The sequence below is a fragment of the Ursus arctos genome, unplaced genomic scaffold (genome assembly GCF_023065955.2).
Source record: "Ursus arctos isolate Adak ecotype North America unplaced genomic scaffold, UrsArc2.0 scaffold_27, whole genome shotgun sequence".
NCBI classification, from domain to species: domain Eukaryota; kingdom Metazoa; phylum Chordata; class Mammalia; order Carnivora; family Ursidae; genus Ursus; species Ursus arctos.
The window spans coordinates 17,606,433-18,173,386 of NW_026622952.1; the positions used below are offsets into that span (position 1 = coordinate 17,606,433).

Sequence of the window (566,954 nt, forward strand, 5' to 3'; positions counted from 1 at the left end):
AAAGCCACAAGGCAAAGGAGCTGGGGCAGAAGTGGAAGGAAAAGCCTTGTGTCCTAGCCCAGAAGGCTTATCCAGAGCAACAGGAGAAAGGCGGCATGAGTGGGCAGACGCGGGGGCGGGCACCCGGAGAATCTCTTGTGTTCCAGGCAGTTTGTGACTGCTTCTGTTTTCTCAGTGAAACAAGAGGCTGGGGCCTCAACTGATCGTGGGAAAGGGAGGTATTGGAGGTTTGAAAAATACTAGGTAAGTGATGGACTAGAAAAAAATGTGATCTCATTGCCAGCAGTGTCAAGGGTCCTGTAGAAATCTGTGATCATGAATTGCAAATGAAACTCCTTCAGCAAGCTCTTGTGTTTGTCTCCAGGCTAAACCCAGCTGTGGGTACAGATGAAATAATCTAGTCTTTGTTCATGGCTCAGCTTAAATGGTACCACCTCAGAAACCTCTCTCTCCCTTCCTCCATGGTGACCCCCAGTGACAGCCACCTGTTTTAATTCCCTGCATAGCATGTGGCACTGTTTTTCTTGTTTATTTAGTTGTCTGGGTGCTACTTATTTCTCACATGGAAATGTGAAAGCAGGTGTACATTCTACCGCATTCCCTGCTAAATTGGAAACCTTGCTTGGTATATTATTTGTGTAATCAGTGATGAGTGAATGGCCACTCCCTTTATAGTGTGTGTGCATGCATGGGTGTGTTTGAGGTGGGTTAATAGCAGATTCACTTGCTTTCTAAATCCTATATCCAGACTGGAAGGAAGACAGATAACCCATAAATCACAGCACTCCCCTCATCCAAATAAGATCGCTAGCCCAAATGGAAACCTCTGTAGCCGCCTTATATGCAAGAATGGAAAGTCTTGGAGACAGGTCAATATTTCATTTTTTCCCTCAATAGACGAGTTTTCATACTGGAAGAAAGAGGAAGGGATAAAAGTTGGTCACATAGATGATATCATAGAATGAGATTTCTTAAAGCAGTTTATAAACCAGAGTTGAATAGCATGTACATATCATGAAGATGATAAAAACATGGCTAACAGAAGGCCTATGGTTTTATCAAGAGGTCAAATAGTAAATTTCTAATGTGCATGGCGGAGCTCTCTGACTGCTTTTTTTTTTTTTTTTTTTTTTTTGGGTGTGTGTGTGTGTAAGGTAAGAATGGGAATTTTTTTTGCATTTCAGCATTAGCAATGCTGTGAAATTTATGGGGAGAAGGTTGGGTATAACGTAAATGGAAAAAATTCTGACAAAGCTGGCCAATAGCGGACAGTATTTCTCAAGAGTAGACTCCCTAGTCCTGTTATGCAAGCAGGAACCAGATTCGGTGGTCTCTAGTCCAGGTTTACAATTAAATCTGTGTCATGCATTCAGGTTGGCTGATCTGTGCATATAAGTATATATATAAAACAACTCAAAGGGTATGTTCTATTTTTGTGCCTGAATGATAGGATTACCACTATTTACCATGACACATATTCCTATTTAAAGGCAAACACAGGATGAGGGAGTGTGCACATTTTGTGTGTGTGTGTGTGTGTGTACACGCCCATTTGTATAACCAACACCATGGACTAAGAATGGGGTGGTTATCCAGTTAGCCTTCTTTTTTTTTTTTTAATCATCACTTTAGCATCTGTCCTGGCAAATGGACAAATTAAAGATAAGACTGATTCAGTAAAGGACATTCTGGTGATTCTCATAAAACATTTGGTTGGGGTAAGGGTGTAAATTTTTTTCGTCCCTAAGATAAAAATCTGGTTTTTTCCCTTCCATCCCTACTTCCATCACCCAGGTTGAAACTCATCAATTTTTTTCTCTTGAGTATTCCAACTTCCTCCATGCCTGCCCCAATTCAATCCATTCTCCACATGGTAGTGAGAGTGCTGTTTACAAAAAAGCAAATCTGTGCCTCTCCCCTGTTTAAGAATTGCCAGTGACTTGCCGACAGACTCCGCATCAACTGCCTGAAAAGGCCTTTCAGGTTTCCCTGTGATGGGAACCCCGCAGATGCCTCCAGGCACATTTCTGCCCCCCCCCCCCCCCACCCCATGACGTCTCAACCGTGTTGAACTAATCTCATGTCCTCAAATATACCTTGATTCTCCTCAAGTTCCAGTTTCTGCCAGGAGCTCTCATTTGTGTGCTTTGCCTGACCTCCTCCTGGTATCACAAGCCATTTCTCTGTTACCCCTGCCCTTCTGGAGGTGGTTGTCCTTCCTAAGTGCTCACATTGGCCTGTCATTTTCTGTTACCTTGCCATCTGCTTTTTTCCCTTGTCCTTCGTAAGCTCATTGAGAGCAGGGACTGTATTTGTCTTGGTCCTTATTGTAGCCCCAGTGTATGTCCGAGGGCCAGGCTGATGGTAAAGGTGCAGTCTATCATTGTTGAATAAACTTTTGTTCATTATAATATATTTAGAACTGATTGTATTTTATTTCTATATCTGCATATTATAATTGATACCTAGAATCACGACTGATATTTTATTTTTGTTAGGATGATTGGAATTTTCAGAATGGTTTTAATTCATAAAATTTCATTGCTTCATTATGTTAATGGCCTTAATGAGGCATCTGCAGGAGATGCTCTGTCAGTAAACTTGTGAGCTGTGTCTTAAGACTGAGTAATAAATCAAAGGAGTCCACTGTTAAAAGGTAAATATAATGTTACCAGAGGGAACTGGGTTTAGACAATAGGAAATACTATTCTTGGAAACGATATTTTCTGTTAGTTCCTTGCGCAGAGACTTGAGGCTTGGCCGCTCTTGTTCATGTGATAACACAGGGCATCAGATCCATTTTAGAGTTCGCTGAACACTGCAAGCAACCTCTGAGACACACTCCTCTGAGCCAGGGACGGCCGGGGGGTGTGGGGGGGGTGCCTCAGTGGACTCCACTGTGGCAGGTACGAGCGACACAGAAAACACCAAAAGGGTTTTTTTGCCTACCAGTCCAGGAAAATGCAGAACTTTATTAAACAAACATATGTGAAGCTAAGCCTGAGGGTAGGAATTCCTCACAGCTGAGGAAAAGGGGAGCCATGGTTTGCCAATGCCATCTGCTTAATTTTCCTAATAATCGAACACCTGCCAGTGAGACTCCGCTTGTATCCCAAAATGGCTGAGCATTGTGGAAACATCAGCAGTAACTTCTTTCCAGGCCCTTGTCATTTAGGAGAGTGGCTTTCCAACTTAGCCTTTTGTTCTAAAACAAAAAGGTTGCTGGTATCTCGCCGCGATGCCGTCACTGCCATTAAGTCTGGTTTCCTGGGTGCCTAAGGCCTTCTCCATGCGCTCTGAGGTAAGAGACTGATTAAATCAGAGGCATCGGAGACAAATTAACCTTTCACCTCATCAGATTCATCGTTAATGTTTCCATCAGTTTTCAGATAGGCTGCTGGGTTGCAGGCCTGATTTTCTTTTAACCAGCTTTCAAGTTTAACTCTTAGATAAGCCTTTGCCTCCCCCACAAGGATGTATTCTAATGTAAATGTTACCAGGACTTCGTCAATGTCTATTTCATTTAGATTTAGTGATTTTTACACGAAGTTCTTTCAAATAAGATTTTCCCCCAAGTATTCCTGGCTGTTTTCCAAAGGTCCTTGCAGCCAAGGTCTGTTAAAACCCCAATGACTCTAAAGGGTGAGGACTGACTACTGAGGGCAGAGGGGGTCAGGCTAGGCGCTTGAGGGGAGTTTGGAAACACTTCCCTGAAAGTTACATACCCCTCCTGAGTTACTCTTTACAAAGTAGCCAGGAAAGGAATACTCGAGAAATAATGATTGATCTGTTGTGACTTCATAAGTCCACTGACCACTTCAAATGAAAAATAGTGACTTCCCTCAGCAAACACTAGGACTTGTGACTAAAATCAACCTTGCAAGCATAAATTCTTTAAAGAATAAGAAGGAATTATATGAATTGTGTTTTTAGTATTAACCCTGGGAAGTGGGTTCTGTCTTCAAGGACTTTCAGTCTAGAATAAAGGGGAATAAGTATCTAATAGACATTGTTCCAACTGGCTTTGTTGTGCATGAAGGTTCAGTGCAGGAAAGGGCTCTTAGGAGGTGAAAGCATCCAGTTTTAACCTTGTGGAATACATATCACCGGAGAAAGAAGTGACTGAGTGTGGTGAGAAAATAGACAGTGGTCACTAATATTGGTCTCCTATTCTAAGAAAGGTTTTCACTGGCAATATAAAATCCACTAAAATATAATTTTCTTAGAAATTTTACAAGACTTTTACTCAAACACTCCGAGAAATATAATCAATGATAAACATATAATCTGTTGGCAGGATTTCACACAGACGAAATCATCATCTACTTTCTCCATGGCCTTTCATATTTCTTGCTTAGTTTCATTACCAAAGATTGGTTCTAATCCACTATTACCCAGCACATTGATGTTTTCACTCCATAGGGTGTATGATGCTGATAGCAAAAGCAACTGGCTTCCTTTCTTCTGAAACCATGTTCAAAAATATCTCTGAATTAAAAAAAAAAAAAAAATCTCTGAATTTAGCACTATCTGTATACAAAAATAATTTCTAAGATAATTTATTTTTCTGAAAAAGACATAACTGATCGCCTGATTTAGCCACAGCAAAATTATAAATTCTAGGACAGAAGAAAACTATAATAATATACATATCTGAAATACCTGGAGAATGCTGCAGTTCTAAATTTTGAGGTGTAGTGTGATGGGGTAAATAACACGACAAGAAAAAAATATGTAGTAACAATATGATCAAAAGCCATGAGACTTCATGACTCTGTTTCACCTTCGCCTAGCCCCATATCATCTCATTCTATCCTCCTGTCATTTCTAACTGGTTTCTAGTATGTTCTGAGAGTGGCTGCATTTGTGTATGTGCAGGTGTGTTTGTGAAGAGTAAGGGAATTAGAAATGTATCCTACTTTTTCTCCCTCTCTGTTGGACTTCCCTAATTAGTTCCAGGTTTTCAAAAGCAAAGAAAATTTACTGCAAGTCATGGAATAAGAACCACCAGCTTGCTTTCTGTCCTTTTTGAATACTTTCTCTTTCACTTCTGCCTTCTTTCATCTTTCATTTTTAAAACCCAGTAAAATATTTTACCCTCAAAGTGGTCTGTACAGGGACAGATTGCTCCTTTAAGACAAATGTTTTCAATTCTTAACATTTTTAAGGTAATATTTAGTAATTATCTGCTTTCAGTAAAATAGTGTCGTAAGGTCTGTTAAATTTTGTTTCCAAATATAATTTGCTTTTATGGACCTTGTTAAAACTGGACTCAAAAGTATAATGGTATGCATGAAAAAAATGACTCAGACATGGTATGGAGATGTGGTTATTTTTCAATTCAAGGTATAAATGAGATGTTAGAAGTATTGTGAAAATAACTTGGAAAGTACTAGATACTTATGCTATGGAAATACCTGTGAGAAGTTTAAAAAATACCACTTTTCCAAAATAGTTTTTAGAAGTCCAACATAGACTATACACGGTCTTCTCATTCCATTTATTAATAAATTAGAATTTCTTGCAAATTTTGTTTGGAATCATAGGAAAAAGCCACTTCAGAGCTAAAAGGACCTTAGCTATCATTTGAAGAAATCTTTGAATTTACAGATTAGAACGATGGCTTCACGAAAGGTTGTTATTTTTTTTCTGCAAGGTGATGCATTTCTGTGGCACAAATATGATGAAAGTTTTAACATTTCTAATCTAGAGCTGAACTGGTGATGGTTGTTGTTGTCTTATTATTTTAGAGTTATTTATCCAAAAAAAGATACAGCATTTTGGACTATTATGGGTTTTCTTTGCATAGACATTTTGTTACTGTTTACTTGGTTGTAATATCACATATAGTTTTTTATTTTAGTCCTTTTTCACCTAGCAGACTGTGATGAGCATATTTCACATCTTTATATCATTATGATGTATTCTTTTTTAATAAAAATGTCTTTGTAGAAATTATAAAAGTAAGATGAACTTGCATTGAGGAAAATCGGATAGGATACCCACCCAACTATCAACAAAGGTTGCCTAGGGCAGAGGAGCTGTAAGTGGGAGAGGACTTGCACTCCCCACTCAAGTTCTTCTGAGTTGAGTGGATTCTGCATTAGAAAGGATGTAATACTGTTGCAAAGAGAAGACTACCTAGAAAAATAGAAATTCTTTTCCTTGTATTAATTTTAGTCAACTCAGAAATGGACACAACTAACCATTATCAACTACATATATGTACTTCCCAGACCTTTGAAAAATACATTTAGGTGTAATATTTGTTATAACTTTAGAGTAATAGAAGAACTTATCAAAAACCTGCTAAAACAATGATGGTATAAAAATGTTTCTTTCCTACTCTCCTTCCCCTGTAAACCTCCACCCTGTGTCTCAAGCGTCCATCCCATAGGCAAATACTTTATTCATTGCTTTTTGAATTATTTCTCTAATTACCATGTTTCTAAAGGAGTTTTTTTTGTGTCTTGATTGGTCAGCTTGAGGTAATTTCAACAGAATGATAGAGAAGACAGACAGGAGCTGGAGGCAAAGATGGTGATATATAGGTTACACATCAGGAGCCTGGGGGCACAACATCCTGACCTTATTGCCTCCAAGACCCCAGGCCTAACAGGGGAAGGGCCACAGGTGCAGAACACAGGCTCTCCCCTTCCACCTCTGCCCTGGGGTTACCCTTAGGTTCATTATAATGCATTTGCTTTGTGGTTTTAGCCACACACACCCCTGCCCTGCCCCCCCCCCCCCCCCCCCCCCCCCGCCGTTGGGGAAGGCTGCCGTGATGGTTCTGGTACAAACATTGTAGCATCAAAAACCTCTCCCTCCCAACCTATGGGAAGAGTCCCACAAATGATTAGAATCAGCCTCCATTAGAGACGACCCTGTCCATGACCCAAGACCCCACTCACATAAGAGACCTCTGTAGCCTCAGGGCAGTTGCCATCTCTGGGCCTGCCCACTCCCTTCTGGAGAGCATACTGTCCTTAATAAACTCCTTTGTGCTTGCTGCTCTCCTTCTGGCTATCTTGATTGGAGCATGGATTCTCACGTAAATCTTTCGTGGGGAATCCAAGAACCAGGACCTCCACTCACACAATGCAGACCACAGGTAACGCAACCTCCCCCTCCTCCCAACTGTCTCTGCTCTAATTAGATCCCAATAATTTTGTGTCTATTGAAATCAACTTAAAAAAACCGCAAAGCAAATGCCTTTGACACTTTGCTCTTTCAGTCCCAAATACATCTGAGCAAAATTATTCAAATGCTGATCTGGGGAAACAGTGACCCAAAAAACAGCTCTGTAAAAATTGGTATTTTGTGGTATAATTAAGGTAATCTTCTTTATCATTAAATATCATTGTGATCTCGAGCATCTTTTAAAAAAATAAAAGCATAAGAAAAAATAAAAATCACCCTGTTTCCACTACTGCATGACAATCATTTAACATTTTCATTCACTTTCTTCTGGTCTCTTCCATTTGTATGTTAGTGTATGTACAACTCGGGCAAAATTATTTTAATGAAATTTTTAACTATTCATAGAAATGAGTGCATACTGTGTAGTAGACATTTAAAAATAGTACAATTGTAATCTTGTTGGAATTAGGAATAACTGACTGCTCTAAATTGCCCAATCTTTCTGTCCCAAAGTGAGGGATCTCCATTTATTCTTCTATAATTTCTTACAAAAAACCCACAGAATTCTACTTAGGATCAATTCTAAGTGTTCGTTATTTTTGTGAATGAGCTCCCTCATCTTTCATCTTCACTGTGGTTGTCAATAGATAGCAGAGTTTTTTATACTAATACTAAAACTTCTGCAAATGCAGTACAGCTGGGTACCATATAAAGCTCCCAAGTTGTTGGAAGCTTTTCAGTTGATTCTAGGATATTTAATCTTTTCGTGTGGCCTCTGCACACATTCACACTTTCAAATAATTATCAATGATATGAACTTTCAGGAGGAAGTTAATAATTATGAAAGCAATCTGTAAAAATCCAGAATGGGTGCTGCCCTATCAAAGGCCTTTTCTTAAAAAAAAAAAAAAAAAAAATTTACTTTCTTGTCCCGATATTGTACATGACTACTAAGTCATCTTGAATTTGAGATGAACTCTATTTATTCTGTATTTGAACATTTCAAAATTTGCATTCATAGCTATTAAAATATGTATTACTATGTGTAGTTTTGATAACCCCCCTACAAACTGATTTTGTCAGTGCTTACTGCTTTTTTTTTTTTTTGCTGTTCCTGTTTTATCATTAAAAGAATATTTGTTCAGTTATTATAGGTCTCTAATTTATGCTTTTATTCCTGATTTCTTTATTGATCTTTTTTCAGTTTCTTCAATTGAATTGATAGATTGATTTCATATTTTCAAAGTTAACATGCTTAAGGAGTATGTTTTCACTGACTATAATAATTTTGGATTCTAAAACTTTTATATAAGGAATTATAAAGACTTTAGTTAGAATTCTAAAACAGATCTGTAATTGTAAATTATCTTTCATAACTTGACATTTTTTAAGTTGTAATAAATTTGACATACAATACTGTAGTTTAAGGTATCCAACATGTTGATTTGATGATTACGTTTATATGTTGTAATATGACTACCATTGTAGCAATAGATAGCACGTCTATCATGTCACATAATTATTTTTTATGGTGGGAATAGAGAGCTAGTTTCTTAGCAAGTTTGATAATTGTAGTACAATATTGTCTATATGTGCTATATTTTGCATTAGATCTCCAGGACTTATTTGCCTACTCCATATAGATTTGTGCCCTTGAACAACAGTTTTCATATTCAGCCATACCCAGTCCCTGGTAACCACTATTTTACTCTTTTTAGGAGTTCGGCATTTTTAGGTTCCACATATAAGTGATACTATGCAGTATTTGTCTTTCTCTGTCTGACTTACCTTAGCATACTCTTCTCAGGATCCATCCATGTTGTAGTGAAAGTGCAGGACTTCATTTTTATGGCTGAAAAATATTTCACTGTGTGTATATACCACATCTTTATTAATTTCTCTGTGGGCACTTAGGTTGTTTCCACATCTTAGATCTTGTGAGTAAAGCTGTGATGAACATAGGAGTGAATATATCTCTGGAAGATCTTGATTTGCTTTCCTTTGTATATATACCCAGAAGTGGAATTGCTGTATTATATGATAGTTTTATTTTTAATTTTTTGAAGAATAGCTGTATTGTGTTCCTTAGAGGTGAAATTAACTTAATTCCTACCAAAAGTATACAGAGATTCCCTTTTCTCCACTTCCTTGCCAACATTTCTCATCTTTTGTTCTTGACGATAGCCATTCTAACAGGTATGAGGTGGTATCTTATAATGGCTTTGAATTGGGTTTCCCTGATAATTGGTGATGTTGAGTGTCTTTCCATGTACCTGTTGACCATTGGATGTTGTTTTTGGAAAAGTGTCCACTTCTTTCCATTTTTTTTTTTTTAAAGATTTTATTTATTTATTTGACAGAGATAGAGACAGCCAGCGAGAGAGGGAACACAAGCAGGGGGAGTGGGAGAGGAAGAAGCAGGCTCCCAGCAGAGGAGCCTGATGTGGGGCTCGATCCCATAACACTGGGATCACGCCCTGAGCCAAAGGCAGGCGCTTAACCGCTGTGCCACCCAGGCGCCCCACTTCTTTCCATTTTTTTAATCAGATTGTATTTTTTATTTTTGTTGATGGGTTGTAGGAGTTCTTCATATATTTTGAATATTAACCCTTTATTCAATATATGGTTTGCAGATATTTTCTCCCATTCTTCAGGTCGCTTTTTCATTTTGTTGGTTGTTTCTTTTGTGCAAAAGCTTTTAACTTTCAAGTAGTCTACTTTGTTAATTTTTGTTTTTGTATGTGTTTTTGGTGTCTTACCCAAAAAATAATTGCCAATACTGATGTTGAGAAACTTCTTCCCTGTGTTTTCTTCAGGGAGATTGGTCTGATGTTTAAGTCTTTGTTCTATTTTGACATAAATTTCTGAGCAGTGTAAGATAAGGGTCTGATTTTATTTTTCTGCTTATGTTTGTCCAGTTTTCCCAACACTGTTTGTTGAAGGAAATATTTTTTCCCTATTGAATGTTCTTGGTTCCCTTCTCAAATACTATTTGATATATATATATGTTTAATTCTATATATATGGGTTTAATTTAATGGTTCCCTTCTCAAATACTATTTGATATATATATATATATATATAGTGTTTAATTCTGGCTTCCCAGTTCTGGTCTGTGTGTATGTTTTTATGCTGGTATTATACTGTTTTAATTACTATAGTATCGTAGTATAATTTGAAATCAAGATGTGTGATGTGTCCGGCTTTATTCTTCTTTCTCAGGATTGCTTTTGTTATTTGTAGGCTTTTGTGGGTAAATACAAATTTTAGAATTGTTTTCTATTTCTATGAAGAATGCCATTGGAATTTGGATAGGGATTGCATCATATCTGTAAGTGGCTTTGGGTTGGATGAACATTCTAACAGTATTTTCCAATTTATGAACACAGGATGTCTTTGCATTTGTTAATGTCTTTGATTTCTTTTGACAAAGTTTTGTAGTTTCTGTTGTACAGATCTTAAACTTATTCCTAGGTATTTTATTATTTTGATACTATTGTGAATGGGATAGTTTTCTTTATTTTCAAATGTTTTATCATTAGTATATAGAAATGCAACTGATTTTTATATGTTGGTTTTTATATTCTGCAACTTTACTGAATTGTTGATTAGTTACAATCCTTTTTTTGTTGAGTCTGTGGGATTTTCTGTATGTAAGATCATATCATCCACAAACAAGGACAATTTTACTTCTTTTCTGTTGTGGATGCCTTTTTTTACCCCTTGATTGTTCTATCTAGGACTTCCAGGACTACACTGAATAAGAATGGTGAGAATGTGCATTCTTGGCTTGTTCCTGATCTTAGAGGAAAGGTTTTCAATTTTTCAACAATAACTATAATGTTTGTTATGGGTTTGTTGTAAATGGCATTTATTTGCTGAGATATGTTCTTTCTATACCCAATGTGTAGAAGGTTTTTATTATGAAAGAATATTGTATTTTGTCATGGTTTTTCTGCATTTATTGGGGGTGATCCTGTGACTTTTTCATTCTGTTAATGTGGTGTATCACATGTATTGATTTTCATATGATGAACCATCCTTGAATCTGAGGGATAAATCCCACTGATGATGCTATATAATCTTTTTAATGTGTTGTTGAATTGGGCTTGTTAATATTTTGAGTATACTTGCATCTATATTCATCAGGGATATTGGTCTATAGTTTGCTTTTGGAGCCCTTATCTGGCTTTGGGATTAAGGTAATGCTGGCCTGGTAGAGTAAGTTTGGCAGTGTTCCCTCTTTGTTGTTGTCATCGTCGTCAGATATGTTTGAAAAGAATTGGCATTGATTCTGCTTTAAATGTTTGGTAGAAATCACCAGTGAATCCGTCTGGTACTAGGATTTTCTGTGTTGGGAGGAGCTTTTTAATAACTGATCCCATCTCTTTGGTTGTTGTTGATCTTTTCAGCTTTTTTTTCTTCCTTATCAAAGACTTGGTAGGTTTTGTGTTTCTAGGAATTTATCCATTTCTTCCAAGTTATCCACTTTATTGATATATAAGTGCTCATAGAAGTCTTTATGATCTCATGTCTTGCTGTAGTATCAGCTATAATGTCTGTTTCATTTTTATTTGAATCTTCTCTTTTTCTTGGTTAGTCTGGCTAAAGGTTTGTCAATTTTATATTTTTTTAAAAAGGAGCTCTTGGTTCCATTGATCCTTTCTATTATTTTTCTGCTATTTCATTTACTTCTCTCATCTTCATTATTTTCTTCCTTCTGCTAACCTGCTTAACTTGTTCTTTTTCTGATTCCTTGAGGTGCAAAGTTGTTGTTTGAGATCTTTCTAATTTCTTAATATATTCATCACTATAAACTTTCCTCTCAGAACTGTTTTTGCAGCATCCCGTAGGACTTGATATGTTGTATTTCCATTTTCATCTGTTTTGTGATTTTTTAAATTTCCCTTTTGATTTTTTTTCTTTGGTTATTTAGAGGTATGTTGTTGAGTTTCCACATATTTGTAGATTTTTCCAGCTTTCCTCTTGTTTTCTAGTTTCATATCATTGTGCCCAGAAAAGATGGTATGATTTCAATCTTCTTAAATTTGCTAAGACTTGTAGTATTTTATTATATGATCTATCCTGAAGAATAGTCCATGTGTACTTAAGAAGAATGTGTAATCCTTTGCTTTAGATGCAATGTTCTATATGTGTCTGTTATGTCCATTTGGTGTAAAATATGGTTCAAGTCCAATATTACCTTGGTGATTTTTGTCCTCTATTGATTATTCACAGTAGGTTACTGAAGTCCCCTATTACTGTATTTTTGCCTATTTCTTCATATTAGTATTTGCTTAATATATTTAGATGCTCCAATACTGGGTGTGTGTGTGTGTGTATAATCTTCTTGATGTATTGACCCTTTTATTGTTATATAGTGACCTTTGTCCTTTGTTATAATTTTTGACTTGAAGTCTGTTTTTTTCTGATCTAAGTATGGCTACTTCAACTTTTTTGGCTTCCACTTAAATGTTACATCATTTCACTTTGATTCTGTGTGTCTGTAGAGCTGAAATGAATCTCTTATGGGTGGCATGTACTTGGGTCTTGCTTTTTTTTTTTTTTTAATACATCAAGCCACTCTGCTTTTTGATTGGTGATTTAAATCCATTTACATTTAGAGTAAGTATTGATATGTAAGGATTTCTGCAGTCTTATTGATTGCTTTCTGATTGTTTTGTATTTCTATTGTTTTTCCTTTTGTTTCTGCATACCTTCTGTAAATTGTTAGTTTTCGCTAGTGGTATGCTCTGTTTCTCCTTCTATGTTTCATGAATCTACTCTATACTTTTGCTTGAGGCTTATAGAAAACATCTCATAGTTAAACAGTCAATTTTACACTGGTAGCAACTTACCTTCTTTCACCTGTAAAGGCTCCACTATTTTATACCTCCCTTCTATATTTTTGATGTCACAATTTATTTCTTATCTGTGTATTGGTTAAATTATAGTAGCTATAGTTACTTTTAATATTCTCTTCCTTTAACCTTTATATAATTAACACACTATCCTATTAAAGAATTGGAGTTCTTGATACTATGTATTTTTTACCTTTACCAGTGTGTTGAATACTCAGTCTTATTAATTTTAGCCCTTATAAAGGATGTGTAGTCCTATCTCACTATGATCGAACTTGCATTTCCTAATAACTAATGATGCCAAGCATCTTCTCATGGGCTTGTTAATAATATGTCATCTTTGGTGAGGTGTCTCTTCAAATCTTCAATATTTTTAAAATTAAATTGTTATTGTGAGTTCTTTATGTATTCTAGATACAGGTCCTTTAGCAGATACATGCTTGGTAAAGATTTTCTCCTGGTGTATTGCTTGTCTTTTCATTCTCTTAACGGTGTCCTTTGAAGAACAGACACTTTTTATTTTAAATGAATTCTAATTTATCATTTAGGGTTCTTACAAATCATATGTCTAGTGTAATATCTATGAAGTTTTAACTTAGGATTACAAGCATTTTCTCCATGTATTTTAGATCTTAAATTTAAGGCTGTGATCCATTTTTATTTAACTTTGACTCTTAACTCATGTCATATATAAAAATTAATTTTTATGCCTAAGGATACCTAATTGTTTCAACAACACTTGCTGAAACTCTCCTTTCTCTGTTGCATTGCCTTTGCACTTTTGTTGCTTTTGACTTCCGTCAAAAATCAGTTACCCATATAATTGGCCCTAATTATGGACTCTATTTTATTCTGTTGATATATATGTTCATTATTACACAAATGTGTTTGATTACTGTGGTTTTATATTGTTTTGGAATTAATGTAATTTCTCCCTTTTTATTAAAGATGTTTTGGCTATTTTTGGTCCTTTGCATTTCTATATCAACTTTACAATCAGCTTGTCAGTTTATACCACAAGAAACAACAAAACCAAGAAAAACCACCAGGCCTCCTGGTATTTTGATTTAGATTTCATGAATCTATAGATAAATCTGGGGAGTAGCAAATTCTTAATGAAAATGACTCTTTGATCCATGAATATGATGTATCTCTTGGCATTTAGATTTTCTTGAATTTGCTTCCACAATGTTTTATAGATTTCACTGTACAAATCTCATATTTCTTTCATCAGGTTTATTCCTAAGTCTTTCAGATGTTTTGGAAGTATTGTAAGTGGACTTTTTGCCTCAATTTCTAATTTTTTTCCAGTGCTTTTATGTAGAAGCATAATTGATTTTGGTGTATTAATTTTGGTATACTTGTCTTGGATCCTATAGCCTTGTTAAATTCTTTAGTTCTAATAACTTTTTTGGGGCAGTTTTAATCAGATTTTCTACATAGACAATCATGTCATCTTCATACTGAGATAGTTGTACTTAATCTTTTCTAATCTGGGTGACTTTTATTTTTCTTGCCTAACTGTACCGGGTAAGACCTCTCTCTAGTACGTTGAATATAAATAGTGGGAAAGATAGCTTTCACCATTAAGTATGACATTACCTATGGGTTTTCCATAGATGTTGTTTATCAACTTGAAGAAGTTCTCTTCTGCCTTGTTGGACAGTTTTTAATCAGAAATGGATGGGATTTTTCTCCAGTGACTTTTTGAATTTATGGACCTTAAAACAAATTGATGACAAAGATTTTTTTTTTCAAAAATAGTTGAATTACCTTTTTTTAAAAAATCGAATTAAAAAATGATGTGTTTATTTTTATACCATGTATCTTACCCTGGGATTTTACATTTTTACTCTTCTTCCCTTTTTTAGTCATTACCAATGTAAGTTGTAGGAATACATAAAGATTGTGATTACTGAAATTTTTAAAATACCTAAATTTTAAATGTATTCAAAAAAAATTTTTTTTAATCAATTACCTGACCTAATTCACAACCGTGTTTAGAAAACTTTCATACTGCAACAGTATCAACACCCATTGATCCCTTCCTGGGCCTAACTTTTTGTTTCTTGAGTTCTTAGATTAAATTAATCACATGGTTGAATGAAGAATATTTTTGAGTAACTTTTTGTTTTCTATGAAAAGTAAATGAATAATGCATTTGAATTCACAAAGTAAAGCTGTCACACATTAGATAGGTATACAGTTTAGGGTCACTATAATTTTTCAGGTCACTACACTTTGAAACTATAGAATGACACTATTTCAGTGTTGTCTTTTATTTGATGTTAGCTGGAGAGACCTTAAAGAGAAATCCGATTTCTGTTCTTTTTTTTTATTAAATTACTTTTTCTAGATTATAAAAATTTCCCCCTTTAGTCTTGAAATTTATTTCTTTAGAATATATTTGGGATTAGTTTATTAGCTTATTCTGTAATTTGTTGAGCCATTTTGGCCTACATATCCAGATTATTTCTTTAGTACAAGAAAGTTTTCTCCTATGATATATTTAGTTATTCCTTCAATGTCAATTTTTGTAATTTTCCTTAAGGTTGCTTATTATTTTTTTATATCCTTTTTTTAAGTTTTTATTTAAATTCCAGCATGCTGTGTAATATTAGTTTTAGGTGTACGATGTCATGATTCAACATTTAATACAATACCCGTTGCTCATCACAAGTGCCCTCTTTAATCCCCATCACCTATTAACCCATCCCTCTATCCACCTCCCTTCTGGTAGCCATCAGTTTGTTCTTTGTAGTTTAGAGTCTATTTCTTGGTTTGCTTCTCTTTTTCCCCCTTTGCTCATTTGTTTTGTTTAATTCCACATATAAGTGAAATCATATTTGTCTTTATCTGACTTTGCTTAACATAATACCCTCTAGCTCCATCTACATTGTTGAAAATGGCAAGATTTCTTTTTTTTTTATGACTGAATAATATTTCATTGTATACATACACCACATCTTCTTTATCCATTCATCAGTCAATAGACCTTTGGGCTCTTTCCATAATTTGACTATTGTTGATAATGCTGTAAACATCGGGGTGCATGTATCTCTTTGAATTAGTATTTTTGTATTCCTTGGGCAAATACCTACTAGTGGTATATCTGGATCCTAGGGTAGTTCTACTTTTAACTTTGTGAGGAACCTCCATACTGTTTTCCAGAGTGGCTGTGCCAGTTTGCACTCCCACCGATAGTGCAAGAAGTTTCCTTTTTCTCCACATCTTTGCCAACACCTGTTGTTTCTTGTATTGTTGATTTTAGCCATTCTGACGGGTGTGAGGTAATATCTCATTATAGTTTTGATTTGCATTTGTCTGATGATGAGTGATGTTGAGCATCTTTTCATGAGTCTGTTGGCCATCTGTATGTTGTCTTTGGAAAAATATCTAGTCATATCTTCCCATTTTTTAATAGGATTATTTGGGGTTTTTTAAAAAGGTCTTTATGTATTTTGGATACTAACCCTTTATTAGATAATGTCATTTGCAAACATTTTCTTCCATTCCATAGGTTGTGTTTTAGTTTTGTTGATTGTTTCCTTCACTATGCAGAAGCTTTTTATTTTGATGTAGTCCCAGTAGTTTATTTTTTTCCTTGAAGAATGTCCATTATTTTTTGACTGAGTATTTGCATATTTTATGTCTTTTCTCAGTATTCTAATCATCTTAATCTCTGCTGGAACTGCTTAGAGAGTCTCAAGTTTTTCTCTACCACACTGATTTGATCTCCTTCAGATTTGCTTCTATTATTTAATCTCATCAATTCAGTTTGTAATTCCATTTTGCTTTTTCTTTTTTCCTGTTATGTCTCAGCACTGCCATCTCTTCTTAATCTTATCTCCTATCTTAATTATGTCCCCTTTCATCTTACTTTACACTGCTTCAGGCATGGTTTGTTTTGTTGTCTACATTTTATTGAAAACACAAAGCAGATTTAATTTTCTCTTCTACTTTTCACTTAACTAGTGAGCCTACTGGACAGTGTAGCATCACAATTCAATGAATAAATCAATGACCAATCAATTGAAATTCGGAGCATTTTTTCACATATGTGGACAAATTTCTTGAGTATGTCAAGGGTCTCACTAGTGTCATAGAATAATCTCCAAAAACATCATGAGGACTTTTATTACTGCTCTTATATTCCAGAAGATCCACCAACATGTCACTGAAAGAATGGCTACCCTGTTAAACAATCTGTATCGCCACTTCTGTTCTTTACACCTCTGATCTCTCTGTCTCAAAATCTTTCTAGGTGGATGCTGAGATTCCAGGCTGGGTGCCTTATACCTGTTGATGAAGGAAGAATGACAGTAGTCCAAGACTGATGGAAATACATGGAAACTAAAGGTACTTTTATCTTTTGAAACTTATCCAAAAAGGTACTTTCTCAAGACCTCAGATAGACTCTTGGACTATACAGATAATGAATTTCAAAGCAAAGTTGGTCCTCACTAAACACTTGGATTCAGATCAGATATAAATAGGGATAGTAGACAGAAGAAAGAGCATTCTAATTATTTTAAAAAGCTGAAAAACAAACTTTATTAAGGAAAACAAATTATTTCACGTGTATAAGAAAAGACTGGGAAGGAAGTTAATAATTGGAAAGAAGTTACTTACTCTTTTTTGCTTCTGAGAACAAGGTTAAAAGAAATTGGCCAGGCTCCCTGCTCAGCAGGGAGTCTGCTTCCCCTCTCCGCTTGCAAGTGCCCTCTCTCTCTCTCTCAATCTTAAACAACAACAACAACAAAAAAAAAACCCCAAAATTGGCTTAGAGAATGAAATATTTTGCTTACATATTACGACATGCTATTTGATGTATGGCTTTTGTTACATCTTTTTGTTGTTGTTGTTACATCTTTTAAAGATACAAGTGACTCTGAGTATCTTTAAAAATAGATGATAGTTGTATGTGTTTGGCATGGTCTACCTAAAGGTCAATAATAACACCTTAGGCAAACTACTCCCAAGGTTCCATTTATATTTCACTTAAAAAAAAATATACTATTTAATATCTGTTTTTTTCTTTGTAAATTTGATGACATTTTTGTGTGTGTGTAAAACAAGCTATTCATAGGCTCCATGATATTTCTTAATTAGTAAATATTACTCATTAAGTAATAAAAAATCAGAGGTATTTATTGGCAATACATTTTCTAATTCCAAGGTTTCTCTAGGATCGCTCTCCAGTTTTTCTCCATCCTCTTCAACACTGCAACCACAAAGCCTTTATGCAAGGTCCTGGTTCCTCATATTAAAGATACGTGGGCTTTTCTCTTGATCCTATTCATAATAGTATTTCTTTCCAGATAATATAAAACAATGTACCATTACTCTTTGGCTAAAAGTAATGTGAAAAAAGATAATGTTAAGGGTAGACAACTACTAGTACTTTTCCAGGATATGTATGAACACAACTGAAACAGAATATCCCAACTCCAGCTCTAATGAAGGATTATTAAACTTATATAGAAATGATATTAAAATGAACTAAAAAAATCTGGGATTTAATATTCAAATAGTATTACTACGAATTCAGAGAGACAGAAAACTTTTAAATGCCTTATTCTGTATTCATTGTTGTATATTTAATAACTCAAGGCAAAATGCCTTGCATAAAGAGTTTATTGCTGAAGCTTTCACTCCCAGATAATCCCATTATGTGAAAACCACCTTTTTTGTGGCCATTTTCTTTTCTATGAGGAAAAAATCCATTTTGGGAGAAGTACATTTAGAAATATACCCTTCCCCTATTCGTTATAAAATCTAGGTAAATAATGATTCTAAATGAACGGCATAAGGCACCTTTTATATCGTACTCAGCAGGTGATGATAAATGTTGGCAGCAGGATAAAAGAAGAAAGACGCTTGCATTTATAAAATCTTTGTTAATAGTTGCCCTTTTTGAGTCAAGCTTGGATTTTAGTCTCCTACCATAGTGGATGCTGATTAGTTGAAAACACCTAATATTAAAACCCAAAGGTGTTTGCCTGTCTTCTCGTCTGTTTTTTCCAGGACCCTACAAAGACATCATTATTGGAAAAATGATAGCTGTTGCTTTTAACACTTTCTCTTTCTCACTTTATGTTTTTACCTTAGTGCTGATTATAGTTTCCAGAATGAATGTAGTAAATCTGGTCCTTAGGAAAGTCAGGTGGGAGAAGTAGCTTGGGTACCTGAAAAGCAGCTCCTCATTAGTTGAAAACAAGGGTGGTGGTAGCCAGTTTTTCCACCTGATAATATGGGCTTAGAATCTCTGATATGAGGGGCACATTGGGACTGGTGGAGGCAAGAAGAGGGAAATGAAGATGTTCTTCAATGCTCTTTTCATTTCAAAGATCTAGGCGTACAGTGAGTCTTTGATCATTTTGAATCTGATCCACCTACCCTCAATTTATGCTAATTCCTCCAAGAAACTGACAAAACTGTATATGAATAGACTTAATTGTTAAGAACTCTTATGAATTTATACTTTTCATGTGTTTATGTATATGTATGTGGTATTTTAAAAGGGAATTTCAAGGAGAAAAAAAAGATGAATCAGGAACAGTTAGTGAATAGACATCACAGTCCATCAATTTTTGAGCATTTTTTCTCTGTGCCTTAGATATCTATAAAATAGTTACACCTGCCTTCTTAACTATATGAAGCTGTAGGGATCAAATGATATTGATAATTAATGTGCAAAAATTTCAATAAGTAAAGATGCCATGTAAAAACATACTATTTATATACTATTTGCTTAGCTCTGGGGCTGTGTCTTTCTTCTTTGACCCCCTAACATGAAACAGTGCAAAATTATATTTTCAAGTTTATATTTAAAGCAGAATATATAAAGATGCCTATCTTCTACCCATTAACTTTTGTGCACTGGCACCACGATCTGATAAAATAAAATCTCCCTTTATGGTTGATTATGACTGAGGTAAAGGAAATACAAACTAGAGGAAACTCATAAAGGCAAGTTTTAACTTTTCTCTTCACCTTTGGGAAAAGCTTGACCACTCACACCTAAAAAGGGGGTGAAGGTAATCAAGAGACCTTGAATTTTCTGTGGTGCAGGTCTACTTTCCTCTGAACTATTTTTTTTATGTAACTGAAAGTTGGAGATGTTAAAAAGCAGTTGACTTACCTAATTCGAATTTCCAAGAAAGGGCTGGAAAAATTCCCCTTTTGTGCCTAGCACTCTTCAAAGTCTCTAGCTAGAAAAAATGTTGAGACCTAAACAAAGAAATGCATAAAACATGTCTTCTGGATTTCACAATCTGTCTGCAGTAGGTACAGTGTCATTACTTCATTTTTTCTTTTTTTTTGTTTTTGTTTTTTTATTATGTTAGTCACCATACAGTACATCCCTGGTTTTTGATGTAAAGTTCGATGATTCATTAGTTGCGTATAACACCCAGTGCACCATGTAATACGTGCCCTCCTTACTACCCATCACCAGCCTATCCCATTCCCCCACCCCCTCCCCTCTGAAGCCCTCAGTTTGTTTCTCAGAGTCCATAGTCTCCCATGCTTCATTCTCCCTTCTGATTACCCCCCCTTTCTTTATCCCTTTCTTCCCCTACTGATCTTCCTAGTTCTCATGTTCCATAGATGAGAGAAATCATATGATAATTGTCTTTCTCTGCTTGACTTATTTCACTTAGCATTATCTCCTCCAGTGCCGTCCATGTTGCAGCAAATGTTGAGAACTCGATCTTTCTGATGGCTGAATACTATTCCATTGTATATATGGACCACAACTTCTTAATCCAGTCATCTGTTGAAGGGCATCTCCGTTCCTTCCATGATTTAGCTATTGTGGACAATGCTGCTATGAACATTGGGGTGCATATGGCCCTTCTCTTCACTATGTCTGTATCTTTGGGGTAAATACCCAGTAGTGCAACGGCTGGGTCATAGGGTAGCTCAATTTTTTTTTTTTTTTAAGATTTTATTTATTTATTCAACAGAGATACAGACAGCCAGCGAGAGAGGGAACACAAGCAGGGGGAGGGGGAGAGGAAGAAGCAGGCTCATAGCGGAGGAGCCTGATGTGGGGCTCGATCCCATAACGCCAGGATCACGCCCTGAGCCGAAGGCGGACGCTCAACTGCTGTGCCACCCAGGCGCCCCAAGGGTAGCTCAATTTTTAAGTTTTTAAGGGACCTCCACACTGTTTTCCAGAGTGGCTGTACCAACTTGCATTCCCACCAACAATGTAGGAGGGATCCCCTTTCTCCACATCCTCTCCAGCAATTGTTGTTTCTTGCCTTGTCAATTTTTGCCATTCTAACTGGCATAAGGTGGTATCTTAGTGTGGTTTTGATTTGAATTTCCCTGATGGCTAATGATTTTGAACATTTTTTCATGTGTCTGTTAGCCATTTGTATGTCTTCATTGGAAAAGTGTCTGTTCATATCTTCTACCCATTTTATGATTTGTTTGTTTCTCGCATATTGAGTTTGAGAAGTTCTTTGTAGATCTTCGATACCAGTCTTTTATCTGTAGTGTCATTTGCAAATATCTTCTCCCATTCTGTGGGCTGCCTCTTAGTTTTTCTGACTGTTTTCTTGGCTGTGCAGAAGCTTTTTATCTTGATGAAGTCCCACAAGTTCATTTTATCTTTTGTTTCTCTTGCCTTTGGAGATGTGTCATGAAAAAGTTTGCTGTGGCCGATGTCGTAGAGGTTGCTGCCTATGCTCTCCTCTAGGATTTTGATAGATTCCTATCTCACATTGATGTCTTTCATCCATCTGGAGTTTATCTTTGTGTATGGTGTGAGAGAGTGGTCAAGTTTCATTCTTTTGCATGTAGCTGTCCAATTTTCCCAGCACCATTTATTGAAGAGACTGTCTTTTTTCTACCGGATGTTTTTTCCTGCTTTATCAAAGATTAGTTGCCCAAAGAGCCGAGGGTCCATTTCTGGGTTCCCCTTTCTGTTCCATTGGTCTATGTGTCTGTTTTTGTGCCAGTACCATGCTGTCTTTGTGATCACAGCTTTGTAGTACAGCTCGAAGTCTGGCATTGTGATGCCCCCAGCTTTGTTTTTCCTTTTCACCAGTTCCTTGGCGATTCGGGGCCTTTTCTGGTTCCATACAAATTTAAGGACTATTCCAGTTCTTTGAAAAATGTCATTGGTATTTTGATCAGGATAGCATGAAAGTGTAGATTGCTCTGGGTAGCATGGACATTTTAACTATGTTAATTCTTCCGATCCATGAGCATGGAATATTTTTCATATTTTTGTGTCTTCAATGTCTTTCAAGAGTGATTTATAGTTTCTAGAATATAGGTCCTTTACATCTCTGGTTAATTCTAAGGTAACGTATGGTTTTTGGTGCTATTGTAAATGAGATGGATTCCCTAATTTCTCTTTCTTCAGTCTCATTATTCGTGTATAGAAATGCAACTGATTTCTGAGCATTGATTTTGTATCCCGCCACATTACTGAATTGCTCTATAACTTCTAATAGTTTGGGTGTGGATTCTTTTGGGTTTTCCATATAGAGTATCATGTCATCTGCGAAGAGAGACAGTTTGACTTCTTCTCTGCCGATTTAGATACCATTTATCCCTTTTTGTTGTCTGATTGCTGTTGCCAGGACTTCTAGTACTATGTTGAATAATAGTGGCGAGAATGGGCATCCTTGTCGTGTTCCTGATCTTAAGGGAAAGGATTCCAGCTTTTCCCCATTGAGAATGATATTTGCTGTAGGCTTTTCATAGATGGTTTTTATGAGATTGAGGAATGTACCCTCTATTCCTACACTCTGAAGGGTTTTAATCAGGATGCTGTATTTTGTCAAATGCTTTTTTTGCATTTATTGAGAGAATCATGTGATTTTTGAATTTTTCTTTCTGGATAAAATCTATGACACTGATTGATTTGCGAATGTTGAACCACCCTTGCATCCCAGGGATGAATCCCACTTGGTCATGATGGATAATCCTTTTAATGTACTGTTGGATTCTATTAGCCAGCATCTTGTTGAGGATTTTGGTGTCCATATTCATTAGGGAAATCAGTCTGTAATTCTCCTTTTTGATGGGGTCTTTGCCTGGTTTGGGGATCAAGGTAATATTGGCCTTATAGAATGAGTTTGGTATCTTTCCTTCTCTTTCTATTTTTTGAAATAGCTTTAGGAGAATAGGTATTATTTCTTCTTTGAATGTTTGGTAGAATTCCCCAGGAAAACCATCCGGGCCTGGAGATTTGTTTATCACTGACTCAATTTCTTCATAATTAATTGTCCTGTTTAAAAAATCAATTTCTTCCTGTCTTGGTAGTTTATAGGTTTCCAGGAGGGCTTCCATCTCTTCCAGATTGCTTAATTTATTGGCATAAAGCTGTTGATAAAAGTCTCTAATAATCCTTCCAATTTCATTGGTGTTGGTTGTGACCTCTCCTTTTTCATTCATAATCTTATTAATTTGGGTCCTTTCTCTATTCTTTTGGATAAGCCTTGCCAGTGGTTTTTCAATTTTATTAATTCTCTCAAAGAACCAGCTTCTAGTTCTGTTGATCTGCTCTACTGTACTCCTGATTTCTAATTCATTGATTTCTGCTCTCATCTTGGTCAACTGCTTCCTCGTGCGTGGATTAGGCCTGTCCCTCTGTTGCTGTTCCAGCTTCTTGAGGTGAGAATATAAAAACTGCATTTTAGATTTTTCTATTCTTTTGAGTGAGGCTTGGATGGCTATGTATTTCCCCCTTAGGGCTGCCTTTGCAGTATCCCATAGGTTTTGGACCATTGTGTTTCCATTCTCGTTGGTCTCCATAAATTGTTTAAATTGATTTTTGATTTCCTGGTTTATCGAATCATTCCTGAGCAGGATGGTTCTTAGTCTCCAAGTGTTTGAGTTTCTTCCAAATTTTTCCTTGTGGTTGAGTTCCAATTTCAAAGCATTGTGGTCTGAGAATATGCAGGGAATAATTTCAGTCTTTTGGTATCGGTTGAGACCTGTTTTGTGTCCCAGAACATGGTCTATTCTTGAGAATGTTCCATGGGCATTAGAATAGAATGAGTATTCTTTGGTTCTGGGCTGTAGTGTTCTATATATATCTATGAGGTCCAACTCGTCGAGTATGGCATTCAAAGCTCTTGTTTCTTTGTTAATTTCTTTCTTCGGTGATCTATTGCTGATAGTGGAGTGTTGAGGTCCCCTACTATTAATGTATTTTTATCTATATGTCTCTTTATTGTGGTTAAGAGTTGGCTTGTGTATCTTGCTGCTCCCCTGTTGGGGGCATATATATTTATAATTGTCATATCCACTTGTTGGATACATCCTTTAAGAATAATATAGTGCCCTTCTATTTCTCTAACTATAGTCTTTAGTTTAAAATCCAATCTGTCTGATATGAGAATTGCTACCCCAGCTTTCTTTTGAGGTCCATTGGCGTGAAAGATGGTATTCCATCCCTTTACTTTCACTCTGAATGTATCTTTAGGTTCAAAATGAGTCTCTTGTAGACAGGAAATGGATGGGTCATGTCTTTTTATCCAATCTGCAACCCTGTGGTATTTTATGGGAGCATTTAGGCCATTTACTTTGAGACTGATTATTGAGAGATATGATTTTAATGATGCCATGTTGCCAGTAAAGTCTTTGTTTCTATAGATTGTGACTTTCTGTTCTGTATCACTCTTGGGGCCTTTTTACTTTTATAGAACCCCCCCCCCCCTTAATATCTCCTGTAGGGCTGGTTTCGTGGTTACGAAATTGGTCAATGACTGGCAATTCTGGAAGGTCTTTATCTCTCCATCAATTCTGAATGACACTCTTGCTGGATAAAGGATCCTTGGCTGCATGTTTTTCTCTGAAAGAGCTTTAAAAAGTGCCCCCCTCAATGCCCCTTTCTCTCATTCCAGGTCTGTGTAGATAGGTCTGACGTAATTCTGATACCTTTGCCTTGGTACATGAGAAATTTCTTTGCCCTGTCCGCTTTCAATACTGTATCCTTGGATCTAATATTTGCGAATTGCACTCTGATGTGACATGGCGTAGGTTTGTCGTGGTTGAGCTTCAGAGGGGTCCTCTCTGCCTCTTGCACACGAATGTTTGTTTCCTTTGCTAGATTAGGGAAGTTTCAGCTACAATTTGTTCAAATATCTCTTCTAGACCTCTGTTTTTCTCCACCCCCTTGGGGATGCCAATGATTCTGACATTGGAACATTTCATTGAGTCAGTAATCTCCCATAACCTACATTCTTGAGAATGGATTTTTTTGAGTCCAGATTCTTTTACCTTTCTCTTCTACTAACCCATCCTCCAATTCGCTGATATGTTCTTCTGCCTCATTCACCCTGGCCGTCAGAGCCTCTGGTTTTGACTGCATTTGGCTCATAGAATTTTTAATGTCTGCCAGATTTGCTCTCATTTCCGCCCTTAGAGATTCTATATTCTCATTAACATTTTTGTTAATACTTTTTTCAAGTCTACACATCATCTTGACCATTGTTACTCTGAATTCCATTTCTGATAATTTGGTTATATCCATATCCATTAGTTCTGTGGCAGAGGCCGCAGACTCATTGTCTTTTCTTTGCTGGGGGGGGATTTCTCCTTCTCCCTCATTCTGATGAGGAGAGGTTGCGGGGTTGTCCAGAGCCCAAATTATTGACCGGGACCCAGGCCGTGTGCCCTTGTTTTATAGGGATCTTAGGGATGTGGGCTTCTTGATTTTTCAGCCTGCCTTCTGGGGGAGGGGCCTGCCGCGCCAATACTCAGGCAACCCTGTTTGGGTCGAATCTCCATGTCCCCTGTGAGGGGGGATGCGGGTGGGCACACTGTGAGCCGGTCTTTCCAGGCTTTTGTTCTTTGGCAGCTTTCCCTGGCGGTTTGCTGTGCCTCTTCTGAGAGTCAGAGCAGCAGTGGCCGAATCTCAGCCTCTATCTCAGAACAGAGGGATCGCGGACCGTTCTCCACTGATGTTCTGGCCACTTTAACTCTGTTACTGTTGGTGCTGCTCAACCCTGCAGCGTCCCAGGATGTGCACCCCACAGCCGGCATCCCAGCCCTCACTTCCAGGGCCAGTGCATCTCTGTCGTTTGTGTTTCTAACACCGCTAGCCACCAGCCACCCCCATGCTCTTCGAAGTTCCGGCCCTCAGTCTGGTCGCGCGTGTTCCGGGCTCATGGTCTCAGTCTGGTTCCAGTGAGCACACCGGAGCTCCGTTTCAGTCTGGTCCCACGCGTTCCCAGCTCACAGTCTCAGTCTGCTCTCTCGCAGGTGCCAGTCCGCGAGTCCGCCCGCTCCCCCGTGCAGGTGGCTACCACCTCCTGGCGCCCGAACGCGGTGGCTCCCTTCCCCTTCCGTTTATCTTCCGATATCTGTGTGCGGTTTCACGGCTCCCCACTTCGTACCTCAATACTCAGCGCTGGAGATGTTCATTTGTAGAGATCCAGATGTATCTTCCTGCGTCTCAGGCTGATTCCATAGATGTTCAGGCTGGTCTGGTACGTATCCAGCTGGACTCAGGGGACTGGCTGAAAAAGGGGTCCCCTACTCCTCTGCCATCTTAACTCCTAATCCATTACTTTATTTTAAAGGCTGATATAGCAATGTCCAGAAGTTAAATGATTTTTTAATGAACATAAAAATATAACCATGTTACACTTCATCTCAAGTTGCTTTCATCCTGTTACTCTGCCTTTTTCACATAATAGTGACAAGTTTTATCTTACAGAGATGTGTAGACTCTTTGTGGAACACATCAGTTAAAATGATTACAACTGACCCTTGAACAACATGGGTTTACAGGGGTCCACTAATGTGCAGATTTTTTTCAATAAATACAGCCCTGCAAATGTATTTTTCTCTTATTATTTTTTTCTTGTAGCTTTATTATAAGAACATAGTATATGATACATAAACATTCAATATGTTAATTGATCAGTCAGGCTTCAGGTCAACAGTAGGCTAATAGTAGTTATCTTCTGGGGGAGCCAAAAGTTATAGGGTCAGCACCACAATCCTCCTGTTATTCAAGGGTCAACTATACAATATCCACCCCCCCCAAAAAGAAAAGGCTTTAAAATCATATGTATTTTGTAATGATATAATGTAAAACCACTGTGAAATATTTAAAAGATAATATAACTCATTGCCAATTATAGACAGCAAGAATAAGGTGAAAATATTACTAAAAATCCCCAAATGTTAAAAATTGAATATCTAACACAGTGATTCTAAATTTTAACATTTCTTAAACACTAAAGCATGTTAATACAGAGAAGTTTAAAAAGCTAACTATATTGAAACTTGCAAATAGGAATAATTATACAAGGCAAATAAATCTAAGACCTGCATTTTGAGCTGTGATAGGGCTGGACTTGGAAAACAGCGTACTGACATGTTAAGTATTGCAAAAATGTTTCAGAAAAATAATATTTCCCAGATGTCATGCTACAGCCTTCTCTCCCAGAGGAATGGTAGGCTATGTGTTCACATTTTTAAGATATCTGTCCTTTAATAAATCTGAAAATAGGCTAAAAAAGAAATGTCTTCTTCCTGGAGGGTCACAGAAAAAAAGTGATCCTAGGTGAAAATGAGACACTAGAAAAAGAAAAAAAAAAGATTTAAAACAGGGTGAATCTTGTTTCATAATAGAAGGTTGAAAAGCTGCTGATACAAAAGCAATCACAGTTAAAATATTCTTCAAGGCTACTGTCCTCTGCATAGTGAGAAGCTAAAAGTGCTTTACCATATAGAAACTGCTATGCATTTGAAAAGCAGCGAATTAGATAAGCATATTTTTTCTGTATCTAAAACTCATACAGTAAAACTTAAGAATTGAAAAACCATTGATTAACTTTATCCCCATCAATTAATTGGATCTTTCTTTCTTTCCTTTTTTTTTTTTTTTTTTGCATTGGTTTATCTTGTTTTTTGCTCATTTTCTCTTGCTTTCCATACCAATCAACCTCTTTTTTCCTATACAAAGACACATTACAATGGGAAAAAGAGACACATTCAGGAGTAATGATTCCCTTCTCTAAATAGATTAAATGCTGCCTTTCACCATTATGGATATTTGTGTGTGTGTGTGTATGTGTGTGTACATGTCTGCTGGTGTGCATGTATAGACATTTATATACACATAGAACTTTTGTCACCTCAGAAAAAAACTTTGAACCCATGGCATTGTCACTACCCATCTTCCTCCTCCCCCTGGCCTCTGGCAACCACTAATATGCTTTCTGTCTCTGGATTTTGCTATCCTGGGCGTTTCATATAAATGTAACTTATAATATGCAGCTTTTTGTGTCTGGGTTCTGTCACTTACCATAATGTTTCAAGGTTCATACATATTGTAACATATCAATAATTCATTCTTTTTATGGCTGGACAGTGTTTCATTGTATGGATACACCCATTTGTTATCCATTTATCAGCTGACGGCTATTTGCGTTTTCCATTGTTGACAGTTATAAATAGTGCTGCTATGTACATTCATGTACACATTTTTATTTGAACATGTGTTTTCAATTTTGGGGGGTATATACCTACAAGTGAAATTGCTGGGTCATACGACAGTTATGTTTAATTCACTGAGAAACCACTAAACTCTTTCCAAAGGAGTTTATTCATTTGACATTCCCACCAGCCATGTATAAGGGCTCCTATTTTTCCACATCCTTGCAGACATTTATTTTTCTTTTTAAACGACGGCCGTTCTGGTGGATGTGAAGTGGTGTTTCACTGTGATTTTGAGTGGTATTTCCTAGTAACTACAGACAGCAGCTTCTTTTCATGTGTTCGTTGGCCATTTGTGTATCTTTGTCCTAATGTTTATTCAGGTCCTTTGCCCATTGAATTAGTTTTCTAGGGCTCCTGAAATAAAGTATCACGAACTAGGTAAGGTAAAACAAAAATTCGTGGTCTCAGTGTTCTGGAGGGTTAGAATTCCAAAATCAAGATGTAGGCAGGGCCATGTTCCCTCGGAAATCTTCAGGGAAATCTTGCCTTGTCTCTTCCTAGGCCCTGGTCATTTGCTAGTGATCTTTGGCATTCTTGGCATAAAGATGCATCATTCCAATCCATCTCCCTATGAGCGTCTCTCTTTGTCTTCATATGGTGGCCTTTGTATAAGGGCACCTGTCATATTGGACTGGAGGCCCACCCTGTTCCAATATGACCTCATTTTAACTAATCAGATCTACAACCACCCTATTTCCAATTAAGATATTCTGAGGTACTGGTGTTGGGATTTCAACATATCTTTTTTTGGGAGGAACACAATTCAACCTGTAACATATGGTTTTTACTTGGGACTGTCTTTATGGTTTTGATTTATGAGTTATTTATATATTCTAGATATTAGATCTTGATCAGATTTGATTCACAAATATTTTCTCTATTTCTGTGGATTGTCTTCTGATTCTCTTGATAATGTTTCCACAAAAGCTTTTAATTTTGATGAAGTCCAATTTATTTTTTTTCTTGTGTTTTTTGTTTCCTATCTAAGAAAGCACTGCCAAATCCAAGGTCATGAAGATTTACACCTATGTTTACTTACAAGAGATGTACGTTTTGCTTGTAAAAGTTTTAAGTTTTAGCTTGTTTGTTTGTTTGTTTATAGCTCTTATATTTAGCTTTGGTCCCTTTTGAGTTAATTTTCTACATATGGTGTGAGGTAAGTGTCCACCTTTATACTTTTGCATGTGGAAACCCAGTTGTCTCAATATCATTTGCTGAAGAGACCATTCTTAACAGTGTTAGCAGCTTTGTCAAAAAATTGAAAAAACAGAGATTGCAGATATCTTTCTGACCTCTCAGTTATGTTGAATTAATTTATATGTTCCTCCTTATGCCGGTGCCTTATGTTTGGAAACTTATAATTGCCAGTCCCAGTGGTTCCACTGTTGTAGCGTTGCACAAAGTTTTAAAACTGGGACACGTGAATCTTCCACCTTTGCTCCTCTTTTCAATATTGTTTGGGCTATGTAGGGCCTCTTGCAATTCCATTTGAGTTTTAAAATCAGCTTGCTCATTTTTGCAAAAAGGACATTGGATTTTAATAGGAATTGCAGATTGCTTTGGGGAGTATTACCATCTTTAAAATACTGAGTGTTAAACAATATATAAACAAGGTGCTTTCCTGTTTATTTAGGTCTTCATTTCCTTTCAGCAATGTTTTCTATTTTAGTTCTTTGGTAAAATTTTATCCAAAGTATCCTCTTTTTGTTCCTGTTATAAGTGGGATTGTTTTATTTCCTTTCAGATTGTTCATTGTTAGTGTGAAAAAAACCCAATGAGTTGACCTTGTATCCTGCAACTGTGGTGAACTCATTTATCCTAATGGTTTTTAAAAAAAATTCTTTAGGATTTTTAACAGTGATAGTATTATATCTTCATTTCAGATTTTGTTTTTTATTTTTCTTGAATGTTCTGGCTTAGAATATCTACAATGTTGAATAGAAATGGGGAAAAGGGGTACCTTTTGATATTCCTTAGGGGAAAAGATGTAAATCTTTCAACATTGAGTATGATGATAGCTGGCATTTCTCAAAAATGTCCTGTATCAAGTTGAAGTTGTCTTCTTTCTAGTCTGTCTAATCTTTTTAAATATAAATGGGTATTGGATTTTGATGAATGCTTTTTCTGCATGAACACGTAACATAATGTAGCTCTTTCCCCCTTCATTCTATCAATGGGCTGTGTTACATTGCTTTTTTTATATGTTTAATCACCCTTATATTCCTAGAATAAATCCCACAGGATTATGCTGTACAAAGTTTTTAATATTCAGCTAGATTAGGTTTGGCAGTATTTTTTTGAGAATGTATAGTCATTAAGAGTTATTACTTTGTAATTTTATTTTCTTATATTGTCTTTAGTACTGGTATAAGGTATTGGTAATGCTGGGTATATAGAACTAGTTAGGAAGAGCTTGCTTCTCATCTATTTTTTTGGAAAAATTTAGAATTGGTGACCAATCTTTGAAAATTTGGTAGAATTTACCAACAAAGTCATCACGTATTGGGTGTTTTATTTATCAGCAGGTTTCTGAAAACTGATTTCGTTTTGTGTTATAGGTCTGTTCAAACTTCCTATCATGGGTTCAGTTTTGGTAGTTCTATGTTCTTAGAATTCGTCTATCATCCAGGTGATCTAATTTGTTGTTGTGGAATTGTTTATAGTGCTCTTTTGGGTTGAATTTCTATTTTTTTTTTTAAAGATTTTTATTTATTAGAGATAGCACAAGCAGGGAAGAAGGGCAGAGGGAGAGGGAGAAGCAGACTTTCCACTGAGCAGGAAGCCCGATGTAGGGCTTGATCCCAGATCCCTGGGATCATGACCTGAGCCAAAGGCAGATTCTTAACTGACTGAGCCACTTAGGCACCTCAAATTTCTATTTTTAATTGAAGTTGACATGAAATATATTTTATGTGTACAACATAGTGATTTGGCAATTATACGTTACAAAATGCTCACCACAATAACTGTAGTCACCATATAGAATTATATCATTGACTGTATTTCAAATGCTATCGTTTTTACCCCCATAGCATATGTTATTTTATAATTGCACATTTGTACCTCTGAATCCCCTTCACCTATTTTCCCTGTCCACCAACCCCCACCCCTTTGACAACCATCAGTTTGTTCTCTGTTTGACTTTATTCTTTTTGTTGCGGTTGTGTTTTTTTCTTTTTCTTCAGATTCTACGTATAAGTGAAATCATATGGTACTTGTCTTCCTCTGACAGACTTATTTCACTTAGCATAATACTCTCTAGGTCCACCCATGTTGTTGTAAATGGGTGAGATTGTATTCTTATTAATTTTCATTTATTTATTTTTTAATTCCAGTATAATTAACATACAGTGTTACATTAGTTTCTGGCGTACAATGTAGTGCTTCAACAATTCTATACATTATGCCGTGTTCAGTATGCTAAGTATACTACCAATCCTCTTCATCGATTCCACCCATCCCTCCACTGACCTCCTCTTGACAACCACCAGTTTGTTGTCTATATTTAACAGTCTGGGTTTTTTTGTTTGTTTGTTTGGTTTTTTTTAGTCATTTTCTTTCTTCAGTCATTTTCTTTCTTCATTTGTTAAATTCCAAGTATGTGTGAAATCATAGGTTATGTGTCTTTCTCTGACTTATTTCACTAAGCATTATACCTTCTAAGTCCATCCATGTTGTTGCAAATGGCAAGATTTCATTCTTTTTTGTGGCTGAGTAATATTTCAGTGTGTGTGTGTGTGTGTGTGTAACATCATCTTTATCCATTCATCTATCACTGGACACTTGGGTTGCTTCCATATCTTGGCTATTATAAATAATGCTGCAGTAAACAGAGACACATATATTTTTTCAAATTAGTATTTTTGTGTTCTTGGGTAAATACTCAGTAGTAGAATTACTGAATCATGTGGTAGTTCTGTTTTTAGTTTTTTGAGAAACCTCCATGCTGTTTTCCACAGTGACTGCACCAGCTTACATTCCCATTCAGTCTGGGAGGGTTCCTTTCTCTCCACATCCTCACCAACACTTGTTTCTCGTGTTGTTGATTTTAGCCAGTCGCGTGCGTGTGTAGTGATATTTCACTGTGGTTTGGGATTTGCATTTCCCTGATGATGAGTGATGTTGAGCTTCTTCGTGTGGCTGTTGGCCATCTGCAAATCTTTGGAAAAATGTCTGTTAATGTTTCTCATTTTTAAATTGGATGCAGGTTTTTGTTTTTGTTTGGTGTTGAGTTGTATAAGCTCTGTATATATTTTGAGTTTTAACCCCTTATTAGATGTATCATTTGCAAATATCTTCTCCCACTCAGTAGGGTTGCCTTTTCGTTTTGTTATTTCCTTCGCTGTGCAAAAGCTTTTTGTTTTGCTGTAGTTTTAGTGTTCATTTTTGCTTTTGTTTTCCTTGCCTTAGGAGACATATCTAGAAGAATGTTGCTATGGTCAATGTCAGAAATTACTGCCTATGCTGTCTTCTAGATTTTGAATTTATTTTTGTGTATGGTGTAAAGAAGTAGTCCAGTTTCATTCTTTTGCTTATAACTGTCAGTTTTCTCAACACCTTTTGTTAAAGAGACTGTCCTTTTTCTCATTGGATATTCTAGCTTCCTTTATCTTAGGTTAATTGACTGTATAATCATGGGTTTATTTCTAGGCTCTATTCTGTTCATTCATCTATAGGTCTATTTTTGCATCACTACTATACTGTTTTGATTATAGTGCTTTATACTATAGCTTCAAATCTGGGGTTGTGAGGCCTCCAGTGTTGTTTCTGTTTTCAAGCTTCCTTTGGTTATTTGCCTTAGTGATTTCATACAAATTTTAGGACCATTTGTTCTACTTCTGTGAAAAATGCTGTTGGTATTTTGATAGGGGTTGCATTAAATCTGTAAATTGCTTTGGGTAGTATGGACAATTTAACAAGGTTTGTTCTTCTAATCCATGAGCATGGAATATCTATTTGTTTATATCATCTTTAGTTTCTTTCATCAGTGATGTATAATTTTTAGAGTACAGTTCTTTTGACTCCTTGGTTAAGTTTATTCCTAGATATTTTATCATTTCTGCTGCAATTATAAATAGGATTGTTAATTTCTCTTTCTGCTGTTTCATTATTAGTGTGTAGAAACACAACAGGTTTGCATATTTATCTTGTATCCTGCAACCTTACTGAGTTCATTTATTAGTTCCAGTAGTTTTTTGGTGGAGTCTTCAGGGTTTTCTATATATAGCATCATGTCATCTGCAAATAGTGATGGTTTTAATTCTTCCTTACCAGTCTGAATGCCTTTCATTTCTTTTTGTTGTCTTACTGCTTGTGGCTAGGACTTCTAGTACTGTGTGGAGTAAAAGTGGTAAGAGTGTATATCCTTGTCTTATTCCTGACCTTAGGGGAAAAGCTGTTTTTCACCATTGAGTATGATATAGGCTGTACCTTTTTTCATATATGACCTTTATTATGTTGAGGTATGTTTCCTGTAAACCTACTTTGCTAAGGGTTTTTATCATGAATGAATATTGTACTTTGTCAAATGCTTTTTCTGCATCTTTTGAAATGTTCATATGGTTTTTCTTCCTCTTATTGATGTGGTATATCACATTCATTGATTTGTGAACACTGAACTGCCATTGTATCCCAGGAGGAAGTCCCACTTGATTGTGGCGAATGATTTTTTTGATGTATTGTTGGATTCAGTTTGCAGTATTTTGTTGAGGATTTTTGTATCTGTGTTCAAAAGAGATAATGGTCTGTAGTTCACTTCTTTTTGTGGTGTCTTTATCTGGTTTTGGTATCAGTGTAATGCTGGCCTCAGAATTAATTTGGAAATTTTCCTTCCTCTTGTATTTTTTTTGGAATAGTATGAGAACAGGTATTAATTCTCCTTTAAATATTGGTAGAATTCACCTGTGAAGCTGTCTGAGCCTGGACTTCTGTTTGATGGGAGTTTTTTGATTACTGATTTAATATCCTTGCTAGTAGTTTTTCTGGTCAAATTTTCCATTTCTTCCTGCTTCAGTTTTTGTAGCTTATATGTTTCTAGGAATTTATCCATTCTTCTAGGTTGTCTACTTTGTTGGCATATAATTTTTCACAATACTCTTTTACAATTGTTTGTATTTCTGTGGTGTTGGCTATTTCTCCTCTTTTATTTGTGATTTTGTTTGAGTCCTTTCTCTTTGAGTCTGGCTAGAGCTTTATCAATTTTGTTGATTTCCTTGCCCCCCCCCCCCCCCCCCCCCCGGCAAAGAACCAGCTCCTGGTTTCAGTGATTTGTTCTATTGTAATTTTTGTAGTTTTTTGTTTGTTTGTTGTTGTTGTTTGCGGTTTTGGTTTTATTTTGTTTTAGTTTCTGTATCATTTATTTCTACTCTTATATTCTTCCGTCTGCTGGTTTGGGGGTTTGTTCTTTTTCTAGCTCCTTTAGGTATAAGGTTAGATTGAGATTTTTCTTGCTTCTTGAGGTAGGCCTGTATTGCTCTAAGCTTCCCTCTTAGAACAGCTTTTGCTGCAAACCAAAGATTTTGGACTGTTGCGTTTTCATTTTCTTTTTTTTCTATATAATTTTTTCAATTCTTCTTTAGTTTCTCAGTTGACCCATTAATGGTTTAGTAGGATGTTATTTAACCTCCATGTATTTGTGGTATTTCCAAATTTTTTCTCGTGGTTGATTTCTAGTTTCACAGCATTATGGTCAGAAAAGATGCACGATATGACAGTAGTCTTTTTGAATTTGCCGAGACTTGTTTTGTGGCCTAACATGGGATCTATTCTGGAAAATGTTCCATGTGCACTTGAATGTGTATTTTTCAGTTTGGGGATGGAATGCTCTGATTATATCTTGGATCCATCTGGTCCAATAGGTCATTCAAAGCCATTGTTTCCTTGTTTGTTTGTTTGGGTGACCTACCCATTGATATGAGTGGGGTGTTAAGGTCCTTAACTATTATTGTATTAATATCAATTACTTCTTTTGTGTTTGTTATTAGCTGTTTTATGTTGGGTGTTCCCATGTTAGCATAAATATTGACAGTTGTTATATCTTCCTGTTGGATTGTTCTTCTTACTATTATATAGTCATATAATCCTTCTGCTTCCTCTAGTCTACTATTGTTTCCTCTCTATTGTATCTTTAATTTCAGTTATTGAGTTCCTTCTTTGTTTCTTGTTACAGTCTTTGTTTTAAAGTCTATTTTGTTTGATAACAAGCATTGATACCCTGGTTTTCTTTTCACTTCCATTTGCGTGATAACTGCTTTCCCATCCCTTCACTTTAAATCTGCATGTGTCTTTAGGACTGAAATGAATGTCTTGTAGGCTGCATATAAATGGATCTTGTTTTTTTTTTTTTAATGCATTCAGTCACCCTGTCTTTTGAATGGAGCAGTTTTCTCTTTCCATTCAAAGTAATGATTTAAAGATATGTACTTACTGTCAGTTTGTTATTTGTTTATGGTTGTTTTTGTAGTTCTGTTCCTTTCTTCTCTTGCTTTCTTCTCTTGTGTTTTGCTGGCCTTCTTTTGTGATATACTTGGATTCTTTTTTTTTTTTTTTTTGCATCGTTATTAGAGGTTTTTGATTTGTGGTTACCATTAGATTTATTTTTAATCTCTTATGCATATAGCAGTTTATATTACATTGGTGGTTGCTTAAGTTTGAACCCATTCTAAAAAGCACTAAATTTTTATTCCCCCCTCCCATGCCCAACACATACACATTCTTGAGGCATATGGTATCATACTTTACATCCTTTTATTTTGTGAATCATTTGATTGATTTTTATAGATATACCTGATCTTACTGCTTTTTTGCTCTAGGCTCTACAAGGTTTTATAAGTGAATAATATGCTTTTATTATGCTTATATGTACCTGTGAAATTTTTTCCTTTCCTACTTTTCTTACTCCTGCTTATGGTCATTCCTATCTATTCAGAGAATCCTCTTTAACATTTCTTATAAGGCTGGTTTAGTGATGAATTTCTTTAACTTTTGTTTTTCTGAGACACTATCTACTTTTTTTCTGAATGATAGTCTTGCTGGACAGAGTATTTCCTGTTGTAGGTTTTTTGCTTTCAGTACTTTGAATGCATTCTGCCACTCCCTTCTGGCTGAGGAATGAGCTGATAGCCTTATGAGGTTTACCTTGTATGTAACTGTTTTCTTTTACTGCTTTTAAAATGCTCTCTTTATCACTGCTTTTTGCCATTTTAATTATTATGTGCCTTGGGCTGGAGCTCCTTGGGTTGATTTTGTTGGGGGCTCTCTGCCTCCTGGATCTGGATTTCTATTTCCTTCCCCAGATTCAGGAAGCTTTTAGCTATTATTTCTTCACATAAATTCTCTGCCCCCTTTTCTCTTTCTTCTCCTTCTGAGGTCAGTATATTGTGAATATTATAACAGTTGGTGGTGTCTCTGAGTTCTCTTAACCCATTCTCATTTTTTATAATTTTTTTTCTTTTTCCTGTCCAGTTTGATTGCTTCCCATTACTCTGCCCCCAGGTTGCTGATTCATCCTTCTGTTTTTTCTAGTCTACTGTTTCCCCTCTATCTTAAATTTCAGTTATTGAGTTCTTCATCTCTGTTTGTGTGTGTGTGTGTGTGTGTATATATATATATATATTCTATCTATGTATATGTATCTAGAATATGTATATATTCTATCTCTTTGGTGAGGGTCTTACTGAGATTCTCCATTCTTTCTTCAAGTCTAGTGAGTATCTTTATGACCACTACTTTAAGTATATGTGCTGCCAAAGGGAGCATGATGACCATTACTTTTTAAAATTTTTTTAAAAAAAGATTTTATTTATTTATTTGAGAGAGAACACATGGGTGGCCGGGGGGGGGGGGGGTTGGGGAGGCAGAAGGAGGAGAGCGAATCCTAAGCAGACTCTTCACTGAGCATGGAGCTGGACTCAGGACTTAATCTCATGACCCTGTGACCATTATTTTAATTCTCTATCAAGCATATTGCTTATCTCCATTTCATTTAGCTCTGTTGCTATGACTTTGTCCTATTCATTCATTTGGGACCTATTCCTCTGTCACTTCTCTATGTCTAACTCTTTGTTGATGTCTATGTGTTAAGAAAGTCAGCTAGATTTCCTTCTCTTACAAGTAGTGACTTTGTGAAGAAGAGGTCCTGTAGTGCCCTCCCATGCAATTTCCCCTGTTCACCAGATCCTGGTGCTTCAGGAGTGTCTCCTGTGTCTGTTGCATGCCCCCTACTGTTGTAGCTGTGACGCTTTTGCCTTCAGTCCAGTCATCTTCAGTGGCTCTCTTGCTTGTTGTGGGCAGGGTTTGGTCTCCGTGTTGTTAAGGGGCTAATCTACAGCTGCCTCGGGCTTAAGTTGGGTCAGATAAGATGTTTGCCAGAGATGTAGTCACAAAAAAATGTGTGGTGTTGTCCCTGTGACTCTTTTGTTGTTGGACTGGGCCAGCAGTCAGACCAGATGTCAGCCCAGTCCTGTGGCTGCAGTCAAACTGGTGTGTGTGGTTATCTTCCCTTTTTCCTGGGGCAGGAGTCACTTCGGAGTGGTGGTGGCCCCTTTCTGGACTGCTTGCAGAATGCCACTATTATGGTGCCACTTCAGATGGACTTCTGCCAAGTGAGGCGGATTGGATGGGGTGGATCAGCAGGAAAATGTGGGGTTAGGCAGTGTGGCTAGGAAGCGAAGTGGAGTGATTATGTTGGTTCTTACAGATGTCTGTTTATCTTGGCTAAGGCAGGGGGAGCATGTGAGAGAAATGGTGGCTGGCCGCTCTTGTTCTTGAAGTCTCCTAAAGATCCCTGACCCTCTTGTGTTTGTTCTGAGATTAGTAAACATATCTCCTGCGTGTATATCCCTGGCATTTTTCAAATTGCTGCTTCTGTGCTGTATCTCAGTGGCATTCTTTGTTGTGCCATCTCTTTAAGGGCAGAGATCGTTTCCTCTTGCTGTCCAGCTCTCCCAGAGCTCTGCTCACTGATTTTTAAAGTTCTTGGTGTTAAGCCCCACTGATAGTAAAAACTGACAAAGTTAACTTCCTCTGGTTTTCAAAGCCAGATGTCATGGGATTTGTCTTCTAGTGTGTGTTCCCCATGCCTGGGGTGCCTGAATGGGGTGTGCTCCTTTCTCTTCTCTGTGCTTGTAGTGTCCTTTTCTCCCGAGGTCAGTCTTTTGGCTCAGTTTGGCTCCTGACAATGACTCTGCCCTGCTACTTTTTGTCAGTGTGGTCTCTTCTCTAGATAAGCTGTGGTGAGTCTGTTCTTCCAGTCTTCAGGTAGTTTTCTGGATTATTTATGCTAATGTGGATGTCGTACAGGTGTATTCATGGGACAAGGTGAGCTTAGGCTCCCTTACTCCACCATATTCCCCAGATCTGATTTCATTCTTCTTTAGATGCAAATGTTGCATTGAGTATATATACCACCTCTTCTTTATCCATTCATCTATTGATAAACACTTGGGTTCTTTCCATATCCTGGGTAAATACTGCAATAAACAGACCTCTGTGCATATATCTTTTCAAATTAGCATTTCATTTTCTTTGGGTGAACACCCAGAAATGAAATTACTAATTGTATGGTCTAATTTTAATTTTTTGAGAAAGTTCCATACTGTTTTCCCATAACGACTGCACCAATTTACATTCCCATTAACAGTGCAAAAGGATTCCTTTTTCTCCACATCCTCACCGACACTTGTTATTTCCTGAATTTTTGGTAATAGCCATTCTGACAGGTGTAAGGTGATAGCTCATTGTGGTTTTAATTTGCATTTCCCTGATGTGTTGAGCATCTTTTTATGTGTTGGTCATGTGTGCATCTTTGGTAAAATGTCTATTCAAGTCCTCTGCTCATTTTTAATCAGAATTTTTGTGGTGTTGAGTTATAGAAGTTCTTCATATATTAACCCCTTATTAGATATAACACTTGCAAATATCTGCTCCCATTCAGTAAGTTGCCTTTTAGTTTTGTTGATGATTTTCTTCACTTTACAAAGGCTTTTTAGTTAGATGTAAGCCTAGTTATGATTTTTTTGTTTTTGTTTTCCTTGTCTGGGGAGACAGATCCAGAAAAATATTGGTGAGGTTGATGACCAAGAGTTTACTGCCTATGTATTCTTTTAGAAGGTTTATGGTTTCAGGTCTCATATTTAGGTCTTCAATCTACTTGAATTCTATTTTTGTGTACAATAATAAGAAAGGGGTCCAGTTTCATTCTTTTGCACATAGCTGTCCAGTTTTCCCAACACCATTTATTGAAGAGACTATCTTTTCTACACTTTAAGTTCTTTCCTCCTTCGTTGGTTAATTGCCCATATAGGTGTGGATTTGTTTGTTTCATTGACCTATGTGTCTGTTGTGCCAGTAACAAATTTGTCTGATAACTGTAGCTTTGTAGTGTAAGGTCTGGGATTGTGATACCTTCAGCTTGTTTTGTTTTTACTCTTTTTTCCTCTCAAGAATCCTTTGGCTATTTTAGGTCTTTTGAGGTTCCATACAGATTTTACAATTACTTGTTTGAATTTTGTTGAAAAATACTATTGGTATTTTGATAGGGATTGCATTGAATCTGTATATTGCTTTGGGTTTTATGGACATTTTAACAATATTCTTCCCATGAGCATGGTATATTTTTCTGTGTGTGTGTGTGTGTGTGTGTGTGTGTGTGTGTGTATGTGTGTGGTCTTCAAATTTTTTCATCATTGTCTCATAGTTTTCAGAGTATAGGTCTTTCTTTCACTTCTTCGATTAAATTAATATCAGTATTCTTTTTCATGCAATTGTAAATGGGGTTGCTTTTAAAATTTCTCTTTCTGCTAGTTCATTATTAGTGTACAGGAATGCAACAGTTTTCTGTGTATTAATTTTCTGTCCTTCAACTTTACTGAATTCATTTATTCTATAGTTTTTGGTGGAGTCTTTAGGGATTTTTATGAATAGGGTTCTGTCATCTGCCAATAGTGACAGTTTCACTTCCTCCTTACGAATGTGGATGACTTTCTAATTTCTGTGGCTAAGATTTCCAATTCTATGTTGGATAAAGTAGTGATCTTGTTCCTAGATAATGAAAATCTGTTCAGAGTTTCTATTTCTTTCTGATTCAATCTTGGAAGATTATATGTTTCTAAGAAACATGTCCTTATCTTGTTCATGATCTCAGAACAAAAGCTTTCAGCTTTTTTTTTTTTTTAAGATGTTTTATTTATTCAATGGACAGAGAGCACAAGCATGGGGAGTAGCAGGCAGGGGAGAGGGAGAAGCAGGCTCCCTGCTGAGCAGAAAGCCCAATGAAGGGCTTGATCCCAGGACCCTGGGATCACCACCTGAGCCAAAGGCAGACACTTAACTGACTGAGCCACCCTGGCACCCAGAGCTTTCAGCTTTTTACCATTGAGTCGCTGAGTCTGTTTTTAGCTGTGTGTTGGCATATATGACCCTTATTCTGTTGTTCCCCTCTATACCTATTTAGTTGAGAGGATTTGTTTTTTGTTTTTTTGTTTTTTAACGGATGTTGAATTTTATTAAATGCTTTTTCTGCATCTATTGAGATGATCACATGATTTTTTTTTTTTTAATCTCTCATTTCACTAATGTGGTGTATCACGTTGATTGATTTGGGAGGGTGAATCATGTTTGTATCCCTAGAATAAATCTGACTGATTATGGTGAATAATCCTTTTCATATATTGTTCAATTTGGCTTGCTGATATTTTATTGAATTTTAGCATCTATGTTCATCAGGGATATTGGTCTGTAACTTGTAGGTTACTTGTAGGATGTAGGTCTGTAACACTCGTAGTGTCCTTGTCTGGTTTTGGTATGAGGGCAATGCTAGCCTCATAAAATGAAGGTGGAAGCATTGCTTCTATATATAAATATATATAGGAAGTATATATATTTATAATATAAAAATATATAAAATATATATTTATATATATAAAATTTGGGAATAGTTTGACAAGGATAAGTATTCTTCTTTAAATATTTTATAGAATTTTTCTGTGAAGCCATATGATCCTGAACATTTGTTTTCTGAGAGTTTTTTGATTCAATTTCATTAGTAGTAATCAGTCTTTTCAGATTTTCTATTTCTTCCGAATTCAGTCCTGGAAGATTTTGTTTCTAGTAATTGACCCATTTCTTCTAGGTTTTCCAATATGTTGGCATACAGTTTGTCATAGGAGTTGCTTATAATCCTTTGTATTTCTGTAGTGTAGGTTATAACTTCTCTTTTATTTCTGATTTTGAGTCCCTACCCCCCCCCTTTTTTTTTTGGATGACTCTGGCTAAAGTTTATTATTTTGTTTATCTTTTCAAAGAACTAGCTTTTAGTTTCATTGATTCTGTTTTCTTTTGCAGTCTCCATTTATTTCCACTCTGATTTTTATTATTTCCACTCTGCTCTTTTCTTCCTTTTACTAGCTTTGGGCTTTGATCTTTTTCTAGTTCCTTTAGGTGCAAGGGTAGATTGTTTATTAAGATTTTTCTTGTTTCTTGAGGTAGACCTATAGCATTACAAATTCTCCTCTGATAACTTCTTTTGCTGCATCCCAAAGATTTTGAACTATTGTTTCCATTTTCATTTGCATTCAGGTAATTTTTGCCTCTTTGCTTTCTTTGACCCACTGGTTGTTTAGTAGAATGTTTAGCTTCCACGTGTTTTTCCCACCAGTATTTTTCTTGGAATTCTAGTTTCATAGTGCTGTGGTCAGAAAAGATGCTTGATTTCAGTCTCTTGAATTTATCGAAACTTGTTTTGTGGCCTAACATGTGTCTATCCTGGAAAATGTGTCATGCATATTTAAAAAGAATGTGTATTTTGTTTTTTGAGTCAAATGTTTTGTACGTATCTGTAAACACCGCTGTTTCCTTATTGATCTTCTGTCTGGGTGATCTATCCATTGGTCTAAGTGGGGTGTTAATGTTCTCTACTCTTATTGTATTACTGTCAATCTCTCTCTTTATATCTGTTAATGTTTGCTTTATAAATTTAGATGCTCCTAGGTTGGATGCATAGATATTTACAATTGTTATATCCTCTGGTTGTGTTGGTCCCTTCAGCATTATGTAATGGCCATCTTCTTCTCTTGCTACAGTCTGTTTTAAAGTCTATTTTGTCTGATATAAGTACTGCTATCTCATTTTTTATTTTTTGCTTCCATTTGCATGGACTATTTTTTCCATCCCTTCACTGTCAGTCTGTATTTTTTTTTTTTTTTTTAGTGCTGGAGTCTTTTTTAACAGCATATAGATTTTTTGTTTTTAATCCTTTCATGCACCTTATGTCTTCTGATTAAATGTAAATGGACTTAATGCTTTAAAGTAATTATAGGTAGCTATGTACCTATTGCCATTTTAATAATTGTTTCTGGTTGTTTTTATTGTCAACTGTTCTTTCTTCTCTAGCTCTCCTCTCTTGTGATTTGATGCCTTTCTTTAGTGTTATGTTTAATTCTCTTTATTTTTCTGCGTGTCTACTGTAGATTTTTAGTTTGTGGTTAATATGAGGTTCGTGAATAACTTCCTATATTAAGTTGATCAGGTGGCTTTGAACATACTTTAAAAGACACTGTTTTTACTCCCTGCCCCTTGCCACGTTTTATGTATATAACATTATATTTTACATCTGTTTTGTGTATCTCTTAACTAATTTTTGTATATAATTGATTTTACTACTTTTGTCTTTTTAACATTTATACTAGCTTTGTAAGTATTTGATGTACTACCTTTACTGTATGTTTACTTTAACCAGTGAAATTTTTTTCTTTCGTAATTTTCTTCTAGTTATGGCCTTTTTTTTTCTCCCCCGCACTTAAAGAAGTCCCTTTAACATTTCTTGTAAAGCCAGTTTAGTGGCGATGAACACCTTTAACTTTTGTTTGTCTTGGAAATTCCTTCTCTCCTCCAACTCTGAATGATAAACTTGCTGGGTAGAATATTTTTGGTTGTATGCTTTTTTTTTTCAGCACTTTGAATATATCATGCCACTGCTTTCTGGACTGCAAGGTTTCTGCTGAAAAATGAGTTGATAGGCTTATAGGGTTTCCACTGTATGTCAATATTTGCTTTTCTCTTTTAGCTTTTTAAGAGACTCTTTACTAATTTTTGAGTTTATTATGTGTCCTGTATGGACCTCCTTGTGTTCATATTTGTTTGAAGTGCTGTTTCCAGGAGCTGGATGCCTGATCCCTCCCCACATTAGGGAAATTTTCAGGTCTATTTCTTCAAATAAATTTTTTGCCCCTTTTTCTCTCCTCCTTTTGGGATCCCATAATGCAAATTTTAGTACACCTGTTGTTGCCAAGATCCATTAACGTATCCTCATTTTTAAACTTCCCCTTTCTTCTTGCTGTTCGGGTTGGGTTCTTTCCATTACCCTGTGTTCCACATCACTGATATTTTTGTTGGTTTTTGCATCCTCTAATCCGCTGTTGATTCCCTCTAGCATATTTCTCATTTTAGTTATTGTATTCTTCAGCTCTGAATGGTTTTTATATGTTCCCTTTGTTGAAGTTCTCACTGAGTTAATTCATTCTTCTCTCAAGTCTAGTAGTATCTTTACAACCATTACTTTGAACTCTTTATCAGGTAGATTGCTTATTTCTGTTTCATTTAGGTATTCTGAGATTTTTGTCTTGTTTGGGACATAATCTCATTTTGCCTGTCTCTCTGTTTCTATGCTTTACAGAAGTCAGCTATGTTTTCTGGTCTTGAAGGTAGTGGCCCTATGTAGAAGGCATCCTGTAGGGCTCTTCCTGCTGTGACTGGGTTGCAGCTGCTGTGGGAGTGCTGGTGAATTGGGCTGCCTTCCCTTCTCCCAGGGCAGGAGTTGCTCTCAAGGAGTGCTGATCCTGGCTGGGACTGCCTGCCAGATGTGGTGGAGTGGTAGTTGCTTTTGGGAAAATGCCAGTCCTGACTGCATTTAGGTGGAGTTAAGTCCCACTGAATTGCAGAGGTCCCAGAGTTAAGCCCTGATAGTTGTTATGGGGGCTCACCTTCCTGGTGCAGGTCCCCAGGGCTGGGGGGAGGGGGCCCATATGGGACTTGATCCTTTTGTTCCTCATAGATGACCTTTGTAACAGTACTATCCCTCCTGATCGTGGGTTCCCACTGTGTCTGTTTTCTGTCATTTTCACTGTCACTTTCAGAGAGTTGCATTTTATGTAGGTCATGCCTTGATCTGTCTGTAAGAAGAGGTGAGCTCAGGATCCTCCTCCAATACTATTTTCCTAAAATCTCTTTATAGAACTTTTTGATAATCCTTTTTATTTCTGTAGGATAGGTGTTAATTTTCATTCCTACTTTCCTTTCTATTTTAGAAGTTTGATAACTATTTTGTTTTTCTTAGTCTGGCTGAAGGTTTCTCAATTTTGTTGCTCTTTTCAAAGACCCAAGTTTTGGTTTGATTGACTTTTTCTCTTGTTTCTCTATTCTTTATCATATTTATTTCTCCTCTAATCCTTATTATTGCCTTCATTCTGCTGCCTTTGGGTTTAGATGGCTTTTCTTTTTCAATCTCCTTAAGGCATAAAGTTAGGGTATTGATTTGAGATTTATTTTGGTATATGATTTTATATAGTTATATCATACTTAAAAATCCTTTTGACAGATCTCTGCTTTTAGTTTAATGCATTTATATTTTAAGAAATTACTGATAGGGACTTCTGTCATTCTACACCTTGTTTTCTATATGTGATAGATATTTACTTAATTCTTCCATTATTAGTAACTTTGTGGTTTATATTAAATTTATAACAGTCTAGTTGGAATTAACAGCAGCTTACATTCAACAGTATACAAGAACTGCTCCTCTACAATTCTAGCCATTTGCTTTTATGAGATTGTCAAATTTCATTTCACGCACTGTGCCTGATTTGTGTGTTCTCTTGAGTCCCTCTAGTGAATTTTTCAATTACAGTTTTTCAGTTTTAGAATTTGTATTTGACTCCTTTTATAATTTCTATTTGTTGATATTTTCTATTTGGTGATGTGTTGTTCATTTGTTTCCTTTAGTTCCTTTGTCTATAGTTTCCTTTAGCTCTTTGAGTACGTTAAAGACTGTTACAGTCTTTAGCAAGTTGAATTTCTGCCTTAAGGACAGTGTTAACTTCTTTCCTATTTCTTTGTATGCTTTCTAGTTTCTTTGTATGCTTTTTCGAACTAGTCATTCTAAATATTCCAATGTAGCAACTCTGGAAATTGGATTCTGCTCCCTCTCTAGAATTAGTTTTGTTGTTTGGTGTAAGTTGTAGCTATTTAGTGAATTTTCATAACTGTTTTTATAATAATTCTGTTCTTTGTCATGTGTGGTCTGTGAAGTTTGTCTTTCATTAGTTTAGTGGTCAGCTAGTGGTTTGACAGAGCTGTCCTTAAGTGCCTGCAGACAAAAGAAAGAAAAAGAAATAAAAGAAACTAGTCCCTTGGGTTTTGTAGATTGACTCTGTTGGGTCACCCCATCAGTATTTTTCCAGGGTGTTTACAACTATGCTCTAGCCTTCACAAGTCTTGCTTAGGCTGGGTGTAAACATCAGAAAGAAGTAAAACCTTAGGGTCTTCTCAGATCTTTTCTGAGGATGTATCCAGATCTGGGTTTTGGCATGTGGCAGCTTTTCAAAGCCTTTATTCCCCAAAGTACTTCACTATCCAGCTTTTCCTTTCATTTGGGCCTCAGCTGTGTGTCTATTGTCTGTCAAAACTGTTAACTTTTGCCTCAGGCAGGAGCATTTCCTTTTCAGTATTTTGGAGAAACACCCTCTGTAGTAATACCCTGAGAAACTTCTGAGTTAGGTGAAACAAAGGTAAACCCCTTGCTTGAATCCTCCCAGTAGCCCTCGGGTCAAAACAAACACTATTCCTTGGGAACAGGAGCATTTTGCCTCCTGTAGAACCAGGTCCGCATACCAGTTACAGGCTACCATTTTTCAAGACCACTCCCTACTGGGGAGGAGGATGGGGAAAGACTAAGATAAAATGCTATTAAGCTATCCATCTGAGCTTCAGTCACTTTTCGTTTAAGCTTTCATTTGATTTCTGTTACATTATCTTCCAGTCCTTGAACAATATTGAGTGACAGTTTCTGCCAGTCTTTCTAGTGTTTCTGTGGAAGGGATGGGTCCTTAAGAGTTCCTCATTCTGCCATTTTCATTGCCCATATGCATGCATAATTTTTAATGGAAATAGACACACCAGCATTTGGCTGAATGTGACCTGAGTTTCCTATTATAGTCTGAATGTGTGATGCTTTATTAAAACTTTGTAAATACTTAGACTGTTAGTTATATGATAAAAACACTGAATATATATATTTCAGACATAAGTAGGTAAAAAAGGGAGTATAGAAAAATTCAAAATGACACATACTCCTGAATTGTATAAGGGAACTTGGGGGCTAGCATGAACATACTAGTACCCTTGTAGTGTGACTACTATGCTCCCCCTTTTCCCACTATTAGAAAAAATTCTATTAGAAAAATTGTTAGTTTGTCCCAATACAGCTTCTTGCTAGAGTATGAAAAGCCTCTTGTTTTAATATTTTAAATTAAATGTTAATGAGCTCTGAGGAACATTGTCTCCAAAAGTCGATTCAAATGTTTTGTTGCTAGATGCTCTAGTTAATGTTTGCCTTTACCAGTACTTCTTAAAACACAATGTTTACTGTCTTTGATCTCAAAATAATACGTCATGCCTTATTTAGAAATAACTACTCCCTTCACGAACCCTTAGGGAGGTTCTCCTAAATAGCAAGAAAGGGAATACTTGTCGAGCTCTACAGTAATAAGATCTAATCTCCCCAAATCACCATGCTTGCTGAATTGTTAATTGACAAGGGATATTACTTTATACGCAAAAGAAAACTATAGTAAACACACAACACTACTGGGCTTGCTCATGTGAATATCTGATGCAAGGAACAGTATGCTGAGCGAAATGCAACATTTTATTCATCAGATGTTGTTAGAAATTAAACTCTTTTAGATGGAATTTTATGTTAAGATTTTTTCCTCTAAGTAGGAAAACAATTCTTTTTATTCTAACTGAAGACTGTTCAACATATTATCAGTTTTTAAGGGAGCCTTCAGTGTAGTAAATCTGGTTGAAAAGTGACATTGGAGGTACAGCATACCAGATAAGGCTTTTTCAATTTAATTTGTCTGGCAAAGGGAAAAATAGCCTGTATTTCATACGTGATTTTCCATATGCTAAATTGTGAAAGGAAACTATATTTGAACCACTTTTCGTAGTTTTGCCTATAGCACTTTCCAACAACTTGTCTTGAGGCAGTTTATTTCCCTCTAGAATCACTTCCCTCATGCAACAACAGTCTACAGAAAAGTGACAGCTCTCTAGCTATAAAATGCTAAAGAACTGTTTTTGTTGTAGGCATATAATTACTGAGAGGAAATTACATAATACAGGCTACAAAACTTTTACTAATCTAGAATAGGGAAGTTCTCCTTACCTTGGTCATTGTCTGACTTTGGTCATGACTGAACACTATTAAAGCTTTATAGACAAACTAAATGTATGTCGTTGAATAACAACTTTGAGCCTTAAGGGGACAAACAAAAATAATAAAGATGTGTTTACATGTAAAATTTGGTTTCAGACTCCAGTTGTAATGCCTGTTCTGAATGAACCTTAGAAAATGTAAAAATACTTGATGGATTTCCATTTACAGGTCAAGTGCTACCTAGGGACAGGCATTAAACAAATGATCAGGATCACTTAATGCTTTTCCATAAATGCCATTCCAGTACTAAATTTATCACACTTTGAACAGGAACTAGGGGACTTAATGTGCTTTTTAATAATAGATTTGGGAATATGTGGTAAGGTGAACACAGTTCTGAATTATTATGCAATTTTCATTGAATATCCTGTTTTGACAAGATAACTTATTGCTGGCACACATGGTGCCCTGGAACTTAGCTTCATAAGCCCCTGTAGGATTTTATATTTCCCATTCTTTATTGAATTTCATAAAGGTATAATATATAAATAAATTCAGTAGATGTACACTTGGTTCCTGTTAGAGACTGTACACCTGAAACTCCTAACAAAGTTCTCCATGCTCTATTTAAATCTTAATGAAAATTAGATTAACAAAACCTTTAAAAAAAAAAAAAAAGGAAAAAGAAAAAAAAAGTTTATTGAACTGTGTTTTTAAATTCTTCTTTAGCACCACAAAAAATAAAAACTCAGGTTTGAGAGTTCGGAAGCCCAGTTATAAGCTCTGTTTTTCTATTCTTTTTGGCTTTCAGCCTCTAATACTTCTGTGAGCCAGACAAAATTTGTATTTCCTGTCTAATTTACAGGGTTGCTGTAAAGAAAAAAAAAATAACATATGCAAAAGTGCTTTATAAACTAAAAGAGGATACACAAACATAATAATGTTTAGACTCCTATATTTGGTTTTTAAGAAAGCTTCACTGTGTATAGGATAATTTTTATCTGGATTCAGGAATGAAGTTTTGATGGCAGACTTTTTCCATATAACACACGGGGAAAATGGCCATCATGGCTTAGTTTGGCAGTTACAAGTCTGGATTCCTGGGTGACCCTTCTAAAGTTAGGAATTAATTTTTAGTTCTGGTGTGTTGCTTCCATCACCTGATGCCTTCACGGTTATTAATTTAGTCCTGTTTGCTTTAAAATTTACGTCCTGGGAAAAACCTCCATTTCCTAGGTTAGGCTTCCAAGTTGTAGGCACTGTTCATCCAGCTCCCTGTCTCTTTATCTAATTGTGATTAATAAAAACAAAACATTTGTAACCATACACACATCCTTTATACTGAAATGACAATAAGTATAATTTTTTCAGTATGTGACATATTTTCATGCATATACCTTATCTCTGTACAACCTTAAGGATTCTTTAACATATATTTCATAGTTTTCCCTTACTAACATTGTGGTTTTATTTACTAATGAGTGAACAGTTCTAACACATGAATTTATAATTACATTGTCATTTATTTCAGTCCTATAGCATATACTAAATATAATATGCTTGAAAACACTTCAGTATTTACTTTGTTGTTTCCAATGCTAATATGAAATTTAATCATCCACTTCTATAAATTAAATTCACTAGGAAAACACATTTCAAAAATTATACAAGAATAAGCTAGAATTATCACAATCAACATGGAAATGAACTCAAGAATTCAAACTATATCTCAGGAACACTTTATCTTCACGGAAAACATTCACTTTATGCAAATCCCACTTGGCTTCATTTAATTAAAAAGCTGAAAAAGAAAGAAAATTATATGCTGAAAATAAGGAAAACACAATATGCTTTTAATTCATTCTAAAACAGTACATGTAAATAGCATACAAAAATGTCATAATTATATTAATTCATCCCATTCTAATTTTTTATCAGGGCAATTTCTCTAAACTAGTTCCTGGAATGGGGTCAACACTTGTGGTGAGAATAGGCCAGGGGTGGGAGAGGACGCTGATAAGAACTTGAACTAGCGGTGTTTAAGTTTGGGTAAAATACCCTATTTCTTGTGAGCCACATTCATTGCTGCTTAGAGCAGTAGTTAAACCAGCATTTAAGCTGGCAATGCAAGTAAGAGGAACAAAAAATATGGATTAAAACAAAGATTTGAAGTGGGTCATTTCAATGTCCTAAAAAAAAAAAATTTCTTCAATCTATAATTCATTCACTTATATAAAATAACTAAAGGCTTGATGTTTTTAAATGAAATCTATAGCTAAAATAGATTGTACAACCAAAAAGAATGTATATATGAGTCGTGAGTGTCCTCAGATTGAGTACATAAGTATCTGTACACAGATAAAAGTAAAAGGGAGCTATTTTTCTTAACTTCCCTAAGCAAAGTTTTTAATCTATGAACAGAAATAGAAGTTGTAAGGTGGTAAGTCAATTTAAATAACATTTACTAAGTTTCTGCTGATATTTGTACCTTTTTCTAACATGTGCATGTGGCAAGGTTGGTTTTTTGTTTGTTTGTTTTTTGTTTTTTGTCTTGACAATATAACTTTGCAGGACAACCAGAGACAAACCATGTTTTAACCAAATATTGAAACAAAAAAGAAATTAATTGCTGCTATAGTTGGAAAGCCACGTAGTTGGAAAACTGTTAAGTTTTGTAAGTTTAATACCTGGATGTTTAAATCCAAATATCCTAGGAATATATTTCTTTGTCTTTCTGAACCTCGGTTTCCTCATTAGTGAAAAGAATGTTTGTTTGGCTGATCTCCAAAGTTCTTTACAGTGCTCCTATTTTATCAACCTAGTGATCCTAGTGACACTGTGTGCTAAAAGTAAACACGTATTTAAAAATACTTAAAATGTTATATAATAAAAATACAATATATAAATTATAAAATAAAAAGGCTATACAAACTACAATAAGTACTCCATTTCTGAGGAATTATTAAAGGCTAGAAATCACGTGCTGATCCCCCGATGTAACAAGACCTTGCTTCTATTTTTCAAAAGAACTAGTTATGACTGAGGTCCTGCAAGGGTAACCATCTTCATGAAGAAGTGTGTCAGCAGTAAGCAGTGGCTGCTGTTCAGTCCACATAACCCTTAACACAGATGGCAGTGCACCGAGACGTGTCCTTTGTAGATGAACTCTGGCATTTTCTGCCTTTAGTTTTAAGCTTCCCCTAAAGATCAAAGCTAACTGAAGAATAAGGGTTAATGACAAAAAGAAAACTTGTTCATAAAATACTTCACACTTAAAGTTGAAAAATTATGACTTAAGGAGACTGAGAATTTGTAGGGTTTATTTTTTGAACAACTGGTCTAAAGATTTCTAGCTGTGTGCACTACAGATCACCTTTTACCATCACTAAAAATATTATACCATAAAAGCAGAAACAGTAATATGACCCTCATGATCATTTTATACTTCCTCACTTTTTGGAGCTAGAAAAGTCAAAAGATTCTATGATTTTTAGATGTTGTTAAATTCACAAAATAAAAGGATCTCTGTATCTTCTTATTAAAAAAATTAAGAATCCTTAGTTACCGCACTACTGGTTCACGCTAGGGATTTTTCAAAAATACTTATTTTTTAAAACTGTTAAAACAATCTTTAGTTTATATTTTATTATGCAATGATAAATATATATTTTATCTAGAACTGATCCTATTGTCTTACAATAAAGGATATGTTTAACAGACTACTTCCTGTTCTTTTATATTTAAAATCTTTTTCATAAAAAGTTAAAAACTTTATAAGTGTGTGTTCAAGACATTGGAAAGATTGAAGTGTGTCAAAAATGTTTTGTTAAAATCTTTCTTAGAAAAGCATAAACTATTGTTCTCTAGGTAATCATTCAGTATTAATACTAAACATCCAAGGTCCATTCCAGTATGAATGTTTTATATGGATTTCATCACTCGAGATTAGTCCCTCATTCCTATCTGTCAGGTTCTGACATGATTTTTTCTTTTCACATTTACCTGTCTAGTAATTTTGATGTATAATGTTAACAGTTCTCCAATATTTATGTTTCTAATAGTGCTTGGATAGCATCTTTCCTAGTAATGCTTATTGTAAAAATGTATGAAAACACTTTTATAACATGAAAACTGTTGAATACCAAAAACCAAATGTACTCCTCTTACTTGGAATGTATTTTTCAGTGTTGTGGTTGGGTTCCTCAGAGAGGGAGCAGCTGCCTTGGGTGCCACCATCAACTTCTGTCTGGACTCCCCTCTACCCTCTGTCATGAATGATTCTCTTCACAGGCCATGGTAGCATGTACATGTGTAATACTACTGGAACTAGCTTAATTTGAAGTAAATGTATGTATGGTCAACTGACTCACGTAGCAATAGAAGATGGAGGCTACATGGCAAGTCTAGAGAATTATACACAGAAAGATTAGAGAGCAGACTAGAACCAGCATGAATACGCCCTAGAAACTCCCACTTTCTCTAGCTTGATGGGATGCAACTATTCCCTTCTGGTCCGTGTAATTTGATTACTGCTTAAAGTACATCAGGGATGCAGAGGGGCACTGTGTATACAAAGAAGGAACGGGATGAAGATCTTCAAAAACCTGCAAGTTTGGTTCTTTCCTAATTACTCCCTCATACTAACAAACACTCAGGATTTACATAAAACTGCAGTCCTTGACTTGCAGAGAAGTGATGTTTCAGAAGTCTGTAGCAAGGTTATTATTTGAAATTCCAAGTAAGTTTTTCTAGAGAAACATTATTTAAAATGGTAGTTATTTCCTCCAACTTGAGCCAAAAAGTGTCTCAATCAGTATGCAGCAAAGATTTACTGCCCATGTCTGTGTACAATTGTGTATAGAGGGTGTTGTAAGGCACGTAATGACTGAAAGTCATGGCCATTAGGTTTCTTTCCTAGAGGAGAGTAAGACCTGGACACAAGTATAACACAGACATACTTGATATAATGGCAAGCCCAAGTGTTTGTTAGAGGAATTGAAACACAAGCAAACAAAGCAAACTCTGACTTTGAAAACAAGTTAAATAAAGGGACAGTAGCCTAGGCTACAGGAGCTGAGTGAAAAAAGGTGCCCAAGAATGAAAATTATTAGTACATGTTTAGTACAGGGAGTATGTTCAGTATGAGGAGTCCATACACTTTCTGTAAAAGACCTAGAAGTGAATACATACTGTGGGCTATAAGTCTCTGTTGAAACCACTCAACTAAGCCATTGTAGAATGAGAAAAGACCTCTGGATTTGGTTACTGGAGACCCATATTGTATGTAAAGTATGTTTATTTCTTCTTTCTTCCTGTTAAAAGTCTAAAGAGGCATCAAATAGTGGCTTGCATTTTGTTTTTACTTAAACTAATTATCTGTTGGTATTTTTAAAAAAGTGTGTGTACACAGTGCTCTTGAATGCATGAATTCTGTCCAACTGGGAGCTGCTTAAATTCTCCGAGCACTTCATCTGGACAGAATTTTCTTGTGTACTGTACTTTCTATTCTCAAACTGGGGAAGAGTCAGGGAGACCTAATGGTGACATGACACTCTGTCTTATAGAAATCATTTATGTGATTAAGGGGCAGTTGATCAGATTTCATTTTGGTATTGAAAAGAAAGTGTGGAAGGGAGGAAAAGCCTTGCTTCTTTACTCAGGATGGATCGTCCACTAGTTGAATTGTTCAATTGGCCTTGCAGTTAGTGGCACTCAATGATTCACTGTTCTTAGGGTTTTCTTAACCTTTACTTTATATTCATAAATGGTCTAAGGGGATGCAAGTACATTATGGCTGTTAGCCAGTCCTCTTTAGCCTGAAGATTACTGAACCCAGGAAAATTTTAAGTCTGAAGTCAACAATCCAAAAAAGGCCTAGAGAAATTGAAGACTTCATCAGGAGAAGGGAATGAGATCTTTGGGTATGGAAACTTTTCTGTATCTGTGGTTACACACGGCAACAGCTGTCAGGTCTCATTACTGCTAAGGCCACTTCTCTACACAGCCTAAACTGAGGGACTTACTAAAGCTTTCATAGCATGGTTATTAGTAATTAGGCATGATCAGGAAGGTGGATACTATGTCTGGAGGAAAAAGAATAATAAAGCTAGTGTGTGGAATAAGGTTGAGGGATAGGTGAAGAAGAAAGTCTTAGTTCACAGGAGTCTTTTAGATTCTGTTTTCAATGGGTTGCTGAATGGTGGAGTTTCTGTCAGAGTAAGAAAGTTGTATTGTCAAGATGGAACTCACCCTCTAGAGCTATTTTTGTGTATGTTCAGACTAGGTGTTGTGAGGTTGGAGGGGTTGGAATGAGCAGTACAACACGTAAAAGGAAAACAAAAACAAAAAAACCGACTTTTCTACAGAAATTATTTTATATAGTTTCCTAGTATCTATTTCTGAAATTATCAAATGCTGAAAAAAAATCTTAGTACATACTTTTAAAAGACTTGTATTTTGTTTTATCATCTTGGAAATTAAAATTTATACTGTTAGTGGAAAAAGACGGGACTACATTTGTCCTAGGCAGAATGAAATGTATTTGTCATTTTAGTTCTGCTTTCCTCCCTAAAATAATAAGAGAGAAGTAACTAAATGAAATTATATATTGTTTATGGAGTGGAGTGCATATGTATACATGGGAGTATTTAAAAAACCTGTCAAATGCTTAATTCCATGGGTCAAAGTCTATTGCAGACATCTGTCTCCCAGGGCTTATCTCTAAAGCATAATACAACAGCCTAAGACTGGAATGTAGGGTCTCACAGTTAGAAGTTACCTTGTATCTGTAAAACAACAGTTTGCTACAACTTGTCTTACGTATGAGAGAAATATTATGGTCTTTATTTGAAAGATGAGGAAAACTGAGGCTCAGAGAAGATTAAAAGACTTGCCTGAGGTTATAGTTTTAAAGTGCCATGGTCCAAATCACATCTTCTCACTCAAAGTCCAGATCACTTTCCAATACACCACAGTGAAATACAACAATATGGAAAAAATAGTCCTTAAGATTCAATTTCCATTTGCAAAATATTATTACAAGATTTAGCACTGTATTCTTTATCTAGATAAGATAGGGGCCAGACAATGGTGCCTTTAGAGCATTGCAGCTCTTCTCCGAATCCTCTCTAAATCTTCGGTCCTTTATGTCATTCTTCAAAGCTAGAACTCAGCAGGAGAAAGACAATCCCAGTGAAATTCTTATCAGTGATATGTATTGTGGGTTGATCACCACAGCATTTCGATATTATTTTTCTATTTGTACAGCTCAAGAGTATACTTAATATCTTTTCTACAGATGAAAGATCTACATGTAAGATCTAGAAATGAATGTGAAATTGCTATACTGTATACCCTGCGATTTTTTTTGCCTTGCTAGGCTTGTTCACTATCACACTTTTCTCAAAATTCATGAATGTCTCTCATTTCTAGCTGTTATTCTGTACTTTCCATTACTGAATGTCATTCCATTTTTTTTTTACTATCTCTCAAAATAGCCAAAGACATCAGAAATTAAAAGTATTTTTTTAAAGACGATAGAAAATAGTTTCTATGTCCACTATAAGCTTAATTAAAATATATTTTTATTATTTGATGCCAGCCAGCTAAGAATCAATCTGATTTTGCAATAAGTATCTTTATAGCTCAGGTTTCTGGAATAATTCTCTTTCCACACACCACACATCCCTTTGGGTATGTGGAATAACCTGACAACTCCATGAGGTGTCATTTGATGTGAATTCCATCTTCTGGAGTTCTACAATGTGGCAAACCAGTACTCTTCTTTTCACTGTGTCTATCTTAATGGTTCCTGTTGCATTTAAATAATAAATAAAAAATGTTTTTGAGTTAAATAGTCAATTAATATGAGCACCTACTATGCGCACAGCACTTTGGAAATACAAAAAGGTATCTTCAAAGACTCTTCTCTAAAATATCTCACAATATTACAGAATGAAAATGACTTTAATACATAAAACACTTACGTATGAATGCTTATGAACAATGTAATGAAGTAAAGTGCTGAACAAAAATGTAATGAAGATGCTGAAGTTGAAGGGCTTGTACAGGTTAAGGAGGTGAAGTAAATATCTACTGAGAACCTCCCTACATTTCAGGCATTACAAAGCGATCAGATAATTTATCCTCACAGAATCTGAGACAGGTGTTATACCAAGTTTACAAATGAAGAAAGAAGCTCAACAAAGTTAAAGATCTTGGCAAAAGACAGCGAAATAACATGAGACAAACCTAACAACTGAGCCTGTCTGCAACCCCATAAATAAACTAAAACACGATTTTCGAAGTGAAGAAAAATGAGACCCAGAACTTAACTAATTCCAAGTCCCAAAGTTAGTGGAGAGGATCTAAGATTCAAACTCAGACTTGTGTGACTGCAGAGCTAGAGTTCTTAATTACAAAATTGTATACTGAACTTGAACTCAACTCTTCTGACTGTAAATCTTATTTTTCCATTCTGCTACTCTGTCTTGCTAAAAAAACCAAATCAACTAAAGAGTTTTATAAATAGGAAGCAAAGTGATAGAATTAATAGAGAAATGTTTCATGTTATTTTTTATTATTATTTTTTACTAAAGTAGAGACATGGGTCAGAAGTACTTTTACAGAAATTTTTTGAATTTTTGTAGGTCAAGTGCATCAGTGGGAAAAAAAAACAAATTACCCCTAAGTAAAGACTATCGTGTATTGCTACTAGCTCTTTGCTTTTCTTTGAAAATGGGACAAACCTAAAGTTAAGTCAATCTTTATTTAATACACAAAATGAAAGCAGTGCTACCACTGGAATAAAGTTTCTTTTTTGAACTATGGCTCAGATGGTAATTACACCAAATTTTTAATAATCTTGATATTTCACTGGTAGTTTCAAGGGACTCGGGAGCCCAATTAAGTTCATCAAAAGGTTCAGGGACAATCTGTTCTTCACTCAACTGAATCATGCAAATATAAAAGTTACTTAATCATCAGTGTAAAGAAAATCCTACTTAGAAAAGTAAATTAAATGAGTTTGAAATATTTACAGCTATCTGAATTAAGGATAATAAAGCATCTAACATTTATTGAGTAATTAATACTATGTGTTATTTACCACGTACTTGGCGATGTGATAAGTAACTTACATGCATTCTCTCATGTGATACTTATAATAGTCAAATGAAGTATGTAATTTTTTTTTTCCATTTACAAATGAGAAAACCAGTGTTTAGAAGAAGCAAGTAACTTGTCCAAGGTCACACAGTAACAGATCAGGAGGGGTCTGTTTTGTTTTGTTTTTAGATCAGGAATTTAAATCCAGCAAGTTCGCTTATTGAAACCTAAGAGAGAATCTGGGAGAATTCAGTGATGGCACGAAACCTATTGACACTGTAGGAAAAGCACCCTTAAAACTAAAATGTGGGAGAGATTTAAGGAAATAGGATAAATATTTCAAGCAGACATTTATCCCTTTCAATAGTTACAAAGATCAACAAAAATAATAGTATGAAGTACTGAGACAATATAATGTAGAACATAAATGTTTAAGGTTTTGTGAGGCTTAAGATTAAAATAAAAATAAAACACATAAAGATCATCACACAGAAGAAATTAAAGGCTGTAGATTAAACAGAATTAAAAATTCTGAGAAATAAAAATTTAGAACTATGTCCAAGACCTTTAAACTATCAGTAGTATTTCTTGATACAAAAGTTATAATTCACAGAAATTTAAAAGGAAGAAATCAAAGGCCACAAAAGGCTAAGGCATTACACCCAAGAAAGTACTTCGGCACTGGAGCTGAAGTCCCTGGCTACAGGTGATTTTTAAATTAGTATATGGTATTATGTTCCCATGTGCATTTTCACTAAGGGATAGCTCAACAGTTTTATCCAAAGTACAGGTATTATCTAAAGCCGGCAGAAGGGGGAAGTTTTTTCAATCTTTTTAAAGGAAAAAATGTGTTTGTCCTTGCAGTTCATTTCAAAGTCAAGGATATGGTCTTGGACGAGAAACTATTCTTCTTTTCTTTTGCAAGCCTACTTCAGTGTATGTCTGCTGCAAATGATTGCACTAACTTAGCTCTTGGTCCCCGGGGTTAATAGTAGAGCCTAATTCTCTGTAAAGACAGATATCCACAAATGTCTTGTCAGAAGTACTCAGGCCAGCACATGCCTTCTGGAATGTTTTGCATGTTTTCCCTTTCCTATAATGATGGTGTCCTATATCTCATTCTCTCATTCCTTACAAACTGCCTTTATCTGAGATGAGCAAAGCTGATTTTTTCTCTTTTAATCAAATGCTCTAATGATTGTGCCACAGAAACACACTTCTGGGAATGCAAACCATTTGAGAATGTGGTGCTATGTTACATTCATAATTGACCACGCTTCTCGGGCACAATAATTCCGTGGGAAGAGATATCTTTTTCTTTACCAATATCTCACATTTCCACTTCTCAGAATTATTTCTCTCTCCCACTCTTTCATTTATTACCTCCCTCACTCTTGCTTGTGCTATCATCTTTACTTTTTCTCCAGTAAACTAGTCGTATAGATGTGTATTTCCCCCCTGTTCTGTCAGGTTTTTAGGATTTAGCTCAGGATTTATCCAAATCTCTGACGTGTAATCTCTGCAGACCTTTTAGCAGCACTTGCTTTTGATGTTTATCATCTATTTATTACATTCACAAGACAACTGATTAAAATTTCTGAGAAAATAAAAAGTAATTTAAAAGGAAAATGATGCAGTGCAAAAATAATTATAATAAAAACCCAAGCAAGATCTACCACAACTAAGGTAACTTTAGCATAAATCCATGTGCTAGACTAATTAAAGTAGAAAACTTGTCAAACGTAAAATTCGTATTTTGGGGGGTGCATACTGATTCCCTGTATTTTGTTAGTTCTGAGAGATGCATTTATGTAAATGTCATGGGAGGAAACCTATATTCTATATAAACCCGACGAAGCCAAAGAATTTGAATGTGAATGATTGGATGGACAGACAAAACAAGAGAAAAAGAAATGTGATGAATTCCACAAAGCTAAAACCCACCGTATTATACGTACATATATAATACATATGTTATATGTATCTGTAAAATGAAACTCCACTCTGCCTGTAAGGCCCTGTGCCTTATAGGTCCTGTGCAAAGTCTGAGCTGAACGCATGGCAGGTGCTCAAAGACTTGCTTAACTGAGTTTAAAATCACTTGGCAAACGAGTTAGCTACTTCATATTAGCCTTTAAATATACATTAACCAATGATATCGTTTATTAGTTAAAAATAAAAACATTCACATTAGTATAATGATATTACCTATAAGGATAGCCGTGGTATTTGGAACGAAATATTGAAAGTAGAAAACTGAAGAAGAAGACCACCAGGCCTAATCCCACTAGGCAAATTACTAGAAAGACACAGAAAATGCCATTAGTGTCTAGATACATGGAACCCAAATGCATATGTTTTTTAAATGCATTCAATTAATAACAGTATACTTACATTTCAATAGTTCATGGCACATACAGGCACAACAAACCAGATAATCCAAAATACAATGTATTCATTATTTTCCACATTCTTCTCAATGAAAATGTACTATTTGGGGTATGAAAACAACAAAAGTGACTGATCTAAGTCTTCTGGTGCTTTTCTTCTCTTACAGAGTTCCTACAAATACTAAAATGCCTCAGAGGGATCAAAACAAAATATGTGATAAACCACAAACAAGATTATCAGCCCCTGCCTTATAAAGCAATGGCTGTATCAGCATAGACATTTGCATTATTAGAATACTAAATAGAATTTTATTCTTTTCAGATGCCATGCAATATTTACAAAGAAATGTCATTTTAGATTATGGGCTAGATTATTGCTTTGGTAAAAGTCTGTTACTTAGAAATAGTCATCCTAGTGTATAAAAAGCTAGGAATAAAACCTTTGGGAGTGAAGTAATATGGATTCTGGAGAGCCAAAGGGGGGAAAATCCCCCCACAGAGTAAATAATTGTGTCAAAGTGCTGTTAATTTCTTTTAACAAACGAACAGAAGGCCAATATTAGAGTAGAATGTGCTATGGTCTAGGTTTTCAGTATCCCTTTATCCCAGGCAAGTTAACAAGAGGGAAAATACTTTTTTGTTTTGTTTTCCTTTTTGTTATGGTTAGGAAGATTTTACTCTAAAGTCAAAGAGTAATAAGTATATGTAATACCTACAATGGAAATACATATGCAAATAAATAGAGTATTTAAACAAGATTTATTACTATTAGTAAAATATATGCTTATAAAATGCTTAAAAATCTGAGCCAATTAAATGCAGATATGTTTGGAATAAAGAAAAACAAATGTATTTAAGGAACTGAAATGGACTTAAATCTGTGCCATAAATAAGTAGAATAGAGTTAATTCTTAATACAAGCAAGCATTTAAGAATAAAACATTTGGACAATACTTGTATCCTTTCATTAGTTTCAGAGAATTCTTTAAAACATACTGAAAATACCTGAAATAATTAGAAAGAAGAGAAAAGAAATGAAACACACTAAGGCACAGGAACACAAGGAAAAGTCAGCAGTTCGATATACTTCCATAATGATGAAATACATTCAAAAAATCCTTCTAGCAGGTCTGAGACCAGGTTTAATTACAATCCTGGAAATCAAGGAGTGGATAAGTTATGAGACTGTCAAAAAATGGTCTAGAAATCTGTCAGTTTTCTTTCAACTCTGTAGGAATATCATTCTTTCTTTCAGTTTTGAGTAGAAATTGTTGAAAGTCATAAGTGCTTAACAACATTCAATTGTAGCCTCTGTGACATTCCATCTCAGACAAAATTCATGCAGTTGAACTTCAAATGAATATTGGCAGAAAATAAAGTAAAAAAGTAGGTGGCTGAATATCCCAAAATGAAAAACACCTTTTTAAAAATGTGTAGACTATCCAAGTATGGCAGACACCAGGCACGAGATACAATAATAATAGCATCCCTTCTTACAACATTACTAAACTTAGAATTAATTACCTAATGCTTTATTTTACACAGTTGGTATTTTTATCAAACACTTCATCCTTTCTTGTTTTAAATTTTCAGAAGCTAAATAAAACGCTTTTACTCCCTTTGCCACTTTGGTTGTGCTCAGTGGGAAAGGAAGCTCAAAGTATATGATCAGGTAAAACAATGTATTTACTTGATTCTGTGCAGTGGAACAAAACAGTGCTACTCAAGGGAGCAGCGGAACTGCGAGAGTAGTAGTGAGGAGTGAACCACTGCAGCCCATACAAGGTAACATACTTGTAAGAAAATGCTGTGATGACACAGAATCATTCTGAACCGAGCAATAATAATCACAGTAGTTGTATTATATATCAAAAAGGAGTAATTGTAAAATATATTTCCCATGTCTCCTTCTTTCTCTCTCACTACACATGAATAAATAATTTGACAGTGCTGGGCATTGGGAGTGATATGTAGAGAAATATCTACCAAGACGGAAGCTGGAAGTAGTGATTTGGTAAACTCAGTATCACAGATATTGTAAGATAAAACATTTATGTATTTATTACTATTACTTAGCTTACTAAGGATATATAATAAATAATCACAGAAGAATTTGTCTTCATAGACATTGTCAATTCCAAGAGCATATTGTTTATTCAAAAGATGTATCATAAGATGAAATTCTGCACAATGCTTAACTAAAAGTAATGCATTAGATTCTTTTGTAGTTTCTTTACAATGGTGTATAGATACCATCATGGGAAAACAAAGGACAGACTAAACTGTATATTATATCCAAAATATTCTAACACATGAGATAACTATTTAGAAATCACTAACATTTATTTATATAGTCACCACAGCTAATACTTCCAAGAAGAAAACAAGTCTGGATTTTTATTTTAAACTTCTTAATAAATTGTCTTTCTCAGACACCTATGCTGCTCAAACATAAATTCTGAGTTTAAAAAGTTTCCAGAAATGCAAAGCATACTGGGAAAGGGTAGATTTTTCTCCTGTGTTCTTCCCTTGTCTTGTCAAGATCTATTACTTCATAAAAATGAATTTTTTTTCTACACCCCCCCCCCCAAAAGGAATAGTTTCAGGATAAAATGTAGTAAACTTGCTTAGAAACATAATGCTGGAAATCCGTGGAGTTGTAAATCTTGGAATACCACTGGAAAAGGCAAAGAGCCTGGAAAAGACACTATCAACAGATAACTCCTTTTCCAATGTTGATCAAAAGAAGTTTGGAGGTAGTCAGAAGACATTATATTTCAGTGTACAAAACCTATCTGAAAACTGTGAGTCCTTGAATGTACACCTGATTCTTGTGGCATAAGGAACACAGCATTTGCCAATAAAATCTCTGAAGACTCTGACCACGGAATTTTGTGTCTCCCTGTCATGTGGACATGATTGTGGAGACATGAAGCTGTAGACATGGGTGAGAGCACCCCTGACCAGGGTTGACAGCTTGCCTTTATATATGCAATTCCACAGAAAATCACCCAACCCCATTTTGGAAGAAATATATTTTTAAGTATTTGTACACCCACATCCAAAAAATAGAAAAAAAGTAAAACAAAAACAAACTGCAACCTTTCCCATAGCAGAGCATTTCTTCAGAAATTTATGCTTAAGGACTTTTATATATTTCCCATTTTACTTAAATGAATCTTAAGACTAAAACAAAACTACAAAAATAGCAACACAGACTTACTCCGTCTTTTTCCAACATCTCCCTTGGATGTTGCTGCTTCATTTAGAAGAACCATCCCCATGGTGATAGCAGCATCTATAGTAGTTGTCAAGGAAACAGTAGAGATACATGCGAATAAAATCTATTAATTTTTCTGGCTCTGAACACTGTGTGTTCTGCTCCAGAACGGGTGCGTTACAGCTGCACACACAGCTAGATATGATTTAACTCTCTCCATCTAACACAAAATTACCATTCTTCGTTTGTTTGAATAAGCCTTAATTTTCAAAATAACCTGAAACTGAGATTTTTGAAGGTCTAACTTTAAATGTTAAGTTCCAGGACTTTCATTTTCTTAGCACATAGGAATCATATGGATTCCCATAATCAGTTATACCGTTTCACATTATAGATGAAGATAGGTACTAGTTCCAGTCACGGGGACAAATTTCATCGGCAATCATAGAAAATCAGAATATATTTACAATGATTTTTTTCTTCAGGGCTTGTGTGCATAGCTTTCTTTTTCTTGGCTTCTATTTCATGTGTTGTTTCATAGATTACCTTGTTTACAGAAATATTTATTAAGGTCTGGTATTGTGTCACTTGGAAATTTTTGTTACCAATTACGAGTCTTACAAAAGCAACAAGCACATTATAATAAAATGCTCTCACAAATTTAGCAGGATCTTAATGTAGTTAAATCGACATTTTAAGAATGAACACAGAATTCTGTAATGTCTGCTTGCAGCAGGATGAATATCTTCATACCATACTGAAAGATGCCAGAGATTAAGAAAATGATAGGAGCTTTTCACTTTTATAAGAACATTTTTTGCCATGTTATTAAAACATGTTTGACATGGACTAATGTTAAGATTTAAGAACTCATCAGTTCTGGAACACATTTATTATGTATTCTCCCCAAATGACTAACAGATTGAAAAATGAAGAGAAAACTAAAATAATTTTAGCCCAGAAATTCCTCAATTTGTTCAACTTTATTATGGCCTCTGTATTCATTTCTACTCTAGATATGTACAACCAGCATCGGTAAGTCTGCCGTACAGGCTAAATCTAAGTGTCTTCTACTCCGAACAGTGAAAGCTCAAAGAATATTATCTGGCTACGTCTGTACAATGAAGTGGAGGAGGTCAGGGAAAATTCTGCAGAGTAAATATTTCAACTCTATTTTCATAACCATTATATCAAAGTACTGATTAATAATTATAAAATAATTGAGTCTTTCGTGACCATATTATCCAACTTCTGGAAAACAATAAATACCTGACTTCTCCAGTTAGGTATTTATGCTTACACTAACCTCTCTCTATACAAATGGTTTCCAATCCATTCTATTTAGCAACGCTTTACGGAACCCTTCCTGGAGAAAACCAACCAACCAACCTTGATTGGAAACCTACCACATACAAGAGAAAAGCCACTATCAGCACTATGCAATACCAGCCTCTCCCACTCCCCATTCTCAAACCAAGTTCAACACATACACATACCATATACTACCACTGAAATTTTAGGGAACCATGATACATAGTTTGAGAGCCACTGAAATTTGGGTAATTACTTGAGTTCCTTGAGTTTCAGTCATGTTGTGATGGCCTGAGTTAAATTAGGTTTCCCTTTCATCTTTCTCTGGTTACATCTGTCCAAAATCCAGAAATAAAGTTAAAACTGTCAAATCAATAAATAGTACTTAATAAAATTTATTGGGAGTATAAGAAGAGTTTTTAAGCTAGGGTTCCTCAAATTCAAGGACTATTATAAAACTCAGGGATGTAAAGTTACAGAATGGGTTATAAAGTAGAAATGAAGAAGTTGTTGACCTTTACAGTGATTGGTTATTACAGTGGGGGTTTCCAGACAGCAGGGGATAGGTTACAAGCGATTATCACTCATGCCATTTTTAGGAAGATGACTGAAGTTTCTTTTATGATTATCAGAAGCATTTATAAGAAATATCCCAAGTTTCACTTATATTCATGAAAACGGCTAGATCTAGTCTTGTTTATGTGGCTTCAATGATTTTGTCTGCTAAGGGAATTCTCAAGTCTGGTTTCTATTTTGTAATTCACCTTAACACCCTTTATTATATTCAGGTACAAATTTGAATCTACACATTTAAATTCACACAGGATTCCAGATTATTTTAACTCTAAAAATTTCTTTTTGCAAATATTCAGAATATAAATGACATTTAAAATGATTTTATGTAGATATTAAAAGGAAAATAAACATCACTCCAAATGCTTCTGAAATTCCACTAATAAAATCGTGGGGAAATGGAGCTATTTCTATTACTCGGGAAAGTAAGTTTTACAAAATTAAACACTTAAAAATTTTAATAAAAGTATATCCATATATAAAAATATTTTCAAGATAAAATTTTATACATACACAAACACCCATGTGCACATACATATGTGTGTTATAAACACAACTATATGCAGATAAAATCCGAAGAAAGAGTATGCTTTATTAGGCAAAGGAATATTGGATATTAACTATGATTACACAAGTATAACAGATCCCTATTAAAAGATCTTCATACCATTTTTTACTACTTTTCCTCTTCAAATAGTTACAATGTGAAAACTATGCGAACAATATGCTTCTTGTTGGAACTGTTTTTGAATTTCACACAAATCCAATTTGTGACAGAATTATAGGATTTTCATAAGCATATACCACTTTTTATTGCTTTATTTTACTGATGCACAATTGTTTCCAAATGTTTATTATAAATATTCTTACAAGGATATCTGTTTACATGTACAATATTTTCTATAAGATCTACACTTAGAAGTGGATTTTTTAGAGGGGGCATATGTGTATTTTCGAGTTTACTAAGGTACAATCATATTTTATTTTTCTTACATTCACCAACAGCGTTGCCAAACCATTTTATCAAACTGATGAGTGACAATCTGTATGAACGGTCTGAGCATCCTTTGATAAGTTCATTCCTCTTTTTGTTTTACCTTTTGTATATTGCTCATTTTTTTGCCAGTTTTCCCGTTAAGTCTTTTACCCATATTTGTATTTTTCTTAAGTTAATTTGTAGGGTGATTCCTTTTTCTGGATGTGAATTGATTGAAGTGTTGCATTTGGATTCTTCCTTTATATATATGTATGTATGTATTTGATACGAATAGCCAACATTTATTTACCCCAACTATGTGCAGGCAACTGAGCTAAGCACTGTGCATGGATTTCTCTCATTAAGACTTCCAATAGTGCTGTGAGGTGGGCACTGGCTTAGTCCTACTTATAAATTGGGATAATGAAAATTAAAGATTAATAACTAGCACAAGATGTTAAGTAGTGCTGGACCCAGATTTCAAACCAAGGCTATCTGAGCCAATATCCATTTGCTCTTAACTACAATGCAACAGAAGTCTTCTCACATTTTTTTCTTTTTATATATCAAAACCTTAATATGCCTAACATAAGATATTGTGTAAATTTAAGGGTTACAACATATTAACTTAATATATATATATTTATTTATATATATATTTATACTATATATATAGTAATATATATATAAAATATATATATATTATATATATGTTTTATATATATATAAAATATATATATATAAATATATATATATTTATACTATATATATATATAGTAATTTGATTGCCACTGTAGTGGTAATTATCACCTCTATCATACTACATAATTATCCTTTTTCAAGGGTTGAAATAATTAAGTTCTAGACTCTTAGCAAATTTGATTACAGTACAATATTATCTATATTCATTTCACTGTGCATTAATTCTCTACCGTCTATTTACTACCTATTGTTAACTTTATATCCTTAGCTGCCTTATAACCCTTCCTCCCATCCTCTGGTAACCACCATTTTACTGTTTTGACAAGCTTGGCTTTTTAAAATTCTGCATATAAGTGATATCATACAGTAGCTGTCTTTCTTTGATCTCACTTAGCATAATGTACTCAAATTCCATTCATATCGTTGCAAACATCAAGATACCTTACTTTTTCATGGCTGAACAATATCTGTGTATCAATTTTTTTTTTAAACCATGCATCTATCAATAGACACTTAGGTTGTATCCGTATCTGGCTATTCTGAATAATGCTGCACTAACACAGGGGTGCATGTACCTACCTAAACTAGTGGTTCTGGACACATACCCAGAAGTGCAATTGCTAAATTATATGGTAGTTTTATTTTTAATTTTTTGAGGACACTCCATACTGTTTTTCCATAGTGGCTGCACCAATTTACATTCCCATCAACAGAGCACAAGGGTTCTCTATACTCTGTAGCCTCACCAACATTTATTTCTTATCTTTTTGATAACAGGCTTAAATTATAAGAGTGGGGTGATATCTCATGGTGGCGTTGATTCGCATTTCCCTGATGATTAGTGATATGGAGGATTTTTTAATGTATCTGTTGACTATTTGCATATCTTCTTTGGAAAATTGGCTATTTAGTTCCTCTGCCCATTTTTTAATCAGGTTATTTTTTTGTAATTGAGTTGTATGAGTTCTTAATATATTTTGGATATTACCCCCTTAACTGATATATGGGGTTGGCAAAAATTTTCTTGCATTCTGTAGGTTGCCTTTTCATGTTGTTGTTTCTTTGGCTTTGCAGAGCCTTTAATTTGGTGTAGTCCCATTTTTTTTTTCTTTTGTTGTCATGTTTTCGGTGACATATCCAAAAACTCATTGCCATCGAGAACAGTGTCAATGAGCTGCTTCCTTGTGTTTTCTCCTATGAGTTTTATAGTACTAGATCTTATGTTTAAGTCATTTCGGTTCACTTTTGTGAGTGACACAAGATAGGGGTCCAATTTCATTCTTCTGCATGTGCTTATCCATTTTCTCAACACTGCTTGTTGAAGAGAGCATATTTTCCCCACTGAGTGTTCTTGGATTCCTTGTCAAATACTAGATTGTATATGCAGGAGTTTAACTTTGGGCTATTTGATTTCCTTGGTCTCTGGGTCTGTTTTTGTGCCAGTACAATACTGTTTTTATTACTATAGCTTTGACGAATTGTTTGAAATCTGGACGTGTAATACCTATGGCTTTGTTCTTTTACCTTAGGACTGCTTTAGCTGTTTGGAGCCTTTTATGGTTCAATACAAATTTTAGGATTGTTTCTCCTATTTCTGTAAAGAATGCCTTTACATTTTGATGAGGATTGCATTGAATCTTTAGATAGCTTTGGGAAGTATAGACATTTTAACAATAGTCTTTGGATCCATGAACATAGAATGTATTTACATTTGTGTTTTGATTTCTTTCAGCAAAGTCTTGTAGTTTTGGTGTACAGATTTTTCATGTCCTTGGTTAAATTTATTCTTAAGATTTTTTTTATTTTGATATTATAAATTGGATGGTTTTCTTTTTTCTTTTTCAGATGTTTCATCATTAGTGTAAAGAAATGCAACTCATTTCTGCAAGTTGATTTTGTATCCTGCAACTTTACAGAAATTGTTGATTAGTTTCAACAGTTTTTTGGTTCAGAGTCTGGGATTCTCTCTATTGATACTGATATAGATATATATAACCTCGTATCATCTGCAAGTAGCAACAGATTACTTCTTTCTTTCCAATTTAGATGCCTTCTATTTCTTTGTGTCGATTGCTCTAGCTAGGACTTCCAGTAGAGTGGTGAGAGTGGGCATCCTTGTCTTGTTCCTGATCTTAGAGGAAAAGCTTTCAATTTTTTCTCCACTGAATACAATATTAGCGGGGCACTTGGGTGGCTCAGTCGGTTAGGTGTCTGCCTTCAGCTCAGGTCATGATCTCAGGGTCCTGGGATCGAGTCCCATATCGGGCTCCCTGCTCAGCAGGGAGTTTCTTCTCCCTCTGCCTCTCCCTCCCCAAACTTCTGCGCGCACGTGCGCATGCTCTCTCTCTCAAACAAAATCTTTAAAAAAAAATACAAGGTCAGCTATGGGTTTCTTGTATATGGCTTTCATTATGCTGAGGATGTTCTGACTATACCTAACCCATTAAGGATTTCTTTATCACAAAAGGATGTTGCATTTTGTCAAATCTTTTTCTGCATCTATTGAGATGAACATGTGATTTCTATCTTTCATTTCATTGATATTATGTATTACATTTATTGATTTGCATGTCAAACCATCCTTGAATTCTAGGTTACGGTGTATAATTCTTTTTAAGTCCCACTCGGTTACGGTGTATAATTCTTTTTAAGTGTTCTTGAATTTGGTTTACTGATAGTCTGTTGACAAATTTTTGTGTTTGTAGCCACCAGGGATATTAGTCTATAGTTTTGTTGTCGTGTCCTTATTCAGTTTTAGTAACGGTGTAATGCTGGCCTCATAGAATGAATTTGGAAGTGTCCCGTATTCCTCAATTTTTTGGTGGAATTGAGAAGGATTGGTGTTAATTCTTATTTAAGTGTTAGGTACACTTCTCCAGTGAAGCCACTTGGTTCTGGGGTTTTCTGTGTTGGGAGGTTTTTGATCACAGATAGAATATTTTTACTCATATTTGATCTGTTCATATTTTCTATTTCTTCCTGATTCACTGTTGGCAAATTGTGTTTCTAGGAATGTATTCATTTCTTCTAAATGATGTAATTTTTGGCATATAATTATTCACAGAAATCTGTTATGATCCTACATATTTCTGAAGTATCAGTTCTAATATCTCCATTTTACTTCTAATTTTGAGTCTTCTTTTTTTCTTGGTTTAGCTAAAGGTTTGTCAATTTTGTATCTTTTTAAAGAATCAGCTCTTAGTTTCATCTGTCCATTCTATTGATTTTCTGGTCTTTATTTCATTTAGTTCTACTTTGTACTCCTTTCCTTTCTTCTGTTAACTTTGGGCTTAATTTGTTGTCCTTTCTTTAGTTCTTTGAGGTGTAAAGTTAGGTTTACTTGAGATTATAATTTTTCAATATATGCATTTATTGCTATAAAACTTACCTCCCAGAACTGCTTTTGTTGTATCCCGTTTGGTATGTTGTATTTCCATTTTCATTTGTTTGAAGATATTTTTTATATTTTTTTAAATTTCTTTTTGACCTATTGGTTGTTTAGAGATACGCTGTTTAGTTTCTACATATTTGTAGATTTCCTCTTACTGATTTATAGGTTTATACCATTGTGGTCAGAAAGGATGGTTGGTATGATTACAGTCTTCTTAAATTTGCTAATATGTGCTGTGGGTCTTACCAAATCATTTATCCTGGAGAATGTTCCATATGCACTTGACAAGAGAATGTGTTTTATGCTATTGGATGGAATGTCCTACATCCATTTGTTCTAAAGTGTGGTCCGATTCTATCCGGATAGTTCTAGAAATTGCTGACACTGGGTTACTGAAATTCCCTACTCTTACTGCATTGTGTTCTATTTCTCTATTGAGATCTGTTATTATTTGATGAACATATTTTGCTGCTCTGATATGTTGGGTGCATATATATTTACATTTGTTATGTCTTCTTGATGTACTGACCCCTTTATCATTATATAATGACCTACTTTGTCTTTTGTTAACATTTTTGGCTTGAAGTCTGTTTTGCCCAATCTAAGTATAGCTAATCCCACTTTCTTTTGGTTTACACTTGATTAGAATATTCTCTTCCATTTCTTTATATTGAGCCCACATGTATGTTTAGAGCTGAAATGTCTCCTACAGGCAGCATATATTTGGGTCTTGCTTTTTAAAAAATCCATTCGGCTAGTCTGTGCCCCTTCTGATTGGTGATTTCAATCCATTTACATTTAGCATGATTAGTGATATATAAGGATTTAATACTGCCATCTTATCTTTTGTCTTCTGGATGTTTGTATCTCCAGTGTTTTTTTTCCCCCGTTTCATTGTAAATTTGTGGTTTTCCTTAGTAATTTGTTCAGTCTCCCCCCTATGTCCTCCCCCATTTTTCGGTTTCCTGTCTCTAGATTTTTAACCTGTGGTTATCATGAAGCTTAGATAAAGCATCTTCGATAAGCTGCTATCAGCAGGGGGAAAAAAAACCAACCTTTTTTTCTTGGTTTACCAATAAAGTTCTACCCTTTCACTCCTCACCTTTTTGTTTTTGATGTCCAAAATATCTTATGTTGTGAATTCATTAACAAATTGCAGTAGCTATAATTATTTTTAATATTCTTTCCTTTAAACTTTAAGTGGTTAACACATTATTCTAATAAAAAGTTATAGTTCTATCACCTTTATCAGAGGTTTGTGGACTTTCATTTTTTTTCTGTGTCTCTAATTAGCATCTTTTTATTTCAATTTGAAAAACTCCTTTCAGAATTATTTACAAGACAGGTCTGGTGGTGTTGAATTTCTTCAGCCTTTATTTCTCATTCATATTTGAAGGACAATTTTATGAGATAAAGTATTCTTGACTGGTAATTTTAATCTTTCAATACTTTGGATGTGTCGTTCTACTCTCTCCTGGCCTATAGAGTTTCTGCTGAGAAATCCATTGATACCTTAATGGGGGTTCCTTTCTAGGTTATTTTCCTTTTTCCTTGGCTGCCTTTAAGATTATTTCTTTATAATTGATTTTCAACAGTTTCTTGGAGATCTTTTTGCATTGAGATAATAAGGTGGTCCCCTAACTTAGTAGACTTACATGTCTAGTTTCTTTCCCAGGTTTCGGAAGTTCTCAGCTATTACTACTTTAAATAAACTCTGCCTCCTTCGCCCTCTCTTCTCCTTCTGGTATACCAATTATTGTGATATTTGCTTGTCTGACAGAGCAATAACTCTTAAGGATTTCTTAACTTTTAAAAAATATTAGTTCTTCTTCCAACTGAGTCATTTCTAAATTCCTATTCCCCAACTTGCTTATTTTTTCTTCTACCTGATATGCCCTATTTTGTATGCTTTCTAATGTATTCTTTATCTCATTTATTAAGTTTCTCAGCTCCAGAATTTGTTTCGTTCTTTTTTAAAAATTTAAATCTCTGTATAAAGAACTCCTTCTGTTCATTAATTTAATTCCTGAGTTCACTGAATTGCCGGAGTTTTCTTGAAGCTAATTAAATTTCTTCATTCTTATGAAGAAATTTTGAATTATCAGTTAGATTACAATATTCCATGCGTTGAAGTTCAGTTGCTGGAGAATTACCCTTTTTGTGATATCATATTACTGTGATTTTTCACAGTGTCTCATGAAATATGCCTCTGCTGTCCCATTTGAAGTAGCACAGGCCTTTCTTGTTTTCTTTGTTACAGTTCAACAGGCTGGCAATTAGAAACCTTTATCTTGTTTTCCAGAAGGTGGTGCTACAGCACAAGTTTTTGGGCTTTCTTACTGGCGCTGGCTTTCACTGCTACCCTTAGGGGCAGGGCTTAAAAAGAACTGGTGTTTGTTTGTTTGTTTTGCTTTTTATTTAAAAAAAAAAAACACCAAAAAAACCTGGTGGCAGATTCTGAGTAGGTATGGGCTTAGCACCTGGTGCTTTGGGAGTACCCTTGGGCCGGTAAGAGGATCCTCCAGTGCAGAAATCCCAGAGGTTCACAGGCTGACCTGCTGAAATCTTGGAGCCTAATGCAGGAAACACTTTTAAGACCCTCTGATGTTCTTGTCTTTACTCTTTACTCTTCCTCCCCTGAGTCATGAGGTCCTCCCTCAGAGAGCTGGGTGTTGCTAGTCCCTGCAGCCTGTACTCCCAGGCCATCTGTCCCTCTCCACTTTCCTTTTCCACCTCTTCTGCAGGAGATGTTGCTGCCGTAGCTCGCCACCCTCCAAGCCTAGCAGGTGGCAGTGTTGCCCTGGGACAGAAAGGCAACTTGGTGTGTTTTACTCTTTTTTTCTCTGCCCTGTTTGCCAGTTTCTCCCATCAGGCTGGTTGGATTCCCAAAATATTTCCTCTCTGGTGGGTGTACCAGTTTTTCACTCTCCACATTACTTTTTCTGATAGCAGCAAGTGGGTATGGGGCAGGCTCACAAACTCCTTTTGGATCCAGCCCTCTCTGAGATTTTATTCACCCACCACAGGAGGTACAGAGGGGTGTCCTGGTGTATTGAGCAGAGGTACTTTTGTTTGGTTACGGATGTCCAAGTACTTGTAAATCAAAAAGACAAAAGGAACAACTCATATTGTCATGATGCTGAGGCTCATTCTTTTTTTTAAGTTGCTTTGTTATGCAGAGTTGTCATTTTAATGTGGCAAATTATTTATCTTTCCCTATGAATTTTGTGGTTGTTTCTCGCTTATGAAATTCGTACCCTTAAATCTTAAAAATATCCTCTTAGTATTTTTAAGTCAGGTAATGTAAGCTTTTCATGTCATTCAAAATGGCCTCTAGGCCATACATGATTTGCACCCTGATCCCCAGCGTATACCTGTCTGCCCTTGTTTGCTCTTATTCTTGTCCTGCTAGCTATTCTTCCAACAAGACCGCAGTCTCTCTGCCTTCGCATCTTTGTACTTGATATTCCCCTGCTTAATGCTCTTGTCCCAAATATCCACATACCTCATTTCCCTTTTAGTTTCTGCTCAAATGACATCTTATCAGAAAAGCCTCCTCTAGGAAAAAACTGTTTTCTTGTTTTTTCTCTGTAACACTGCTTTTGAAAAACATTTCACTTTTTTTTTTTTTTTTTTTAATTTACTGCCTTTCTCCTGCCACTACAATGTTCGCCCCCAAAAAGGCAGGAAATTTTTGTTCATCATCTCATCTATTGCCATTCAATTCTTTGACACAGATATCCTCTTCCTCAGTTTCCAAATAAGGAAAATGAAGCAGAGAGGTCTGAATAATTTATACAAAGCCACAAAACTAGTGACAGTTGCCAATCAAAAAACCATAAAAGAAATGAGGTAGGATGATATCACAGGGTTATAGTAAAATGATGAGAGGAGTAAAGGAACAAAATAGCTGGAAATGCAAGGAAAGATAATAAAGTTAACAGCAACTATCTTGAGGTAATAAGGTTGTGGGGTTTTGCTTTCTTTACCACATCCTACAGAGCAGTAGTTCGCAAAGTTTTTCTGTAAAGGCCTAGAAAGTACAGTTGACCTTGAAAAACACGGGTTTGAACTGCTCAGGTCCACTCGTATGCAATTTTTTTTTGTTACTGTAGTATAGTATTATAAATGTACTTTCTCTTTATGATTTTAATATTTGCTTTGCTTTAGCTTTATTTTTAAGAAGTATATAATACATACAATTTGTAGTAAGCATATAATACATATAATATTACAAAATATGTACTGATTATGTTATCAGTAAGACTTCCACGTAACAGTAGGCTATTAATAAATTTTTGAGGAGTAAAAAGTATTATGTGGATTTCTAACTGTGTGTGTGGAGGGGTCAGCACCCCTAACACGCTTTTCAAGGTTCAACTATAAATACTTTGGTCTGTGCAAGCTGTATGATGTACGGCTACTACTCAACTCCGCTGTTGGAGTGCAAAGTAATCACAGACAACACAGAAATGAATAGGTGTGTCTATGTTCCAGCAGAAGTTTATTTACCTGAATAGTAGACTGGATTTGGCACTCATTGGTCCTAGTTTGTCAACTATGGTTACAGAGGATCCAAGGCAGCGCCAAAGGCACTATAAACTGTTATATCTGAGAGGAAGTTAGTTTTATTTACTTGAAAATAAATGCGAGAACTTAGTAAATACAATGCATACAACCCCAAAGACTTTTAAAGCAAAGGAATGACTAGTTATATGGTTGTGTATAACCCCAAGGTAAAATACTCTATTCAAAAGCAGTAGGGTCAAGAATCAAGTGTGATCTGATCTTCAGAATATTTCCTGCAAACCTGAGTTTTCTAGGCTTTACCAAAAAATAAGCTGTGAACCTACTTTAAACTTGATAGTTGTAATTAAGATGTATGAATTAAACTAAAATGGCTTTGAACTAGCCAACTTTCCCTCTCTTTTATTTAAAGATACCTTTTTAAATTCAGGCCTTTGAGTGTTGAGAATTATTATTTAACTTATCTAACTTGAGTTCCAATATATCAATGAAAAAAAGTTTTGGTTAAAAAAGGGCCTAATAAGACTTAACATTTGGGGAAAAAAAAATCACATCTGTAACATAAGTTTTAGGTAAAGTATTAAGAAAGAGGTAAAAGCTAGATGATCATCTGTCAGACTTGATGAGTAGGGCTTCCTTTGCTGAGTAGAGGGTTGAATGACTCAGCACAGATTTGAGTTTCTATGTTTAACTCTGGAATAACAGCTGATTTTCTGCCATTAAATTGTGAGTGTAGCCATTATGGCTGTGTCTTATTGAAAAGTCCCAACATTAGAATAAGAGATGGAACTATATAGTGGATGAATATGTTTCTGAGACTTTTTCTATTGTTCTGAATTTGCTAATGCCTATGCTTACACACACACACACACACACACACACACACCCAGTCTACTTCATGTATTACTTTCACATTTGTATTGAGTAATGTCATAGCAATATATACTTACTACTGTGCACACCTGAGTTTCTCTTGCTCAATCTGTCAATAACCTTTTACTGCTTAAAAAGTCAAAATATTGACATAATCCCACATAAAACAGAAGCTGCTATTTGTATAAATTATATACAGCACTCAGAGGCACTAAGCATCCTGCTGAACTACTAACAAATACATTTGCACTGTATTATGATCCATTCTCATTTGTACGTGATGTTAAGTTTACTGTTGCTCCTCTGAAGAGAAAGAGGATTGTCAATTTAAAGATAAATGAGAACAGATGTCAAAAAAAAGTTAGCATATTATGCAAGACTTACAGAGATCTAAATCTAAAATTATCTTCAATTTGCATCCATCATTATTTTTATGTAGTATGTTTTTCCTTGGATATAACGTACTAAAACATTTGCTATCACAGATTAGAAACATATGCAAAGTAAAATAATATTCATTCATAATAAATGGAAAACAAATATATTTCTCATAGGAAAAGCAAATGTGATCTTTGTAAGTGTGTGTGTATAAATACTTTAAAATTATTGCTAATGTACCCTTTGTCTTTTATATAAGCACTTTTACTTCCAAAAGATGTTTATCTCATGTCATCATCTTGAGGCCCTAGAACTTGACAGATGTGGAGAACAAAGGGATAGATCAGAGTTTTAAAACAGTAAAAGCCAGTCCTAGAACTCATGTATCCTGTTTCTACCAGCGCATATAGACCACATCTTGGTGAATTCAGATAAGGCTCAAATTTCTTAGCAAAGTATGGGAAGATTTTCATTATCCATCTAAAGTAAATGTTCATCAATCTTCTCTTCAGCATTTGTGAATATTCTCTCTCATTTTATGTTTTTGTATCTGCCAGACCTTCTAGAATATTCTCATTCATTTTCTGTCTGGGAAACTCCTTTTTCCACTGTATCAAAACCAGATGAAAGTCAGTGCAAGTTCTCTAGGCAGTGAGTTGCTCCTTCTTTTGCACTTCCAAGCATTCATTATAACATTTATCACACTAAATTACAATTATTTTTCTATCAGTCTACCTTATTGTAAACAGCAAATATCTTATGTTTGCATCAGGTACTGAAACATAACTGAATGAAAAATAAGTAGCAATGAATTTTTACTGGAAAAAATAAAAGGATTACATAAGTTATTCTTTCTTTACATATTCCATATTAAAATGTTGTGATATTTCTTCTTTTTCATATAGCTTTCTCTCATGAACTACTTAGGACTGTTTCTTTTTTTTCCTAAACAAGGTACTGAGAGAATAAAACACTACTAACAGGGAGAAAAATCTTATTTTTAGTAAATATGAATCTATAACCTATGACATCAAATGACTCCATCTGTTCTTAAGTTTTTTCCAACAAAATTTTGCTTACAGCAATTGCATCTAATGATTTGGCTTACTAAATCAGAAGGAGAAAAGCAAAAAGCAGGCATATTCTCTTCAGATAAAGAAAAAGTGACCATCTGGAATTTACATGTGTTTTTATTTTGTTTTGTTTTTTTTGTATAAATGAAAAAAATACACATGCAAATTACCAAAAAAAATACATGGTAAGTTTTAAAAAGATCAGTAGACTCTGCCAAGTGAAAGTAAAATCAGAAATTATTACTTTGGTTACTTTTTAACTTTCACCAATAATTTTAATGAGTCCACCATTTTAAAAGACATTTTCTCTTTCACAGTTATCTGTACAACAAACAAACCAGGAGAATAAAGCAACAGTTAGTAACCTATTGGTAGCATAAAGAGAATAAGTACTTTTAAATCTGCTCTGTATTACTGTTAAAAATCTACATGGAAGACTTCGTATTGCTTGTGAAATTTCTTTGCATCGTAAATCTCAGCTTGATGTCAATGAGCCATGAAATGAACCCCTGGAGAATTCCTGCCATACAATGATGGTCTCAACATAGCTTTTTGCTAGGTACTCCTGATGCGTTTCATAGACTAGCTGCTTTGAATAACGTACACGGCTAAAATGCCGTATCATGGACTGAAATAGGATAGAAAAGAAAAGAAAAGCCTACAGTATATAAATAGAAGTTGAAATATTACCTGTAATAGTTTTTTTTTCCTACCAGTGTGCTTCAACACAAATGTATTTTGCTTCATAAGTACATTTATATAATGGAGAGATAAGTAAAGAGTAAAGATGGTCTTCCTTTATTTTCCAATAAGGGGAAGGAGATGTTCCAATACATAGATTTGGAAATATGTCATTTTGTCACCACGGAGCCTCTGATGTGCATAAAATATGAATCTCTTACCATATTAAAGTTAGAAAAGAGACACGTAGCACTTACTGATCAAGATCACTAAGCTTGAAAATGCTAATTCAAATACTGATATTTCCAATTTTAATCTATGAAACAAACTGCAGCAAAAACATACTCGTACTAGTAGCTTCTTAAGAAAGCACACAGGTAATTAAATACATGCAAGCAAGAAATGGGCTGAAGATATGCACAACTGCACATATGCACACAAGTACGTGTAAAGGGTGGAAGAAATACAAATGCAGAACTGATGGAAAAAGAAAAGGGGGGAAAAAACCCAAAACAGCCTGTAGTGAGTACTTGATGTTTTTGTGTGCTATCTCATTTACTTCACACGGAAATGCCATGTGGTTACTTTGCTAATTCTCATTTTATAAATGAAGAGGTTTGTAAGCTTCTTGAGAATTGGAAGTGCTTTAAGCACCCCTGCCCCTTTCCTCCACCACTACAATCAATAGAAGACTCAGTCTATACCAACACCTGACGCACTGTCCAGAACATATTATGCAAATAAAATAGATTACTTAAAAAGCTGAAGGTAGAAATACATACAGTGAATTAAAAATGCACTGTTAAAGGTAGAGAAATACAAAAAACTTTAATGATATTAAAGATAGTTGTTTCCTTCCAGATTAAAATTAAAAACTTCAAGATGGCATGATTGACATTTATTCATGAAATCCTGTATCACAGACGTATAACGTATATAAAACTTAATAGACCATGAAAAAGAAAAGTGAATTCTAGTTCTTCCTTCAACTTAAAGCAAGTCAATTATTTGTGGGTTTTAAGTTTTCCTACCTATAAAATGAAATTTGGACCTAGATGAGTTCTAAGATTCCTTAAAGGTTTAAATAGCTCTGACTGTATAAAATACTGAAAATCTGGTCTAGATTACTTCAGCTGAATATGAATTTTAGTAACCAGGAAAGTAATCAAATTTTATAAACAATTCTATAGGCACACTTTAAATCCTGATGATGACTCAATATGTTCAACATTATAAATTTAACCTTCAAATATTTCTCAAGACACACAAACATTAGTGCTCCCCCAAGATACAGTTGTTTACTCAAAGAGTAACCTTATTTCATTCTGAGAGTATTCAGAGTTTGGTTTTAATTAGAGACTTTAATCTTACCTCTTTCCTATTCTATCCTGTCTTTACCCTTCTACCATCAAACCATACTGTACCCCCTTATCTGATTCATAACATTTATGTTCCAAAAAGACATGTTAACCATCTTAAATCTCCCTCTTCTGACTTACCATAATGTTTAAGGGAACCAGTAGTAAGATAGATAGTATTTTAAAATTCTGCTTTTTATATTTTAGGACACTTTTTTCTCCCTGTGAGGATCCTATAGGGTAAGACCACACAAAACTCCACAGAAAGATTTAAGCCAAAGATAAACAATGCAGAGCAAAAACTATACTTTGCAATTCAACAGTCAGTAAAAAAAAGAGAAAATTATATAGTCTGTTAATGACTCAGAATAAAAACAAAATTAAATAGAAATAATTAGCATAGGAACTAGAAAGTAACATAGTAAAGTTTAAAATTTAATGTCTTTTTAAAATCTTAATAATTGTCATAAAAAAAGTCAGTCTGATAGCATGCAACTTTCGTCCTTTTCAATCCATCAGTATTTTAAAGGATACTTAGTACCAGAATAATGTGTGACTCTGCCACGAATTGAGCTTGGCTGCTTCCGTGAATGTAGCTCTACAAAACAAGACAAAGAAGCAAAAATCACAATCTAGAGAAAAGCAGATCTTTTTGTAAGTTTTTTTCTTTTTTCTTTTTTTTCTTTGGTATTTTAAATTTTATACTGTGAAGGGAAATAATAGAAAAATCTGAACTCCTATTTAAAATTCTTTTGCCTAACATAATTAACTAGAAATAACAAATGAATATGTTGGTTGATATTACTGTAATTTGTAGAAAGCAACTTAATATCAAAAGAAAATTTAATATAACTCGTTAAAAGGTTCACCACAAACACAAGCATACAATGTAATGATTATTCCACAGTTACTATAAGATGTAAGATACAAATTAGAGCAACTAAGTTTATGTTTAAGGAAACAAATGACCAAATATTAAATTGCTCTTTTCCACATTATCAGAGTTTTAAAATAAGAAGATAGCTTTATAAATTCATTCCATTAGAGCAATTGGCCTTTAAAAAAAATTAAAACTGTTTTACCACACTGAGAAATGTACAGTTTTCCATACCTAGTAAGAACTATTAATAGTTGATGCCAATTAATTACAGAAAATACGACACAAATCTCCATCTAGGATATTCTGCTTAAAAAACTGACTCCCATTATTTCTGCTGTTAAGGTCTTATGAAAATTAACTGCTATGCAGTTGCTTTAAATACAAATCCTCTTCTAGGTTTTCTGATTATCAAAAAAAAGTTTGGAGAAAAAAATAACATCTATAATATAAATCAATGTCCTCAATTTTACACCACATTTAAAGCATAATTATCACTTGGTCCTCTCAAAATCTTTTGTTTTTATTTTTGACAATAAATACAGATGAAAGCATACCTAAACTATGCTCTTATGAAGAGTAACTAGGAATCAGAAAATTATTCCTTCTTGGCCTTGATCTTGGACATGTCACCAAATTTTTCAGAAACTCAATATCCCTTCGCCTATAAAAAATCAGGACCTGAATTAGGTGATTTCTGTGATCTTCGTGAAGTATATAAAGTCTTCTGTGTTTTGTCATAAATTGTGTCTTGGTATTTTCATTAAAGGCTGTTTTTTCTACTTTGACCTAAACGGTCTTTGTTTCCATCTCTAATATCAGTAAGTCATAGGGCAGCTGTTTTCTTTTGACTCTATCCATTTAAATATACTTATATGAACATAAGCATAGCTTTGAAAATCATACCTTAGCTGCCAGCTGATCATTTAAGGTTTTTAACATTACTAATGAAATGACAGCAGTGAAATTAGAAAAAAACAAAAACAAAACACAAAACAGCAAAGCAAATACAAACACCATAAGCTATGTTTGGCATCCCTTCAAGTCTAATTAGAAACTAAGACCCTCAAAACTAAGAAACAAAGTCTTTACTATTCTAAATGTAACAGCAAGGATAATAAATACAAGCCTACTGAGTACTAATAATGATAGCTACCATTTGTCAAGCACTTATTTTGTGGAGGACAGTTAAAACTTTTACACACAGTACCTCATTTAATTCTAATGAACCTGCAAGAAAGGTATTTTTACTACAGCCATTTTATAGATCAGGTAACTGAGGCTTAAAAGAGGTGAAGAAACTTGCTCATCGAGTGCCTGTCAATTCTTGGACTTGAACTTGGTCTGTTTGATTTCAGATCCTGAGCGCTTATTCACTATACTATTTGCTGGACACCTAACCGGATGTTTTGTATGCTGTCCCATTGTCTCTTATTAACAACCACATAAAATAGTTATTATCTTGTTATCTTCCAAATGAGAAAACCGAGATTTAGAGAAATTAACTTGCTTAAGATCGCACAACTAGTAATTGGTGGAATCTGGACTGAATTCTGGGTCTGATGACCTGCAAGGTCCATGTCTTTCCTGGCATACAGTAACTTATTAAAACAAAATTAAGGGAAACATTTTGTAAAAACTTTATCTGGCAATCACGTAATTAACTGCTGACTGTTAAATAAAATTACTATTTATATAACTGACTAAAATATTTGAATATGACAATACTGGATAATATGCTCAGATTTATAGAACTACTGCAAGGTAGTTTGCCTATGTAAGAATAATAAATTTAGAGAAGCACGAACATAAGATATTGTATAGATGAGTGGTTTCAAAACATTTGTGTTTATATAAAAATCTTCTATGGTGAATGTCATCAATAGCGTTTCATGTTTCAAATACTATGTTCATATTTCAGTCTTACATTATCTGAAGAATCTGCTACAAGTGATCACTCTTGTTTTTGTAATATTTTACTGACTTCTGGGCTGCCACTTTTTTCCCCCCACAAAAATTGGAGTATAATCGAAACACACAAAGTTCTATTAGCTTCAGATATACAACACCAATTTGACAATTTCTGTACATTACTCAAAGTTCACCAAGTAAGTGTAGTCACCATCTGTCACCATAAAACATTAATACAATATTATTGACTATACGGCTTATGCTGTGCTTTTCATCTCTATTATTTTATACCTGAGAGTTCGTACCCCTTAATTCCCTTATCTATTTCATCCATCTCCCTCCTGACCTCAATCTTGCAGCCACCAGTTCTCTGTATTTAGGAGACTGTTTTTGTTTTTTGATTCCACATATGTGAAATCAACGTATTTATCTTCCCTGACTCATTACAATTAGCGTAATACCCTACAGGTCCATCCATATAGCTGCACATGGTTGGAAAAAAAAAAAAAAAAACCTCATTATTTTTTATGGCTGAGTAATATTCCACTGCCTGTGTCTGTGTAGACACCACATCCACTTTTTTTTTCTTTTTTCAAACAAATATGTTTTTATTGTGGCAAAAACCATGTAATGTAAAATTAACCATCTTAACCTTTTTTTCATTCTCATGATGGTAAGGGTATTCTTAATCCACTTCACCAATTTCACCCATACCCCCACCCATTTTCCCTCTGGTAACCATTGGTCTGTGCTCTATAGTTAATAGTCTGTCTGTTGGTTTGTCTCTTTTTCCCTTTGTTCCTTTGTTTTGTTTCTTAAATTCCATACCAGAGAAATGATAGGGTATTTGTCTTTCTCTAATGGCTTTATTTCACCTAGCCCTATACTATCTATGTCCAACCGTGTTGTTGCAAATGGCAAGATTTCATTAATTTTATAAATGAGTGATAATCCATTGTGTATATATACCACCTCTTCTTTATCATTTCATCTTTTGATGGACACATGGGCTGCTTCCATAATTTGGGTTTTATAAATAATGATGCAGTAAACCCAGGGGTGCATATATCTTTTCGAATTAAATGTTTTCGTATTCTTTGGGTAAATACTCAGTAGAAGAATTACTGGATCATATGATAATTCTGTTTTTCCTTTTTTGAAAAATATCCATACTCTTTCCTGCAGTGGCTGTACCAGTTTGCATTCCCACCAACAGTACAAGAGAGTTCCTTTTTCTCCACATCCTTATCAATACTTGTTTCCTGTGTTGTTGATTTTAGCTTTCTGACAGGTGTGGGGTGATATTTCATTGGAGTGTTTATTTGCATTTCCGTGGTGATGAGTGATTTTGAGCGTCTTTTCTTGTGTCTGTTGGCCATCTGGATGTGTTCTTTGAAGAAATGTCTGTTAGTGTCTTCTTTTTAAGTGGATTATTTGTTTTTTGGGATGCTGAGATGTATTAGTTCCTTATATATTTTTCCTTATATACAAGAAAAAAAATTGTTTTTGGATACTCACCCTTTGCTGGATATATCATATGCAAATATCTTCTCCCACTCAGTAGGTTGTGTTTTAGTTTTGTTGATTAGTCCTTTTGCTTGCAGAAGCTTTTTATTTTGATGAAGTCTCAATAGTTTATTCTTGATTTTGTTTCCCTTGCCCCAGGAGACATATCTAGAAAAATGTTGCTATTGCCAATGTCAGAGAAATTACTGCTTTTGCTATCCTCTAGGATTTTTATGGTATCATATCTCACATTTAAGCCTTAATCCATTTTGCCTTTATTTTTGTGTATAGTATAAGAAAGTGGTCCAGTTTCATTTTTTGCATGTAGCTGTCCAGTTTTCCCAATACCATTTGTTGAAGAGACTTTTTCTCATTGAATATTCTTGCCTCTTTGTCATAATTGACCATATAGTTATAGGCTTATTTCTGGGCTCTCTATTCTGTTTCCATTGATTTATGTGTCTGTTTTTGTGCCAGTACCATACTGTTTTGATTACTACAGCTTTATAGTACATCTTGAAATCTGGGATTATGATCCAGCTTTGCTCTTATTTATCAACTTTGCTTTGACTATAAAGGGATTTTTGTGGTTCCACATGAATGTTAGCATTATTTTTCTATTCCTGTGAAAAGTACTATTGGCATTTTGATATGAATTGCATTAAATCTGTAGATTGCTTTGGGTAGTACGGACATTTTAATGATATTAATTCTTCCAATCCATGAACATGGTATATTTTCCCATTTGTTTGTGTCATCTTTAATTTCTTATATCAGTGTTTTATAGTTTTGGCAGTTTAGGTCTTCTGCCTCCTTGGTTAAATTTATTCCCAGGTATTTTATTCTCTTTGGTGCAACTGTAAATGGGATTGTTTCCTAATTTCTTTTCCTACTAGTTTATTTTTAGTGTATAGAAATTCAGCAGAGTTCTGTATATTGATTTTGTATGCTGCAACTGTACTGACTTTATTTATCAGTTCTAGTAGGTTTCTGGCAAAGTCTTTATGATATTTCGTATATAGTATCATGTTATCTGCAAATAGTGATAGTTTTACTTTTTCCTTACCAATTTGACTGCCTTTTATTTCTTGTCTGACTGCCGTGACTAGGATTTCAGTACTATGTTGAATAAAAGTGTTGAGAGGGGACATCTCTTTCTTGTGATTTCAGTTTTTCACCATTGAGTATGATGTCAGCTGTGGATTTTCCACATATGGCCTTTATTGAGTCATATCCCCTCTAAACTCATTTCGTTGAGAGTTTTTATCATGAACACATGTTTGTCAAATGCTTTTCTACATCAACTGAGATAATCACGTGGTTTTCATTCTTTCTATTGTAAGTGTGTTTCACAGTGATTAATTTATGAGTATTGAACTGCCCTTGCATCCCTGGGAAAAATCCCACTTGACTGTAGTAACTAATCCTTTTAATGTATGGTTGAATTTAATTTAATACTTTGTTGCAAGATTTTTGCATCTAGGATGCCACTCTTGATTTTTCTACTTTGTTGGCTCCTCTTCCTCATGCTCCTTGGCTGTTCCATCTCCTTATCCTAAATAATTTTTGGAGTATCTCAGAGCTCCATCGACTGTAGTCTGTTCTCTATACTCAACCTTCCCTGGTGTTCTTATCTAATCCAATGTCTTAATAACTGTCATTTTAATACTGATGATCCCTACATTTATATCTCCAAGCTCAGTACATCAGACTTTGTATATATCCATCTTTACTTGACAGTCTAATAGTTTTCACTAATATACTCCACTTGAAAGTCTAAAACTTAATGGTCCAAACCAAAGTTTTGATTCTCAGAATTGGCAACATAATTTTTCCAGTTGTTTATGCCAAAACCTTGGAATCATCTTAGTCTGTTCTTCTGTCCTCCCTCCTTCTCTTACTCTCTAACCATTCAGGAAATACCATTGACTCTACTTTCAAAATCCATTCCAAATTCAACCAGTTATAACTACTTCCAGGAAGCACTGGCAAAAGTGCCCACAAGGGGTGCCTGGGTGACTCAGTTGAGTGTCCAACTCTTGATTTCAGCTCAAGTCATGATCTCAGGGTTGTGCAACTGAGTCAGGCTCCATGCTCAGTGGGGAGACTGCTTCTTTCTTTCTCTCCCTCTGCTCCTCCCCTGGCTCATACTCTCTCCCTCTAAAATAAATAAATCTTTAAAAAACAAAACAAAACAAAAAATGAGTGCTCAACAATAAAGACCAAGATTTATTGTCTGGTCTAAGCAGTCACCATCTCTTGCCTAGATTATTGCAATATCCTCCTTTCTTCCCCCTGTCTCTGCCTTAAAGTCTATTTGTCAGCCAGATTAATCCTGCTAAACTAATGAGAATCTATCATTACCCTACTCAAAATCCTTCAATTCTTAAGTGTGTGAGAAAAATATTATAATCTAATCTATTATCTGCTTCTAATCACAATTCCAAAGAATCTATGTATCTCTAGTTAAAAAATACAGCTAGACTAAAAAGAATCTAAAGTTGGTCCTTAGAGACTTAATTCACTGTATTTGATCCATAATACTTGTGGGCTTAACTTCTTGTATACATGAGGCAGTACAGAGTAAAGGCCTGGAGACAGTCCTGAATCTGCTACTTGCTGTGTTATCCTGAACAAATCACTTAACTTCACATATTTAATAAGACTAGGAAGATATTCCTCAAAATATTGTCCTAAAAATTAAGATAATATCATGGTAAGTAATTAACACAGCATCTGGCTTTCTTTGTGGTACATAATCAAAAATAATCAGGACAAATCATCTTAAAGTCTCTATTCTAAACTATTTGTATCTTTTAAACATTAGATAAGCATGCTTAAATACCATTCAGAAATTATTTTATTTACATAGGTAGATTTAGTGTGTTAAATGATATTTTTTTAAAAATGACAGGAACCTGTACTAACATCTGACTTTTATCCATCTCTTCAGTCACTGAAATCACTTTAAGACCAGATACCCCGAAAGACTTCAGGATTTCATAAAGTAGAATTCATTTGATAAATTTTTACGGAGCAATTTTTATGTACCAGGTATTAATTTAGGCAATGAGGACCCAGCATAACAAAACAGAAAACAATCTCCCCCCACAAAGCTATGTTTTCAGGATTTACACATTCAAACTGTGAGAACATTATTTGTCTACCAAAGTAAACAGAAGATTGTTGGCACACACTAAAAGCTGTAAGAGCAAACACAAGAATACAATCACAATAATAAAGAAATATACAAGCACAAACATTCCAAAGGAGTGGGCATTGACCTTAGAAATAGTTATCTTTAATTTATGAGGCCACCTAGAGCAATGACTTAATCCAATTAAAAATGAACTACGGTGCTTGATTTTTAACGTGGTCTTAGGATGTATTTAATGCACACACTTTCAAAATCATTTGAAAGAAACATCAAATAATAAATTCCTTTGTAGCTTTAGCATGATTAATATCTTTTCCCTCTCTGATTTTTATCAATTCTGATAAAGGAAGTATTAGTAACTAATGGAAATTTCATCCTAAGTATATAAGCACAACACATTTACAAAATGATGAACGGACAAAGAAGGAAATCTGCATGGTCTTAGATACTCGATACATATCTGTTTTTTCCATGGAGATGAAATGTTTTAACAAACCATAAATATAAATATTCTTCCCTTGACCAGTCCATCAAACACTTATTTAGACATCATAGAAGTCAACATCAAATGAAAGACTGGGTCATAAAAATTATTTTAGCAGAAAGTTCTTTACCATAATATCACCTAAAGACCAATTTTAAGAAGAAAAATTAGAGAATTTGAATTTTGCATAGCATAATAGAAGTAAATAATATCTAGGAATAACACTTTTCTCTTAATTTCAAGTAACATACTTGAAAATAAAAATCAGTATGTTTTGTTTAATACAATGGTTCTACCACCTCTTTTAGAAGAGTATCAGAAAAGGAAATAGAAATTAAGTTAAATATAGTATAGGTCAGTAGATAAAACGAACCTCATTCCATTTAACTTAATCCTAAATTCTTGGGAAAATGGTATCTGTCATTCTGCTCTGCTTTTTCAGTATTGTTTTAAAATTGTGTTGGTACTGAGTAATCATTAAGGGGTCCTTTTATACACTTAAATATTCTGAAAATAACTGGTTAGTGTGGACCAACAGTTTGTTGTCTGAGAAGGAAGCTACTGTAATGAAAAGTACACTGTACTTAGAGTCCGGAGTCTTGGTTTCTAGTGCTGATAAACTCCATTCAATTTAAGAAACAAGTTGTTAATCTCAGTCAATTCAATCATTTGGGTCTCAGTTTCCTCATCTGAAAAGAAAGACACTAAAATTGATTATATCAAGAAAACAGGATAGTATGGTAGTTTGTAAAATACATTTCAACCCAAATGCGTGAGTTGGAGTGCCTATCCTGGATCTGCCACAAATGTGACCTTGAGCACAATTACTCTAAGCCTCAAATTGTTCAATTGGAAACAACTGTTCCCAGTTGAAAAACACAAAATGTGAGAAGTGAATTAGCTAATACATATGAAACACTTAGTACCAGGTCTAAAACCCAGTAAGTAGTCAATAAGTGTTATCATTATTATTACCATTAGTTGTCCAAAATTCAAATGAATTTCAACATTTTACTTAGGTATGTGACTCACAGATGAACTACTGGCCACTGATTCTATGTCTATTGGTAGTCAATTAGCAGGAGAGTATGTCTGGGTTAAATTCTCCCTGTCAGTGAATAATTATTTTTTAATCTTCCAAGCTGATATTAAAATTACCTGCCTTGGAGCAAAAGCATGATCTAAATAACCTGATGAACCTGAACAAAGACTGTTGCAGTTCAATGGGCTTTGGAGCAAAACCAAATATTATAGTTAATATAGTTAATATTATAGTTAATGTTTGGTTTTGCTCCAAAGCCCAGTCTTTGTATTTCATATGTATTTAGCAGAATACAAAAAGTTGTTCGCTAACCTATATAAGCCAGGAAATAACTCTTTTGAGGACAATAATGCATAGGATTCAAATTAGTTGTTTCTCCCTTACTCACTGACAAAATATATATTGGAATCTATCTGCTTTGGCATAAGTGCCTTGTTGGGGGGAAAAAAAACACAAAAGTGTACTTAAACCAACCCCAGAAAAATAAAAGTAGTTTTGAATTTTAATCATTTTAAATATATAACTTATTTTTAAAAAATCGTTTATTCTTGGTGTGTTCACCAAGAAAATGGCAAATGCATGAAGTGAAGATTGGAGATTGTTGAGTGTTAACCCAAATAGCAATCTGTCTCAGTTCAAGGTCAACTCTACAAAACTGCTTTTGGTCCCGTCTTTCATTTTAAAATACATGGTTGCGTAATGAACCAAAAACTTGTCAACTGCTAGAAGAAACACTGCTGGGGTTATCTTTCGGCAGCTATGTAAATTTTTCTGTCCAATTCTTTCATGTATTTTGACTTAAATGACATGTAAACTTCCTTTCTGTCCACTTTCTTTCCCCCTTTTTGTAAATATTGCAAAAACTATGTGAATCCTGTTAGCCTTTTTCAGTCCCTTAGTCCTAGTACAAGGACAACAGACACATAAAATTTAAGACAATCTTTTAAGTGATAGACTCTAAATTGTCTAGTATAGATTCTTAACTCTCTGCAAAAGAAATATTGCATTAGCAAAAAAAGGAAACACAATTTATTATCAACATAAAAAAAAGCAGAATGAAAAGCTGTATTTTCTTTGACAGCACTTTCAAGAAGTCAAAAAAATTACCTCACTACTTTTAAATTTTTGTCTTTGAAATTAATCTTGGCTATTTAAGAGTTGCCAGTAGAAGAACTGTTGCTTTCCTGATCGAAGCCGATGTAGAATGAGGGATCCATTTTTTGTATATGCTAGAATGAGTCATTTGTTTAGTATATAATTCTAAGGAAATAAGATGGTATTTCAAAATACATATGCTAGTAGGACTGCAGTAATGACATCCTTGTCCTGAGTCTCCTTTGTGTGCTAAGGTACGCAGAACACTAAAATGGAATAATCTTGAGTATTTCCTGTTCAGTTTCTTTCTGGGAATTCTAATGCCCAGGAAAGGAGTCTTTTAAGCTATTAAGATACACTATCTTATTTAGTGTTAAAATTAATAGAAATATTTAAAGGCATCCTATTATCTTCCCCCCTGCATGTTACTTGCTTAAAATGGAACCAATTAATTGAGTCTCTAGTAAAAACAAAGTGTGAGAGAAGGAAGAGAGTAGGAAGGCAGACAAGCTTCTGTTTAGCTAATGGCAAAAGGAAGTATCCTGGGTCACCACTGTTACTGCACAAAACAAGTTGAAATCCCAAAGTACTTACCACTCTGACATTTTAGTAAAAGATTTCTCTATTTCTTGATAGTTACACATTTCTAGCCTTTTCCTTAGGGGCTGTCTTTTTATTCAACATCCTACATCAAATTTCCTAAGGTAGCACCAGTTTTTGCTGGGCTGCTGCACGAACTGGCAGATGTGATACAGATCATAAAGCAGCTAGGCCGAGTCCTTCTGGATTTGCCTGAAGGAAGAGATATAAATAGGTATTATCTACGTCTAGGTGCCAAAGAATGCCACTGTGTTTGATTTCTCTAGAGGGTGCACATATCTCAGGCTTGAAATTCCTAAGTACTTCATTAAATATTTGGCTTAAACTAAATAATTACAATAGGCCTAAATAGTTCTTCATGAAAACAGTGATAAATCTGTCTGCCTCTCAAAGTATTTCATTGGTCAGCTCTTAGCAATAAGTTACCACTTTCCTGTTAACTGAAATTTTAGGGCATCTTTAAGCTCTATTTCAGTTGAACTTATTCCATGACCAGTTGTGGAGTATGAAACCTTTACGTGCCCCAGCCATATTCCAAAAAGGATTTCTTCAGTTTTTCTTATGATATTTGAAGATCACAAAGGTTGACCAGTTAACCTCAGTCAGTGATTCTCAAAATGTGTGTGCATGACATTCATCTGGGATATTTGTTTAATAAAACAAATTCTCAGACTTCATATGTGGAGATTATAATGCAACAGGTCTGTGGTAGTACCAGAACTTTGCACCGTTCATGAGCTGGAAGCCATTTCTACACATCTACATTTTGTAAGAGTCTGTATAAGAAGAAGGGAATGTGTAATCCTTTAAAAGCTGTCAGAAAGGCTACTTATTGAGAAAAAAAAAAATCTTGGTAGTAAGTTTGGTTTTCTTTAGGTAATAAAAGAATTGCTACATAGTCAGAGAAAACATCTTACTAGTAAGGTGTTTTTTGGTTTTTTGTTTGTTTTGTTTTGGTTTTTTTTTGGGGGGGGGATAATAAAAGAACTACATATCCAGAGAAAGAACTTATTAGTACGAGGAGTTTTTGTTTTTATAAATATTAATATTTTATATTAATATTAATACTTTATAAATATTTCAAATGTAGTCATTTAGCTCTAAGGATGCAAGCCTTATATAAAAACAGTGCTAGCTGCAAATCAGACCTAAGCAACAGAAAAACCACATGATGTCTGTCAAGCAGGGGAGCAACGGATATTATCACAAGTCTGAAAATTCAAATTTCAATTGTCCTGTCCAGTATTATGAGATATTTTCTAGAACACTACAAGGCATAGGGTAAAAGTTACCAAGAGGCAGAAATTGAGAGTATTGGAAATGGCAGAACCAAATGGTGGGCTAGCAGCTCCTAACTGGGGACATGAGAGAAATTGACAATTTTAGAATAACCGTGACCCCAGGCGAGAAAGGGTGTGTTTGGTTCTATTTAAACCCTTCTCCACAAAGTTATGAGCCCTGACAGTAAAGTGGAGAAATCTCTCTCATTATGAGCTTTACCTGAATTTACAATGTCAATAAGACTGGTAATTCCCATATCGTAAGGGGACAGGACTGGTAACAACAAAACAGAATAAAAAAAAAAAAAAATCAACCAATCCATTACTAAGGAAATCCTAAACAGAATATGCTGTGAAGCCGTTCATTATAATTGGCCCTTCCTAGAAGGGCAACCAATGAGAACATAGAGTGCAGGGCTGGAAAACTTCTAGGGTAAGAAAAACAACCCTAAGCCTCAGACACTAGTGAGAGAAACTGGTAATAAACTATGTTTGGAGAGGCGTCTTTCACTTTCCGAACAGAACTGGTCATATGACCAATGAGATAAAGATCTCATTTGTACTTTCAAAATGTTGAGAGACTAAAACTATAACATAATGAGACTGTTTTTTCCAAGTGTATGGCAAATATTTAAGAGAGCCTATGACTTACCTTCTAAGTAATTTTAGTAATATTTTGTTGACAACACGTTTTCTAGGCTTATTACAGTTTTAATTTCATTGAGTAACAAAAGAAAACTTGAAATGCACAGTATAATTATTCTCATAGAATTTCCTTTTATAAATAAAATGTTCCAAAGAAGTTGTTATATTCAGCATTTTAAAATCCAACTGAATAGCTTGTAATGTGAGATATACAGAGTATGTAAATCGACAATGCAAAAACTTTCATAGTTCTCTATGGACTATGAGAAACAAACTGAGGGCCTCAGAGGGGAGGGGGGTGGGGGAGTGGGATAGGCTGGTGATGGGTAGTAAGGAGGGCACATATTGCATGGTGCACTGGGTGTTATACACAACTAATGAATCATCGAGCCTTACATAGGAAACCGGGGATGTACTGTATGGTGACTAACATAATAAAATAAAAAATCATTATAAAAAAAAAACAACTTTCATAGTTCTGTCAGGTCAGGTATATATGAAAATCTAATCAAAATGTACAAGTTTTTCTTCTTTATATCCTCAAAAATAAGCAACTGTCAAGGAAGTTTAATACTCCCAAGTCATTATTATAAAAGTCATCCAAAATGCAAGAACAGAAAAAACAACTTAATGCAGCTTAAATCATTCTGTGTGGAAAATTAAATCACTCATTTTATATCACCATATATTTTGCACTTGTGACTGGTCTAAGACGTGTTAGGAACAGAACTTCTCTGTGCCCTATTCCAGTTTTCCAGTTTTGCCAAAAAACTGAATGATTTCCCCCAAGAAAGCCATTTAATGTCTCTGTAATTCATTTTCCTGATACAGATCATTTTTTGTTACCTATGAAGCTATTAGGTGATAAAAAAGGATGTTATTATCAAGCAAAGTCTATAAAGGGCATTTAAACAAAAAATAAACAAGAATCACTCTTTTGAAGCATAGATTCTTAGCATTTCCCTTTTCATGTGTCTATGAAAATGGATGTCTACATCTCCACTCTTAGGACTCACACGATAGACAATTCTTTGATAATTCTATACACATAAGCATATTCATGTAGATGACAAATGCCCTGGGTGGCCAGGCAATTATTCCTTAATAATGAATCTTTTAGCATATCTGTTAAATCATCCTCTGAACATTATTTGTACTTTGTATTTATTCATGTTGCTGCCTCACTGATTGCATTATGAACAAAATATTGCTGAGTCGAGTCCCATTACATCATGCTCGACTATCTGCTATGACAGTATTTCTAGTCTAGTTCTTCAGAAAGCTTTAGTTTATATCCTTGAAACTACGTATTGTCTTAATAACGATACTTTCTCTGAAGTTTGCCAATTGCTTTTAAAGTCCAGTGCCATCCATTTTCTCCGTACACCTAGGACCACTGCATTTTGATGAGTGAAACTGGGAAATCACTGCCACTAAATCATTGACATCAGAACTCCCTCTTGACATTTGATATGAAATATAGTATAAGAGTATGATAAATGAAACCCGTCTAAGAAATGAAAATGAGACTGATAAGGATTCAGATATTAGACCCATATAACACAGTTGACAGTACCCTGGCTTTGTGGGCCTTGAGAACGGGTTTAACTAATGATGGATGTTACTGCTTGAACCTGCTAATCTGCCAAATGAGACATTAAACTCTTGGTTTAACTTTCTATTTCCTTAAACTTACTATTTGAAGACTATAAATTATCAACATTCATCTTTATATTTAATCAGTATGCTATCAATGTGAATTCAGTTACATAAGAAGTATTCTGCATGTAACAGGCTGATACACAACTTGAAGTTCTATAAGAACTTTCTAGCAGTACCAAACACGATAATCTTTAATAGAAGCACCACACTGTAATGGTTGGGAGCTCTGGTTACAGAGTCAGGTTGCTAGTTTTGAATTCTAGCTTGAGGGATTGGGAATGTTATTTAATCAACCTTTTGATTGAGAAACCAAGTTTCTTCATCTATAAAACTAGGTTGTTATAAATATTTAAAGCTTTTAGAAAAGTATAACATGAAGTAAGCCTTATGTGTTCGCTATTATTGTCATTATATTTATTCCAATATTTACTGAATGTCTAACATGTCACTGGTACATTTCTAGGCACTCGAAATAAAATAGTTAACAAATAAACCTGGCCTCAGAAGCTTACAGTCTAGCGTGAGCAGAAAAGTAACATGATCTATGCTGAGAACAGACTATAATGGAGGAAGGACAGAAGCAAAGAGACCAGAGAGAGGTTACCAGGGTAATCCGGACATAAAATGTTGATAGTCTAAAGAAAGCTGATGGCAGGTACTTAAGAAGTGATCTGATCCTGGATATATTTTGAAGGAACAACAGCATTTCTTATTTCCTCTGTTTTTGTGCAAGATGAAACTGTAAATTCATAAATGATAGAACGAATGTGTAGTAAAAATGTGGTTAAAGTAAAAATCATAGTAAATATATAATACTTTGTAGTATTTATAGTAATACAGCATAGAACATTTACATTCAGTTAAGGAAATAGGAATTTAAAACAATCTACAGGTTCAGTTGTATGACTTTATTAAAATACAGAGGTCACTCAAATGGTAAACGTACTTTAATTATAAAAGAGAGATGTTACATTATTTGCCCATGAAGTCTCTTTTTATGTTTTCTCTCTTGAATGATGCATACTTTTCAATCAAACATTGTATGAAAGACCCCTTCTCAGCGAGGTCTGTATTTTCAAATCATACTACCTATTAGTTGTGTATATGTATCTGAATATCCCACTCGAACATCCTAACACTTTAAAATATTCTCAAATAATGTCAGTATTCTCCAAACAAATTAATTTCTTTGCCAGAATTCCATGCTTCTATCAATAATACAGGCATTCTTCTCATCTCAGTTTCAACTCTGATATCTATGCCTACATTAATCACAAAGCCAGTGAATATACTTGCCATTTTTCTGTTACTTTGACACAACTGATTCTGTGTGAATGCCTATCATACCATGCTTGGATTATGGGTTTCCTAATCTTTACTCTCTCATCTCTCACTTCTGTCTAAATCTTCCAAAATCACCACTTTCATCAGTTTACTGCTCACAAACTTTAGAAAATTTAAAATTGCTGAGAGGCCTTGGCAATATAAGCTAATACTTTCGAGTCAATCAATCAGTTAATCAATACAACAAATACCTATTCAGTACTTAGAAGTAAGAGATACTGTACTTTATAAAATGAGAAAAACAAATAAATAGAAAACGTGGTATTTTTGCTTGAAAGGAAATATAGCATATGTGCATAAAGAAATATCTAAGCACAAAGGCAAAAGAGAGTAGAGCACTGTGCTTAACACTGTAGATTTGAGTAGACCAAGATTTGAATCTGTGCTTGAGTTGCCTTTGTAAATGGGGATAATAATAGTATCTTTCTTATTGAGAAATGCTATAGGATTAGACATCGTAAATTAGTAAAAGTAGCTATTAAGTTGCATGGCATTTAGTAAGGACTCTATAGTTTTGGTTATCAATTTACCTATGTGTACAATGACTTTTAGAGAAATATAAAAGGCAAACTTACTGTATGCTGAAATGGAAGAAAAAAGACTCCAAAGATGGTTAACTGCAAACAGGGTATTTCAATGTCTTTTATGTTAAGAGAAGCTAGGGACAGGAGGAGAGAATTTCAAACAAGTAGAATGTGACAAAGAGACTAGCATAGGATAGGAAGCAAAACAGTTTCTGTGATCTTACTAGGAAGTAGTTTGGAGGTAGCCAGATCAAGCACAATTTTTCACACACACACACACACACACACACACACACACATATATATATATAAAATTATGTTTCAGTAAAAATTCTGTTTACAGACCCCAAATATTCTCTCCTCGTTTCCACCTCTATACAGGTTCTTAAGGCTTTTTCATTTCTCTCCTGACACATAACCAAGGAGTGAGCTTTATTCTTTTTTTTTTTTTTAAAGATTTTATTTATTTATTTGACAGAGATAGAGACAGCCAGCGAGAGAGGGAACACAAGCAGGGGGAGTGGGAGAGGAAGAAGCAGGCTCATAGCAGAGGAGCCTGACGTGGGGCTCGATCCCGTAACGCCGGGATCACGCCCTGAGCCGAAGGCAGACGCTCAACCGCTGTGCCACCCAGGCGCCCCATGGAGTGAGCTTTATTCTTATTGGTTAACCAAAATTTGCCTTGATTTTAAGGCAAACTCAAATTACCCATCTTTTGATAAAATTTTTCCTGAGAAATTTGCCTTGGGATAATATTTATTGCTCTTAAATTGTTATATTTATTGTCTATCACATTTAATCTGCACCTTAGTCATTTATAATTTATAATCTTAGTGTTATTCATGTGAGTTTTAAATCCAGAATCCGGTCTGTTTCAGGAAAAGGGATATATTATAGAATATAAAGAGAAAACATTTTTAAAAAAAGATTTACCTAAGAAAGAGAGCGCACAAGCCTGTGCGTGTATTGACTAAGGGTAGGGGCAGAGGGAGAGAATCTCAAGCAGACTCCCAGATGAGCAGCAGAGCCCATGCGAGGTTCATTCTCATGACCTATGAGATCAGGACCTGAGCTGAAACCAAGGGCTGGATGCTTAATCAACTAAGCCACCCAGGTGCCCCAAGAAAACACTACTTTAAAAAAGAGAAGAGTCTTCAAATACTTCAGTGTATTTTAAAACGATTTAAATATAAAATACATTAAAACCTAAAGTAAAATGTAAAACGATTATAAGAACCTGTGTATTGAGAATAATTCAGGAATTTAAAAACCTATAACATCTTTTAACAATTCCCCCCTTTTTTTTAACTTCTCAAATGAAGCTAAAACTGAAGTAAAATTCCTTAAACTAGAATGAAGAACAGTTAAACTCAGACTTTTTTTTTTAGGATTTTTATTTATTTATTTATTTGACAGAGAGAGAGAGAACACAAGTGGCGGGGGGGGGGGGGGGGGGGGGGAGAAGCAGGCTCCCCGCTGAGCAGGGAGCCGGATGTGGGGCTCAATCCCAGGACCCTGGGATCATGACCCGAGCCAAAGGCAGATGCTTACCCTACAGAGCTACCCAGGCGCCCTAAACGCAGACTCTATTTATATAACTCTTAGAGAAAAAGAGTGATGATTTAAACAACTATAGTGAATGTCATTTAAAATTAGTCAGAGTTCACTGGTTTTAGATTTATAGTGAGCTCATTAAATAATGATTCTAAAGTAAACAGTTTTTAAAAAGCAAATAAAATTTTTTGAAGATTTATTTGAGAGAGAGAGAGAGAGTGCTTCAGGACAAGCAGGGAGAGAGAGAGCTTGAGCACAAGCAGGGGGAGTGACAGAGAGGGAGGGAGAAGCAGAGTCCCCACTGATCAGGGAGCCTGATGCCAGGCTCGATCCAGGACCCTGAGATCATGATCTGAGCTGAAGGCAGACACTTAACCAACTGAGCCTCCCAGGTGCCTCAAAAGCCAATAAAATTTTTAACACAGATAGTAACATTTGGTGGTTATTGTATATACTACAAGCATATAATTTTTTAAAAAATGTATTTCTTGGATTTCAAAAGTGTATTCCATCATTAGTAATTAATGCATTACAAATATACTTGTGTATCATTGTATTACAAGGGGATACTTATATGCACATAACCAATTTTTACACATAAATTGGTTTTGTTGTATATGCTTCTATTTTTAAAACACTAGTTAACTACTTCTTTATAGATTTAAAGAACTTATTAGCTTCCAAATATCAAAATCAGAATTTACATTCACTTACTCAGTATGATACCACTAAGTATACCTACTTTAAACACTAAGAGCACTTCTCTTTTAACTGTAAGGTTTTGTTTTTTGTTTTTTGTTTTTTTTTTAGCTGGCTAATTCAAAAGAAATCCCTCAGATTTGTCCTTTATCAGAAATACATATTAGGGGAGAAAGGGCATTCACAAATTATCCATTGGGAAAGCACAGTTAAAACTCATCTGGCAAATACACATTTCTAATCTTTGCATTTTTTTCCTTGCAAGTTTTTATTGAAATTCCAGTTAATGTACAGTGTATGTAATATTAGTTTCAGGTGTAGAATTTAGTGATTCAACAATTCCATACAACACCAGGTGCTCCTCACAACAGGTGCCCTCCTTAATCCCCATCACCTGTTTCACCCATCCTCCCACCCACTTTGGTAACCATCAGTTTGTTCTCTATATTTAAGAGTCTGTTTCTTGGTTTTCTTCTCCACCTCCCCTGCCATGTTCTTTGCATCTTTCTGTTTACAAATCACGCATCAACACAAAAGAGAGGTATTATTTTCAAAGAAATATTATTTAGAAAAATAGGCAAAAAAAAATGAGTCCTTCCATCATACCTATAGTAAACTACTTCCATGAGTTTTTCATTTATAATCAGGAATCACTTTTTTCTAAAACAGAACACTGCTGGAGAAATTTGAAAGGATTTTCAACTATTCTTAATAAGACTATTGAAAGAAAAGTTAGCAGGTAGAGAACAAAAAACTTATGTATTTACCATTCAAGAGAAATATAACCTAGGCATGCATTTATTCAGTACTGAAATAATCTGTTTTGGATTAATACCAGATGTTTTAAGATAACTCACAACTTTATCATTAGTATAATTTATTTTAGAACCAGTTGCTATCAACTCTAAAGCTTCCCTGATAAGCAATTCCAGCAATTATAGTTTACCAAATATAACTAAAAATATAGTATCTGTTTATAATGTATAAATTTGAAGTAATTAGAATGTTTTATGGTTGGAAAGAAGCTAAGAATGGTATATGTTTCATTCCTCTATCTTTAGATGATTGCATAATAACTTCGATAAACTTGGGTTTCAAAAATGAAAATTTCAAAATGAAGTTAATTCTGTATTTGCAATGCTTTCTCTTTATGTAAATTTACAGATTAATTATTCAAATTCTTAATAAATGTTTGAGATAAAGAGCTACAAAAACAATTCTATTGTCATACTCCCAACAATGGAAGCTTTTAGTAATGGTAACATCCAGATGTGAATACTTAAAGATGTACGGTGTACTTTATGCACACTATCTCATAATGCCTTATATCACTAGTAAAGATATCTATCCCGTTCTCAGCAAGCAAGGTGGAAGTTACTGAAAGTTACTCAATTGTGAACAACTAAAGCTTCAATGAATAGGCAGTTTCCTTCAAGATGCACTTTCACTCAAAGTGCATTTAGTCTGTAGGACATTAACATGAAATTTGTATTAAACACTTTTCAAATGAGGTCAAGAGCATGAATAAGTGACTAAAAGTTTTTATGAGAAATATTTTTAACAAATGTTTCTAATGAAAGTAATGCTCTCTTATGGGGTGAATTGTGTCACTATTCCCCAATTCATATGTTGAAGTACCAAACCCAAGAAACTCAGAATGTTACTGTATTTGGAGACAAAGTCTTTAAAGAGGTAATCAACATGAGGTCATTTGGGTGGGCCTTAATCCATATTGACTGGTGCCCTCGTACAAGGCGGAGATAAGGACAGAGACATGCACGGAAGACCACATAAAGACAAAGGGAAAGGAAGAAAAGAAAGTCATCTACAAGCTAGAGAGACCTCAAGTCTAGTTGCCATCTGTCATCATACAAAGTTACTACAATATTCATGACTATATTCCCCGCACTGTACTTTAATATCTCTGTGAAACTTAGTTTATATTGGAAATTAGTACTTCTTAAACCTCTTCATCTATTTCACCCCACTCCTTTCCCCTTCAACCACTAGTTTGTTTTTTTGTATCTGTGAGACTGTTTCTGGCTTTGTTTTTTTGTTTTCTAGATTCCATACATAAGTGAAATCATATGGTATTTGTCTTTCTCTGACTTGTTCCACGTAGTATAATCCCTCTATGTCCATCAATGTCACAAAGGCAAGATTTCATTCTTTTTTATGGCTCAGTAATATTCCTGTGTGCGTGCGTGTGTGTGTGTGTACACTACATCTTAACTACTGATGAACACTTAGGTTGCCTCCAGATCTTGGCTATTATAAATAATGCAGCAGTGAACACACGGGTGCATTTATTTTTTTCAATTAGTGTTTTTGTTTCCTTTGGATAAATTTACATGAGAAGAACTGCTGTATCCTATGGCAGTTCTATTTTATTTTTATTTTTATTTATTTATTTGTCAGAGACAGCGAGCATAAGCAGGGGGAGCAGCAGGCAGAGGGAGAATCAGGCTCCCCGCTGAGCAAGGACCCCTGGGATCCAATCCCAGGACCCTGGGATCATATCCCAGGACCCTGGGATCATGACCTGAGCTGAGGGCAGATGAATGACCGAATGAGCTATCCAGGCGTCCCCTATTTTTTAAGAGCCCCCACTCTGTTTTCCACAATGGGTGTACCAATTTATATTCTTACTAACAGAGTATGCTGCGTTCCTTTTTCTCCACATCCTCGACAACACATTATTTCTTGTCTCTTTGGTAATAGCCATTCTGACAGGTATGAGGTGGGTATGTCATTGTGGTTTTGATTTACATTTCCCTGATGATGAGTGAGCATCTTTTCATGTGTCTGTTGGCCATCCGTATGTCTTTTTTGAAAAAAGGTCCTCTTCCTTTTTTCTAATCATTTTTTTGTATTGAATTGTAGGCTTTATTTATAAATTCTGGGTATCAACTCCTTATCAGATATATTATTTGCAAGTATCTTCACCCATTTATGAACTTCAAATGCTTATAAACCTAAATTATATTTATTACACACATATATATTTTACAAGTGGACATGTAGGGAAAAGCAAATTGGTAAGATCCACACAGAACTGTAAACCACTTACTTGTAGAAAAATTTTACAAATTGACAGAAGAGTAATGAAAAGGAGGCTTGTATGTTTTAAATATAGTTACATATTATTTGAGTCTTTTACAGTGTTTACAAAAAGTGCGTATTCTATGGATCAACATATTCTTTTAAAGAAAGGAAAAAAATATTTTTGACATCTAGTAGTTTATAACATACTAGAAAAATAAGAATTGTTTGCAAGATGTAGGACAAATCAAATTTCAAAACTGATTGAAAAATGTCTATCTAATTTAACAACATGGAAATACCTGATGAGCTTATATTTTCAGAGGGTACAAGAGCCAGACTGAGGTGTACAGAAGAGTGATTAGGAAATGAAGTAACTTCATGGATACAGACAACTCTTTTAGTATCTCACACAAGAAATAAGGTCATCTAATGAGTGTTAAGACTGGGATAGAGGTGTAGTGGTGAGAAACTTTAGGAATAAACATTGTAAAGTACATTATCAAAACAAAATGTATTAATTTTCCACACTATTTTATAAGTAGCAGCCAAATAAAGAGTAGAGCTTAACAAGAACGAGGATTGGCGGGGCGCCTGAGTGGCGCAGTCGTTAAGCATCTGCCTTCGGCTCAGGGCATGATCCCAGCATTCTGGGATCGAGTCCCACATCAGGCTCCTCCGCTAGGAGCCTGCTTCTTCCTCTCCCACTCCCCCTGCTTGTGTTCCCTCTCTCGCTGGCTGTCTCTCTCTGTCAAATGAATAAATAAAATCTTTAAAAAAAAAAAAAAAAGGAATGAGGATTGTCAAGAAGGATATGGTTGGGGAAAAAAAAAAAAAGCCTGGAGAGTCTAAAGAATTGATTTTAGTGTGCTTGGGAGACCAGTTAAGTCCCTTAAAAGAGGCTGACAGAATAAGAAAATATAGAAGAGATCCAACAAAACAGATAAGGAGTGAAGATCAGAATAAGCAAAAATAAGAGAGTGGAAGAAACTGAATTCAATGATTAATTTCAAGTTGAGATCTTGGTTTTGGAATTGTGACAAGTTTTGATGAGATGTCAAGTGCTAGTTCCCAAATGAGTTTAATTGGAATGGAAAGGTAGATTATAGAATTTAAAGAGGAAAATGATAATATGAAGTCAGTGTGCTAAAAGAATTGACAGCATGGGTGTTCTCAACAAAGGGACTTTAAAAAAAACCTTTTTTTTGTCATATCTGAAGACAGAAGAATGAATTAGATAACCTTTAAAAGTCCTTTAAGACCTTCTAATCTTACTTTTCAAAGAAGTTACCGTGTGACTGTCTTCAATATTGTAAAAAATAAAATTAAAAAAAGCTGACACTGGGTATTATGTAAGACTGATGAATCACTGACCTCTACCTCTGAAACCAATAATACATTATATGTTAATTGAATTTAAATAAAAATAAAAACATAGATGACACTTTCAAAAAAGAGTAAAAGTGACACAAAGCATAGTCAAATCTAAGGAATAAAAAATGTAACATCATTTACAGAAACTGCAAATCAACTTATTGAGGTTTTTTTCCCTTAAAAATACAGAAAATAAAGGGCTAAACAATTACGATTTACCTTAATTGGAATAACATGGTAGCTACTGCAATGTTTTCGCTTAACAAATCATAACTATGTATTCATAAAGTTAGTTTCTTGTTTATGATTTCCTTTCAATCTCTAAAAATAGAGTGAAAACCTGACTATATCAAATTGGGGGCAGGAGGAAGATATAAATTTTAAAACAGATTCTTAGAATAATTCTAATTGTCAACTAAAATTTTCCAAGTGGAAATCTTCAATAAACAAAATATACTGGCAATTAGATCATCCCTATGGATATAAACTATCAAGGTACTATTGCTCACTAAAAGATATTTACTTGAGCAAATTAAACAAAACTCAGATAAAAGTGTTTACAGCCTTGATTTACTTAGTAAAACAGGCTTGCACAGTACAATGATAAACTTATCTGAAGATAATGTTAAACTATCACAAATTCCAAAATTAAGAGTCCTTGATTAATGCTTAAAGCAACTTAAAAATCTATCTTATGTACCTTTTCTTTTTTTCTCTTTCTTTTCTTCTTTCTTTCTTTTTCTTTCTTTCTTTCTTTCTTTCTTTCTTTCTTTCTTTCTTTCTTTCTTTTCTTTTCTTTTCTTTCTTTTCCTTCCTTCCTTCCTTCCTTCCTTCCTTCCTTCCTTCCTTCCTTCCTTCGTCTAGAACATAGTAACCTCTTCAGTAACTTATTTTTTCTAAACCAAAAACTTATCAGTGGCACAGATACTCTGAAATTATGCTCATCCTCTCAATCTTCCAAATGTTTGAGAAAAAAAGGCAGAATGTTCTATGTCTAATGGACTAATTATGGAATACTACAAGAGAAGGGAGAGAAATGTAACCTTAGAGCTTAAGGAGTTCAACACGGAAGAGAAACTTAGATGAACTCTTCAGAAGAAATTTTTCATGATTTTTTATTATAAAGGAGGACAGCTAGCAGGGAGGGGAGATAACAGGAAAACAAGAGGAGGAAGAAGAAAAAGGAGGTAGTAGGTTTTGGGAATAATGTTTGTTAATATCTGCATTACCGAAGCAAGCCTGAATTTTAGGGCAGAAGTTCTTAATTTAATGTACATAAGAAGTTCTTAAATTTAATATACATAATGTACATAAGAAGTTCTTAAATTTAATGTACAAAAATTTAATGTACATAAGACTCAGGAAACCCTTGAGCAGCCGGGCAGGCTGAGGTGATATATTAGTTAGTGACAACAGAGGAGCACGGGATGGCTTCTGAAATACAGGTTACATTCCAGTTCTTGATCTGGTGATTAGTTATATGTGTGTGTTCTTTTTATGGAAATTAACTAAGCTGCACACTTAGGATCTGCACATTTTTCCAAATAGATGTAATAGTTACCTAGAAATTCCACTTGGATAAATAAGTAAATAATCTGGGAATCATGCTACAAAGGTATATTTCTGCATTCCACTTTCTGGAATCTGCATTTTATCAAGTCTGTGCAGCCAATCTCCAGAACATAACTGGAAAAACAACAGTTGAGAATTTCAGAAGTAAATTCTTTATCAGCTCAGCAATGCTTTTTCCCCTCCATAGGCATTTCTAGCTCTTTCAATGAATCTGCTGATTTTAAACCCTGCTACTCCAGTTGTCCAGCAAGCAGATTGATCACTGACTACAGAATAAGGGCTCACTTTAGGTCAGAACTCATTTCCACTCTTAATCTTTTATTATATCTAGGTTTAAAAAAGTACAAGGCCCTATACTAGATAACACAAAAATAAACTAAGTTTTTGCATTCAAGAAGTTTAAAATCCACCTTAAGTATATATTACCTAAAATATAACAACAAAAATTAAGTAGCATAAATGGTAGCAAATAAAGTACTATAAAAGACGAAGAATGGAGAAACAAGGTTTCTTAGAGGATACCATAAAAGCTAGATAAAACCTCAAGTAAATTTCAACATTAGAAAAAAGAATGAAACATTTCCAGAAAGGGCAGGTAGGGGAGCACTAAGGTAAGGAATGATATAGTCTGTATAAAGGGCTACCAGGAAGGAAGTAAAGACCAGGCTAGGAATGTAGGTTGTCACTACATTTGGAGGGGCCTTGGATAAAAGGCAAAAATAACTATACCTTATTTTAATTTTACAGGTATAAAAAGTCAAAGAAGACTTTGAATAGAAAAGAGATGTGACTTCAGGAAGCTGAATCTGGAAGCCATCAACTTAATGGATTGCAACAAGAGCAAGATGAAGGTGAGTCACCATGCTGTATCACAACAATTGTGAATCTAGGGCATGCAGTTGGGCAGATCTAGGTTCCACTGTGACTCTGCTTTGATCAAGCTGCTTAGCTTTTCTGAGTCACAGCTCCCTCACTTGTAATGGGGGGATAATAGTGACTACTTCATATAAGACCACCGTACAGACTGAAGGAGGTAATACAGAAAGCTCCTAACACATCAGAGGTAAAAATTCATCATCATTGTCATCATCACCCGCATTTTCAATGGCTCGCTGCTTTTCCTGTGCTCTTAGATTCGGTGTATTTAGACGGCTCACGTGAGTTTTGCCTGAACTAAATTCTGATGGGGGAAATAAAGGGTAAGTGAAAAGGAAGAAGAAAATAAAGGGATAAAATACAGAAGATGATATATTAAGTCGAGTGCAATATGCCAGAGGAGACTGGAAATTATATGGACGAACCAAAATACACAAAATCCCCCTTCTCTACTAATGCTTGTTCTCATCATCTCATACTTGGATTTGGGCAAAAGCTCCCAGATTGGCTCTCTTCCCTGTAGTAAAATAACAGAACTGTATATTGCTGTCACGTTAATATTACCAAAAGAAAACTCTTTTCAAAGGTAACTAACCAATCAGCTAAGCAGGTAACCAATCTGCCTACCTGACCTTCCAAGATAGATTATGTTGGCTGCAATGTACCTTTCCCAACTTAATACAATCTAACATTTGGCTGTCCTCAGGCTATCTTTCCTCTATAACACACACCACTTTCATTGCTGCCTTCCCATCTTAACGTATGATCACCTATCATTTTGAGTGTTTCTTGTCCTCTTTTGAACCAACTTAAATAGACTTATGAAATCTAAATTAAGTACCACTTTCGCAATCAAGCTTTTCATAGCACTCAACTCCACATAGATATTTTTCGAATCTGAAACTGAAGTATTTATAAATCAGAACCACTAAGTTTATACTTGCTTATATACGGATTTGAATTGTTTTCTGCTTCACTTTATTATTAGTCTCATGACTCCAAAGGGTTTGTAAAGTTCTTGAAATAGGTTCAAGATTATGCATATGAATCTCCAAAGTACACAGGATAATGCTAGACAGAAAGTGTTCTTAAATAACTGCTGATTAATTATTCAATCAAATGCTGTATCTAAAATATCAATGTTCTTTCCTTCCCCACCAAAAATCTGTTATGGCATGATCAACTTGTCTCCCAAGCCAATCTGAAAATCATCTCAATCCTCTCTTTTTAACTCTGCTCATTCTACTACCTATGAAGTTCTGTAATTATCTCTCTGTAGTCACTACCCCACTTTTATTCAACTGTTGCCTCAATCTCCAAACTAGACTTTCAACAATTTTATATATCACTTTCCTAAAAGACAAATCTGCCTGTGCAGCTTAAAAGCTGATAGGCTTCTGAGAGCCAAATGCCTACAGAAGATAGTGTGAACATCTACGAGGCTTTTCCAAGTCTCTGCCCAATTGACTTTCTCAGCGTCACCTGAACCATACTCAGGTTACTCTATTTCCTCTAAATTTATTTCCCTGAACCTTCTGGTAACTTTTCATGCCTCTATGCCTTTAGGCATTTTCTTTATTTAATGCTAATTTGCCCAGTGTAGTGGGGGGAGGGTGTTGAATAGTGACTCCTGAAATTCATGCCCACCCAAAAATTGAATGTGACCTCATTTGAAAATAGGGCCTTTGCACATGTAATTAGTTAGGATTGAAATCATACTGAATTAGGGTGGGTCCTAAATCCAATGACAGTATCACTGCAAGAGACAGAAACACAGAGAAGAAGATGATGTGAAGGTAGAGGCAGAGACTGGGGTGAAACACCTATAAGTCACAGAATGCCAAAGACTGCCAGGAATCACCAGAAGCTGGGACAGTGGTATGACATGGTTTCTCTCTCAGAACCTCCAAAAGAAACCAACCCTGCCCGTGAGAGAACAAATTTCTGTTACTTTAAACTACCCAGTTTGTGGCACACTGTGTTATGGCGGCTCTAGAAAACTAAGACACCCAATTATGTGCTTGTGAAAATCCTACTTAAATGTAAAGTCTGGGTTCCTCCACTTCTCTTTCCTCTTCTCCTAAAGATGCATGCAGGCAGTAAACTGTTGCTACCTCTTCGCTCCCACGGAAATACATCTACCCTTATATCTATGACTGAGTTACATGGTGGTTCTCATTTTCCCTGTGGGTCTGAGAGCCTATCAAGAGAGAAAACGAACACGTTTTTCTTTGATTTACAGTGTTTAGTGGTACTTGATATCATAGATGGTCAAGAATTACTTGCTGAAAAAATAAAATTTATAGGTTTTAGAAAAAAACGTAAGCCATTCAACTTATAAATTTTTGAATTATATTCAACACTACTGTTACAGTGCTTGTCACAGAAGTTCAGGATAGGAAACAAAAGCCCAACAACTTTAACCTAATTTCAGATTTTTTTAAAAAGTAAATTCAAAGCTTTTGAGACTAACTTGGCAAAAGCATTTTCCAGTTGTAGATGCATTATTATCTAGTTCAGCTACTCTATGTAGGCACAATGAAAGAAGTAGCTGAATCTCAAAGTGAATAATGCCAGCTTATATAAAATTAGGTTAGTCTGGAAGACTTTTTAAAAATTTAAGTATAGCTGACATTTAATATAATATTATTTTGAGGTGTATAACAGTGATTCAACAGTTAGATACATTACCAAATGCTCACCACAGTAAGTGTAGTTACCATCTGTTACCAAACAAAGTTTTTTACAGTACTTTTGACTCTCCTCCCTACGCTGTACCTTTCATCCCCGTGACTTAATTATTTTATAACTGGAAGTTTGAACCTCTTAAACCCCTTCGCCTACCTGGCCTACCCCACCACACCCTCCCTTGTAAACCACTTGGTTCTCTGTATTCACAGACTTACTGTAAAGTAAACAGTATGTAGAACTTGGAGAGAATATTGCAAAAAGAAAACACAATGAGTATTCAGAAAAAAATGGAGTCTAGAACTCATGAAATACACTTTTTTTTTTTCCATAATGATTCTTATTATATTATGTTAGTCACCATACAGTACCATCCCCGGTTTTCGATGTAAGGCTCGATGATTCATTAGTTGTGTATAACACCCAGTGCACCATGCAATATGTGCCCTCCTTACTACCCATCACCGGCCTATCCTATTCCCCCACCCCCCTCCCCTCTGTAGCCCTCAGTTTGTTTCTCATAGTCCATAGTCTCTCATGTTTCATTCCCCCCTTCTGATTACCCCCCCTTTCTTTATCCCTTTCTTCCCCTACCGATCATCCTAGTTCTTATGTTCCATAGATGAGAGAAATCATATGATAGTTGTCTTTCTCTGCTTGACTTATTTCACTTAGCATTATCTCCTCCAGTGCCGTCCATGTTGTAGCAAATGTTGAGAACTCGTTCTTTCTGATAGCTGAGTAATATTCCATTGTATATATGGACCACAACTTCTTAATCCAGTCATCTGTTAAAGGGCATCTCGGCGCCTTCCACGATTTAGCTATTGTGGACATTGCTGCTATGAACATTGGGGTGCATATGGCCCTTCTCTTCACTACGTCTGTATCTTTGGGGTAAATACCCAGTAGTGCAAAGGCTGGGTCATAGGGTAGCTCAATTTTTAACTTTTTAAGGGACCTCCACGCTGTTTTCCAGAGTGGCTGTACCAACTTGCATTCCCACCAACAATGTAGGAGGGATCCCCTTTCTCCACATCCTCTCGAACAATTGTTGTTTCTTGCCTTGTCTATTTTTGCCATTCTAACTGGCGTAAGGTGGTATCTCAGTGTGGTTTTGATTTGAATTTCCTTGATGGCTAATGATCTTGAACATTTTTTCATGTGTCTGTTAGCCATTTGTATGTCTTCATTGGAAAAGTGTCTGTTCATATCTTCCGCCCATTTTTTGATTTGTTTATTTGTTTCTCGTGTATTGAGTTTGAGAAGTTCTTTGTAGATCTTGGATACCAGTCCTTTATCTGTAGTGTCATTTGCAAATATCTTCTCCCATTCCGTGGGCTGCCTCTTAGTTTTTCTGACTGTTTCCTTGGCTGTGCAGAAACTTTTAATCTTGATGAAGTCCCATAAATTCATTTTATCTTTTGTTTCTCTTGCCTTTGGGGATGTATCATGAAAAAGGTTGCTTTGGCCGATGTCGTAGAGGTTGCTGCCTATGTTCTCCTCTAGAATTTTGATGGATTCCTGTCTCACATCGAGGTCTTTCATCCATTTGGAGTTTATTTTTGTGTACGGTGTGAGAGAGTGGTCAAGTTTCATTCTTTTGCATGTAGCTGTCCAATTTTCCCAGCACCATTTATTGAAGAGACTGTCTTTTTCCCACCGGATGTTTTTTCCTGCTTTATCAAATATTAGTTGCCCAAAGAGCTGAGGGTCCATTTCTGGGCTCTCTATTCTGTTCCATTGGTCTATGTGTCTGTTTTTGTGCCAGTACCATGCTGTCTTTGTGATCACAGCTTTGTAGTACAGCTCGAAATCCGGCATTGTGATGCCCCCAGCTTTGTTTTTCCTTTTCAACAGTTCCTTGGAGATTCGAGGTCTTTTCTGGTTCCATACAAATTTAAGGACTATTTGTTCCAGTTCTTTGAAAAATGTCATCGGTATTTTGATCAGGATAGCATTGAAAGTGTAGATTGCTCAGGGTAGCATGGACATTGTAACTATGTTAATTCTTCTGATCCATGAGCATGGAATATCTTTCCATCTTTTTATGTCTTCCTCAATGTCTTTTAAGGGTGATTTATAGTTTCTAGAATAAAGGCCCTTTACGTCTCTGGTTAAATTAATTCCAAGGTAACATATGGTTTTTGGTGCTATTGTAAGTGGGATGGATTCCCTAATTTCTCTTTCTTCGGTCTCGTTATTCGTGTATAGTAATGCAACTGATTTATGAGCATTGATTTTGTATCCCGCCATGTTACTGAATTGCTCTATAACTTCTAATAGTTTGGGAGTGGCTTCTTTTGGGTTTTCCATATAGAGTATCATGTCATCTGCGAAGAGAGACATTTTGACTTCTTCTTTGCCGATTTGAATACCTTTGATCCCTTTTTGTTGTCTGATTGCTGTTGCAAGGACTTCTAGTACTATGTTGAATAATAGTGGCGAGAGTGGGCATCCTTGTCGAGTTCCTGATCTTAAGGGAAAGGCTTCCAGCTTTTTCCCATTGAGAATAATATTTGCAGTAGGCTTTTCATAGATGGCTTTTATGAGATTGAGAAATGTACCTTCTATTCCTACACTCTGAAGGGTTTTAATCAGGAAAGGATGCTGTATTTTGTCAAATGCTTTTTCGGCATCGATTGAGAGGATCATATGGTTCCTGAGTCTTTTCTTGTGGATATGATGTGTCATGCTGATTGATTTGCGAATATTGAACCACGCTTGCATCCCAGGTATGAATCCCACTCGATCGTGGTGGATAATCCTTTTAATGAACTGTTGGATTCTATTAGCAAGTATCTTGTTGAGGATTTTGGCATCCATATGCATTAGGGAAATCGGTCTGTAATTCTCCTTTTTGATGCGGTCTTTGCCTGGTTTGGGGATCAAGGTAATATTGGCCTCATAGAATGAGTTTGGTAGCTTTCCTTCTGTTTCTATTTTTTGAAATAGCTTTAGGAGAATAGGTATTCTTTCTTCTTTGAATGTTTGGTAGAATTCCCCAGGAAAACCGTCCGGGCCTGGAGTTTTGTTATTTGGAAGGTTGTTTATCACTGACTCAATTTCTTCATAATTAATTGGCCTGTTTAAGAAATCAATTTCTTCCTGTTTCAATCTTGGTAGTTTATAGGCATGAAATACACTTTTTATAGTTAGCAAATGATGACTTAAAATTCCTATGACTGAATGATCAAAACTAGCATTCTTCTAGTTACTATTGTTTTATTGTTGCTCTGGATGCCTGAATCAATTTCATGAGTTCCCTTACAACTTAACTTCCTAAATTTAAAAGCACAAAATAGAATAAAGAGTGGAATACAGTTGACAGCCAATACATGCTTCTCTATAAGTACTTCAGATTCCTTACACGTTGAAATTGTTGTTGAATGAAGGATGTTCAGAATATGTTTGTGATCACATCTCTGCATAATCAAGAGTTCAGTATGGTTCGTGCTTCATCCATACACAGGCCTGTGATTTTACTTTCAAGTTACGAAATATTTATCACTGTATTAATATCTTTCTTTTATTATACACTACATTTTAATATAAGCAACATGAAATTGGCTATACTATATATAAAAAAATTGATCATAGTATTATCTTTACTCCACTCCTGGAAATATAATTTTAGAATGAAAGCTTCTATTGATATCTCAAACCCCTTTTTCAGTGTTCACATTTTGACTGTGACATGTTTGACTGATAAGCACAAAGTCCTGATGAAAGTTACTTTCTTGATTAGCTTATTTAGAATCAGTATTTTAATACCTAATTAAATGTCTTTGTTAGATTATATATTTTGAAAAATCTTTGTCCCATTACCTGGGGGAAAAACACCTCAAAATAGAATGCTGTTCATGAGAAATAACATTTTCTCCTTTCCCTTTGCTTCCTTAACTGATCTACTGATAAAATAAATACAAAGAATAATACTCCTAGGCCCTAAAATGAAAATTAGCAGCAGATATACAAATATACATCAAAAGATACCATAAATATATGCCTTTATAGTCATTCATTATTTACCAAATATTCAGAGGACCATTATGCAATCCTGGGCTACATCAGGAGTACTGGGACAATAGGAGGTAATGCTGTTGTCTCTAGATCACAGTCTAGTTGAATTAGTTACAAAAGATAACTGTTTCTGTTAGGCTCACTGTTGAAATTGGGAGAGATTCAACCATGTACAATATGAACATCTTAAAAAAGTGTATTTAATTGGCATCCAAACCCCAAATTTACAACATATAAGAAAACACACAGTAAAAAATGGATGCCTTGAATTTGATCTCTGTTGAGTCACATCACAGGATTCAAGTTTTATGAGCAAAAAAGGAAACATGGAGTTTCACCTGATTATAAATAAGACTCAGAGCATAAAGGGGGGAATGACAGCAGAACGAGAAGCTATTTCTAAAATATCTAAGAGATGTGAGTGAATAAGACCTACCTGCCATCACCACAGGAGTGAAGCAGTACCACAAAGAGGAGATGCACGAAGACCTTGCTTTTTCTAACCTATCACAGAGTAATACTCAAGGAGGTTAGAAGGCAGTCTTCTGAGAAAGTTTTATCAGAGCAAGCTATCAACATTTAGGTAAGAGTCATTTTTTTAAAGGCAGTTTGGTAGCTCTACTCTTACCAAAAAATTGGTTACATAAAGATTTTATTCTAAATTTATGTAAGTTAATATATATGGTATTGTAATCACATCTTAACAATTACTATATTCATTTTGGTTTCTAAGCATGGTTTCCTAAAAATGAATAGATTCTGCACTAGATTTTTAAAACAAGTCTTACTGCTTAAATATTTGTTTAGAATGTCTTAAAATTTAGTTTGTTTTTGTTTGAAATATATATTTAAAAAAATCTATGCCACCATAAAGTCCCCACTCACCATAAAAAGCTAAGAAAATTTTCTAGCAATACTGATTTTCATCTCCAAAATACTGTTTCTGCCCCCCTCCTTTAGAATAATTATTCTGGTGACGGTGGCTCTAATTCCTGTCTTTAAAAAGGTCAGGGGAAAAAAAAATCATGCTTCCAGGGCATTTTAAATTATCTTTGAACAAATGGGTCATAAAAATACAAGAATGTAAATAATATACTAATGAAATAAAGCCATAAAATATGAGATGCCAACTTGCTATGTGACTTTGGGCAAATCATTTAACCTGTTTCATTCCTGGTTTCTTTACCTAAAAATTTAAATGTCTGAGTAAGGATCCTTCCCATTATAAAATCTATGCTGATAAAGTTTAGTCACATAGGAACAAACATTGCTCCTTTTTTCTATTTCCAAGCATCATAAATCTGCTGCAAAAGATAAAGGAAAAGAGGGAGGGCAATGGGCATAGAGATGGGGAAGAAGGAAGGAAGAGGAAAGGGGAAGAAAGGAAACTTCCTCTAACTGGCATGCATTTATCTTGGTACTGCTCCTGGGCAGTGTTTCTGAACTGGGGCACATTTGGTGTGGGACAGTTTTTATTGTGAGCATCCCATATACTGCAGAACATTCTGCTTCTCTGATCCTTGGTCTCTAAATGTCACTATAAAAGCAAAAATATTTCCCTGCACTTCGAAAATGCATTTCTGTGTAGGGGAGGGAAGAGCAGTAGATGTCTTTTGGAGAACCAGTTAGAAGCCACTTTATTAGTTGCCATAAATTGAATGAAAACTAAACTTTGTGACTGTCTTTTTGAAAAAGTGATTCTTTAAAATGTCAGTTAATCTCACCACTCTGCTTAATACCCTCCCATCAGGATACCACCCCACTTAGATTAAAATCCAAAGTCCTTACCATAGCTTACAGGGCCATACAACATATGCATGCTAACCCATAACTCCCACTCTGGGGGCGTGGGGCATGCCCCTGGAACCCTGTGGTCACACTAATCTCTATCAACACTCTCTCCTTCATTCCTCCTCCAACCACACTGCTTCCTTGCTGTTCCTACAAAACGTTAAACATGTTTCCATCTCAAGTTCTTTGCATTTGCTGCTACTCCTTCCAGGTATTAGTACAAATCATTCTCTCTTCTCTCATTTTCTTCAGGTCTATGCTCACATGACCTCTTTTGCGCTAGAACTACTCAAAACACTATATAAAAAAGCATTCTCCCCCAACTCCCAACCTTCTCTCCACTCTTTTTTTCCCAAAGTACTTAGTACCACCTGACACACTTGCTTTTTCATTGTCTGTTTCCCCTAATGAAAGCTTTTAGAGTTTAGGACATTTATCTATTTTGTTACCCACTTAATTTGCAGTGCCTAACCAAGATCACGTAGCAGCCAGACTAAGACAGTATCTGGCACACAGTAGACACTCTTTAGACTTCTCCAATGAAGATACAAATACAAGGCTGCCAAAAACTGTCATTTTCAGCATTACTAGTAAATATACATCTATGTTAAAAACACGACTGAAACTTCAAATTCTCCAACTCATTTGCAACCCAAAGTATGCTAACTTTGAAGACGACATTCCCACTTAAAATGGTTCAGAAAAAGAAATGAATAGTGTAGGGTAGTTGGAATGTATTATTTGTTTTACCTCTATTTCCATGATACTATATTCTGTAATTAGGGTCCAGTCACCTATCTCTTTAAAGTTTACGGCTATACTAGTGTCCCCTGCTACTTCTTTTACAAAGTCCTTGAATTCAAAAGAGATTAGAAAGACACTTCTTTCCCTAATAATAGCAAGCCATACAACTAGAAGGAGATTGTGTCATCATATGGGGAATCAACAGCAACAGTTCTTCCTATTCTAGGATCTAAATTAAACAATAACAAGGTAGCTTCAACGCTGCCTCCTTTGCACAAGTGTTTTCAGGTTCAAAAAAGGAGAACCAGTGGAGTCAAATGTGTTGTATCTCTTCCTGCCTAAGAGTTAATTACCAAAGGACAGAGGCTTATTTAAATAAATGAAAAATCCAAAAGCTGTCTATTCTTTCGGACTTCCGCTGACAATATTTTCTAATCTCCTTTTTGAAACCACTAACCCTTTGAGGGGGGCCTACTTCAGAAATACAGCTACATTTTCTCTCTCTTAACTTGCAGAAGTGTGGTTTTGACTTACACAACCTCATTATAAATACCTTCTTCCACCGTTCACTTTAGAAGCAAATGAGCTTCACAGAGATACAAAGCCAAGAGCAGAACAGTCTTGACTAAGTTAGTGAACAGGGACAGTATACTTCCAGGCATTACGCACATGAACAGGCAGTTCCATTTCCCCTCTCTGCAATTCCACTACCTGGCATTTTCACCTGTGCCTTAGTAGCGCTGAAACCAAGTGAATCATGAGTTGAACAGTCTGATGTAGCAATCAGAAAAGCTACACTTGTTTTTGTTAATTGTTGTGAATTTTTTTTAAAGTAATGTAAGTTTGGTACCCAGAAATAATAGTAATACTGCTCCCTGTTCAGAACACATCTGGAGAGTAGTATTTAAACATGAACACTGCAGTTACCAAGAGTGGCGTGACAAAGCAGAGAGCAGTAACCAGGATGGTGAGGAGTTACACCATCAAGGACCCAAAAATAAGTTGCCTAGAAAAGAGTCCAGATTTGAGATTCCAGGGGGTGGGGAGGAAAGTACTGGTACTATATTAGGCATTACAAAGAAACAGTTTTCGACTCAATATGCAAAGCATCTTCCCAACGAATAAAGCTAAAACTGGCAATCTCATGAGAAAGCGAGTTCCCTACCATCTAGATTGTTTAAGAGACTCAAAGACTATTATTTGATGTGAATGTTGTAAAGGGGCTGCCCACCCGAACAGAGGATTCTGGCTTTGGTAACTTCTAGACTCCCTTCCATCCATTAAGATCTATGAAAAGTCTTTAAAGAATAAATGATAAAGCAAAAAGTCTATAAAAAATAAACCCCATCAGGCCCTGAAAACAGAATCCCTTCAGTTTTACTCCACACACACACCCAACTGGTTCCTTATATAATGCTTCTTCCATTCTCATCACATTGTTATTACCTGGGTTGCAGCCTTAGTAACCTGAACTTCACCAACCACCTCTTAACTTATCTTTGAGAACTGAGACTATTTGCGTCAACATGACTTAGTAGTTTGTCCAAAGTCTGTGCTCTTCGTGACTACACAAAGTCTTTTGTCACAAAGCATTCCAAGGGCTTGTCATTCTTATCTAAACTCTTATGAGGGGGGAAAAAGTTCTGTGCTATCAGAATCTAAAATTCATTCAAAAATCCTACTATAATTAATAATGAAGTAAGTTTCATCCTGCGTTTACACTTCTTTTTAGAGCAAGTAGCATTTTTTTAAAAGTGTTTTTGTGCAGTTTTTTCAGCTTAACTGAGAAAAAGACAACACTATGCTTAAGGTGTGTGACCCATTAATTTGACATATACTGCAAAATGATTAACACCATAGCACTAGCGAACACTTCCATCCTGTCACATAATTACCATTCCTTTTTTTGTGATGAGAATATTTAAAATCTACTCTTAGCAACTTTAAAGTATATAATACAGTACTGTTAACTATCTTCATCCTGCTGTAAATTATATCCCCAGAATCTTATATGCCTTAAAACTGGAAGTTTATACCCTCTGAACAGCATTTCCCCATCCCCCAATGCTAGTAACCACCACTCTGCTGTATCTCGAAGTGCAGCTTTTGAAGGTTCCATATATATATTATATCATACTATTAAATTATGTTCTATCATATTTGTCTTTGGCTTATTTCACTAAGCGTGATGCTCTCAAGGTTCATTCTAGTTGTTGAAAATCGCAAGATTTTCTTTCTCATGACTGAATTATATATATAGATAGATAGATAGATAGATAGATAGATAGATATAGATATAGATATGTATACAAGCACATACACACGTTTTATTTATCCCTTCCTCCAATGACAAACATGTGGCTTGTTTCTGTATCTAGGCTATTGTGAATAATGGTGCAATGAACACAAGGACGCAGATATCTCTTAAAGATCTTCAGGGTCTTGTTTTCACTTTTTGGATATACACCCAAAAGACTGCTGATCATAAGGTAGTTCTATTTTTAATTCTCTGAGGACCCCCATATTGTTTTCCATAGTGGCTGTACCAATTTACATATCCAACAGGGCACAAGGATTCCTTTTTCTCTACATCCTCACTAACAGTTTATCTCACATATATATTTTTATCTCATTGAAGTATAGTTGACATACAATGTTCTATTAGCTTCACGTGTACAACATAGTGATTTGACAATTCTGTACATTATTCCATGCTCATCACGGTAAATACAGCCACCAGGTGTCACCGTACAACATTATTAGAATATTACTGACTATATTCACAATGCTGTACAGCAAGATAAGTAAAGGGGATTAAGAGATAGAAACTTCTAGTTATAAATAAGATTAGTTCTTACATTTTTTGATAACAGCCCTCTAAAATGCGTGAAGTAATATCTCATTGTGGTTTTAATTTGCATTCCCTGATGATTTGTGATACAGAGCCTCCTTTCATACACCTGTAGGCCATTTGTAGGTCTTCCCTGGATAAATGTATATTCAGGTCCTCTGTCCTTTGTTAATCAAGTTCTTTGTAATTTTTGCTATTGAGTTGTATGAGTTCTTAATATATTTTGGATATTAACCCCTTATGACATATATGATTTGCAAATACTTTTCCCATTTTGCAGATTGTTTTTACATTTTGATGATGGTTTCTTCTGCAGTACAGAAGCTCTTTAGTTTGATGCAGTCCCATTTTATCCTTCCTTTTGTTACTTGTGCTTTTGGTATCATATCCAGAAAATCATTGCAAAGACCAACGTCAAAGAATTTTTCCCAATATTTCTTCTAGGAGTTTAATGGTTTCAAGTCTTACAGTTAAGTCTTTAATCCATGTTATGCTCATTTTTCTGAGTGGTGTAACAGGGGTCCACTCATATTTCTGGATGTGGTTACCCAGTTTCCTCAACCTCATTTATGGAAGACTATCCTTTCCCCACTGACTATTCTTAGCTTCCTTGTTAAATATTAGTTGACCATTCGTGAGAGAGTTTATTTCTGGACTCTCAAATCTCTTCCATTGGTCTATGTTTCTATATTTATGCCAGTACCATACTGTCTTGATTATTATCGCACTGTGGCATAGTTTGAAATCAAGAAGTGTTATTAGGCATCCAGCTTTGTTCTTTCTCAGAATTGCTTGGGCCATTATTTACTTTTTTGGCTCCATACAAATTTCAGGATTTTTTTTCTCTATTTCTGTGAAAAATGTCATTGGAATCTGATAGGGATTGCACGTAATCAACAGATGGCTTTGGCTGGTGCTCTGGCTAGAACTTACAGTACTGTTGAGCAGAAGTGATGAGAGTGAGTACTCTGATTCCGGAAGCAAAGCTTTCAGCCTTTCACTGTTGAGTATGATGTTGGCTATGGACTTGTCATACATGGCGTTTACTGTGTGTAAGTATGTTCTTTCCACACCCGATTTGTTAAAGTGTTTTTCATGAAAAGATGTGGTAATATGTTAAATGATTTTTTTTTTTTTTTTTTTTTTTTTTGCACCTGTGGGGATGATCACAAGGTTTTTTATCCTTCATTCTCTTACTGTGGTATATCACAGTTACTGATTTGCCTATGATGAACCTCTTTTGCATCTCAGAGATAAATCCCACTTGACTGTGGTATACGATCCTTTTTGTGTACTGCTGAATTCGGTTTGCTATTATTGTGCCAAAAAATTTTGTATCTGTATCCATCAGATTTTTAGTATTCATCAGATTTAAGAACTTAAAACTTTTATTTAAAAGTTTTAAGCACTGATCACCAATTCATCATTGATATTCTTCTTCCATAGTGTAAATGGTGCTGTATAAAGCTTTTTGGTAATGTTACACTTTATAGGCAAGCACTACGTAACAACTTCTGTTTGTATGTAAATTTTACCCTAAGAGAATTCAGAATACAACCTATACTTCCAGTGAACAGCTCTCAGGAAAATGTAAACTTGCTTTATGATATTAACTATATATATATAGAGAGAGTGTTAGGCATGAAATAATTTTAGATCAAGAATTTTAGCTGAGTAAAATAAAGGAAATTCATGCACACATATACATATGTGGATGTACACACGTGGGTGTGTTCAGCCTTATCTTCAGTGTGTTTTCTAAATGTTTGCTGATATAACCTGTACATACTTGTGTGGGGGGGTGATGGGAGTTGTGTGTTTATTTCCAGTTGGCCTCACTGCAGACTCCTTAAAGGTGCAGTATATCAAGTTTTCTGTTATTGTAATGTTTCTTTTTAAGACCAATTTGTTGCATTCTATTGTATGCATGCTTACAGTGATCTTGTATTAAAATAAGGCATTTTTTTCTAATAAAAAACCACTTGTTTTCTATAAAACAAGTTTTTAGTTTGGCATTTTGTTTTTCTGACTTTTATTTCTACTTAAGTCCCTACTATTATTGTATTGTTGCCTACTTCTTTCTTCAGATCCGTTTACTAATAATGACCCCTTTATCATTATATAATGAAGTTCTTAGCTCTTATGTTATCTCTTATCTCCTGAAGTTGCCATCTCATTTTTGGATTGAAGTCTGTTTTGTCAGACATAAGCAGAGCTACCCCTGCACTCTTTCTGTTTATACTAGCATGGGATATCTTTTTTCCTTCTCTTCATTTTGAGCCTATGTGTGTCCTTAACGCTGAAGTAAATTTCTAGTACGCAGCATACAGTGGGTACATTTATTTTATCCATCCAGCCACTCTATGCCTTTTGATAGGAAGATTCAATTTTTATTGAAGTATAGTTGGCAATGTTATATTAGTTTCAGGTATACAACATACTGACTTAAAAACTCTGTGACATCATCCTTACAAATGTAGCTACCATCTGTCACAATACAACACTATTACAATACCATTCACTATGTTCCCAATACTGTACCTTTCAGCCTGTGACTTATGCATTCCATAACTGGAAGCCTGTATCTTCACTCCTCTCCACACATTTTGGCATTACCCCACCTTTTACTCATTACACATTTACACATTAGCCCACCTTTACTCTGGTAATCTACCAGTTTGTTCTTTGCATTTATGGATCTGTTTCTGCTTTCTGTTTAGTTTGTTTCTCAGATCCACATATAAGGGAAATCATACAATATTTGTCTTTCTCTACATGACTTATTTCACATAGCGTAACACCTTCTAACCCCATCCATGTTGTCACACATTACAAGATCTCATTCTTTTTTATGGCTAAGTGATATTCCATTGTGTGTGTGTGTGTGCGCGCGCATATATATATATATATATATGCGCGCGCACACACACATATATATATATGCGCGCGCACACACACCAAATCTTCTTTACCCATTCATCTATCTGTGGACACTTAGATTGTTTCCATATCTTGGTTATTGTAAATAATGCTGCAATGAACATAGGGGTGCATATCTTTTCAAATTAGTGTTTTCATTTTCTTTGGGAAAATGCCCAGCAGTATATATGGCATTTCTACTTTTTAATTTTTTGAGGAGCCTCCATACTATTTTCCACAGTGGCTACACCAATTTACATTTCCATCAACAGTGCATGAGGGTCCTTTTTCTCCATATCCTCACCAACACCAGTTATTTCTTGTTGTTTTGACATTAGTCATTGCTGACAAGTGTAAGGTGTTATCTCATTGCGGTTTTGATTTGCATTTTCCTGATGATTAGTGATGTTGAGCATCTTTTCATGTATCTAATAGCCATCTGTGTATCTTCTTTGGAGAAATGTCTCTTCAGGTCCTCTGACCATTTTTAAATCAGATTGTTTCTTTGGTATTGAGTTAAGTGCTTTATATATTTTGGATATTAACCCCTTATTGGATATATCGCTTGCAAGTAACTTCTCTCATTCAGCAGGTTGCACTGTCTTTCTGTTGATGGTTTCCTTTGCTGTGCAAAAGCTTTTTAGTTTGATGCAATCTCAATAGTTTATTTTTGCTTTTGTTTTCCTTGCCTGTGAGCAGATATATCTAAAAAATTTTCCTAAGGCCAGTGCCAAAGAGATTACTACCTATGTCTTCTTGTTTTATGGTTTCAGTTTTCACATTTAAACATTTAATCCCTTTTATTTTCATGTATGGTCAAGAAAGTGGTTCAGTTTCATTCTTTGGCATATTAACTGTCCACGTTTCCCAGTACCATTTATTAAAGACATGGTCCTTTTCCCCCACTGAATATTTTTGCCTCCTCTGCCATAGAGTAATTGACCACATAACTGTGGATTTATTTCCGGGTGTTCTATTCTGTACCATTGATCTTGGTGTCTATTTTTGGGCCAGTACCCTATTGTTTTAATTATTATTTTGTAGTATATCTTTTTTTTTTTTTTTTTTGTAGTTTTGTAGTATATCTTAAAATGTGGTAGGATAATACTTCCACCTTTGTTCTTTCTCAGGACTGCTTTGGCTATTCAAGGATTTTTGTGGTTCCAGACAAATGTTAGGATTATGCTAGTTTTGTGAAAAGTACTGTGTTTCGATAGCGATTGCATCAAATCTGTAGATTGCTTTGGGCAGTAGAGACGTTTTAACAATATTAATCCTTCAATACATGAGCATGGAATATCTTTCCACTTGTTTCTGTCATCTTCAGTTTCTTTCATCAATGTTTTATAGTATTCTGAATGCACATCTTTAATAAAATTGGTTGAATTTATTCCTAGATATTTTATTCTTTTGGTGTAATTGTAAATGGAAATTTTCTTGATTTCTCTTTCTGCAACTTTGTTATTAGTGTATTGAAAGAACAGATTTCTGTATCCTGTAACTGTACCGAACCCAATTATTCTAATAGTTATATGATGGAGCCTGTAGGGTTTTCTATTACAGTACCATGTCATCTGCAAAGAGTGACAATTTTACTTCTTTGCCAATTTGGATCCCTTTTATTTCTTTTGTTGTCTGATCAGTGTGGCTAGGAATTCCACTACTATGTTAAATACTAGTGGTGACAGTGGAATCCTTATCTTGTTCCTGATCTAAAGGAAAAGATCTCAGTATTTCATCACTGATTATGATTTAAGCTATGGGTTTATCATATATGGTCTTTATTATGTTAAGGGATGATCCCTTTAAACATGCTTTGTTCAGTTTTTGTCATGAACAGATGCTGAATTTTGCCAAATGCTTTTTCTTTGTCTTTGGTCTACTGAGATAATCACATGGTTTTTATTCTTTGTTTTGTTAATGTGGTATATGACACTGATGGATTTGCAAATATTGAACCATCCCTGCAGCCCTGAATAAATCCCATGTGATCATAGTGAATGATCCTTTTAATGTATTATTGAATACAGTTGGTAATATTTGTTGAGGGCTTTTGCATCTGTGTTCATCAGGGATATTGGTGTGTAGTTTTTGTTGCTGTTTGTTTTTTAGTGTCTTTGTCTGGCTTCAGTTTCAAAGTAATGCTGGCCTCACAGAATGTATCTGGAAGCTTTCCTCTCCCTATTTATAGGAATAATTTGGGAGTAGATATTAACTTTTTTTTAAATGTTTGGTAGAATTCACCTGTGAAGCTGGCTGGTTTACTGGTGATGAACTCCTTTTATTTGTCTGGTAAACTCTCTCCTGCAATTATGCATGATAACCTTGCCAGGTAGGGTATGCTTGGTTGTAGATTTTTTCCTTTCTGTACCTTGCAGGCCAGAGGGAATGGCATGATATATTCAAAGTTTTTGCTGAAAAATCAGCTATGATAGCCTTACAGGATTTCCCTTGTATGTAACCACTTGCTCTTTTTTGCTGCTTTTAAGATTCTGTTTATCTTTAATTTTTGTCATTTAAATTACCATGTATCTTGGTGTGAACCTCCTTGGGTTCATCTTGTTTTGAACTCTCTTTGCTTCTTGTACATGAATACCTATCTCCTTCCCCATGGTAGGAAGGCTTTTAGCTATTATTTCTTCAAATAGGTTTTCTGCCCCCTCGTCTCTACTCTCCTTATGGGATCCCTGTATATAATGCAAATATTTTGTTTAATGATGTTGCAGAGGTACCCTTAAGCTACCACATTTTTTATTCTTTTTCTTTTTTGCTATTTAGTTGATTGCTTTCCACTACCTTGTCTTCAGGATTACTGATCCATTTTTCTGTGTCCTCTGAATCACCTAGTGTATTCATTTCAGTTATGGTATTCTTCAGCTCTGATTGGTTTTTATATTTTCTATCTCTTGCTGATGTTCTCACTGTGTTCATGCAGTCTTCTGTCAAGGCTGAGGCTTGTCTTTATGACTGTTATTTAGTGCTCTTCATTGGTCATGCTGCTTATCTCTGCTTGGTTTAGTTCTTTTTTCATAATTTTGTTCTTTCATTTGGGACACATTCCTCTACCTTCTCATTTTGTCTAACACTCTATTTCTACTTATCACGCAGGTCAGCTATGTCTCATCTTAAAAGCTGTGGCCTTATGTAAAAGAGATCCTGTGGTGCCCTGTAGTGCAATTCCTCCTATCACCAGAAGTAGGTGGTCGATGTATGTTCCCTGTGTGAGCTGTATATGCCCTCCTCTTATGGCTGAGCCATGACTGCTATGGGCATACTGTTGGGCATGGTTTGCTCCCTGTGCTGTTAGCTCAAAGGACCAACTGTTTGCAGTGACACTGTCTAGGTTTGCTCCCCACACTGTTAGCATAAAGCCTTGGCAGCAGCCATTTTCAGCTTACTTGTCAGTATTTGAGTCTTTTTAATCTTACTGTTCTAGCTCATTGGTGAATTTCTCACTTTGTTCTTGTATTGTTTTCCTGGTATTATTTATTTGTATTCTCTTACAGCTCTCTGATCATCTTTAGAGCAATTATTCTGAATTCTAATTGGACAATTCCTGGGTCTCCATTCCTTTGGGGACAGTTATTAAAGGTTTACTCTCTTCCTTTGGTGGAGTCTTATTTCTCTGAGTCTTTGTGATCCCTGTAGACTTGCTTTGGTATCTAAGCATCGTAAGAAGACACAGCTTTCAGACCTTATGGACTGACTTTGATATGAAAAACCTTTCTGCGGGTGGGGGCACAATGGGAGTGTGATGTCACCCTGGGTCTAGTGGTCCAGGGAACCAAGGGAGAAGCATGTGTTGGCACCAAGTTGAGGAGTGTGCTGTTTATTCTTTAGCTCAGTCTACCATGGTAGTGATTAGCAGGGCTTCTAGGCTTTGTCCTCTTGCATGGCAGAGCTCTGAACTGGCTTCCAATGGGGCAGGGTTGAACTCAGCAGCTAGGGTCAGTGAATAGAAATACCCGTTGGGGAATAGGGGAGGGATCTGGCTGGCTCAGTTGGAAGAGTTTGCCACTCTTGATCTCAGGGTTGGGAGTCAGAGCCCCATGTTGGGTGTAGAGAGAATTTAAATTAATAAAACTTAAAAAAGAAATACCTGTGGGGTGAAAAATGGCAAAATTTGTAGGGGGTCCTTGGTGGCTATCCTGGCCATTGGCTTCACCAGTGGCTTTACCTACTGAGTTTATGCTCAGAGCAGATCTCTGAAAAACTCTCCTGCTGTCAGCTAAGAGCAGCCTTTTCTTGTCCTGCTTGATCCTAGCTGGTACTGTATATCTCAGCTTTGTTGGTCTGGATGGGTAAAATTGAAGGGGACCATAGCACAGTACACCAAAAGGCAGAATAAGCTTTTTGCTCATCCCCTCTTTCCTCTTAGACTCTAGGAAGCCTTTCTAGCTGGGAAAGTTCTTTCTTTGTGCTGAATAATGCCAGCATGGGATGATGCATGCAGTCTTCCTTCTTCTGTTGTGCTATTATTCTCAGGTTTTTGTGTTCCACTGTGTTGCTAACAGTGAACTCTACAGCCTCTTGCAGTGTTGTTTTTATTTGTGGATAGCTGTCTAACCACTGACCTTTGTGGGTAAACAAGGAAGCTAGGTTCTCATACATTGCTATTTTTGCAGTTAGCACTTTTAAAAGCCAGATTAATTATCTCAGATCATACCATCCCTTTTAATGCTAGATTTTGCCAGAGATTTTAACTCTGAAAAAATCCAGGTTGTCCAGAATTTTACTAGCGTTAATGAAACAGTAAACACAGAGAGGGAATAAGAGAGCAGTATAAATGTTTGAAAGTTTCTAAAACCATGGTGAATGGAAGGAGTGTAAGGGGAAAAATGAGAAAAACACTCTAAAATGAAAATGGCTTAATCTGTAATGAAGTGTAAATAATAACTCACTGAAGAGTTATTACACTTAGTGATTGCTAGTTATATTTAGTGTATTTTAATAAAGCTGTCAGTTGTTTAATATAGGTTGAAGACAATCCATGCTTTCAAAACTCAATATATTAACCAATAAGCAAAATGGAGAAAAAATTATTTCTATTCATCAAAACTTATAAATAGCATCAGAATATCATAAGGACATATCACAATGAAAGGTGAAAAAAACACTTCATTTTCGTGTAAAGTGTGGGAACGGTACAGTATCAAAATATACTGTCAGAAACTATAATTACCTAATAGCAAATATTATTTTGAGATGTAATAGTTTCAAACAATTTAGATGACATAGAGATTATGACAATAATAATGCAAACATTTCTTCTTCATATATGAGCCTTGAGATAGTCTGTATGAATTGAACAGTTGCAGGACTTCTGAAGAACAACAGAAAGTGGTAGCATACTAAATACATGTGCAATCCTACACATTATTTATACTATTAAATTTTTGAAAAGCATATACCATTTGAGTATATGAGAATAAATGGTAGGTATTAGTTTGCATATCCAATTAAGCTGAACCTAAACAGATATGTACTTCAAAGAAAGAGCACAGTGGTATGATGCAATTTCCTATAACTGGAAAATCATTCCCAAAGATTCATATTTCACATTTTGAGCCTGAAACTTAAAGATTTAATAAATAAACAGCAAATCAAATTGCAGATACAATAAACAGTGAGTGATGACTTATTTCATAATGTTCCCTTCTGTTGTGGGGGGGGGAACTTTTCATTTTTTAGTGAAAGGAAACTGTAATGTTACCTAACTTTCAGAGCTTTTGACAGATTCTTGTGAGATACGAGGTAGGACACAGTAATTTCATTTCTTGGCAGAAATAAAATGTTGCTTTTCACAGTAATTGCTTCTTTGGGAGAAAATTAAAGCATTTTTGCATTATTAACATAGCTCCTCTGTTGGTACATCTATTATAAAATTCAGGAATAAGGCTTAAAACTTTTACATTCATAGAAAAATAAGAGATTATACATTATAGTAGAGGCAAGTAATATTTTAAAATTGTTTTAAAACATTTTATGGTATTTATTATCTCTGTATTTCAATACACAATTTGGGGTAAGTCCAAATTAAATATACACACTTGGAACCATCGAAAATCTTTCAAATTGATAAGGAATAAACAATTACAACCTGTATTGGAAAAATATTAAGTAGAATAAATACAGAGCAAGAAATAATTTTCATAATCATTTCTATACTATATTAGTCAATGGTCTCCCAGTTAATAGGAAAAAAAAAAAACAAGCACTCTTTAAGGTTAACCTAAATGAGCAAAAGATAAAAATATAAAAACTTTGACATTTTATTAGCAGCTAGGGAAACACAGGCAGCATGAGTAGCCTAAATATAGGAAAAAAATTTACATAAATCCATTAGGTTTGGTCATTTTGTGTGCATATTTTTTAGCTTGCTCATTTATTCAATAAGTGTATACCGTCTTATAAAGAGGATTATAAAGACAAGTAATATTTTGATTCTGTGCTCAAGATACTTATTATGCAAAAACATAAAACTGAAAGGTAAGACAAATAACTATCATGGCCATTCTGAATAGGAAAATTTTATATGCATCCAAGAACATAAAAAAGAAACTTTACCAAAAAAGTGATAATTGAACTAGGAGAGAGAAAGAGGGCTTAGAAGTATGGAGAAAGGAAGAACATCATTCCAAAATTAAAATCGTTACAATAAAATATTTTGTGTTTATTATAAACCAGAATTAACAGAAAAATATATCTGATTCATTTTTCTATCTGCATGCTATTCTTCCATGCTTTAGGCTATTTGATTTTTTTTTTTTTGGCTAAAATGACACCACAAGTTTAGTAACATTTATGGGGAGGGAGGAAGTAGATGAGAGAGAGATATTGTTTCTTTAAAATATTCAGCATGACTCATCCAAAGTAATGGGAAATTTCTCCAGTGCATATCTACTGTTTCTTCCCTTTAGAGTTATTAATTATTCTGAAGTTTTAGAACTTACTTATAAACTAAAGCATAATCTGGTCTAACAACATGACCAAATCCTACTGTGACCTTTATTTAATATAAAAGTGACACAGTATATTTGGTTCTCTGTTTTGATAAATATTTGTGACATGTGACTGGTAGTGCTTAAGACTTAAAAACAAACAAAAAACCCCACAAAACTTAATATAAAAAAACAGTAAAACATATGTCACTGAACATAATACTTAAATTTTACAAGTTTTCTCATAGCTCCTAATCTTTTTATCTAAAGGTGATATACAGAAGTAACTTCTGAATGTAAATTTCATCCAGGCTTATGAAAAGTTAGTTGTGTTTAAATCACTGATTAGCATTTCAGAGAATCAAAATATAATGTCTAAAAAACATACATTAAACAAGAACTACTGTGTTGACATTTACATGGTCTTATGTTGAAGTTGTAAAGACAGACTTAAGCTTTTTTCAAACTAAAATGTGTATGCCTATTATGAATTATGTTTAATATAATTGACTCAATTTTATTGGTAGGATGAGAATCATTTCCTTGGGTTTTAAAGACTGCATTACCCTTTCCAATGCACTAAATAGTTTTCCCAAATTGGAAAAAATTTAGTCAGAAAGCAATATATCCTTTTCTCTGTGGAAAGGCTGGTCTTCTGTGTGTCTACTTTCTCTGATACTGCATTATTCTGGAGTCTCAAAATATTTAACTGTATTAGAGTAAGCTTGACAAAAGAAAACACATTCTCGTTTTGTAGTTCTATAATTCTCTGTGTATATGCTTTCAAGGTCTTAATTACAACATACAAACAATACTTAAGGAAAACCATTTTTTAACATTTTTGAGAGGCTAAAAATATGAGTTCCTTTTTGCAAAGAAAGATTTATTCATCTCTTCAACTATTTATTTAATATCTATCATGTGAAATGCTTTGCTTAGAGGTGAAGCTATGAATCACAAGGTCCTTCTTAATTGCCAGATCACAAGTAGCAAGAAAGAGCTGAAAGTAAGAGAAGGCATAGTTTAGGCTGGTTCCAGAAGCTGGTGATCAAGGCCAGGCAGAGTTTGGAATTAAGACTGCGTGTTGAGATGGATGATGAAGGCACAGAGCAATAGCAGATGCTAAAGGCAAGGAGTTTCACCAGAGTCCGAGACACACAAAATTTAAAAATCAAAAGGAGTAAGAAGATGTAAGGCAAAACTTCCAAAAAGTAAGATTCATGGCACAACAACCAAGTGACCATGGTACCGAGGCAAAATGAGAAAACAATTCCAGTTTCTAATATTGTGCAGTGCACTAATAGGTGAAGCTTTACTAACTGAGCTTTGCAGCAAACCGGTGTGATGTTACATCTCTCCACTCGTCTATTAGCTCCATGATATATTGGCACTACTAAGGCAAATACAGGACCTAGCATTTAATGGGCTCTCAGGAAATATCTACTGGATGGAAAAATAAAAACATGAATAAATGAAAAAGGCAGAATCCCAATTCCAAAATCTATTGTAAGGTTTCTGCATATCTTCAATGTATATCGATTATGATTATCTAAATTTTTTATTTAATTGCATGCTGACATTTTCTCTGGTAGCGGTTCTACGGAGATTACAGTAAAACTACTGAACACCCTATAAATATTTCCATTCAAAATAATTGTACTTAAAGTCCATACAGTTTCCAACTTATGGCTAAAATGTCCCTCAAAAAGCTAGCATATGCAAAATCCCTGAGGCGTAAAAGTATAAAGGAACTGGAGAAAGTGTAAGACTATTATGGCTGCCTGAGACACAGAAAAAGTGCTTCATTATGATAAATTCTGTATTAAGCAGCATGCCATTTTTGCAATACAATATTTTTGCATGTGCACAGAGAACACAGCTGTTAGTTTCATTCACAACTGAACCAGCTTTAATACAGTGAAATATTTTGGATTTTATATGGTAAACCCATAGCAATCCTCAGGCAGCAGCTAAAAGCCAAATCTTGGGAAATTAAAACAAAAGAACACTACACTTACATATGTCGGGAGTTATGATCTAAGTATAAGCTTTATTTCACTGCATTTCATTCAGGATGATGTCTTTTTTTTTTTCCCTAGCAGAAAATATCTTTATGTCCCATGTAACCATACCGTTAGTTGTATAGTTTCCCTTCAGCTACACGGTAATAACTGCTTTTGTGAGGACTTTCATGCTGTTAAGTGGAGCATTAGTACTTGGCTTGTGCCATTACACAGCATCTTAATGATGACAAACAAACAAACTTGCAAATCAGCACAGCATCATACTGCGTGCACTATTAATTTTCTTTCCACTCTATATCCACTTACATTTCAGTTCAATGCAGTGAAACTCATTCTAATGGCATTTTTAGATCTTGTAGACATGTTTCTTTCCACAATATATGAAAATATGAACAATCACCAATATTACCCATGTTGAATTTTATAAACTAATAGCTAAATGAAGATCCAACAATGTAACCCATAGTCTTTTATTAAGCTGTCTGATCCAATTAGCTCAGTCCAGTTAAAATACTATTAAAGCTAGAATCAGAAGTTCGGAGCTGACAGACCCATTATATAAAGTTTCTATTAATGGCCACAAACTATGTGCCGTTCTCACCCATGTTTCCCTAAGTGTATTCTGTTGATTTTAAGGTGAAAAAGCAGTAGGGATGCATAGCTAAGAGGACTGCAATCCATACTACTGTTGGAAAATAAAATTCAACAGACCCTGTTGATAGAGAATTAATAACAAATCTTCTATAAAGGAATAAACAATATGTATGATCTATATAAGAGTTTTTTAAAACTTAGAAGATACAATAAATATTCTTAAATATGTACATACTCTTACTTGAATTATTGCCTTTGGGACTGTTTTGGGAGGAATCCAAACTAAGGTTGAGTGTTTTCCATTTTTTAAAACTGCTTATACATCTATTATCATATTTTATTTCGTAAAGAATTATACAAGGTAAGAAAAGCAAGATGAGACTTACTTTACAAAAGAATAGAGAGATTAAGTAATATCCCCCTAATGACATAACCAGTAAAAGGCAGAGTTGGGGAAAAATTCAACCCTGTTTTTTTTCTTACACACTTGAAAACAAAGGCATAAAAATGAGTCTTTGGGATTAAAAGTCTTCTTCACTTTCTCTTATGTAAACATCTCTTTTTAAGCATATAAAATGTCAAAGATTAAACCATATTTACTAAGGTATATTATAGAAATGTTTTTGATATACTAATTTTATCAATATATTTACTGATGGCTTTCAATTTACAGCAATCCTAAACATCGGAACTATAGGTCAGTGTGATCCTAAGCACTGGTTACTTCAATTTATTTTTTAAAGAAAGTCAAAGTCAACCTTTGAGTATAAATGCTAAGTGGAATGTTTCCTTGGCTGCAAAACATTTGAGAAGACAAAATTATATTTAAGGTTCTCTATAGCTCTAAAACAGGGCTGCTGCTTCTAACATTCTGACATTTGGGACTCCATGAGTCATTGTGGTGGGCAACTGTCCTCTGCACTGTAAGATGTTTACCAGCATCTCTGGCCTCTATCACTAACTGCCATTAGTAGGCAGATGCCCCTACAGTTGTAACAACCAAAACTGTATCTAGAAACTACCAACTGTTCCCTGAAGGGGCAAATTCATCCCAAACATCCCTTCACTACTAAATGAAAGGCAATATATAAGGGCAGTAATGTTTAATGTAGCATTGGAACAGAACTCATGTATACCTTTACCCAAATTTTATAAATCAGCAAACACTTCGCTAATGTTACAGGGTTCCAAAGTTATCAAGTGTAAGAGAAATAATATTGGGTGTGAAGCTCATGGTTCTCAAACATTACTTAATGGTGTTATACAGAAAGAACCACAGCTTTTCATGTGGCTCTGTTAACAGCTTGCGTTCCCCACCAGTAGCCCAACGGAGCCACGACAGCATGAAAAGTAAAACGCAAAACCCTCTGGTAAGATAAAAGAGAAATGGCATGTGAAGTGAAACAGTATTTCTGGGGGATAAGTAAAATACATGTCGGCATATTAAGGAAAACAGAAAATGAACTTTGATGAAGTTCGTAGCACAAAGAAACTACGTGCCAATGCTCACTTCAATAGATCCTGGATGTTAATGGAAGTTCTCCCATACTTTGGCATTAGGTTTCCTTAGCTTGGCTTTGTAATTCCTTCCAAGTTTTATTTCTGATGAATGTCTACCAGTGTTGTAATCAGAGGGAAGGAAGAGGTATATCAGGCACATCTAATCAGCTATCATCTTAACCCTGAAAGTCTCTCTTCTGTTTCACTGTCATGTTTTTATAGCATCATCCTGAGAATGTATACAGACTCATTCCCTTTACTCAACTGTGTGGATGTAGAAGGGGTGTGTATGTGTGTATGGTATTCACTTGATGCAAGAAAAAGCCATTCAATTTTCAGTGGCCTTTTAAGCTCTCTCCTCATATTCTGAATGACTAGCTTAGTTTTTAATGCTATGCATTTCCTATTTCTCATTACTTTACAGTTTAACACATTCTTGTTAATCTATTACCTATAGACAGCACTTTGATTACCTAATCTATTCTCTCTCCTTGATGAGAAACTATAAGGTGGTACCATTTACTGATCCATATTTTTATAATTTTCTAATTTTCTAAATTTCCATAATGAACACTTAATTTTATGATCAGAGAGTAAATTTTAAAAGCAAAAGCTGAAATAAAAGAAGGCAAAGTATCCTATTTCAAAAAAATAATTAGAAGAATCAGATAGTAGAGAAAAAGAGCCTGGAAGCAAAGGATACATTTTAGGACTATACCTAGCCATATATATCTTTAAGCCTCTAGGGTCTTATTAAGTCTTGGTCATATTTAAAAGGATATGTTTGTCAAGATTACAGAGGTTTCATGACCTTTTACCCATATTTAATTAGGGAATCTTTATGCAGAAAACAGGCATCATCTCTGATTCATAGGACTCCAGTTTCTTGGCATTTCAGGCAAAATTTTAAAGTGGATTTTAGCATCAAGATTCAAACATTAACCACTGTTAACAACATAAATTTATACATATATATTTTAAAATAATTCAGTCTAATTATCAACTTAGCCCATGAATGACTTTATCATGTTACAAGACCCACCATTCTAATTCTGCCTATACTCATTTATCTTGAAATATTACTTTTCCTTATTTATAAAATACCTGCTCTTTAACTTCATAGTATGGTTACTTAGTATCTATGAGATAATGTGCATCACAAGCACTATATATATTACGTATCAGCATTTCTAAGAATGTGTCTAGTAGCTATGTAAGATGAATGGAGACAAAATAAGTTAGAAAAGCTTTGGGTTAAACAAAATTAAATTTCCTCATCAAGAATATGTACTATTAACTTCTGCATGGATAATACTAGATGCAGTGTTTGCCAAACATCTAATGAGGAAAAGAATTTAGAGAATAAAAACAATTATCTCCATTAATCTTTGGCACCAGCCTTTAGGTATGTTTGATTACTAGATAAACTCATCTACAAAAAATATGTGGTAGGGCTGAACTCAGAATTATTAGCATCTAAAGTATAAGATTTTTAAGCATGCATTTAAAGCCTTTATGTTTTGGGAATTTTTCTTAAGTGCAGTTGAATGATTATTAATTTCAGGTGTACCATATAGTGATTCCCCATTTATTAACATGACAAAATGATCACCATAATAAACTACCTACATTTGTCACCATACAAAATTGTTAAAATACTACTGCATTTCCTATGCTGTACGCTGCATTCCCCTTATAAGTGGAAGTTTGTACCTTTTAATGCTCTTCTCTATTCCACCCATCTCCCAACCCCCTCACCTCTCCCCTCTGACAACCGTCAGTTTGTTCTCTGTATTTATGACTGTTTCTGCTTTAATTTGTTCTTTAGACTCTACATATAGGTGAAATTACATGGTATTAGCCTTTCTCTGGCTTATTTCACTTAGCGTGATACCCTCTAAGTCCATCCATGTTGCCTCAAATGACAAAATTTCATTCTTTATGGCCAAGTAACATTCCAGTGTGTGTGTGTATGTATGTACACACATCACATCTTCATCTACTCACCTAATAATGAAGACTTACTTGCATCTATATCTTGGCTGTTGTAAATAATGCTGCAATAAACACAGGGATGCATATATCTTTTCAAATTAGTGTTTTCATTTTCTTTGGATAAATACCCAGAAGTGCAATTGCTGGATCACATAGTTCTCTTTTTAAGGTTTTGAGAAACATCCATACTGTTTTTCACAGTGGTGTTATCATTTTGCTTTCCCACCACCCATGCCTGAGGGTTCCCTTTCCTCCTGCTAACCTTGTTATTTTCTTCTTGATACTATGCATTCTGACACATGATAGGTGATATCTCATTATGGTTTTGATTTGCATTCACTGATGATTAGTGATTTTGAGCATCTCTTCCTGTACCTGTTGGTCATCCGTGTGTATTCTTTGGAGAAGTGTTCAGGTTCTCTGCTCATTTTTTAATTGTACTTTTTTTTTGATACCGAGTTGTGTGAGTTTTCTATGCACTTTGGTATTAACCCCTTATCAAATATATCATTTGTAAATATCTTCTTCCATTCCTCCTCCCTTCTCTCCATTTCCTTTCCTATGTAAAAGCTTTTTGCTTGATATAGTCCCATTTGTTGATTTTTGTCTTTTTTGCTCTTGCCTAAAGAAACAGATTTAAAAAAATATTGCTTAGACAAATGTCCACTTTTCTGAACTTGTATTGAAGTCTTAAATCCCTTTTGAGTTTGTGTGTGGTCCAGTTTCATATTTAGCTGTCCAGTTTTCCTAACACCATGTATTGAAGAGACCATCTTTTCCCTGTTGTATATTCTTGCCTCCTTTGTCAGAGATTAAACCCATGTTTAAATGGTCAATTATTTTTGGACTCTCTAAGCTGCTCCACTGATCTATGTGTTTTTGTGCAGTACTATACTATTTTGATTACCATAGCTTAGTAGTATAGTTTGAAGTCAGGGCTCTTGATACCACCAGCTTTGTTTTTCTTTCTCAAGACTGCTTTGGTTAATCCGTATCTTTTGTGGTTCCATACAAATTTTAGATTTCTTTGTTCTAGCTCTGTGAAAAATGTCATTGGTATTTTGATAGGGATTGCACTGAAGCTATAGATCGCATTGGGTAGTATGCGCTGCACATCTTAACATTAATACTTATGAGCGTGGTACATCTTTCCATTTGTGTTTATCGTCAATTTCTTTTATCAATGTCTTGCAGTTTTCAGAGTATAGAAAAATGTTTAGCATACATCAGAAAAGTTTCTATTTCACAAGTTTACAATTAGATAAATTTCACAAACCGATCACACCTGTGTACCTATCCCCTAAATGAAGAAACAGGCTCTCTAGAAGCCGTCTCCTGTCCCATTCCAGTTACAACCCACACAGCTCAAAGCTACCCCTTCTCTGACATTTAACACACAGTCAAGTTCTGCCTCGTTTTGTGCCAGGCTTCTTTCACTTTCTATCTCTGAGGTATCTTTGAGATTTGTTCTTTTTGTTTAAGTAGTTATATATATATATGTTCCACTATTTTCATTCTACTGATAGACATATTTAGGTTGTTGCCTCTCTGGAGCTATTAAGAATAATGCTATTAACATTTTTGTATACTGCATTTGGCACTCATGTATACATTTCTCTTGAATGTATATTTATGAAAATTTCAGGATCACGGGTATGAGTATGATCAGTTTTAATACATGTCAGCTTTTAAACTGCTTGAACGAATTCATTTTCTAGGTACTGAAACTCTGCATGGGATCAGTGTTACTGATCTTAATCATTATGGTGAATGTATTATAGCACTTCACTGTGTTTCAACTTCAGTTTACTCAAGTAATAATAGGGTTGAAATCCTTTTCATATGTTTAGTGGCCATTAATATAGCCTCTTCTGAGAAAGTGTGATCAAGTCTTCCCCCAATTTTTGCCACTGAGTTGTGTTTCTTCTTTATATACTCCGGATCCAAGTCCTTGTGAAGACATTTGTATTACAAATATCTTCTCCACTCTGTGACTTACCTTTTCACATTCCTGATAGGAACACTTTGATGATGAAAGTTCCTAATTATAATGTATTTCAATATAGCATGTCTTCCACTCATATTTACCTACATAATCCATATGGGATTTATATTTATGGTATGTGATAAGATTACTCTAGCACCATTCACACTGCATTTTGGTATTACTATTGCCATAAATGCGTTCATATGTTTGAAGGATAGACAAATACACCAATTTGAGTTTCACAATTAATAAAGTGCCATATTAATTAATGCAGCTTTAATGTAAGTTTTGAAATCTGGTAACCTAAAGTCGTTTAGCTTTGTAGCTCTCTTTCAAGACTGTCTTAAACATTTGAATTTCCTATGGATTTCCTAAAGTGTAATTTAAAATATCAAGTGATAATATCAATAAATCAATGCCCAGTCTAAAGAAAAAAATAAGCCTTTTTCTAACTAATGTGGTTTTTATGCTTAAAAAATATAAAACTGGATCTTATAAAGCTAAATTCTATTAAACTTATACAGGAAAAATGGCAATCTAATTAAGTAGTATTTGGAAATCACAACTTCAGAGAAAAGGAAAAAAAATAAATATTTCTGGAAGTCACAGAAACCTTCATAATGCAATCCTCAAGTATTTACCAAGTTAGTTCACGTTAACGTAACACTGACAGTTCCTAAAAACATCTAACATAGAGTTGAAGGAAAACATTTATGTAATTAATTTAGCAAAACAACAAAAATTACAACTCAATGAGCTGATCTTTGTGTATAATAGTTACCTAAAGTGTAAATGGAAATTGTTCCCAATGTGAAAAGCAGTAAGTATTGTCTTCTATACCTTACTCCACTCTAATGCACGTGATGTACACTGGTCATCAAGAATTCATGCCAATTGTAAAATCCCTTTAAGATATTCCACACCACTGCAAGAGGTAAACAGCTTCATTGTAATGATTCTCAAAAACACAAATCCTACATGGTAATTTCTCTTTAGAAATACAGGTTAAGATATGAAGAAATTACCAAAGGACAGTATTAATTTTCAAGTTATATCTTGAAATTTGAACACATCTATTAAAAAGTTCTATACCCGTAACCATTGTTAATCTTCTATTTTGTTTCAGTAATATGAAAACACATTATTATGTAAAGCAATTCATTAAAACAAAACTTAAACCATAATTTCCTGTTTCAGTGTATGTTGACATTTGCATATAAAAAGGCAGGAAGAGAAATTTTGTTGGAATATGTTAAAATGCAAACCAAGAAAAAAGCTATATACTAACAGGCAACATTCTTTTTTTTTTTTTTTTTTTTTTAATAATGATTTTTTATTATATTATGTTAGTCACCATACAGTACATCCCCGGTTTTCGATGTAAGGCTCGATGATTCATTAGTTGTGTATAACACCCAGTGCACCATGCAATATGTGCCCTCCTTACTACCCATCACCGGTCTATCCCATTCCCCCACCCCCCTCCCCTCTGTAGCCCTCAGTTTGTTTCTCATAGTAACAGGCAACATTCTGCTGCCCCTTTTCACAGTGCTTTATTTAATAGTCAGACTTAAGGCTTTGTCTATACCACTAAACAATTAGTATCTCACATAACTTAAAACTGTATCCACATCTCTGTGGCCCAGAGTACACTCATGCAATTGTTACTGTAGCAAAAACCTCCTGAATTTCTAAGACCTTTATATTTTTATGAAATACAGAGATACCTTGGCTATAGGTTTAAATTTCAATATTAAGTTGCTGAAAGGTAAGATAAAATGTATGTATGAAGGAAATGCTTTTCCCTTTAAAAATACAGAAAATTCTCCTTATGTGTTCCTCTGGGCCTCAGAGCACCTTTTCCTAAGGGCTATGCCACTCACTACCTGAAAAATAGTGATATAAAAATGTGGAAAAAGATTAAATAAATTCTCTCTCTAATCCGAACTTTAAACGTTTCTGTCACATTAAGGTGAGTAACTGTTTTATGCTGAATTAACAGTGACATGTTAATCCTATTATTCTTCTGACTAGTGAGAAAATTAAGATAATCCAATTTTAGAAACAAAAATCTCTAGTGTGAGTCCTTATAATCATTTAACAAAACATTTACTGAGGACCAGCTAAATGCAAGTTGTAAAGGGGAAAACAGCTTCAAAGAAACTCCACGTCTAAGGACTTGACTAAAATGGGATATATGAAACATTAAAGAATTATTATAATAAAAAATGCATAGATACATAAATGGACTAACTGCATGTTAATAAATGTGTAAAGGGAAGTAGGGGGCACTTCTATGTAATTAAGAAGTAACACATCTCAGAAGGATAGCAAAATCAGGTGAGATGAAGGATAGGTATAATTTGATAGATACAGAGGACATTCCAGGAATGGAAGCCCCCCCCCCAAAAAAAAAGCATATATTTAGGAAACAGCAACAGTACAAATAGGCTAACACTGAGTTTCTTTGCAAAGTAGTAGGGTTAACAGGTTGAAAAGTAAAATTACAATGGTCATGAAATGGGAGAGGTACTTGGAATTGTAAACTGGTAACTCGGGTCCATACATATTATAATAAGATGTTTTAGGACTATTCACCTGATAGCCTAAAATATTCAGCTATAAAGTCTACTTCCTCACATGTAGTCCGTAAACACCAGGTCACATCCATTCAGTTACTGTTACTGGCACAAACTTTAGGAGCTTATTACTCCAGTAAACTACACGTAAGGAGATGAGATGATTTCAAACAGCAATAGATAATAGAGCTTATAGTAAGAAAACTATGCCACTTTTGCGTAAGGATTATTTTGAGCTGAAGGCAGTTGAGAAGAAGATACTTAAGAAAAGCTCTCTGGCCTCCCCAATCTGCCTAAAAGCAGCATATAAGTTTACGAAGTTGTCCCTCCCCCTCGACCAGGAAGGACAAGGGTAAATTCCTATAGACAACTTTAGACCCTTATCAAAAAATGTGTGGAGGGAAGGCACCTGTGACTTAATTCTGCACAATAGATCTTACTTTTACTTACCTTGCTTTTCCTGGTCATCTCCATGTTAGTGGCCTCCCCTCCACACATTGTTTTCTATCTTTAGCTGAAGATGGTGTTTGAGCCTGAACTGTAAGTCACCTCTGTGTGTTACTACCGATTTTTCCCCGAGTATCTCCCATGGATACAGTAAGTACAACATGCTAATCAATTTGTTTGTTTTCTCTTAAAATTCTGCATTTCATTATAGGGGTCCTAGCCAAAAACTCAGAAAAACTGTTTTTTCTTCCTCTATACAAGTTAATTTTCCATATACTTCAACAAACCAAACAATAAAAAGCAACGCTTAATGCTTTTCAACCTAAGGGATATTCTCTTAAAAGATAGTAATGAAAAATTTATCAGATTTCCTAAATTTACACTTTGAAGTAGCAGGAACATAACGGTGATCCAATCTTTGCATCAGGACTTTATGTAATAGGAACGTACCAGTGACAAAGACTGATAAGCACCTGACAGCAGGACTTTTTAATGTCTTACTGGTGTCATGATAAAAGGCAGACAAATAAAAATAGTACAAAATAAGTAGATTTGATAGCATGTTACAAGATGATTAAGTGCTATGAAAGAAAAATAGGAAAGGGACAGAGTGTGGGTATCAGGGAGAAGGAGAGGACAACACTTTCTAGTGGGGCTGTTGGAAAGACTTTCTTGATAATTATTTTTCTTTAAAATAACTCAGTTTGAATATTAAAAACATTCAGCAACCCCTCTAAGTAGTGAAAGATTTCAAAAATATACACATGTGGCAAAACCCATGTCTAAATGACTATGGCAGCTGATCATCCAAACAGTCTAACTCAGGTTCCGTATCACTGCCATCTTCAGGAGAAATCGAAGACCAAATTGATCATTACCTAACTCTGGCAATTAGCAACTAGTCCTTAAAACCTGATTGGACAGTCAGGGAATGGGCAATGAAAAATTATTTCCCAATGTACAGAGTTCCATAAAGTTCAAAAAAAGTCGCAATGTAGACTTGTTGGCTTTAATATTAAAGGTATCTGAAGCACTATAAGCAATGAAGAATAAATGTCAAACTTTATATGTATAGAGTTACAGAGCATTTATAACATTTTGCCATATGAAAATTTCATTCAGAACTGCAATTTTAGGAATTAAGTTAATATTCTAGGTGATGTGGTAATATGGTTATGATTTTCAAAGACCTTATCTTCTAGGGATACCTACTAAAGTATTTCTGTATGAAACGAAATGATATTAAGCACTTATTTCAGAAGAATCTGGCGGAAGGTAAGAACTGAGTGGAGGAAGAGCTGAAACAAGTACTGGGTATGAGCTAGTAATTGTCTGTAACAGGTACATTCTCTAAGTTTTCCAAATGAAAAAGTTACAGAAAAAAGGTCACATTTTTAAAGTTAATCTTCACCAACCTAATAAATATTAAGCCTTATAGACAGCTGATCTATTTTTCCAAAGTTGATCTATTACAATATATCCCATTCATTCAGCAAACAAAAAAAAGGTAAAGCAACAAAATACATAAATTCAGTAGCAGTTACTAATGTGAACTTTGCTACTGATTTAACTACACACCAATTTCCCTTTTAATTTTGTAGCAAACACTTCTTAGCATTCTAATAAGATGACTGCCAGGGTTTTTAATGATGTTTTAATTAATCTCTAAGTTGATCATTAATGGGACACCAACTACAAACTGTTCCTATCTCCTCTTCTGGCATTACATATTACTGCCGTAGCAATATGTAAAGGTGAAAACCTAGGTTATGAATGTCTATTTGATGTGGTAGGTACACTAATTTTCTTAAGCAGTCCTCACCCTAAAAAAATATATATACATGCATGTGTGTATTTGCATATAGTAGAGGTAGTATTAGAAGAGAAAGAACAAAACTAGATTTACAGACAAAATCCTTTCTCACTAAATAACTGCACATGAATTTTGATTCCTATATAAACAGGATGAAAGGGGTACTTCACTGGCCCAGTCAGTAGAGCATGTGACTCTCGATATCGGGGTCCTTAGTTGGGGCCCCATGTTGTATATGAATATTATTTAAAAAGAAAACAGGATTAAAGTTCAAAATATGGATGCTTAGAACATGCACTTACCACTTGTCCATTGTGTGGGTTCTTATGAGCATATGGAGGTCCACGGATATGATTCCACATCTGGCCCGAAGTCATAGCAAAGACTATACACTGAAAAACAGGGTGTAATGTTAATCAAAGAATATCAGAATATGATTTTTTTTTTAAAAGTAATGGTCACAAAACTAAATTTAAAAAATCATGTATCATTTTACCCATCAGAATAATTGTCACTTACTAACTATGGGACTTTGGGAATTCATCCCAAATGAAAGAACAAGACAAAGCCATAGCCAGAGATATAAGTAATAGGCCTGATGGAAAATTTAAAGCAATAATCTTAAGGATACTCACTAGGCCTGAGAAAAGAAGACATCAGGGAGACCTTTACCACAGAGATTAAAAAAGAATCCATCAGATATGAAGAATACAGTGAACGAGATTGAAAACTGGCTTGATGCAATGAACAGCAGGCTAGAAGAAGCAGAGGAACACCAATTAGTGACCCAGAAGATAAAATAACAGAAAATAATGAAGCTGAACAAAAGAGAGAAGAATTATGGAACATGAGAATAGACTTAGGGAAGTCAGTGACTCCATCAAACATAATAACATTCATATTATAGGAGTCCCAGGAAGAGGAGAGAGAGAGAAAAGGGAATAGAAAGTTTATTTCAAAAAATAATAGAGGAATACTTCCCTTATCTGGGGAAGGAAACAGACATCCAGGAAGCAGAGAACTCCCAATCAAAATCAACAAATGCAGGCCAACGCCAAGACATATACTGATAAAGAACAAATCTTAAAAGCAGCAAGATAAAAGAAGTTCTTAACTCATAAGGGAAGACCCATAAGGATAGCTAAAGATTTCTCAACAGAAACTTTACAAGCCAGAAGAGAGTGGCATGACTGATATATTCAACGTGAATGGGAAAAATCCACAGCCAAGAATACTCTATCCAGAAAGGCTATCATTCAGAATAGGAGAGATAAGGAGTTTCCCAGACAAACAAAAACTAAGGAATTCATGACCATTAAATCAGCCCTGCAAGTAATATTAAAGGGGACTCTTTGACTGCAAAGATCAAAAGTGACAAAGATAAATCTCCAGAAATGACAAAAAAAATTTTAGTACTAAATACATGTCTATCATTAATTACTTTGATGTAAATGGACTAAAAGCTCAAATCAAAAAACACAAGGTGTCACAATGGATTAAAAATCCAAGACCCATCTATATGCTGCCTACAAGAGACCCATTTTAGACCCAAAGACACCTACAGGTTGCAAGTAAGAGGATGGAGAAGCATTTACCATACAAATGGATGTTAAAAGAAAGTTGGAGTAGCAATACTTATCTTAGACAAACTATACAACAATGACTGTAACAAGAAAACTATGAAGGGCACTATATCATAATAAAGGGGACAATCCAACAAGAAGATAAATTGTAAATATTTATGCCCCTAACCTGGGAGAACCCAAATATATAAAAGAATTAATTGATAATAACACAATAATAGGGGACTTTAACATTCCACTTACATCAATTGACAGATCATCTAAGCAGAAAATACATAAGGAAACAATGGCTTCAAATGACACACTGGACCAGATGCACTTAACAGATATATTCAGAACATTCCATATCAGAACAGACTACACGTTCTTACCAAGTACACCTGGGACATTCTCCAGAGCAGATCACATAAGAGGTCACAAATCAGGCCTCAACAAATACAAAAAGACTGACTGAGATCATACCATGCACCCTTTCTGACCAAATGCTATGAAACTAGAAGTCAACCACAAGAAAAAATTTGGAAAGACCGCAAATACATGGAGGTTAAACAGGCTACTAAACAACAAATGGGTCAACCAGAAAATCAAAGAAAAAAATTTTTTTAAAAATACATGGAAAAAATGAAAACACAACAGTCCAAAATCTTTGGTATGCAACAAAAGCAGTCCTAAGAGAAAGTATATATAGCAACACGGGCCTATCTCAAGAAGCAAGAAAAATCTCAACATAAACTTACACCCTTTAGGGCTAGAAAAAGAACAACAAAAGAAGCCTAAAACCAGCAGAAGGAAGGAAATAATAAAGATTAGAGTGGAAATAAATGATATGGAAACTAAAAAAACTCAAACCCAATAAAACTGAAATTAGGAGCTGGTTCTTTGAAAAAAAAAAATCAATAAAATGGATAAACCTCCAGCCAGACTTACCAAAAAGAGAAAGGACCCAAATAAATAAAACCACAAATGAGAGACGAAAAATAACCACCCAACACCACAGAAATACAATTACAAGAGATTATAAGCGAATATATGCCAACAAATTAGGCAATTTGGAAGAAATGGATGCATTCCTAGAAACATATAAACTACCAAAAGTGAACCAGGAAGAAATAGAAAACTCAAACAGACCAATAACCAGTAAACAAATTGAATTAGGAATCCAAAAACTCCCAACAAACCGAAGTCCAGGACCAGATGGCTTCACAGGTGAATTCTACCCAAAGTCTCAAGGAGAGTTAGTACCCATTCTTCTCGAACTATTCCAAAAAACAGAAAAGAAAGGAAAACTTCCAAAGTCATTCTATGAGGCCAGCATTGTCCTGACACCAAAACCAGACAGAGACTATACTAAAAAAAAGAGGGGAGCCTGGGTGGCTCAGTGGGTTAAGCATCTACCTCTTGATTTCAGCTCCGGTCATGATCTCAGGGTTGTGAAATCAACTCCTGTCCCATGTCAGGCTCTGCACTCAGCACAGTCGGCTTGAGACTCTCTCTCTCTCCCCTTCTCCCTCTGCCCCTCCCCATTCGCACACTCTTTCTCTAATTAATTAATTAAATCTTTTTAAAGATGGGGCAGGTAAGAGGAAGAGGGAGAGAGAGAATCTTGAGCAGTCTCCATCTCACAACCCCGAGATCATGACCTAAACTGAAACAAGAGTCGGACACCCAACTGGCTGAGACACCCAGGTGCCCCCTATTATATATTTACTCTTAAAATAAGCTACAGAAAATAGTATGAACATCTACCAGTTCTGCACTGTATTTATCAAAAATAATCTGCATATAAACAGACCCACACAATTCAAACCTGATTTGTTAAAAGGTCGACTGTACTCACTTTACAGGAAAGACTATCCTATGTTTTATATAATCCTCTCTACAGTCCATATCTTTAAAATGTTATATTGCAAATAATTTAATGACTTCTTAATAAACAGGTAGTATCGTGACCAGAGTAACAAGAGACAACCACATCAGAGAATTCATTTCTACTACTCACAAGTGACTTACTTATAGTAAATTTATAGTACAATCATTATTTCATATCAGTCTATACACTTCACTTGTAAGAAAAAAGGTAGGAAGTATCTTTCTTAAGACTAAATATTTTATTTCATGGAAAGGAGTTACACATTGAACATAACTGTCAACAAATATTTATAATCACTAATGAGTTGGATTAAGGTTAGCAGTGATTGGCATGGAGTACAGAAGCTAGGCAGTCATTCCATGTATTGGATCTTCATAGTGAGGCTTATTTAATTATGACTTTATAATAACCAAAAGACTAGGGCAACCACACATTCAAAAAAAAAGAAAAGGGAGGTCCATTCATGTATGAGTAGTTTTAAGATGTTCTTCGAATTATTGAGGCTAATGTCTGTCCTCATTACACAAAATTAGGAACCAGATTTATTACGAAAAGTATACCCTAAAAATATATTCTTTTCATTATATTCTTGCCATAATCCTCACACAAAAATATACATGAGGCTATACACAGAAACTACCAATTTGCAGACAGATATATGCCTCTTCAAATGACTCAAACTTAAAAACAGCAGTTGCTTCACTGAAAAAAACATTAGCAGCATTTATCTGCTTTTCACTTGTAAAGAGAACAAAATGAAAAACTACAGAGATAGTACCTGCATATTATTAGAAGTTACATAATTTAGTTCAAATAAATTTGTAAAGGTGCTCATTCTGAAGTCAGAGCGGCCTTGCAGTTTTGGACGGTCACAAGAAATACATTTCGACTGACACAATGCAATGTGCAGACACCAAAGAACCTTCAGGAATGTGAAAATCGTGTAATAGTTTGTATTAATTTCAAGCTTAAATTTGTCACAAAACTTACATAATTAAACTGATACAATTTCTTTGAGACAGAAGACACATTAAGGTATGTGAATCATCTTACAATATAGATTATCAGTGTTAAAAGGCAGAAAAGAGCTTCTGTCCTACTAAGATTTACTGTGATAATAAAGTTTGGATTATTAGATTTTTAAAATGTTTATCTTTCATGTTTTTAATTGCAAATTCTTAGGATGTTTTTCTTTCCATGTGAAATGAATATAACTATCACACTTATATTTCTGCTTTGAAATCACTGCCATCTATGAAGAGCTTTAGGTTGCCATGAAGATCTGTGCTAAGGGCTGCAAAACATAACATTTTAACTCATTTTGATATTCCAAGTCAACATTTATTTCTGAAAACCATAAACTATAAGTTTATATTATACTCCTTAAAGTTATGTACCAGTGTACTTCAATATTTTACCCACCCATTCTACTTTAAACTCATCATAAAACAGGTAATGTGTAAGCTTATTGTTTATCATCCTTCTACGTTAGGGGATGGAGGAAGGGAAAATGGAGTAAAACCAGAATCAATGCTTATTCAGCTCTATAAACAATTATCATTTATAAACAGGATTTAATAGCATTTTTTTTTTCAAGACCAGGAGGAACCTATAAATACTCCTTTACCTAATTTTTTTTAAAACTCAGAATCAGGAAGCTGTAATATTTACTTTTTAAATAGTAGCATATCTTCTTCCATATAAGGAAATTGCAAACTTTGTCTCTATCCTACACCCTAAAGCACTATGAACAGCTTCCTCTCATCAGGAAACAGTGCATTCTCAGCCTACCTGTGAGTCATGAATAATGAAAAAAAAAAAAAAACAGCAATAGAATACAGTCTATGGAACTAAGGTGTGTAACACTCAGTGATCCCTTGGAAGATACTTTTGCATAGGTTCAATATACAATTGCTAATTGTATACAGACTTGTTCTTTACCAAGAAATGGGTATGTGGATAGAGCTTCTTTCTTTAGAAATTTTTAGAAATTTAATAATTTCTCATTATTCTCATTTTGCATACAATTTTTGGTATTACAGAAGTGGTCTGCTCTAATTCATTGTTTTTATCTAGAAGCTTTCCTTTTCTGTGCAATCCAGGGCTTTCATCAGTTTCCACAAATCTGATAATACTTTGCCAAAAATTCCTAAAAAAAATTCTCTTTCCCAAAGAAAAATGGGATATTGGTTATTTCACACAAATGTTTGAGAATCTGAATAAATGGGTTAGCATTTTGGGTAGCCTCTTAATTTTGTAAGGATATCTTAAGAATTGCATAAGACTAGAAATGAACAAATCCATTTTTTCAATCTAGCTTTTTTAAAAATAAATAGAGTCAAGTTTGGTGGTGGTAGTGGTGGCTATCAGGCAGAATGTGGTAAAGAAGATTCAAATTAGTTTCCATAAGCTATCAACAGCTAAGGAAAAGACCACAGTTTGTATATTTCTATATTAATGAAAAACAGAAAGAGAAAAGTTTCAAGAAGAGCTTTTTTTAATTCAACATTTTGTCATCAGAGTAGAGTTTTAAAACATATTGTTTGAAAACATGTCTGTATTCTGCAGCCTGTTATTGACTTCTACAAGTCTGCCACTGGGGAACATGAACACTTGCCAAGATTTCCTTCTCAAGTACGTGGTTGTGAATGTTAGAATATTTTCTGCTATGCCAAGGTAATTATCTTCCAAGGATTCAAAGCAGAAAGAGAAAATTTGCATGATATAACAGAGGATGGAAAAAAATTGATCTGTTCAAGTATTTAACATTTACACACCATATAAATACTCTTAGGCATTTATTTGTAGTCATAATGGCTCACTACATCTATTGGTTTAAACATCCAACACGAGATATGTGTCCAGATTCAGAGAAGCCCAGAATAAAAAGAACACAGAACTTGAAGTCAGACACGTGGGATCAAGTCCTAATCAATCATTTTCTAGTTGTGTGGGCTACAAGTTGAGTTTACTGAATCATAGTTTCCTTGTTTATAAAAGGATGATAATACAAATACCTTTTCATCATTATTGTAAGGAATCAGTACATAAAACATACCCTAAAGAAGGAAGAGATTCAATAAATAGTAATGATGATGATTAGCTTACAACAATAATTCTGGTGAGGAGAATAATGAAGGCATGCTATTGTCAACTGAATCTAATTCAGAGAGATTATGCTATCAGTGTTTGGTAGACAAACAGTGACAAGATCTGGCATGACACTAAATACTAAATAAGATTTAACTTTACAAAAACACTGAAACAAGTATTATATTTTCATCAAAAAACCTGGGTAGCTTTACTGAATGAAGCAACTTGAAAACTAGCCTGAGCAAAACCCAAAACACTTTTAAACCTACTAAGGTGCTTGAGATCACCTCTAGTATCCAATTATATTTAGAGTATAATTAATCCATTGTAACTCAATTATCAATACTAAAACCCAAATTTCAAATTTATGAGAGATATCTTTTCTATGTATTGGAAAGCCACAGAGGTTCTGTTTGAATTTCCAGCCACTAGATATTATTGCAGAAGACGGATGCTGTGCTGTAATGTGACGTGCCTGGTCTTCTTAATCTGTCCGAGCACATCCAGCTCAGTCATAAAGACTACTAATTCTTTGTTGAAAATAAAAACAGAAGGATAAAGGACTCCTACATGAAGATGAAAGGCACAAACCAACAATTAGCTATAAATATATATATATATACCATCTGAATTTTGATATTCTATTTATAAACTTTTTTACATCTTCTTTTGTTAAAGTATATTTTTTCTTCCTACTGTTAAAGATTTTATGTTCAATTATATTTTTAAATTGTTTACTATATAAAAATCCTAATGATTATTGGATAGTGACTTTGAATTCAGAAAACCTGTTCAACTCTACTAATAATTTTTATTATTGGTTCTCCATAAATGGTGATGAATTTTCCATGTGGACAATCGTAAGTAAATATGACGTGTCTACATTTATTTACTCCCTGCATTTCTTTTTCTGTTCTTATGCTTTGACTAAGACCACTAATAAAATGACGAATAGTATGTAATTATATGCTTTATTTTAAATTATCACTACTAAATATTTGCTAGACATTTTAAGATATCCTTTACCTAATTAAGAAACTTTGAATTTACAGTTTGCTAACTTTTTAAAATTATAAATGATGAACATTAAGAAATTTCTATGGTATTAGTGACACTACCACTACTTTAAGCCATTACTGTGATCGTTTTCAATTATACTTCCCCTACAGCTTAACCAACCATTCCTACAACCTGAATTTTGCTATTTTATATACAGCTAAAGAAAAACCTTTTGATTCCATGTTCATTAGCAAGATTTGTCATATGCCACAATACTACTTCCTATTTTCTAGCCATCTCTCAATTCTCATAGTTTACAGTCTTTCCTGCAAGTACTTTGTTATCCACACTAGAGTGATGTTTTTTATTTCACTTAACTTTTTAGCAAAAGTTTTCTGGCAAGTTTCCTGTATCTGTAGGAAAAGCTGCTCTCATTTGTAAATTATTTCCCTCTTAACAGATATGCACAGATACTGTGTTAAATTCTTTGTTGATATGCTCATATTTGAATAGCATTCATTTTTTTCTGAACTAGTGAACTGGCTACAAGCAAGAGACCACATACCTCAGTAGTTCAATTTGTTATGAAAACTGGCCATTTCCTTAAAATACGATACCTCTGTGTAGCCACACCTCCTTTGTCTCTCAGAACTTAATTTCAGGCAGACTTCTTCCCTTAAATCTTCACTCCCCTTGATTTCTTCATGAGCCATTGCCACTAAGAAACAGGATCAGTACTTCAAAGGTAAACCACTCATTTTCCTGGGTCTCGATCTTTGCCTGCACTTTGAACTCTGCCATCTCTGGTTCCTTAGTGCTCATTGCCTGAGCTGTCTTTACCACCTCCCCATGTAATCCTTCTGTATAGAAGTAAGGTCCCAACCACAGTATTCCTTCTCAGGACAGGGTACTCATTGTCTGGGAAGAAATATTTCTTGCCAATTTTTGATACTTGCCACTAACACTGCACCCCTTAGCACTTTCTGATCCTCTCAATAACAAAGGATCCTGATGAAAGACAGCATCTGATGGTGGCTGTGCTGCTTTCAGAAGTTGTTGAATATTTGCTAAAAAGTGACTTAAGAACACTGGACTTGTTCACTTTTTAAGGATGATTTGCAAATGTTTAAACTTAATTCATGGTTACTTATTTACTATGAATTTATATTTTTTCCTGACATAATTTCAGTTGATATTTTCCAAGAAACTTGTTTTTTATATGTAGTAAAATTGACAGTACTTTTTAAGAACTTTTGTTTTGCTTATGTGTAAGCAATATCATCACAGCAGAATAAGAGCATTCTACCATTTCCTCTCTAAAACACACTGATTTTTGACAATCGCGTATGGACAAGAGTGTCTTGGTGGAAGTTGAGTCCAACAGAGGTATGCCAGAGCACCACTGGAACAATGATAATGAAATTAACGGATGCACTGAGGAGGATTTAAGAAGAAGAGTTTCAGTTTCCTCCGAGGGGCACGGCTCAGCGCCCAGAGAGAACTTCTGTGATCTCTCCCACGGGGGAAAGTAAGAGTATGTTAGTGAGCACCCAGCTTCCCCAGCTGTGTGGGATATTGACAAAGAGACACAATTTTTACTCCATCCAGAATACTGAGTCATACACTGCACAAGTAGGGGGCAATGAACCAATGGGAGAATAGCAGCCAGGCCTCAGAACGGACACATCAAAAGAATGCAGATCCTAATAACCACTTCATGGAATCCATCAGGAAGCCTGCCCTGAGTTGAAGAGACTTCAACTGCGGATCCCCCCCAGCTGGCCCACAGGCACCCTCAGTGCTCCATGTGCATCACCTGCACACCCTTCTATCCTGTGGCTGTCCCCCTGTACACACTCTGAAGGCAATAAAAGTAAGCCTTTCAGACAACAATTGGGCAAATGCAGAAAGCCAACCTGACTCTGCAGGATGAGGAAAAAGGACACAAACCAGAGCATTCGGCACCCAGCCTAGTTTTGCAAGATCAACAGAAGGTATGCAAAGCTAAGTCCCCCTCAGAGGGAACAAGAAGTAAAAGGTAGTTTTAGTACGCTACTGAAGTTGAATTATCAGTGCAAAATAGACTGTTATAAGATGTTTTATGTAAGAGAAGGGAGTCAAAACACCACTGTAAAAAATCATCAATTTATAAAGGAGGGAACAAAAAAACAGCCAGGAACAGCTGGCAGTATCCTCTTAATATGTGGACTTTTTTTTTTTTTTTTCTGGGTGGAGGGTATGTAATTTATTTTATTGTTCTGAGTCTGGGTTTTGTTCCTTAGACATCACAATTCCTGGACGAGGGGACATGTCCCACCTCCCAGGTTCATAGTGCCAAGGGCCTGTTTGGGATTACTTTCCAGGTTCAAAGTACATGAGGTTTCAGTTTTAATACTTCCTAGATGCTCAACTGAGGCAAAGTGACAAAATAACCCCCCCACCCCCACCTGCCAAAAATATAAAACCCTAAGCCCTCCGGCAGCAGAAAAGAATTAAGGTAGCATTAATAAGTCCTTATCCATCAATAATTACTTTAAATGTAAATGGATTAAATTATCCATTCAAAAGGTATACAGGGGATAAATGGATAAAAAAAGAAGACCCAACTATATGCTCCCCCTAGACACTCCTTTCAGCTTCAAGGAGAAAAATACTTTCCTTTCAAAGGGAAGATATGGAAAAAGATATTCCACAGAAATGGAAACCAAGAGAACAGGGTAGCTATACATGCATCAGAAAAAAATAGGGTTAAAGTAAAAAATGGTCACAAGAAATAAATAGGGTCATTATATAATGAAAAATGAGTCAATTCATCCAAAAAATATAACAGTTGTAAATATATATGACCATATCACAGCATCTAAATATATTAAGCCAACACTAACATATCTGAAGGCAGAAAAAAACAGCAGTACAGTAATCAGGGGCTCCAATACCTTAATTTCAACAATAGATAAGTCATCCAGACAACTAATAAGAAACAATGGGCTTGGATTATATTACACTTTAGTCCAACAGACCTAACAGACATATAGTGAACACTCCAGCAGCAGCAGAATACACACTCTTTTTAAGTGTACAATGAACATTCTATGGGACAGATCATATGTTAGTTCACAAAACAAGTTCTTAGCTAATTTATGATTGAAATTATACCAAGTGTCTCTTCAAATGCAATAGCAGGAAACTAGAAAGCTCACGAACATGCTATAGAACACACTCCCAAACAACCAACAAATTAAAGAAGAAATAAAATATTGTGAAACAAAACAAAATGGAAACAATATACTAAAACTTACCAGATGTCTTCATTGGAAAAGTGTCTGTTCTTATCTTCTGCCCGTATTACGGAGGGCACATATTGCATGGTGTACTGGGTGTTATACGCAAATAATGAATCATGGAACATTGCATCAAAAACTGGGAATGTACTGTATGGTGACTCATATAACAAAATAAAAATTAAAAAAAAAAAACTTACCAGATGCAACAAAAGTAGTTCTAACAGGGAACTTTCTAGCAATAAACGCCTATATTAAGAAAAAAAGAATATCTGAAATAACCTAATTTTTTATCTCAAGAAAGTACAGAAAAAGAACTAAGCCAAAAACTAGCAAAAGGAAATAACAAAGATTAGAGCAGAAATAAATAAAAACTGGAAACACCACAGAAAAGATGAAACAAAGAACTTGGTTTTTTAAAGAGATAAAATTGACAAACCATTATCTAGACTAAGAAAAAATTCAAATGAATAAAATCAGAACCAAGAAGACATTACAACTCATACCACAGAAATACCAAGGGATTATAAGAGACTACTATGAACAAATATACACCAAGAAATTTGATAACCTAAAAGAAATAGAAACAATCCTAGAAACACAAACCTATTAAGACTGAATCAAAGAAAGAGAAAATCAGAGAACAGCAGCAAGAAGACTGAATCAGGAATAAAAAACCTCCCAACAAAGAAAAGTCCAGGTTTACCTAGTGAAGTCTACCAAAAATGTAAAGAATACCAATCTTTCTCACATTCTCCCAAACTCATTTTATGATGCCAGCATTACCCCAATACCAAAGCCTGATAAAGACACTAGAAGAAAACTACAAATATGCTTGATAAATACAAATGCAAAAATTCTCCACAAAATCTCCACAAAACAGTACATTCAAAAGATTATACACCATGATTAAGAGGGATTTATTTCTGGTATGCAAAGAGGGTTCAATAAAGATAAATCAACGCACTAATGGGATGAAAGATGAAAATCAACCATATGATCATCTCTAGAGATACAGAAAAATATTTCGCAAAATTCAACAGCCTTTCATGAGAAAAACTCTCACTAAATTGGATATAGAAAAAATGTAGCTCAACACAATAAAAGCCCTATTTGATAAGCCCACAGCTAACATCATACTCAATGATAGACTGGAAGGTCTCTAAGATCAGAAACAAGACAAGGGTGCCCACTATCATTATTCCTGTTCAGCATCATAGTGGAAGTCCTAGCCAGACCAACTGGGAAAGAAAAATAATAGGTATCCAAAGCAGAAAGGGAAAAGTAAAATTGTTTGTAGATGATATGATCTTATATACAGAAATTCCTAGACTCCACCAAAACCTATTAGAATAAATAACCAATTACAATAAAGTTTCAGGATACAAAACCAGTATATAGAAATCAGTTATGTTGCTGTAGACTAACAACAAAACATCTGAAAAAAAATTTTTTTTAAAGTCCCATTTACAATAGCATCAAAAACAATAAAATTCTTGGGAATAAATTTAACCAGGGAGGTGAAAGATATCCATGAAAGAAAGGAAACAAAAGGAAAAATATCCTGTGTTCATAGAGAATAAGAATTAATATTGTTAATATGTCCATACTACTTAAGTTCAATGTAATCACAGAATTCCAATGACATTTTTCACAGACATAGGAAAAAAAAAATCCTAAAATTTGTATGGAACCATAAAAAGATGCCAAACAGCCAATACAATACCAAGAAAGAAGAACAAATCTGGAAGCATGAAATTCCCTGAATTCAAAGTATAATCAAAACAGAATGGTACTGTCAGAAATAGACCAGTGCAATAGAATTCCAAGCCCAGAAATAAACTCACACGGGTACCATCAATAGGTATTTGAAACTATATCTGTATCTTTGGGGTAAATACCAGTACCCCAAAGACACAGATGTAGTGAAAAGAAGGGGCACATGCACCCCAACATTCATAGCAGCAATGTCCAAAATACCCAAACTGTGGAAGGAGCCGAGATGCCCTTCAACAGATGAATGGATAAGGAAAATGAGGTACATATAAACAATGGAATATTACTCAGCCATCAGAAAGGATGAATACCCACCATTTGCATCGACATGGATGGAACTGGAGGGGATTATACTAAATGAAATAAGTCAAGCAGAGAAAGACAATTCTCATATGGTTTCATTCATGTGGAACATAAGGAATAACCCGGAGGACCACAGGGGAAGGGAGGGAAAATGAATGGGAAGAAATTAGAGAGGGAGACAAACCATGAGAGACTCTGGACTCCAGGAAAAAAAACTGAGGCTTTCAGAGAGAAGGGGGCTAGGGGGAATGGGGTAGCCAGGTGATGGATATTAAGGAGGGCATGTGTTATGATGAGCACTGGGTGTTATATGCAACTAATGAGTAGTTGAACACTACATCAAAAACTAATGATGTACTACTATACACTGGCTAACTGAACATAATAATAAATAAATTTCAAAATGGCAAAAAAACAAAACAAAACAAGTACTTGACAAGAGAGTGAAGAACACTCAACGAGGAAAGCATAGTCTCTTCGATAAAAACTGCTGAGAAAAGTGGATCTTCACATGCAAGAGAATGAAAATGGACACCTATCTTATGCCAATCACAGAAATTAATTCAAAATGGACTGAAGGCTTATACCTAAGACCCAAAACTATAAAACTCTAAACATATGAAAAAAAGCTCACTGACACTGGTCTTGACAATATTTTGAATATGACACCAAAAGCAGAAGTATAATGGGACTATATCACACCATAAAGCTTTTGCAAAGCAATGGTAACCACCAACAAAATGAAAAGGCAACTTACAGAATAGGAGAAAATAATCTGCAAATCATATGTTGGAGAAACTCACACAACTCAAAAAAAAAAAAATCCAATTAAAAAGTAGGCACAAAACCTGTATGGGTATTTTTCCAAGGAAGACCTAAAAATGGCCAACAGGTACATGAAAAGATGCTCAAAAATCACCAATCATCAAGGAAATGGAAATCAAAATCACAATGAAGTAACATCTCATACCTATTATAATGGTCATTATCGAAAAGATAAGAGGTAACAAGTGTGGGCAAGGATGTAGAAAAAGGAATTCTTATGCACTGTTGGTTGGAAGGTAAAAGGTACAGCCACAATGGAAAACAGTATGGAGGTTCCTTAAAAAATTGAAAATACAACTACTATATGATCCAGCAATCCCACTTCTGGGTATATATCTGAAAGCAATCATATTTCTATCCTAAAGAGAGATCTGTACCCCCATATTCACTGCATCATTATTCACAATAGTCAAGACATAGAAACTACTTAAGTGTTCTTTGACAGATGAATGGAGATATATAGATATATATATATATATATTCTCTCTCTATATATATCTCTATATATCTCACATTTCAGCCATAAAAAAAAATCGTGCCATTTGCAACAACATAGATGGGCCTGGATAGCATAATGCCAAGTAAAATAAGTTGGAGGAAGTCTAATACTTTATGATCTCCCTTATATATAGAATCTAAATACAGGGAGAATGGAATGGTGATGTCCAGGGGCTATAACGAGGAGAAAACAGGGAGATGTTGGTCAAAGGGTACAAATTTCCAGTTATAAAATGTGTAAGTTCTAAGGTTATCATTTATAGCAGTGTGACTAGAGTTAACAATACTATATCATATACTTGAAAGTTTCTAAGAGTAAATCTTGAATGTTCTCACCACACACACACACACACACACACACACACACACACACACAAGTAATTTATATGAGGTGATAAAGGTATTAACTAACCTCATTATGGTAATCATTTTGCAATATATACATGTATCAAATCATCACATTGTATACCCTCAACTTTCACACAATGTTATATGTCAGTTATTCCTCAGTAGAGCTGGGGGGGTAGGGGGAAGTCCTTTCCTTAGGGATAGCAAAGAAACAAACAAACAAAAAGCCTACTGTTTCTAGATTTATACATTGTTTTACGCAGCAGTGTGGGTCTCAATGCAGCAGTTCTCCGGAAGGGTACTTCTTATTTTTGCTACATGATTAACCAGGCCACCGTCCCCTTTCTTTCAGTTGTACACCCTTATTTTACAACACTGATATCCTGGTCTCCATGGAAGACCCCACAAGGGCTTTTCATATCCTTCAAGCTCTTAACCTCTACGCAATGTCTCAAATTGAGGAGATCAGAATGGCTATTCAACAGCCAGCAGTGGAAGACTATAACCTCTTTCTCTATTTATTTATTTATCTCCAGGGTGCAGAACATGGATTTTTGCCTACAAGCACTGCAATCAATCAATCAATCACCAACCATAAAATGGAGGCTTCTAAGTTCAATATTTTAACAGGGCCCTGTCACTTTGCCTTAGGTGGCTCACAGGACATATGTCAGTATACAGAATAGACACTTTTACTGGACCATAAGAACATCCAAGCCAGAAGATCTGGGTTCACTACCACGGAATTTGCATGTTCTTCTTTGTTCTTTATCCATGCTCTGTAGTCAAGCGTCACTTCAAATCTTCTGCCTATTTTCTGAATTATTAAACAGTAAAACTGACTTTTTATTCTTTTGGTGTACAGTTCTATAAATTTTGACATGATGGGGAAGGTTCCCCTTTAAGAGTTTGGCTCCTACAGTTTCCCACTACCAATTGCTTTCATTGTCTCTACTGTTCTGCCACAGGACTGCCTGAGGAATTGGGGTACAAGAAAATAGAAAAAAAGACACAAGAATCTCTTTTACTCTCCTTGAGCCAGAACTAGAGGTATCTCCTAGATACCTCTCTGTCTGCTCCAAATTGCCGAAACTCAACTCAAGGAAAAACAAAACAGGAGATGTAGAAGGTTGATAATTTTTTATCTACTAATTAAATGTCATCTTGAATGCTGGTATTCTTACCTGATCTACCTGCTGACCTTTACTTTTTAGAAACACCAAATACGTGAGGAGCTTTGCATTCACTCCAGGTTTATAGTTCTGTTAGCAGGAGAGAAAGCTAGTATGTATATATGCCATCTTACCCATAAACAGATTGTCTATTTTTAAAACCATGATTTCTATCTTCTGGGCAGTAATAATTATTCACATATTCTAGATACATGTCCCATACACATATATTTTCCAAATATATTCTCTAAGTCTATAAATTCTTTGAAGAGCAAATATTTTAATCCTGGTTAGGTCCAATTTATTATTTTTTCTTCCATGGTTTATGCTTTTTGTGTTATAAAGATTTTGTATTCTTCCGGAAGATTTATAATTTTAGTTTTACATATGGACCCATAATCCATTTTGGGTAATTTTTATATGTGGTGTGAGCAAAGGGTTGTGGCTCATTATTTACATGAGGATATTTAACTGTTCCAGCACAATTTGTTGAAGACTATTCTTTTCTCACTGAATTACTCTGACATCTTTGTTGAAAATCAACAACCATACAACTTATACTATTTACAAAGAAATAAGGAGAAAAAGTATAGCACAATAACATACCAGAGATACCATGGCCCAACCAGTCTTGTTATAGATGAATTCCAAGTTGTTCCTTCTTAAATAGAGCAAACCGCCAACAAGTGACACTAACAGGGCCAAAGCAATGGTGCCAGAATAGTTGGGTGGCCTGAAGACTCGAATCTGCAAACATGCAATGAAAATTTTAAGAGCCAAATAAAGTAAAAGTGTTTTTCTCTTGACCATATTCTAGTCCTTCCAATTTTCAACACCACAACTTTAGAAAGGTGCCACCCTACTTTTCATTTGTGGAACTAACACTCTCTTTACTCTTTACAAATCAAAAACAAATGTCTTCCAACATGACTATATAAAAAGACCTGCTTTAGGTGAACAGTTAATATACACACACGTTACTTATGTTTAACACAGAACTGCTGTGTTTCACCTATGAAACACAAGATCATCTAGTACGGGGGAGGACATGGGAGTATAATATATTTATTATTCCAAATTGGGATAGTTTAACATCTTTAGCCTTTTTTAACACCTTACTGACATATAATACACATGCCATACAATTCACCTGGTGTACAATTCAATGGTTTTTAGTATATTCACGGGGTTTTGCAACCATCACCAAAGTCAGCATCAGAACATTCCAATCACATAAAAAAATAACCCTTCAGCAATCCCCCTGGTATACCCTTCACCCTCCAACCCTAAACGGCTCATTTATCTTGGATATATACCTAAGAGTAGAACTGCTGGGTTATATAGTAATGCTAGGTTTCTTGGTTTGAGTAATTGCCCAGCTGTTTTCCAAAGCGGCTACACCATTTTACATTCCCATTGGTAGTATATGAGAATTCTGATTTCTCCACTTCCTTGCCAATATATTCTCTCATTCATTGATTCCAGCCAACCTAAATAGGTATGCGATACTAACTCACTGTAGGTTTGATTTGCATGTTCCTAATGACTAATGAGGCTGAGCATCTTTTCATGTACTTATTAACCACTTGTATATTTTCCTTATGTAAATGTCTATTCAGATTCTTTGTCCACTTTTTAATTGGGCTGTCTTTTTATTATTGAGTTATAAGATTTCCTATATACATACTAGATATAAGTCCTTTGTCAAAAAAATAATTTGTAAATATTTTCTCCCCTTCTGTGGGTTGTCTTTTCATTTTCTTGTTGGTGTCCACTAAAACATTAAAGCTATTTTTAAAAAGTGGATGGCATTGTTATGAAATCTTGGTTCTAAAAACATTTCCCACTAAAAGAAACCAAGGCTCTGAGAAGAGATGGGTAACTAAGTGCCCCACGGGGTAGATTAGGTAGATAAGCCTGAGATATATTACGTGAGGAAATTGTGTCAGGAAAGTAAGAAAATGCTTTAAAAAAATGAAGGCGAGATATCACGCGGACACAAGAGCCAGCATAAAGAAGATCCCACTAGTCAAATCTAGACAATTTTAGTACCGAAATATTTAATTATAGTAATAACTTACTAACCACTGGAGAAAAAAATGCAACTCATCAGTCCCTACCAATGATTGATTGATTGATAGGTAGGACAGGAGAACTCCTGCTCACAGTAAAATGCTCAAGGCCAACTAGAAATATGGACAGAGGAGAAGCAGAACATCATCACTTTGCAACCATTTTGGTAAAATCTGGATCAGAGAAAAATCAACAATGGATACTAGATCTAGGCAAAAGTTCTGATGAGGAGTATGGTATTTCTCTGCTCTTAAGGTGTTTCCACACAGACAGCTTACTAATTTCAAAGGGGGGGAAGTAATTATACAGCAGAGAAATGGAAAACATCTTGACCAGATGATCAAAATTTCAGATCATCAATGAGAGTCAGACAGATGTCATGACCAAAACATGACCTATGTAGTACTGTGTCTGAGAATGTATAAGTAGAATCCAGTCATAAACAAATATCAGAAAAAATTAAATATCAGGCAAATCAAATGAGGATCATTCTATTTAAAAAGTGGAAAAGGATTCAAGATGTCAATGCATTTAAAAGACAAAGATGAGCTATGGAAATATTCCAGATTAAAAGAGGCTAAAGAAACCTGATGACTAAACACATTATCTAACTCTAGAATGGATTTTATACTGGAGGCACGAAAATGCTATTAAAGGATATTATGTCAACTGACAGAATATGGACAGTAGTTCAAATAAAAATATTACATCAGTGTAAATCTGTGAAGGTGATATCCGTACTGTTCTTATGTATTTCTCAGGAAATGCGGTTCACATTCTGAAAAAAAATTTGCGCATCTATGAAGTATGTATGTAGAGAGACAGGGGTGGGGGAGAATAGAGTGGCAAAGCAAAAGGGGTAAAATGGTAAGTATAGGTGAGTTTGATAAAGGTATACATTGGTACTATTTGCATTATTTTCATGTGTGAAACTTTTTAAAGGTTGAAATTATTTCCAAATAGACTTTTTAACAAAAGTGTATTTATCAAGTAACTTAAAGTGTAGGTGTGATCAATAGATTTGAATAATTTCTGATGAAAATTCAGTAACTCATAAAGAATTAATAGTACTTTTTCAATATTACCCTTAGTATCTTGTATGAGCTAAAGGATACTGTTGCAGAACTGAATATTTGCCAAAAAAAAAAAAAAATGACAAGACTTAATAATGATGAGAGATACCCATCTTGACTAAGAATAAATATGTTTACACCTTATGGTAAAATTACATATTCTAGAATAAATGTACTTTAAAATTACTGGTTCTAACTGTTCACTATAGAAAATTCTGGTGAGATTAAGGAATAAAGCAGCCTTAAGCCCTCCACATAGACATTAAATACCATCAAGATTGTTATTTCCTGAATAAACTGTCTACATATCTACACTCATATTTATGCTTTAAAACAAAATTCTAGATCATACTAGAAATACTATTTTTCTAACCTACACCTTGAGCTTCTATGTCAAATATACTTGTAGACCATTGTTGTCCAAGCTAGAGTACATTTAAGTAGTCTCCTATTTCTAAACATTTCACTTATTTCCAATTGTTTTCCATTACAATGAATGTTATTTAAAAAATATTTCTATGGCTAAATATTTGAATCATTCCTAATTATATCCTTAGGTTAAATTTCTAGGAGGATTGTTAAAAGTTAAATTACATAAAATAAAGACATTACACACACTTAGAATTAGTTATTCCATAGTCCAAAGAACAGTATCTATATTTTCCCCCATGGTTCATGAAAAGTATTATATCATTTGTATTTGCCCAAAAGCTAAATAAAAATTACACATCTTTTTAATTAGAATTTCTCTACTAATACCTTTGAACAATATTCCATATATATTTTAGCGTCTGAAATTATTTTGTGCCCAACTCATGTACTTTTTAACGGTTCTTAAAATATCAATGTACCATTATTCTAAAAACCATCTACATTCACCTCAGTCAAAATTCAGCTTACGGCTATCACACAGTTTTTCTCTAAGCAAGGAAAAATGTTCTATTGAGTAATTTTAAGAATCCTGTGGCCTTACTACAGTGCTATAACAAACCAAACTAATTAGTCTATTATTAAAACTGTGGGGAATAAAAACATACATGAACATCCGTTCTGTCAGCAATCCACTTTGCTAGTTGTTCAGCTGCAAATCCAATTCTTTGAAGGTCAAAAGTATCAGCTCTTTTGGGTCTGCCTTTTGGAGGAAAATGCATGAATGTAGGAGCAGAATTCATGTTGAGCTGTAAAACGTAAGATAAAATATACTAAATATAATATCCCAGCAATCTTTATATCTCATTACTCTAACATTTTATGGTTTTTTCTGCATGAATTTTAAAAAGATAGCATTTATTATGAAAATCCAAGTGGCTTTCCAGAGCTTAATTATTGTGTTTATTCACTGTAATATGCTATTGACTGAAAAAGAACTTGTGAATTTGGCTAAGTTCTCAGAACCTTCACACGTAAGATACTATTTCACTTAAGCAGCTATTAAAGTACTGCCGCTTGTTGAAAAATATAAATGCATAAAAGCATTAATGCCAAATTATTAAATTACCTATTAAAAATTTAAAGACTTTTTAAAAATGATGATTATATCAGAAAACAACATTTTTGTTCTAAACAACCTAAATTTACCAGACTACAGGAGAAATCACAATAATAATCTTCTTCTGTTCAATCTCTCTATTAACTCAAGTGTCTTAAAATGATTATATCTCACAATTATTTTCTATAGGTAATCCCATTTGAAAAGTGTATTGAATAGACTACTACTTTAACATAAATGGTGCTTATTAAGAATATAATACCTAAAACAAAGGTTAATTTGAATTGAGTAGCAAACTACAAAATTATATAAATTCTCACTGCTCTGGAATTATGAAAAATGTCTCAAATAAAAGGCCAATAGTTTTTTCGCCTTGACGTACAATACAACTCAGCATTTCCCAATACTGAGAATGAAAAGAGAAATCAAAGCAAAAATTGTCCTTGCAGCTGACGTCAAAGTAAAGTACAGCAGTACCAACAGTGGGCTTCCATGTTATGGGTATTAGTAAGGCTCGTTAAAGAAAACGAAACACACAGTCTCTGTGCTTTTTCCCATGCCAGACTTCGTTCGTGTTTTGTGTTTCCATGGTGGATGCACAAGAGATAGCTGGGGCCAACATGCAAATAACATACTACAAGCAAAAACTCTCTGCATTGGAACAATCAAAAAATTCCTACTAAGGTTTAAGATCTAAAAATTTTACAGTTTAAAAAAATCATATAATTCAAAGCTTTCATCTTCATTAAAATGTAAACATTCCCCAAGGCTACACACAAAGCCGGGTACAATGCAGATCTTGTTGCTAGTCCAGACCTGCTTCTCACACACCACAATCATTAACTGGTTGGTCTGTCATCATTCACTTAGCCTCAACCGTTTCAAGGGAATCACGTATAATTGGAAGCTACTCTCCCAACAAGTCCCCAGTAAATCGGGAATTACCAAGTTTTAGCATTCATATTAGTATTATTTTCAGACAGCACAATGTTTTAAAATAATTTAGAAAGAGCACTTCAACAAACTGTGGTTCAATAGTGAGAAAAGAAACGTAGCATTAAAAATCTTTTAGTTCTCAATAAAGCAAAATATGTACTTCCCTATTTTTGTACATTATAATTCCCCATAAAAGCCACTAACTGCTACAACTTTCATGCATTTTAAAATAACTCTTATTACTAAGCCAGGAGCTAGGTTTTAGAAAAGACAAAGCAGTTCTATAACTCAGAATTCTGCTGAATCAAATTAACCTGAGGAAATTTTTCAACTAAAAATAATCTTGATGTCAACTTTCATGTCTACGTCAAACTTTAAAAAAATAAAAAAACATGTCTAAAGCATACAAAAGAATTCAATGATTATATCTTACAATATATCTATATGGTTATATACTGGCAGCCTGTACAGTCAATATTCAGCACACAGTTTGAATTAGTTGTCCACACTTTAAAGACAGAAAAATTTTGTAAAAAAATTCATATTTAGGTTTCTCCTTGAGAAAAACAGCTCTAGCTGCATGTGGCCTGCATTCGCTAAACACAGCTACAACAAGCTGTGTGTCCCTCTGAGGTCAAGTTTGTCTGCTCCAGTTTGCTGCAGTCCTCATCCACACCATACTGTTTCCTCAACAGCGAGACCAACAGTCAGCTCCATAGTGTTTTGCTGATTTTATTTCTTACAACAGTTAGGAGAAAATGAAACAGGAGTATTTCCACTAAAGATTTATTTTATAAAAAAAGACCCAGAAAGACTTTGTTTTACAAAAATAGGAGAGAACATATGTAATTATGCAAGTAAAGAACTAATGTGTTTAATATTATTAAGAATGTAAATAAAGATACCATAATGCAACTACACTAATCCAATCTGCTTTCTTCATTTGGTTTACAAACCTGGCCGGGATAGATATTTGGGCTTGAAGCCTCTGCTCTAAGAGTCAGACTGGACTTGGACAACTATTTCCTAATATGGCAGCAAGGATTCAAGTATATAATGAATAGCACTTTGCCTGACGATCTCAAGGTCAATTCTGAGATTCCATGGAGACTTACAAATTACATGAAATCATATTTGGTTCTTTTGGTACTATAATTTTCCTTTGTAAGGGTTATTTGAAATTACAGATGGTCCCTGACTTATGATGGTTCAACTTGCATTTTTTTTAACCTTACAATGATGCCAAAGTGATACACATTCAGTAGAAACTACTTCAAATTTTGAATTTGGATCTTTTTGTGGGGTAGTGATACACAATACAAAAGTCTCCCATGATGCTGACCAAGCGCAGTGAGCCACAGCTCTCAGTCAACCATGTGATCACGAGGGTAAAAAACTGATACGCTGACAACCATTCTGTTTTTCACTTTCACTACCATATTCAATATACTTTAATAAGAAACAGGCTTTGTGTTAGATGATTCTGTCCAACTGTAGACTAATTTAAGTGTTCTGAGCACACTGAAGGTAGGGCAGGCTAAACTATGATATTCAGTAGTTAGGTGTATTAAATGTAGTTTTGACTTACAATATTTTCGACTTACAATGGCTTTATCGGGACATAATCCCAATATAAGTCAAGGAAGATCTGTACATATATATGTGTGTGTGTGTGTGTTTTATTATGATATTATTACTATCAGCTCCCTGATCTGTAAACTCTTTATGGGGAAGAGCTTTGTATGTGTTTCTCACCAATCCATTGCTCCTACAGAGTAGACAGTCAATGACATTTGCTGAATAGGTGAACAGAAAGAAACATCCAAAACAACAAAATAAATTTATAGGGGAAGAAATAAGTGAGGAATACTAACAGGAAAGACCAAGAATAAAGGGTATTGAAAGCAAAAAAGAATTTCTTATTCAACTAGAAACTGGCAAAGATGAATGAACAATCAACCTGGAAGCGAATAAGCAAAAATACTTACTAATGGCCCATTTATAATTAGTGAACTAGATTCTTTACAGAACTAAATGCTTTTCCATGACCTGATAAAGTATTATGCCAAAGAATGTCACACGTGAGCAAAATAAAATAGACCAAACTAATCAACGCCTTGCACTACAATAAATTTTACATTTGAAAGGCACAGATCAAGTAGTGACAAATACAAAAATATTGGTAGCTGCAGGGTAACAGCATAACTAAGAACTAGAACTCAGGAAGACAGACTACTGAGCTCAAACTCTAGTCCTATATTATATTAACTTTGTAAACTTAGAAAAGCAACCTCTCCACACTTTAATTTCCTTATGTGTGAAATGAAGATCACATTATTTTTCTCATTGGATTGTTGTGAAACTAAATGAAATATACAGTAAGCCCTTTGAAGAGTGCTTGGATCATGTGCACTTAATGTTAGCAATGATGATGACACAACCATGACAAATTCATCATCTTGCTCTACAGAGAGGACTGTGTAAATGAGAATGTGTTAGTCTGCTCGGGTTACTGTAATAGAACACCACGGACTAGGTGGCTTAAAAGCCAGAAATTTGTTTTCTCACAGTTCTGGAAGCTGGAAGTCCAAGATTAAGATGCCAGTAGAATTGGTCTCTTACTGATTTGCTGATAACTGTCTTCTTGCAGTGTCCTTACGTGGCCTTTTCTCTGTGCATATACTCTCCTGGCAACTTCTGCTTCTTATAAGGACACCAGTCTTTTGGATTAGGGTCCCATTCTATGATCTCATTTAGCCTTAATTATCTCCTTATAGGCCCTTTCTCCAAACACAGTCACTTCTAGGTTATGGCTTCAACATATGTTTGGGAGGCACACAATTCAGTCCATAACAGAGAACACTTTTAAGTAAATATTTATTACTTTACATGTAAAATTCTCTATACCTGTCACATTGGAAGAAGTGAGGGTTAAGTAGAAATTACATTGAATTTATATAAAATTTCATGTATTTGTGCAAAATATCACCTAAACCCAATACTGTTAAATGTCAAAATAAGGATAATGCATGTAAACTACCACTATATGCTTGAAAAAACATATTTCCTCTACATTGGAGAAGTTAAAATGTGTTTACCATTCTAATAGCAAAAACTTTGCAATGTTAAAGATAACACTGGCTAAAATTACTTTAATCACATCACAGAATTTATTATAACTACTTACTGTCTTTATTAGCTTATTCAATGAATTGTATTTTTATTTGACCAACAAAAACATATCCACCATAACCAACTCTATTAAATATACTAGCAAAATAAGATCTAACTCTTTTACCTGTTGAAAAACATCTGTTCCCTCATCATAGTCCACCATACTGAAGAAGAGTTTGTTGCAAAAGGCAGATGAATAGCGCCAGGAGTTGGCCAGTATTTGATATTCTTCATTGGCCTGCCTGGTAACAAGAATGGGGCAGAGTAAAAACGTATCACTACTCAAGCATTAACAAAACTGTTAATAAAACAGGTAATTCTCACACCAGGGTTGGCTAATTTCTGTACAGACTGCAAGCACTGATTTTATATTTTTACCTGGTTGTAACAAAATAGAAGAAATATTCCATCACATGTGAAAATTATATAAGATTCATATTTTGTTGTTCATAAAGCTTTACGGCGCCACAGCCACACTGATTCATTTGCATTGCTAGGACCGCTATTGTACTATATACGGGCAGAATTGAATAGTAGTGACGGAAAGTGTGTGGGCCAACAGTCCGGCATGGCCCTTTAAGTAATCGAAAACTCTTATTCTAGCGTTTGCAGCATCCCCTATACATATAATTTAAATCTTAAGATGATTTTTAGTAAAGGACATAAAGCAATTTTTAAGCATATGGGCAATTCAGTTTAACAGAGAACAAAAATCATAGGCATTTTTTAAATCGTCAACGCAGTAATACTTCATCTTTATATATTGCATTTATCTAAAAATGCATTTACATTCAAAATTACTAAAGTAATTACTAAGTAAAAATTCCCCTGGTAGTTTAACCAAACGCCGCAAATAAGCCCTACTCTATGAACATTATTCACTCCTATTTTGAATTAATTTCTATTGGACATTTTGTTGACTTTCCAAATAATAAAGATTTAAGTGTAGGGTTGGAGTAGAAACAGAGACATGGCATTGCTAGAAGCACCAAATGATCATTAAAACATGTTTTTGTAAAGTGTGTTACCTCCATGTAATTGAGAAAGGAGTTTATCTCCTTCCTCTCCCAAAATGGAAGAGATAAAAACGTATAACCTCATAATAACACAACGACTTGGAGTCCGCAGCAGATAAGAGATTTCAAGAAATACTTGGAAAACAGAAAGCTAGTGGAAAAGTTTTGATGGAGGAAGGTACATCACAAAGGGAGACTGCAGTGCAGGAAAGAGGAAAAATACTGGATTAAGAAGCAGAGTCTGAAAATAAGAAATGGAACTCGGAGATCATAATTAAGTATCTTTACATGGAATAGAAGACCCAAACTCCTGCCCCACTCCCAACCAGTTCCTATGTTAGTCTTTCTATAGTTAAGTGACTGGACTATTTAAAAAAAAAAAAAATCACCTTATGTGATTGAGGAAAACCTAACTTAATAAAAAAAAAAAAATCCCAAACAAAACAACTCCGGAAGAAACATAATTCAAAGAAGTACAAAAACATTAAAAAGAAACTTTAATATACTCAGAAAGAGTGGAATTTGTCAAGAACTGTACAGGGTGTGAGATTTTGTCTTACATACAAGCTAACAAGCTACCCTGTTACTGTTTCCTGGAGGCTGGCAGAAAAGAGATTGCTGGGTCAGAGACAAAGGACTTTATTATTTAATGTTCATTCACATCAGTTCTCCCTGCCCCCAAGTCTCACGGGTGACACAAAGGTCCTTCGTGAATGCCAGCACACACAGTTAACTGTATTACAGGAGGGGAACACTGAGTTTGAGACACTTACTGTTTTTATAATAAGTGAGAAGAAGCCTGTGCTTTGTTCAGTGAGAGATATTATTTCACTCCTTAAGGCTTCTCACTGCACACACATCCCTGAGAAACTGCCCAGGTGAAGAGCAATCAGGCCTCTGCCTGCTTGGCATAACCAGTAAGAACATGCAGGGATGCTCAGGGCCCATGACAGCCTGCTTCTTTCAATGGTATACATACACACACACACACACACCATACAAAAAAGGAACAAAGAAAGTAAAAGAGAGCGCTTAAAATTTAAAATATGATTGTTCAAATTAAATACCAATATTAGAAGATAGTGTTAAATAAAATTCACAGAATAAAAAACACACGGGTGGACTATATTGGAAAAAAAGAGGGAGAAAGGTACCTAGAGATAAAATCCAAAAATTTCAACTTTCAGAGGAGACCCAGAAATACAAGAGAGAGAATGGAGGAAATATTTCCGGGGACATAATACAATTAAAGGAGACTAAGTCTTCCAACTAAAATTATTTCCCAGGTTCTAAGTAAGAAAAACGAGAAATGACCGACACCAGACATATTATTTCAGATCATTATAGATAAAAAGAAGGTCAGAGAAGAAAACATGTAACAATGACAAACAATGAGATTGGGATTGTACTAGTAATTACCAACACTAGATACTGGCAGATAACTGAACAATTCCTTCAGAGTTTTGAGAGCATGTTCTTTTCAATGTAGAATTCTTTATCAAGCCAAACAATTAAGTTTGAAATAAACATATTCTCAGAAATGTAAGGAATGTGAAATTACCTTAGGATATAACTGAAAGGTAATATGAATGAAAAAATAAGAAAACTTGAGAGTATGATAGAAACGCTATAAGAAAGGGAAAAGGGCAGAGAATTATGGTTAAGCTAGGCAAGGTGGAAGATGCGTAAGAAAACTGTGATCCAACTAAGAAGCTATAAAGTATAAATTAGAACAGAAATTTAATTGGACTTTAAGATAAAAAGATTCTAAGCAATCATTAGAATCAGCAAAAGCTAGAAGATACTAAGACCATATTGTATGTAAGACATACAAGAAACTACAAGAAAATGAATATATAAGATGCAAATTAAAATGTATCATAATTTTGATTAATTGGAAATGAGAAAGGTTCATTATTGTGAACAATATGGAATGTAAATGCTATCAACTCTTGACGAAGTAAAAGTACAATTAACAGGATTTAGTAGGTAAAAGGGAAGGGGAAGAGGTGAGAAGAAAAGGTGTGCTTACCATTAGGGAATCAAGAGAGGTCATCTATATTTAATGGACCAGAAATAGAAAGATGCTATTTACTGTTACAATAATAAAAGAACTAGAAAGCTATAAAAATAAGAGATGAATTAAATCCTTATCTATCGTAACAAGAAACATCAAGATCAAGTCTGCTTTTTTATGAAATATTGTTATAACATTTAGAAACATGAAGGAAAATAATCACCAGAGGAAGAAAACACAAAGGAATAATAGTGATTGCCTATGGCCAAGTACACACATAGATGAGTGTAAAGGCTAGGAGTGTAGTTGTTCATTTTAGGCTTTTTTTTTTTTTTTTTATGAACAAGGAGCACATAAGATTGCTGTGATTTATATATATTAAAAAGGTTAAATACAAACAGGACTATAATCTGAGGTCATTTAGCATATAGACCTTAAGGGCATCATTTTACTGGACTACAGTACAAAAACGGATCATTGTAAGAATCAGCTTAAGACTGCACTGTGCTCAGTAGGCAGAATATGTTCAGTGAAAATGATCACAATCTTTTAAAGCTTTGGTGGTTGAATAAGATTTAATTTACAAATAAGATTTAATTCACAAAACTATTTACTGAGCACTCAATAGCAATAAGTGAACTAATCTCTAAGGTCTCTGCTCTCACGAAGTTGATATTTTAGTGGAGACATATAATAAACAACCAAATAAGTAATTAAAATCTACACTATACACTGAGAAAATAATACAGAGAATGGTATTACAGAAAATAATGGAGGATTTATGTAGATGGAATGTCAAGAAAGGTTTCTCAGATAAAATGACTCTAAATCTCAAATCCCAAGGATGAGAAAAACACAACCACTGAAACAAGCTAGAGAATAAACATTTCAGGTAGCAAGAAAAGCAAGCACAAAGGACTAAGGAGGGAAAAAACTTAAGATGCTGGTAAAATGAAGGTGTGACATAAATGAGAACATGTTCTCTGTTTATTAGAGGAATACACAGACAATACCGAGCTTATGCCCTCCCTCATCTATTTAAAACAGTGCCTCACTGCTACAATAAAAACAGTAAAAACCAGCATAAGTCCTAACATCTGATTTGATTTTTGTCATATGGAATATAACATTATTGGTAGGTAAGTATTCATCATTGATTTTTAAAGAAGCACTTCACACAGTGAATTGGCACCAACAATTAAGTAGGTCTGAACATCTTTGCACACTAATAAACCTCAAGAGAACAATGCTACCTTTAGAAAAAATTATTAAACAGATAACATCACAATTAAGAAAACGGAATATTTTTCCACAAAAGAATATTTTAACTTCAAAAAACTGAAACTAAGGGAAATAGCAAATCAGCAAAAACTGACATTCTTGTGAAAATGATATTCTAAGAAATGAAAATGCTTCATTCCGAAAAATATGCAAGAAGAAAACAATCAAATTTTAGTATTCGACATCTGTGTATAGTATCTTATAGAACGATGTAGCATAGGAATAATGTTGAATTTCTTTCCCTCATAATGCTGTAACCTAGCCCAGACCTACTAGAATCTACTAAATATACATTCATGCATTCATTCATTCACTCCACAAATATACATTAGTGCCACCAAAAATTAAAAAGGAGCAAGGGCTCTGATCTTGAGAGAATATAGTCCAGTGAGAAAAAGAGGCCTCATACAAGTATATACTACATTTCAGATAATCATAAGTACTCTGAAGAAAATAAAACAAGAAAATGTAACAAAGACTACTGAGGAGTCGAAGAGGATGAATTAATTTTGCCTTCAAACACTGTATTCCATATCACCCCACTGTTTCAATTAAAGTTCCCAATTAGCAATTGTAGATTCTATCCTGTGTTCCAAAGTCCAAGTTTCCCACTGCCTCTATAAAGAAGACAATGGGCAGAACAGAAGACAAGATCCTCCATACCCTGGCCACAACTTAGATTTATGACCTATGTCTATCTGACCATATCATACTTAAAGGCTCTCTGTTTTATGACATCCCATGTTCATTCTTTGAGTTTAAATCCCTTGCTTAGAATGTCCTCCCTCCTTTCAAAGTTTGCTCAAAAATCTCCTCTCCTTCAGAAGTCACTTCAAATCTCTATAACTAAAATATTTGTTAAGGCAACTGCACCTGAAATAGAAATTCTCAGCTAATACATAGCACTATTATTTTATCCATGTATCTGTTCCGTTTATGCATGTTATATTTATGCACTGATAATTTGATGGCTAGGACCTAGTACAGAATAGGCATTTAAGGTTTGATGATGGTGATAATGAATAATATACTTTCCTAAAAAGTCCATATAGCATATATATCCTAAAACTAGTATCACTGCAGCAGTAATTCTGAATTCTGGGGGGACTAAAATAAAAGCCCACTTAGTCAGATTTATGTTACAGGTTAATGTCTTTTTAAAGCTAATTTACTTTACTCTATTGGTGGTCTTGGGAAGAAAAAAAAATATTTTAAATCTATTTACCATCACAAATACATGCTATTTATCAAAGAAATGGCAGGCATGACTTGAAAGGTTATAAGGACTAAATCATCAATCTAACATCAACTAATATAATGACTAAGTTGTCATTTAACATCTAACATCATCGAACATAATTTATAATGTCAATTTCATATGCCAATATGGAACTCAGGTCTTAATCATCAATGTTTTAATCATCAGCATTTTAATATGTGCTACAATAATAAAGAAGTATAACTCACAATCTCCACCTTTAAGAGGCTTCTAAGAAAAATGAATAGAAATGCACGAATACAGAAGTAAGATATATACGCAGTTGACCCTTGAACAACATGGGATTGAACTGCAAAGTTCCACTTATATGAAAAGTTTTTGATACAATACTGTAAATGTATTTTCTCCTTATAATTTTAATATTTTCTTTTCTCTAGCTTTATTATGACTACAGTATATAATACATATTACATATAAAATATTTCTAATCAATTATTCATGTTATATGTAAAGCTCCCTGTCAACAGTAGGCTATTAGTAAGTTTTGGGGGAGTCAAAAGTTACGCACAGATTTTCGAATGCATGTGGGGATCAGTGCCCCTAACCCTTGTGTTGTTCGAAGATCAACTGTATATTTAAAAAAAAGAATGCAGATTCTAAGTGCAATATATATACAGCTTATAGAGGAGAATGAGATCACAGTGGACTGGAATAGTTGGACAAAGTGTGAATGTGAAAATATTCAAAAGAGAATGGAAGGACTAAAATTATAAAAAGAAAGGACAGAAAGAGAATATTAAAGTAGCAGAAGCAGTGTAAATAAAAGTCTGAAATGTGTATTATGTATTTCAAATAATAGAATATAAGCTTCATGTTAGAAAATAAGGAAAGAAGAGACTGGAAGCTCTCTTCCAGTAGAAATATAAATAGGACCTTGACTTTATTCTATAAACAGTGAACAACTGTAAGTGTTCTGAAAGAAGCGGACTGTACAAAATACTAATTTAAAAAGTGGTATCTGGCAACAGTGTGTACTATATATTGGAGGTGGACAAAATAAATTTGGAAAACACTTAGAATGTTACTATACTGGTCTAGTTGGGAAAATATATGAAGTTATTAAAATAGTATATAAATGAAGTTACGACCTATTTCTTACATTTTTTCCTTTGGAATCTAGAGCACTAAAGCAAACAAAAAATTTTCTAGGCAGGTTGCTTCTACTTAAGAATATATCTAACTGGGGGGTGGCCGGGTAGCTCAGTGGGTTAAGCATCTGCCTTAGGCTTAGGTCATGATCCCGTGATCCTGGGATGGAGCCCCACCCAGTCTGGCTTTCCGCTCAGCGGGGAGTCTGCTTCTCCCTCTCCCTCTGGCTCTCCCCCCTACTCACTCTCTCTCTCTCAAATAAATAAAAATTATTTTTTTTTTTAGAAAAGAATATTTCTAGCTGGAATAGAGAATTCCAGTGAAGCCAAGCAAATTACACTTAACACAAATACAATACTTAGAGAAAATATAATACTGACAACATAAATGGGGGTTCCTTTTCTGTTGGATGCAATTCAGTAGTAATAGCATCAGTAAACAGATCTGTTTGTCATTAAATGATTCAGTGAAATTCAGAATTATGTATTTCAATGTTAATCATACTTACTCAAAGTAAAAAGGACTCCTTAGAAGGAATGTGCCCAATAACATAAACCCAGTGCTCTAAACTTAACTCCGTTATCCCTTAACCCCCATATTCCAACTTCTCAATGCTTAACAGGTAAATAGAGGAATCCTAACAAATGACAAAGAAAGTCACTGGATTCTTGCATATGTCTATGTCTGCTTAGACTAACAAGCAAGTAAGACCTCAGCAGTACTAATTATTAGCACATTTCAGACCTCACTGCCATCTGAAATTGAAAGTTGAAAACCACAAATGCTATAAGCACTTAACTGTTACCTAAAAAAATATTTTTTGTTTCAGTAGTTCAGAGGAATGTTAGAGGCCTAATTTTATGAGTTTAAAGGACATTGTAAATTGTTCTAATATATTCAGATGCAGCCTGAAGAGGGCAGACAAGTTGCATCAAAGCATCCAGAAGAACATAGGCAATAACTTCAGGGCGCGCTTCTGTTAAATCTGTTATATTAAATCTTCTCAATGTTTTAATTATGGGAACAAGAAAAAACATCACCTAATCCAAACACTGTAACTTTTTAATATTATAACCCTTTTTAAAAGGTTATGTAAGACTAAAAGGGATTATTAACTCATCTGTGGCTGTAGATATTTAATACATTTCCCATGATGAATGTAATTTTTATCTTTAATGTCCTTGAAGGGATTTTTTTTTAATATGGTTTTTCTTTTTAATGTTAATCAAACTTCCTATAAGGTAACAGATTCTTATCAAAATCTCAAATGTATGCCTTTTGGAGTCATATATTTATGATGACTTATATATGTATATAAATATATGTTATAAAGTTATTCCAAAGTGTTTCTTCATAAAACCCCTAATTAATCAATTTCTATAGATAGTATGTAGAGAGAGACATCTGATGTGAATAGAATGCCTATTACTTATGGTTCTGGTACCCTGAAAACAAACAAACAAACTGGTAAAGAGCACAATATACAAACATTTTAATAAAGTGATTTTCCTCTGGTTATGCTATACATTCCCAGAGCCCTAATAAATATACTGAAATATATTCAATAAACACAATGCCTCTGAAGAGTTGAGGTATCAACAGTTCAATACTATATTGTAATTGACTACTTGGTAAGATAAATTAAAGAGGTTGTGTCCACCATGTTCCAAGTTTCCTATGCATCCATTTTTTCCCTTTATCAGACCTAAGTAGATTATGTTTGCTTGGAAAACAACTCTAACATGAAATATGATTCAAACATGTATCTCAAGGCAAAATTATGTACGAACATAAGAAATACTGAATTGTATATATATGCATAGTTACCACTCAGTTTATAAGTCAGTAGAATTTTTGTTCTCCTTAAAAAATCTTAACAATAACATATAAATGCTTAGAGGCTGTGTTTGAAGAAGACTGACACACGATGTAGTAAAGAAACAACTGATTCATCCATTGCTCACTTAACAAGTTTATACACACACACTATAGATATAAAAACTGTAGTACATATTTGATCAATATTTGTGTAACTCACAATAAAGAATTAACAGATGGAAGAACAAATGGATGAAGTCATACAGGGTCTGGAAGGGGTAAAAGTGAGCAGAAAGACACAGGCCCTTGCCGTAACATACGTCCATCTATTAGGGAAATGTATATAATGTTAAATAACGAATACAAAACCACAAATGAATAAGTTCAAAATGATGTAAATCTTGTTTATAATAACTTGCCCAGGAATTATTTAATATCCAAAAATATGTGAATCAAAGAATGCGTTTATCATAAAACCTAACAACTTGAAAATAGGAAAGCATTAACTCATAGCACACTTCCTACAGGATTCCTGAACATGTGGGGAGCCTAACAAATGCAGCCTTTAGAGAACCCTGCTGGGATGAATCAAAAACGCAGACACAAGATTTAAAAAACTGTGTTCCATGAGATGGAGATTAGGTGTTTTCTACTTAACTAAAACCATCACCATCATCAGTAATATTTGAGGTTCACCACATGCAGAACGCTTTTAGGTATTTACACTTCTCTCCTTTAGTCTCCACAAAGCCTGATAATACAGGTACTAGCTTTCTCTCTCTTTCATTTGAGGCATCTGAAGAACAGAATTTAATCAACTTGGCTCTGTCCCATGGCCAGTAATTATTAGAGCCCGCAGAATTTGAACTCAGGTGATAAGAGACAGGTTAATACTACACCTACAGCTAGACATAAAGATACAAACTCAATTCTCAAGAGTATTGTTACCCAACCACTTGCATCCAAAATCATCTGGGATTTGTTTCCAGGACTTTTTTTTTTTTTTTTTGAGCAGTTTTAGATTTATGACAAAACCGGGAGGAACAGAGACTCACGTATATTCCTTGCCTACACACGTGCATAGACTCCCTATCAATAGCATTGACCAGCATGGTATAATTTTTTTTTTTTTTTTTTACCATGAATGAACATATATTGACACATCCTATCACCCAAATTCCATACTTTACCTTGGGGTTCACTCTTTGTATTGTATGGGCTTGGACAAAAGTATAAACATATACCCATCATTATAATATATTCAAGAGTATTTTCACTCAAATCTTCTGCACTCTATTATTCATCTCTCACCACTCACTCCTGGCAACCACTGATCTTTATTGTCTCCATACTTCTGCCTTTTCCAGAATGTCCTATAGTTGGGATTACCCATTATGTAGCCTTCTCAAAATGGCTTCACTTAGTAATATGCATTTAAGGTTCTTCCATGTCTTTTCATGACTTGATAGCTGAGTTCTTGTTAGCACTGAATAACATTCCATTGTTTGGATGTACCCGTTTATCCGTTTACTTACTGAAAAACATCTTGATTGCTTCCAAGTTTATGGCAATAATGAGTAAGGCTATTAACGTGTGTGCACATTTTCATGTGGACATTGTTTTCAACTTCTTTGGATAAATACCAACATGAGTGATTGCTATCATATGACAAGATTAGTTGTTTAGTTTTGTACAAAAACTTTCTTCCGAAGTAGCTATGCAATTCTGCATTTCCACCAGCAATGTATGAGAGTTCCTGTTACTTCACATCCTTGTCAGCATTTGGTGTTCTCGGTTTTTTGAATTCTGGCATCCTAATAGGTGTGTAGTAGGATCTCATTGTCCTAACTGTCATTTCCCTGATGACATACAATGTGGAGCATCTTTCCATATTCTGATCTGCCATCTATATACCTTCTTCAGTGAGGTGTCTGTTAAGGTCATTGGCCCATTTTGTGTGTGTTTTTATTCTTTCAAGAATACTTTTTATATTTCAGATGAGTCCTTTATGAGTCTTCTGTACATATTTTTCTCCCAGTCTGTGGCCTGTCTACTAATTCTCTTGATAGTGTCCTTTCAGAGAGGAGAAATTTTTCATTTTAATGAAGTCAGTTTATCATTGATTATTTCTTTCATGAATGATGTCTTTGGTGTTTTATCTAAAAAGGCATCACCATGTCCAAGGTCATCCAGGTTTCCTCCTATACAGTCTTCTAATTTTATAGTTGCGCGTTTTACACTTAGGTCTGTACATTCTGCGTTAATTTGTGTGACAGTTATAAGGTCTGTACCTAGATTCATTATTTTGTGTGTGGATGTCTAACTATTCCAGCACCATTCATTACAGAGATTATTGTTGTTCACTGTGTTGCCTTTGACCCTTTGTCAAAGATCAGCTATTTATGGAGGTATAATTCCAGGTCCTCTATTCTGTTCCACTGATGTATTCACCTACGCTTTCACCAACACCACAATGTCTTGATTACTTTAGCTTTAGAATAAGTCTTAAAATCAGGTAATGTCAGTTCCCAACTCTGTTCTTCTCCCTCAATATGGTGTTGGCTATTCTGGGTGTTTTGCCTCTCCATATAAACTTCAGAATCAGTTTATCAACATCCACAAAATGACTTACTGGAATTTTTTTTTACTGGGATTGCGCTTTATAGACCAAATTGGGAAGAACTGACATCTTGGCAATATTGAGTCTTCTTATTCATGAACATAAAATATCTCTCCATTTATTCTTTGATTTCATTCATTACTTTTGTAATTTTTCTCATAAACATCTTTTACATATTTTGTTTGAGTTATACCTTAGTATTTATTTCATTTTGGGGGGTGCTAAAGTAAATAGTATTGTGTTTTTAATCACAAATTTAATGTGTTGTTGTTCGTATACAGGAAAGCAACTGGCTTTTGCATATTTGCCTTGTATCATGCAAACCTGCAATAACTTAATCATTAGTTCCAAAAGGTTTTTGTTGATACTTTTCGGGTTCTCTACATAATCATGTTGTCTATAAACAAAGACAATTTTATGTCTTCCTTCCACATCTATACACATTTTATTTCCTAAGTTTTTATCTGACCTTTATTCCTTCTTTTATATTCCTTCCTTTCTTTACATAGAACCAAGTTTTTGACCTATATATTTTCCTTCTTTCTAAAGAACTTCTTTTAAAACATTTCTTACAAGGCAGATCAACTGGCAACAAATCTCAATTTTTGTTTGTCTGACAAAGTATTTATTCTTCATTTGTGTAACATAATTTTATAGGGGGCAAATGCTACGTTGGCTTTTTTTCCTACATTCTCTCAACATTTAAGTATTTCATTCCACTCTCTTCTTGTTCACATGGTTTCTCAGAAGTCAAATGTAATTCTTGTTCATGTTCTGCTATAGGTTTTTCCCCCCATTCTGGCTTCTTTCAGGAATTTTTGTTTGTTTTTCAATTTCTGTAGTTTAAAGATGATATGCCAAGGGGTCGTTTATTTGGCATTTATCCTGCTTGGTGTTCTCTGAGCTTTCTCAATCTGTAGTTTGAGATCGGACATTAATTCGGAGAAATCTCAGTCATTATTGTTGCATTATTGCAATAATACAACAATAATGTTTCTTCTGTTTCTTTCCTTCTTCTCCTTCTGATTATTCCCATTATACATTAGTATTGAAATTTTTGTAGTCCCATAGTCCATGGATATTGGTTTTTTTTTTTTCAGGCTTTGTTCTCTCTGGTTTTTAGTTTTCAAAGATTCTACTGATATATCCTCTAGCTCAGAGATTCTTCCCTCAGCTATGTTCAGTCTACCACTAAGTCCATCAAAGGCAGTCTTCATTTCTATTATAGTGTCTTTTATTTCTAGCATTTCTTTTTTATTCTCAAAGGGTTTCCATCTCTTAGCTTACATCACCCATCTGTTCTTGCATGCTACCTTATCCATTATAGCTCTTAGCATATTACTCACAGTTGTTTTAAATTCCTGCTCTGATAATTCCAATGTCCCTGCCGTATCTGGTTCTGATGCTTGCTTTGTCTCTTCAAATTGTGTTTTTTGCCTTTTGATACGTCTTATAAATTTTTCTTGATAGCCAGATATGCTGTGCAAGGAAAAAAGACACTGCTACAAATAGGCCTTTAATAATGTAGTGATGAGATGTGAGAATAGGGGAAGTGCTCTATAGTCCTATGATTAGGTCTCAATCTTTTAGTGAGCCTATGCCTCCGGAGGACTGTGAACTTCATAATTGCTTTTCAGGTGTTTTTTGTTTTGCTTTGTTTTTCTTCTCCCTTAGATGGGATAGCATGGTTAGAGTGGGATGGAGTTGGGTATTTCCTTGCTTTCACATAAAACACTAAATTTGACTGGAGTTGGGTATTCTCCTTCCCCAGGTCAGTTATTCTCTGAAATACTCCAGCAGGTTAGAGTAGGGGAAACTTGTTGAGTTAAGAACAGGCTTTATTAAGAAGGAACACAGTGCTCCGGGATATTTTTAAATGGTTCCTTCCTGCTTCACCTGCTAGAAGCCTGAGGGACTTTTCTCTGATATTTACTGCAGGAATCTGTTCAAGCTCCTGGAGATAAATCTCACAATACTACTACAGGGGGCTCCCCATGACTAGGGCCCCCTTGTATTTGTTTTTTTGTTGTTTTGTGTTTTTGTTTTGTTTTGTTTTTTTAACTCTCAGAGTTCTGTGCACTGAGCCTCTAGCAATTTCAATTATAGCTTAGATGTTCCTACCCCAGGATTGGTTCCCACAGGGATTTCTGCTCATGGGTCTCTGCTTTGGTAAGTTGTGACTGACTGTATTCTCTTTCCCTTCCAATCTTGGTTGGGTCTCTCTCAAGAGTTGATTTTTCAGTCTGTTCAACTTTTTGTTTGTTGGTAGGGTGGAGTGGTAACTTCCAAGCAAGCTCATTTTACACAGAATTGAAACCCAAAAGTGGATTCTTTTTTTTTTTTTAAACACAAATCCCTGATCACATAACAAGTTAGAGTCTATTAATAATGTCTTTCAGAAATATACATTTTAACCAGCTTTCCAGGTATGTTTTATGCACAGCGAGGTATGAGAATAGCTGGTATAAATGAACAGTAAAAAACAACTGAAAGGCTTCTGAGATGAAGAATTTTCATCTTATACTAGTTTTCCCCCAAAAGTTAAACATATTAATCTATGTTCAGAAAGAAAAACACTATGTAAAAGTATACTAATATGCTGTAAAATAAAACAAATATAAAACTAGCCATAACACTCTCAATATGACTTCCAAATAATGTACTACTACTCTTATTATTACCCTTCTGGCCAATTAGTAAATATATACATAGCATTTGAAATCTGAAAATCTGGACTTGTGTACTGGCACTGCACTTCATAATATACAAACTTGGAAAAGTCACATACACTTTCTGTTTATTTTTCTCTTTGTAGCATGACAATAATTCCTGATTGTCACGAAATTAAAAGCAGGAGATATTACAACATCTTTAGTAAATGGCAAAGGGTTATGCAAATGTCAGTGTGTTCAGCATCTAGCTTGAAATCCACTGACTGAATTTTCAAATCTCATCTTTAGCTATTTCCACTCTTACTCAATACCAGGCCTAAAAGTTCTCTTTTACTTCTCTCAATAAACTAGGCTTACTCTTGAAGTTGAATTTTTCTTTCTTTTTTTTTTTTTAGGTGCTCTTCCTTCCTTCCTTCTCTTCTGCCCTACCTTTTATAGACAAGGCGCGCAGACACACTTAGTATATACATCACACAGACATGTCCAGGGCATGGAAGTAGATATACATACCTTGTGAATTCCTACTCATCCTGCAGATCTTATTACTTCAGTTATTATTTTGCAAAATATGTCTTTTTTTAAAAATTTTATTTATTTGAGAAAGAAAGAGAAAGCAAAAGCAAGAGAAAGAGCACAAGTGGGGGGAGGGGCAGAGGGAGTGGGAGAAGACGACTCCCCAATAAGCAAGAAGACTGACCACAGGGGCCTTGACCCCAGGACCCTGGGATCATGACAAGAGCAGAAGGCAAATGCTTAACTGACTGAGCCTCCCCAATAAATCTTTTTATTTAGACATCGATATTAACAGAAAGACCAGGGTGTTCTCATAGATCTCTGTGCTTTTTCTTCATGGTATTTATGCGATAGGCAATTACAAGGTTAATTGTGTAATGTGATACTGTTCAGCACTTCAGCTAAATTCTGAGATCAATGAGAGGGGCAACTGGGTCAGTTTGTTCACATTACCTTCTTAATATCCAGCGCAGTATCTATACATAGCGACTGTTCAATAAATATTGCTTCAAAATATAAATTAAATGTCAAGATCAATATAATATTGTATCATCACAGTAGGATCCAATTCCATGGCAAAAAGCCATAACTTTATAAAGATTCTTTTTATTGCCAGTTCTATTTAAGATTCTTAAGGGAAAAACAAAACAACAAACACTATTCTGCAGACCTGAAAAATGAGAATTTAAATTAAAAAAACTAAAGTGAATATTAAGTACATAACTCCGTAGTCAACAGTGTTAAGAAACACTTCATAATTATTAAAAGGTGGCATGTTGGGGGTCCTCAGTACCAACCCCAGGTTCAGATACTCACAAAAAAAAGACTCATAGGAATTAGTCTATAGTCATATTCATTACAGTGAAAGGTTAAGATTTATTAGTGGAAGAATACAAAGCAAAATCAGCAAGGGGAAAAGGCACCTGGAACAACTTAGAAGGAAACTAGATGCAAGATGCTAAGAGGGACTCCCAATGGATTCACACAAGATTCACTTAATTCCTTCAACAGTGAGTTGCGACAACACGTGCAAAGTGCTATCTACCAAAAAAACTTATTAAAGATTTAGTGTCCAGGATGTGTACTGAGGGCTGGTCATGTAGATACCCTCTGTCTAGCACAGACCAAAATTCCAGACTCTCAGAAGAAAAGCAGGTGTTCAGCATAAACTTCATTATTTGTAAAAGAGTTTAGGCACAGTGAGACTCTTACCAGCTATGGAATTGTGGGAACATTCTTAAAATCCAAGTTCCATACACCAATTAAGAACTAAACTTTTGAGAAAGACCTTTCTAAGGACCGTAATCTCAGGTCTGCTATATTGTTTTTGCACAGGTTCATCACCTATGCAAAAAAATAAGGAACAAGTTATGTAGTTCATTGGATTTTACTCACAAAGACAATGATCTACTACAAAGAATAAATCTGAAGCTGTTCTAATTGACAAAGCACTGGACCATACAAACTTATTCCCATGGGACCAAGCTTCCTATGCATCTAAGAGAAATTATTTAGGGACTAAGGTGGGGAACACAATAAATAGTAAACAATATTTAATATGTTAATGACTAACATCATAAAACCATGGAAATCAAGAACAAATGCTTAAAACAACATGAATGTATCATTTGTGAACATGCATTTATATATAATGAATAATATTTTTAGCTTTAAAGATAAAATGTACTTTATTTTGAATGCTTGAAAGTACCTATCAAGACTATAATTGTATCATTTCAGTTATAATCTTCATAAATAAAGCTTTCCTACTTAGGCTAACTGTGCCTAGAGTTCACTCTTCCTGTCAGATAATAACAACCAACTAACAGCTTCTAAAAACTGCAGATCTACCAGAAGAGAAAACAAAACTATCCATCCCTATAGAATAACTAGGATAAGAAGAAAACTAGAGAATGTAAAGCTGTATGAAGATGGGGAAATTAACATCTGCAACCTCAGACACGCATGCAAGAACAGGAAGGACAGGGACCATAGAAAAGAGGGGAAGAGAAATCCTAGCAGAGGTGGAATTAAAAAAAAAAAAAAAAGAAATTCACACTGAGAAAGAAAAGATCTCACCTGAATTAGGCAATATTGAGAACAGGTCTAAGAGTTGATAAATAAGAAAGTGGTTGCTAGCCAATGTAAAAGAAGAGGCTTAGAAGTACACAGGAACAAACACAGGGGTCTTAAGGATGTACTACTTTGTGGGGAAATGAGAGGTAAAGAGAAGAGTTAGACAGTCCTTAGAGACTTGGTGACACAGTGAAAGGGAGAAGCCAGTTATGAAAAGTACAGGACCTACGGAAACATGAAATTATCTTAGAATGAGAAGATGTTACTAAAAAAAAAAAAAAGGAAAAAGGAAAAAGGAAAAAAAAGTAAAGAAGAAAAACTGTTGTGTTCAACCTATTCTGTCTTATAAAGAGAAAAGGGTACCTAAACTAACAAATTAGAAAACTAGTATTCTAAGGGTGCCTGACTGGCTCAGTTGGTAGAGCATGCGACTTTTGACCTCAAGGTTGTAGTTTTGAGCCCCACATTGGGTGTAGACATTACTTAAAAATAAAATTTAAAAAAATTCCTAGGCTACTCAGAAGTCTCACCATCGCCTCCACATATAAATTGTTATTTCTCATCTAGAAAAGAAAAAATATTTATTTTAGAAGCAGCAAATAGCCAGTGGTATCCAAGCAACACCACTATAAAAAGAAAACAAAAGAAGCATAATCCTTCAACTGATAAAATTTACCTGAAAAAAAATGAAGAGAAAAATAAAACACAGTACTCCAACTTGTATTAGGCATAATTAAATAAGCATCTGAGGGCATAAAAAAATGTCAAATCGGAAATTCAAAAACTCAGAAGTGAATAGAAACAGAAAGATGTTATGTGAGAGCTGAGTAAAAACCAATACAAGGAAAAAACAAAACTAAACAAAATGGAATCCTTGAAGAAATGAACACTGCATTACTCAGAGCTCAAAAACCAAAGTTGACTGAAAATGTAATAAAGGACACTACTGAAAAGAATTTAAAGCAGGTAAGAGAACAAAAAATAAAAGTGAAAAGGAGGGATATAAAATTTGGACTAAAGAGATAGGAGAGGATGGGAGACACCAATTTTATGGTGGTAAAAGGCAAGGAGCAATCTTGTGAAAAGAGAACCCCCAGACCCTGGGAGGTACAGGAAAAGGAGAGACATGGTCTTTTGCCTTTCAGAACCACTCCTGGAGACTTCCTCACAATAAAAAATACACCCAATTGCAGCTCTCCAAAACAATTCAAGCACCCTTAAGTTAACCAAGTACTGGACCGGCCGTCTTCTACCAGTGGGCTCTAACTTGGATTGCTATTCTTCTTCAGCTTGAGGAATTTATGGGAAACATTAAAGGCTACTGGGCTTCCATACAAAATACCAATCAACCTTTCTAGATGTTTCTCTCAGCTCATTCCCATGGCTATTGTTTCCTGGGAGTAGACAAGGGATATCATATGAGTGGCATGGGCATATAAGACGAGTTAGACTATCCTCAGGTAGGCTGTCTAAAATCAGGCACACAATTTAATCATGCAAACTGAGTTGGGGACCCAACTACCAACCAACCAATCAAAAGACTACACTGGAAGCACTGTCAAGCAGGACCCCTTAAATGAGGCAGGTCCCACTTGGAGAGCCTCAATAATTGTAAGCAATACTTCATAGGGGCACAATATATACTCCTTAGGGCTGTGCTTCTCATGGGAAAGTCTGATACTATCTTGACATCCCTCAATACCATGGTAAACTGTACCAAAGGATGGGGTCGGTCATAAGAGACCACCTAGTATTTAATGTTTAAGAAAGCATATAGCTTCAGCTACAACAATCAGGAAAGAAAAAGAAAAGGCATCCAAATTAGTAAGGAAAAAGTAGAGCTGTCACTATTTGCAGATGACATGATGCTATTCATAGAAAACCCCAAAGACTCCACCAAAAAACTGTTAGAATAAATGAATTCAGTAATGTCCCAGGATACAAAATTTATACACAGAAATCAGTTCCATTTTTATACACTAATAATGAAGTAGAAAGAGAAATTAATAAAACAATTACATTTACAATCACACCAAAAAGAATAAAATATCTAGGAATAAACTAAGATGGTGAAAGACCTGTACTCTGAAAACTATAAAACACTAATGAAAGAAACTAAAGGCGAAACAAACAAATGGCAAGATATTCCATGCTCATGGATTGGAAGAATTACTATTGTTAAAACATTTATACTACCCAAAGAATTCTACAGATTCAATGAAATCCTAATCAAAAAGCAGTAACATTTTTCATAGAACTAGAACAAATAATCCTAAAAATTTGTTTGGAACCACAAAAGACCCCAAAGAGCCAATGCAATCTTGAGAAGGAAGAACAAAGCTAAAGGTATCATAACCTAGACTTTAAGATCTACTACAAAGCTATAGTAATCAAAAAAGTATGGGTACTGCCACAAAAACAGACACAGATCAATGAAAAAGAACAGAGAACCCAGAAATAAACTCACATGTATATGGTCAATTCACATACAACAAAGGAGGCAAGAATATACCATGTCAGACAAAACCATCTCTACATACAAAAGAACAAAACTGGACCACTTTCTTATACCACATATAAAAATAAGCTTCAAATGGTTTAAAGACCTGAAACCATAAAATTCCTTGAAGATCACATAGGCAATAAATTCCTGGATATGTGTCTTAGCAATATTGTTTTGCATCTGTCTCCTCAAGCAGGGGAAACAAAAGCAAAAAGAAACAACTTGGATTACATCAAAATAAAAAGCTTTTACACAGTGAAGGAAATCATCAAGAAAACAATGTAACAAACTGAATATGAGAAGATATTTACACATGATATATCTGATAAGGGGATAATATCCAAAATATATTAAAAAAAACTCATACAACTCAACATCAAGAAAACAAAAACTATCTAATTAAAAAATGGACAGAGGACGTGAATAGACATTTCTCCAAAGAAGACATACACATGGCCAAGAGACACAGGAAAAGATGCTCAACATCACTCATCATCAGGGAAACGCAAATCCAAATCACATGAGGTATCACCTCACACCAGTCAGAATGGCTAGTGCTGAGAAGACTAAAAATAACAAGTGTTGGTGAGAAGGTAGAGAAAAGGAAACTCGTACACTGTTGGTGGGAATGTAAATTCATGCAAACTACTGTAGAAAACAGTATGAAGGTTCCTCAAAAAGTTAAAAATAGTAATACCATATGACCTAGTAATTCCACTTCAGAGTATTTATCCAAAGAAACAGAAAACACTAACTCAAGAGGATGTATGCACGCCTACGTTCACTGAAGCATTACTTCCAATAGCCAAGGTATGAAAGCAACACTAGTGTCCACTGATAGATGACTGGATAAAGAAGATGTGGAATTTATACAATAGAATATTACTCACTCTTAAAATAGAATAAAATCTTGCCATTCACAACAACATGCATAGATTAGAGGGCATTATGCTAAGTGAAATAGACAAAGACAATTACCATATGATTTCACTTATATGTGGAATCTAAAAACCAAAACAAACCAACAAACAACAGCAAAAACTCATAAATAGAACTGGTGGTTGCCAGAGGAGAGAGGGTTGGAGAGATGGATGAAATAGGTGAAGGTGATAAAGAGATACAAACTCCCACTTATAAAATAAATAGGTCATGAGAATGAAAAATCCACCATTAGGGGCACCTGGGTGGTACAGTTGGTTAAGAATCTAACTCTTGCTTTTGGCTCAGGTCCTGATCTCAAGGCCTTAAGACTGAGCCCCACATCATGCTCCTCACTCAGAGCAGAGTCTGCTTGAGCTTCTCTTTCTCCCTCTCCCTGTGTCTCTCTAACAAGTAAAAAAAACTTTAAAAATAGAAGATTAAATTTCAAAAATACATTAAAAAAAAATAAAGTACAGCATAGGGAATATAGTCAATAATATTGCAATAACTGTGTACCGTGGCAGATGGTAACTACACTTACAAGGGCACACATTTTATAACATATAAATGTCAAATCACTATGTTATACACCTGAAACTAATTCATATGTCACCATACTTCCATTTCAAATTTTTAAAAAACTGAAGCAAAAAATAAGAAACAAAACACATTTTGAAGACAAGTGCAAAATTTAAATATGGACAGTATAAGAAGACTATATCACTGGATTAATGTCAATTCTCGTAAAAGTGATAATGGTATTCTGATAGTCTTAGATATATCTAAGATAGTTCCTTTCTGAAAAATTGCATACTGCAGTGTTCAGTGGTGATATTTCATAATGTCTAAAATTATAGATACATTTGGTGATCTGGGACACATTTTTGACCTGTACTTAAAAAAAGAATGAAAGCAAAAAGTAGCAAAATGGTACTAATTAGTGAATGTTGGTAAAGGGTAGACTGGTACCCTTGTACTACTGTTTCAACTTTGGTAGGTTTGAATTTTAAAAGATGGGGGACTAAAGCTGGGCTTATAAACATGGAAATGGAATTTGGAATATGGAAAATACAAGGGCTCCGAGAATGCTACAATGTCACACAGATAGTAAGAGTTCATTGAAAATAGCCAAAGAGTTGGGATTATCCAATCTCAGGAAGAGACACCTAGCAAGAAATGTATACAGTAAGTTATATGTATGCTTTCACTTAAAAAAAAATTAAACTAGCTAGAGCTCAGCAATAACCTGAAATCTTCATTTATAAAATACGAGTTATGGATTCAATCAAGCCTGAAACAGTTCTAATTACTCAAGCGAGGCAAAGAATGTGTGAATGTCAAGAGAGTTTGCCAGTCTTTGTCAAAGAAGTGAAATACTCTGTTCAGGGAGCCAAGCATGTGAGGAAAACTTAATAATTAAATCCATGGCGGAATAGTATCTAAGGAAAAGGGGAAATGATAAAGGTTATAGTCCCAAAACCATTTGTAAAGCACTTACAAGTGCATCAAGTTATGTACAGGGGTAATTTTATTTATACATAATTTTCACTTTCGGTGTTCACTTTAGAGTAAGAGATGTAACCTCACTGTAGTAAAACAAAAGGCTGATGAGCTCTCTTCCACAAAGTTTTGGCCAGCCATCTAAATTGCCAGTCCCTGTTAAGAGATGGCTACCCTGAATGAAAGCTTTTCCTGATCTAATGAGTTTAAGAAATGCTGGCTGATGGATCCCTGCCCTATGATTAATAATCTTAGATGGGAACACAAAATCAAAATGCAAATTACAGTTCACAGGGTAAAAGCAATGGTGAACATGTACATGTAAGGGAAGCATTAAACTCTACTAGCTCTGGAGTTCCAAAACTCAACCCTGACAGACACTAGCTGCGTGACTTTGGATAAATTATATAACCCATCAGCTCTGATGTTCTCATCTATAAAATGGGTATTTTTCAGGCCTACCTTCTTGACTAGTGAGAATGACATAAGATACTATACACACACACACACACACACACACATATATATACACATATTTATATATATAACAACTTAGTAATGGACCCCAGTTTATACATAATGATTATATATAGAGGAGGGTAGATGTTATCCAGATAACATTCATGTGTCAATATCATAATTTATTCAGGCTCCTTTTTAAAATATCTTTGTAATTGCTATTTTTTTCATATATAGAAGTCCAATAAGATATTAATCTCCAACACGTCACCAAAACTTTGATTATACATACAGCCTGCTGGATTCTACATGTACTTCATTTTTTTTTTTTAAAGATTTTATTTATTTATTCAACAGAGATAGAGACAGCCAGCGAGAGAGGGAACACAAGCAGGGGGAGTGGGAGAGGAAGAAGCAGGCTCATAGCGGAGGAGCCCGATGTGGGGCTCGATCCCAGAACACCGGGATCACGCCCTGAGCCAAAGGCAGACACTTAACCGCTGTGCCACCCAGGCGTCCCTCTACATGTACTTTTTAATTTTCCTTCACCTGAATTTTTTTTTCCTGCATCTATTGATCCATAGTAATAACCTTAGAAAAGGATATTTTGTTCCTAGAATTTTTAGTGAATTCTGGAAGAAATGAGTAACTCTGTGGTAGAATACACCTAATAGATTTAGCAATTATGGGAAATATTCCCTACGGTACAATTTCATAAAGGAAGTTTGGAATTAACACTTAGGGGAGGTGAGAATTGTACTGAGTAGTTTTAATTAACAACTTTATTTGGCCAAGGAGTTTGATATTAGCATTGAGGAAGGTGAGAACTGAATTCTGAAATCTGTGAATAAACTGTGCAAAAAGAAAAACGAGAATGATTTACTGAGAGGGCTTACAGGCAGCCAACAGCTCATTCACTAGCCTTTCAGCAAAGACAAGCAACTGGAAAGTCTAAGTATGAGTCAGCTCTAAAAGAAAACTTCACTTTTCCTTAAAAAAAAAAAATAGCAAAAAACATCTCACAGAGGGAAGCACTAAGATTTTTAAATTATAGCTATGAACTTTTCAATGGTTCTGTAGAATTATAAAAATTATAGCAGTACTATAAAAATGGCCCAAAATTCCAATGACACAGAAGGATCCAGGAAAATTTAATTCATGTTTAAAAAAAAAAAAAAAGATGGCTACTGATGACAGGTTGCCTTTCTCAATGAATCTGCATCCCCTTTGAGGCTTAATTTCTAATAGAGATATAAAATTTGAATAATTTTTCTTGAAAATTTTTCTTGAAACTCTTTATATTTCATCATAGTTGTCACCTTGGGACACTGCCCACTATCATATGAGATACACTGAGTACTCTCTTGGCTCAACAGATCACAGACCACTGCTCAACCACAATTATTTAACAGATCTTCCTTTGAGATTTATATTATCCTATAGTATAAATTTGTCATCCTCAGCTAATAAAGTCTAACCAATCCCTCGATCAGCTCACTTAATTTTTTTCCTCTCCAGTTCCATTATCATCCTGAGTAATTTCAAATACATGTTTATAACCCAGCCATTACCACAGCCTTATAGTTTCTCTAATGTCTCTACAAGATCAACAATCATCTATATTATACTTTATCAATTTACTTATTAAAAAAAAAACCTTTTATAACTACTTCCTAACTTTCAATCCCACCTTACTTTTACACAAAACCTGTTTTTCACTCTTGTGAAAATTTAGCTTTATTACATTACATCTAGTTTATCAGCTATCCCTGGCTTCCTCTGACCCCTCAACCAACTCTGAACCCAAAATTCTCTCTCTCAAATATACTCTCACTAGCACTCTCAAATCATTTGCCTAATCCACTTCACACCATAAACCAAACATATTAACCTCTAAAGGAGAGTGTTCTTTCTCCTCCATTGCTGAGTATTGGGGAAGAAAATCATTAAATTCTACAGATTCTTCACTAAGAATTTGGGTATTACAATTTCAAAAGGATTCTCATTCAATTGTTAAACCTTCCCATTCCCACTGCTCCTCAATGCAAGTAAATAAATAAAAGCTATGAATCATGTACCTCCTTCTTACCTTCCCTTTCTCTATACTGGTTGCACACTAGAATTACCTAGAGATTGTATTTTTTAAAATGTAAATGCCTTGGCCCTACCCCAAAACAATTAAGTCAGAATTCGGATGGGGGGAGGGGGAAGAATTCTGGGTATGGGAACCATGTCTGCTCTTTACCTTTACTTCTAAAACTTCATCTATTTAGTCTGCTCTGAAGTTATTATCTTAACTTTTTCTAATAACTTCAACCTTTTTCTCTTATAAATCTAAAACTTTTCTAAAATTTTCAAGTTTATTACAAAATAGGCTGTAAATAACAGGTTATTTGGACCTATGTGTCATTAAAAAATTAAGGTTCCATGTTCAGCAATTCATTTAATGATATAATGCATTAAATAAAATAACACCTAAAGAATACACCATTTAACAGTATGTTATAGTTTATGTCATCACAATATAACTGTGAAGTAATTATTTGGATGATAAAGTCTTTCTAGATTACAGTTACAAAAAATATATAATGATCAATTAAATATACTTCCTAACAGTGGCAAATACAAGAAATCAATATATTCAATTTTTAAGGCAAATTGTCTTCCTAAAATAAATATGGTATTATAGGATGCCAGAAGACACATATTTTTAGTGGAAACTTAACTGTTAAACCAAAATGCCAATTAAGGTGGTGTTTTTGTCTGAGTACGATTTTATGGCATCCTTGAAGAGTCTATACTCTTATCCAAATGTGCTAGCCCAATTCTGACAACTCTCTTAATGCCAACTTGAGTACTGTCCCTTGTATAAGATAGAAGGAAAACCCAGAATCATCTGCAATGCTGTTTTTCAAATTACTTTTTTTTTTTTTGAAAGATTTTATTTTCATTTATTTGAGAGAGAGAGCAAGAGAGAGAAAGCACGAGCAGGGGGAGGAGCAGAGGGAGAAGCAGACTCCCTGCTGAGCAGGGAGCCCACCATGAGGCTTGATCCCAGGGTCCCAGGATCATGACCTGAGCCAAAGGCAGACACTTAACTGACTAAGCCATCCAGGCGCCCCTCAAAATACTTTTGCTCACCATCTTCTCTACCCACTTTCAGACATGCCCTCAACATACAGTCATTATTAGATCATAGTAAGATTCTTCTAGAAAATGTTGAGACACTGAAATTCCCTTTCTGTAAACTAGTCTGAGTGAAACTATTTCTTTTTCATTGACCCACGTTACTAATAACTTCAGTTTCCACCAAAACTCACAATGATTTAAATTCTGAAAGTCTACATGTGAATATACAATGTGGAAAGTCACTATGTGGAACCACCACATAAAAAGTGTTCTTGAAAAGAAAAAGTGTTCAGCCAAGAAGAGACAACCTGAATTGTCCTTAGCCATTGAGGAAATGAAGTGTGTAATTTAAAATCATGAGGCCCAGATGGTTTCACTGAAGAATTCCATCAAATATTTAAAAATAGAAGAATTAACACAATCCTCTAAAATTGTTTACTTTTACACAATCTCTTCTAGAAAGTAAATGAGGAGGGAACATTTCCCAACTTGTTTTATGAGGCCCACATTAGCCTAATACCAAACTAGACAAAAAGCAGTATAAAAAATGAAAAGTACAGATAAATATCTATCATGAACTTAGATGCAAATTTCTAAAAGACTTTTCTTAGTAAACAGAATCCAACAATACATAAAAAGAGTAATATACCATAATCAAGTAGGATATATTCCAAAATGCAAGGCTGGTTCAATACACAAAAATCAATTACTATAAAGCACTACATCAAGCATCTAAAGATGAAAAATCATATCAATTCACATCAAAAAATTTTTATAAAATCCAACACCCACTCATGATCAAAATTCTCAACAAACTAGTAGAGAACTTCCTTAATTTCATATAGAACATCTTCAAAAATCTTACAGATAGTACCATCATTAATGATTAAAGATTAAATACTTTCTTCCAAAGATCAGATTAAAATGTAAAACAAAAAGCTATAAAGCTTTCAGAAAAAAAAATTAAGAGGAAAAACTCTGGGATACTGGGCTAGGCAAAGAGTTCAATTGGATAACTAAAGTAAGCTGTGAAACAGGAAGCTGGTAAACTGGACTCATAAAATCTGCAAAAGATCGGTCATGAACATGGAAAAATAAGTCATAGACCAGGAGGAAATATTTGAAAACTACATGTCTGAAAAAGAACTAGTATCTAAATACATGAAGAACTCTCAAAATTCAGTAAAAAAAATCCAATTAGAAATGGGCAAAAGACATGAACAGATAGTTGATCAAAGATGTGATATATGGGTAAAAAATAAGCACATGAAAAGATTTTCAACACCACTGCCATTAGGAAATGCAAAATAAAACCATTATGCGTTATCACTACGTACTTACCAAATGAGTAAAGCAAAACAGTGACAAATGCTGGTGAGGAAATGGAAAACCTAGACCACTCGTACACTGCTAGAGGAAATATAAAATGATACAGCTACTGGAAAACATTTTGGCAGTTTCTTACAAAGCTAAACACGCAACTACCAAACAACCTAGCCATCATAGAGAAATGAAGCCTTAAGTTCATAGAAAAGCCTGTACCAGAATGTTCACAACAGTTGTATTTGTAATACTCAAAAATCAGAAACAACCCAGATGTTCTGTAACGGATGGTTGAACAAACTGCAGTACATTCATACCATGAAATTTTACACAGTAATAAAAAGAATGACTATTGACAAATGCAACAACTTGGACGTATTTTGAGGGAATTATGTTATTAAAAAAGCAAAACCCAAAATATCATCAAGGCTAGGATTCTATTCACATCACATTACTGAAACAACACAATGGAGTACAAATTCAGGATGGGGTGGGAGTGGAGGATTGGGAATGGGTGGGTGTGGCTATAAAGGGCAAGAGAAGGGATTCTTATGGTAATGGAACTGTTTTGTATCTTCACTACATCTATACCAATACGCTGCTTGTGATATTATACTATAGTTTTGCAAGATGTTACCACTGGGGGACACTGAATAAAAGGTATGTAGGATCTCTATTATTTCTTACAATTGAATATGAACCTATAATTATTTCAAAAACTGAATTTTTTTACAGCATTGTTGCATATGTATTTGTACTTGTCCAAAATTGTCTTTAGTACATTCCCACTAAAATATATTTCATTCATTTCAAATGATTTACTTCTGTATCATAGGGAGAAATTTCTAATCACTGGAGGTAATGAAAAGTAAATGGACTTCTTTGGATAAAAGTGTGTCCTCTCTATTAAACTGTTAAAATAGAATATGTTTAAGGAGATACCTTCATCGCCCATAAAATATAATTAGGCGACCTACAAGGCAATTTTCTAACCAAATTCTATCACATATTTACCTTCATACAGGACATAAAGAAGCAAATTTGTTTTATGATTACACATGGATTGGTCATAAGTATTTTATACAATAAAAGAATACTAGCCTATCAAAATTATTTTCTAAAATACACTGATTTTGAGCTTGCTTATATTTTTTAAAGATTTATTTATTTGAGAGAGAGAGAGAGAGCACACACTAACAAGTGGGGTGAGGGGCAGAGGAGAGAGAATCTGAAGCAGACTCTACACTGAGCACAGAGCCTGACCCAGAGCTCGACCTCAGGACCCATGAGATCACGACCTGAGCTAAAACCAAGTCAGATGCTTAGCCAACGGAGCCAACCAAGCACCCATGATTTTGAGCTTACTTTTAAATGCACATTTATAGCTGACTATAACTTTGAACAGCTGATGAATTCTATTATACAGATTTACACATATGTAATAAATATACAACCATAGGATAATAATTTTAAAATTTCTTAGAATACATAAATTACCTGCACACAGAACATTGCCGCTGAGGCTGAAGAGCAGTGAACATGACAATCATAGAATAGTTTCGAGGTGGTGCCTTTATAAATTTTCGGAATTTATCACCATTCATTCGGAAGATTGAGCGCCTGGAACTCCATTCCATCAGTTGCTCTACTTTTTCAGCTAAAAGATTCTGCAATTAAACATAGGAATTTAAATTTACACAGAGTTAAAGTTCTTCACTTTGTATTTCATATAAACTGAATTACATGAGATTACGCCTTAACCAAAATTAATTTCTGCTAAAAGTTCTTCTTTTGGTGAATGTATTCATTATTAGTTGACTGCACATGGATAAACTATTTCATTTTATTTTTCCTAATGATCGCAAAGGTTTATAAAACAGATAACAAAAGCAAAGCAGACTATCACTTCCAGAAAGATGAAATAGACATGTTTTTCCCTAATCCTCTCACTAAATACAGCAAAAAACACTGGCCATTACCTAAAAAGCAAACAGAAGGTGGCTCTGAGAAAGGATGTCCAGTGTTTAAAAAAAAAAAAAAGAAGAAGAAGAAGGAGGAGGAGGAGGAGGAGGAGGAGGAGGAGGAAACCCTACTTGCGACAACACGGATAAACATACAGGATATTATGCTGAGTGAGATAAGCCAGTCACCTAAGGACAAATATCACATGATTCCACTTGTATGAAGTATCAAAAATAGTCAAACTCATAGAAGCAGAGATAAGAATGGTTGTTGCCAGAGGTTGAGGGAGGGGAAATGGATAATTGTTGTTCAATGGATATACAGTTCACTTAAGCATGATGAGCAAGTTCTAGAAATCTGCTGTACAACACAGTATCTATAGTTAACAGCAGAGTATTGTGACCTTTAAAATATGTTAACAAGGACAGATCTCATGTTAAGTGTTTGTACCACAACCTATACACACATGCAAAGAAAACAAGGAAATTTTTGAAGGTGATGCATGTGTTCGGTACTTTGTGGTAACGGACTGTGGTAACGGAATCACAGATGTGTACATATGTCAAACTCGATGATACATATATCAAATGTGTTCAATGTTTCGTATTTCAATTATTAACCAATAAAGCTTTAAAAAAAGAGGAGGAGAAGGAGAGAGAAGGACAGGCCGGCCTCTTACCCTGAGTTAGGGTAAAAGACTTGGTGAATTACTCAGCACCTACCTGAGGAAGAAAAAAGGTAAATCAAAAGAAATGGAAGAGAGGAGGGAGGGAGGGGCAGTAACTTGATCAAAGAGCAGCATGCCTAATTAGTAGTTGGACAGAACATTCAGGTAAGTTAACAATGGCAGACTGACAGTATGAAAAAGAAATATTATAGTTATTTATTGGGATAATTGTTACTTAAAAAAAAAAAAAAACAACATTTACCTTAACAAAAAGGTATTAGTTGAAATTCATCCTAATCTCAAAACAAATTATTTGGATTTGATTATATTTGACTTTGGGCCTTTAATTCTGACAGCAAATATAATATGAATATATTTCCATACAAAATAAAATAATACTCTTGTTAAACTGAAAGTTAAAACTTATTTTAGAAGACACTGCTCTGCTTCATCAATACACACAAAACAGCTAAAAACTAAGCAGAAGGACTTTTACTAACTTTTCTTAATTCGAATTGTGAGAAATGAAGTGACAGTATTTTCCATGTTAAGCATTATTTACTAGTGTTTGTCTTATTATTTTAAAATCTTCAATTGTTTATCCTAACACTCAGTGAGTCAATTCAGTATCTATAAATTCTTCTGAAATAATTTTAAAATAAAATATATACTATATAAATAAAATATTTTACTTACAATAAGGACTGTGGCCCTCTATGTAGAAACAGAACCTACATAGAGGGTTGGCTGAGCAAGATAATTATCAAGCAAGATAATAATACACTAATTGAGGGCAGAAGGGAATTGGTCTAAAAAACAGCTACTCATCTGCAAGTTCCCAGGGTATTTTAGTATACTTTTCTCATTAAATACACACACTTTCCTTTTAAAACTCTTATTTCTAAAGCAATCTTACTCTATTTGTTCTTGTTTTTTTAAAAAAATCACTTCGTTTCATCAAAATGATCTTTCAAGGCATTAAGTAACTGTGAAAGGCAGAGGATTTTGCTCTACTTCTACTTTTTGAGTTATTAAGGAAACAGGCCAGTTTCATGGATGCTAGCAAAAATAAGAATCCTGAGTCAGAAATAAGACTTTTTTTCTCTGAGAGGTTTATTTTTTCCAGCTTTACTTATATTATTGTATAATTAACCACATATAATTAATCAAGTATAATTAACCAAGTATAACTGACCCAACTATAAGATATTTAAATTACATAACATGATGATTGGATATACATACACATTGTGAAAGGATTCCCTCCATCTAGTTAATTATCACATCCATCACCTCACATAAAATACCTTTTTTTTCTTTCCTCTGCGTGTGTGTGTCTGTGAGAACACTTAAGTTCTATTGTCTTAGCAAATTTCAACTACACAGTACAGTGTTATTAACTATAGTCACCATGTTATACATTAGATCCTCAGACCTTACTCCTCTGATGTCTTAAAGTCTGTACCCTCTGACCAACCTTTCCTTACCCCCCACCACCACCCTTGTATGTGCCCCTGGCAACCACTTTTCCACTGTTCATTTCTATTATTTAGAATTCTTTTTTAAATTCAACATATAAATGATTCCATTTTATACACACACACATCACATTTTCTTAATCCATTCTCATAGTACAGTAGGCACCAAGAGCTAGCTCCATGTTTTCACCCAAGTCCAAAGGGGCTGGTGTGGAATTGCCCAGATAGATGGTCCTCAAGCAGTAGTTTATATCACAGCTGAAGAACTCAAAGGTCACAAAAATCCAATCTTTTAAAGGTACTGCTAGCAAACCTGTCCAACTTCTGCTCTAGAGGGAAAAAAATTATCTTTATTATCCTCAACAGGAAATAAATCTGTCCTGAGACTTAGGAGGAAATCTAAACTAAAGTCTCAATTCACTATCTTTCAATGCTGTTCGTACAACAATATCCTTGAAAAAAAAAATAGTCCAGATAATGCCCATGTTCAGACATGCACAAACATGAAAGATCCATGGAGATTTGTCACCCAAAAATATTAATCAATACTTTCTTTAAATCACATAATTTGAAAACATAATACGAAAAAAAAAAAAAAAAGACCAAGTCAAACACTGAATACAAGTTGTTTACTGACCTTTTAGGAGTTAAAAAACTAGTTCTGCTACATATGCCTAAAAGAAAGTATGGAAATAAACTTCAACTTGTCAACAGTAAGTATCCTCTGAATGGTGGATATCGGTGCCTGACCTGATAGTCTCACAATTGGATCCCATCACAACAGCACAATTAGCTAAGAAAAACTAATCCATATATTCTAAAATATCTTCTATCAGGACCACACAATTTAAAAAAATTTCTAAGGCGGGGCGCCTGGGTGGCTCAGTCGTTAAGCATCTGCCTTCGGATCAGGGCGTGATCCTGGGGTTATGGCATCGAGCCCCACATCAGGCTCCTCCACTGGGAGCCTGCTTCTTCCTCTCCCACTCCCCTGCTTGTGTTCCCTCTCTCGCTGGCTGTCTCTCTCTGTCAAATAAATAAATAAAATCTTAAAAAAAAATTTTTTTCTAAGGCTTCCAGGCTTGCCATGCCAGATCCAGCACTGCCTCTGAGACTCTACAACTTGACAACCACTGTGCTACAGGTTTTAGGTACGTAGTCATGCTCAACATCAATGTCAAAATATCACTTTTACACGATCATGTCTTGAAAAAGGTAAAATTCCAATTATACATAGTTTTCCCACTGCAAATAATCTGGAAGATATTTTTTAAAAAAGAAAATACCCATCAGTCCCATCAGTGTGCATCAGCCTGACAGACTACAGGCTTTAAACTGCATGGGTCCACCTATAAATATTTTTTCAATAAATATATGGGAAAATTTTTGGAGATGAGACAATTTGGAAAACTTGCAACATGAGTAGGTTAGAAATACTGAAAAAAATATAAGTTATGTATTATTGTGAGAATACAGCATAGAATACAAACAACATACAAAATAAGTGTTAATTGACCTCTGTTGGCTGGAAGCCTTACCTATGACATCAGTAGTCAATTAACACATACTTTGTATGCTGTTTGTATTCTATACAGTAGTTAAGTTTTGGGGCCTCAAAAGTTCTACTTGAATTTTCAACTGTGTAGGGGTCAGCACCCCTAATTTCTGTCTTGTTCAAGGGTCAACTGTATCAGCATTTTGGTTCTTACTATGCTTAAAAGCATGGTATCGGTGTGAAATGCTAATGCTACCTGCAATGTACTCACCATGTATTTGAGGGAGTTTCACTACACCTTCACCAGATTAGGGTATTCATTTGCACTCATATCCTCTCTCACTATTAACTCAATAGTTAAATGGTTTCTCATTGTTTTAATCTGCACTGTTAGTTTCCGGCAAAATGGAACAATTTCCCACAATTCTACATACCAGTTCTTTTACTAGTTATCTCATGTTCTTTATCTTTCATCTACTCACAAATGTAATTTATTATAAAGAAGAGATTTAGATATATGTAATAAAACCCTTTCTATGCTAACAAATTAAAATAGCACTAGGATAAAATTTTACCACTTCTCAATTATCTTCTTTTTGGCTTACAGGGTAAACAAAGAGAAAATAAGAAAAGTAATGGTTTAAAAATATCTATTTGATTATACCTTGTGAAGTATTTTTGTTTAAAAAGTCTCAACTTATTATATGAAAAATCTCAATTTAAAATCTGAAAAAACAAATCCATGTTCTGGAGCCACAATGAATAACAAATGATAGTGCCATTAAGGAGTCTCCTCCTAGTCTAATATCCTAACTGCTTGATTAATCAAACTAGTTTCTCTCTTAACGTGATTATTCAATCCAAACACCAGTAAAATCCACTGGTAAAATTTTCCTATGTACTTTAAGTACCAAACCACCTTTACTATTTTCTTCCAAAATGTTACGCATGAGGGGTGACCGAAGTATTATCTCTCATGACTATGGTGATAGAACCACAACTATGCATTTGTCAAGACCCAAAGAAATACACAACATAGAAATGAATTTTAAGTAATTATTTTTAAAAAATCAACCAGGATTGGGGGAGGAGACTACGAAATGAAATATAAACCTTAAAAAATAAAGTTAACTGTATTATAAATCAATAATATACATATAACTCTGGAAAAGAGTATTTGGATGTATACATACACACATACATAAAAAGTATATATACATATAGATAGATAGATAGATAGATAGAGATGTAACTGGACCTGTATGAATGCATGAATTGGTATACGTGTACTTCCAGCTCTGTCCAATGAGAAGGTTGGGGACCAATGACATCCCAATAGCAGTAAACACATATGGCACCAAGATCTTTGTTTCTAAATATCATTCTCCACTAAAAAGAACCAAGCTTTCTTAGAGGAGCAGCTGATTAAAAGGCTGAGACAGAGAAAAACATGAGACCAGATTATCTCATAGTACCAGAAAGTAAAGAAGTGCTCAAGAAAGGCATGTCAAAGGGCACAGGAACCAACTGAAAAAAGCTCCCAATAACCAAAGCTGAAAAATGTAAGCAACATCAAAAAATGACAATAGCATTGAATTTTAAACCACATAATAAAAAAAAAGTCCATGAGTCCATACTTAACATATATAAATAACTGAATGAATATACAAACGTGAGAAAGGGACTGCTCTTCCTTAGGGAAGAATTCCAAATAATAAATGGAAAGGTGGCAGGGGTAATAGAAATAACCACAATTAGTAATATACACTAATGGGTTCTAAGGTTAGTAGGTAAAATTTTGAGGAGAAACATAATATTTGCCTAGTCTCAAAGTACCTTCCCAAAGATGTTTATTAATTATCAGTAGAAAAATAGTACTGTGATACTAGAAAAACCTAGCGGACAGCTCACCCCAGTAATCAGTGTTAACTATATCAGTAATAAGACATAATCAACATCATCTATTCCTCAATACAGTCTACTAACAAGAACGTATCATTTCAGTGGTATTCTTGCCAAAAACACATAACCTCAGTCTAATTATGAAAAAACATCACACAAGCCCACATTAGTAACATTCTACAAAATAACTGACTAGTACTCTTCAAAGGTGTTGAGTTCATAAAAGATAAGGAAACACTGAGAACTGTCACAGACTGGAAAAGACTAAAGAGACATGGCACCTAAATAGGATGTGAAACTCTGGAATGGATCCTAGAACAGGAAAGTGACATTAGTGAAACAACTAGTGACATCTGAGTGTCTATAGGTTGATTAATAATACTGAGCCAACGTTAACATCTTATTTTTTTTTTTAAGATTTTATTTATTTATTTGACAGAGAGAGAGACAGCCAGCGAGAGAGGGAACACAAGCAGGGGGAGTGGGAGAGGAAGATGCAGGCTCCCAGCGGAGCAGTGACCCCGATGCGGGGCTCAATCCCAGGACCCTGGGACCACGCCCCGATCCGAAGGCAGACGCTTAACGACTGAGCCACGCAGGTGCCCCTATTTTTGTAACTGTACATATTGTTAACCCTGGAAGACACTGAGTGAAAGGCATATGGGACCACTGCACAACTTCTGTAACTCTTCTGTAAGTTTAAAATTACAGCTGACTCTTGAAAGACCCTGGGCTTAGTGGCCCTGACCCCTCCACACAGCCAAAATCCACCAGTAACTTCTAACTCCCCAAATACTTAACTACCAATACACTACTTTGGCTAGAAGCCTTATTGATACCATAAACAGTGTATTAACAAATATTTTGTCTGTTATATATATTATGTACTGTATTCTTATAACCAAGTAACTAAAGAAAGAATGTTAAAAAAAACCATAAAAAGGTGAAAATATATTTACAGTACTGTACTGTAGAAAATCTGCATATACTGGACCTGCACAGTTCAAACCCATGTTGTTCAAAGGTAAATTATATTTCAAAATAAAAAAAGGAAAAGCATAAATATAAGAGATAAAAATACATTATATCCCTAAATTTTTAATGCACATGGGTTTCACCCCTTGGTCAGTCTATGTTGGAATGAAAACATCTGTGCTCAAAGTTCGGAGAGAAAATCACAGGTTACAGAGAAAATTGGCCCATTTTCAAAATGAAAAATTGTTTTTAACTTTTGGAGGTATTATGATCAGGATCATAAAGGTGAGAAGAAAAGAAAACAATCAGGCAAAACTCTTAGATCAACAGATATTGATAGACTCGTTGGGAAATCCTCAGGATGATGTGTGAAACACACCGTGAAAAACTGAAGCACGGCTCCGGAAGTGCACACATTTATACGTGTGAGGCATCCTCTAATTCAAAAAATATTTACTGAGTATTTCCTATGTGCCAGGCACAGGATTGGGACCTGAGAATATAAGAGTAAATATGATAAAGTCCCTGATGTCACCGACTTTATAGAGTGATGTTTCTTAAATTTTAATAGTGTGCTGATCCCTTTTTAAAGAAAAGAAATTCCTGCAGCCCCTTATCCCAGGTGTCTTAATTACTTTTATTATTCCAATATGTAGAACTATGATAGGTATAAACTTATGCTTCTATTTAGATGTGTAATTTTTTTTTTTACAAAGACAAGAACTTTTCAAGTTTTTATTTTAATTCCAATCTTGTTAACAGTGTTATATTAGTTTTAGGTGTACAATATAGTGACTCAACAATTCTACACATTACACAGTGCTCATCAAGTGTACTCTTTAATCCCCATCACCTCTTTCGCTCATCCTCCTGACCACCTCCCCCTGGTAACCAGTCTGTTCTCCACGGTTAAGAGTCTGTTTCTTGGTTTGTCTCTTTTTTCCTTTGCTCATTTGTTTTGTTTCTTAAAGTCCACATATGAGTGAAATCATGGTATCTGTCTTTCCCTGAAGAGCTTACTTCGCCTAGCATTATACTCTATGTTGTCGCAAACGGCAAGATTTCATTCGCTTTATGGCTGAATGATATTCCACTGTGTACATATACCACTTGAGATTCTCTCTCCTTCTCCCTCTGCCCCTCCCCACCCCACTCTCTCTCTCTCTCCCTCTCCTCTCTCAAATAAATCTTTAAAAAAAATAAAATATATACCTTCAACTCATTTCTGAATTGTCTCATCTGTGCACACAAGAAAAACATAAGGAAACATTAAAAGGCATACAAGTAACTATGTTAACTATATAAATGACATTTACAAACAAAGGAAAAAATAAAACCTACACCAGCCAAATTAAGATTTTTGCCTTCCCACCTCACTGATGTCAATATATCATCACTGATAAAGAGACAATGACACTTAACCATATTCATTACAGAAAACAATTTTTAAAGTGCACCACCATCATCTGTACCATAATATAAGGCTCCAAATCAACGGAAAGGAACAAAGATTTAATAAGTACTTCCAATGTGTCAGGCACCATACTAGGCATGCCCCATTTTACAATGTGTCAGGTGCCATACCAACAACCCCATTCTATAGAGAAAAAAATTCAGGTTCAGAGATCAAATTAATAAGCAGTTAAAAGCTGGCTTCTCTATCATTAATGCTTGTGCTGTTTCATCTATGTAATGAGATGTGTGTATGTATGTTATACAGATGTATGTGTGTACGTACATTATACAGATATACATATGTATATTATTCATATTTTGTATTATATACATACACATATACAATATTTTTTTAAAAATTCGAACTATTTAAACAAAATTAGACCTTTCTACCCAGTGGGACAGTTTATTGTAAAAGTTCTTCTAATTTAATTCCCTGACTAGGCTAGAAAGTAATTCTTTGTAAGCATGCATGATATATGGCAAGAACTAGGCCAGCTAAACCACCTTAAACCAGTACAATTACATAAATGCCACTCAGAGAAAAGAAAACGTATAATACTTGCAGTTTATTCACATTTGAGTTTGAATCTAGACCCACACCTCACAGCATATACAAAATTTAATTCCAGATAGGATTTTAGACACAAATATGAAAGGTAAAACAAAATCTTTAGAACTAAATGTAAGTTAGAATCTTAGTGGTTTGGGGATAGACAAAGAATTCTTTAAAAAAAAGAAAAAAGTGTTAACCATAAAAGAAAACCACTGATAAGCTGAACTTCAGTAACTTCTGGAAGATACCACAAAGAGGGAAAAGGCGAGTCACAGATGAGAGAAGATACTGGCAATACATATATATGACAAAGACTTTGACAGAAGACTGTATAAAGAATTCCCTACAATTAAGTAAGGAAAAGTCAGACTAGCTGATTTTTTAAAAAGCACAAAAAGATTTGAACGGGCACTTCCCAAGAGAAAATATCTGCAAACATTAGAAAGGGTGCTTGATATGATCATTCATCAAGTAAATGCAAACTAAAACCATAATGTGATAATACTATGCACCCACCAGAAAGACTACAAGGAAAAAACAGACAATCCCTAGATGTCCTACATAGTTGAAGGGAGTGTAAAATGGTACAATGGATTTGAAAATTATTTGACAGTATGTATTACGAACCAACAATTCCATTACTAGATCAATATCTCATAGAAATGCATATAGAGGGGCGCCTGGGTGGCACAGCAGTTAAGCATCTGCCTTCAGCTCAGGGCATGATCCTGGCGTTATGGGATCAAGCCCCACATCGGGCTCCTCCGCTATGAGCCTGCTTCTTCCTCTCCCACTCCCCCTGTGTTCCCTCTCTCGCTGGCTGTCTCTCTGTCAAATAAATAAATAAAATCTTTAAAAAAAAAAAAAAAAAGAAATGCATATAGAAAAGCTCTCCAAATGGCATATACATCCATATTCATAGCAGCATTACTCTTAAAAGTTCCAGTTTGGATACAACTCTAAAGCTCAACAGAATGGATTAATAAACTGTGGTATGTTCATATAATATATACTATATAGCAATGAAAATGACTAAACTACAACTACTTGAAAAACTTAGATGAATTTCACAAATATAATGAGATGAGTAGAAAAGTATAGCCTCAACTATTCAAAAACAAAAGTCATCTATAAAAATAAAAGTCAAGATTGTCGTTAACTTTGGGAGTGGGGATGGGTAATAACTGAATGGCCAACTTCTGGGATTCTGATAATGTCAGTTTCAAAAAAAATCATCAAACTTATACCATGTATTTTTCTGATTTTAGAAAGTATCCCATGTAAGTAAGCTGGATATGTCACATACCCTATTAGCACTGACCATTACATTTTCCTAAATGATAAGAACAAAGGTATGGAAAAAATAGATCAGCATGAAAGAAAGCCTTGATGTTCTGAATTAAAATTCTATACCTAAATTGTAAAATTCAAGAAAAAAAATGCCTAAAAAAATATAAGGAATACATAATTTACTGATTTTTCTATTTGTAGACTTCTAGCTTCAACACTCAAGCAAAACTTAATTGATGAAACTTGATACACAGTTACACTGGAAAGTCTACAGATACTGTAAAAAAAAAGTGGGAGGCAAGGGGGGGCTAAGTTCTGGTCACTAAACACAAAAGCTTGGACAAATCATTTCACCTCTTAGAACTCATGGACTCATGTGCTAACATCTGACCTGCCAACATAAAGATTTATTGATAAACACGTAATGCATGATAAAAATCCTTATAAAGTCCTATACAAATATAAGGCAGTATTATTGGTAGTATTGTTTTTATTGTTTTAAAATAACAAAGGATGATCTTACCACTGTAATTCTACAATTTCTTTCCTGTCAAATTTCCCACATATTCTGAAAACACATTAGAACAACACTTCAGGGGCACGTGGGTGGCTCAGTCAGCTAGGCGTCTGCCTTCAGCTCAGGTCATGATCTCAAGGTCCTGGGACTGAGCCCCGCAGTGGGCTCTGCTAAGCAGGGAGTCTGCTTCTCCCTCACACTCTCCCTCTGTGCTCTCGCTCTCTCAAATAAATAAAATCTTTAAACAAACAAAAAAACACGTGAGAACCATAGTTTTAATTCTGCCTATTACCAGAGAACTTGAGAAGATCTTTATATTCAGGTTAAATACTAGATGACAAAAAATGAGAGATCTGTCAAATAAAAGTCTTTCTCTAGTTACTATCTCAAAATCTTAAGTGCTTTTTATATGCTAAAGACTCTTCAGCGGACATCACACATGGTGTCTTAGTAAACTTACATGACAATCATAGCGGCAAGCAGTTAATATACTTATTCTACAGATGAGCAACCGAAGTCTAAAGTAAAGTTCAGCTCTCACCATTGCTCTACACTGAATAGTATACTTGGAATAGACTCGAAAAAGTACAACAGAGTTACCTTAATCCAACAACTGACATCTCTAGTGAGTTCTTTTCACTTCACTCATTTGACAAGCGGCAAACACGCCATTACTAGGATAAAAGATACTGCTGACCTATCGTCTGAGATAAAATACTTCAGCATAAGAGGTAGAGGATTAGTTTTACTACATATTTTTTAAAAGAAACGTTCCAATTTTTTAAAGGTCAGTAATTTCTATACATAGAAACGACAATATATATATATTTAGTAAATAAAATATGTCCATGTGAAAAAATATATATACACAAAACAGCAACAATCCCTGAAGATACTGAACTATACTAACAAATTAATAAGTCTAGAAAAATATATGAAAAAGAAAAAAGGTGTTTTAAAGGTAGCCGTAATGAACCTTAAAGAACTGTAGCAGCAATACTAGCTAACACTGATACTGAGTGCTTACTATATGCTAGGCACCGTACAAAACACTTTCCTTACATCGGTGAATTCATCAGTCCTCATAACAATCCTATGAGAGGGGTGATCATTGATAACTCAAGTTTAGAGGAAAGGAAACTGAAGCACTGAGAAGTTGAGTAACCTGTCCAAGATTACACAGCTAGCAAACAGTAGAGTCATGATTCCCAGACAGTCTTATTCCAAAGGATATACACTAAACCGCTATATTATACTGCAGAATCTTACTGGTTTCAGAGATTATTAAAAAATTCTTGCAATCCCCCTGCTTGTATTCTCTCTCTCTGACAAATAAATAAAATCTTTAAAAAAAACTCTTGCAATCAATTTCCTAATACTAAAATACACATGTTGCATTTGAAATAAAATGTTAAACAAGGGAGTCTACATATTGAAGAAGTGAAAACGCAACTAATTTATAAATAAGCATTGTGGATTACTAATTAAATAACAGGCATTGTTTTAAATTTATGGAAAATGAAAAATGGGCACAACAAATCTGTCAAGGCCTTATAGCAAATAAGCTAAATTATTTATATTGATGTGTAATGGTTGTGGCTTTAAGTAAATGGCTTAGTGCCAACTCAGGAAAGGATGGCATATGAGATCTTACTTCTATGAACACCACCTGATGAATAGTGGCTAATTTAAATTCAGTACAGAGGAAAATTCTGAAACCCAGACTGGTACTATCAGTGAAGACTGTGTGAGTAGATGGGTTTGTCTGCTCTGGCATAAGGACGGGAAACAGGGACATAAGTACCATAAATTGACAATATCAGTAAAAGAAAAAGAAATCTAAAATTTAGATTCTTCAAGGGGAAACTCTATCCTTATCTGTTATTTTGTAAAAGGCAAGGGCTAACAGGTCCCACATATTAATGAAAATAGGCAGTCATATTAACTAACAGGGCCCAGCTTTCTGAATTATATTTTTATCTTAATGTTTTTATGAAAACTGAAATTTTAAGGCAATATATACAATAAGAAAATTGGCATAATCTATGTGCCAGTCCCCAATATGTGACATTACTCAATTTCTTCACAATTCATGTTTTTTTAAACCAATTCTTAACAAAAAAACAAAGAAATGGTACGTGTAAACAACATGAAATAAAATTGTTCATTCCAAAGTAAAACTTAAATAGGGAAAACAACCTCACTAATCTAATACGTTTATACTCGTGTTTTTGTTTCCACCATCTTATTCTTTGTTACATTTTAATAATAACCAGATACCCCAAAACAAAAATATGTATGTGGTCTCACATATTAAAAAAAAGAAAACCAGACACATCTGCCAGAAGGATAGCTAGCTATGCATGTGTTTGTGTACCAGGCACCCACATAGTATTTATTCAGGTACTATGTGTTATCAAGCTTATGATTATTCACAGGATACAGATTTGGAAGGAAGATAAGAAGTACATGTTGAAATACATCTCTTGCTGACACACAGGAACTTCATGAGCTCTTGTGTTCTTCCCCATATTTTATAGAAGCCTCTGAGAGAAAAAGAGGCTTTACTTTTCAAGACTTTAAAATCTAAGAGGTTCAACCAAAGCCCACGGAAAGAGCAAACAAAAGCAGCCAGATGTGTATTGTTCTGCATTTGGGAGAAAAGTTATCCTCCTTGAACTTCGGAAATTATCTGATGCTCACAACCTTTATTCATTTTTCTTATTATATCATTGCTCTCAGATTTGAAAAAAAATAAAAGGGCAATTAATACTTCCAGAAATCAAAACATCAGAGATCAGTCACTACACCACCCCATATACATTACAAATGGTTCACTAAAGATCACCAATAGACTTAAGAAGACCACAATGAACTACACAATAAGACAAGAGACCATTTTTATCAAAAATATAAAACCTATGCAGTACACATGTCATAAAGAGGACAAAGATTCAAACAAGAAGTTAGTTTAATCAGTTAAGAACTTGGCAAATCATGGTATCGCTGAAGGAAATGTAATCTACACTATTGGAAAATCTCAACTATTATTTCAAGAGTTTTGGTAAGAGATTCAAAATACATTTAATAAATCATACTGGAAGTTTTGTTTTGTTTTTTGTTTTTAAGATTTTATTTACTTATTTGAGAGAGAGAGCGAGCGAGCAAGAGCAGTGGCAGGCAAAGGGAGAGCCAGGAGCCTGATTCGGGACTTGATCCCAGCACCCTGGGATCATGACCTGAGCCAAAGGCAGAGGCTTAACCCACTGAGCTACCCAGGCATCCGATATTGAAAGGTTTTTGATGTATTTAACATTAAGCACTTTAAAATTAAAGGGCTATGAGAAAACCCCAGACCAATTCCACCTCACAGAATATCCTGGTCTGTATAAGAAGATAAAAGGGATTCTAGCTGTCAAGACACGTACAGCAGTATCCACAAGTTTATTTGGGGGCTTACATAACTTTTTAAGCCCAACATGTCAAAGACAGTATCTAAGTCAATTCAGATCTGAATAAGAAATGGAGAAATAAGATTATTTGAGAAAAAAATCTATCCAAATGTCCATGCTTTTCAGAAAGGAAAAATCTTCAGTTGATGGTGCCTACAATATTCAGTTAAGTAAACTTTTTCTAGAAACTCCGCAAAAATATTTCTAGTAACACTCTTAATTAGTGGCTTTATCAACCTGAACTCTGCTCAGAAAATTTCCCTGAGGAAAGATCCACATTTTTGCTATTTTGTATCCCTCAACACATCTGAACATGGCTAGTTTCTGATAGGCCTTGAAGCTCCTCTCTCTATATATATGTTCCCCTATGTCCTCTATGTACGTCTATTCAATGAACGGACAATTTGTAATATTTTAAGCTATAATCCAGGAATTGATCATCTATTAACCCTATTCAAATGGATTATTTTTAAATTTAATTTGAATAATTAAAAATATCACATCACACCTATCAAAATAGCTAAAATCAAAAACACAAGAAACAACAAGTATCAGTGAGGATGTAGAGAAAAAGGAACCCTCTTGCGGTACTGGTGGGAATGCAAACTGGTACAGCCACTCTGAAAAACAATTTGGAGGTTCCTCAAAAAATTAAAAATACTATTATCCTACAATCCAGTAATCACACTACTATTTACCAAAAAAATACAAAAACACTAATCAAAGGGATATATGAACCCGTTGTTTATTGCAGCATTATTTACAATACCCAAACTATAGAAGCAGCCCACATGTCAATTGCTAGATGAATGGATAAACAAGATATCACACACACACACACACACACACACACACACACACACACACGGAATATTACTCAGCCATAAAAAGAAAAAACGAAACAGGATGAGATCTTGCTATCTGCAACTACACAGATGAACGTACGGAGTATTATGCTAAGTGAAAGAAGGGACAATCACAAAATGGGTTAAATGAGCATCTCATTTTCATTCCACCACTGCATTAGTTTCTGTCACCATCTTTCTTGAACTCCCTCATATCCCTTCTGTTGTATAAATAAACACCCCATTTTAAAACAGGTACCAGATAACAATCCACGGCAGCTATTAAGAGCAGAGAAAATCTGCTTGCAGCTGTACACAGCCATTTGGCCTTACTCCCTTAAAAGCAAGCATGGATGCAGCCATTGCCAGAGTAAATGAGTACAGCCGATACCCTATTATAATAATACATTAGATCATAAAATAATCTGCACTGCTCTAGAAGTCCTTGTATGTAACTTCACTATTAATAGCATCATACTGCATGATACAACTGAAGAAATTTTTATTGTAAGAATATGAAAAAATAAAAACATTAACTATTCATAGATTGCAAAACTGAGAAGTGATTTTTTTGAGGAAGTTTATTCCTGAGTCACACAAGCTAACCAGTAAAGTCTGTGATGGTTAAATTATTAAAAGCAAGAAAAATTAAATGAAATCCAATAGAAAACAAGCCAAGAACAAAGCTTTACATGTACTTTAAAAAGTTTTCCAATTCCTTTTTCATTATCCTAAATTGCATTTGGTCTACCAAATCACTTCCAATTGGCAGGAGCAAATTGAGTTTTTTGGAGAGAAAAAAAAAAAAAGATTTGTTTGGGTTATTCTATATAAAAGGTACGCTATTTAAAACTATTACAGCTACCTACTAACTGAAATCTGTATTTTTGGCAGAGCCCCAAAGATTCTGGGGCACCAAAATCTCCAAAGAAACTTCTTACATGGGGCTTTATGTAGAAAACATCGAGTACTATTGGAGATAAGATTCTAAACTCACAACTCCCCCAGTCCAGGATAGACTGAGATGCCCCTACTACTGTTCCATATTTCCCTACAATATCAAGAACAAAAACACACTGAAATCTAATGTTTATTAAAAGTACAAAAACAATGTAAGGTAACAAGCAAAAAGAAATTAACAAATTCAGTACAAATTAGACCCTCTTGGGGCAAAGGAGAGACTACTTGAGGATAAAATACCCAGCCAAATGATAAATCAAAATAAATAATTCATGTAAGGAGAAACTATGGATAAAATCCAGCTAAGAGGTGAATCAGAATAAAGAACTCAGAAAATAAAGAAGCTATAGTAAAAGACCAAATGTTGACTACATTGCTTAATATATTAAATGCAAATACACTTAACTATAAAACTAAAAATAAACAACTCCAGCAATTATTGTTACAGACAGTCAAACCATCCTGGTTTGCCTAGGAAGCCCCAAATTGTACTTGCTGTCCCTACATATTAATCAATAGCACCCCTTTTCTCTCTCAAAAATATCCTATTCTGGATAAGTCATATGGTCATTCAAGACTTATAATACATCATGTTTCATAATTAGACAAAGTTCTTAAATACTTAGAGTTGGGGAAAGAAATCTGAGAGGCAGGTAAGAATACAAATTTCCACATCTAGAGCAGATAATCAATATAGGCTTTAATTATAACATGATGTTACTTAAAATAATGTTATGCATGTTGAAGAAAGGAAATATAATTATATCTGCAACTTACTTTAAAATCCATTAAAAAAAGATGGAATGATGGATGATAAATAAGAACATGTGATAAAGCAAGCAAAGTAAAATGTTAACTGTAGAATCTGGGTGGTGCGTACATGAGTATTCAGTATAAAATTCTTTTAACTTTTCTATATGTTTGAAAATATGCACAATAAAATGCTGAAATTCACCTAACATTAATAACAGTTGTTTCTGGATGCTGTAATTTTTTAGTGAATTTTTTTTGCTCTCATCTTTGAACATTTCTCTTTTCCTTTTGTTACAATGTATCGGTTTACAAACAAGTATCATTTTATAACTATGACGCTAGTTTCAAGAAGAGTGGCCTATTATCTGCATTTATCAGTTTCTACCACTAAATTATCAAAATAAAACCCAGAACTTAAAGCCCAGAACTGTGTCTTATTCATCATTGTATTTCCACCAGCCCCATGCCTAAGTCTTAAATAAATACGTGTATAGCTAACGAAGTAACTGACTGGAAATGCAGAAATAGAATTACCACAGCCCCCTTATGGCTAACATGGTCCTCAGTCCAGACACCCTTCCCCATCTACTTATAGAAGGAAAATTACTCTTTTTAAAACATTTGTGATTATGATCAGAGATAGCAGACCAGGGCAAAAGTTGATCATTGAAACCTGGAAGTAGTGTGTACACAGTCCATGTTTAGTGCTAATAGTCATTTGACAAAAATATTATAAAAACATTTTGCTTCATTTAACATATAAATATGTTATACTGAAAATGCCACTGAAAAAGTTAAGGACACCACATGGATATACATTAGTATAATCATTCAAGATCACACTACTAATACATATAAAATTTTAATGTGTATATCCTTTAGTACAACAATACTGTTTCCAGGAAAAACAGACAAGATACATGTGTTTATACAAAAGGCTGTTCACCGCAATACTGTTCATAATTACAGGTATTTGGAAATCATTTCTGTGCCTATAAAAAGGAGACTGGTTAGATGATAATATAGTATAAAACAGAACACTATTGCAGTCATTAAGAAGATGAGACAGACTTTCCCTTTAAAAGGATATTCACAACTTACCTTTAAGCATTCCTGTTCGATATACAGAATACTGTATAAAGTACTATTTCATATTTTAAAAATACATGTTTATATCTATTCACACACTTATTTCTACATGTGTGCTAAATATGTGAAAAGATATATAGCAAAATAATAATGGTTTATTTCTAGAGGAGATTACAAAGGCATATTTATTTTGTACTTTATAAATGTCTATGTTGTTTGAAATTTTTACCTGCATTAGTTTATACAGAACAACAGTTATTGCCAACTGGAAAGGGTGAGATAGATATCCTAAATAGAGAAGCTAAAATATAAGAAATTCTGATTCTTCTAGGAAGAAACATTTAAAACGGCCAGGTGTTACATCATTACTGTTTGCTTCTTTGTGTTCCCATCCTAATCTTTCCATCTATGGATTGATCCCACTCTTTTGGAAGCTACACTCACTTCACTTCAGTCTAATCCTTACTTTTGGTCAGGCTGGTATCTGAGAAAACGAGAACATTTCATTATACAGTAGTCTCCCCTTATCCATAGGGGATGTTGCAAGACCCCAAGTCGATGCCAAAAACTGCAGATAGTACTAATCTCTGTTTACTATGTTTTTTCCTACATATGCATACTTTGATAAAATTTAATTTACAAATTAGGAACAGTAGGAGGTTAACAATAACTAATATAAACAGAATTGTAAAATACTATAATAGAAATTATATGAATATGGTCGTTCACAAATACTATACTCACCCCTCTTTTTCTTGTGATGATGTGAGATGACTGAATACCTACATGATGAGATGAAGTGAGGTGAATGACAGAGGCACTGTGACAAATCATTTTTCTCTATTTCTCTATTGACCTTCTGAGGCTACTACTGACTTGACCATATATCAGTAGGAGGTTCACCTGCTTCCAAGACCATGACTGACTGAAAGGATGGAAAACAAAACCATGGAGAAGAGGGGACTACTAAACTCTAAAACTTGAACAGTTACTACTACATTCATCTTTATTGACCAACACCTTATTTTATGACCTGGAGCATGTTTCAAAAATTCTTCTCCAATAACCAGGATTTTATGTATCTCTTTACCAAGAAACTGAAGAAAGCAATCCCAGACACTTTAAATCTAATCCAGTAAACCATTAGAGAGAAAAGATACGAGAAACCAACATAAGGCCAAAAAATAAAACCATTTGCCTGGGTCTAGTAAGATAAAGGTTTCAGCTTTCTGGTAGTAAATATGTCAGAAATGGACAAATTTAGGGCTATTAAGTTCTCGCACAGTAACACAGTCTTAACCACATTAAGAGAGTTTCCATTCTGCTACCATAAACATCAACCACTATTCAAAGGCTTACTTTTTTTTAAGATTTTATTTATTTGACAGAGATAGAGACAGCCAGCGAGAGAGGGAACACAAGCAGGGGGAGTGGGAGAGGAAGAAGCAGGCTCATAGCGGAGGAGCCTGATGTGGGGCTCGATCCCATAACACCAGGATCACACCCTGAGCCGAAGGCAGACGCTTAACGACTGCACCACCCAGGTGCCCCTCAAAGGCTTACTTTTACCATCTAAACAGAAAAGCAAAGGGCAAACCAAATCTTGCATTAATCACAAAATATCAACTGTATAATCATGTGCTCAAACAAGCCATATAACTGGGGCAAAGAACTGAAGTTAATCCCCTTTTCAACTAACCTGTCTCTGTACCACTCTTTTATTATAACATCTCTTTAAAATAACTATAATATTTTTATCATAATCATTAAGAATTTTGAGACCTGCTTTAATTAAGAAAAGTACAAAGATTAGCAAAGTAAACACCAATGTATCCATTATCTATAAGTGACAATTACCAATGAATAACATTTGATGGTTTATTTAACAAAAAGAATTAAAACACTGCAGGTGTATCTGAACTGTTTTATTTGAAATAAACCTGTTTATTTCAAATTTTCAAATCTATCTTTATATCTACACAGACACGCACACAAACAGGTACATAAAATCACGAACAATACAAAATATGGTTTTATATGGGTTTTTTAAATTTGCTTACTGTTCTCAAGAGGCCAGCACACTCATGCATAACCACAGCTGTCGAAGGTCATGGGATGGTGATATACCTTCAGACAGACAGGGCAGCTGTACTGCATCTCCAAGCCTCTGTCGTAGCCCCCAGGCCCAGCAGCGCTCCACTGCTGAGCCAAGACCATCAGGCTGCATTATATCATTAGCACTATCTTTAAAAGACCACTATAAAGCTCTACTTCCCTCATAAAGTCTCCTCAGATTTTGCTCCACTGATATAGAATGACAGATTTTATAAGTGGACATGGACAATAAATTTAAATAGAAAGTATCAAATTTAAATCTAAATTGTTACAGAAATAACCAAAATTTTAGCTCTGATCACTTGTGTCCCACAGAAAGGGACCTTACCTTGTTCTACTTTTAAGGTTACCAGGCTGTGCCACTAGGTTAAATGTGTCACCACTATGGTCTTTCTTGTTCAGTGGGCTAGCATCTCTTCGCAGATCCCTTCAATTACAAACCTCTTGCTTCAAGCACTTAGACCTCCTTACATCCCTATTATGAGTGCCTACTGGTCACAGAACACTTTGGAGAAACATTTGTGTGAGAGGTTTTTGGGGGGGATAGGAGTAATGTATTTTATACACTACCACATGAAAAGTAGACAGCCACTATAATTAGTGAATAATACAAATGCTGCTTATTAAAACAAAACTCCCTGAAATTGATTAAGACCTCATCCTCATAAGAATCTTTTGGTTAAATAAACCCACCTTTAGGCTTGCTACCCAAAGATACTGTGAGAACAAATCCACTGATGACCTTTTACAAAGTTAACCCATATTTTAAAGTTCTTTAGTGTTACAGACTTGTTTTACTTTTCTTGATTTGAGTGAACCTGTGTTTTTCCTACCGAAATGAGAAAAGTTATTTTCACTAAATACATAAAGTATTTAACACAGTACCTGCATATATAAGCTCTTAACATGTATAATTAATATGTATTATTAAGTTACTGGGATTAGTTATTTCTGTTGTTATAAAACAATTTCACACTGATATTCTCTTTACCCAATAACCGGGGACAAATTCCTTTATTAGCAAGATCAATAATTCTAACAAACAAAAAAATTCACAGTCTATAGCAAGTAATTGAAGTATTCATTGAGAGAGTTCAAGAAGAAGGTGATTTCAAGGGCACCTGGGTGGTTTACTTGGTTAAGCGTCTGTCTACAGCTCAGGTGATACAGAATCTCAGGGTCATGGGATGGAGCCCCGCTTCAAGCTCCTGCTCAGCGGGGAGCCTGCTTCTTCCTCTCCTACTGCCCTTCCCCCCTGCTGGTGCTAGAGCCTGCACAAAGGTGCACGCGCTCTCTCTCTCTCATACGTGCGTTCTCTCTCTCTCAAATAAAATCTACCAATGAAATTGGAAGGATTATTAGAAGCTTTTATCAACAGCTTTATGCCAATAAATTAAGCAATCTGGAAGAGATGGAGGCCTTACTGGAAACCTATAAACTACCAAGACTGAAACAGGAGGAAATTGATTTTTTTAAACAGGCCAATTAATTATGAAGTGATTGAGTCAGTGATAAACAACGTTCCAAAAAACAAAACTCCAGGCCCGGACGGTTTTCCTGGGGAATTCTACCACACATTCAAAGAAGAAACAATACCTATTCTCCTAAAGCTATTTCAAAAAATAGAAACAGAAGGAAAGCTACCAAACTCATTCTATGAGGCCAATATTACATTGATCCCCAAACCAGGCAAAGACCCCCTCAAAAAGGAGAATTACAGACCAATTTCCCTAATGAATATGGATGCCAAAATCCTCAACAAGATCCTGGCTAATAGAATCCAACAGTACATTAAAAGGATTATCCATCATGACCAACTGGGATTCATCCCTGGGATGCAAGGGTGGTTCAACATTCGCAAATCGATCGGGGTCTTAGATTTTATCCAGAAAGAAAAATTCAGAAATCATATGATTCTCTCAATAGATGCAGAAAAAGCATTTGACAAAATACAGCATACTTTCCTGATTAAAACTCTTCAGAGTGTAGTGATAGAGGGTACATTCCTCAATCTCATAAAAGCCATCTATGAAAAGCCTACAGCAAATATCATTCTCAATGGGGAAAAGCTGGAATCCTTTCCCTTAAGATCAGGAACACGACAAGGATGCCCACTCTCGCCACTATTATTCAACATAGTACTAGAAGTCCTGGCAACAGCAATCAGACACCAAAGAGGGATAAAAGGTATCCAAATCAGCAAAGAAGAAGTCAAAATGTCTCTCTTCGCAGATAACATGATACTCTATATGGAAAACCCAAAAGAATCCACTCCCAAACTATTAGAAGTTATAGAGCAATTCAGTAATGTGGCAGGATACAAAATCAATGCGCAGAAATCAGTTGCATTTCTATACACGAATAATGAGACTGAAGAAAGAGAAATTAGGGAATCCATCCCATTTACAATAGCACCAAAACCATACGTTACCTTGGAATTAACTTAACTGGAGATGTAAAGGATCTATATTCTAGAAACTATAAATCACTCTGAAAGACATTGAAGAAGACACAAAAAGGTGGAAAAATATTCCATGCTCATGGATCGGAAGAATTGACATAGTTAAAATGTCCATGCTACCCAGAGCAATCTACACTTTCAATGCTATCCCGATCAAAATACCGATGACATTTTTCAAAGAACTGGAACAAATAGTCCTTAAATTTGTATGGAACCAGAAAAGGCCCCGAATCGCCAAGGAACTGGTGAAAAGGAAAAACAAAGCTGGGGACATCACAATGCCGGATTTCGAGCTGTACTACAAAGCTGTGATCACAAAGACAGCATGGTACTGGCACAAAAACAGACACATAGACCAATGGAACAGAAAGGGGAACCCAGAAATGGACCCTCGGCTCTTTGGGCAACTAATCTTTGACAAAGCAGGAAAAAACATCCAGTGGGAAAAAGACAGTCTCTTCAATAAATGGTGCTGGGAAGATTGGACAGCTACATGCAAAAGAATGAAACTTGACCACTCTCTCACACCATACACAAAGATAAACTCCAAATGGAGGAAAGACCTAGACGTGAGACAGGAATCCATCAAAATCCTAGAGGAGAACATAGGCAGCAACCTCTACGACATCGGCCAAAGCAACCTTTTTCATGACACATCTCCAAAGGCAAGAGAAACAAAAGATAAAATGAACTTGTGGGGACTTCATTAAGATAAAAAGCTTTTGCACATCCAAGGAAACAGTCAAAAAAACTAAGAGGCAGCCCACGGAATGGGAGAATGTATTTGCAAATAATACTACAGATAAAAGACTGGTATCCAAGATCTACAAAGAACTTCTCAAACTCAATACGCGAGAAACAAATAAACAAATCATAAAATGGGCAGAAGATATGAACAGACACTTTTCCAATGATGACATACAAGTGGCTAACAGACACATGAAAAAATGTTCAAAATCATTAGCCATCAGGGAAATTCAAATCAAAACCACACTAAGATACCACCTTACGCCAGTTAGAATGGCAAAAATTGACAAGGCAAGAAACAAGAATTGCTGGAGAGAATGTGGAGAAAGGAGATCCCTCCTACATTGTTGGTGGGAATGCAAGTTGGTACAGCCACTCTGGAAAACAGTGTGGAGGTCCCTTAAAAAGTTAAAAATTGAGCTACCCTATGACCCAGCCATTGCACTACTGGGTATTTACCCGAAAGATACAGTCGTAGTGAAGAGAAGGCCCATATGCACCCCAATGTTCACAGCAGCATTGTCCACAATAGCTAAATCGTGGAAGGAACTGAGATGCCCTTCAACAGATGACTGGATTAAGAAGTTGTGGTCCGTATACACAATGGAATATTACTCAGCCATCAGAAAGAACGAGTTCTCAACATTTGCTGCAACATGGATGGCACTGGAGGAGATAATGCTAACTGAAATAAGTCAAGCAGAGAAAGACAATTATCATATGGTTTCTCTCATCTATGGAACATAAAAACTAGGAAGGTAGGTAGGGGAAGAAAGGGATAAAGAAAGGGGGGGTAATCAGAAGGGGGAATGAAGCATGAGAGACAATGGACTCTGAGAAACATACTGAGGGCTTCAGAGGGGAGAGGGATGGGGGAATGGGATAGACTGGTGATGGGTAGTAAGGAGGGCACGTATTGCATGGTGCACTGGGTGTTATACGCAACTAATGAATCATCGAACTTTACATCAGAAACCAGGGATCTACTGTACAGTGACTAACATAATAAAAAAACATTAAAAAATAAAACCGTAAATCAAAAAATAAAATAAAATTTTTTTTTTAAAAGTGATTTCAGTTTTTATCTTACATGGCAAAACAGTATCTCACATCTCATACGTACCTCATGACCAGTACTGAACCACCTCCTCAAAATTCATATATGTATATCCCTCTCCCCCACTGACCAACCAATTCATTTTTCTGTAAACTCATTAAGACAAAACAAAGGTAAAACAATGTCATCTATATGCCCAACAAACTTAAGGATCATAATAACGGTAAAACTTGATCAAGGGAAAGAAATTTATATACAAAATAAACTATAAGAATCATCACTCATCTCTAATTCTCTTAAAGTTAATTAAGAGTGTTCTCATTACATTCTCTAAGCCTACCTAAATCCTAATCAGACCTGCTTATCCTTAAATACAAGCATTTCTGATTTATCTAATTTAACCATTCAACATTTTTCTTAATTATTATTGCTACAGCAGTATTATTTTCTTTTACTTTCATTGCAAATGTCAGCATTCCCCACATGGCCACTTAAATGTTCTTCCATGGACTAACTATAGTTTTCTAATAGAAAATATATTTTGACAACGAATTCAAATTTTATAGCTCAAATGCTTATGAAATATTTTTTTAAAACAAAAGCATGTGCAATGTACACATATCCTATTATATGAAATCCTCTTACCATGCTAAGATTATACATCTTTAAGAGGAAAGTCATGATATAAAAATGGAAAATACTGATTACTTCATCAACACAAAAAGATCTCCTAAATTATCCAGCGTAGATTAAATATCAAATCAATAGCAACATTTTGCATTATACTTGTGTACCGATTAAATGAAGAGTATTTTACTTGAAATTAATTGACTTTGAAAAAGTTGCTACAAACCTATTTTAAAGCACAGAAATAAAAGAGAATGCAAATCTACTTCAGTACTTCTACTTATGATCCAGCATGCGATGGAACAAAATATAACATGTTCGTTTTGACTACCTATAAGACATGAGAAAAATTATAAATATCACATATCTAGGTTTGAATAAACTTAAAGGTCATATAAATAAAAATTTCAGTAAAAAGGGATCATATCATGAAACTACAGTATGTATAAACAAGAAAAACCAAAGAAAAAAATTTAATGTATTAATTAATAAACATTTGGGTGTAGTGTTGGGGAAGGGGATGAGGGCCTAGATTATAGTGACAGGAATCAAATAAAAACTCAATTTATATTATGTTCCCCTTTAGCCAGATTTATTCAACCAGAAACTCTTGAAGTTTGGAAATAGCTAGATGCTTACAGCAATTATTTATCTTGAATCTAGAAAGAACAAACTTATATGTATAGAAATCACTTCAAAATTATCAATGATAGTCCACAGAATAAGTGTACATGTGTGTATGTGCGTATACATATATAAATGCTGATCAGTGGACACTACTACATACTATTATTACTACTACCTAAAACAACACATAGTATCAAGTAAAGGGTTTTCCCCCATTACTAAATTTGAATTCCAATTGCTTTAAAAATTTAGGTGATTCTTATTTCTGACAAATGATAAAATGTAAAATTGTTACAGAGCAAGAAGCCAATTAGGCATATACTTTCAATAGATGTTCTTAATTCTAGTGACAGATATCTGATCATCATTTTCCAAGAACACATTCATAAGGGTTTTTCTAATAGTGTCGGTCTCATTTCAGTGTATCTTTTACTATTACATACCCAATGTTCTAGGCTTGTGAGACTAATACTTTAGATGTTAGGTTATTAGTATTTTATAGGCATGATAATTTAAAAAAAATTACTTGCAGAGTTTTATATAACTCAAACTTCAATGAGCTGAAGAGAATAATTTAAAGAAAAAGAAGAAAAGAAGTACATTTACTCAATAAATTACCAAGCATACTGATAAACTGAAATTAGCAACTAATATTTCAGGAACCCAGCACCTAATCTGCCCAAAAATAATACAAAATTTCCTTCAAAAAAAAAGTTTCCCAGGGCACCTGGGTGGCTTAGTCGGTTAAGCGTCTGCCTTTGGCTCAGGTCATGATCCCAGGTCCTGGGATGGAGTCCCACAATGGGCTCCCTGCTCAGTAGGAAGTCTGCTTCTCCCTCTACCCACCTGCCCCCCACTTGTGCTCACTCTCTCTGTGTCTCTCTCAAAAATAAATAAATAAAATATTTTAAAAAACAGTTTTGCAGATTATACTCAGATAAACTAAATGATATTTGGTTCAGATCACCCAGGCTCATAGGGCCATTAGGCCTTCTCAATCAGTACAGACAATTCCTGGGTTGGACCAAGAGAGGATTAAATTACAACCATTAAAATCTGAAGCAAATCTCTATTACTACCACAGCTCCTCCACGCACTGTCATATTTCTGACCTTGAGCAAGGTGCTACTTCATCTTCATACTTTACTTTTTACTCTATTTCTAACATTTTCCTACAGGGCTACCCCTGTTGATAATTCTCAGGCAACAATTTTTTTTTTTTTAAAGATTTTATTTATTTATTTGACAGAGACAGAGACAGCCAGCGAGAGAGGGAAAACAAGCAGGGGGAGTGGGAGAGGAAGAAGCAGGCTCATAGAGGAGGAGCCTGACGTGGGGCTCGATCCCGGAACGCCGGGATCACGCCCTGAGCCGAAGGCAGACGCTTTAACCGCTGTGCCACCCAGGCGCCCCTCAGGCAACAATTCTTACTTCTGTTGAACCGATCCATTTTCTCCTAGCCTTCCGCAACTGATTATTTACTTTCAAATGTTGCTATCTGTCCAAGCTTTAAATTGCACTATCAACCCTATCACCAACTGTATACCTTAAATCACAATCTGTGATGGCTAGTTTACTATGTTAAATTTTAAAAAATACCTTCTAATAGTTGAAGTGATAATTAAGTATAATTAGAAGATACATATTTTATGAAACATTCAAAGAAATGAGAAAAGTGTTATGAATAATAAACTTATATTCAATCCCAACCAAAAAACCATATCCACTCATTTAAAAATAATGTAAATTATCCCAATGACCACACCATATATCCCACTTTCAAAACCTCTTTACAAGTCAATGAAATTTGGGTTTTTATAGGGAAAATGTAACTATAATTGATATAAAAGGATATTAGGTTAACAACAATGTATAAAAATTAAGGTTACAACTCATGAACAGTATAACCCATAATTAGCCTACAATTACTATTATATGGCATATTAACTCAAGTTCCAAATAATTTTTTACAACACTGAAAAAAATATTTTTTCCTGTGAGCAAATATAATCAACTTGAAAAACAATCCATTTCAGAAAATTCATCTCATGATTACAGACTGATTATATACTCCCAGTAAGAACATGTGACTATAAAATGAAAAGGAATATATAGATTTTTAAATGCTCCCTGTAAATGTACTCTGAGCAAATAAATGTTTTAAGACTTTAGGTGAGAGATTAGAAAGTGTCCAACTAAGTTTGGGGAATACTGCCTATCATCTCAATGCTATTTTACACAAAACCTTAATTGTAAGGACCTGGAAAAATATATTGAAGATACACCCTTGCAACCTTTATTATTCAACTGGTCAAATTACAGTCATTCGTTAAAACCACTAACTCCCTATAGCATACCTTGAACTTAAAATCATCATTTTAATTCTTACAGCAAAGATAGCTCAAGTACAACCTGTATGGTTAAAAAAAAATTTGTTTTTAAGTCTACTTTGATTTCCATACACATACCAGAAAATACTTATTGAATTTTTCAGACAATTTCAGAATAATATAAAGCAAAAATGAGTGTTACATTGTGTTACACTAGGCTTAAAAATGACTAACTCTAAAAATTTCTCTCAATTTCATAATGCCTTTCAAAAAGCAACAACAAATAGAATACTTCCATCTCTGGCCAAGAGAAGTAACAGGGACTGTATTTACCCACCTACCTGAAACAAACAAAAGCAAATAAAATATATTAAACAGTTCTTAGGACAGTGGACATCAGGAAATCAAAGACAGTGATGCTGAAGAGACAACAAACAAACAAGGTGAGCCCTATGGCTGTTCTGACCTACTGCCCTGAGACAGATTCGAGACGGAGGTACAGAGAGCAGGAATGTAGGCAGATCTCAGTTAAGTTTCTGCGAAGCTGAAAGTCAAGTAACCAAAGCAGCTAGAATAACAGGACAAAGAAGTTGAGGATAGGGAGTTGCATGGAGAGAAACCCAGAAGTCTACAGATGGTCCCCTTGAGTAGTCACCTAAGTGGTTGACCAAACTTGCATAAAAGGAAATTACCTGAGGCCAGGAAGAAGCTCTACCCATTAGGATAATGAAAACAGTATTCAGCACTCACAAAGGGACCAAAAAAGGGCCCATTCCACCAGCCAGTCTGTAAAACTTAATTCACAAGGCACCGGTTGCAGTACAGCATTTTGCCTCAATGGTGGGGAATAATTACCCCTAAACTGAATGCTGCTCTGGTACTGCCTAATAAATCTTATAATCAAGTCCCTGAAGGATCAAAAATGCTTGCATTCCAGAATAAAGCTCAATGACACTGGTAGGAATACAAAAATATACAGCATCCAAAAAGGTAAAATTTCAATTCTTGAATCCAATCACATGTTACCAAGCATGCCAAAAGGCAGAAAAATACATTCCATAATGAGAATTTAATCAATCAAAACTGACCCCGAGCTGACAGAGATGGTGAAATTAACAGAATACATTTCACTGCATTCAATATATTCAAAACATTAGGTGTGAAAGACATAAAGACCCAAACTGAACTTCCAGAGATGAAAACTATAATATCTGAGATGAAAAGCATAATGATTGGGATTAATGGAAGATGAGACATATAGAAGAAAAGATAAATGAACTTAAAGACATGCCAATAAAAACTGTCGTGAAAATCAGTGAGCTGTGGGACAACTTTGAGTGGTCCAATAAATGTATAATTACAGGAAAAAAAAACACAAAAATATTTGAAGAAATAAATGACTGAAATGTCTCCAAATTTGATAATATTATGTACCCACATATCTAAGAAATGCAACAAATTCAAAATATAAGAAACATGAAGAAAATTACACCAAAGCACAGCATAATCAAATTTCTCAAAACCAGTATTAGAAAGAAAATCTTAAAAAGAGCAAGAAAAAAAGAAAGCCACACTACATACATAGAAACAAAGACAGGATTACAGCAGATTTCCAACTGGATAAAATGCCAGGAAGAGAGCACAGTGACATCTTTAAAGTACTGATACATTACATATAATCACCCTAGAATATACATTTGACTTATATACAGATGTTATACTAAATCCCAAAATCTTTACACTCCAAATTCCAAATCAGGAAATTTTATGGTTCTAAAACGAAGTTCACCATTAAAAAAAAAAAAAAAAAAAAAAAAAATTCAGGTTTGTTTCCATTCATCCTCAAACCTAGTTTTAACATGTGAAACAACAAACACTCATCAATTCTGATTCTCAAGTAAATACGATTAGCACAAAAATAGCACATTAACACTCAGACCATTCAAGAACAGTGTACCATAAAAACATCAAAATGTGACCTCAGATACCAATATATCTATTGCAGCTTTGATTTCCTGGCTTGCTCTTACCTCAGTGCATGAAAGAACTCAAAAAAAAAAAAAAAATGCTTTGATTTTCTCAAATTTAAAAAGGGTTCTCTCAAATACGAGTAACTTGATTCAGAAGATAAATTTAAAATAAAAGTAAATTTAAAATAAAAAGCAGGGGAGAAAAAACATCCGTGTATAAAACATCTCATAACTTAGTACATGCCAAACATAGTGATACTGAATAATGAAAAGAAGATTAACATTGGCTATAATGATCAGAGACAACCAAGTAGGTTAATGCTTTCACTAGGTCTTCAAAATTGGTAATATTTTGATTGATGGAGAAGAAAATAAGAGATAGCAGTAACTAAAAGGCAAGAAGAACAAAAACAAAGTTGGGATTAAGCAATGACAAGCAATAATGCAAAGGGCATAAAGAATAAAAGGATTAAAAGAATCTTAGATATAGAAAGGGGAAAACCAGCAAAAACTACCAGAGTAATTTCAATACGACAGCGAACACTAAAAAAAGACTACAAGAAGTTACAAAATAAGGACAGCAGAGATGGGGGAAAGAATCTAGCCATTTGAATTGTAACTGTATTATTGAACTAATCTTTGGGAATGACAGGTGGTAAATCCTAACTCAAACAGTTTTCATTTTAAACAAAATTTTAAAACAATGAAACTCAAAGTGGATAATATATATATAAATACTAATTACTTCTTTAAATATCACTATATAATAATGCTCTGACCATGCTACTGGCATGAGAAAATGTATTTTATACCAATTTAGTAAGTGACAAACATTGTTTAAAAGCACATTAATACATAACAAAGAGAGGCAAAATGAGGAGACAGAGGAATATATCCCAAATGAAAGACAAGCACAAAACTACAGCAAAGGAGGTAAAACAAAGATAAACAATAGGCCTAACAAAGAATTCAAAGTAATGGTCATAAAGAGACTCACTAGACTTAAAAAAAGAGTGGAGGATCTCAGTGAGACCTTTGGCAAAGAGTTAGGAAATATAAAAAGAAACCAGTCAGAGATGAAGAAGTCACTGACTAAAATAAAAATACACTAAGGGAATCAATAGTAGATTGGAGGTTGCAGAGGAATGGATATGCAATCTGGAAGACAGGGTAATGAAAAGCAATAAAGTTGAACAGCAAAAGCAAAATATAACAGAAAATGAGAATAGGTTAAGAGAACTCAGTGACATCATCATGCACAATAACATTTGCAGTATAGTGATCCCAGAAGGAGAAGAGAGAGAAGGGGGCAGAAAAACTTATTTGAAGAAATAGCTGAAAACCTCCCTAACCTGGGGAAAGAAACAGACACCCAGATGTGGGAATCACATAGAGCCCCAAACAAAATTAACCCAAAGAGGATCACACCAGGACACATAATAATTAAAATGGCAAAAAGCAGTGATAAAGAGGGAATTTTAAAAACAGCAAAAGAAAACAGTTGCATACAAGGGAAACCCTATAAGGCTAGTAGCTGATTTTTCAGCAGAAACTGCAGGCCAGAAAAGTGTGGCATGATATATTCAAAGTGCTGGGGGGGGGGGGGGGGAAGCCTGTAACTAAAAATACTCTACAGGGTTATCATTCAGAAGAGAAGGAGAGAGAGTTCCCCAGGCAACAAAAGTTAAAGAAGTTCATCACTATTAAACCAGCCTAACATGACACATTAAAGGGAATTGTTTGGAAAGAAAAGGCCATAACTAGAAGAAAATTATGGAAGAAAAAAATTTCACAGGTAAATGCAAACATATAACAAAGGTACCAGACTAACATAAACTATTTTGAAAGTGAAAGCACAAAAGCTGGGGTGCCTGGGTGGCTCAGTCAGTTAAGCATCTGCCTACAACTCGGGTCATGATCCCAGCATCCTGGGATTGAGTCCTGCATTGGGGTTCCTGCTCAATGAGGAGTCTGTTTCTCTCTCTGCCTCTCTCTCACTCTCTCTCTCCCCCCCCCAAATAAATAAATATTTTTAAAAAACACAAAAGCACGAAAATCAATTATATCTATGAAACTCAGTCAAAGGATTCACAAAATAGAAGGATGTAAAATACGGCATCATATACATAAAACAATGGGGGGATTAAAACATAGTGCTTTTTAGAAAGTTCAAATTTAAGCAACCATCACCTTTAAATATAGACTGCTATACACATAAGATGTTATATATGAACCTAATAGTAAACACAAATCAAAATCCCATAATAGATACACACATAAAAAAGAGAAAGGAATCCAAGTATAACAATGAAGAAAGCCGGGGCGCCTGGGTGGCTCAGTCGTTGAGCGTCTGCCTTCGGCTCAGGGCGTGATCCCAGAGTTCTGGGATCAAGCCCCACATCAGGCTCTTCTGCTGGGAGCCTGCTTCTTCCTCTCCCACTCCCCCTGCTTGTGTTCCCTCTCTCGCTGGCTATCTCTCTGTCAAATGAATAAATAAAATCTTTAAAAAAAAAAAAAAAAAAACAATGAAGAAAGCCATGAAGGCACAAGAGAAGAAGAAAGGAACAGAGAATTTCACAAACAAATGAAAAATGAGTAACAAAGCAATAAGTATATACCTATCACCAATTACTTCAAATGTAAATGGGCTAAATGCTCCCAAATCAAAAAACATACAACTGAATGGATAATAAAGCAAGACTCATCTACACACTACCTCCCAGAGACTCGTTTCAGACCTAACAACACATGCAGATTGAAAGTGAGGAGATGGAAAAACATTTATCATGCAAATGGAAGCAAAAAGAAAGCTATGATAGCAATGGTTATATCAGACAAAATATACTTTAAAACACAAATGTAGCAAAAGACAAACAAGGACACTATATATAAGATAAAGAGAAAAATCCAACAAGAGGATATAACAATTGTAAATATCTTGCACCCAACATGGGAGCACTTAAATACATAAAGCAATTAACAGCCCTAAAAGGAAAAACTGACATTAATACAATAAGAGATGAAAACTTTAACACTGCACTTACATCAATGGATACATCATACAGACAAAAAAATCAATAAGGAAACACTAGCTCTGAATGACACATTAGATGAGATGGACCTAAAAAACATATACAGAACACTCCATGCAAAAGCAGAATACACATTCTTTTCAAGTGCACATGGAACACTTTCCAGAACAGATCACGTTAGACCACAAAACCAGTCTCAATCAATTCAAGACTGAAATCACATCATGCATCTCTTCTGACAACATTATGAAATTAGAAATCAATTAAAAGAAAAAGTCTTTAGAAAATATACTTACATAGAGGTTTAATAACATGCTACTAAACAGTGAATGGGTCAACCAAGAATCCAAAGGGATAATTAAAAACACACGGACAGAAATGAAAATGAAAATAAAAACACAACAATCCAAAATCTTTGAAATGCTGCTAAAGCAGTCTAAGATCAAACTCTAGCAATACAGACCTACTTCAAGAAATAGGAAAAATCTCAAAACAACCTAACCACACACCTAAAGGAGCTAGAAAAAGGAGAACAAATAAAGCAAAAAGCCAGTATAAGGAAGAAAATAATAGAGGTTAAAGCAAAAATACATGAAATAAAAACTAAAAAAGGCAATAGAACAGATCAGTCAAATGAGGAGCTTGTCTTTTAATAGATAAAACTGATACATACACCTTTAGCCAGATTAAGAAAAAATGGGGGAAGACTCAAAATCAGAAATGAAGGAGGAAAAAAAACAACTAACAGGACAGAAATACAAAGGATTATAAAGGGAATACTATGAAAAAGTATATGCTGACAGATTGGATAACCTAGAAGAAATAGATAAATTCCTAGAAACATTAAGAACTTCTTAAACTGCATCAAAAAGAAATAGAAAATTTGAACAGACATGTACTGGGAATGAAATTCAATCAGTAATCAAGCAACCCCCAACAAAGACAATTTCACAATCAGATGTCTTGACAGATAAATTTTATCAAATATTTTTTAAAAAGTTTATATCCTTCTCAAACTATTCCAAAAAATAGAAAGAAAACATCTAAATTCATTTTACAAGGCTAGCATCACCCTGACACCAAAACCAGACAAAGATTCTACAAACCAACATCTCTGATGAAGACAGATACAAAGTCCTCAACAAAATACTAGCAAATCAAATCCAACAATACATTAAAAAAAATCATTCGCCATCATCAACTGGGGTTCGTTCCAGGAATGCAAAGGTGGTTCAATATCCACCGATCAATCAATGTGATACATCACCTTAACAGAGAAAGGATGGAAAACATATGATCATGATCATCTCAACAGATACAAAAAAGCATTTAACAAAATACAATATCCATTCATGATAAAAACTGTCAACAAAGGTTTAGAGAGAACTATATTTCAACATAATAAAGTCCATATATGAAAAACCCGTAGCTAATATCATATTCAGTGGTGCAAAACAGAGCTTTTCACCTAAGATCAGGAACAAAACAAGGATGTCCACTCTCACCACTTCTTTTCAACATTTACTGGCGGTACAGTGATGCAGCGATCAGACAAGAAAAAGAAATAAAAGGCATCTAAATTGGAAAAGAAGAAAACTGTCACTATAGATGACAGGATCTTATACATAAAAAACCCTAAAGACACCACCAAAAACTAATAGAACTGATAAATGAATTCAGTAAGGTGGCAGAATACAAAATTAATATGCAGAAATATGCTACATTTCTATAAACTAATAATGAAATGGTAGAAAGAGAAATTAAGAAAATAATCCCACTTACACCTTCACATAAAGGATTAAATACCTAGGAATAAACTTAACCAAGAACGTGAAAGACCTGTAATCTGAAAACTATAAAACACGGATGAAAGAAATCAAAGACTACATAAATAAATGGAAAGATATACCATGCTCATGGATTGGAATAATGATCATCAAAACGTCCACACTAGCCAAAGCAATCTACAGATTCAATGCAATCCCAATCAAAATACCAAAAGCATTTTTCATAGAACTAGAACAAATAATCCTAAAATTTATATGGAACCACAAAAGACCCCAAATAGCCAAAGCAATCTTGAAGAAAAAGAACAAAGCTGGAGGTATCACAATCCCAGATTTCGAGATATACTACAAAGCTGTAGTAATCAAAACAGTATGGTACCAGCAAAAAATAGACACACAGATCAATGAAACAGAAGAGGGAGCCCACAAATAAACCCACGCTTATATGGTCAACTAATACAGCAATGCATATAAAAATATACAATGGGGAAAAGACATTTCTCTTCAACAAATGGTGCTGGGAAAATTGAACAGCTACATACCAAAGAGTGAAATTTGACCACTTCTTTATACCATACACAAAAAAATGCACTAAAGACCTACATGTGAAACCTGAAACCATTAACTCCTAGAAGAAAACACAAGCAGTAATCTCCTTGACATAAGCCACAGAAACATTTTTCTAGATAGGTTTCCTAAGGCAAGGAAAATAAAAGCAAAAATAAACTACCAAAACTACACCAAAACAAAAAGTTTTGGCACAGCAAAGGAAACCATCAAAAAAAAACAACACAAAACAAAAACAAAAAAAACAAAAAGGTAACCTACTGAATGGGAGAAAATATTTGCCAATGATATTCTCATAGAGTTAATATCCAAAATATATAAAGAACCTATACAACATCAACTGAACAAAATATTCTGATTAAAAGCAGGCAGAAGACCTGAATAGACATTTTTCCAAAGAAGATGTATGGATGGCCAACGGATGAAATGTTGTTCAACACCACTAATCACATGGAAAATGCAAATCAAAACCACAATGGGATATCACCTAACACCTGTTAGGATGGTTAGAATCAAAAAGACAGTAACAAACATTGACAAGGATATGGAAAAAAAGAATCCCTTGTGCACTGTTGGTGGGAATGAAAACTGGTGCAGCCATTATGGAAAACGGTATGGAAGTTTCAAAAATTTAAAATAGAAATACCACATGATCCAGTAATTCTCCTACTGGGTATTTAAAACCAAAACGTCAGGGCGCCTGGGTGGCTCAGTCGTTAAGCATCTGCCTTCAGCTCAGTGATCCTGGAGTCCTGGGATCAAGCCCCATATCGGGTTCTTCTGCTAGAAGCCTGCTTTTTTCTCTCCCACTACCCCTGTTTGTGTTCCCTCTCTCTCTGGCTGTCTATCAAATAAATAAAATCTTTAAAAAAAAATAATAAAATAAATAAATAAAACCAAAACATCCATCAGTAGATAAATGGATAAAGAAGATGTGGTGTGTGTGTGTGTGCATGTGTGTTTATATACATGTCTATTTATAAATATATATTACTCGGCCATAAAAAAATGAGATCTTGCCATTTGCAACAATGTGGATGGATCTAGAGGGTGTAACACTAACTGAAATAAGTCATACACAAAGACAAGTACTGTTTGATTTCATTCATATGTGGAATTTAAGGAATAAAATGAATAAAGAGAAAAAGAGACAAATAAGCAAACAAAAAACAGAATATTAAATAGAGAGAACAAACAGGCGGTTGCCAAAGGGGAGGTGGGCGGGGTGATGGTTGAAATAGATAAAGGGAATTAAGAGGTACAAACCTCCAGTTACAAAGTAAAGAAGTCAAAGAAATAAACTGTAGAAAGAGGGAATAAGTCAGTAAGATTTTAAAACTGCTGATGGTTGACAGATAATGACTACACTTATCATCCTGAGCACTAATATATAGAACTGTTGTATCATCATGTTGTACACCTGAAACTAATACCTCAAAAAAAATTTTAATACACTGCAACATACAAAAATAGTATTAGAAAATACATTCTTATGCTTCATGGTTGAAATGATTTGAACATTTTAGTAAAGCCGAGGCTCACATAAATAATAAAAAAACTTTTCTAAGTAAAAGTATAAGAAATGGTTGAGTCCAAAAGCTATTTCAAATTTTTAACAAATACATCAATTAATTGTGAGATAACAAAATAAAAACAGTGATGAATATCTGAGTGGAAAACATCAAAGATCAAAGGCATACACCAAAGAAGTCTCTGGTGAACCTAAAATTAGTTTTAAATATATTTACCTTTTAAATGTTAAAACTAAATAAGAACATAATTACCTCCTTACCACACCTACCAAAATAATGGTTCATACCATTATGAAATGGTATTAAGAGAAGGCTATAAATTTCTGGTCCATCTACTTAATTTTGCAGGTGAGGAATTCCAGAGAAACATCAGAGAAGAAAAATGACTTCCGAAAAGACTCAGTTAATCGCAAAGCTATTTTTCAAGCTCAGCTTGGTATACAAAATTCAAGGTTGTGTGTGGCCTCTACCACTGCCATCATAAAGTAAATTCTTCATTAAACAAAATCAAATTTTGTTAGAAATATGCAGTTCCAGTTATCTCAGAATACATCATTCAGAGAAGGCAAAATTTACTCTTTTTAATTTGTTATTAGTGTGATTAAACATTTCATTAATAACAGTGAGGGGAATTTCACAACTTCTTTATTTGAATGGATCAATAATTAAAGATTTATCTCCTAAGATGTATCTTCACAGAGGAGAAATCAACAGAATAAACTACAAGTATTTTGGAAGTGGTAAGGGTGTGTAACTTTTTATACACCTGATTTATTGCCAAAAGATATACAGAAATCAGTTACATATGGTCAAGGAGTAGAGGTCCACAGAAGAGTGAGTGTGGGAATGTTTCTCATGAGAGTATCACAACAGTTGAAGAAACAAAATATTAAAACCTAAAGAAAACAAAGACATGAAAAATAAAGTAAACTACACTATTAGGATTAAGAAAAATTAACAAAAATAAGAAAAACTACAAACTAGAGTAGAAATGTAGCTTCTTTCTCTATTCCATCTAGTACACATAAACACATGTACAAATGACTCCTGAACATGGGTTTGAACGGTACAAATCCACTTATACGTGTATTTTATTGATAAATATAGTATAGTACTATAAATGTACTTTTCTTATAATATTTTCTTTTCTTGAACTTACCTTATTGTAAGAATAAAGTATACAACTTATATGACATACAAAATATGTAGTAATCAACTGTTTATGTTATCAGTAAGATTTCTGGTCAACAGCAGGCTACAAGTAATTAAGTTTAGGGGAGGTCAAAAGTTATACACAGATTTTCAACTGCCCAGGGGCTCAAGTGCCCCTAACTCTGGCATTGTTCAAGGGTCAACTGTACTAAACTAGTAATTATATAACAAAATTCTCAAGATTTAGAAAAACAAACTTACAAGAACTTGGGTATACGTAATTAAGTATTTTGGGATAAATTGGAAAGAAAATCTAGGATGACTACTCTTAAAATTGAAATATCCATAAATGTCATCCATCCATTTTATTACAATATAATATGTGGCTGCCTAAATCTAAATCAGAGAGTTTAAACAGAGAATTAATGGAGTTGAGTCTAAATCAAGACTTAAATAGGTATCAGGAATTAAAGATACATTAATGATAAAGTGAAATTTATCCCACCAACACGAGCAAGGTTACCTTACAGAGAACTTAAGTTTATTAATTCTTTGCTACTCTATCCTTACTTGAGACAGTGAGATCTTATACTCATTTGCACCTACATGGAAGTCATTTTTCCCCCCAACTTTTCCAAGAGTCAGAAGAATTCAGATCATGTCTTATCTCTATCATTAACTTGTGGTGGGATACTGACTGCTATTACTTACATTGCTTACGGCTGTTTACTTGTTTGTGAGGTGATGATGATGATAGTAAGTGACCTACCAAGAAGCAAATATTCAAATCTGTATTTTTTTCATCTTTTTTTCCAGCAGGAAAGGTGTTTCTAAAACTTTTTTACTGTCCCTTTCCAACTTCATTCAGTTTTGAAACTTTCAATTCAAACTTACACATATTGTCCAAGTCATCTAAGGCTGCAAAGCTTGGGATTATACATAGAATTTTAATATGATCTAACAAATATGGGATAACAAATAACATGAGCTTAGTGATCCAGCACACTACTTATGAATCCCAAAGTGGCAGCAGATATATTTTCTATCTCATAGTAAATTTAATGTTAATTTAAAATTTAATTTTTAATTACCTACTAATGACCTTATGTTAAATTAACTCTGCTCCATACACTTTTCCTTCCCAAACTTCATCCTTATGTTTTGTTACCTTTAGAAATAAAACTGCCAGTTATTTTACCAGCAAAAATGGGTTTATTTGGAAATAGCAGAGAGCAATTCAAGACAAGCAAGCTAAGGCATAACTATAAGCAAGTCCAACAAAGGAGAGGAATAAAAGGAGGAGGAAGCTGGGAGAGGTTGTTCTGAAAGAAAGTCCACTGGAGATAAGCAAGGATTCAGGGTGACAATGGTTTATCACTCACTGAGTTGCAGGGGTAGCCATTTCTTAAAGGTGATTCAGTATACCTGTTTCCCTGTTGAGGCCTGTAAATGATTTTTTCCTGTTGAGGATTCTTCGCTTGGAAGGTAACTGAAGGACTGCTGGAATCTGTATTTAACAATTCTTCCTATAATTGACATTTAAATGGTAGGACTCCCCTTCTATGCTCCCCATTATGGCCTAGCAACTCTATTTTAGTGAGGTTTGTCGTTTTTAATTTTCACAGTTTCTAACTGATCAATTTACCAACATCAGCACAGATTCTAATCTTAACCCTATTCTATTTTTTGAAGCCCTGCTTCTCAACCTTTAATGTGTATATGGATCACCTAAGGATGGTTAAATTGAAGATTCTCAAAAGGTCTGGAGTGTGAGTCCAAACTGCTACAGTTAAACTCCCAGGTGAAGCTGATGCTGTCAATCTATGAACCACACTTTGTATAATAATAGTCAAAATAGTAGCAACCTCAAAATAATTACCTGGGGAAAAAAGTTTTGTTTCTGAAGCAAAAACTTAGAAATAATGTTAACTTGAAAACAATAAAGTCAACTACTTATAATAAAGAAACTCAAACACTTAATGAATCTAGAACACTTTTTAAATAGTGGTATAAATATTGCATTTACACCTAATTATGCTACAAATGCTATCAACTTACAACAACTTTGGTAATGCAGTTCAGTTGAGAGACTAAGTGATCTAAGTGTCAATTCTATTTTAAACACCTTGAGTAAAACTGCTTTACAACTGTACTTAAACTCTATTCAAGAACTTAAAACCCTACTTTGAGAAATCTTCCTTGCACCACGTTTCTGTAGGAGGGTGAAACAAGATACACCTTTCATAAGGGCTATTCAAAAGCCATGGGGGCGGGGTGCCTGGATGGCTCAGTAGGTTAAACAGCTATTCAAAAGCCATGGGGGCGGGGTGCCTGGATGGCTCAGTAGGTTAAACAGTTAAGTGTCTTGGTTTCGGCTCAAGTCATAATCTCAGGGTCATCGATTCTAGGCCAGCCTCAGGCCCAGTGCTGAGTGTGGAGCCTGCTTAAGATTCTCTCTCCTTCTCCCTCTGCCCCTACCCTTAGCCTCCATAGCTCGTGAGCGCGCAATCTCTCTCTCTAAAAATAAAATAAAAAACAAAAAACCATGGGAGTATCATTTAAGTATGAATGACAGATCCTTTTCTTCGTAATATAAAAGACAGAAATAGTAATAAAACTGAATGTTATAAGAACACATTAAATGGGAAAAAAGTACATTTCTGGCAAGCTAATACAGGTATACCAGAAAAATAATTTTTTTTAAATAAACTCAAGATCAGGATAAATGCAGAAAGGCCAGTGTAAGGAATAAAGCCCATAAACATACCTTCAGTTTGTGCCATATTTACCAGTAAACCAGGACATGAGTAGTAAAATCTGAATATACAGTCAGTTGATCATGAAGTTTCTGTTAAGTAATTGTTTCAGCATAAGATGAAAAACAGCTGCTACAATAGCAAAAAGGACTAAGAAAGTCAGGACAATTTGATATTAAAAAAAGCAGTGTTTTTCAAAGTGTAACTCCCCCAACCAGCAGTAGTTCCCAAACTTTACCACGCTTCAGAATTACTCAGAGCGCTCACTTTTTTAAATTAAGAGTTTTAGTAGGTCAGTATGGCCCAGGAATTTTCATTCTAACAAGCTCCTGATCAAAAGACGACACTGAGAAGCACTACATTCGACTGCTGTCAGTATCCATCAAGTATCTATCGACTCTGCTCCGCAGCTACCTCTCCATGTCAGCACTGGCTTCACAGCAATAGATGTGTTTGGCCCCGAACAATGTATAGTATTTGCTACACAGATGACTTGCCTCCTACTTCACGGAGAAAAGTGAAGCCATGTTATTACGTAAACCCTTCAACTTCTCAGCTCTAAATCATTTACATCCACACTAATTACTCTAGACCTCCTGATCCAAAGGTATGTGTCCCACAAGGGACACAGAAATCAAATCATTCTAGGACCTTGATTAATCATTTAGCCTTCTACTAACCCCCCTTCAACCTTCATCATGTATCACTGGCTTCTGTTAATGTTCTTCCTGTAGACAAGTTCTAGCCTCTCCCATAAAAAACAAAACACTTGTCATTTGAGCGCATATTTAGTTCTAGTTAACTGTGTTCTTCCCTACCTCCTGCTCTTTAAAAAGTAATGTCCAATTGCTTCTACCTTGAATTCACTCCTTAATCCACAATACTCAATCCTCTACACTTAACCACTCACTGAAACTGTTCTTGACAAACTAAAAATGACCTGGCAAATCTGATGGATACTTTTCTGGTTTTAGTTTATTTGAACATAGTATTTGGCACCATTAATCACTCCCTCATTAAGATGCTTTTCCTAGTTTCCACACATCACCCTCTTCCTAGTTTTGTCATTCCACCCTCACTAATTTTTCACAGCATTCTTCACTGTATTTTTCCCCCCTGAATTTTTTTTTTTAGCCAACTGGTCTCCCCAGTCTCTATAAATTCCCTGGGTGATCTCATCTATATTCATGGCTTTATCAGCTTACACATTTATAACACCACTTGTGGATTCCAAGTCTACACCTATCTCCTGAACCTTAAATGAAGTTGCCAAGGACTTCATATGCCATGTGTCTAAAGTTGAATTCATGCGTACCCTAATTTAATTCCCACAGTTGTATTCCTAATCCCAGCGAATACATCAATTGCCTAAGCCAGAAACATACAATCCCTTCTACAGTCCCCATTCTCCTCCATTCCTATAGCCTAGCAGCCATTCCACCTCCTAAAACATTTGGCTCTATCCACTTATCTCCTTTCTTTTTATCATAATATCTTAGGCTTCATTAACTCTCCCAAACTAGTACTTTCATAGCCTTGACTGGTCTTTATTCTAAGAGTATTATATTTAAAAAACACCTCCAACCCCAAATCTCTTCTAGACTACTGTGAGTTATCGTTCTAAACACAGATATGTAGTGTCTCACAAATCTGTGTATTATCCTTCAATGTCTTCACATCTCCTACAAGGTAAATTTCAAATACTCTGTATTAGCATTTCACACCCTTCAAGTCTTAGCTTCCATTTTTGCCTGTCCATCCTCACCTCACATTAATCCCAACAGAACCCTGCACATGCAAAAGGCCTCACTATTTGAAATCCCCTGAACTCATATTTTCAGATTGTTGTACCTTTGCGGAATGCTGTTCTCACCAGCTGAGATTCTCCATTCTCCTCCCTTCACCACCACCACCCACCTACCCACCCACTTCAGATCCAAACAAAAGCCTCCACCAAGATGTCAAACTCCTCATTAGTTAAAACTAAATTCAAATACCTAACTCTGAAGCCTTTCCAATTCTTACTATGCAGAGACATGGACTTACTCTTATCAGGTCATAAAGTGAATCTACCTATCATATTATTGTTATTAGTATTTATATAGGTCTCTCTCACTAAACAGTCTCTGAATAGGATGCTTTCTTTGCCTTTAGATTTCCCCCAAACCTGTAAATTCCTCCAACTGTGCTAGTACACATTTAATGAATGAGCAATAAATTATTCAAAACATATAAAAGTATTATAAGACAATTCTTGCATGTACGTAGAATCTTTTTCCACTTTTACAATACAAAAACAAATACACTATCCTCCTTGATCAGTTTGCCTTTAATTAAACTTGCTGATTAACAATTTTACAACTACTCACTGACATATCAAAACATTTGTCCTCTACTCAAATTAATGATAATATGTTTATGAGGTTCACAATTGAGACTGTTAAAGAAAATTAAATGTTTAACATCAATTAAGCATCTAAATATTTTTAATTCCCACAAGAAATATTAAACAGTTGTGCCAACGTATTTGATCACACTTTCCATAAGTAGCTGTTTTTAAGAGCATTTTCTGGCAAACTACTGCCCCATTAGTAGAAAGGGCAATCTATTTATATACCACTTGTCATGAAATTAGATTAAGCATATCCACTTACTAAGATTATATTCCCCTTTCTTCTTCCCATCCTGATTTTTCCTTCCTAAAAATGTATTCTAATTATTTAAGAGAAGTGTCTTCTCAAATAAGATGGTTTTTTGGGGTTAGAATATAGAAATGGTTATGCTTCCTATAATGTACCATTTTAAGAGTTGTCCAATAACCAAAAAAATTTCCTTTTTTAAAAACTAATTCATCACCATTTCCCTTCACAAAAGGATATAACTGGCATTGGAGTAGATGTAATTTAATTAAGCCTCCCACACAATATGGCATGTACAATATCCTGACAATTGATCACTGAAGGTCAATACTTTTAATAAAAATTAGCTTGCTATCTCAACAGGCACATTTCATTTCAAAACGGTGATAATACTTCAAAATTTCTTCTTATATTAAGTCCATACATTTACTCCTGTAATAACCATCCACTGAACCTAATTTTGCCCTCTGGAGCTACAAAAAGTACATCTTAACCATAGAAGATACATTGTCAAATATTTAAATGGAACAATAATGAGACTTTATCTTTCATTTTCTAAGTTAAACTTGCCAAATTATTTCCAATATTCCCCAAGTAATGTGGTTTTCACTCTCTACCATCTCTGTCAATCTTCTCTGCACTGGCTAGAGTTTTCAAATCTAGTGTTTTACTTGCTCTTCATTTTATTACAAAGTGAGTACGAATTGAAACAAAAAACAACACAACTTAGAAAAGAATCCATATAGTACAAATCCTATAGTTGCTGTGACTAAATATTAAATGTTTAATGGACTACAATTAGTAGAAAAATCAGAGCACTAAGTTTATATTTGTAAAGTGCTTAAAAACAATGTCATATAGCAATCTACCTAAGCGTTTGGCAAATAAAATTAACAGATCCATTGTTCATTATCTTTGTAGTGGTAAAGAACTTTATCTGAAATATGTGTGTATAATCAATGTAAGAATAGCCTAATTACTACTGGATTTTTTTAAAATTCCAGTATAGTTAACATACAATGTTATGTTAGTTTCAGGTGTATGATTCAACAATTCTATACATTACTCACTGCTCATTTTACTCCTGGATTTTTAAAAACATTTTCACTTTCTTAAATGTCAAATTGCTAAACAATGAAGTTTAAAAATCGGCCAAAAACTGCAGAGCACTATGCGTAATCTTCAGTTATAACCCAAATTAGGATCACAAGATCAAAAGATGCAAGAGATGCTATTGAGACATTCAAAAACATCTTTAAAAAATAAAACATTTCCTCTTCAATTTCCAAGATCAGAAGGAATGTAAGGCAGGTAGCAGCAAAAGAGAAACCACATCAGCAACTCCTACCAGAAATGTTCATTGCTATTAACCTATTCAATTGGCATTACCTAATGCTTCCCATCTATGAAGTCAGAAAACACATTTTAGACATGTAAGGAAACACAGTATAGGTTGTATCTTAATACAGCAACATAGTCAGATTTTGTCTCATTCACAACTGTTTCCAATTGGTGCTTAGCATAATCTTTTTTTGGGAGGGTGGGGATAATATTTAAAAGTATTTTATTATAATAAGAACACTTAACATGAAATCTACCCACTTAAAATTTCAAGTATACAATACATTACTGTTGACTACAGGTACAATGTTGTACAGCAGATCCCTAGAATCTACTCATGTTGCTTAACTGAAATGTTTTGCCCATTGATTAGTATTCCCCATCTCTCCCCTTCCCCCAGCACCTGACAACTACCATTTCACTCTTTGATTCTATGAAGTTGACTATTTTAGATACCTCATCATAAGTGGAATATTTGTCTTTTGGTGACTGGCATTTAATTTAGTATAATGTCCTCAAGGTTGACCCATGTCCCATATTCCCTCTTTTTCAATGCTGAATGTATATACCACATTTTCTTTATCCACTCATTTGTCAATGGGTATTTAATTTTTTTCTACATCTTGGCTGTTGTGAAAAGTGCTGTAATGAACATGGGGGGGTGCAGATTTGTTTTCAAGATTCTGATTTCAATTCCTTTGGATAAAAACCCAGAAATGGGACTGCCATTGGAGGAACGTCCATACAGTTTCCATAGTAGCTACGCCATTTTGAGTTCTCATCAACATTGTGCATTTCTATACACTAACAGTAAACCGTATTTAAAAATAAAATTGGGAAAACAGTCCCATTTACAATAACACAAAAGAGAGCAAAATAGTTAGGAATAAACCTAATGAACGAGGTGAAAGACGTGTATACTAAAAACTACAAAACACTGATGAAAGAAATTGAAGACACACCAAAAAATGGAAAGACATCTCATTTTCATGTATTAGAAGATTTAACATTGTTAAAAATGTGCATACTATCCAAAGTGATCTACAGATTCAATGCAACCTCTATCAAATTGCAGTGTCATTTTAACAGAAAATAATAATTCTACAACTCATATAGAACCACAGAAAACCACAAATGACCAAATCAATCTTAATAATCCTGATCACCTTTCAAATATTATTACATTTACTTCCAAAAACAGATAAAAAACCCTAGCTTCAACGTGTCAATTGCGTATGCCTTAAACTCAAAAAATACTACGCATTTGTTGTTTTTTTAAATTCCACATATGAGTGAAATTATATGGTATTTGTCCTTCTCAGTCTGATAATTGCCAAGGGGAAGGGGATAAGCAGATGAGCAAGATGGGATAAGTGGAGTGGAAGACACAGGTTTCCAGTTATGGAATGAATAAGTCATGGGAATAAAAGGCACAGCGTAATGAACACAGTCAGTGGTATTATAATAGCATTGCATGGTGACAGATGGTAGCTACAATTGTGATGAGCATTACATAATGTATAAATTTGTGGAATCACTAAGTTGTACACCAGAAACTAATGTAATATTGTGTCAATTATACTCAAACAAAAAAAATATCCAAAAAAGGAGCAAATTAAAGAGAGTACATACAGATTATGGATGTTTCCCATTTTAAAAGAATTTTAATATTGTTATATCACTTATTAGTAAACAGTTAAAATGATTTTAATACGTACTGCCAATTTTCTTTTGGCCATTTTAGTGGGGCAGTACAGCTACCATATATACATGTTCTTAACACAAGAAATGACCTCCCAGATCTTGAAGAAAACTCACCTCGGACGTAGATATACATGGAATAGTGAGAGAAGAGGGCACATCAATCTAGACTCTCAGATCAACCCTGGTGTTCAGTGGAGAGAAAGATTTCACAGCTCTATGAACCACACCCTAACCACTCTGGTTTCAATCTATGCCACCCTATCACAAAGTTGAATTCTGATACTATGTTAATAGTTTAGAAGCCACTGGAATTACAGAATGAGTAGAATCTAAGATTTAAAAAAGAGAGAGATGTCAAGATTCATCACAAATGGATTTATGGCATTAAGTCACTTAGCCTCCCAAGTGTTAATTTCATCATTCATCAGATACATAAAGAATCTGTTAGACGCTTTCTAGAGTCAGGATTTCTAGAACAGCTGTGGCAGGAGTTTGGCAGACCGTCTTCCTCAGCAAAACAGAATGAAACTGGTGAAAATTGTCAAAAGCAATTATTACATCATAAAATTAATGACTTTGACTCTGGAAACTGACCTAAGGGCATGTAAAGAATTGAGAAGCATTTATCTGAGATAGCCTACTGAATCTTGGTAAGAACAGCAGGAGTGTGTGCCTTTGAGCCAAAAATTGCTCCCGAGCCCCATCCCAGCTACACGTCGCAGATGTTCTATTTGGGGCAGAAAGTCTGAGAAGGAAGAGGAGGCGGCTCCCTTTCCTTACCAACCACACTGTTCATAAGGCATAAGGTGGAGATTCCGTACTAGGAGGGGCAAACTGAGACGAGGATGGTAATCCCCTTCTAACTCCTACTCATAGAGTCAAAGTATTCTTCAGGGAGAAACAGGCTGTATCTCTTCCATCCCCAGTTCCAAGACAATAAAACCGAGGCTCTGTCAGGAAGAGAAGCCAGGAGACCTGGCAGTTTCACAGCACTGCCTGAGGTATTATGTAAAACAACAGAGATGATATGAGCAAGCAATTAGAGAAAAAAATTAGATACCAGTAGTAGCAAGACAAGCCATACACTAGCCATAAATTTAATAGGAATTCAGGGAAAGATAAAGCCAAAAAGGGCCCTCACCCTTAATGGTCTGGGAAGCTGCATATATACACTATACTGCAACTCAGGGACAACTAGAAAAACATTTGCCAGCTGCTAATCCCTGGTTAAATGCTGAGCAAAACATAAAAACTCCCTGAATTCTGAAAACATTCCTCAAACCACACACAGTTCCACTGGCAAGGATGGAAGACTTACTGGGTCTGGGCTCTTAATCACAATCTCTAACCAATCATTGGCAATTCTTAGGAAGCCAGGCTTAAAAACAGAAACAAGGAGGCAAAAAGCTAAGCATTAAAATCAGAGGAGGAACACTGCAGGGGAAATAAGACTCCACAGAATTCATCCAGGCAAGCCATTAAACAAATAAAAACAGCAAAAGAACAAGAACGGGCCAGAGGAAAAGGAGTAGTCAGAATCCAGAGCTGCTAAAATATCTTTATTTAAGATATCCAGTTTTCAACAAAAATCATGCATAGAAACAACAAAAAGACATGCAGAGAAACATAAAAGTGCAAACCTTGCACCAGAAAAAAAAAGATGAGAGAAAAACTGCCTGAGTGGGTCCAGATACTGGACTTAACAAAGACTTCAAAGTGGCTATTACAAATATGTTCAAACTAAAAAAACAAAAACAAAAACAAAAACAAACAAAAAAAAAACACATTGGAAAAAGTAAAGGATGACAATAATTCATCAAATAAAAATTAAAAATAAAGAGACAAACTACAAAGCACGACCAAATGAAAAAATAGAAGAGTCTGAAACATGGTTTCTACCTCAAAAAAATCTAAGGATAAACTCTCCTGACATGATTAACATCAAACATATTATTTTGATTACTAACTCTAGGATGCACTGTGTAAAAAAGCAAATGTATGTTTTAAAAATTTCTATATCAGAGTATACTACTTTGTTGTCCTTAAGAAATAACATCGTTCAGAGTACTTGTATTAGGTATGCTGGAGCCGCCCTACATTATTCCTATTACCATAGGATAATTATATTATGAGCATCCCCTTTTATTCTCAAATGTGTTCCGATTCTGATGTCAATTATATGGTCGCTTATAAACCTACACGTATCTTTCAAGTTATTTACAGTATCTTTAACTTTTGTCCTCTTTAATCTTTCATTATTTAATTGCCATTTAAAATGTTAACATGAATTTTTAGAAACTTAATATGTTGTGTATAATCAAAGCAATCAAATGCCCTTTCTTACAGCATGACTGTATCCCTCAACGCACCTGGGTGCACAAGTAACAATAAAGTGTTGGAACAACAATAAAAAATAACTCAAAAAAACTGGTTCAAGTTTCATTCTTCAAGAGAAACAACATATTTAACTCTATTTTCACATCTGATAGAAAAAGCAGTTTCCTAATTGCCTAGCAAAAGGAAGCCAGTCCATCAAATAATGAACTTGTAGTTTAGTCTCTCACAGTTAAGAAAGCAAGAATTCTGCACACATCATTTAAAAACTGATTTGTTGCTTTAATAGAAAACCTTTACCTAGAAAAATGAAAATGAAAACTTTTCTGCTACATAGGTTCAAATAATGAACCAAAGTATAATAATACCTTTTAAATTTCAATAGGGGAAAAAAAAAAAAACTAAGATCAGTCTCAAAATCTGAAATTGGTAATATTCAGTTGCTACTACACCCACCTGAAAATAATACATATTTTAATATACAAATCACAAATTTCCTACTGACTTTTAAAACCCTCTCCTAGATTTAAAATTCGCTTTAATCTTGGGTATAAAAAAGTATCTTTAAGAAAGCTAAAACATCTATCTTTTTCACCAAAAATAAGATTGCATATTTGTAAAAGTATATCACAAAGAAATTTCTGAAATTATCCTCTTACTAAATAAAACAAGATATGTACATACATGCATTAGATTTATTTAACTTAATGTTTTAATTAGTTGCCATGAAATGATTCCATTGCAGTTGAAAACGAAGTCTGAATAATCATTGCAAAATAAAATCAAATTATTCCAGTTCAGTAGCTTTTTTTACTACACTAGCTACTTCACAAGGAAGCTGCAGTCCTGTTTAAAACAAAGCAGTGTTAAGGATCAAACACACACAAATGAACTTTACAAAAAAAAAAAAAAATTCGAACTTTATAAAATTCCTGTTTTTCCTAACATAGAATATATGTTTATATATAAAATATGTGTGTATTTATGTAAACATTATTCATTGACTGAATATATCCCAAGAAATATACATTTTAAATGACAATGTACTGTATTTTTTAAAATTTCTAAGTGCTTTTAATGGGTAAGCTTACAGTAAATGTAATTTCTAAACAATAAATTCAAGAAAAATGTAAATAAAAACTAAATATTATATAAAAATAAACCAAAAAAAAATCCCAAAAATTAAATTGTCTTTTCTCCTTCAAGATAACTTTAAAAAAAATACAAGGCATACCTTAAGATATATTGCAGGTTCAGTTCCAGACCACCACAATAAGGCTAATATCACTATAAAGCAAATCAACTCAATTTTTTGGATTCCCAGTGTATATAACAGTTATATTTACACTATGCTGTAGTCTATTAAGCATGCAATAGCATGATATATTTTAATAAAAAAGCATTAATTTAAAATTTATTTTAATAAATTTAAAAATACTTTATTGCTAAACATCTAACCATCATCTGAACTTTCAATGAGTTATAATCACTGGTGACAGATCACCATAGCAAATAATAATGAAAAAGTTTAACATATTGTAAGAATTAGTGAAATGTAACAGAGACAAGTGAGCAAATGCTGTTAAGAAAAAAAAAATGGTGCCTGGATGCTGGGTTGCCATAAACCTCCAATTTGTATTTAAAAAAAAAAAAAAGGGCAGGGGCGCCTGGGTAGCGCAGTCCTTAAGCGTCTGCCTTTGGCTCAGGGCGTGATCCCGGCGTTCCGGGATAGAGTCCCACATTGGGCTCCTCCGCTGTGAGCCTGCTTCTCCCTCTCCCACTCCCCTGCTTCTGTTCCCTCTCTCGCTGGCTGTCTCTGTCTCTGTCAAATAAATAAATAAAATCTTAAAAAAAAAAAAAAAAGGCAGTATCTGAAGCATAATAAAGGGAAGCACAAACTAGGTGTGTCTCTAATAACCCTGGGAGTTAGCGCCACAGCAGGAGGCATTCCTTACTGCTGAAAGTATCAAGTTAGACATACTTAATAGGTCCTAATTGGCTGATCCTTGTAAATGTTTTCCAAGTGAATCACCTCTAGATGAAAACCCATTTGCACACAAAGTGTGCCATCTAGCTTAAAACGTTTGAGTGATCTATTTCTCTAAAATGGATGCAATTTGTGTCCCCCCAAAATGCACATGGTGAAATCCTAACTCCCAATGTGATGGCATTAAGAGGTAGGGTGTATGGGAGGTAATTAGGTAATGTGCAAGTGGAGCCCTCATGAATTGGATTAATGCCTTATAAAAGGGACTCGAGAGACCTCTACTGCCCTCTTTCCACTGCGTGAGGATACAAGAAGTCACCCATCTGCAACCCAGTAGAGGGCTTTCATAAAAACTGAACCATACTGGCACCCTTGTGGAACTTCCAGACTCCTGAACAGTGAAAAATAAACTTCTCTTGTTTATAAGCTACCCAGTCTATGGTATTCTGTTATAGCTGCCCCAACTAAGACAGTGTATAAATCCTCCCAAATTCTGAAAAGGATGAGACAATGTTAGTCTAGCTCTATGGAAACACCTGTGAGTAAAAACCCTGAAATAGGCTTTGTGAGGAGAGTTACCACAATTATCAATAAATTACTCTCATGGGGTTCAGAGGCAGCTGAATGCTTTACTAAATCACATCTATCGTCCAGGCCCATCATAATCTAACTGGTAAAAGTAGAAAAGAACTTCTGGTTTTAAGAAAGAGCCTGAGCAAGAGAGACTATCTGATGAAGTCTAACTATACGAAGGAAGAAATACCAGCAGGATGACAACAAACATAGACGCAGCTGAGTGCTAGAAAAATAATGCCTTCTGACATTTTTATGACCTCTGCAATGTTCCCAACGTCATCATATTTATGTTTACAATCATAACTGTAGGCTATCGGTAGCAACAACGAGGAATGCAGCAGGTCACACCTCTACAGAGCTTCATGGTAGCGCTGAGGCGTACAGGACAGCAGGAGAGGGAGGAACAGGAGAGAGCTCGGGACTGAGTGCATAAAAAACTAAGGAGTGACTAGGAGGTAGATGAACAGTTTGAATGCCAGTGAGGCTCCTAATTTAACAGAACAATGCTGAATCTCCCTAAGTGCACCTAACCCAGATAAAGGATTCAAAAAAAAAAAAAAAAAAAAAAGACTGGAAAAACTTCCAGGAATAAAATATCACCCAAAAATGGCTATGGGAATAGCTAAAATTACCCAAGAAAAGGACTGGCCAATTCATTCTCTATCTTGCACAGTGAAAATAATGGTGTTTTCTCCATATATTTGGAATTACCAGGAAAGTTGCAAGATGGCATGTGCTTGGGAGACAGATCTTCAATATCTGCATGTCCTATGGCAGCTTTTCTTCCAGAGTATCTTTTCAGTAATGTTTCCAAAACAAAAAGTCTCAGAAGCTAGGGACAGGGTTTCCTTCTGGGTCAGAGAACAGATTTGTTTTCCAACCAAAATAATAAAAATATACCTTCTGCAGGCCAAAGATTGCAAAGAGGTTAGGACTCCTTTAAAACACAGGTTTCCTAAACTCAGGGTTCCTCAGCTGTGACACAGCCTCGCTGAGTGCACAGCATCCACCAGGGCTCACCTCTCTGTCACCCCCATGGGTGCAGATAGAGGAGCCTTTTAGAACCTGAAAGTCATAATGCCTTCTGTGTCTGGAATAATGAAACTATTTAAATCCCTTTGGGTTCCCTGATCTCCTTACCAGCAAATTCTATGGAAGTGTGGCAAGCCAACCTAGTAGGTGCCACCACACTGATGTTTAGGAACTATTTAAATGCTTGACATACACAAGCTCTGTATGGCTGCAACTTTAATAACTATGAAAAAAAGATTGTACTGGAAGGCATGATAGCTCTGATTCTCTTGTTTCACAAAGAGAATAATCCTAGGCACCCTTAGGGTAACTTGGTGGTATGCCAAGAAAAACATGGTATACCATCCTGAAGCAACAGTTACATTCAACAACTGAGAATATAAAAAATACACAATTACATTTTAAAATTAAAAAAAAAACCTTAACAGATAATGCAATAGAAGGCAAAACTGCAGAATGTTTAATATAAAATCTAATACCACATTTGAACAATCAGGCAGCATCTTGCTACACCTCCAGATCCCCCAAGGTATACATTCACTCTTCTGCCCTCAACATGAGAAGCACAGATAAACTAGTAATTAGTTAAAACAAAGAACTTAGAAGTCATAGTGCATTTGAATACTGGCACAATTGTTAGCTGCATGATTTGGAGCAAATTAGTTCAACTATGTGAACCTCACCTGTAAAATAAAACTGCACTAAGTTGTTGTGCTTAAATGAGATAACGTATATAAAAATCCTCAAAGCATGGCACATAGCAGGTATTTAATAAATGCTAGTTATTGTCATTTGTTTATTATAAACTACAGTGAAACATACAAATGAAATGTAAATATCAGTGCCTGTTTTAACTAAATCTAAACTATTACGTTTTCTAAATAATTTCCAAATTTCTTCTTCAGAGCACAAAACTACTAGTCCTTACTACTCAAGAGAATTTTGAGTTTTCCTTAGATTAACAAAGGAGGGGGAAAAAACACAAGACTGTATTTGAGTTTATGTACTTTCATATGCCATATACTTCTCACATATTTCAAACCAACAAATACAATCTTTTAACCAATTTGCATAACACATCATCAGAACGATCAGTTAACATTCCATAGAAGTGTTTCTGCACTCAATGTGTGTGGGTGTGTCTGTACATAAAGTATTGCTTAAACACTCCAAACAAAAACATGTTCAACAGTGTTTTATGAAATAAATGAAATAAACTGCAGTGAAGATAATATAATGTACGAAATCAGTTGCACTTTTAATATTTAATTTGGTTAGTTTTCCCTGCAAAGAAGAAAATGTCTATTATTCTTCCAAACTTCTTTATCCATTTAATAGGTATCCTGAGACTGCAAGATAGGTGAGCTGTTTAAAATAATTCTGATTTCCAACTATTTATCTTTATAAATACTTTCTCAGTACTGTGCAATTTCTGAACTATGAGTTTAAAATCACTCTGAGATGGTTTCACTCCATCCTCATAGGCTTGTTCTTCTTTTTGCCCAACTTACGGCTATATTCAAATCCCAACTGCCCTTGGACCACAAACTCCAGCACCAAACATGCAAATAATATCCTTGCAGAGACTATTTAATCAGCTCCACTAGTGCAGAAGGTCAAATCTCTGCATGAAATACAGATACAAACACATATACAAATACATTCATCTTCTCGTGGTTCTACTTCTCTCACTAAATCCTGACTGACACACAGTATTACCAATTTAATTTTATAGCCATTGTTAAATAAATTAAATGTTATCCTATACACTATCATACTTGTTTTGTTGATTTTTTAGGCCACGATTTAAAAGTATATAAAAATCTAAAAGTGCAAGTTTGCCAGGTTTAGTAGACAGAAATCTAAAATAAACCCTAATGATGCACACCCTTACATGACTTCCTCCCTTGAATACAGATAAGACCTGTGAATATAACACAATAGCACTCCCATAATTATGTTACCTTAGATGGAAAAGATTAGCGGATGTTAAGTCCCTAATCAAGCTAACTTGGAGTTACTCAAAAAGGGAGATTATACTGGGTGGGCCTGAGCTAATCAGGTGAGCATTTTAGAAGAAGGTGAAGCATCAAAGAGGCAATCCTGGGGCACACGGGTGGCTCCGTCGGTTAAGCGTCTGCTTTCAGCTCAGGTCATGATCCCAGTGTCCCGGGATCGAGCACCGCATCAGGCTCCTGCTTCTCCCTCTCCCTCTGCTCTTCTCTGCCCAGCTAAGGCTCGCTCTCAATCTCTCAAATAAATAAAATCTTAAAAAAAAAAAAAAAAGAGGTGATCCTACTGGCCTAGAAGAAACAAACAGTCATGTCTTGAACTATCTATGGAGGGCCCACATGACTAGGACATGAGGTGGCCTCACAGAGCTGACAGAACATGGCCAGCAAGAAAATAAGGGACTCAGTCCTGCAATTAACAGGAACTGAATTCTGCCAACAACTGAATGAGCCAGGAAGCAGGCCTAGAGATCCAGATGAGCATACCCAGTCACACCTTAACTTCAGCCTTGAGACAGCCTGAACAGAAAACCTACCTATGCCATGCCCAGATTTTCGAACTATAGAAACTATGAGATAAAAAAAAAAAAAAAAGAGTATTATTTTAAGTCACTAAATTTGCAATAATTTGTTATGTACTGATAAAAAACTAATATACTTGTAAACGAGGTTTGTACTTACACTCACAGATTACTCATCTTAAGAGAAGGAGATAAGAATGATGGAAAGATAAATTACAACACAATTCTATTATTAGCTACACCACACTTTCTAAGAGATAAGATTATTCTAAAACAGGACATTTTATACACAATCTACAAATGATAACATCGCAGAAGAAAACCATGAGACAAGTGGTAAATCACTATAGTACTTGACCCAGTAATTCTGTAATGACACCCACTGGCTATAAGAAAATGCTGGGAAGAGTTTTTAATCTCCAAAATCTCTGAAACCACAGTCTCCTGCCTAGTTGTTATTGCTGCTATTTTTCTATTTTTTTTTCTTAGGTATGAAAGCTTAAAAATTGATTCTGACATCTACTTGTTAATGGTTTTGACACTTTATAACCAAAAATTATGCATTATTGATATATATTTTAATCCAAGAACTATGAATTATTACGAATTCAGACTGGCTTACAGCTCCTATAATGATCCACAGCTGAGACAGTCTGTAAGGAATTTAGCTGAAATTGAAGATCGAATGTTGCCAAATTTCTATAAGATAACTTAAACAGAAGCAATATTCCACACATCTATGAAATACTGCAAACATGAAACAGTTTTCTTAGTCATAAAAATGTCCTAACTTCAGGAAATTGGTCTGAGACCTTGGAAGCAAGATACAAGAGAAATGAAGGTTAACCATTAACTGCCTAACAATTTCTCATTTTAAGACTGCAATCCTGTCACCTACTCAAAACAAAAGACATATGTAAAATCACAATCACAACTAATTCCTTCCATCTTCTGTATCTGTGATGAATGTGCCCTTAATATCTTTGCTAGAACCCCTAGAGCTACTAAGATGGAAACCATTCATTCTCCTTAACTTTCACAGACGGGCAAGAATAGAGTTAGCATCCTTAGTTCTGTACCTTCACGTAAAAACTCCTGCTCCTTTATAAATCATACCTTCAAAATTTAACATTCTCTACTTTCTTCAGTCACTGTCACCTAATTAACTCAAGGTCACCACCCTTCATCCTCCCATTATTCTGAGTAGTGAAAAAGTCCACATAAACATCTTACACCCTAGCTTTCGGCTCCTACCCTCATCATTTCTAATAACTACCCTCAGTTCCACTTCAGCCACAGACCAGCAGGTTTTCATGTGGTACTACTTCATCTCTGAAATAAGTTCATACAAGCTAGTAATGACAAAATGTGACGGTTTGCATTAGTTCTTCTATTTTTCCTGTATATGTTCTGGCTGGGTGATTTTTAGCCACCAAAACAAATTTAATTCCTGTTTATGCTAATGATTTCCAAATCCATTTTATCTTCAGCCCAGATCAGAGGTCCATATTCATACATTCTGGACTGCCTCTCAAACATCTCAGTTTAGACTTCACACAGGCATCTCAGACATTCTCAAAAGTGAACTATTATCTTCCTTCCAATTCCCATTACAGTAAACAGAACACCCCTTTTACCAAAAAACGTGGTCGTCATTCTTGTCCCCTTTCCCCTCATCCTACGCACAATGAATTTCCAATAATTGTCTAATCTGGCTCCTAAATAGCTCAAGAATCCAATTATCTTTCTTCATTCCCAACTGCCACAAACTACGTCAAATCGTCATTACCTCTCACGTTGATTTCTGCAGTGGCCTCTTGAATAAACTGTTGCCCTTCCTCCAATCTTGCATCCTTATCTAAACTATTTTCCACAGCTATCAGAGTAACCTCTCTAAATATAATCTCCATCTCCTCTTCTCCAGGATAAAACCCTTCAATTCTTCCCACTGATTTTAGGATCAAGTCTAGATTTAACATGGCATACAAGGTCTGTTAGGACTTGATTCTGGCTTCCATTCCAGCCTCAACCCCTGTCACTCTCCCAATCTGTACATTCTAAGCCCAGCCACAACGAACTCCTTTGAGTTCCTTAAATTTGTTGTGCTTTTTCATACTTCTGGACCTTTATTAGTGTTATTTCCTAGGCCTACAACACTCTCCCCTTTGTTAAAGTATTTCCTATGTGTATGTCTACAATTTTCAGCTTACCCTAATGAGTTAACCTAACCCCATTGCACCTAATAGTTCCCAGTTTACGCATTTCTCACAATACACTGTAACTGTTTTCCTTTCTGAATCTCTCCCTGGGCTAAGAGCTAAAAGATATTATCAGGGACAGTGGCTGTCTTATTCACCACCCTCATCATGGTGTCTGACATGTAGAATTCATCAAAAAATGTTTGTTGAAAAAAAGGAATGACAGATCACATTTTCGAGAAACATTCGTAACAGGGCCTTTGCTCAGTAACATGTGCTACATCTGGGGGAGGTGACACCCAAATATATTTTCTTACTTCAATAATATTATTTCTATTTAAAATAAACAAAAAAGACATGATATGAAAAATATTTACAACATACTTAAGAAATTAATAGCCATACTTACAGTCATAAAACAAAAAACTCATCTAGTTTGGCCTTCTGCCATGGTTACGATGGCATGGATATAGAAGACTAAGAAGTTTAGGTTTTAGTAACAAATAAGTAAAACACAATATAGAAAGGTCCCTGGGGATCCCCTACTTACCATGACATGATGGGATCCTGTAAAAATGCAAAGACAAAAAGACGGCAATCTATGTAGAAATGACACAAGGCTAACTTAACTTTACCTAGGTAGCTTTACAAGGAAAGGGGATAGGAGAAAGGAAATAACACCCCGCTTCCCCGACCAATTCCTTTTTAAGTTATGAAATATGTTCTTACTATTCTGTTTATATGAACCCTGAACACTAAAGACCAGGGCTAATGATTGCACTCAAGACAAATTACTACTCTAAGTATTCTTGTCTATCACGAGTTACTACAGATATAGCATACACACGCTTCGTTGAAAATTACAGCAATGTACGAAAAAGTCGCTTACTGTTTTAATTTCTAGTTTTGTAAATTATATATTTGGAACAAGAAAAAATAAGTATATATCAAATTGCTATTTCACAGTGAAATTAAAAAAAATTAAATAGTTCAGCCACAATTAGTTTTTGTTATATAACTTAGTTGATAGAAATTAATATTAGTTAAGCTTCCTTATAACAATGTTGTGATCAAAGCAGAACTATTATTAAGATCCTACTAAAATGCAACCTCTAAGGTATGAAATTACCTTTGATATATAAACTACCATACATCATTCTATTATATATTTATATGTATATTTTATATACATATACATATATATATAATTTTAACATCTAGGAAGGATCTAAGCAAACATTTAAATCAGTAGTTTTTAACCTTTTTAAATTTTTAAAAAAGATTTTATTTACTTACTTATTTGAGAGAGAGAAACAGACACACAGAGAGACAGAGCACAAGCAGGGGGAAAGGCAGAGGGAGAAGCAGACTCCCCACTGAGCAGGGAACTGGCTATGGGGCTCAATCCTGGAACTCCAGGATCACGACCTGAGCCGAAATGCAGAAGCTCAACCAACTGAGCCACCCAGGCACGCTTTAACCTTTTTTTAAATCCAACAAACATTACAGATGCTCACGCCAGAAAAATACATTTATGCCAAAAATGAAAAATGTATATACTTTCAGAGAGCCAATGGGAAACTTCCTGTTTTTTCCAGATTCAGAAATCCTAATCTTGTTCAATGTTCTCATTTTACATTTGAAATCATGCTTCAAAAGGTTAAGTGACTTCCCCAAGAGCAAAGAGTTTATATCAAAGGAACTAAAACTCACATTTTATTTTTCAGAATTTTTAAAAACCCTTAACATTTTGTAAAGTCAGCATTTTATCTCCTTCCATCTTCAAAACAACCTGTGCAAGAATTATCCCCAGTTTATAAAGAAGGAAATTGTGGTCTAAATAGAAAATTTGCAAAGATCACATGGCTAGAATTCACATTATCTGCTTTGCTCATTTGAATTCCATTTTATAATACTACCAAACAATAAAATAAGAAAAAGAGAATAAGAGAGCAAATAACAGAGAAAGGAAGAAAGACCAAACCAAATTATAGAGTTTCAAGAGTTTCAATTAGAGGTCAAAGAAAACCGGTAATCAAATTGAATGGTGCCCCCCCCCCAAAAAAATAGTATTCTAAAAATCTATGCTATCCATCATTCTGATATAAAGCCATGTAAGGGTCATCATAAAAGCCAAGGATGGTGAGGTTTTGAAAAGAAAGAAATAGTGTAGAGACATCAGCATTAAGACATGAGACCTAAGATATTTTGATCCCTCCCCTCCTCTCGACAACAAAAATTCAGCATCCATCCAAAAAACACCTCTGTGGGAGTTATGGGATCCAGCACCATATACCAAGGAACCCAGGAGAAGTCTCATCCACCTGTGCATCAGGTAACAGCCAGAAAGACCTCAGTACTGGCTGTGAAACCTGCAGTAGCCTGCAAGCTAGTACAGCCCCTCTCAGCCATAGTCCTGGAGCACCTGGAGAGCAATGACTTGGGCAGTCACCCACACATGAGAGAGCCTTTGTGGAAGTCCAAGTTTCCATAGAAGTTCCAGCACCCTATGGACCTGCCAGCCCATGATTTCTCTGAAAGAAAGAAAACAGGTAAGTTGTACAAGCCACTACCAGTTTTCTCTCACAGCATCCAGAGTATTAATCAGAAGCTATATGAATCACTGAACACTACATCAAAAGCTAATGATGTACTATACAGTGGCTAACTGAACATTAAAAAAAAAAAAAAAGCAGCAGCAGCTGTATGCCTGGGAGAAAGGAGGAAATCAGGAGTGCGGCAGATAAAATTATCGTAAGGCATACAAGGGAGCAATCCCTGCTGACCATGTTGTAGATTCCATCAGGAAGCCTGCCCAAAGCCACTGGGAAAAGCATCACCCACAGATTCTGCCCAACTGGCCTACAGGCACCCCAAGTGCCCCATATGCCTTATCTACATGTACTCCCACTCTGCAGCCAACTCCCTGTTCATATTCCTGAGAGCAGGCGTAAGAGTGAGCTTTGACAGACAGCTAGAAGCATGGGCAAAAAGCAGGCCAGGGACTGTGAACTAGGAAGAAGCCACAAACTTAAGCAGTAGGGACACCTTCAAGAAAACTAAACAGACTGTCAGCAGCCAGCCTGGTATATTTAGAATCGAAAACCATACAAATTTAAGAATTCTACAACAACGTGGCACAAGAAGCACGGAGCAAGTGTATCCATACAAGGTCTGAGAAATTCTCAGAATCCTGGCAGAAGTGAAAAATGTATTTCTCCCCTGAAGGCATTTGTAATACTGGAGGAGGTGACTCCTTCAAATACAAAAGCAGTAACACAAAACTCCAAAGAACATGAAAAATTAAGGAAATGTGACATAACCAAAGCAGCAAAATAATCCTCTAACCAAATCTGAAGACATGGAGATCTATGATTTACCTAATAATGAATTCAAAACAGCTACTTTAAGGAAACTCAATGAGTTACCAAAACAAAACAAAACAAAAATTCAATAAAAACAGGAAAACAATACACAAAATGAGAAATTTAACAAAAAGATAAAAATGATAAAAAAAGAACCAAACAAATTTTAGAGTTAAAGAATTCAGTGAAAGAAATGAAAGATGTAACAGGGAGCATTAACAGCAAACTAGACAACTTCATTTCCCCTCACAAGAACTCACAACTGTTCATGGACAGAACCCCACTGAGAGAAATCCAGCGCTCAGGAGTGAGGGTAGGTTCCTCCATGTACCACAAGATCAAACAGACTGCACTGAAGGGTAAAAGAAACGTCTACATCGTTTCCACACTGCCCCTCCCCCAGGCCAGCAAACACCATGCTGAAAGGTCTCTTCCTGAGCCTACATTTCCTCCAACGGAGAGAGAGAGCCCAAGGGTGGCATCCAGTCCCCGAGCATTGTGGGTCAATTTGTGGGAGGCCCCACTGTGGTTTTACACCACAGGCATCACAGGACAATCTGCGGGACTCAACCACTGGGAGTCTGATTGAGATGGTGAAGGGAATACAGACTTCCAATGACTAGCAACAGGGTGTTAGTGGGCCTAGCTCCCACCTACGGAGCCCAACCAACAGTTTTATTCATTTGCAAACCAAGTTTGACGGCACAGTTCAACTGAGGAATTGGCAAGGTACAGTTTCTGCCTAATTCAATCCCCAGATGAGGAATTCTGCCATCTCTAGAGCCTGAGCATTTGCAGAAGAGTTTAGTCATACCCAACCACTGTCAATCATGACTTTCCCAACCAGAAAGCTTGTCTGAGAAAATCTGAGAGTTGCCTGAAGTGGGCCCTCCCACTCCTGCTCAGGCAGGAGTCAGAGACATAGCCCCACCTGCTGCAGAGCATGGACCCCCAAACCCATCTGACAGGAAGGGCTGGTAAGAACACCTGGAAGCAGCATAATCCAGAAACTCTTGAGTAGAGAGGCAGAGGAGAGCTCATTATCGCCAGAGCAAAGCCATGGCTGTGTTCAGCCAGGGAACGTGGGGCACAGGTAGGCTCGAGTCAAGACCAAAAAATAAGACCATTAGTGGCCTTGGAGCTTTTCTGCTGCACCCAAGTCAGCAATCAAACTCACAGCCCGACTTATTGCTGAATACAGCCTTCAGCCTGCCAAACAAGGAAACTTACCAGAGCACACAGGAAGCTATGTAGCCAGCCCATCCGACAACCCTGTTTACAGTAGCACTTTAGTACAGACAGCACAACTTGTGGCTTTCCCTGTCTATAGAACAAAAATGGTGGTCTCGCCTGACCAGGATATTCAGTGCACACTGTTGCCTGATTTGGGTACTCAAAATAACAAGCCATGCAGGCCTGGAGTCTGGTCCTGCTGCGCCAATAGGACAGAGAAGCTAATCCATAGCCTCACCTACTGCTAAGTATAGTACCCATGCCTGACGCTTAATAAGCCTGAACAGAGAATCCAGGAAAACGCAAAGCCCATCCTACAGCCTCACTTGGGCAGGGAACCAAGCCAGTAGTCCTACCTACTTATTCTCAGCCAGTGGCACACCCATCCACCCCTGACCCCAGAAATCAACAGCTGCTTGACCCAAAAAATTACCAGCAGACAGGTCCAAAAATTCAAACTAAGCTGACTGGCGAAGAACTGTCTTGGTCAAAGCAAACCTGCAAAGCCTGGAAAAGGAAATCACTTATTCACGTATGCAGATACCAATATAAGGAAAATAAGGATCATGAAAAATCAAGTAAATATGATACTACCAAAGTAAATAATAAAGCTCTAGTAACTGATCCCAAAGAAATAGGTCCATAACTGTCAAAGAATTCAAAATAAACCTCTTTAAAAAGTTTAGTGAACTAGCTCAGGTCATGATCCCAGAGTCCCAGGATCAAGCTCCACATCGGGCTCCCTGGTCAGTGGGGGAGTCCACTTCTCCCACTGCCCCTAATCCTGCTCATGTTCATTCTCTCTCTCTCTCTCTCTCCCTTTCTCTCTCAAATAAATAGATAAATAAAGTGTAGTAAGCTACAAGAACAATAAGTAAACAAATTAGGGAAACAAAGCACAAACAAAACAAGAAGTTCGACAAACAGACCAACTAAAAAAAAAAAAAAAAAATCCTAGAGCTTAAGAACATAAAACTGACCAATAGAGGGCTTCAAAAGAAGACTCGACCATACAGAAAAACAAATAAGAAGGAAGATATGACAATTGAAATTATCCTCTCAAAGGAGCAAAAAGAATTTTAAAACTGAAGAAAGCCTGCAGGAATTATGAAACACAATGAAAAGAATAATCTGTATTATGAAAATTCCATAACGATAAGAGAAAGGGACAGAAAGTGTATTTAAAGCAACAATGGTGGGGGGGCGAGGGGGAACACCTGAGTGGCTCAATCAGTTAAGCATCTGACTTCAGCTCAAGTCATGATCTCAGGGTTCTGGGACCAAGCCACACATCCGGCTCTGTGCTCAACGGGGAGTCTGCTTGTCCCTCTCTCTCTACTTCTGCCTCTCCCCTAGCTCACGCTCTGTCTCTCAGATAAATAAATAAAATCTTTTAAAAAATAAAGCAACAATGGCTGAAAACTTCCCAAACTTGGGGAGAGAAATAGACATCTAGACATAAGAGGCCCAAAGGACCCCAAATAGGTTAGACCAAAATACAGCTAAACCAAAACACATTTTAATCAAATGGTCAAAATCAAAGACAAAGAATTTCAAAAGCAGCAGGAGAGGTTATGTACATGAGAACCCCCATAAGACTACAGGTGGATTTCTCAACAAAAACTTTTGAAACCAGAAGAGAATGGGATGACAAATTCGAAGTATTGAAAAAAAGAAGGAAAAAAAAAAAAAAAAACTCATCCAAGAACATATTACACTGCAAAGCTACCCTTCTAAAATGAAGGGATAAAGACTTCCCCCCCCCCCAAAAAAAAAAGCTTAGGAAATTCATTACCACTAGAAGTGCCTTACAAGAAATGTTAAAGGAAGTTCTTTAAGTAGAAATTAAAAGATGCTAATCAATATCATAAAAATACGAGAAGGTAGCATAAAACTCACCGGTAATGGTAAACATATAGGCAAAGTTGTATTCTATAATAGGGTAATGGTGGTACACAATTCACTTACAGCTCTAGTTTAAAATTTAAAAAAAAAAAAAAGATATAATTACGATAATCTGTTATCAGTTACACAGTATAAAAAAGTCTGTAAACTGTAACATCAGTAACCTAAAACGTGAAAGGGAGGAGAAGTAAAAGTGTAAAGCTTAAGAATTTTATTGAAATTGGGGGCGCCTGGGTGGCTCAGTCGTTAAGCGTCTGCCTTCGGCTCAGGGCGTGATCCCGGCGTTGTGGGATCGAGCCCTGCATCAGGCTCCTATGCTGGGAGCCTGCTTCTTCCTCTCCCATTCCCCCTGCTTGTGTTCCCTCTCTCGCTGGCTGTGTCTCTCTCTGTCAAATAAATAAAATCTTTAAAAAAAAAAAAGAATTTTATTGAAATTGGGTTATTTCTAGTTTAAAACGGAGTGCCAAAATTTTAAGATATTCTATGTAAGTGTCAAAGTAACCACAAGGGAAAAATCTATAGTAATTACACAAAAGAACATGATAAATAACTCAGAGCATAACGACACTACAAAACAATAAAACACATAAAAAGACACCATGATAAGAAACAAGGAGCAGTGGATCTATAAAACCAGAAAACTATTAACAAATGGCAATAATAAAGCCTTACTCATCAATAATTACTTTAAATGCAAGCAGGTTAAATTTTCCAATCAAAAGACAGGATTGCTAATGGATAAAAAACAAGATATGACAACATGCTGCCTACAAGAGACTCATTTTAGATTGAAAGACACATATAGACTAAGAATGAAGGGATGAAAAAAGATATATAAGTAAATGGGATAAAAAAAAAAGCAGTGTTAGCTATACTTGTATTACAAAGTGGACTTTAAAAATTAGTATGCAATGATAAAAAAGGTCACTATATAATGCTAAAGTGCTCAATAAATCAAAAATATATAATACTTATAAATATTTATATGCCCAATAAGGGAGTACCTAATTAAAGAAAAAACAGAGATAAAAGGAAAAATAAACATGAATACAATAATAGTTGGAGACTTTAATATCCCATAGTCAACAATGGATACATCACCCATCCAGAGAGTCAGTAAGAAAACAATGAATTTGAAAAACACTGTAGAGCAAATGACACTAACTAAAAACCATATACAGAACATTCTATCTGACAACAGCAGGCTACACATTCTTCTCAAGCACACATGGAACATTTACTAGAAAACATCATATATTAGGCCATAAAAAAAAAAAGTCTTAGCAAATTCAAGAAGACTGAAATCATATCAAGTATCTTCTCTGGCCATGATGGTATGAAACTGGAAATCAATAACAAGAGAAACACTGAAAAATTCACAATTATATGGAAATTAAATGACATTCTGTTGAAACAATGTATCAAAAAAGAAATCAAAGGTAAAATAAAAAAGGACCTAAGAACAAATGTAAATGAAACACAACCTACCAAAACCTATGGGACGCAACAAAAGCAGTTCTAAAAGGGAAATTCGTAGCAATAACCACTATATTAAGAAGAAAGATACCAAATAATGTAATTCTATACCTTAGAACTAGAAAAAGAAGAACAATCAGTGCAAAGTTAGCTAAAGGAATGAATAGTAAAAATTAGAGCAGAAATAAATGAAATCAAGAACAGGAAAACAATAGAAAATATTAACCAAACTAAGAGTTGATTCTTTGAAAGAGTAAAATTGACAAAACTTCAGGCATATTAATCAATGAAAGAGAGAGAGTGGACCGTAGTCAAGAAAATTATAAATGAAAAAGGAAATACTACAACATATACCACAGAAATACAAAGAATCGTAAGAGGCTATTAAGAACAACTACATGCCACCAAACCGGACAACCTTAGAAGAAATGGAAAAATTCTTAGAAACACACAAACTGCCAAGACTGGATCAGGAAAAAATAGTCTCAATAAACCAATTACTAGGAGATTTAATCAAAAATTTCCAACAAAGAAAAGCCCAGGACCAGATGGCTTCACTCATGAATTTTACCAAACATTTAAAGAAGAAACAACGCATGCTTCTCAAAGTCTTCCCAAAAAATCAAAGAAAGAATGCTCTGAAGTTCGTTTTATAAGACCAGCAGTACCCTGATACCAAATCCAGAAAAGGACAATACCAAAAAATAACAGACCAACATCCCTGATAAATGCCCATGCAAAAAAGTCTCAATAAAATACTAGCAAACGGAATTTACCAGCACATTCAAAGGATCATTCATCATGGTCAAGAGTAATTTATATCTTGGATGCAAGTATGGTTTAACATACATAAATCAATCACTGTGATACATCACAATAGAATGAAAGAAAAATACCATGACTACCTCAATAGACACAGAAAAGGCATTTGACAAAACTTAACATCCATTCATGAATTTAAAAAAAAACAAAAACTCTGGGGCGCCTGGGTGGCACAGCGGTTAAGCGTCTGCCTTTGGCTCGGCGTGATCCCAGCGTTATGGGATCGAGCCCCACATCAGGTTCCTCCGCTATAAGCCTGCTTCTTCCTCTCCCACTCCCCCTGCTTGTGTTCCCTCTCTCACTGGCTGTCTCTCTCTCTGTCGAATAAATAAATAAAATCTTCAAAAAAAAAACCAACTCTCTAATTAGATATAGACGAAACATAATAAAGTCCTTAGATAATAAGCCCAAAACTATTACCATACTGAAGGGTGAAAGATTAAAAGCTTTCCCTATAAGATCAGGAACAAAACAAAGTGCCCACTCTCATCACTTTTAATCAACATGGTCTTGAAAGTCCTTGCCAGAACAATCAGGCAAGAAAAAGAAATAAAAGGCATCAAAATTTGAAAGGAAAAAGTAAAATTGTCTCCATTTGCAGGTGACATAATCTTATACATAGAAAGTTCTAAAGACTCCACCAAAAAACTGTTAGATCTAATCAATGAATTCAGTAAAGTTGCAGGATACAAAATTAACATGCAAAAATCAGAAGCATTTCTATACATTAACAATGAATTATCTAAAAAATAAAGAAAACAATCCCACTTACAATAACTTCAATAAAATACTAGGAATAAACTTAACCAAGGAGTTGAAAGATCTGTACTCTGAAAACTATAAGACTGATTTTATTTGGGGTGCCTGGCTCAGTTGATTAAGCATCTGCCTTCTGCTCAAATCATGATCCTGGAGTCCTGGGATTGAGTGCCACATCAGGCTCCCTGCTCAGCAGGGACTCTGCTTCTCCCTCTCCCTTTGCCCCTCCCCCTCACTTGTGCTCTCTCTCTCTCACTCACTCTTTTCTCTCAAATAAAAAAAAACCCTAAAAAAAAAAAAAAAAAAAAGACCGATTTTATTTAAGTAATCTCTACACCCAGCACGGGGCTCAAACTTGTGACCTTAAGCTCAAGAGTCATGTGCTCTACCAACTGAGCCAGCCAGGCACCCATTTGAAAACTACAAGACTGAAAGAAAACTACAAGACTGAAAGAAATGGAAGAGGACACAAATAAATGGAAAGGTATCCCATGTTCAGGGACTGGAAAAATATTGTTAAATGTTCATACCACCAAAAGCTACGTATAGATTCAATGCAATCCCTATCAAGATTCTGATGGCATTTTTATAGAAGGAGACAAAACTATCCTAAAATATGTACAAAACCATAAAAGACCCCAAATAGCCAAAGAAACCCTGAGCAAAAACAAAACAGGAGACATAACATTTCCTAATTTCCAACTGTGCTATAATACTAAATATCAAAACAGTACGGTACTGGCATAAAAACAGAAAAATAGATCAAAGTAACAGAATCAAGAGCTCAGAAATAAACCTAAGCATATGAAGTCCACTAATATTTGACAAGAGAGCTAAGAATATTCAGTGTAGAAAACACAATCTCTTCAATAAATGGTGCTGGGGAAATTGGATATTCGTATATAAAACAATGAAAGTAAACTCCCAGCTTATACCACACAAAAATTAAATTGAAATGGATTAACACTTAAACCTAAGACCTGAAACCATGAAATCCCTAGAAGAAAACAGAAACAAAAGTCCTTGACATGGGTCTTAGCAGTGATTGGCTAGGACACCTAAAGTGCAAGCAACAAAACAAAAAATTGGTGGACCTACATCAAACTAAAAAGCTTCTACAGCAAAGGAAACCACCAACAAAGTAAAAAGATGACCTCCAGAATGGGAAAAAACATCTGTGCCATATATCTGATAAGATGTTAATCTCTACATAAAGAACTCCTACAACTCAATAGCCAAAACAAAAACAACAAAAAACAAACAAAAAAATGCAATTAAAAAAGTGGGCAAAAAACCTGAATAGACATTTCTCTCCCTGAGAAGGTATACAAAAGGCCAACAGCTACATGAAAAGATGGTCAACATCATGAGTCATTAGAGAAATGCAAATCTAAACCATAATGAGATATCACCTCATGCCTGTTAGAATGGCCATCATCAAAACAAACAAGCCATGCCTGTTAGAAAGCCTACCATCAAAAAGACAGGAGACAACAAATGCTGGTGAGTATATATAGAAAAAGGAACCTGTGAGTATGCTGCATGTCGGACTGTAAACTGGCATAGCCACTGTGGAAAACAGAATGGAGGATCCTTAAAAACATAAAAAAAGGACTATCATATGACCCAGCAATTCCATTTATGGGAATGTATCCAGAAAAAACAAAAACAGTAACTCAAAAAGATAACTGCAACCCCATGTTCATAACAGCATTATTTACAATACTAAGACGTGGAAACAACCTAAATTTCCATCAGTAAATGACTAGAAAAAGAAGTTGTGGCATATATATACAATGAAATATTACTCAGCCATAAAAAAATGAGGAAATACTACCATTTTCAACAACATGGGAGCATTATGCTAAGTGAAATAAGTCATAGAAAGAGAAATACTATATGACTTCATAATAAAAATAATAGAAAAAAGAGATCACACTTGTGACCTGTGATTACCAGAAGCAGAGTGGAGGTGGGATAATTGGAAAAATATGGTCAGAAGGTACAAATTCCCATATGTAAGTATTAGAAATGTAACATACAACATGATGACTATAGCTAACAGTGCCGTATGATGCACAGGAAAACTTAACACAGTAAGTCCTAAGAATTCTCATCAAAAGGAGATTTTTTTCTTTTCTTTTTAATGTATCTATAGGAGATGGATGTTAGCTAAAACTATTGTAGTAATATGTGCAAATCAAACAATAATGGTATACATCTTAAACTTATATAATGATCTATGCCAATGATTTCTCCATGAAACTAGAAAAAATAAGAAGACAAGTGATTAACAAATGCTGGTGAGGGGGCGTCTGCCTTTGGCTCAGGGCGTGATCCCGGTGTTGTGGGATCGAGCCCCACATCAGGCTCCTCCGCTATGAGCCTGCTTCTTCCTCTCCCACTCCCCCTGCTTGTGTTCCCTCTCTCGCTGGCTGTCTGTCAAATAAATGAATAAAATCTTTAAAAAAAAAAAATGCTGGTGAGGATATGGAAAAAGGGAACCCTCATGCACTACTGGTGGGATTATAAAGTGGTATAGCTACTATGGAAAACAGAAGGGGGGGAGAATACAAAATAGAGGATCCTCAAAAAATTAAAAATAGAACTACCATGTGATCCAGCAATTCCACTTTTGGAATACATTCAAACAAAATGAAAACACTAACTCAAAAAGATACCTACATCCCCATGTTCATAACACCATTACTTACAATGGCCAAGACATGAAAACAATGGAAGCGTCCACTGACAGATGAATATGAAGAAGCTATGGAATGCATATATACCATATCATACACACACACACACACACACACACACATATACACAAGGGAAAATATTCCATTCAGTCATTGTAAAACTAAGAAATCCTGCCATTTGCAACAGTGTGGATTGACACTGAGGACATTATGCTAAGTGAAATAAATCAGACAGAGACAAATAGTGTATGATTTCACTTATCTGCGGAATCAAAGAAAAAAATTTTTATACAGAGTAGAGTGGTAGTCACAGGAGGTGGGGGTGGGGGAAATGGGAAAATACTGATCAAAGGGAACAAACTTCCAATTAAAAGGTAAGTTCTGGTAATCTAATTCAGTATCGTGATTATACTTAACAGTAGTGTAGTATTTACTTGAAAGTTGGTTACAAGAGTAAATCTTAAATGTCTCACCACAATAAGGGAATGGTAACTATGTGGTGTGATGGAGGTGTTAGCTAAGGCTATGGTGATGATCATTTTCCAACATATAAGTGTATCAAGTCAGCATGTTGTACACCTTAAATATTCAAACTATTAGATGTCAATTATACGTCAATAAAGCTGGGGATGCGGAAGGTGAGGAAGTAGTAGCCAATAATGTCAAATGCTATATAAAAGTCAAGTAGTAAAAGTACCCATTATGTCTGGCAACGAAAAAAGCAATGACATTCTCAAAACTCCTAACTTGTCAAATAGGAAAACAAAATATTTATAAAAAATTATGCATATCAAATGCATTAGCTTTTAACTTGTCTCCTGCCAAGTAAATGTGTGCTATTCGTGTAGAACCACCAACAATACACCTTACAAATTCATTCACCAATATGAGCACCATATCTAACATGAAGCATTTACTATGTTCCATGCACTATGCTGCTAAGTCCTTTACAGGATTATCTCACGTAAGGCTCACAGCTCTACAGTGGGGACTAACGTACTATCTCTGTTTTACAGATAGGGAAAAGAGGCTTAGAGAGATTAAGTAACTTGACCAAAATAACTTCACTAAGCATTTACCAACCGCAAGGCACTATGCTTGAATATACGGGTATAGAAATGAAGAAAAAAACCCTTCTCTTCCGAGGGCTTGTAGAATAACAAGAACGACAGATGACAGACAATAATTCACGTAAATGCTATAAATAAATAAGCACAAAGATCCATTTGTGTGAGCACAGAGGAGGAGTTCCTCATCCAAACGGGGTAGGGGGTGACTGAAGTTGCCACTGAAGGGAAGCATGTAAGAGCAGAGAGAGAGCAAACAGGAAAGTCAGACACAGGCTTACTCAGGAAAAGCACTAACAGCCCGCAAGGAACCTTGGATTGCACCCTGTGGCATTTAAACAATAAGTAAACAGTACTCCTCAAAAACAGCACTGGTCAGAGAAGTTGCAGAGTATCTTTAGCTGGGGTAGGGGAAGGAGTGTCAAAAAAGTCACAAGAAAAGGTCTGAGACCAAGTGAAATGTGCCCAGGTTTCCGGCTTTGGCAAATAGATTTGTGAACATGCTTTACTTAGTATTAGGGATTGCAGGAGGCACTGGTTGGGGTTCTGTGCTGTTTTTAGAGTTCTGACTCTTCTGACTAAGGTTTACCATAGCCTAACTTCATTTATTTAAACAGGTTCATAAAGAAACAGATGGCTTAATTTTATAAATTATGTTCTCAAAGGAGTCAAGTCTAAGCCGTATTAATAGGTTTTACATCTGCCAAATTTTTAATCATTTTAGGTTTTAAAAAATGAATATCCACGAAGAGGAAGTTACAAAGTTAAAACATCAGCTGTGAAAAGACAGAAGAAAACAGAGTATTATGAAAGTAGTGATGGGGTTGGGGGCAAGGAGGAGAATCTGACAGCATAACTGAGCATGGGAATATGGAAATATAAACTCTGGAGTCAGGAAACCTAACTTCTAGTCCCAACTTTGTTATTTAGCCTGAAACCTGACACTCCCACTCTAACATTCCATTCAAAAAACAACAAAAAAATCTATGGTTATGACTCTCTCTTGGTTCTCTCTTCTTGTCTGTTATATGAATATGAGAACATGATGCTTGAGTTACTGTACCCATCAAGGCATGTGACTCATGTACCTGTCAATAGGAAGCTAAATTTAATTAGAGTACCATTATGATAGTATTACACCTTGACTCAGCCACTCTTTCTCCCCATCAAGTCTCCAAGAGGACAAACTACAGGAAACAATAGCAAGACACAGCACACCACTTCACTTTCTTGAGTATGAGAAAAATCCTTTATTCACTTTGAAAGCTCCAATGTAAAAAAAACAAACAAAAAAACATGGAACAATCAACACTGCACAATACCCTCATCCTTGGTGGGGGAGGGTCCCAACTTTTCTTTGGCCTAATCTTAAGCTCAAATGCAAACCAAAGAACAATATTAAAATATGATCATTTTCAAAATAAAAGTGCCTTCCTCTATTTTATTTGATAATCTTTAAAATGAAACTATGTACCACTCTATTACACACACAAAAGCAAAAGAAATAAGTATTTTTAAAAGCATTCACACAGAAAACAGCATACAGCAAATATATCTAAGGCATAACTTAATCTTTCTTTCCTTTCTTGGGCTAAGAGCTTTTAAGGCACATAATAAATTTATTTTCAATTTCTTTCCTACAATTTTTTGGACATATTCTAGAGAACTTCATACAATAAAAACAAAGTTATATTAATAAAAGGAACACACGGAAAAATTCATTTCCAAAAACATCAAAACATACACAGACTTCTAATAATGATCGTTAATATTCAAAGATAAAGGAGATATATATATGTAAATACACATATATATGTGTGTGTGTATGTAAATAATCCTTTAATATGTAATACCTAATTCACAAAGAAGGTCATATAACTAACTGTTAAGGTACTAAACACAGTAAAAAAAAAAAAAAAGATTCTAAATTTACAAGTTGGGTAAATAACAATCATGGGTAAAACTCTTAATTCAAGATAACTTTCCTCAGCAGAATGCTTTCAAATACAAAAAAAATCTGAAAATTCAATACAAAATGTCTTAAACCATACGAAGATTAGCACCTAACAGGGAGTCCAGAGTTACAGCAATTACAAATCTAGTTAAGTCATGTCAGACACCCATGTTCTTTCCATTTTTTCACTCTGCCATCATGAACGGACTGGTTTTGCCCTCAGGCTTGCACTTTAATGTTTACCAGATGGGTGCAGTAACTCAAGCATCACATTCTCATATTCATATAACAAAGGCAAGAAGGGAGAACTTCCCTTCCTTGTGTCCTTGATGAAAAAGGAGGAAACTTGTCACAAGTCCCCATATAATTGGGTATGTGCTCACTCCTAAACCAATAATTTTTAAGGTACTAGATAATGATAATCTTTCACTTAAATGTTTTAGGCTTGGGACAGTCCCGGTTTCTCTACATCAAAGCACGGTACTGTTGGCAATTTAAAGGTAAGGCAGACAGAGCCGTCTGCCAAACCGCCAAGCAAAAATACTGCGAAGATCATATCTACCCTAAGTGGATGCCTAGCATTCTATCGCCTGTCTGCTCTATTGTTAGTTTTCTTCATTTCCTAATGAATTCTGGACTCCACGTTTTACCACAATACTCATACAAATTTCCCAATGGTTTTGTTTTCTAAGCACATTAGACTCTGAATTAAAATATTTCCAAAAGTTGAGTCGAATCATATTGACAATGTTAAGCCATCTCTAAAAATACACTCCTGAAATAAATAGAAAGAGTTCCGTTTAATAAAATCAGTATCACAATTTATTCAACCTATACTCAAGTGCTCCTTTTCATTAAAGATAGTTACATTCTCATGGTAACATGCAGTGGAAAGAAATTTCTTTTTCACCTCCAAATGTCAAACTAATTAGGTATCTTTATATGATCAACCAAAACTTTAGTAACAATAAACATATTAGTAAAGGCTTCCTGTTATTAACTTTTTTTCCGTTCATAAATGGCTTCAGAGTTCTACTCTTCTATGTTAAGACTTTTATCATAGATTTTGAAGGACTCCATAAGCTCATTGTTGATCTTTTTTTCTTGCATTAAAAAGAAACACAGACAACGAGGTGGGAAGGCAGATAGATACCGATTACTACGAAAAAAAAAATATTCCCTATTGTTTCGAATAGCTTTTTTGAAATTTTAATATTCAAACTAAATATTTATGTGTTTTAGATAGCTATTAAGGGAGAAACCCTATTTTGGCAAGATATTCTCCTTAAATCTGTATACAACTCCTCAAGAAAGTATGTAAAGCCAGCCTTTCTGTATACAATGTGCAAAATACAGAGTAAGAGCAAGAAAGACATATTATACTGGCTAGTGATTACTTAAAAAATGGGATTCTAGGATGTTAAAATTTGTTCTTCATAAAACAGCACTGTTAACAGCAATGAGAAAACAGATGGGCAGAGAAAAGGATTACGAGTTGAACCTCTTAGGGGCACCTAGGTGGCTCAGTCGGTTAAGCATCTGCCATGGACTCAGGTCATGACCCCAGCGACCAAGCCTGCATCTCCTGGGCTGGCTGCTCAGTTGGGAGCCCCCTTCTCTGGCTTCTCCCTCTCCCTCTGCCTGCCGCTCCCCCTGCTTGTACTCTCTCTCTGTCAAATAAATAAAATCTTTAACAAAAAAAAAAAAAAAAAAGAGTTCCCCTTTAGATATGCTTAATTTGAGAAGCCGCAGAAATCTTGCCCAATAGGTAAAATAAAAAGTAGATAGAGACTTACATAAATACTATTTGGTCCCCTCATTGCATGCCGAGAGCACGCACACTGTAGACGTTATGTAATGTATACATTTGTTTGTGATCTACCTATTCTCTAGCAGGGGAACACAGCCACTCCTATACTTAGCCAAAGGTAAATTTTCTATCTTGGTGGAATTAGTGCGATGCTCCAGGAGGGAGTCTTACGGAAAGAAGCAATCATAAGACAGTCTGACTCACCAAATAAACCCTGGAGACCACCAAAGTAACCAATGTCCATCACTGGCATAGGGATCACACTCATCCAAATTCACTGAATATGGAGAAAATGCAAAAGTAAATGTGGCAAAAGATTAACTGATAAATCTGTGGCTCGGGTTACACATTTCCGCCCTTTCCCTTTTTATTTTTTATTTTTTTATTTTTTTATTTTTTTAAAGATTTTATTTATTTATTTATTTGACAGAGAGACAGCCAGTGAGAGGGAACACAGCAGGGGGGAGTGTGAGAGGAAGAAGCAGGTTCCCAGTGGAGGAGCCTGATGTGGGGCTCGATCCCAGAACGCCGGGATCATGCCCTGAGCCGAAGGCAGACGCTTAAGGACTGCGCCACCCAGGCGCCCCGCCCTTTCCCTTTTTAAAACAAAGAGCAAATTTTTTACTTTCCAGTTTAATAAAGATAATGTCATCCTCTGGGTCAAAGGTCAAACAAGCTTCCTGCCCATTATGAAAGATTTGAGCTCCTTAAGCTCAAGGTTCTTCTTCCTCCACAAAACTTCCTACAGCTGTAGGGGTCATTTAGCCCGCCTCAGCAGCACAAATGCTGATACTCTGGCAAATCTGCTGCTGTGAGTAATAACCTGTCCACCTGTGACCCAGGAATTCCATGCCTTCTGCCATCATCTGTGAAACTCCAGCAGGCTAAGCATTCACAGTACTTGAAAAGCCATTTTGGCCATTCTGAGTAAGACCTGTCACTTCCAATTACTCAGCAAGGAGTTACTATACACAAAATCTCGCCTAGATGAAACTACCTGCATCGGCAATAATCTGTGGTCTCTGTGTATACATAGCAAGGCATAATTACTATGCATTTCTTAAAGTTGTGCTCATATATTTACAAACTTTTTTTTTCAACTTAAGTTCTTCACTTAAAGATAAAGTCCATTGCCTACCTCCATCCTCTCCCTTTTCTTCATTTGCTAAGATAGTAAAGTCTCTATTTAATGGCTATGCCACTAAAAAAATAACTGGATATATTCATCTCAGTGTAAAATGTGCTTAAAAACAATGACATACAGAAGCTCTGTCTGAAGCATTTGAGATATTTCATTTAGGCAATCATATTACTTCGCAAAAATATTTATGAGCTGCTCAATTTTTCATAATGCATACTGTTACCTACATGTCATAGCCTATTAGCTAACGTAAAGGATAATTATAAAAGCTGCTTTTGATAATGTCAAAGTCAATAAATCCACTTAATTACAGAATTTGAGCTCCTTTTATATTATCGGGTATTATTATATAGAGATTAAAACAATTCTAAATGGGGGCGCCTGGGTGGCACAGCAGTTAAGCGTCTGCCTTCGGCTCAGGGCGTGATCCCGGCGTTCTGGGATCGAGCCCCACATCAGGCTCTTCCGCTATGAGCCTGCTTCTTCCTCTCCCACTCCCCCTGCTTGTGTTCCCTCTCTCACTGGCTGTCTCTATCTCTGTTGAATAAATAAATAAAATCTTAAAAAAATAAATAAATAAATAAATAAAACAATTCTAAATGAAGCTGATTAACTGGTTAAGTGTTAACAATGTATAAAATAGAGAAGTCATTAAAATAAAAAGAAAATGATTCACTACGTACACAAATAATATAGTACCAAGAAACTATAGCCTCCCACAAATTCATATCACTTTACGTGAGGATTCAAAAATTAGTTTAGTGACTATAGTCAATGTAATTAAGGAAAGTGACTATAAAAATCTCCAATTTTCTTTGCCTATTCACTCATCTATTGCTCTTCATTATATTCTTAGAAAACATAACAAAATTATTTTTTAATGAATTGTCTTCATGAAGAAACAGATACAAAAACATGTATGTGGACACACACACTCATGAATACCACCAATTCTTCGATGATGCAAAATCTCCTGGGAAGTTCTCAAACAATGTAAGAGTTTGGAACTCTGTGTTTCATAATAAAATAGGCAATTTATTCTAGTAACTATATATTTTACAATGATAAAATCAGTTTCTTTAGCAAAAAAAAATTTGAAAAATATTTTATATTTTAGGATCTTATCATGTCTAATGCACTCATTTAAATGAAGAACACATAATAATAGCTACCAGTATTGATCTGTTATGTTCAAGGCATCGCACTAAGTAGTTTATATACAGTCTTATTCAACCCCAGCGACAACCCTGAGATGTAGGCATTGTATCTGTGTTTTAAAATAAAAAAGTTACAATTAGGGAAGTTAAGTGGTTTGCCTGATGTCATACAATTAGTGACTAAGTTGTAAGTGGACCATCTGTCTGACTTGAAAACCTATGATGGTAGCTATTACTATCATAACTATTACTTCCTTAAAAGCAACTAATGTCCATTCTTGGTTCCAGGTTCAACTGAAGGGATACACTACTCATGCCAAGTCAACTTCTCTAGCACTTATGTCAGTAATATTCATTGTAGTAAACTAAGTTCCAATTGCTATACTTGCTGGTTCAATGGCGTCGAATTTTGTACTAGGCATCAGGTTCTAAATTCAGCAAAGAATGAAGTGACATGTTCAAAACAACCCTGGAATACCCCCAGAAAAGTACAATGGTGACCAACCACTTTCCAATATTTCTAATAAAGAATGTGTTTCTTCTAACATTGAAAGACGCCACAGCCCTCCAAGTTATTAAGGACTAAGATTGAAATCAGGTGCTGTGAACTTCACAAACTTGTATAACTTAGGTAATGTGAGTTTATTCTCACATACTACATCCCAGATATGTGTACTCATTGAGTGAAGTATTAAAACTTCAATTATTTGTTATTTTGCTCTTCTTTTCCTTAAATCTGTGTATCCTGCAACACCACCACATAGTAGTATTAGACTCTCCTGTTTAAGAGAAATAAAAGCAGTTCTGGAAGACGTCCTTTTCTAATCCTTAAAAATTTTCACCCTAATTTTTCATTTAAAACTTCTTTTATAAAAAACATGCTGATGGAACAAATGTTAATTTATTGTAATTATACTAAATTAACAAGTGTTTTCCCCCATGTTAAAGTAGTGTACAACTGGATACCAAGATGCTTTGAAGATGTACACTTTTGAGATTTTTCAGACTTTTCTTCCAATTGAAAGTTACTGTGATCACAGTGATCTTTTTTTCTCCTTTTTTTTCCCTAAGATTTATTTATTTTTAGAGGAAGAGACTGCAAAAACAAGATGGAAGGTGGGGCGAAGGGGTAGAGAGAGGGCTAGAGAGAATCTCAAGTGGACTCCCTGCTGAGCGCCGCACAGGCAGGGCTCATCTCAAGACTCTGAGATCATGACCTAAACCTAAATCAAAAGGGGGCAGCTCAAAGGACTGAGCCACCCAGGTGCCCCCACAGTGATCTAAGAAGTAAAACATCAACATTTCCATGGAACTCCTCATCGTTTTCTACTGCCCTCTGCTGTGGTAATCCTTAAAAAAAACTTTTTAATCTCCCTTCCCTAAGAAAAACTATGACATCTAAAACTCTTGGAATGTGGTATATAAATACCAAATGCTAGAAAATAGATCTTTAAATTATATTTTTAAGTACAGTTTTAATTTTAACAGTTCTCTAAATCTCTTACCAGAACTCCACCAAGAATTTTGTATGGCCTACTTTCATGTTAAAATTAAAAAGCTAACAAGAAGTTACTACTGAGTTCACAGTTGTTTCAGGCAAAGAGTAAAAAGAATCAGTTATCTTACGAATGAAGCTGTTTTTTCACTCTCTACCCAACTATCAAGAAATCTGTGGTAATATTTTAAACCCGAATTAGATTTTGAGTCACGTGTGGGTAATACTTCACCAGGAAAAACTATCTTGAATAAGCGAATACTCTTACTAACATAATGTACGCTTAGAAACACTACTCACATTTCCAAATAATTTTTTTCTGATCCTGCTAGACTGACTATCCAAGACAAAGATGGATAACTGAAATTCGCAAATAACTCTACTATTTTAAAAACAGTGACTTCAACCCTTATCCGTTATCAGAGAACTAAGACTGCAATCAGGTGATCTTCACTTCACCAATTTACCTAATTTAAATAATGTGAACTTATTCTCGCCATTATATGAATTCAACAAAGAAAAATAAACCTACGGCTTTAAAAATGTGTAATTATGGATACAAACTTAAAACACACGTCCAATAGGCTCCGCTGCCTCTAGAAACGAATAACGAAGGGAGCTGGGTACTTAACATAAAGACCAAATAATTCTCTTACGTTTGCAAATACTCCTAAAAGGTATTTTCACATCCAACACACTCCTTTTAGTAACTCAAGGGCCCAAAGCTCGGCCTCCGAGGGTCAAAAGCGCCGTGAGTCTGAAAGATGTGCGGTGTTCAGGAGCAGAGTGAAAAGGGATGCTTTACGGTTTTTGAGAAAACACCAGGCTAACCCACATCCACAAGTGCGTGGCCCACGGGCCTCCCAACCCCTAGGCTCACGCCCGGAGGCCGCCCACGCCCACGCCCCGCCGCCCGGCTGCCTAGCAACGCGGCGAGGCTGCCTGGCAACGCCGCCGCCCCGGCCCGCCCCAGCCAGCCCCAGCCAGCCTGGGCCCACCCGGAAAGCCAAGGGAGTCGTTCTACCTCTTTTTTCTTCTGTCCTCCCCCGAGCTGGATGCAGAGAAGTAGCAGGAGGAGGAGAAAGGGAAAGCTCCCGGTGGGCAGGTACCGCAGCCGCCGCCCCGCCAGCCTCCGGCGTGAAGGAGCGGCCCTGGCACCCATCGCCGCAGGGCAGTGTCTCCTCCACGCTCGGTAACCGTGCGCGCCCAGCTCCTACCGGCCTCCCACTCCTGCCAGGCTAACCGCCAGGAGCTCCTGCCTGTGCCCTCGTCGGTGCCCGCGGCTTCGCCAGAGAAGCGGAGGCCGCTGAGGAAGCGGAGGAGGAAACTGACAGAGCATCCGGTTCACCGGCAGACGGGACCTGGAAAGGCCCGGGATGGGGCAGGAAGTGGGCGTGGCGAGGGAGCGGGGGCCTCGTGCACGCTGCGCTGCGCCCCCGGCCAGAGTTCTCCCTGAGACCCACGCTGCGCAGGGCCACGGTTTTCTAGCTGGCTGGCCAAACGCTGCCTTGTTACTGAAACCAATGCGAGCTTCCAGGAATATGCGAGGGGCCTCTTCGGTGCAGCAGAAGTAAACTCCTGTTTACCTGGAGCCACACACAGACCTACTTGCCTTCTAGGATGATGGAGGAGTGATTTAAGGAATCAATAAGCACTTGGCCCCTCTGGCCAAGGGGCAATCTCCGTTTCCATTGGGACATTTTTAGAGACACATCTGTGGCTCACATACTGAGCCCTCCCAAGCCTCCAACATAATCCACATAATATAATCCCGCGCATGCATACTAGCAGCTTGCAACTTCACAGCTGTTCCTTGCAGTCCCGTTTGAGGGGCCTGAGGAACCAACCTTAACACCACTCCATTCCATTCCTTCAGTATCCCTGGAGTGCCAAAGCGCAGAGCACCAGACCAGACACTTGGAAACTCAAAAATGAAAAGGACTTACTTCAATTCTTGAGCTCTGAACAGTTTAAGAATAGCAGGCTGCTTACTGAATATATGATATAGGTCAAGCACTGCTGTTACAGGGCTTCTTTTCCTTCGGTGCCACGTTCTTGGTCAGGCCGCTTGGAAGAATGAAGAGCTAGACCAGAGGAAGAGTGGAGGGCAGCAAAGCAGTTTGAGTGACAGTACAAAGCTCCGGAGGAGGGAAGGGACCCGAGAGGGTTGCCAATTTGGCGTTTAGATCTAAGGGTTTTTATGGGCTTGTTGGAGGGCTGTTTTAATCTGATTAACCCTCCCTCATTCAACCAGGTTTTTGCCATCTACCTATCACGTGGAAAAGGGTGGAGGGCTGCTTACCGGCTGGTGTAAAATCCCTTTAAGGGTGATTTCTTCTTGGAGGTGGAGGAGGGCGGCTTGTCCCTGCCTGCCTTTCTTCCAGCTCTCCTCCGTTACTGCTGTGAGTGTAGCTTTTGTTCTACCTCAAGATATTTTTTCTTACTTGTGTCATGACCACCTCTGATAGTCTGATGAAATCTATTGGTCCAGTCTTAAAACAGTATTTCTAACTGCAAAAATTAAATTCATAATACTACAAAGGAATCGGGTATAATTAAATACCATTATCAAAATTAAGACAGTTCACCTCCTTTCACCTGGTGGTCAACAAACATTTGTTTTGGGGGAGAGCTGGAAAGCAAGGGTAGATGTTAGAACCAATGTATAAACATTCAGACTTCACAGTGTGATTATGATTGATCAAGAGGCACAGAATTGTAGGATACTTGGCCAACGAAGTAGCATGAGGGCTGTAAATAAATCCTGCAATCATATGAAACCTAGCACTGTGTCTAACAGCAATTCTAATAAATATGATAATATTGAAATAGTGATGATAAGCAATATTTCAAAATACTGTCCTGTGATATGAAATTATTGGTAATTTCTACAGGAAACTAAGCCATATGTACTAATACTACCATGCTTTGCTTTCTGCTTTATAATTGAAGAAAACAAGATTTTCATGAGAGGTTAATAGAATTACAGTTAAATTTTTTTCAATCCAAGTTTCACAGATGCCCCCAAATTTCATGGACTCCAGATTAAGAACTCCTGCTCCACAACAACCTTACCGGATAAGTCCTATTGTAACCATTTTCACATAAAGAAACTAAGGCCAGGAGATCTGACTCAAAGTCATGCAACTAGAAAAAGGTGTACCAGGAATTTGAACTTCGGCAGGCTAGCTCGATAGCCACTGCTATATACTACGCTATGCTGCCTTTCTTAAAGGAATTTACAAATATATCTCTCTTCTCTATCTCCCAGGCTTTTGATTTCCCACTCTTATGTGAGCATTTTTGCCCATAGTAATTACTCCTGAAAGAATAGCCCCTTGCTTCATTACTAGTTTTTGACGTAAAGTTCCATTAGTAATGAATCATGGAACTTTACATCAAAAACTAGGGATGTACTGTATGGTGACTAACATAACATAATAAAAAATTATTATTAAAAAAAAAAAAGAATAGCCCCTTGCTTTTTCCTTGAGGCTTGTGAAAATGACCTCCACTGATAGACCACTGTCACTATCTGTAAATTCATGGTCTCTATTAACTAAAATATCGAGATACACTCAACATAATCAGAATCTACCATCTGCCCCTTCATTTCCCAAATTTATCTTAATTTCTTTTATTGTAATTTCTGGTAATTAACCAAACGAACGTGAATTCACTCCTTGCTGAGTCACAGATAGAAACCACACCAGTTGAGTTGTTACAGAGAGGAAACTTTATTTGTGGTAAATAAGGAGATCATAGGGAGTAACTTCCAAAGCTGTGACTCTTTAAGCAAGGGTGAATAGGTTCCTTTTATTTGGGTTTAGGAGGAATATTTTAAAAGGGGATCCTTACAGAGATGGGCATAAGGTCACACATGCCCCTTAAGGAAACATGCCTATGCATACATCATATGTTATGTAAATGAGGTTTATGCTCTTCCTCAGGCAGAGGTTCAGTATTATAACGAGACAAAGGTAATTATCGGTCATTCTAGAGGTCACTCCATGGTCCACCTGTGCAGGTACATGACAGAGAGTCACGTTCCAACTGGTCTGAGGAGTCTGGGCTGGCTGGAGGTCTTGGCAGGGCAGTTGCTATTGCTTGAGGGGTGGTTTTGCTTTCCATTTGCCTGAGTTAAGAGATAAGGCAGAAGGAAGAGCTTAAGAAAAAACGTAGGACAGAGGGAGGTGAGTACAAGCAGTAAAGGTCAGGTCTTGGGATTTGGTTGGTGACACCACCATCTTCCTAATTACCAATTTTCAGAGCCTCCAAGCTGCCCATTTTCTCCAACCGTACTGCCATTGTTATTGGTTTCCCACTTACTCTGCCTCCACAGTGTCGTAAGAATTTGTTTTCTTCTTTTCATTTTGTAACTCAAGCATTCATTAGAAAGACATCAGACAGCATTATTAGTCCAATCTCCCCTTGGTTCGAATCTTACCATCCTCCTCTACCAGCCTAATCCAACACGTTCTAATCCTGCCTTCTTGCATTCTATTCTTGGTAAATTAGCCAGAGTAATCCTTTTAACACATAAACCAGTGCAAAGTAGTTTTTCTGTCCTCAGCATAAAAAGCAGTCTTTTCCACACCTTCAGGACCCTACTTTACTTTGCGCCTGGCTACCTTTCCAACCTCATTCCCTACTTCTGCTTTCTCGCTCTGCTCCAGCCAGGCTGTTTTCTTGTTTTCCTTAAATATGTCAAGCATGCTCTGTCTCTGTCCTTTACGCTGTTGTTCCTTCACCCTTCTCACAGAGATAGATATTCGCATGGCAAACTTTATCAGTTTATTCGGGTCGAGGCTCAGAGCTCCTAAAATGTCATCTTGAGATAGGGAACTGAAGGGAACCCATAAAAATAAAAATAAAAAAATTTTAAATTTTTTAAAAAACCCCACACACCTGTTTTTTTAGCTCCTTTTCCTCCTTCTACTCTTTGCTAGGATCTGCACCCCTCCCACACACACACATCTTAATGTATATATATCCTCCTAGTAAAGGATAGAAGTAAATATTTTCTTCGTTCGAGTCGTCCAGCACAATAGATAACATCTCAGGAATGACTGTGTAGGAATGACCAGGCAAGGCTGTCATGCGTGTATTCTAGACCACTGGCACTAGACATCTCAACACCAAGACCTCCTGGCTTCAGGGAATCAGTGACTTACAATGGACATCTGTACCCTATCCTTGTTCAGACCACTTCTAGATGCCTGAGAGGACATGTGCACCAGACCACAATCGTCAATAAAAACCCTAGACCCCAAACAAAGGAGAGACTCTCTCTCCTTTGCTTTCCAAGTCTCCTGGACACTCTGTCTGTTCCTGCACTCTCTACGTAACTTCGATAAACTCTGCTGCACTTCCTACTGGCTCACATTGGATTTCTATCCTGCTGTGCTTAGCAAGGACCTTCTAAGCTGGTCCAGCTGGACCCCCTCTTCATCCTCAGGACCCTAGTCTGCCCGCATCAATCTCATCTCTCAGACAACCCTTTCTAAAAACTAAGCTCCTTACCCTTCAGGCACATATGCACACACGTGTGCACGCACACACTTAACTTTTTTATAGTACTCATCATTACCTGAAATTATGCTTTTCATTCACTTATTTAGGATTAGGATGTAAACTGAGTGAGACAGTTTTACATATTTTATAGTATCCATCATTAAGTGACATTATGCGTTTGTATTTATTTGTCTTGCCCCCCATTGGAGTGTAAACTCCAGGAAGGCAGATACTTGGTTTTGAGTCCACACTACACAGAATATGAATTTTTGAATGAATGAATGAATGAATCCAGCCATTCTCTATTTATTCCCCAAAGTACACCACTAAACATGTCACTGTCTTTAGTCCATAGACTTTCACTAGCTCATCCCTAGGTTCCAAAGGAGGTCAAAACTCTGGATAATGGCTTGGAGCCAAGTTAAACCCTTTACCCTTGTTTCAACATAGCAGCCTTCAAACTGGAGTTTATACCAAGGACTACAAAGACAAATGGTTTTAAAAGAATTCATTTCCCAAATCTCAACAATCCTATGTTCTTCCCTAAAACTGATGGACTTGGAAGAAGTACCTGAGGTGTAGGCTAACTCTTACTAGTACTTCTTGCCCAGCTTTGTTAGGACAATTGCCTTTTATTTTAGCTAAAGAAAGAGATCTCTCCCTCCATCCCCATTTTTTGCTTTCAACAGTATTGAAAGAGGACATCCTCTAGTTGTCAGCTATGGATCATTAAAAATTGTTTTGGAAATAGAACACTATGTAATTTTTGGCACATTACTCAAAAGGAGTCCAAACGGTTGAGTGATATTGTGATCACAGACTCCTATTCCTGTCTCATTGTGATCATAGTTCTTTAATACTTACTATAAACAAAAACTTAAAATAAGAAGAAAATGATGCTGAATATTATCTTATTCTTACAATAATTAATATTTATCCACAGACACATAAATTAATTTTTCAAAACCTTATTTCTGTAAGTAATATTTTCCCAATACACTTCTGTTTTCCATTTTTTCATGTTTACTACTGTTTTCTCAAATTCATAATATGTTGTTATTTTGATCAGTTGGGTATACTGAATAACTAATGGTAACTCAGTGCAAAAGATAAGCTTTAATATAGTCTCATGGTCAGAAATTTGGTTAAATCAAATTTCCTTTCATACGACTCTTTTTTGCAGAAAAGACTTTGAAGCATAAAAAAAGTATTAGGATAAAATTCTATCTGCTTACACTGCCAGTGGGAGGTTAAATTGGTTCAACCATTTTATAAAAGTGGCAGTAACTACTAAAGCTAAATACACTTACCTATGACCCAGCAGTTCCAAATAAACATATGTTCACCAAATGACATATACAAACGTGTGTAGCAGCTTTATTCATAAAAGCCCAGAGTTGGAAAGAGACCAAACATCTATCAACAGTGAAACAGATAATTAACTTGTGATGCAGCCATACTATATATCAATAAAAAATGAACTAATGACATCTATACATAGTATGAATGAATTTTACAATGTAAGGATCCAGACACAAAACTAATGTATTTGGGTTTGTGGAAATAAACAAAGACCGACCAAATGAGAACAGGCAGAGGCAACTTTTTCAGAGCTTGCTATAGCAAGGGAGTAAGCCACCCCCACTTGAGTTTTGACAGACTTCAAGGCAGGCAGAGGAGTAGGAAAGCTTAATAGTAGAGAAATGTGAAGGCCTCAGATACCCACCCCCCATTGGAGGTGATTGGCTTGGAGGAAGCTGTAGGTGGGCTGCGTATTTGGCTTTCTGTAATTGGTCCTAAGTTGGAAACAGAGACAAAAATTAGGTAGATGTCAGTTTTTAATCAAGCCCTGGCCATTTGGGGCCAATTGTTAAAGAAGTTACTGTTTGGACTCCTGGATTGACTAGAGATAGCAGTCTGACCTCCTACAAGTTCAGGCTGGCTTCCTGGGGCGTTTATTACAAATAAGCGGTTGGTTTCCTGGACATGGTGTAGGTTATAGGTCAGAGTTCTGGTTCTATATATGATCTGACCACTAAGTTGGTTGGTGTATTAAATATCTCAGGTGAGAAGTCAGGATAGTGGAAGAGGGCCCAAGAGGGCTCAGGAGTGCTAGAAATAGTCCTGTTGCTGAAAAATAAGAACCAGAACAGCGAGAGACCAAGTGACACTCGGAGAGGTAGGAGAACTCGGATTTATTTTACGCAGAGGACCCAGATGAGCTCGTGCTCCAACTCCTGGGCCCTGGGCAATGGGGTTACAGGGCTTTCATAGGAGACTGCAGGCAGTCAGGCTTCAAGGGCTATGCTGACTGCTGGTAGGTGAGTTTAAACTGGGGGAGTGGGGGCTGCTTTAGGGGGGAACAGTAGTGCAGGAAGCCTGTGGCGGGAAGCCCATTTATGGAAGCAGAAACGGCTGGTTATCTCTTGCTCCCAGTAGGGCTTCTGGTTATTTCTAGCTTATTGTTAGTACCTTTCCATCTTCTGGGGCCTCCTGGCCTGGGCCTGCTCTGGGCAGTTTCCCTCTTCAGTCTACGATCCATTTCTTGTTCTTATTGGTGGTTATTATGTACGTATATATTCTTTGTACAAATTTATTGAGCCATAATTTTGTGATTTATGTTTATATGCTATATTTCAATACAAAACTTACTTTTTAATAAACATTTTTTTTTAAAAGTATAATTTTTAGGACACCTAGCTGGTTCAGTCAGAAGAGTGTGTGACCCTTGATTTTAGAGTTGTGAGTTCGAGACCTAGGTTGAGTATAGAGGTTACTTAAAAAAAATAATAAAATGTTAAAAAATAAGAATAATTTTTTAAAAAGTAAAATTTTCAAATCCGTTGGAGGCAGCATAACGGAAATACAAGTTCAGGAGGGTAAAAAGATAATATAAAATATCCAGTTGTTAAAAAGAAGAGTTCCCTCTTGTTTGTGAGTTTGTTTTTTGATGGCTTATGACGGCTATAATTTCCATTCCTTTGGAAATATTTACAAGAATGCTGTGACAGTTTTATTTTATTAATGTCAATATTTATAACTTGATGGGAATTGTAATCTTTGCAAGTATTTAAGCTTATAATAAAAACTTTTAGATGTTTGCTTTAAAATGCACAAAGGGATATCTAGTCTTCTAAATTCTTTTCGAGGGATGTTATCAAAGCACTTTGAAGACCACATTCTGCACGTTCCGGCCCCTATCACTGTTGCATCTTTCTGGAATGACTTTGTCGATACTCCCTGTACTTGAAAATCTTGCTCATTCTCCAGTGCACAACTTAAATATCATCTCTGTTGTGATTTCCAGTTCCTATCCAGCGGTAACCAATATTTTCTCTTTGCTTCCATTTATATTTGTTTGCAAGTTGCTTACTGAAAGTCACAAAGTCATAAGTATCTAAAGACAAAAAATATTTACAGGTAATTGTGTCAAAACACTGCAATAAATAGTAATTACTAAGAACTTAACTTTTCTTTCAAACATAAGTAATCTTTTCAAAAATTATTTGAGAGGATATAAAACACATCTTTTTGTGACAAAAATGAAGTGCTAATCTCGTCATAAAATAATTTGTTATAAAATAATTTTATAGAAAGAGATTAAAATTATAATTCTAGGCCTTCTGTACATTATTCTTTTTTTTTTTAAGATTTTATTTATTTATTTGACAGAGATAGAGACAGCCAGCGAGAGAGGGAACACAAGCAGGGGGAGTGGGAGAGGGAGAAGCAGGCTCCTAGCGGAGGAGCCTGATGTGGGGCTTGATCCCATAACGTCGGGATCACGCCATGAACCAAAGGCAGATGCTCAACCGCTGTGCCACCCAGGCACCCCGTCTATTACTTCCAAAACAATAGAAGCCTGAGGAAGAGTTAGAGAGTACTCTATCTTCCCACCCAGGTGCATAAAACAAAAGGGAGTAAGGAATTAAAAACAAAAGATGAAAAATAAAACCCGTAAATAGAAAACACAAAATAAATCTCACAATATATATAATCATGATAAATAAAAACTAGTCATATCCATCTATTTATTTTTTATGCTTCATGTTTTAAATCTTTAGCATAGGTTTTTTAAATTTAAATTCAATTAACTGACATAGAGTGTATTCTTAGTTTCAGAGGTAGGGCAGTGGTTCATCAGTCTCATATAATACCCACTGCTCATTACATCCCATGCCCTGCTCAATGTCCATCACCCAGTTATCCCATCCCCCAACCCCTCCCTCCAGCAACCCTCAGTTTGTTTCCTATGATTAACACTCTTTTATAGTTTGTCTCCCTCTGATTTCATCTTGTTTTATTTTTCCCTCCCTTCCGCTAAGAGCTCAGATGTCCATAGACAAATGAATAGATAAAGAAGATGTGGTATATACACACAATGAAATATTATTCAGCCACCAAAAAAGTGAAATCTTGACATTCGCAATGACGTGAATGGAACTAGAGGGTATTATGCTAATCAAAATAACTCAATCAGAGAAATCATGATCTCACCCATATGTGGAATTTAAGAAACAAAACAGAGGATCATAGGGGATGGCACAGAGCTCATTAAAACCCTTGAAATTTCCGAAGTGATGTGAGTGATAAAGATGTCTTTTATTATGTCAGTGAGGTGACTTTTGGACTCCACCTAAGGGTACTGGCTGGTTGCCACAGGAACTAACCAAGTGATTAGAGGATTGGAACTTTCAGTCCAACCCCTCCTCTACAGGGAAGGGAGAGAGGTTAGAGGTTGAATCAATCATGCCTATGTTATGAAGCCCCCACAAAACCTGAAAAGAACTGGATTCAGAGAGCTTCTTGGTTGGTGCATATGTGGTGATTCTGAGAGAATGGTATAGTTGGAAGGGGCATGGAAGCTCCACACCCATTTTCTTACATGATACCCTATGCATCTTTTCCATCCCGCTGTTCTTTAGATATATCTGTTTATAATAAACTGGTAATCTAGTAAGTAAAATGTTTCTCTGACTTTTGTGAGCCACTCTAGCAAATTAATCAGACCTAAGGAGGGAGTCATTGAAAGCTCCAATCTAGAGCCAGTTGGTCAGAAGCACAGGTGATGTTAACCTGGCCGTGTGACTGGAGTTGGTGGTGGGGAAAGAGAGGCAGTCTTGTAGGACTGAGCCCTTGACCCACGGGATCTGACACTCTCTCCTGGTAGATAGTATCACAATTGAGTTAAATTATAGGACATCTACCTGTCTGAAAATTGTTTGGTGCCGTGGAAAAATCCCTGCCACACACTGGAATATGGTGCAAAATCCTTTTAGTGATCAGTGTTTTTTGTTGCTTGTTTTTTCTGTTTCTTGTGTAAGAATTATCCAGGCACCCAAAAATCCTTTATTAGTTAGCTTAATCATATGTCTAGAACAGTGCTATCAATAGAACTCTGTGATTATGGAAATTTTCTATATCTGTGCTGTCCAATATGGTAGCCACTGGCCATATGTAACTATTGGACACTTGAACCGTGGTTAATGCAACTGAGAAACTGAATATTTAATTTATCTAACTTTAATTTAAATTTAAATAGCTACAGTGGCTATTATAGTAGTTGCTACTCTCCTGAACAGTCTAACTTAAAATTAGTTAAGAACCTGGAATATAATCTTAGTTAATATATTAAGTCTTCATGATTGGAAGCACTATAAAACTTATAAAATTAAACTTTTATCACTTTTTTAAAGATTTATTTATTTTAGAGAAAGTAAAAGAGAAAATGTGAGAGCACAATCGGGGGGGGGGGGCAGAGGGAGAAGGAGTGGGAGAGAGAGAATCTCAAGCAGGCTCCCTGCTGGGGCCCAGAGCCTGATGCGGGGCTTGATCTGACGACCCTGAGATCATTCCTGAGCCAAAATCAAGAGTGGGCTGCTTAACTCACTGAGCCACCCAGGTGCCCCTATAATATTAAACTTTTAAAAATAATCCATTATTATCATTTTATTATTTAAATATGTTTTTATATTTCTCGATTTTTTGAAGTCATGAAAACAGTAATAATTTACTTAACTCATGAAATCAGTTTAGTGAATTTAAACCATGTGACATTTAACCCTGGTCTTGTATAATCTAAATATTGTGCTGATGTTCTTTTTTTGGTAAACTAAATTTTACACTCCTTAAATGATGCCAAAAATTGTCTCATATGGGAACGAAGATCTTTTTTAAAAACCTCATAATCATAGCAATGAAGGCTATTAAGTCAATGCACTCTTCAGCCACCACAATTTTTAAAATAAATGTAACAATGTCTTTATTTCTTTAAAAAAACAATTTTCAATTTGTCTACACTAGATATTCCCAGAGTGCACACATACCAACAGAGTGATTTTTATAATCTGTTACTCTAAAATTTCCCAGCATCAGAAAAAGGGAGGGAGAGGCAGAAATAGAAAAATTAGAAGTGCAAAGAAGCCAACTTCAGACAAATATTAAATTGTCACTGTAAAGAGCTAATTACGTCCTATCTGCAAGAGAGGAGACAAAGTTTAGATGCAGGAAAACCCATTTTGACATATACACAGAAAAGAGAAAGTCCTTGGCAATTTTATCAAGACATATAATTAAAAAGCCAGAGATTTTGGAACCCTGAAGTATAGAAACGAAACAGAAGAGGAGTCTTCAATATGAAAGAAAATGATCTCTCTTTTGTACACAAGACAATCTTCTCATGAGTGTTTCTTCTCCTTTTGTTCTAAGGGAGCTACCGAATGAACTCCCTTGCTAAAATCAAACATTGCCCCCAGTAGTCACTGCAATTCCAGTTTACCTCTGCAAAATACTACCGGTCAGAGAATAAGCACACATTATATATACATTATAGTTAGAAAACATAAATGAAACGGGTTTGTCCTGAAAGATGTGCAGCGTCAGACTGAGAAGACCCCATGAGAACTCTAGCGGTCAGTAAGACTGGTGCTGGTGGAACTTGGCACTGATCAACGGCCAGACAAAACTGATGGTGGGCACATGAAACTAAATAAATCATTTCTTACAAAACTGGGGAGGACCCCTCATAAGGTTTTGAAATGCTGACCTAAAGCAACTTGTACCCAAAGAATATCAGTCTGAGGACACCTTCTAAACTCCCCCTTCCTCAGCCGTGGCCCAAGAATAGACTTAGGGACTTACCAGGTCTATGTCCAGACCCTCCTCATAGACTGTTCTTTGTATAGACAGAACCAGCAGACCATAGAAGTAAATACCACAAGGCAGAAAAGCAATTCACCAAGAATACAATATAAATCTGATCATATAACCAAAAAGCCCCAAAAGAACTTATTCCTGAGAAAACAAAACAAACCCAGTGCAGAAGAATCACAATGAAATATTAATCAGAGCACAGTTCAGAGCAAAACTTACCTGCCATCTACGGCCAGACTGACATTTTGAACACTTAAACAGAGATTTCTAGGACCACCAATGTGTACATTATTACTGAGTCTAAAGTCCTGGTCCAACAGTGAGGGGCTCAGCTAACCCTTGGTGGAACCTCTGTTTCTGTTACTATCCTCCATCTAAACAACACAACTGAAGTCAAACCCAGTTGGGTTTATTGGCTCATTGCAAATGCTCATTCCTCATTGCATGAGGAGTTTCGGGGAATCTAAGAGAGTATTAGAAGGGAAGCGTTACAGCATTTAGATTTGTTTTTAATCTTTTGGCAAGAATTCAAGGAAATGTGGTTCTATTCTGGATTCAGAGCTGTCAGAAGCAGGAGAAATTCCATAGTAGGGTATCTTAATAATTTTTGTCTAGAAGGTGAAAGGAACAACGTAAAACTAAATAAAAAAACAGTCAAAAAAGGAACAGTCACTTATATTAGCTGAGAGAAGTGGATGTTTGGTCATTTTTGTGGTTTATACAGCGCTCTTGTTCCTGGCAAGATTATGGAAGGGACTTGTTTTTGTCTTGCTCTGTCACAGTCACAGAGTGGCCTTGTCCAATGTTGGTCTTTTGTGGAATTTTTTATGTTCAGCCCTGGAATACCAAGGCCTGTTAGAGCCAGATCAGCTCGAGGAGCTGATTTGTTCTTTCTACATCTTGGGCAACATCGTCTTAATTTCCCAATCCAAAAAATCACAGGATCCTCGTGAGGTTTAAATTAACTAATAGATATAAGGCAATTATTACAAAGCTCAGAACATATGAATTCTTAATCAATATTTGCTAGTGTTATCATCATTTACCATCACATTGAACATATGCTGCTTCCCTCCTTGAATAGTAAGCACTTGGAGCTCTATTTATCTTTGTATTCCCTTCCCCAGTATGTACTCCCTACACCAGCACTCCACAAAGCAGGGTGTTTGGGAGCATGGGCTTTGGAGCTGGACCTCTACCTCTTAACTATGTGTCCATAGGCAGATTACATCACCGCTCTGTTCCTCGGTTTCTTTATTATAAAATGAAATATTGTAAAATGAAAGTGACTATAGCACTTTGAAGATGAAAGAAGTGAATATATGCAAAATGTTTAGAAGAGTACTTCACACATTGTAAATGCTACAGATTAACTCCCATTGTGGGTGTAGTTACTCAGCAAATATTTAACTGACCCCAGACATCAATTCTTCTCCTCTACCAGACGCTAGGGTACATACAGGAGTAAGGGCAAGAAAGAAATGAGAGGCATAGTCCTTCTCTAAGAAACAGACATAGATATTGTTGGAGGGATGAGCCCATCAGTGACCTATCAGGGTCCCTCAAGCTGCTGTGTGGCAAACAGACTACCAGGGAGCAAGGATGTGAGCTTAGATTTCAGCCTCACATCCTAGTACCATATATGATGTAATACAGGGGCATAAAAACTTTTTTAACCCACAGCTATTCGATGGATGCCCATATGGAATATACAGAGGAAAGTGTAAAGAGAAGACGCCTAGAGCTCCAAGAAACACAGCTGAAAAACCAAGAGTCGGAAATATTAAGCACTGATACTTAATCCTAACTGCCTTTTCTCATTTTTTAAAAATATATTCATTTGTTAGTACATCTAAATAATTTTAGTATTTTTCAAACAATTGACTGTGTAAAATAAGTTTTCTATAATGAGTGTGTTTCCTAGAAATATTCCAGAATTAAAGTGATTTTATATATTATGAGAAATTATAATCAATTATTTTAAAACTATATCTTCATAAATAACTGAAGCCTTGAAGTATTGTCTGTGTAAAAAACAGAAATTAGATTATTTTTTTTTTATTTTTTATTTATTTATTTGACAGAAATAGAGACAGCCAGTGAGAGAGGGAACACAAACAGGAGGAGTGGGAGAGGAAGAAGCGGGCTCATAGCGGAGGAGCCTGATGTGGGGCTCGATCCCATAACGCCGGGATCACGCCCTGAGCCGAAGGCAGACGCCCAACCGCTGTGCCACCCAGGCGCCCCAGAAATTAGATTATTTTTATAAATATTGCTAAACTTCAACCTAATGCCACTTCCTATGGCATTAATTAAAACATTTTCTTTTATTCATAGAACTTAGCATTTCTAAAAATTCATTGTATATGATCTTTTCATTATTGTTTGATTTCTGCCTAGAATTTCTATCAAAATCAATATAAATTCCTATTTGAAACACAGAATTAAGGAATAGTCTAGTAAAAGATTTACCAAATGAATTATACTACTATGGGACGCCTAGGTGGCTCAGTCGGTTAAACGTCGGCTTTTGGCTCAGGTTATGATCCCAGGGTCCTGGCATGGAGTCCCACATCCCGCTCCTTGCTTAGTGGGGAGCCTGCTTCTCCCTCTGCCTGCCGCTCCCACTGCTTGTGCTGTCTGTCTCTCTGACAAATAAATAAATAAAATCTTTTTAAAAATGCTGTAATTTGTTAGATACAATGACCAAATTAACGTACGTTTTACTTCCTTTCAATTTTCTGTTGTTTTGAACATATAAAAAGTTGAACTGAACTTTTAAAATTAATGAGCAAAATATGGACTGAATCTCCAAGTGCAGGACTTTCTTCCTAATTTATCTTCTAAACTCACCAAATAAGGCAACTTCCATGCTTGTATTCATACGCCCGTAATTGTATGTCACTGGATAAGTGTTCATTTTAATCTTGATGCATAGTTTTCTTTAAAAAATCACAAATGCGGGGACCCTGGGTGGCTCAGTCAGTTACCTGGCTGCCTTTGGCTCAGGTCATAATCTCAGGGCTTCTGGGAACAAGCCCTGAATCAGGCTTCCTGCTCAGCAGGGAGTCTGCTTCTCCCTCTCCCTTTGTACTCTCTCTCTTTCTCTCTCTCAAGTAAATAAATAAAATCTTTTTAAAAAAATCACAAATGCTGGGGTGCCTGGGTGGTTGAGTTGGTTAAGCGACCGACTCTTTGTTTTGGCTCAGGTCATGATCTCAGGGTCATGAGATAAAGCCCTGCATTGGGCCCTATGTCAGGCTCCCTACTCAGTGCAGAGTCTGCTTGAGATTCTGTCTCTCCCTTCTCCCTCTGCCCCTCCTCTTGCTCAGTATGTTCTATAAATAAATAGATAGATAGATAAATAAATAAATAAATAAATAAATAAATTCTTTTAAAAAATCACAAATGCTGAGCTAAGCATGACTTTTTTTCCTATTAACATTAAATTTTTAAGCTGGAATTACCAGTAATTAAGCTATGTTTGTAGAATTATGATAAGTTCTATTGGTTTCCTGTAAGAGTTCATCATTTTATTCCAGGGATTAAATTAGTTAAGAAATATGTCAAAGGATATTTCTCTGGGCTAAAACCAGGAAGCTCTGAAATTAGTAACCCAATTTATTAGTTAATGGTGTTTAATTTACATCGATTTCATTGCTAAAAAAATCATTTTACTCATTAAAATTATGTATCGATACATATAGGGCGGGAAGAAGGGAATGTATATGGAACATTTACAGCATGAGAGAAAAAGCATTCCAAGTCAGGGATTTATTTTGTCCAATGGTATTGTAGCTGTTGCACTGTAGCAATGCTTAGGAATTGCCTACAGTACCTTTCTGACTGAGAATAACGCAAGCTTTGGGAGCATTCATGCTTCACACAGAAAGGAGTTAATGATCTGTGAATCAGAAATTTTTAAAAAGATTTATTTATTTATTTATTTATTTGAGAGAGAGGGCGTGTGGCACGGGAGCACCACGTGGGGGGACGGGGAGGTGGGGGGGAGGAGCAGAGGGAAGGAAGGAGTAAGTCTTTTTTTTTTTTTTTTGAAAGATTTATTTATTTATTTATTCGACAGAGAGAGAGAGCCAGTGAGAGAGGGAACACAAGCAGGGGGAGTGGGAGAGAAAGAAGCAGGCTTATAGCGGAGGAGCCTGATGTGGTGCTCGATCCCATAACGCCGGGATCACGCCGAGCCGAAGGCAGATGCTTAACCGCTGTGCCACCCAGGCACCCCGGAGAGAGTAAGTCTTAAGGTGACTCCCTGCCCAGCACAAAACCACCTGACCCAAGGCTCAATCTCAGGACCCTGAGATCATGACCTGAGCCGAAACCAAGAGTCCCACACCTAACCGACAGTGCCGCCCAGGCACCCCATGAATCAACAATTTTAAATCAATAAGGACTGTATTTTCTTTATCATTAAGTGAAACAGACCAATAGTGTATATCAATGTGCAAATTATAGTAAAGTTTTAGTGACCTAGCATGATTGAAAATGGAGAGTTTATGGGTGGGGGAATGGGTGACATAGGTGATGGGGATTGAGGAGGGCACTTGTCATGATAAGCACCAGCTGATGTATGGAATTGTTGAATCACTACATTGTATACCTAAAACTAATATTACACTGTATGTTAGCTACACTGGAATTAAATACTTAATTAAAAAAAGAAAATGGGAAATTCATCAGTTATTCAAGTTAAATTTTAAACTTTCATACACTTTGCTTATGAATTCACACAATTAAAAATTCTAATATGACAAAAAAGAAACTTCATAGTTGAACTATACCAAATATCAATTAGTAGTTATGACCTAGAAACCTCTAGAACATCAAGTGGCAATTTATTATCTGAATCCATATTTTATCTTTCTTTCTTATTCCTGCTGAGTGCTCTATTTCCCTTAATCCTACCCCATTCTCCCTCCTCCATCACTCAAGCATTAAGCCCTGAAACTCTAGCACTGGTCGTTATCATTTTATACATGGACTCCTATGATAACATTTCTACTAGCTTCCCTCTTTATGGAATCTAATCCGCTAGCAAGACAAATGTCCCCCAGGCAGAGTTAAATTTATGTCACCTTCCTGCTTAAAAGCCTTCACTGGCTCCCTAAAGCCAATATGACTAAATTTAATCTCCTCTAGTCCTGTGTTGCAGCCTATGTCTTCCTTATCTTTCTTTTCTAAGTACTTTGCTATTACTTGCTTTCTCATTACAGCCAAACTGATCCAATTTCTGTACCCCCGACCAATCTGGGATTGGCACCTGTGTCTTTGTTCTTTTTGGCTCCCTGACTCTTCGGCTTCTTTCCAGTATACAATGCTCAAATACTCCTGTATCATTTAAGACTCAGCACAAGTTTGTGTTTCTCCAAAAAGTCCTCACAGAATCTTCCAGTACACTGTGAACTCCCTGAGTTCTTTGTCCAACAAATTGGACATTTATTTATTTATTTTAAAGATTTTTTATTTATTTATTCGACAGAGATAGAGACAGCCAGCGAGAGAGAGAGGGAACACAAGCAGGGGGAGTGGGAGAGGAAGAAGCAGGCTCATAGCAGAGGAGCCTGATGTGGGGCTCGATCCCATAACGCCGGGATCATGCCCTGAGCTGAAGGCAGACGCTTAACCACTGTGCCACCCAGGCGCCCCAAATTGGACATTTATTGATATATTGTAGCAGTTCTCAAACTGTTTGAACTCAGGACCTTTTTACACTCTTGAAAATTATTGAGAACCCAAAGAGCTTTTGTTTATGTGGGCTATATATATCACTGTTTGTCATATTATAAATAAAATTGAGAAAAAATTGAAACGAGTTTTTAAAAAATAATAGTAAGCCCATTGCTTGTTAACATAAATAACATTTATATTTTTTAAAGCATTAGTGAAAAGAGTGATACTGTTTTACAGTTTTGTCAATCTTCTTCACATCTGACTTACTAGAAGACAGCTGTATATTCATACTGTTTCTACATTTAATCTGTTGTGATCTCACTCATCATATAAATTCTGGAAGATCCCAGTGTACACTCATGAGAGAATGAGAGTGAAAAGACTTTTATCACAGATTAAACCATAGGTTTGGGTATCTAAAATTGAGTTCTTCATTAGGTTTATCTATATCTTTATCTACTTGAGAAAAATTAAGAGAAACAAGGAAGTCACATGCGGTCACGATAATACAAGCACAAATTACTCTCCTTGTGACTTCAAAGGAAGGAATCAGAGGCTAGGTAGGACGGAACATTAGAACCTACTCCTCATACTTCCAGCCCCAGTGGTGTGGGTTACCTGCAGGACCTGCTAGTCACTCGAACACGCACAGCTTGAAAGCGCAAGGGAATTAATGGCCTGGATTAGCCTTGACCAATGGGGAAGGGGACCAATAAGAAAAAAGAAGTCAGTGGCCAAAAAGGGACATCAGTTCTGAGACATGTTTCATGAAGTGTCTCAGAAGATCCAAGGGGATGATGAGCCAGTCTCCAACATTTGGGGCCAACTAGGTAACACATCCTTTTAAAGGATTTCTTTCTTCCCTGTTTCATTCCCACTGCCCCTTACTCCTCTGCGATCAGTTCCTAAATAAACTACCTGCACACAGCCTTTGTTTCGGATTCTGCTTTGGTGATCACTTTCATCATTTCTATTGTAAGCAATGGTTTACTTTTTTTCCTCTCCCAACAATGCTATATGGATAGGAATTTTGACTTACTTATTTCTGTATCTCCCTAGCCTAGCACATAGTGAAAACTTACTGTATTTTTGATGGATAAATGGCAGCATTTTTGGGAAATTTCCTGTGGGTAGAGGCAATAACAAGTTGCAAGCTGGAATTGGATAGGTAAAGAGAAATATGAATGAATGAGAAAAATTATGGAGGGAGAAACCCATGAATCTCCTCTATCATTTGTTTATCTCTATATACAATAAAAACTTTGTTTGCTATAATATAATGCAGAGGTTTCCTACAAAACAGAGGAAGGGATGTTTCATGGCATCCTATTTGACTCTTTTGATTTTGTAGAAATGCAGGTTGATGTTTAAATAACAAGTATCTAAGGAAGGACAACATTTTTTTATATCTGTGACAGGCACTGGACCAAGTGGTTTACATAAATTATCTCCTTTACAAATGAAGAGATGAAGGCTTTCAGAAGTTTAATATCTTATTCAAGGTCATAATGTTGTTAAATGGTACAGCTGGAAGCAAAATCCAATTTAGCATTAATGTCAGTCTTCATAATATTAAAGATATTTAAACATGTCTATCTACTTACAAAATCAAGAATCTTTATTGGCAAAGACTGTGCCTTATTTTTTTCTCTCTCTCTCTGTTTCCATAATGCCTTGCAAAAAGGGAGTGTTGGTTGAATTTGAATCCATCTAAAATGTGAACAAAAAAGATAGCATGTAACTCCAGAAAAATGAAGCGATGAAAGGAGAAGTAAGATGAAGAGGTAAATTGGAAGGATACAATTTTGGAATCTATCTGAGTCCAATTAGGTATACTGTAGGGAAGGGGGCTGCGGCAACAACATCTGGGACGTGGCAGTTTTTAAGAGCCACCAACGAGCAGAGTCTCCCAACTGTTTCATCCATATGTCCCCCCCCGTTTCTCCATCTAGACAGATTAAAGGTTATAGTGGCAATAACCACATGCCAAGACTCTTGCTTCCATTGAACAGACTAGTCAAAGAATTAGAGAATTTTTATATATAAAAATATTTTAAAATAGAACAAGCATCCAGTTCCTTTTGGTGGCAGATATAGACCTTTTGACAATCTTATGACCACTGCTTTTATTATAGCTTCAAGTTTCTATAATTTATGAGTAGTAAATTAGTTGAGAGCCTACATAACTATAACACAGGGAAGAGGTATGAAAAATGCTGATTATATAAAATATACTTCCAGGGTTATTATCAAAAGATATTAATGTCTTCACAATCTTTAATACATTTCAATTAGGATTTAAGCTCCAAAAAAGTTTTAAAACTATCCTAAAATTAGCCAAATAAGAGAATAAAATGCAATCATTATTCTTGTAATCATGACTCCTCCATCATGCTTCAACAATTTAATTAAAAGATTGGTGATAAATCTTATGTCAGCAGATGTGTATATGAGAGTGAGCAGGGAGCCAAATCAATGAGCCAAACTACAGGACTGCACAGCACTGTTGTAATAATGTTTTTGTTGTATAAGCAAATGCTATTTTGTGACTTATTTGCATACAAAGATTTCATCTATTGATTCAGTTTTGAGGTAGTCTTGTAGTGTCATGGGCCTAGTTCAATAAACATTTTTGAACAGAGAGAATAATTTAGATTGATTCTATTTTTTAAAACGAAATTATTTCTTCATGTTCGGATGCAAATTTGAGCATAAAACTTTTGTTTAGATTTTTTGAAAAGATGAGGGATTATTAGCATTGCTAACTTTAAATCCTTACTTAAGAATGGACTAGAAGTATCCCTGAATAAACCTTTAATGACATTTGCTGCTTTAACCCTAAGTTATTCTCTCAAAGTTCAAGTTTACTGCAATGACTATAACCATTCCTCCAAAGATATAGCTTATTTAATGCCTGTTTACCATTCTATGGGAAAAAATTAAAGAAACTGACAGTATCTTTTGATAAGAAGTGACTTGATATCCTAATCTAATTCAATTAGTTAAAAGAAAATTTTCTATATAATCCGTATGTGTATACATACATTCCCACATAATATTCTATATATATTATATATATATATTATAGCTATATATTACTATATTATAGCTATATATTACTATTTTTTCCTATACACATTGACATATAATAATATGTTTATATTATAGTATATATTAATATATACTATATTATAGCTATATATTACTATATTCTTTTATACATATTGACATACTATATATATATATATTACATATATAATATATATAATACCTTCCATTATGGAGAACAAATAAAGATTTGAAATTTTTTTCTATTTCTCTTTATTTTTCTATTTCGTAGTTTTCTACTTTTTTCTTAATATCACACACTATACGAATAAAACCATAACGTATAATGTGAGATAACTGTAAATGTAAAAGCATATGTTATTGCATAAAATACTTTCTTTTAAATGATAAAAAGTAAAAATCATAAAAATACTAAACCAATCATAAAACTAGAAAAGGAAATTGCAAGAGATAGCACCAGCATTATGCTAATTGATAGAAGCCCGATACAAAAGGCAACACAGTATGTGATTCCATGTATATGAAACCTACAGAATGGCCTACAGAATAGGTAACTATATCAAAACCGAAAGTAGATCAGTAGTTGGCAGAGGCGGAGGCGAAGGCAGAGTGGAGAATGACAGCGAATGCATACTGGTTTTCTTCTGGGGGTCAGGAAAATGTTTTGGAATTAGACTGTGGTGCTGGTAACAGAACTTTATGAACATAGTAAAAGCCACTAAATTATATACTTCAAATGGCTAAAATTTTTGTATGTTAATCATAAATTAAAAATAAAAATGAAATTTAAAACTGTATTATTTACTCTTTTATTTCAAGATGACACACACCCACCATATATATATATACAACATTGGTGGAAATCTGCCAATTATGTTTCAGGGGGAAAAAACACCCCAATCCAACAAGCACAAAACCTGGAAATACATAATCGGAGGTGAAATATTTATAATATATGTGATGCCTAGCAATTGTTTGATGTGATGTTTAGTAATTGTGTAGGGTGCAGTATAAACTGAAGTACAAAGAAATTCTTCCTTTGAGGAATACGTTGTTGAATTTGATCATTTTTCCAGAAAAGTGCAATCATCTAATAGCCATGTGCAAGCCTTAAATGTGAATGTTGTGTCTTTTCGCCTCATACTAAATATTAGGAAGCTCTCACAATCGTTTAAAGTTTAAATTTTTATTCACCTTAGCCCTAACAGATGTGTGTGTGTGTGTGTCTGTCTGTCTGTCTGTTTCCGACTTTGCAAGTGTGTCTGCCCTTGTGTGATTGACAGTAGAGTTAATACAGAGGAAGGAATGGGGTGGAGGTCAGCTTAATGAGGTACAAAGAATTCTGTTGTGGTGAGTGGGCAATTTGAGTTCTTGTTTTCGCTTTGGCAATAATTGTTTATGAACTTACACAAATCAATTTACTTCTTTTCCTCAGTTTCTTCATCCATAAAAAAAGGTTTGGATTAAGATAAATTGTGGCCAATACTTGTGGTCTCAAGTGACAACTCTGAGCTACCAGTAGAGGCTCTCCAGAGTTTTTGTTCAGAAGGAAGTTCAGATTCCCGAGGAAAGTACAGGTATTGATTAGTGACTTCAATCGTGAGTATAAGGTAAGACATGAATCTAGGTATTGGAACCATGAACTAGATGATCTTTAAAAACCTTCATTTTTCTTTTTTTTAAAAGATTTTATTTATTTATTTGACAGAGAGAGAGACAGCCAGCGAGAGAGGGAACACACGCAGGGGGAGTGGGCGAGGAAGAAGCAGGCTTCCAGCAGAGGAGCCTGATGTGGGGCTTGATCCCGGAACGCCGGGATCACGCCCTGAGCCGAAGGCAGTCACTTAACAACTGAGCCTCCCAGGCGCCCCAAAAAACATTCATTTTTCTAAAATTCTATCACATTTTATTGGATTTTTTTCCAGTTAGCATCAATTCAGCTAATTGTATTAAAAAAACATAAAATTAATCAGCTCACTCCTTAAAATTAATCTTAAATAACATAAATATTTTAACATTATATACTACCATGAAAACCATAAGCTCAGTTGGAAATATATTCTTCATGATGGATAACTCCCATTTTTATATTTTGTCTGTCTATTATTCATCATTTTTATTGTTCAACAAATACTGAGGGAATAGTGAGTAACTTATTATATTTCATAGAACAAATTGTCTAAATATAGCCTGTCTAAATCAGAAGCATTTTTGCCCTTTGGTTAATGGTAGTGTGAATGTGAGAGAGAACACTTCAAGTAATGAATGACAGAACAGAGTTTCATGGAAGAGCCAAATGCTTTCAGCTCCAATTTATAAACCTACCTGCTTCAATTAAGAAAAGTAATCTTCATGGTAATGGAATCCTAAACCATTTTGGGGGAAAAAATCACCTGCCATAGTATCAAGAAGCTATGTATGTATCAAGAGACACACAGTCCAAGTGTAATGTATTGGAAATGACCGATGCCCTAGGGTAAACCAAATGAAAAGCAGTCTGCAACAAAGAAAGCTGGTAAACAAAATGTAACTGTCAGTAATTAAGGTCAGGTGACAATACTAGAAACATTTTAATAACTTGTTTTAAAAAGTTGAAATAAAGCATGAATTCTGAATATTGGTTGACAATGCATTCCTCTGTAATTGTTTTAATGTCCACTATATGCTGAATAAATCAAGGACATAATAATGTAGGAAATATATGTCAATTCTAAGATCAGTGAAGCATTTCTGAGATGGTAGATGAGGCTGAGTCAAATTCAGTTAACTCAACCATGAAAGTCATTAACAATGAGTGACTGTAAAAATCTATACTAGCTTGACCTCCTTACACATTCCTCCAAAGTCCCCTAAAACTTTTCAGGATCATTTCAAAAAAATAGAAAATTAAGAAAAGTACTAAGGATATAGGAAAAATTTTTGAATAATGAATTTCTTGTACAAAATATACTGTATAGGGCACAGGGTGACTCAGTTGGTTAAGTGTCTGCCTTCGGCTCAAGTCATGATCCAGGGGTCCTGGGATGGAGCCCAGCATCAGGTTCCCTGCTCAGTGGGAAGTCTGCTTCTCCCTCTTCCCCTCCCCCCTGCTTGTGTTCTCTCTCAGCTCTCTCTCTGTCAAATAAATAAATAAATAAAATCTTCAAAAATGTACTGTATAAATTTTTGTATCTGAAAGCAATTAATAAAAACTCCATTTTCATTTTCTCTAGGTTGATGTTTGGACAGTGTCCAAATTTGATTTCAAATGGTACATGTAATCAAGAACGGAGGAAAATGTAACATTGGCTAGAGTCAGGAGGATGCTGAACGACCTTTCATACTAGAACTGAGGGAGTAGAATTTAACTAAAATGCACAACTAGATTATCAGTCAATCTTGTGTGAATTAGTTCATCATCCAGAGGTCTTATCTTCATTCCTCAGCAGAGCAAGGTAGGAAAAAAAATATATGTTTGACTTCGGCAGTATTTATATCTCACTAAGGACTGGCACCTGACAGAACTGGATTTTTCTTAAAGTCCTTTAAAAAACATTAAAGTAGAAGTTGACAAGCTCATCCTAAAATTCATATGGAAATGCGAGGCACCCTAAATAGCCAAAACAGTCTTGAACAAAAACAGTCAGTGGACTCCCACTTTCTGATTCTAAAACTATGCACAAAGCTGCAATAATCAAGACAGTGTGGTCTTGGCCAAGAGATTAACATATAGATTATCACTGGGAAAAAAATGGGTTACAGAAATAAGTCCAACATCTGCAGTCCATTGATTTTCCAACCAAAATTAAGTAAAAATATTATCATTTATGGAGTATCATTTATATGCCAGGCATTGAGCTAGAATATATATTTTCTTCCTTTGTAACCACAGCCATGCAGGGCAGCTTTTATTATACCCATTATGTAGATAAGGAATTTGAGGTGGAGAGAGGTTGAGCCAACCCACTAGTAAGTGGCTGAATCATAATTCTGAATGCAAGTTCCCCTGATTTTGGAGCCTGCTTCCGAAGGAATCATGAATACCCCCTTATGTGACTGCTTTGACATATCTTCATAAAATAAATAAGATAAAGTGGATATTGAAGAATATTATTAACACCAAATAAACATAATTATACAAATAGTTCAATAAATGAATATAGTAGGCAATTCCATACCAAAAATCAGAATAAAACAAGTGACTGTATACCTTGAATGTGCAGGAGGCACGGAGCTCTACCCCGTGGCAGGGGTGGAGTTCTGCCTTCAGTGATTATGTGAATCAGCATTTCAGATTTCACAATCTTCACAATCCTCTTTTATAGTTAAAATACTTAAAAGTATTACAGCATCCAAAGGACGATGTTTTATACTGCATGCTTTGTAACGAGGAGCAATTTCTTAGTATCCCTGCTACATTAATTTTCTTGCTCAACTCACTCTTGGCACACTGCTATGAAAAAAATATCTAAAATTTAAAAAGAAATTACGACTACAAATATAAATGTTACTGTGAAAGAAAACAGCTATTTTGTCAGCTTACATCTAATAACTCTTTCATCATTTACAACACGTAAGAACAAAATGGATCTAACTATCTATATAATTACAAGAGCACAGCACTCCCTTAAGTAATACTGCAGAGTGAAACATCTAAACGATACCACATTAAAGCCAGTTAGATTTTACAGTGGAAATTATAAACACCAACAAAAAGCAACTTCCTTTGTTAATGAATATTTGAGAAGTGGTGTTATATAGAAGGGAGTTTCACACTGCTAGGGTAAAAACCATGATATATTCCAATATGCTGTAAGAGAAGCACAGTTATACATAAAAGAGTGGAGGAAGGAGGCTAAAAGCAGAAGGGAAGCAGGAGGAGGAAGAACGTACAGAAAAATAAACCAAGGCACCAAGCAGAGGTAATGTAGATGAGACAAAAAGAGGGAAAATTGGGGAAAAATAAAAGGTAGATTGAAAAAAGAAAGAATCAGGGATGCCTGGCTGGCTCAGTCAGTAGAGCGTGTGACTCTTGGTCTCAGGGTTGTAAGTTCAAGCCTCAATTTGGGTTAAGCCCCACTTAAAATTAGAAAGGAAGGAAGGAAGGAAGGAAGGAAGGAAGGAAGGAAAGAAGGAAGGAAAGAAGGAAGGAAAGAAGGAAGGAAAGAAGGAAGGAAAGAAAAGAAAGAAAGAAAGAAAGAAAGAAAGAAAGAAAGAAAGAAAGAAAGAAAGGAGAAAGAGAGAGAAAGAAAGGGTGAGCCTGTTCAGTCACCGTGGTAAGATATAGGTGAAGTTAGGACCAAACACCTACATGTGATTCCTCCTCTTTGTCCCCAGAGCCAACCTGCTGCTTTCAAGGGGAGGAAAATCTGTGTGCAGACCGAGGGACACAATGTACACTACCACAAACTCTTGTAACATTCATTTTAACTTGCCTACTTTCTAAAAGTATTTAAAGCACTTTGACAATTAAAGTGTCAATAAGGTAATACCAAAATTCTCAATAAAATTATTGAACCACAGCTTCATAAAGCATTTTCTGAAAACTTTGGTTTTGGTTTTCTGTTTTTTATTTAAATTCAATTATCATATAATATATTTTTAGTTTCAGAGGTAGAGGTCAGTGATTCATCACTCTTATATAAGATCCAGTGCTCATTACATCATGTGCCCTCCTTAATGTCCATCACCCAATTACCCCATCCCCCCACCCTCTCCCCTCCAGCAACCCTCAATTTGCTTCTTTTTTTTTTTTAAAGATTTTATTTATTCATTCTATAGAGAGAGAGAGACAGCCAGCGAGAGAGGGAACACAAGCAGGGGGAGTGGGAGAGGAAGAAGCAGGCTCCCAGTGGAAGAGCCTGACGTGGGGCTCAATCCCAGAACGCCGGGATCACACCCTGAGCCGAAGGCAGATGCTTAACGACTGAGCCACCCAGGCACCCCTGTCATTGGAATTCTTAGTAATAACACTGAATGCTAAGAAAATGAAAGACATCAATGGCTTCTTTGGAGAAAATTACTCTAACCCCCAAATCCTGTTACTAGTCAAGAAAGTTTCCTCTATTTTAAGGAAAAATATTTTCAAATATACAAAGATTTAGAAATCATACCAGTGTTGTACTCCATGTCAGGAAAATACTTGTAAAAGAATTTTAACCAAACAAGTAAATCAAATCAAGCCTCAAAATATGTGAATATGTGGGGAAGAAAAACAATATAGGACGATAAACTTTAAAAATATATATTTAGTTAAATTTAAACAAATAATGGCTGATTGTACATGAATGTGTAATATAAAGGCTAAATAAAGGTATATATACCAGAAAATATTCTGGAAGCCAATTTTTAATATTAGATTAGAATCTAAGTATTTTGTGAATCCCTTAACTTATTTTTAAGATATACTTAATTTTACTGCTTTTGTGCTTAATTTTCTTACTCCTACATATGGTGTTTTCTTTCCACTCAAAGAATCCCTTTTAACATTACTTATAGGGCTGGTTTAGTGGTCGTGAATTCCTTTTTTTATTTGTTAGAGAAACACTTTAACTCTCCTTCTATTCTGAATGATAGCCTTGCTGGGTAGAATATTCTTGACTAGAGGTTTTTTCCTTTCAGCACTTTGAATATATAATACCACTCCCTCTGGCCTGCAAAGTTTCTGCTGAATAATCAGCTGAAAACTTCATGGGGTTTCCCTTGTATGTAACCATGTCCTTTTCTCTTGCTGTTTTTAAAATTCTCTTTATCACTATTTTTTGCCATTTTAATTATTATGTGTCTGGGTGTGGACCTCCCTGAGTTGATTTTTTGGGGGGATCTGTGTGCCTCCTGGATCTGGATGTGCATTTTCTTCCCCAGATCAGGGAAGTTTTCAGCTATTATTTCTTCAAGTAAAGTTTTTGCCCCCCTCAGTCTCTCTTCTCCTTCTGGGATCCCTATTTGTGAATGTTAATACTCTTGATGGTGTCCCTGAGTTCCTTAAGTTTATCATTTTTTGTTATTATTTTTTCTCTCATCTGTTCAGCTTGAGTGTGTTCTGTTACTCTGACCTCCAGGTTACTGCTCCATTCTTCTGCTTCCTCTAGTCTACTGTTTATTCTATCTAGTGTATTTTCAATTTCAGTCATTGAGTTCTTCATCTCTGATTGGTTCTTTTTTTTTATGTTTTCCATCTCCTTGTTAGGGGCCTCACTGAGATCCTCCACTCTTTTTTCAAGGCCAGTGAGTATCTTTTGACCCTTACTTTAAATTCTCTATCAGGCATATTACTTCTCTCCATTTCATTTAGGTCTCTTGCTGTGATTTTCTACTGTTATTTCATTTGGGACATATTCTTCTGTCTTCTCATTTTGTCTAATTCTCCTCATTTTGTCTGTTTCTGCGTGTTAGGAAAGAAAACTACATCTCCTGCTCTTAAAAGTAGTATCCTTATGAAGAAGAGGTCTTGTAGTGCCCTGCAGTGCAATGTTCTCTGTTCACCAGAATCTGTCGGTTCGGAGGTGTCTCCTATCTGTGTTGTGTGTGCCCTCCTATTGTGGCTGAGCCACTTTTATCTTTAGTCCAGTCATTTGGGATAACTCTCATTACCCATTGTGGGCAGCATTTGGTCCTTGTGTTCTTAGTTGGGCGGTCTGGGGCCTATTTGGGCTTGAGTTGCAGTGTTTCAAAACTGTAGGCACTTTTCCTGTGTTGTCTCCTGAGAAGCTTTCATTGGCAGGCAGGACTTGCAGTCAGACTAGATGTCTGCTCCCAGTCCCTTGCTGGGGCCAGTTGGACTGGTGTGTGTGGTTATCTTCCCCTCACCCCAGGGCAAGGGTCACTTTGGAGTGGTGCTGCCCCCTGTCAGGGATCCTTGCACATTGTCAGGTTTGGGCACCACTTTGGATGGACTCCAGGGCATATTAGAGAGGGCAGGTCCACAGGAGAACATAGGGGAAGGGGCACCATGCCAGCAAGCTCTCTCAGATATGTTATGGAAGGGGACCTGCAGCTGCCAGGACCAAGGCAGGCCAGGTTGAAGGGGGTGGATCCGCAGAAGTGGGTGAGGGTGGGGTGTGTGGTTTTAGCCAGGTTTCTTGAGCTTGCTGTGGAAGGAGACCTGGAACCAAGTTCCGGCTAGAAGCGGTGTTTCTGTAGGAGATTGTGGGTGCAGGGCACGTTGTTAGCAAGTTAGGTAGCGAGTGTTGGCAGTTGCACTAGTTCCTGCAGGAGTCCCATGTATCTAGGCTGGGGGATGATAGGAGGGAAATGGACCTGCTTGCCAGCTCTTTGGTTCCTGGAGAAGTTTCCCAACATTCCTGCCCCTCCAGTACACACTCTGAGATTAGTAAACAAATCTCCCTTCCATATACCCCAGGCATTTTTCAAACGGCGGCTTCTATGTTGTATTTCAGGATTGTTGTGCTATCTCTTTAAGGGTGGGAATTCAGTTTTCTCTCACCCTCCTGCTCTCCCAGAGCTGAATCTGCTGATTTTTAAAGCTCCAGGTGGTAAGCCCTGCTATTTGTAAGAACTCGCAAAATTTGGCCTCTCTGGCTTTCAAAGTCAAAAGTTATGGGGATTCATCTTTCCTGTGTGGGTTCCACATGCCTGGGGTACCTGGTGTAAGGGTCTGGGTTTTTTTCCCCTCCCTCCCAGCAACAGTCTCCTGGGTCCATTTAGCTCTTGATTGAAACTCTGCCCTTCCTTCCCCCTTCAATGTGGCCTCTTCTCCACATTTAGTTATGAAGAGTCTGTTCTACCAGGCTTTGGGTCATTTTCTGGGTTATATACACTGATGTGGGTGTTATCGAGGTGTATCCATGGGACGAGTTGAGCTTAGGATCCTTCTACGCTGCCATCTTCCCCGGAAGTCACCTAGAATAGAATCCAAGTAATAAGCAATCTTAGTGAAGTCTAGGCTAAAGAAGAGGTGAAAAGTGGAAGGTAAAGTGAGGTAGAGAGCAAGTGATGTGCTGAATAGTATTTTTGAGTTCTCCAGATCTACTCTCCATCCCTTCCACCCTGACCTGTTCAGCAGATCAGAAGCACTGGCAGAGAACTGGAAGATGAGAGGAGAGAGGCCTATTTATTCCTGTGTCCCCTCCTTGATGAGAAGCAGTTAGGCAGTGGCTATAATCTTGCACTTAATGCCACTGCTCATGATATAGAGTGTTTCTCGTGGCTACAACTCTGTCCAGGTTCTACGAAGAGTGCCCTCCCCCTGCTCCAGCAGGTAATGGCTTCCTGATATTGTTAGTCCCTGTGTGCCTCATCATCATTTTCTCTTCGTTGAGATAAAATTCTCATACCGTAACATTTACACTTTCAATGTGTACAATTCGGTGATTTTTAGTTTACTCACAAGGTTGTGCAACCATCCCTACTACCTAATTCCAGCGTATTTTCATCACCCCCCCAAAGAAACACAATACCCATCAGCAGTCATTCTCCATTCTTTCTTCCTCCCAGACCCTGGCAATATTTTGTCTCTATGGATTTGCCTATTCTGGACCTTTCATATAAATGGAATCCTATGATATGCGGCCTTTTGTGTTTTTAAGGTTCATTCAAGTTACAGCATGTATCAGAACTTTATTACTTTTATGGCTGAAAAATATTCCATTGTATGGATATACAACATTTTCTTGATCAGTTGATGGATATTTGGGTTGTTTCCACTTTTTAACTTTTTAATAAATAATGCTGCCTTGAACATTCACATTCAAGGTGGTTTTTTTAATTAGTAACTTTTTAAAAATTAAAGTTGGTGCTGTATTATTTGCAATAGCCAAATTATAGAAACAGCCCAAGTGTCCATTGATAGATGAATGGATAAAGAAGATGTCACATATATATATACAATGGAATATTAGCCATAAAAAAGAATGAAATCTTGCCATTTGCAACAATGTGGATGGATCTAAAGAGAATAATGCTAAGTGAAATAAGTCAGACCGAGAAAGAGAAATACCACGTTTTTATTCATATGTAGAATTTAAGAAACAAAAAAGCAAACAAAGAAAAAAGAGAAAAACCGAAAAACAGACTCTTAACTATAGAGAACAAACTGATGTTCACCAGAGGGGAGGTGGGTCAGGGGATGTATGAAACAGGTGAAGGGATTAAGACTACGCTTATCATGATGAGAACTGGGTAATGTATAGAATTGTTGAAACTAATTGCACACCTGAAACTAATATAACACTGTATGTTAAGTATTCTGGAATTAAAAACAAAAAATTCCTGAAAGCGTATAGCTCAGTGCTGGGCATATAACAGGGATTTAATAAATATTATTTATTATGTTTATTATTATTATATACATATTATTATATGTTTATTATTTATGTCTGGCCTTCTGCTATTTTTTCTATATATTTTTTTGTCTTCAATTTTTCCATTACTGCCTTCTTTTGTGTTAAATAGATATTTTCTAGTGAATCACTTTAATTTCTTTATTATTTGTTATATAACAACTCTTTGGGCCTTTGATAGAACTTCAGAACTGGGTGTTCTTTTTCCAGGTTACCACTGATTTATAGAGCAGGAGATGAACTAGGGCTAGTTAAAATACCACAAAGATTTCTGTTCTTACCAAGATTCAGCTATATTTTTTAAATTTAACATCCCTCGTTTGCTGCAAGCCTTTGGTTAACTTCCACAGTTTTGAAGAAGTTGGTTCTGACAATTTTTGCCAATTTTATTACCAGTTTTATGGAGAGGAGAGTTTTTGGAAGTCTTTATTCCACCACTTTTGTTGACATCACTATTTTTTTCTTTTCAAAGATTTTTTTTTTTTTGATGTTTCATACATCTTCAGTTTTAGGTGTTTTCTTTGCACTATTCTTGAGAGAGGATTTCTCTTTATGATGCTGTTCTTTCCCAGCAATAGACTATTATTATTAGTCAACACTTTTTAGCCTCATGTAAAGGAATAGGAAGAAGTGTTCTCTGTTATTCTGATTAAACCTCAGTCTTAGGTCACTGTGTACCTAACTCTTAGTTTCTGTGATCCAGCCCTTATCCAATTTGTAGATCTGAGTCTAGGATGTGCTCCTATCCTCTCTTGGGAATAGAGAGGTTTCTTTTGTTGCTTTCTACCATCTGAAATGGGTGCTCGACAGTGCTCTAAGAAAGACAGGGTTTGTTCACCCTCTTCCAGCAGTATTAGGCATTGGAGCAAGAAAGAGCATCATGCTTATCATGCTTTTTCTCCAAGAGCTGGTGTTGCTGTCCTTGGTACTACCACCTGAGTGAGCCTTTCTCGGACTCTAATCTTGCAACTATTTTTTTGTTTTCGTGAGCGCTTGGCGAAATCTGTCAAGATGAGCCTGTGAATCGATGCACATTCCCCTTGTCTGCAATTCTCAGGACTTCTATATTCTCTCATTAGTTCACATTTGACTTTTAGCAATTCATTAGAAGTTTTAGCCAAAGTTTTACCGATGAAAAGCAGCCTCTGTCCCAGGTGAGTAAGTTCTTGCTTTCTGTCTTTCCTTCGATCGCTTGTCTTCTCTTATAATTCAAGTTGTGTGGCTGCTCTGTAATCTCAGTTCTGTGATGGGTTCAAGAAAACTTGTGAGTTTGCATGTTATCTAGATTTAACTGCTGTGGTGGTAGTAAAGGTAGGAGAAATGTTCTTTCTAGCTTTCTATATCCCAAGTGAAAGCAGAAGCCTCACTCACTTCTGAATGGACAGCTTGTATCAAGACCCATGAAGAATAACCTCAGTAGTTTTTCTTTACTGCTCCTCAACATTTGCTCAGGCATACTTCTTGGTTATGTGGTCTGGGAAAGATCTAATCTATGTACGTTTTAGTTTCTTTGTCCATAAAGTGACATATTAAAATTCTCTTCTTCGAAGTGGTGTTGTGAGGCACAAATTAAATAATAAATATGAAGAACTCAGTACAGTATCTGGATGAAGTGAGCATTCAATTTAACTATTTATTACCATCACCTTCTCCATTGCTTCTCATTTAAGGGAGCTGATTGAAGAAAATAAATATGACAATGTGGTTTCTTCTTCTACCTAATCTATCCTCTGCTCTTCTGGTTGACATGGGCCTCTAGTAGGGTATTTATTACTTCTCTCAAGATCTACCCATATTGCTGAGCCCCTTCTTTTTATGCAAGAATTCTTTATAAGGCCCCTGGGTTGCTGTCTTCTGCAAGGTCAGTAGAAATGTACAGTATATGTCCAGAATTGTGAAGGGTCTAAGATTTTACTGTATTTGCAAGCTAACAAATTAGCCAACCACAGTTTCACTGATGCTAGCAAAAGACCCAACACTCGTGGGTCAGAGACAAGGACTTTATTCCTCATGGCACAGTGGGCAGCATGAACTCAATGGCTGCGTAAGTTGTCCTGAAATCCCACAAGAGCAACAACACAAAATGCCTCAGGTGAATACTGTGCACACAGCTGAGGAAACCAGAGTTTAAGAAACCACCAACCTAATAATGGGCTGCTAGCAAACCTGCCTATCTTTTGCCCCAGAAACAGAAATTGTCTTTATTATTCTGGTCAAGAAACAAATCTGCCCTTGAGCCTGATGAGAGACACCATCTCTGTCTTCCAAAGCTGCTTGCTATGCAAACATTTTTGAAGAGAGTCTGGAGCAAAGCTATCAATTTTTGCTCAGAAAAGAAAGAAACACAAGTGATCCATGAAGAATTGCCTTCTAATACTCTTGACCTCATTGTTCAATTTGCTTCAGATTTTAGGATTTTAATTATCTATGACCCTTCCCCCATCTTTTGTACTTTTTGTATGTTTGTTTTGGTACATTTCAAGAGTAAATTTACATACATGTCACTTTAGTCCCTGGAGGATGGGATCTTCCCAATGATGAATCTGGTTTGACATCCAGGAGTTCCTGATAACTATAAACTCTGTCTTATGTCTCAGAATGGTGATCTAAGCCTCATTACAAAAGAGCTTTTGGGTAGTGAGATGTCAGCATTTTTCTCAACTCTGAAGAGTTACAGACAAGTATGCATCTCTTTTGGGACCAAGGACTACCTACATAGATGATTGTATCATCTACCGAGGGAAAACATATTCTAAAGAGAGCCTTATCATTCCCAGCTCTGTGTGACTACTTTGCTATGTTGTGATCTGTACTTCAGGCCTTATAAATCCAGAATTTATAGCAGGAGTGTGCATGTTATCTTTTCCTAAATCAATATCCCACCTACCATGCAACAAACACTAATGTAAGATATGCGAACATTCTCTGGTAAGCAGTATAAAGCCATCAAAGATATCAGGCATGCTTCAACTGCTACATTAGAAAAATGTAACCATAAGCAGATATTAAAATAAATTGGAATATGAGAGATGGTAGATGGAGAAGTAATTTGGAAAATTTCAAAACTTGGAATATGATATGAATAAAAATTAACAATCTTTGGAGATGTGTCATAGGCCACTTACATTTAAAGTAATTTTTTATAGATATGTCTTATTGTCATTCTTTTAATTGTTTTTTGGTTGTTTTTACAGCTCTTCTCTGTTCCTTTCTTGTCTTGCTCTCTTTTTTTGTGTGATGATGAGTTTTTGTAGTGTTATATTTGGCTTTCTGTATTTTTCATGTATCTATTATATGTTTTATATTTATGATTATTATGAGATTCATATATAATATCCTAATGATATAACAGTCAGTATTAAGTTGATGGTCTTTTAAATTCAAACACACTCTTAAAAAAACTTTTTAAACTCCTTTCTCCACATTTTATGTATATGCTGTCATATTTTACATCTTTTCATTCAAAAGTTTTTGTGTCTAATTATGGCCAGTACTTTTCCACTTAAAGAAATCTCTTTAATATTTCTTACAAGGCTGGTTTAGTGGTGATAGACTCCTTTAATTTTGTTTGTCTTCAAAACTCTTAATTTCTCCCTCAATTCTGAATAATCTTGCTGGGCAGCATTCTTGGTCGTAGGTTTTTCTTTTCAACACTTTGAATATATCATTCCACTTCTTTCTGGCCTGCAGAATTTCCCTGGTATGTAACCTTTTGCCTTCCTGTTGCTTTTACATTTTTCTCTTCAGTTTTAACCTTTGACATTTTAATTATTGTGTGTCATGGTGTGGAACTTCTTGGTTTCATGTTGTTTGGAACTCTGCACTTCTTGAACGTGGATGTCTATTCCTTCCCTATGGTAGGGAACTTTTCAGGTATGATTTCTTCAAATAAGTTTTCTCTTCTTTCTCTCTCTTCTTCTTCTGGGACCCCTCTAATGAAAATGTTTGTTCATTTGATATTGCCCAAGAGATCTCTTAACCTATCGTCATTTAAAAAAATTCCTTTCACTAGCTTGGGTGCTTTTCATTGCCCTATGATTTTTTATTTTTGTTTCTATGGATTAGGTAGAACAGCAACTTTGAGGGAATGGTCTTGTGTATGTTCATTCCCTATTTAGACTGTGTGTGCTTGGTACTGGCTGGCTTGTGCTGTGGCTGGTGTGGGCTGAGGGTCTCAGGGCTCTCCACACAGTGGGCACCCTGGCAGGACAGCTAACACTGAGGTGGGCACAGGTCAGTTAGATCCCTGGGTTCACCACACAATGGATGCCCTGGCAGGACATCTAAAGTTGAAGTGAGTATGAGCTGGAGTGTCCCAAGAATCTACACACAGAGGGCACCTTGGCAAGATAGCTGAAGCTGAAGTGATATAAACTGGACTGTTTCATGACTCTGCACAGAAGGTGCCCTAAGGGACACCTGGAGCCAAGGTGGGGTTGAGGCTGGGGGTTCCTGGAGTGCTTCTGCAGGTGATGTCCTGGCAGGACAGCCAAAGCTAAAATCAGTGCAGGCTAGTGTGGTACCTTGGCTCTCTGCACAAAATGTGCACTGGTAGGATGGCTGAAGCTAAAGCGGGTCCAAGCTGGGGTGTTCTGGGGTGCTCAGTACAGGGGGTGCCCTGGCTAGGTGAATGGAGCTGAAGCTGACATGGGTGGGCATGTTACAGGGTGCTCTGTGCAGGGGTCACCCTGGAGGGTGACTGGATCCGAAGCAGACATCAACTGAAAGGTTCTGGAGCACCAAGCACCAGGGTGCCCTAGCAAGCTGCGTGAAGCTGAAGTGGTCCAGGCCTGGAGTTTTCCTGGGTGCTTTGTGCTTGCGTCACCTTGACATGAAGGCTGGAGTTGTAGTGAGTGCTGACCAGGGATGTCCTGGTGTGCACCATCTTGTGGCTACTTTGGTAGGGTGGCTGGAGCTGATGTGGGCTAGGGGTCCAGGGCTCACTGAGGTAGCAGGTGAGAAGGGCTTTCAAGGTGAGGGGGACCATAATTCATGTTGCTTTCCAGTCTGTCTGACCCAGAGAGAGTTCCACCAGCTCCTCCACTGTTTGGCATATTTATAGGGCTGAATCTTTTACTAACTTAAACCACAGGGGTTTTTTGTGCCCAAGGATAGACAAATCTGCTCCCAGTCCCTCAGTGCCATCCCTCCTCACTGCAGTTCACAGCACTGGGAGTGGGGGTTTCCTTAGTTATGGTGTCTCCATCTCTCTTGATGTTGTCTTTTGCTGTTCCATCTTTTGTTGTGCAGAAGCTATTTAGTCAGCTCTTCAGGAGCTGACTTGGCTCTTCAGGAGCTCTAGAAATGTGTAAACTGACATGTTCTGTGGAGGGGGTGAGTGCAAGGTTTTTCTATGTCACCATTTGGACGAGAAACCCCAATGGTTTTCCTTTTTAGCAAATAAGGTGATTTGCATTGATTGGTTTTTTAAATATTAAGCCAAATTTGCATTCCAGGAATGAATCCCCTCTCAGTTTCATAAGGAAGCATTTTCTCTTATATACTTGATCAAATTAAATTTGCTAAAATTTTATTTAGAATATTTGCATCCATAGTGATGAGGGATATTGGTCTCTGGTTTCATTCTTTTATAGTATCTTTGGTTTTGTGATCAGGGTAATGCTGATTTCATGGGAAAAGCTGGAAAGTATTCCCTTCTCTTAAATTTTCTGGGAGAGTTAGTGTAAAATTGGTATCATCACTTCTTCAAATCTTTGATGAAATTCACCAGTAGCACCATCTGGGTTTGAAGTTTTCTCAAGGAAGGTTTTTAACTACAAATTCATCTTTAGAAATATATACAGAATTACCTACCTTAAAGTTTTTTTATTAAAGTATAATTGATGTACAATATGTTATTTGTTTCAGGTGAATATCACAGTGATTCAATATTTTTATACATTATGAAATGATGCCCACAATAAGTCTAGTTAATATCCCTCTACTTCCTTTTTATCCATCTATCTTCTTCGTAAGTGAGTGTTGGTAGTTATCTTTCAAGTAAATTGTCATTTTGTATGAGTTGTGAGATTATCGGTGTGTGTTTGTACGTATTATCCCCATTATCGCTGTAGTAGCTATAATTCCTGTGATGATATCACTTCTCTCATTTCTGGTATTGTTAACTTATATCTTTTCTTTTTCTGATTGGTCATTTTTAAAAGTTCATTACTTTTATTGATCTTCACAAAGAACTAGCTTTTGATTTTTTCAATTTTTTCTATTTTTTTTCTGTTTTCTATTGCTTTGGTTTCCACTTTGATCTGTAATATATCTTTCTTTCTGCTTACTTGGGGTTTAATTTTATTAACTTTCTAGATTTTTGAAGTTTGAAGATGAAGACTTTGATGCGAGGTCTTTTTTCTTTTGTTAGTATACATGTTCGTGCCAAAAATTTCTCCCTAAGTACTCCTTTAGCAGCACCCCACAATTTCGATATGTATATTTTCATTTTCATTCAGCTCAAAATGCTTTCTAATTTCCCCTGTAATTTCTTTTTCACTTATGTGTTATTTAGTTTCTAAATATGTGGGGACTTTCCAGATATATTTCTGTTATTGATTCTAATTCAATTCTATTTCGACAGAAAACGTATTTGGTATGACTGCAATCCTTTGAAATCTATTGATAGTTCAGAATATGATCTGTCTGGCAAATGTTCAAGGTGCACTTGAAAAAGTATGTGTATTCTATTTTAAACTTATTTTTGTTTATAAACTAAATGAGGTTAGTTGTTTCCCAGGGTAAAGGAAGTTAGAATCTGAGTTATCATGTTCTAGTAAATAGGGACACCTGGGTGGCTCAGTCGGTTAAGCATCTGCCTTCGGCTCAGGTCATGATCCCGAAGTCCTGGGATCGAGACCCACATTGGGCTCCCTGCTCAGAAGGGAGTCTGTTTCTCCCTCTGCTCCTTACCCTGCTTGTGCTCTCTTTCTCTCTCTCTCAAAACAATAAATACAATCTTTAAAAAAAATGTTCTAGTAAATAGTTTTAGCCAAGGAGAAATTTACCCTCCTAGCTTCTCAAAATTAATCTTCATTGAAACTTTACCAACTAGAATTTCATGCCTCCTTTTTTGATAACTTTCAAACATTGGGCTTCCTTCTGTCTTAATGTTTAATTTAAATCTGACTGCTAAATTAAGCTAGAAATGAGATATTTAAGATGATAGAAGATGAATTAATACAGAGATTAATTTCATTACTATTTGCCATGTTTGAACTGTCAAAGCTTTCTAGAATCTCCTATTCAGCATTACATAATGAGAAATGACTTATTAAAATAAAAAACATATACATGTGCACAGTGTGATTAACTGATATACACACAAAAAATAGTCCCTTCATATATTCACATTCGTTTCACTTTTAATTTATTAGGTCAGTTAATTTACGGGGATAAAATGTGAGCTTCAAAATCATCTGCATTTTAAAGATGAGGTGATGTCCGTGGATATTAAAAATTACAAAACCAAAGTTGGGACTATAATTTGTTCTGATAGTACTTAATCTGATGTTTTTGCACTATTACATCATTTCAAATTTCACAGATCATTTGATTAAAAAAATGGAAACCGACATAGGTATTATTGACAAGTAAGAACATTAAAAAAGAAAAAAAAATCAAAAAACTCTGTCACTACTATTCTCTAATATCCATTCTTTTCTCTCTAATTGGAAAATAAGGTAAGTGTCTGCCTTTGGCTCAGGTCATGATCCTGGAGTCCCAGGATCAAGCCCCGAGACTTGGCAAGGAATTTGGCAAAGGAATTTCTCCTTACCCGGGTCCCTAAAGTTTCTCAGCTATTCTTTCTCCCATTCCCAAGACAGTTTATCCACACCATTCAAAGTTTTCCCTAACTATCCCTCTGAACTGATGCTCTTATCTTGAATTATAATTCCACCAGTCAAGACTTCTGTAACCTGGGGCAGTTACACCACTTCTTAAATTTTTAAATCCCTATTTGGTAAAATGGAGACAGTAACAGTACCAACTCTGTTGGGAGAGATTCATTAAGGTAATGCATTTAAAGCTCTTAACACAGCGAGTGGCATACTATGGTCAATAAACTGTCTTTTGTTGTCCTTATTAGTATCTATTTTTCCTTATTTCACTTTGAAAGGAAGCCTTAGATTAAACTACCGCAATGTTTTATCTTTGGACCTATACGTTTATCTATAATCTCAATTCCATTTAACTATCTTATCCACGCTCCAAGGAAATGGACTACATCTCTAGTTTTAGCTAATTTGAGCTCCTGCTGTTAGATCCTATGCTCTTCCTCCCTCACAGATCTTGTCAATCATCCATCCCTCTTGCTCTTCACGTGGTCCTCCATTTCAGTTAATAAAATATCCTCAAGTCTGTCCCATTAAGAAAGAATTTTTTATTACCCACAGTATGCCCAGAGCAAGTTTTGACTCATCTTTTATTACTCTGGTTCAAGTTTTACCTCTCTATTAACATTTGTTCACCCCTACTCCTTTCTGTCTGGCGTTACCTATTGGTTCGGCAATTTCCCCTTTGGTTTCCTTTGCATATTTCTCACATAACTATAATTCTTCCCTTCTCTTTCTCTCTTTTTTCCCCCTCAGTAGACTGTTAACTCTAAGAATGCGAAGACTTTTATTCTTTGAATCTCCAGCAAATATCAAGTTCTCAGTCCTTAGTGCTCAAGAAATAATTTACAAAATGGAAGGTTGTAGAAATTGTCCTGATTTACATCGTTTTCTATGTCTCTTTATCCTTAGAGATTCAATTTTAAAAGAGTTTCATTTAAGCTTTTAAAAAAACCTATAAAACTCATAAAGGGCACAGACTCCTTATTTTCTTTAAGTATAAAAGTAGCTGGAATCTAAAAGATACAAAGAAAATGGATGTTTTCCCTTTTTTTTTTTTGCCAGATCACCATCTGTCTGATTTTCACAAAATTCCATATTCAACTGTACAGATCTATATGAAGAAAATTTTGGTAAAGTATGAAATATGTGGTATATTTCATATACCATACTTAAAGTATGGTAAAATATGAAAATATATATATATGGATCAGAATTATATATATTTATTATATATATTATATATAACTATTATATACATATAATACATAAAAAGCAACAAACACTCCTCTTCTCAATTTTAAAGCATCCTGAGGCCAAGGAATTAATATATACAATAAGAGAATCATGTTTTGAAATGATCAATTAAAGTTCACCTTAACTTTCTTTCTGTCAACTTAATGAATGTGGATCCTGAGTTCTTCTAGAGTTTGAATAATATACTATGTGTTCCAGTGTGAGATGGAAGTTATTAATTTCCACTCAAGGCATTTTTACAATTATTGATGCAGAATTTCTCATCTAGAAGCCACTGTAGACACTAGTAGCCAGGTTGTTGTGGACAAGGATCAAGAGTTCGTAAAATTGATTTTTAAAAAATTGTTTTTCTCAGGGACGCCTGGGTAGCGCAGTCGTTAGGCGTCTGCCTTCGGCTCAGGGCATGATCCCGGCGTTATGGGATCGAGCCCCACATCAGGCTCCTTCGCTAGGAGACTGCTTCTTCCTCTCCCACTCCCCCTGCTTGTGTTCCCTCTCTCGCTGGCTGTCTCTCTCTCTGTCAAATAAATAAATAAATAATCTTAAAAAAAAAATAGGTTTTCTCCTCTTCACTGTGTCTATTGCTTGTGTGGCCAGACTGGGAAAGAATATATTCCCTAGGATTTTACAGAGATCTGTATTCAGGTAAAGGAAAGGAATGTTCTTACTCAACCACGGAAGCTCATCAAATCCTTCCATGTTTTTACCATCAATCCTTACTGCCTCTGAGGGGCTTAAAACAAACAAACAAACAAACAAACAAAAACAAAAAACAAAAAACAAAAAACCAAACAAACAGACTTGTAACTTCACAAATATAATGTTTCTAATTTGCCTAATCAGTTAAACTTATAGTTTTTCTGAACCCCCACTCCAACCCTCAGACCTGCTAAATCAGATTCTCCATGGGAGAAGCCTGAGTATTTCTATTTTTAGTTGATGATTCTTAGGACACACAAGTTTGGGAAATACTGTGGTAATTACCGAAGTCAGAGAACAGGAAGATACAGCTAGTGTGGTAATGGAACACGCAACTGAGAAATGTCCCGTTGTTCACTGCTGAAGATTTTATCAATGGGAATAATAATGTTGCTAAGATTCTGCACTAGCAATTAACACTCAAATTGACTGATAAAGAACTAGACACGGTACATTAAGTACAAACCTAAAAATATGTCAGAAAACAACTAGACTTGGCACAAGGCCATAAGAATAGATTAAAATCCTAACTATCAAAACAGCATTCTGGTTCTTCTTTCTTCTTTGTTTTTCTTTTTTTTTTCTTCTCCTTCCTTTTCTCTCTCTCCCTCTCTCCCTCTTTCTTCCTTCCTTCCTTCCTTTTTCTTTTTCTTTTTCTCTCTTTCTTTCTTCTTTCTTTTTCTTTTTTTTCGAATTGACAGTGCAGTTTAACTTACTGACATAGTTGCTTTGTTTGGCAGAAGTATTCCCAAAATATTTTATCACAAAAAAGTAGCTGTGGCAAAAGATCTGAGCCATGTAACAAAATAGTCATGATGTAAAGCCAGTTCTTGTGTTGCTAAGAGGGGTGATTTATTCCAGATCATGAATATTTTGTAGGATTGGTGGATGGACGGCAATGTGTCATATTTTCATAATGTGAGAGTCGATATTTCCAGACTTTTGCCATTTAGCAATAAGATTTCTAGTGTTTTGTTTAATGTTTAATGGATACTGAAATAGTATTGTTTAGAAAGTCTCTCACTCTTCTGCAATGGAAAACATGAATTACAAAAAAGAAAGAAAAAAATTTCCAAAATGGAGCTCAAACGTTGCCATTAATAGAATTCCTTTGGGGAACTGGGGACACAGCCCTAAAGCGCAGTGACATTATGGCAGTAATAGGAATGTGTTTTCTTTTGAGTAATTTAATAAACTGATTTTAACAATAATGGTGATAACTAATACTAATAATAACTTATCCTTGCTGAGTGCTTATACCTACTTTGTGCCAGACATTGTGCTAAGTAGTTTATATGGACTAATTTATTTAATTCTCACAAAACCTCTACAAAGAAGGAATTCCATAATTCAGGAAACAGAGGCTTGCAAAGTTAGAAAGCTGGCAAGTGGCGGAGTCAGCATTTGAACCCAGGCAGTCTGGTTCTGAGGCCTACGCTATTAACTGTTACTCTATAGCATTAAAGGCTTGTCTTTACTGGATGTGCTGTGTGCCCGACTGGACTCTGGTCCAAGGTGAGCAGGGGACAGGGAGAAATAAACTGTGTGTTCTTTTCCAGAGAAAGTCTTTTTATATCCATATCTCTGGGTCCTATATCCTAGGATGGAGCGAAAGTTCAGTATACATCCTTAAAAAGAGATTGTTACAAAATCAATCAGTAAGTACTACATGATAATTACGTGTCAAAATCAGATTAATATGAGTTCCAAAACTGATGTGCTATAAACTATTATATTATTTCCTATTGCTGCTGTAACAAGTTACTACAATTTTGGTGGCTTGAAATAATGCAAACATGTTATTTGATAGTTCTGGAGGTCTAAAATCAAGCTGTGAGCGGGACTGGTTCCTTCTGGAGGCTCTAGGGGAGAATGTTTACTTTTCTGGCTTCTAGAGGCTGCCTGCATTCTTTGGCTCATGATCCTTTCCTCCATTTTCTGAGCCAGCAAAATAGCATATTCCTCTCTCTCTCTCTCTCTGACCTCTGATTCCATCATCACATCCCCTCCTCTCACTCTAGTCCTCCTGTCTCCCTTATGATTATATTGAGCCTTTCCAGATCATTCAGAATAATCTCCCCATCCTGAGATCCTTAACTTCGTCACATCAGCAGAGTCCCTTTGCCATGTAAGGCAATACATTTGCTCCAGGTTCTGGAGCTTAGGGAGTAGACCCCTCTGGGGGCCATTACTCAACCTACCAAAACTGGATTAGTGTATCCAAACATACGTGTATATATTTAATTTACCCCACAGAATTTTACTGAAGAAAGAGACTAATTTTTATTAATGGAGAAACTGAGACCCAGAGACATGAGAAAGTATTGAAAAAAACAGCTTAGACCCTTCAAAGTTTTTGTTTTTTAAATATCAAATTAGAAAATGGAAACTGTGTGAAATAGCATGTTTGCACAAGTGCCAAATAAAAATGAAAATAAGAGGCCAGCCTGTGCCTGGAGAGTCAATTGGGCAAAAAATACATTGTAGTTCCTTTTCTGCTTTTACTTATGGAAATTTTACAGTGATAAGATCATGCACTTGACAATTCTTTTTAGGTCTTTCACAAAATCCCTCAAAACCGGTAAATTGTATGCATCCCGTCACATTTGGGAAAGAAACCTTATGAGGCCTTCGATTAAACACACTTTCAGGGCCTTGCACAGTAAATTTTAAAGACCCGTTTCCAGGCATATAATTGTGGAGCATTTGGGGAAAAAATTAAAATGTATATATAAATCTAAGCAAGTGAAGAAGTAAGGAATTTATAGATTCTAGCAAAAACATATACAAAGGAAGACACAATCATAGTTTACTATTTGGTTTAGGTGCAAACACTATGAAAACATTCTGCTGAATGAATGTTGGTAAAATATAAGAAATGGCAGTATAGGGGCGCCTGGGTGGCTCAGTCGGTAAAGCATCTGCCTTCAGCTCAGGTCATGATCTCAGGGTCCTGGGATGGAGCCCAGTGTCAGGCTACCTGCTTGGCAGGGACTCTGCTTCTCCCTCTCCTTCTGCCCCTTCCCTGGCTCATGCTTGCTCTACCTCCTCTCTCTCTCAAATAAAAAAATAAAATCTTTTAAGAAGAAAAGAAATGCTAGTATAAAGGGACTAAATCCTTAGAAGAAAAGGAAATCAATAGATGGTAACTAAAACTGAAAAATCGCAAATAACATCATGAGCATATTTGGAAATATGGAGGTGGATCTCAGAAGGAATAGATTAAAAGTTATCAGTGGTTATCAGTGGTTACTTCTAGGAGGAAGGGAGAGATAGGTAAAATAAGAGACTGCTATTTGCAAATTATGTTTTCAAACATAATTTGATTTTTAACTTTGTACTAGTATGACTTTGATAGAAATAAAAACTTTATAAAAGAGCACCAGAAACATAAGTAAGGCAATCAGCATCCTGTTAGGTATATAGTAAGCATTCAAGAAGTATTATTCTTACTATTACCCTTTGCCTGAGGGGAAAGACAGGAGTAGGATAAAGAGAGTGAGTTAGAGACTCTTATCAGCACTTTTGGGTGCCTCTGGAAGTCTTCCATCAGATTAGTACTCTCCCATAAATCAACCTGGCTTCTTCCTGCTCCAAAATACTGTGACCAACTTGAAAGATGAAAAAACAAACCTACCACTGTTCCAAATTGAATATACATTTACTAAGCAGCTACCGTTTTCAAGGCACTAGTGATTCAGAGAGGAATAATACGACATTGTTCTGTTTTCCAGTTAACGTAAGGCCTACAGGACATGATAAACATTTGTCAAGTTTTGTTAATTGCCAAAGTGAAGTACAAGCAAAGTACCATGTGTACATTAAATATAGGACAATTGGTCTAGATCTGGGGGTTCGTAGAAGGATTCATGGAGGAGGTGGTACGTATTTTACGTAAGCCTTGAGAGTGGGCTCATAGATTTAATTCAGAAATGGAAAGAAGTCCAGAAAGAGAAAATGGGTGAAGCAAACTCTCAAAAGGGAAAACAAAATGTGAGAAAATCCTCATGGCTTTTGTGGGTGAAGTTCAGGGTAAAGGAGTGTTGAGACACCAAAACAAAGGTAGACGAATGGGGGACAATTTTTTTGAGTGTTCTCAGCTTTCATAAAGTGTTTCAGTCTTAAACTTGGTTGGACCAAGGAAGGTAGGGAGAATAGATAGGAAAACTGTTATATGGCATTTTAGCTATACTGGAAGGCTTAAATTTTAAAAGTTAAAGTTTTGTTGTTGCTGCTTTGGAAAAAAATTTTTAACCAAGCCAAAGCTAGTGACCAGTTGAAAGAAAGAGAACTGGGATTCTTCCATTTTGGCCATTGCTGAAGCCTTAGTGGCATGAATAGAGAGTAAATCATGGAATTTTTCAGATTCTAGAATTTTATTAAAATAATTCATCTACTGATGTTTCATATCCCATTTTTCTTTGTAGATTAATAACTTTAAAAATCTATTTAATGTTATTTAGTGGAGCTTCCTTTTTTTAGTCAATCAGGTTCAACTGAAGCCTACCTATTTTCAACATTTTTGGAATATGAGCAAATTAAAAAAAATTCGTTTCCTTTATGAACTTTCTCAGACCAACTATAACGTTGATTTTTCTCTTCTTAGTGATAACAGTGACTGATTCATGAAAATCTATTTTTGGTTGGCAGTTAAATCTTTGATTGACTAAAAAATCCCAATGTATTTGATTTAAAAAACAGTTTCAAAATGTGAATACCATAAAGGAAAAAGAGTCTATGGGACCTTTGGTGAAAAATTAAGTTGAAACAAATAAGTTATAAAATAGTGGCTCTTGCAGAAATAAAGTATGGGATAAGGGAAAGCCTGACTTCCCCTGATCTGTTCACTTTCATCAAGTGAGATCCTTTTGAGTTTGGAGTAAAACCACCAGCCCAGGTCTCTTTGTATCTGAAAGGTAGCTCTCAGACAACCAATTTGTCCCTAGTCACCAGAGCCTCTCTACCATGGTCAGCCTGTAGTCCAACAGAACTAATCTCACTAACCCCATTATCCTTATACATGTGGCTTCAATAAACACCAATATCCCACCTCATCCTCCACACCAGCATTCTAATTTCCAATTAACTGGTTGTACTCCCTATGTTGCCCTAATCACCAAAGCCTCTCCATCTACAGAAACACTTCTGCTATTCCCGCTGGAATTTATGCTTTGTAATAATTTCTCCAAATGTTCCTTTTATCCTCTTCCTCTAAAAGAAACTTGGCTCTCTCTTAAGAACCTTGTTTCCCCTACTTAAGAACCTTGTTTCCCCTACAGCTCTCTCAAGAGATCCTGTGGTTGCTTTGTACTGGCTCAACTCAGCTCAAGTGCAACTATGATTCTCAGAATTCTCTTCCTTGTAAGGCTCTAGGCAAAAGTTGGCTACAAGAGAAATTTGCATGGGATTTGAAAGACAAAAGTGAAGCAGTAGCCCTTATGATCTGAAGGTCAGTGAAGTGTGCCAGTACCATAGTTTCACTTCTCTCCTGGCTCATCTTATTTTCATCGTGCAGCATGAAAACCTTCCTAATCACCTCGTTTAGTTTCTCCACGTTCTGTGCCAGGTATGTGTGTAGCTCCACGGAGAAATTTTTCATCTTCTGCAGGTCACCCAGCCTTGTCAGTCTTGAAGGCAATGAGAAGGCATCAAGGGAATTGAGGGTATATGCAAGAGGGGGTTATGATGATGGCCGGGATAATTTAAAGTGGGCAAGAAGGAGGAAGTGGACATTCTGGAGATGAGGAAAAGTAAATGGTAATAGTATTATTAAATGATTTTCTCAGATAAAATTGAAGGATTGTTACAGTGAGGATATAAAAATGCATTGACTGGAGAGTTGTGTGGTGGTGATTGGAGTGGGATGCACAGAATTAAGATTTTAAGATGTGAAGATTCTATTGTTGGTAATGGCCCGGCAAGGGTTAACAGTGGAAATGAGTGGATAAGATAGGTTAGGGAAAAAAAAAATCATTGAAGGAAAGGCATTTGAAATATAGGGTATTAGAACTATTATCTATATGGATATTGAACTTACCAAGAGTTAATATTGGATTGTAAATTATGGTAAGTGATAGAATGCATATGCAAAAGAACACATACGATTTCATTTACATGAACTACAAAGAACAGGCAAAGCAAATCTAAGATGAGAGAAACCTGAAAAGCTATTGCCTGGTGGGGGGGAGGGGGGAGAGGCTGTCTGGGAATGGGCATAGGTGAATTTCCTGGAATGATGTAAAGGCTCTACATCTGATTTGGTGATGGTAACATGGATGTATAATCTGACAACATTAAGTGCATACTTTAATCTTTGCATTTATTGTATTGTGTAAACTCAATAAGGGAACTATAAAAAAAAAAAAAAACCCAAAATATTTAAAGAATTTTAGACATGAAAAAGAAAAAGAGGAGAAAGGGAGAAAAAGGCTGGCTTGGCATTGGAGGGAGTGACAGTGAACCAGGAATGAAAGCATCAAGATGAAAGTAAGAAGGAAATTGGTGGGCGATATAATATGATGACAGGAGATTTGAAAATGAGATGGGGGCCAGAGGTTAGGGAAGAATAGGGAGAGTAATTGTAACCAATAATGACAAACAAAGAAAACACCTAGCTGGCCTCCAGACCCAGTTTCAGAAGGTCTGTAGGAGTATATAAAAAGCTTCCAGTATCAGTTGAGGTTCAGTTAAGTAAGCAGAAACAGTATGAGTGATAAGAAACAAAGGAATTTATAATATGGATCAGATTTTACACATTTGCAGAAAATGGTGAAGGAGTCTATACAAGGCTCTAGTCTCTGCATCTGGGGATGGTTAAGAGTCACTGTAGGTCAGGAGGGCCAACAACTGGGAGAAAAAGTTTGAAGGGAAGAAAACAAGTAAAACTGGAATGCATTAAGATAAACTAGAACCTATATATTTTTCACTGTCTTGACATCTTGACGGTGTAGTTGATGGGAAGCAGCAGGAAGATGGAAAAATCTAAAACACCATCCACTTAATCCACTACTCAAGACTGGGAAAAGACAAAACCACTCTGAATGATTTACCTTCAAATTCATGGTTAGGGGCCTTAGGTGGATTCCTTGGCAACCATACTATAGTTTTTTGGCCCATGTGCTCTCCCACTCTCCTGTAATACTATTTTATACTTGCTCATCTCTACTCAAATCTCCAACACTTCTGATTTTCCATTTCAACCTCTGCTTTCAGTTCCTACTTCACTGAGAATATTGAAGTGATCAAAAGAGAGCGTCCACAAACTCACCACCACATCTATTCATTTATTCTGTGTTCTTATGATCTCTTCCCCCTTAAGCTATAATCTGAAGGTTGAAACCTACATTTTAAAATAAATTGCATCCCATTTCTCTACTCAAAGGCACTCTTTTGGTAATTTTGCATCCCCTTTCCCAAATTATCAATTTTTCCTTCTCTAATAGGTCATTTTCATCAGCAAACACTTTTGTCTCTTCTATCTTAAAAACCAAAAAGAGCAAACGTGTCTTGAACACATTTCTCTTCCAGCTATTATTCCACTTACCTGCCTTCCTTTGCAGTGAAGCTTTTCAAAAAGAATTGTCTATATGTAATTATTATCTCTAAATCCTCTCCTTCCCTTCTCTCTAGGACTTTATTCCAATTAGGCGTTAAATCCCATTGCTCCATGAATCGCTCTTGTTAAGTTCTCATCCATAAAGAGACCATTCCTTTTGGATCTATAGCATTTCTGTGAGTTTTGTGAGAAGAGACACTGACTCCCTTTGTTCTAGAATATGTTTTAAGGATGTTTGTGTAGCAACCAACCTTGAAAGATAGAAATAGTGTCTCCCCATGGGGATAAGAGTCAAGCGGGATTACTTCTCATTATAAAAGATCAGGAGATCTTAAACTTAGGGATTTTTTGCTCTAATGCAACCTACTGTCTGTGAACTCATCACTGGGTCCTCTATATCATCCTGTGAGAATTGGGGCTTGAGAACAAATGCTGACACTCTATATCATGGTTCATTTGTCCATCAAGTCTCTGCTCAAACTTAAACTCGGAGATGCTTACAATGAATACCCCATTCATTTGAAACTATCATCATGGGGCACCTGGGTGGTACAGTTGGTTAAGTATCTGACTCCTGGTTTCCGTTCAGGTCATGAAATCAGAGTCCTGAGGTTGAGCCACACATCGGACTCCATGCTCAGCGTGGAGTCTGCTTAAGACTCTCTCTCCTTCTCCCTCTACCCCTCCCCACTACTCGCTCTCTCTCTCTCAAATAAATAAATAAATCTTAAAAAAAAGAAGCTATCATCATCACACTATGCTAATCCCCCCCCAGCACTTATCACATTTTCCACATTATATCATTTACTTATTTAGCATGTTTATTACTCATTGTCTGCCTCCCTCATCTTCTTGGGGACAGAGAGATTTTTCTGTTTTGTTCACCAACATATTCCTAGTGTCTAAAACAGGATCTGGTGCACAGTAGCTATTCAATAACTATTTGTTGTTATTTACTTTTTGTCCTTCCTAGATTTCTACCACTAGCTTTTTGTTTTCTTTTCTTTTCTTTTCTTTTCTTTTCTTTTCTTTTCTTTTCTTCTTTTCTTTTCTTTTCTTTTAGTAGGCTCCACACCCATTGTGGAGCCCAGCACAGGGCTTGAACTCACAACCCTGGGATCAAGACCTGAGCTGAGATCAAGAGATGGACCCTTAACCAACTGAGCCACTCAGGTGCCACTCTACTGGTAGCTTCTTTTAAGTCTGCTGTGAAAATTCTCTATGCACATCAGTCAACGTTTTGAAAATTCATTCAAAACAAAATAAATTTTAAGATTTAATGTAATATACAAACTTTGAAAAGGACTTGTCAAATTTTCTAGTATTTTAATTTTTCTTTGGTTAAATCTTATATATTTGATAACATTTGAATTGGTCCTATGGTCATGAACTAAAACAATAGAAATTCCTGCTTTTAACAGAAATTGTTCCACAGGTGTTGATTCCAAAGGCACTCTTTAATAAACATCCTGCCTGCTAAACGCCATTTAGGAATTTGTTTCACAGGGAACCCACACTGATCTGTGATACTTGATACCAGGAATGTTTGGAGAAAGCAGGTGTTAAGATGGGGTTTGGAGATGCATCACTCACTGTCTGCTGGCAATGAGGACCCCATAACTGGTAGAAGATAGAACAGAGATAGCCCCCAGCTATCTAGCCCCTCTGTCTAATTGTTAAAACATTTATTAGTAGTGATTTGGTATGGCATGCCAATGAAGGGACTGAATTAGCTGTTGTGATGTGTTGTGAGTCTAATAAATATGGAGGAAATGGTAAGTTGAAGGTTAGTGGGATGCTAATAGGGCTCATCCTTCCCTATTGAAATGGTCAACTCCTTTTTGCTTGGCGATAATATAGAGGCTTTTTCCACGCTAGACATGTTCTTTCCTTAGAATCTGTTCTTATTCCCTTCTAAGTCACTGGGTTTATATCTAGGCTCAATCACAGAATAGACCAGTTGGGAATGGGCTGAATCTGATAAAGGAGGGAAATGACTATCAAAAAGGACTCTCAAGACTTTGCCAGTAGTGTGCCAATAAAGAATATATGTGTTCTATTTAATTTTGAGGGCTTTTGATCAAAAGGGCAGTGCATAAATTTGGATAAGGGAAAGTTTATTAATTTGAGATCACTCTCCCAGAATACTAGTTTTAACACCTTTGTAACAACACTAGGAGATGGTATAAATTTACTTTTAGGATGTCTCCTAGAAGCATCGCATAATCAATGGCTTATGCTAACTTAAGTTGAGTGCCAGATATCATTTTGGCAGAGAAAAACTACTTAAAGGATCAAGGAAGTGGGCATGCTATGTAAGGTGAAGAGTTATACCATGTGATTATGTGCCATGGAAAGACCCAGAGGGTAGACTATTTAAGGCTATAAAGAATGTGCTATTGAAAGGGTGACCAGCATCACTAAAATTAGTGATGCTGGTTTTCCTCTGTAGGACAAGGCTGACAATAAGAGAAGGTATTAGAAGATTAGGATCACACGGGGCGCCTGGGTAGCGCAGTCGTTAAGCGTCTGCCTTTGGCTCAGGGCGTGATCCCAGCGTTCTGGGATCGAGCCCCACATCGGGCTCCTCCGCTGGGAGCCTGCTTCTTCCTCTCCCACTCCCCTGCTGTGTTCCCTCTCTCGCTGGCTGTCTCTCTGTCACATAAATAAATAAAATCTTAAAAAAAAAAAAGAAAGAAAATTAGGATCACTGATAGCAATAGGGATGATAAGATTATGGAAAAATAGAGGCCATTTGATAGCATTAACTATTAGAAGTTAGGTAGTGCGATTTTCATATTTAATGGTAAAGTAGAAGAAGCAAGAGCTCTACAAAATTAATAGACCATGATGACCCTAGAGATAAAATAAGTGAGTAAGGAAGCAAGGATACACTCATTTTGTAACATCAAAGGAAACTAAAGTTGGGTGATTATAGGTCTGAGGGCAATTTCTCCAAAATAAGGCTATACTTTCTTTCACAATTTCTATGCCTGAGCTACGTTTTGGATCTAGAGCCCACTCGCTAAAGAAGAGTCCTCTTCTCCTGGAATAATGACCCTGAAAGATTATGGCAGGTATACTTGGTAAAGGTTTCCATCCTTCCCCAAAGGGACCTATAGCTATTTTCTTGGGTGGAATTATATGGTAGCAAAAGAGAAATGTACAAACATTTCAAGAGCTACAAGTCCCAAAATCTGAGTTGCCACTAATACTTTGAGACTGAAAACATCATCACAGGCTCCTGCTTGAGATGAGGCATATATAATCAGGTAAAAAATGAAGCAATGGTAAGCATCCAAGCATAGTGGGTCCACTGGTTCTGTGAACCTACCCAAAGGCTATTTCTATGGTTTTTGATTGCATATTCAGAATATAAGTAATTAGTATTTGGCAAAACAATACCATTGGGTTCTTTTGGGGGTTAAATCTATCACAGTTGGGCAGGCCAAGTGGAAGTCTTTGAAACTACTCTCCTTTCTTCCCCAGTCTAACCAAGAAAGAAATCAAAACAAATATTTTGCCCCAGAGGGACTATAACAATTAGTGCCACTCTAAAACATCTAAAGGGTTTAAGACTGGTGGTTTCTATCATATCTCCACTTAAGTTATCAGTTTGGTGCCCATGCAATAATCAGAAGGATCCTAGAAAATGACTACCAGCAAATCAATTAAAAGAAGTCCTCAGTTGCATCTGCTATGCCATATATGCCCTATTTTTGCTAGAAGAAATTAATATGACCTCAGCTACATGATATGCAGCCACTGATCTGACAAATGTTATTTTCCATTCCTAGCAAAGAAAGAGGATCAGAAACAGTTTGCATTTATGCAGAAAGGCCAACAGTATATATTTACAGTTTTGCTACAGGATTACATTATTTTTCTTATCCTTTACCGTAATATTGCCCCAAGAGATCTGTTCTGTCTGGACATTCTACATGACATCACATTGATCCATGACTTCATGCTGATCAGCTAGGATGTGCAAAAGCTGGCTAGAGTGCTGGAAACCTTGGTAAAAATGTTAGAGATAAGCTCTGTAAAGATTTAGAAGCCTACCTCATCAGTAAAATTTTTAGGGGTCCAATGGTTAGGGCATGCTTCAATATCTCATCAAAGGCAAAGGACAAAGGACAAATAATTGCATCTCTCCCTTCCAGTATGGCAAAGGAAGCAGAACACCACATCAAATTTTTTGGCTCTTGAGACAGCATATTCCATACCTAGGAATAATGTTCTGACCCATGATCTGGATGATTCTAAATACTGCCAAATTTGAGAGCCTCTCAGAGCAGGAAAAGGGCTCTGCAGCAGGTCTGGTCTGTGCTACGAGCTCCCCTACAGGTTGGGTCATATGACTCTGAAAACCCTATGGAACTAGTCATTGTAGTGGTAGGAAAACATGCTGTCTAAATGAGAAACTCACAATTTAGATTGCTAGGTTTCTACACAAAGTCATGACATCTTTAGCAGACAATTATATATCTTTGAAAAGCCACTTCCAGGACTGCTACTGGGTGCTGGTAAAGACAAAATGCCTGACCATGAAGTACTGCAGTAGGCTGAAAAATGGCTCCCACATTCAAATTCCTGAAACCAGTGAATGTTCTTACGTGGCAAACTCTTAGCAGATGCAATTAAATTAAGAATTTTGAAGTGAAGAGATTATTCTGGATTATCTGAGTGGGTCGTAAATACAATGATATGTATACTTGTACTAGGGAGACAGAAGATTTAACATAGACTGAGGAGGAGGAGGCAATGCAACCAGGAAGGCAAAGATTGGAGTGATGCAGCCACAAGGCAAGGAATGATGGCCACTGCCAGGAGCTGAAAGGTAAGGAATAGATTCTTCTATAGAGCCTCTTAAGAGAGTATGGTCTTACCAACACCTTGATTTTGGCCCAAGGTTACCGATTTTGGACTTCTGGTCTCCAAAAGTATGAGAGAACACATATGTGTTCTTTAAGCCTCACATTTGTGAGAATTAGTTGAGCAGGCATAGGAAATGAATACAACTACCGAATGACCTGGTAGCCATAACTAGTCATTATGAGTTGGTTTCTGTCAGAACTATCAAGTCATCAGGCTGGGCAGGCCCAACAGCAATCCACTGTTATGTAGAAATGGCACACCTGCATTGAAGTATGAGCAGGACTGGAGGGCATAGGAGCAGGCATTCAAGACATGCATGTCACTTGCCACTGTTGAACTAGTACCTCTCCTTTAGCTTAGACCTATAGACATATGGAGGATCTACAAACTAAGCCTGAGTTTGGTTCACAAATGGGTTAGCTCAATAGATTCAAGTCGAAAATGGAGGGCAACTGCAACACAGCCCTATTGATGGGTGGACACTAGAAGATGGTACAAAGATTAATGGGGTAGTTCATTTACTTCATGCCACTTTGAGAGAAGTGGCACATATATGGAGCATATTAGCACTTATGGACAGTAGTGAATTGCTTGTCCAGTCAGGTACATGATATACAGCCTGGTCTCCTTTGTCAGAGTCCAAGAATGAGAAAGAGTAGAAGATTGGGTGAGTAGATTTGGGTTAAAAGTATGAGGTTGGACATAATGGAATGGGCACAAAGTGTGAATATTTCTATCTCACGCTAATTACCCCCAGTGAGCATCCACCAGGGAAGAGACAACAACTTGACAAAAAGATTTGGCCAACTCTTCCTGTGTGCTAAACTCCATCTCAGAGTCTGCTTCTCAGAAAAGCTAATCTACAACAGATATCTTTAAATATATATTGATAAAAAAGATAAAAGGATGATAAACATGATAAAAATGGTTTAAAAAAATGAAAATAGGTAAAGGGAACTCAGCAACACCATTAAGCATAATAACATTCCATTACAGAGATCCCAGAGGAAGAACAGAGAGCGAAAGGGGGCAGAAAATTTACTTGAAGAAATAATTACCAAAGACTTTCCTAATCTGGGGAAGGGAACAGACATTCAGATTCAAGAGGCACAGAGAACTTCCAACAAAATCAACCCAAGGAGGTTCACATCAAGACACATAATAATTCAAATGGCAAAAACTAGTGAAAGACAGAATTTTAAAAGCAGCAAGACAAAACAGTTACATGCAAAGGAAACCTCATAAGGCTATCAGCTGATTTTTCAGCAGAAACTTTGTAAGCCAGAAGAAAGTGGCATGATATATTCAAAATGATGAAAGGAAAAAAACTGCCATGAAGAACAGTCTTTCCAGCAAGGCTATCATTCAGAAAAGAAGGAAAGATAAAGAGTTTCCCAGACAAACAAAAGTTAAAGAAACTCATCACCACTAAGCCAGTCATGCAAGAAATGTTAAAGGGGATTCCTTGAGTGGAAAGGAAAGGCTATAATCAGGAATAAGGAAATTGTGAAAGGAAAAAAAATTCACAGGTACATATAAACATAATAAAAGTAGATTAATCACATAAAACCAGTGTGGAAGTTTAAGCACAGAAACAGTAAAATAAATATATCTATAAAAATCAGTCAAGGGATTCACTAAAAAAGAGGATGTTAGGTATGACACTGTAAATCTAAAATATGGAGGGGGAGGAGTATATATTTTGGTGATTTTAGAATGGGTTTAAACTTAAGCGACCACCAACTTAATATACACTGCTATATGCATTTTACCACAAATCGGAAACTGGTAATAGATATGCAAAATATAAAGAGAAAGGAATAAAAACATATCACTAAAGAAGACCATCAAATCACAAGAGAAGAGAGCTTGAGAAGAAAAAACAGAGAACTACAAAAACAACCATAAAACAAGTAACAAAATGGCAATAAGTATATACCTATCAATAATTAATTTGAATGTAAGTAGACTAAATGCTCCAATCAAAAGATATAGGGTGACCAAATGGATAAAAAAGCAAGACTCATCCATACACTGCCTAAAAGAGACTCACTTCATACCTAAAAATACATGCAGATTGAAAGTGAAGGGATAGAAAAATATTAATCATGCTAATAGAAAGGAAAACTGAGGTAGCAATACTTATACTGGACAAAGTAGACATTAAAATAAAGAATGTAACAAGAGACAAAGAAGGGCACTACGTAATGATAAAGGGAACAATCCAACAAGAAGATATAACAATTACAAATATTTATGCACCCAACGTGGGAGCACCCAAATACATAAAGCAAGTATTAACAGACATAAAGGAAGAAATCAATAGTAATACAATAGTAGGGGACTTTAACACCTCATTCACATCAATAGATAGATGATCCAGATAGGAAATCAACAAGGAAACAGTGGCTTTGAATGGCACATTGTACCAGGTGTATCTAACAGATATATTCAGAACACTCTATCCTAAGACAACAGAATACAGATTCTTTTCAAGTACACATGGAACTTTCTTCAGAATAGTTCACATGTTAGGCCTCAAAACAAGTCTCAACAAATTTTAAGAGATTGAAATCTTATGAATTTTTTTCAACCATGAGAGTATGAAACAAGAAATCGATTACAAGAAATCTGGGAAAAACACAAATACATGGAGGTTAAATAACATGCTGCTAAATAATGAATGGGTTAATGAAGAAATCCAAGAAGAAATTAAAAAATACATGGAGACAAAAATGAAAGCAATGGTCCAAAAATCTTTGAGATGAAGCAAAATCTAAGAGGGAATTTTATGGCAATACAGGCCTACCTCAAGAAACAAGAAAAATCTCAAATAAAGAACCAAACTTTACACCTAAAGTATGTAGAAAAAGAAGTACAGGTAAAGCCTAAAGCCAGTAGAAGAAAAAAATAATAAAGACTAGAGCAGAAATAAATGAAATAGAGACTATAAAAACAATAGAACAGATCAACGAAACCAGGATCTGGTTCTTTGAAAAGATCAACAAAATCAATAAACCTTTACCAAGACTCATTAAAAAAAAAAAAAGAGATGACTCAAAATAAAAAATGAAAGAAGAGAAATAACAACCAACACTACAGATATACAAAGGATTTTAAGACAATATTATGAAAAATTACATGCAAACAAATTGAACAACCTAAAAAAAATGGGTAAGTTCCTAGAAACATATAACATTCAAAAACCAAATCAGGAAGAAACAGAGAATTGGGACAGACCAATTACTAGCAATGAAATTGAATCGGTAATTTAAAAACTCCCAACAAACAAAAGTCCAGAACCAGATAGCTTCGCAGATAAATTCTACCAAACATTTAAAGAAAAATTAATACCTTTTCTTCTCAAAATATTACAGAAAGAGGGGCACCTGGGTGTCTCAGTTAGTTAGGCATCCGACTCTTGATTTTGGCTCAGTTCATGATCTCAGGGTCATGGAATTGAGCCCAGTGTCAGGCTCTGTGCTCAGTGTGGAGTCTGCCTGAAATTCTCTCTCTCCCCCCTCTCTCTTCCCCTCCCCCAAATAAATAAATAAATAAACTCTTAAAAAATTGTTCCAAAAACAGGAGGAGAGATTTCAAGTTTATTTTATGAGGCTAGCATTACCCTGATACCAAAACCAGATACAGACACTTCAAAAAAACAAAACAAAACAAAACAAAACAAAAACAATAAAATCAAACAAATGCAGGCCAATATATCTGATGAACATAGGTGCAAAAATCCTGAACAAGATATTAGCAAATTGAATCCAACAATACATTAAAAAATAATTCTCCATGATGAAGGTGTGATTTATTCCAGGGATGCAAGAATAATTCAATATTCACAAATCAATCAATGCGATACATCATAATAACAAAAGGATAGAAACCATATGATCATTTCAAGGGATGCAGAAAAAACACTGAACAAAGTACAACATTCACTCATGATAAAAAGTCTTAACAAAGTAGGTTTAGAAGGAACATATCTCAACATAAAAATGGCCATATATGAAAAACCTATAGTTAACATCATACTCAATGGTGAAAGAGTGAAAGTTTTTCCTCTAAGATCAGGAAGAAGACAAGGATGTCCACTCTCACTTTTATTTAACATAGTACTGAAAGTCCTGGCCATAGCCACAGACAAGAAAAAAGAACCACCCTCCAAATTAAAATGAAAAAAGTAAAACTGCACTATTTGCAGATGACAGCATCCTATATATGGAAAACCCTAAAGGTTCCACCAAAAAACTGCTAGAACTAATAAATAAATTCAGTCAAGTTGCAGGATACAAAATTAGTGTATAGAAATCTGTTGCATTTCTTTTTTTTTTTTAAAAAAGATTTTATTTATTTATTTGACAGAGAGAGAGACAGCCAGTGAGAGAGGGAACACAAGCAGGGGGAATGGTAGAGGAAGAAGCAGGCTCCCAGCGGAGGAGCCCGATGTGGGGCTCAATCCCAGGACCTAGGGATCATGCCCTGAGGTGAAGGCAGATGCTTAATGACTGAGCCACTCAGGCGCCCCAACTGTTGCATTTCTATACACCAATAATGAAGTAGCAGAAAGATAAATTAAGAAAACAATCCCATTTACAATTGCACCAAAAATAATAAAATACTGAAGGTAAACTAACCAAGGTGGTAAAAGACCTCTTCTTCAAAAACTATAAAATATTGATGAAAGAAACTGAACATGATACAAACAAATGAAAAAATACTCCATTCTCATGGATTGGAGGAACAAATATTGTTAAAATGCCCGTACTAGCCAAAGCAATCTACAGACTTAATGCATTTCCTATTAAAATACCAACAGCATTTTTTGCAGAAGTAGAACAAATAATCTTAAAATTTGATGGAACTAGAAATGACCCCAAATAGCCAAAGCAATCTTGAGAAAGAACACAAAACCAGATTTCAAGATATACTACAAATTTTTAGTAATCAAAACAGTATGGTACTGGCACAAAAACAGACACATAGATGAAGGGAACAGAAGAGAGAATGAAGAAATAAACTCACACTTTTAGGATCAATTAATCTACAACAAAGGAGACAAGAATATGCAATGTTAAAAGCCAACAAACGGTGTTGGGAAAACTCAACAGCTACTTGCAGAAGAATGAAACTGGGCTACTTTCTTACACCATATACAAAAATAAAGTTAAAGTGGATTAAAGACTTATATGTGAGACCTGAACCCACAAAATTCCAAGAAGAAAACCTAGGCACTAATTTCTTCAACGTCAGATATTGCAACATTTTTCTAGCTATGTCTCATTTAGCAAGGGAAAGAAAAGCAAAATTAAACTATTGGGAGTACACAAAATAAAAAGCTTTTGAACACCCAGGAAAATCATCAGCAAAACAAAAAGGCAACCAACTGAATGGGAGAAGATATTTGCAAATGTATCTGATAAGTGATTAATATCCAAAATATATAAAGAACTTATATGACTCTACCCAAAACACAAATAATCCAATTTCGAAATGGGAAGACATACAAATAGCTAACAGACACATGAAAAGATGCTCAACATCACTCATCATTGGGGAAATACAAATCAAAACTACAATGAGGTATCACCTCATACCCATCAGAATGGCTAAAATAAAAAACACAGGAAACAACAGATATTAGCAAGGGTACAAAAAAGGGGAATATTACTCAGCCATCAAAAAGAATGAAATCTTGCCATTTGCAATGACATGGATGGAGCTAGAGTATATTATGCTAAGTGAACTAAATCAGTCAGAGAAAGACAGATACCATATGATTTCACTCATATGTGGAATTTAAGAAACAGAACAGATGAATTAATGGGAAGAAAGAAAAAAAGAGATGGAGGCAAACCATAAGAGACTATTGACTAGAGAGAACAAATTGACAGTTGCTGGAAGGGAGATGGGCAGGGGATGGGCTAACTGGGTGATGGGTATTAAGGAGGGCACTTGTGATGGGCACTGGGTGTTATATGAAAGTGATGGATCACTAAATTCTACTTGCTTAATATCACTAATCATCAGGGAAGTGCAAATCAGAACTACAATGAAGTGTCATTTCATAACTATAAGATTAGGTATGATCAAAATGATAAAAAAAAAAAAAAAACCCAAGTGGTTGGTGCAATCACTGTGAAAAACAGTGTAAAGATTTTTCAAAAAATTAAAAACAGAAATCACATGTGACCCAATAATTCCACTACTTGGTAGTTATCTAAAGAAAACAACAGTAATTTGAGAAAGCGCTATTTACAATAACCAAGATATAGAACTGACCCAAGTGTTCACCCATAGATGAATGGATAAGGAAGATGTTGCCTATATATACGATGGAGTATTGCTCAGACACAAAAAGAATGAAATCTTGCCATTCAGGAACAACATGGATGGATCCAGAGTGTATAATGCAAAATGAACTAAGTCAGTCAGAGAAAGACAAATACCTATGATTTCACATATGTAAAATTTAAGAAACAAAAAAGCAAACAAATTAAAAAAGAGACAAACGAGAAGACAGACTCTTAAATATAGAAAACAAACTGGTAATTGTCAGAGGGGTGGTGAGTGGTGGGTGAAATAGGTGAGGACAATTAAGTACTCTTGTGATGAGCACTGAGTAATGTATAGAATTGTGGAATCATTATATCTTACACTTGAAACAAATATAACACTCAATGTTAATTCTACTTGAATTAAAACAAGTTTATAATTTAGTTGCAGAGACAAGATTAAAGAAAATGATAAAACTATGTAAATTCAGTGGCTGTTTAAATAAATGTGTTTTCTTAGTCATATATATATATATATGAAAATAGTATAATATATATGTTCATGACACATTACTTATTCTGCCTATATCAAGAATACGAGTTTGAGAATTGCTTGTAATAATTCTTTAGTCCAATAGAGACATGTGTTCACAGGTTGGAAATTTGACTAGAGGTGTCTCATAGTTACAAAGTATCTTTCATCTACAGTACATAATTTTAATATCTGTTAAATAAAACATTTCTCCATGTCACGAGATAGATAGATAATAGACTCCTTATGACATCCAGATACTATGAAGGAATTCAGACTCAAAATTCACTGACTCTATAGGGCACATTGAAAGACCACTTGAAACAACACAGCCTACTAGGGATTGAGGACAATAGCAGCAGCAGAGAGCAGAACAGCTGATGGAACCCTAGGTTGGGGTTATTTTGAACAAAAATTTCAAGCATGTTACTAAAGAGAAGGCAGTGCGAAGAATACCATGTTGTCTAAATAGCAAAGGGCAAATTTAAGCGCACAGATCACTGAAGAAATTATAGCACAATTATTGGCTTTTTCAGTAGAAATCATTAGTACAGTCCATCAGCCATAAAAAAGGGTGATGTTTAGACATTCTCATATCTTGGTTTCCAAACCCAATAAAAAGTAAAGGTTATAACTGGCTAATTGATTGCTATAAAGGGAAATTATATATTTTCTATTACGGATGTAAAATTGATTTCAGATAGATCTGTTGCACTCATTTTTTTACTTGATAGTTAGTGTCTTCTATTCCTAACTGGATAGTTCAATCCCTGAGGTCAAGAATTACATCTCATATTTATATTAAAATTTCATTACACCTTCTTAGTGCTGTTCCAGTACCAAGTGTTCAATAAATATTTAGGGATTCATTTTTTTAAAAGTTGATGCCTATACCTGAGAAGCATACAATGAAGTACAGAATCTGCAGTCAGACCAGGGGAGAATTTTTAGCTCCTCGATGCACTGTGTGACTTTGGATAAGTTACTTAACCATTCTAATTCTTACTGTTCTAAGAATACCTACCTTGCAGAACTTCTATAAAGATTAAAGATATTTACCAAGCCCCTAGCACTGTGCATGGAACACAATAGAAGTTCAATAAATGGTGGCCACTGTCATCAGTTTTATCTTCTTTTAAAAAGATTATTTATTTATTTTAGAGAGAGAGAGGGAGAGTGTGAGTGGGGGTAGGGGCAGAGGGAGATGGAGAGAGAGAATCCTCAAGCAGACTCCCCATTGACTGTGGAGCCCCTTGGGGGGCTCCATCCCACGATCCTGAGATCATGACCTGAGCCGAAACCGAGAATCAGACACTTAACCAACTGAGTCGCCCAGGCACCCCAGCTCTGTCTTTTTTATAATGTATTATAGGACTCAGTAAAGAGAGGAAAGCATTATCACTAGATAGTCAACTCCTTTTTTAAAATATTTTTGCATATTTTGCATATATGCAAGGACAAAACCTCATATAGATATCATTATTAAGTCATATGTTTAAACATTAGCGTAATTTGTGTTTGAAGTAATCTGTGAAGTCACCACATCAAATCTCCTACTCAGTACATTCTCTATATCCTTAGGACTATCCAGTTCCTGTTTGTATACTTCCAGAAGCAGGGCTCCTACCACTACCAGTCTGCAGTTTGAGGGTAGCTTTTAACATCAGAATATTTCATCTTTAATGTGAAAACAAATTACAAAGTTGATGATTTTGCTCCCACTGGTCCTAATCTTGCCTTCTGGAACCGTATAGAGAAGCCTCTAGTGCGTACAAACTCCTCAAATAATAAGATGGAAATAATATTGGATACTAACATTCAAGTAGCTCATGTTAACTACCATATTAATATTGATATAGGAGTGGTCAGTCAGGGGAGACTTCAAAGCTTGGGCATTTCTTATATTGGTGCTAACTCCTACTGCCTTCATCTCATCACTCTACCAAGATAGGACTGAGACATCTCTCTTCTGTGCCACCAAAGCCCGCACAGATATCTGCAGCCTAATGAATTCCAAGATGGTGGCAGGGAGACATCCATGTGGTAAGTACTCAACATGTTTTACAAATAAATTGAGTAAGATATAACCAGGTAGATTATGGGTACAGGAATTTCTTTCTAACTAGGTAGATGGCATTAACTACACTAAAGAATATTAAAGTTGTTAATATACAAAGTAATTAAATAATTTAGAGCAGCTAATATATATAAACTACTTAGAATGGAGTCTAGTGCATTGGGCTTGTTCTTTAGCTAATGTCTCTGGGTTGAGAGGTAGTAACTAAAGAATGTGCCAGGTTCCCTGATTTCTCCAGCTCTGCCTTGTGAATCAGCTGGAGAGAGTACAACACAGAGAGGTTAGGGAGAACTTCCTAAGGATAATCAGCCATATTTGGCATAGTGTGTGTAGTAGAGAGAATATTCTGTTGTTACAGAATAGGTCTGTAATTCTCTCTCCACTAGAAATCTAGTCTTACCTTGGATAACCTTACCTGGAACAAAGATGAAACAAATCAGACAAAGGATGTACTGATTTATCAGAGGAAGAAACTAGCACACTCATCCTTACTTGTGCTATCCTGGGCCTATTAGCCCTCTGTCCATTCCTCATTTTTCCTCCTGCAAGCTGCATTTCAGTATCAGGTCTGCAGCTGGGTATCGCTAATGGGATGCACTGCTGAAATTGCAGGGCAATAATGGGGGAGCGGTGGAGAGGGGTATGGTGTAGTGAAGCAGGAGAGGAAAAAACTAGGGTGTTTTCCGCCCACCTCCTCCTTGGGCAGCAGTCTGGATCATGCCTTCTCTGTGGTACTAGCTCCTAATGGACAGTTCTGCCATGATTCAGCCTTGTTCGGATATAAATGGCTCTTGCACTTTTCATCTCTCCTGCCTGGGGGTGAGTGGCTTCATGTATGTCTTAATGTCTGAGACTACTCACCATTACTTGTTTGGCTTTCTAGCCCTTCCATCATCCATGTAAAAAAGAAATCATTCCAGTAAATTCCTGTTATAGTAAATTCTTGTTGAGGACTCATTCTTTCTGACTAAAACCTATGATATAATATCCTAGTAAAACAATACAAAAGAAAGACAAGTCTTTTCTCTTGACTGTGCCAGCACCAACAGAACCAAAAAATGTTATAATATGATTGTCTGGCCATATCAGAATTAATCTTTTCTACCTTATATGTCTGATTTGTTCAGGAATAGGCTAGATTCTGATACACTGTATTTTGAATACTAAGGAGTCTTTAGAAAGATTAATTGAGATTACGGAAGAAGGGAGGAGTCTCAAAGTCAACATACTTCTTTATATCCTTAGTTGAGACAAAGAGGTTACCATAGTGACAGAAATACTTTAGAGATAAAAGCATGTATTCAAGGTTGATATTAAAGAAAAATTTTAGGAAATTTTTCCTAAAGAAAAGGAAGCTTCAATCAGGATAGGACATAGAGTCAAAGAAACAGAAATCATGTACCTTAAATCTTTCTTCCCAGATGCCCATCATTTTACAGATAATGAAACTGATGCTCAGAAAAATTGATTTTCTAGATGCCACACTGTGTAGATTAGAGATCAGGGTACAATTCAGATCACCTGAATTCCACACTTGATCTTAGCCAAAAGGCCGAGAAGCGATGAGATCACCTGAATTCCAGATGAGGGTGTTTTCAACACTCCATTTTAGTAAGGAAAACATCTCTGTGGGCATATTAACTAGTCTAGTGATGAGAACAACCACCTAAGACCAGATAATAAATTAGGTGAAGTTTGCACTGAAATTTTAGGACAGCAATCACCAATTGCCCAAAATAGATGATTTTTGGAAACATCTAACATGAGAGATAGAATTGAGAAAAAAGTAATAGGATAACTTGGGTCTGTTTTGTAGGCAAATGCGAGGAGGTAGAATGTACTTAGGAAAACCAGTGCTTTAGCTTATGAAGAAGGTTGTGCTGACATTGGAATAACAGATTAGGTGGCATGGCACCTAATTTAAATGCTGAGCTAAAATAAAGATTGAGAAACTGAAAAGAGAGCTGGTGTTTATTTGTGTATTAATATTAAAACATGTTTAGCATCTCAGTAAACAGAAGTAAATATACCAGGAAAAAGTAGACATTTAAATTTTAAAATGGTGATAAATTATGTCAGAAATTGTAGAAGAGGCTGGCTGGGCACCTGGGTGGCTCAGTCGGTTAAACGTCTGCCTTCGGATCAGGTCATGATCCCAGAGTCTTGGGATTGAGACCCACATCAGGCTCTCTGCTCAGCTGGGAGTCTGCTTCTCTGCCCTTTCTCTGGCTCATGCTCTCTCTCTTTCTCTAACGTACTCTCTCTCTAATAAATAAATAAAATCTTTAAAAAAAAGAAGTTGGAGGAGAGGAGAGGATTATTCTTGGAAATTACAGAATTATAAATCTAAAAAATATTAAAATCGAGTATAAGCAGTCTTGCTTTGTATAGTCCAGATATACACAAATTTCAGTGACCATATTTTAGTTAAGAAACACCATGTTTTTGACAACATAAGTTTCACTTGTTTCAAGTTTCAGCCACTGAAACTTGAATTCTATTCTATTCTAACTGTGAATGATTTGCAGAGGAAAAACTTAACTGCTAGCTCTTTAGTTCACAAATCACTACATAAGTCATAGATTTACATCATGATTAGTGACCAATCACACTACTTCTTTCAAAATCTGTAGGTAATTGACCGCAACATTTTTCAGTTCCTGCACAGACAGCAAAGTGTGTAGTTATGTCACTACTTTGTCTCCCAGTGATAAACCCATGTGGCATTTTACAAAAACGATAATTGAAAGAAGGAATTAGCCAATAAAGATGAAAGTGCAGTGAAGAAGTAAAAAATGGTGACGTTGGAAGTGAGATTCATATTGAACAGAAGTGGAGTCGTAGAAGTAGGTGGTAATGGGAATGTTGACATTGCTGCTGCTTGAAAAACTACTATCGAGCCAGGGGAACTTTGCAAAAGTGAACTTATACACAAATGAAGAAGGTGGTTGTGACAGGTTGTAAAAGTATCTTACAGGAAGTGATGCTGGCAGAAAACTTCACCTGCAAGGAACTCTTAGAGATATCTTCTGACATTGAAAGTGCAAAAGATAAATAAATTAGTGAATCCAAACTTAAAGAAGCATATTATAATTCTCCAAGGGATAAAAAACATGCTATAAACTATAGCACATGTGAACTATATACTGTGAGAAGAAAATAAGCACTTTTCAAATTGTTCTTGATAAATTGTTTTGCAACAAAACAAAAAAAACTTTACTTCTCCATTTGCTAATGTTTTAAATTGTAATGTACAATGTATATATTTGTTTACTATTTTTTATTTTCCTATATATTCATAAGCAATAGTAAGAGCTTTTAATATTTTGAAAAATATGGTAAAGGGCATTGAACAATCATAACTTTTTCCTTTGATTATTAAGTTTGCTTTGCATGGTTTAACTTGCACAGTCATTTTTTGACTCTGAACTACTGTGCAAAACAAGAACTACCTACATTAAGCAACTGGTTTTTATGTACTGAATATTACGACATGTTGCCAACTTACTTTTATGAAGAGTAAAGGTACTCAAGTTTAACTTTACTTTTCCTCTACTAAGGAATGAGAAAGGGATAAATATTTTCGATCTTATTTTACTGAACACTAAGATGTGTCTCACACAAACAACACTTGATGGGGTCACTAAGTATTTACTGTGTGTCCTGTATTGTGCTAGAAAATGTGGAGAAAACAAAAGAAGCATTTTCCTCAGTAGCCCTACAAAATAACCATAAATGTAAATGAGCACACATGAAACAACTAGAGAACAAGTAGGTATTGAATTATATTTATTTCTGATAAGAGATTAATGTGATGATAGGCTTCCTGGGGAATTAGGCTTAGGGTGGAGTGGGGGTTTAAGATATGACTTAAGAGAAGGATCTGGAAAAGTGGAGAGGATTATATCCTAGGAAGGAGATGCATTACATCAGTGCAAGATCAACAGTGGCTACTGTCTTTGCCCATGTGCTTGGTATTCCCAGAGCACAGAATAGAAAAGGAATTTACCAGAATATGTGAATAAATATTTAGGAGTCCACAGATACAAGAGAGCATAGATCATCTGTAGCCAAATGTGTAACCCTGTGTAGCTTAGTGCCTACACAAGAACAAGGAAAGAACCAGATATACATCAGAAAAAAGAGGGTGAACTTACCAGTTACCAAGAACTGCACAAAGCAAATACTAAATTCAAAAGTCTAGAAAAATAGTCAGGAATTTGTTCCAGTTTTAGAATATGTGCTGCCAAAGTGAGCACAGTCAGGAATTTGAAGGATAGCATGAACTCTGGGAATACTGTTTTGGAACCTGACTTACAGTTATATTCCATGAGGGAACATATATTTCCTTTTAAGGAAGACATCAGTTTGTAAATTCCAGTTGTATTTAGCCCGAAATCTGAAGGTGGCAGCGTTGCCTTGGTGCAGTTAATTAAATGGGGTTGAAGATAAGGGGGAAGACAATTGTTAATAGAGCGTGAGCAGAAGCACCAGGAAAATAACTGCACTACGGAAAACTGGATGGAATAACCCTAATCTTCAAATGATAGCTCATAGGTGGTGAAACCATATTCTAGTTAAAGGGAACAGTGTCAAAGACAGTACATCTAATATATTAGAGCCAAAGGCAGGTCTACACAGAGCTACCTTATTTAACCATCATTAAGATGTATAAAATAACATGGTAACTCTGTAAACATACTATAACACAATAACGAGGAAAAAAAGAATGAAAAAGTCCAGCCTGTAAAAGATAGATCTAGAAATAGAGTCATTTCATCCAATGCTTCAAGCAGTAGAAAGTCTTTTAAGAATAGGAATTCGATAGAATACAAGCTTATGACATAAAGCAGATAAGACGTGGCTGAAAATAAGGAAACATAAAAGAAGATGGGGTTCCTGATACATTGACTCCAAAAAATGGAACACGAAAAGTAATTGTCCTGAAATGAGGAAAAACGGATTCTATAGTTCTAAAGGACTTCATTTATACCAAGAAAAATTATTGTCATTGATAAATACCCTATTACCTAATTGCACGTCTCCAATAATGAAAGACTTCCTCAGGATTCTGGGAAACTGAAACCTCCAAGCAGTGGAAGTCAGATGGGTCTTAGACTTTTTCACAGCAACATTCACTGCAAGAAGGGAATGAAGCAAAATCTTCTAAGTAAAAAAGAGGAAGTCTGACCCAAGAATAGGTGTAAGTGCAAGAGGGAGATTTCCTCATCCATGAAAAATCTCAGGTAATAGATCATGGACCAGTCTCCCTTTAAAACAAACAAACAAACAAACAAACAAACAAAAAAACAAACCCTACTCAATGGTAAAACTCGAAGCCAACCAAGAGAAAGTGTGTGGCAAAGGGTTGGTGGTGAACACTGAATCCATTTAAATCAAAAGTAGACTTAAATAATTTGAAATGTTGTGGTTGTATAACCAAATGTAAATATTAAAAACCTCATTGAAGTAGACATAATGTAATATACATGAGAGGCTGGTGGGCAAGAAAGGGAAGACATATATTATTGCTGATCACCTCATTCTTTATAGTAGGGAAATTACATGTAGTTAAAAATCACAATGGCTTCTTTTATTCTTAGTCTCAGAGTTATTTTTTTAAGGAGCTAATAATATGTCACTTAAGATCATTTATCTGAAATTTAGAAATACATTTAGTTTTCTTCCAGTTTCTTTTACTTTTATGAATACAGTTAATAATAAAATTTATAGCATTTAACTTAAAAAGAGCATACACAATATTAACGCATTCTTTTTTTCCCCTCTTCATTTACTCCTGCCCAAAAATATGAATATAGAAATATTCTATATGTTTTACAAATGTTTTAGGTGGTTTTTAATGTGCTTGTAATTTTAAATAATTGTTTTCCTTGAAATTTTTATATGGTTTGAATTTCTGTGTCTTGTACAGGTATTATCTTATTATTTAACTTATTTAATCTACACATTTCAGAACACATTAGACATCTGAAAAAGAAGTTGCCCATTCTATCATACAAAGACACTGCAATTAAAATTTTCTTCCCTGATTGTCCCAAATATTTTCCTATTCCTAAGAATTTCTGTACAGAGAAATTTTTTGTGTAAATCATGCTTTACCACAGCACTAATTTTCCCAGTCATTCTAAACTCTTTATAATCATCCTTTTAATGATTGTATAATATTTCACTGATATCTATATCATAATTTAGATTAGGTATATATCATACAGTTGAAAGAGTGATTATAAAAATCACCTTGAACATTCTGTAGTGGTTCAAACATATCATTAAAAGAGAGCGATTGGCAGGCTGATATTCAACTTTTTCTTAATTCATTTTTAACCATGAAATCACCAGTAGAATCTATACCTTCTTTTCTTAACATGTTGAAAAATGAGGTCTTAGAGAATGAAGCTGAATGCACAAGAATCCTAGATTTTAAGTGAAACATCTAATTCATAAAGCTTCATATAGCCATTTCATTAATCAATAAAATAATTTAATTTCCTGTTTTCAAGCCAGTGTAAACAAAATGAGGGACTCCATTTTTACTCTTCGAGTATAAAGAACCACGAAAGACTTCATAGAACACCGTGATGTGTAGGTACATATGTATTAATCAGAATAAACTATGTGCTGCAGAAACAAATCCCTGCAAATATCAGTGGCTTATGTCAACAAAGATATATTTCTTGCTCACCATAGATATCCATTGAAGGTTGCCGATTGGCTCTAGGTCATCTTTCCTCTGGGATCCAAACCGATACAGTAGGCTTTATCCAGGACACTGCCTAAGGAAGAGAGATCCTGTGAGCCACAAAGTGGCTTTCAAAAGTTCTCCTTACATTTCATCGACCATATGAACGACCAAGAGGCAGGAATGTATGCTGATAATCTTCCCATCAGGAAGGGTACCAGAGGGAGGGAAAGTGGTTTCTTTGGCAGAAAAATAATTAGTCGTGCTGTGGACTGAATTATGTCTCCCTCGCCATATTCTTCCCCACCCTCCCATACATATACACAACCTGCAAATTCATATGTTAAGGTTCAAACCTAGCCCTTAGAATGTTTGGAGACGGGGCCTTTAAAGAGGTAACTAAGATTAAATGAGATCAAGTGGGTGCGTCCTAATCCAATTTGACCGCTGTCTTCCTGAGAAGAGGAGATTAGAACACACTCATGGATATCAGGGGCATGAGGGCTCAGAGGGATGACCATGGGAAGAAGCAGCAAGAGGATGGTCATCTGAAATTCATGGAGAAGCCTCAGAATGAGCCAGTCCAAGCTAATCTTATCATGGACTTCTGACCTGTGAGAAAATGAATTTTTTTTTGTTTAAGCCACTCAATCTGTTAGGACAGCTCTAGAAGACTAAGACAAATATAGCATCTTCTCATGAACGTTTCCATGAAAATTTTACTGGTCTGTGTAACATTATGGAGAAAAGAAAGAGGAGAACAAGAAAAAAATAAAGCGGGAAACCAAGGAGATAATTAAGCCAGTATCATCTTATTTATGATCTAGAATTCTTTGACAGTTTGTACTAAAACACCATATGTGTATAGACAAGTATATTTCTCACTGTATTTATTTCTTCTAAGTTGCCCAATGTGAAAAGTGGGGTCAATTTTCCAAGTTAGTTCATTGGATGCAAGCCATTATTTGCAGAATTACACTATCACTACAATGAAAATTTGATGTTAGGTTGCAGGCAAAGTTTCATGAGTATCCATCCTAGAAAACGTAAAAAAATAAAATAAAAGAGGTGAGCGGAGGGTAGCTATAGCCTCACAGACAATTAGATGCAGACACACTTACCTTCTGGTCAATGGAATTGGAAAATTACAATTTTTGAGCAACTGTAGAGTAAATTCCTTGGTAAATAACATTTAAAAAAATGTTAGTGAGCCATGTCTTAAGTCTTAATAATCGGAGGATTTACAAGCTTTGGTAATATAGTTACTGTATTCCTTAGGGGGGGAAATCACTTTAATATATAAAAAGATTATAGTGTGTTAAGTCAAAATACCCTATAAACCTCTGAACTATAAAAAAAATGTAAAGTAGAAGACAAAAGAATATAATATATTCCAAAATAAGATACACATTTTGTGTGATTAAATGTATTTCCTAGGCATCACTGTACATTTTTTAATATTATACTCTGCTCAGTGTTCATATTGAATTAGATATTACTAACTGGGTTTTTTTTCCCCTTTAAATAGATTTTTTTCTTACATAAGAGCATAAAACCTATTTGAAAAATCACACAATTACTTAGTCATTCTTTGGGTACAAGCTGCACTTCGGTGTGTTAAAAAAATTCACTTTATTCAGAATGAAATTTCTAAGTAGGAGCAAACAAGTATTGTAGGAATAATTTTAAAGATATCTTTGAAAGCTTGATGTACAGAAAGCCAAGAAATATCTCATTATGTTGTTAAAGTTCTAGAAGTTCTATTCTTTTGAGCTCTAAATGTTCATCAAACTGAGTTATCCTTGTTAGAACAATCTAATTAGAAAGGAATATATTCTGGAATCACTTAAATCTATCAGGGGAGGAGAATTAATGCAACTATATCATCTAGACTTTCAGAGTGCATACGTCCTATTAATGCTAATTACATTTATAAAATGCAAATTACTTACTTCCCTTTGCTCTGTGTATTTATGTTAATGTGCCCAATTTAAATTAAGGCAAAAACACACTTAAGCCAATAATCTTTATATAACACTAAAATGATGAGCTTATTTTAAAAAGTAGCTATTGTAATGGTATTTATCCCCAAATATTCCAAAGCTCCAATTTTCCAGTTTGTCTATTTATATTTTTTTCTTTCAGCTCTATGAAAGTGAAAATATCTGTACAGGGTTAAACAGTTTCTGATCTCAAAGTTTATCTAGAGGAATTTAAAAATCGCTTTTGGGATTTGGCTAAGAGGTTGAGAGATAAACAGAAAACTGACAGATGGGAAGAATAACATTGGTACTAATTAACTGACTCCAAAGATGATACTACCTAAAAATTATCTCAAATGTGTCCTTAACTGTGTAAGCAGCATGCAAAGAGCATAGTGTAGAGTGCTAGCTCTATCTTGGGGCAGACTGATTTGGATTTTGCTCTTAGCTCTGCCCTTTACCATTTCTACGACTCTAGGCAAGCTTCTTAGCATCTCTAGACTCAACTATAAAATGGATTTAGTAATCATACAAACATCTTAGGGTTGTTGTGAAGAGTAAATGGTATAACTTAAGCCTTTAGGGGTTAGCACAGTACCTAACAACGTAATAATTGCTCAGAAAAATTAGCTATTGCTATAATGTAGCAGCAAATCATGCATAAAAAGGACCCCTCTAAATGCAGTTGTTGGATTGTCGCAGTTGACCATTATCAAAACATTTAAGTAGGTAATAGCAAAATAAAGAAGTGAGTCTCTGTATCAGTATGTGTCACAGAGAAGAGAGATGGCTTGAAGATAGAGTTAAATGCTCTGCTAATGATGGTTGTGGAGAGGCTGGGCAGGGACGCTCAGGGTTGGAGTGGGATGAAACTGGGATGTGTGTATGTGAGTATGAAGGAAGAATATAAGAAGTGAGGTTATGAAATAAGTCCCAAGTGCTAAACTGTCAACATTTCCTAGTAACTCCACTTAATTTTTTTTACTGTACTCTCTTATTTCTCTGAACACTCAATTTAAAATTTTTCTACTATGACAAAACAAATGCACATATTTACTTGTTAAAACATATCACCCCCATTCTCTGCAAGCTGTGAAATTATGCATTACCCTCAATTTTCCCTAAAATGAAGTTAAATTCCAGGATGCATGCAGCATTTCGATACCTGTTCCATTTGTTACTTTTGTGAAATTCAATTATTGTGTAAATTAAATTAAGTCTCTTTGCTGAATAAAACCGGAGTTTTTCACTTGCTCTATGAACCCATAACTCCAAACCAGTGCTTTGATTGACTGCCAACAGGACTCTAACTTGAAGAGCAAATTCAGATGAAGACAGCTTTTTTTCTGTAATATTTTCATGTGAAATGGTATTTATTCTACCAGCAAGGACAAAGTAAGGGTTGGAATATTTCTTTTCAGATCAACTGAGTGGAAATTAGTGTTGTCACAATGTTGTAAGCAGTCCAGATTATACCCCTCATAATCATCATCAGATGTTTTGAACAAATAGTTACAAGTTACACATAAATGCAACATCTTCCAAATATAATATTAACAAATCGCCACGTTGAAAAGGGACGTTAACTCAGAGGTCAGACCTTGTATGAGGGACAGTAAGAAGAATGAGAAACATAGGCCTGATGTGAGACTTTTTCCATCAACCTTCATGAAGGTAGCAGACACTGCAACGCCTTTGGGTTGGGCCTTGTCCCCAGATCATCAGGGGCTTGAATCCTACTTCTGTCATGTGCTGGTTAGATAACATTAGGTAGGGCACCTAACCTCACTGAAACTCTGCTTACCTCTCTGTAAAATGACAAAACCGTATCAATTCACCATGTCGAAATGTGGAGATGATTTTATGAAGTGTTCTATGTATGATGCCGATAGACAAAAACCACTTATTAGTGATGGTTTTTTTTTTTTCCCCATCTCCTTTATGAGGGGCTCTTTCATGACTCGTGTTTGCAGTCAGTATTGTAGTTCACCACCACTTTCATCAAGATCACCTCCCTCAACTTACCTGTGCAGCAGCCCCCTTCTGAATGACTAGCTTAAAACTGTTTCTCTCATTTTCCATCTCTAAAGCAATGTTTACATTTTTTATAAGTGTTCATGACTGGTCACTCATTTTCTCCAAAAGAAAAAGAAATAAAAAATAAAAGAAATGAAACATAAAATCCCACTCCAGAAAAATAGAGTCCATAACTGTTTATTTAAGAATATTTAAATACTAAGAATATTTTAAAAGGTATTTAAATACTGACTTAAAGATAAGAATATTTGTAATTATGTATTAGCTTATTAGCATTTTGAAAAAGAAATATGAAATATGTGAATACACATATATAATGTAAATACACTGAAATATGTAAAATGTAGAATTCCTAAGGGAATTGTTTCATAAAGGCATTGAAGAACTTAGAATTAATAGAACATGGGCTATAAAATGAGAATCTCTATTCTGTCCAGGTTCGAATAGGCAAGTACTACACTTATCATTTCATTTAGCTGATATTAATGACACAGTTTCTTCTGTCTCTCTCTTTCCTACTCTGAAAGAATGACAGAGAATTGAACACAACTCCCTAAGCAAGAATTTGGCATCCATAATTTTAAGAATATCATTGGGATAATTAAAATTAAAACTATTCTGTAGGGGCGCCTGGGTGGCACAGCGGTTAAGCGTCTCCCTTCAGCTCAGGGCGTGATCCCGGCATTCTGGGATCGAGTCCCACATCGGGCTCCTCTGCTATGAGCCTGCTTCTTCCTCTCCCACTCCCCCTGCTTGTGTTCCCTTTCTCGCTGGCTGTCTCTATCTCTGTCGAATAAATAAATAAAATAAAAATCTTTAAAAAAAAATAAAACTATTCTGTAGCAGCTGGGGGAGGAAAGGCTTTTTGTACTGGACTTCAACTCAAGGGGAGTTTTAATATGGAAACATTTTTTAAAAGGATCTTTTTGAGCTCTTTCAGAGTAAGTATGATTTGCTGTGTGTGTGTGTGTGTGTGTGTGTGTGTAGGTAGAATATTTTAACTTCTAACTTCCTTTGACTATCTATAAATGTCTCCTTCCAAATAACACACTTGGTCTGCCAAAACAAATATTTTTAGTCTTAAATCTGGCCATTTATGGTAATATTTTGGTTTTAACCTATGTTTAAACAATTTGAGTAACTGATATACATTTATAATGGATATTTGGCCCTGAATAAGTGCATTTCTTATGTTTGGGGGATTCCCCAACTTATGAGCCTTGTTTCTGGCACAACTCAGAGCCTTCCTCTGTCTACAGAACCTGAACAGCGCAGATATTCACTTTCTTAGTCTGCAGAGGAATAAATGACCTATGTTCTCTTTTCAGGGGCACTTACTTCAGATTTAGAATCTAGAGGTTTTGGTGTAAAGATGTGGAGCTGGCAGAGAATTTGTTCTGGGGCACATTGTGGCAAAGCGGCAGCAATATCAAATGCAGAGGAACATTCTGTGGTTTTATCACTTATAGCTTTCTAGCATTGGTGTCCAGAACCAACAGGAAAAAGGATATAAACTCAGGATTTATTGGTGGCATCTTCGGTGTGTGGCGTGGTTTTTATGTGTCATGACGTTAGCTGTTGTTCTAAGTGCGTAATTCCTTCTGCACCATGTCCATTTTTTCTTTTTTCTTTTCTTTTCTTTTTTTAAAGATTTTATTTATTTATTTGAGAGAGAGAGAGAGAGAGAGAGAGAGCACGAGCATGGGGAGGGGCAGAGGGAGGAGAGGCAGACTCCCCACTGAGAAGGGAGCCAAGGTAAGGCTCCAACCCAGGATCTCAGGGATCACAACCTGAGCCGAAAGCTTAACCAACTGAGCCACCCAGGTAACCCTGGACCTTGCCCATTTTCTAAACTGCTTTTTTCCGCCCTCTTTTTCCCTTTCTCCCTTCCCTTCCCCTTTCTGCCTTCCTTCCCTCCCTCTCCCACCTTCTTTCCCTCCCTCTCGCTTTCCTTCTTTCCTTGCCTTTCCTTACCTTGCTTGGCCTTGTCTGCCTTGCCACTTTCCTTCCTTTCTTCCCTCCTTCTTTGTATTGGGAGACAATTCTCCATGGACTTTCCATACTTCTGCATAACCTGGGACTTCTAAACAAAGTGCAGCAAACATGCCTTACAAGTTAGAGATTGTGTCTCCCTGAAGGTAGAGATTCCTGGAGATACTCCAGGATGTAAAATTTTCTTCCACTCTCTGGGGCTAGAGAGTTTTCTCTCTCTGCTTACATTCTAGGCTAGAGAGTTTTTTTCTCTCTCTCTCTCTCTCTCTTTCTCTCTCCATCTCTATCTCTTTCTCTCTCTGGAGGGGAATATGTGCAGATCTTTCATCAGGCTCTGCAGGACTAGAGCTTCTCCTCTTGTGGTACAACCCTGCCACAAGCACAGGTAACATCTGGCCTTCATGATGTTGCCCCATGGGAACTGGGACATGGGCAATTGACTCAAAGAAGAACTCTGGGCCAAGGTAGAATAAGGCTAGTACAACCTCTCTCTCCAACTGGTTACAACTAAAAACTTGGAACCGAACAAAAACAACAACAACAGGAAAAAACAGCTATGAGAATTCTGAAAAGTATATAAGAGCAGGCATACAAGGAAGACAGTCGAAACTTGAAGAAACAGTTGTATGAAGGTGGTTTTCTTTTGTTTTTTACTTTTCCCTCATCTGGTATTGACCTGATGGCAGTCCTTGTTGCAGAATTGTGCAGTGGACACCGACAGCAAAAACTTTGTCAGAAAGCCAGCATTTTTTTCTGACAAAAGAGCCATCTGTATGTTCTTCGGAGGGGGATGGTCACACACGGCTATGCACTGTCAAAACTCATAGGTCTATGATAAATTTATCTTTTATCATTTCAAGAAGCTCAATGAAAGCCAACAGGATAAACTCAAAGAAACCTAATCTCAGACACGTCATAGCCAAACTGCTAAAAACCAAAGAAAGAAAAAATTTTGAAAGCGTCGGTAGAAAAATAGCACATTATTTATAGGGCAACAATCACTTGGTGGCTTTAAATTTGACATTAGAAATAGTGGAAGCCAGGAAGCAGTAAAAGCAAGTTACGCTTGATGAAGATGAATTTAACACTTTTCCCCCCAGTAATGAATAGAACAAACAGAAAGAATATCACTGAGAATATAGAGAACCCAAACAACACTAGCAACCGACTTCACCTGTTTGACATTTATAGGATTCTCCATCCAATATAATTACTACATTTTACTTCATCAAAATTAAAAAAGTTTATATCTGAGAGTTAATGTCAAGAAAATAAAAGATAAGCCATAGACTGAGAGAAGATATTTATAAATCACATATTTGGGAAAGTAAGTGTTTCAAAGTGTATAAAGAACCCTCAAATCTCAACAATAAGAAACCTAGCAACCAAATTAAAAATAACGGTGAAAGAGTCGGACAGATACTCTACCAGAGAAGATATACAGATGGCAAATAAACACACGCGAAGATGTTTAATATCATTAGTCACTAGAGAAATGCAAATTAAAACCATAATGAAATATAACTTCACACCTATTAGAATAACAAAACCAGCCAAGCAAACAACCAACCCCCTGACAAGACCAAGTTTTGGCAGGGATGTGGGACAAATGGAGCTGTATTACATCGCTGGTAGAATGCAGAATGGTACTATTTGGAAAACAATTTCTGTGTAGCACATCCTTAAAAAGTTAAATACATTCTTACCATATGACCTGACAATCCCTCTCTTAGGAATGTATCCAAGAAAAATTAAAACACCCATTCAAACAAGAACCTGTGTATGAATATTTATAGCAGCTTTCTTCATAATTGCCGAAAGTAGAAAAAAACTCCCAGCGTGCTCAGTTAGGGGAAGGATAAATAAATGGTGGCACATCCATACAGTGGAACATTAGTCAGCATGGAAAGGAACCAACTATTGATGAATTTCAACTGCATATGCTAAGTGGAAGGCATCAGAGGTAAAAGGCTATCTAGACTACTTTATGATTCTTTTTCTATGTCATTCTGGATAAAGAAAACTATAGAGATGGAGAACATAGGGTTGTCAAGGGTTGGGATTAGGGGAGATTGACTTTAAAGGGATAGGAAGGAGGGAATACTTTGGGGGGGAGTTCATCTGTATGTTCTTTGGGGTGGTGGTCACATGCACTGTCAAAACTCATAGGACTCTGTTCCAAAGCGATGAATTTTACTCAACATACATTAAAAAATAAAGACACAATTGTTTTTTAGACATAAACATTTTTTTTAAAGATTTTATTTATTTGTCAGAGAGAGAGAGAGTGCATGTGCGCAGAAGGAGGGGGAGGGGCAGGCAGAGGGAGAAGCAGGCTCCCCGTTGAGCAGGGAGCCGGAAGTGGGACTCAATGCCAGGACTCTGGGATCATGACCTGAGCCGAAGGCAGACGCTTAACCAACTGAGCCACCCAGGTGTCCCAAGACATAAAAAATTTTTAAAAATAATGCTGACTGCCAAAAGAGTCACTAAGCTACTCCAGGCTATCACCACTGCCTCCCAGGGCCTTCCCCTGTGTGCCACTTAAATAAGACCCCTGTAGAGCTCACCAAAATCCTCCTCTTTTTGATTTGGATTGACCAATCTGGCCTTAGCCTGTGAACCCCAAAGCATTCCCCCCACAGAGCTAATAAAGGCATGTGCCCCAAGTCCTGCCTCTCTCTGACTGCATCCTGACTTGATGTCCCCATGTGACCCCTTGAGGTGTGCCATGTATTTCCTCCAGGACCCGGGAGTAATAAACATTTCTATCTCAGTTTCTCTTGTGGTCTTGTATTGAACAGCCAGACTCATAGTCCAGGACTCAGGCTCTACTTAACAACTGTCAATTTAATAAAATCATAATACTGACTGATCTACTTTTCCAAAGTTGTGAGTTGGTTGATTTTAGAAAGCCATTCTACAGAAATGTACGCTGAGTCAACACACACTTATTCTGTCCTTAGTTTGAAAAATTTTGTAATATTTGCTAAAGACAAGAGTATAGATAGTATACATGTAAATTATGAAGCAAAAATATACATATTTATGAATACATTGCCCAAATGAAGAAAAGTAGAATATTATCAATACTTGTGCTTTTATATGTGTCTTCCTTCCCTATTCCATCTTCCTGTTTCCTTCCAGAAGTAAACTGTGTGTTTATTTTTCTGTGTTTATCAGTCCCTTACTTATAAAAAGTGGTTTTACTGCTTACATATGTCTAAATATTACACTACTTAGTGTTGCTTATTTTTAGGTTCTATAAAATGGTTTCATGATATGCGTAGTTTTCTATGACCCACTTTTAAAACTCAATTTTTTTTCCAACGTTCATCCATATAGTGGCCTATAATTGCGGTTTATTCATTTTCACTAATATATTCCAATCAGTATGTATACTACCACTTTATTTCCCTAGTCTCCTACTGATGGACTTTTAAAAACAATGTTGCTCTAAATATCTTTGTATCTTTCATCTAGGTGCACAAATATAAAAGTCTCTTTAGGGTTTGTAGCTAGGATTGGGATTGCTAGGTTGCAGGGGTTTCAAATGTTCAGCCTTGTAAGATAGTTCCAATTTTTTTTCCAAAATGTTTGTAACAATTTACGTTGCCACTAGTGTTGTATAAAGGTTTTTGCTGGACCATATTCTCAATAAACTTGGTATTATCGAATTTTAAAATGTCAGCCATTGAAGAGGGATAAAATGGTATTTCACTATGGTCTAAATTTGCATTTTTCTGATTAACTAATGGGCTGAGTAACCTATTAGAACCTAAGGAGGCCTACTACTAGTTTTATGGATCCTCCTCTGTACATCATGACACCTGATATATTACTACCCAGCAAGGAAAAGTTTGGCTAGTTTCAGAGATAACATCAGTTATGTTATTATACCACGAACTGAAAATACCTATTCTCTAGATTGATTTAAGGAGTCAGTACAATTCCTTTCCAAATCCCAACAGAATTTTTCCATTTACAATATGATTGTAAAGACTCTATGGTAGAGCAAAGGTATGATAGGCACAGCACTCTTATGGAAGAATAAAGCCGGAGGAATTTCCCTGAGAGATATCAAGGCGTAATATAAAGCTATCCTACTTCAGAGCAATGAGACCTTGGTCATATTGATCAGGATAATAGAACAGAGCTCTTCAAAATAGGCGCATACAGGTAGAGAAATTTTATATATCGTGGAGTGGACACTTCGAATCACTAGGATAAAAAGGCCATCCTAAAACAATAGGTACCGCGTGAAAAAAAGAAAAATAAATCGAATTCCTATTTCAATCCGCAGAGGATGCTACGAAACATCAACCAACCTTTAAAAAAATGGTATGGCAGAACTTCAACATTGGTGCTTTCTCTAACGACAGCTGATCTTTTGTCCAGTCATAGTGATATTTCAGATATTCTGGGAGGGCCCAGATGGCCTAATACATTGGTTCAAACTTAAAATACCACTATTTGTGTTCTGTGGAAATGTGCACATTCCTGGCAAGGGTAATATTTTAATCCACTGAGTACCACTTATGTCATAGTAGCAGCAAAATATATGAGAGTGAGTTTTGATTGAGATAGGAGAAACAAAGACTTCAAATAATCTTAATCTTTCTTAGAGGTCACTGAGAAATTGGTACATTTTCAGTTTACATCTCTGTCCTTTCCAAAAGACTTTTTAAAAATCTGCTTAATAAGAGAATATAACTTTTTGGTTTCTTCCATTGCAAGTTTAAACTATACTGGATTGGTTTTTCTCATCTCTGACTGATAGACATGTTCAGGCAAATATTTCTGAAAACACACCACAAAGATTAGTTCTTAGTAAGTCTGGGACGTCATTTATTGCTGCCAAGGTGAGGAAAACTCAATAATATTTTTGTCCGTAGAAATACGTTTCTGTAATTGAAGACTTTATAGAATGAAAACATTATTTCTCACAATAACTTGACACCCCAATGATGCAATTTATTCAAGTTCACATACTTGGTGAGGGTTATGACTGAGATTCGAACCCAGATCTGCCTGATTACAAAGTCAGTATTGTTCCTCCCACTTCATCATTCATATGCAGAAGGAATGAAAGAGTGACTGTGTCACGCAATTTAGGTAAATAACCAGATGAAAACGCAGTAAATTATTTTCGATTTTGTTTTAGAAATAGATATGGCGTTCATGTATGATTTCAGATATAATTTCATATAACAAAACTATAAAGTAATGTTTGTTTAATTGGTGAATATATTCCATCCTAAACGTGTATTCTGCCTTCCTATATCCGTAATGCATTTACCATTCCATTGCATAAAAGTATTTGAACAGATTTTTATAGCATAATGATTTTTCAAAATAGAAAAGTCAGTAACTGATAACACATGAAATAAAAATCCAGTTCATAACTGGAGAGTCCTAGGTAAGCTACTTTTCTGCGTAGGTCCTTATGCTGTCCTGGACATCGTTGGAGTGAGCTTTATTTCAGAAGAAAAAAATTGATTCACTTTGATGTCCCATTCTTTTTTTTTTTTTTTTTTAAGATTTTATTTATTTATTTGACAGAGATAGAGACAGCCAGCGAGAGAGGGAACACAAGCGGGGGAGTGGGAGAGGAAGGAGTAGGCTCATAGCAGAGGAGCCTGATGTGGGGCTCGATCCCAGAACACCGGGATCACGCCCTGAGCCGAAGGCAGACGCTTAACCGCTGTGCCACCCAGGTGCCCCTCTGATGTCCCATTCTGAACTGAAAGCTTGGGCTTGGCAAATACTTAAGGAGATTGAGATGTGAAAAAGGTTTTGACTAATTTGAACATACTTTTGTCCATAATGGAAGGAATGGCCAGCCAGAGACAAAATTTAGGGCATCAAGAAACTCTGCAAAAATGATTTATTCATAGCAATATCATAAATTGATGCAAGTATGCTATAGAAACTTTAGTTCAACCTCATGGATGACAAAGTTTTAGAAATCTATTTTATGTTCATTTTGTGGCCAATTATCCTTGGTCTGAAAAATCTTTCACCATTTCTTAGGCTTTAAATTACAGAAATCACTTGAGAAAGACATTTTGGAACTTTACCGTGCAAACGCAAATCAAGTTTTAGGCATAAGTTAGGGAAATTTTTATTTTGCTTTTTACATATGGTATTTGAAATAAGCTAATTATGATTTGGAGAATTCCTTCCAAATATTCCCACTAGAGATACACCAAAGAGATTTTCTCAAAGCTAAAAATTATTTTATATATTTCACGTGTATTACTGAGTACTTAAAAATGTGCTTACTACATTTTTTAACTTGATTGAATAGGGTAGCCTATCTTGATTTTTTCCTTATACATATAGCCAGAAGGCACACAGAAATAGGAAATTAATATAGAAATATTGGACTTTTTCTGCTTTCCCATGTCATGAAACAATGTTATTGAAACTTTTTAGAGCCATCTAGTAGCTAAAACACACAGATGTTATAAGAATTTATGTAGATAAAGATGATGATAGATAGATATAGATATAGATATAGATAGATAGATAGATAGATAGATAGATAGATAGATAGATATAGAGTCCCTCTTTTTAGAGGATTAACTCAAAGATGTAAAATTCACCTATTTGGGCATCTAAATAAGAACTAAGGATTTTATGAAATTTACACTGGCTTATTTACTCTTGGAATCCGGATAGGTGTAACTTTACAATTTCCATGTAGAGGTTAATCAAACTAAACAATGGTTTTTGTATTTGTTATCTATTTGCTATCTATTCTAATAGTTCGCCCCAAAGCTTAGTGGCTTAAGACAGTAATCATTTATTCTTCAACGTGGTTTCTGCTGGTTAGGATTTTGGGGACGATTCGACTGGCTGTCATCTCTCAACCAGGGTCTGTCTGTCTCTCTCTCTTTTTAAATACTATTTCTTTTTTTTTTATAATAATTTTTTTTTATGTTATGTTAGTCACCATACAATATATCCTTAGTTTTTGATGTAGTGTTCCATGATTCATTATTTGCATATAACACCTAGTGCACCAATTGTTCATTCATTTAATAACTATATAATGAGTGCCTACTATTTACCAGGCCTAGAAATTAGTAAAAGCAAACATGGTCCCTGCTCTCATGGTGTTGTAAGATAGGACTCATTCAATGAGTGCACTAATATGTGCATAACTGCAAGCTGGAATAAGTGCTCTAAAAGAGAGAAACATTTGCATGATTTTGACCTTGGAATTTAAGGACAGCTTCCCTGACAAAGTGATGCATCACCTGAAACTTGAAAGGTGAGCAGGAATTATTGAATTGAAGAAGAGGATAGGGAGGACAATTTGATAGATGGTGGCAACACCATGCAAAATGTCTGTGGCCATAGGGAGCATGGCATATCCAATAAAATAAAGCCTATAGGGGAGGAGCACAGATAGGGAAAGGGAGGACGGAAGGTGGGTGAGAGGAGGCTAAAAGGAGGACTAGGCAGTAACCTGAGGTTCTGTGTTGGATTTTGGTGTTTTTCCCAAGAGCAATAGAGCAATTGAGGATTTGAAGCAGGGAATGACACAACTAAGTTTTCATTTTGATAAAAAATAGTGACATTACAGAGTTGGAGGAAAAGTTGAAAGGGGCCAGAGGGGATTCGAAGAGACCAGTTGGGAGGCTGCTGAAGACATTAAGACAGAGTATCTTACAGAATGCAATGCTATAGTTTATTTAAACCTTCCTTTTACTGATTGCTTGCATTCCCCTCCCCCATTTTAAACCATGCTACAAAGAACATATCTTCATGTGTTTACTAGTTGGTGTACATGAGTGTGGACTTCTCTAGAATAGACACCTTGATTTTCTTTGGGAAACTATATCTTCCTTACTCTAAACCTGGGTGAGTTGGGTGGAAATGAATTCACCTTAGCTCTTGAGTGCCCATGTGAAATAACCTGGCTAACCAGAGCACTGTTTCTCACTTTTGGAGATTTTGCAGCACTATTGGAAAGAGAAGGAGACAATTTTTGATGGGAATGTTGATAAATATCACTTTATGAGATGCTGGCAATGGCCACTTTAAGTGGAGAGCTTGCTTGAGGATAGATCCAACAAAGAAGAAAGCAATGCCAAGTTATCATGATGAAACAACTTTTAATGATTTGGATTCATGGATTTAGAGATGCTTGGGGCAAGAACTACATCTGGAATTACATGTACTAATAAATTCCCCATTGTTATTGAAGCCAATTGGAGTTGGGTTTCTCCCTTGCAACTAAAAGTAAAATAATGAATGAATAAGTAAATAAAACTAAACTAAAAATTTATGTGAAATCTGTTAATATGTTCCTATAAAAATTAATATTTTACTAAATTTGAAAAACTTGTTTACCTCCAACAAATATTAGTTATATTCTTGGAGCATAGAACTTGGAGTAGAAAGGAATTATGCCCACAGAATGGAGAATCATTACAATATATAGTAGGTTTTGTTGGCAATTAGCAAAAAGACAACCGTGAGGCAGGTTCTTTTAATAATATCAGAAACAACTCTTGCCAGTCATTGCAGATAGCTAGATGGAAGGTCAGCCCCACCCACCAGTGCACCTGTAAGGGCAGCAGGTGCACTAGGGCAAACCTGCCTACCACGCACCCATAGCAATCAGGGCCCATCTTTGTAGACAGCTGAACTGAAGGCTGGCCCTGCTTACCAGTGCACCAACTGCAGTTATGGCCAGGCCTCATTAGGAGGGCACCACAGGACACCTTCTACATAAGGCTACTATTTTCAAGGCCAGAAGATCTAAATGACTTACTTAATAACCTAATACAAATTAATAAACACAGAGTCAAATAAAATAAGGAGACAGAAGAATATTATCCAAATGAAAGAACAAGGTAAAACCTCAGAAAAAGAACTAAACTATATGGAGATAAGCAATCTACACGATAAAGAGTTCAAAGTATGGTTATAAAGGTACTTACTGTACTTGAGAGAAAAGTGGATGAATTCAGAACTTCAAAAAGGGGAAATTAAAAAAACAACCAGAGCAGAATAATCTAATAACTGAAATAAAACATACACTATAGGGAATCATTAGCAGATTAGAGGATGCAGAAGACTATATCAGTGATCTGGAAGACAGGGTAGTGGAAAGCACCAAAGCTGAATAACAAGAAGAAAAATGAATTTTTAAAAATGAGCATAGGTTAGGGGACCTCTAAGACAACATTGGGCGCACTAACATTCACATTATAGGGCCCTAGAAGGAGACTACAGAGAGAAAGTGACAGAAAAATTTTTTGAAGAAACAGGACCTGAAAACTTCATTAAGCTGGGGAAGGAAACAGATATCAAGGTCCAGAAATCACGGAGAGCTCCAAATAAGATGAACTCAAGGAGGTCTACACCAAGACATATATTAATTAAAATGGCATAAATTAAATATAAAAAATTAAAAACAGCAAGAGAAAAGCAAACAGTTAAGTACAAGGGAAATCTCATTAGGCTATCAGCTAATTTTTCAACAGAAATTGGCAGGCCAGAAGAGAGTGGCATATATTCAAAGTGCTGAAAGAAAAAAACAAAAAACTTGCATCCAAGAATACTGTACCCAGCAAGTTCAGAATTGAAGGATAAAGAGTTTCTCAGACAAAAAAAGTTAAAATTCATCATTAAACCAGTTGTACAAGAAATCTTAAAGGGACTTCTCTAAGTGAAAAGAAAAGTCCATAAAAAAAGTAAGAAAATTATGAAAGGAAAAAACTTCACTGGTTAAAGAAAACGTACAGTAAAGGTAGTAGAGCCATCACTGATAAAGCTGGTATGAAGGTTAAGAAACGAAAAGTAGGGGCGCCTGGGTGGTGCAGTCGTTAAGCGTCTGCCTTCGGCTCAGGGCGTGATCCCAGTGTTCTGGGATTGAGCCCCACATCAGGCTCCTTCCTAGAAGCCTGCTTCTTCCTCTCCCACTCCCCCTGCTTGTGTTCCTTCTCTCTCTGGCTGTCTCTGTCAAATAAATAAAATCTTAAAAAAAAAAAAAAAAGAAATGAAAAGTAGTAAAATCAATTACATCAACAAAAATTAGTAAAGGGAAACATTAAATTAAAAATGCAAAACATCTTGTATGTAATATATATATGTAATATGTAGAAGAAAAGAGTAAAAATGTAGTGCTTTTAGAATATGTTTGAACTCAAGCAACCAACTTAATACATACTGTTATATACACAGGATGTTATATATGCTATATATGTAGCTCATGGTAACCACAAACCAAAGCCTATAATAGATTCACACAAAATAAAGAGAAAGAAATCCAAGGATAACACTAAAGCAGGTCATCAAATCATAAGGAAAGAGAGCAAGAGAAAAAGAATAGAACAGAGAAGAACTACAAAAATATCCAGAAAACAATGAACAATATGTCAATAAGTACATACTGATCAATGATTAATTTAAATATAAATGGACTAAATCCTCCAATCAAAAGACATAGGGTGATTGAATGGATAAAAGAAAACAATATCCAGCTATATGCTGCTTGCAAGAGATTCACTTCAGACCTAAAGACACATAGAGACTGAAAGTGAAGAGAAGGAAAAATATATTCCATCCAAACAAAAGAGAAGAAAAGGTGGAATAGCAATGCTTTTATCAGACAAAAGAAACTTTAATCAAAGACTGTGACAAGAGATAATAAGGGCTCTACATACACAATGGTAAAGGGATCAATTAAAAAAAACCTGATATAACAATTGTCAATATCTATACACCCAACACAGGAGCACCTAAGTATATAAAGCAAACATCAATAGACATAAAGGAAGAAATTAACAATAATATAATAATAATAGGGGACTTTAACATCCCACTTACAGTAATGGGTAGATTTTCCATACAGAAAATTAATAAGGAAGCAGCCACTCTGAGTGACATATTAAACCAGGTGAGTTTAACAGACATATAAAAAATATTTCATCTCAAAACAGCAGAACACATGTTCTCTTCAAGTACACATAGAACATTTTCTGGGTTAAACCATATGTTAGGCCACAAAACAAATCTCAATAAATTTAAGAAGACTCAAATCATATAAAGCACCTTTTCCAACTACAATGCTATGAAACTAGAGATCAGTTACAAAAAAAGTTTGAAAAAAAAAAAAGACGTGGAAATTAAATAACATTCTAGTAAGCAAGCAATCAGTCACTGAAGAAATTGAAGAATAAATTAAAAAAAATACATGGAGACAAATGAAAAGAGAAATACAATTGTTCAAAATCTGTGGGATGCAAGGCAACCTACAGGATGGGAGAAGATATTTGCAAATGACACATCTGATAAAGAGTTAGTGTAGACAATATATAAAGAACTTACAATACTCAACACCTCAAAAAGGAATAATCCAATTAAAAATGGGCAGAAGACATGAATAGACATTTTTCCAAAGAAGACATACAGATGGCCAACAGACACATGAAAAGATATTCAACAATACTGATCATTAGAGAAATGCAAATCAAAACAGCAATGAGATATTACTTCTCACCAGTCAAAATGGCTAAAATCAACAACTCAAGAAACAAGAGGTGTGGCGGAGGATGTGGAGAAAGGGAAACCTTCTTTTACTGGTGGTGGGAATGCAAACTGGTGCAGCCACTGTAGAAAACAGTATGGAGTTTCCTCAAAAAGTTAATAGAATTACCCTAGGATCCAGCAATTGCTCGATTAGGCATTTACCCAAATAATACAAAAATAATTCAAAGGGATACATGCACCATGATGTTTATAGCAGCATTCTCTATAAGAGCCAAATTATGGAAACAATCCAAAGGTCCATTGACTGATGAATGGATAAAGAAGATTATATATATATATTACCCATAAGAAAGAGTGAAATCTTGCCATTTGCAAGACATGGATGGAGCTAGAGAGTATAATGCTAAGCCAAATAAGTCAGTCAGAGAAATACAGATACCATATGATTTAACTCCTATGTGGAATTTCAGTAAAAAAACAAACAAGAAAAGAGGGGGGAGAGAGGGAGGCAAACCAAGAGAGAGACTCTTAATCATACAGAACAAACAAACGGTTATCAGAGAGGATGGGGTGGGAGGATGGGTTAAATAGGTGATGGAGATTAATTTAAGGAGGGCACTTGCTGTGATGAGCATGAAGTGTTGTATGGAAGTGTCGAATCATTATATTGTACACCTGAAACTAATATTTCACTGTATAATAACTAACTGGAATTTATTTTTTTTCAATTGTTTTACTTTCATAGCCATTGACTTGTTTCTTTATGCCACAGAAATATCAGTTTCCAGGTCTGTGTGACCACACTGTTCACAGGCCGGTGACGGGGTTGTTGGATCCTGTAAATACTAAGCTGCCACTTTCAAGTTCTTCTTGGGGGACTTTGAAGCTGAAGGATTTATTGTAGATAGGATCAACTGTGCCTCTTTAGAAGGAAGTTTTCTTTGTTTTCACAAGCTTGAATTCATGTATCAGCTGGATTTCCACAAAGGGGGCTGAACCTTGGCTCACATCTGTCTGAAGAAGTTGTTTGGCTCTAATGACATCAACATTCTGTCTCCCAGCACTTGGGAGATACTCAGTGACAGAAGGAGATCCCCCAGCTCTACTTCATTCTGAGAACTGGGAATTAGCACCTTCTACTAGGGCCTGCCCTTCACCAGGCCAACCTCCCACAAAGGCAGGTTATCACCTCAATACACAAAATTTGGAGGAAAAAATTCAGCCCATAGTAATGCCCATTCAAGAAAAAAAAGGTTTCAAAAATCTCCCAAAGCGACCAGTATCATATTTCAAGGATGCAACCTTAAAATCCAAAAAAGAGTGGAACAAGATGTAAGCCTTGATGGGAAAACATTATAACTCAATTTATATGTATGTTAGTACTAAGGCTGTTAGAAAAACAAAGGCAAACATTAAAAATAAATAAAAGCACACAAATGAGGAAGATATGACATTAATGGAGATTAAAGATACAAATAAAATGACTATTACACACTTCATTATAAAACTAAAACTAAATATTAAAAAGTTTTCTAGGAAGAAATTTTAAATGTAGTAAAATATTTCTTAATTGAAATGTTCAAAGACTGGAAAGTTGGTGACTAAGGAGCAACAAAAAGAAGCAATAAAAATATACCAAATGCCTTGTTTAAAACAGATTTGACACCAAGATTCTCTGACATTTCTGACACTCCTGATAGGAAGAGACTCCAGAAATATGGGCTAATGTTTACCTATGAAAACATAAAAGTAATTAGATCACTTGTTTAGTTATTTTATTTTTCTTATTTAGGAAAAGCTGTATCGACCTTCCTATAGGAAATCAAGTGTATATGATGTAAAATATCAGACAAATCATTATGAATAAAAGAAGTGATAGAGGGAACCACGCAAGAACATACAAAAACAGAGACAGCCTCATAATACTTATGTAGATAATGAGTAAGAAAAAAAGTCATAACGGCTATAGAGCTGCATTGTTCAACATGGTATACATGTGGTTATTTAAATTTAAAATAATTTAAATTAATTAAAATTAAAAGTACTGTTCCTCAGTCATACTAGCAACAGTTCAAGTGATCAATAACCATGTGTGGTTAGTGGCTACCAAATTATATACCATATAGAATATTTCCATTTCCATCATGGCCGAAAATTCTATTATGCAGTGCTGCTCTAAAGATCACATTAATATAGATAAAAGGTGAAATGTGCATATCAGATTCACCTTTGGAGACTTTTCCTATTTCACAGAGGGATCCACTCGGTGTTTTACATGTTCTACTATTTGAAGGAAATAGTAGGTCAGATGTGAAAAACAGTATATGCAGAGGAGTGTTCATTATAGTATTATTTCCAATATTGAAATATTAGAGACAATTTTTTGTACAATAACATTACAATATTGGCTAAATAAATATGTATCTAGCACTATTAGGCAAGTATTTAAATTAGTTAGACTTTTTAATTGAAGTGAAAACATATTTACGATGCGTTGTTAAAAATAAAAAGAATAGTGCTGAAAGAAGAAGCGCTTCCACAAAATTCCAGAAAAGAACAACAAAAAATCTAGAAAATGGTTAACAAAATGGCAATAAGTACATACCTATCAATAATTACCTTTAATAAAATGGAACTAAATGCTTCAATCAAAAGCCATAAAGTGGATTAAAGACCAAGACCCATCTATACGCTGCTTACAAGAGACTCACTTTAGACCTAAAGACACACACAGTCTGAAAGTGAAGGGATGGAAAAAGATACTCCATGCTAATGGAAGCTAAAAATAAACCTGAGGTAGCAATACTTATATCAGACAAAATATAAAAATATAATATGTATATATAAAATGTATACTACACATAATATATTAGACTTTAAAACAAAGACAGTAATAAGAGATAAAAGGGGGTATTACATAATGATAAAGGATAAAGGCATCAATCCCAACAAGGATCAATAACAATGGTGAATATCTATGTACTGAACATAGAAGCACCTAAATACATAGAACAAATAGTAGCAGATACAAAGGGGGGAAGTGACAGTAATACAATAATATTAAGGGACTTTAACATCCTAATTACATCAATGGATAAATCATCCAGACAGAAATCAATAAGGAAAGAGTGGCTTTGAATGACACAATCGGATCAAGTGGACTTAACAGATACATACAGAACATTCCATTAAAAAACAGCAGAGTACACATTCTTTTCAAGTGTATCTGGAATATTCTCCAGGATAGAGCACAGGTTAGGCCATAAAAAGTGTCAGTAAAGTTAAGAAGTCTGAAATGATAGCAAGTATATTTTCTAACCATAGTAGTATGAAACTAGAAATTAGTTACTAGAAGAAAACTGGAAAAAACACAGACATGTAGAGGCTAAACAACATGCTATTAAACAATGAATGGGTCAATGAAGAAGCCAAAGAGGAAATAAAAAATAACTGGAGACAAATAATGGAAATGCAACAGTTCAAAATCTTTGGAATGCAGTGAAAGCAGTTCTAAGGGGCGAAATTTATACTGATACAGGCCTACACCAAGAAAAATGTCAAATAAACAATCTAACCATACACTTAAAGAAACTAGAAAAAGAACAACCCAATCCCAAAATTAGTAGAAGGAAGGAAATAATAAATATCAGAGTATGATTAAATGAAATAAAGATGAAAACTATGGTTAAAAAGATCAATAAAACCAAGAGCTGGATTCTTTGAAAAAATAAGCAAAATTGATAAATCTTGGGGCGCCTGGGTGGCTCAGTCACTAAGTGTCTGCCTTTGGCTCAGGGCGTGATCCCAGAGTCCTGGGATCGAGCCCCACATCAGGCTCCTCCGTTGGGAGCCTGCTTCTTCCTCTCCCACTCCCCCTGCTTGTGTTCCCTCTCTCGCTGGCTGTCTCTCTCTCTGCCAAATAAATAAAGTCTTAAAAAAATTAATAAATCTTTAGCTAAAAAGAGAGAGGGCTGAGATAAATAAAATCAGAAATGAAAGAGGAGAAATAACAACCAAATTCCAGAAATACAAAGGATTATGAGAGACTACTATGAAAAATTATATTATATTTGAAAATCTAGAAAGAAATGAATAAATTCCTAGAAACATACATTTGTCCAAAACTGAATCAGGAAGAAATAGAAAATCTGAACAGACCAATTACTAGTAATGAAATTGAATGAGTAATCAAAAACTCCTAAACAAACAAACCCAGATGACTTCACGAATGAATTCTACTAAACATGTAAGAAGAGCTAATACTTATTCTTCTCAAACTATTCCAAAAACTAGAAGAAGGAAAACTCAATATCATTCTTTAAGGCCAGCATTACCCTGATACCAAAACCAAAGCGACACCACAAAAAAAGGACAACTATAGGCCAATATCCCGGGTGAACATAGATGTAAAAATCCTTGACAATCAATTGCAAACCAAATTTAAAAATACAGTAAAAGAATCATCCACCACAATCAAGTGAGACTTATCCCAGAGATGCCAGGATGGTTCAGTATCTACGAACCAATAAATGTGGTACACCACAATAACGAAATGAAGGATAAAAATCACATGATCAAATTGATCGATTCAGAAAAAAGCATTAGACAAAATTCAACACCCACTCATGATAAAAGCTGTCAATAAAGTGTGTTTAAAAAGAACATACCTCAACATGATAGAGGCCATATATGAAAAACCCACAGCTAACATCATACTTAATAGTTAAAAACATAGCTTTTTTTCTAAGATTAGGAACAAGACAAGGATATCTGTTCTTGCCACTTTTGTTCAATGTATTACTGGAAGTCTTAGCTATAGGAATCAGATAAAAAAAATAAAGAAGAAGGAGGAGGAAGAGGAGAAATAAAAGCATCCAAATTGGTAAGGAAAAAGTAAAACTGTTACTATTCATAGATGATATGATTCTTTACATACAGAAAACCCTAAGGACTCCACCAAAAATCTATTAGAACTAATAAATGAGTTCAGTAAAGTTGTAGAGTACATAATTAATATATAGAAACCTGTCACATTTCTATACACTAATAACAAAGTAGCACAAGGAGAAATTAAGAAAACAATTCTATTTGCAAATGATATATCTAATAAGGGGTTGATATCCAAAATATATAAAGAACTTATACAATGCAACACCAAAATAATAATAATAATAACAACAACAACAACAACAATCTGATTAAAAAATGGGACTTGAGGTTGACCCTTTTCCCACTTAAATACTTTTTTTAAAGCACACAATGTATAATACATTATTATACATTATTATGAAAAGGGCTTCAATAACACTCAAATTCTGTCAGTCACAGATCTTAATTATACCTGCACAGAAACTGATGCTGAGTTTTTTAAGCAGAAAAGAAAGGTATTAAAAGGGTATTGGGCAGTTCATAGATCCTCTAGAGGGTTAGGGAAGTAGGCTTAGAGCATCTGCAACCAGAAGAAATGCCTAGACTCACCCAGTGTGAGGACCCTGCTGAATTCCAGATGGGCAGCTTGCTAGGCTGACCATATGGGCAATGAACCAGACACCACAACTAGCATCATCGCCACTGCTGTCTGACAACTGCAGCGGCCAGACAAGATGCACCAAAGACCCCTTTCCTGGACATCACTAGCTCTTGGGTGAAAATCCACTTGATGATGTTGGGTTATGAGGCTGTGGGCTACATGCAAAGGGAGTTCAAGGGAGCAAGTATTTTCAGCTTTTATACTGTGAGATGTTCCTAGATCATGGGCAGCCCCAAAAGAGTGATGATGTCTCACAAGAGTTTTTAGAATAAAATGTGAAAGTACTCAGCACTATCCCCATTGTCCGCCTCCTTCCAACTCCTTCATGTGCCTGCGGCAATTATGAATTAACCGTAACAGCGTTTTGTTTGTATTTAACAATGAAATCATTGAGGGTTTGCCATGTGTGTAAAAAAACCCACTTTTTAAATGTTTTAAATGTAAGATCACATTTAATTTTTATAAACAAACATATCAAGTAGTTATTATTAGTATCTTCATAAATTTAGCCACCGAGAAGTTATAAAAATTGGCCAGAGTCACAGAACTAATGAGCAATATAAGGATTTTAATCCAGGAATTCTGGTTCCAATGCTCACACTCTGAATTCTGAGGCTAAACTTCCTCCCATATACCTTAAAATAACTTTTTTGTGGTGGTGGTGGTGGTAAATATACACATATTTATTCTTGACCAGATGTATTAGAATATCTTTCTATGCCAGTATCAAAGAAGTAGGGGGAAAACTATCATTTTGCCATCGGTGCAGCTGCTCTATGTTACTGAACGTGGGGATATTTTTATTTTACCTTATCTGGACATAAGACTGTGATATGCAGGCAAAGTGTTAGAATTCTTTCCCAGTAAAGAAAACATTTGTCAACAATGGAACATTTTCTTTACTGATTTTCTTCCCACTTCCTCTCCTTTCCAAACCTGTTTAAAAATGTTTGACTTCTTGGTTTAAATATTGCATTTTTCAAGGTCAAAAAAGAAATTTGGATGACTTTATAAATTACATATTAAATATCAGAAGACTCATTAATGAAGGCAAAGGGCAACTGATTAATTGCAAAGGGCAATTAATTCCTTTAATTAAATGTGTGTGGTTATTACCCTCCCATCCCCCAGAGTAAGAGTTCACCAGTTGTAGATACCTACTTAATTCTATAACTATCGGAAACATTAAGAGAAGGCAAAACATATTAGTCCTCCTCCTTTTCAACTAATGGTACTACAGTATACAGATGAACTGTAACAAAGTCAGTGGCTAGGATATAATGTAATATACACATGGACTGGTGTATGTATACATGGGTGACCAGGTCCATCCATTTCACTTTCTGCAAAGGTTAACACAAGGCTAATACATGTGATTGCTCAAAAACTGCCCATTAGGACAATGGTTTTGAAGAATGTTTGTCTAAGAGACTTTACATTTGTATGGTAATGATTATTGATTAACATAATTATTTCAAATATTAATAATGTCCCTAAACTATGAAAGCAATAGATTCTTATTCCTCAATCATTAAAAAATAAGTTGAGTAAGTACATATATTTATTAAATGTCCATTTCAATCTCAGTGATATTTGCTGTTTACTTTTATGGCACCACTAAAGTAGCAAGTAGTTCCTTTTCTGCCAGCATTTCAAGAAAAGTGATTTTCGATCAGACTTTTGACTAGTTGACTTGTGCACATTGACTTGATGCAACTGCTACAAAGCAGTTAACAAATCACTTTCTTTTTTCATCCAGTTACAGTTTCATTAGCTATGACGGCCACATTTTCAACACATGCATAAATGCATGGATTTCCTGAATAGCAAGACATAGACAAACAGGATTTAAATATATTCATAGAACATTCTACTTGGAGCAATCACTTGGGACTTTATAAAATTACATAGAGGACTAGTTCTCCGGAATAGGGTGACTATTTATTCCCAATGTGGCGTCTCTACGTTATGTATAGATTATATTTAGCTAAAGGAATCTATTTCGTCTTGCCAGGTTCTCTGTCAAGTACTGATGTTCCAACTAGCTTCCAGCTAGCTAATTGTCTCAGTTCTGTTCTCTATCAGGAACACAACTTTCTCTGTCTAGCTGTTCATTTTCTTCTCTTAGGGTTCCTTTTTACTCTGTAAATTCAATCAAATATTGCTGTAACTCAAATGGAGCCCTTATTGTGTATGCATTACGTAACCACAAATAATTTGGAGGAAGTATTGAACTTGCCAGCCCAATTCTTACAGCTAAGTAGGCAAAGTTGATTTGGAAAATTACATCCTAAATATTGTCAGGATATGATTCAATCAATGATTTAAATAAGCATGTCTATTGGCTTGTGCATATTTTTCATACTAAATATAAACTTTTTCTGTATAATTTCTATTAGCAGCTGTTACCAGCTTCCTCCTCCAAGATGAATCCAAGAGTATTTGAAGATAAAAAAAAATGACCAAGAAAATTGCGGAAAACCCTTACGCAATAAGGAGATTGAGATAATTTGGGGAAAGTGATGACTTTGACCTGAGCGGTAGAAAGCCTCAATGGGCTGTGGTAGAAGTAGTAAATGACACATTTCTTGGAGTTCTGCTCTTGCTCATCCCCATCATTGCCTTGAGAAATATACCTGTTAATGAAGATCTCAGAAAAATAAGTGCATACTAACTGGTCTCTAGCTTTTGTTTTTTCCAAAGTCCTAGGCCTGGCAAATCATAATCTAAGGGGTGCCTTCCTATCGGGAAATGAAGAGTAAAATCCTAAAGTGTAGATCTGTTTTATAGACTGAGGAGGTAGTGATTGGCTTTCTAATGGCTAGGTTTCTTCATTATCTAGGCCTAGAGATCAAAATGTTAAGATATTTGAGGAGCCTAATGATTTAAAAGGGAAAATGGGCATATTGGACCACAGATTTCCATTGGGAGCAGGCATATTAGAAAGATAGACTAAGAATACAGAACTATCTAATGAAATGTTCTAACAAATTATTAGGAAGAGATTAACAGTATGTCTATGAACAAAAACATGAGGAAAGAATAAGAATAGATACTAGTCAAAACTTTTTTGAAAGAATGAACAATTTATAGAACTAAATATATGAAAACATAAAGTCAAATAATGAACTAATTCATTGAAAGTCTAGATTGAGTAAATCTTCTAGGAGTTAGGAAACTTCTTCTATAAAGGGCCAGCTAGTAGAGTTTCAGGTTTGTGGGCCATACATGATGTTTGTCTTATGAAAAAATTTTAAAAACTATTTAAGAATGTAAAAACCAGGGCTCCTTGTTCAGTGGGGAGCCTGCTTCTCCTTCTGCCTACAGCTCCCCCTGTTTGTGCTTTCTCTCTCTGACAAATAAATAAATAAAATCTTAAAAAAAGGAATGTAAAAACCAATAAATAAATAAATAAACAAATAAATTAACAAAATGTAAAAACCACTTAGTTTCTGGCTATGTAGGAGTAGGCTTCAGGCCAGTTTGGCCCCTAGTTTACTGACCTCTTTAACTAGAAGGAAGAAGAAAAGAAATAGAATAGAAAGTATCAAAGTACATCCTAAAATGTACATGGAAAGTAAAGGAATAATAATAGTCAAGATAACACAGAAGAATAAGAGCTGAGAGGAAGACTTGCCCAATCAGCCATTAGGGCCTATCATGATCTTAAGAAAGACTGTTAGCTAGGTAGAAAACAGAGTTGTCCATTGAGGAGAAGGCACAGTCTAGAATTATAGCCATTCATCTATGGAAGTTTGATATCAACAGAGGCAGGAAAAAGAGAAACTCTTCAATAAATAAAACTGGAAAAAAATAGTTGTTCATGTGGATAAAGACAAAGTTGGATTCCTATCTCACAGATAGAATTAGGAAAAACAAATTAAAATGAAGAAAGAGGGAAAAAAAGGAAGAGGGAGAAGGCAACTCAACACCTTTAAAACTGTTAGAAGAAAATGTATTGTTTATCTTTTAGAACTATAGTCGAGAAATATTTCTTAAATAAGATTTAAAAGCATTGTCCTAAACAAGAAAAGATAGGTATTTTTGATTACATTAAAATTAAGTACATTTATTCACTAAAAGACACCTTTATGAAAGTGAAAAGACAACTGCAATTTGATAGAAGATATTCATGATACTGAAAACTGGCAAAGGATTAATATCAAAGATATATAAAGAACTCCATAAACTAATTAAGAAAATCACAAACATATAGCAAATGAATTTCCTTGGAAAGAAAAACCATATGACTAGTAATCATATGTGATCAGTAAAATGTAAGATCACAATGAATTATTTTATAACTCTTTTATGGTCAAAATTTAAAAGTTGCAAAATGCCACCTTTTGGAGAGAGTATGGGTTTATTTCTATACACTCTATGACCCAGTAATTTATGCAACCAAGAGAAATTTTTGCACATATACAACACAGATGTACAGAAATGTTCATAGCAGTGTTGTTCATAATAGCAAAAACCTGGAAACAATTCAAAAGCCCATTATAGGAAAATGACTGAAGGCATAGCATTATATTCACAAACTAGAATAATGTTACAACACTTGAGTTATGAATAAATCTTAAGTATATAATATTAAGAAAAAATGTCCTAAATGAAAATGTGCAGCTTGAAACACTTTCCAAAAAATTAAGAAAACCAAACAAACCTTAATGTGTAACAGCATACCTTTTAGGAATACATGTAGATGCATTAACACTAAAAAAAAGCAACGGAATGGGGAACATGGGATTCAAGATGATAGTTACCTCCAGTGGGAGGAAGACCGGTAATAGATAAGTTGAAATCATAAGGAAAAATGTAGGCTAAAGTTCAAGACCTTCACTTCTGTTTGGGACAATGTGCTTGTAGGTGTTTATTTCATTATTATAAATAACCAGATAAATAAAATCAGGTCATGTATAGGCCAATGATGAACGTATCATGTACCAATGATTAAGATACATTCATGACCCAATTTTGGCACCAGAGGTCCAACTGAAAAAAGTAGAATGCATATCACTCTTCCCAACTTTTCAAATAAAAAGCACTGATATTCTACAGAATTCAGAATGATAAAGTAACTTGGGCCCAAAAAATAATCTTCAGTAGGGAAAAATCATCAGTTTACATTTGCTAGGACAAAAGGCCAGTTCCTTCTAAGTAAGATTTTTTAAAACTCTTAGACTTTAGCTCTGCTTTGTGTCTACTCGTTCCATAAGCCCATGGGCATTAAAAAGATTTAAGTTTGTGAGTGAATCTTGGAAAGTGTTAGAACTAGGCTTATTTTTGTCTTTCCTGATAGAGATTTAACTGAATCTTTTCACCAAATAGACCATGTTCATTTTTATTAAATTCCTGTTGAGGTAGCTAACCCCTTTTATGATCTCCCCAAATGTTCTGGATCTGATAATTCCTTGAGTATCTATATCCATAGAATTTTCACTCAGTTTATGTTTTGTAGATTTGAAAAAAAAATCTCTGGAATTATTCCTGACATGGCAAAAGTTTCATCAGTACAATATTTATCATGCTTAGCTTAAGCTATCAAAAAAGTCCTAGCTGAATTATAAATTTGCATCCAATAACTGTGTTGACTTTCTATTTCTGAAAGTTCTTCAGTTCTAAAGTGATAATGGAAATTGTTTCAAATATGTATTTAGTTGGTCTTAATGACTAGTCAGTATTCTTGCTTAATTGGGAGTTGAAGAAATTATTTTCTTAATAAGCAATTATTAATCAATATAGACATTCATATGTATGTCAAATTAAAAGTTGCAAAAATAGATTCGTATATATGTTCAAATTAAAAGATTAAAATTATAAAAGATTTCATTTTAAAATAAGTTTACTTAGTTCAATATAAAGAAAAACTTTATGAATATATGGTATGATTTTTGGAAATTATAGCAAAGTCATTAAACTGAAAAGTGAATGGATGGCTGATATGTGGCTAACATTGCTTCAGGTGATGAAATAGCATCAAATCTTTCGCCAAACAGGTCGTCCCTGACTTATGATGATTTAACTTAGGATTTTTTTGACTTTGCAATGGTGCACAAGTGATATGAATTCTATGGAAACCGTACTTTGCATTTTGAGTTTTGATCTTTTCCTGGGCTAGCAATACGAAGTATAATACTTTCTCGCGATGCTGGGTAGCAACAGTGAGCCACCACTCCCAGTTAGCCACGCCATCACGAGGGTAAACAACCAATACATGTACAACCATTCAATACTCACACAACCATTCTGTTTTTCACTTTCAGTACAGTGTTCATAAATTACAGAGATATTCAACACTTTTGTGTTAAATGCTTTTGTCCAACTGTAGGTTAATGTAAGTATTCTGAACATGTTTAAGGTCAGCTAGACTAAGATATCACACTCAGTAGGTTAGGTGTACTAAATGCATTCTCCATTTATGATATTTTCCACTTATAATGGGCATATCATGATGTAACCTCATTGTAAGTCAAGGAAGCTCTGTGATTTTCTTTTCTTCTTTCTTTCCTCCTTCCTTCCTTCCTTCCTTCCTTCCTTCCTTCCTTCCTTCCTTCCTTCCTTCCTTCCTTTTTTCTGAACCAGTTGTATTGCAAGATTCTTGGAATCTATGAAATATCAGTGGGTCTTTAATAGATGAAACATGTTTAGGGGTCAGGAGGGAAAATTTTAATAACTTTTAGGTTACTAAGAGAACATGGTACAAGCTTCATAATAACCTAATTAATGCATTCCACATGTCAGGCTAAATTATAAGCAAGTTACAAGTCTTGAACTATTTAATACAACAATTCTATGAGGCAGAAAAAAATTTGCAAATTATATAACTGATAAGTGACTTGTATCTAAAATACATAAATAACTATTGCAACTCAATAGTAAAAAGACAACCCCGAAAATTGGGCAAAGGATCTGAGTAGATATTTCCTGTAAGAATATACTGCTATTTTCATTTTATGGAAAAGGAAACTGAGGCACATGGTAGCTGAAAAGGTTGTCCATGGTGACAGAGGCAGGATTTGAATCTATGCAAACTGGATCATAACTTGTTCATGATGATTAAATCTTGAAGTTATCTTCCTTATGGTATTAAATCCATTTTCAAAATTCAGGATGATATTTCTCCAGAAGAATCTAAGTATCACTGTTTTAAAACCTGCATTACTTTGACTACAAGCCAATGTCATGTTTAAACCAAGGTTTCTGTTGCTGTTTTTGTTGTTTTTTAAAGGGATGGCAAAAAGTTGGTTTAGAGGCATTTAATTCTTAAAATTCAGTCTATTTTACTGGCATGTGGTGGTATTGATATCTACTTCCTGCCTAGAAATTTACCTTTGCACCTGTACAAATCTGTTAAAACTCTGGCTTCAAAACCACAATCCAACAATAAGCAGAAGGGATGCTGTTATCTTAACAATAATTCTGATTACTCAGCTATCAAAAAGAATGATTTCTCAACATTTGCTGCAACATGGACGGCACTGGAGGAGATAATGCTAAGTGAAATAAGTCAAGCAGAGAAAGACAATTATCATATGGTTTCTCTCATCTATGGAACATTAGAACTAGGAAGATCGGTAGGAGAAGAAAGGGATAAAGAAAGAGGGGGTAATCAGAAGGGGGAATGAAGCATGAGAGACTATGGACTCTGAGAAACAAACTGAAGGCTTCAGAGGGGAGAGGGGTGGGGGAATGGGATAGGCTGGTGATGGGTAGTAAGGAGGGCACGTATTGCATGGTGCACTGGGTGTTATACGCAACTAATGAATCATGGAACTTTACATACAGTACATACAGATGTACTGTATGGTGACTAACATAATATAATAAAAAATATTATTATAAAAAAAATAATTCTGAGTACCAACTCCCTGGATCAAAAAAGCCAAGAGAAAGAGAATTTATTTTTTTTCCTAACAAGTGTGGAACAAGTCCAAAATCAATTTCTCAATTGTAAAGTGATAGTAAAAGGAGACAATAAAATGAATATCTCTCGGTAATGACTTCCATTCTTTTCTCTTTCTATGCTCATCCTTTTCTTTTCATTCTTTCCCTCACTCCCCCTCTCTGGTTTACAGATGTTTAAGAGACTACTGTACACACAAGTACTGCATCTCAGTAGTTATGGAATATATGGAATAAAGATTTTCATCAGGAGAGTGTTTTACTACAAATTAGTTAGTATGAATTTTAAATAACTATACACATTGGTAAGATAAATATATATGCTGTTATCTTCACTGAGCTAAATTTAGAGAGGTCATTCGTCTCTATGATTCACATAATTAACTAGCCTCAGAAGATTTTTTTTTTTAGTGGCTTAGAATAGTGTCAATAAAAACATTGAGAAAATAGTCATCTTGATAAAATTGTAATAAAATATAATATTTATTATTGGCACCAAAATTAGACTAGATAAATTTACCTGATTGTGCAATTCATGTTATTCTCCTTTTATATGCTCTTAATTACAAAGCATCTGGCAAATGAACACCTGAGTGGCAGAAAGGGAGTAGGACGGAATAATAGCTCTTCATATTGTTTAATGGGCTGTATTGAAACAACTTTTTCAGATCATGAAACCTTTTGATTATTACCAAATAATCAGTGCTGCAAAGCACCATTAAGTTTGTGGGTCTTTTTTTTTTTTTTTTTTTTTTGGTTCACCTGTATTAAAGAGAATAATGAAGGGAAAACTCACAGAGCTTGACTTACTTTCTGGTGTCAGACATGGTTATCTCAGTTTACAGTTTCCCTTAGAACCTGATGGTTACACTGCTACAATGAAGTGATTTATACTGGTTTCCAAGTGCCCCAGAGTTTGCCATGACATCACACCTTTTCAAAACCCTACATACCAAGTTCTGTTATTTTTTTCCCATCAAGACCTACTTACATTTTTGATAATTAGTGGACTTCAGCATTTTTTAAGTAGTGTTTCTTGACTACAGTCTTAGGGATGAAGGAACTGTTTGTTGGGTTTGTGAAAAAGATTCCTGAAGTTCCTTTAAGACGTCATTTAGTAAGAGTGTATCAAACTTCACCCAAGCCTTAAAGAGTTAATCAATCCATAAGTATTATAGTCTACTGGAGCATAGCATGTTGGCTATATATAGTTTACTGATTACCAAGGTTATTGAATTTTCGAGATAAGAACCAGATTCTGTTGAACTAGAGAGTATCTCAGAGCAGATATGGAGTGACTAATGTCAGCCAGCTTGATGAGTCTGCTTATTGGGTTGAAGTCTCATTAAATTGATCTAAGTATGAAAAAAGCACATATCCAAGTTTCAACCACTCAATAATTCAGGAGGGACTATATGATACATACAAAAATAACTATGCATCACTGGATGTAATTTGACCCAATTAATTAATTAATTATTAAGCAAATATTTCTTGAATGCTTATTACATGCCAAGCAATATTCTAAATCTAGACATAACAGCAATAAATGGAAAAAGAAAAACCTTCATTTTCATGATGCTTTCTTTCTAGTGTTCTATTTGAGGCATGGAACAAAATATGTTTTAAAGTTATTCAATATTTATGTATATTACTGCATTTTATTAATATGGTTTTTCAGGCAGCTGAGTTTAATTTGCCATAGTTTATCAATAAATTTTACTTTTTAAATTGAAGCTATTTAAATTGAAGCTTCATATTTAATCAAAGCAAGCGTATAACAGAGTTTGAAACTTCTATTGTCTGTAAAGCAAATGGGTTTATAACCCTCTTTATTTATATCCAGTTATTTATGTCAGATAACTTCATGAGGCATATGATGGCTTTATTTTCTGCTCAAAATGTGGTCATAATTGATATCTACTAGAAATCCTCAAAAACTTCTAAGACAAATTTCTGTTTTACAATGAATGTAAGAAATTTTCCAATGTCAGATGGATTGTTATTTTGTGTGGCATTATGAAAGCAGAAATGCCCAAGGTGAGATATCAAAGGGCTACCCTCTTAGTGTGAAGATAAAAATAAATGAAACCACCATATAGATGGAGAAAGCAAGGAAACCTTCAAGTCTTAATCTTAGCACTACATAGAAGAAAAAAAGTGTATTTCTTCTGGGAATTTGAAACACAACTAGATTAATGTTTTGAATTTACACCAACAATATGGTCCAAAAACTCATAAAGAAATTGTAATTTAAAATGATCTCAGTTTATCCCAACAATGACTGAAAGACACTATTGATTATAAATTGCAAACTGATTTAAGAGATACTAAAATGTTAAAAATGCACCTTATATTTAACAAAACATAATCAAATTTATGATACATAAAACTATATATAGTATTTCCAAAACTAAATTATAAAATTATTTTTCAGATAAGGAAGTCAAATTTACGTAAAACTTTCATCTGCAAATACCTTTTTATCAAGACATATTAAAAATAACATAGAACTTTGTAATTAAAGATCAAACATAAAGGCACTTTATGAATTACTTTTCTGCACTGCATACCTGTTCATTTGTTTTAGTAATTTATGTGCTGAACTGGTTAGTTTACTCTTCTCCCTGCTTGCATTCTAGGTGCCCTCAAAGTCGGCAAGCATTTTTTTCATTTCTTGTCACAATCTACCTAGTGGCCCCTAACTGAGTGAAGAATACTCAGGGAATCCTGAGTTTATAAAATGTAGTATTTAATTCTATTTTCTTTGAACAATACATACCACTATAAATAGTCGAATAGTATTACATTAGTTTTACTGAAACAAATGGTAATGAAATCACTATTATTTTGAAAGGTGTGTTTTTGAGGTTGCTTTTCTCTTAAAGATAGTATCTTTAAGTATCTTTAACCAGAGCCTAACTGTAGCAGATACATTCCTTTGGAACACTTCCAACACATCTAAAGAAATGTTTACATCAAACAGAAATTGTTTATGGGTGGAGGATTCAAGATGGTAGGAGGATTCTGAGCTCACCTTCTTCTACAGACACAACAAATACGCAACTGCAAATGGAGTAATTTTCTCAGAAAAAGCCCTGAAAACTGAATGAACAGAGCCTCCACAATGAAAGACAAAGAATCAGCACTGAGATGGGTGGAAGTGGCAGAAACAAGGTCTTGCCAAAAGAAGAAAAACCCTGCTCCAGGTACAGCAATCCACAATTGTGGAGGGATATCAAAAAAATAGTCCTTCTCCCTGAAGAACAAGAGGTTGGATCACCACAGCAGGAACTCCAACACTTAGATCACAAGAGAGATGAGCCCACAAAAATCTGGGCTTTGAAAATCACCAGGAAAACCATAGAGCTATAGGGAAAGAGGGACCCACTCTTAAAGGGCTCATACATAGTCTCACTTGCCCTGAAATTCAGTGCTAATACACGAATTGGAAAAGCATCCAGAACACAGGTGAAAGAGACCCACTTACTATGGCTAGGGTGTCTCCCAGAGAGGCAGGAAAATGCTGAGAACCTTCCTGTGGACAGAAAAACTGTCAGGTGCCATTTCTGCAGCAGAATCTACCTTGTTTGTGCCCATGCTCGTGGGTGCCATCTTGGAACTCTCACTTTAGCATACTAATGCTGGTGGGGTGTCCAATTGATAGCCCTGCCCACAGCCACAGCCATGGCAGCTACTTCTGTATGCCTCAGCCAGCTGGTCCGGAGGTAGAGACCCACCCACCACTGTAGCTGCAGCAGACAGGACAACCAGCAAGCTGGGCCAGGAAGAGAGCTCTGCCCACACTATAGCTGCAGCAGTGACTATAGTACCCCACCCAGCTGGGTAGGGGGAAAACCCCACGCATAACCACAGAGGCAGCACACTATACCAGCCAGCCAGGCCAAGGGAGAACCCCTCCAGGCTGCCACAGCCCCAGCCAGTCAGGTTCAGGGGGGGTACCCACCCATCAGTCTCCACCCAATGACCTACCACAATAGGAAATGCCCATTGAAAACCTGGATCGGGTGACAAAGGGGGGTGATATGCTTCTGAGCTCTGTGGGACTCTCTTACATAAAGCCACTCTTTTAAGACTGGGAGAGGGAGTTGATTTGTCTAACATACAGAAACAAACACTGAGAGTCAAAGTGAAGAGACAGAGGAATACATTCTAAATAAAAAATAAGACAAAACTTCAGAAAAAGACCTTAATGGAACTGAGGTAAGTAATCTACCTGATAAGAGTTTAAGGTACTGGCCACAAAGATAATCACCAAACTCTAGAGAATAATAAGTGAATACAGTGAAAACTTCAATAAAGATAGAAAATATAAGACAATACCAGTAAGAGCTAAATAATACAGTAACTGAAATGAAAAATACACTAGAGGGAATCAACAGCAGATTAGGCTATCCAAAATATTGGATTAGTGATCTGGAAGAAAAGGTCTGATTGGGGAATCACCCAGTCAGAATAGCAAAAAAGACAAAAGAAATAAAAAAACATAAGGATAGTTTAAGAGACCTCTGGAGCAACATTAAGCAAGCTAACATTTGCATTTAGGGCTTCTAGAAGGAGAAAAGGGAGAAAAAGGAGCAAAACTGTATTTGAAGGAAATGACTGAAAACTTGCCTAACCTAGGTAAGGAAACAGACATCCAGGTCTAGGAAGCAGAGTCTCAAACAAGATGAACCCAAAGAGATTGACACCAAGACATAGTATAATTAAAATGGCAAAAGGTTGGGGTGCCTGGATGGCTCAGTTAGTTAAGCGTCTGCCTTCGGCTAGGGTCATGATCCTGGAGTCCTGGGATCAAGCCCCACAGCGGGCTCCCTGTGCAGCAAGGAGTGTGCTTATCCCTCTCCCTCTGCCCCTCCCCCCATTCATGCTCTCTCTCCCAAATAAATAAATAAAATCTTTTTAAAAATGGCAAAAGGTAAAGATAAAGAGAGAATCATAATAACAACAGGAGAAAAACAACTAATTACATACAAGGAGACCCCCATGAGGTTATGAACTGATTTTTCAACAGATACTTTGTAGGACAGAAGGGATGGATGATATATTCAAAGTGCTGAAAGGCAAAGACTCACATTTCATGTACTACCTGGCAAGGTTATAATTCAGAATCAAGGACAGATAAAGAATTTCCCAGATGAGCAAAATTTAAAGGAGTTCATAAACACTAAACCAGAGAAGGTTAAAGGGACTTCATTAAGTAGAAAAGTCCATAACAAGAAATAAGGAAATACATAAAAGAAAAAACCTTACTAGAAAGGGCAATAATATAATAAAGGTAGTAGACCAAAACCTTATTAAGCTAGCATGAAGGTTAAAAGACAAAAGTAGTAAAATAGACTACAACAAGTATACCATATGTATGTATATGTGTATATATATACATATATACAGACACACACGTACACACTCACACACAAAATAAATATATATATACACACACACACTAAAATAGACTGATATATACATACTATATATGTATATATACATATATATTAATACATATACACTATGTTATATATATATACACATAACTTATAATTGATATACAAAAATAACATGAAAGGAATCCAAATATTACACTACAGAAAGGCATCAAACCACAAGTGAAGAGAGCAGAAAAGAAAGGAACAGAGAACTACAAAACAGAGAAAAATGGACAAAATGTCAATAAGTACATACTATCAATAATTACTTTAAATTTAAATGGACTAAATTCTCTAATCAAAAGACATAGGATGGCTGAATGGATAAAAAAAAATAAGAAGAAGAACCATCAATGTGCTGCCTACAAGAGACTCACTTCAGACCTAAAGGTATACACAGACTGAAAATGAAGAGATGGAAAAAGATAATCCATGCAAATGAAAATGAAAAAAAAAAAAAAAAGCCAGGGTAGCAATATTTTTAACAAACAAAATAGACTTTAAAACAAAGATGAACAAGTGACAAAGAATTGTGTTACATAATGATAAAGATATCAGTCCAACAAGAGGATGTAAGAGTTGTAAATTTCTGTGCAGACAACATAGAAGCACCTAAATATATAAAGCAATTATTAACAGACACAAAGGGTAAAGTTGATGAGAATACAATCATAGGGAAATTTTAATACCCACTGACATTAATGGATAGATCATTCAGTCAGAAAGTCAGTAAGAAAACATTGGCCTTTACACACCATACCAGATGGACTTTATGGATACGTACAGAACAGTCCATCCCAAAACAGTAGAATACACATTCTTTTCAAGTGTACGTGGAACGTTCTCCAGGATAGACAACAAATTAAGCCACAAAACAAGTTTCTAAAGATTTAACATTGAAATAACATCAAGCAGTCATAACCGTATAAAACTACAATTCACTACAAGAAAAAAAGTGAAAAAACACAAACATATGGAGACTAAAAAACATTCTACTAAACCACCAATGAGTCAATAAAGAAATAAAAGAGGAAAGTGAAAAATATCTTGTGACAAATGAAAATAGAATGTTTCAAAATCTATGGAACTCAGCAAAAGTAGTTCTAAGAGGGAAGTTCATAGTCACACAGGCTTACCTCAAGAAAAAAGAAAAATCTCAAATAAACAATCTAACTTCACACCACACCTAAAGGAACTAGAAAAAGAACAACAAGCAAAATCCAAAGTTAGTGGGAGGAAGAAAATAACAGATCAGAATGGAAATAAATGAACTAGAGACTAAAAAAAACAGAAAAGATAATGAAAATAAGAGGTAGTTCTATGAAAAGATAAAATTGATAAACCTTTAGCCAGACTCATCAAGAAAAAGAGATGGCTCAAATAAAATCGGAAATCAAAGAAAAGCTACAACTGGTACCACAGAAATATAAAGGATTATAAGGGACTACCTTGAACAGCAATATGTCAACAAATTGGACAACCTGGAGGAAATGGATACATTCCTAGAAACATCTGATCTTTCAAGACAAAATCATGAAGAAATAGAAAATCTGAGTATACCAATCACTAATAATGAAATATCAATAATCAAAAAACTCCCAAAAAACAAAAGTACATGACCAGTACACAACACTGCCACAAGTGAATTCTATTAAACATTTAAGGAAGAGTTAATACCTACCTTTCTCAAATTGTCCCCAAAAATTGAAGAGGTTGAAATGCTTCCAAACTCATTTTATGAGGCCAGCATTACTCTGATACTAAAACCAGAGGAAAACACTACGAAATAAAAAAAGAAATTGTAGCCAATATCACTGGTGAACATAGATGGGAAAATCTTCAACAAAGTACTAGCAACCCAAATTTAACAATACTTTAAAAGGATCAAGCACACCGTGATCCAGTGGGATGTATTCTAGGAATGCCAGGATGGTTTAACATTCCAAATCAAATAATGTGATATACCATATCAACAAAACAAAGGATAGAAATAATATAATCATCTTGATAAATGCACTAACACGTTAGAAAAAATTCAACATTCATTCATGATTAGAAACTCACAAAAAAGTGGGTATTGAGGAAACATACCTCAACACAATAAAGGCCATAAATGACAAATACAAAGCTAACATCATTCTCAATGGTGAAAAGCTGAAAGTTTTTCTTCCTAAGATCAGGATCAAGACATGGATGCTCACACTCACCACTTTTATGCAATGCAGTATTATAAATTCTAGGCACCGCAATTAGGCAAGCAAACACATAGAAGGCATCAAAATTAGAAAAGAAGTAAAACTCTCACTATTTGCAGATGACATGATAATATGTACGGAAAACCCTAAGGACTCATGAAAAAACTATTAAACCTAATAAAGAGTTCAGTAAAGTTGAGGATACAAAATTAATATACAGAAACATATTGCATTTCTATACACTAACAATGAATTATAGAAAGAGAAATTGAGAAAACAGTCTCATTTACAATTGCCTCAAAAAGAATAAAATACCTAGGAATAAATTGAACCAAGATGATGGAAAACTTGTAATCTGAAAACTAAGACATTGATGAAAGAATTGAAGATGACAGAAATAAATGGAAAGATGTACTGTGTTCATGGATTGGGAGAATTAATAGTGTTAAAATGTCCATACTACCTAAAGCAATCTATAGTCTCAGTTCAATCCCCACGAAAATGCCAATGACATTTTTCACAGAACTATAACAAATAATTTAAAAATTTGTATGGAATGGTAAAAGAACCCCAAATAGCCAAAGCAGTCCTGAGAAAGAACAAAGCTGGAGGTGTTATACTTCCAGATTTCAAGATATATTACAAGTCTGTAGTAATCAAAACAGTATGGTACTGGCAAAGATACAGACACATAGATCACTGGAGGAGAATAGAGATCCCAAAAATAAACACATGCTTATATGGTCAATTAACCTACAACAAAGGAAACAAGAATACACAATGGGAAAAAGACAGTCTCTTCAGTAAATGGTGCTGGGAAGACTACAGAGCTACATGCGAAAGAATAAAACGGGACCACTTTTTTTTTTTTTTTACAGATTTATTTATTTACTTATTTGAGAGAGAGACGCAGCATGAGCAGGGGGGAGGAAGCAGACGGAGAGGGAGAAGCAGACTCCCTGCTCAGCAGGGTACCTGATGCAGGGCTTGATTCCAGAACCCTGAGATCATGACCTGAGCCGAAGGCAGATGCTTAACCGACTTAACCATCCATGCGTGCTGGACCACTTTCTTATACTACATAGAAAGGTAAGCTCAAAATGGATTAAAGACTTAAATGTAACACTTGAATCCATAAAACTTCAAGAAAAAAACACAAGCAAGAAGCTCTGTAACATCAATCTGAGCAATATTTTTTAAAAATCTGTCTCATCAGGTATGGGCAATGAAGAAAAAATAAACAAATGGGACTATATCAAACTTAAAAGCAGAAGACATGAACAGACATTTTTCCAAAGAAGACATACAGATGGCCAACAGACACATAAAATCATGCTCAATGTAACTCATCATCAGGGAACTGCAAATCAAAACTACAATGAGATATCACCCCACACCCGTCAGAATGGCTAAAATCAACAATGCAAGAAGCAACAGGTGTTGGTGAGGATTTGGAGAAAGGCGGACCCTCTTTCACTGTTGGTGGGAATGCAAACTGGTGCAGCCACTCTGGAAAACAGTATGGAAGTTCTTCGAAAAATTAAAAATGGCACTACCCTAGGATCCAGCAATTGCACTACTAGGTATTTACCCAAATAATACAAAAATACTAATTCAAAGGGATACAAGCACCATGATGTTTATAGTAGCATTATAAACAATAGCCAAATTATGGAAATGGCTCCAATGTCCACCAACTAACAAATGGATAAAGAAGAAGTGGTATATACATACAATGGACTATTACTCAGCTATAAAAATAAATGAAAACTTGCCATGTACAATGACATGGATAGAGTTAGAAAGTATTATGCTAAGAGAAATAAGTCAGTCAGAGAAAGACAAATGCCATATGATTTCACTCGTATGTGGAATTTAAGAAGCAAAACAAATGAGCAAAGGGGAAACAAAACGAGAGAGGCAAACCAGGAAACACTCTTAATTATAGAGAACAAACTGATGGTTTCCAGAATAGAGGTGGGTGAAGAGATGGGTTAAGTGGGTGAAGGGGATTAAGGAGGGCACTTGTGATGAACACTGGGTGTTATGTGGAAGTACTAAATCACTGTGTTGTACACCTGAACGTAATACTTTTTTAAAGATCTTATTTATTTATTTATTTATTTATTTATTTATGAGAGTGAGAGAGCAGAAGCAGGGGGAGGGGCAGAGAGAGAAGGAGAAGTAGACTCTCCTGCTGAGCAGGGATCCCAATGCAGGTCTCAATCCCAGGCCCCTGGGATCATGACCAGAGCCAAGGGCAGATGCTTAACCAACTGAGCCACCCAGACGCCCCATCCTGAAAGTAATATTATACTGTATGTTAACTAACTGGAATTTAAATAAAAACTTCTTTAAAAAGCTTTTTCATAAAGTAGGAAACCATGAACAAAATGAAAAGGCAATCTATAGAATAAAAGATATTTGCAAATGCTATATCTGATAAGGGGTTATCATCTAAAATACATAAAGAACTCATATGAGTCAATATCAAAAAGAACAAATAATCCGATTAGAAAATGGATGGAAGACTTGAATAGACATTTTTCCAAAGACATATAGATGGCCAACAGACATATGAAAAGATGGTCAACATCACCAATCATGAGGGCGATGCAAATCAAAACTACAATGAGATATCACCTCATATCTGTCAGAATGGCTAGTATCAAAAAGACAAGAAATTTGAAATGTTGGTGAGAATGTTTGGATGGAGAAATGGGAACCCTGTGAACTGTTGGTGAGAATGTAAATTAGTGCAACCACTCTAGAAAATAGTGTGGAGTTTCTTTTAAAAAATTAAAATGTAGGAGTTAAGATGTTGGAGTAGTAGGAGGACTCTATTCTTGCCCTGTCCCTCAAACACAGTTAGATAAATATCAAATCATTCTGAACACCCAAGAAATTGACAAACTAGACAACTAGAGGGAGAGAAGAGGCCACGTCGTGCAAGGTAGGAGGTGCAGAGGCAGGATCGAGGGGAGAAAATGATTGTGGGTGCTGCGGAGGAGAGGGAACCCTGATCACAGAGAAAGGACACACAGAGAGAGAAGAGAGCAGCACAAGGGGATTGCACAAGGAAAACACAAGCCATTAACTGGGAAAATGAAAGGAGCTGATTGTCATGAGTTTTAACAACCAGCAGAGCTCCAAGACTGGAGTTTCAGAGGTCTGTCCAGTGGCTGGTGTTGAGTGTGGCAGGCACTGCAGTGCTCCTGTGGAGAAAGAGAGCAGGGGCCTGGGAGCAATAGCACAACCTGAGTTTCCCCTGGGATGTACTGGGAGAGATGATTCTTCTTTCTTGGAGTGCATCTGGGAGATGTGGCATTGCTTCTCCAGGGACAAAGGAGCCATTGGGTGCCATTGGGCTCCCTCTCCCTCCACATTAACCATAGGGGCAGAGACACCTGCTGACTGCAACTAACCTGGACTCAGGCTTTTTGCTGCACTTTACTCTGAAATCCAAGCTCCAGTGCATTACTGCAACTGCCCTTCTGAAACAAACTGTCACCAGCCCCAGCACAGGAGACCCTCCCCCAGAGGACCAGCATAGGTCCACACCATGCTGGGTCCCTAAAGTTTGGAGTTTTGAAACTCAGCCAATGTGCCTGGGATAAAACACAGGTGCAGTGTGCTGCTGGATGGGCAGGTGGCCTGGACACAGATAGGGTGAAGTCAGGGATCTGAGGGATGGGTGGGACACGTGAGGGGAGATTATTTGTTCTTCTGTGAGGGCTTCCCAGCTGGTGGTGGGCACAAACTCCACTCTCCTGGGAGGAGGGAGAGGGCTAGTGCCATTTTTCTCCCCCACCCATCAGCACAGCTGACTTCAGTGAGCAGCATAGTACCAATAGTGGAGGTCTGAGCTGCTTACACCAAGCCCCACCCCCTTCACTCTGCAGGTGCTTCTTTACTAGGACAAATGTGCCTGAGAGAGAGCATCAGTGGGCCCCTCCCCCACCAAAAATGCCCTGCACACAACAAGTCTACAGATTACAGAGTTCTGCAAAGCTTCAGCTCTAGTGGAAATAGGATTAGGTCTCCTTTAACAAGTAGACGAGAGCACACCTAGTTAAAACTCACCACACAGGGGACGCCTGGGTGGCTCAGTCAGTTGAGTGTCTGCCTTCAGCTCAAGTCATGATCCCAGGGTCCTGGGATCAAGCCCTGCATCAGGCTCCTTGCTAAGCGGGAGCCTGCTTCTCCTTCTCCCTCTGCCTGCCATTCCCCCTGCTTTTGCTTGTGCTCTCTCTCTCTCAAATAAATAAAAATAAAATCTTTAAAAACAAACAAATAAACAAACAAACAAAAACTCACTGCACAGTGGACAAGGTTCAAACATGTCCACTGCAGGAAAAGAGAAACTCAGCAGAGGACTGTTCAGAGGGAAAGAGTAGCCAAAACACAACAGCAGAGTTCATACAGCATATTCCAGAAACACTTCCTGAAGCAACAGGACCTGGACAGCATGTGATCTCTTCTTAACATTGCTGTTAATATGGCTCAGGAGCAAAAGACCCTGAATAGCCAAAGCAATCTTGAAAAAGAAAACCAAAGTTGGAGGCATCATAATTCTGGACTTCAAGCTCTATTACGAAGCTGTGTTCATCAAGACAGTATGGTACTGGCACAAAACCAGACAAATAATAGATCAGTGGAACAGAATAGAAAACCCAGAAATGGACCCACAACTATATGGTCAAATAATCTTTGACAAAGCGGGAAAGAATATCCAATGGAAAGACAGTCTCTTCAAAAAATGGTGCTGGGAAAATTAGACAGCAGCATGCAGAAGAATGAAACTAGACCACTTTCTTACACTATACACAAAAGTAAATTCAAAATGGATGAAAGACCTAAATATGATATAAGAATCCTTCAAAATCCTAGAGGATAACATAGGCAGCAATCTCTTTGACCTCAGCCATTGCAGCTTCTTATTAGACACATCTCCAGAGGCAAGGGAAACAAAAGCAAAAATGAACTACTGGGACTTTATCATGATAAAAAGCTTCTGCACCGTGAAGGAAACAATCAACAAAACTGAAATGCAACCTACAGAGTGGGAGAAGACATTTGCAAATAACATATCTAATAAAGGGTTAGTGTCCAAAATCTATAAAGAATTTATCAAAATCTTTCCAGAGAAGACATGCAGATGGCTAACAGACAATGAAAAGATGTGCAGTATCACTCATCATCAGAGAAATACAAATCAAATCAGTGAGATACCACCCCTTACCTGTCAGAATGGTTGGAATTAACAACACAGGAAACTACAGATATTAGCGAGGATGAGGTGAAAGGGAACCCTCTTACATTGTTGGTGGGAATGCACTCTGGGGCAGCCACTGTGGAAAACAGTAAGGAGTTTCCTCAAAAACTTAAAAATTGAACTACCTTACAACCCAGCAATTGTACTACTAAGTAATTACCCAAAGGACACAAAAATACTGATTCAAAGTGGCACCTGTATCCCCATGTTTATAGCAGCATCATCAACAATATCCAAATTATGGAAACAGCTCAAATGTCCATCAACTGAGGAATGGATGAGGAAGACATGGTCTGTCTGTCTATCTATCTATCATCTATCTATCTATCTATCTATCTATCTATCTATCTATCATCATCTATCTTATCTATCTATCTATCTATCTATCATCTATCTATAATGAAATATTACTCAGCCATAAAAAGAAGGAAATCTTGCCATTTGCAATGACATGGATGGAGCTAGAGAGTATTATGCTAAGCAAAGTAAGTCAGTCAGAGAAAGACAAATAGCATATGATTTCACTCACATGGGGAATTTAAGAAACAAAACAGATGAATATAGGGGGGAAAAAAAGAGAGGGAGGGAAACCATAAAAGAGACTCTTAACTATAGAGAACAAACTGAGGGTTGATGGAGGGAGGTGGGTGGGGGATGGGCTAGATGGGTGATGGGGATTAAGGAGGACACTTGTGATGAGCACTGGGTATTGCATATAAGTGATGAATCACTGAATTCTACTCCTTAAACTAATATTACACTATATACCAACTAACTAGAATTTAAATAAAAGCTTGAAACATTAAAAAAAATTGAAAATATAACTGCCGTATGATCCAGCAATTCACTCTTGGGTGTTTGAAGAAAATGAAAACATTAATTTGGAAGGACATATGAACCCCTTTGTCCATCATATATTCACAATAGCCAAGATATGGAAGCAACCTAAATGTCCATCAGTAAATAATTAGAAAAAATATGTGATATATATATATATATATTATTTGCAAATATATATAATATATTATATATATATATAAAATATACATATATATATATTCAATGTGTTGGATATATATATATATATATATATATATATATATATATTCAATGGAACATTACCGAGTCATAAAAGGAATGAAATCTTGCCATTTGCAGCAACATAGATGGACCTAGCAGGTATTATGCTAAGTGAAACAAGTCAGACAAACAAAGAGAAATGCCATATGACTACCTATGAGTGGAATCTAAAAACAAAACAAAATAGAAGCAGACTAATAAGTACAGAGAGCAAACACTTGTTTGCCAGAGGGAAGAGTGGTGGACAGATGAAATAGGTGAAAGGAATTAAATTTACAATCTTCAAGTTATAAAAAAAATAAGAAAGAGCGATTTAATGTGCAACCTAGGGAATATGGTCAATAAGATTGTAAAAACTATTTATTGTGCCACATTGAAACTAGACTTATGGCGATCATTTTTGATGTATATAAATATTGAATCACTATGTTGTGCACCTGAAACTAATATAATACAGTGTCAGCATGCTTTAATCAAAACAAAAAGTGGTAATCACTTAAAAATTACCTTCCTCTAGGGAATTTCATTGGAACTGAAAACAGCTTTTTATGTTTTTATGTTGCATAGAATCTTAACACTCAAAGTAATTGTATGACTTCGTATACTTTAGAACCTTATCGAAGTTACAAGTATTTCCAAATTATAAAAACCTAAAGTTATTATCAAAGAAGTATGTCCAATATAAGAAAAATGCTTATATAAAATTAAAAAATCATTCTTAGCTTATTTTTAAGTAAAATTCAATAGTAGATGCCAAATTAAGCTGTTAATGATCTTGAAGCAGTTTTTAGTCATAACATTTGAGTTAAGAGATTTTCAATCTTTTCTCAACTCAAATAACTAGCTAGCTAACTTCAACAGGGCATTGTTTTAAACAATTTTATTTATTTATTTTTTAAACAGGGCATTTTAAAAATACTGTTTGCATTTGTCTGAACAGTAGATGAAGACTGTTCTATGAACTTTCATTTAATTCTTGTTTTTGTTGTTACTATTGTTGTTTTGCTTTAAAATGAATTGTTTATTTATTATTAATTAATTTTTGTTTGTTTGTTGGAGAGAGATAGAACGTGAGCAGGGGGTGCGGGCAGAGGAAGAGGAAGAGAGAGAATCCTAAGCAAACTCCACACCCAGTGCAGAGCCCGATTGGGGGCTTGATCTCCTGACCCTGAGATCATGACTTGAGCTGATATCAAGAGTTGGATGCTTAACTGACTGAGCCACCCAGACACCCTTAAAATGTTTTTTTTTTTTTAATTCATTATTTTTCTTATTTTCCTTTAGGGGAATTATTTCTCCATGTTCTGATGGAATGTAACTATTTTCAATTGTTTCACTTTTAATTTGTCAGTGAGAGGGCCACTGATCATTGAACATTGCTTCTTTTCCACTCATAAAGGACACTTCTTCAGTTAAATTAAGTTTTTGATAGCTAAGTCTGTGACTTCACCCTCATTTTGGTAGTTATTTCACTGACATTTGGAGGTAATCTTTTCAGTGTATGTGGCAAGGATAGGCCAGGATATGTGTACTCTTTTGGCTACACAATTTAAGAGTTTGGAGTATTTAGAAAGGATTCAGAAAAAAGCCATAAATTTGATCAAAAAGTACTGAAATAAAATCTATGAGGAATGATTAGAAGGCAACATCAATAGGTTTTCTATTAGTCAAGAATACTTAATGTGAATCATGATGACATTCTATTTGAAATTCATTCTTATATCATCCACAGGTATTAAATAGGAAAATTTCTTTAGTTAAAAAAAAAAAGTGTGAGTCCAAACTTTTCTCTATTGCTTTTCTTTTGTCAGTCTAATCTTTCTGTGCCTTGAACTCACAAAGTGAACAACTTGAGTTGAAAACATGTTATGAAGAAATTCAAGTGAACCCATCCTAATCAGAACCAATTGCAGTAAATTATAAGTGTGGACCCATGGGATAACTCTGTTTTAGGCTAACACACTTTTCTAATCCCTAAGTCTTATGGTTGCTGTTTTTCTCCTTAATTTAGCTTGCTTTCACCTTCCAGTTTCAGTGGAAATTGCTAGTATTGGCCCTTAAAGAGAAAAGCTATTTCTTGTTTGGATCTTAAGAACACACCTACTGGGCTTCTAGTGGAAACTGCTGCCAGTATAGCAAATTTCCCCACCCAAATTAGCAGTGGTCCATGGCTTTGACTTGAAAGCTTCCTAAAGTCTCTTACCCTCTAAGGGTCTCATATATGTAGTCAATCATCTTAAATTATATTTCTTCTCAGTTTCTCTTTTTTATTTCTCTGCTTTTTTCCGGAACACTGTATTTTATTTTGCACACATCTGTTTCTCATTTAGGACTTATTATTCACAAATATCTTTCCACAATTTTCTCAGTTAGAATCCAAAAGTATAACTCACTCTCTTTCCCATGGAAGAAGCTTCTAACTTTACACAAATAAAAAAATACTTAAATCTAGATTTGCTGGCAAGTTGATGGTGCCAGTATAGGAATTACAAAATATATTACAAAAGATAGAAAATATTTATAAGTAGGTAAAATATAGATTGGAAATTAAAAAGAGAATGAATATCATGTGCCTATCAGAAATCTGCAGTATTTCCGCTAAATGTATTGTTGATACCGTGTGGAAAAGCAAAATTGAGGACAAGTTTATAATAATCTTCCTGAGAGAAAAAGAATGTTCTCCCTTCATTCCCTGCCCTGGAAAGAAGGAGACAGATACCGTGGCAGAATCACATACACAACTCTTTTGTCTGAGAAGTAAAAATTGTGTTTTCCAAGAGATGGAAGCCCACAGGGAGTTCAGGAGCTAATCAGAGTTTTTCATTTCACTACCACGTACCTCTGTGAACAAGGACTTTGTGGCAGGCACTTTAAGAGTGAACTACTTCTAAAGAGGATAGACCAGTCTTCACGATGGACCCTTCCTTAAGGGCACTATCTATATTTATGTAGAGCTGTGACTCATGATCATGGCTCTGCCAATGATTAACGTTTCATTTTCCTCTCCACTCTTTTAAATGATGTACTGCCAGACTTTTGTTTTTCTTTTTTCCCTTAAATTAAGACCTGATGTGTCCTTTAGGAAAAATTTAGATTTTGAATAATGCAATGCTTACCTTGGTTTTAAGTAATTTAATTCTTGCCAGACTATAAGACAAGCTTGGAACAACATGGAGACTTCTAAAGAAGGATGAATAAACAAAAAGAAGTGAAAATGGGTATGAAAAGACCCTTCATATCAGTAGAAGTGGTTCCCTTCTAGAGACTCAAGACATTTATCCCTCTTAAATACATAATTTAATATATATTCACAAAAATACTTTAGCCTTGTTTTTAAGATCATTTAAAAATCACTTTCCATAAAACTTCTCAGTGAAAACCCAGGTACGATTGTATAGAAGGAGGCAGATGAACAGAAGATCTGACCCTGAAGAAAATGAATTAATGAAAAGAAAAGAAGCCACACAAATTATCTCAGAACACAGAAGGAAAAAATGAGAATAAAGTCTGGAAGATAATAATAAAATAGGCATCTCACCCTATAGATCATAAGCTTCTTAGGAGATAATAAAACAGTTAGAACCAAAAGACATGATCCATGAAAAAAATTGGTAAACTGGACTTCATTACAATTAAAAATTTCTCCTCTGCAAAAGATAATGTTAGAAGAATAAGATAAGCCACAGATTGGGAGAAAATATTTGAAAAAGAGACATCTGATAAAGGACTGTTATCCAAAATATGCAAAGTAACCATAAAATCCAACAATAAGAAAATGAGCAATCTGATTTAAAAATGGGCAAAAGATGTGAACAGACACCTTCACCAAAGAGAATACACAGATGGCAAGTACATTTATGAAAATATGCTTGACATCATATGTCACTAGGAAGTTGCAAATTAAGACAACAATGAGATATCACCACACATCTATTGAAATGGCAAAATCAAAAACACTGTCAACACCAAATACTGGTGAGAATGGCCAGCAACAATGTTCATTGTTGGCGGGAATGCAAAATGGTACAGCTACTTTGCAAAACAGTTTGACAGATTTGTTTTTTTAAATAAAACTAAACATGTTCTTACCATATGATTGCTCTTTGGTATTTATCCAAAAGACTTGAAAACTTACGTCCACATAAAAACATGCACAAGGAAGTTTATAGAAGCTTTATTCTTATCTGCCAAAACTTGGAGGCAACTAAGATGTCCTTTAGTAGATGAATGGATAAATAAACTGTGGTCTATCCAGACAACGGAATATTACTCATCACTAAAAAGAAATAAGCTAACAAGTTATGAAAAGTCATGGAGGAAACTTAAATGCATATTACTAAGTTAAAGAAACCAACCTGAAAAGGCTACAGATTGTACGATTACAACTATATGACATTTTTAAGGAAGCAAATATGGAAACAGAAAAAGATCAGGGGTTTCAAGGAATTAGGGGGAAGTAAGGGATGAATAGGCAAAGAGCCAAGGATTTTTAGGGCAGTGAAACTATTCTGTATGATACTACAATGGTGATACGTGTCACTACAGATCTGTCCAAACACAGATTGCACAGCACCAAGACCGAGCTCTAATGTAAAGTGTGTGGACTCTGGGTGATAACGATGTGCTGGTGTATGTTATCAGTTGTAACAAATGCACCACTCTGATGGGGGATGTTGATAGTAGGGAGGTTGCCTATTGGGGTGGCCAGGGGTATATGGGAATTTTCTGTACTTTCTGCCTTATTTTGCTGTGAACCTAAAACTGCTGTAAAAAAATTATTAATTAGAAAAAGAAACCATTCTTAATCTAAAAGTTCCAGTGAAGTTTACTGCTATGATAAGGATGATGGCAGTGTGATTGGACTACCTGTATTTATCCTTACTCTGTTTCTCATTATTAGGAGAAAATTCCTAGAGAACAACAAAACAAAATTTCCAGTTTTTTCACTCTGAACACATAATAACCAGAACTGACCACTTGGATGAGGTATGCATCCTTGAGAGAACAGAATTATCACAGGAGAGAACATCCCGGGGAAGGTGAGGTTGATAATTTCTATATCGCTTGAATGTGTAAGAGAGGATACTTTAATTCAAGTATTTAAATGAATATATTTGCATATTTTACTTGTGAGTTGTGATGCAGGATAAATTGCTGATATTTGTGGGAGGGTACTGGTGATCAGGCAGGCTGGCATAAGCCCTGTCTTTTTACAGGCAGTGTTAACTGGTGCAGAAATTTCCAGCCATAAAAACAAGACCATTAGAAATTTGTGTGAGTAAAAGGTAAATGTAATCTTTGGGTCTGGTCCCCGGGTCTTCAGCATGCAGACCCCCGAAACTGATGCTCCGATAGCTCAGACTTAGCACCACTTTGAACTTACACAAAAACATCTTTTTTCCCAAGGTCTTTCTATGGTGCCTGAGGGATGGGTTTTCCAAGCAACTAGCAGACTCTACTTGAGTAATCATCTCTGTTGCCTTCTGCATCTTCTAATTCCCACCCAATTAACAAAATCTCCTTTTCTTTCAGTCCAGAAAGCTTCCCTTAATGTTTGTCCTAGGATTATGTATGGTACCTGTTCTGGGAGATTTGACCTCGCTGTCTGTCCATTTCTTGCTCCCAATCTAGGATTATGTATGGTACCAAATCTGGGAGATTTGACCTCGCTGTCTGTCCATTTCTTGCTCCCAATCCTAAACAGAGGCTGCTGAAGAATCATTAAGGGAAAAAAATCACACAACTATGAAGGTTGTGTGATATGACAAATGACAAATTTGTGTACCATGTCCAATTTAGTTCCCAACCTCAACTGGGCCCTGAATACTGCTTAGTAGTTTTTTTGCTGCTTTCTTTTTCCTAGATTCTTTATAGTAAATTAAAAACTTTACTACTCCACTTAATCCCCCATTCCCTCACTAGCAGGAGATATTTTATTTTAACCATGCTATTCTTTTGCCTACCTTAGCAAAGATTACTTACTCCTAATAAGAAGGTTTTTTTTACCACATTTTTTTACTGCTTTCTCCAAGACAACTTTTTGACCTCCACAAGCCTAACTGACTTGAGCACTTCTACTAAGGAAATAGCATGTTTATAACACCCTTGTTGTAGTGCCATCACTGAGACAATTATTTTGTACATGTCTACTTAATCCCTAAAGCTAGTACTGGAGGAGGGTGTCAATGCTTTTATATTCAGCTTGCATCCCTAAGGCTGAGCATTGTAGTGCTGGGCACATAGATAGCTATAGTGGGCAGATGACCCTATTGTTTGCCCATTAACTTTCATTGGGGAAACCACATTTATTTCATATCCTATCAGTTTTGTGGGTAGAATATAATCTTTTTTTCCTCTCTTTTTTTAGACATAGTCAAGATTTGGTTTGTCATGTTCTATTTTGAGTTTGATAAACTAATACTGGGAAAGGAAAAACATCTTCCCATGTGCTAAGGTTGATAAGGTGGTATGATTTAATTCTAGAGCTACTAGTGACTGACTTCTTTGATTATATAAAGGGTGAAGACAGAAAGAGAAAAATGAAAATATTCCCAGAAACATCTGGGAGCCAATAAGAAACCCCAGACAACAGGAGTAATCTCATCCTCTCCCAACAGGGGTCATCCTGGCTCTATGAATGGGGACTTCTAGTCCTTCCTCTGTTACAAGGGCTTGAGAGGGCAAGAAGGGCCATGGAGCTCTTACAAATATCCTCAAGCATCCTTCTTTTAAAAAGGGCAAAGGTAAATCTCTGACTTGTCTTTCCACTTGGAGCAAGCCTACCCTACTCCTTTAAGAGGGTCAAGAGTGAACCCTTGGAAAGACGTACACTTCTAACAATGGTGGAGAGCTATTTCTGACCTACTCTCCTGCTGAAAACAGCTAGAAAAACTGAGTAAAATTTAACAAACATTGGGAGCTAAAAAGGAACTGCAAAATGATTAGACCAAAATCCAGAAGATGGAAATTGAGAAAGGCAAATTTCGAATTTAAATGTACTGTTCCCTTGGGTGCATTTGCTGATTCCCAAAGAGGCAGATGCATTTGTGACAGACTTGTGGAACCCACCATAGGGGCAAGCCTAGTGTGCAATACCCTAGAAGTAAGGCTGACCTTGAAATAGAAAAGACAGGTACCTCATCTGATTCATCTTCAACTTAGCAAGCATAACCTTAAAAAAAATTGTGCAAGAACATTTCAAGAAAGGATAATTAGAGGCTAATCTCTCTCATCATTATAGATGCAAAAATATTAGCAAAGCAAATCCATGTATATATATATGTATCTATATACAGTATCTTTCTATATATACCTTTTTACAAATGTAAATGTATATATATGCACATATGAATGTATGTGTATTACACGTGATGCCATGTACATACATGCATGTGTATTTGTGTATGTGTAATTGACAGGTTGATTTTAAAATGGAAATACAGGGGCACCTGGGTGGCTCAGTTGGTTAAGTGTCTGACTCTTGATTTCAGCTCAGGTCATGATCTCAGGGTCATGAGATCAAGCCCTGTGTTGGGCTCTGCACTTAAGATGCTCTCTCTCGCTCTCTCTGCCCCTCCCCCCATTCATACTCTGTAAATAGATAAATACAATCTTTAAAAAATTTAAAATAAAAGGGAAATACAAAAGGCCAATGTTAGAAAAGACACTCTTAAAGAACAAGAAAGTGATAATCTCTCTACTGGATAAGAAAACATTTATAAGGTGATAGAAACCAAGAGCGTGTGGTGTTGAGTCAAAGGGAAAAAAACCAGAATAACAGAACAGAACAAAATAGAATAGTCCAAAAGGCTTATCGAGGACATTGTTTATTTACTACTCAGTATCATAAATTTATATGAAAAAAATAATGCTGACATGAGACTAATGTAGTTAATACATAAAAAATACTACTTGTAAAAACTTAATTGGTTATAGTTTGAATTCACTTAGCAAAATTTAGGAAACAGGTATTTTGACAGGATAGGAGTAAAAGAAAGAAGAGCATTAGAAAGAGAAAATACAAAGGAACCCAGAGACAGCTAAAGCATGATGTCATTTACAACACAGGACAAAAATAAGTTAGGAGATCTGGATGTTCCTAGGAAAGAGGGGAAAGTGATCTTTAAAAAGGAAAGAAGATCAAATTAAGTTCAAGATGCATTCAACAAATAATTATTATATGTTTCATTACAAGAAAAAAAATGAACTCATTACACTGAATCAGAAAATTTTGGATGATATAATTCTGAGTATGTGTCACCCTATCATAATGCCATATATGCCCATGATTTTGGGTTTCAGATGATATGCAGACCTTATACTCTTTTTCTGTCTTTCAGCTCTGTTTCATTCATGCGTATGTGTAATGAATAGGTACCTATGGTGTTCAGCACGTGCTCTGTTCTTTGTTCAACATCACATGAATGCACACAACTGACAAAAATTCCCTTCTTTGTGGAGCTTTCATTCTAGTTTTGAAATAGAGACAATAATAAATAAATTTCATAGTTTGTTAGATAGCAATAAGTGGTAAAAAATAGAAGGGCATGGGGGACTGGGAGTACAGGCTGCTATTTTTTAAATTTTATTTATTTATTTGACAGAGAGAGAGAGAGAGAATGCACAAGAAGGGGGAGTAGCAGAGGGAAAAGGAGAAGCAGGCTCCCCACTGAGTAGGGAGCCTGACGCAGGGCTCAATCCCAGGACCCTGGGATCATGACCTGAGCTAAAAGCAGATGCTTAACTGAATGAGCCACCCAGGTGCCCCCAGGTTGCTATTTTAAATAAGATGGTTGGGGATGCTTCTTTGAGCAGGTGATACTTGAGCAAAGACCTGGAGCAAAGAAAGTAGAGTAGTTGACAATTAGCATATCTGAAAGTGTGTTGCATTCAGAGAGGAAAGCTAGCATAATGGCCCTAAGATGGCCAGTGCCTCATGTCTTCTGTGTAGAATAAATACAAAGCAGTAGAAATTCAATTAGTAAGGTAATGAGGCATCAGACGTGGTAGGTCCTGTGAGCTACTATGAGGACCTTGGCTTTCACTTGAGTGAGATGGGAGGATACTGGAGAGGTAGAGGAGTGACAAGATCTGACTCGTGTCTTTAAAGGATCACTCTGGCTGCAGTTGAGAACAGACTGCCGAGGAGTCAATGTTAAAAGCAGCAAGACTACTTTGAAGGTTGTTGGGGGGTGATCCAGCAAAATGCTGATGGTGGCTCCAACCATAAAGGGAGCAATGGAGATGGTGACATGAGTTATTTATTCCACAAAAATTATGCATAAAGATTTTATGACTGATTTGGATAGTAAATCTATGAAGAATCAAGATGACTAAGAATTTTAGCCTGAGCGACTGAAAGGACAGAATTCCCATCAAGCATGATAGGGAAGATTATAAACGTAATACTTTGGGGAAGGGAGCCAGAACCAGTAGTTTAGTTTTGGACATATTAATCTGGGTATGTCTATGCCACATTCTAGCAGAGATGTTGAATAGGCAGTTGGATATACAAGTCTAGAGTTCAGAACAGAAATCTTGGCAGGAGGGGTGCCCCAGTGGCTCAGTTGGTTAAATATCTGCCTTTGGCTCAAGTTATAATCCCAGGACTCATGATCCCAGGATTCTGGGATCAAGCCCTGCATCGTGCTCCCTATTCAGAAGGGAGTTGCTTCTCCCTCTCCTTTCTGCCTCTCCCCCTGGCTTGTGCTCTCTTTCTTTCTCAAGTAAATAAGTAAATAAATCTTTTTTTTAAAAGAAATTTTGGCAAGAGATTAATAAAAATTAGAGTCATTTGCATGTAAAGGTAATACCCTTTTGGTTTAATACAACCAAAGAGACTAGATGAAATTACCAAGAGATTGTGTGTGAAAGAAGAGGAGAAGATAAAACACCCCAAAGTTAGGATGCCAGGGAGAAGAATGGGCATTTGCACAAAACGCACCAGTGACTTGCAAGGCAAAACAAAGGAGAGTAGCGTAAGTCCAAGTGAAGAAAATGTGTTAGTGATGAGAGAGTGAATTCCATTTTTATTTTTTTATTTTATTTATTTTTTTGAAATTTTTATTTTTTTTTAAGATTTTGTTTATTTATGTGACAGAGGGAGACAGCCAGCGAGAGAGGGAACACAAGCAGGGGGAGTGGGAGAGGAAGAAGCAGTCTCCCAGCAGAGGAGCCTGATGTGGGGCTCGATCCCATAACGCCAGGATCACGCCCTGAGCCGAAGGCAGATGCTTAACCGCTGTGCCACCCAGGCGCCCCTGAATTCCATTTTTAAAATCTGCTAATGAATGACATTACTGGTAACACTGACAGAGGCAACGTTTGGAAGCATGGAAGAAAAGCCGCAAAGAACAAAAAAGAACAAAAGAACAAAAAGAAATTAAGTAAACAGAGAAGTTATCATCTTTTGAAGAGTTTTGTAGGAAAGGGGAGCAGCAAACAGGTGGTAGCAGGTGGGGAAAATGAGGTCACAGGAGGTTTTGTTTGATACAGAAGCAGATTCGACATGACTTTAACTTAATGTGACCTTTGTAAAAGTCAACTGTTTATCACGAAAATATAACTTTTCAAAGGTGAATCTTCAAAGGCTAGCACAATATTCCATTAAGTGCATATAAGTTTGGTTAAAACATTATCTTTTGTAACATTACATTAAAAAATTAAAATACTGATTATATACTTTCCACAGCTACATTTTATTATTTGTTTAAAAAATGAATACTTAAAGTGTGTATATTTTGGATGAAACCTCTGAAAGATATTGACCTGGTGATTATAATCAAATATGTAGCACAGTTTGAGACATTCCAGTAGATGGATTTATAAAAGATAGTACACATGTTCTCTAAAATGTAGATGATTTCAATGTGTTCAATATGATACATTGTACTAAATAATATTTTCCGTGATTTTACTTTCCACAAAATGGGCTGAGAAATATATGATATTAAACACATATCCTCATTTTACAGATGGAGCAACTGATGCTTATCATTCAACAGTCAAATAGTATCAGAGTGTACAGGTATTCCAGTCTTCTTCCTAATACTCTACATTCTAAATGTACAGAACAAACACTTCCGGCATGGATGTTTACATCAGTTCATTGCATTCATTGCTTTGCATTCTTTCATGCACGTATACCCCTAGACTGGAAATTTTTGACAGGAGGAATTGTATTGCTAATTCCTTTTCATATGTTCACCACACCAAATTTGGTACCATATGTGTTTAACAAATATTTCCTGAATTTATGAATAAACATTCTAAAATACTATGATTGATAAAAGCAAAGACTAAAAATTAGAAGAAAACTGACTTCAGTTATAAGATATACAAAACTCAAACTGTGCTTTTAGGCAGTTAGTGTATCAAAAGTTATGCAGGGGCACCTGGGTGGCTCCGTTGGTTAAGTGTCCAACTCTTGATTTTGGCTCAAGTCATGATCTCAGGGTCCTGAGATCGAGCCTCAGTTTGGGCTCTGTGCTCAGTGCAGAGTCTGCTTGACCCTCTCCCTCTGCTCCTCCCCCTGCTCGCTCTCTTGCTCTCTGTCTCATAAATAAATAAATAAATAAATAAATAAATAAATAAATAAATAAATAATCTTTTTTTAAAGTTATGCAAACAGCTAAGATAATGCAACAGCTCAATTTTCCCTATCAGCTGCATTTCTCTCGATTATAATTAAAACACTGTGACACTTGACAATTGTTGAAAGTATTTTCAGTGTTTTTACGCCACATCTTTTATCATGGGACAGAAAACTTTTTCTCCTTTCTCACAGTTACCTTCAGTCTCTTTGTTCACTGGGATGAGACAAAATAGACTTCTTTACAAAGAGACTTCAAAGGGAATATTTGGGAAAGGAGAAATGTATAATCCTTTTGTCTTATGATGCCCAGATGAAATTTAACTGAAGACATTTTTAACATTTAGTTCTTAATTTTAACTCTTAGATATTGACAAAAACAACATTGAGCTCTTTGTCTTAACCTTATTGGCTTCCCTCTCATTATACCCATTCCTTTCCTGTTATTTTACATTCTTTCTCGTGGCCTTTGGTGCCAATTTTATAAATTTTTATTTTCTGACATAAAAATCTTCTACTAATTTTTCCCCTTTGCTATCTATTAATAGTGTTTCTTGACAGCCCTGTGTGATTAATGACAGCTTTGTAAAATAAATGTTTCACATGCAGCAGTAATTTGAGAAATACTGCTTGAAGTAAATACTTGTAAAGACCTAAAACTTTTAGGACTTTTGGCAGATGAAAGTGATTTTGTTTGGAAACCTGCATAACCCAAGTTGGAAAATGCATATTCAAAAAATGCTTTTGCTGGGGCGCCTGAGTGGCTCAGTCGGTTAAGCGTCTGCCTTTGGCTCAGGTCATAAGCCCAGGGTCCTGGGATCGAGACCCACATCGGCTTCCTGCAGCGGGAAGCCTGCTTCTCCCTCTCCCTCTGGCTGCTGCTCTGCCTACTTGTGCTCTCTATTTCTCTGTCAAATAAATAAATATAATCTTAAAAAAAGTGCTTTTGTTGACATTCCTCAGTCTGTTCAGATGTGAAAATGAGCTTCTTCATAACAGGAGACACAAGCTATGTGCATGTTGCTAATAGACTACCACAGGAGTAGCCAAGTCACAGGAGACCCCAATATGTTTAATGATTAATTTCATAGTAGGTTCTCAATGATTATTGACTAGTTGACTTACTGCACTTATTTGTTACTAATCATTGATTTCCTTTTCTTCAACATGAAATATACATTGCTTTCTCCCCTTTTTTATTAAATAGGAAATTCTCGTACCTGTTTATCTAATGGAACAGATACCTGGAAAGCTTTTGTTCTCAAGTGTTATAAAATGTCACAGTTACCTAGGCTTCTAGAGTTTTAATAATCAGTCCTGTGATGTTATTAAGAATCTTCACACAGCTTATTAATATGGGCAGATTTCTATATCTTCTTCCCTTTTCTCGACTTCATTAACATAGCTACATACTGAGAGGGAAGAGAAAGACCAGTCTTATTTAGCAGTACAACAACTTAACCATAAGCCAACACTAATAAGGAACATTAACTGTAAAATATTACAGCTACCTCACTGAATATCTCACCAATTGGACATGCCATCTTTTTTAAGATCTTGGAACACAGCTTTCAGATGATGGCTGTTTAGCATTTTCACACGTGAATGTGTAGCAATATTTCCTCTCTAGTGCAAATGTACTCTAACTTATTCTTATTTTTTTTTAGATTTTATTTATTTATTTGAGAGAGAGCACACATGAGTGGAGGGGGAGGGGCAGAGGAAGAAGAAGAGAATCTCAAGCAGAATCCCTGCTGAGTGCAGAGTCCACGTGGGGCTCAATCTCATGGCCCTGAGATCATGACCTGAGCCAAAATCAAGAGTCAGATGTTCAACCAAGTGAGCCACCTGGGCATCCCCAGCTCATTTTTTACACTATTCCCTGGTGTAAGCATTTTAAGTCCTAATTTAAAAAAAATCCTGCAGAGACTTGCCATCACATGACTTCTTAGCTGAACATATATGATTTTGCAGGTAGGAACCCAAGTTTACGTTCTAGCCTCATCTCCTGACACTCGACCTCATTTAGTCCACTGTAGCATTAGACTGAGCTGCTCACTGTGACTATGCTAGACTGTGCCTAGAGGTTCTTCGTCTCCTTTTCTATTTGGTGAATTTTTGCTTATTTTCAGCTCTAATGTTGACACTACTCTGAAGCATTTCCTATTTTCCATGAAGAATTAATCACTCCCTCTTTCCTGTCACCATATACATGCCCCTTAGAGCATCATGTTGTCATAATTATTCCTATGCCTATTTCCCCCTCTTCAAGTGTGGAAACCAGAGCTTATACTCTGTCCAAGTATAGCAACTGCACGTTGTGAAGGCTCTTCAATAATAATAAGTAGATGGCTCTTGGGCTCTTGTCTATATTTTTGTGTTGGTATTATTTATAAACTACTACTGTCATATCTGGGACACTCTTCTTAAAACATTTTATTAAATAAAATAGCATATAATTTGGGGTGCCCTTTTTGCCTTAAGAGCTTGAAGCTGACGTGTAAATATAGAATTAAAAAAACAGAAAGGATGATGAACAATAACCAGCCTATTCAATGCCTGGATCATATTATACATCCCCCACAGAAAAGCATGCAAGTCATATAAGAGGCATCCCTTCTCCGGAGAAGCAATACAATATCCTTTCCTACTGGTTAGGAACCTTGAATGTCACAGAAGTCTTCTTACGGGCCAAATGAAATATTTCTTAATGAAGTTTAATTCTGTTTCCTGGTTCATTCCTCAAGGGTAATTGATAGTGGCTGAGTCTCATCAATCAATTAACAAATCAGCAAGTACTGTTTATTGAGTTCTTGCCACACAGTCACCACTGTCATTACAAAATTGAGAAACATAAGATGTATAAGACATCACAGTTGTTCTTTTGCAGTTTTCATTTCCTTATGATATGCTCCATGGAAAAAATCATTTACTAATTAATCCGAAAATCTTTACTAAGAATCTGATTTGCTCTAGGGACCGAGCAAAGCACTAGGGTTCCAGGGAGAAGATTTGATCTCTTTAAGAAATACAAAATAGTCTATCCTCTCCCAAAATACAGCCTTCTTAATCGGAACAGTTGCACTGAAATGTCATGATTTTTGTTTGAGGCATGGATGCTGACTATATTCCGTAGCTACAGAAGTCAGGGTTGTTGGCAGCATTGATTGTTGCATGTGTCAGTTATCTGTTGCCACAACAATACTATACATCAAAGACCCACAAAACTTAGTAGATTAAATCAACAAGCATTTATTATTTCTTTCAAACTCATAGGTAAGCTGCTTCTGCTGAAGCAAAGCTTAGCAAAGTTTACTCATGCATCTTTGGTTGACTGTTGTTGGCGAGGCTCCTTCGCATGTCTAGGTTCCCACCTAAGACAATGGACTGGGCTTTGCTTAATGTGTCTCACCTTCTAGCAACCTAGTCTGGGCATATCGGCATGTTGTCAAGGCAAAGGCAGAGGAGCAAAATGGAGAGAGACAGAGAAGAAATGTGGAAGAATTTTTTTCAAATCTCTACTAGAACCAAATTTCCTAATGTTCCATTGGCCAAAGCAAGTCACTTGAACAAGCCAAGAGTCAGAGTATATACTAAAGGGCATATATACAGAAAGACATGAAAAATTTGGCACGAATATGATCAATCTGCCACACTAGAGTAGCTTATCATTGAGAGGTAGATTCTAAGCCAAAGTGCCCAGAACCCTTATGTTAAAGATTTTTTAATCCTTTGCTATTTCAAATGCAGGAGGTAAGGGAGTTTGGACTGCCTCTGATTTAAAAAGATGATGATTTGCTGGACATGACCACAGAATCACTAATTGCACAGGAGCATCCTGTAACGAGTGAATCATTCTGACCAAAGATGGAGGCTATAGGAATATGAAGGGGCTAACTATACCACAAAACTACCCACAAAGTTCATGTCTACATTATAGCAATAATGGTATCTCTCTGCTCCAGCTGCTACCTTTATGTCGTTTGTTTTGGAAGGGTAATTTCCCATGGTCACACTTAGTTGAGGGATCATCATGCTTCGAAGACCTGAGTTATTGGCATTTTTCGAATTATATCTTGTTGTAAGTTGAATTGTGTTTTCCAAGGAGATATGCTGAAGCTATAATCCTCAGTACTTTAGAATGTGGCCTTATTTTGGAAATAGGGTCATTGCAGATGCAACTAGTTAAGATGAGGTCAAACTAGAGTAAGGTTAACCTGTAACATGACTGATGTCCTTCTAAGAAGAGGAGAGAGGAACACAGAAAGGAGAGTGCCATATGAAGACACAGAGAAACCTAGGGAGAAGATAATCATGAGGTGACAGAGGCAGAAATTGGAGCGATGCTTCTACAAGTCAAGGATTGCCAGGAATTGCCAATAACTGCCAGAAGCTAGGAGAGAAGCATAAAACAGATTCTCAGAGCTCTCAGAAGGAACAACCCCGCTGACCCACTGATTTTGGATTTCTAGCCTCCAGAATTTTGAGAGAATACATTTCTGTGGTTTTAAGCCATCCAGTTTGTGGAATTGACTTTGGATTTGAGCAATGAGTAGGACTAGCCCCAAGAGAGATGTTTTGGGCATGTTACCAGTGTCTGAAGCTCTCCAGAACTAGAACTACTGTTTGCTCTTCCTCCTCTGTAACCAACTCTCTAGGTATGGAATAGCTTTCAAAAATTCTCAAAACTCATGTCTTATTCAGACCATTTTCCCAGGACTATCGTAGCTACTCACCGTGCACCTGTGTCTCTAAGAGAATGTTAACCCCAGTGATTGCAGGGTGATTGGCCCATCCTGTTTTTACTGTGACATTTTTGGTTACTATTCTAGCTTTAAAAATCAAACATTTAATCTCTGACTAGTCTAGTAGGGCCGCTTGCTAACTATCCATCCAAATAACTTTACCTTTTGAGGGTTTGAGCAAGTCCCATGGTCTCCTAGATTTCCTCAAGCACTATACCCTCTATAGAATGCTTCTTTTCTCTAACTCCTTCAGCCTTTATTACAAGTACCCCCAGGAGAGCCTGTGGCTTATATTGTTCTCCGGTTATTATTGGGGATTAAGATTCTTGTCTTACAACCACTATAAGCTTTGACCTCTTTTTATATTCCCAAGGTGCCTAGCACATTGTAAGGAACATACTGGTGCTGTCAGCTTGCTGATTAACTGATTCTTGACCTTTTTATCAGAAGCGTTATTGTCATAAATCCATGGAGAAAATTCTCTGGAGGTTTATTGGTGGTGGTGGCAGGAGGGGGTAGTTGAATAAAAGGGAAGGAAAGCATTACATGGAGCTGGTGAGGCAACTGTTTCTATGCTCCAACTACTATCTCACCCTAGCCATCAGCCAAAGAGCCTGGAACGATTACCATTAAAGTTACTTTTAATTATTTTTTAGAGATATCAAATTCTAACTGGTAAATGAAAAATCTAATGCATTGAGAAGCTGGAAAGGAGACATGATATGAGTAAGTATTAACTCTTTGTTCCACAGAGTCCAAAGGGAGTAGAATTGCAGAAAGAGGTTTCAGTCATGGGGAAGTAGATGTCTGGTAAAAAGTATCTTCCTTTGCTCCAGAAATTTGTTTTGAATGATAGGAAATAGTTTTGGGGCAACAGGGGAGAAAAGAGGTTAATCAGCAGGAAGATGTCAATAAATAGAATAAGACGTGGAAAAACAAATTTCACCAATTTCGTAAGGTGGATCCATAGTGAGAGAATTGGGGTGTTCATCATGAGGGTAATTTTCTTCCCCCATTGTAGTCCCCAGTGGTTCTGACAGGAGGGCATGTATGTCTAGATTCCTGCTTCATTTATGGAAGCTTTTACATCACAGAAAATATACTGTGAATACATCTTAATTTTTTTAAGAGCCTAGGGAGCTTTTCACAGAAGCAATTAAAAACATCTTCAGCTTTGATTCACTCCTTTGCAATATTTTGGTTTTAAATCAGACATTTGAGTCCTCTATAAAAATAGCAGGCAAATTTCACAAATGCAAATATACCTTTTAAAGTCTAAATGTCATCAAATCATATTTAGGATAAATCAGGATTAGCTTCATTTTTCACTAAAAAAATACCAACCCTATACATTATGAATATATTTTGATTTAGAATTATTAAATGACTTTAAGCAAATCAAAGTATTTTTATACCAACATGAAACTTTACTATAAGAAAAGTCCTTTTGGTGCCAATGTTTTTCTTTGTGTTTAAATATGAAGGAAAATTAGATCTTTGAAACAGCAGGTAACCCTTGAAGTACTAACACTTCTTGACAAAGAACATATCTTGTTATTTCAGGTGTGGATACTAAGAAATAATCCTACGAGGTTAAGGACCCTGGAATTGAAGACCTCTAATCTAAAGGGATTTTAGTGTTTGCCCAAGTCTCTGTTTTGTGGAAACAGTGGTTAGAAACAGAATCACTCAAACAAGATTGATAATCTGTAATTTGTAAACCCCAGACAGATAAAAGTACTCTAAATTCTTGGGATAGGTATGGTAGGCAACACAGCTCTTTGACAGGCAATCATTTGATCCTTTTGATGTTCTGTTACCTAGTAAGAACCTTAACTGTTTTCCTAGCTACTAGAAGAAACCAAAAAATAGCACTGAACATTTCTTCAATGGTAATATTCAACCATCAACCAAAAGAAAAAAGAAATTTTATTTGAAGACCTACCTTTAAAACTCCTTAGAGAACAGGGTCCAAGATAGCAGCATATGAAGACCCTGAACACACCTCCTCCCATGAACACACTGAATCTGTGCCTACCTAGAGGGAAATGCCTCTTGAAGAAGAACCAAGGCCTGAACAAACAGCTTCTGCACAAGAAACAGTGGAGGGACCATATACAAAAGGAAGAGATAGACATGGTAACAATGGGAACATTACCTCCAACACCACAATCTACAGTAGGAAATGGTATCACTGAAGGGCCTGCATGTAGACGTGCTCACACTGGGACACAGTGGAAAGATAGTGGTTTAGAGAACAACTACACTGTAAGTGAAGAAAATCTAGTTACTAACCCTCGAGTGTCTGCCAAACAGGTGGAGAACTGCTGGAATTCTCTCCAGGATGGTAGGTTCTGGAGAACACTATTCTACATTGCCCCTACCACCACAGTGCAGTAGGAACAGTGCATAGTTGCTCTAGCAGTCTGCTAGAGTCACCCCAAGCTGCTCCAGCCCCTGGCCCACATTGGCCTTCCCCCAATGTGACCCTGGGACATTTCATCCTGCTGCCTATCCCAGATGTAGCAATTCCACCAAGGTGACCCCAGTACTGTGTGCTCTGAGACCCTCTGGCATGCACTGGATACAGCTATCCTACCAAGGTGGCCCCAGTGCAATGTGTTTCAAGACCTCCTGGCCTGTGCCTGCTCCAGCTCCAACCATCCTGCCAGGGTAGCCCCAGCCTGCACCTGCTGCAGCCTAGCAGTCCCATGAAGGCAATCACAACACCTGTGTCTGCTCCAGCTCCACCTGTCCCACCTAGGTGGCTTAGCCGGGTGCATGGTGAGATTCCCCAACTCTTGTTTACTCCAGCTCCACCTGTCTTACCAAGGCAGCCAGGCACATTCAGTCTACACAGGGTACACTCCTATGCAAAGTCACTCCCTTGAGCCTGGGAGAAGTGGTTGTGCTACCGATTCATAGAAGGAAAACAAAGAAAGTCAAACAAAATGAAGAGACAGAAAAAAGTGTGTTCTAAACAAAATAAGATAGAACCATGGGGGAAACAAAGCCGTAATGAAATGGAGATAAGCAATCTATTTAATAAATAGTTCAAAGTAATGGTCATAAATACGCTGACCGAACCTGGGAGAAAAATGGAAGAACACAATGACAGCATTAACAATGAGTTAAAAATATAAGAAATGATTGTTCAAAGTTGAATAATACAATAACTACAATGAAAAATAAAATGGAGGGAATCAACAACCAATTAGATGATATAGAAGAATAGATCAGGGATCTAGAAGACCGAGAGTGGAAACCACCCCACCAGAAGAGCAAAAAATAAAAAGAATTTTAAAACATGAGGATAGTTTCGGGGACTTTAGAACAATCTCAAGTATACTAATATTCACATCGTAAGGGTCCCAGAGGGAGAAGAGAGAGAGAAAAGGGTAGAAAACTTATTTGAAAAAATAATGGCTGAAAACTTTCCTAACCTGGGGAAGGAAACAGACATACAGGTGCAGGAAGCACGGAGTTCTGAATAAGATGAACCCAAAGAGATCTACGTCAAGGCATGTTAAAATTGAAATGGCAAAAGTTAAGAATAGAGAGACAATCTTAAAGACAGCGAGAGGGGCACCTGGGTGGCACAGCGGTTAAGCGTCTGCCTTCAGCTCAGGGCGTGATCCCGGCGTTATGGGATCGAGCCCCACATCAGGCTCCTCTGCTATGAGCCAGCTTCTTCCTCTCCCACTCCCCCTGCTTGTGTTCCCTCTCTCGCTGGCTGTCTCTATCTCTGTCAAATAAATAAAATCTTTAAAAAAAAAATATTGAATCACTATGACGTACACCTGAAATTAATGATACTGTATTATATTTAAACCCTCAGACTTGTTTAATGGTCTAAGTCCAAAAATATTGTATAGAAGATCACTAAGAAAATTAACGTGCCTTGCTTCAGCAATGATAAAATCTGATGTAAATGCTTAATGGAGAGACATATTACATAGTGGCTTCAGCCCCTTTGCTGATGTTAAACTGCTGACGGAAGCAGGCGTGCCATTTCACTCCTGAGGAAGGCAGTTCACTGAAGAATCCCTCCTGGCTATTTTGTAAGCCTAATACAATTCTCTCTGTTTTCTTGACATTTGCTTTTGACACCCCGACCAGTTTCTTGTCTTGTTTAGGATCCCCGTGGAGTCAATCTGAAGGCAGACTGAGAGGAGAAAAGAGTCCAGTTGTTAGGCAGTGACCAGTACAGATGACCTGCATTCCTGCTCCCAATGGTTAGGCCTATAAACCTGGAGCGGGTCTGTGTAGGTCACTGCAAGGAGTGCAAGACATAGAACTTGTCTACAAGAAAATAATTTTCAAGAGGCTTTGGGAATAGTTTCTCTTACTGAAAGAAAGAAGCTATTTCTGAAGGAAAGAAGAGAGAAAGCTTTAGAAATAAAGTGTAAACCCCTCCTGTGAGTTTAGACTCTAAAGTCTGCAGGTAAACAAGGCAGCAGGGAGCATTTACACGCAGGGTGAGGAGAGAGGCAGGCAGGGGGAGATCACCACCTGTTACAACACTTGACATTAATTAAACCTGCTTTAAATAAGGTGTTAGATTATTTTTCTATTGCATGCAATATTTACATTAATTATACCAAATGCTGAAACTGTTTTCTATAACCAAGTCAACCGCACTCTTAATAAATGTATGCATTTTAGAGACCAAAAGGATATGCTAGGAGAGGATTCTAGCATGTTGTACTCTGTGCATGTGAAATTAAAATGCTCTGCTCCAGAGAGCTAGTCCTTCGTTTCCACATCAGATACTGCTCTTTCTTCCTCCCCTGTGGAATCATTAGTTAGCAAAATTCCTCTATAGCCCACCAGGGTAAGGACTCATCTCGTCTATTCTCTCAGCTTATGGTCTGAAATGTTATTTCCTGAGGCTGAAACTCTGACCAAGGACTGTTTAGTTTACACAAACAGCAGGTGGCTCTGGCAGCTTCCTTCCTGTTTCTCATTGGCCCACTATATCTATTGATTTCCAATGCTTCTAATTATAAGCCGGTTAAGATGGCAACGGATGGCATTCCATGGAAACCATGTTTTTCCACTCCCTCCTCCATCCAGACACGTAGATCTTCTAGTCCCTTGTACCCACCTTGCTCCTTCTCCACCTAGATTCTTGTACATGCCAATTGCTTGAACTGGAAGACTGTTCTTTCACACTTTGCCTAGCTACCTCTATTCCCTTCCCATAGACCCATTAACCTCTTTTATAGGACACAGAGCAATGACAATTATACATTTGTGGTGTGATTATTTGACCAATCTATCTCTCCTATTAAAATACGAGCCTTAATGGACAGGGGTATATGTGTTTTGGTCTATCAGTGTATCAGGGTCTCTCACAGATCCCGGAGGCCCTGGCATAGAGAAGGTATAGAAAAATATGTGCAGAGTAACCAAACAGATGAATGGAGTGAATGTACTAATGAAAATAAAAACTGTAAGTGTTGTATCCATATTTTGTCTCAAATTGTCCTTCTGCTTATAATTCCCTCTGGCTTTCATCTTTTTATTACCTTCTTCCCATAATTTGAGAGATGCCAAGTCCCAGCTCTTGCATGAAGTAATTTTTAGCTATCAAATCCTCACCAAATCCCCTTTTTCTCCAAATGTCACACATCACAAATATACGTAGCATTTCATTTTATGGTAGTTTTTTCTCTCACATCTGTAAAATATGTTTTCCTGCCAGACTGTAGGTCTATGATGACACACAGAAATATTTCCTACCATGCTTAAAACAACACCTAACATACAGAGGATACGCAAATAAATTGGATTTATTTCTCTTCTCACGGAGATTCTATCTCTCGCTATACAAAGCAATGCATTCATGGCTACGGGGATGACTGTTCCACTCTTAAAAACAATGGATTAGGTAGGGAAAAAAATGGATTCGGTTGGGTTAAAGAAGAGGAATGGGGGTAATGGCACAGTGAGAAGGAGTTTATCTGTCTAGGTCTAGTCAGGAAAACATAGACACACCAGTTATTTTAACAAAGAATTTTAATACAGGGCATTGGTATGAGAGAGCTGGAAAAGTGGAAAGGGCACACTCGGGTAGCATAGAGACAGTAAAGAGAGTCAACTACGATCCTCAGGGTTAGAAACAAAGAGAACAAGTTGAGATCATTGGAACTAGAAGCTTGGAGGAAGCACTCTGAACCTGGAAGTCGGGTCTCTGGTGCTGGCATCCCAGAGGGGTCACAAGGAGGCCAGAGGAAAAGATTAAAAACTGGAACCCCCGGCTACGGGAGCAACTCACGGCCACTAAGGCAATGCTGGTAGAAACAGGAAGCATTGGTGGGTCCTCGCTCCCACCTCCTGCCTGCCAGTCTTCGTCCCAGTGGCAGAACTTACCAGCTGAGAAAGGGTAAATGTACTTTGAAGCATCCCAGCTCCAGCATCACAAGGCAGAGCATAGGCGAGGAGGGTCAGAGCTGAGAGACTGTAGCTTCACAATGGCACAGGAGTAAGAGAAAGAATGACATTTCCTGCTAACATTAAACTGCCAAGAACACACAGATATTTGGCAAAATACATGTAACATAGTAATTCTTATTTAAGTGATAATTTAGGATTTAAAAAAGACCTTTTTTATCAGCTGGTTTTAAAACAGACCACCCCATATAATGATTATTTGAGGACTAGTTTTTTACTCTTTCCACAGAATTTACTAATGGTCCACAGTCATCAGTAAATTTTATCACCTTGAAATATTCTGGGGAGGGGAAATGTCTGGTATTTAAAAGAAAAGCATTCTGTTCTTTCCCTTGGCATCTTTCCATTGGCGGCAGTGGTGGATTGTGCACACATGGCCAAGGAGCTGCTTTAACAGCGGGAAAGACCCGAAGATGGAGCTGTCCCAGGGGTGTGTCCCCAAAGTGACAGTCCCAGTGGCTTCCAGGCTCTCCAAGATCCGAGTTGTTAGCAAATCTATATCTGTGTTCTCACTGTCGTCAACTAGACTCAGAAGGAGAACCTCAGGAAATTCTACAAGAGTAAGAACTACAAACCCCTGGATCAGCAGCTCAAGAAAGTATGTGCCATGTGCCCCCCCTCCCCCCAAGCAATCACAAGGAAAACCTGAAGACCAAGAAGAGCTGTGGAAGGAGCAGCTGTACCTGCTGCGGGAGTGCGTGGTCAAGGCCTGAACTTCGGCATCAATAAAACACAAACTGAAGGATGAGAAGAGAGGGGAGGGAAGGGGGGCAGGGGAGGGAAGCAGGGAGGGGAAGGGAAGGAAAAGGGGAGAGGGAGGGAATGAGAAGCAGATTTTTTTTCTTTTGGTCAGAAAAAAGGTTATTTGACTATTTCAGGGTTATGAACAAATGCTTAAATTATGAGAATAAAAATATAAAATTGAACATTAAAACTGTGTAAAGCGTAAGTGACTTAATTCTTCCCTTCATTGGGTGTTCGTCATGATGCTAACACTATACTGTGTGATAGCATGGGGAGGGGAGCAAATCAATCTCTACCACAATATTGTTCAGTTCTTTCAAGTCTTCTTGACTATTCTCTGTCCCCAACTTCTTTCTACCCCCCATCCCTTAACAGAAACACTCAAAATCTAGTCTCCACCTTTCCCTGCCTTGCTTTGTGCCCCAAAATGTTGGCACCTGGAAACCATCACTCATACTTGCTTGCTACCTGGATTCCAGTTCGATTTGACCAGCAGGATGCACAAGCAGAGGATCAGAGAAGAGGAGAGACATTGGGTTATGTCTTCCTGATCTTGACCCACATTTGGCTATGTCTCTGGAAGTCGCTGCCATCTTTTTTTGATTACCACGCCTATTGTGTGGCCCATTCCCACAGCTTCAGTACTTATTGGGTTCCAATAATACTGTTTGCTCTCTTTAACCCTTTACTACTAAGGGTAACAATGGCTTTCTGATCTTGGTGATCTTTGAGCATCTCATGTTCTTTGTCTATTCCCTTAGCACTGTTCATACCTCTGTAAATATTCTTTTATTTAAAATCTTTTGAATTATTGGAGTTGGATTCTCTTTATTGATAAGAAACTGAATGATTCACAGATGCACTAGAGCATTATCTAGATGCTAGTTGCAAAACCAGAAATAAAATAAAATATAAGCTTTCTATATTTGTTTGACTTTTTGGTTAATATTTGTTTCAATTACCAGACTATAAACTACATGAAATCAAGGCCCATAACTACTGAACTCCTCACTATATACCCAGAAATAACATTGTACCACCTATAGGGTAGTTGATAAATATTAATAAGTTATTTCATTCATTTAATAAACATTTATTGTAGTTATTATATACTATGAACACTAATTGACACCAGGAGTACCACAGTGAGGAGACAAAAGGCAATGAAGAAGAAGACCTCATGACAAAGGGATAGAGAGTAATGATGGAATAGTTGACTAACAATTAGAATTAGAATTAGGTTAGAATTACCTTGGATGGGGCCAGTGAGCATCTCTTTATGAAAGATGATACTTAAGCAAAACCTAAAACAAGGGACAAATAAACTAGATCAAGGGGAAGATGAACAGCCCCACTAAATCTGCAAGAAGCAGGTACATCACTATGGAAAATCATCAATTTATAAAGAAAGACAGCAAGAGAAGAAGAAAGGAAGAAGTAAATTACAAAACAGCTAGAAAACAATGAATGAGATGGCATCAATAAGTCTTTACTGACCAATAATTATTTAAATGTAAATGGATCAAATTCTCTAATCAAATGGCATACAGTGGCTGACTGGATTAAAAACAAGACCCAAGTATATGCTTCCCGTAAGAAACTCGCTTCAGCTTTAAAGACAAACATAAGCTCAGAGTGAAGGGATGGTAAAAGATATTCTAGGCAAATGAAAACCAAAATGGAGCAAGGGTAACCATACTTTTATGAGAAAAGATAGACTAAATAAAAAACTAATAAGAGACAAAGAAAAGGAGTCAATTTATTAAGAGTATATAACAATTGTAAGTACATATGCACCCAACGTCAGAGCACCTAAATATATTAAGCAAATACTAGTAGATCTGAAGAGAGAAATAGACAACAATTCAACAATGGCAGGGAACTTGAAAACCCCACTTTCAATAATATCTTAGACTAAATGGACCAAACAGACATAAAGAGCACATTCCACCCAACAGCACCAAAATGCACACTCTTCTCAAGCACACATGGAACACTGTCCAGGATTATCTTGATTATGCAGAAAAAGCATTTGACAAAATTCAACATCCTTTCATGGTAAGAACCCTCAAGAAATTGGGTATAGAAGGAATGTACTTCTGTATAATAAAGGCCAAACATGACAAACTCACAGCTAACATCATACTCAATGGTGAAAGGTTGACATTTTTCCCTTTAAGATCACAAATAAGAGAAAGGTGCTCACCACTCACTCCTATCTGACACAGTACTAGAAGTTCTAGCCAGAGCAATTTAGCAAGTAAAAGAAATAAAAGCATCCAAATGAGAAAGGAAGAAGCAAAATTGTCTGTGCCTGCAGATGATGTCATCTTATATATAGAAAATTTGAAACACTCCATCAAAAAACTATTAGAACTAATAATGAAATTGAGTAAAGTTGCAGGATACAAAATTAACATACAAAAATCAATTGCATTCCTGTACACTAACAATTTCTATCTGAAAAAGAAATAAAGAAAATCCCATTTACAATAGCATTAAAAGTAATAAAGTACTTAGCAATAAATTTATCCAAGGAGGTGAAAGATCTGTACATTAAAAACTATAAGACATTGATGAAAGAAATTGAAGAAGGCACAAATAAATGTGCCCTGTTCATAGATCAAAATAATTAATATTGTTAAAATATCTGTGTTATGCAGAGTCATCTATAGAGTCAATGCAACACCTACCAAAATTACAATAGCATTTTTCATAGAAATAGAAAAATCAATCCTAAAAAGTGTATAAACTTCAAATGACCCCAAATAGCCAAAGCAATCCTGAGAAAGAACAAAGCAGTAGGCATCACATTTTCTGATTTCAAACTTCATTAAAAAGCTACAGTAATCAAAAGAGTATGGTACTGGCAAAAAATAAAAAAATAAAAATAAAACAGATACATAGACCAATGGAACAGAATCAAGAACCTAGAAATAAACCCATGCACACACAGTCAACTGATACCTGACAAGGCAGCCAAGAATATGCTATGGGAAAAACACAGTCTCTTCAATAAGTAGTGTTGGAAAAACTGGATATTCACATGCAAAAGAATGAAGCTGGGCCCCTATCTTTCACCACTCACAAAAATTAACTCGAAATGGATTAAAGACTTCAATGTAAGACTCAGAATCATAGAACTACCAAAAGAAAATATGGGGAAAAGCTTCTTGACATTGTTCTTGGCAACAATTTTTTGGATGACACCAAAATGGCAAGCAACAAAAGCAAAAATCAATAAACAGAACTACACCAAACTAAAAAGTTTCTTCATAGCAAAAGAAATTAACAAAATGCAAGACAACCTACAGAATAGGAGAAAATATTCATAAACCATCTTTCTGAAGAGGGCTTAAACACCAAAATATATAAGGAACTCCTATAGCTCAAGAGTAGAAAAGCAATCTGATTAAAACTGGGTGAGGACTTGAATAGTCCTTTTTCTAAAGAAGACATACAAATGGCCAACAGATACATGAAAAGATGTTCAACATCACTAATTATCAGGAAAAATGCAAATCAACAGCGCAGAGAGGTATCACCTCACACCTGTTAAAATAGCTATCATCAAAAAGACAAGAGATAAATGTCGATGAGGATGTGGGAAAAAGAGAGACTTTGTGCACTATTGCTGGGAATATAAATTGGTACAGTCACTATAAAAAAAAACAGTATGGAGTTTCCTCCAAAAACTAAAAATAGAACTACCATATAATCCGGCAATTCTACTTCTAGGTATATATCCTAAGGAAATGAAATCACTATTTCAAAGAGATCTGGACCTCCATGCTTATTGCAGCATTATTCACAATAAACCACACATGGGAACAATCCAAGTGTCCATCATGGGATGAATAGATAAAGAAAATGGGGCACACACACACACGCACGTGCGCATGAGGGAATAGTATTCAGCCATAAGATAGAAGGTAACTCTACCATTTGCTACAACCTTGAGGGCATTACACTAAGTGAAAAGAAGTTGGACAAAGACAAATACTCCATGTTCTCCCTCTACCATTTAAAAATTCCGGTTATTTTATAACCAGAAATTTGTACCCCTTAATCCTCTATACATTTTTTCCCCATCCCTCCCCCACCTTGCCTTCATGTTCTTTCTCCCTTTACATGAAATCTTGAAAAGCAGACTCACAGAGATGGAGAGAGTAGAATGGTAGTTTCCAGGGACTTGGGGACAAGGAAAACGGAGAGATGTTGGTTAAAGTGATTTCTAGTTATAAGATAAATAAGTTCATGGTATCTAAAGTACAGCATGGTAACTATAGTTAATAATACTGTACTAATACTTACAAGTTGCTAAGACAGTAGATCTTAAGTGTTATCACCACACACACACACACACACACACACACACACACACAAATGGCCATGTGCGGTTAACTAACTAAATTAACTAAACTTATTGTGGTAATCATTTCTCTCTCTCTCTCTCTCTCTCTCTCTACATATATATATATATATATATATATATATATATATATATATATATATAATCATGTTAATTACCTTAAAATTACATATGTTAAACATCAATTATGTCTTGATATATCTGGAAAAAATACACTATAAGCTCAAAAGTCATCCATTTCTTTTACAGAAAACAATAGACATGATGGGTTCTGATGGGAACAAGGATATATATATATATATATATATATATATATATATATATATATATATATATATATATCTATCTATCCATCCATCCATCTATCTATCATCTATTTCTCCAAACAAACAAAAAACCCTGCAATAGGCAAGATACTATGCCAAATATTGAGTATAAGAAGAAAAATTTAAGAAATTCATGGCTATTAACATGAACAACAGTTAGTATAAAAAGGCAAAAGTACATTATCAAATGCCCAATGAGTGACAGAGATGATGTGTGCTAAAAGTCTGAAGGAGGCAAGAAAATTGGAGAAATATTGGAGGCAGAGGTGGAAAATATATATATATTTTATATATATCTGGAAGAAGGATCCCATCATGGAAGTAATAACTCCAGCAAAGACCTAGAAGTTGAAATCCTGGTTTTGTTGCTGTAAAGAGATAGGGAAGAGAAATGGAAGCGCAGGTGGACAAAGAGAGGAAGGTCACATGCCATTAATTTAATTATGTATGAGTCTTCTCGAAGTGGAATGTAGAGGAATTACTTTTTGGTAGAATTGACAAATCTGCATTAAGTCTTTTTGTTTTAATTCTGGTCATAATAGTTCTATCTCATTTTTGCAGATGGGAAGTACATCTTGCCATCTAGAGTAGCAAAAGAAAGGAAGACCCAGAGGATGAGACAAAAGCAGTCCTTAAGAGAGTATATAAGATCAAAACAAAGAAATCAAAGTGAAGGAGCTGACTTGAACATCAGATTCAAAGGCAAGAAGGTCAGGAGCTAGGTTGTATTGTCCTGTTGTATTGTATAGGTGTGTTGTCCAGATCCCCCTTCATGGCCAGCTCACTCATTTCCCAGCTTCAGGAGTGTCACTGCTCACTGTTCACAGCTGAATCCCTCTCCTAGAATTGCCTTTTCTTTTCTTTTCTTTTCTTTTCTTTTCTTTTCTTTTCCTTTCCTTTCCTTTCCGATTTTATTTATTTATTCATTTATTTATTTAGTTGACAGAGAGAAAGCAAGAGAGCACAAGCAGGCGGAGCAGCAGAGGGAGACGGAGAAGCAGGCTCCCCACTGAGCAGGGAGCCCAATGCAGGGCTTGATTCCAGGACCCTAGGATCACGACCCGAGCCAAAGGTAGATGCTTAACCAACTGAGCCACCCAGGTGCCCCTGGAATTGCCATTTCAAAAGGATGCTGCCACAGTGATGGGGGCATCCGCTTGCAGGAGTTAGTCTGCAACTAGTGACTAGTCAAGCATGGTACAAAGTCCCAGATCCCTTTCTTCGATTCAGGACAATTCTGACGGCCCATTCTAATTTCAGATACCCCCGTAGAATTTACTGAGAACTCTGCAACAACATTGCTATCCAACCTTTCCCTCTGTCAAATTCTGCTTCTTTCTCTGCTTTGTAAGTGTTGCTCTGAAGAGCTCTCTGCTCTGAAGAACATGCATTATACTCTTTTGAGGATTGGCTTGCCCTAAGAGGCCACACAGAGATGTTCCATACATCACACTTTTTGAGAAGAAATGATAAAATCATGGGCTGATTTTCTCACCAAATGGTCTTAATACTTCCTCTTGATCTTCAAAGACTATGTAGAAAGACTGACATGAAATTACATAACTTGTTGCACAACTTATTATACACAGGGAATAACTGATCATTCTAAAATTTCCTAGTCTTTCAGAGTGAAAAAAAAAAAACCCACCCTACTGGTAACTCACATTTTCATTTTATTGTTTAGCACTAGTACCTAAAGAAAATTCAAATGTGATGGTTCATTTATCCTTTGAATGCTTTGCAGTCCAACATTGTTCTGATGTCTGCTTCTTTTTTGACTTGGTGATCCCAACAATATGATTATTTTGTGTGGGAAGGCACTAACGAAATAAAATATTATATTGAAAAATTAGAAAATGTTAGAACTAAAAGGAACCTTCAAAATAATAAAAGCTAGAATAGTTCTAGTAAAATGTAGTATGATACAACTGTCATGATGTTTTTTCTAGCTCAGACATCATCTGTTTTTATGAGAACATCTGTCTCCAAAATAAATTCTTCTTAGATAATTTTGGGGTCTTTTCAGAAATACCTCACATGTGTTTTGTGAAAAAACTTCTCTTGGCTTTGCCACACGATCAGACATTTCCTTCTCTCCTCCTGTCTCATCTTGGAGCCCAAAGTGGAAGCTTTGAAGCATTGCTTGTGCTACCACAAAAGGTGCCCTCCGAAGACAATACTGCTTGTGCTGGTGTTTTTTATAAGTGACTCCACTTCTGGCTCTGCCTGTGATGGCTGACTAGGGTCTTCCAGAGAACCCAATATCTGCATGCGGAGTAGCAGATGAAAGCTACTTGCCCGATGACAACCCACTACTGTAGAGTCCGTATTTTTAAAATCTTTTATTGCAGTCCCCTTGTTCTAGAGCTCAAGAAGTAGTTCGAGAAAACTGGGGTAGGAACACTCTGGAGGATTTTTACAAGTTGTACTGAGAATCCCTGTTCCCCACAGTGTTGGCCGTCGACACGGGACCCAATTAATATGTCTGGCCTTTTATCATCTTATCACAAAGTCAGCATAATATAGTAGCAGAGAAGAGGGACACAAATTTAAACCATTTGTGAGTGTCAGCCCTGCTCTTCTACTAACTCACTACCTATGTTTGGATAAGTTAAAAAAAATCTCTCAAAGGCTCAGTTTCCTCATCTGTAGAATGGACAAAATAGTTGTGAACATTAAGTGATGTGTTGTGTTGTTTCCAAAAACCTTAATTTAGTGAGTCACTAAAATAACCCAAAACCATGGGAGAAGAGAGAGAAACAAAGCTTAGCCAAGTAAGGTCATCTACTGCTGCCTCAATTTCATGAGTGAAATCACATTTTAACACCAAACACATAGAATATAGAACTGGCAATTTTTTACATCTCTCTTTCTGTATATGTTTATATATCTATCTTTATATAGTCATGTACAGTTATATACACCCTTGGATGTAGTATTCTTTGGAACATGTTCTCGTCCTTTTCAGAGAGAGGATCTTTATAAACTCCACGTATCCTTGTTAGAATGGTGTTCTGACTTTGCCAAGCCCTGTGAGTTTCTATATCTCCTGAGATATCCTGAATTTGAGGTAACATATTTTCCAAACTAGCCCTAAACAACTCTACTTTAACCTAACCAGCCTCAGGCTTTCCAATATTGGGGATAAAATTTAAACCAGAAGGTCACAGTCAGAATAAGAGCCTGAATATGCAGACTACTCTAAATTCTAAGATCCAAAGCATTGTTTTGGATTCTGTATATAGTAACTAATTTCATCATATGTCTTACCACAGTGACAGTGATGTAAGACTCTACATAACAGAATGAAAGAAAGACCATTTTAGAACTAGATAGATAAAAAGCTTAATGGTATTTAGGGCATAAATCATAGGTGTGGCCTAGATATTGATAATGCATCAATTTATTTTCTAATAAATAAAAATACTTAGAGGCAATGGTTAGAGTGCTTTTCGTCTTGAGAGCATTTTATGAACATTGACTAATTTATCATTATTTACAAGCCAATTAATTTTCACTACCCTGAGGTAAGAATTGTAATTATGCTAGACTGGCAGATGGGAAAAAAGAAATTGGGGAGAGAATCAAAAGAGAATTATGAGTTTAATAGTCCTGAATTAAATGGATATTTACTGTTCAATTTAAATGCCATAAAATAGAATGTGCAGTGGATATTCTGGTAAGACACTTTTACTAAATACTTTTAGGTCACTCATGTACTTATTCTTATCTTCACTTCCTCCCTCACTCATTTATTTACTGAATTCATCCATTTAACAAATGTTTATAGGGGTAAGTCCTAAAAATATAAACCAAAGTGAGATATATTAACAGTTCTTAAGAAGTCTATGGTCCCCTAAAAGAAACAAACATATAAGTAGATAATGACAAAGTGGCGTTATAGGGACACTGGGTAAGTTACCAAGTTGAACAAGGGAGTTGAGGACAGTTAAAGATTCTCAAGTAAGATCTTGCTTCCACTGGATCTTGAAAGATGATATTTATCAAACAGACATGCTGGCAGAGGGTAACCAAGACAGAAGAAACACTATGCTTGGGATCCCAGATATATGAAAGAGGATAGGATTTGAAGGGAACACCAGCAATTCTTAAAGGTTGTAATATGGGTATAGGTAAAGGGTACAGGAGAATATGAAGTCAGAAAATAGGAACAAAATTGTGGTACCATGTGTGTTAGACATTAACCCAAAGGACATTGGAGGTCTTGTTAAAATTATTTTTTCAGATCACTAGTCAGAAATTTTGGTTCGATAGTCTGAAGTAGGATCTGGATATCTATATTTTCAACAAGCATCACAGATTCTTCAGATGCAGATCTTCGGCTATGTTTTGAGAAACTGATGTAGGTAATGATGAGCTATTGAAGGGACTTTAATCAGAAAAACCACACAATCAGATTCATATTTGAGAACAGTAAGTCTGATAGTAATGGGGGAGTGGATTGGAGGAGGCTGGAGATGAAGCAAAAATTGGGAGAGAAGACGGGATTCTATTTCAATTGTTCAAAAAGAACAGAGGAAAGTTTGGTCTAAAGTAGTTGAGAGGGTTTAGAAAGGAAAGGTTATTTGAGGGATATTTAGGGAAAGGGCTAGGGATTGACTTAAGGTGAAGAGATGAAGAGAGGAGAGTTTAAGATTACTCCTAAATTGTTTAAACACAGTTCTGAGTGGTTCTGGAGACACAGAGTAGTTCTGGAAGGCCTCTGGAAGGAGAGAACATCCCTGTTTACACATAGGGCTTCATAGGAAAGAAATTTGATGTTCCAATCTTAGATATGCGTATGGTCTGTGTGGAACAGAATTCGTAGCTACAGTGGGCTGTAATTCCATTTGAATAATGAGACAGATGAAGCCGTTTTATTTGTTGGATCATAGAAAGGAGAGACCATAGGGAGAACAGTTAGTTGGCTATTAGGATTATCAGTGAAGTAATGACTATAATCATTGTAATAAACCATAGGAAGGGAGTCAACTGTTAGAAATATTTCAAAAGAAGACAGGATTTTGTGACTAGTTAGAGATGGTTGATTAGGGAGATGAAAGATAAAATTAACATTTCATGGAAAATATAAAGAAGTTGGAGGTGATGACAAACTAGAACAATTGATAAGGAGAATGAGTTAAGGGGTGGGTGAGCAGCTGAGTTTGCTTTTGGAAATAATGATGTTGGATGATCATGGGATATTTAAGGGGATGAGGAATCAATAGGCACTTGACATTACTGAACTGGATCTCTGGTGAAAGGTTTATGTAGATTGAGCTGCCTCATCCTGTATTAGTGATACTGCTTCAGGATGAGAAAGTGGAATTACCTTCAGTTACTGTATGGTGGCCAGTTAGTGTACTAGAGGACACTGTTATTTACAACGTTGGGAAAGTTGCTTCATTTTGATCTCCTTCCAGTTGTTGAAATAAAAATAGCATAGAATAGTAATCAAGAACATGTGTGTAGGATAGACCAAGAGGACTAAGGTAGGAGACCTTAGTTTTTTCTGGTCTCAGGAATTCAGCTAGATAGCTATCGAATCATTCTGAACACCTGCAAACTCAACCAGATATCTAAAAAAAAAAGACTTGCTGCAACTCTACAAAGAGAAAAGAGACGACTTTCTGCAACTAGGCGGTACAGAGAAGTGAAGCCGAGGTGATATATGGGAAGATAAAACATGGGGGTAGGGAGCCTCTGTAAGCCTTCACTGGAAAGTGATATAGCAGTGGAGAGCAAAATCAGAACTCTTAGAAGTCTGTTTCAGTGAGGGTCATCCTAGTCTGAAAGGTGCTCAGGTGGCAAAGCAGGGCAGAATCCTAGATGGGACAATGTGGTCTCAGGATTCCTGGGATCACAGAAATAATGGGCAGTGCCTGAGTGCGGCAAAGTGCCCAAGCATCAGAGTGGGGAAGCTGGCTGTAATCAGTGAGCCCAGGAGTGGGCTCTCAGCTTAGAACTGCCATAAACCATGAGCCACAGTAGGGTCTGGCAACTGCTCTCTGAGCAGAGACCCAGTGAGTGGCAGAACCAGAGAGATCTCCCTTCCATTCCTGGGAGGAGTGGCACAGGTGTGAGCCACAGGAGTCTGCAGGTTTTGGAGACTTGAAAAGGGGTCACATGCCTGAGATAGAAACACTTAATCACAGGCCAGGTGAGCACAGAGTGAGGCCAGAGAGCAGGGAAACAGGAGTGATTGATTGCTTTTCCCTGAAGGTGGACTGAGGAGTGGGGCCCTGAGTTTTTGGCACCAGGGAAGAAGATTGGGAGGCTGCCATTTCCATTCTCATCCTCTAAAGTGGTGTGGAAAGCCTTCAGGGAACAAAAGTCACATAGAGCAATCCAGAGCCACTTAGTAGCCTGGCCCCCTGGCAAGGGTGGTGCAATTCTACCCACGGCAAAGACATCTGAGAATGAGCACAACAGGCCTCTCCCCCAGAAGATCAGCAAGAACATCCAGCTAAGACCAAGTGTACAGATCACACAGAACGCAAAACTCCAGCGGTAGGGGAAAATAGTATATAGAATTTGTTTTTTCCCACATGATTCTTTAGCATTTCAATTTTATTTTTTTCTCTTTCCTTTTTCAACCAATTTCTTATTTCATCAACTTTTAAAAAAATCTTTTTAAAATTTTCATCTTTACAGTTACATTTTATCCTTTCATTGTATTTAATTTTATTTTTGTATGTATATATAAGTTTTTCTTTCCCTATAATTTTGGGATGTAGTTTCTTCTAACAAACAGACCAAAATACACTCAGGATATAGTGTATTGCTCTCTTCTGTTCACTTGTCTGTTCACCTTCTTCTTCTTCTTTTTTTTTTTTTTTTTTGTCTTTTAATTTTCATTTTTACAGTTACATTCTACCTTTCATTGTATTTAACTTTATTTTTGTACATATATAAGTTTTTCTTTCTTTATAATTTTGGGATCTAGTTTTCTAACAAACACACCAAAATACACACAGGATCCAGTGTATTGTTCTGTTCACCTGTCTGATTACAATCTCTCTCTCTCTCTCTCTTTTCGGATTTGGGTCTATTCTGATTTCTTTAGTGTATATTTCTCTGGGGTCATCATTGTCATTTTAGTATTTTGTTCTCTCCTTCATCTATGCTTCTCTAGACAGAATAACAAGACGGAAAAACTCACCTCAAAAAAAAAAAAAAAAAAAGAACTAGAGGCAGTATTGATTGCCAGGGACCAAATCAGTATGGATGTAAGTAAGATGGCAGAACTAGAGTTCAGAATAACGATTATAAAGATACTAGCTGGGCTTGAAAAAAGCATAGAAGACACTAGAGAATCCCTTTGTGGAGAAATAAAAGAACTAAAATCTAATCAAGTGGATATCAAAAAGCCTATTAACGAGGTGCAATAAAAAATGGAGGCTCTAACTGCTAAGATAAATGAGGCAGGAAAGGGAATTAGTGGTATAGAAGACAAAATGAGAGAATAAAGAAGCTGAGAAAAAGAAAGATAAACAACTACTGGATCACAAAGGGAGAATTTGAGAGATAAATGATACCATAAAGCAAAACAATATTAGAAAAATTGGAATCCCAGAAGAAGAAGAAGAGAGTGGGGGGGGGAAGGTATATTGGAGCAAATTATAGTGGAGAACTTTCCTAATCATTCAACAGTCACTCAAGTCCAGAAGGCACAGAGAAGTCCCCTCAAAATCAATAAAAGTAGGTCAACACCCTGACATATAATAGTGAAGCTTGCAAATCTCAGACACAAAGAGAAAATCCTGAAAGCAGCTTGGGACAAGAGGTCTATAACTTACAAGGGTAGAAACATTAGACTGGCAGTAGTCCTATCTACAGACAGCTGGCAGGCCAGAAAGGACTGGCATGTATATTCAGGGTCTAAGTGAGAAAAACATGCAGCCAAGAATACTTTATCCACAGACTGTCATTCAGAATGGAAAGAGAGATAAAGAGCTTCCAGGACAAACAGAAACTAAAAGAATTTGTGATCACTAAGGCAGCCACGCAAGAAATATTAAAGGGATCCTTTAAGCGAAGAGAGAACCCAAAAGTGACATAGACCAGAAAGTAACAGAGACAATACACAGAAACACTAACTTTACAGGAAATACAATGGCACTAAATTAATATCTTTCAATAGTCACTCTGAATGTAAATGGGCTAAATGCCCCAATCAAAAGACACAGGGCATCATATTGGATTTAAAAAAAAGCAAGACCTATCAATATGCTGTCTGCAAGAGACTCATTTTAGACCCAAAGACACCTCTAGATTGAAAGAGAGGGGATGGAAAACCATTTTTCATGTTAATGGACATCAAAAGGAAGCTGGAGTAGCAATTCTTATAGCAGACAAATTCGATTTTAAACCAAAGACTGTAGTAAGAGATGAGGAAGGATACTATATCATAATTAAAGGGTCTATCCAACAATTGTAAGTATTTATGCCCCTAATATGGGAGCAGCCAATTATATAAACCAATTAATAACACATTGATAATAAAGCAATAATAGTAGGGGACTTTAACACCCCACTCACAGCAATGGACAGATCATCTAAGAAGAAGATCAACAAGGAAACAAGGGCTTTGAATGACACACTGGACCAGATGGACTTCACAGATATATTAAGAGCATTCCATCCTAAAGCAACACAATACACATTCTTCTTGAGTGCACATGGAACATTCTCCAGAATAGATCACACACTGGGTCACAAATCAGGTCTCAATTGGTACCAAAAGTTTGGGCTCTTTTCCTTCATATTTTCAGACTACAATGTTTTGAAACTGAAACTCAATCATAGGAGAAAATTTGGTAAGAACTCAAATACATGGAGGCTAAAGAGCATCCTACTAAAGAACAAATGAGTTAACCAGGAAATTAAAAAAGAATTTTTAAAAATGTATGTAAACAAATTAAAAGGAAAACACAACTGTTCAAAATCTTTGGGATGCAGCAAAGGCGGTCCTAAGAGGGAAGTCTATAGCAATACAAGTCTTTCTCAATAAACAAGAATGGTCTCATATACACAACCTAAACTTACACCTAAAGGAGCTGTAGAAAGAATAACAAATAAAGCCTAAACTCAGCAGGAGAAGAGAAATAATAAAGATTAGAGCAGAAATCAATGAAATAGAAACCAAAAGAATAGTAGAGCAGACCAATGAAACTAGGAGCTGGTTCTTTGAAAGAATTAATAAAATTAATAAACTCCTGGCCAGACTTACCAAAAAGAAAAGAGAAAGGACCCAAATAAATAAAATCATGAATGAAAGAGGAGAGATCACAACCAACACTGAAGAAATACAAATAATTATAAGAACATATTATGAGCTACTATACACCAACAAATTAGGCAATCTGGAAGAAATGGATGCATTCCTAGAGATGTATAAACTACCAATACTGAAACAGGAAGAAATGGAAAACCTGAACAGACCCATAACTGGTAAGGAAATTGAAGCAGTAATCAAAAGCAAGGGTCCAGGGCTGGATGGCTTCCCAGAGGAAGTCTACCAAACATTTAAAGAAGAATTAATATCTATTTTTCTGAGGCTATTTCAAAAAATAGAAATAGAAGGAAAACTTCCAAACTCTTTCTATGAGGCCAGCATTACCTCGATCCCAAAACTAGACAAAGACCCCACCAAAAAAAGGAGAATTACAGACCAATATCCCTAATGAACATGGATGCCAAAATTTGCACCAAGATACTAGCCAATAGGATCTAACAGTACATTAAAAGAATTATCACCACGACCAAGTGGGATTTATTCCTGGGCTGTAAGGGTGGTTCAACATCCATGAATCAATCAATGTGATAGACTATATAAATAAAAGAAAGGACAAAAACCATATGATCCTCTCAATAGATGCAGAAAAAGCATTTGACAAAGCACAGCATCCTTTCTCAATTAAAACTCTTCAGAGTGTAGGGACAGAGGGAATATACCTCAATATTGTAAAAGCCATCTATGAAAAGCCCACAGCAAATATCATTCTCAATGAGGAAAAACTGAGAACTTTCCCCCTAAGGTCAGGAACATGGCGGGGATGTCCACTCTCCCCACTGTTGTTCAACATAGTACTAGAAGTCTTAGCTCAGCAATCAGACAACAAAAAGAAATAAAAGACATCTGAATTGGCAAAGAAGAAGTCAAACTCTCACTCTGCAGGTGACATGATACTCTATGTGGAAAACCCAAAAGATTCTACCCCAGAATTGCTAGAATTCATACAGGAATTCAGCAAAGTAGTAGGATATAAAATCAGTGCACAGAAATCATTTGCATTTCTATACAGTAACAATGAGACAGAAAAAGAGAAATTAAGAAAGAGTTGATCCCATTTACAATTGCATCAAAACCCATAAGATACCTAGGAATAAAGCTAACCAAAGAGCCAGTCAGAAAACTATAGAAAACTCAGGAAAGAAATTGAGGAAGACATAAAGAAATGGAAAAACATTCCATGGTCATGGATTGGAAGAAAAAATATTGTTGAAGTGTCTATGCTACCTAAAGCAATCTATACACTCAATGCAATCCCAATCAAAATACTATCAACTTTTTTTAACTGAGATAGAACAAATAATCCTAAAATTTGTATGGAACCAGAAAAGATATAGCCAAAGAAATGTTGAGAAAGAAAACCAAAGTTGGTGGCATCACAATTCTGGACTTCAAGCTCTATTACAAAGCTGTAATCATCAAAACAGTATGGTACTGGCACAAAAACAGCCACATAGATCAATGGAACAGAATAGAGAACCCAGAAATGGACCCTCAACTCTATCATCAACTAATCTTTGACAAAACAGAAAAGATAATCCAATGGAAATGAGACAGTCTCTTCAACAAATGGTGTTGGGAAAATTGGACAGTCACATGCAGAAGAATGAAATTGGATAATTTTCTTACACCATACACAAAAATAGACTCAAAATGGATAAAAGACCTAAACGTGAGACAGGAATCCATCAAAATCCTAGAGGAGAACACAAGCAGCAACCTCTTGGACCTTCGTCATAGCAAATTCTTGCTAGACCTGTCTCCCCAGGCAAGGGAAACAAAGGCAAAAATGAACTATTGGGACTTCATCAAGATAAAAAGCTTTTGCACAGGAAAGGAAACAGCTGATAAAACCAAAAGACAACTGACAGAACGGGAAAAGATATTTGCAAATGTCCTATCAGATAAAGGGCTAGTATCCAAAATTTATAAAGAATTTATTAAACAACACTCAAAGAACAAATAATCCAATCAAGAAACGGGCAGAAAACATGAACAGACACTTCTCCAACAAAAACATACAAATGGCAAACAGACACTTGAAAAAATGCTCAACGTCATTTGGTATCAGGAAAATACAAGTCAAAACCACAATGAGATACCACCTCACACCAGTCAGAATGGCTAAAATCAACCACTCAGAAAATGACAGATGTTGGCAAGGATATGGAGAAAGGAGAACCCTCTTTCCCCTTGGGAATGCAAGCTGGTGCAGCCACTCTAGAAAACGGCATGGAGGTTCCTCAAAAAGTGGAAAATAGAGCTACCCTATGACCCAGCAATCATACTCCTGGGTATTTACCCCACAAATGTAGTGATCAGAAGGGGCACCTGCACCCCAATGTTTATAGCAACAATGTCGACAACAGCCAAACTATGGAACAAGCTCAGATGTCCATCGACAAATGAATAGATAAAGATGTATAAATATATAAAATTGAATACTACTCAGCCATCAAAAAAAAAAGAAATCTTGTCATTTGCAATGACGTGGATGAAACTAAAGGGTGTTACACTAAGTTAAATAAGTCAATCAGAGAAAGGCAATTGTATGATCTCGATTACATGTGGAATTTAAGAAACAAAACAGAGGGGAAAAGGGGAAGAGAGGGAAAAAAAAAAAACAAGATGAAATCAGAGCAGGAGACAAACCATAAGAGACTCTTAATCATAGGAAACAAACTGAGAGTTGCTGGAGAGGAGGGGCTGGGGGATGGGGTAACTGAGTGATGGACATTAGGGAGGACACGTGATGTAATGATCAATGGGTATTACATAAGGGTGATGAATCACTGACCTCTACCTCTGAAACTAATAATACATTATATATTAACTAACCTAATTTAAATTTAAAAAAAAACAATTTAAATTTTGGAAAGGCAGGGAAAATTAGAGACAGTCTGTGAAGAGGAAACAAGTACAGGGACGGGAAATCAGAAAAAAAAAAGAATATGTGTGTAATATTTTTGGAGGTGAATCATTTCTTCTTTTTATATAGAAAATCTGTAACTCAAGGTTCTTGTTTTTCTTTTGTATTCTATCAGCAGCAGTAAGTGAGTAACTGTCTTCAAAAAGATCTGTGAGTTTAGATGATTTCTCCAAGGCAAAAGTTATCCTCAAACCTACAGGGATAAACCTCAAATGATTTCCTGTTTCAAATAAAAGAAAGGGTTGAGAGTCTTATCAAGGCACAGGTCTTTTAGAGTGGACTTAGAGTTCTTTTTTTAAATCATATTCACCCAAATGTCAAGTTAAAACATCTATCCTACACAGATTGAAAATGATAAAAGAATGCTGCCAGGATCTCATTACTGATTAAGAGACTTAAGCAGTGATACGAAAGTCTATTTCATTGCTGCCTTGTGGGTTGGCCCCCCACCTCCCCGCCCCAAAAAACGATGCTTACTCCATTTTCAAGCCAGTGAAATATTTACAGTGCAAAAACACATTTGTACTTTGGGTTTGCTAGTGATAAAATCTTCACTAGTGAATTCCAATTATTCTTTTCCAGGCTATTTTGAAAGAAATGTAAATCTGTTTCATGGTCTCCATGTTGCAAAAGTGGTTTCTGTCAATTGATTTCAATCCAAATTAGGGCTTTTTGACCTGGCTGCGCCTGGTGCTATAACTTTAGCTGTTTCAGACAACCGAGGGGCATGATTGCTAGAGCTTTGATCAGTCGATTAAAACAAATTACTGGGGATTTTAAAACTTAATTGTTCTCTATCTGAGAATCTCTCTGCATAAGCCATGAAAAGACTTTCTGAAAACATTTATCAGTTGAGCGAGTGCTACATGTCTGTCCTCTGATGACATCTTTACCCAACAGCTGTAATGGGAAAGCTATCTATCGACAAAAACCTAGAGTTTACTGTCTGTATTCATGGTATTATAACCAGGTCATATTCCTTTTTGTGTATTAGAGTAATATTGATGAGATTAGCTCATAAATGAATCTGCACCATTTCATATTTAAAGATTTTACTTAAACTTTTTCAAATTTCATTTTGCTACTTATGCATGTGAGTACAAACTGCTAAACTGGTGAGAAAGCAATGATGATAAAAACTCCTTATTGTAGGCTTCATACTACAGTGTGAAGCACTGTCACATACCTGATCTCCTTTGTACGTTAACTCGTGTAGAGTGGTACAAATGCTACACTAGGGAATCTATGTTCCAAATATTTCCCACATGCTTCACTACAATCTTCCTCATGGACTGATTACGAATGTGCACTCTAGCAATTAATCATTAGGCCATTAATCTTAATAACTTTAATGTGTTGTCACTGCATGTCAATTAGATTAAAAAATGGTGAAGACCACTTAATACAAAATAGCAAGCTGCTGATCATGTCTTATGGCCTCTGTCTCACTTAATCTTACAGTCACGAATTCATGTTGGAGCTTCTGAGTATTTGAAAGAGAAGAAAATAATGGGTTACCCACTTGTAACTATATAGACCATGATCAAATTTAAAAGGATCATACTTTGTATATTATCTAAATATAAGGAATAAAATTTCCTGGAAATCACTTGTAGATATCTCTTGATTAGACACAAAAGATGTTGTTTTAGAAAGTTGTTACGATATTCCCAGACATGGATGATAACAAAGCAATGTACTAAGTATGATGGGAAATATAAAATAGAGCAAGCCATTTGGTATTTTGAGGTATTTATTCTGTGTCCTACGTAAACTTAAAATTTGGCGATAAACTTTTCCTGACAAACTTAGTGATAACTTAGTGATAAATTATATCTTGGGGTCCATGGGTGATCCTCAAGGATCTGTAAAATCCCTAAAATTGTGTATACAGAAATATTTTTCTCGGATGAGTACTCTTTTTTTTTTAAGATTTTATTTATTTTTATTTGAGAGAGAGAGAAAAAACAAACATGAGTTGGGGGGAAGTGCAGAGGAAGAGGAAGAAGCAGACTCCCTGCTGGGCAGGGAGCCCAAGGCTGGGCTCAACCCCCAGACCCTGAGATCAAGACCTGAGCCAAAGGCAGACACTCAGCCGACTAAGCCACCCAGATGCCCGCCTCAGATGAGTACCCTTAACCTCAAAGGAGTTAAGGGGTTGAGAGCTACTGAATTAGATATGTAATTTCTTTCATAAAATCCAGGAAATTATTCCTTTGTACTCTTAATGAATATATAAATGATTTAAATACCAAATACCAAAATCTTCTGTTGAATAATATTTCTGTCAAAGTAAGATAACTCTCCAACTCAACTTTCTTCCAAGTTTTATCTACCAGTTGTGTACTTATTCTTCTGGCTACAGCATTCACTGTAATAGTTTCGCAAATCTCTTTTATCTGTTTCCATACAAAGTATATGGTATACTCATCCACATCACTGATTTGATTCACTATCAGTTTCAACATTCCATTTTTAAAAAAAATCTAAAGATCCCTACTCTGTTTAAACTAGCACAAAGAATACACTTTATTTTCGGAATCATTTTAAGGAGGTTACCTCACAGGAATTCATGAATATAGGGTCATGGTAGAGAACAAAAATATCCTGCATTTAGATATGGATGCTGGGGGGCGCCTGGGTGGCGCAGTCGTTAAGTGTCTGCCTTCGGCTCAGGGCGTGATCCCAGCGTTCTGGGATCGAGCCCCACATCAGGCTCCTCTGCTATGAGCCTGCTTCTTCCTCTCCCACTCCCCCCTGCTTGTGTTCCCTCTCTCGCTGGCTGTCTCTATCTCTGTCGAATAAATAAATAAAATCTTAAAAAAAAAAAGATATGGATGCTGGGCAGTCAGGTAAGTTTGCTTATTAGCTAAGTAATTCGCTGCTACGTAGCAATCTTCCATCATATCCTACTCAGTTTTTCACCTTAGAAAAATTGCATCTCCTATGAGCCATAACTTCTGTGTATCACTCATAATATTTAAAGTTATAAAGTTAAATCCAGGAAGGCCATGGTCTACTATTGTCTTAAGATAATGATATAACTATAAAAAATGGCTAAGAAAGAAACAACCACCAAATGAAATAATGAATAATGAATAATGAAAATAATAAGAATTTCTTTTGGTTTTAAAATTAGCTCTGCTGGCAATTCCAAGGTAGAATTTAAAAGAAAAAAAGTTTTAAGCGATGGTAACCTTGTTGTAATAAATGCACAGACACTCCCTAGGTTTTCCTTTGTAGAAAAATATTCGTTTGTATATGTAAATGTGAGGTTTTGTTCAAAAGAAAATTATCTTTAAAAAGTTATGAAGAAGCTTCACAGTATTTCAGATGTCAGGAAATGACTTCCTCTGGTTAAATGAGGATGGCATATACCAGGAGACCCCATTAGATCTGAGCTTTGAAAATTGCTAGGATAGGGACCGGAGGGAAAAGCAACAAATGTATTCCTAGAGTCCGAAACAGAGTAAGTACACATCCAGAGAAAGGAAAAAGTGAGGCACTTCCACATGACAAGCTTGCTTTGAGCTCTTTGTATAGGAAAGAAACAATAATTCTGGAAAATTAGGTTGAGATCAGGTTGTAAAGAGTCTCATTCCGTCTTCCAGGCATTTTGTATCCACCCAAGTTCAGATTTTTTTTTTCCTTTGACTCCTAGTAACACTTTGTATCTGTATTATTCATAGACATTTATTATTTATAGTGTTCTGCCAGCAGTTATCTTTTCCCATATACTTGTCATTTCTCCAACTAGATCATTATTGTTTGTTTGTTTGTTTCTGTTGGTTTGTTTTAAAGGAAGAGAACTTGAATCTTTGTTTGCGTGCTGTACGGCACCTAGCTAAGTGGCATATTTTGTTAACAAATATATGTGGATAGAAAACTGCCTTGGGGTGCCTGGGTGGCACAGCGGTTGAGCGTCTGCCTTCGGCTCAGGGCGTGATCCCGGCGTTATGGGATCGAGCCCCACATCAGGCTCTTCCGCTATCAGCCTGCTTCTTCCTCTCCCACTCCCCCTGCTTGTGTTCCCTCTCTCGCTGGCTGTCTCTATCTCTGTCGAATAAATAAATAAAATCTTTTTAAAAAAAAAAAAGAAAAAAAAAGAAAACTGCCTTGTACTTTTGAAAAGTTCTCAATTTTGTAGAATCAAACTACATAGCACGATCTCCGCCTTACCCTCTCCAAATCATATGCAGGAACAAGTGAGATATTATACAGTATAGGAGAAAGATTACTGGCTTAGATTTATATTCAGGGTTCTAATTTTGGTTATATTGCTGGCTTTCATTTGAACTTGGGCTTATTGGATTCTCCTCTGCTTTCTCATTTGTAAATTTGGGTTATTGTTACTTGTCTCTTATTTCAAAAGAGTGTCCTCCCAGTTAGGGCTGACCAATAATGAAAAAGGTAGAGTACTTTAAATAAGAGATGGATGACCATATGCCAGGGGGATACAGAAAGGACTGCCCTGTTCAAGAGGTAGCCTCTGGAGTCACAGCAAACATAGAGTTTTCGTAATTTCATTATTTTGAGTGACAAACAGCAAAAGCTCAGCAAATAGTGACAGTAGCTACAAATCGAAGACTGCTCTTTAATCCAGTACCATGAAGAAAGAACACGAGTACACTCTGGTCTGCTAAGCTACACTGGCATAAAGACAATGGTCCTAAAGATACAGTACAAGGAACATTAATGATTAACCTCTTTGGATGGCAATTTTTCTTCACCTGTAAAAAGAGAGGTGGAGTGGCAACCTTCAAAGACTCTTCTAGTTCTAAGTTTGTTTCTAGAATTCTTTAGCACCTAGATCATTTCTGCTGGTGACATGGGGGAATATCTAATTTTGCCCTTTATTGGTAGAATGGCTGAGTCAGCTTGCACTGCCTGGTGAGAGGAGATTGTTCAGTTTCCAGGAATTTAGCAAGCCAGTTGACATCACTTTGGCAGCTGGAAATCTGCCAGATTACATCACAGAAATCAGTAGCTCTACCAATCAGGACCCCTCCCCAAGAGTCAGCTTTCTTTCACTAGCTTTCTTTCACTTTCAGTAGTCCAGCACTGGTTCTACTCGTTCATCATCTTAACTGAGAAAATTATGCAGCCATAGACAGAGAGAAAGAGAAGACACTGAGATGGCAGATTAGAAATACCTCAGGGCTAGACAGTGCCCAAGAAGACCAAGGCACTGGGGTCAGAAAACAGAAAGCTATTAGGTAATAGGACAATGGACTTCTGACTTGAATGGTTAGAAAGTATAAACTTTAGGGGCATCGGGGTGGCTCCCAAAGTTTGTTCTGAAAAGGTCCACAAACAAGGTCCACAACAAATGCTTCTAAAAAAAGAAATGAAAAAAAGGAGGAATTCTAGTAAATGAAGTTGGAAAATTCTCTTTATCCCTCTTTTGGAACTTCCTATTATATGTTAGCATGTTAAAGATTCTAGAGTCAAGAACGTCTTTATCTAATCCCATGTTTTCTAACTGGATTGATCACAAGACCCTCACTTTCTGCAAGAGCTATTTACATTCTACAGTGCTCATGTTCCTCAGCACAAATTTTTAAAAAATGCTTACACAGAGATGATGGCTGTGGTAGCAAATGCTACAGTGGTAGTTATATTGCAACGTGTACGTGTCAACAGGCTGCGTACCTTAAACTTACGCCAAGTTTTATGTCAATTATATTTCCATAAAGCTAGAAAAAAATGCTCACAAAAGCAATAGGCTCTTTGAAGTCAGAGGGTGTTAATGGTAAACCTTGTATTTCACAATTAATTATTTGAACTAAATTTCAAAAATTGGGAACCCATTACAATTTACATTGTTATTTTAAAATCTCACAAATATCAAACATACGTGGTCAATCTCCAATGAGATTTCTGAAGAGCATTTTACTTTTAAATGGGAGAAGTATGAAGAGAGGTCATACGGTTACATGCATACAAGTTAGTTTTAACAAAACAAACTTCTATCTATCCTTTGAGTCAGGTGTATCAAACTCGTTTGTCTGAATGAAAAAGTTCTAGAATTTTCAACATAATAATTTTCTTGTTTTCCACTGCACCTGAGATAATGTTATCTCTATGACACAAAAGGATAAGTACATATTTTGTCGAAAGCTAATTATAGTAAAAATTACGTGAGTGCTACCTGGCATTTTATGCTTTGTCTTTAGAGCTGATTGTTTACAGAAAATCCGTATGCTAAAGGTCGTTCTCTAAGCCTTCACATGTTCAGGACAGGCAGGCAAGTGACCTGCCTGGTGAAGAAAATGGTGGCTTGGTAACATTTTTAGAATCTGGGAATATCACATGTTTTTTTTTTTTTTTTTTTTTTTTTTTTTTTTTTTTACAAATTTGTTCTTACAAATGCCAATCCCATCACCCAGGCAGGGTTAGCCCACGTCCTTTCTCTCTGAGCTTGGTGGGTCTGGCATCAGTCTTTGTGGTCTATGATTGAGAGAGAACACTACTCCATGCATGTCTTATATAAGAAAATTCAGAAATTTAAAAGAAGGATTAAGACTCCTTCATTTTACAAGGACATTGTAAACTTAAAAAATCATGTTATGTAATATCAATTGTAAGTTTTCCTTGTATATCCTTTCAAATATAGTTCAATTTACACACAACTTTCCAAGAAAGTATTTTTCGCATGGAGTGTGGTACATCAGCATTTTAGATTTTCTCTCACAATTATTTTACATATATTCAATTATAATTTACACTTAACCTTGAGAGCACAGAAAGTTATTTAGACTATTTTAAAGTTATAATTCTTTTGTGCCATAGATAGAATTTTAATTAATAGGATAACCCTATACAGTCTAAATTTTGAACTTTATATATTATATTGGTTATATATTTTAGGGAAGAACTCATTTAAAAAGTATTTTAAAATAAATATTTTGATTAATTAGTGATAAAATATTCATGTATATAGAAGTAAATTAATGTCTTTTGATGCAATGGTATCTTTGAAGATCTGAGAATGCTAATAAAGTGACACTAACTGTAAACAAGTCTTACATATTAATGATCCCTAATAAGAAAATAAATAGATTATATGCTGTTTTAACAAATTAAAATATTATTTCCCTTTTATATAATGGTTAAATATAAAGAATAATTGTTTTCTAAAACTTGTGCAACTTCAGACACATTCCCTTAATTTTAAACCTATTTATTATTCTTTGAGCTTTCTAAAACTTTATCTTATTTATTAATGTGATTATCTAAATCTCATGTGCAACATGTAGGCAAAGAGACATATGTACCCGAAAAATATCTCCAGAGTATATAGGACTTGATATTAAACTAAGTCATGTGTAACCTAATTCTATTTTATAATAAAATTTTTTAAAAAATTTTGAAATTACATTGTTAATTTTTTTTTTTGCCAAGGAAAAAAGCTACATCTTTTGCTTAATAGATTTCTATGCTTTGCTTTTTTTCTGAAATTTCAAAAAGTGAACTTAAAAATATTTATTTTTTGGTTTAAAAACTTTTGGAAACATTTCAGATGAGGCACATTGCCAATCTGAAAGGATATTACTCAAATAATGATTTTTTTTCATGTTAGATTTTCCTGGGGCTGAATTTCATGTTAAAAAAAATAATAATAAAGAAATAAAATATAAATGTTTGTTAGGTCTTCTTTAGTTCCACAGTAGATTAAAATTTGTCCAGTATTGCGTTTTAGGGAAATCACCTCTCTTTCCCCCTTTCTTTTTTTTTTTTTAAGATTTTTTTTTTTATTTATTTGACAGAGGTAGAGACAGCCAGCGAGAGAGGGAACACAAGCAGGGGGAGTGTGAGAGGAGCAGAGGAGCCTGATGTGGAGCTCGATCCCATAACGCCGGGATCACGCCCTGAGCCGAAGGCAGACGCCCAACAGCTGTGCCACCTAGGCGCCCCTCCTTCCCCCTTTCTAGAGAAAGCTGGTGCCATCCAAATAACCCTGACGTGTTTGTTCTGTGTTTCACCCCTTCCCAGGCTCTTAGGGTGGGGCCTGTAATTCAGGCCCAGCCTAACATATTATTGTCAGAGTGTGACTGGCTCTGACCTGGCAGTGGCATACCAGGGACTTTTGAGATGCCACTGTGATTTCTGGGATCCAAAGATCACGTAAAACTAATGCTGTTTGTGCCCATTGCTCCTCTAAGGGAGAGACCATCCTGGACAATGAAGCAAAAAGGTAGGCGAGTACAGTAAAAAGATAGAGGGGAACGTTGTTGGCTTTCTGTGAGCACCTGGATTCAGCTGAGACCGTAACAACTCTAAATCTTGGACTATCTTGTTACCTGAACCAAACCAAACCAAACCAGACCAGATCAAACCAAAACAAAACAGAGACAAACAATAAAATAAACAAACGAACCATTGTTGCTTCAGTTGGTTGGAGTCAGGCTCTGCCACTTGAAATCAAGAGTCTTATCTGATATAAGCACATTTTTCCATCTGAACACCAGGGCTTGGGAAATTGAAAGTAAATTCAATGTGTTTAACAAATATTGAGTTTCAGATACACTCTAGGCACTATTCCAGAACATGGAATTTTTAAAACATCTCCGTCCTTTTCAAATCTATATTTTACTAGGGGGAGATAGCTAATAAAACATAATCATAATTAATTAGTATATTTAATGTATACCTGGAGGAAGAGAACTCCAGACAAAGCAAAAGCCAACATCATTATACAATCGTGTCTACTATATTCAAGGAGCAGTAGGGAGGCAAGGTTTCTATAGACAAAGAAGCAGAGAGACTGGGTCAGTAGCTCTTGGGGAAATTGGAATCAAGAAAATACTTTGGAAATGGACTAGTGTAAAAGGAAACCCTGATCACACAGGGCAGAGAAGGCAGAGTGGCTCACCAGGAAGACAGGGGTTGGGGTCTAGTCAATAAGGGAAGAACCAGCCTTGGATAGGAGATGGAAAAGTCAGGAATGCAGAGCGGATGGGTACTGATAGGTGGGAGAATGTGGTGGAAGTCAGGTCTGTGGCTGAGAGAGAAGACGCAGAGGGAGGGGTGGAGATCTAGGGACACAGGCCAAGGTATAAAATAGGGCCTAGGACATTGGGATAATAAACGGGTGAGGGCACTACAGTGCACATGCTTTGCAAACAGTCTGTTATTTATTGAAAGGAGAAGAATCGATGTAGTTGTTCCTCTCCAACTATATCTAGCTGTGTAGGGGCAGGCAAGGGGAATGCGAAAGGATGACTTTACCCAGGGTGATGGCTTTGCTAGGGAAGCCCGGCAAACTGACAGAGAGGAAGCCAGCTGGAGCTGTATGCAAGGGATGACTACATTGGACAGTGAGTTTTGAGCTGAATGAGGACATTACTGGGAACTTGATGGGATAAACGGTAACTGTAAAGACGAGAGAACTGGAAGAGCCAGTGACGCCTTAGAGGAAGCACCTGGGGAAGTGGGTCAGTAGAGGCCAGGGAGTGGGGTGCCCTGGAGATGAGGGGATGCAGCGAAAGACCTTAACACTGATCATCCGAATGTGAACAGCTCTCTGTGGAAGAACGAGAGAAGTGATCACCAGAGGAGAGTTCAAGGGAGGGGGAGGCATCTATTGAACTTGTCCCTTGTTCTGGCCTGAATGAGAACATACTGTTGGGTTTGAAAGATCCATCTTGGGTGGACCTCGATGTGATTTTGGTAACGGCACCCATGTAAAGCAAAGCAGCCACCCAGAAAGAGCATAAGCCCCTGAGGCCTTTGCCGGACCGTGTCTGAACATTGGGTTAACTGGACCACTGGCTTCTTCATAGCCCTTTCAGCTACCGTTTGCTGATGCCTGTTACTCGCAGCTCACACGGACTCAAATTGCTCTACTGTGAGCCTTCTGCTCTCCTTCCCACCCTTTCCTCTCTCACCTTCCTTGATCCTCCTCATTCATTTAAATGCCCGAATTAGCTTTTTAAAAGGTCTCTTTCATCCTTTAAGACCCAGAATAAGGACTAAGCGCTCAGCAAAGCACTACCTGGCTCCCTCGGGCAGAATGAAGCTCTCCGCCTTCCGCGTGTTGATGGGTCTCTGAATTCTGAAGTTTTAAATTTTAAATTCTGAATTCATGGTATGTGAAGTATCGTCTTGTGTAATCATCCTGCCGGTATCAGTGCGGTATTCAGCGGATAGCAAGCTCTCAAATACTCGTTGAATGAATGAATGGCTGATTTGACACCAGTCAAGCCAGATGAACTCACCATAGACGTCTGCTCTAATAAAGGGCAGTCTGAAGAAAGAGCTGCTCCCGGTCTCACCGATGGTAGCAGATCAAAAGTGAAATGGACCTTGGCAACAGAGACATAAATCAGAGAGAACTCAGAGAGAGGACTGCTTCAAAAGGACAAAACACATCACTGAGGTCGGCTTCAGTAGTGTGACAACTGAGTCTGTCCCGGGGGGGCAGGAAAAGCCTGCCTGTGATGAAATGCCAGTGTAGAACCGGACCAAGGGCATTTCTGAACTTGTAACTTTTTCTTAGTGGGGTGGTTTAGTATAAAGGCAACCGTGGCATAGAACTCTCCATGGGATATTATTAAAAGCCAGCTGTTAACCAGTGTGTGAAAGTGTTCTCAGACAAACCAGAGAAGTCGGTGCAGGCAATCCATCATCTGAGACTATCCAACTTAAAAAGACACATAGATAAAAATAATGTCACAACAGGAGATGTGCTTCGAGTTTGCACAACATTTTGTCAGAGTAACACTATTCAAATGCTATTTTCCTTCGTTCTTACTTTTTAAAAAATTTTTTGCTGTGGTTTATCCTGGGGGTATAACTACCACTGGTAGATTCCTAGCAAAGTGGGTTCAGGGTCCTAATTGGCTAGTTTCCCTCCAGTCACGCTCAGCAAAATACTTGCTGCCTGCTCTGCTTGTCCTTAAAAAGGGCTTTGTTTTTGTTTGGTTCTCCAGCATTTTTTCCTAATCTGAGTACTCAATCCTGTCTCTAGCCTGTGTCAGCTACACTCTGATAGCTCACTGTTTATTTTCTCTCTCTCTTTCTTAATCCCGAAAGAGGAGATTTTATTTAGCTCCTTTTGAATAAGACGACAGGTTTTTCCCTGGGATTCAAGCTATAAACAATTCCCCAGCCCCGCAGGTTCGTGCTGTGACACTTTGAGTCATACCCATCAGAGTCGTCTCCCCACCAGCGGCAATATGTATAATTCAGCACTTCACACAATTAGTAATTCAGGAATGAACAAATTTCGGCCGGGATACAAAAACCAATCTGGTGTAAATTTTCATAGTTTTAAGCTTTGTGTAAGCACTGGAATTAGGGGGAGATTCCTTTACCTCAGTTTAGATCATTAACGCTGCAAGACTCCACTTTTCCTAGAAAACTTGATTGCTCATCACCTGCTGCTCCGGCTTTATCCACATTCATAGGACTTGTCTAGGTAACTGAGGCTCAGTCCAAAACACCGGCCTCGTGTTATTCCCTCTAACATTTACTGAGTGTCTTCAGGATGCACAGACTCACCCACGTTTGGGTCAGGGGTTGACTTGGAGCTGGAAGAAGGCAATCCTCACCTCTGTCTGGAGATTGGGCGCTCACAACAGGCACACTGACATGAAAAGAGAAGTAGGGAAAATTACAGACAAAACACATGACTTTAATCTAGCATTCCAAGCTCTGTGCTGGGAGGGACACATTCATTTTGGTAGCGTGACCTCGTTTGGCAGAATTTGACCTGGATCGTCGAAATAATTGCGAAATTATAAATGTGTATTTCCCATTTCCCGTGATATAGGTTCAGCTTTCATTGTATTTTAACAAAGCCTTGTTTTTTCTTCCAGCTAATCATCTGACACTGCAAAAGCCACTCAGTTGCCGAGAAACGGACTGACAAATCGCTAGCAGGCACATTTTGTAAGTCTATCATATACCTCACCGTTGATGACAGTTTTGTAAAAACAGGCCTGCGTCTTTAAGGGTTTCATTTATAGCAAGCTATGATGAAATTAATGTAAGTTAGTCTCAGATATGTAATAAATAAATGGCATGGAAATCCTGGAAATGAATACTGATCACTACCACTCTTTCTAGAGATTCAATGGAAATAAAACCAATACCTGCCCCTCCACTCTTACACACATACACATACATTTTGTATCATCTGTGTAACAAAAGGCCACAGATTTGGGTGCAATTAGAACCTGCCTGGTTGTATTTGTTTGCTAGGGCTGCAATAACAAACTACCACAGACTGGGAGGCTTAAACAATACAAGTGTATTATTTCACAGTCCTGGAGGCTGGAAGTCCGAGATCAAGGTGTCGGCAGGTCTGGTTTCTTTCACGTGACCTTCCCTTGAATGAGCACATCTCTGACGTCTCTTCTTCCAAAGACACCAGTCAGATTAGGGCCCACCCTTATGAGTCCTTAATCCCTAATTACCTCTTTAAGGGCCCTATCTTCAAAAGCAGTCACATTCTGAGGTACTAGGAGTAAAGGATTCAACATATAAATTAAGGGGGGAGGGTGGCACAATTCAGTGCGTAGTCGTGGTTGCTTGAATTGGCCAGTAAATCAATTAACATCTCTAGAGGGTTTTAAATATTATGTTGTAACATTGTACATTGTGATAGGTTGCTAGAGCCATGCGGAAGCGACGAGGTGATGGAATGATGCCTTTGAAATGCATGACCTTGTCTCTAGCAGCCCACAAATGTTTGTCATAAAAGGAGATTGGTTCTCCATTTCTAGAATAAGAGGAAAGTTTGTTGTGACGTATGGCTGTTAAGACTTGCCTATACAACTCCTACCCTAACATTTATTACCTATTTCCGGCATGCACTTGCTTTCTAAGGGAAGGAACTAGAAAGATAAAAAGAGGCATTTGGCCAAGAAGTAGAACTTGTGGAATTTAGCGCATTGTCAAACATTCGGGTACCGATGCAGTGGGATACAGGAGATGGGAGGATGGTGTGGGGGTGGGATGGGGGGGGGCACATCAGGCAGACTTGGGCCCAAGTCTTAAATCTTCCTGGTCTCATGACCTTAATCAAACTTAGTTTCAGTCTTCACTGTATCACACACTAACACAAGAAATATTTCTAGAAAAAATAACAGTAAATAAACAAATGCATATTTTCTGTTTTCAGTAAACTTGTATATTTTATCAGTGGAAAGGATATGTAAATAGTCCATGTATTACTTGCATTGAACATTTACATATAGTACCTAAATTAAATTCAAATAACTCAATAAATACTGGAGTGTCTACTCTATGCTAGGCCTTATATTAGAAGCTGGGTTACACGTTGCCGGATTTCGAGCTGTACTACAAAGCTGTGATCACAAAGACAGCATGGTACTGGCACAAAAACAGACACATAGACCAATGGAACAGAATAGAGAGCCCAGAAATGGACCCTCGGCTCTTTGGGCAACTAATCTTTGACAAAGCAGGAAAAAATATCCAGTGGAAAAAATACAGTCTCTTCAATAAATGGTGCTGGGAAAATTGGACAGCTACATGCAAAAGAATGAAACTTGACCACTCTGTCACACCATGCACAAAAATAAACTCCAAATGGATGAAAGACCTCGATGTGAGACAGGAATCCATCAAAATCCTAAAGGAGAACATAGGCAGCAACCTCTTTGACATCGGCCACAGCAACTTTTTTCATGACACATCTCCAAAGGCAAGAGAAACAAAAGATAAAATGAACTTGTGGGACTTCATCAAGATAAAAAGCTTCTGCACAGCCAAGGAAACAGTCAAAAAAACTAAGAGGCAGCCCACAGGATGGGAGAAGATATTTGCAAATGACACTACAGATAAAAGACTGGTATCCAAGATCTACAAAGAACTTCTCAAACTCAATACACAGGCAACAAATAATCAAATCCTAAAATGGGCAGAAGATATGAACAGACACTTTTCCAATGATGACATACAAATGGCTAACAGACGCATGAAAAAATGTTCAAAATCATTAGCCATCAGGGAAATTCAAATCAAAACCACATTGAGATACCACCTTACACCAGTTAGAATGGCAAAAATTGACAAGGCAAGAAACAACAAATGTTGGAGAGGATGTGGAGAAAGGGGATCCCTCCTACATTGTTGGTGGGAATGCAAGTTGGTACAGCCACTCTGGAAAACAGTGTGGAGTTCCCTTAAAAAGTTAAAAATTGAGCTACCCTATGATCCAGCAATTGCATTACTGGGTATTTACCCCAAAGATACAGACGTAGTGAAGAGAAGGGCCATATGCACGCCAATGTTCATAGCAGCATTGTCCACAATAGCTAAATCGTGGAAGGACCCAAGATCCTTCAACAGATGACTGGATAGAGAAGATGTGGTCCATATATACAATGGAATATTACTCAGCCATCAGAAAGAATGATTTCTCAACATTTGCTGCAACATGGACGGGACTGGAGGAGATAATGCTAAGCGAAATAAGTCAAGCAGAGAAAGACAATTATCATATGGTTTCTCTCATCTATGGAACATAAGAACTAGGAAGATAGGTAGGAGAAGAAAGGGAAGAAGAAAGGGGGGTTAACAAAAGGGGGAATGAACACGAGAGACTGTGGACTCTGGGAAACAAACTGAGGGCTTCAGAGGGGAGGGGGGTGGGGGAATGGGATAGGCTGGTGATGGGTAGTAAGGAGGGGACGTATTGCATGGTGCACTGGGTGTCATATGCAAGTAATGAATCATGGAACTTTACACCAAAAACTAGGGATGTACTGTATGGTGACTAACATAATATAATAAAGAAATATATTAAAAAAAGAAGCTGGGTTGCAAATATATGGTACTTGAAGGAGAATTATTGACCTTGTTTTTACTGAAAACACTAGCATTACAAATTTTAAAAAATCCAAGTTCATATACGTCAGATAGTTTATTCTCTATTTACATCCTAGTCTATAATAGTCTCAAAGTTATAAACTTATGAGTGAGTCATTAATATTATTCTGAGTTTATCTAAAGGTCTTTGAGCATGGACATAATTCAAATTGACACTTCAGTCACATAATCTCACAAATTTGCATCATTTTTATTTCATGGAAATATTTTAACCATTTCAAAGTATTTTATAGTGTTAAAATTTTAATGAAATCCCATTGCATTTCTGGTAATACTCATTTTATATGGATATGCTCCCAAATTAGTCTATGGAGCACTACAGTAGAAATTAAGAGTGCTTTCAATTAGTTAATGCTTTTCATTCAAATTGCATTTTACAGAAATAATTTGGGGCCATAAGAAATATGTTGATAACTGACTTCTTGGATGTAATGGCTACCATTCACTCATTCATTCATTTAATCACTTAACAAATACTTTTTGAATGCTTACTAGTAACTGGAAACTATACTAGGTATCACCTTCTGGTGACTGAAAAATAAGCATAGTAGAGTTTTCATGTAAAGTACAATTATCTTTTTTTGTTTTTAAATGACCATTGAATGTAATTATTGAATATAATATTTAATATTTAGCATAAGTTATTCTAATTATGGATTCATTTAATAAATTTGATATTCTCAAACTCAATCCTTGCTTTCCCCCTCACCCCTTCAATCCACACTAAACTGTGTGTATGCTTGTACACCACCGCAGTACCCAATCTTGCCAGAAGATGGAGATATATGGTGAAGGACAGCTACGCTGGAGCCAAGTTACCCCATTTCTCAACCTTCATTCCAATTTGGATGCCTTCTAACAAGACTACACAATTACCCCAGAAACAGACTAAAAAATTGAATTATACTAAACTTATCTGATAGGGTTCATAAAGCTTTTTTTACATCTGTAAGATCCATTCATTTGAAAAGCCTAATGTGAGAAAAGGGGACTAAAGAAATAGATTTCTACTTTTCTATTTCCCAGAAATTGTTATAAAAATAATCAAAGTACATTTAGGCAGGATTAAAATTAAAGCCTCCTGTACAATTTATTTTAAAGGTAAATTGTTTTTGCTTTTGTTCTAACAACACAAATCCATACAAGAAATGAAAAATGTTAACAGTGGTTAACATAAAAGTCATGTAATTTTGTTTGGTAGAGAAATACAGAATGACATTAATGAAAGAGCTATAAAGTAAATATTATAAGAGTACAGAGTAACTATTTGATTATAAATTGATCTTAGAAATGTTGACCTACTTTTCTCCGAATTAAATGTAACCCCCTGAAGGTATTTTGCACACACACAGCACTTTTAGAAATACAGTTATCTATTTTTTTCTTTAAAATCTTTAACGCAGTTTCCCTAAAATGCTGTACGTTGAATTTTGTGCTCTTAAAAAAACTCGGTCACAGACAATAGCATATAGTTAGGACATGTAAAAGAGAATGAGTAAATTATAGAGAGTAGAAGTTGCTTGAAAGACAGAATATTATAAAAATACTTATAAATAAGAAACAGTAATAAATTTCCAGTAGGAATATTGTTGAATTGTCTTACTTACTTTTCCCACAGCTGGGAGAATAATAGTTAACTACCGTATAAGTTCGAGGAGGATATTAGGCTCTTATTTGCTCACTTTCATAGTCGAAGGGTAGTATATACCTGTCTGTGGAAGGCTGCCTGCTTGCCTCTCGAGAGGTCTCATTGCAATTTAATACCCGATTTTATCAACATACCAAAAGGATATCCATCTCTTTGAGATGGACTCATTAACCAAACTCCTGAGACAGGTGTGTAAAAACATACTGCCAATTTATTTCATTCACAATGAGAAGTCCAATTGTCACAGAAACTAGAATACTTGTAATGGATCATATAATTTTCTCTCTGTAGACAGAATTGCCGGAGAGGCCAAATTATAATCAGAAGGCTTCTGGGTGATTATATGTTTTAAGACATTGTTTAAATCGGAGGTAGTCCTAATTTTAGTTCTTTTAAAGTGGCCATGAATTCATAGTTTCATGATAACAAGAAACCTGATGATCAGTCAACATGCAGTTATGCTGCTCTTTCATTCTCTAGTCAAAAGATTATTACCAAATATCAATCAACAGGAAAATGGATAAATTATTGTACATTTATACCATAAGTTGTTATACACAATGAAAATGAATGAACTAAAGCTACATGTAACCCATGATCTATCTCACAAGACACAAAAAGTTATATGTATTATGATTTCATTTACATAAAAGTAAGAACAGGAAAAACTGTATATTTGTGAAATGCATACTTAGGTGTTAAAGCTTACTCTATGGATAAAGTGAATAAAAAATAATCATTACAAACACTAGGAGAGTAGATACCTCCAGGGAGAGGGAGTCTATAGGAGGGATGTATGTGTTGGCAATGCTCTTTTTTTCTTTTTACTGAGAGGAGTTACATGGATATTTGATACACTGTACATTTTTATTTTATACTCTTTTCTGTATTAGGTTGAGCCAAATAAACTTGCTAATATTTGATCATTTTTGAAATATAAAATAGCAATTTCATATAGTTTGATGTAATAAGTTATGTTTCATTAATTGAAAACTTTATTACTTAATATAACATCTTCATCTATATACATGGTTAGGTAAATAAATGTTAATATATATTTATATATGCATGAGTTTATCGTATACACATATATTTCCTTGCTCTGTCAATTGAGAGAGCCTAGAAGCAATGACACCCCCATAGCAATGAGCAAACCTAACACAATGATCTTGGCCTCTATTACCATTCTGCAATAAAAGGACCAGGGCTCCTCAGAGAAACTGCTGATTATAGGACCATAACAAGAAATATACAAGATGAGTCTGGAGTATCTTGTAGTGCCAGGATGTAAGGAAATGGACACACCCAGTAAGGAGGGTAACTCAAAGGGACCTAATGGCCAAAACTGAAATAAGACATCAATAAAGTAATATTGATAGTATTGGCTGATAACCCTGTTTATAAACTATTCATGATCCATGCTGATACAAATTAATAATTACATGAATAAATAAATGGGAGAGAATAGACAAATATCACATATAGAAGAATTACAAATAATTTATGCAGATACTCCACTCTCAAGGAGGAGACACATAACTCCTCATTCCTTAAGTGTGTTTTTTTTTTTTAAGATTTTATTTATTTATTTGACAGAGAGAGAGACAGCCAGCGAGAGAGGGAACACAAGCAGGGGGAGTGGGAGAGGAAGAAGCAGGCTCACAGCGGAGGAGCCTGATGTGGGGCTCGATCCCAGAACGCCGGGATCACGCCCTGAGCCGAAGGCAGGCATTTAACCGCTGTGCCACCCAGGCGCCCCTCATTCCTTAAGTGTTTATACACAACTGTTTTAAGACGTCGCTTAAATCAGAGATAGTCCTAATTTTGGTTCTTTTATAACAGCAATGAATTCGATCCTTCAGGCTAGTTGGAGAACAAGGTCTGCATCAACAGTGATACGTCGTTGGATGGTATGAACACTGGACATAATGGGATGAGAATGGCACCATCCCTGTATGCCTTCTCCCCAAACTCATAAGCCCAGTTTAATTATAAGAAAAAACATCAGATAAATCCCAGTTGAGGGATACTCTGTGAAACACCATTTTAGTACCACTCAAAACTGTCGAAGTCAAAAAAAAACATGAAAAATCTGACGAACCATCACAGCCCAGAGGGGCCTAAGAAGAGATTATGACTAACTAGGATGTGATGTCCTGAATGAGATCCTAGAACAGAGAAAGGATTAGGAAAACACAAATGCAATCTGAATAAAGTGTGTGCTGATTAGTTAATGATAATGTATTAATAGTGGTTTACTGATTGTGACAAATCTATCATTCTAATGTTGGTGTTTTCACGAGGGAGTCTGGGTATGCAGTTTATGTGAACTCTCTATATTATTTTTGTAATTTTTCTGTGGATCTAAAACTGTTCTAAAATAAAAGTTAATTAAAGCAGGGGCTCCTGGGTGGCTCTGTTGGTTAAGTGCCCAACTCTCGATTTTGGCTCAGGTCATGATCTCAGGGTCGTGAGATCAAACATCTCATCAGGCTCTGTGCTCAGTGCAGAGTCTGCTTGTCCCTCTCCCTCTATTCCTCTCCTAGCTCACGCGTGTGCTCTCTCTCTCAAATACATAAATAAATAAAATCATTTTTAAAAAATTAATTAAAACAAAACTGATCATTGTATGATCTTTTTTTTTTTTTCTCCCAAGTATCTGAACAAATTAGTACTGCTCACTTTGTGGGTAGTACTCAGAGACTGTTGCCCATAACTGGGCAATATTTTTCAAAGCAGGGAGGTATTCTGACCTCATTTGTAACTTATTTGATCGGCTGTGGTAAAATCCAATCGAAATTCCATTATAATGCAATGGGCAGAACATTTATTGATCTCTGTAAGCAAAATTAAATAGTTCAGTTCAGCCAAATCATGGTCATAAGGGGTTGACAGCATGGCATTTACTATAAGTCATACTCATTCTGAGAGGGGATTGGTTGACCTATAGGGCTTGCCTGTGGCACCGGGGTAGGGAGAAATCGGGTCATTTTAGTGTCTCTTCATTGGCTTAGCAATATTGGGTGGAAGTAAATATTTTTATAGGCTCTAAAACCTCCGAAAAAAAATATTCAGCCAGTGGGACCAAAGCCAGTTTTCCTTACTTGCAGGTGGAGTTTTTCTACCTATGTGTTGGATAGCTGCAATATGCTGAAAATTGTCAAATTCACATCAGCTGATACTCTAACACCTCAAACTACTGCTAGGAGTTTGGGGAAAGATGCCGCACCCAGGTGGCCAGAGATTACCATTCTTTGATGTGACTGCAAGGACTGAAGCAGTCTATGTAGAACACACAGTGAAACTGAAGACGTTGATATGCAGGAAGTGGAATTGTCAGAGGGTAAATATACAAAGAGGTGAGTCCCACATGGAGATGATCAAAGTGGTACAGAATTCCTTAGACACAAGGATAGTTCCTCTTCATTTTGCACCAATCAGACTCAGCTGAGTCTTACACTCACTTCAAGGCAACACTGTGTAAAGGGCCACATACACACTGCCCAGCGAAAAAGGAAAGCAAACAAGGACACGAGAAAACTGGGAGCCACTGGGAGAATATGGGAGGTATCTTTAGCTCAAAGGATAGGCATGATTCCCATTATCAAGATTTTTAGAGTTGTTAGGATGATGAGGAATTAAACTTACTTTATGTCGCCCCAGAAAGATCAAATTAGTAGTAGGTCAAAATTACAGAAAAACAGATTTTGGAAGACTGTAAGGATGCAATTCCTAATATTGCTTTTGGGAGAGGGATTAGGTTATCTTACAAAGTAGTGAGAGGCTTGTCTTTGTAAATTTTTTTAAAGTTTTTTTAAATTTTTTTTATTTACTTGAGAGAGAGAGAGAGCATGAGCAGGGAGAGGGGCAGAGGGAGATGGAGAAGCAGACTCCTCGCTGAGTAGGGAGCTCCACGTGGGACTCAATCCCAGGACCTAAGATCATGACCTGAGCTGAAGGCAGAACCAACTGAGCCACCCTGATGCCCCTCTTTGTAACTTTCTAGGCAAAAGCAAAACAACTTCTTGAGAATATTGGAGGACATCTCTCATTATGTAAGTAGGTGTTGGCATGAAGAAAAAGGAGAGGACATATGAAAAGTACAGTGCAGGGGACCAGAAGACATGCTTCTGTGTCTGTAGTTCACTCTAGGTGGGCAGTTCAACAACCATGACTCATGTGGGCAAGGCAAGGATACTGCCATAGTCAGGATTCTCCAGAGAACAAATCCTAAGATCTGTAGTCAGCAAGCTGGAGACCCAGGAGAGCCAATGAAGTAGTTTAGCCCACAGCCTGGCAGGCTCAAGACCTGGGACGAGCTGATGTTTCCATTTAAGACCAAAACAGGAAGAAAAATCAATGTTCCAGCATGAAAGATAGTCTGGCAGGAGGAATTTCTTCTTATTTAGGGGAGGACCAGCCTTTTGTTCTATTGAGGCCCACATCCAGAGGACAATCTGCTTTACTCAGTCTACTAATTTAAATGTTAAACTCATCTAAAGACACCTTCACAGAAATACCCAGAATAATGTTCTATCAAATATCTAAGCTCCCCATGGCCCAGTCAAGTTGACACATACAACTTACCATCACAGAAACAAGCCACTAAGAAAGAAGGTCTGGATCAGTGCAACAGGCAAGAGTCCTAGACCAGCTGAATTAGCCTACAGTGAGGGGAATATAGAGTTTTTGATGGAGGAGGGAGGTCATGAATAGCAGTTATGGCTTTGGGACCAGTTAGGCAAGGAGGGGTCTGTCTTCAATAATCTTCAGTCCTTTTAGGTATTGTAGCTGGTCACCACTGAAAGGGTTGGACTTAGTCGTGGGTAGAAGTGTGACATGAATATGGTGCTCTCTTGTGCCACACATCAAATCCTCTTAGCACTTTTCTTTTATCACCCAGTGTTGTGAAGACCAGTATTACACAGGTTCATGCAAATACACGACACCTCCTTGGGGCTCCTTTGATGCCACAGTGAGGATGCCCACAGCAAACTTCCACAACACTCACACATGTATAAACCGGAGAAGCAGGGGAGTCAATGCCCCTGAGGCCACTCTTGACCACTCTTGACCACTTGGGGGTGGAAAGTGATGTAAAAATGCTTTTCCCTTTCATTTCCCTCATGAAATGTCCTTCATAAGGCTACTCAGATTTCTCAGGATTGAGCATGAGTCTCCAATAGCTGTGGCCTACTCGCAGACACATTCGTCCCTGTTTTCCTCACCTTAACCCCTACTGCTGCTCCCTGAAATCACTTCCAAACAAACCCCTTGAGCAAGCCTTTGTCAGGCCAAGACGTTGCCTTAATTACTCCAACTCTCTGAAGAACCAAACTGGGTTCCTTACTGTTTTCTGAATCTACTTGTCCTACATTTGCCTTAGGTGTTTCACCATTTGTACGCTTCTTTAGATTTCTGGAGATAAATAGTGCCCACACCAAAGTGAAAACCATCAAAAAGGGCAAGATTGAAGATACTGAAGCAAGAACCATTTACCTTCACAGGTCTCTCTTCAACCGACCTTTCCACCAGTTTAGAATTATTTGTGGTGGGCATTACATAAATACAATGTCACACCGTTCCCTCAGACAGGCTGAAGTTTCTAATCTTCTGATATCCTTCTAACATTCTTGCCCTAATAGGCTTTGATCCAGTGTATTTGTTATCTCAAGGTTTCTATTACCCAGGTACTCCTTGAGTTATCCCCAAACCCCAGAAGCAAGAAATATAGGATCTGTCCTGAAAGTGTGGTAGTGTTCTCTTTCAGTGTATTCTGGTGCTTCCCACATATAAGACAGATATGAACGTTCAGGCTGCAGAGTCTGTAAAATTAATATTTTTGTGAAACTTTTCAACAGTGCAGTGTAAGGGAGGAAAGACTTTACATTTTCTTCGGTAGGTATCTTGGTACCCAAGAAAAATACTGTCTACTTTATATTCACAGATCTCTTTACAAAATGGCTCCCATTCTTAAGACAAGGATTAGCCTCAATACTTATAACAAACAGTCAGAAATAGAATTCCATCATGTAACTACATAATATGGAAATTTGGAGTGAAGATAGCATACATTTCAGAATTGAGAGATATCCAAGTGTAAATGCCTCATATTTATGCTGTATGCGAAATACCCTTTCGTGGAGAATTCTGTGCAACTGAACTGGTCAGCAATAGATGCATTTAAAACTGATGTGCTTATAGCGTAATCATTATAAGTGTGTCACATAGAAAACAAATGCCTCTAAATGTCGTGTCAAATTCTTAATGTTCCAAGTCAACTTTTTCAACTCGTTCTGTACGCTTGTAGGCATTCATTGACTTGAGGTTTAAAAAGGAGGACAGAAACTGGTTTTGAGTTCATAGGTTACACCAACTAGAAGTGCTGAATCAATAAAAATCAAACCTTAAAATTCATGTCTAGTTGGTTGTCCAGTGAGCTCCATGACAGTTTTAGGCTTGACAAGGTAAGAGAAGTTCATAGCAACGAAATTATAAAAATATATTGCTACTTTTTAGTACTTTGGAAGGAAATTATCATTTTCTGCCAAAAGTTATGTCTAGCAATTTCTAAGCTAAGTATTCCGGGTAATAAGCTGACTATTTGGGGGTATTCTAATTAGAATAATTCTAGTAAGAATTTCCTTGGCTTAAACACTAGATTTTAAAATATTAATAAAAGCTATTTAAATGAAACTCATAACAGAACATTTGAAACTGAAGTTTTAATTAAATATTAAATTCTAACTTAAGGGGAAAGAGCTAGTGAAGTTTGACCATTACTGTGATCTATGAATGGAAATTTAGCAGCATTAATTTTCCTCCTTCCTTCCCTCCCTCCCACACTCCGTCCTTCCCACCGTCTCTCCTGCTGGCTGGCTTAAACAACAGAGATTTATTTTCTTACAGTGCTGGAGACTGGAAGTCTAAGATCAAGGTGTTAGCAGGGTTGCTTTCTCCTGGTGCTTTTCTCCTCAGCTTGCAGATAGCCGTCTTCTTGCTATGTCCTCTGTGAACATGCATCCCTGGTTCCTCTTCCTCTTCCTAGAGGGACATCAGCCCTATTGGATCAGGGTTACCCCCTGTGACTTCATTTAACCTTCATTACCTCATCAAAGGCCCCACCTCCAAATACAGTCATATTGGGGGTTAGGGCTTCAACTTCTGAATTTTGGGGGAAAATAATTCAGTTCATAACACACTTGTAAATAAGATTTCAATAAGGTTTTCCACTCCCTATGACTATATAATCTTCTTTAGCAAATTGTAAAATTGAAGATTAAATGAAAATTAAATGCAATAGGCTTCTTACTGAAGAAAAAAAAAAAATCAATGCCCTGGATTTTGGATGTGTTCATTAGGCTCCATCTTGGTTAATATGTGAACTACATAAAATTTGTTTCTAAGGACTTCCTTTCTTTATTCATCTTCGTATCTTCTTTCAACATTGGTATCTCCGGTAAATTTGTTCTTCTGCCGATTCCTTATTTTCTTGTAGGTTCAACTATCTTGTCTTCCTTCCTGAGGACCTAACTCGTCCCCAGGTTCTACGATCAGCATCAGCTCATCTGAAAAAACATCTAGTTGAAATAAGTTTCCATCTTATTTCTTTATTTTAGAAGATTTTATTTATGTATTTATTTATTTAGCCCACGAGCAAGGAGAGGGGCAGAGGAAGAGGGAGAAAGAATCTTAAGCAGACTCCAGCTCAGTGCCTAGAACTCATTGCAAGGCTTGATCTCATGACCTTGAGATCATGACCTGAGCTAACCAGGAGTCCGATGCTCAACTGACTGAGTCACCCAAGCATCTGTTTCCATCTTATTTAATCATTTAGTACTATCTGACATTGTTGACCATTCTCTCATTTCTTATATCAGTTTTATTCTCATACATATTTTGAAATTTTCCCAAATCTTTTTTTCAAGGTCTAGATTTTACTATTTTTATTTGAATATAGTTGACACACAATATTATATTAGTTTAGGCATATAACATAGTGATTCAACACCTCTGTGTGTTATGCTATGTTCACCACGAATGTACCTATCATCTGTTACCATTGACTATATGCCTTAGGCTGTGCCTTTTATTTATGTGACTTTCTCATCCCATAATTGGAAGCCTGTACCTCTCACTTTCCTTCACCCTTGTTGCCCATCTCTATATGCCCCTCCTCACTGGAAACCATCAGTTTGTTATCTGTATTTATAGATCTGATTCTCCTTTTCATTTGTGTATTCACTTGTTTTATTTTTAATTAAAAAATCATTTTTTTTTTTGATTCTACATATGAGTGATGATATTTGTCTTTCTCAGTCTGACTTATGTCACTTAGTAGAATACGCTTTAGGTCCATCCAAGTTGTCACAAATGGCAAGATCTCATCCTTCTTTATGGCTGAATGACATTTCATTGTATACATAAGCTACATCTTCTTTATCCATTCATACTGATGGACACTTGGGCTGCTTCCATATCTTGGCTATTGTAGATAAGCATAAGGGTGCATATATCTTTTTGAATTAACGTTTTTGTTTTCTTTGGGTAAATAGTAGTGGAATTATTGGATCATATGGTATTTCTATTTTTAATTTTTGAAAGAACCTCCATTAGTATTTTCTATAGTGGCTGCACCAATTCGCATTTCCGCTAACAGTATGTGAGGGTTTCTTTGTCTCTGTATTCTCACCAACATTGTTGTTTCTTTTGTTTTTTATTCTAGCCATTCTGACGGGTGTTAGGTGATAATCTCAGTGTAGTTTTGATTTGTATTTCCCTGATAATGAGTGATGTTGAGTGTCTTTTTGTGTGTATGCTATCCATCTGTATGTCTTCTTTGGAAAAATGTCTATTCAAGTCCCATTTTTTAATCAGATTGTTGTTGTTATAATTATCATCATCATCATCATTATTTTGGTGTTGAGTTGTATAAGTTCTTTATATATTTTAGATATTAATCCCTTACCAGATATATCATTTGCAAATATCTTCTCCCATTCAGTAGGTCCCTTTTTTGTTTTGTTGATGGTTCCCTTTGTTGTGCAAAAGCTTTTTATTTTGACATAGTACCAAGAGTTTATTTTTGCTTTTGTTTCCCTTGCCTTAGGAGACATCTAGAAAAATGTTGCTATAGCTTATGTCAAAGAAATTATTGCCAGTGCTCTCTTTTAGGATTTTTCTGGTTTCAGGTCTCACATTTAGTTATTTAACCCATTTTGAGTTTATTTTTGTATACGATGTAAGAAAGTGGTCCACTTTCATTCTTTTGTAAATCTTTTTATCTCTAGTTCAGACGTCTATTTAAACTCTAAACACAGTTAACAAATGGAGTGCTAGACATTTCCACTTGGATATCACCCAGACACTTCAAATGCAACATATTCAAAATTGAGTTATTTCTCATGCCTCTCCTATCCAGTCTTCACATTTCTATCTCAGTTGCCCATTCATTTCCTATTCAGTTTCATCATCCCAGCTTTGACTCCTTCCTCTCTTCCTACATCCAATCTACCGCCTTTCATTGATTCCACAATGTACATTTCCCCACACATTTTATATCTCTGAAATTGTGGTGCTTCTAACCGTCAGTGGTGTTAGATCATATGTTATTAACTAGCCAGGTTTTCCTTCCTAGTGCTATATAAAATGCTATATTTTAAATCAATGGAGTTTTAGATTTCATGAAATGTAATATCGCTACATCTAGTAGATTGTACAACCTCGTATCATTGAAATATGTCCACTTTTCTCCATTTTCTCTGCCACTTCTCAAGGTCACACTATTATCCTTTCTCCTGAGGATTATTGTTAAGAGTTTTATAATGGGTCCTTCCACTTCTGGTATTGTTCACTAGCCACCAGGGACACCCTCCATCCCCAATTGTCTACTTCGAAACTAAAATGATCTTTTAAAATGAAATTCTGATTTTGTCTTTCCCAGACTGGAAACATTTTAATGACTTTCTATTGCTCTCAGAGTAAAAACCAGGCTTTTTACTATGGCTTACAACTTCTAGAACAATCTAACCTATGTAACTCTTCAGTTCATCACTCAACACTTGAACTCATTTTGTGATCTGTAGTCTTACTGAATTTACTCCCATGTTTCAAGCATGCTTTTTTTTCTTTCCCCAGAGACTACACACTAGCTTCCCAGCCCTGTCTCCTTTTCTGGTTAACTCCTATTCATCTCTCAGGTTTCAGCTGAGACATCCTTCTTCCGTGAAATTCCCCTGACCTCCCCAAGTCCAGGTTAAAGACAATTCTATAACATTTGATAATTCTCCAATCATATTTTACCTCTATATGAACTGCCTGTTCGCCTGTGGAACAGGATAAATTGTATATTTATTACTATGATTTGTACTTCCTCTGCTTCATTTCCCTTCTCCCTGTACAAATGTAGATCCTTTGCATATGTTTTGCCTTGGGCATTTTTACAGGACTAAAACCTAAAATCACCAAAGACGGTGAATAGAAAAGACTTTAGGATAGCCTTGGAAATTAAGCAGATTTCCCTCTGTAGATGCTGCAAGAGAAGGGGACTTGTTTCTCATTCTCTAAAAGCACTCAAGAAAAGCGCCAAGATGTTTGCACTGTTATATCTAAGGGAGCTGCTTCCTAGACACAGGAGCCCCCAGCTTCAGCTAAAATTTTAAGGCCCTAAGGATGGTAGGTATAGATACATCAGAGCGGTTGACATGAGGTGGGAGGCCACATGGAATGAGCCAATGGGACCAGATGTGGCCAGATAAAGATCACACAGTATTTGCCTTTCTTTGTTTGACTTATTTCATTCAGTCTCTTCTCCTGTGTCTTCAGGGCTTTTCTTGTCCTCCCTTTTTGTCTCCCTCCCTCCTCTCCCCCTCATTCCTATCTGTCTCAAGGAATCTTTTAATTCTTAATCTCTGAGTTAAAAAAATATTTAGGGGCACCTGGGTGGCTCAGTTGGTTGAGTCTTCTACTCTCAATTTTGGCTCAGGTCATGATCTTGGGGTCTTGAGATGGAGTCCCATGTGGGGCTCTGTGCTCAGTGCAGTCTGCTGGAGATTCTCTCTCCCTCTCCCTCTGCCCCTCCACCTCCTCTCTCCCTTTCTCTCTCTCTCTCAAATAAATAAATACATCTTTAAAAAATATTTAAATTTCTTTAATTTAAAACACCCCCCGGGTATCCCCTGCTTCCAGACATAATTTTCCCTGACTGGATTGGATCCTGGAATAGAAAAAGAACATTAGTGGAAAAACCAGTGAAATCTAAATAAACTCTGTAGTTTAGTTACTAGTATTATACCATTGTTGATTTCCTAGTCTTGATAATCGGGCTAAAGTTACATAAGTTGTGAACATTAAAGGAATCTGAGTGGAGAGTATACATAAACTTTCTGTACTACTTTGTAGCAAGTTCTTTGATAGATACAGGGCTTCTAAGATTTTAGATTTTGTGTTAGTTTTTTTAAATAACAGCTTTGTGAGATATAATTCACATGCCATGACATTCACTCTCTTAAAATATACAGTTCAGAATTGTGCACCCATCACCACTATCTAATTTCAGAACATTTTCATCACACTGAAAAGAGATACCATATACAGAAACAGTCATGCCTCTTCCCTAGCTCCCATCCCCTAGCAGCAACTAATTTATTTTCTGTCTCTGTGGATTTGCCTGTTCTTTGACATTCATATGATATGTGTCTTTTTGTGACTAATTTCTTTCACTTACTTTAATGTTTTCAAGAAGCATTAATACTGCAACATGTGCCAATATGTCATTCCTTTCTATGATTGAATAATACGGTATTATATGACTACATCATATTTATTTACCTAGTCATCAGTTGATGGACATTGGGCTGTTTCCATTTTTTTGGCTATGAGAAATACTGCTACTATGAACATTCATGTGAATGTTTTTGTGTGGAGATATGTTTTTTTTTTATTTTATTATGTTGGGTATATACCTAGAAGTGGAATTGAAAGATCATGTGGTAACTCCATGTTTAATACTCCAAACTGTCAAACTCTTCCAAAATGGCTGCAGCATTTTATATTTCCACCAGTAATATGGGGGTACCAATTTCTACATATCCTCCAGAACACTTGTTATTGTCTGACTTTTAACTTTTAGCCATCCTAGTGGATGTGAAGTGATAACTCATTGTAGGTTTGACTTGCATATACCTAATGACTAATGATGCTGAGCATCTTTTCATGTGTTCATTGGCCATTTGCATATCTTTTTTTTAAAGTAATGGCTATTCAAATCCTTTGCCATTTTATTTTATTTTACTTTATTTTATTTTGCCAGTAAAATATTACATATCTTTATTCACCCTTTTTTGTGAACTTACTTTGTATCACCCTATTAGGAGACTTTTTTTTTTTAAACATATTAAGTAATCTTGGGATACCTGGGTGGATAGGCAGTTAAGCATCTGCCTTCAGCTCAGGTCATGATCCCAGGGTCCTGGGATCAAGTCCCACATTGGGCTCCTTGCTCGGTGGGGAGCTCGCTTCTCCCTCTGCCTGCTGCTCCCTCCTTTGCCCATTTTTAAATTGGATTATTTATATTTCCATTTTTGAGTTGTAAGAATTCTTTATATATTCAGTGATTAAGCCCTTTATCTAATATATAATTTGCAAATATCTTCTCTCCTGTGAGTTGTTTTTTCATCTTCTTGATGATGTCCTTTGAAACACAAAAGTTTATCATTTTGATGCTGTCCAATTTCTCCATTTTTTCCCTTCTTTTTTAAAGATTTTATTATTTATTTATTTATTTATTTATTTATTTATTTATTTATTAGAGAGAGAGAGAGAGAGAGAGCACGGAGAGAGACTGAGCAGCAGGCAGAGAGAGAAGCAGTCTCCCTGCTGAGCAAGGAGCCTGATGCAGGACTCAATCCCAGGACCCTAGGATCATGACCTGAGCTGAAGGCAGATGCTTAACTGACTGAGCCACCCAGGAGTCCCTATTTTTTTCTTCTCTTCTCACTTGAGCTTTTGGTGTCATCATATCTAAGAAACTATTCCCTAATCCAAGGTCATGTAGATTTACTTCTATGTTTTCTTATAAACGTTTCCTGGTTTTAGCTATTATGTTTAGATTGATGATTCTTTTTGAGTTAATTCTTGTATATGTTATGAAGTAGGAGCTCTATTTTATTCTTGTGCATGTGGCTATCTAATTGTCCAAATGCCATTTATTAAAAATATCTACGTGCTACTTTTGCAATTTTCCTGTATGTGTAAGGTTATTTCAAAATAAAAAGTAAAAAACAAATTAAGAAATTGTTTTTGACTTTCAGTACTACCTCTTGGCTCTGCCATTCTGGAAGCTGATCTTCCCAATGATTCTAGGGAGCCCAGTGTCATAGAGAATGTTCTATTGGAAACTACAGAAGGCTACCATCATCAAGTTTGTCAAAGATGCTAATGTCCTCTTTATCAGTGTAACCTTCCCCCCCCCCCAACTGCCTACTGGACCATCTCATAGAACAAAGAAAAACAAGCAGAGAATACCTCATTCTTATATAAATAGATCCATCCTCACAGTCCCACCACTCTGAGACTTTTGACCTACTTCTGAGTGTTCTAACAAAGCAATTATCTAATTTCCACCTCATTTACTATAACCCATTGTCTGAACTTTAAAAAAACCATACCAGCAGTGTTAGGCAATATTGTAAGTATTCTTGCCATAATGTTGAACACTGAATTATTTCAATAAATTCCCCTTATCTATCCTGTAGTCAACATCCACCCCAGTCCACAGCCAGCTCATATACACTCCCAAGGAGTCTGTGGCATTCATTAGCCAGATCCTAAATTTCTTTTATTTTAGAAATATTTCCTCCTGTACTATAGATTGTTTTCCTGCTCAGGCTGTGCTGAGCCCCTTGGTTATTTTCTTACAGGAATTTGGGAGCAGATGTTGGATAGGATAAGCATTATATCTCAAGATATTTGCTTAATGTTTGGATCTCCAGGCAAGGGGAGACTACTCTCCTTCATCAGGAACTAGGTGACTTAATTAAATAAATAATTCATTTAGTCAACCAGTACTTTGAGTAATTACCACTCCCAGGACCTCTGCTTGTTTCTGTTTTCTGGAGATTCATATCTACTGTTACAGGTCTGCCAAATAGCGTCAAAATTCTATAAAAGCAATTAACTGGTGATTTCATCTTTTGTAACTAGATTTAATGAGTGGTTTATACTTTAAAGTTAATGTAGCTCTTATAGAAGAACAGGAAACCAAATAGAACTGTGATTTTATTGATATATTTTACAAGACCTTGCCCGGATCAATCTATACCTACTGTTATTAACTCAGAGTTTATGCTGTGTGTTTATTAAGAAAGCAATCATGTAACAGGAGAAAATTGGTTGAAGAAAGAAGGAAATATAAAATCCATTTAAACATTTAATTACTGAACTGATATCAAAAAGACATAATAAAGCCAAGACTATCAGATATTGAAAATGCAAAAGCTATTCAAAGTAAATTCTGAAGTTGTGCTAGTTTTAGAATGCGTTTTTGCTCTATCACCATATTTCTAGAATTATTGTCATATACTGAAGGAAAAAAAATGGGAGAAGAAAAAAAATGCATTTCTAGCCTGTCCTACATTGGAGAACCAAAGAGGAGAATTAAGAAGACCAAATGCTGCCCACACCAGGCAAAGAGAAACTCTACAGACAACTACACTGAAAGAAAAAGTGGCCAGGACTTAACAGCAGGGCACACACAACACACATAGAAGACACACCCTGAAGTGGAACGGGGGACACTGCAAAGCGGGGTACTGCAGGCCTACTTCAAGAAGCAAGAAAAATCTTAAATAAACAACCTAACTTTACTCCTAAAGGAGCTAGAGAAAAAAGAACAAACAAAATTCCAAACTAGCAGAAGGAAGAAAATAATAAAGGTTAGAGAAGAAATAAGTGATATAGAAACTGAAAGAATAATAGAACAGATCAAAGAAACCAGGAGCTAGTTCTCTGAAAAGATAAACAAAATTCATAAACCTCTAGCCAAACTCATCAAGAAGGAGAGGGAAAGAGAGAGAGGACTCAAACAAAGCCACAAATGAAAGGGGAGAAATAACAACCAATACCACAAAAATACAAACAATTGTAAAAGAATATTATGAAATTTTATGTCAACAAATTGGACAACCTAGAAAAAAATGGATAAATTCCTAGAAACATATATCCTACCAAAATTGAAACAGGAAGAAATAGAAAATTTTAACAGTTTGATTACCAGCAATGAAATTGAATCAGTAATCAAAAAACTCCCAAAAACTAAAGTCCAGGACTAAATGGCTTCACAGGCGAATTCCACCAAACATTTAAAGAAGACTTAATACCCATTCTTCTCAAACTATTCCAAAAATTAGAAGAGGAAGGAAAAGTCCAAAATTCATTCTATTAGGCCAGTATTATCCTGATACAAAAACCAGGTAAATATACCACAAAAGAAAGAGAACTACTGGCCAATATCTCTAATGAACATAGTTGCAAAAATCCTCAACAAAATACTAGCAAACCAAATCTGACGATATATTAAAAAAATCATTCATCACAATCAAGTGGGATTTATTCCTAGGCTGCAATGGTGGTTCAATATTCATTAATCAATTAATGTGATACATCACATCAATAAGAGAAAGGATAAAAAACCATATGATTATTTCAATGGATGCAGAAAAAGTTTTGACAAAGTACAACATCCATTCATGATAAAAACTCTCAACAGAGTAGGTTTAGAGGGCATAACTCAACATAATAAAGGCCTTATATGAAAAATCCACAGTGAACATCACACTCAATGGGGAAAAACCAAGAGCTTTTCCCCTAAGGTCAAGAACAAGGATATCTACTCTCAGCACATTTATTCAACAGAGTACTGGAAGTCCTAGCCACAGCAATCAGACAACAAAAAGAAATTCGTAAGGAAGAATTAAAACTTTCACTATCTGTAGATGACATGATACAATATCTAGAAAACCCCACAGACTCACCAAAGAAACAACTGGAACTGATAAATGAAGTCAGTAATGTTGCAGGACACAAAATTAATCTACGGAGACCTGTTGCATTCCAATACACTAATAATGAAGCAATAGAAAGAGAAATTAAGAAAATAATCCCATTTACAATAATACCAAAAATAATAAAATATCTAGGAATAAACCTAACCAAAGAGGTGAAAGACCTGTATTCTAAAAACTATAAAACACTAATGAAAGAAATTTAAGATGACACAAAGAAAATGGAAAGACATTCCATGCTCATGGATTGGAAGAACAAATACTATTAAAATATCTATAGCACTCAAAGCATTCTACAGATTTAATGCATTTCTTAACAAAATACCAAATAGCATTTTTCACAGAGCTAGAGCAAACAATCCTAAATTTTGTATAGAATCACAAAAGACCCTGAATAGCCAGAGCTGTCATGAAAAAGGAAAACAAAGCTGAAGATATCACAAGTCCAGACTTCGGGTTATATTAGAAACCTGTAGTAATCAGAACAGTATGGTACTGGCACAAAAAGAGAGACATAGATAATTGGATCAGAATAGAAAACTGAGAAATAAACCCACAAGCATACTGTCAATTAATCTTCAACAAAGGAGGAAAGACTATACAATGGGGAAAAGACAGTCTCTTCAACAAATGGTGTTTGGAAAACTGGACAGCTACATGCAAAAGAATTAAACTGAACTCTTTTTGCACCATATACAAAAATAATCTCAAAATGGATTAAAGATCTAAATGTGAAACCTAAACCATCAAAATCCCATGAGAGAGCAAAGGCAGTAATTTCTCTGACATAGGCCGTAACATTTTTCTAGATACGTCTCCTAAGGCAAGAGAAATAAAAGCAAAAATCAACTATTAGGACTTCATCAAAATAAAAAGCTTTTGCACAGCAAAGGAAGCAATCAACAAAACTGAAAAGCAACTTACACAACGGGAGAAGATATTTGCAAAGTACTGATCTGATGAAAGGTTAGTATCCAAAATACATAAAGAACCAATACAAGTCAACACCCCAAAGCCAAACAATCAAATTAAAAAATAGGCAGAAGACATGAAGAGACATTTCTCCAAAGAAGACATCTAGATGGCCAACAGACACATGAAATGATGCTCAGTTTCACGCATCATCAGGGAAATGCAAATCAAAACTACAATGAGATATCACCTCACACCTGTTTAACAAAATAAGTCAGACAGAGAAAGACAAATACCATATAATTTCACTCATATGTGGAATTTAAGAAACAAAACAAATGAGGAAAGGGGAAAAAATGAGAAAGAAAGACAAACCAAGAAACAGACTCAACTATAGGGAACAAACGGATGGTTACCAGAGGGGAGGTGGATGGGGGATGGGTGAAATAGGTGATGGAGATTAAAAAGTACACTTATCATGAGGAGCACTGAGTATTGTATAGAATTGCTAAACCACTATATTGTACCCCTAAAACTAATATAACACTGTATGTTAACTATACTGGAATTAAAATTAATTTACTAAAAAAATAAATTGCCAAAACACACAAAAATTTGAAAAATAAAAGGAATACTATACTACAAAAACAATAAGGATTAACATTATTTTATTACATTAAAATGCATTTTTAAAATATTTTAATTACATTAAATTACACTAAAATGCTTTTTTTCCCCAGTGAATAATTTATATCTCTGTATGGACTTTGCAGTAATGAATACATTGCGATTTCTGTTTTTGAGATCTCTGCAAATATGACAGTTTTGTTAAAATTTATCTTCTTTTTATTTATCTTCAATAAACACTACAGTCATATTTTCTATCTTATTTTAGTTATTTAAAGATTGCTTATTAATTTAATTTTGAAAAAAAGTTTACATAATGAAACAAATACAAAATGATCATGAAAATCCTACCTACTCTTTCTTCTCCTTTATTGTTAGGTTTTTAATCCTGTTGGTAATTAAACCATGCTAAAATTTCTTTATTCTTTATATTAATGCTTATAAAAAGGTTATTTGTCATCTTTCAGCTGTGACACTGGAAGCTTCTTTCATTTCTAATATACATTCTCTGGATGTGCTAGTTTGAATTTCTTTAGAACTTTTCTTAACTGTATGTGATGATGAAGACATTACATGTTTTCAACTAGATATGACCACATTCAAATACTGTTCTGATAACATCTTTTTCTGCTTTATAAAATATTTCTTTTTTTATAAAAATATTTCTTTGTTGAACACACTGGTTCTGGTCAATGCCATTTCATGCTGGCACAGATAGCCAACTTCAAATTTTTACGGAAATTTGCTCAGAATTAAGTATGAAGCAGTTGTTCATATTGAAAAAAAAAAAAAAGAAGAGCAGAACCCATATTCCTGCAGTAAAAAAGGCACAAATATTTATTCAGTAGGTTTTTTAAAAAAGATTTATTTATTTATTTGAGAAAGAGAGAGAGCATGTGGGGTGGGGCAGAGGGAAAGGAAGAGAATCTCAAGCGGACTCTGTGCTGAGCAAGGAGCCCGATGTGGGCTCTATCTCATGACCCTGAGATCATGACCCGAGCCCAATTCAAGAGTCCGACGCTTAACCAATTTCACCCAGTGCCCATATTCAATAGTTTTTATTGTCAACAACTTGAACTTTGAGCATTCAGTAGTAGTCTTATATGATTTAAATTTTACTAAAACCAAAACATCTGTAAAGGTTACAGCTTAGACAATAAACTGTAAAGCTGATGCAACTCCATTTCACTGATATGACTTTTTTAGTTTTAAGATAAAATGTTAACCTTCATAAAGAAAAAATTTAAATTTTAAAGATTGTAAATGAGAATCAATGAACCAAAAAAAAAGATAGAATAAACCTTTATTTAAAAATATTAGGCATGAGAAAGCCAGGAGGGGTGGATCCTTCTCTCCTCCCTGTCCTTGGTATATTATTTACAGGCCTTCCAGGAAAACCCAAAGATAGAGACACCCTATCATGGTGATTTTTCTTGATCTGTAAAAAGGGGAATATTTTTATCTACTACATCATGTTTTCTTCTGTTCTAATTTTTATTATCATTTTCTCAGGAATTCCTACTATCCACATTGTCAAATACCTATTTTCTGTTTTCATCTCTCTCATCCTTTTTCTCTTTTTTCTTTTTTTAGAGATTTATTTATTTGAGAGATAAAGAGAGAGAGAGAGATCATGAATGAGCAGGGGGGAGGGGCAAAGGGAGAGAAATCCTCAAGTAGACTCCCCACTGAGCATGAAGCCCCATGTAGGGCCTAATCCCAGGATCCTGAGATCATGAACTGAGTCAGACATACCCCAACAACATGATGTGGCTTTCTCTGCACTCCTTCCTAGCACTGATACCAGTTCCATCATGTTTTGTCTTGGTTCTTCCAAGAAAAGCCCTGCCATCGTCCCAATTTGCCACTTCTTAAACCTGTTCAAAACTCTAAATCTCAAGAAGAGTTGTTTTTGAAGTCTGATAGTATGTTGTAGCTGAACACATTCTAGAAGGATGTCTGCGGGGCGCCTGGGTGGTGCAGTCATTAAAAGTGTCTGCCTTCGGCTCAGGGCGTGATCCCAGCGTTCTGGGATCGAGCCCCACATCAGGCTCCTCTGCTACGAGCCTGCTTCTTCCTCTCCCCCTACCCCTGCTTGTGTTCCCTCTCTCCCTGGCTGTCTCTCTGTCAAAGAAATAAATAAAATCCTTAAAAAAAAAAAAAAAAAAGAAGGATGTCTGCATTATGATATCCTCTGGCCTTTGTCCGTAGAACTAAATCAAGAAAAATACCTTCTCGGGGATGTACTCTGCTTTTTCAGAAATGAAATTTTGTATCTATCTTTGATCTTTGTATACCTCCTAATTTTAAACTTTTTATTTGCACCACATTTCTAGCAGAAAGTCTTCCAAGTGTGAGGCACACGAGGGGTTTCCTTCCTTAGGTTTCAATTCTAATACACCATCTTTTTAACATTTTGGGGGTATTTTGGATAGAAATGGGAAAAATTTAGAAGCCTGTTCTCAGCTGATCATCTTGATAAGATTCTTTTAAATGTCGTAAAACTTGTTTCTATCTTAAGAAAAAATACACTTAACAGTTTAGGGTCACCTGTGGGGCTTAGTCAGTTAAGCATCTGCTTTCACCTCAGATCAAGATCCTGCAGTCCTGGGACCAAGCCCCTTGTCAGGCTCCCTGCTTAGCAGGGGAGTCTGCTTCTCCATCTCCCTCTGACCTTCCCCCTGCTTGTGCTCTCTCTCATTCACTTTCTCTCTCTTTCAAATAAATAAATAAAATCTTTTAAAAAATTAACTAAACACTTTGAAAATACTATATATATTTTATTGCATTTTTTCCCTTTTCTTTAAGAAACAGATTCTTGATTGGTTCTCAGTAAGACAAGCTGATGGAGTAGATTAAATTCAATACTCATTAATTATTTACTACATCTAGGTTATATAGGCTCTAAACTTATAAATATGTATTTTTTTTCTTGTATGTTTATAGGCCAAAATACAAGAATTGAAAAATATATGTATTACTATAGTTTGGAAACTCCTTTTTTATTAAAAAACAAAAACAAAATTATAAAGCAAGCTTAAGCATGCTGGAACTTCAAATCTTGACCAACCACAACCAAAATTCAGACCATTTTACATTTAGTAAATAAGTGGAATTTTAAGAAGTACTTATTTGTAAAAGATGAGATTTAGTCTTTTATTTATTTAACAGAATCATGTGATCATTACATAATAACAAATTTATGGTAGGCATATCTAAAAAATATTCATGTATAAACCACAGAGGTTATTATCATAGATTATAATTATATTATCAAGATGTAATATAATTTCAGAATATAAGCATCCAAAATACCATTAATATATAATTTGAACAGAAATTATAACTTATAAATATGTTCATATTTCCTTGGTAGTGACAATTTAGAGATGTTATTGCTGTGTTATTGCTAAAATAATGTTCTCATTTTAAGAGTTTCTTGCAGAACTCTCAATAATCTCACTATTTTATTTCTCTAAGATGTATTTGCACTTTAATTTGTTTGTTTAAAAATTATTTTCCTGTAAAGTCATATTAGCCTCAGAACAAAGGCTGAGCTGCATAAAATTCCAGGAGCTAATTGCCAATTAAATTGTAACATATTTACCACGGTGGTAATGAAGTGCATAGATATAACAAAAAGGCATTATACATGGGATTATACATTTGGGAATTCTTGTGTAAACTCATTGGAATATAATTCGGCTCAATTCCTTTTTCTCGCCAGCATAAAACTGCATATTTTAGCATTTAATAAGAGTACTCAACAAGTTAAATACCTTTTTTATGCAAAACAATTTAAATGATAACGATGACTACATGTATCAAGTTACTAATGAGGTATTTTCATTAAATTCAATAAATTTAGTGGATTGAATCAAATGAACAGTAGTCCTGTACCTCACTTTTCTTACTAAATAAGATCGACAACTAAAGGAGAACACCTATAAAATTGCAGCAGAAAAACTTCTTCAGTGTTTCTCTATATATTTTTACAGAAAGAGAAGGCAAAGGGACTGTATTCTATCTATGCCTAGTATGTCCCAGGCAATCCCTAAGGGATTTGCATATGAAATCTCATTCAATCCTTTCTTATGTTTACATTATTATACAATTTTACAGACCAGGAAACTGAGGTTCTAAAAGGCTGATCAGTTCAGCCAACCTAGAAGATGGAAGTCATCCCAGGTTCTTTCTCCCAACTTCCCCTCACATTCAGATAAGTTCTATTTTTATTTCCTCAATATGCTTTCATTCCTATTTTCCTTATTATCCTTATTTGTACTCTGCTAGTTAGGTTTTTATCTTATGTCATCTAGTGTAATGCAATAGCTTCCTCTCTGGTCTTTCTGACTCTAATCTTCCTCCTCAAACCAGGCACTAAAAATGTTGATAGAGCACTTTATATAAAATACAAATCAGAAAATGTAATTTCCTTTCTTACAACCCTGTAATTTCAACCCTGCCTAAACCTCTAAGCATGGCATATAAAAACTTCCATATGTGGATCCTAACAATTTCTCTCCAATCACACTGTACTCTTTAATAAAACAGAAATTTTAGTAGTTTTTGTTCAATTCTATTTTATGCTTGCCCTTGGTGTGCACATAGTTCACAGCAAGGGCAAGCATCCTTTTTTTTTTCTCATACTTCTGTACTTAGATAACACTTAATCTTCCTTTTAGGGGTCGTCCTCTCCAGGAAGATATTGACCTTTTTTAAAACTAAGTGTTCCTCCCATATATTTCCATAGTATCCTGTGGATAGCTCTATAATCACACTTACTGATCACACCAACTTATTATTTGAAACTTCTGGAAAAAAATTGAAAATTCATGTTTTTTAGAAATTTACAGTTGGAAATATAAATATTTTTATTCATTGAGTTTATGCTTTCATAAATCTGGCATGGTTCTTATTAGAGTTCCCTCTGGATTTGGTAAATTTAGGACTCTGGCTATCTTCTGACTACTTGAATAAGAATGCCATACAATTCAAAAACCATTAGTTCCTTTACACAAAGAGAATTATCTTAATCTTTTTAATTTTTATAATTATGGCAAAACATACAAATTTTCTTAAATATTAAAAACACTTCTTTAAATATTCTTTAAATATTGTTTTCTAAATTATATTTATGCTTAAACTCAATTATCTAAATTTAAAAAAATTTCTTTGGTTGGATCCAGTATAGGGAGTCAATAGCCCCCTTTGCCTCCCATGACCGCACATGGAGAATTTTCAAGAAAGTACAGGATTCCACATTATCCTGTTTGAGAATCATTGACTTATTGCAGCACTTTATAATGCATCTAAAAATAAACTAATTCTTATTATCTAAACACTGTCTTTTATTTTGTAATAGTTAGACACATAGTTTACATAAACTCAATGCCGTCCTTTAAAAATTGTATGGGGGTGATGTCAGCAAGATAGTGGATTAGGCGGCTCCAGGCCTTTCTCCCATTCAGATACCAAATAAATAATAAATGGATCAAAATACCTTTGTGAGAGTTCCAGAAACAAGCTAAAAAGATGCAGCAAACAAGTGAACACCTAAGTAAGAAAAAATTGCCCCCAAAACAAGAGGAAATTCCCTGATATATTGCTCATTTTTGTCCCATCCCCTTTCTAGTGCAGAATGAGTGATCAGGAGGAGGCTACCTATTTTCCAGCTTTTTACTTCAAACAAAATGGAAATATTGGAACTTGCTTACAATGTTCTGTCTTTTGGGGGGATGCTTAGGGACTGGTTTCTGTTTCAGATGACCTGAGCATTGATTGAAATGGTGGCATAGTTTGGATCTTAGTTTGGAAACTGCTGAAAACTGTGGCAGGCATCATGTCATGCTAGAAATACAGGAGGTCTGCAGAGCTCTACCTACCTGAAGACAGGGGATGATATATAGAGGGATACAATGGAAATTCAAGGTTTTGGCGCTAAAACAGGAGTGAGACTCTTAGGAAAATCAACACATTTAAAGTAGCCATACAGGGAAATGGAATAAAAACAAATGCACAGGGTCAGGAATAATGCATCACCAAAAATGCTTTGAGAGAACCATGCATCTTCAAGCCAGAATGAATAGAAAGTTCTTCCTTAGTGTGTAGACTGGAAAGATGACTGATTTTTCAAATATCCAAATCCCAACAAAACATTACAAAGCATAAAAAGAAACAAGAAAACATGGCCCATTCATAGGAACGAAATAAATCTTCAAAAAGCCTCTGACTTGCTTGACAAAGAATTTAAAACAGTTTATGTTTAATGAATCAAGAGAACACAGACAACTAAATGAAACCATGAATAAAATGAGAATATAAACAAAGAAAAAGTAATTATTAAAAACAAAACAAAACAGGAATTCTTGTGCTCAAAAATATAATACCTGAATTGAAAAATTCACTGGAAAGTTTAATATCAAACTTGAATAGGCAGATGAAGGTATCAGCAAACTTGAATTCAATTATTTGAAATGATCAAATTAAAGGAGCATACAAAACAACAACAACAAAACAACAAAGAAAAGTTAACAGAACCTGAGAGACTTACGGGATATCTCCAAAAAGATCAATATACTCATTATAGGAGTCTCAGAAGGAGGAGAAAGAAAAAGGTAGGGAGCTTATTTGAAGAAATTGTAATGACCAACCCCACACCCCAAATTTGAGGAAAGGAATCACAAATAAAAGAAATGCAATGAACTTCAAGTAGGAGAAATCCACGATGAAATACACACTAAGACAAATTATAACCAAACTGTTGAAGATCAAAGAAAAAGAGAATATCAAAAGCAGCAAAAGAGGGCTACCTGGGTGGCTCAGTCAGTTAAACATCTGTCTTCAGCTCAGGTCATGGTCCCAGGGTCCTGGGTTTGAGCCCCATGTGGGCTCCCTGCTCAGTGGGGAGCCTGCTTCTCTCTCTCCCTCTGACTCTCCCCTCCTTTTGTGTTCTCTCTCTCTCTTCGCTCTCTCTCAAATAAATGAATAAAATCTTTTTCAAAAAAGTAGCAAAAGAAAAAGTGACTTGCCCTGTATTAGGGACCCTATAAAAGATAATCAGTAGAAACCTTGAAGGCTAGTAGGTAATGAGATGATCTATTTAAAATGCTCAAAACAAAACAAAACAAAAACCACAACATATTAACCAAAAATACTATATCTGGCAAATCTGTTGCAAAAAACAAAGGATAAATTAAGACTTTCTCAGATAAATATAAGCTGAGGGAATTTATTACACTAGACCTGCCTTATAAGAAATGTTAAAGGTATTTCATCAAGTAGAAATAAATGGATTCTAAATAGTCATTCAAATCCATTAAAAAAACATAAAATTCTCTGATAAAGGTAAATATATATAGACATTTTTTAATGTATTATAATTTTGGTTTGTAACTCCTCTTTTAATTCTTTCAGAGGGTTTAAAAGAAGAAAAGCATAAAAATAACTGTAAATCTATGCTAATTGGAACAAAATATATAAGGATATAATTTGTGACACAATAAATAGAGGTGGAGCTGTAAAGAATTAGAGCACTCATATGCAACTAAAATTAAGTTGTTATCAGTTGAAATAGATTGTTATAGCTTTAAGGTATTTTATATAATCCTCATGGAAATTACAAAGAAAATATCTGTGTAATATGCACAAATGAAAATGAGAAGAGAATCAAAGTATGTCACTATTTAAAAATCAACTAAACACGAATGAAGGCAATAAAGGAGGAAATGAGCAACAAAAAAGCTGACAATAGTAAGCCCCTCCCTATCACTAAAAACTTTAAATCTAAGTCGATTAAAGTCCTCAAACAAAACAGATGGGATGAATGGATTCAAAACCAGGATCTAGCATTATGCTATCCACAGAGAGTCATTTTAGATCTAAGGACACACATAGGCTGATAGAGAAAGGATGGGAAAAGACATCCCATGCAAATAGTAACCAAGAGAGCAAAAGTGACTATACAAATATCAGACAAAATAGACTTCCAGTCAAAAACTGGTATAAGAGACAAATAAGGGACACCTGGGTGGCTCAGTTGGTTAAGTGTCTGCCTTCAGCTTGGGTCATGATCCACGGGTCCTGGGATTGAACCCCATGTGGGACTCCCTACTCAGTGGGGAGTCTGCTTCTCCCTTTCCTTCTGACCCGCCCTCTTAATTATGGTCTCGTGCTCTCTCTCTCTCTCAGATGAATTTTTTAAAAAGACAAATAAGAACATTATATATTGATAAAGGGGGTAATTGACCAAGAAGATATAACAATTCTAACTATATATGCACCAAATATCAGAGCTTCTAAATATATGAGGCAAGCCTTGACATAATTTAAGAGAGAAATCGACAACAGAACAATAATAGTAGGAGACTTCAATACTACAATTGCAATAATGGATAGAATAACCAGACAGAAGTTCAATCAAGAAATAGAGGATTCGAGTAACAATATGGGCCAATTGGACCTAACAGGCATATACAGAACACTCCACCCAACAACAGTGGACTGATTCTTCTCAAGTGCACCTGGAATATTCTTCAGGATGGATCAAATGTTAAGCTGTGAAATAAATCTTAATTAATTTAAAATGATTGAAATCATGCAAAGTATAGTTCCTGGCCACAATGTATTGAAAATAAAAATCAATAGCAGAAGAAAAACTGGAGGGGCGCCTGGGTGGCACAGCGGTTAAGCGTCTGCCTTCGGCTCAGGGCGTGATCCCGGCGATCTGGGATCGAGCCCCACATCAGGCTCTTCTGCTATGAGCCTGCTTCTTCCTCTCCCACTCCCCCTGCTTGTGTTCCCTCTCTCGCTGGCTGTCTCTATCTCTGTCGAATAAATAAATAAAATCTTAAAAAAAAAAAAAAGAAAAACTGGAGAATCCATGAATATGTGGAAATTAAACATACTTTCAAACAACCATTGGGTTAGAGAAGAAATCAGAAAGGAAATTAGAAAATAACTTGAGACAAAGAAAAATGAAAACACAACACATCAAAACTTATGGAAGGCAAGGAAAGCAATGCTAAGAGGGAAATTTATAACTGTAAATGTTTACATTAAAAAAGAAAAAAAAGATCTCAAATCAACAACCTAGCTTTACATCTTAAGGAACTAGTAAAAGAAAACAAACTAAGCCTAAAGCTATCAGATGAAGGGAATAATAAGGATTAGCACAGTGATAAATAATAGAGAAAATAAAACAAACATAAAACATAGAGAAAAATCACAAAAGCAAGAGTTCTTTGGAAAAAAAATCAACATTTACCTACATTCACTGAGAAAAAAAAATTAAAGACTAAAATAACTAAAACTAGAAATGGAACAGGGGACCTTACAACTGATTTTAGAGAAATGAAAAGGACCATAAGAAAATACTACAAAATACTGTATGTTGACAAATTAGAGAACTGAAATGAATTGTATAAATTCCAAGAAAAACATAACCTACCAAGACTAATTCATGAAGAAATAAAATTCTGAATAGATCTCCTAGTCAGGAGATGAAGTCAGTAATCAAAAACTTCCCAACAAAAGAAGTCCAGGAACAGAAAGCTTTATTGATGAATTATACTAAACATTGAAAGAAGAATTAATACACGTCCATAAATACAGAAAACAAACTGATGGTTGCCAGAGGGGAGTAGGGTAGCGGGATGGGCAAAATGTGAGAAGAGGTAATAGAGGTACAGTCTTCCAGTTATGGAAGGAATAAGTCATGAGGACAAAACATACAGCATAAGGAATATAGTCAATGGTATTGCAATAGCATATGGTGACAGATGTTGGCTATACTTGTGATGAGCATAGCATAATGTTTATACCTGTTAAATCGCTATGTTGTATACCTGTAACTAATGTAACATTGTGTGTCAAGTATACTTCAATTTAATTAATTAATTAATTAATTAAAGGATCCATGCATGCAAAAAAAAAAGAATGCCACTGTGTCAAACTGACACTAATTGTAACTGAAATCACCTTCATGTATCAATGGGAATCAGAAAAGCCAACAAGTATATTCTCATCATTTCTCCCAAATTCCTAAAATCCTTCCAAACTATTTCCGTTTTCTTGCTAGGATAGGCACACTAAGCCAAAAGGGGGAAAAAAAAAAGAATACTAATGCTTCAAATGAAGTGGAGAAAATATTTCCAAACTTATGAGTCTAGCACTATCCTGATATCAAAACCAGAAAAGACTCTATAAGAAAACTATAGACCAATATCCCCATAAACAATGATGCAAAAATCTTCAACAAAAGCATTAGGAAATGGATTTCAACAACACATTAAAAGGATTATACATTATGATAAGTAGGATTTATTGAGGGAATGCAAGGATGGTTCAACACACAAAGCTCAATCAACGTAATATAACATATTAACAGAATGACAGAAAAAAAACTCTCATGATCATCTCAATTGGTGTAGAGAAACCACTTGACAAAATTCAACAGTGTTTCATGACAAAAGCACTCAACAAAGCAACCAAAGAAGGAAACTACCCCAATGTAATAAAGGCTATATTTGGAAACCCACAACTAGCATCATACTAAATGGTGAAATACTGAAAGCTTTTCCTCTAAGATAAGGAACGAGACAAGGATTCTTGTTTTTTGTTGTTGTTGTTGTTTTGGGGTGTGTGTGTGTGTGTTTGTTGTTTTGGGGTGCATTTGTTTTGTTTTGTTTTGTTTTTTGACATTTCTACTTAACATAGTACTGGAGGTCCTAGCCAGAACAATTAGACAAGAAAAAATGAGAGTTTTTTTTAGTTGGAAAGGGAAAGTAAAATTATTTCTATTCACAGAAAACATGATCTTAAAACCCTAAAGATTACATACACACACACACACACACACAAACCTGTTAGAATTAATCAATGAATTCAGTAAAGTAGCATAATAATTAATTAACATGAAAGAATCAGTTGCATTTCTGTATGCTAGCAATGAACAATCTGTAAAGGAAATAGAGAAAACAAGTTCATTTACAATAATATCAAAAAGAGTAAGTCACTTAGGAATAAACTTAATGCAGAAGGCAAAAGACATACACTGAAAACTATAAATATTTCTGAAAGATATCACAAATGAAAACACATCCTATATTCATAGATTGGAAAACTTAATAGCATCAACATGTCAATAACATGAAAAGTGATCCACAGATTTCATGCAATCCATACCAAAATCCCAATGGCATTTTTTGCAGAAATTTAAAAAAATCCATTCTAAATTTCATGTGTATTCTCAGTGTACCCTGAATGTCCAAAACAATCCTGAAGAAAAAAAAAAAAAAAACAAAAAACCCCACAGTTGAAAGCCTCACATTTTCTGATTTCAAAACTTTTTACAAAGACACAGTAATCAAAACAGTGTGGTACAAGCATGAAGACAGACACAGAAGAACAGAATAGAATTAAAAGCCCAGATAAATCCTCACATATATGGTCAAATGCTTTTTGAATAGGAAAGGACAATTTTTTCAACACATAGCTCTGGGAAAACTGTCTTTTGGCATGCAAAGAATGAAGTTGGATCTTTATCTCTTGCCATATACAAAAAATTAATCAAAAATAGATCAAATTAAAACCAAAAAACTACAAACTCTTAGAAGAAAATGGAGGGGAAATCTTCATGACATTGGATTTCCAATGATTTCTTGAATATGAGACCATAAGCACAGGCAAGAAAGGTGAAAAAAGATAAACTGGAGTACATTAAAATTAAAACTTCTGTCAGTCAAAGGGTGCAATCAATAGAGTGAAAAGGCAACCTACAGAACGGGAGAAATATTTGCAAGTTCAGTGAAGTAGCAGAATCTGATAAGGGGTCAATATTCGGAATATATAAAAAATTCCTGCATGCAACTCAACAACAAAAACCAATCCCATTAAAAATGTGGAATGGACACTTGAATAGACAATTCTCCAAAGAAGACATACAAATGACCCGCAAGCATATGAAAAGATGTTCAACATCACTAACCATTTGTGAATACAAGTCAAAACCACAATGACATATCATCTCACATCCATTAGGATGATTGATATCAAAAAGAAAAAACAGAAAATTACAAATGTTGATGAGGATGTGGAAAATTGAACCCTTGTGCACTGTTGGGAATGTAAAATGGTGCAGCTGTTATGGAAACCAGTTTGGCAGTTCTTCAAAAAGTTAAAAATAGAATTACCATATGGCCCAGCAATTACACTGCTGGGTTTATACCCAAAGGAATTGAAACAGTCTTGAAAAGATATTTGTACAACTATGTTTACAGCAGCCTTATTTACAATATCTGAAAGGTGAAACAACCCAAGTATGCACTGATCGACAAAATGTGGTATATACATACAATGGAATATTATTTGTTCTTAAAAGGGAAGGGAATTCTGACACATCCTATGATGTGGATAAATCTTGAGGACATTATGCAAAGTTAAAGAAGCAAGTCACACAAAGACAAATATTGTCTGATTTCACTTATGTGAGGTATCTAGAATAGTTAAACCCTTCTTTTTCTTAATTTGATGCACTAAGGATTTTCAGTTTTGTACCTTTTTAAAAAGTCCATTTTGGATATATTGATCATCTTATTTTATATTTGTTTTCTCCTCCATTTTATTTTCTGACTTATCTTTATTCTTTCCTCTCTTCTACTTTCCTCTGTTTTTTATTTGCTATGTTAAAAAATGTCTTTAATATATATTTAATCATTTTAGTTTGTTTCATATTACATTTATTTTAATGGTATAAATTTTCATCTAAGTATGCAGCCAACAATTTTTGTTATGACACGTTTTCATTCTTTAGTTCAAATATTTTCTAATTTTTATTAAAATTTCTCCCTTGCTGTGTTATTTATAAGTAAACTAATTTTCTAATTGATATGGATTTAATATTTTCTTTTTGTATTGATTTCTATCTTAATTTCAGTGTGGCAAAAATATATTCTGCATGTTCTCTTTTTGAAATTTCATTTTTGATTGTTGAGACTTTATGAATCAGATAATAATTTTTATAAATGTTCCGTGTGAACTTGAAGAAATATACATACATTCTGCAATTGTTGGAGCAGTGCGCCATACATTGACAAGGTTTATTTTGTTAAGTGTTGTTCAAATTTCCTATTTTTCTCCTGCTTCTTTTATCAGTTGCTGACACAGGCATATTAAAAATATTTACTGTGGTCATTAATTTAACTATTTAACTTTTAGCTCTTCAAAGTTTTTGCTTTATATATTTGAAATAAATTATTATTTATGTACATAATTTATAATGACTTCATTTTCTAAGTTAATTATTTTATTTTTATAATGTGTCCTTTTTATGTCTAGTGGTGAGTTTTGCTTTAGTGTCTACTTTGATATTTGAATAGCTTCACTACTTCTGGGTAATGTTTTCATACCTTTTCTATGAGTGTGTGTGCACACATGTGTATGTATATGTACTTGTTAAACTTATAAATTATTACATTTACTATACAATTAGTACTTACATAAATTTATCCAAATAATGATTTTTTTCTTTTGTTGTTTATCTGATCCTTCATCTTTGAGCTTCTTTCTGGGATAAATTTTCTTCTACTTGAGAACACTTATTCAGACTCATAATATATATGTATTTGTTACAATATCTGTCAGCTTTCATTTTTCTGAGATCGTCTTTGTTTCAACCTGATATTTTGTTTAGAATAGAATTTTAAACTGGCAATTTTCTTTCACCACTATTAAAATATATCCTATTGTCTCTGACCTCTTTTATTTATCTTAAGGAGTCAGCTGTCAGTCTTATTTGCATGCAAATTTTAAAAATATTCCCCTTTGTTATTTATTTTCAGCAATTTTATTATTGTATATTTACATCAGATTGAATAGGCCTCCCCAAAATTCACACTTTCCCGGAACTTCAGCATATGATCTTATTTGGAAATAGTGTCTTTACAAATGTAATTAGGGATAAAGACTAGCTCATATTGGATTAGGATAGGCACTAAATGTTTTATGAATGTCCTTATAATAGACAGAAAAGGACAAACAGAGGCAGAGAGAATGCCACACGTTGACAGAGAGATTATAATGATAAAGCTACAAGTCACAAAATGTCAAGAATTTCTGGGAGATATTAGAAGGTAAGAAATGGCAAGGAATGAGTCTTCCATATTGTCTTCAAAGGAAGCATAGCCCTACTGACATCTGGATTTCAGATTTCTTGCCTCCATAATAGTGAGAAATAATTTTATGTTGTTTGAAACCACTAAGTTTGTGACAATATTTTTATGACAGCTATAGGAAAGTAATATAATGTTTACGTGTATGTGTGTGTTTATGTTTGTTCTTTATCTGGAATACGTAGCAATTCTTGAAACTACAGTTCAATGACACCAGATCTGAAACATTCTCAGACATTTTCTTCTATATATCTGATCCTTTACCTTTATTCTCGATCTGGGACTCCAACTACATCATGTAAGACATTTTCACCATGTTCACATATAATTCAAACACCTCCTACATTTTTTTCATTTCTGTTTTCCATGTTTCACTCTGGCTATTTAAAGCTTATAAATCTTCCAGTTAAGCAAATCTCACTTCAGTTGTCTAATATATAAAACCCATCCATGAGTTTTCAAAAATTTTTTCAATTTGTTTAAACTAGAAAATAAAGCGTTTTACTCTTTTATCTCACCCTCCACCCTCTACCTCCTCAGTCTGTTCTCTATATCTATGGGCTTGTTATTGCTGTTTGGATTCTACATATGAGTGAGATCATATGGTATTGGTCTTTCTCTGTCTCACTCATTTCACTTAGCCTAATGCCCTCAAGTCCATTCATGTTGTCAGAAAAGGCAAGATGCCATCCATCAATGGACATTTAGGTTTTTTCCATATTTGGGCTAATGTAAGTGACACTGCAGTGAACATAAAGTAGATATATCGTTTGGATTAGTGGTTTTGGTTTTTTTTGGATAAATACCCAGAAACGGAATTGCTGAATCATATGGTATTTCTATTTTTAACTTTTGAGGAACCCCCATACTGTTTTTCAGGATGTTTACAACAAGTTATATTCCCACCAACAGTGCATGAGGGTTCTCTTTTCTCCACATCCTTGCCAATACTTGTTCTGTCTTTTCTTTCTGATAATAACCATTGTAACAGGTATAAGTTAATATCTCATGGTGGTTTTGATTTGTATTTCCCCAGTGATTAGTAATGTTGAGCATCTTTTCATGTACGTTTTGTCCATTTGTAAGTCTTCTTTGGAAAACTGTCTGTTCAAATCTTCTTCCCATTCTGTAATTGCTTCTTTTTGTTCATTTGTTTTTTCCTATTGAGTTGTATGAGCTCTTTATATATTATGGATATTAGCCCTCTATTAGGTGTATGATTTACAATTATTTTTCCCATTCAGTAGGTTGCCTTTTCATTTTGTTGTTGGTTTCCTTTGCTGTCCAGAAGCTTTTTAGTTTGATGAAGTCCTCCTTGTTTATTTTTGCTTTTGTTGCTTTGCTTTTGGGATCAGATTAAAAACAAAAATCATTGCCAAGATCAATGTCAAGGAGATTACTACCTATGTTTTTTTCTAAAAGTTTTAGAATTCCAGTCTTATGCTCAAGCCTTTAATCCATTTTGAGTTAATTTTTGTGTGAGGTGTAAGATAGTGGTGCAGTTTCATTCTTTTGTATGTAGCTGTCCAATTTTCTCAACCTTTTTTTTATTGAGGACACTATCCTTTTCCCACTATATATTCTCATCTCCTTTGTTATAAACTATGTTACCATATTTACATAGGTTTATTCCTGGGCTCTCTATTCTGTTCCACTGATCTATATGTTTGTTCTTTTGCCCTGCCATGTTGCTTTGATTACTATAGCTTTGTAACATAATTTGAAATCAAGAAGTGTGATGCCTCCTGATTTGTGCTTCTTTTTCATGATTGCTTTGGCTACCTGAGGTTTTTTGTGTTTCCATACAAATTTTAGAATTGTTTGGTCTATTTCTGTGAAAAATACCATTGGAATTGTGATAGGGATTTTGCATTGAATATAGCATTGAATATGAATATATTGCTTTGGGTCATATGGAAATTTTGACAATGTTAATTCTTCCAATCAATGAGCATAAAATATTTCATTTATTTGTGTCTTCTTCAGTTTCTTCCATTGATGTCTTATGGTTTTCAACATAGAAAGTTTTAGCCTCCTTGATTAAATTTATTCCTAGGTATTTTATTATTTTTGATGTAATTGTAAATGGGATTTAAAAAATTTCTTTTTGATAGTTTATTATTAATGAAAAAATGAAACAGATTTTTGTGTATTGATGTTGCAGTCTGCAAATTTACTGAATTCATTAGTTCTAAAACTTTTTGGTTGTTTCTTTAGAGTTTCCTATATATATTATCATGTCATCTGCAGATAGTCACAATTTTATTTCTTCCTTTCCAATGTGGATGTCTTTGATTTCTTTTTTCTTGCTGAATTTTTCTGGCTAAGATTTCCAATGCTATGGTTTGTTGTTGTTGTTTTTGTTTTTTCTTTTCTCCAGTGTTATGTTGAATAAAGTGGTGAGAGAAGACATCCTTGTCTTGTTCCTGATCTTAGAAGAAAAGCTTTCAGCTTTTCACTACTAAATATGATGTTAGCTGTGGGTTTGTGATATATGGTCTTTATAATGTTGAGGTGCATTCCCTCTATACCCACTTTGATGAGAGTTTTTATCATAAATGAATGTTGAATTTTGTCAAAGGCTTTATCTGCATCTATTGAGATGATTATATCATTTTTATCCTTTACTCTGTTAATGTGGTATGTCATGTTGACTGATTTGCAGATGTTGAATCATGCTTGCATGCCTTAAATAAATCCCACTTGATTGTGGTGTATGATCCTTTTAGTGTATTGTTGAATTTAGTTTGCTAATATTTTGTTTAGGTTTTGCATCTATGTTCATCAGGGTTATCACCTGTAATTTTCTCTTTTTATGTCACCCTTGTCTGGTTTTGGTATTAAGGTAATTCTGGTTTTGTAAAATGTGTTTGGAAGTATTCCTTCCCCTTCTTTTTTTGGGGAAGAGTTTGAGAAGGATTGGTATTAATTCTTCCTTAAATGTTTGGTAGAATTCACCAGTGAAGCCATCAGGTTGTGGACTTTGGTTTTTGGGAGGTTTTTGATTATTGATTCAGTCTCCTTGTTAGTAATTATTCTGTTTAAATTTTCTATTTTATCACAATTCAGTCTTGGCAGATGTGTTTCTAGTATCAATTTCTCCGAGGTTGTCCAAATTGTTGATATATAATTGTTCTTAGTGGTCTTTCTCGACCCTTTGTATTTCTGTGGTATAACTTGTAACATCTCTTTCATTTCTGATTTTATTTATTTCAGCCCTCTTTATTTCTTGATGAGTATAATTAAAGGTTTATTTTATCTTTTCAAAGAATCAGCTCTTAGTTTCTATTTCTTTCTCTTTTCTATTTTCTTTTTAGTCTCTATTTCATTTATTTCTGTTTTAATCTTTGTTATTTCCTTCCTTCTACTAACTTGGGCTTTGTTTGTTTTCCTTTTTTTCCCCTAGTTTCTTGAAGTGGGAAGTTAGCTTGTTTACTGAGACTTTTGTTATTTCTTAAGGTAAGCATTTATTGATGGAAACTTCCCTCTTAGAACTGTTTATGCTGCATCCCATACCCCTGGTATGTTACAGTTCCATTTTTATTTATCTCAAGGTATTTTTTTATTTCTCCTTTCAAGTCTTCTTTCACTCATGTGTTACTATCATGTTGCTTAATCTCCACAAATTTGTGTATTTTCCAGGTCCATGCAGATTGGGTGGATTCCACTGCCTTGTCTTCAAGTTGACTTATCCTTTTTTCTGCCTTATTTAGTCTATGTTGAGCCATCTAGCACCTTTTTTAGTTCAGTTATTGTGTTCTCCAGCTCATGACTTCTATTTGGCACATTCTTACATTTTGCATCTCTTTGTTGACGTTATCATTGCTCTCATAAATTTTTCTTCACAGTTAAGTGAGCAACTTTATGACCATTACGCTGAACTCTTTATCAGGTAAATTATTTACCTCCATTTCATTAAGGTTTTTTTCCTGAGGTTTTATCACATTTTTGCACTTGGAACATAATCCATTGTTTCTTAATTTTGTTTGACTGAGTTGGTTTCTGTAGTTGAAACAACCATCTCTCCCAGTCTTGAAGGAGTAGCCTCATGTAGGAGATGAAACTTTCATTCAGCCCTGCCTCAGCTCTTGGTTTGTATCTTAAACCTTTGTGAATGTACAGGTAGCCTATAATACATTTAATAGCTCCTGTTTTTGAGAATGTGCCAAGACCTGTCAGTGCCCCAGAGGGGAGGGTCTCAGGACCTAGATTTTGGCTAATTGGAAGCATTACACTCAGGCAGAAGATTTTTTTTTTTTTAAGATTTTTTATTTATTTATTTGACAGAGAGAGAGACAGCCAGCGAGAGAAGGAACACAAGCAGGGGGAGTGGGAGAGGGAGAAGCTGGCTCCCTGCTGAGCAAGGAGCCCGATGTGGGGTTCAATCCCAGGACTCTGGGATCACGCCCTGAGTTGAAGGCAGATGCTTAACGACTGAGCCACCCAGGCACCCCCAGGCAACAGATTTTAAAAATATGTAAATATATACAGTTTGGAAGGGCCACAAGCTTAAGCGTCATGGGCCACCAGTGCCAGGTGATAGGGATGTGTTCCCTGGGCACCAATTGCAAAAATCAGGGCTCCAGATGAGTGTATAAATTTTCTTCTGAGAGATCTTGGCTAGCTGTAGCAAGATAGAGGGAGAGTACCAAGATGGCATCCACAGCCTACATTCGTTGACAGCAGTTCTGTAAACCACTAATTTATGCCAAACCTGAAGCCTGCCCCTCAGTCTGAAGCTCTAGGACAAGCAAAGTGTCCTCCTCCACAGAAAGATTTGGGGGAGATGGAGACACACATCAGTCCACTATCTCTGCAGTGCTCTGCGGGTGGTAGCCTGCTAATAATTGTCCCTCCAATTGCCGTACTCCCATGGGACCCACAAACACAAGCCCCTCCAGCCACCAGAGCTAGGTGATCAAGAGGTGTCCCCTGCGCATCAGCCACAAAACCTGGGCACCAGACATGCGTAAAGCTTCTCTCCAGGAGACACTGGTGTTCTAGAGTGCAAGAGAATGAGTATAAATATGGCACTTACCTTCTGAGGTCTCTGGAAAGGGTTACAATAGCCCCTAGATGCATGTTTGATTAGAAGTCTGCTCCAGTCAGGATGATTAGCTAATAGCCCTCCTTTACAGAAAGACTGAGTTCCTGGGGCTTGTCTCTTGCTCTGCCCTGGGGGTGGTAGCTGTTAAAGAACTCTTTCTCCATTGCTTACAGTCTTAGGGGACCCAGAGTGTAAGCCCCGCTGGCCACCAGAACCAGGCAAGTAAAGTTGTCACTTGGCAGCATTCACAATAATTGGGGTGCCAGATAGGGTATGAGCTACTTTCTGGTGACATTGATCATTACTGTCTAATGTGATTAGGAATGCCAGCTTCCTCAGCTGCCAGGTGATTAACACGTATATCCCTGATTAGGAGCCACAAAATTTAGGATACCAGTTGCACGTAAAGGGAAATACTGGTGCTCTGGAGCATGTCAAAGAAAAAGCGAGAAGATGATACCTGCTAGTCTCTATCCCTGGAGAGTGTTTCAGCAGGCCTCTAGATGTGTGTTAAGTAAAATGCATTCCCCTCAGGCTAAGGTGTCAATACAAGCACTTTAAGTCTGGGTGCGACTACCTATTTTTGAGCTGGGCCCTGGGGTGAGTGAGCCCTTTGATCATTACTGTCTTATGGGTCTTGGGACACGAGCCTCTGTTGGATTTTAAAATTAGATGTTGTGGGGGCTCACCTTCCATGTGCATGTTGTAAGAGTTGGGGTGCCTAATTTGGGATTCGAACCCTTTATTCCTTAGAGACAAGATCTGGGTTTTGAGTTCCCTTCTAATTGTGGGTCACCATGCTGGGGGTGGGTTTTATGGTGAGATTGTGTCCCAGCCTCTCCTACCAGCTTTGATGTAGTTTCCTTCTTGTTTTCCTGATGTATACTCATCACTCAGACAGTCTAGGTTTTTTGAACAGAAAATTTTCCAAATGTAGCTGTAGACTCAGTGTGTTCATGAGAGGAGGTGAGTTCAGGATTTTTCTATGTTGTCATCTTGAACTAGAAACCACTCATGAGTTTTCAGTTTCAGTTTTTACATTTTCCAGTTTTGAGTTTATATGTAGCTCCTTTTTAAAGCCTTGTAGCTGTCAGTACTCTTGACAAAATTTTATTTCACATATATTAATTCCTTGAACATACAAAGCAAAATTGCTTCAAAATTTGTGTAATCTTTTCCTGGATCCTCTGTATATGTTTCTGTATCATGTTGTTTCCTTTGGCTTTCACTATGGTCTTATCCTTTCATATGCCTGATATTTTTTATTGAGTGCTAGACACGGTACAGGAAAACTCAGAGGTGATTCAAAGCTAGGAATGATGTTGTCTTTCTCCAGAGAGGAATGATTTTACCTCCGGCTGGCTGTTACTTGAAGGACAGTTGTAGTATCAGATAATCTTAATTCAGTCAAAACTGGAAGTGATTCAAAACCGGCTTTTAGTTTTTGTTTGTTGAACTTCCAGATCAGGCTTTCTTAAATGTTTACCTGGTTGGGTTTATAAAAATCATTCCTTACTGTTGGCTCTAAAAGCTATTTTTCTCCAGGTACTTACAGTCTTTTGAAACCTACAGTCTTCTGGTACCTGCTTCAGATTCAGTAGAGACATCTGGAGGAAAAGCCGCCCCAAATGCTGGATTAAGTTCCCTGGGTTATTTTTATTCATGCCAGGTATGTTCAAAATATATTGTATTTTATATTTTGTCCTGGTTTTCTAGTTTCTCTCAATAGGAAGGTTGGTCTGAACCATATCATTTGCCAAAGCTTGAAATGAAACTCCTACCTTTTCATTTTCATACAAAGTAATTTTCACCTCTATCACGTACTTGGCTAAGGATTTCATTTTACATTGCCAAAAATTAATTAATGTGCTGTACTTTAAAAAAAGAGGGAAAAAAGCCAATCATTTCAGACTTTACTCTTTAGCAGCACTGAGTCTCTGAAAATTCAGGTTTTGCTTTATCATACCGATGTTCATCTCAGTGGAAGGAAGAATACAAAGCTTCATTTTCCCATTGATACAAATGATGGCATCCATGCAGGAAGCAGAACCAACTACACTTTGTTGTTTTGTTGCTAATGGAGCAACAATGAAAATTTCCTTTTGTTAGATCAATGGTAAATTTATGAAGGACAATGGTTGTATCTTAATGCTTCTTTTTACATATCAGTCACACAATAAGTAGTTGTTGAATAATAAATAAATGAAATAAAAACTAAGTCAATGATACATGCTGAGAGTACCACCAAATAAGTATTTTAAAGAGTTCCAGGGCAGAAGGTGTTGGAGGCTATTTGATTGTCTCTGAAATGCTATCCATGAAGAGCAAACATTTTCCTTTTATTATGAAGTGAAACGGTAATTAGGAAGACATTAGATAATCTGATAATTAGAAAATTTTATATTTGTCATATTCTCAGTTGCATCATATAAGTGATGTGTTATTAATAGGATTTTTTCTTATAACCTCAGTGAAAATTATGTTTAACTTCCAAATTGTTAGGCACTTATTTATTTCTATACCCTAATTTCATAAGGCATACAGCTATAGAAGAAAATAGAATTTTCTTAAGGTTTTGGTACATTAATACATAAATTTATGTAGATAGAGTTATGTAAGCCTTGTTGAATATAATCTTGCTGTGTGTACTTCAGTAATAAGTAGGAATATCTAACATCTTCTAAGCTGATGAGAATAATACATGTGAAAATATAAGAAAAAAACAAATGTAAGGTTGTCTGAGCAGAAATTACTTTGCTAATGTCCTACACATAGGTTGCTAGGCACGCTGTGATGCAATCAAATAAAAAAACATTATTTCAAACCTACTCACTCAATTCATTTGTTATTTTTAAGTCTTCAAATCAGAATTTGGATGCGCTGACAGGCTTGGGGGTAAAATTATGGTGTTCTATCATTTCTTAGAGAACAGAAAAAAATTCTAAAACGTGACAGCATTTAGTTAAATGACACAGTACCCCACTTAGGTTTCAGCTTGGATATGTAAAGTCATTTATTAAAGCGTGATTTATGATAAGTATGCCTCCCTACACACCGAAATTATCTTATGTTGTTCCAACTTCCCTTCTACTATGATATGCAATTGAAATGTATTAAGCAACGAGAGAAAGACAAGGAGAGAAAACTAAGGTATGTAGTAGCATGGAGTGATGAAAAGATGACCTGAGATTTTTCTCTTAAATTTAACTTAGATGTTCAACTTGAAGCAGAAACCAAGGCTTTGAGTATAAGCTACCCTACATTAAAAGGAAAGATAAACAGGGGCGCCTGGGTGGCACAGCGGTTAAGCGTCTGCCTTCGGCTCAGGGCGTGATCCCGGCGTTATGGGATCGAGCCCCACATCAGGCTCTTCTGCTATGAGCCTGCTTCTTCCTCTCCCACTCCCCCTGCTTATGTTCCCTCTCTCGTTGGCTGTCTCTATCTCTGTCAAATAAATAAATAAAATCTTTAAAAAAAAAAAAAAAGGAAAGATAAACAGATGATTTTAATATTCTTTACAGTTTTGTTGTTCTAAAATTCAATTCTATTATCCACCAAAAAAGTCCCTTCTCCAGGGGCGCCTGGGTGGCACAGCGGTTAAACGTCTGCCTTCGGCTCAGGGCGTGATCCCGGCGTTATGGGATCGAGCCCCACATCAGGCTCATCTGCTCTGGTGGGAGCCTGCTTCTTCCTCTCCCACTCCCCCTGCTTGTGTTCCCTCTCTCGCTGGCTGTCTCTAAAAAAGATTAAAAAAAAAAAAAAAAAAAAAAAAAAAGTCCCTTCTCCAAATATAAATGTGATCTGCTAAAAATTTCAAAACTATTTCTTTTTCTGTAAGCTCTATGATGATGTATATTTGACAAAATTTTATAAAAAGGAAAATACCTCACTTGTCGATCTTATTTTGGCTATTTTTATTCTCATGAGTAAAGAACACAAATAAATAAAATAAGAGTCTGTCTCTAAAACTTCTTGTTCATATGCTTTTAAACTGGGTTAGATGAATTTAATCATATTGTCCATATTCATTTAACCTGGGTTATTAATAAAAACATCTAAACCACTGAGAAACATATTTTCCCTTTTTCCCATAAAAATTCTGTTTGAGGTAATTACAGTCATCTCTTGAGTATTTCCATATGAAAAATAGAACAATAGCAGGGATTATATAAAGTAGGAACTGATTTTAAAATGCAATAAACTATTACATTTTAAAGCCAAATTATTGTCTTTTATTTATGGACCATGTAATTTTCAAAAACTAATTTTTTTAAATACCCACCAACTGCCAGAAGATAAAAATAATCTGGAAGCATATAAAGTGCCAAATGAAGCTGATTTAGGAAATGGCTTAATTTTATAGGATATTATTTTCTACTGTGGTATCAAGTGTAAAGTTTTTAGGTGACACAATTTGCTGGAAAAGTTATGTGAAAAGCTTTTTTAAACCTTTATGGCAAAACATTGAAGGAAATTTTGTACTTATACCCTTAGTGATGGCAATAAAAGTTCTTAAGATTGAGGGAAGAATCTTCCAGCTCCTTCTTTTGTGACCAAAATTCAGCTGTCTCATTTCATTTTTTTAAAAAAGATTTTATTTATTTATTCGACAGAGATAGAGACAGCCAGCGAGAGAGGGAACACAAGCAGGGGGAGTGGGAGAGGAAGAAGCAGGCTCATAGCGGAGGAGCCTGATGTGGGGCTCGGTCCCAGAACGCCGGGATCACGCCCTGAGCCGAAGGCAGACGCCCAATCGCTGTGCCACCCAGGCGCCCCTTCAGCTGTCTGAGTGATGGTAAAGTACTTGAGAACATAGTTACTGACTTCATCTCTCGAAACAAGCAAATTCAGCATAGGGTGCTGATTTTCAAATATGTTTCGCCTCTGAACATTCCCTTCGAAGGAACTCATACATAAAGAATACGTTATCAGACAGCTAAAGGTGGAATTGTTCACGTAGGGGCCTTGAGGGACTCATGGAGACCGCTAGGGGTTGTAAGGTGAAGCACAGTTTGAAAACTGTTACAATCAAGAGACCTTGCTTTAGAATCAGATAAATATGATAGTTTAACACCAGCTTTGCTGCTTTATAGCAGGGTGATCTTGGACAAATTATTAAACTTCTCTGACCTTTAGCTTCTTTGTAATAGATTGTCTTTAAAAAGGGCTGCCAACAGTATCCGCTATCTCTTTACATACATGCCGCTCAGCCTATCAAAAGGCAGTGTGTTTTTCCGCCACGTAGACTAATAGACTATGGATGAATGGATGCTGTGTCAGTTCTGGGACTAGGTCTTAGGAATTCAGGCAGTGTCTGCTTTCACTGTCTCGGAGCCCTGAGCCACCATGGAAGAATTTCAGTTACCCTGCTGGAGTAAACACCCATCCAGCTCCCTGTTTTTAGCCATTCATTTGAGACACCAGACACATGAATGAAGTCATCTGGGGAGCAGCCAAATGAGGGAACCCAGCCCTCACCAAGTGGAGCAGAAGATCCACTGCACAGAGCCCAGACAACACAGAATTATGAGAACTGACACATTATAACATTATTACTCTTTTAAGCCTCCAGTTTTGGAGTGATTTATTACATGGCAATAAATAAAGGGAACATTCTATAAATGTTCATCTATGAACTTGAGACAATTATAACTAGTTGCTAATGTTACTGTGAGAATTTGAGATTTTATACATGAAGTGACTGGCCAGTGTAGGATTTGAATTCTTATTTTTCCTTTCTCTTCTTTTCCTTCCTTCAATTACTTTTCTCCTTATCATCTAAACTCCAATGCCTAAGATGCTGACAGATATGGGAATAATTTTGATTAAAAGGAGAAAGAACAAATATACACTGGGTGAGAGAGGAAAACCTAGACATGACAAGCTCCTCTATATTCATGACTCTCTTCTCACTTGCCAATCATCACAAATCTCAGCTTCAGGATGACAAACCATCCTCATTCACGTGTGGCCGTCTCTGAGAGGTTTAATAAATAGTACACCTCTTTATCACATTTGTTCTGAGCCAGTCGAGAAGTTAAACAGAGGAGTAGAAGGGGGGACATCAGAATAACCAGACCATTGCTGGTTGAGGATACTTGGAGGCTTTAACTTGATGTGGAATCTCAGAGATTTCCAAACATTGACCCCCAGAGCTACACAGTTACCCCCACCAATCCTGGGTAGAACTCTCTATGCTGAGGACAATCTCATGGCAAAGCTGAGCTGCATACTGACCCTGGGATTGAGTATGTGAAGAGGTAGAGAGAGGCCAGGAGCTACTTTCATAGCTTTCTCTACACATGGGAGGAATGTCCTCAGCAGTAGTGAAGAAACATCTCTCTTTAACATCAACTTCTGTCCTGCTCCGGATTTCTAATTTCATAACTGTGGAGTATTAGTTGGACACATACTGTTTGTGAATTCTCTTGAACTCTTGGTTCGTTTATACCTTTCCATAAACACTCCCTCTGATAGTATTTATGGGGTGACTAAGTACATATAAATATGTATTTAAAAAATTTTTTGTTGTTGGAATAATTACCCAGCAAATGGCCCTGCTAAGGTACGATGTTAAAAGGTGATGCTTCGGGGCACCTGGGTGGCTCATTTGGTCAAGCATCAGGCTCTTGATTTCTGCTCAGGTAACGATCTCAGGGTCATGAGACTGAGCCCTGTGTCAGGGTCTGTGCTCAGAGGGGAATCTGCTTGAGATTCTCTCTCCCTCTCTCTTTGCCCCTCTCTGCCTCTCTCTCAAATAAATAAATAAATCTTTAAAAAAAATGTAGTGCTTCATCAGAAACAATTATTTTTTAAAAAACAACTTTGTCCTCAAACATATGCTTTATCAAAAAGCCCTCATAGTCCATTCGGATAGCCTCTATATTGCTTAGCTTGCAGGATTTGCTCTTACTAAAACATTAATGACATATAGTAAATTTCTACTCATTTGCAAGCCTTTCTAGTAAGTAATAATGTATTTGCTCTGTGATTTTAATCGCAAATTGTGCCCTTAGAACTCCTCGGTAAATATTTTCTTAGCAAAGTATTGTAGAAGCATATGCATCTATTATGCTAGTCAGAAAATATTTGCATTTATGTAATAGAAGCAAGCAAATTTCTGCATTGAAATTTTCATTTGTCCTCACCGTGTCTCTAGGAAGAGAAGTCATACTAGAAGTCTTAATACTTTAACTCAAAGAAATACTACTCTTCTAAGAAAAAGAACCTATTCCATGTATAACGTATGACTGGTTAAGTAGATATTGTGGTTTGCCCAGGATAGGTCTGGATTATTTCAGTTGCCTAATAATTATTAATAGTGCTCTCTTCCTTCTATAAAAGTGTCTAGGGTTTGAACATTAAATTATGTGGTCATCCTATATATAACTGTAGTATTTGAACAAGTTTATCCATAAAACAACTATAAAGGTCTATGCACAAATAATTAGATTTCAGGCTTAAATCATAGTAAATTTATCTAAAGTTAAGCATTACTTGGGATAAAATATTTGCAGATAATATATCTGATAAGGGGTTAAAATCCAAAAAAAATATATAAAGAATTCATAAAACTCAATAGCAAAAAACAACCCAGTTACAAAATGGGCAAAGGACCTGAATAGTCATTTTTCTAAAGAAGACATACAAAGGGCCAGCAGCTATATGAAAAGATGTTCAACACCACTAATCACCAGGATAATGCAAATCAAAATCAGGAGATATCACTTCATACAAGTTAGAATATCTGTTACCAAAAGTCAAAGCAAAGTGTTCGAGAGGATGTGGAGAAAAGGAAGCCCTTTGTGCACAGTTGGTGAGAATGTAACTTGGTATAACCATTATGGCAAAGAATATGGAGATTTCTCCAAAAATTAACAGAACTACCATATGATGCAGCGGTCATATCCAAAGGATATGAAGTTAGGATCCTGAAGAGGTATCGGCACTCCCATGATCACTGCAGCATTATTCAAAGAAGCCATGACAACCTAAGTGTCCTTCAACGGATGAATGGATAAAGAAAATATGATATAGGTATATGATAGATAGTAGAGAGAGAGAACGGAATATTATGGAGCCTTAGAAAAGAAGAAAATCCATGTGTTGAAAAAATTATTTTTTGCCCATTGGAAGGCCTTAACACTCTTATTGAAAATCAATTGGCCGTATATATGCGGTTATTTCTGGGCCTATTTTCTATTCTGTTGGTCTGTATGTTTGTCCATATGCTGGTACCACACTGTTTGATTACTTTTGAAATCTATTATAGCTTCATAGTAAGTTTTGAAATTGGGAAACGTGAGCTCTCCAACTTTGTTCTTTTTCAAGCCTGTTTGACTACTCAGGGTCCCTGGGGATTTCATATGAAAATTAGGATCATTTTTTATTTCTGCTAAAAATGTCATTATGATTTTGACAGGGACTGCATGCAATCTGTAGATTGCTTTGGGTAATATCGTCATCTTAGTAATATTAGGCCTTCCAATACATGAACACAGAATGTCTTTACACTTATTTATGTCTAATTTATTTCAGCAATGTTTTGTAGCTTTGGTGTAAAAGTTTTGTCTTCTTGTTTAAATTTATTCTAAATATTGTATTCTTTTGGATACTATTATACGTGGAATTGTTTTCTTAATTTCTTCTTTGGATTGTTCATGCTACTGGACAGAAGTGTATCAGGCTTTGTGTTGATTTCATATTCTGCAGCATTGCTAAATTTATTATCTCTGATAGTATTTTTGTGGAATCTTTAGAATTTTCTACGTAAGAGATCATGTCATCTGCAAACAAAGTTAATTTTACTTATTCCATTCCAACTTGATTGTTTTACTTTTCTATGCTTAATTTCTCTAGCTAGAACTCCTAATACAATGTTGAATATTAATGGCAGAAGTGGCATCCTATCCTGTTCCTTATCTTAGGTTTTTTCACTACTGAGCGTGATATTAATTGTGTAGCTATAACTTAATTTTTTTAATTAACTTTATAGTTTGTAAAAGAGAATTTTATTGTTTCAAGTTGAGACCTCTTTTGGTAGATTTGCCTACAAGTATCAAGGAAGAACAATTTAAGGTCCTGGTTTCCAGAAGACAAAACTAGACAAACAGTACCTACAAAGATACCTGCTTATGTCTGAGAAATGATTAGATAACTTGACCTTGGATAACAGTAAGTGTTCTGTCCAGGTGACATTTGCCAGAAAAATTACTCTGTGGATAGGATTAGGATGAAGGATAAATTTTAGAAACAAAGCACATCAAGACACATGAACACACGGAAAATCCTCGTCTTTGAATCAAACAAACTTTAAGAAAAATGTCCTCATTAGTCATTTGAGTTATTTGATAATTAGAGCAACAAATAGTTTGATAGATTTTAATGTGTAAGATGAATTGGTTTAATAGTTGTTATCAAGCTGCTACCATCACCATTTCGGTATTTTATCTTGTGTTTTATTGTGGCACACTGTTCATGGGGGCATGGCCATCTTGTTATACAGACTGAGTCATTTGTCCAACAGTGAAGAGTTGAGGGAGTATTTTCTCTGTGTCTTTGGACTGTCATAAAACCAAAACAAAAAGAGTCATCACTTGAAGCAATGGAAATGAAGGAAACCAACCACCATCCTTTTGATTTTTTAAACAATAAATTATTTATTTTTGCCTACATTAAGAAAATACTAAAGAGACGAGGCATTTTAAACATGATTTTATGTTCAATGGATAAATGCATCCTTAAAGAAATAATCTTTAAAGGAGCTATTTTTTCCACGCCTTGAGTTAATTTTGGTTTTTTTCCCAGCTTTATATATGCAGTGAGAAGACTGAAGAATTAAGTACACTTGATGAATTAAAGAAAAATAAGTTCAAGCTAAAAAAATCCATGTTCAAATGTTTGGATGTTGAAGAAACATTGTGTGGAAGGTTAAACCAGATGACCTCTCTAAACCATTCCAATTCTAAATTCTGCAATTTAAGAAATTGCTATTGAGTTTAATTGTTTGGTAGGATCTAATTAGCCATGCTGTCAGGACCTTTGTGAACCCAGCAAAAATTATGCGAACTTGTAATGAGAGTTAGCAGGGAGTTGGGTAACTCCTTTACCTGGCATGAGAAAATTTATTTTAATAACACTAGCGTAATGCAATTGCCTTCATTTAAAGTCAAGAAATGCCATTTAAAGTTAACCAAGTGCATAGGAACATATAAGACATTGCACAGAAAATAAGGATAAACTAAATACATCCTAGACATACATTACTTCACAGTGACTATATTTAGACCATCAGTTTCATGAATTTGTTGTTAGGTTCCCAGTATAGCTGTTAATAAATAAAATGAAAATAATTACACTTTAAGTCAAATATGATTCTAGTATGTCTATTTAATATAATTCATGCATTTGTCCTGACTTATACAATTATGTGTATGTATGTACAGCTATTATATTTACTACTTTTATGTACACATATATAATTCAGTTTATAGAACACTTATGTATATTCACCAGTTTCTAAAAACTGATTAGTTTCTGATTTCTGATTAGTGTATGAGCTGTATTAGACAATGTCACCATGTCAGATTTGGTAAAATTAAATAATACTTTGACAAAAGCTGATAATCCATTCCAAATAAATGTAAAATGAAGTGTCTGTCATATAGAAGTGTAAATTTTATTTGATATCAAGACTGAATATAGAAAGATGGGGAAAAAACAATTCATGGCAGCGTACGTCATTTAAACTATTGTTATGTCACTATTGTTGTTATTGTTATTTGAGTAGAATAGACAGTGAGTAGAAAAGAGCTCTCGCATGTAATGTTACATATTGATTTTCACTGATGATGGTGATTGCTGTGGGGATGTTGATGAAGTAGGTTAAAAACCCAAATGACTGGTGAAGAGAGAATTAGGAAGGTGCTTATGGATTAGACTGACCTTGATCCGGACCTCAAATGGTTAGTAGAATTTGAATAATCATAGAAAATCTTAGAAATCCTACCACCCTGAGTAAACTTCAAACAATACTTTCTGTTTTTATTTTTAAGGTGGAAATGGCTTAATTTCTTATCTGATTATAAAATTTAAGATCATATAAGAATGATAACGGATGGTGAGGCTGTGAGTTTAGTACGTGTGTGAGAGGGAGAAATAGAAATTTCATATTTTAGACCATTTATATACATGAACTCTGTATTGATGAATATAAAATAATTAGTGGTCAACTGGAAAATGATACATACATAATGTTATAATTCAAAAGTGTTTTTCTTTCCTAAAGTATACAGAATTACACTGTATTACAATCAGGGCATATGGCTAAGAAATCACTATACATTTTCCAGGACTGAAAGAAGTACAAGTTGTCCATTTCAAAAAAGATCTTGTTAGGGAACCCAGATTTGTGGACAAGAACTTTGGATGAGTCATATGAAATCTGGAAACACTACTTTCTACTTCTGGGTTCCATCTTATATAGGTAAATCTTAAATTTGTGAAGCTGAGAACATTCTTGCATATGGCCTTGTATGACTAGGGTGCTGGGCAATGAATACCTCATAAATGTTGGAATTTATCAATGTACCATGTGACTGCAGAATACAGTACAGAATATATTAGGAGCAATCAGATTGGTAATCCTGGCTCATTTAGCCTGATCTGAGTTCATTTCTCAGCTTGGTGCTGTGGAATCAGAGCAAAGGATATTTTCTTCAAATACCTCTGAGAATCATGTAGCAAACCATTTAGACCAGCTATGACAAGCATTCTAAAATGAACGAAGAGACAAAAAATGTAATTATTAATAATTTGGGGTATACTTTTTAACTTTTTTCTCTATTTGTGTATATACTCACATATACTCACTTACATGTAAATAGAAACAAAGAGGATATATATATATACATATACATATATACATATACATATATATACATATACAGACAGACAGATATGCACATACTGTTTGCTAAATAGCTTTAAATTACTTTAATATATCCAAGGCATGTTTCCTTGTTAAAAAATAGAGATCTGTATTATTATTTAAAAGGTAACTTGGAATTTCTCTTTCCCTCCATCATATTGGTCTAGTAAAAACTATAACCTTTATTTAATGCATAATTGTTGACTGTGCATATGCAGAATGTGTTTGGAGAAAACACAACCATGTGGATTGTGCTTACTTTAAATATATGTCTACAAATCTGCTTGTCAGGCTTAACTATACTTCCTTAGTTAATTTGGTCTTCTACTTTGTTGAATCAACTATTTTGCACATTCTCTTCCCTCTAACTTACATCCAATTCTCTTTAGAAGCAATCAGAAGAAAGCCTCCTTTCCTTCTACTACAGATGCCCAGCCTAAGAGCAGTTATGTCCAAATCCTCTGTTTCCCCCTCGCCCATTACAGTGGGTCATCATTACGGCCAAAACTTTTCACTTGAACACTGAATCTGATGCCCTTTGTTCCTGTGTCCTCTGCGGTATTATCATTTTTTTACTCCTTAATGGATCATTTCCATCAACATGTGAACATGATGAAATACTTTCAGTCTTAGGAAAATACCCCTTCTCTTCATTATATCCCCCCACTCCAGCTATCACTCCTGCTCCTCTTTCTAGCAAAATCTCTTGCAAAACTTGTCTACATTATCTGTCTTCCCATCCTTAGTACTTTTTTTTTTTTTTAAACTTGAACCCACTCAGTTTAAGCTGTTCTTCACTCATCTCTGGGTTGAAGTTCATCAATGGACTTCATGTTGCCAGACTGAAGGTTCAATTATGAGCTCTCCCTGAACTTGATATCCCATTGGCGTTTGACAACTCCCTCCTTCCTGGAGCACTTTCTTCACTTCGTCTCCAGGGTCCTGCTCATTTCTGGTCCCCTTCCTCACCTGATGCTAATTCTGTCTCATTGCTGGAGCCTCTTCCTCTTTTTGTTTTCTGCATATTGGCTTGCTCCAGTTCTGTTTCTCCGCTGGAGATACCTTCTCCATATGTTTTCTTATCTCCACTTACTCCTTAGGTGATCTCGCCCATTCTCAAGGCTTTACATACCATGTATGTATGAAGAGCCACGGGAGCCTTCTTCCTGAACTGCAGACTCAAATATCCAACTGCCACTTGACATATCTCTTTGGATGTCCTACAGACTGCTTAAAATTAACATGTCTCAAACTGAACTTCTGATACCTTACCCTTCCTCCCTCCTCTCCACCACCTGCTAATTTGGGGTGGGGGCAGACACCGATAATTGCCACCCAGTTTCCATTCAGCTTTTTTACCTAAAGAATCTTGATTATGTCCAGGGTGGCAATGTAACCAGGTGAAAGTTCTCATTTGCCCAGAATTCTATCATATGGCAACCTTAGCCTCACGAAAGGAAATGGGGAAGATTCCCTTTTATTCTATTCTCCGGAATAATGTACATAGCATAGGGATTAATTGCTCATCGAGTATTTGGTAAAACTAATCCGTAAAACTGATTGCACATCATTGGGTGTGTATGTTTGTGGTAGACGGTTAAATTACATTCAATTTAAAGGAGAAAATGTTAATAGATATCCATTTATATTTGGCAGCAAAACATTAATTGTAACTGTCTAAAAGATGAGGAAGAAAAAACTTTGAGCATACTTGTGAAGAACAGTTAAATTGGCTACAGAGGGTATACAACTATTTAGAATATACACTTAAAGTGTGCAATGTGCACATTTCCTGGTGTAGTAGATACTCAGTTAATACTGATAATTGTTAATGTAATTGACTTTGATACCTTCAAGGTGAAACTCTATATAGAAAAGACTATACAGAAGTTTATTTCAGCTTTTTCTAAAGGCTTTTTTTAAAAGAGCAGTTTTATGTTTATAATAAAATTGAGAGGAAGATATGGAAATTTCTCATACATCCCCTGCCCCCACAAATGCAGAGCCTCTTCCATGTTGAACATCACTCACCAAAATAGAACTTTTTTGTTTTTGTTTGTTTGTTTACCAAAGATGAACCCACCCTGAAACATCATAATTATCCAAAGACCACAGTTTACCTTGGAGTGCACTCTTGGCTTTTGCACATTTTATGGGTTTAAACAAATCCAGAATTATGTATATCCATTATTATAATATCATATGGAGTATTTTCACTGCCCTGAAATTCCTCTCTGCTCTGCCTTTTCATCTTTGCACCCTTCCCTCAGTGGGCAACCATAGATTTTCCTTTTCCAAAATGTCACATACTGTTGATACTTGAACAATGGGGTTTAGGGGTACTGACCCCTGCACAGTCAAAACTCCACATATAAACTTAAAAAATTTAAATTTGTAATGGAAGGATAGTTGACAAATATTAAATTACTTTCAGGTGTACAACATAGTGATTCAACAATTATATACTTTACAAAATGCTTACCACAATAAGTGTATTACAAAAGTGTTGGCTATATTCCCTATGTTATACTTTTCTTCCTTGTAACATATTATTTTATAACTGGGAGTTTGTATCTTTTTTATTTTTTAAGATTTTATTTATTTATTTGACAGAGAGACAGCCAGCGAGAGAGGGAACACAGCACAGGAGTGGGAGAGGAAGAAGCAGGGTCCCAGCGGAGGAACCCAATGTGGGACTCGATCCCAGAACGCCAGGATCACGCCCTGAGCCAAAGGCAGACGCTTAATGACTGCGCTACCCAGGCGCCCCAAGGGAGTTTGTATCTTTTAATCCCTTTCACCCATTTTGCCCATCCTCACACACCCTTCTTTTTTGGCAACCACCAATTTGTTTTCTATATTTATGAGTCTGTTTCTCTGTTGTTGTTGTTGTATGTTTATTTGTTCATTTGTTTTTCTTTTAGATTCCACATGTAAGTGAAATCATATGGTATTTATGATGGCAAAGAAATGGAGAAAAGGAAACTGTTGATAGGAATGTAAATTACTACTATGGAAAACAGTATGGCGGTTCCTCATCCATATTTTGTATGTTATACGTATTATATACTCTTGCAAGAAGCTAGAGGAAATAAAACATTACTAAGAACGTCAAAAAGAGGAGAAAATGCATTTACAGTACTGTGCTGTAAAAAATCTGCACATAAGTGGACCCACACTGTTCAAATCTGTTGGTCAAGGGTCAAGAATAGTAGGAATCATAGAGTGTGTATCCTTCTCAGATTGTATTCTTTCACTTAGAAATAAGGTCCCTCGTGTCTTTTCGTGACTTGATAACACATTTTTTTTTGGTGCTGAGTAATAGCCCATCATCTGGATGTGTCCGAGTTTATTTTTCCCTTCACTTACTGAAGGACATCTTGGTGGCTTCTAAGTTTTTAGCAATTATGAATAAAGCTGCTACAAACATCTGAGTGCAGATTTCTGTGTGGACGTAAGTTTTCAACTTCTTAGGTAAATACCAAGAAGTGTAAATGCTGGATTGAATGCGAAGATCATGTTTAGTTTTGCAAGAAAATGCCAAATCATCTTCCAAAGTGGCTGTACCATTTCCATTTTGTAACATTTTGTATTCCTACCAGCAATTAATGAGAGTTGCTATTGTCACACATCCTTGTCCGCATTTGGTGGTGTCAGTGTTCCAGATTTTGGCTATTCTAATAGATGCGTAGTGGTATCTCATTAATGTGTGAATTTGTATTTCTTTGACAACATATAATGTAGGACATTTTTGTCATTTTTCATAGGCTCTATAGGCTATCTATATACCTCATTTGGTGAGGTGTTTGTTAAGGTCTTAGACCCATATTTTCATCAGGTTTTTTTTTTCTTACTGTAGAGTTGTTGTTTGTTTGTTTGTTTTTAATATTTTATTTATTTATTTACTTGAGAGAGCGCAAGAGAGGAAGAGAGAGCACAGAAGAAGTGGGAGAGGGAGAAGCAGACTCCCCGCTGAGCAGAGAGCCCGCCGTGGGGCCCAATCCCAGGACCCTGAGATCATGACCTGAGCTGGACGCAGATGCTTAACTGACTGAGCCACTGAGGCACCCCTCTTACTATAGAGATTTTTAAGAGTTCTTTGTATATATGCCATAATAGTCCTTTGTCAGATGCATCTTTTACAAATATTTTCTCCCAGTCTGTGGTTTGTCTTCTAGTTTTTTGATATTGTCTTCCACAGATCAGAACGTTTTAATTTTATCAATTATTTCTTTCATGGATCATGTCTTTGGTATTTATCTAAAGAGGCATCACCATTCTCAAGGTCATCTATTTCTCCTATGTTATCTCTACAAATTTTTAGTTTGTGTTTCACATTTACTCAAAATTACTCAAAATTCCTTTTGAGTTCCTTTTTGTAAAGAGTATAAGATCTGTGTCTAGATTCATTTCTTGTGTGTAGATGTCCAGTTGTTGCAAGACCATTTGTTGAAGAGACTGCTTTTGCTCCATTGTATTGCCTTTGCTCCTTTTTGAAGATCAGTTGAGTAGATTTATGGGAATCTATTTCTGGCTTCTCTATTCTGTTTCATCGAATTCTGATCAAGTATTACCTGATACAAACCTGAATTCTTTCTGTTTTATATATGATGTCTCTTTAAGACCACAATATCCTTATGGACTTTAACATGATATAATGATTGAAAGTTGGATCTCCCTCATGGTTATAACTTCTAAAGTGTTTTACTGAATAAATTGAGTGGCTAAATGTTGTAAATTACAGCTGGTTATACATATTGAAATATATATAATATTTAGAACAAGAGAGGTGGTAGTCTTGCTTAGTGATGCACTGACCAGCAATACTTGGTAAATTAAAACTCATAGGGAGAAGTCTTTTAGAAAGTTGAGGAAATTTTGAATTATATATAGCATTCTAAAGAAACTATACTGGAAAATAGACTTAAAGCCAATATGGGAGCTGTCTTCAAATGCAAGAAGACCTGTTCTTTGGAAAAACAGAAGAGCCTTTATCGAGAATGCTTCAAGGGCAGAACTTGGGCCCATGTATGAAGCCATTAGTATGGCTGATGGATTGTCTCACCATGAAGAAGAGTCAAAATATCTGAAAATAGAATAGGTTGCTTTCAGAGATGGTGAATTGAAGGGATTTAGGAATCAGACAGGGAATGAGATTAGATCATCTCTAACATTTATTTAAACTCAGAATCTGTGCTTCTGTGAAGTTTAAGACTTGTAGATTATCTCTACAAATGCTATTTATGAAGGGGAGTATGGATACCAGTGCAGCTGACAGTGTTTTCTTTATTCACATCCACATTAATAAGTTAATAAGGTTATCACAATGTAGTCATATTAGTGCAGTTTATTATGACTTTCTAACATTGATGATTGGGGGGAAAAGTCAAGTCATAAGTCACAGATGGCTAGGGGAACGAGGACAGTCATGTATGTATTGTTTGGAAGAATGACACTGTCAGGAAAGGCAGCTATAATTAGGTCATTTTACAAAAAATGCAAATCCTCATTAATCTCATGCTCTCCTATCTTTTCATTTATTATTACAACCCATTAGAGTTTCCTACTTGTATTTCTTTCCTACTTCTGATAATGCAGTAGAAGGAGTTTTCTTCTCTTGTTATCTACTCTTTTATGATAAACATTTAGACATTTGATGTTTTATTTTATTTTATTCACCAAATGTTTACTGAGCACATACTAACTCTACTAGGAATTTAGAATATAACAATGAATGAGTGTAACAGACAAACATCTGGTGGTTGTCATATTTAGAGATTGGGAGAGGGAGGACATATACTAAATGAACAATAAATGGGTAAATTATTATATATTAGAAGGTGATAAGTACTATAGAATTAAGAAAAAGTTGAACAGGGTAAAAGCAGTCAGTAAAGCAAGTGGTACTTGTGGGTAGTGGAAAGTAGAGTGGTCAGAGTGGACCTCATTGAGATGGTGAGGTCTGAGCAAAGACTTAATGAGATGGAATTAACCCATCAGCTGTTTAAGGGAAGAATACCCCAGGTAGAAGAAATAGCTGGACTGAATGCTCTGGGTTTAAATGGTCTGAGCATATTCTAGAGGAAGACCAAATATCCCAATATGGACAGAGCAGCCTAAGCAAGGGGCCTAGTAATAAGAGATAAAGTTTGGGAGGGAAGATCAGACAAGGTCTCGTAGTTAGTGTGAAGACATTGTGTGCCATCATAATTTCAAGCAGAGCTATGACATGATCTCAGTTATATTTCAAAAGAATCTTTCAGAATGCTCTATTTAGAATAGATTCTAGGGAACTAATGTACAAGTAGACAGGTAGAAGGTTAATGCAGTAAATTTACTGGAAAATACCAAAAAATACAAGGCAGCGGAAACAAAATTACCCAAAATCACTACTTAAATTTTGACCCATTTGTCATATTTTTCTATATATTCTTGCTTTAAGATTATTCTTTAAATAAAATATTATTCCTTAAACAAAATTACAAATAATATAATTTGAATCCTCTTTTAGGAAGGAGTAAGGAACTTGGCTTTATAACATTACCTTTTCTATCTGACATTAAAAATATAGGTACATATTATATGGCTCATCACAAGCTAATTCATCTTTGGTTTCGTAGTTGACCATTGTATCTCTGTTTGCATATTTAGTTGTGCTTAAAATGTCACATTTATTCAATTTTAAGAAATTAAAATTAAATATTTATTTATTTACGAGAGAGAGAGAGAGAGAGAGAGAGAGAGAGAGAGAGAGAGAGCTGGCAAGTGGGGGGAGGGGCAGAGTCAGAGAATCTCAAGAAGACTGTGCTCTGAGCAGGGAGCCTGACGCAGGCCTCCATTTCCCTACCCTGAGATCAGGACCTGAGTGGAAACCAAGAGTTGGGTGCTTAACCAACTACACCACCCAGGCACCCCCCAAATTTAGACATGGCTAAGTACTCACTTTTAACACTGTACTAAAAGAGTCTTTGATTCTTTGACCCCGTGACATTAAAACTTCATCAGTATGATATCCATTTTTTTTTTCACTTATTTACTCAACATAATTTAGTTGCATTGCACTATGTTCTCACCACTGTATTAGCCGTTGGGAAGAGAAGAATAATCAACACAGAACTAGCTTCTACTGTATGTTTCATTGTTGGCAAATGCCAAGCTATCTAATAGCCACTGCTGTCTGGATGATCATTTCTAAAAAGGTATGGTCTGTACACTATATCAGAGGCCAATATTTCTTTAATAATCTGTCTATACTGTGTTAAAACTTAATAACTTTAACATATAATTTGTAAGATGTACATTACATCTTATCCTATGAAATATTTATCCTATGTTATACACTAGAGAAGTGAGTCTAGGATAGACAATGTCACAGATGACTTTAAGAATATGGGGAATAGCATAACTTCTCTCATAGTATGAAACACTCGTATACATTAACACAAAATGGTGCATAAATCTGGGGGTCTTAATGGCCTTCCTAAAGTTCATTTAAAGGTTTTTTTAGATACATGGTCAAGAACTTTTTGTAAAGAATCTTGTCCCAGAAAAAAAAAAAAAATTCAAGTTTATATTTTCCCTAATATACTTAAAATATTATATTTTTAATAAATATTTACATGTTGTTATGGCTCTATTCTGAGGTCTTTTTTGTAAGTATCTGTTAACTGAATTTTTACATCAGTCTTCAGGGGAGCAAACGGATTTCTCAAAGATCGAGTGGTTCCTCAATCTCTGTATTGAGATGTATTCTAAGGTATCTATGGGTTCGGTGAGGAAAGTCTGATTAGAAATGTTGCCCCAGGTGTAAAGTAGACTTGAACTAAGAATGTATATGATGCCACCTCTGTTGTTTATCTAAGTAACACCATCATTGGTGGTACACTCTTGCAGATTCCACCAGGGAATGGGACTTTTTATTTAAGCTGTAGCCAGCATTACTAGAAACTTGTCCAATTAGATGTTTTATTATCTTTTTGGGCTATGTGTCTAAATATTAGGCAAATTTATAGACAGAATATCAGAGAATAAAATTTTTGCCTTTAAAATAGCCATCTTTGGAATCATAAATTTAATGTCCATTGAATTTAAAATGAAACCTATAATGAATGATGCAAATCCGTGGAAGGATGATAGCAAGTGTCTGTGATTTCAGTTGCAGGATTTGACAACAGGATGTTGGTCTTACACTGATTCCCAACTTTATTAGCTCTTACTATGTTTTGTTGGGTTGTTTACTCTTACTTGGTCTATCTAGGAGATGGCTCCTCCCTTTGATTCATTGGCTCATGTGGTTAATGTTGATCATTTTTGTAAAGATGAATGTGTTAATAGATAATTAGAATATAGAAGAGTTACCTATGGATAGAATAAGCCATAAAAACACAGTTAAATGCATGATCAGATTTATCTAATCATGGCGAATGTGCTTAATGGTCAAATGGGAAATTTAAATAAATATAGAGTATAAAATTAGGAGGAAAAAGACATCAAACAAATACAATTCTGGTCATATCTGACAATGTTCAGATACAACACAAAAACCCAGGAGTTATAAAATGAAGAGCAAAAACCTATAGTGAATAAATCACAGTGAAGAAAACTAGCATGAGAGTTGAGTATGGTAAAATAGTAACAGTGAATTTAAATATAATGTGGTGACCTTTTTTATTATGTCTCGGATTTTACAATGAATGAGGACCATGAAAAGCTTGCTATGGGTTTGGATTTCATCCATATACAGTTTGGATTAACTTCTTATCTTCCCACTCTAATTTTCTCAGAGGCTACATTTTATAGCTTTGCAGTTGAGTGCCAAAAAGGTGATTAAAATTTAACTAATAAAAAAAAAAAAGAAGGAAATTGAAGTGATTTGAAGAAAAAAAAGACTAGGGAATGATTTGATTGCTCTAAATCAGATAATGGGAATTAGACTATTTCTATTTCCTTATATTATAGAATAAATGGAAGTCTGTACATTCTGTCTACAAGAATTTTTTAAAAATGAGTTCCCTGCTTAATGTATTTTCAGATGTTGGCTGGGTTGGAGTTTATTAAAAGTTGGGTAGGATGGGTTTATTAAATGGAATCTTGATATACTTCTCTTTCCTGTGATACAGAGTTATCTTTTTCTTAAATCTTTTAAAATATATTGAAAAATATATTGTTCTGTTTTCAAGTAGTGAAGTTAGTTTTTTGCTCATGTTACTTTAAAATTAAAGTTACTGATATTAAAGTCAAATTCCATCTCTTGAAAATATTAATATAACTTTCAGGTTTCATAATTATTCCTCTCATTATATTTTATAAGACAGCTGAGGATTGTCCTAAGTTAATAGGTCCAGAAGACAAGTCTTGAAAATTAATTATCATGAAAATAGCTATTTTTAATAATACATATTTATTCTTCTATTCTGTTTATAAATAACATAAAGAAAAATGACCTAGATATGAAAATGGCTATATATATCTATAATTATGTAGATCTGTATCTATCTATCCATCTGTCTATTTATGTGAATGTGTACATATACATATATTTAGAGGTAGACAAGATGGACTAATATAAACTGTATCTCCCCAAAGTTTGTGGGAAAAAATGTAATTATTTTCCAATCTATGCATACTCCTTTAAAGTCAGATACCAAGAGCATGGGGATATATAAAGAACAGTTAAAAATCCATTTTTGAGTATTAAATATACTCAAAAAGATGACTGAATATTGCCCACTGAAATCAAAAGATGACTGAATATTGCCCATTGTGTTAGACAGTTAGAAGCAAAAGAGAGGTATTTAGAAATATACTTCATTTCCTTTTTTTTTTTCAGAAGATCTTATTTATTTATTTGAGACAGAGAGCACACAACTGGGGAGAGGGCCAGAGGGACAAGCAGACTCCCTGCTGAGCAGGGAGCCTGAATGGGGCTAGATCCCCTCCCAGAAGATCATGACCTGAGCCGACATCAGATGCTTAACTGACGGAGCCACCCAGGCAGCCCAGAAATACACTTTATTTCTTAAATACCTGGTTGTTTTCTTCTTATTTTAAAGAAAACAGGCACTTAAAAGAAGATGAGAGCATTCAGATAATGTCAATTATAATGTTCATGGGTTGTCAGTAGTAAAGAGCTATGTGGACTCTAGTTTTGAGGCTTATGCTTAGAAGTAAAAGAACTGACAGGACAAAAGCTATTCCTAGGAGATTGTAGTCAAGGAAATCATTTTGTGAAAATCAATCTCTTATGCTGATAAATAACCTAAGCTAAACAAGGAAAAAGATGTTTATGTTACTACATGTAAGTTGAATATAAATTATGGTTAGTAATTTTTATTGTTTATGTCTATCAGATATTAAATCTAAAATGGTTGAAAGTGATTCTTTGAGAAAATTCACTTAAAAAAGTCTTATAAGAGAGAACATTGGCCTTAATTTGGGGGATTTGTTTATTTAATCTGTTAAACCCATAATTAAAAACTATGCAAAGACCAGGCTTTGTTTTACTTTGTTTTTCTTACTAGCAGCCAGAGGTCAGGTATTTTAAAAGTGAATAATAATGCTAAAAGTAGTTAATTTGAAGAGAATAAAAATCATTTGTGAATAGACAATATTATTTTTAAAGTATTATTCCCATATAAGCAAGCCTCCAACTAAACATATACAGATTTTACACCACTTCGTTATCATCAGCTGGAGCTCTTTTCTTCTATTTTTGCCTGCCTTCCTTCCTTCTTTCTCCCATTCCAGAATAAATAATTTGCTATGGACCCTCAATGCCATAGTATTTGGGAGCAGAAACTTGGGAGGTAACTAGTTCATGAAAGTGGAGCCTTAAGAATGGGAACAGGGCCCTTACAAAGGAGACCCCAGAGAGCTATTTGGCCCTCTTCCTGCAGAGGGAGGAGACAATGAGAAGTGGACAGGCTGCAGCCCAGAAGAGGGCTCTCACCAGTACCTCACCTCAGGCCTGATCTCAAACTCCTGGTCTCCAGAACTAAGAGAAATACATTTCTGTCTCTTATAAGCCACTCAGTTTACATTATTTTGTTGTAGCAGCCTGAACTGAATAAGACATTCTTTTCACACTGAATGATTCCATTTACTAAAGTGCAAAAACAAACGTAATCTATGGTGTAAAAACTCAAGACAGTGGTTATGTTTGGAGGGGAGGGGAAGTTATGATTGGAAGGGGGCCATGAGTACAGCTGCTGGGGCTTTGACATGTTCTTGTTGAGCTGAACTTCATGCAGTTCTTGACATAGACAGGGGTTTCAACAATGCATTTGTTTCATATAATGACCTGAGTTATATGACTCTAATTCAACAAATACTTTTTGAGATGCTACTGTGGACCAAATACGGAACCAGACTTTAGATTTAGGACCTCACAGGTGACAGACACTATCCCTACCACCATCGAGCATATAGTGTATGGAGTATGGTGAGCACAGGCAACTAGACAGGTCATTAGAAAACAGTGAGAGCTGTGCACATGAGAAGCAACAGTAGTGTCCCCAAGTTTGGCTATGGTATGGGATTTAGCAAAAACTTTCTCCATAAAATGACATTTACATTAAAACTTGAAAGACTGGAAGCGTTCTTTCTTAAAACGAAGATTGGAAAGATATTCCAGAAGAGGAAATAACATGTACGTGGCCCCAGAAATGATAGACTGCATTGGCCTTTTAGCTAACTGGAATTTGTGCAGATTTACTTAAGACTTAAGTGCTCAAGATATAGAAATATTCATTCTTTTTCTTCGCTTTACAACTACATTTGCAATTTCCACTTAATACATTTGGTGTACTGGAAATGTATAAGCCTTACTTCTTCAGCTACTGTATTGGTTAAATTGCAGGCTGAGTTTTTGTAACAAAAGGCTCCAAAATATAGTAGCTTAAAGAGATAAAAAATGTGTATATCTGATATGTTATAGTCTGGAATTTGATGGTGGTTTAAGGAAAGAAAGGAGGTTTTCCATCTTATTGTTCCCAGCATATTGTCTTATTTGCTTGTTTGCCACTGACTCAGCTCCTCATCTGCATTCCAGTCTACAGAAAGAAAGACTTAGCAAACAGTATTCTTTTCACAAATGATGCAGTGGTTTACCACTTTCCCTCGTTTGTCGTTGGTAATAACATAGGTCATATGGCTACGGTTGGCTGCAAGGGAGGCCGGAATGTGTAGTCTCTAGCAGGATGAGCCTGTGCCCAGCTAAAACTCTATTACTTATAAAAGAAGGACAGAATGGACTTGGGAAAAACCCAGCAGCCTATCCAACTACTAGTTTCTAAAGCCCCTTTGTAACTGTGAGAAAATGTCATCAACAGATGCAGGTCAATAGGTGGGAGATCATGAGCAATCTTATATATTGAAATATCAGAATTAAATGTTTCTGTTTTATTTAAAAACAACTTGGAGCCATTTATGGGTTGCAATGAAAAGGGTGAAATAATCACATTTTCATTTTAGAAAAGTATTCACTGGATGCAGTTTAAGGAAAGGTCAGAGGGAAGGAGCCCAATTTTGGAGCACTGGCAGGAATCTGGTTGAGATATTATGGTGAATTGAACTCCGGGAATTAGTAGTGGATATAGGAGCTCAGATAGAAAGAAATCCATGATATGAAATGATTATATACATGCTTCTCAATAAGATATGAAGGTAGAAAGTTTACACGTAAACTATAATAACATCAAGGTGACAGGATGGATGGAGTTATGACCTCTCAGTACCCCGAAGTATTAGTTAGAAGAGAGTGAAAAAGATGAGTTTAATGCTGCATGTAGAAAATTTCAGTCACTGTGCTAATTAGATAAAACTGTGTGGAGACAGATCTAGGCCAAAGGCATCTGTTCAAGACTTTGTTCTAGAGTGAAGAAATGAACCTAGAATGGGATCCTAAGAAAAGCCAACAGTTAAGAGCAGATAAAGTGAAAGCTGTGTTCACTGAGAGCTCTTTGCTAATAATAATTTATCAAATTCACCTAAACTCAAGTTACCAAATACCACTCCACAGAATACCAACTCACCATGCACGGATTCACCCTACTGCTGATTTGTTAAGCTCGGTTTGCCAAAAATGTTTTCCATATTTTATAACAATTTTACTTTCTTGAAGATATCCAAAGAATCTCTTTTTCAGTGAATTTCGTAAAGGAATGTGTGCTCAGCAGTGTTAAGTGCTCAGAGTTCATAACCTTGCATGATGATATATCACAGAGAATAGGAATTACTTAGGGCTCCTCTTTGCAGGTCGGTATGGTTCCTAAGGTCACTACGAGATTTCTCTAACAAGCAGTGTAGCGTAAGGACAAATGCTAGATCCAAAAGCACTGGTTGTAAGAGCTTATAACCCTTTAATCATTTTACCAACCAACTTGGTGCACTGCCACTCACAACTCAGCCGCCTCTGATCTAGAGTGAATCTGAATTCTGCTGAGGCAGTTTTTTTTTTCTGACGGCTCTAAAGCACTGTATGATTCCATAGGCTTCTATCTCAGAAAATCTGTCAATTTCAAATCAAACTTCTCCCAATTTTCTAGTACTTTCGCATTTAAAAATTTCTTCTGTCATTTCCATGGGATTGTTTCTATAGCATACTTCATTCCTTTTTCTAGACACATATTTCTATCTAATATCAGTTTACCTCTGCCTGAAAGATTTGCTTAAAAACTTATTATAGTACAGTCTGCCGGTGATGAATCTTTTCAGATTTTGTATGTCTGAAACTATCTGGCTACAATTTTATTTTAGAAATGTATTTTCACTGAATTTAAAATTCTGGGTTTAAATTTTTTTTTCTTTCGTTAAAGATATTGCTCCATCTTTTTTTTTGTTGGAATTTCCAACAAGATATGTTTTCATTATTTTTGTTTTTCTGTATATAATGTATCTTTTTCTTTTGAATGTTTTTGAGATTTCTTGGTTTGGGGCAATATTTTTATTTTTATTTTTTTAGTAAGCTCTGTACCCAGTGTGGGGCTTGAACTCATGACTCTGAGATCAAGAGTCACATGCTCTTCTGATTAAGCCAGGCTGGTGCTCCTGGTTTTGAGTAATTTGATTATGATGCCTCTTGGTAAAGTTTTCTTCATGGTTCTTTTGCTAGGGTGAAGTCCCCATCTGATGGCTGCTCTTTTTTTTTTTTTTTTTGTAAATTAAGAGACTGTTTATCTATTGGGAATGAGACCATAAGTGGTGCGTCAAATGTTTGAAGAGAGAAAAAAATATTTACTGTAAAAAATGTGAGGGTCTTGTTGATAATAATGACTGCCAATGTGTAGTTTCACTAGTCTCAAGCTTTGTTATGTTTTCAAGCAGTTCCCTCCTCTGATAGGGCCTCAAGGAGATAGCTGGAAAAAAATGAAGATGAATTTTTCCAGCTGAATGGTGGCTTATTAAATTTTATTACATAGGGAGGGAAATGCACAGAAGAGGGGGTTGAATGATGAGAAATTGGGTGTCAAACAATTATAGATTCTGAGGTGATGAAGGAATAGGTATGGATGTACAATGCAGAGATCTAAAAGAGTAGGAGTCTAGAAATAAAATATGGAATATTTTCACATAACACATTTCAGAGTTGCAGTTCTGTGTGACAGCACGACCCAGCGTGTGGTCCTGGTAGAGCAATGCCGGCCCAGCACGAATATGTGCTGTCAAAGAAGTTAGAAGGTGGAGAATAGACTGGATTACCTACATAAAAGTTGAAAGACCCCAATGCATGAACAGGGCTTTGGGATGAAAAGAAAATCAGAGAACCAGATACCACATCTTTATTAAATGAAGTATAGAGTTCTAGGAATTCAGTTTGGTCAGCAACCAAGAGAAGTAGACTGTGGTAGAAAGAGATGGAGCGGCCTTGAAAGAAGCTTGTTTTACACACCGATTGAAAAATGCTGGTAAGAGAAACGGAAAGGTGAGAATGCCAACTCCAAACTCTTATATCCAGAATGTGGGACATGGTTGAACGAGAGGACTCACTTGAGAAGGGATTATCACTCACATGGGCAGAAAGTGAAGTCAAAAAGTCAAAAGGACCAACACATGCTGTTTTATTGGTTAAAACTTCTGGATGTATCTGATTATAGCCCAAAGAAGGTAAAAAAACAAAACAAAACAAAAAAGATGAAGTGGAAAATAAATCATGTGAAGAAAAGCACTACTGAAAAGATCACATATTAACCCCTAGAGTAAGAGGACAAATATAATTTGGAAAATAATCGCTGTAGTATTCCATGAGAAAACATAAAAAACTCACGTGACATCTTAAGATGCAGCAAGACAGACCCTCTATTGGATAAAAGGGGGCTCATTTCAAGGAAGCCCCAAATATAAGAAACAGATAACATCTACATTGAAGTCCGTAAATAGAAAAATTGATAAAAACAAAACAAAGCAAAACCTCAGCGATAGGAAATGCAGTTATGATGCCATAGTGGATGAAGAAAAAAGCTCTACAAAGGTTAAAAAATAGAGACAATATGTTAAGGCAGATTTCCAGATTCAACACCTGGAGAGTTTGTGTATGAAAAACAGACCAGAGAAAACAGCAACAAAAAAAGAAAAGAAATGTAAAAGAACAACAATTTCTTCAATTAGATTGAAAGTGCTCACTTGTTCCGGGGGCGGGGGGGGGAATGTATAAATGTATAATTTATAAATGTATAAATGTATAAATTAAAACATGAAAAAAATGTTCACCTCAAGTTATGTTGGTTTAGAATAGTAGCTGCTTTTATAGTTTTTTCTGCACAGGTTTTTGTATTTTAAAAAATTTTGGCAATAAACAAGCATTTCGTGATTATAAAAACATTATTTTAAGATGAGTTGAAAAAAGAAATGTCTAAATTATAACTAGATTTCTATGTAAATACTGAAAAAAAATTCTGGAAAACTGCATTCTTACTTTAGGTTTTGTTCAGTGAAGAAAAAATATTTACTTCCTAAACAGTAGGGAGCTGTTGTCTGGTGGCTGTGGAAATCTCCCTTTCTGAAATAGAACTAACACAGCACAAGTTATTAAGTGGTGAAGTGGATATCATCAAACAGTCTGTGAAAAGAGCTCTTAGAGTTATGGGAAAGTATCTTTTCTTAATAGAAATGTGAGCACTTCTTGGGCTCATTTATTGCGTGGAAGTGCACCAAAGTTCGCTTCATTCCTATTGGATCCCAAGGTCAACACTATTATTTCCAGTTAAATCCTGCAGATTCTCATTGAACATTAAATAAAAGTCACCTTGTTTCGATGTAGCTACCGTGGTGATATCAAGGAAAGTGGAAACGTCTACATCTGAAGTCTTTAAAACGTCTTTACAAAGGTTTGTTTATTTTACCGCGTCAGCTACAGAATAGCATTGATCTCCAAACTGAGACTTAGGGTAATCTAAGCACCGGAAATTGAAGTCATATAGAAGTAAGCATTGTTCTGTAAATATGAGAATGTGCCAGCCTCAGACAGAGACTTCTGAAGAGCACTGGAAGGATGAAATGAGAGACAATGCTTGGTATTATTTGAAACAGAGGAGAAAATATATTGAAAGATAGGAGTCTATAAGGGTGAGTTGGAAAACATGAAAAACATCACTGAAGATTTTCAAGTATTTTGGGGAAAGGACATGAAAATGGAATGCAGCATCAGACTTACATGCTGTTAGTGGAGAAACTAAGTGACCTAAAATGCTTTGCACACCCAGTTGTCATCTCTTATAAGATTCCGTTATTTACAAAAATGACAAGAGCACAGTTTCCCTACATTGTTTTCAATGATTTTTTTCTATGATTGAGAAATAAGTATCCAAACCATTTTTGTAGGAGGAATTTAGAAGGGCTTCTAAATGGTCATAACCTCCCTAGACATACAACCCTCGTTTTTCAGTTAAGAGTGTGGCAAAACACTCTTTTGGTAGAATTTAGGGGTCTTTCCCTGCGATTTGCCGAAATGTGAAATTTAATGCTGGCTGGTTGCCTTTCTTCTGAGATGCTCATCGATTTTTTTTTAACACTTACATAATCTCATTAATTTTCTCAAAATCCCTGTGAGCTATGATACTGATATTATTCTCTTAAAAGTGAAAGGATTTGAGGCAGGGTGACAAAATGAAAAACTGCTTATACAACCACAGACACTTGGTGTGGACACTCTCAATGAACATAACTCAACTTGCTCTTCTTTTTGAATGAGTCCCCTGGTGCCATCATCAGTCTGCTTTAAAGGTCTCTGGGACTCGGGGAAGCAAGCAATAATGCGAGATGTAGGTCAGCCCAGGAAGGAAAATGTTATTTGCATGATTTCCTCTCTCTGTGTTTCTATGAAGCTTTTTTCTGTTCCTAATTTTCAGTATCCTAGAATTTACAGTTAAGAGTTAAGGATAAAATGACACTTTATAGATGGGAAGTACAGAGGGGCACTTGAAAAATTGTCTATTTTCAGGAAAATTGGTTTTTAATCTTATTTTAGAGAGAACATTACTGAAGCTCAGAACAGATGTCTTTCTTTCTGGATCCCTACTCCTATCGGACAGCACCTCACTGGGGGGAAGACAGAGGAACAGAAGCCTTGAAGGAATCCACCTAGATTAGTGAAAGCAGGAAACATAAACAGAAAGGAAAGAGTTTGACCTAAGTCTCAAATAGAATGAGTAAAACCCTGTTTTAGAAAATTTTTCCTATTTTTACTGGAACTCATTTAAATGGCTAATAGCGACAGTTCATTACACATCAAGTGACAGGGACTATTTTAAGAACTTTACCTACATTGCCTCATATAATCTACATAAATCCCACGACATAGGCATTATTATGTTCCCTCATTTTACAGATGAGGAAACCGAGTGAAGTGAAATTACGTATCTTGTAAGAGGTTACATTTGGTGCTCCTTAGCTAGTCTTGTCCCAGGGCTTACACTCTTGACAGTTAGGACATTATCTCTCTAATGCTAAAAGATGATTTATTTATATTGCTGTTAATACTGCTTCTAACTCTGTGGAAGATACACCAGCAGACACTGTGATACTTTCTCTGACAGCTCATGGGATAAAGATACAGTTCGGCAAAAATCAAAGGCATATGCCAGGTGGATCATCCTTTAGTTAGACTCTACTTCTTTTATACAAATGACAGAGAAAGAAATCCAGAAGCCTCTTGTCCATGTGAAATCAGCAGCCATCTGGGGAATGGTAGCGGACTCCATGATGGGTTGATGTAGAAATGTTTATTAGTCATGTGGTGGGCTTCTGGGATTTAATGTGCAGTAGACACATGGGGAGGGGGGAAAGGGAGGAACAGAGGGAGGGAGTGAGAGAAAGAAAGAGAGAGAGAGAGAGATGCTGCCAGATACATTTATTTGGTTAGCATTCACGTGCCCAGAAAGCTCAAATCTTTCTTTTCTGGTTTAAATATGCTTTACTTTACTCATTCATTCATTACATTTCCCAAGACCTTGTCCTTGGTTCTGATGAAATGGTATTTGAACAAAACAATCGGGCATTGCTCTCGGAGCCCTACAGACATGGCAGTGGCTGTTATACTGAAAGAGACAGTAGTGGGCAGGAGTCCACCAACTTGGTTGTCTTGTTGTGTTACTGAAATGCATCCCCGTGTATTGGTTCTTCGCTGTCTTTGTGTTCAAGGTCACTCAGGCCTCTCTAGAGTTGCTTCTACTGTTGTCTGTGCTCTCTGCATTCTTGCTTATTTTCTGGGCTGCTGTTTTCTGCTTTAGTTTTGTGGATTTTCTTTATGATTTCTGAACCTCAGAAATTTAACACTGCAGCTATTTTTTTTAAAAAACTATCTTTCAGTTATATCTAGGGTTTTGTGTTGAGAAAGGAGACCTCAGTTTGTGCTCATTTGCCATAACAAGAGTGAAAATTGGTATTGCCACTGTTGAAAAATATTTTTGAAAATCCTCCTCTGAAATGGTGTTCAGACCCTGAAATATATTCCTTGGGATTTATCAGTGTACACATTTATCACCCTCTGAATTGGCCACAAGCAATTGTAAGTCAATTCTGCATAAAATAGGTGATTAAATGGAATAAAAACATTATTGGCAAAAAATAAAATTAGTGAGTGGCATGGCCATAAAGTCATGAAACTGATTTTCTTTCTGAAGGCAGAATAAATGCCCAGCAACTTCGTCTTATCTATTTGCTCACTTACTGTGTGGTACGCATTTTTAGGCACTTCCACCATGTTCCCTGATCATTTTGGGGAAATATTACAATTGTACATACAATTCCAAACAAAGAATCTTTCTTTGTACAGAATGTTTACAGACCACTTCTGCATCCCAGAAACACCCGCATACAGGATAGTTATTCGCTGTGATATTATCTCTAGGCAAAATACATGAGAAGCATTTATATTAACCTATTATTAAAAATCTTACTTTCACAAAGGTATAATGAAAAGAAGCTTTCTATAATTAAGAGACATGGGTATTCATGTTACAACTATCTAAAAATTTCAACTGCATTCATATGATAAAAATTATACAAATCTTGTTCTTCGAGTTGTCTCAGCTAAATGTTAAACTGCTACATTACTTTTCCATCAGGGCTAGTTGTAATTGCGTAGCTTTTGTTTCTCTCACATAAGATCTTTACTAGTGAGTCTGATGCAGGGCTAAGACCACAGGGAGTTTCTGCTTCTATTTCGAAACCTCAAGTGTTAAAATGGCATTGGTGGCTCTGGTAGCATGACTATTCTGATATCTGAGTTCTCTGCCCTTTCTCTAGGAAAGAATTTTCCTGTGCTTCCCACCTCATACTCTAGATAACAGAACCCAGATATAGAATGAATGAAAGAAATAACATTAGTGTTTCAATAAGTTGATATTTAAGGAAAACTATTTACGAAGACACAGTCCTCTTAAAGAAGTTTCATAAATAACATTTTCACTCATATTTCAAGTGATACAGTAATAGGATTATGTATATATGTGTAAATATATTATGTGCACATTTAAGATTTTATAAACAAAGTCTGATTAATTAGCTCTGCACTAGTGTTTAGTATATAAACATTTTGCTCCCGTTTTCACTTTGGTTTGCATAGTGGATAAAAAATTGTGCAAGGAAAGCTGTTTAAAATATAACATACATCAGTTGTCTCTTTTTTTTTAATAATTTTCTGCTTGTTTACTTTATTAGTAGAATAGTTCAAACTTGGTAAATAATTCTCATTTGATACAGAGTAACTTTTAAAAAATGATAATCCATGATTTTAACCAACTATCCTCTGCAAGAAATGGAAAGGGAAGAAATCCCTTTATAATCCCAAAATAACAAGTAGAGTTAAAAATGTAGAAATCAGATACATTATTTAGATAAATCATATCTTATATGTACTTTTCTAATTTAAAAAATAACTTTTTAGGCACGTCTGAATAACCACAATAATTCCTTACTTTGCCAGGACAGGTTTAAAATTCAGCCATCTCTAACTTTCAGATAATTCTTAAATACTGTACCTTGAAATTTCCGATTTCCATGCTTTCAATCTGACCACTTAAACTCATGGTTTCAATGTAAGTTTAAAGTTACCAATCTATTTTATAATATTTATGATCATTTGAAGATGACTTTTATCTTGCTTCTTGGTTTAGATTACTTATTACTTGCCATATACAAATTTATTAAAATTATTGTTAGTAAAATGCCAATTGTGTGAAAGGGGTATCTCACTTAAGTTATCTATGGCTACTAAATGATGGCTAACTTTAGGGAACATTTTCAAGGAACTATATGTGACAGAAGGTACTGCTTGAATTCTTTGTTTTTGCCAGGTTTTGTTGGACAGTGCAAAGATTTAGAGGTCTCTTGAGAACAAAGTTAGTCGATTTGCTTGGGTTGAATTGAAAGAGGGCCCCTTTCTCAGCACCAGACTCCAGGTGCCCATCGAGTGAGACAGGCTATGACTGGATGAATGGGATGGCATTCTTCATTCACCATTTGGAGTCAGAGAAGGACAAGGAACATGGAGAGAACCCAATGTTCATGCGGAAAGCCTACCTCCTTGCCTTCCCCCGCTGCAGGGATAACGAGGAGTATGCTCACCTGGTTTTCTTCCCTAAAGTTAAGGGAGTAGGGTTTCAAAAGAATCATTCTTAAAGTTTGGTTGTGCTCCCAAGAGGGATGGGCTCCTTCCCTGCTGGAAATCTGCTTGGCTTCAAGGCTGCTAGTTAGCGCTGGTATTACCAGAGAAGTATAAACAGAAGAGATGGAATAGTGGGATGCCGAATCAAAGCGAGGGAAAACAGACCCCCCCCCCCCGAGTTCTGAGCCTCCGAGGCAGGTGGAAGGTCACTCCTGAGTATGACCACAAGCCCCAGTATGATAACACTGGAGGATGGAATTTTTCATGTGAGCACTACAGGATGACAATGACACCGGACCCTTGAAAGAATAAGGCATGCAGGGCTGTCCAATGAGGGTCAGGCAGAAAATGTAGCTGAGGCTTACAAGGCACCCTCAGTGTCTTGGGGGAAGGTGCTGATCGAGTCCCTGGATGGACAACAGGGCTGCTTGAGTCATCGGCTTTCCCTCAGTGAGCCTAAAAACATGAGTTAAACAAGGGTACAGCAATGTAATCATGGACACTCTCCCCAGGAGAAGTTTCTCTCCACTCCGACACCACACAGGTTGGTGCAGGGAAGAGCATGTGTGAGAATGGGGATGAGGGAAAGGAAAGAAGACAGAAGACCAAGGAGAGAACTTTGCTTTGAATATGAGTTTGAGATTTTTAAATGAAAGAAGCAAAGTCTTTATAGACTACTACAGCTAGAAATACCTTGGAGAATATTCCCTTCTCCTTTTTAATAACTAACCCACAGTATGTGCTCGGTAAATATTGTTGAACCAATGAATCCTTATAATTCACCAAATTCAATATTTTCTGTAAATCTGGCTCATCGGAAGAGTGCAGAATAAGCACTTGAGCCACATTACTTGATTCTCAACCCAGTCCTCTTTTTCCTTAAAGTTACGTAGTTTCTACATTATTTCCACATTATTCTGCATTATGTTATGTATAAACACTGTTTAACTTCATTATTAGAGTCGAATAAAATCACTACTCTGAAGCCCTGAATTGTGTCAACCTTTTAAATGACAGTCTTCGGGCCTTTGTTTTTCAATCATGTGTTCACTTGCAGGATTTAGTTCGAAAAATGCGGGGGCTACATGGCACAGTATATCTCTGAAGAAAGTCTTGGGTTTCATTCAAGGTTTCTCGGACCCTGGCTTGTGTATGACTGATGTCTTCTTAAGAAATGTCATCAGTTACGATGACACTGTGACCATGTAGAACATTTTGGAAGTTTCAAGACTGGAAACATCAGCATTAAGAGTTCCTGAATGTCCATCACAAAGAAACTGTGATCAAATTTAAGGCTTACAGAGTGCAAAATAACTTGTCATTATAGGGGGAGAACAATTTTGGAGTTTCTTGTTAACATTTTTAAAGAAAAATGGTATTATTTTTCACACATATTCCTTAATATTTTTTAAGTAAGATGGGGCTTCTATATTATCTGTTGGTAAGGGGAGCAGGATAAGAAGGCGATGACATGATTTAACTGAACATTCGTATTAGTAAAAATGTTTGGCAAGCCAAACGTGCAGGACCCTAGAGATACTAGCGATGAAAATAAACGGACACTTGTCAAAATATTGCACCTCTCATTTTAGCAGAAAACACATCCACAGACACTCTAAACCACTCCTACTGACACTGACAAGATGCATACAGCAAAGCAAATGGTGTGCTATGTCATGATCATCGCCGCTACCAGCCTAGAACGTCCAGGAGTTCATGATTTGGCAAATTTGAAATTATGGTACGTTGTGCGATCTCCTTAGCACTCCATCTGCTGACAGTATCCCATGCCGAAGCCTGTGTGCCATTCCCCTTCTTGCAGTGGTGACTTGATTGCAACGTTAGCAAATGCTGTGTAGTGGATAACTGCCATAACTCACCAAAGCACCTCAAGCATCCCCTACAAGCGCTCGGGATCTGAACGTGACTGAGACTTGAGATGTCAGCTCTTTCCAATCTCTGGCAGATTCTTAATTACCCCTTATTGATTGTTAATCCCAGCAATCAAAGTCAATTCCCACAAATGTGCCCCACTATGTTTAAGCTCCATCTCAATGATCTATTCTCTCACTCTCAGACGATAGCGTTATTTCTATTTTTCTGTAACTGTGGCAATATTTTTTCTGATAATTTTTTCTTATAATTTTACATATGTTCCCTTCAAATCCTTCCACACTTTTGCTATGCTTTCCTTCTGACCACTTGTCATCCATGTGCTATATATTTCCAATCCTTATTTGCTCTTAGTAATTTGCTTTCTGAGTGACTTTTCGCAGAGCTTTTCTAGTGTATGTTTCTTCTTGCGTGTATATTGCCACCGTCTGCCTGCAGATACAAGTTTGTAGGTTTTTAAAATTTTATTTATTTATTTTAGGGAGAGAGAAAGAGAGAGAGAAAGAGCGTGCGAGCAGTGGGGAGAAGCAGAGGGAGAAAAACAAGAAGACTCCACGTTGAGCACTGAGCACGACTTGGGGCTCCATCCCATGACCCTGAGATCACAACCTCGGCCGAAATCAAGAGTTGGACGCTTAACCGACTGAGCCTCCCAGGCGCCCCAAATGCAAGTATTTATGACTCCACTCTCTTAAAACCGTCTTTCCCTGAAGTTGCCATTCTTTATCTCTTTTCTTCCTTGCCATGCATCTTGAAAAAGGAGTTTACCCTTGCTACCTGCACTTCATTGCCACCTTTCCACTTCTTAGCATTGAAATTGTTAGCACATGTCTTTAATGATTTCCTGTTCACCGTTGGACTCCAATTTCCCCCTCCTTTCTCTGTGGTGACCACCTCCGCCATCCTTTCTGAGCTTCCCTTGTTTCCAGAACATTAAGCTAATTTTCCCCACTTTGTAACTTTTTCTCTTTTGTGCTTGCTCTTCTTACTTTTCCACATTCTATTAGCTTTCCTCAAGCGTGTTTAATTTTTACTGTTACTGTTGTCACCATCGTCATCACCTTCGTCATCACTTCCCCTCCTCTCTGTTCACAATCTACTCACCTCGAGGTCTCCCCTTTCCACACTTGCTCTCTACCGAGTGCTTATTTTGCATTTCCAGCTGTCGATCTGTTTTCCTATTCTGCTGGATTTTTCACCGCTACCTTAAACTTAAGAGACATAAAAATGAACTCATTCTATTTTTCCAAAACCAATTCTCTCTCCTGATGTTGAAATTTGGATTTATGATAGCATCATTCTCTAGTCACTTGGGGGAAAAACTGTCAAAGAAATAGTGCTGTTGTTTGCTGTTGTGCACACTTCCCCGTCATTTCACCAACAAGTAGCCATACGTATGGATTCAGAATCCTTTCATCTTTACCTCTGGATATTTTCTTTCCTGCCTATTCTGTTTGTTGATTAGTTCTTCTAGCTGGAACTTTGCACACTGCTTCCCAGGTTGTCTCTAATATTCACATTTCTTCATAATTTATGTATCCATCCCAATTTTCCACAAGTTACTTCCACATCAATCTTCTGTAAGCACAGATTTAATCACCAAATTCTCCAGTGCAAAATGGCCCCCCATTGCCTAATAAATTAAATTATATTTACCCAATCCAAATTATTAAATTATATATATATGTATCTATCAACCCAGGTGTGATTATAATTTCTCCTTCCAAACTGATGCCCCATTACTTCTTTACTTTTTTTGTATTCTCCACTCACATTACAATATCAACCCTGAATACTCCCATTTGGTTTTCAAAAACAATTATTTTTTATACTATTTCCTCTGCCTAGTACATTTTATTCTCTGTTTTAGTTACTGAAACTTAAAAATCACCCTTCTATGTGAAACCTTTTCTGATTTTTCCTGACTTCTGAAATTAAAAGTAATTGCCTCCTTTGAAAGTCACCTCCTAATTAATATCAAGACATAAAGTAGAGATATACTAACACCTTAACTGGGGGGAGCACCTGATCCAAAAGGATAAATGGAAAAGTCAAAGTCAATTACTGAGTCTCTTAAACATGAGATACTGAATACTAAATAGGGAAGGTAATTCTACTGCCTTGAGAACAAATATGAGAAAATAGTAAACTACACAGTGCAACAGATATGTTCTATCTTCAATGCTACTTAACCATATCATCCTTATTTTCACCCCCACTTTTTCTTTTTTACACGAACAAACTCAATACTTCCAATACCCTATACAGAATAGTGACGCACCATGGCAAGGATTCTCATTGGCTGAGACAGGGATGACTCGGTGGCATCTTCACCGTGGGGAACATACTCGAATCTTAGTGGAAATATCACACATAGATTTTAAAAAGCCCTTCAGAGATCAAAAACCACTGTTTACACACTCAACTTTCCTCTCTGGCCAAGATACCCACAAGTACACTTTTTCTATACTAAATGATAAACTTCTTGAAGGCAGATGGCAGGTATCATTCATTATTGTGTCTCTCAGATCACTTAGTAGAGTGTGTGGTACATAGTTGAGACTAAATAAATCTATTATGCTTGAATGAAAAGGAAATTTGGATTAAAAAATTCTACATGTTTTCCTTAATTACAGAATTGGGGTAATTTTTCCTACTTGAATATAATGTAAGATCTTCTGCATTTATAAGCCTTGAGGACAGAGAGCATAATTTCATGTTTTCTTCTGAGAATTATTAAACAAAATATCTGATTCTACTCTCTTATTAGAATTTGGAGGCCCTGGAAAGTTATCATTTTAATCACTGACAGTGGAATGCAGTTTTATTCCAGACCCCAGAGTCTTCTAATCTTTAAATTACTTTTTTGGTCAATACAATGAGATCTTAAAGAGGGAAGACAAGAAAATATGAAAGAGTATAACTGATTGCTTAGAAATCTTATTAAAGGGAAATTTATGCTTCATACAGAATATTTTAAGAGATAAAACAAAATATTTGACAAAATACCTCGACCAATATTTCATTTTCTTTTCAAAAATAATTTGACGCCCATCAAAACACAAGTATAGGGAAAAATGTGAAAGGCGTTTAGTATGAATGACACTTTTAAAGAGAATATTAATTTAAAAAATCCATGAATTTATAGCAAGCCCAAGATGTAATAAAAAATACCTCTTGACAAACTGAATTTCATCTACTTTGAATCTCAGTTTAGACACATGTTCAAGAGAAATATTAAAAGGGCTTGGGGCACCTCGGTGGCTCTGTCGGTTAAGTGTCTGACTTCGACTCAGGTCATGATCTTGGGGTCCTGAGATTGAGCCCTGCATTGGGCTCTGTGCTCTGCAGGGAGTCTGCTTGAGTTTTTCTGTTTCCCTCTGCCCCTACCCTTCTCTCCACTTGTGCATGCGTGCTCTCTCTTTCTCTCTCAAATAAATAAATAAAATCTTTAAGAAATAAATAAATAAATGGGCTTAATACAAGCTGAGATCATAATCTGTATCAGGTACTTTTCTTCTTTTAAGACATATTTTATATTAATGGGTTCTTAATACTACCAAATGCTTTACACATATTATCTGTAATATCTCAATAACTTTTCAAGGAAAATATTGTTTTCTAAAACTCTTCTTAATTAGTGCCAGACTAGATATGGATATAGGTATGCTTAACTTCAAAGACTTATGTCATCACACAAAGAATATTTTTCAATCATACTGCAATACTTGACATAGAATGTTGTGACAAGTCTCATGTACTTTACGTCCTCTTTTGGGTTCCTCCATGTTTAGATAGAAATCAAGGAAAACAAGACAGGATCTATTGTTCACCAATGAGGAAGCTTACCTGTATAAACAATTATCTTGCTATACCACTACACACCACTTTGATTTGAATAGTTTTAACGAAACTCTTCATGTAGAAGAAATGGTACTCTCTCGTATATACACGCACCACACACAAGTACACACGCACGTTATATGTTTAGCATAGTTGGAATTCCAAGGAGAGGGACAAGTCCCCTGGAAATCAGTATTTCTTAAAAAGACAAAAACACAAACAAAATGTAGGCAAAAATAAAAAATTCCAAGTATAAAACAGAAATAGAATTCTTCCTATAAAAGTGCTCTGAAATTCAGAACATGTAGAAAGCTACCAAGTCCTACCAACAACATGAAGAAAGCCCTTGCTGTTTATTATTGCCTTATACACTGTATCTGGGTGAGCCCATCTGTTATTAACAGATGCTTGGTTGTCAAAGACAGGGATTCTGTTTCATGCTTTATTGTGTAATGATATTATATAAAGCAGTGCTTTATGTCATCATTTCTGGATTGAGAGCTGATAATCACAAACTGGCCCAAGTCAACATGTGACTTTTCTGGAGAGGTCAATAAGAAAAGAATCAATAATGGAGATGTGTTTAGGGTTAGTCAAAAACGGTGAGCGATAGTTTAGGTGTCTACGTCCAGAGAGTCATTCAATAATTCATGTGCCCTAAACAGAAATAGGTTACTCAGTTAAATGATGTCTGTTCATCTGTCTTTGTATGTGTAGCATCATAAAATGGAACAAAAGATTGGGGTCCTTTTGACAGGCCCCTCTGCTCGGTAGAGATCTAAAACTGGAGGATCCACTGTCCTCATGCTTGCGGGGGGATCCACTAACAAGGATGCCTCTTGTAGCCCTGCTCTCCTTAGATTTTAATACTAAATCTGCCACTATGTCCCTGTCTTAGTCCTTTCAGAAGGTACTGCAAATTGGGTGGCTTACAAACAGTGGAAATTTGTTTCTCACAATTCTAGAGGGTGGGATGTCCAAGATTAAAGCACCAGTGGACTTGGTGTCAGTGATGACTATCTTCTCGCTGCAACTTCCGGTGGTAGAAGGAACAAACAATCTCTTTGGGGCCTCCATTATAATGGTACAAATCCCATTCATGAGGGATTCACTTTCATGACCTAATCACCTCCCGAGGTTCCGGTTTCTAATACCATCCCACTGGGGGTTAGATTATCAATGTTTGAATTTGGGGGAAGACAACAACATTTAAAGCACAGCAGTTTCTATATAAATAAGAATCATATAACACTCTATACTACATAGGTCAGATGGAGGTTGTGCATTAAGTCTATAGAATCAACATAGAGAGCTAAATTAAGTGACTAATAATTCTAAATCTACTTTGAGTTTAGAATATTAGGATAATATTAAGTGGATCATAGACAAGTCCACATGTTGGGATGCTTAAATATAGCCTCTCTATTTGAAGGCATTATTTTCCTAAACACAGACCTGGCAGAATATGTTGATAATATCGCATGATCTCCATGTATCTAGTTTTTCAGCAGTTAAGTAAACAAAGACTACCAATAGTTCAAAAATTAAAAAAAAAATTATTGGCTTGATTTAGGACAGTGCTTTCGAAAATGTATTCCTGAGGAATAATGATTGTGTAAGCTGTTAGTAAACATTAGGTGAAAACTGGGCTCTGAGGATTTATATGCTTGAGAAAATATGGGTTAAAAAAAGTTAAAGTGGTCTCTTGCAGGACATCTTAGAACTTTTTAAATGCTAATGAGGGGAGCGCCAGTTCTGAGTAAGATGGGATAAGCACACTTCTATCCTGTGTCTCTTACCCAATGTAACGTCAAAAATAAGGCAGAAAGCATGACGCAGCTAGTGGAGAGCTCTTAAAAGTAACAGATGGATTGGGGAGGAAGACCAGAATCAAAGTACCACCGAAATAGCTGTGAATTTACCGTCTTCCCCTCAGTTGTTTGTACTGGCCTGGATTCAAGGCATCCAGAACCGACAAGGGGACTTCTCTGCATGAACAGTTTCCAGAGAAATCTTTTAGCTTAGATTTGAGGAGCAGGAAAGTGGTCCTCTGGCAGTGACAGGGGGCAGCAAGGACATGCAATCATCTAAAATCTGAAGAGGAAGCGTGCCCTCTATTCAGAGGACCTGTGATCCAAAAGGATGAGAATGAAACTCTGTTTTCCTCTTTCTCTGTCCTTTTCTACTTGGTTCCAGACTTGAGTACCGTAGTTGAGGGAAGTACATAGCAGAGGAAAGTAAATAAAGCCCCAGCTTTTTGGCCAAAGACCTAAAAAGGAGAGTCTACAAGGGAAAAAAGTGCCAAGAAGATCACAGAGCTGAGAAAAGTGATCCAATGGGGTTGTCTATGAATTCCTGTGCTCAGCCCGGAACTACATGTGCATGGATCTAACCTCACACAATCCACGAGACGCTGAGAATTGTAGCAAGCAATAGCCCATCGCTCACTTCTCGGAATGCCAATACATAGGACAGATCCTAAAAACACTCCAAAGGCTTTGAAAACAGAATGACACTGAAATAATAACTCACAAATGACTGATTTGAATATGTGACTGGAACCAAACTGTGTTTACGGTCTGCTAAAGCAAAAATACCAACGTTCACCATAGGATTAAAACAAGACTCAAAATATACTATTCGAAATGTCCAGGAGAGAGTGCAAGCCTAGCTGGCATACAACGCTTACCGGCGTTTTGAGATGAATAGGGAAGGTTTTGGGTTCGTAAAAAGAATAGGTGGGGTTTTTTTGTTTTTGTAAAGACTCAACTCATAAGACAAGTTGTACCAGTTGTTCCTCATTTGTAGGACAGCTGTTTTTAGTTCCTCAAAGAATTGGGTTGTTACCTTTATGATATTAAGGCATTGATCCATCCAGCCAATAACATTATCTTCAATTTGCTTCTTTAAAAAAATATGTATTTATTTATTTTAGAGAGAGAGAGAGAGAAGCAGAAGTGGAAAGAATCTCAAGCTGAGCACAGAGGCAGCCCAACATGGGGCTCAATCTCACGACCCTGAGATCATGACCTGAGCTAAAGCCCAGAGTTGCATGCTTAAATGACTGAGCCACCCACGCGCTCCCAATTTGCTTCTTTATATTGGGGAGATCTTCAACTAAGATAGAAATCAAAAGATTCCTATGTTCTAGCCTTAGAGCTGTTTGTCTTTGGAACGTTTCCTCTACATACACACCGGGTACATAGTTTTATTTAGCATAGGGAAGAAGGCCTAAAAAAAAAAAAAAAAAATGCTATCGGGCCCTGAATATCAGCTTCCAATTTTAGCCAAATTCTTCTGACCATAAAGCTACTTAAAAATTAAAAAAAAAAAAAATCATTTCGGATATCTTATCAAGCTTCAGCTCTGACAAACAGTAAATAATTCTGGCAGGATTGGACAATCCCAAAAGATACCACCCTCCCAAGATGCAGAGCCACTCCCAAGAAAACCAAGAGAAAGGACTCAGACAATTCAACTAAGACCTGGAAATAGTCGCTAGGACCCTAAACCACAGATGGAATGTAACCCACATTTCTGCCTGGCCATATATTTTGGCCCCCAGCCCAACAGTGAGCTGCCTGCATTTGCAAGAACCAACAACCTACATGTCCCAGGCAGGCAGAAAGCCAAGCCAACTTCTTAGGGCACAAAATGAAAAAAACATAAAAGGCAGTATCTGTACCTGGGAGAGAAAAGATTGGCAACCAATGGGCGCCCCAAAATCAAATTCACAAAAGTTTAAATTTAGAAAGGAATTTGGAAAGAAATGTTACCTTCCCTCTTGACCAAGCACTAAAGAGTTTCAAGAGAGCAGACTTTGGTAAGAAGTCTTACCTTCTGCTGTCTACTGACAATTTTCTTAGAATCCCATCTATAGCCTCCACAGCAAGTGGGGTTTAAGGTAGAAAGTATAGCTCTGGTATCTATCAGAATTTGGTAAGGTTTTCCATCAACTTCAATTTTAGTTCCCCTTGTCTAAGGGAATAACTGATAATAGTTTACCAGAGAATCCCTCAGAGTCGCATCGATCCTGGGAAGGGCCCTTCAGGGGCCCTACTTCGAGGCTAGATATGGGGGCTTTTGAGGTGGTGTGGAAGAATTTGACAAAACCTTCAAGGACAATCTTTTCTCCAGCGTCCCTGTTGATTGCTAGGGAGACATTGTTCTCTGGGCCAGTGTTTTGAGGCTAGACCCCTAGAAGGGTACAAAGGGGGAGGCTCAGGTGTTCTGGGTTTCTGGCCTTGGAGCTATTGCAGTTGTAAGGCCACTAACCTGGTGGGCTTTTTTTTTTTTTAAAACAATCCTGTGGTCTCTTCAGAGCATAAAGGCAATTCAGACAGAGGACATACAGACTGAGACTCAGGTAGAGGAGGGTAGAGGGGAGGAGCAGGAGCTACTTCAGTCTTACGGCCTTTTGCTTTAGGGACTTCTTGGGTCTTTAATTTTTCACTAGCTTTCTGCAGCGAACCTCTCAATGAAGCTATTTTGGAATCTTGAAGCCTTTTGGAGGCTTCTGCATGCTAATTAAAATAGGTATCCCATTCTGTTTGTTTGATTTGGGAAACCTTGCTTTCAAAGTGCCCTTCTTAAATGAACAATCTTGCCTAATTGGAATGTTCCCCTTAATGGCCACTGTAATTCTTGTTGTCTTAGTAAGATTTTACCATTTTTGTAGATATATGCAGCTTCCAGGACCACAGTTCTTAGCCATAAAATAAGCAGGTGGGCCAAATGGTCCACACTCAATTCTTTGAAACTTGGAGGATCCCATTTCTTTAGCTCAGCCTTCCACCCCTTGGAAACAAATTAATACCTAAAAGGGATATGCCACTGAGTCAGGGATTGTGTGTTTTTTACAGTGTACCTTGATGTATGGAAGTTTTCTTGAGGTTGGAGGGCAATACGTTGTTAAGTTCACCCATTTCTTGGCAACTTAACCTAGCAAGGGAAATCTTACAGTTACGTACTGAGTGCTCCAACAGCTTTTAAGTGCATAACCTCTGCCCACCAACTTTATGGCTTTGGCTTCGCAGATTCCCATTAGCAAGAAATCTATTAATTCTTTTCATAAGATGTCTTTATACTGGCAGAGGCCTTGGTGGCTTTTAATAATCTGACTTGTGCCTATTTAGGTTTTGATGGTCAAAGCAGTCTTAATTTCTAGTCTTAGTTTATTTTCCCAAGCCCCCTCTCCCTTGGTGGCTTTTAATAATCTGACTTGTGCCTATTTAGGTTTTGATGGTCAAAACAGTCTTAATTTCTAGTCTTAGTTTATTTTCCCAAGCCCCCCCTCCCAAGCCCCCCCTCCCCTCCCCCACTGTGGACTTATGCCAAGGTTTTATGAGTCCTCTAACAGCTGCCAGCCAATGTAGACTCCCAAATATAATTTTACGGGAAGCTTTCTGGGATTCCAGAAAACTTTTTCTTAATTTTTTTCTTTTGGAGAGAGAGAGAATGAGCAGGGTGTGGGAAAGGCAGAGAGAGAGGGAGAGAATCTTAAGCAGACTCCCTGCTGAGCACGGAGCCAGCACTGAACACAGGGTTCAGTCCCACAACCCTGAGATCATGACCTGAGTGGAAACCAAGAGTGGAATGCTTAACCGCCTGAGCCACCAGGCGCCACTAAAACATCAGAAACTTTCTGGAATTTTTAACAAACCTTGGAACCCTTACAGGGCCCCAGAACCTTTTTGATACATACATATACTTTTTTCATAAAGATTGTTCAGTTCAGAGAGCGGCACATGAGGAAACGGAGCTCACTTACCCAGGTCTAAGTAACGAGGAGAGGAAGAGTGAACTCGAAGGGTTCAGTAGGTGTGTCTCATGCTTAGGCTGTTAGCAGTCAGCTTGGAATTCCACTCTTTGTTGCCCAAAACTGTTAAAAAAAATGATTAAAGCAAACAATTTAGATGATACACACAAACTTTAACACTTCACGAAGTCAATAGTCTCCTGTGGAGAATTGCAAAATGAGGCAGAAGGCAGGAAGCTTTTGTAGGATAAAGAATAAAGAGCAAAAAAGACAAAAATAGAACATGTCTGATTTTCTGGGGCCACATAGTCAACCTTGTTGGGGTGAGAAGGCCCAGAGTTGGCTTGGCATTTGGGGACGGCAGACTGGATATAACTACGTTTCTGGTTTTGGAGTGTTTGGAGTGGTTTGGAGTGGTTTGGAGTGGAGTGTTTTGGAGTGGTTTGGAGTGGAGTGTTTACGGGGACATGAGAGTTATCCAAGTTTCAGTTTGCTGATGTGGCGCCCTGGTAGGAGTAGCTCCATCTTGGACCTTGAAAGTTATTTCAACACAATTCAGTTGTCATAATCTCATTTGAAATGTGTGCTGAAGCTGTCAGATAACTTGATCATCTGTTATTCTAGGTGAATAAGGGTTTAAGTGGAATTCAACATTTGCCCAGACATTAGTTTTACTGTCCATAAATAATAGAAAGACAATCTAGAAAAGAGAGGCCATGAGTGAGAAATAAATCTCATGTTGGCTCTATGCCTAGGATTAATGAAGGAAAAGAAGGTTGGCCAAAATGAACAATAATTCAAAGGGGGTACTTGTATATCCTTTAATTGATTTTATGCATAGGGTTCATAATCCTGAGATATCAGAACTTGTGACCAAAATTGGGATTTGTCAAGCCCAAAGCAGAGATGTCACCTCAGGCACTCTGCACATCAGAAGCTCAGGTAGAGAATAAATTACAAGCACACACATACACACAAAGTAATATCTTAACGTTGATGCTGGCCCCGTCTAGTGGCAGCCAACTTCCTGTCTTTACTAGCACATTGGCCCAAGTGTCACAATTCAAGACTGATTGCACTTTCCTTTTACAGTAGGAGTCATGGTAGAAAAAAAAGGCATTTGGATAACTACACAATTCTTCTTGAGACTCTCAAATAATTAGTTACTTTTTTTTAAAAGATTTTGTTCATGTAAAATAGAGAGTGAGAGAGCACAAGCAGGGGGAGTGGCAGAGGGAGAGGGAGAAGTAGGCTCCCCACTGAGCAGGGAACCCAACACAGGGCTCGACCCCAGGACCCTGGGATCATGATCTAAGCTGAAGGCAGACGCTTAACCGAATGAGCCATCCAGGTGCCCCTAATTAGTTACATCTACACAAAAAGAAAAAATTAAAACAAGCTCTGGCAGCTCATTGTATTTACCAACTCAATTAATTTACTTAGCTTTCAGTTTATAAAAGTATCACTCCTTCCTGACATCTCTAATAATTTCCTAATACTTACATATATTAGGGAAATATAAAAAAACCAAGAGATATGTTTGTAAGAGCAGGATTGCAGTCAGGCTCCGTAACAATAATTCTGCGAAAGATATTCTAAACTTATTTTTACTAGAAGAGAAAATAAAATAACATTGCTTTTACTCATTTCCTTTAGTTTATGGAAAAAGCATACAAATGTTTTCTTATATTTATTATATACAGTATTTTGTGTTTCCTTCTTTTATAGTTCTCCAGAGGCTCTTCGTCCTACCTACACAACATTGTATAAAAGCAGACATCCAGAGGAGTCAGGCTTCATCACTGGTACATGTGCTTGGTAGCCGTACCTCATCCTTTCTCAACTGCAGGTCCCTTACCTATAAAGTGGGAATGATCCCTGTCCTTCCTGCATCACCAAGTTATTGTGACGATACAATGAAATCATAGCATTTGGTAAATGGAGAGACTCTAAAAATATTGATTCATATCCTCATCATGATTGTTATGTCTTTGATATTCTCCATCAATCCATGCCTATCAAAACCCCACCTTAATTAAAATGGCTTTGTCACGGTTTATTTCCATGTAAACTTTACATCTACACACACTCCCCTTGATCTTGGTATTTGAGTTGCTTCTTTAAGGGTTCATGCTAATAGAATAATGTGTGTATGTGAGTATAAAAGATATCAAAGCCCTACTACAGGGCTTTGTACATCGCTTGAATTCAGTAACTCTTCATCGACAGGAACCCATAAACCGCGGTGCAGGGGTGGGTAGGTGGATGTCTGTTCCCCGCTCAAAGCCTTTGTTGGTTTTTCAATGCCCAGCATGGGGTTAGAAGAGAAGGCTCTAGAGCAAGACCACCTGGGTCATATCTCAACTTGCTCATTTTTTAGCTAGGTAATACTGGACAAGTCACCTAAAATTTTCTGCACGCTGCTTGTTTAGCTGGTAAAATAAGAAGGATGTCAGCATCTACTTCATGGGATTATTGTGAAGTTAAAAGCATGTGAAGTACTTAAAACACTCGTGGGCACATAGTAAGTGCTTAAAAAGCATTTGTTGCTGTTATGTGGACATGGATGGAAATCTATAGTAAGATTTTGCATGATATGGTCACTACTTATCTCATCTTGATTATATTACAACCTCTGCTCCCTCAAACCCTTCTACACACATACTGTTTTACTCCAACCATACCTGCTTTCAATCAGTTCTTGGTTCATGGAATTTGGACTACTTTATCCTGCCTTAAGGCATTTAGACTTGCTATCTCAGCTACTTAGAATAGTCTTTGCACTTCTTAATTCCTACTTGTCTTTCTGAGCTCATGTAAAATATCACCTCCCTGGAGATGTCTTCCTTAATCTACAAGATTGGGTCAAATCCCCCCATTAATCATGAACATAACTTCCTGTATTTCTTCGCTGTGAGCACTTATCACAATCATTATGAGATAATTACTTTTGGAAATTCAGTTTTTGACTGTCCTGCGAAAATTCTGTCTTAATTCTTCATTCTTAGAACTTAGCATGGTGTTCAATAAGTATTTGTGGAAAACACAGATACAAGTCATCAACCACTTGGTAATCTCAAATGCTCAACTTTCATTGGTAAAAAGGGACACATAGCAAAATGCCAAAGAACCACAGTTCACGGTGTATTTAAATTATAAATACCAGATGAGATAGTACACAAAAAACTACCTTGTATTTAGTTAATACTACACAAATTTAAACAATCATTATGATTATCCAGCATCATTCAATTTCCTTCAGATCACCACCAACTAAAATAGCTCAGCATCTGTCAAATTTCCTATATAATACACATTCCCCCCAGAAATCATGGAGACTGGGGAAGGGCTATCACAAAGCTGTCCATAAACAAGTATAATTTTAGAAAATGAGCAGGTTGTTCAGAATATTTCTACAGTGCATTTTGGAGGGAAGCATATTGGATAGTTATTAAATAACATGCCTCTAGTCTAAATTAGACTTGAATAAACTGATCAACCTCCCATTCAAGACAGAGCTTTAAACAGGTTTTCATTAACATCTGGTATTTCCCAGCTCACTTTTCTCATTATTAAAGCCAATAAATGGCTCAGGTTGAAATTATTCTCAGAGGGTCTTTAGAAGAGAATTGACCAGAGCTGTTTATTACTTTGCTTTCCAAATGTTGCCCAAAATATCCTTCGGTAATCAATGCATGACTAGCATTCTAGAACCTATTAAGGACAAAGAATTTGGAATCTGCTATGCTCTAGGCTTCACTCCTAGTGGAAACTCTGTTAATTAATTTGCTAAGAAACCTTTTATATAAGGGACCTATTTAAAATATTCATTCCTCCTTGAAATTCAGTTCAAGTAAAAAGTTTACCCTTTCAGAGAAACGTGTCTATTTTCTCTGATTCATCGTGAGTTCTGTATAAATCAAAATATTTCCATTTGTTCTTTTTCTCTGGATACAATCTTGACTAACTGTAGTAACTAACTTGCTCTAATTTTCCATGAACACCTATATACTTATCACTCACTGAGATTTTTGTTCTATGCTCAATGTAATTTAATTGTCCTGTGTAATATACTCTCAAATTTTGTAAGGGGGCTCAAAATTAAGCAGAACCATTTAAATTCTAATTTAGAAGCAAGGAAATGAAAAATCTGACATTAATTATGTACAATGCCCTTTGTACATCGGTGGTAAGTCTAAGTTCAGACCTATCCCAAGGTTGCTTACTGCTTACAAAGCTTTAAGCTAGATACTTAAGCTAGGTTACTTATTTTCTTTTTCCCTCATGTAATAGTCATTTAGATAAACAAGTATGTTGTGATTTATTTCTGAAGCATCAAGAAAGGGACACCATGGTAATTCATTAGATCTTAACCCCAGTATGATTCTCTCCTTTTCCTCTTTTACATTCACTTGTCCTCAAGGACATGGCTCCATTTCCAAGCTGTGTGATATGCAATCAACCAACCACATAGCAGGTGACACTGCAGAGTCAGGTAGATGCTTTCTGGAGGTGGAGCCAGGATCTTTCTCCTTCTCATTTCTTACTAATTAAAGGAAAACAGCACAGGAACCTGGCAGAACAGAAAGACAATGCAATTTGGGGTCACCGGTAAGTTTAGATTCTAGTGGGGAGGGGGCGCGCCTGGGTAGCGCAGTCCTTAGGCGTCTGCCTTCGGCTCAGGGCGTGATCCTGGCATTCCGGGATCCAGTCCCACATCGGGCTCCTCCGCTGGGAGCCTGCTTCATCCTCTCCCACTCCCCCTGCTTGTGTTCCCTCTCTCGCTGGCTGTGTCTCTCTCTGTCAAATAAATAAATAATCTTAAAAAAAAAAAGATTCTAATTATTCCACTAACTACCATGAAGTTGGCCAAGTTACTTGACTTCCCTGTGTCTCAGTAACTTTTCATGTTCAATCTTTGTGATGCTTTATAAGCATTACATGAAATCCTGTGTATGAATAGCCAGTTGGAGAGTAGGTGATTTCAAGGATTTGTTATTGCTGTTAGTGCTATTGGTATTAATAAGAGCATTGGTGACTTCTGCATGCCCTTTTAACTCGCTTCTTAGTGAGGTAAAACGGATAAGTGGGTTATTTTGTGACTCCAGCATGGAACTAGCTAAAATAAAATCTTAATTCGAACAAATCAATAACCCAACCAGTGAGAACCCTAATATCTTTTCACTTATATGCACTAAATTGGAGGAGTTAAAAAAAATTACTGTGTAATCAATCCATTAAGGGCTGGCTGAGGAGGAAAATGTGTGCAAGCTCCTTTCACCAGTGATACCGTTCCTCTTAGGCTTCTGCCAGGCCTCTGTCCCTGAGAGGGTTAGAGTCTTCCCCACAGCCTTCTCTCCTACCTTGCCCTCCTCCTGAGGCCTGCTCCCAGGATCTTCCCTTAGGATCCATTCTCTCTACACAAGGCTCTGTCAGGCGACAGACTCGGTTTTAGTGTGGTATTAATGGCCGACAAAGACTTCCTATAGGAAACCTTCTGGTTGACATTTGCATTTGAATAGAAATTTTAGCAGATGAAGTGAGCAGCCTTTTGGAATATGGGTCCTTTTTGGTTTCACTGTGGCAACATTTACCAAAGGATTTTTAAAATCGAATACTAATTATAAGAGATATTGATGTCACAAGGGAAAAAATGATCAAATACACTGCAGAGACTTGGTTAAACAAACTTAAGCAGATACATTTACTGTAATACTGCTCAGAGCTCTTAATCCACAACGTGCATTGCGTTAAGGAGACACAGGGTTATGCAAAGTCATTAATTCAACAACAGTTCCATGTACCAGGCACTGTTCAGTAGGTATGATGATAACAGTGTTGAATAAGACAGATAAGCTCCTTGCTTTCATGAATCTGATCATCCAATGTTAAGGCTGTGGTGGGGGGAGTGGGTCAGAAAAGAAATACACAAACACTTAGCAAGATACTTTGAAAAAATGTTAACCTCTAAGGAGAAAATAAAGCACAGTGGTATGGTACAGATTAACTGGTGAAGAAAGAATGCTTTAGGTAGACTGATCTAAAAACTGACTGAAGAGGGAAAGAGCCCTACAAAGTTCTGAGATGGGAGAATTTCAGAAAACAAAAAAGAGGAAGTGGGAAGAGCCAAGGTAGGAATGACCTGGGCATGTTCACTATATAAACATTCACTTTGAAATCTCTTTTCCTGAATTTCACAAATGAATAGGGTTCCACAGAACATATTTTGAGAAAAAGTGCTCTATAGTTTCGGTATCCCCATACTGTTGAGGAGAAGTCCCTCTGCCTCCTGCCATCACTTGTGAGGTGGGCTAAAATACATATGTCAGACATATGTTATAACATTTTTTAAAAGAGCCAAATGGAACATAGAGATACTCAACATTTGTCAATTTCTTTTCACTCTTTCACTTTGAAAATTGTCTAAGAAAAGAAGATTTTAATATTTAGTGTATATTTGCACTGTTGACTAGTCTCTAATATTAAGAATTATGGCTAATTTGTTCACACTATAATCATCTAATCTCATTAATAAAATCTGATTTCATTCTAGCAAAGCAGGGAAAGAAATGTAAGTGTAAAGGTTATAAAATGCATATGCATGATAACAAAAGATTAATTATTTTTTCCCCACCAAATGGCAGAAATGTACCATTGGGTTCAAATAAAATCCTAAAGTAACTAAATGCTTTGTCTTGGTTTCCTTTTTTTCCTGAAAAGTATTTATTTATTCCTAAAAATGAATTTTAATCATAAAGACATGCATCAGTAAATATAGAGGGCATTCTAAATATAATATAATATAATGAAGATCATTTGTTCTATTAATTCCATAGAGAGAAATATAATACCAGGTTTTTTAATTTAAATTGAGTCTCTTGTTTAAAAAAAGTGAAAAGAATCTTTCAATTTGCTCAAGAGGAAAATGTTGGTGAACTTTTTCAGTGGCTCATTTCCCACAATTACAGAGAAAAAAAAAAGTTAGAAATGGAGTCGATTTTAAGGTGAACAGAAAATTATCTGTCAAAACAAATACTTTTATATGACTTAGAAATGACCTGTTTAAAGGCCTTATAAGGATTTCTAAAAGATTTTAATCTTAAACATATAGTATTAATAAGTTTCACACCTTTTACTTCCATTATTATAGGCAACTTAGAGGTAAAATACGATTATGCTTAAGTAATTTGTTTTCGTCCCCGCTGCCACAGAATTCACGTGGGGATTTTTGATAGTCAAATTAGTCAAATACAGGATAAATGAGTGAAATGAAAATTGAAGGGCCAGTGGAATAAAGCAAAATCAAAACAGCTAAGGCTTTTAAAAAATAAAATAATGCACGTTCATCATTCAGAAACAAAACAGTACGGAGGATAGAAGGGGAAGATCTCCGGTCCCCAGTTATAGTCCTACTTTGCAGTGGGAGTCATTTTTAAAAGCATATTTTGAATAGTTCGAAGTATTTGACATACAAGCAAGTATATCAAACATTTTTGACGCGAATGGGTATACTATTAAACGTAATGTTCTTTGCCTATTTTTAAACTTCTCAATATATTTTGGAAAATGTTTTTATCAGACACAGAGCCTAGCTGCTCTTATTAATGATACCTGGATTTCTAATTAATAGATTTGCCACACTTTGTTTAGCTAGTCTCCAACTATAGTGAACATTTATTTCTATTCTTTTGCTTTCACAAACAATGCTATTCTGAAATTATATCTACAAGCCCTGCCATGCTGTCTGCTGACTGCTTTTGGTTCCTAACACCTGACCTGCTCCATGTAGAACCGGGTCCTACGGCCTGTAACAGAAGCGGCTAGAATACGCCCCCTATAAAAACAGCTGTGACTGAGTGTCAGAAAGTCAGAGGCAGGAGAGGAAGGAGGATGTTGGTTTTGCCACACGCTCCACAGCGTTTACCTATTTCTGTAAAGCTGTTACACTTGGACAATATCTACTGTTTTCACACTTTCTTCACTTGCAAGTTCATTGACATAATTTGAAAGTAATTTCACACTATCAGAATATCGAAGATACATCCTAAAGGACATTGGATAAGCATATTTTTTATTTTTCTACTCTCTTTGTCCATCACTCACACACACACACACACACACACACACACACACACACACACACACACGAACCACTGATACTGATGTCACTTTTTGGGTGCACCTCAGTATAGGAGCTAATCCATCATGATAGCAATTCCCAGTGGAAGTGTCTTTCTTCAGACTTTTCAACACCACTTTTTGCGACATCATGCCCGGACCCACATCTTCCAGTTCTACCTCTAGAGATGCCAGTTGTCTAACTTGCTCCATTCAATGATGGATTATGTTAGTGGGCACTAGAACTTCAGAATGGCATGGCTCCCAAGCACTATCTGTGTGACGCATGCCATTCAACGTCTATATGTATTATGCAGCTACTATATAGGAACTAAGTGCGTAAGATAGAGCTCCCTACCCTGGAGAGGCTCATGGTATAATAACAAGTGGGTGAAGGAGGGGATGGAATAAAAGAAGTTCAGAGTTCACTGAAATAAAGAAAAAGGAAGGGGAAAGCCACTTACGGATTGCCAGCGAAATGTAATAGGGATTCACAGAAGACAGCATTACTTCTGGGACTAACGTTAGAAACAAGGATTGATGAAGAATCTTGTACTTTATCTAGGTCTTGAAGGATCCTTAATTTTTTTTTTTCCCCAAGAACGACATTAGAGGGAGGCAATTACAAATGGAGGAATGTCACAAGTCAAAGACAGGTATTAGGAAGCTCAGTGACTGCGGAGCATTGACTAGCTCAGTTTTGTGGGAGTATAGGATGAAGAGTGGTGGGCGAGTGTGTAGTAAGGAATTTGGAGTCAAAAGAGAGGTCTGGCCTTTATCCTGGCTCCTGGGAGGTAACGTCCAAACTCTTGGAGGGGGTGTCTTTGTTCTTCATCTGCTTCCATAGGTTGCTTCTGACAGTTGATGCTAAAAAGTGACCCATGGTGGGCCCTTGATAGCTTATGCTAACAAAATGACTTAGGATGTGGGCTTGCCACATCAGAAAGACCTCCTACAGTATGTGATTAGAGGGTTGGGACTTGGGGCCACATAAGATTAGCCTGATCTTCAGAGAGGGAAAGGGGGCTGGAGATCAAGTTCAACCACATGGGCAATTCAGTCTATTCTGCTTACATAATGATGCCTAAATAAAAAGCCCTAGACACTGAATCTCCAGGGAGCCTCCTGGCTTGCCAGTTCTCTGTGTGTATTGTCACACGTCAATGCCACAAGGTTAACTCACGCCGAGGATGCCTGAAGCTTTGCATTTGGAACTTCTGCCCTCTATGTCTTTTCTCTTAACTGGTTCTAATATGCATCCTTGGCAGAGTGAAAAACAGAAGGAAGAGTTGCCATCACACTGCAGATGGCCTTGATTGGGGCTGCGAATAAATAATAAATATAGACAACAAAAATACTGAAAGTTTTGAGCAGAGCTGTGGCACGTTAAGATGCTGTGTGTGTGTGTGTGTGTGTGTGTGTGTGTGTAATCTTGAACTGATGGGGAAAATGGACTTGAAGGCAGAGGTGTGTAAAGATAAGAATAGTTGGGAGATCGTATTAGTTTTCTTTTGCTGCCACGATGTATTACTACAAAGCTAGCAGACTGAAGCAACATAAATTCATAACCTCATAATTCCGCAGGTCAGAAGTTCTGTAGGTGCAGCTCGATGTTTGGCTCTAGGTTTCACTGGTCAAGAGCATAGTGTCCTCAGGGCTGCGGTATTTTCTGGAGGCTCTGGGGTAAAATCTCCTCTTAGGTTCCGTCAGGTTGTTGGAAGAATTCTAGTCCTTGCAGTTGTAAGACGGAGGTCCTTGGGTCCTTGCTGGCTGTTGGTCAGAGTGTCAGTCTGATGTTCTGGAGGTCACCTGCATCTCTGGCTTTATCTTCAAAAGGAGGTCAAGTCCCTTTCATGCTTTGAATCTCTCCTGCTTCTTACCCGTCAGCTCTCTTTAACAGACTCTTTTGCCTTCCTCTCTCATTGTTGAGGGCACGTGTGATTATGTTGGGCCCTCTTTTGGATAATCGAGATAACCCCTCTTTTAAGGGTATCATATTAGCCACCTTAATTCCATCTGCGAAGTCTATTTTGCCACAATGTGTAAAGGTTGTAGCACCAGGGGATGAAGATTGTGGGTCCCAAATCCTGCCTAGAACAGAGATGAGATGAGGACCTAAATAAGTGGTGGCCATGGAAATGTAAGGGGTAAATAGCAGAAGAGGGATTGTAGAAGTAGACAACTGGGAATCGTAACCTGATTGGTTATAAAGAACAAGTAGAGGGGAAGCTCAGAAGTGATGCTTAGGATTCAACACTGGATGATTGGAAAATAGTGATGGTGATAATGTGGGTTTGATGCTGGCTGGTTATGGTGAAGTTGGATCAGTTGTACCTTAGAGTCTGAGATGCTCACAGGCTATCCAGTTGGAAATGCCACTAGGGAATGGATAAGAAAGGACTGTGTCTTCGGAAAGGATAAAGTTATTCAGGATTTATTTATGTAAAGATTATAATTTAAATTATGGAAATGGATAATGAAGAGAAAAGAGAAACATATGGAGCTAGGACAGAACCTTGGTGGAATGTGTACAATTGTGGGACTGAAGGAAAAAATGTTTGCTACTCCTGCATCTCTTTGACATTATTGAACAGCTCCCTAAATGTTTGTCTTGCCTATAATCTTATTCCAAGCTTCAGATATCAGTTATAATGATGTTTTGGAAAATACAAGTTAGAATATGTCACATTCTGGCTTAAAACTCACAATGTTTTCCATGACACTCAGACAAAAAGCACCCTTCTTACTATAGCCTATGAAGGCCAGCATGACGTACTCTGAACTCATCGTTGCTCCTCTTCCTCCCCTGATAACCTGGTCACAGTGTCTCTGGTTGACTCTTCCAACACACAATAAATTCATCCACTTTGGAGCCCTTGTGCCATTTCTTCCCCTGCCCGTAATGCTCAGCACTCAGATCTTCACGTGACTGGCCCTTCTCACAATTCACATCTGAGCTTATATATCACTGCATGACAGAGGCCCCAGTCTAAAACAGTCATCCATTGCCTTTTGTCATATCACCCTACTTCTCTGAGATTTATTTCTAGTAATGTCTTTTACCTTCAAAGTTTAACTTGCCCTATGTCAATATTACTATATCACATTTCCTTTGATTAGTATCTGCATAACTGATCTTGTTTCCATTCCATTATAATCTTAATCTTACCTTCTAAATAATTTTTTTCTTAAAAGCAGAAATTCTCTTCCAATCAGATAATCTCTGGCTTTTAAATGATGAGAATAACTAAATTACATTTGTGATTATTGATGTATTCATATTCATTTCTCCCAACTTATAGTCAATTGTCTATAATTTTGTCTATAATCTTTGTTTTATTCTGTCTCCTTCCTTCTGTTCTGTTGAGTTGTTATTTTTTTCTATATTTCCATTTCCTCTTATTAATTTTGAAGTTATAAATTGAGTTTTAGTTCCTATAGTAATTTCTATCAATTAAAAAAACATCCAGTTACATAAATCATTATAACAAGCCTACAATTAATTAGTGTTTCTATCTCAACATAACATAACAAGAACTTCAGGATGCCTTAATCCACTGCTTAAAATTCCCTTATATACTGTTTTCTAGAGAGTTACTTTTATCAAAACACTGTTATTAGTTTTACTATTAACTACTAATTAAGTTTTCTAACATTTTTATCAGTGTCTTCACTTATTGATATTGTTTTTGTCTCATTATCCTTCTGGGCTTACATTATTAAAAAATACATTTGAAGAAGTATCTGTGGGCTCTAAACTCTCTTACCTAGTTTTTGTGTGTTTGAAACGTCTTTGTTTTGCCTTTGCTCTAAGACGATTATTTAGATGAGTGTAACATCGTGTTCTTTTCCCTTAGTACTTTGAAGATAGTGTTTTATTATTTTTTAGTTTTTATTATTTCAGTTGAGAAGTCAGCTTTAGGCTAATTTACAATCCTTTGTAGGTAATCTGCCTTTTCCCTCTGGTAAATGTTAAGAATTAAAAAAAAAAAAAAAATCTTTGATGAGCTGCAGTTTTATAATGCTGTGCCTAAGTCTGAGTTTATATTTATATGCCATTCAGTTTTCGTAGGAAACATTTGATCTGAGAAGTCGTGCTTTTTAAATTCTGGAAAATTCTCAATTCTATTCTTGTCAAGTATGCCTTCTCTGACATTCTCTCTGTTCTTTTCTTCTGAAACTGTGATTGAACATACTTTGCAGTCTTTCAATCTTTTATCCATATATCTTACTATTTTTAAAACTCTTTATGAATTGAGTTTTGGATACCTATATTATTGCTATGTTTCTTCTCCAATTGGGTCTGGGTTAGAGTTTATCTCTTATGTAGTTCTTTAATTCAATGGTTAATATTCATATTTAAGATTTCTAAATTTTTATATCCTTTATGTGTCTTCATTACACGCTGATTTTTGAAGGATTTTAATTTTATTTTTATCTTGTTGAGCTTTATCTTGTTGAGCTATTTTAAAATCTTTGTCACACTGTTTCATAAATTATTTTCAGTTGAGCTGATTTCATATTCTGAATTTTAAATTCTGTTATCTATCTTTATTAGCTTTTGATTGTTTAGTGTTTCAGAGTTTTAGTTTGTGGACTAATTTTGAGTGTTAATTTTCTTTTCTCCTTTCTGCCTCCTTAGCTGTCTGATTGTTCTTTTTTAGTTTTGTATGTGCTCTCCCTGCTCCCTCTTCCCATTGACCCTCAGGCCAGAGTCACATCTCCTAACAACTGTTTCATGGCTTTGGGGATACCATGGGTTTAGTCACCAAACTTTCACTTGGCTTGGCTAAGTTCCTGGTAATTAAGCCATGTGTTTCTCTTCAAACTTCTGTAGGTCCACAGGTTTCTATAAAGTCATGGTATATTAGTTTCCTAGGTCTGTTGTGACTAAGTACCACAAATTGGGTGGATTAAATGACAGAAGTTTATTGTCTCATAGTTCTGGGTTCTAGAAGTCCGAAATCAAGGTGTTGGCAGGGTTATTTCCTTATGAAATCTCTAAGGAAGAATCTGTTCCATGCCTCTCCTCTAGCTGTGGGTGGTTTCTGGCAATCTTTGACATTCCATGGATTTTAGAAACATCGTCTCCTCACTTCCATGATCTGCACATGGTATTCTCCCTGGGGGTATGTGTCTCCAAATTTCTTCTGTTTATAAGGACACCAGTCATATTGCATTAGAGTGCACCCCACGTTAAAGATCTCATTTTAACTTGATTGCCTCTATAAAGACTCTATCTCCAAATAAAGTCATATTCCAAGGTACTGGGTGTTAGGACTTTAACATATGAACTTTGGGGGAATTCAATCCATAACATGTGGTACAGGAAATTTCCCAGAAGGCATACCGTTTTGTCTTGTTCACTTATTATGCTGCTGATTGGAGCTACGAACCTAGCTTCAGACTCTGATCTCAAGTCGGGCATTTTGGTTGTTTGTGACCCATTGGAGCTAACCTGGGCCCAAAGTGGAGTGAATCCTTAGCTTCAGCAATTCTTGTTATGTATTTTTAGCTGTCTTTCAATTTTTCATCTACCATTATTATACATTGGTTGTAAAGAAGATATGTTGAAGTATGCAATAAAAATACTAGATGAATTAAACGTTTGGAACTGAAGTCCCAGGAGGCACATACAATCAAAGTAAGTTTGGAGGGGCGCCTGGGTGGCACAGCGGTTAAGCGCCTGCCTTCGGCTCAGGGCGTGATCCCGGAGTTATGGGATCGAGCCCCACATCAGACTCCTCCACTAGGAGCCTGCTTCTTCCTCTCCCACTCCCCCTGCTTGTGTTCCCTCTCTCGCTGGCTGTCTCTATCTCTGTCAAATAAATAAATAAAATCTTAAAAAAAAAAAGTTTGGAAAAATAAAAACAACAGATAATGGAACTAACATGAACTGCTAGATATTAAAACGTTTCCCAAAACTTAGTTATTAAAATAATATGGTACTGACAAAAAGACAAATAGAATAAAATATAAAACTCAAAAATAGACCCATGTTCATGGAAGTATTTTGGAGATATTCTTGGATTGGAATTGAAGTTAATAGAACAAATATGGGTTACTCAGTAAGTGAATATATTTGGTTAACTATTCAGAAATGTGAAGTTAGAGGAATGAAATCTTGAGGAAGAGTTAAGATGGCGGAGGAGTAGGAGACACCGTTTTCAGCCGGTCCCCCGAGTCGAGCTGGATAGGTACCAGACCAGCCTAAACAACCACGGAACCAGCCTGAGACGCAGGAAGACGCATCTGGATCTCTACAAATGAACATCTCCAGCGCTGAGTATTGAGGTACGAAGCGGGGAGCCATGAAACCGCGCACAGATATCGGAAGATAAACGGAAGGGGGAGGGAGCCGCCGCGTTTGGGCGCCGGGAAGCGGCAGCCACTTGCACGGGGGAGCGGGCAGGCTCGTGGTCGGCACCCGCAAAACAGCAGACGGAGACCGTGAGCCGGGTGCGCGCGCCACCAGGCATCTCGCGGAACACCGGAATCCCGGTGCGCTCACTGGATCCAGACTGAGACCGGGAGCTTCCGGAGCGCGCGGGGCGGCTGGCGGCTGGTGGCGTTAGAAACACAAAGGACAGAGACGCGCCGGCCCTGGAAGTGAGGGCTGGGACGCCGGGTGTGGGGTGCACATCCCGGGACGCTGCAGGGTTGAGCAGCACCAACAGTAGCAGAGTTAAAGTGGCCAGAACATTAGTAGAGAACGGGCCGCAATCCCTCTGTTCTGTGACAGAGGCTGAAATTCGGCCGCTGCTGCTCTGACTCTCAGAAGAGGCACAACAGACCGCCAGGGAAAGCCGCCAGAGAACAAAAGCCTGAAAATACCGGCTCAGAGAGTGCCCATCCCCATTCCCCCTCGCAGGGGACACAGAGACTCTACCCAAGCAGGGTTGCCTGAGTATCGGCGCGGCAGGCCCCTCCCCCAGAACACAGAAGGCAGACTGAAAAATCAAGAAGCCCACAACCCGGGCGCCTGGGTGGCGCAGTCATTGAGCGCCTGTCTTCGGCTTAGGGCGTGATCCTGGCATTGGGGAAAGGAGTCCTTCATCGGGCTCCTCCGCTGGGAGCCTGCTTCTTCCTCTCCCACTCCCCTGCTTCTGTTCCCTCTCTCGCTGGTTGGCTGCCACATAAATAAATAAATAAAATCTTTAAAGAAGAAGCCCACATCCCTAAGATCCCTATAAAACAAGGGGCACGGCCTGGGACCCAGTCAATAATTTGGGCTCTGGAAACCCCGCAACCTCTCCTCATCAGAATGACAAGAAGGAGAAGCCCCCCCCCCCAGCAAAGAAAAGACAGTGAGTCTGTGGCCTCTGCCACAGAAATAATGGATATGGATGTAACCAAATTATCAGAAATGGAATTCAGAGTAACAATGGTCAAAATGATGAGTAGAATTGAAAAAACTATTAATGAAAAGGTTACTGAGAATATAGAATCCCTAAGGACAGAAATGAGAACGAATCTGACAGAAATTAAAAATTCTATGAGCCAAATGCAGGCAAAACTAGAGGCTCTGACGGCCAGGGTCGCAGAAGCAGAGGAACAGGTTAGTGAATTGGAGGATGGGTTAATAGAGGAAAAAATGAAAATAGAAGATGGTCTTTAAAAAATCCACGCCCACGAATGTAGGTTACGGGAGATTACTGACTCAATGAAACGATCCAATATTAGAATCATCGGCATCCCCGAGGGGGTGGAGAAAAACAGAGGTCTAGAAGAGATATTTGAACAAATTGTAGCTGAAAACTTCCCTAATCTAGTGAGGGAAACAAACATTCGTGTCCAAGAGACAGAGAGGACCCCTCCCAAGCTCAACCACAACAAACCTACGCCACGTCACGTCATAGTGCATTTCGCAAATATTAGATGCAAGGATACGGTACTGAAAGCGGCCAGGGCAAAGAAATTTCTCACGTACCAAGGCAAAGGCATCAGAATTACGTCAGACCTGTCTACACAGACCTGGAATGAGAGAAAGGGTTGGGGGAGCATATTTAAAGCTCTTTCAGAGAAAAACATGCAGCCAAGGATCCTTTATCCAGCAAGGCTGTCATTCAGAATTGATGGAGAAATAAAGACATTTCAGAATCGCCAGTCACTAACCAATTTTGTAACCACGAAACCAGCCCTACAGGAGATATTACGGGGGGTTCTATAAAAGTAAAAAGGCCCCAAGAGTGATACAGATCAGAAAGTCACAGCCAATACAAACAAAGACTTTACTGGCAACATGGCATTATTAAAATCATATCTCTCAGTAATCAGTCTTAATGTAAATGGTTTGAACCATCCCATAAAACGCCACAGGGTTGCAGATTGGATAAAAAGAAATGACCCACCCATTTGCTGTCTACAAGAGACTCATTTCGAACCCAAAGATGCATTCAGACTGAGAGTAAGGGGATGGAGTACCATCTTTCACGCAAATGGACCTCAAAAGAAAGCTGGGGTAGCAATTCTCATATCAGATAAATTGGATTTTAAACTACAGACTATAGTTAGAGATGCAGAAGGGCACTATATTATTCTTAAAGGAAGTATTCAACAAATGGATATGACAATTATAAATATATATGCCCCCAACAGGGGAGCAGCAAGATACACAAGCCAACTCTTAACCAGAATAAAGAGACATATAAATAAAAATACATTAATAGTAGGGGACCTCAACACTCCATTATCAGAAATAGACAGAACACCCTGGCAAAAACTAAGCAAAGAATCAAAGGCTTTGAATGCCATACTCGACAAGTTGGACCTCATAGATATATATAGAACACTACACCCCAGAACCAAAGAATACTCATTCTATTCTAATGCCCATGGAACATTCTCAAGAATAGACCATGTTCTGGGACACAAAACAGGTCTCAACCGATACCAAAAGATTGAAATTATCCCCTGCTCTGAAATTGGAACTCAACCACAAGGAAAAATTTGGAAGAAACTCAAACACTTGGAGACTAAGAACCATCCTGCTCAGGAATGACTCAATAAACCAGGAAATCAAAAATCAAATTAAACAATTTATGGAGACCAATGAGAATGAAAATACAACAGTCCAAAACCTATGGGATACTGCAAAGGCAGTCCTAAGGGGGAAATACATAGCCATCCAAGCCTCACTCAAAAGAATAGAAAAATCTAAAATGCAGTTTTTATATTCTCACCTCAAGAAGCTGGAACAGCAACAGAGGGACAGGCCTAATGCACGCACGAGGAAGCAGTTGACCAAAATTAGAGCTGAAATCAATCAAGCAGAAACCAGAAGTACAGTAGAGCAGATCAACAGGACAAGAAGCTGGTTCTTTGAGAGAATCAATAAAATTGACAGACCACTGGCAAGACTTATCCAAAAGAAAAGAGAAAGGACCCAGATTATTAAAATTATGAATGAAAAAGGAGAGGTCACGACGAACACCATTGAAATTGGAAGGATTATTAGAAATTTTTATCAACAGCTATATGCCAATAAACTAAGCAATCTGGAAGAGATGGGATCCTTCCTGGAAACCTATAAACTACCAAGATTGAAACCGGAAGAAATTGATTCCTTAAACAGGCCAATTAATTATGAAGAAATTGAGTCAGTGATAAACAACCTTCCAAATAACAAAACTCCAGGCCCGGACGGTTTTCCTGGGGAATTCTACCAAACATTCAAAGAAGAAATAATACCTATTCTCCTAAAGCTATTTCAAAAAATAGAAACAGAAGGAAAGCTACCAAACTCATTCTATGAGGCCAATATTACCTTGATCCCCAAACCAGGCAAAGATCCCCTCAAAAAGGAGAATTACAGACCAATTTCCCTAATGAATATGGACGCCAAAATCCTCAACAAGATACTTGCTAATAGAATCCAACAGTACATTAAAAGGATTATCCATCACGATCAAGTGGGATTCATACCTGGGATGCAAGCGTGGTTCAATATTCGCAAATCAATCAGCGTGATACATCATATCAACAAGAAAAGACTCAGGAACCATATGATCCTCTCAATTGATGCCAAAAAAGCATTTGACAAAATACAGCATCCTTTCCTGATTAAAACCCTTCAGAGTGTAGGAATAGAAGGTACATTTCTCAATCTCATAAAAGCCATCTATGAAAAGCCTACTGCAAATATTATTCTCAATGGGGAAAAGCTGGAAGCCTTTCCCTTAAGATCAGGAACTCGACAAGGATGCCCACTCTCACCACTATTATTCAACATAGTACTAGAAGTCCTTGCAACAGCAATCAGACGACAAAAAGGGATCAAAGGTATTCAAATCGGCAAAGAAGAAGTCAAAATGTCTCTCTTCGCAGATGACATGATACTCTATATGGAAAACCCAAAAGAAGCCACTCCCAAACTATTAGAAGTTATAGAGCAATTCAGTAACGTGGCGGGATACAAAATCAATGCTCAGAAATCAGTTGCATTTCTATACACAAATAACGAGACCAAAGAAAGAGAAATTAGGGAATCCATCCCATTTACAATAGCACCAAAAACCATACGTTACCTTCGAATTAACTTAACCAGAGACGTAAAGGACCTATATTCTAGAAACTATAAATCACTCTTGAAAGACATTGAGGAAGACATAAAAAGATGGAAAGATATTCCATGCTCATGGATTGGAAGAATTAACATAGTTAAAATGTCCATGCTACCCAGAGCAATCTACACTTTCAATGCTATCCCGATCAAAATACCGATGACATTTTTCAAAGAACTGGAACAAACAGTCCTTAAATTTGTATGGAAACAGAAAAGGCCCTGAATCACCAAGGAACTGGTGAAAAGGAAAAACAAAGCTGGGGGCATCACAATGCCGGATTTCGAGCTGTACTACAAAGCTGTGATCACAAAGACAGCATGGTACTGGCACAAAAACAGACACATAGACCAATGGAACAGAATAGAGAGCCCAGAAATGGACCCTCAGCTCTTTGGGCAACTAATATTTGATAAAGCAGGAAAAAACATCCGGTGGGAAAAAGACAGTCTCTTCAATAAATGGTGCTGGGAAAATTGGACAGCTACATGCAAGAGAATGAAACTTGATCACTATGTCACACCATACACAAAAATAAACTCCAAATGGATGAAAGACCTCGATGTGAGACAGGAATCCATCAAAATTCTAGAGGAGAACATAGGCAACAACCTCTACGACATCGGCCAAAGCAACCTTTTTCATGACACATCCCCAAAGGCAAGAGAAACAAAAGATAAAATGAATTTATGGGACTTCATCAAGATTAAAAGTTTCTGCACAGCCAAGGAAACAGTCAGAAAAACTAAGAGGCAGCCCACGGAATGGGAGAAGATATTTGCAAATGACACTACAGATAAAGGACTGGTATCCAAGATCTACAAAGAACTTCTCAAACTCAATACACGAGAAACAAATAAACAAATCAAAAAATGGGCAGAAGATATGAACAGACACTTTTCCAATGAAGACATACAAATGGCTAACAGACACATGAAAAAATGTTCAAAATCATTAGCCATCAAGGAAATTCAAATCAAAACCACACTGAGATACCACCTTACGCCAGTCAGAATGGCAAAAATAGACAAGGCAAGAAACAACAATTGTTGGAGAGGATGTGGAGAAAGGGGATCCCTCCTACATTGTTGGTGGGAATGCAAGTTGGTACAGCCACTCTGGAAAACAGTGTGGAGGTCCCTTAAAAAGTTAAAAATTGAGCTACCCTATGATCCAGCCATTGCACTACTGGGTATTTACCCCAAAGATACAGACGTAGTGAAGAGAAGGGCCATATGCACCCCAATGTTCATAGCAGCAATGTCCACAATAGCTAAATCGTGGAAGGAGCCGAGATGCCCTTCAACAGATGACTGGATTAAGAAGTTGTGGTCCATATATACAATGGAATATTACTCAGCTATCAGAAAGAACGAGTTCTCAACATTTGCTACAACATGGACGGCACTGGAGGAGATAATGCTAAGTGAAATAAGTCAAGCAGAGAAAGACAACTATCATATGATTTCTCTCATCTATGGAACATAAGAACTAGGATGATCAGTAGGGGAAGAAAGGGATAAAGAAAGGGGGGGTAATCAGAAGGGGGAATGAAACATGAGACTCTGGACTCTGAGAAACAAACTGAGGACTTCAGAGGGGAGGGGGGTGGGGGAATGGGATAGACCGGTGATGGGTAGTAATGAGGGCACGTATTGCATGGTGCACTGGGTGTTATACACAACTAATGAATCATCGAGCCTTACATCAGAAACCGGGGATGTACTGTATGGTGACTAACATAATATAATAAAAAAATCATTAAAATAAAAAAAAATAAAAAAAAAAGGAATGAAATCTTGCCAATTGCAATGACATGGATGGAACTAGAGGGTTTATGTTAAGCAAAATAAGTCAATCAGAGAAAAATAATTATCATATCATCACACTCATATGTGGAATTTAAGAAACAAAATAGAGGATCACAGGGGAAGAGAGGAAAAAATAAAACTAGATGAAATCAGAGAGGGAGACAAACCGTAAGAGACTCTTAATCATAGGAAACAAACTGAGGGTTGCTGGAGGGGAGATGTGATAACTGGATGATGGACATTAAGGAGGGCACATGACGTAATGAGCACTGGGTGTTATATACAACTGATGAATCATAGACCTGTACCTCTGAAACTAATAATACGTGGTATGTTAATTAACTGAATGTAAATAAAATATATATGTTTAAAAAACTGAAAAAAAAAAATGTGAAGTTAGAACTCCCTGCCTCTCAATGCAATGATAGGTAGCTGTTAAAAAGAATAAGATTACTTGAAGAAAATATAGTTGGATGTTAATTAAAACATAGGCTTAGAGATGATTTTGCTAAAGGAATAGAAAAGAGAAGGAGTCATAAAGATAAAAAAAAAAAAGAGGATGTATTAAAATAACAAAGGAAAAAGTAAGCTATAAATTAGGAAACTCTAAATATATAGAGAACACTTGCAAAATCCTAAGAATAAGACCAGTGTACCCAATGGAAAAACAAGCAGGCAGTTTGTTAAGGAGAGTTAAAACAATAATGAAAATATGACAAAGTAAAACAAAGATGAAAGAAATAACAAAGCCATGTAGACCAAAGATACTCATACATTTGTTGTTAGGAGTTAAACTGAAATGATCATTCTGAAGAGTACTTTCAGAACACAATGTTTATGCCTTTCAAATTTGCATATCCTATGAGTTTATACTAAGATAAAAGTCAATATGTACACAGAGATTACCGTACAAGATTATTCATTATAGTATTAAAAATAATAGCAAAATTATAAATGGCCAAAAGGAGATAGGTGACTTACTATATAATTTATAGCACATGCGTGATATACAATGATTAAATTGAAAATCATATTGTAGAAGAAGATTTACTAATTTAAAGATATGTCCCATGAAAAAATCATGTCCAAGATATTATAAATGTGTATATATCCATACATACTTGAAAATATATACACCCATGTCTCATTTTGTCAGTGGTTATCCTTGGGTAATAGGATTATGTGTGGCTTTATTCCTTTATTTTATTTTAAAATCTTTCTGCAAAGACTATATATATCTTTTGTAATGAGAGGAAAAACAACAACACTTTCATAAAAAACAGTGTCGGAAAATTTTTCCTTATTTTTAAACCAAACCTCTTATGTTACTGTCAAGATAATATTTTTTTTTCTTTTTCTATCCTCAGTTGAGATACAGAACTGCTAATTACTATTTTTGCAGAATATCACCTATACGTTACAACCCTCAGGTATTTTAGGAATTTTAAAATTGCCTTCAACCTTCTTGTATTTTGAGTAAATTAATCAGTTCTTCCAGAATTTTATCTTATGTCTATTTTCAAGTTTTTCTGATCACTATGAATTTTTTAATGACTTTCTAAACTCTTAGATAACCCAAAGCTTTCATAATCAGACAAAATATAATGCATCCAAAACTGTCAACATGGCAGACTGAAGATCTGCTCCAGAGAATGCCATGATAGAAAGTCAGTGGTTAATGGTAAGAATCAATGTTTCCCCTAGCACTTTTGTGTGGGCAAGCCATCCTGGATCCATGTCTCCTGGCAACAAATGGGATTCCTGTGTGCAGAAAGAGTTAATGTAGCTTCTCAGTGCACCTAATTTATTTCTAGAAACTGTTTTATGCACTTTGGAGAATTTGGCTCACCATAATATAAGTTACTTTGCTAATAGTATCAAGAAAAAAGAATCCTATTTTCCTTTTTTATAGTTTACTTCCATAATTGTGTATTTTTCTACTGCTCAGATATCAAGTTAGTTTAGTGCAGAAATTCTCATTTTTGGAGATTTTGAGGACTGGCAATTTGGCATGATACAGACTACTCTGAATGCAGCGTGGTTAAACTAACACTTCTAGTTCAGAAATTTTAATATTACAGATAGGGAAAAACAGGCTAGTTTATATCAAAACATATTTATGGACCTTGACATACACATCTGGTAAATTTATAAAGTTAGGATCAATCTATCATTGAATTATGGCACTACAGTTGGGATAGGCAATTATATATTATATTATACATTAATATCTTTTTAAGAAACACAATGGATTTGAAATTCTTCCAGTTTTTCATTTTATTCCTTGTTTCCCGCTATATTTTCAGCAGAAAATAAGAATATATCCTCTACTGTGACATATTGCAATGATACGAAGAATTACTAGATTTTGTTTACATAAGGACATCATAACACATATTTAGATAAGTATCTATTATTACTTAGGTTTCAGCTTCAACTAGTTAACAGCTTACACAGAAATATCTCAACCTTATCTTTCATGCCAATCTGTGATGCTTTGTATTTTTGAAACCGATTCTTCCAAACCAGAAAATAATCCCTGATTATAAATTAAGCCCTTTTCAAAGCTGCATGAAATTTTTGAGACTAGTATATTTCTATTTAAGAAACAAAAATAACAGCTTGAATTGTGTGACTAAGACAGTAACCCTCATTTTTAGGAGATAGATATGTTTTCCTGTATATTCCTCAACTCTTAGTATGTTTGACTCTTGAAATATTTTTTGCAGGTTAAAGGTTCAATGCATATAGATGTACACACAATGAAAAGCTTGGTCTAGAAAGCTGGACAAGGAATTATTTTATACTTTTTTGTACTTTGGCAATTGGGTGCTATGCTGCATTGTATCCATTCTGCCCTAACTTTAAGTTATTGTGCTAGTTAAAGATAACCTAAGGATGGTCTTTCTTTACACAGAAATCGTCATGAGTTTCGTATAAACACAAATACTTTTTTCATTCCTTATGTAATCTTGAGTGAAGACATTGAGAATTATATTCTTTTTCTTTAAGAAATGGGATCATCATGTTTCAGAATGTCTGGCAGTGTTGGAGGAGATTATTGAGAGGACGTGACCTTTGGTTGCTCTTCGAGCTAAACCAGGGCAATGGAAGGTTCCTCATTCCCTCCCCCATCCTTGTAACATACATTCCACTCACCATCCCCACGGGGAGAGCGGGAGCCTTTTCAAGGACGCAGCTTTGAGAGAGTAACGTGTTATTGAGAGCGTCTGGAGGTACACATGACCGAACCCAGATAAGGCCTCTAAAGAAACTCTTAAGATATTGGCGGTAAGTTTCTTGGCTATTTACTTACTTGAGAAAGAGAAGGAGAGAGCGCGCGCGCCGAAGCAGGGAGAGTGGGAGAAGGAGAAGCAGGCTCCTCGCTGAGCACGGAGCCCAATGCCGGGCTGGATCCCAGAACCCTGGGATCATGACAGGAGCCGAAGGCAGAGGCTCAACCAACTGAGTCACTCGGGCGCCCCAAGTTTCTTGGCTTTTTATACCTACACCCACTAATCTGAATGGTTCCTTCCTTCGACCTCTCCTTGCCCTCTGTGTCCTGGGGCCAGTTTCAGATTTCACCCTGGAAGGTTTCAAAGCAATAGGCAGTGATAGAAATTTGAAATGTACAAGTACCTTTCAGCGGCATGGTTTCTTGCGGCCTAGAACTTTTGAATATAACCTTCTGTGTCTGGAAAACTTCCTCTTTTACGAGTCTTGCCTTCGCTCCTAGAAGCCAGAAAACTTGTTGCCTTCTTCTATTGCAGCTGGAGCGCAGACATGGGTCTTAATCCCCGCCCACCACGTGTGTCAGCAGGAGAATCCAATTTGTAAGTAAGCAGTTTGAGAAAGGATGTGAGTGCAGAGTCCGTGTGTGTGGGGGTTGGGGGGGAGAGAATGGTGGCAGGCACCTGAGGCTTGGGTGATGGTGGTGAGTATCTGGCATGGGTCCTAGGGCAGGGATGGAATTCTGACTTGCACTAGGAGCACTTGCTGTAAAATCGAGTTCTTTGCAACAAATAAAAAACTCTGTAATATCTCTAGCTGGTTAATAGGCGCACTAGTGGCAGTGATTTCCTTGTGGTTCCTTCTGTGGAGTGAATCAGAGGCTTATTTTTGAGAGTTTAGTGTTAAATCTGGTTCTCCAGAACTCTTGCCTAATATTTACCCAGTAAACTCAATAAAGTCATTTTTGTTTGTTTTTGTTTGACCAGACATAGTCAGCTTCTGTGGTTTCCAACTGAGAATTTATCACAGATCATTACTAATTACTTTCTTACTGTAAATTTTCTTTTTACATTGACACTTGATTTTATCTTCTCTCTTAGCATACCAATTATACTGCTTTGAAACATTTTATACTGGTTATCTTAGAACATCCATTACATTTTCTAACCAATCTAAATCCATCTTCAATTAAAATTATCCTGCTTCACGTGTAGTGGAGTTAAATTATAAGTGTGGGGGCGCCTGGGTGGCGTAGCGGTTAAGGCGGCTGCCTTCGGCTCAGGGCGTGATCCCACCGTTCTGGGATCGAGTCCCACATCGGGCTCCTCCGCCGTGGGCCTGCTTCTTCCTCTCCCACTCCCCCTGCTTGTGTTCCCTCTCTCGCTGGCTGTCTCTATCTCTGTCAAATAAATAAATGAAATCTTTAAAAAAAAAAAATGAAATTCTCTTTAAAAAAAAAATAAAATAAATTATAAGTGTGTATTCCCAATTCCTCCCTCCTGTGTCTCATAATATTTCTGCCCTTTATACACTCAGTCCTATGTATAAATCACACAATGCATTGTTGCTATTACCACGTTAAGCAGTTATCTTTTACATCTAGTGAGACGAAGTCAAAACGATAGATTTTATTTTACCTTAATTTATTGCTTTACCATAGCTTTTCCTTTCTTTGTGTAGTTCTGGGTTTCTGAACTGTTGTTGTTTTTCTACCTAAAGAACTTCCTTGAACATTCTTGGAGGGAAGATCTGGTGGTAATGAATTTCCTCAATCTTTGTTTTCCAAATATCTTTATTTCTCTCTCACATTTGAGGAGAATTTTTGTGGATATAGAGTTCAAGGTTGTTTTTTTTTTCTTGCAATACCTAAAATATTTCACTTTACACTCCATTAGAGCCTTTGCAACTTGATCAGTTATTTAGAATTCTGTTTTATAATCCCATACCTGTGACATATCTAAGCCGCAGTCTGATGATCTGTCTCTTCAGGGTTTTTTGTTTTTTTGGATGCATGCTAGCTTTTGTTGGTAGCTGGGCGTGTTTCTTGGGGTAAGGGAGCTAAGGTAAACAGGTGGTCTTTATGGTGAAGGTTTATGTTAATGTGGCTAGGAGGTGAGCTGTATTTAATGTTTGCAATAGCTGTAAGTGGGAGAGGCTTAAAATTCCTCTAGCATCCTTGGTTTTTGTGTCCCTTCTTGCATTTGGACTTCTCTGTCTTAGAGTCTGGGTCTTGCTACTTTTTCCATTGTAATCCACTGTTATACTGGAGCTCTGTGTGTGGTGGTGAAATGTGGGGTAAGGGAAGTACTGTACAACGTTTTAATTAAATATCAGTTTTTTAGTGGGTCTTTTCCCCTGGGTTGTGACCTTTACGAGCGTTGCTCCAACAGGATAGCTTTTTCCCCTTAGGTGAGACCGGAAGGATAAAGGGGGCAGAATTGGGAGAGATGCCCCTTCTTCAGGTGGAATAAAGCTCTGGCAAAGACTTTTCTCCTGGAGAGTGAGCTTTTCTTATGGAGAACACTCTGGGCATATTTCATATTACCCTTTTCCTCCTTTTGCCAGAGTCAGGAGAGTTTCTTCCTTGATTTTTCACTATAAGATGCTAGTGCATTTCCTAGAGGTAAAATTCAGTAACTATGCGGTCCCCTAAATCTGACACCCCTGGAGTTTCTCACTGTCATGCTAGTTTATACTTAGCCTCCAGAAATTTGTTAAAATTACCGTTTAAGTGTTCCTGTCCCTTTATGGGACTAGTAGCTTCTGCCCCGGGTAAGCAGATAGCGGCTGTGACTCTCCAGATTTAGGGGTGGGTATTTGCCCTGCAACCACAGTTCGCAGAATCCAAGGAAAGTAATTGATCTTGAGTTTGTTGTAGTTTTCTTTATTTTAAGAGTGGGAGTGACAACTTGCAAGCTCCGGCCATGTTGTAGCTGAAACCACACATCCCTAGATTTATTTGTTATACCTGGAGAAATTGATGTTTTGAAAAAAACCATATTGAAGACAATCCATGTATCTGATATGTTTTTAGCTTTGGAAAAATAATATCTGAGATACATTGGGAGAGATCAGATTAAAATTTAGCTTTGATACATAATGGATCAAATGGTAGGCTTCCTTACTCAGTGGACATATTTTCTTATTCTGTAGCTGCTCCTTGGATGCCTAAGGCAGAGGAGGTCACCTGAGGCTTTATAAGGGGGTGTGGTGAAGCTACATCTCCAGATAAGGTGTTTTCCCAGTGCACTGGGTCACTGATGGGGTTGTAGAGGGCTCACAACTCCCTCCACCTGCAAAACTGCTTTCCAGCAGGATCAAAGTTCTTTAAACCACAGAACAAAAACAACAGCATCAGGGCTTTGTAGCAAAATCAGGTAATTTCAAAATCATGTGCTACTTTTCACTAATTGTGGATGTTTGCTTCACTTTCCAGAATCTACCTTCAGCGTTCACACAGGCTTTACAGCAGCAGTTTACAGGTTATGTGTCTCGCTGGAATGAGTGCTTCTTATAGAGGTTAACCAGCATTTGGTGCTGTTTTTCCTTCCAGACTATTAGGAACATTTTCAAAACCCTTGTTGCTCAGGGCGGCTTGAACAACGGTGCTCAGAGCACTGCAGTGTCAGTAACGTCCCCGTGGTCAGCTTTCCGATCGGTGCAGTCAAAATGTTGTTGATTTTTATTTGGTTAATCCAAATTTAAAGACCCATTGAAGGAATCTATCATTATATATATATAACAATATTTTAAAATATGGATATTTTATTAGACACACTGAACTAGCTGGCAGTTTAGGAAGCCATCATTTACTTTCTCTCTTACTTGGATGAATAATTTTAGCTTTGCAGACCCATTTCTTTTGTAAGGAGCTTTGTCAGTTTTTTTATTCAACGTTATTACCCAGAGTAGAAGATTAAGCCCTCACAATGGCTTCAAATGTTTACTAGCTCCCTGATTTCATCTTTTACTTCTGTTCCCCTTGTAACTTCCTTCTGGCCTTGACTTTCTTACTGTTTCTTGAATATGTTATGCATCGTCTCATCATTAGGATTTGTGTCCTGGCTGCTGCTTCTGCTTGAAACTTTTTATTCCTAATAAATGCGTATGTAACTTCCTCTTTTCCTTTGAGCTTTTACTAAGCTGTCCTCTCGATAAGGCCTACCTGAACCACCTTATTTCATCTCCAACTTGCCCTCCCCTGGTTTTTCTCATCCCCATCAATCTGTGTTTTTTTCTTTTTTCTGAGTCCCTTTCCATGCTACTATGCTAGTAATTTACTTACTCATTTTCTTTATTATTTATTATCTGTTGTCCTCCGCTAGAATGTAAGCTTAAAAAAGGTGGTATCTTTCCTAGTTTTGTTCCATGATGTTTCCAGAGCTTCTAAAATATTGTCTAGACTATAGATGCTTGCTACATTATATAGCTTTTCTACAATGGTAATTCTACGTCCCAGACACTGTGCTAGAGAAACTGATGATGAGTAAGACATAGATCTTACACTGATAAGCAGACCAGTGAAATACATAGCCCTCGTTGTAGAAAAGAACATGGATTGGAGGGTGTTGAGCAAGAAATAATACATATCTGAACTACAGCTATGGCAGTGGCAATGGTTAAGTATAAGATTTGGAAAAATATTCATAGAAAAAGATCGAGAAATCTTGGCAATTGATTGGGTGGTGGAGCAAGAAGGAGAAACATATGCAAATAATTCCAATATTTCTAAATTGAGATTAGGAATGCTGGGAAAGAAACATATTTGGGAAGTGACTATGTAGATTCATTTCTATATACGTTAAATATAAGATACTTGGTGGTGTATTCAGTGGTTGATGTTAAGTAAGATTATATAAATCCAGCGCGTGAGAGAAGGATCTGAGCTGTAGATATAAATGTGAGGGTCATTACTATTTAGGTGAAAATTGAAGTTATGCTTTGGATGATATTTTCAGAGGGGAAAAGTAAAGAAGACCGAGATGAGCAGAGAGAACACTGAAAATGACAATTTGAGAGTCTGGGGAAGAGAGACCTACCAAGCAGAATGAGAAGAGAAGTCTGGAAAGGTAAGAGAAAAGTCAGATGTCAAAACAGAAGAAAAGTTCAGGAAAGGACTAGGCTGCTGTGACAGATTGCAGAGAGAGGCACACACAGTGGAGAGAAAATATTAGACAATAAATTATCTAAAATAACAACTTAAAATTTATATATCCTCGCTTAAAAATAGATGTGCTTGAAAGACGTGTATGTGTGGGAGCTGGGGAGCAAAGATTTTGAGTAATACATATATGATGGTTTTCAGTTTGGAAAATGCAGTCATAAAAGTTACATGTGCTCTTTGCTACATTGCAATAGCATTTCATTCTTATTTAATTTGGGGAGACTCGAGAAAGGGTATGTTTCCATGAGCTGTCATCTGATGGACTTATAGGGCAAAGAAGGTGTATTTCTGTTTGGTGGAAAACACTTATACTATTTTTGTATGTGCTTTGTCTAAGTATATGCAAATGTGTGTGTTCAGGGCTTTTATCTGTACCTAGCAGTGAAATGAATGACCTCGAGGGTGATTTTGTTATTGTGCTTAATATAATGCGATACTCATTTCCTTGGTGAATTTGCTGGCTTTAATACTGAGGCATATTGCTCTGAATATTTAGTGTGAATGAGAAATATTGATTCTCACCATTTTCTTGGTGGGTATTTTTTATATTTCATGGAGAAACAGTATTCCTCTACTGAGAATTATAATGTATATCTTTATGAGTGTTAATGTGTCTGCTTTAAACTTCACTACACTGAGGCTATGTAAAGTGCTTTATGCTTCTGGCGTCTGGAATTTTACTTAATTTGTGGCTATTTCCTCTATGTATATTAGTGGTTATGATGGTATGATGGTGATGATAAGAGCAGGCAGAACACTAAATTTTGCATATTCTGGCTTACTGAGCATGTGAATAAATCCATTTTACTATACCCCTCCCCACCACAATGGGATATATATATATATATTTTTTAAAAGCTCATTTCTAGACCTTTCTGGACCTATAGTAGAGGGGAGTGTATGTTGAGAACCTGTAAAGGCACAAAGGAGAGGGAAGGTTGTGTTGTGTATGACAGCCTTGTGACAGCTACTAGAGATAAAATATAATGGGAAACTATCTAAAAGTTTTAAGGGAATGGTTGATAAAGTCCGATGTGATGACGTACAAAACATCCTTTATTGTGGCCCCAGGAGGGGCGGTACTAAAGGTGGGACACATGGTGTGTCCCATGGAGCCTGGCACATTTTCTTATACATTGTAGCTGCTTAATAAATAGTTGCTGATGGAAAGCAAATGTTCTAGGCTTCTCTAAGGAGTATCTCAGGCAGAAGAAACATGTACACAAGCTCTGAGGCATGAAAATTTCCGGCACACTGGGAAACTGCATATGGTTTAGATGGAGAATGGAATTGGTTTTGTAAGACTATTCGGCTGAAAAATTAAGCCTTGTAAGAAATGGGAGACCACTTTGAGATTTAAAACAGAGTTATGTTAGGTTTGCATTTTAGAAAGAGGGTTCTTTACATGGATGGGTCAGCTTTTAGGAGAAGGACAGAAATAGATGAGCCTACAAAAGGAATCAGGGTTGAGAAGGCAAATGAAATGTTTTGGGAGCCAGTGCAACAGAGAGCCATCTAAAAAGTGCAGAAATATTTAAGTAGAAACCAAAGAGTAGCCGCTGGATTTAGAATCATTTCATTATTGTTGTCTTTGCTCTCCCTTTGGAGCTCTTAAAACAGATTATAAAAGGTTGATGAGTGATAAGGAAATGAGCAAATGGAGAAGGTTTGTTTACAAAATTACATCTAAGAGCCTGGCGAGGAAGGGAAATTGGATACAGAGAAATCAAATCATAGCATTTAAAATTTTTTCTATGTTCAAAGGAAAAAAAAAAAAAAACCATGATGCCTTCATATAATCAATGGCGAGAAAGAGCTTGAGATATATATAGAGAGAGAGAGAGAGTGAGAGCGCGCGAGAGAGCGCGCACGCAAATTCTGTTTGAAAAAGGAAAAGAAACCAGAGCATAGGTGGAGGGAATAATTAGCCCTAGAAAGCAGAAGGGACACCTAACTACCATGGAAAGAAAGGCAGTAATAATGGTTGCAGAGGTAAATGAATTTGTAGAGGGAGTGAAAAAATAGACGACTGAAACAGAAGGTTTGCTGCTGGCTAAAAATGCAGAAATGCATTAGTAAAACTCATTAAGCAATTTCACTTTTCAATTACTAAAGCAATGGTCAAGAGCTTCCTGTTTAAGTTGGACTAAAAAGTACCACAGAGACTCATAACGCAGGAGTTGGACTAAAAGCAGATTCATAAACTAATGATGTTACTCTCTCCTTGACTATTGATTACTTGCATTTTACTTATTAAAATAATACCTGCTGGCAAGAAGATTATTTGCAGAATGTTTTATTTATTTTCTTGAAGATGAATCAATAAGTACAAAATTTAAAAATGCTTGTTTATCACTCTTACCTAATTTCTTCCTCCTCAAAAGCCATTTTTTACTTGTTCTTAATATTATCATTCCTAAAATTATTATCATTTGCAATTACCTCATGGTATGGTGACACATAACTATATTATTATTGCCTTTAAGAAAAGATAGGATTGTAGTATTTTATGCATTTTTTAAAACCATCTAATATAGTATCTTGTAGTCACCAGTCACTCTCAGTAATTATGAAGTCCAAAAACATCACCTCTATAGCATGACGTAGTAGAAAGAAAGGGAAAGAAGGAGAAAGGAAAAGAAGGAGAAAGAGAGAGAAAGAAAGAAAGAAAGAGAGAGAGAGAAAGAAAGAAAGAAAGAAAGAAAGAAAGAAAGAAAAAAAGAAAGAAAGAAAGAAAAAGAAAGAAAGAAAGTGAGTGAGTGTTGGGAGAATCGGGATACTTGTTGGAAGCCGTGCCAAACCGAGCCCCAGCGTCTGGCACATTCGTGTTCCTCCGTGATTTCGGGCGTCGTGAGGCCTCGGCAGGTGCAGGGAGGGCACTGCAGCCTCAGCGCGGACATCAGGCGGTTGTGGCACCGCCAGCCTCGGTGTTGGCAGGGATTGGGGAAGAGCGGCGGCACCGCGGGGAGGCTCAGTGGTGATCCGGTCCGGTCCGAGGGCGTTGGAGGCCAAGCTCCTGCCGCTGGTGCAACAGACCCCCCCTTCCCGGGGTGGGGCACGGAAGGGGGAAGTGGCAGATACCACATGGGGTCAGGGACCTCCTCTGCCTACACCGGTGAGGCATCTCCAAGGGCATCCCCCTGGGTGCTGGCAAGAAACTGAGGTGCAAGATTCAGGGTATTCAGAAAGCAGGGGCAGATAAACACAGCCCCGGAGCTGACATTAAGATCCTCATTTTAGTCTCCAGATGGGGTGGCTAGGAAAACGAGGGGTTTATATATTTACAGGCTTCAAATTCTCCTTCTTTTCTTCCTCCTACTTCTGAGTCCTTACCACCTTTCACTACCACTACTATTACCACTCCCCCGACTGCCCTATCGCCGCCAGTACCACGGGCTGCAATGTTAGAGACACAACATCTCGTTAGCGTGCAATATTTTATAGCTGCAACGTATTCTAGCACGTGTGCCTACTATGTGCTAGTGCTTCATGAGTTTTGTCTGAATCCTCTCATTTCACTCTCAAAAATGCAAACCCGTAAGACAGGTAATATTCTTCTTTTGTGGGCTGAGGATATTGTCAGATTGATGCTTGAAGAGAAAAATGTCAATAGCCACGTTCACATACGCAGTGTGTGGAGCCAGGCTCACACTGTTAGCTCTGCTGTTGGTGCTAAAGTGCCTTTTACCCTTTATGACAGGGGGACCTTAGAACTCAAGATACTCCTGAGCCTTGTGTGCTGCAAACTTACAGGGGACAGTGATGAGGAAAGTCGCATGTGGGCAAATACTCTAGCAAAGAAACTTCCCTTTTTAACATTTTTGTCTTTGAATAAGGAAATTTGGTTAGGCCATTGAAATAGGAATGTCTTGTATTTTAAGTTGATATCAAATATGAAGTTCTACGGATTGGTCTGAAATTACAATTATATTGCCATGGGATAATGGATGTTTGCTTATTTTGACTTGAATATATCATTATTTTAAGGTATCTATTTCAAGCTTGTTAAATTTTGTAAATAAAATAATAACCTCAACTCTTTCTTATTCTTGATTTTAGTTTTATTCATAATAGGATCTATTATCATGTGCATATTAAACAAATACATGGAAAAAAACTTACTATTTCCTAAATGTGCTTGTTATTCTTACTTTTAAAGTTAATATGATAAACTTCATTTTGGATAACTTTTTAGAACTTCGCCTTATAAAAAGTTGTTCTGGTATAGCTTGTTCATTATTAGCTCTAAGAAACTGGACCAGTTACTTATGCAGGAAGAAGGGATAGTAATGGTGTTAAAGAAGGAAATGTCTTGTTTTCACTTTAATTTAAAAATGATTCTTTTTGGCTATTACTATTGGTTTTACATTTTTAAGTTTGATGAATAAGAATACCTAAAATCTTAGTCACATCATGGTAAATATCATTCTCGGGATTTTCCATGTAACGAATTATGTACACATTATAAACATTGTCCTCCTCAATCATTCTCGTAAAGAAAATGTAAATATTCTCACTGTTATTAAAACTTTAAAACTAGAAATGCAATTTCCTTTTCAACGCAGTTGATCTCTGGTAAATGAAGTAAGCAAAATGTCATCTTTCTTAGTCACTCCATAAAAGAAAATTATGTAGACATTTCAAGGAGTGAGTGGTTTGGCTAAGAGATGCATCAACAACAACAACAAGAAAAGGATCAATTGTATATTAGAAATCCTTATGAATTCTTATAGTGTCAGGAAAAAAATGCAAATTGATTTGAATAATAATATCCTACAAATTGATGGACAAAGCTTCTAACCCCAAATCACAAGCACAGGAGTGCACAGCAACAATTAGAACCTTCCTTACTTGTCCCGATGTCTTTTCCAATGACTGTGCCTGCCACATGTGGATCCCATAGCCTTTGCTGACCGCCTGCTTCAGTTCCTTTTGGGATTCAGCGATTCAGCCAACCATGTGGTCTCCCCGCTCCTGGATTTATCCCTAATTTCTGGGCCTCCAGTGTATGGGCTACCAACAATAATGATGATAAAAGAGACAATGATATAGGTTTATCTAGTGCTTACTACATGCCAGCCACTGTTCTAAGCAGTCAGAATTTATTATTTAATTTTCAAAAACCACCTAATTTACAGACTCGTACATTATGCCACAGAGAGGTTAAGTAACTTGCCCAAAATACACAGTAAGTAATGGGGGACTTGGGTCCCAGAGCGCATATCTCTAGTCATTATGCCATATTCCCTCTCAGGATTTTCACCTTGTCTTTCGTGGCTTAGCCTCAGGCTCCTCTCTCCTGAGCTATTGTCAGATAAACTCCCCCTGAGGCTGTGGTACTGTGACATTCCTGGAACAACTTCCCTCATTCCCCTTCCTTGTCATAGAAGGGAGTTTATGAAACTAGCAAATTGTATAACCACTCTGCCCTTTCCATGACTACCGTCTAGAATGCAGTGTGATTTGACCAATAAACCTTGAAGACTTTAAGTCAATAATTAGCCATTAAGCCGCATAAATACTGTTTGTGTGTGTGTGTGTGTGTGTGTGTGTGTGAGTGTGTGTGTGTGTGTGAAAGAGAGAGAGAGAGAGGTAGAGACAGAGAGAGAGAGAGAGAGATACTGTACATGTGGAAAGAGTCCCTTGTTCTACAATAGTTATGAGACTTTCACTCCGTGTAAGATGCTGTGCTGGGCAAAGAAACGGGGGCTTGTCAAAAAGTTTAAAACCTTGACCGAGAGATGAGTACACATTAACTGCTGTTATAGGAGCTAAGGACAGGGACGTGTTCATTGCAGGGTGGCTGAAAAGGGTGTGCTTAGGCAATATCGTGTAATAATATTTATTCTATGATAGAAGTAAATAGTTATTACTTTAAAAATTGAATAGAAAATCTGTCAAATGATGAGATAGTAGCAGTACTGAAATTGAATAATATTCAACTTATAGTTGCAGCAAGAAAATGATGTAAATTGAAAGCAAATAAAGAATATTCTAAACAAAAGCTATAGATCCAAACACTGGAGGGGGGGGGGAAGATGAAAAGAAAATTTATCTATAGAGGATATTTGCTCTTTCCTGCATATGGAAAATCAGTATACAATAATCATACCTGGTAAACTATTATCAATTCTATAATTTGTTTCTCTTGTTGCTGTCACATAAGGACACTGGTATCTTTTGAAATAGCTTCCCATTTTAATATTTCTTATTCTATCCTTGGAGAGGTTATAGTCTCTTTTTTTAAAGTAATGTATTTTAGAGAGAGAGAGAGAGTGTGGGCGGGTGATTAGGGGGAGGGTCGGAGGGAGAGAAAACCTCAAACAGACTCCCTGCTGAGCAGGGAGCCCTAAACTGGGCTTGATTCTAGGAACTTGGGATCATGGCCTGAGCCGAAATCAAGAGTCGGAGGCCTAACTGACTGAGCCACCCAGGCACCCTGGAGAGGTTACAGGTTTGGCTCTGGCGCAGTCTACTTTAGAAATTCTGTTTATGTATGCATTTGTTTTTTTCTCTACAAAATGAAGATTATGAAGGTTTGTTTACAGTATCCTTACGGTCTCTTCCCAGTTTTAAAAAAATTCCAGGATTCCCTAAGATATTATACTTTTAAGCCAAAGGCATGACTATTCCTTTTGTGCTTTCCTATAAACAGTTCTCCAGTATTTGCTGGAACACACAGTGTCTGGAAAGGAATATTCAGAACAATTTGTTTTGCCTGTTTTGACCATTCTATTTCTGACCTAATGGGTTGGTTAGCTAATAGGAGATGTTTCCATTAGAGGCTTTTACTTTGACAAAGGGCAGTCTTTTGTTAATGGTCACAAACATTTTTTTTTTTTTTTTTTTTTTTTTTTTTTACTAGCGCACAGATAATCCAGAACTTGGGGCCTGAGATGTGGAAGGTTCCCAGTAAGAGTTTGTGAATGAGTACACCAAAGGTGGGTGGTAAGATGTAGTAGGGTGAGCATAGGGATGAATAAATGTGCCCGCTGCATCAGTGTCCCAAACCTTTGAATTTCTTTATAGTTTTACAACATATGTTTATATAAAGAGTATTAACCATATTAATATTTTATCCAGTTTTATATGTTTTCACACTTAAGTATATGGAACCAGACTCTATGTGTGCCTGTATGTATGTGGTGTGTGTGTGTATCTTCCAGAGTTAATGTAATTTTGAGCTGTTTTGTACTTTTTTGCTACAGCCAATAAATGTGCAAAAATTTCCCTAGAGACAATGCCAGTGTTTGACAATGTTGATGTTTTCCTCTCCTTTCCAACCTATATATCCATACTGCATTTTCCAGGCTCCTCTATAATTAGATGGGACTACCTTCTGGTCAATGCAGTGTGAACAGAACTGGTGTAAGACTTAGCCCCAAAATCTCCCCACACCTATTCCTTTTCCTTATCTCCTAGCCAGAAACACCTAAAATGAGGCATGGGCTTATCAGGCAACAATGGCAAGGGGTCAGATATCAGAGATGAAAGGGAGAGCCCTGTTACAACATGGCAAAAATCTCCTGAGACTGTTACCAGTGAGAACTTGGAAGACATTCCTCCCTGTACTCGGGTTTCAGCTCAAGAGGAAAAGGTTGGGAAAAAATGTTTGTAGTGTGTAGTCACTAAAATTAGCTGCCTCTGGCAAAGTTGTAAAAAAGAGATCTAGGGGAAAATAAGAGGGAATAGAGACAGCCCAGAAATTTGGGGCACCAAAAGGATGGAAGTATCAACTGCTTTTAGGCCCCATAAAGTTAGAGATAAACAATTTAAGAAACTTTGTGTGGCAAAGGATCAATGACATTTTTCATTTTAATAAATGAAAATGGCAAAATTCAGATTAAGGGTGGTCTTCCACTCAAGCCTACTGTCCCTGTGTCATCACGTAGTCATCTATCAGTGTAACAAAGGGGACATTGTGAAGGAAGCAAAGAAATAGAGTACATCTGACAATTTCATCTGGGAAAGACGTGTGGATGTGGTCACTGATACATGAAATTAAATGGAAGGAAATAGATTGTAATCCTATCAATATTTTGAGAGAATTTCACTGCCAAAGAAACTACTATTAATACTGGATGTTCCAAATGCCAAATAGCTTCTGAGCTCTTGTTATGAGTTGCACTGTGTCCCGTTCAAGATACATATGTTGACGCTCTGGCTCCCAGTGCCTCACAATTTGTCTGGTATTTGGTGGTAGGGTCTTTAAAGAGGTGATTGGGTTAGGATGCGAACATTTAGTGGGTCCTAATCCAATCTGACTAGAGGTCTCATCAGAAGAGGAAATTTGGACACACACAGAAATGAGGGATGCCCACATACAGAGGAAAGACCTTATGTAGACGAGGAGGATGAACACAGGATAAACCTCTAAAGTGTGGAGGTAAGACAGCATTGGACCTGAGGGTTCCTCTGGGTAATATCAGGATCTAATCAAGGAACAGTGTCTACACCCAGGATAAGGTGCCTGTAAAATGTGTCAAGGTTCCTTCATAATTGCTAAGGGTCAGAGAGTCTTGGGTGTCTCCACTTCTTCCTCTTTCAGAATTGGCATGATTTCTTATGGTTATCTTGTCCTTGTTGCACTTTTGCATAGGGAATTCTGGAGAAAGTTGATTGTCTTTAAACTCATAGGTGGCTGGGCAATGAGAAAGCACAGCTAGAGAAGACTGCACATAACTCAGAGACCCTAGACTTTGAGCTAGATAAAGGGTTTGGATGGATCAGTCTTCTTTGGAAATAGAGTGATGTATTGTTGTGTGTGTTAAAAAAGAGCCAATAGACATTTGGTGACCAAAAGGAGTCACTGTGACAGAAATTGCTCATGCTCATTGGTATCCACATTATCTTTTCCTTTCTTTCCGCAAAATCACACTATATTACACAGCATCCTCTACGGTTAGGTCAGGCCATGTGACTGAGTTTAGGTTGATAGAATGGTGTAGGATGTGATATATACCACCTTAAGGTCTATCCCACAAAATCGGCTACTCTCCATTTATTTTCTCTTTGTCTCCTGGTGGGTTGAAAGTAATCCAGAGAGGACTTATGACTCTAGAATTCAGAAGGGACACTAGATTGAGTAATTGTGTGGTGCAGAATTCTCACCACACTGACCCATATCAGTATGCAATGTGAGCAAGAAATAAAAAAGTAGTAAGCCATTGGGATTTGAGTGTTGCGATAACTAGCATTTTTTATGTTGACTAATATAGAAGTGTGCTTATGAGTCGACTTGCTGAATCATAGGCTTTATACATGTTCAAGTTTACTAGAAAAATGTCAATTTCCCCAATATCTTTGAACCAATTTATCATCCCATGAGTGCACTATAAAAGTATTTTAATGGCTACATATTCACCTCAACACTTTCTATTGCCAGATTAAATTTTTTTTTTTTTTTTTGCCAATGGAGTAGTAGAAAATAGTATCTATTATGGATTTAACTTGACTTTTCCTGAGTGCTTATGAGGATAGTCTTCTGTTTGACTCTTGGTTAACTTCTCTAAGGAGGCACTGGTTTGTATCTTTTATCCATGTTTCCAATGAGTCCTTTGCATTTTTCTTTGCAATATATATATACACACACATACATGCATCTATATACATATGTATATAGCTATGAGACCTCCATGTGTGTATGTATAGTGTTACATATATATAATTGCATATATACAGCTATATACATAATTACTCATTTCTTGTTAACTATATGTTTTGTGAATATCTTTTCCTGGTTGTTATATGTTTTTTTGGGGGTTATGAATTCAGTCAGTTATTATGTAATCCACTGCTTAATACATGCAGATTGTAGGAAATTTAAAAAATCAGAAGCACTTATAATCCCACCTGTAAAGATAAAACTCTTAATAGTTGGTGTATTTTTATTTAGTGAGTACCCGTGAGGGAATGCAAGTATATCACAGATTTTTAGAACCACAAGGGTCTTTAAAGAAAAATGTACTAACTTTTGAGTTAGTCTTTGTGGTTATGCTCTTTACATGTGTTGTTTTAGTCAACTCACTGTCTTTAAAAAACAGTACAACATAAAGTAGTTATAACTTTTCTAATAGGAGCTCATTATTTTATAGAGACTCGAGTTTTAAAGAGGTAAAGACTGGTCATAAGGTCACAACTTAATGAGCAGAGAAGCCAAGACTATAATCCATTTCCAGTTTAGTTCTCTTTCCACCACATCCTGCATTAAAAGTTTTTAAAAAGTAAAACACATGATTGTATTCTTCTATACCTGAAATCCTAAAAGAGAGGTCAAGATCTTGCCAAGTCCTGACTATAAACTTAGAACAGGATTATGGCCCTGGGATATGTCTCCTTTATGACTGTCTACAACACATCTTTGAATTTGCATAGTATTATCTCCTCCTGATTACATTGTAAAATGATGTGCTCAGGGTCTCACTGTTTCTTAACACCGAGTGATTTCAAGTGTACTGACTTTTAATAATTAATATTCAATAAATATTAACTTAAACTTTCATTTTATAAAGAGTATGTTCAATTAGTGGTCCTAACACTTATAATATCCCTGAGCCAAACTTTTACCTTACTAATTTTTATGTGAAAGATTAAGTCGACAAAAGTTAAGAAGGCATGTTCTTTTTATCATAAAAGAAAAATTAAGTATTTTTATATTTACCAGAACTATGGAAATTTTATCTTTGAGTCAATGCCTTATGTTACACAGCAGTGAAGTTTGACTGGCATATAATAATAGATAGTCATTTTTTTGTAGTTCAAGTCTATGTCAAATAGAGGCAGAAGTGAAAAAAAATCTAGTCTCAAAAGTAGTCAGTTCCCAAACTCTTATAAAATACATCTAGAAAATATATTTTTGTGAAATTGGTTTTTAATGAAAATATAGAAAATTCATGTTTTGCTTCCAGATCAGGGGAAAAAAAAACCAGGTAGAAAATTAAACTTACAATTTTACCACAGGAGAAAGAACAATGTAATCACAAAGAATTAAGTGGGTGATTTTATAACCAGAGCTACAATTTGCTATATACTGAGACTGCTTCCAAAGTGGATTACTGGGAGAGAAATCTGTAAAGATGATGCGTTCTGTCTTTAATGTTCAGACCTTTAATAAACACGTATTTTATTCATATGTGCTTTGCAAATCAAAACAAAAATACTTCATCACAGAAAAATTACCCTCTAGATCAAAGAAATTCGCATATCCAATTACGTTTTTAAGAAATTTCACCCTTTTCAATGTACATTTCAAAATGCATGTCCTTTGAGAAAGAAGAGCATTTGCAGTCATTATTACAGACACATTCTAAGGAGCAGCTCTGAAACAAGCCAAATCTTAAAAGCATCCAAAGATGGAGAGACTGCATTCATAGCAGGACGGGTTTAATAGTGAAAAGGAAAAAAGCTCAGGATACCACATTTGGGAAGGAGCACCTCCCTGCCTAAAAGTTAGTAGGAAACACATGGAATTTTATTTGCAGTTAGGACATAGATAGGTATTCCTGGGCTTTTAAGAAAGTCTTTTGCCATGCCGATGTAAGGCATTAGTCAGGCTGCAGTTTATGGGGAATGTACTCTCAGTTCAGTATGAAGAGTGTATCGTTTAGTAACAAAATTGTCATGCATAATTAGGCTTAAGAAATTTCAAAAAAAGGCTCCCTCACTTGGTCCTCTCAATAGTCACAAATGGGCAGAGTATGAAACGAGCCAAGCAGATACAGCGTGCTGCGTGGGCTTCAATGTTGCTGGGGCTGATTAAACAGTTTGTGACCACTGGCTGTAAACATAGTTTGTCATGCAGGATAGATGATTCCAAGGAACTCACAGTTCCATAAACCCTCACTTTGCCTTCCTCTGCTTTTTTTCTTTTTTCTTTTTTTTTTTTTGAAGCAAGTCATGACAGTCTTAAATACTACAATATGGCACATTTTTTGTTCTTTTTACTTTTCATCCCATGTTCTTGGAGCACTTTGCAGAACTTCATATAAAATAAGAATACTTAATGATCAAAGAACAAATGCTCTTCTTAGAACTGTTAAAGTTTTCAAGATATGACAATAGTATATTTTGGTGATGATAGGAAACTGATTGCCAACAGGTCCTAGTAAAATTGAAGTTTGGGAACTCTTCAGACTACCCCATCCTTAAAAAATAAGAAATTTCAATTGAAAAACAAGTTTAAATTCCGTTATTACTATTTAGGCATAGCATAGTCTTTAGAATTCAATTTTATATCTAAACAATTAAGGTGCATCATCCGAAATTGACTTATTAAATATAATTTTGTTCACTTAACCTTGGTTTTTATTTTACTTAGTGAAGGATGGGAGAAAAGAGACAAAATTTCACTAATTTTCTAAAAACAAGTTACAAACAGCAATCATATGCCAATGAACAGACCAGGGAAACAATTATGTTCTGTTTGATGGTATTATTCTTTGTCATTCTCGGCACAGGAAAATTTCCAAACTAGAAGTTAATTGAGAGTAAGTAGCAATCCAAAGGCAATGTTGATCCTCAATGCACTTTCCCATTAAAAATGATTCTCAATTTACATAGAAACTTTCAAAGGTCAGAAATGGTGAACCCTAAGATTATAACCACACACCTAATAAAATACAACTCTGAAGAATTTTTTAAATTGCAACCTTCACCTTCAGACCAGCAGCAATCTTTTACTATTAGAAAAAAAGAAAGCCTTTGCTTCATTATTCATGTTGACTGCATAAGTTGGTTCATTTAAATTCAAGAATTCAATTTTTTAGCAAAATTAATTTCTATGAACAGGCTTAATGTCATTTTTTAAACTAACGTTTTGGAAGGAAAGTGACTTTTCTGGAAATACGTTTTATTCCAACGGAAGAGCTTGAAACTGTTAAGCCATCACCCTACACACACAGCGTGATAAACCAATAGAATACCAGCAACGATACAACCTTTAAGAACTGTCAGCCTTTCCATTTGTTTTACTAGCATCACTCTTAACAAAAAACGGAGAAATCCGAGGCATAGGGCCACAGGTATGGAAGGAGATGCGTAAAATGGTAATCGATCCTAAAAGAAAGGTCTGAATAGCCAGGAGGAACTGAAAGTAGTATTGGCCTTGGATCAACATTGCCTTCGGACTGAAGACCTTTGACAACCTTTCTTTCCAATTCATGTGCACTCACATACCTGGGACGTGATGCTCTGATGTGTGCAGGCTTCTCTTTTGTTCTAATTATTACTGTATTACAGCATTAACTGCTGTGCGTTTGTTGAGAGTTTTAATTCAAATTTTGATCAGGCTGTTATTCTTTTTGTAGATTTGTTAAGTTTCTTTTTCTTACACTCCATCGGAGGGGTAGCATTTTAAGGTAGGTTGTTTTCTAAAACTTCAAACTATAATTATCAATGTTCATGACTCTGAGTGGCAGTAAATAGTGATTTGGGGGATGCTTGTAAAACTGTTAGCACTAATCATAAATCTCTAAATTCTGCAAAGAAGATCCTCCATTATCTTTTATAGATTACTATCATCTACGCTGCACAGAACAGATGTATTCTCATGACCAAGGGAGGAAATTTTAAATCATATGTGGCTAAATAATTAAACATAACTTTTACTAAAAATGTACATTTGCCCATATTTTTCTCCATTAAACCAAAAAAGAAAGGTAGATATGATCCTCGTTTCAAGTTTTTGGTAGCTTTAAATTTACATTCTGGCAGGCACGTCTGTGTCCTCTTACTCTTTTCAATCCTTTATTATCTTCTGCTGTCTGGAGTCCTAATGCTATTTTGGCTTTTCCTTTCTTTTCTTTTTTGAATAAAATTTGGAGTAGCAGCATGATCTGGGTTGAAGGTGAGCAGAAATTATTTTAATTTCAACATCGATTTTTTATTTTTTTGTTTGTTTTTTTTTTTAAAAGATTTTATTTATTTATTCGACAGAGATAGAGACAGCCAGCGAGAGAGGGAACACAGCAGGGGGAGTGGGAGAGGAAGAAGCAGGCTCATAGCGGAGGAGCCTGATGTGGGGCTCAATCCCATAACTCCGGGATCACTCCCTGAGCCGAAGGCAGACGCTTAACCGCTGTGCCACCCAGGCGCCCCCCCAACATCGATTTTTTAAAACAAAAATATACATCTGTGCTATAGTAGAGGTGAGTGATGATTTGGGGGAAGGATATCCTTTTGACTACATCAACATGTTAATACATTTAATTTGTTATTCATCTAGTCACGCATCAACAATTACATATCTTCTTAATATAAAAATAAAAACAACGTACTGTTTTATATTCCCATATTTTCTAGTACATATTTTTTAAAGCAGCATGGGATGAAAAATAACATTTTTGAGAAATAAACCTTTTCTCTGGCAAGTGTTTATTTACATCATATGAATACAAATAGTGATCTTTAGAAACTATTAGGGGCAACTATATAAGTAATTTATTACTCTATTATAATGAATTATAATACATTACTTATCCCTTTAATAATTTCAGAAAATTGAAATAAAACAGTCCTTACTGTGTAGGACGCTAAGAAAATAAAAATAAAAGCATAAAAATGGTAAATTTGTCTAGACAGTCGGGAGAGGGTAGTATAGAGGTGGACAAAATTGAAAACTCTATAAGTGGTTTTAAACATTATATAATGAATAAAAATATTTTCTACTGGGATAAAAAAGTATAAATTTCCCACTTCTGTAAATTAATTAATATAAAAAAGCTCATAATGGCATTTACACATTTGCTTTAATACCTTATGGTAAAGGATGACGTTCATGAGTGTATCTGTGGCTGGATGATCCTGAAATATAACGTCTCATGACTGGCAGGAGCACACTGCCTTCCCCTGTTTGGGGGTTGTAATTGCTATTTGCACTTTGCCTGTGAAATATACATCTTTGTTAAAATTGAGTCTTGCTCCTTTCACATACCCTGCTATGTACCAGCATGATCTCCTGGAGCAGCCATGGGTAGTTGTCTTCCTCTTGAAATTATGATTCAGGGCATCTAGACAATATTCCTTTCTTCAGTTCACTTCCCAATCCTTCCACTGATGTATTTCAAGTTTATTTAGAGTTACTTCATTTTCTGACCGTTGTCTCCCTTAGTCATGTGTCAGTCGAAGTGGAGTTGAATCCTGATTGCCTTGAAAGGTTATATAAATATGTTTCAGTAAATCATATTTTTGTGATCAAATTCTATTTTTTGATTTTAGGATTATTCATCCTAATGAATTTGCATGGGAATTCATGAAATAGTAAAATACTTTGAAGTCTCTTGCTCCATAGACATTTAATTAGGCCCAAATTTGGAACTGATTTGGAAATCACCTATTAATTTCTGTAAGTCATATAATGCCAGTCTGGTCAACATTACATGGTGGATATAATTTTGTATTACTAAAGATGAATTAAAGTCATTGTATGTATGACTGTATATAACTTTGGAAAACTATGGTTAAACTTAGTCTTTATAATTAAATACTATATCACCTTTTCTTCCAACCGTAATTTTATGCCATACTAAAAAACTATCTTGAGTCTTCCCTTTCTGGATAGTGTTTAAACATTAATATTTATCCTTCTTGGGCTTTGTTGTCACAATTGCAAATTTTAAAGTTATCTCAAAGATAGTATCACTTTAATATGCTCAAAATAAATTTGCTTTTTATATTCAACTTGCTGAAGTTAGGCAATATCAGATTGATAGGGAATATCAAATTATTCTATATGGAAGAACTGGAATTTTAAAAAACATGTAATTATGTATATTCATGGTGCATTATTGATAATGTCTAGAAAAGAGGCTTTTTAAGAGTTATACATTTTATATAAGTTCATTTACTCTTAACCTGGAGCCTTATTATCTTTCATCATGCATCATGTAAAGTGAACATGGAAAATTTATTCCGAGAAGTTTATGTTTAGCTCCCCTAATGATTTTAACCTTGAAAGCTGTAAGCACAAGTCAAAGTTTGAGAGAAAGGTAGCATTGATATTCTTGTGGTTTAGAATAAGCTTAAACTAAAGAACTGCATGCTTAATCATAAAGCCAAGAGCACTAGGTTTAGCTGCAGACTAGGAGGGGGAAAAATTGGTGTTTGCTTGTTGAGTGGGGAGGAAGTCATGGAGGTGTTTAGATATTAGAACAGTAACCGTAAAAGATTCTTCCCACCCATATTTATCTGTTCCAGGCAATTTGTGTGCTTCTGTGCTAGACCCTTAGGACATATTGGTGAATAAGAAAGATAAAACTTGCCCGCCAGAGCTTACAGTCTACTGGAAGAGTCAGACAGACAAACAGATAACAAATGCACACACTAAATAATGATAAATTGAAGTGACAGCTATGAAGAGAGGACAGAGGAGGGGGGAGTATCTGAGCGACTCATCTGAAGAAAGTTCTCTTTCCAGAGGTGACTTGAGTCTGACACATGAGGGTTAAACTTGCAAAGAGGGAGAGAGAGCTGTCCTGACTGAGGAAGGAGAGCAGGGGTTAAAGAGCCCCTGGCAGAAGAAATGGCAGGTGGAGGCAGACCACGTGGCTGAAGCAGAGCCAGAGAGGAAGAGGAGGACTGAATTA

At 36.0% G+C, this 566,954-nt stretch overlaps 1 protein-coding gene and 2 long non-coding RNA genes across 5 annotated transcripts; 1 reads left to right on the forward strand and 2 right to left on the reverse strand.

The window, feature by feature from the left end:
- The first annotated feature begins 17,273 nt into the window (after positions 1–17,273).
- LOC130541889 (uncharacterized) lies at positions 17,274–154,013 on the forward strand. Its single transcript, XR_008955970.1, has 3 exons — positions 17,274–17,360; positions 103,590–103,693; positions 153,727–154,013. It is a non-coding gene; the product is annotated as an uncharacterized LOC130541889 (long non-coding RNA).
- On the reverse strand, positions 49,231–270,077 carry TUSC3 (tumor suppressor candidate 3). 3 transcript variants are annotated; one of them, XM_026508465.4, is made up of 11 exons: positions 269,734–270,077; positions 190,821–190,990; positions 163,232–163,349; positions 158,546–158,686; positions 154,969–155,109; positions 138,917–139,006; positions 79,009–79,072; positions 62,635–62,709; positions 59,230–59,320; positions 54,810–54,872; positions 49,231–49,717 (listed from the first exon to the last, which is right to left on the reverse strand). In XM_026508465.4, the coding sequence occupies exons 1-10, from the start codon at positions 269,869–269,871 to the stop codon at positions 54,854–54,856; spliced, it is 1,047 nt and encodes a 348-aa protein (XP_026364250.1). In that variant the 5' UTR covers positions 269,872–270,077; the 3' UTR covers positions 49,231–49,717; positions 54,810–54,853. The 3 variants fall into 3 exon arrangements, with proteins under 3 accessions (XP_026364250.1, XP_026364251.1, XP_026364252.1); XM_026508466.4 differs by lacking the exon at positions 54,810–54,872; XM_026508467.4 differs by lacking the exons at positions 49,231–49,717; positions 54,810–54,872 and adding an exon at positions 54,941–55,077.
- A 164,905-nt stretch (positions 270,078–434,982) lies between these two features.
- Positions 434,983–545,745, reverse strand: LOC130541912 (uncharacterized). The gene is made up of 3 exons (XR_008956005.1): positions 545,619–545,745; positions 521,501–521,611; positions 434,983–435,230 (listed from the first exon to the last, which is right to left on the reverse strand). It is a non-coding gene; the product is annotated as an uncharacterized LOC130541912 (long non-coding RNA).
- Positions 545,746–566,954: the final 21,209 nt, after the last annotated feature.

Coding starts and splice junctions, on each gene's coding strand:
- TUSC3 (XM_026508465.4), bottom strand. CDS start 269,871: ATGGGTGCCAGGGCCGCTCCTTCACGCCGGAGGCTGGCGGGGCGGCGG. Junction 158,687..163,231: donor GAACAGATGTTTTTCAACAG/GTAAAAGAGTTA, acceptor TACGTTTTACAG/CTCAACATGAATTCTGCTCC. Junction 155,110..158,545: donor CTGACAGAACGGATGTTCAT/GTATGTTTTTAT, acceptor GCATGTTTGCAG/ATTCGAGTCTTCAGGCCACC.